A 514,959-nucleotide genomic window follows, 5' to 3' on the forward strand; every position below is an offset into this window, starting at 1 on the left:
ACAGCACTCGTTCGACCCGCCCGTTCCTGATCCGTTCCTGATTCAGCGCCCCTCGATTATTTTGCGGTCGCTGTTTAGCCGTTGAATAGCGACGTTGCGTCTCCTTGTCGGCATTCTCTTTTCGCTTCTCTTTTGTTTTCCTGCCTCCTTTCCCTTTCGGTTGTGTCGTCTGTTCGTTTCTCTCATCGTTTGCCCTTGTGGACGCCAGTGTCGCACCGTACTTTGGCCGCACTCACCTCACACTATGAGCATCAACGACAACCCGCTGGCGGCCCTTGGTCCTGTGTCCTGGGACAACCTCGACCAAGACGTGCTCGACCAATTTCTCTCCGACACTTTCGCCTGTGCCCAGATCCTGACCGACTCTATCCCGACGACCGCTTCTGTTTCAACCTCCTCGTCCAGTACTGGCAGACCGCGCTCCCAGACCGACGGCGCCGTCTCGTACGGCTTGCACTTGACGCCTGTCCCTCACCATGGCGCCGGCACAGCTACGCCCTCGACGGCGGCCGACGACATGAGTGCCGCCAAGGCCGAGAAGCTGCGGCAGGACCTGCGGCAGTCGTGGAAAGAGGTCAAGACGGGAGGGTCGAACCCACGCAACATCGTGGTGTACAAGATGAATGGCGGACGTGACGGATATGCGGGGAGCAGTTGGTTTGCACGGCGGAGTGTGCACCGAGTCGAGAAGGCGAAGCCTGCCGCGGCAACGGCAAAAGACAAGCAGGATCTGATAGGTCGCGACGTCGAGATTGGCTTGGACATGTTCCGGCGGGCGTTGCTGAAAGAGTTTGCGCTCCCCGAGACGGGCGACGCGGACGGACAGACGAGCGGATCGTCGACTGTCCGGACAATGATCACAAAGAAGCGGGTCGAGCATGTTGTTGTCAACGGCCAGGGCCATGATGCGCACGATGATGCACATGAGGCAGAAGAGGAGGCGGCCGCCACGAGGCCGGCCAAAACACACCACGGCCACGGCGACAAGTCTCCCGTCTCTCGCCAGCTTGATGTCTATCTCCTCGAAGCCGAGTTCCCCGGACCAACGACCGCACGCGACTTTGTCACCATGCTTCTGACCACCCAGGGTCCATGCCAGTCACCACCCACGCCGCCTTCTCCCACAACCTCCTCTTCCTCCCCTTCCCAAGACAACGGCCGGGGCCTGCGCCAGTTCATGGTTGTGTCCAAACCGTGCCAACACCCCGAAACACCGCAACGCCCCGGCTATGTGCGCGCCCAGTACGAGTCAGTCGAGGTCATTCGTGAAGTGCGCGTGCCGGTGGCGGAGTCGGCAGCACGGCGACTGGCGAGCAACTCGCGCAAGACGCGCTCGTCGATTGATCTCGGGCACGCCGACACGACCGACACCGACGCTTCGGATCTTGACTCTGACGGCCACGAAACCGCCATTGAGTGGCTCATGATCACCCGCAACAACCCGGGCGGCAATGTGCCGCGCTTCCTCGTCGACAGGAGCACGCCATCGAGCATCATTAGCGACGCGAATAAGTTCTTGGACTGGATGGTGGCGCAGCATGTCGAGGAGACTCTGAAAACAGAGTCAAAAGAGTCGAAAGAGTTAAAGACGTCAAAGAAGCTACAGGAGAAAGGCGTCGCTGCAGCAAAGTCGGTCCCAAAAACACCACTGCCAGCGGCCATCCTAGAAGAGGAGGACGAAGAGGTGCCTGCGCAAAGGGAAGCGCTCAACAAGGCGAGCGATATCGATCTTGCGGGGGACGACGCCACCTGCAACAACGGTGACCGCTCGAGCACGTCTCCGTCGATGACTATCTTGTCGCTCGAGAGCAGCGGAGGCGCAGCCTCGTCAACGAAGCTCTTTAATATGCTGTCTGGTGCTTTGGGTGGTGCTGGTACAGCTGTTGCATCCAAGTTGCCGAATCCCTTTGGCAGTGCCGCCCAGATATTGCACTCGTCCTATGAAAGCCAGCTCGACGTTGACGACGACGACAACGACGACGACAACGAAGACGAAATTGGTTTCTCGGAAGATAGTGATGACATGTATAGCGATATTGACCACGCGGACGATGTTATAGGCGAAGAGATCATGCCTAGCCGCCGTGGACAGTCGACGCACGAACTGACGACAAGGAGCACTGAAAGGCCCACGGCTGCAGTTTCAACAGACACTGCCTCGGCAGGTTCTGCTGCGTCCATTCAACCACCGCCCCCGACAACGGCTCTCGAAATGATGGCCCACGACCGCGCCCTGGCCCTGCGCCGCGAGAACCGGTCACTCACGGGATTGTCGACGGGCGGATCCAGTGTGATGGCCAGCGATATCGACAACGACACAGAGACGGGTAGCGCCGTGCCATCGTCCAAGAAAAGGAACAAGATCGAACAGCTTGCCGCCGCCAAAGCTGCGAAAGCTGCCAAGGCCGCCGATGCCGCCCGCAGGAAGCACGAAAAGGAGCTGCAGAAGCTGCAGGACCGCCAGCGCAAGGCCGAGCTCGACATTCTGAAGGCAAACAAAGGCAAGACGGGTCTGGATATCCGAGAAAAAGAAAAGGGTGACATCGACAACAGCGCTCAGAGCACCAAGAGTGCCGACAGCGCGACGAACGTCTCGGGTTCTGCGTCTGCCGCGGCCGCCCACTCCTCGTCCTCCTCCATCTCGGCCGATCCAGCCAACACCGAGCTCCAGAAGCTGCGCGAGAAACACGACCGTGCCGTCGCCCGTCAAGAGGCTCAGTACCGACGAGAAATGGAAAAGATCGAGAAGAAGCGTCAGCAGAACGCCGCAAAGGAGGCTGCGCGTCTGCGTAAGCAACAGGAGCGCGACGACAAGGCCGACACGGCGCGGCAGCTGACCCACGCGCGTGCTGAGCGGGACGTGGCCCGTAAAGAGGTTGAGATGCTGGCCGAGCGGGTGCGGCAGCTGGAGGCCCAGAACGAGCTGTTGGCGGCCGAGATGACCCAGGCGACGGGCAATGCCAAGTTGAATGCCAAAGTAGAGGATGCTGGAGAAGATTGAGAACTGTTGAGACCTGTTGAGAACTGTTGAGGACTGCGACAAGGTTAAGACAACATAGCGATTTTATAATGAAAACCTTTGCAAAATGCTCCAAAAAGAATAAAAGACATGATATTTTCTCTAACCCTTCGGATCCAAAACTCCAAAATATCTGATTCTGCGTCCTCACATCGCCGCCTTTTCCTTGGCCATGGCCAGGAGCAGGCCATGAACTTGGGCCTTCTCACCCGCCTCTTGGAAAGCCGTCAAAAGAGTCGACAGACGTTGCAGGTTGGTGTCTGTGGCCTCGGTTTGACGTGCAAGGACAGCCCGAGTGCCCAAGATCAACCGAGAACACACCGCAAACACGCCCGGCGCGGCCGTCCAGCCTAGCGGACCATCGTCGCCATCGGGACCTATCACGTGAGAGACAAGTGCCTCAAGACCGTTGACCAACCACCCAGTTAGACTGCCAATGCCGTCTCCCTCGGTGTTTCCGGCAATGACAGCAGCCCAACGCTCCGCCTCCCGCACCTCGTCCAAGTAGAGATTGTGCTCCTCGACAAGGAAAAGGGCGTCATCAAACTCGAGCGCCTCTTCCAACAAAGTCGCTGCAGATGGCCACAATGTGACTTCGAATGTACTATTGTGGCCCTCCATCCGCGCTGCAGCCTGTTTGACAACACCAACGGATGCGCCAAACCGGCTGGCCAGCCACAATGGCAACCGCCGTGCTGCCTCGCCCGGAATTAGCGGTGTTTCCAGGACCGCACCCGCCGCCTCGGCCGCCACGTCGCGGATTTCGTCGTCATCGTCATTGAGAGTGTCGTAGACGCAAGACACGAACAGCAGCAAGTCATTGTCGTTGGCCACCGTGGCAAACGGAGCAGCCGTGGCAAGTGCAAACGACAGAAGTGCCTCAGTCGCCGCCATGCGAGTGTCAAACGTCTGCGCTGGATCAATCGCAGCCTTGATCATGGCCACCCAAGCGGAGACGGAGAAGAGGCTGGTGCTGGGTCTGTCTTTCGCTCGGACTGACGCTGCAAGAATGGGTCCGCTGGCCCGCAGCACGGCCCACGACAGCGCGGGGTTGATGGCACCTTGGCTGGTAGCCGACCACACATGTGCAAGGCTGTCGATGGCGGGAAGTAGGTTGTCGTTGCCACGACCGTCGCCAAACAAAAGGTAGTCCATAACCTCAGCTAGGTTGAGGAGGGCAACTGCTCGCACCTCGGGCGCCGCAGCAACCTCGAGAGCAACACGGACATACACCGTTGCCAGCCACGATGCAGTGTCCGGGGTTTGCTTGGCAGCGCTGAACCAAGACGCCTGCACGGTCTCGAGCAGACGTGTGGCATTGTCGGGATCTGAGACAGCGACGCTCGCAGCGAGGTTCTCAAGCATGTGACGGTCGTCAAGCTCCACAGCAGTATAGTTGACTTGGAGGATGGTCTGTGCTTTGAGAAGTGCCGACGGGACGGCTACATCGTCCCCGGGCGCGGCGACCGTTTTGGAGATGGCCTCACCAATGCTGACATTGAGCTGTAGAGCAAGACTGGCAATCGTATTGCGTGCTTCGAGATAGGCCGCCCTCACCTCCGGACATGTCGTAAACCGACCGTTCGCGGCTGCCAGAGTATCAAGAACCGACAAAAGTGGCCGTAGGCTGTCCGTGACGGAAGCACCAGAGATGCCAGCTACCCGAACCAAAATAAATCGCACTGCGAGGAGCGAGCCGTGCCAGCGGTTGACAGAGGTCATGGCCGATTTGTCGAGGAGAAGTTGTTGGACACCAGCAGCCCAATTGTCGTTGTTTACCAGGAACGAGCACACAGTACGAGCTGCCATCTCACGGACATGCCACAAGTGGCTACCGAGGTAATGAACAACCGCCTCGTACAGCTCGGCGCGGTGTGTTTCGGGCGGCCCTGCACGGCGGATGATATCCAGGGCCGGGAACACAGACTCGGCAGCCGCCTGTTGCGACTCGATCTGCAGATGGCCGCTGCTGGACGACACTACCTCATCTGACAAAGCCTTGTCTGTCCGAAGTAGACTCAAAAGGACTCCGGGCAACGTCGGGTACTTATTATAGGAAATGCGGATCGTCCGGCCGTCCCAGCCGGACTCAAGTGACGCCTTGGATTCGCCTGTGCCAAACAGGCAGTCAATCAAACTACGCAGCAGTAACAGGCCGCTGTTGCGGATCGCCCACACGTCCGACCGCAAACTGTTGGCCGCTAATTGAAGACACTCAGGCAGCAATCGCTCCGCACGTTTGCTAAGAAGAGAACTGCGGAACACATCGCGGAGGCAGTTGAAGGCGTGCACCTGTGGCAGTCGCGAGCCGTCGGCCGCGCGCTCGGCAGAGTTGGCCGGCTGTTGGGCAATGCTGCATGCCGTACGGATGGCGGCGTCGAAAAAAGCCGGCTGCGACGTGCTCGATGAGGCCAAAATGCCCGAGAAGAGGGCGGGAATGCCGGCGGATCGCCGCGTCGTCGAGACTTGAGTTCGAATGCAATTCAGCGTGCCCTGAAATGTTAGCAATATACTTTCAAAACTGTCATGTGTGTTTAAGTAGGCGAGACCACCCACCTTGTACCATGTTGCCACTAAGGTGGCGTCTTCTGCTGTACCGGGCACTGTCACGGATGGGTCTTGTGCCAGCTGACAGCACATGGTGAAAGTCTGCGCGACCGTTGTCAGCGCACCCCGGTGACGCAGTGTCGACAGCTGCTCAAAGGCCAGGTTACCAATGCGTTCAAACACGGCCCGGCCCGGCGTCAGTGTTCCCTTGACACGACTGAAGCGGATGTGTGACACAATGGCCCGCATCGTGTTGCTTGACTCGTTGATGGACCGGAAGCTAAAACTCAGCAGGTCCTTGGAGTCGAGATTGGAAACACCTTGGTCTTCCAAGTCGTCGGGAATGTGTCCCTCGGGTGAGTCGTCGCACAGGACGTGCTTCACGACATGCCACACGCGCTCACAGCTCTTCACAATCCGCGCCTGGACCTCAACGAGCGCCGCCAAGTCAGCATCCGAGTACTTGGCCTTGGCCAAGACGGCCCAGATGAACTTGATTGACGCAAACTCGCCGTGTACAGGTCCCCTGATGGCAGCAGAGGCCAGGTCCGTCTCAGCCCGCTTAATCTTGGTCTCCAGGACGTCGAGTACTCGAGACAAGATGGCCTTTTGCGCCTCCAGGTCGTTAAAAGCCCAGCTGCACATCAGGCCCTGGCAGCGCGCAGCGCCATCCGCGTGATCCTGACGTGCAGTTTGGGATGCACGGTGATCAGCGCGCCGGCTGAAGTTGGCAAGAACGTCCCGAAGAGAGCCCTTCTCGGCGGCCACAAGTTCTGGCGGTGCCAGCACAAGCAGAGACGTGGCCGCCTCGCGCACATCGTCAAAAGGATCCATAATCAAGTCTAGGACACAACGCACCCATGCATTGTCCTCAAACAGTCGCCACACCAGTGCCATGTCTAGTGCATCCGACACGCCACCCGACACATCTCGCCGTTGCCGCAGTAGCCATGTTGTAGCCTTGAGTGATGTAAAGTGGCGTTGGTAGGATGCTGTCGGAGCCAGCTCGGCACGGAGGAACGTCAGGTACCATGTCAAGAAGGCCTCGTGCTCGGTGAGAGTCTTCTGGATAGTGGCATCATCGATCTTGACTGCCTCCATCTTCTTGAGGCTCGACTTGCTTTGGCCGCTCGGGTCGCCCTCACCACCACGCCCCCAACGCTGCATCGTGGCGATGGCACTCTTTAACCGCACAGCCATGTCACGCGTGTGTGCCAGCAGCTCGTACCGGAACTTTGCGTCCGACTCGGCGTGGTACGTTGGCAGATACCGTTGCAGCAGGCCAAATGCTGTGGTGGAGTAGGGTTTCGTCGTGGACTGAGACGAGACGAGCAGAGAGAGTGCCAGCGAGCGCACGTCTGTCGGAGCTCGTGCCAGCACACCGTCCAGGACTGACTCGTTGAGCACAATGACACCGCCTTTTGCAGCCTTTCCCGTCAAGTTCAAGCCCGGGTCGTCGACGAGGCCCGTCTTTTTGCCGACTTCAAGAGCGGCAAGCTGAAGGACCGCACCGACCGTGTCATTGTTCTCCTTCTCGGTTGCAGTGGACGCTTCGTTTTTGTTGAGAATCTCGAGAAGCTGTAGTGACCGTGCACGGTCGGTTTTGAAAAATGGAATGAAAAAGTACAGCTTGACATCCTCCAAAATGGTGGGGTGCACTTCCAAGCTGTTGCGCAACCATTGCAGCCACATCTCGACGGAAAATTCGGGGAACAGTGCGCTGCCGCCGTCCTCTTGAAATGTCGCTGTTGTCTGCAGGTACGCAAAGACGGCCACGAGAAACTTGCCGGCCACAGGGCAAACATAGTGCAGCGTCATCCACGCGAACATGTCTGCAACAAGCCGCCGCCAGATGTCAAGGCTCGGCTCCGTGGGAATGTCGTCATCATCACCCACCTCGCGGCCGTACACCTTCGCCACCTCTTCGTAATCATACACGCCCTTGCCCAGCAGGTAATGCAGCGATCCGATCGACGACTTGACGAGCGGCCGGGTCGACTTGCGGCCGACAATGGTCACGAGCGTCTGCAGGATTTCATTTCGCAGAGTCGTCCGTGCTGCTTCGTCTGGGTTCTGCAGGATCAGCAGAGCCACCAAGTCAAGTACGAGCTTGAGCGAGCGGTGCTGGTCCTTCTCGTTCCATTCAATGTAGAAATGGAACAGCCGCAGCGCCGTAGCGGACCTGAACGCCCATTCTGTGACGGCAGCCGGTGCCCGTGTTGCACAATGCTGGACAAATCCGCATAGCTTGGCACAGGCATTAACGGACGAGACGCGAGATTTGGCCGCGTTCGCCAGGAGTTGTACAAACAGAGCTTCTGCCAGTCTGTTTGGCGGTTATATGTCAGCAGATACACAGACACACGATATGAGAATATCTCGTTTGACTTTATGTCTTACTCTTGGGACTGTGCTTCAGGCTGTTGTTCCAGCCATGAAAACAACGTGTTTGCATTGGCAGAGGGCTCGTCGATATCGGGAAGATGTGGGCTTTCCATCTTGAGGAGATGTGTCAGGGGTAATGTGAATAGAGGAAAGTGCCCTGATATGAGGCCGACGAGAGGGAAAGAACGAAGGGTAGTCCCCAACTGGGGACGACAAAAGGATCGAAATCTGCTCAGTCGCTGCGTGTCATACTGTCTTGAGAAATTCAAAGGCGGCGAATGAGCGGACTTGTTTTGGTTAAATATATGTACATAATTTTGAAATTTGTCTATTTTTCACAGCTTATTGTGTCTTCTGTTGTCGTCGTTCGGTGGCCCACAGTTGGGCGACGTTTGACTTTTTTCGGCTCCTCGTTTACAAGCATTCGAGATATGCATGTAGACCGTTTGGTGATGACGGTGAAATTAAACACCAAGAATGGCCACAACCATGTTACAAATTTTTTAATTTTGGGGACCCTACGCCTCAGGAACTTAATATAACTTGAAACAGCCCTGGATGATTTTCACCTACCAACTTCATCAGGATACAGGGACATGAATCGTGCTCGCAGCCCAGTCACGTGCCACCAACGACAAGGCTGCGCTACCACCTGAGTCTCCACTTTTACCGAAGAAGCGCGAAGAAAGAGCGACGGGTGGAAAAACGCACGGTCCAGCCGAGGAGACAAGGAATTTTCTGGCGGCCGGCTGTCATTTTTCGCTTTATTTTTTAATAATTTTTTTTGGCTCCAATTGCCCTTCAAAGAGTACACAGGTCGCAAACAAATTTGCACTCACATTTTCGCGAGAACGACCGCCTGAGCGACAACCTGCGCACACACTCTCTCCACGCACCTCCGACAATTGCTAGACCGACGACGTTTGCCTTCCATTCTTTCGGCCACCTTTTCTTTTTGACTCTTCCGATTGTCTTCCTTTCGCGCTGCCCAGATACGACTGCATCGACCGACGAAACCCCTCCCCCGCAACATCGCGAGATCTTCTTTTCTTTTCTGCTGCCTCTCTCGCCTCACGCCCCAACCCCCCTTGCACAGTCACACGCAGTTACAAACACACTTCGCCATGTCGATCTGGGGTGCCTTGACAGGACGCAAGTCCTCGTCCACCTCTGAGCCGAACCACGCCGATTCCAGGTCCTCTTCCTCTTCCTCGTCAATCCCCGCACACGCCGTCTACGACTCACCTTCACCAGCAGGCGCACCATCAGGAGGCAATGCCGCACTGGCAACCCTCGGCGGTGGCGGTGCCGACTCGTTCCTGCAGAGCTCCACGTTCGCCGACCCGACGCAGCTGCACCCGCTCGCCGGCCTCAACAAGGAGACGCTCGAGTACATCTCTATGGAGGACTCGACCCTGTCGGACCTTCCCGGCTCGCAGTCCGTGCTGCCCTCGCGCGGCTTCACAGACGACCTGTGCTACGGCACAGGCATTACGTATCTGACGGCTTTGTCGCTCGGTGGTGCCTGGGGCCTCCAAGAAGGCCTGCGGCGGTCTGCCGGCCAGCCACCCAAACTGCGGCTGAACTCGGTGCTCAACGCCGTGACACGGCGGGGTCCGTTCCTGGGCAACTCGGCGGGTGTTGTGGCCATCTGCTACAACTGCATCAACTCGTACATTGGCTACCTGCGCGGCCGCCACGATGCCTTCAACTCGGTGCTGGCCGGCGGCCTCAGCGGTATGCTCTTCAAGAGCACGCGCGGTGTGCGGCCGATGATGATCTCGGGCGGTATTGTTGCGTCCGTGGCAGCAGCCTGGACGGTAAGTCGGCCCTGAACTTCCTCGTATCGGCCAAGACATCCTCTAACAAAAGCAGGTTACCCGTCGCACATTCTTCCCGATCCCCGAGCCTCACTCCGCACACTAGGCGAATCACCAAGGGACGACCGGCTGCCACCGGGAACGTTCGAGGCCCACCGGGAACGCCTTGAACGTTCCCGTTAACAGTGCTGTCGACCCGTTTTGTGACCACCAGCCATATATGCATTCGGCCTTCGTCGTCGGTTGACTGTCGCCCCATCCAAGGACGACAATTTATGTTTTGAAACGAATCTCGGTAGTAATATCATCTACATCCAGAACGGCGGGCGCGGGAAAGGAGTGAATGAATGTGAACATTGGAATTTGGGAGGGAAAACGCATATCTTTTACAGCGAGCAAAAGGTCAAGGGTGGGTTGGTTGTCATTCTGGGTTACAAATATCTCTACTCTTGGCATTTTCTTTCTTTCCTTTTTTTTTCGGTCTCCTCGCTCCACCCCCATTTGTTTTTCTCTTGTATATTACTAGACAGTGCTTGCCGTTTTTCATCTTTCCCTCCCTTTTTACTGTACGTCATACGGCTTGCTAACCTCCCGCTTTCTTCTCACTCCTCCTCGGTTCTCTTCTCCACCATTCGCCTTCCCTTTTTCCTATATATAGACGTCACCCAGGTGGGTGCATGCACATGGCGTGTGTGGCAGGCGTTTCTAGGATGACAATTTAAAAATTTAAAGAGCACATATTCACGGATACGATGCCGTCATGGAGAGAGCAGGCGTGGTAGCCTTGCGTTGCTGGTTAGGTTGTATGAGCAACTTGTTGGCCGTTATGGGCCTCCTAGCCGTGCCTTCCTGTCTCGTCTCGAGCTGCCTTCGTCTACCATTTCGTCACTTTCCACTCCATTTCTACGCAGCACCTCAACTATCATTAAACTCCCGTCTTCATTACTTTATTCTCTTGCTTTTTTACCCTTCACTCTTCACTCTTTACATCTATATCAGCGACAATGTGCTGGCCCTTTTCCGACGTTTACCTCGAGGAAGATCCCGACGAGCACTACCGAATGCGCCGTACCGGCATGTACCAGTACGATTGGAACGGCCAACAGTGGATGCTGAAGCAGACTTCGACCATTGTGAGTTTGCGGTTCTTTGCATCTTCTGTAATGATTTATGTTCCTTCTCTATTTTGTTACTTCTTCAGCTATAGCTTTCTTTTCGGTTGTTTCTTTCTACCTTTTGTCCCTTTTGCGCTCTGCAATCTACCGTTCGTTTTCAAGCTGTGTATCTCCCCATGCGCCGCTAAAGCCGGCTGTGACATCCTCACAGTCCCATCGCCAGGCCGTCGACGACAGCTGTCAATGGAGAGGATTTTGTCAATAGTCCTCTGGACTTGTGCATGACTTTTTTGCCAGTCATGGGGAGAACTGCGTGTTCCTGCCTTCCCCGCTTCTGTCAACGATGTTGACGGTCGTTCCTTCCTTTTTTGTATTCAATCCTGCTCGTGCCTTCTCAATATGATTTTCAACCCTCATATCTGGCCACCTTGCCGCATCAAAAGAGGTCATGTGCCTGGTTTCGGCCATGGAAAAAATCTCTGCTCTCTACCTCCCGGGTTTCTGTATCACGTCCTTCTCAGAGCGTCATTCACTTTCGGGCACGAGTCCCTTTCTTTTCACATCCCCCCTCCCTTTCCAATTATCCTCCCGCCATACCAAAATGTCTTCATCACCGCCTGGGTCACCGACGCCAAGACGATACAAATCTCGAAGCCACCGCGTGTCGTTTGACATGGGCCTCACAAACCCCTCAAAAGTCCCTGGTTTCTTCACCCAACTTGCCGCTGCCACAGCGAACACGCTCCCCGTTCAGCAGAAGTCCACTGCGTCATCTCGCCACAGCCATCATCTCGGGGGCCACAGCGGCGGCCACAGACACGGTGCGTCGCATATGGATCGCCGTGCCCGCGTGGACGACGTGGACGACGAGGACGACGACGCCAATTACCGTGCCCGCAGTAGCAGAGCTCGTGCTGCGACTGCATCGTCGTCATCAGGTTCTGCCGCAGCTACGGGCATGCCTCTTGGTGGCCCAGTCCTCGATCCATCTCTCCAAACGACCACAGCGTCGGCAGCGGCGGGCTTCCCCGAGAACGCCCCTGCTGGTGTTGGAGGTGCCCCTGGCTTCAACGGCATGAACCCGGCGGCTGGAGCGAATCACATCTTCACCCATCTCAACAATGGTCTCCCTCAGCAGCCTTACAATATTCAAGCTTTCCCAACCTTACTCCCGTCAACGAACATGGCAGTCCCAGGCTACCCCTTTGGAGTTGGCACCACGCACGCTGTGAACGGTGTCGACCCGACGGCCGTCACTGGACTCAGCTTCCTGCCCGCCGTCCCTGATGCTACCAATGGTCCCATGATCCATACTTACGTCCCTCGCCATGATGGACCTGGCCAGAACATTGTCTATATACAGCAGCCAAATGGCCAACAGCAGGCTATGTACACCACTGTCAGTGCATCATCACCTTTCCCGCCTTCTTCGTCGACTTCGTACTCGCCGGCAGTTCCCTCTTGTTCTACATCCTGCCTCCAATACTATTCCCAGTTACAATATTATTTTGCAAGTGCTTCATTGTCTTTCATCTGGTACTCGTCTGGTTCTGGGCATGGGTCTCCTTTCTTTTGTCTCTTTTTGTCGTTGCATATTTTTGCGTTCATTTTTGTTTCCTTTTTTTAAAGGAAAAACCTTTATCCATATCCACGCTGACCATTCTTTCTACGTCTAGGCAAATGGTGTTCCCATTCAGATTGCTACGACGACCGCGCCCATAATGGCCTATCCGCAAACCGGTATGGGCCAACCCATGTACGTCCAGCAGCAGCCCGGCATGGCCTACGCTGTGGGTGCTGGCGGCATCGGTGGCATCGGTGGCAGCGGTACGCCCGTGGTCATGATGTCCGGCGGCGTCCCAGGAGGTAATTACATTGTTGGTGGTGGTGGAGGCGGCCTTGGCAGCGGTGGTGGGTTCGGTGGTGTCGGGGGCGTCCACCCCGAGCCCGCCATGGGCATCGGCCAGACCCCCAATGAAGTGCTCCAGGAACAACTTGAGTTTGCCTATGCCAACAATCTCTACGAACCTCAGGATTTTAAACCCGCCGACGACGACAAGTCGCGGTTCTACTGGCTGCGCGAGCTCGATGGCAACTGGACCCAGCGCAGCCGCGCGACCATCGACCATCTCGGCTGCCGCTGGTACATTACCGATGGCGGCGTCTTCTACGCCGTCCGGCTTCCCGATTAAAGGGACGATGGGAGAAATACCTCAGCGGTGTTTCTGTCGTCCAGGATGTTTTAGAGTTTTTCTAAACTTTTTTCTGTGCAGATCGACATATAGGTCGAGTGGATTTGATTTCTAATTTTTCTTCCTCTTCTTTCATTTCTCATCGTATATCGGACAAGGCATGGACAGTACAGCACGCGACGGAAACGGAAGCTATAACGATGACATGGACCACAAGATACTCTGAATGGGCGAGGCGATGAGGAGTTCTTGTTGCTATATGGATGCTGTGGTATATGCAAAGGGTCATTGCGCAGGTGGCCAGGGCCAGATGAAGTAGTGGAAGAGGGGATAACGGGAATCTGTTTGTTTACTTTCTTTTATTATTTTGGTCAAATACTGCTTACATATCTCCCGCTGATTTCTTTTGCATCGCTACTGTGCCAATCCCAGCAAGTAAACTATTAATTCGTACAAGGCTCCGTTTTGATGTTGAATCACATATGCGGGTCCACTTATTTGTCGCACCCTGTGCATGCAGGATGCCGCGTTTATGCAAGGCTGTGGTATGACGCCAATAGACTTCCAACAAAATCATGAGAGATAATAGAGACAAATGGAGGCAATAAAACTTCATTCATAATGATCGGCTACATCTTTGAGCATCGAGTCAACAACTTCGTTTGCCTAGACTCGAGATGTGCAACATTGTTTTCTCAAATTCCACAAGTAGGAAACAACGCGACGAAATACATGAAAATAAATGTGTTTTATTCTATTCTATTTTGTTTTTCGAACAGAATGTGGGAGACAAGAAAAAATAAAAAAAGTCACAAGTCGCAGCTCCGAAACATACCTACGCATACATGATCTTAGGCTCCATTAGTAGAAAATTGCTTGCGTTCGCCACAGTGACCATTCACTAACAACGTATTTGTGTCCCAGTGCATCGCAGCAGAAAAATGGGCATCACCAAATCACCGGCAAGACACAGTATCGTCCCTAATGATCTTGCTGCCCCATCTTGTGCAACCACCACGTCACTGCTCTTGCCCTTAAATTACCGTATCGGTCAAAGCAGCTTTGTATACAATAGAGCAAGAGCTCTCTGGAGGCAGGAACAATAGCAAAAGAGCAAACGAGAGGCATCGACGGGGCTCCTTCCCTCTGCAGTCAAGGACGTCCCTCGCTCCTTCCTCAACTTCTTCGAGGAGGCCCGAAATCCTGGTCTGCCAGGAGAGCCCTTCCAAATTATAAAATCCCCTCTGCTCCTCCTTCTCCTTCTTTACTTCTTTTCTTTTTAATTCAGCCTCGCAACACATCCCAACTTTTTACATGTTTTGTGTTTCGCCTTCTTCGAAAGCTTGACTAAGCATCAGACCCCGAAAGATACACAGATATAGACATCTTGTTTAGTCCTGATCTCTCAATCAGGATTATCCAACTCCAAAACTTCGACAGACCCATCGGGCAGTCACTGGTTGGTTCCCTTTTTCTTTGACATCCTTGGTCGTCGCCCTGGAAGCCCTCCCCCATTCCAAGTCCCTACAAAGGCTTCAGAAAAAGAGACTTGCGAAACGACAAGCCGACGGAGAAGCAAGAGAAAGCAACAGAGCAAGAAAGAAAGAAAGAAACCAAGACAACACAGCCTGAAAGGCGAAAGAAAAACAAGAGCAGCGCGAGAGGCAAAATCGTCGTTTCGCAAATTGGCCGTCATTCCTTCCTTCCCTTCACATCTTCCCATCGAGCGTTCTTGTATTCTTTGCCTTCCCAGATCCGCAAATCACCATGTTTCCATGCCATTACTTGGTAGCGCCGAGGCAGCTTCCAGGCTGCAAGACTCCAAGTCGCCTGCTATTCCTTCCTTTGCCGCCCCTGTCACTTCACGGAACCGACTTCTTCGTCGTGACCTCCCCGTATCCCCTTTGCCCTTTCCTCTCGATGGCTGACTTTGGCGCCTGCGTTGTCTTTTTGCAGTTCATTTCCAGATTTTGTTATTTATTTGCACGTTTTATCCCATTATTGTACAGCAACTTGGCTCTGTGGAACAGGAACTGGCCACAATGGCAGACCGTCACCATCAGAACGGGAAATGGGTTGGCGAGCGCCCTCATTCTTTTGCAGAGTGGGCCGCGGGCCGAAACCTGAAGACGAAGAATCAGAAGAAGAAGAAGAAGCAGTCAGTCACTGTTGAGACTTCGGCTGCCGAACTTGCTTTTACCATTCTACGCCAGAGTGGTCCCGGACCAGTCCAGCCTGCCCTTATGCCTGCCGAGACTAGCACTCAGAAGGGACAGAACACAGTTGTAGACCAAAAGGTAAGTGGCCGTGGTTTCTTGAAATACGTACACATCGACCACCTTAGCCAAGAATCCCGGGAATTATACTGACAACATGTTTGCCTTTAGCCCAATGTGCAGAGTAGCCGGGCTGCACCCGTCGAAAGCTCTCATAGTCAGGCCATTCCAGCCAAGCCCACCCCAGCACAAAATGAGAATGCGGAACAGAACATGCGCCATGGAGTTCAGTCAAACGGTTGTAAGTCGATCGTTGATTCCACCCGAAAATAAACCTAACTGGAATTCTAACCGAACATTTTAAGCTTTCCAAGTCGAGATCTCCGTACGGTCGCATCCGTCTCGTGAAAACACGGGCTCAGTCCCTGGGCATGAGTCGAAACGAACATCCAATCCAGACTCCGACAACTACGAGTCCACCGACGAGTACGAACGCCACAACTGTCAGAAAGAGCGGAACCGCCGCAACGTAAGTCGACAGAGACCTGAAGTTAGCCAATTTATTCAAGATTTTGACCACTAATTCCATTTAGATGCACTACTGTCGGCACAAGTGCCATTGTGATCGTCTGCCCGACCACCCAAAACCGAATCAGATGCAGGCTGTTCCAAGTACTGGCCCCGCGACTATTGCCGGCTACGAGCATATAAATCCGTAGTACGTCCAGACTATGCCAATGGCCTCGTTTCAGTCGCACGCAACCCAGCATGATAGGTTGTATTTCGATTATCACTCTCTCGGAGCGTATCGTGTCCCTTTCTATTACCCAGTCGGGAACACGGGCGCATTCCCATCAGCCCAGCATGGAGATGTCCGTTCTGATATCCCCTCGTCGTCTTATACCAATGGTTGGGATAGTCACCCCCGCCCCATCCAGTCGCCTGAGCCTTCGGTGAGACCCCGTGAACCGTTCCCCAGAAGTGTGCAGGCCCCATTCAACAATGGTCCTCCCCGACACTGCCGTTGCCCACTCCCATCTGATGCTGTCCCGCTGAGATCGGCAATGAGAGGCGGCCGGGACTCCATGGTGAGCCAAGCGGCGCAGCGCAACATCGACCTTCCGCCTGATATGCCCGCTATCTCGACAATGGAAGACACCACTATTGACGATCGCAGCATGATCGATCCTACTTATCTACCATTCCCTCCTGGATTTCATTACCCTGACAGCTTCTGGAAGTCTGAAACCAAAGACACTCAGAACACCTCCCACCGCCATTTGCCTTTTGAGCCTGGGTTTACCTCGACCCCGGAATTTTGGAGAGCGGAACAGAGTGATCTGAACGAAGCAAGTGGGATAGACAGGAATTTCCGCCCTACTACGTCCGACCACCGCAGTGCCAAGAAAGGTAAGGTATCATGGCCACGGTTTTGTGATTACTTTTCTGTTTTCTTCTACTTAGGATATGAGCTAATGGTTCCTGCAGTGAGAAAGCCCGAATTCTGCATTCCAGGCGCGTGGACTGAGGGCCCGGAGACATCGTCTATGCAGTCCGACTGTACCAACCAACACGCCAGCCACGATTGTCCCAATAACTGGGCCGATATATCCGTGACTTACAGCTATGCTCCGCTTCCGGATGTTCCTGACCCCCTCATGGGTCGACGGGCTCCTTCGCATATGTCCTGGTAGAACCCAGGAGTCTTTTGGCATCAGGGACTCGACATCAGCAGGTGACATTTAGAAGCTGTTTTCGAACTCGTCTTTCTTGTTTGTCTTTTTGCTGAAGTTTCCTTATTTTCCAATGTCTCAATTTGTCATTTTGACTTTTTGTCTTGTATTTTTTATATTGTTTCTTGATTTTTCTGTCTTGCTCTTTTCTTTTCTACATTACTGTATCTGTCAAACTATTGTCTTCCATCCGCTTTCCTACAGCTAGTTGTTTTATTTCTTGTTGTTACAAGATCCTTCTTGATGGATTAGGGACATGAGAGAGAGTTTTGGAGGAGGACGCCAGTGAGGCATGCCGGTGACGCACGCCGGCGAAGAAAGTATGGAACGGAAGAAAAATCCGGCAAGGAAAAGCCGCTCACAACGATTGGGTTACTTTTGGGTGGAGAGAGATCTGCCATCACGACAAGATGATGTACACACTTGTTGGACCGCCGTGTCTGACCTTTTAGTCATTATCCTGTCAATCCCTTTCTCTTTATTTATGCCCGGTGGATGTTATTGTTAATTCTCATGATTATACTTTTAAGTCTAAACTAGTTTATCTCCTCAAAGCATATATTGGGCAAAGCGTAGCATCGTGAAACATTGAAACAGATTACTACCAAACAGAACCATACCCGGTGACCTCGACTAAGTGGGTAAGAAGAAAAAGCGAATGCGAAAAATCTTAGGTCCTGATTGTCATGGTCTTACAAAGAAAATGAAATTTAAACTTTCCTTTGTCCATTTTGTTTGCTTTTCCATATTGCGGGAAGCAGAGCACAATAAAATAATCCGGTTGACATAATACAAAAAGTACAAATCAAGTATGCGGAGGAGGTTTTTTTTGTTTGCTAGGAACCAAAAAGGAGACAAGTTGTGACACAAGCAACAGCACAAAACCCACTGCCGTGAACACGAGGGGAAAGCCTCGTGCGCCAGAAGGATGTATAAAGCAGATGCGATTAAACCATAGTACATTTCCATTGTCCATTTTCGTTTTGTAAATAATCCATGCCGCCATCATGTTTCCATACTGTCATGCATGCAATTATTTTTTTCCCTTTTTTCTTTTGTTTCATGACAATTGTTATTTTCCACAAGCATCGTTCAATTTTGGGGGAGATTGTTTTGCTTCCAGAGCTACCCAGTCTTCGAATATCAAGACGTATGACGGGAGGGGATGAATGAGTGGGGGCGACAATTTTACTCGTCATCCTCCTCGTCCTCCTCCTCTTCGTCGGAATCTTCCTCCTCGGCCTCGGCCAGCCAAGTCAGGAAAGGCTCGGCAGCCTTGCGGACCTTCTTGGACACGGACAGGTCTGTGTACTTGCGGCTGGCCTTGGTGCCCCACTTGTTGACGACCTCCTCAGAGATGAGGTCGGCGTTGTAGTAGAGGTGCAGGATCTTGACCACCTTGTCCACCATGTCCGGGTGGTCCTTGATCAGGAGACCAATGAGGCGCTCGGTACCACCCAGCAGGGCCTTTTCGTGGCGCTCAGAGGTGACGATCTGGATTACTGTCAGTTACGAAGTTTATGAGGCAGGGAGCAAAAGATACCAGTGGAGTGTAGAATTTACCTTCTTCAGCATGCCGGCACGCTTGGGAATCTGGGCCAGGATGTTCTCGTTGAAGAGAGTCTGGACCAGGACCAGAACAGTGCGGTGCTTGGACTCGATGCCCAGGTCGCGGGCCTTGAGGTAGATGTCGACGTCATCGACCTTGTCGATGCTGCCCTTCTCCTCGGCCTGCTGATGGATCCACTCGCCGAGCTGGTCGTAGATGGTGTTGCCACCGCCCTCGCCGTCCTCGTCGTCGTCGTCGCCGCCGTTAAGCATCATTTTCTGCTTGAAGTCGTCGGGCAGGGCCTTGGCACGCGCCTTAATGGCCTCCTCAGTCATGTCGACGTTCCACTCGACGTTCTTGGGTTCCACGGACTCGGTGGCGTTGACAACCGCAGGCGAGGCAGTCGCCTCGTCGTCGGTGCCGGCCGGGATGCCGTTGTTGTCCTTGTCGCCGCTGTCCTTGCCGGAGCCCGAGTTGTCTTCGCCGCTGCCGGCAGCGTCGCCGTTCTCCTTGCCCGCCGTCCCGTTCTGCTTGGCCTTGCGGGCGGCCTTGCGCTCGGCCTTGTCCTTCTTGCCCTTCTTCGGAGCATTCTTGATAATGTAGCCACTCAGCTTGAGACGCAGGTCGACATCGGAGCGCTGGCCGCAGGCCTTGCAATCGAGCGTGATGTGGCCGTCCTTGATCTGGACCACGGTTTCGGGATTCTGGCACTTCTTGCAGAGCACAAACTTGGTGATGAAGCCGTCGAGGTAGTCCTGGAGCTTGGCGGCCTCGTGGGCGCCGTTGATGATCCAGCGGTCGTCAGGCGGGTCAATGTTGGTCTGGGCGCCGAGCTCAAAGCCAAAGTACTTGATAAGGTAGGCGCCCGGGCGGGCCAGCTGCTGGGCGACCTGGCTCAGGTTCGGCACGACGGTCTTGATACCGTTGCCCTTGCCCTCGATCTTGGTCTGGATACGCTCCATCTTGTAGCGATAGAAGACGTCCGTGACATCACGGCGAACGTTGATGAGACTCATGATGGCGGTTTGTTGCGTGTTGTTATGCAAAGAATGCAGAAAAAGAAGTGCGAGTGAATGGAAGGACGGACGGGGTCGCAAAGAATGACGATGGCGTGGTTGGGCTTGTCGTTTTAAGGAGAAGCGTGGGCTGCAGAATGCATAGGGGCACGAAAAAGAATGAATGAAGCCGGAGGACAGGGTCGTCAGAACCGTACCGAGCGTTGCATGAACATAAGGGAAAACTGAAGGTCGTTTCTAAGAGACGGAGGCATGAACGCGAAAAAAAATACGTGCTAGTCGAGAAGACGAGATTCAACCGTGGGGGCCTTGACTGGTGCTACAAGGTTTTCGCGGTATGCGAAAGGACTGCAGCCAAATAGGAGGTGAGTGAGGAGACTCGGAGATCTTGTCGTGCTGATACATAAACAAGACTTGTGTCCTGTATCTGGTTTATGTGTGTTCGGGAAAGGGATGAGAAAGTCGGTTGTGGGAAGAGAAAAAAGGGCCGTTGGAACGCTCAAATCTTTGTCGTTTTCTTTGTCGAGAGGGACAACCAAAGCGCCAAAGCCAAGAGAATTGGTGGTCGTCGACGGGTAATCAAAGACGAGATGCTACCAAGACGTTGCAATCGGAGTCGAGAGAATCGAGCAGCGTACAAAAGGAGCCGAACAGAGTGCGTCGTTGGAGTAGGAAAGGAGGCGAAAAGGCTGACAAAAGACAGATCGCGATGTTTTCGAGTGTGGAGATGGAAAAGAGCCGCGCACGTCACAGGCGGGGGCGTAAGATGCAGAAAGTTTGTCGTGCAGCGAGAGCCGGATTGCACGGAAAGCTGAATACGGGATGGTTGTGTGTGCGAGTCGTTGCTGTTGAGCAAAAAAAAAGAGTCAGAGGTTGAGAGGGCGGGTTTATGAGAGAGGAAGAGATTTTGCGGAGTGGGAATAAAGGAGACGATGGCGATGGCACTTTGTATTTCAACCGTACTGCTGGAGTTTGGTATGGTTCGGTTGTCAGATTTGGCAGGCACTTGAGAAAAAAAAAAAGATTTAGCCCCTCGCCTAACCGCCCTGAGTGGCTCTTTCCTCTTGCCTCTTTCGCCGCTACGGGGTTTTAATTGCAGAGAGGGGCAAAATCTGGATTTAGTCGGCCTTAAGAGTCACGTGCAGCGGCTCCTGGCATATAATGCCAACCAAACAGCAATAGAGCCGCCGTCACGTTGAGTCCAGTGTATCTCCCACAGTGAGCCCCAGTGTGTTTGTTATGGGACCAAAGGAACGTCGGGCGCGCCTTCCCTTTCACGGCATTGGGCTGGATTCAGCGACACGATGACGCGGGGCAGGAGCGGCCTATTCACATGAGCGCCTGGGAGAGCGCATTCATTGTCTTTAGGCTATTGCTAATTAATGGGAGTTCGCCGAGTTGCTTTTTGTTCTAGATAATACTCTGTATTAGGATACCTCTGCAAGCGGTACAAACTGCAACAAGCACCTTTGCGCGAGCGGCCGAGACGAAATCAGCTGGTCCGACATCTCCATGGCTTCGGGCGTCATGGATGTCTCGGGCGCTGTGGCAAAGCGCGAGTAGATGCCGCGCATAAGAATCTTCATTTCGACGAGAGCGAGGCTATGAGGTAGGTTAGTATGCCCGTCCACTATTGTCCGAGTAAAATGGAGTGCCGTCGCCAACTTACTGCTTGCCAATGCAGCCGCGACCGCCGCTGGCAAAGGCAAAGAAGGACCGCTTGCGATCTGCGTCACCGTCAGAGACCAGCCAGCGGTCGGGGTTGAATGCATCTGGGTCCGGGAAAACGGCGGCATCCATGCGGTGGACCGAGTAGGCCTGGCTGCTGACGACGGTGCCGGCAGGCAAAAAGAAACCATCAATGACGCGTCCGTCAGCTTGCTGCTCTCCGCGCGCTGCCGACCGGCCCCAAGTCTGTCCTGGGACGACGCGCGGTAGTGACATGGGAATGGCCGGGAAGCACCGCAGGCCTTCCATGATAACGGCGTCTAAGAATGGTAGCCGGTCAAAGGGAAGCGCGTCGGCACCCTTGGCTTCGTTTTCGACAAGCTCACGGCGCAGCCGCTCTTGAAAGTGGAGAGACCGCGGTGTCGACAGCTCCCACATCAAGAAGCAGAGAGCATCGCCGGTCGTGTCGATCCCGGCCGCCATATGGTCAAGACTCTCGGCCGCTGTGTCGAGGGCGTCGAAGCTGCCAGCGGCAAGCCTGGCTTCCTCGTCTGTGGAGCCTTGCGCATTGGGCTGCTGCTTCTCGTGCATCCGAGCAAGCAGCGTAAAGTGGGCTGCGTCAGTTTTGGCGGCAGTCTCGAGGACAAAATCGTCGGCGAGCGGCGTCTCTCGGGGCTTGGCAAACCAAGTGAGGACGGGGTTGATGATGGCATAAAAGGACGGACTGTAGAAGCTGACCAGTCGGTCTGGGTGCGGCACACATTAGTAAATCACACTCGGGTTACGTCTTCGATGGCGGAACGTTCATATCATACTCTGAATGCTGTCGTCAAACGTCACTTCCCGCATGATATCGGCGTCAGATTCCTTGCGAAGTGAGTCGGAACCGTAGGGGTGGAAGAGATGGTGCGTAACACAGTCAAATGCATAAGCGTGAAGGGCTGCTTTGTTAGCTGAAATTCACGTCCTGGAGGTACCGTTTTGACTGTCGTCTCAAAACTGACCGAGCTTCAGGGGAAGTCAGCAGTGTCTTCAGTATTTCAGTTTTCCGTGACCAGATATTGCAGCCACGTACGTAAATATCCAGAACACCCCCAGCAGCATTCTTGCACAGCTCTGTAAAATGCTGTGCCCGCTCCTCGATGCCGGCCAGTGCTGGGCCACGCATAATGTTGCTGTTTGCGTATCGGTCAGCCAGGATCCGGCGACGACGAGCGTGCGTCTCTTTGTCCAGTGTGGTGAACATGGTGCGCCGCCCGTACACCGTGAAGAGGTCGTAGAAGTCGGTCTTATCGTAGCCGCTGCCGGCCGAGTTGTAGATCTCCTTGACAGCCGCTGCTGAGGCAAATGAGACTTCATCCGGAGCCAGACGCACCACAGGACCATAACGCTGGTGGAGCGCGTGCACATAACGGGTGCGGCCACAGCGAAGCTCGTGCCATCGCAAAACAGCAGACGTGATGATGGAGACAGGCGGTCCTGGCACGCGCCGCAGTGGTGAGCGGACCACTCGAATACCGGTGTAGCAAAGAGGGAGCACGACGAAGAGTAAAGCGGCACATCGGAGCATGGACATTGAGGTGACTGCCTCAAGTAGCGACTGCGGAAGGACCGCCATGGTGGAGGGATGCTGTGGCTTTGTCAGTTTTCGGAGGCCGAGGTTGGTCTCTCAGGTAAGGCAACAATGGCACAAATTATAGAAACGATGGTGAGGAACAGGTGACAAGCACACACAAATTGAAATCAGCAAAATGAGGTCGGCAATAATCGGTACTGGAAGCATACGCTAACACAAACGCTGCTGATGGTTGAACGCTGTCACCTCTGGCTTGCAGACGCCGTCTGCTGTCCGAAGTGTGCCTCGTCAAGTGTCTTGTTACATATTAGGCGGAGGGGCTTTCTGTGCGGAGAACACTAACTGCGAATAGTAGGTGCTTGCAACTCGAGCTGTTGGGATAAGAGATGACAGAGATGTCCGGTACAGTCCGAATGACAACATACTTCACACGCGTAATTTGACTTCATGCCAGCTTCGATCAGGCCAAGACAGGTTATTTGGACCTTATGAGTCTCTGTGGTTTTGTGGTCCTCGTCGCCATCACCATCGTCAGTATGCGGCCATTTTGCAGCACAGCCCAACTTACACAATTCAGCCAGACGGGCCGGCACCAGCTGGCAGTCGCCCCACCTCTGACGCCACGAATGCGCCATGCTTCCAACTGTCCTGATTCCATGCCTTCCCAGCTTTGATTAGCCGCTAGCCTGGCGCTGCTCCAGCAAGGCAGCATGAAACGCCGCCTGAGGAAGGCGCCCTGAAAGCCTCCTTCTTGCCCTAGTATTTCTCACGACGACCACAGGGAGCAACCTTCCCCATTGGCACACTTGCACCTTCCCTGGTTCCTCAGCCACACAGACGGGAAAGAGGCCATCGTATGCAATTGCCATTTCCTCCTCCTAGTTGTCTTCCTCATCAATATCGTCGAATTTGACTCCTATTTTCTGCATCATTTGCCTCCCTTCCACCCTCGTTTGCCGCCTCGCACTGCATGCCGCGATGAGCCTGCTTTAGGCTCCTCCTGTGCTTTCCCCTTCGCTTCGGCCAATGCCGAGTTCCTTCGCTCCATTTCGTTGCTCGGCCGTCCTTCTCCCTTTGGCGTCGATTCGTCTTCGAACCCCGTCTTACTCTTGACGATCTGTCTGCCACGCCGGCGGCGTTACTCACGACCTGTACCCCCAGTCCACCGGTAAACAACACGTCGACGACAACACGAGTCACATTCAACAATCTCCACAGCTGCCTAGCACCCTCTCGGCCCACGGCCCACCCCCAAGCTCTCGAACCGAATCCGCTCTCTCGGTCCCTTTCCCTGTTTCCTTTTCGACGTCGCCGTTTCTCACGAACATAAGACTTTGCCTTTGCCTCCACCGCTTCATTTGCTTCGCATCAAACGCGCATCGTCACGATAACCCAGAGACTGCCAAAGCATGGCGTCCCACGGCCAGGCCATGCCGGCGTCCCGGCCCGGCCAGCACCGTTCGCAGCCGCCACCGCCACAATATCACAACCAGCCGCAGCAGCATCACCACCACCACCAGCAGCAGGTGCCAGCTGCCCCCCACGGCACGGCACCACAAGGCACCTTTGCGCCGGGCACCAAGATACAGGTTGGCAGCCATCGCGTGGTCATCCAAAAGTACCTTTCCGAGGGCGGTTTCGCCCACGTCTATCTCGTCAAGTTGCAGTCACCGATTGACGGCACCGATCTCGCCGTGCTCAAGCGCGTTGCCGTGCCCGACAAGGATGCCCTGCGCAGTATGCGCACCGAGGTCGAGACTATGAAGCGCCTCAAGGGCCACCGCGCCATTGTCACTTACTTTGACTCGCACGCCTCCGAGCTTCGCGGCGGCGGCTACGAGGTGTTCTTGCTCATGGAGTACTGCGACGGCGGCGGCCTCATGGACTTTATGAACACGCGCCTGCAGCACCGCCTCACGGAGCCCGAGATCCTGTCCATATTTAGCGACGTCGCCGAGGGCGTTGCCTGCATGCACTACCTCAAGCCGCCGCTTCTGCACCGCGACCTCAAGGTCGAAAATGTTTTGATCAGCAAGGGTGGCAGCGGCAAGAGTGGCGGCAGCAGTGCGCGCCGTCGCTTCAAGCTGTGCGATTTCGGTTCCGCCGCACCGCCCAAGGCGGCACCTGTGTCCGTGGTCGAGTGCCGCCTCATGGACGAGGACGTGCAGAGGCATACGACTCTGCAGTACCGCAGTCCCGAGATGATCGATGTCTACCGGCGGCAACCCATTGACGAGAAGTCCGACATTTGGGCGCTGGGTGTGCTTCTATACAAACTCTGCTACTATACGACACCGTTCGAGGACCAATCCTCGCAGCTGGCCATTCTCAACGCCAGCTATCGGTTTCCGAGTCACCCCACCTTTTCTGACCGCTTGAAGGCGTTGATTGGTATGGTAGTTCTGCTGCCATTGGTCGCTTAACCACTGTAAAAAACCGTAACTAACATCGCACTTGTTAGGTTCCATGTTACGAGAAGACCAAGGCGTTCGTCCAAACATCTACCAAGTCCTCAAGGAGTCTTGCGCCATGCAAGGCAAAGACACTCCTGTCAAAGATGTAGGTGGTCTCCATGGCGCGGTCATGTTTCCCTCCTCGAACCCCACAGTAGTATCCTAACAGAGTGCAGATCTATTCCGGCCGATCACAATCCGAGCCGCGAGGCGGCGACACAGCCTCGGCCGCCGATAAGAACTCTGTGCCTGCTCCTGTTGTTGGTGCCGTCTTCGCGCCCACATCCAAGCCACAGCAGGCCATCCCCGACATCGTCCCGATGCGACGGGGTCGTCCGACAGCAGCACCCGTTGGCCAGCCAGCAACGTCGTCTGCCCAGAAACCGAGCGCCTCTCCAATGCGTGTCACCAAGGGCGATCCCTTTGCTGCCCTTGACTCCAAATCGACAATACAGTCTGCCGACGAGCTGTCCAACAGGTTTCCCACGTTGGATCAGTTCTCCATCTTGCACGACCAGGGCACGCGGTTCAGCTTCGACGATCAACAGGCCGCGGCCGGTGGATCATCCGTTGCAGCGTCTACCGAAGCAGACAAATCCAAGGATTTGAAGCAGAGGGTGACTGAGCGTCTGGCAGGCGATGCGTTTGTTTCCGCTCCGCAACCCACGGTCAACACAAAGTCCACACCGCAAGCTGCAGCCGCAGCTGCCACGGCGGCCGTAGCGGCCGGCAAGGTTTCGCCATCCATGGCTAGCATCACGAAAACTATATCAGACCCAGTTCGGCCAACAAACCGACTGCCTAGTCATATCGACGCGTCTTCCGAGAGCTCCGCTAAACCAACAGCGCAAGTACCGCAACGAGCGTCAGAGATGAGCCGTGCATCGACGATCATCTCCAGCACGCCCGAACTCCAGGCCATTTCTGCGCAGCGCGAGCAGAAGCCCAAAATGGTGTCTACAGGAACCATGACGTCTCCCTCTCCGACACCGCCGCCACCAGACTTGCCCAACCGGATGCCACATTATCAGGTCTTCCGCTTCCCACCAACAGACCACCATAACCCCAACCGCGCGTCCAGCCTTCCTCGAAAGCCATACCAAGACTTGAGCGGTGGTGGCTCCGGTGAATACAGCCAGACGCCGCCGCCGCAGCTGCGGACACAAGCCCAGGCAATGCACATCCGGCATCCATCCTCGTCGCGTCCGTCGCTGGAAGGCCAACGTCCTAACCCCGACTCGTTGGAGCCGGTCACAACCTCTGTGCCCTCGTTGCCGAGCCGCCCTCGGCCAACGAGCACGTACCTCGAGTCGAACCTGGACTACTTGCGTGAGCGCGAAGTGAGTGGAGGCAACGCCGGCCACAGCGATTTCAGAGCTCCGTCGGTCTCGCCTCGGCCTGGCCTCGATCACAACAAGAACAACGGCGGCAGCAGCAACTGGGACGAGACACCCATTGAGTCAAATGTGGACTATCTTCGGTCGATGGAAGAGCAGCCTGATAATAAGCGCGACCGTGGCCTGGCCAAGATGAGCGGCGGCAAGCGGTCGAGCATGACGGCACTTGCAGGCACAAAGAACCTTTTTGCTGGTAAGTTCGGCGACGCTTTTAAACGGTTCGAAACAAGCACGGGCGGCAGTAGTGGCAGCGGCGGCAGGGACAACAGGGACAACAACACGGCGGTTCCTGGTCCTAGTCGCACGCCGTCGCCCCTGAAACAGCTTGAGCGCAACGACAGCAGCTACGGCGGCGCTGGTAGTGGCGAACAATACCGCGACGATCCCTATGACAACAACGAGCTGCCGCTCGAGGTGACGGACGACATGCCACCCGAGGTACGTCGCGAAATCGAGCGTCGTCGTCTGTCGATGGAGGAGAAGCGCGTGGCTGCTGCGGGTGCCGAATACCGCCAGCGCCTGGCTAGGGTGGACACGGGCCCCACCTCGCTCTCACGGACGACAACCAGCTCCAGCAGCGCGCCGGCACCCATGCCGCTCCCCAAGAGCATGCCCAAGAGCATTGGCGGCGTGTCGCGTGCTGTGTCGATACAGAACCGCGTGCAGAACCTGTTGAGTGAGGCGCAGTCATCGGCGCCGGCCACCCGCACTGCTTCGGGTTACGGCCACTTTACGGACGACGGCAGCAATGCCAGTGGTGGCGGTGCTGGTGTTGGCGGGTCGGATTCGGTTGCGCGCTCTACACCCGTCGCCAACGCTCGCGGTAGTTTCGACGAGCGGCCCGAAGTGCGTAGGAAGCCTGTCCTCGTGGGCCGGAATTCAATGACCATATCCGACGACCACAAGCAGCACGGTGGTCCTTTGCCACCTAAACCGTCGGCCAAGCCGAAGCCCATGCATCTCAACAAGCCTCTCCCACTGATCGGCAAGAACAACAACAGCAACGCACAGCCAGGCTCGCCGAATGCGGCCTACCCTGCGTCGCAGCCCGTCAACGCGCGCGGTCCGGCTACTCTGCCAAGCAAGAGCGGCGCTTCGGGATCGCAGTCAGCCTTGATGGCGCCCGATCTGCCCGGCCAGCCGGTGCTCGAAGGCATGTCGGTGCAGGACCGGGATGACTATATCCGCGACTTTACACGACGGTTTCCGAGCCTGACGTCGATTGAGATGGTAGAGCGGGACCTGTCTGCCGAGGACGCGCATCGGCAGTGATTATGACACACACAGCGTATATACGTCTAAACTCGCCACCCGACACTCATGCACATATATACCAATGAGCTTTTATTTATACAAGTGCCTTTTTTTCAGCTTCTCTCTTGTGAATTTTACGAGGCGCAACTGATGTTCTCCTTTTTGCGTGCCGGGACCTTTGTTATAGATCACGAGGGAGAGCCACGCTCTCTCCTATAATTATTAAACCATACAGTTCGCTGTCGCTGAAAATGCAGTTCAAGAAACATCGCAGTAAAAGCGAGGATGCAATAAATGCAATGCTGAAATTCAAAAACCCAAGGGTTACGAATCGTACTTGACCGATGCTTGTCAATGTTTGCGGATCGCTTTTGTCAGGGGTTTTGATGCACCCGAAAACACGTCACTGTTGGTGCAGTAATTAGAAGAAGAGGGGTTACAGGGGCCCAGATACTACAGCGGGGACCGCCAGCCAGACAGTGGGCGATGGCATGCTGGACTCTGCGATGGAAGAACAAAACAAGACGACATAATTTCTCACCGCCGGTTGGTTCTTGTCGTGTGTACATGGCCGCGACGTCCTCGCCAAGCGGAGGAGACAAGTGGAAAATACGAACATGTTCCTGCTTCCTAATCACGGGTCCCCATTCACAGGCGGTCTTGGCTATTAGAGCCTCTGGGAGGGCCGAAAGACTCCACAAATACCACGAGAAGGGGTTATGGTTTAGTGGCTAGAATACTTCGTTGTGGCCGAAGAGACCCGTGTTCGATTCACGGTAATCCCACAGATTTGTTTTTTTGCTCATGACAACTACGGACATTTATGACGCTTGGATTGATTTTGTTTTCTTTTTATATTACACCAACAGTATCTGCTCGCATATCTGTGTTGTATTTTTTGAGGTCAGCTGAGTTGCTTCGCAGACGTTGGCGTGGCGGTTTCTCGATTTGCCAATATATTATGTGTGCCTCATTTTGGAGGGTTCATTGTTTTGTGAACTTTGCTTTTATTTCATCTTGTTTTTATTATATCAAATGCTCCTTTTCATAATATCTTTTCCGACAGCTGTTTACTTGTTTTATTTCTGATTTTCGATTTTATCAGCTTCAAAAATACTATCTTTTTTCCCTAATTTCCCTGACAATTTTTTTGATCGCCTCTTTATATAAAATTACATCGCCAAACATTTTCTACGTGTCTTCTGCGTCATGCCCACTTTGTTTCCGTTTAGTTATCTATTACGACATTGGAGCTGAATATAAAAACGCATGTTGTCCACGGAGGACGATGTAGTTGAGGGAATCTTTTCGTCTTATTTTCACGCTTGCGGCATTAAAACATATCGTCAAAAATTCTCCATATTGAATGCTCGTTCTTCTGCCAAGCAGTATCTGGAGCTATCTTCTATCCCATCCATGCAGGATTAAAATTCGAGCCAAAACCAAAAGATGCGGATTAGTTTCGCTGGTAACATTGGGTCCCTGAATTGGAAAAGAGAAACATGTGCCCACATGCCATACCATTGCAATCAAGCCAATGATGGGTCGGGTACCCTGGCCGTTACCGTAGCAGTGACGTACCGGCGCTAATAAGCTGCAAGACAAGCTCCAAACAATCATAAGAGGAGGAGACCAAAGTCAAGCCGCCTGGTGACCTGTGCGTGGATTATTTCATACGGGAGTATGTCGTAGACTTCTTAGTTATTTTATTTTTATTTCTTTTACTTGGATATGCATCCTCTTGCGCTGCTATGGAACATAAACTCTGCTTCAAAACACCTAGTCCTTCGTTCATCTCTCTGTTGTATTATGTTTATTCTGTAGATCATTGGTACTGTTGAAGATTGGTCCACCAGTTTTCGGGATCAGTCCTGGTTGTATCAAGAGTATAAGATACGAAAAAGGTTCATACCAGACCACAGAGAGAGTTGGTCCCTAGAAAAACGATCGTACGCTTACGGCGAAGAATCCGGCCTCACTCTCTCTTTGGCTTCCAATGCCAACGCAAACCCATCTTCTTTCATATTAAACCGCCGCGCTACCGGTCAGCGTGTAAATTTGGGCTGTACCGTTCGCAATGTAAAGAGTAAGTCGTGCAGCATGCTCCGTACATCTCATTCCTGTCTGGTATGCTATGCATGCGGAATCAGCACGGTCGTGTTTATTAGCCTTGTTTTGTTTTCTTTTGTGTTCTTGCTTTCTTTCTGGTGGAACGGGAGAAATCACGACATACGGCGTAAGGAATAATAAAACGTCGTCGAGAAGGAGGGACGAGAAGAACGAATGTGAGGGAGGCGAGTGAGCTACGAGCCACAGTTTACATATATGCCGGACGAATACGACTTAATTTTTCCACTTGGCCCTCGCTTCGTTGTGCACAATGCAGTCTTCTCTGCGCCTTCACATTTCCAATGTTAATTACCGAGTAAGACGACTGTATGTCGTATGCCGTACTAGCACCTTCATAACTAGCTCACCAAGATTTCCTGTTTTCCACGCTTTGCGACTTTTTCTCGTCCCTAATTAGCACTTTCTCACCAAATCCGGGCCTTTTCTGCTGCGTCGCGGCTGGGCTACCTTTTCATTTTCCTGCTTTTTTTTTCCTGCCTGCCGCCCATTAGATCGCTCGTCCTCTTTTATTATTTTTATTTTATTCTTGCCCGGTCTTGGGCCTTTTTAATTCTGGGTCCGCCACGTGTGAATCAAAGAAGCATAGCCACCCGCTGTTCTTTATTGTCCCTTTTGTTATTAGTCCGGTTGACCATTGGCAAGTCCATTGATTTACACCACTTTTCATTCTCCCACCAGTCGTTCTGAGACCTCAACGTCCGCTCTTCCTTCGACCTATTTGACTCTTCTCGTTCTTCTCTCGCTTTCCCTTGCCAGTCCTGCCAAAACAACGAGCAAATGTATGCAGCCATTTATTGTGCAAGCCAAGCACCCAATACGCATAATATTCATATAATTTACAACACTACGTCAGTACTTACCTGCAGTCCATAGACACGCTGCCCTCCCAGCTCTCCCATCGCCCTGCAATTTCTAGCTGCTGAGTCAATTGACAACCACACGACATTACGTTCTTGTAAATCAACAAGCATCCAAAAGTGAAGCTTTTCGCATCATCGTGACCCTTTCCCACACATTTGCACACGCCACACACCTAAAGCAACCCTAAGGCAATTAAGGCAAACAAGCTTCGGGAACTAGTGGGTCGTGCCCCGTCACCTGCGTGTGTGTGTGATGTGCGCGTGTGCATCTGTGCTGCGATGCAGGCAATTGCCATTGTGGATCGAGTACGTTGTCCCGTGTGGTACGCTATGAATTGCACCCTTCGTCTTCGTTCTCCATTCCGTTGGCGACGACTCTCCTTCCTTGAGGTCCCCTCGCTTGACCGTTGCTCTGCTGACGGGGAGGCCTCCATTTGCGGGCGATGTACAACATACATTGCACGAATCCCATGTCTCCCTCTCGCTCGTCTTCCTCCTCTCTACTTTCCTGCACCCCGTCTGGACGGAAGCGAAAATGAGAAATATAATAATTTGGAAAACATTGGCGACTAGGCTTTTCTCTCCGGCCTGCCATTTCCGATCCTGAAACAGCATGGATGGCGACAGAACTAATCGCCGAAACCAAACACCGTCGTCTTTCTATGCAACATATCGACCGCAGCGCATGGTGACGTCTCGAAACCGTTAGCAAACAGCTACCTAAGGACACGCCTGGGTCATCGAATTTAGGCATATGCCACAATTCCTTTCCTGTTTGGGGCCTTGCCGTTCATCCTTTCATTTTTCTCTTCTCTTCTCTTTTCCTGGGCATGCGTGTCAGTTCTTTGATATAATTTTTGCGCTGGAGCCGCCGCATTCTCGACCAATAGGATGCTCGCCTTTTCGAATCCTTCTCGTTTTCTCGTTTTCCTTGCGACTCTGCGACTTTGCAGCTACGAGGCACAGCCCTGTTCATGGGTCATGGCCGGCTGGATAAACGATCCGAAGGCAAAGGGCCTTTTCCCCAACTAGCGGCTCATCTGCCGTGCAAACAGGAACGACAATGGGACGCACAATACGACGTAGTGAATTGTAATGAAAAGGGCGGTCTCTTCTTTACGCGCGTGTTTGGCGCATTCCCCTCCCAAATTCCTGTTTTGTTTCCCCTCTCGATTTTTTTATTTTACCATTTATTTATTTATCATTTTATCATTTTTTTTTATAGTCTTGCCCCTTTGTTTGACCCTCTTCTTTCAACACCCACTCAGTCCCCGTCGCTTGACCCTATCTGGATGGACTCGTCCTGTTTATCTTCTGGTCGGCGCAGCGGCGCAGAGTGACAAGAGACCCATAGAACATCGCCATACGACCTTTTTCATGTTTGTCTTTGTCGGTTTGCCCTTCCTTCAGGCTGATTTTCCGATGTATTCTTTATACAGAATTTAATTTCCTAATTCAATGATTCGACCGTTGCCCCAGGGCGGTCTATCTCGTCGTTTCTCACCACTTGGAACGACGACATGTAAATGCCTCATCGTAACACACGGTGACTATACTTTGCTCTCTCACGGCAAGGCGGTTCCAGTTGCTTGCAAGGACCAGAATGGACACAACTCGCGTACCAGCCATTTGGCCTCAAAGAAGCAAGAAAAGCAAGCTTTCCCAGGGTTTACATAACTGTAACGTAATGACAGAACGACTGACAGCTCCAGGAACGAGTTTCCTCATTCTGCAAAGCTTCATGGAAGGGACGAGAGGGATGAGAATAGACGGTCTAAGCAAGACTGTCACCAAATAGGACAAAGACGACATCGGATATGCAGACAATGTAGCCAAGACATACAAATGAGGAAATAGGGGGCCGTATAGGATGCGTTGTAGCGTGGAAGCACAAACATTGATCGTCTATCATGGTGATGGCCCATTGTCACAAAGAGGCGTCACTGCCGACCAGGCATAAATATCTCTGCCAGCCTTCACCCATATGGTCTTGCTGCCTTTGATGTGAACAACAACACCCTCCATATTACTTTTTCCTTTCGTCTACAGCCCTTCCCTCAACACACACCTCCCCTCTCCGCTCCCACTCCTTGTTGCGTCTTCCTTCGGGTTGATTTCTCCGTTTTCTTCCTCGTCACCGTCTCATTCCTATCTTCCTCCCCCCTCGCATCCTTCAAAATGGTTGTTGAAAACACGCTCATCTGGCAAAAAGCCGACGACGAGGAAAAGGGCGGTGTCCGTGCCTCTCGCCATGACCGATTCGCCTTGGAAAAGGGTGAGGGTAGTGATGAGAACGACGATGGCTCGCCTTCGTCTTCCAGTGGCGGCGCCCGTATGCGCAATAGGTCGACCCGTCAGCGGTCACGCTCGTCACGCCGCTCCATTGACCCATCTGCTGCTCTTCCCATCCAGTACCGCACACTGTACGTACCCCTATACATGCCCCTATACGTGCCGCTCGTTACCATACCCCAGGTGAGGTATGTGATGACACGCACACTCACATTGCACAGCTCCCAGGACATTGATGATGCCGAGCGCCAGCGCAAGGGCGAACAGGCCAAGGCCAAGGATGCCATGGTGTCGAGTACGTCGTCTCCATCAGCAGTGAAACAAGCATGTGCTTCACGTGTCTTCATCTCTGACAAAGTGCTTTCCTCTTAGAATTCGAGGCCATCGACTGGCACAAGATCTCCTCGGCCGAGCTCGAAAAGCGCCTCGACACTAGCATCGTCGCTGGTCTGTCGGCCGACACGGCCAAGGACCGCCTCCGCGCGCACGGCGCCAACGCCATCTCGCCCCTGCCCAACCCGTGGTTCGGCAAAGTCGTCGGGTACTTCTTCAAGGGCTTCGGATCCATCCTGGCGGTTGGCGGCATCTTGGTGTTTCTGTCATGGAAGCCGCTCGGCGAGCCGGCACCCGCTGTTGCCAACTTGGCCCTTGGCATTGTCCTGATTGCCGTCTTCCTCATCCAGGCTGCCTTCAATGGCTGGCAGGACTGGTCCTCGTCGCGTGTGATGCAGTCCATCACCGCCATGCTTCCGGCCTCGTGCCACGTCTTTCGCGAGAACGGCACCCAGACGGAGATTGCCGCTGCCGACCTCGTGCCCGGCGATGTGCTGCTGCTGACGGCCGGCGACCGCATCCCTGCCGATGTCCGTTACGTGCGCGTGTCGCACGACATGACGGTGGACCGGGCCGTCTTGACGGGCGAGTCGAAGCCGATCAAGGCCAGTGCGTCCGAGGGCCGCACGGCGTCCGCCAGCGACAACTACCTCGAGACCAACTGCATTGGCCTGCAGGGCACGCACTGCGTGACGGGCACGGCGCGCGCAGTGGTGGTGGCAACGGGCGATTCCACCGTGTTTGGTCAGATTGCCAAGCTGACGAGCACGCCCAAGGCGGGACTGACAACGATGGAACGCGAGATTCTGCGCTTTGTGCTGCTCATCTTTGTCATCATGGTGACCTGGATTGTCGTGCTCGTGGCTGTCTGGTATGTCTGCCTCTTCCTGTGCATACTCATTGCCCTGGTCTATCAAGCCTTGGGACGGTAGCGTTTTGTTTTGGTCTTTTTTGTGGCCGAATAAAATCATGTTGACACTTTATCTTCTTTTTTCCAGGGCCGGCTGGCTGCGCAAGGCGCATCCCGACTGGATTAGCGTGCCGATGCTGATTGTCAGTGCCGTCAGCGTGGCCATTGCCTATATTCCCGAAGGCCTGCCCATTGCCACGACGGCGAGCTTGACCATCACGGCCAATCTCATGAAGAAGCATCGTATCCTGTGCAAGTCGCTCAAGACCGTCGAGACGTTGGGCGCCGTGTCCGTCATTTGCTCCGACAAGACCGGCACTCTGACCAAGAACAAGATGTACGTCACCGACTGCTCGCTGGGTGTCACGACCTACACCACCGACGAGGCGGTGCTGCTGGCTGAAGGTGCCGCCGCCTCCGCGTTCCCGTCGCCCTTGAACCAGCTGCGTGCTGGCGCGGGACTGTGCAACACCGCCGAGTTTGATACAGCCGCCGAAGACAAGGATGATGTCGAGGCCAATGGTACCAAGAAAGAGCGCCGCATCTTTGGTAACGCCACGGACCAGGCCGCACTGCGTCTCGCCGACAGGCTGGGCCCCATTGGTGAGCTGCGTGCCGCCTGGACCACCGTCGCCGACCTCGCCTTTGACAGCAAGACCAAGTACATGGCCACCGCCCTTGCCCTCGACGACACCGGCAACAACAACAGCATGGCACACCAGTGCCTGACCCACGGCGAGGTGGTGGACAGCACGTTTGGGAAAGCCAACCGCAGTGCGCCGGCTCTGCCGCTGCCTGCCGTTCAACAGAACACGCTCCTGTTTCTCAAGGGCGCTCCGGACATGCTCCTCGACAAGTGCACGCGCATTGTGCAGGCGGGCGTCGGCGAGGGGGGCAGCAGCGTCGTCGCCTTGACGCCCGCGACGCGTGCCGCCGTGCAGCAGACCAAGGACACCTGGTCCGTCGAGGGCCGCCGTGTGATTCTCGTCGCGCGCAAGATTCTTGCTCCTGGTGTGCTCGTCAGCGGCGCCGCGGCCAAGAACGACGAGCGCCTCAAGAGCGAGGTGCACGCTGGCGCGTTCACGCTGATCGGCTTGCTGGCGCTCATGGACCCGCCACGCGACGAGATCCACGACGTGATGCAGACGCTGCGCGGCGCCGGCATTCGCTCGGTCATGGTGACGGGTGACTTTGGTCTGACGGCGCTTGCGATTGCGCGCCAGTGCGGCATGGTGAGCACGCGTGCGGTGCACGGCATGGCCGATCTGGTCCGGTCCCCCAGCAAGAGCGTCGGCGCGTCCAGCGAGAAGACCGACGCGGCACCGTCCGCGGCTCGCAAGTGGGCTGCCAAACTGCATGTGGCCCGCGCCGACGCTGCTCCGATGGATCATCACCTGCCGCCCACGCCCCCGCAAACAACGGCCCTGCTTCTGACCGGTGCCGACCTGCTCAAGGTCAATGACTACCAATGGGACCAGATCTGCTCGGCGACCCACTACCCGGAGATTGTTTTTGCCCGCACCACGCCCGACCAGAAGCTGCGCATTGTTCGCGCGTTCCAGGCGCGCGGCGCCGTTGTGGCCATGACGGGCGACGGCGTCAACGACGCACCCGCTCTCAAGGCTGCCGACGTTGGCATTGCGCTGGCCGGGGGCTCGGACATTGCTGTCGAGGCTGCCGACATGGTGCTGCTTGGCGGGTCGACGTTTGCGAGCGTGGTCGCGGCTGTGCGCTATGGCCGTCTTGTGTTTGACAACATGAAGAAGATCATCGCGTACCTGCTGCCGGCCGGATCGTGGTCTGAGTTCTGGCCTGTGTTCACGAATGTCATTCTGGGCCTGCCGCAGATCCTGTCGTCATTCTTGATGATTATTATTTGGTGAGCTTATTTCGTCGATTTTGGGATTTTGGGATTTTGGGTGTTTTGTTGGGACGCACTAGATGGTGCCTTCCTTGTAACGCGCTCCTTCCACATTGCGACCACTTGCACCTTCCCTCTGTCGTTCTCTACCTCCTTCCATTTCAGCCTTGTGCACAGTTCCTTCCCTATCCTGTCTTTCACCCCTCTTCGGCGATCTTGTCGTCGCGATCTTTTCACGTCGGCTTCACTTGCTAACTCATCTATAGCTGCTTCACCGACTGCATCGCTGCTATTGTTCTCGCGTACGAGACCCCCGAGGCCGACCTCCTGCTGCGCCCACCCCGCAACCTGCGCACCACCCGCCTCGTCAACTGGCAGCTCATGTTTCATGCGTATGGCTTTGTCGGCATGTTTGAGGTCGTCCTCAGCTTCACCATGGCCTACTGGTACCTCGTGCGCCGCGGCGTGCCCTTTGGCGAGCTGTGGCTGTCCTTTGGCAACTACGACGCGGCCTTTTTGGCCACCGTCGACGGCCTGGACGGCCTCACGGCGCGCATCAACGAGGCCAGCTCGGTGTATTTCATCACCCTCGTCGTGCTGCAGTGGTTCAATCTCATGGCCGTGCGCACACGCCGCCTCTCGCTGTTCCAGCACCCGCCCGCGTTCAACAAGGCGACGCAGAACCTGCTGCTGTTCCCGGCCATTGTCTTGTCGCTGGGCATCGCCGTCATCTGGCTGTACATTCCGCAGCTGCAGGTTGTGCTGGGCACGTCGGGCGTGCCGGCCGAGTACTACTTCTTGCCCATGGCGCTGGGACTGGGCCTCCTGGGCCTCGACGAGGCGCGCAAGGCATCGGTGCGTCGCTGGCCCAATGGCCTTCTGGCCAAGATGGCCTGGTGATAGTGTGGGGGAAAATCGAGATGTTGGGTTAACGGTCAACCCAGTTTTGGTGTGTCTTCATTTCTTGGCAGAGATCGGCGCCTTTACACGTTGGTCCAATTTATAGTCTACTTTCGTATTCCCCCATATTATATATACATAATATCTGTCACATCTGGTCTTGCATCGGCCTTTCGCAGATTTTCATCCTTCGTCACACAGGACTCTACACAGGATTAAAAACCTCCATCTCGTGGTTCTTCACCCGATCCTGTTTGCATTGGCTTTGAATTTGGAAGATCCGACGTATTATAGAATCATGCCATTGCTGGATGGTTAGACAGCGAAGTGAAGTTGTTGATGCAGTCAATGATAGTAGCCTTTTACGATGGACCGTCTTTTGCCACCCGTCATATCTCAAGACTTGAATATGGCGTGTTTGTGTACAACTGCAACGTATGTCGTAGTGTCTCCTTTCCCACCCGATCGTGCCGTCCTCATCGTTGACGGCGAGCTGTCCATGACAAAGCACGCACTAGGTCCCAAAAGAGGGGAATCGAGCTGGAGCGTCGCCGATTAGGGCTCCACCATGTCGTGCAGTGTTCCCGTTCCCCGGTTGCACTTTCCACAGGTCGGCGAGCTCCTTTTACCAGGTTCCTTCCTTGCTTCGGCAACCCTATCATCATGGCATCCAATTTGGGAATGTTTCAAAAAGAGTCAATTTCCATCTCGTTTCGTCCTCTTCTTCCTTCATGTCACCACTTTCGATTTTGCTCTCCCAGCGTCTTCGATCTTGTCCCACTCACCACCACACGCCAGTGAAAAGGTTAGCTCGCCCACTTTTCGACTAACCCCCCACATCGTCACCTGCAAAGCGTCCTCTGACTGCTTTGCTCACCTCAGCAACTTCGACTTCTACTCACGTCAACAAGAACGCCACAATCGACGTCTCCACTACCAACAGATCTATCCATCCGTCATCATGTGTATGGGTGCAACTTGTCCTACCTGCTGTAAGCTTCTTCACCCCGTCGGTCGTCTCTGTCGGCTGCCCCCAGCCCCAGCCCTTTGTCCCTGTTCGTCCTTCTCGACGTTCAACATTGATAACATCCACCTCCCAGCAAAGCAGACCTGGCGCGGCTGCGGCCGCCACATCCCGCAAGCCCTCGCCGGTGTTGCCGAGACCGAGTGGTGCGCGTGCACGCCCAAGGTGACTGTGGACGGCAAGGAGTACCCGCCGGCAGCAGGCACCGGCACGGCAGCCAGTACGTAACTTGTGATTGCGTCACGAAGCGAGAGTGCCAACCCGGTCTCAAACGATATGCATAGAACATGAGTGATGATTGCGGCGTTGGATGGAGCATCGATGCATTGTGGTTGGGGGATGGTCAGAGTACGGAAGAACGTATTAGGCATATGAATAGATTGTGATTGCAACAGTTTATGCAGTGTGTGTAGTACGTAGTAAGCTTGACAGTTTGACATATTGTTGTAAGTTTAGTCTATGCTCTCGTGTATACAGAGTGTGTAGGATGTGTACTGAGTGTATGGAATATATGGTGAGGAAAATCTCCCACAGCGCCATGGGGTATGAACAAAAGAATGACGGAATCGGAATCACTAAGTCAATATAAATCAACATCAACAGCACGCTCGCCGTGCGCTCAGTCTGCCTTCAAATCGTCTGTTTTCCTGTTCCTCGCTCGCCTTTTAATCAACCTCAGAACAGTTGATTAAACACCCGCCTCGGCAGGTTCGACCACTTTTTGGGCGCGCGGTCCTCCTCGAGCGGCGGCGGCACGAAGTCACACAGGCCATCAAGCACGTCAATGTCCTCGGTCGGGACGTAGAAGCGCCAGTCGCGAGCATAGATCTTCCAGCCGACGTACAGGAGCAAGACAATGGGCATACACAGGTACTTTTGGAAGAAGACCGAGGCCGACGGCGTGGCGCCCGGCGACGGATACAGAGCGCTGTAAAAGGTGGCGATAAGACAAACGATGTTCAAAAACAGGCCGACGCAGCTGCCATAGACACCAAAGTTGGGCTTGTAGGGGATCTGGTCGAGCGTGCGGCCCTTGGCCTGCCAGACGTAGCGGAAGCGGATGTGCGTCAGGCAGATGGAGCCCCAGACAAAGAGGAAGGAGAGACCGGAGAGCGAGAGGAGCCAGTTGAAGACGGTGGTGGCATGGCCCGACTCGCCGATAAAGGCCAGCAGGCCGAACGCAAACTGGACGACGATGCACCAGATTGGACGGCCCTTGCTGTCGACGTGGGCGAGGAACTTGGGGGCCATGCCGTGCTCGGCCATGGCCTGCATGGTGCGCGTCGAGCCGAACGTGCACGAGTTGGCGACGCTGATGACGGAGATGGTAATGACGGCGTTGAAGATGGACGGCAGGACCTTGATGCCGGCGTCCTGGATGGCGAGGACAAAGGGCGAGGCCTTGCTGTTTGCGCCCTCGGCACCCAGCAGGCGGCTATCGGTGGCGGGCAGGATGAGGCCCAGCATGAAGAGGTTGACAATGTAGAAGCAGGCAATGCGCATAAACACCTGCTTGGTGGCAGTGGGAATCGACTTGAGCGGGTTCTTGGTCTCGGCCGCCGCCAGGCCGACGAGCTCGGTGCCGCCAAAGGAGAAGGCGGCCACGACAAAAACGCTCGCGAAGCCGTTGAAGCCGTTTTGGAAGGCGCCCGGGTCGTACCAGAACTTGGCACCCAGGTAGCCCTGGCTGCCAACGCCGCCAACGTTGATGACGATGCCGAGGATGATGAAACCGACGCAGGCGCAGATCTTGACCATGCTCAGCACGAACTCGACCTCGCCGTAGCCCTTGACGCCAAAGACCTGGATGCTCATCAGGACCACCAGGAAGACGGCGATCCAGATGCCCTCGTTCAAGTCTTCGCGCCAGAAGCGGATCGTGATCGAGGCGGCCGTCAGCTCAAAGGGCAGGACGGTCAGCCAGGTCAGGGCATAGTCCCAGCCCGTGGCAAACCCCCAGGCCGGATCGACGAAGCGGACCACGTAGCTGTAAAAGGCGCCGTTGACCGGGTACAGCACGGCCAGCTCGGCAAGCGCCTGGCAGGTGAACAGTAGCATGACGCCGACAATCAGGTAGCAAATGACGAGCGACGCGGGTCCGCCCGCGTGCAGCGCGCCGCCGGAACCAACAAACAGACCAGCACCAATGGCACCGCCAATGGCAATCATCTGCATGTGGCGGCCCTTGAGCTGGCGGTGGAGCGTGCCGTTGGCAATGCTGCCGTCGTCGCCCGGGCCGGGCTTGTTGGGGCGCACAACACCGACCTCTTCATCGCTGGGGAGGATGTCATGGTGTTCGACGCGGGCCGGCGCCAGGTGGGCGGCATCCGGGCGGGCGTAAACGTTCTTCTCGTCCTGGCCGCTCATAGTGGCACGAAGGGGTGAGCGGGGTGGTATGGGGAGGATAAGGTGAGAGGTCGAGAAGGGGGTGTTGGGTGAGTCTTGCTCTGCGTTGGAAGGCGATGACTTGGTAGCCGTTGAGGCTGATGTTCAATATGAATACGACGACCCGTTTGAGCAAGCCTATCCTGGGGAAGTCGGGGAAATAAAGAAAGAGATTGTGGAGAGAGTGGAGGATGACGAGGGACGGCCGCCGCTTTAATAGAGAGAGAAGACGAGGGGGGACGACAGACGGATGATGGTAGGCGGAGATGTGGATATGAGAGACGAGATGGAGACGAGATGGAGACGAGATGGGAAAGAGACGAAATGGGCAGGAGTCAGCCTGATCAGCCTGGACGGTCAACATGGGAAGGTGCAGGGCATTCTGGGATATAAATGGAAGGAACGGATTGGATGGCGGACATGAAAAGGGTGGGGGGGGGGGGGGGGGGGGGGGCGTATATAATTCGGGACCCCGGCCAACAGACACGGACGATCCCATGCACGCATATGTGGTACGAAGAAGACGCTAGGAAGATGTGTTGTCTTGCGCCCTGGTGTGCTGTGTGCTGGCGGCGCTGACAAAAAGCCGCCTTGAGGGAGCCGTGGAGCATCTTGGCTTTTTTCGTCTTCACTGAACTACGTAGCTATAAACTATTTACAAGTACAGCCTTATCTACAGCCTTGGCTAGTAATACGAAGCCACCCAACAGGACACTAAAGCCTGAAAGTGCCGTATTCTGGGGGAAAATCTGGGCGGAAACACGTGCAGCTGACCATGTGCCAGTGGATGTGTAAGGACGAGCAAATAAGTATGAAGAGATGTGGCAAAGAAGGCCTCGCTAGGCGGTGTCATGGCGGTGGCTGGTGGTGGAACTCGAGAAGGAAGAGACACAGCAGGGCAGACGGGGAATACAGGTCACGGCATTTGTAAAACGTTGGACAGAAGCACACGAAAAGAACGTTGAAAGAATTCTTGGCCGAGGCTTTGTCTTTGTTCGAGAACATCCAGGACAAAATTTCCTAAAACAGAGGTGGCCGAGGAGAAATATGCTAAAACATACACAGTACGAATATTCCGTGCAAAATCCACATACAACTTTTATGGTAAGAACCGTACGACGTTGAAACAGAGAGGGTCGAGTGGATATCAAGTGGGGATTTTGGGTGGCAATCCTGCACGACTAAGGCAAGAAGATAAACACCAGGACTACGATGTGGTAAGTAAAATGGAAGAATTTCTCAGTACAAGTAAGGATGAGAGGAATCAAATATAAAAAAGCGACATACCAAAATATGGGGAAAACGGAGGAAACAAACGAGGCAAAGAATAAACGTAGTGTTAGACTGCATCGTATCCTAGTCGGGCAAAAGGTAGGGAGACTTGAAGCTGCCTTGTGGCACAAGGGCTACTTTAGGGCGTGCTTTGACCCCAAATTTGGTCTGAATCGGCTGGAAAGAGTGGCTTTTAGCGGTTTGCCAACCAAGGATCTTAGCATTTATGGCGAAGACCAGCGGGGAAGTCATTTGAATAACGACGTCCAACAGCGAGATCAGGAATGTACATTGTGGAGAGCGTCGTTTGTATTTTGTATTCTGCACAGTACATGTTATGTAAGTCGACCAACCACAAAGCAAAGTGATAGTCAGACAAACAGACGAAATGACCGGACGGACGTGCTTGGACAGACGGAGACAAAGGAAGCAGATCGCTCTCGCTGTTTGTCCACTTGTCTCCAACGTCGACGGCTTCAGTTGCATGAGGCCTGTTTTGTACAGTGGAAAAGAAATGAGGCAACAAAACTACGGCATGATATCGTCTATCGCAGATAGGCCGGGAGAGAGGCTTCTACCTCCCCTTTCCACTCCAAATGCATGCCCAGAGGGTCGGTTGGTTGTAGACATTCCCTCCGAGACCACGTCCGCGGCAGTGCATTGCTGGTTGCTCCTCGTATTTGCAGTACTTCTGTCGTACGACGCTCACAAATCCGTACTTTCCTCAATGACGAGGCGTGGCGGTACCTCCCGCCAAGAAGGCCGAGAAAGTCCAGATAGCGATCCACACGGAGGGTTAAGACAAAATAGGAAAGAGGTTAAGACGACGGGGCGACGATCGAGACGTGAATACACAGCAAAGGGAAAAAGGGCAGCAGGGCAAGAAAAATGCGGCCCCGACCAGCGGAGCATGTAAGTCGTACTGTGTAGTCTGTATGCGCTCGTTCTTGTTTGCATCGTCGTATGTGGCGCGCGGAACTTGCTGTGTACATGACCTCCCTGCCTCCTAGGTCAGGCCCGCGCCTTCCCCACGACCCTTAGAATCGCACCATCCCTGCTGTAAGTGGAAAGCGTCCTTCCCTCCTCGGCTGTGTGTACCAGACCGACCCCCGAAGGAAAGTGCCCTGCACTGCCGCTGCGTATTCAACATGCGGAAGGAGCAAGCAGGACACACACAGACACAATCGACGAGAATGCCGAGATGCCGACCCCAAGCCGACCACCCGAGGCCGCGGCTCTTTTCCCCACACCACCAATGCATCTGCCGATCCTTCTGCACGCCAGCAAACAAACTCCTTCTAGAAGCCTTCTAGGCGTTTTTGTCTCGTCCCTCGTCCCCTCTTTCCAGTCCTCTTCGCGACCAACCGCATTCCACCACCTCGACGATCAACAGCAGCATTGCCACAGTCAGCCGTAGGCTTCCAACTTTCCGGATGCAACGCTGGCTGGATTTCCTCGAACGCGTTGACTAGACTGCTTTTCTATGGCTTCCATGCATGCTTCCATGCTTCCATGCTTCCATGCTTCCATGCTTCCATGCAGGCTTTGTGCTCTGTGATGTCGTGTTTGGCTGATCGCATCCTGCCGCTCCATCGGCGTCTCGTTGCTCGATACGTCGTGGATCCAGACTTGTCTTCTTCTCAAAGTCCCGCAAGCAGCATCGACCCTGTTACTCCCCTCTCCTTGGCTTGCATGGCAGGGATCACTGTCGTTATGCGGCCCCACGTTTGTCAGACTGATGTGACCTTTACTTATTGCGAACAACGACTTCGTCAGATCCTTCTCCCTTTCACCCCTCCACCATCCTCACGCGACCTGCTTCCACATCGCCTCACCGAAACTCGCCAATGTTTGTCGTCTGTGCGGTCGCATGTTTCGTACGGGGCGAAGGATTTGGCATTCCTGACAGAGCATGGAGAAGACGCACAAAAGTCCTTCGTACAACCACGTTTTCAGCGGGCTAAGAGATTCGCATACTGTGTACAACTGTCCGACATTACTCGTGACAAAAGAAAACGTAATAGAATAGATTAGTCGGCTCGACGAGCATTGATTTCACATCAACACAGCCAATGGCTATCTATATCTTGAATCGATTTATAAAGGAGACGACGGAACAGCCATCCAGGGGGCTTGCAAATCAAGCCTCACTGCCGCCCTTCTGCTTTGTTGGTCTGTCGGGCGTAAAAACTGTCGAGTGGAGGCTGCTGGGCTGCTGGGCTGCTGGGCTGCTGGCCTGCTGGCAAGACGCCAAGGACTCACCTGTCTTGGCTTGGCTTCATCGACGAGGGCTCTCCTCTGTCGCGTTGTAAACAGGCAGTCCAGGTTGGTCAATTCGTGTAAACCGTGCAGAGGCTCAATTGGAAGACTAAATCTTTGGTATTATTGATTTGGTTGCCTGCACCTACGCATAGTCTAGCGCCAGGCGAGGCTGAATCGAACCAATGGGCTACTTACGGCAGCTCATCTCAACTGACCAACTACATGAACCGCTTCGTTTTGCTTCCTCGAGGCTATTGGATACACTCTGCACTTCTCTGGTCAAAAACACAGACGACGCTAGTACAGCCTAACAGTCTTCAGGCTACCCATAAACGACAAATGGACAACTACTGAAACAAGCCTTTCGAACAAACAATACCGCGGAATTGCCAGTAGTATTGCTGTCAAAACTGAACGAACAACACATTGCCTCCACTTTCACTCTGCAGCCAAGGCAGGCCAAAATGATATTGTCTCAAATCGACTCGATGCCGTCGTTGGTCTGCCTCTCTGCAGATACGCCTTGTGTCTAAACTTTTTGTGTCCATAAATAGTTTCGTGTGAGGTTCAACCGTCTATTCTAGGCATCTGCCCTCGACATCGCTGTCTTCGCTCTGCATTTTGTCTCTCCCGGGCACAGTGCTGCCGGGCTCGGCTACCCAACAAGAGGCACAAATTGCACGCCCGCCAAGACGGGTGGTGTTGCCATCATCCATGCGTCGTCGTGATCGTCTTCAGCTGCATCTTCGTCACGCCTCTTTGAAAGCTGCCCCGCCCGATACCGCGCCAGCCACACTGCGTCTGCATTGACCACGGCGAGCGCTTCGCGTGCCCGACGCTCTTCCGATACCGGCAGCATGCGGCTCTGCGACGCCGACGTGCCCAAGAGCAGCTCCAAGATGGAGTCGTAGACATCGTCGTCCAGTTTCACATACGTGACAACCGCTGTGAGAAGGCCAGCCAGAGCCTCCCAGATTTGGACGGCCTGCGCAAAACGTCCCAGGCCAGTGGAGACGGACGACAAGGACGACGACGAGGGCACCAGCTGGTCCTCGCCTGTTGGTTGGGAGGTGGACAGAGACCGCGTCGCTGTCGCCCGTTGGTGGATGTGAATCACCGACGGCCGTTCGCCGAAATGTGCGTTGGGACTGGCTGACCGTGTGGGCATCGTAGCCGTAGATGTAGCCGCCGTCGAAGATGCTGTAGACGTGGACGCCACCACTTTGGCGGCCGCTGCCGCTTTCTCCCGTGTCGCCCAGCCGCCCAGTTTTGCATGCCACTCGGCCTTGATGCGCGTCGACAGGAAATCGCCCGCGCTCGCACACAGCGCCGCCAGCGCCTCGCACGCGGCCATCCTGACATAGGGCGCCGGGTCGTACAGCCGTGCTACCGCCACCGGCCAGACCGCATTGACGAGCGGCAGAAAAGCGTTTTCGTCGGCCGATGCGAGCGCCGGCGCCACCGTTCCCAGCAGGTCCAGCAACGACTTGCGCAGCGTCGGCGTGGGCGCCGTCAGGTAGTGCTGGGTTAACGTAGTGATGCGTGCGAGCAGCGCGTACGTGGGCGTCTTGGGATCTTCTGGTTTGCCGACCTCGTTGCCCTCCTTGTTGGTATCCGTCGGCTCGGCGTCGTCATCGTCGTCGTCGTCTTCGTTCTCCTTGTCCTCCTCCTCCTTTTCCTCTCCATCTTTGCCATCTTTCCTCCTTCTCTCATGCTGGCGTAGTAGCTTGTCAGCCTCGGATGCCGCCTCCTTCCACGGCTGCCTTGGATGCCCAATCTCTTCCACGTCATCGTCCTCGGCCTCTCTTTCCAGCTCTTTCCGACGCTTAGTCCGCCGGTCCAGAATTGCCACAAGATCGTTGGTCGTTGACGGGTCAGGGCGTCTTTTCCGATTCTTTGCAGATGCCGACGACGACGACATATTCGCCTTCTTTGAGCCCTTGCCATCCTCCAAAAGCTGCGTCGCAGACGACGGCTGGACGCTCTGCTGCACCACCTCGCTCAGCACCGCAAACAGGTTCTCCACAAACAGTGGGTATCCGTGGTAGTTGTCCAGCGCCGCAAAGATGGCCGCCACCACGTCGTCCAGGTACGGCACCAGCCGCGCTCCCGCCAGGCGGATCATCATGGTCAGCACCCGTGTGGAGGCCGGCGAAATGTCAAACGTGTTCAGCCGCAGCGACACCGAGTTGAGCATGTAGTCGACGTTGTCCACAATCAATGCAGACACGCTGTCGTAACCGCACGACGAGGCCAGACTGTTCAGTGTCGCCACGGCGTGTGCGCGCAGCCGGTCCTCGGGCGCGCCAAGGTACGTCGCGATCGGGTACAGCACGTCAATCAGCTCTGGTCGGAACGCCTCACCAAGGCGGGCCGCCGCATACGCAGTCACCTCCAGTGCAATCGCCCCGACACGCCAATCCGCCTCACCGTCGGCCGTCGACACAACGGACGTGACGTCTGAATGCGCCGCAAGTGCAGACACCGAATACGAAAACAGGTCCTCAAACACCGCTTCGGCATCGGCCTTGGCCTCCTCGTTGAGCGATGACAAGTCCAACAAGCTGTCCGGGTCGTCCTCCACACCCGACAATGCCGCCTTGACCAGCTCAAACGACAGCCAATACGCAGACACTTGGTCCACCCCCTCGGCGTCCCGTGCCACGTCCAGCATGTCGCCCGCCAGCCGTGCTTGCTGCGCAGGCGGGCCAACGTGTGCAATCAGGTCCAGTACGGCATCGCGCGTGTCTTTTTGGCTGCCCAGACCGAGAAGGACAGGCTTGTAGACAGCCATGGATTGTGTTGCCAACTGGGTGCTTCCGTCGGTGGCCAGCTTTCTGTCGGGGTTGCCATCTGCCCCAGCCGGTGTACTGTCCGCCAACTGCAGGATGGCATCCTCTGAGACGGCCTCGCTCACAGCCGCCCGCGACCCAGCCGACGCGTGCACCAGCGTGGAAATGCTGTCCCGTAACGCCGCTGACAGCGATGTCTGCAGCACTGTCGAGTCCAGATGCAGTTCCTCGACTACAGCCACGGCTTTTTGCACGTTGCGCAGCGCCCGTTGCTTGACGACTTCGTCGCTCGCCTGCATCGCGCGGGGTAAGCTGGTGGCCCAGTTGTACGCCGTCGCCTTGATTACATCACTGAGCTCAGGATATAGCATAGCGAGATGATGCAGCGTCGTCTGCGGACCAAAACTGCGGAAGGCGGTAGAGTCGTTTAGTGAATCGAGAGTGTCGCCGCCGTAGTCATCCACCTTTGTCGGCGACGTCACAATCGCAGTCTCGACAAGAATGGACGTGCTGTCGGCGAGAGACGTGTGGCATTCGTCCAATAGCCCGACGCAAAACTGCTGCAGAGCGTCGCGCACGTCCTCGGACTCGTGGTTGCGCAGCTTTAACACACTGCTGAGTGCAAGCTTAATCTGCGCCGCTGTCGCGTTGAGCCATGCTCTGCCGAGCTTTTGCTTCTTCTCTGCTGTCCGTGTCGGTGCTTGTGCCAGCGATGGAAGTACCTCCGAGGACGATACGGTATCGCTGATAATCTCTTCTTCCACCTCGTTGTCAGGCTCTTCTTTTTTCGTTTTCGTGTCTTTGTCGCCCTCGCCAGCGCTGTCCCTCTGGAGACGCCTTGTCTGCAGGTCGCCCAGGGTGTTGACGAGCACCGCAAACAGCACCTCGAGTGTCCGGACGACCACGCGTTTCTGCGTCTTGTGTGCGCCTGGCTGCGCGACCACACGGACGAGTCCGGATACCGTGCCGGGCAGAAACGAGGCCAGCGCCTCTTGGTCCTTGACCGTCGTGTACAGCGCTGCGAGCGCACCGAGGGCCTCGATCTGGATGGTCGGGATGATGGAGTCCGCCACGCCCTCGAGCATAACCGACACGGCGTGGGCCAGCACGGGCACCGCATTGGCCGTGACCAGTGGTGACTCGGCCGAGCCGGGTTTGGCGGTCGCCGCGCCGGCTGTCTTCATCAGTGCCGCTAACGCGCGGTAGCCTTCGGCCACGGTCTCTTCGGGCAAAAATGCCTGGGTCTGGACCTGGACGACTTTGTCTTTGTCTGTTCGCCCTGCGGGCCGGCCGCCTGTGACGACGGTCGTCAGGAGAATGAGCAGCCGCTGTGCATTCTCGCCCGAAATTGAGGTCCGCCAGCCGTGCTGGATCAGCACCCGCAGACATTTTGTGGCGTTCTCCAACAGGCGCGCAGGGTACGAGGTCATGTGCTGCAGGATCGTCAGAAGTGGGAACGACGCGTAGTCCGCCATAGAAGCATCCAGCACGGCGGCATCGTACCCGACCTGGTCAGTCAGGAGGCCGTACAGCACATCTGTCTGCGACGTCATGCTGGTAGCCGCAGCCGCAGTCTCCCGTGGATCGGCATCGCGGCCACCGCTTTTGCGCAGTGCTTTGGCAATCTCAAGGCAGCATGGTTTGAGCTGTACTGTTGTTAGCAAGAGGACGCCGCCCTTCCATTTCCTACACGCCGGCCAGCCTTCCATCTCACCTTGTTGAAGAATTCGGACCGCTGCGTGGAGGAGTTCCGAAAGGCCAGCTGCGGATGAGAGTCCATCGCGTTGAGGAGGTATGCTCCTACCGCATGGCGGATATGTTACGACGTCTCTTGTATGTCTGTGCGCGTGCTCGTGTGCTCGCTTTGTCGTTGGCTTCTGTGCTCGTAGTGAGGGACGTGTCGATGGAGTTTGTTTGGGGCCAATGTCTCTTTGGTGCTTTGACGTCTGCAGTCGGAGCTTTGGTGAACGCTAAAACGGGAAAGCGACTGGGCTGGCAGGCACGATGACAAAAGTCGCCCGGAGCGCAAAGGCAAGTGCGACACACATTTGGTCCCCACCACTAAGTATTAGGTAGGAGCGACTTAGCTATCAGATGAAGGTGCCTTTGGTGGTTTTTTGTGCATTTTGCAGGTGGGGGTGGGGCTCACAGCGTCGTCACAAGCTATCATTCAGTGGAGCTTTCCTCAACGTCGCCAGTGCCAAGGAAGTCCACTGGTGAGAGAAGGTGCGATGAGGGAGACGTTCTTTCTTGAAAATCTGTCCAGTCCATTTTATCAGATCCTTGGCAGTAACGCAGAGGAAGGTGCATTCTATAAGTAGAGGCCCTCGGTCTTTCCTGTATTGTCGCTGCTGAATCACCTTACGCTTCTGCTCATTTTCCCTTGCTTTCCCATCTCAACGTCTTCGTATCGCCATTTCTTCTTACCTCTCGTCCCAGTCCCAGCACATTGCACCATGACTGCCGTTCCCGAAAACCGCCTCAAGGCACCCTTCTCGGTCATCGTGCACCCCTTTGACTCGCCCACCCGTCACTCGTGCGCCTACGAGCTCGTCACGGCCAACTCGGCCGGCGCCCGCCATGCGCTCGTCTTCATCGGCGGCCTGACAGACGGCCCGCACACCACGCCCTACATCCGCACGATTGCGCACCAGCTGGCGACCTCTGACGCTGCCAAGGACCTGGGCTACTCGGTGTTTGAGCTGCGCATGTCCAGCTCGTTCCACGGCTACGGCTTCAAGCGGCTGACGGACGACGTGGCGGACCTGTCGGCGCTGGTGACGCACCTCAAGGACAACCTGGGCCGCGACAAAATTGTCTTCCTGGGCCACTCGACGGGCTGCCAGGACCAGATGGCGTACGCCAAGGCGATGAAGGCGGGCACGAGCCCCGAGGTCAGCGGCTTCATCCTCCAGGGGCCCGTGTCGGACCGCGAGTGCCTTGTGCCGTATTTTAAGCCCGGCGAGCATGACATGACAGTGGCGGCGACGGAGAGGATGATCAAGGAGGGGAAGGCAGACGTGATTGTGCCGCCCGAGTACATGCCCGAGATGATTACGGCACCGCACTCCGCCTACCGCTGGCACTCTCTGGTTTCGTTCAAGTGGGTTCCTTCCAACTTCGCCTTTATTGTCCGTACCCTATCCTTTTCACCACTAATACCGACTTCAGTGGCGACGACGACTTCTTTTCGTCGGATCTGCCCGACGAGCGTCTCGCTGACGAGTGGAGTCAGTTCACCAAGCCAGTCCTTGTGCTGCCGTCCGAGAAGGACGAGTGTGTCCCCAAGACGATCGACGTGCCCAAGAATGTGGCGCGCTGGAAGTCGTTCTGCCCGCCGGGTGTCTTTAGTGAATTCTCGGGCTCCATTCCGGGTGCGAGCCACGCGGTTGAGCAGCCCGATGCACAGTTATGGGTGGCCGACCGGGTAACGAAGTTCCTCAAGAGCTTGGAATAAAGGAGCTAGGTGGCACGAAAAATAAATACGAAAACGATGCTCACAGATCTGATTAATATTCCATTCACGTCAAGACGCTGTATAGATTCATTGGTCTTTCTTCCCTGATGTCTGCGCTCCACAAACGCTCAGCACATCGATGCTGATGCTGTTGACGGTGGCGAACACACGGCAGATCGATTTTGAGCTTGAGTAGAGAGCATCTGGCGAGAAAGGGTCAGTCGCAATCTTGAGCAGACCTTATCACGTATGGGACGTACAGAGTGGCACCGCAACCCACGGCGCGTTCATGCCCGCAAAATAGACCCAGCGGTACTGAAACTCGGGCCGGCAGTGGCTCGCTCCGTGGATGGACTCCTCAAACAGAAGCGTGCCGTAGTACAGCAAGACGCCAAACAGGTGCACCGTGCTGACAACCATCTGCAAAACGTGCCGCAAACCGGAGCGGCCCGCTGGCAAACGAGCGCCGTAGACGATAGTGGCTGCAGTCAGAAAACAGAGACTGCCTTGGACCAGCACGGTCAGACCCTCGACGCAGAGCATAAAGGGATCCGACGTGAGGTACCGCGAGTCTGACAGCGCGTACTCCTTCCAGAGCTGTGCGCGTACCGTCTGTGAGCCGGCAAGTGTGGCGTGGTGCTTGACAAAGTAGCCTGGAGACATTAGCAAAAGCAAGCATGGAGAGGCTTGAAATGCAAACTTACCTTCAAAGAACCAGTGGAGACCGCCACCTGCACATCGTGTGTTAGTATGAACCGCACTAGAAAAAGCATGACTGCTTCGAACGACCTACACAAGGTGAACCAAATAAACAACGCCTTGTCAGAGAAGGGAGCCTGGCGGAAACGGGGCGTTGCGAGCCGCGCCACGAGAAAGGCGGCCACTAAAAACATTGCCAGGGCAGAGGCAAAGTAAACAAACAGCAGCCATAATGGCGACGTGTTCGGATCAAAGTTGGGGATGGAGAGGCCAGGAGGGTAATAGGGGTGATCCAACGGCAGGCTCCCGGGAGCCGCGGCGGCACCACGAGGCTGTTCCATTCGGGCCCGAGGATGACGTGTACTTAATAGATTATGAAGAAGAAACCGCCAGGTATGGCCTTGCGTTGCAACTTGCAATATTTGGTGAGGTATTGAGACTGATTGGTGAGAAGCTAATGTCAACAACTAGCGGTTGCCGTTGCACTCGCTGTTGCGCTTGTTGTTGCGCTTGCCTGTTGGTTCTTTTGGCGTTTGGAGCTATCCGAGCTGCCCCACACCGCCCAATTTGCACGTGCTTGGAGACCTCCCTGGAGGGGCAACTGTTTGTCCCCCAATTGGCCTTGGAAACAGGCGAATGGTCGCCTGTAATTCTCATCGAACCACTGTATCCGTGTGTAGTTCGCGTCCGTTTGCGCCCGCGACCTACGTAATAGTGGGGATTCGCACAAAATCACCGACAGGCCGAGGATAAGCGAATGCCGGGCCTGAGACAGCATCGTGCTTTCTACGAACCCTGGTGATGACAGAATTTGGGCTTTTCTGTTTTTAGTCGTCGTTCCATTAACATTCGTCTTTTTCCTTCTTGCAACCTGAATCGTGTTCAGCCTCGCCCTCTCGAACGACTCGCCCCCACACAATGCAGAGACTCCCAACCCTCCTTCGCGCGGCCGCCCTGCCGCGACCGGTGCGCTGTTTCAGTACGACGGCTGCACGGCCCGCGGCCGATGTGAAGAGCATTGGTGTCATTGGTGCCGGCCAGATGGTGGGTTCAGACCCTAGACAGCGCAGAAAGACCCAATGAACGTCACGGCGAGAAAGAGAAAGGACAACTAACAGACCGCTCAGGGCCTCGGCATTGCCCTCGTAGCCGCACAACGCGCCGGCGTCCCCGTTACGGTCGTCGACTCGTCGCAGGCCTCGCTCGACAAGGGCCTCGCTTTTGCCGACAAGCTCTTGGCCAAGGACGTGAGCAAGTCGCGCATCTCGCAGGAAGACGCCGATGCTGCGCGCGCTCGCCTGACACCGACGACGTCGCTCGACGAGCTTGGGGGCGTCGACATGGTCATCGAGGCCGTCCCCGAGATCCCGGACCTCAAGTTTGATCTGTTCAAGCGCCTCGCCGGCATCGCAGCGCCGCATACCGTCCTGGCGACCAACACGAGCTCCATCTCCATCACCAAGATTGCTGCGGCGGCCGCTGCCGCGTCCGGCCAGCCGCCTGCCTCCGAGGCCGCCGCCGCCATTGCCTCGCGCGTCGTGGCCACGCATTTCATGAACCCCGTGCCCATCCAGAAGGGCGTCGAGATTATCAGCGGCTTGCAGACGAGCGCCGAGACGCTGGCCACGGCTGTGGCGTTCTGCGAAAAAATGGGCAAGATCTCGTCGACGTCCGCCGACACGCCCGGCTTCCTGGCGAACCGCATTCTGATGCCGTACATCAACGAGGCCATCATCTGCCTGGAGACGGGCGTGGGCGACCGCGAAAGCATCGACGCCATCATGAAAAACGGCACCAACGTGCCGATGGGCCCGCTGGTGCTGGCCGACTTTATCGGCCTGGACACGTGCCTGTCGATTATGAAGGTGCTGCACACGGAGACGGGCGACAGCAAGTACCGGCCGAGCGTGCTGCTGGCCAAGATGGTGGATGCAGGTTGGCTGGGCAAGAAGAGCGGCAAGGGCTTCTACGACTACTAGAGGACTTGGGTGTACCAAAAGAACAAGAACAAAATTATCATGCAACGGTAGGAAACCGAATAAAGACAGTTCAGGCGAACAAACGAATGAATATATTACCTGTTCGGGCCTATCGAGGACAACACGCGTGCCTGAACGTTCTCCCAGTGAAGCGGTGAAGAGCGTCTTGTTCGGGGACGCGGAGGCGACCACCGGCATCGATCTCGGGGGGGCGGAATTAGAGTGTAGAGATCAAAGTTACAACCAGAATCGATTGACCCGACCTGCTGACTTGGGAGAAACCAAAGAGGAGAACTGGCCCCAATGCACGTCGGTCCATCTCAGACTCATCTGCGAACTGCGGAAGCGTGGACCCACAAAAAGGCGCATGGCGTGGGACTGCTGGTTTTTGGATTTTTTGGCCGCAGCGAACATCAGGACGCACATCCCCGGGTCATGTCCGCGCTGTTGGTCCCATAACCGCGTCGAAACGCAATCAATGCAACAGCAAACGCTCCTTGTGTTGACAATCAATCCGGAAATCAACTCTGGACAAGGCAGAGCCAGCAGTCTGGTCGCTCCGGAAAGGTAAGTGAGGTGGGACACACGCTAGCGCGACTCCGGGGAACGGCTCCCGCTCCGCTGTACATCCTTTGCGCTTTCCGTTTCTTCATTTATCGGTCCTTCTTCATCTTTTGACCTTTACTTTTTTCTTCGTCGGACATATGATATCGACTTTCTACCCTCTCACCACCCGTGCCCTCCTCCTTTCTCTGTCTCCGCCTGTGTAGGAACACACCGCCTTCCCTCATCATTTCACATACCGCCAGAGACACACTATCGCTCCCAGCCGCGCTCCACTCCGGCGGTCGCTATCTCAGCACGGCTGCAGGCGTCGGTGCTGGCTCCGGGTCTGCTCTTGGGGCAGGAGCAAATGGGCCTGTCGGCCCGGCCCGTGACGCGAACGACAACAACAGCAGGAACAACTGGCCGAGACGCCTCGCCTCGTCTGTCCAGCGCCACGCTCGCAGCAGCCGGCGACGAGGCGCTCCCAACGACACCATGGCGTCCTCATCCTCGCCATCCTCGCCATCCTCGCCATCCTCGCCGCCAACGGCAACGTCCCGTCCCGCCTGGTGGAAAGTGCACCTTTTCCGCGGCATGGCCAACGATGTCCGGCGGCGCGCCCCGTTTTACCTGAGCGACTGGGTGGACGCATGGGACTACCGTGTCGTGCCGGCGACGGTGTACATGTACTTTGCCAACATCCTGCCGGCGCTGGCCTTCTCGCTCGACATGTTCACCAAGACACACATGCAGTACGGCGTCAACGAGGTGCTGCTGGCGTCCGTGCTGGGGGCCGTCGTCTTTGCCGTACTGGCGTGCCAGCCGCTGGTCATTGTCGGCGTGACGGGCCCCATCACCGTCTTCAACTACACCGTCTACGACATTATCGCGCCGCGCGGCACCAACTACCTGGCGTTCATGTGCTGGATCGGCCTCTGGTCGCTGGTGTTCCACTGGGCGCTGGCCATGACCAACGCCTGCAACGCCCTCAAGTACGTGACGCGTTTTCCCTGCGACATTTTCGGGTTCTACGTCGCCTTCATCTACCTGCAAAAGGGCATCCAGGTGCTGTCGCGCCTGGGCGACGCGGAGCCGTTTTACCTGTCGATTTTCATTGGCCTGGCCGTCTTTGTCGTGGCCTACGTCTGCGGCGAGATGGGCCGTGGCAGCCTCTTTACCCACCCGGTGCGCGTCTTCCTCAAAGACTACGGCACGCCGCTCACCGTCGTCTTCTTTACCGGCTTTGTGCACGTTGGCCGCATGCGCCAGGTGTCGCTCGAGGTGCTGCCGACGGGCATCGCGTTTGAGCCTACCGATGCCGAGCGCAGCTGGCTGGTGCGGTTCTGGGACATTCGTGTCGGCGATGTGTTCCTGGCCATCCCCTTTGCCGTGCTGCTGACGATCCTCTTCTACTTTGACCACAACGTGTCCTCGCTCATTGCGCAGGGCACCGAGTTTCCGCTGCGCAAGCCGGCCGGTTTCCACTGGGACCTCTTTCTGCTGGGCCTGACGACGGGCGTTGCCGGCATTCTCGGCCTGCCCTTCCCCAACGGCCTCATCCCGCAGGCTCCCTTCCACACAGAGTCCCTGTGCGTCACCGAGGTCGTCAAGGACGATGCAGATATGGCCGCTACGCCCGCGTCGACGGCCGCCGGCGGTGGCGGCACCGGCGGCAGCAGCGGCAGTGCCGACGACGAGGGCGGCGAGTTCAAGGGCCACCCGCGCAACACCGTCCATGCCCGCGTCACCCACGTCGTCGAGCAGCGCGCCTCCAACCTTGCCCAGGGCCTGTTGACGCTTGGCACTATGACGGGCCCGCTCCTCGTCGTCATCCACCTCATCCCCCAGGCCGTGCTGGCTGGCCTCTTTTTCGTCATGGGCGTCCAGGCCCTCGAGGCCAACGGCATCACGGCCAAGCTGCTCTTCTTGTTCCGCGACAGGTCCTTGACCCCCCGCAGCCACCCCCTCAAACAGCTCACCCGCGGCCAGTGGCCCGTCTGGGCCTTTGTGGCCATTGAGCTCGTCGCCTTTGGCGCCACGTTTGCCATCACCCAGACCATCGCGGCCGTCGGCTTCCCCGTCTTTATTCTGTTCCTGATCCCCGTGCGTGCCTGGCTGCTGCCGCGTGTCTTCACGGGCGAGGAGCTGGCGGCGCTGGATGCGCCGACGGCAAGTCCCTTTACCATGGAGAGTGTAGGTGGCAACTATGACCAGGGAGAGACGCATAGACAACCGAAAAAAGGGCAAGCCCCTGGACGTGGCGGCCTGTTTGACAGCAGTGGTGCGGCAACCATCGTTCCCAGCGAGGACCCGTCGACGGTCAATGTACGCCAGCGCAGCCGTGAAGACCTCGCCGAGCTAGGCGAGAGCAGCGGTGGGATTGGTCCCGTCGTGATTGAGATGCAGCCGACAGGCGGCGCGGCAGCTGCTGCATCGCCATCTCGCACCGGGATGCACAACCGGCGCGGTCAACAGGGCAGTGTCAGCAACGGAAGTGTAAGCCGTGGGCGGTAAAATAAAACGAGTGTTAAGTTTGATACCATTGTCAAGTTTTTTTTTTTTCAAAGAAAAATTTATTTTCCTTTCTATTTCTTCTCTGGTTTTGCGTCTTACGCATATTGACACCACAAATCTACTTGGTAGAGCTGGAGATATATACACTTTACATAAACAAGGGCCAGAAGATCGCATACCTTCAAGTTTGTACCCGTTCACCTGGTTCAATTATTCCTCTGCATTTTTTCTAGCGAATGAACCCAATTTAAGTCACGAGGAAGTAAACAAATAGGCAGCCACAGAGTGCTACGAACGGGGAGAAATAGATGTACGTTAAGATCTCATAAACGAACTATACTCGTTAAACACGCGAAAGTAAACATTGATGAATCTGGGCAAACACAAGATTGTCATAAATTTCTTTTATTTCCTGACTCGCATGGCGCGATTACATGTCTTTGCTCGACATTGGAAAATTTTGTTTGCAATATGCCACACATGTACTTCATAAAGCTCCTAATTGCTACCATTCATATAAAAGGGCAAAGTGATATGAAGCGAAGTAATTCTCCTGTATCTTTGGGAATCGGTAGATTGTTTCGTTGTCTTCGAACTCTCGCATTGTTTACCACTAACAAAATTACAGAAAATAAAACCAAACGAAAGAAACGCAGACAACTATCACAACTATCAGTCCGTACGTAACCTAACTGTTTGAACCTCATCTGTCCAGTCGGTGGCCTCTCATCCGTTGCAAACTGGGCACCGTTTCGAGGTTTGAGTTCCAGGCCTTCATTGGGGGATTGCACCAGACGTACCTGTACATGCAAGTGGTAGGCAGCAAGAGCTCCCACCGTTTCGACGATCTAGTCAACAGCCAGATAAAGCCACACCCCAAGTGGCGAGCATTCTAATTCACGGCTCGTCTCTGCCGCTGAAAATAGCGCCATTCGAAGCACCGGCATGCGTGGTGATATAAGACTGAAGATGGAGACTCTCTCCGCCCTCCGACTGCCATCATCTTCCTGCTGCATGCGGTGAGGTGGCAAAGATGTGATGTAAAAGATCACTTTTCCGAGGAGAGGAATAGACCAGTGGCCGCTGTTGAGTCTGCTCGTCACCTCATCATCTGTTATTCTCTCCACCGTCAGAGCACAGACGACGAGCAGAGATTGTCTCCAGCTGTCTGGTCTTTGTTGGCACCCCCCCTCCCCCTCCCCGGCCTCCGCGGCATTTCTTACCGGCAGCATCTCACGGCAAACCTCATTCGCACAAGTCCTGGTCTGAACAAGGAACAAGGGACTCGGTAGGCCGTCGTCGGCCGACACTGGAACTAAGGTCTACCCACTTCGTGGTGAGCAACAGTTTAGGCAAAATAGACGATGTAGGTGAAAGGCTCAGTACTGTGAGAAATCCACCCAAATTCTGCCCCATCCAGAACTGTGGCGCGTGTATGAGTACGTAGACGAGAATGTGGTTAGGAGTGGCCTCGTTGCGGCCTTGGTCGAGCTTATAGTGTCGTGTGTCGTGTGTCGTGTGTCGTGGTGCTTGTGTATCTCATTCTCGATCAGGCGTCGTTTTTCTGCGCGACAAGTACAGGTAGGGAGCTGGCAATTTTGTCGCGATGAGTGGAAGAAAGCATACGGGAGGCAAAGAACTATATTGAGGGATAAGATATATCCCGGTCTATTGTGTGTGTGTTATTTCTCATATGTTTGCTCTTTTCGGCAGTTTTCGAATTTATCCAAATGAAGCCACACTTTCATTTGTATTTGGCCGCCTGCAAGGCTGTAAGTACTATACTTGTCCGTAAAGAGCACCTGGTACTGTGGAATGGACCTTGTGAGATGCCAAATCCCGAGGCTGATGAATAATAGATAATCAAGAGAAGAAATGCTTGCTAACACCTAGGCGAAAAGAAGAGGGACTAGAGGATATATGAGGCTTCGGTCATTGTCTAGTATTATATTTATATGCATCTAGGGACAGAGAATGAGAGAAGAGTGTGAAGCATTTGAAACAGTCACAAAAAAAAAAAAAAAAAAAAAAAAGGAAACGGAATGAGAGAAGTCAAACTGTGCTGTGAGCTGTGACCTGACATTGCCGGATGCAACACCCATTATTGCAAACTCCAAGGGGTGTGAGAAGAAGGAAGAAAGGAAGCTAGCTGCTTGCAAAGGTTGCTGAGAAGACTGGATGCAAATGAGACAGGAAAAATAAATGGATGTTGTCGAAAAGTTGCCGTTCCTTCCTTTTTGGGACTGTCCATCACGGCTCTTGCCTGTTTTGGACTCAGCAACGTAACATCAGGGAATACCTCTCTCTATTGTCCCGTCTCTCTGTGCGTCATCTCAGAAGTGTAAATTGTCCCGGTACTTCTCTCTTTTTTTCTTCATTTATTCTTTTTCGGGGGTTCTTCCCTTTGCGTTGCTTAACCGACGTGTTAAGAGGGCTCTGCCACATTGGTATAGACCGTGACGAGGCTGCATCGCCCCACTTTCCCGAATTTGGGCCAATCAGGCAACACCATTTTTGCCTAATAAAGGAACAGCACCACACACGTTTGGTAAATACCCTTTTCGGGCATACTCGAGTGTTTCCTATATACATAACCCCTTATAGAGAATTTCTGTGCCACGGCAGAAACCATCCTCTGGATCCTTATTACTCTGTCCGCTATTATCTTGCCCCTTATCAGCACATTTTCGCTTCCTTTTTTTACCTTTTTTTTGGCCTCGCCTGCCTCAAGTAGCGGATAGCCGCCATGTTTCCCGGATTTACTTGATCAAAAATCCCGATTTCGCGTCGCCCCCCATCCACCCTGGTTCTACCATCAAGCTCTCTCTGCTGCCAGCCACCACCTTTTGTTTTGTGCTGTGCCGGCCGCATCTCCCCACTGGATCCTCCACAGATCCGGTTCCGGGTGAAAACGAACGAACCAGTAGGAAACTCAGCAGACGTCGTATTCGGACTGTGCCATCACCAATATCACGTGGGGATGGTTCTTTGATGTCCGCAGCACGTCTGACAGTTTCTTTTCGTCCCCGTTTCTCTTTTTTTATTCTTTTTTTATTCTTTTTTTTTTGGCTCCAGCATGCATTTGAACAGGGTACATCGCGGCCCGTGAAGAAGCTCGAGCCTCCCAGCTTCGGTGCCGTCAAGGTAACCGAACGACTGCGAATGTGATGGTGGCGCGCGTGTACTGTCACAATGTGTGCCTTGGTGCTGGACTGCTCGATATCGGACGGCGGCGTGGGCCCGTTCTAGCGCACGCACACTCACACCCCCATCACATTTACGTCTGCCGCTCCTTCGTCACCTGCTATTGTCTTACGGCAACCCGACAACACGCAATCCGGTGAGTCCTGCAAACGAGCTGTGCCCACAAATAATATTACGCGTTGTGTGAGCATCATATAAAGGAAACGGACAAAAAACGAAAAGGAAAACAGAAGCAAAAAAAGAGACCAAAAAGAATATCCAAAAAAAATTAAGCACAGCACAGCATACGTAGGCGTAGAGCCACAAAGGCCGCGGAGGCGGAGCCGCAAACACAGCGACACGAGAGTACAAGGCAAAACAAAACTAAATTCCCGCTGCTGTGCAATGTGAGAGCGTTCGTTCTGGCTTGCTTCTGTGCTTTCGTCCCTCCTTTGAACGCCGTTCCTCTGCCATCCGACAAAAGACAAAAGCCACAAACAACACGCATGACACGCACATGTGGGTTACAGTGCATAAAGCGGAGAAAAACGCGAGTGAACAGGAAACGGCAGAGACATAGAGAGGCGAAGAGGCGAACAGAAATGTACTTGTTCAAACGTCATTTTAGTCTTTACTTCATAATGTCCAGGGGTTATCATTCGTTTTACACAAGTGAGTATTGGTTGCCAAGTTGATTTGAGTATTGATATTTGGACTATGAGACGAGATTGGATGGTGAATGTAGTGGATAAGCGCACTGGATCGCAATCTTGTTGTTGTTTGCGGAGAGCGTATATGGAGGGAAACGAGAACGTAGTGCTAAACTGTAAAAAAGTGGTAGATCGAACTAGGAGAGCAAAAGATAGGAAGAGCAGAAACAGTAGCAAAACGCACCGGAAAAAAAAACACCGAACCAAACATACAAACGAGGGTATTGTCCTGTGTTTAAAAAGATAAATGATAAAAGAGGTATGCAACGAGCGTAAAAAGCGAAGAATCAGAACAAAGACCGTTGTTGGGACGCAAAACAAAGTGCAATCGAGTAAGAACAAAAACGACATAAAAGATTCTGACAAAAAATATAGACAACCCCTGTCTGACGCTGCTCTGTCTGGGGAAAAAAATCGTATACTGAGTGAGTGACTGAAAAATGGAAGCTCACCAGCGGCCTTAATCGTCCTACTTAGGAAAGGAAAAACAAATGAAAGAAATAGGAACAAATATAAGAAATGTGATAGGCACAAAATATTATCGTGCAACAACACCCCACACGCCAAAATGCACACCTGGGAAAGTAAACTCCGTCGCCATTCCGTCATCTTTTTTGTCGTAATTCTTCGTTTTTATAAATCAGATTCTGTTCGTGTATTACCGTTACGCCGTGCTGCCGTAGACGTTGGTGTTCGTATTCGCACCGGTTGTGAAGCTGTGCTTGCGCTTGAGACCTCCGAGGCCAGCGGCGGTGTCGGTTGGGGAGGTAGAAAAGTCGGTTGTCGTGGTTCCACTACCCACTGTAATTGCTGTTGCCACTGTTGAAGCCGTAGTACCACCCGTGCTGCTGCGATCGAGACCGCTACCAATGGATGTCGATGTGTGGTGTCCTAGTCCTGTGCCATACGATGAGGCTCGTCCACCGCTTGTGTTGTTGCTGAGTGCCGCGATGGAAGTAGCCGAGACCGACGCCGATACAGCTCCAGACGTACCTGCACCGGTACCTAGAAATGCCTGCGAAAAGTCATTCGGCGGTGCCAAGGGGGCGCTCATCTGTGGCATCGAAGTGTAGTCCGTGACACCGCCGTTGGACATGGACGATGTCGATCCTGTTCGATAACCTATCCCGCTCCCGGCGCCTGTGCGCGACACGGACGAAGACATACTAAAGTCGAGCGGTGCGGTAAGCGGTGCCGTCGTGGCAAAGTTATTCGAGGCATAACTCGTGGCATAGTTGGTTCCGTAGCCCGACGACGAGACGAGGCCATTCAGACTCCCCATTTGTTGTTGTTGGCGCGGTGTGCCTGCGGTCGGTGAGAGCGCCCCAGCGGCGGTACTGATACTGCGATACGGCGAGCCACCACCCATGCTGCCGGTCCCGACACCGGTCGTGCGTAGGTCAAGGGCCAAGGGCAGTGTAGCTGAAGCGGCGCGGAGGCGCGAGGATCGGCTCTGGTTGTTGTTGGCCGCTGCTTGAATACCCGGAGACGTTTGGTAACCCGGATAGGCCATGTGCGTCGGTGAATGGACGGTAGAGCCTTCCTACATTGTCAGTTGATTGGGTGCCCTCAGCCGAGAGATATATGGCGGACCGAAAATGAAACCTACCAGAATACGAATCGTAGCCACTGAGACCGGCAGACGATGACCCGTTGCCCAGTCCGTCAGATGGGTAAAGAGATGAACGGCCAGGGCTCGTGCTTCCAGCGCCGCCCGTTGCGCTACCATGGTGGTAGTTACTGTAGTCAAGCGAGTCACCCTTCCATGACATGCTCGATCGCAGAGGGGACTGCAAGTTGTCGGATCGCGAGCGCGACACGGTTTCTCGCAGCTGCAGCGGTTGCAAAGGACGGATGTGGTGGCGTTGGTTGGCGGATTGCTGCGACTGGCTCTGTTGGTTCTGGTTTTGGCTGCCATCAAGACTTCCATTCCCGCTGTTCTGGCGCGTGTAAGGGATTGCTGTGCGCGGACTCATATTTGAACCACTTCCGGCTGTCGTGGTTCCGGTGACACCGGACGAGAGGCTCGAGTAGCTGCTGTAACGATGATCCGTGTTAGATGCTGGCGATAGTGGCGACAAAATGTCGGAGCTGCCCATGCCACCCGTAGCCGCCGTGCCGAAACCAATGTTACCAAATCCGGGACTGAGTCCTGTTGGCGAAAGGTGGTGACTATGGTGGCTGTGCTGGAGGTGAGAGTGTTGCTGGTGTTGTGAGTGTTGGCTTTGGTCGTCTCCACCACTGGTGTTGGTGCCATCGGTGCGCCGTACGTCGACCATCAAGGGCCGCATCATGTGGTCGGAGTACGACGACGCTGCGGCTGCTGCTGCTGCTGCCGCTGCACCGTAATCGACAGGCGAAGCCATGGGCGTACCGAGGCCGTGGACGGCGCCATAAGGTGAATGCAGAGCTTGGACATTGTCAAAGTCGTCGGGCACCGCACGCATCTTGATCATGCGCTCCCGGTCATCGGCTGCGAGGCGCTTGATTTTGGCGCGACTATACAGTCAGGGATCTGACACTTGCATTTATAGTTTTCGAGAAGACGAGATACACTTACCGGTTCTGGAACCACACCTGAACTTGTCGCGGGCTGAGGCCTGGAATCTGACGCGACAGCCGCTCTCGATGTGCGGCATCCGGGTGAGGCTGCTTGGCGAATTCGCTCATGAGAAAGCGTGTTTGCTGGTGCGTGAGGCTGGACAATGTATGTTAGTGGGTTCATTCCGAGGCCTGTAGGAATCCCAGACGTGCAGAGTACGGAATATTAGTGCGCTACCTACCGAAACCGCTTCATTTTCCGCCTTTGGGCTGTCCGTTCGGCTGCGGTTTGCGCTGGTGCCGGTGCCCCGTCTCCTTCACCGGCCTCGCCCATGTCCTCGTCGTCGATCAAATCATCGTCGTCATCCTTGAGACCTGAGTGATCCTCGCCACCGCTGCCAGCAGAGTGGATATCGGGCTGCTGCTGCTGGAGGACAGAGGAAAGCGGATTTGCTGCCATAGACACCACATCGCTGCCATGTGTGTGTTGGCCATAATGATTCTGGTGATGCTGGTGCTGCTCGCTCGTGGCCGTGGTCGGCGTGGGTGGTGTCTTGCCACTGAGGTTGTGCGATGCCACTGTCGTTTGTGCTGTCCCGCTCACAGAATGCTGGCGCAGGCCAAGAGGGTCGATGCTGCGGCGATGGTGGAGGCCCAAAGGCGATGCGCCAGCGTTGAGAGATGAATCATCCTTGATGCTTCCGCCGCCACTGCCGTCTCCGTTAGTGCCCGTTGATGGCCGGGTCTGCGTCTGGCCGCCGGTGTTGGCCACACCATTGTTCGTGGTGCTCGTCCCGCTGCTTGTAGTTGATGAATCGACAACTCCTCCGGAACCGGCACTACCGTTGCCGCTACCAGCACCGCCGTTCACATGGTCGTAGGCCTGAGCTGCAAAGATGGGCTCGGCCGGCGGCAAGAAAGAGTACTGGCCCGACCACTCTGTGGCGGCGTTCGACAACGGCGTCTCGAAGCCGGTATTCGACATGCGTGTACCGGGACTGGGCGGCGAATGCTTGAGAGAGAGCGCGGACGAGGATGTCTCTAGCTTGCTAAAGGACCAAGGATGGCTCAGTTCCGTGTCGCTGCGTCGAGTAGCGAGCATTGGAGAAATGGTATGGGGACGAAGTGAAAGTTGAAGTGATAGACAAAAAATGACAAGTAAATAAATGAAATGTTGCCATCCAACGACAACAAGAAAACGATATAATAAAGATGATAGCAACGGGTGCGAGATGAAAGAAGGGAATTGTGTGCTAGATAAAATAAAAAGACGAACGACGCTGGCGGCGCTGTTGCGGCCGTGGAAAGATAGAGTGGGAGAAATAGATGAACGTATAGCAAAGAAATGAAAAAGAAAGGTTGACCTATTTGTCTTTCTTTTTACGAAAGGAGCAGAGAAAGAAAACAAAAAAAAAGAATAAGGGGGGTGGAGGGGGTAAATAAAGTGACGAGCCCGGCTGGAGGGCAGGTAGTGATCTTGGAGAGACAAGATGGCGGATGGAGGATGGGGAAGATAAATGGGGCGCATGTACAGAAGCGGAAGTGGGAAGACGGCGGAGAGACGGGCAGAGTGTAAACGACTGACAGAACCGACCGCACGAGAAAAAAGAACCCCAGACGGACACTGACGGACAGAGACGGATAAGCTCTGACAGCAACAGGACAGAGAGGGACCAGTGAAGGACAGACGGAGAACGAGCGCGCGCGAGAGAGGACTGTGCCGCAGACGGAACAGGCTCTCTAAGCTTTAGCAAGCAAGCAAAGTATACGACGTACAGGGCGAATAACGGAGAGGCTGAAGGAGGGGAGGGGGACGGTAAGGTAGGGGTGTCTGGTTATGGGCTATGGCTGTAGGAGAAAGGACGAGAGGCGGAGATATGGGAGGGGAGTGCGGCAAAGAATATGGAGGGCACGAGCCACGAGGGGCGAGAAAAACGGAAGAGCGTCGACGAGTGTCGAGAAGGAAGAATGCGAGTGGAGCAGACGGGTAGCGGACAAGTAATGCGGCCAATGGACGAGCTATAACGAATATATGTGCGATGCCGCGCAGTTGTGCCCCTTGAGGCTCGTCGTAGACTGGTCTTGTTGTTGTCGTCGACAGTCGACTTTTGTTTCTTTTTGTTTGTCTCGTTTTGTTTTTTTCTGAAGACGTCTGCTTTGTCGATCCTGCACTGGGAAATAGACTGGTCGTAGGGGCAAAAGAAGGTAAAAGATGTGGAGAGGGATGAACAGGGAAAATAGAGAGAAAGGGAATAGACCCAGGAGTCTCGATCTTGGTTCCGGTCGATGACGGAGAAGATCTTGTTTATTTTTGAGGTAGGATTTTGGGGGGGACAGATTTTGGGGGTAGTTCTTCTGGGCGATTGGGAGGGGGGGGGCGTGTTCTTGCCAATTCCTGGATATTCCCAGTCATATACCTGTGTCGTTCTTTCTGTTGTTGGCTTTGTGTCGTCTTTCTTTCCTGCTCTTTCCTGTGTGGCCTGTTCGCTCCTTCCGTTTTGAGTTGTTTTTACTTCAAGGGCCAGCGCCCGCACATTGAGCGCAGATCAAACCAGAGGGAAGGGACGAAGGGAACTGGTGGTGGAAATTGTCCATATAGGGAACTACAGGAGACATAGCAGAAAACAATAACGGACAGGGAGGAAAGAGCGATGCAGTCAACGTCAAGGGTAAAATAGATCACAGTGCTGGAAAAGCAAAACAAAGGTCATACAGGACTGCAGACTTGAGCGCCTGTCGGGTTGTAGAGCGAGAAGAGTGAGCCACTGAACGACGCCCTGTTGTTTGTGTTAAACAGAATGCTGCAATTTGGGACCCTCTGCTTCTTGCCCTGCCGATATGGTGTGGTTATGGCAGGGTGGCAGTTGGACAACGGCGAGATGGTGGACGGCCACTGGCAGGGAAGGAGCGAACAAACAGTCGATAGAAATGTGGAAGAAAGGACAGTGGATAGAGTGCAAATGTTGTATAAATCCCACATGGGCATACTACAACACCAGATGAAATAAATGGAGAACGTGGAGAAATGGAGTAGGAGAAAAAGACAACAATAGGAACAATAAGGGAGAAATCGAGTTGAAGCCGATCAGGGACTATTTTTGAGGGTGGCCTCATATGGGCAATACATTGATGTCATTTGTGGGGAGAAGAAAGTCGAAGTTATCTTACGAGTAACTGACATAAAACCCAGGTCTTTGGTTTTAATTCCACTTTTCTCTTTTTTAACAAAACAAAATACGAAGGAAAGAAAGAAACCAGCGTGAATATAAATGTAAAATCAGACGTGAGGTGTTTACTTCTAAAGCTTTCTGCTACAAAAACGCAAAGGCCCACGGTATGTGAATCAGAAAACAAGAAAGCAACAAAGACCATGCGTTAAGTGTCGAAGTTAAATGCACGACGTACTCAGTAATTACTGACTGCTGGCCAGAGTACCTTTGCTTGGTCCGAGTGGGTTGGGTTGGCGGGAGACGGACACGGGTTGGAGGCCAAACGTTGACTGCAAAGGAGTTCACAGGGGTGAAGAGAGGCTCCGTTTTTCTGTCGTTTTGCGTGCCTCAATACAGTACCAGGTACAAGGCTGCCTACTGCAAACTGAGAGACTGGGAGACTGGGAGTTGCGCTGTGCTTAATGTGTCTGTTCCTCCTTTCTAGATCTTAGTTCGACTCCTTCTCCATGACACCTCTTCTCCACCTATGCCCTGTAACGTTGACGATTTTGGCTGAATTAGGCCCATGCCGCGTGCAACACGGAGGGGACGTGGAGAAGCTCTCCGAAGGCAGCCCAAACGGTATTGGCTTGTTGCAACCAAAAAACAAAGCAAAACAAAAAGTAAAAGAAAGGGCTTGCAACACGCCTGCCGTGAAAGCCATTCTTAGAGTTGTTACCACCTCAAAACGTTTATTGAGAAGAGCCTAGTAGATAGATGCAGGGTTCGAAACGAACATGCAAAGGTCCCTGCCCGTCTCACTGCGCCAATAGCACAACAAAAACGCAGGCCAGGACTAGTTTATGTTGGTTTGGCAAAGGCAGCAAGGGTTACAGACTGAGAACCCGGTGGCACAACTGAAGAACTGAAGGTGTTAGTGTTGGCGAGTGGCTTCTCTCGGGCAGGCGACAGAACGATTCGACAACGAGCCAATAGGAAAGAACCTCCGGCGTCAGTGCAGCAAGGGGTCGATGCGGGATGGTAACTGTGTGTGAAAGGGAGCCTGGACTGTTGGGTTGCGCGAGAGCGAGGAGACCGGTATGAGAGGAAGCTTGCATGCATGGACCGGGGCGTCTGGGTAAAGTGAGTTGGAAGAAAGCAAAGAGCATAGAAAGAACGCAACAGAAGTGAAGAGCGAAAAGGGCGAGTGTGGAGGCTGGACGGGGGAGGGGTGTGGATAAATCGGTATTGAAGGATGGAAGGCTCACAGAAAAAGAAACCATGATGGGGGCAGAAGAGTGGAGAAGAAAAAGCTTGGGCTGGAAAAGAAAACAAGAAGGAAAATAAAAGAATAAAAAGTGAGAAAGAACATAAAAAGAAGAAAAGCGAAAAAAGACAAGGAAGAAGCAAGACCATCGCTTGGGGACATATCCGAAGCAAAGGATACAGGGAATACGAAATACTTGTCGTCTCTTGTCGACGATGTGTTGCAACCAATGTCTCTAGACAGGGTAGCCCGATGTAAGAAAGACGTGATTGTGATTGTGGGGGCAAAACAAGGCGGAGGATCAAAGGGGAACTGCCCGGAGACGAGGTGCAGAATTCGCAGATATCGCAACGACGGCGCGACGGACAGCGATCTCCTGTCGAACCTGTCTTTGTCATGGTTTGGTTGAGGTTGAGGGGACTGAGGGATCTGAGGGGAGAACAGAGATAGGTCAAGCATGATGTACGGCGTAAAGAAGGAGACAAAAGGCAAGGGACGAAAATCAATGGGACGATCACCAGGGCAGATCTCTCCTTTTTGGAGAATCCAAAATAGAGGGTTGTGGAGACAACCAACATTGACACAACCTTACCCAACCCTCTGCATGGAACCTACAAAGAGGGGCTGTTTGTGGGCGAGCGTCGACGGTGTCAAAGTTATGCATAAAACGGACATCAGGTGGACAAGGGACGGAAGAAAAAAGAACACGAAAAAGAATAACGAGAGAGCGGCGCCAACAGCAGAAGAGACTCCAAAACGAGTTTTCCTGCATGAGACACAGCCTTAATCTTAGACAGAAACTTAGATGCCGTGGACGGTGGATGTCGACATCGGCCCTGAGACACGAAGAAAGAGACAAAAATCGGGGATCATAGCACGGCCAAATAAAATAAAAGAAACAAAGAAGAGGTCAGAATGTCAGTCATAAGCATCGCCCAATGCCTGTCCTGTTCGGTCCCGTCAACGTAGACCGAACCTTAACGGACTCGAGCGGACAGACAGAACTGCACGGACGGCTTTACAGACCGAGAAAACGCGACAGGGTCGCAGTGGGGGGACAAGAAAGAGACCTAAGAAGACAAGAAAAAGGAAAAATAAAAAAAGGACTAACCGGAACGCCAAGCCCTGTGAACCACAATAAGAAAAGTGGCGGATGTGGCTGTCCGTGACGGGTGGGCAGAAGAAAGCACGCACGAGTGAACATGACCGGAGTATTACTTGCAGACCATTGCACATTGCACATGCCAGGTGCATGCATATGCCTCTGCTTCGTGTTAGTGCAGCGAGGAGAGCTGCTGTGCAGAATCGACAGGGGTTCCCGTCTTGGTTCGGAAGGGAAGGGAACTGCAAAGGCAAAAACAACGAATATATAATACCGTTTGACGGTTGCGGAGCACGGCCTGCTGTACCTCCGCTCATCCCATCTTGTCCAGCCCCTCCAACCAGGTGCGTTGCAAGTTTGGGTGGGGGGCGGTTCAGGAGAGCATTCTCGCCTCCGAACTGTTACCGAAAAAGGAAAGAAAAACGACAACGAGCAACAAGGAACAAAAACGATACGAGATCAAAGGATCAAAGCTGGTTACTACGGCGTCACTCGAAAGTTGACCGAGAATGAGATCAACCGATGTGACTGACCAAAGACCAACTGCGCGACAAGAAACAAAACAGAAACGGCAACAGCCACGCCACGACACAGCCTCACGGTGCATGGCAGGACAAAAATGACGGTAGGGGAAACGAGACGTCATGCGAAAGGGGGCGGCACGGCGGACATTTTGTGTAGAAATGCGGCACAAACGAGACTCCAGACAATGCTAGCAGTGTAAATTACACTGAGAACGTGCGGCACAGAATTGTTTGCCGATTTTCTCGGACTTCTCGGGACTCTGGAGCTTCTCAGGTTTCTGGTTTTCAGAATTTCAGGCATTTTCGGTCCCCTAAAGCCACTCTCCCCAACGTAACTCTATGGTTACCATTTCGCCAGGGCAAGACACAAACAGGGCAGTCGATTTCCGAGTTTATTTGTCTTGTTTCGTCTTACATCGCTTCCTTTCTTTGTTGGGATCAGGTTCTTTTTCCTTTCTTATTTGCGACTTTCGTTTTCTCTCGTTCCGTGCCCATAGAAAACGCATTTACGCTGGGCTGACAGGGTTGGGGCACGACAGGGCACGATGCGTGGGCCTGAGTAGCCACGCGAAAGATAAGGCCTGAAGAGGTTGAAAAGAAAAGAAAAGAAAAGGGAACACCAAAGACCAAGTCCAAGGATGATGATTGGTTTTTTTGAAGAAAAAAAATAAAATAAAAAAGCAAGACACAAAGAGGCAAAGAGGGCTTGTGCATCGCGACATGTCTGCATCCCTGCTCGCTTCTCGCTTCCATATGCCTCATACAGGGGAAACAAGGCGAGCAGCGAGCAGGCAGGAGCTAGAAAGAAGCGAAACCCCAAAAAAAAAAAAAAAAAAAAAAAAAAAAGTAACATTTCATAGCAGCAAATCTTTCCAGCACGATCCGTTGAGTGCCCAAAACAGGGCCACGTCCCAGGCACCGTCTTGAGGCACCAACAGACTGAAAATGCGGAATGGTGTTCTCTCCCGTCATGCTTCATTCGGAACGAGACGCAGAGCACAGTAACTTCTTGGCAGTTCTGCCTGTAATTTCATATTTGTTTTATTCGTTTTCTATTTCATATTTTATTTCATTCACCTCTTTCCTCGTTCGCACCTTCCCACCTCATGCTCCAGCATCTTTCCCCTTTAGCAATTGCAAGATAACTTTCGGTTGTCCAATACACTAAGCCCCATCCGGTTAAAGCGATCTAGTCTACTCCCAACTCAAAACACACAACAACCGATCGCATGGCCTGAGTTGTATTGCATATGGACGCAATACTGCAGTGTATTGGTCATTCGCATATCACGCGGTATATTGTACTCAAATATACGGAGTGCACAGTCTTCCATACGCCCCTATGAATTGAAAGAGGTCAGGGTGGACCGACAGCAAGATGGCACTCGCGAGCGAAGAAAAAAAACAGAAATAAATATAAAATAAAATAAAATAAATAGAAGAGGAAAAGGAAAAGGAAAAGGGGATAAAAAAAATAATGAAAACAAAAGACGGGAAGTCGCTAGTGAGCTCCGTAGCTGGAAGGATACGAAAGATAGAGGTACGAAACGATCAGAGACATCCACGAGACATTTAAGCAGACATCAAAGAGCTCAGAAAATGCATTGGAGACTGGGCGTCTTTGCGACTCAGCGAGCTACGTCTTCGGCTCGTATCTGACGTCGACCGAGGCCGCCGGCTGTTCGTCCCGCACGGCACATGCTCGACAAGGCCCGAGTCTGGCACCCTGTGGGGTTTCCCTTGGATGGTTTGAGAAAGATTATCCATCGCACCAAGTGTCGATTTTTTCTTTTTTTTTCTTTACCGTTTGGTTCAACCCCATTACCGGTCATTTGTCCGTGCTTGGAAATGGCAGGAAACAGTGTTCTATGGCGCTGCTCTCCCGGCTACCCATGCCCCCTGCCGTGCCGCCAAAGCCACGATATGTGCATTTCGCCTAGTGTCTTTTTTATTTTATTTTTTTGGTTTTCTTGCTTTGTGGTATGCTCATCACGCTGGGACGCAGCCACCGCGGACTAGCAAACAGAACAGCTGCAACGATTCAAACAAGATAGAATGACTGGCCAAAAAAGGCACTGTCACACAATACTAACGGCAAAGACACAAATCAAAGTGAGACAAGAAACATACAGAATACAAGACACACTAACGAGGCGTAAAATAGTGTCCGCTCTGCTGGAACGATCTGAACCCCTGCTGACCGCGCAAATGAGGACGCCCGACACTCTTCAATGGAGAAAGACGACCTTTAAAAACGAAAGCGACAAAAGTAAGTTTGGAAAGTTAAACATGTCCAGGAACGAGATGCGGAGGATGTCGTGCCAGGAACGGTCAAGCCAAGAATATCGCGCTCCTGGTTGTGGACTTTTGCCGGAAGTAACGCTACGATCTTCATTGCAGCCAGGCTGTCGCTGCGCATTTTCTTTCCCTTTTGAGACTGACCTTACACTTGCAAACCAAAATCGTGCCTGTAGGCGCACTCTATCTCTTCAGACAACAGTCAAGCTTCAATTTTCGGTATTGGCATATGTAGGGTTGTCTCTGTACCCTGTTTTGTCGGCAAATACTATTTTCGGAAAATGTCACGGTATTTGCATTGTAAAATCCACGGCGTTGTTGTCTATTTCGCGTGGTTTCAATCACGTCTGAATATCCTAGTTAATTTCTGAAAAGGGAAGCTTCGCGTCCCGTGATCTCCGGACGCGAGTTGCAACAACCCTTCTAGAACGTTTATATTGGACTTGGTACGGCAGTGGCTGGGTATAGATTGCGCTTTGTCTTCCCACGACCTTGGTGCAATTGCAAACAGTGGGAGAACGAGAAACGGAAGAGAAAATAATGCACAGAGACAGTAACAACAAAACCAAAAGAAAAATATATAAATACAGAAGCACAGATGTATAGAACCTTAGTGCACAAAAACCGAGACATTGTCAGGATAAAAATTCCCGAATGCGTACGCATGCACCCGTAAACGATACACAAAACAGAAGGGGACAGCATTGCACGTCGATCCAGACATTGGGTTGCAGGACGCGTCTCGGAAGGAAAAAGACTGCAGTAAAACAAAGTAAAAGGGAAGACGAAGGAAGGACAGAAATCAGAAAAAATAGGAACGAATAGTAACACAACAAAAGGGTGGGAGCACAAAAAACGACAAGGATGAACACGAGATATGTCACAGACATGTGGGGGGAGAAAGAGGAAGAAGAGAAGAAGTGTACAAGCGTACCTCCGTACCAGCGTACACAGAGACAAGCGAGTCAAATGGAAAGCCACCACAAGAAGTATGTCTCACCTAAGCTGGACCCAACCTTGACACATTGAACCAAACCTACAACCCAAGAAAAGAGAGACCAAAAATCCAGAAGATTAACTCAAAACACCGAAACAAGAAGAAACGGGGAACGCCCCCAAATTGAAGTGTCTCTCCCAGGTTTCTGGCTTTCTGGTTCTCTGGTTCCTGATTAGGTCGTGTCTCACACTTTTGTGAAATGCTGCCGTCCGGAAATATGAAGTCCAAGCATACGGCATCATCAAATACGACGTATGCCGTACTCCTAGACCGGACGGTCGAGGTTCGAGAGGTCTCGACGTGACACAGAGCAAGCCCGCCGCCAATATCAGCCAAGGGATTTGGGTTTACGAGATGAGGAGGGGTTTTGTCGGTATGTAGCCGTCTTGTTGGAGCAAAGAATACGACGAACGTCGGAAGACGGAGAGGGAAAAAAAGCCAAAAAAAGAGAGAGAGAGGGAGTCAACGAAAAGCCAAGGATAAAGTTGTAAATCGACATGTGGGAGCACAAAACAGTTTCAGAGTGTATATCGACTCTGTTTCTGTCACAATTGTCTCTATTTTTGGCCTGTATCCGCGTCAATATGCACTTTTATTTTCTGCCGGGGAAGAGCCTCTCATCGCATTCACTGTAGTCTTCGTTCATGTAATTCCACGAGAATTTATGATGCACGCAGCATCCAATCTCTCCAATGGCCGATGGATTTCAATCTCGACAAATTGAATTCAAAAAGAGATTGTTATTCATCGTCGACCTCAGCCTCCAGAAGAGCACATCATAATTCTGTCACCCTTATTTAACGAGAGTCACCGTATCGTGGCAAGACTACATTATTGGTACCTGGTGTACGGTAGTCATTGCTAGGATAAAAAGAAAAAATGCCAAAGGCCGTCCCAACAAATGGCCACGCAAAAACTGACAGGTTATATTTTAGGGTATCGTCATCTGTCGTGCAAAGAAACCTGTTGGCCAACCGGAAGTCGCTCTTGAAGCAGCCGGGACCAGTCAAGCACCATAGGAACAGCACACGAGCAGTACGTCCAAGGAAAGCCCGCCATCACTTTTTTCTTGTCCCGCCTTCCGTCCTCTTCGTCGCATAGCTGTACACTTCACGCTGACCTCCCCAACAGTATCCTGTTGCTATCCGTTGCGTTTCTCGTCTCGGCTCGATGCCTCTTCCTGTTTTCTTCTCTCGTTCGTTCCTCCTGTGACTGTCGTTCGTTCCTCACTGCGCCGTCTCTGGAGTCACCTGTTCCTTTCTCTTTCCCAGTCAAGCATTCCGTTTGTTGCCCTCCGGTCTGCATCGTAATGCCATAATGGGGCTAGGGCTTGACTTCAAACACAATGGTAAGCGTCACCAAAAGGCGGCAAGGCCATTGTGCTGCAGACAGATTCCACGCGGGCATACATTGAGAGTATGGCGATAACCACGTAACGGGAAGAATTTCAGATCATGATTTGTAAGGTTTGGAGCCGTTCCTTCCACATTTCTCCCCCGCAGCCTCGCGGAAGCGGCGTTCGTTGGACCTTCCTTTTCAAGCCAACAAGCACAACACAGGACCGGGACACTTGATCAGGAAAGAGCGATCCCGCCCAAAAGCTCCTTTCCCAGTAATAGCATGATCTAAGCCGTGGTCGGTCGTTCCTCCCCTCTCTCGCCGTGATTCTCAAACAAAAGCTTAATCTTTGTTTTTTTTCCTCCGTCGAGGATAATTCCCCACTTCTTTCTCCTCCGAATCGATGTTATGATGATTTGGTTCCTTTTTCTGTGACAATTCCTCCGTTTCGACAACCACCCGCAACGGCGTATACCGTGACATACACACGCCACCGCGATCTTCCGATCGTGACGAAACCTGTCCGTAAAGCATATGAACATGAAGCAACGACGCACGCGACAGCCCCCAAGAAACAATGGCGACAATGGGAACCGAGAACCTCACCTGAGCAAAGGATCAAACATGACGGTTTGGTGACAGTGTTGGCATTTGTTTACACTAAACTTCGTTTAGGCTGTTTCTCCCCCCTTTTCATCGTCGACTAACAAGATGCACCCCGGCTCCCCACAAGGCTGCGCAACAAGCGGCTGAACATGATCTGCGACGCCCATGGTTTGGCCTTTGGTCGAGATAAAGGGAGCAGACGACATTGCAAAAGGAAACGGGATTTCCAACCTAGGAACTTCGTACGCCAGTCTTGTCCGTTCCTATTTCTCCCCTTCCCAACGCGCCTTTCTTTTCCTTACTTGTGGCTTGACGCGACTGCTCACGTCGTCACAACCACGGCTAATCTCGTATTCTCCCGGTTCACCTCCAGGTATACTTGGGCAAAAACCTCTCGACAGCGATATATCACAACCGCTAATTGCTGCCTCACTGTCAGCTGCCTCCAGGTGCGACGGTGGTGAGGCCGTCCCAAAACACCATCAAGCCGTCCAGCCACCTGCAACCTAAGCCAATTCTCGGAACCTTTTCAAGAACAAGAACGAGATGCGACGCCCGGCGCGCTTGACCTTTCGAAGGGACGGGTCGTGTTTCCAAGTCTCATTCCGCTTCCCCGTCGCTCTGTTGGTCTGACAGTTCTGCCAACCTGGGAATCTACCGCACATAGTCCTGGGTCATGGGTCGTGTGGTGATTGACCAGAAGCAAAATTCAAAAGAATTTGGCAGAAAACTGTGCATCTGCCGCCAACGGGAAGGGTGTTGTGAGTGCTGAGCTGCACGACATACACGCATCCACACAACGAAAATACATTGTCAAGGCCGCCGCAAAAGCAAGGGCTTGACCATGATAGCTATTTTCATTTTGTCCACATGTGAGCCTACCTCGTCCCGGCCTGGGGACATAAATGACACGGGGCGAGATGAATTGAACACCCACCTAGGCACGAGGGCGTAAAGCAAACATCGAAAACACCAAACCGAAGGCTGAACCCGCCCAACGTCGGCTACCTGAAAATTGTTCTATTTTGGGCCCCGTCTCTGCCGGTATTGTCAGCCCAAGTCCATTTTCTTTTTTTGTTCCTTTTCTTATATTCTTCGACGCAGTGTTCAAGTTTGAGACAGGAACAACGAATGCTGACCATCATGATAGTTTGGCGTTTTATTCTATATACAAGAAAGGAAAGAAATGGTCATGGGGGCATGCCTCACGCAGGTGGCTCTCCCTCCTCCTACGTTCCATCACAGCACATCCTGCCTCCTTCTTCAAAAGGCATTTTTGTGCACTTTAGCCTTGAGCCGACATAAGATCGTTTGGCCCGTTGCAACTTTACCAGCACTCCTGGGACGCTATGCCCACTGCCGTTTCATGCGAACGACGACAGGTGGACAGGACTGCATTTGAGCGGTATTCTATGGCAATGCTCGCCAGCTTGCCGGTCTCTCCACTTGGAAGACATTTTGTTCTTCTATAGACCTTTTGTCTGCTCCCATCCTACACAATTTCATGGTCGTCGTTGTCAACAGAGTACTGACTGGCAAACACATTCCTCCGCTTTCTCCGGGCCAACTGACACCAATATCGGGCCCGAGCGGGTAGCCATACGACATTCGCCGGTTAAACTGCGAAAATTGCAAAAGTCAACATACACCTCACTCACGTCCCTCTCCACCATGCGTCGCGCCGCGTCGTTCCTCTCAACTGTACTCCCTGTTGTCTCCAGCGCTCCGTGTCTCGTCAATATATAAAATATATTGCACCATAATTAACGAGCATGCGATATGTCCGACGATGCCGTCTATATATCGTCCTCTCTTATTTCCAACACGGTTCCCCTCAAATTTGCATTCACGCCTTCCGTGCACTTGCACTCCTTGTCCCTTTTCCCTGTTCCTTTTTCTTATCCCCCCTCGCTTGTTCACACCACAAGCATGCATCAGTTGACACCACGCGCAATATCAGGCCGTCAAACCTGCATGAAAGAAAGAGGAAATAAGAAGGGACGTGGTGACCCTGCCCAAGTCTCCTTTGTCGTGTATGCACTCCCTTATGGGCTACTATTCGCTGAGACCAATGCGTCTCGTCACACACAACGGGGCTGCCTCTCGATATTAGTCCTGCCACCTGCCAAGAGCATCGAAAAACAGAAGACACTAAGACAGGGATGCAAGGGTGTGTGGGCAATACGCGTCCCCGTCAGCAGCTAGTGGAAGCTTTTATGCGTTCTGTATGTGGACTGCCTGCTCATTCACGCGGGATGTTCGCTCCTTTCCGTGCCTCTTGCTGTCCTATGCTGCCCATTGACGCCAGAGAACAAAGTCACGAGAGGCTCCCACGAGAGTCTCCTTGCCCATTTCGGTGCCCGGTTGAAAAGGACAGGAACACGAATCGGGGGCCAAGCTCCGCGGCGGACAGACGGCTTCTTGTTCCTAATCGGACGTGATGCAAGACAAGAATCGCAGGAGAAACAAGTTCACGTTGCATTCGGCAGATGGACTTTAAGGAGGGTATGGTTGTGCAGTGTTGACTATTATAACAAACTTGACGAAACCAGAACTATGTGCAGCGAGGTATCCCGGCATCCCACAGTTCAAACGGAAAAGGGAACAATACAGGCAACGGCAGCGTGGCGCCCAAATCACAAGAGAAGAAAAATTGCCATGAGAGCCAGTCGGAACAAAACTGATACAACGCTCTCTTCTTACAAGCAACAATGAGAACTGAACTAGTCCCATCTGAAAACTCAGTGCGCAGTATGGTACACACCAACGTGACGCGCTGGTTTTGTTCTTCCCCCACGCGGCTTTCCTCACCTTCCAATAATGGAGACCAGACGTTCCAGATCGCATTCAGAGACCGTTCACCGTCCCGTCTGGTCCAATAGCGCTCAGCGGCAGGCCACACCTTGAAACGTCGCAAGGCACCTCGACTTTCCAGCGGCCAACGGCTTCACTCCTGGGGCGCCGTTTGCAAACAACAAGCCAAGACATTGAGGGCATACCGACAATGCTCGGTGCATATAAACATTGGAGCTGGGGGATACTTTGACTGTACGTTGACGCGAAAAACGCGGCGCACACGCTCCCCGCATTTCTTTTTTTTACTTTATTATTGCCCACTTGCAATAAGCCTCTGAAGCTCTCCACTCCTGCATCCATATCAAAGCGATTCTGTCCCGTCTCTGGAGTGCATATGCATATGTGCATCGCCCTTTCTGCAGCCTGCCATCTGACAACAGAGTTATCCCTCATATTAATTTCCTTGTCTTGCCTTTTGAAACTGCGACGAAAAGACGACAAATGCCTCATCAAGAAGCTACCGTCAAATATCATCTTGTGGAGGTCGAAAGTGCTCCTTCACCACGTATCATGTCACCACCATCCCGTCCTTTCGCTCCATCTCTATGATTTTGTCCTGCTGTCAATCACTTGTGCGTTTTCTCGCTGTAATGTCTACCAGTGTGAGAGTTGCAGTCCGGCTTGGCTTACACACCCCATCGGCACATCCCCATGCAAAGGAGGGTGGCCGTGAACGCTGCTTGTGATTTATTTATAAACTCACTTTTAGCCAGAGGTGCCGTGAAAATGAAGATCCATACCGCTCTTCTTGGGTCTACTCCTACACCTTCAGGCACCTAGGAGCAAACACAGGTTCAGCGGGTCGTCACTGATTGACTGTAGAACGACGGCGACCAGTTCCCCACGGCCGGGTAAAACAAAGCAACGGATGCAACACTCGAAGACAAAGGGAGAGGAACGTGAAGATTTGCCGGGGAGGTCAACGCAGGACGCGACTTGCACTCGGCTTCAGTCGCCACAGCCGAGCGTCCAGCCTCAAATTCATTTACTTGTTTAAAAAACAAACTGTTCGGTCAAAATCACCAAGGAACGAGGTTCTCAATCGCATGGTTACGCACTTTTGCAGTCGAATCGTGTCTACGCTGCCCCTGTCGGAGGTCCTTCTCATGCAGGTACCACGGTGATTTGTCGTTAATCGACATCGAGTCGCCACTCATCTCCGAGAAGAGCCCGCCGCAGTCAGTCACCATCCCCTCCGGCTCTCCTGACCTATCGCTACTGGATACAAAATTATGTGTCCTGCATTGACGAGTGGCTTGTATTATACTATCTCTTCTGTCATGTTCCTGGTCGGCCCCTGTTTATTCAGAGCAATGAAAGCCACTGTCCTGACGGGACAAGACAACAATGGGACAGGTAAGTTCTGCACGTTGCTGTCAATTTCCCGCTCTACGCACAAAACTCACTCCCGCGGTTGGGGTGATATGACCAGACAAGCAGGTACACACCCCTCGAAAAGGAACCCTCTTGAGTCTCGATCCAGAAAAGGAAATAGGCACTTGACATGCCGTCCTCCCCTGTTGTCCCCCTTCTTCCCATTGCCCCGTTGTAGGACGCGTTCCTCGCAGTCGAACTGCAATACGACCACTGCCCTGGGATGGTACAGCGTGCAGGAGACGGCGGAAGGGATATTCGTCTGCATCCCCGCCCATAAGACCCTATATAGCTTAAGGACGGGACTTTTACGGTGCGTTCCTGTGGTTATCCCTGCCGTCCTCGTTCCTGTTAATGGCAAAGTGCCACACCTCCTCCTCACCCCAACCTCTCCTAATATATTTGGCTGGCAATCATCCTTTGTCTCCGTTTCGATCGCTTCGCCGCCTTCTGTTGTCCTATGCTGTTGCCCTATTATTGATCTATCCCAAACACTCATCCAGGAACCAGAGCTAGCAATGGTATGACGCGCCCGCTTCTTTTTCCCTCGTCCGCCATTGCATACCTATTCTTACCAAGCAGTTCATTCTGTGAGTTCATGCTATGGCCAGGATTGCGCCGCTGCGTTTCAGGGGCAGGGCCGTGAGGACAGTCGGCGCGGGGCGTGATCGAAGATGCGGGCAATAGTAGAGATCGATTGGCTCTTGAGTGCTACCAAAAAAAGTAAGCCCCTGAGGCGTTTCTTTGGGTTCTTAGCAGATTCGGTGCAAGTGCTCCGAAGTCAACAAACACAGGACAAGGGAGGTTGCAACACATCGCGAGATACTGCGACACGAATCTACGGTTGAGCACGACAAGGTGACATGAGGTCAAATCAAGAAAATATGTTGCGAGAAATATCTAAGCCGTGTGAAAATTAAAAAGAAGCAAAGAACAAAAACGCTGTGTACCTCTCAGTTTAGAAAACCCATCCTCCCCATCCTTTTTATAATCCTTGAGGCTCCTGGAATGCCATATAAAGACAAAATCAAAACAAAAACAGCAAGTGACAGAGCAGTGACAATAAAACCAAATGCAAAGTGCCGTCTCCATCGGGCGGCGACAAAAAATAAAGTGCTCAATATGCTAAGAACCTTTTTGGCCTTGCACAAAAAAAAAAAAAAAAAAAGAACGCCCGTCTCAACGTGGTCGTCGTCCTCCTCCTTACAAAAACGCCATCCAGAGCACGTCGCACATGGCGAGGTTCACCGGGTTGGTGGCCTTGGCAATCAAGTCAATGACCGTCTGGTAGGCGGGCAGGTTGCCGACGGGCGTCTGGGCCAGGCTGACGGCGCGCTTGGTGACGACGTCGACGTTGGCCTGGACGGCGCGGCGCAGCTTGTCCTCGGTCATCTGCTGGGCGTGGCGGTTGCTCGTGAACCAGTAGACAATCTCGTCGCGGACAAAGAGCGTGAGCGCGTACGACAGCTCCTGCTCGGGCTCCGCGAGGCTGCGGGCAATGGCCATGATGGAGCAGCTGAAGATGCCCTCGACGGCCAGCGGGCCCATCAGCGCCTGCAGGTTGGGCGTGAGGCGGAAGGGCACAGGCTCGGGGTTCTTAAAGTACGGGCTCACGGCGGGCATGAAGGGCATCACTTCGGCGCTCCACACGTTGCCCGTGCCCCGGCCAATGTTGATCTTGTGGGGGTAGCGCTTGTCGGCGCACAGGATGAAGGTCATAAACGTCGTCGCGGCGTACTGGTACGCGAAGCGGCGGCGGAACAAGAAGTAGTCGCCAAAGTCGGGGAACGTCCGCTGGAAGTAGTTGATGAGCACCGTGTTGGGCACCATGCGCGCCTGGATCGCCTCGAGCACTTCGGCCCGCGCGCCCATAGCCTGCTGGTCGTTTTGCTTCTGTGGGTTGTCTGTTAGTGCGATGGTCTGCGTTGGCATGTGGTGGCGAGCGTGTAAACGTACCGTTGTCTTACTGTCGATCAAGACCGCCAGCTTCTCCATGGTGTGAATGGCGGCGTCGTCCTTAGAGAAGCCATTCTCGCGGCAGTGTTCTTCGTAGATGGTCTGCATCGACACGTACGACGGGTCGTCTTGCACCAGTCGGATATGCTGCGCAACCGGCACGACCAGCGGCAGCGTGAACTGCAGGTCCCGGCGACGGCTCTCCTTCTTGTGGCTCAGACGCTGGTTGAGCTGGCGGAACAGTTGCAGGGCCCGCTCCTCACGGCGGCAGTTACGGGCCGTCGGTTGCTGGACTGCGAACGGGTGGATGCTGCCGTCGTGGCCGCGGATGCGGATGCGGCGGTGTGAGACGCCGACGGTCCGGATCAGCTCGACTTGCGGGACGAATCGGTCGATGCGGATAAAGTCCGAGTTCTTGTCCTTGAGCTGCAGATACTGGCCGGGAATCTCAATGTCGTCCATCTTGAGGTAGCGGAACTCGCACAGGTGCGGCGACAGCTGCTCGAGCGGCACCTTGTTGGAGCGGCGGTCTAGCTTGTCTTCAAACTTGTTGCGCCATTGACGCAGGTTCTGGATGTACTCATACATAGTGGGGCGCACCGCAACGAACTCGGCTTCAAACATGGGCCTGATATGCGTGGGAAGCACGGTTTCGGCGAACCGCATGATGTTCGACTCAGTCGCGGTGGGCAGCTTCACATCCTTACTATACGACGTAGGCGACCGGCTGATGTAGGACATGGCGTCGTTAAGGAGAGCAACAATGAGTCGGTACGCGTCTTCGTCGGGCGGGCACTTGAGGTGCTTCTGGATCTGGTCAATCACCGTCTCCATGGACAGTGCCAGCAGCGGGAACGACGACTTGAGCACCACGAGGATCTCCTCCATGTAGTCCCAGGGGTGGCGCTTGCCACCGTTGGCCTGCACGCGGCCCGCGGCAGCAGCGGCGGCGGCCGCCGGAGACCCGTCGCCGCCCGCAGCCTTGGCTTGCTGGGCGACGACGCCATTAGGAGCCGGTGTGGCCGATCCGTTGCGTGCCGGCGTGCCCGCCGCAGCACCAGCACCAGCCGCAGCCGGCGTGGCCGACGCAGGCGCAGGCGCAGGCGCAGGCACAGGCGGTGGCACCGGTGTCGTGGCCGCACTGTTGGCCTTGTTGCTTCCAGCGGCACTGGCGGCGGGAGCCGCAGCGCCTTCCGTGCCCGCCTCGGTCTTGATGGCTGGTGCAGGTGTGCCGGACGCAGACGCTGGCGTGGCTGCACTGGCTACAGGTGCCGGGGTGGTCCCAGGCGGTACAGGTGTGCCCGATGCACTGGCCGGCGCGGCGGGTGTCGTAGCAGCGGCTCCGTTCGCTGGCGCTGGGGTGCCGTCCGCGGCGCCGTTGGCGGTGCCCGGCCGGGACGCACCGCCCTCTGTCTTGGCAGCGGTCGGCTGCGGCTGCGGCTGCGGCGTCGGCGTCGGCGTCTGCTTGTTCTGCTGCTGGGGCGACTGCGTGGCCGAGGCAGGTGCGGGCGTGCCGGAAGCCGCACCGGCGGCGGTCTTGGTCTGCGACGGCGACGCGCTGCCCTGCTTGGCGGCCTGGGCCAGCGCCGCTGCCTGGGCCGCTTGCTGCTGTGCGAGCTTGGCCTCGCGCGCCTCCTGGTTCTTCTTGATCTGCAGCATGTCCTCGCGGCTGGTGCGCAGCACAAAGTACAGCGCCTGCGGGTAGGTCTGGGCAATCTCGAGCAGGATCTCGTGCGTCCGCGGCGCCTCCTTGTGGTTGAGGCCGGAGAGCAGCTGCGGGATGAACGTGATCCAGTACCACGTGGCCATCTCTCCCTTGAAGTCGTCAAAGCCACTGGCAATCGTGCCCTGCGCGTCGTCGAGGCTGAGCAGCCACAGGATGCGCGAGATGAGCTTCCGCACCTTGGCGTTCTTGTAGCTCGCAGACGCCTGGAGGTAGCAGGTCAGCGCCTGGCGCGCCACGGTGTAGTTGGTCGGCTCGGCCTGGAAGATGCGGTCGTTGAAGAAGCCCCACTCGGCCCACGCCTTGGGCGTCGTGATGTCGTAGTGCAGCGCCGTCCCAAAGGCCACGTTGGCGTCCTCCTTCTGGCTCAGCTTCTCGAGGAACATGCCCTTGAGCGTGTAGAACTCGGCCTTTTGCGGCGCGTTGAAGTAGTTGAGGTTCGTGTTGTTGATCACGTCGAGCCCGCTGGTCAGCTCGTCGGGGTTCTGGAAGTGGCACTTGGCCTGCTCACGCAGCTTCAAAAACGCCTCCTGGATTTCGATGTTGGGCAGCGTGTAGATGCGGCCCAGCTGGTTGATGCAAACCTCCGACAGGTCGTGCTTGCGGGCGACGTGCGCGAACCGGTTGATGATCCACGCCGTCTCGTGGTAGCCGCGGTACGCAAACGACGAGCTGCCCGCCGGCTGTCCACCGCCCTGCGCCGGCAGCAGGTTGAGGTACGTGTTGTTGATGAGGTTGAAGATGTGCTGGCGCCACGTCACCAGGTCCTGCCACGCGAGGACGTCGTCCCACATGTTGGGCAGCCGGTCGCGCCACGATCCCAGCAGCAGCTTGAGCTCGGACGACTTGGCGTCGAGATTCGTGTAGACCGTCGTCGAAAGACTGTTGCTGATGATGCTCGCGTCGTGGATCTCCACCATGAGCTGGAAATGCTGCATGAGCGGGATGTGGGCGTTGGTCAGGCGGCGGGGCAGCTGGTGCCACTTACGGATCGACAGTTGGATGGCCTCGTCCGTCGATCGGTTGAGCTCCTGCGCCGCGTCCTGCTTGTGGTGGAACCGCAGCAGGCTCATAAACGACTGGAAGAACGCGCGGCGCGGCGTCGGCGCGTCCATGACACCCTTGATCAGGCCGTCCAGCTGGTCGCGGCTCGTCTGTTCCTGCCACATGTCAAAGTTGCGCCACGCGCACTCCAGCAGCAGGTCCTGGAAATTCTCGTGCTTGGCAAAGTCCTGCAGAATGTCCCACTGCTGCAGCTTCTGCGCGCAAATCACCCAGTGGTCTTCCCACAGCATGTACTCGGCCTGCGAATACGGCACCACGCTCGTCCGGGCCTTGACCTGCGCCGCCTCGTACATGCGCTGCGCCTTGTCCCACATGCCGTTCTGCTCGTACGACAGGCCCGAGTTGGTCTCGAGGAAGCGGCAGCGCCGCCGCCACGTGCCGTAGAACAGGTCCTCCTCCTTGAGGTCCGCGTACAGCTCCACGAGCGCGTCCAGGTTGCTCTCGCGCACGCGCGCCGACGCGACCTCGGGGAAGATGGCCGACCGCTCCAGCTGCGTCAGCGCCACGTACCACACGTCGAATATGCGGGCCAGGTGCTTCATGACGTGCGGCGGGATCTTGCAGTCGGGCCAGGCGCGCGACGCGCCGGCCAGCAGCGCCTGGATCACGTTGGGCCGCTTGTCCATCTGCCGGTTGTGGTAGTCCTTGGTGAGCAGGCCGACGAGCCCGCGCTCGAGCTCCGGCCGGTCCTCGCGCAGCGTCGCACCCCAGAAGAGCGGGAAGAGCATCACCCACAGCTCGTTGGCGGTTTGGTTGTCCGTGTGTTGCAGCTGCGTCAGCGGCTCGAGCAGGTCGCGCACCTTGACGTCGGCCAGGCCGGCCACGTGCTTGCGCACGCCCGCCATGAGCGCCTCGTACTTGTCGTCCATCATCAGCTCCGGCTCGCGCGTGTCCTTGCTGTAGATGCCGTAGAGCTGCGACAGCGTCTGCACGCGGATGTCTTCGGGGTGCAGCTGCGCGGTCGCGTTCATCTCGACGGCGCCCATGAGGAGGTGCGATGCCTGCGACAGCCAGAAGGTGTCTGCCAGCATCTCCCAGTTCTGGTCGGTGATGACAAACATGAGGCGGTCGCTGGCGGCCTTGGCCAGGCTGCGGCTGAACACGTTGAGGAAGCGGTTGCGCGTGTCGACGTCCTGGGCGCGTGTGCCGATGAGGAACGCGTGCTCCAGGCGCACAGTGATCTCCGTGCGCGCAATCTTGGGGTCCTCGTAGATGCGGATGACGAGGTCGAGGAACTTCTGCAGCATCGTGAGGTCGGGTCGGTGCTCAAAGCCCAGCATCTTGTGCAGCACCGCCGTCTTTTCCTTGAGCGTGGGCCATGTGCCCTCCGACTTGAACACCCAGCCCTCGACCATATCGAGAATCTTGGTGCACAAGCCAATGTGCTGCGACTTTTCCACCAGGTTGGCCAGCACGCTGAGGAACGGCCGGCGGTTGTCGCCGAGCGTCTCGATGCGCTTGGCGGCGACGTCGATCGCCTTGATGATGAGGCCCGTCTGGATTTCCAGGTTGTAGGGCGTCATCTCGGCCGCCGCCGCTGCCGGATCCTGCTGCTGCTGCTGCGCGCGCGCGTGGTGCGGATTGTTGGCAATGGTCGCCATGAAGGCGTAGTGGGCGAGATGCTCGCGGCCCAGCTTCGCCTGCAGCGCCTTGAGAATCGCCGGAATGTGTGCATCCACGGCCGTCGGGCGACGCGCGGCGAGCGACCACAGGATGTTGATGCCGGCCATGTAGTTGTTGGCGCCGAGCGTCTCCGTGGCAATGTTGGACAGGAACGTGACAAACTCGGACGGCTGCTGGGTCTCCGACTCGCCCTCGCCGTCGGCGTCCTCCATCTGCACGTCCTCGGGCACCGTCTCGAGCACGCGCGCCACGATCGACTTGAGCTTGCGGCCGTCGTCGTGGTCGGTCGTCTCGGTGTGCAGGCAGTCCTGGACCTCGGGGTTGTCCGACTTGAGACTGCGCTCCAGGATCTTCTGGATCACTTCAATGTTTGCCACGATCCACTCGTCGGTCTGGAAGTTGAGGATCACGCGCACGACCTGCAGCATGTTGATGATGTTGTTGATGAACTTATCCTCGGTCTCCTTCTCGGGCTGGTCGTTGGCCAGGGCCTGGGACGTCTTGTCGCTGGCGAGGACGACGTCCGTCGCATTGGACTGCAGCTCGACGTCGTTGATGCCCCAGTAGCGCGGATGCAGCAAATTGTACAGCAGCGCCATGGACCTCTTGCACATGTCGCTCCAGGGATTCGGCGACTGCAGGGCCAGGGCGCTCGGGTCCTTGGGCTTGGACGACGGCAGCTCATAGCGCTCGTTCAGCTGTGCAATGAATTTGACCAAGAAACGCAGCATCTTTTGCCGGCCCACCTGCGGCACTTGGTACTCCTTCACAGGTGCGACCGTTGGTGCAGCCGCCGCCTGGCCCGACGGCGAGCCGCCCGACGACGGGTCGCCCGGCTCGTCCCCCTCGAGACGGCGCTTGCGCGACATCGGGGACGCAGACGTGGAGCGCGCCGCCGAGGGTGAAGCAGACGATCCCGAGATGGCGCCGTTCGCCTCTTCGATCGGCTTGCCCTCGACACGACGGTACTCCCACTGCCAGATGAGCCACATGAGGTTGAGTGCGAGGCGTTTGCTCTCGCTGGACGCATTGGCGGGGCTGGCGACGCGCTGCAGCGACAGGATGATGAGCATGGTAAACTTATCGCGCAACTCGTAAAAGAGGTCCGGGTGGCGCACGAGGAACTGGAAGATGCTGCTCGTCTGCTGGGCGTTGTGGCTCTCCTCGGCGAGGATGCGGCGCGGCGCGGCGGCCCAGACGGCAGCGTTGCGGTCGTCGCCTTTGGGCTTGAAGCGCTTGGGCAGGACGGGCGCAATCAGCTCGAGCGCCTGGCTGACGAGCGCGCGGCCCTCGCTCTGGTTGGTCTTGAGCAGCGAGTAGTAGACCTGCGACACGATCTTGACGGGCGTCTCGTAATGCGCAATGAAGTAGCCGAGGAGCACGTAGGCAGCGTTCTTGTTCATCGCGTCGTCGTTGCGAATGTAGGTCCAGCCAAACTTGATGGTGTCCTTGCGCAGGTCCTGCAGGATGACGTGGTGGTACTTGACAATCATCGCCGTCAGCTGCATCACCTCCATGCGCGTGTAGTCGACACCGCCCACCGCGGCCGCGGCGGCGTCGTCCTGGCTGTCGACCATGCTGGCCTGCCAGATCTTGCTGTTGATGGACTCGAGGATCTGCTTGTCGGCGAACAGCGGCGAGCCCTTGTCCTTGTCCTTCTCGCCCAGGCGGTCCCAGTGGCGCATAACGTCCATGGCGACGATGGGGTTGACCATGTTGTGCAGCAGGTACGACTTGGTCTTGTGGCTGGCCTTCTTGCCCGCGTATACCTCGAGGCAGCGCAGAACGAGCGAACGGCAAAAGTCGACCGACTCGTTGCAGACAATCTTCTTGTAGATGTGCGCGTGGAACGCAGGCGTCGCGCGCAGGTCTTCGGCTGTGACGCACTCGACCAGGCTGAGCAGCATGTCGGTGTCGTCGACGTGGAGATCGAGGTACTTGGTCAAGATCGCCATGAGCTGCTCGGCGGCCTGGTTGGCGGCCAGGCGGAGCTCCGGCGGGTAGGCGTTGGCGCGCAGGCGCTCCTCGAGCGTCTTGGCCACCGCCTTGAGCCACGTCAGGTTCTCCTTTTTCTCCATCCAGGGCACGGCCGTGCTGTGGTGGGCGGCCAGCGAGTGCAGGATGTGCACCGTGTTGATGACGGCCACAAAGCGCGTCTCCTTCTGCTCCTCGACAATCGTGTTGCAGCTCTTGATGAGCTCGTCGACGTGGGCGTCGCAGTAGTCGCGGATGGCCTGGCTGTCGGGGTCGTCCAGCGCCTGTGCCAGGAACCTGCCGTACTTGAGCTCTTCAATGCGGCTCGTCAGCAGGTTGCAGCACTCGTCGGGATAGCGGTTGAGGTATTTGTAGACGGGCGCACGCAGCGGACTATGGTGGGTGCGGCGCAGCTTCTCCTCGAGGTCGAGCACGGCGTCGATGATGCGCTCCTTGTACATGCGGGCAGCGTCGGGCAGCAACGGGAAAATGCCAAAGACGCCGACAATGGTGTTCATCAGCACGCTCTGCTCGTAGAGCATAAACGACACCCGCTGGATCTCGGCCGGCTGCGCCAGTTTGCCCACGTGGTCGAGCAGCCGCGAACCAATCTCGACCTTAAAGTAGTTTGTCAGTAAGCGCAACAACAGGGCCAGGTTTTCGAGATTGCCGGGCGTCAGGCGCTTGGCGTCCTGTAAACTAGCGAGGACGGGGCGCAGGCCCTGTTGCAGCAGGTCCTTGGGCAGCTTGCTGGTGTACATGAAAACACGCTTCAGTGCCTCGTTGGCCGCCTCGCTCGTCGGATCGGACTCGGCATAGAGTCGATTGAAGAACATGGAGACAATGGCGGCACGGGTGACGCTGGGTTTGTTGTCCTTGTTGCGCTGGTACTCGTCGAAGCCCATGGCCGTGCTGAGGATGCGGATGCACGCCACGCGCAGCTGGACAATGTGGTTGTGCGTGCGGAATTCGGCGGACTTGCCGGCCAGCGACGCGTCGCTGGCATCGGACAAGGCCAGGGCCTCCGTGAGGAGGCGGTCGACGTCGTCGTCAATGGCCACAAAGTCGGTCTTGAGCGTCAGGAAGTAGGTCAGGGCGTCAATAAGGCCAATCTGGATCGCAAACGGCAGTGCGCGCAGCGGCTTCTGGAACAGCGGCGTGAGCAGACGCTCCTTGTGGGGCTCGATAATCTCCCAGACCTGGGCACCAATGTTCTTGGCAATCTGCTCCAGCGAATTCTTCGCAGTGCTGCGGACGTGCTTGTTCATGTGTGACAGCTCCATGGCCAGGAGGTTGCAGGTCGTGGGGAGACGGCGCGCCCGGGTGCTCTTCGGCGCTGCCACGGCAGTGGTCGACGGAGCGGGCGTCGATGTCGCTGCCGCTGCCGCCGGCTGCGGTGTAGCCTGTGCGACTGCGGCAGGCGCGGGAGTGGGCGTGGATTGGGGTGTGGTCTGAGGCGCAGGCGATGCTTGAGGCGGCTGGGGCGTCTGCGAATTGCGTTTGTTGTCCTGCTCCGCTCGTGGATGGGCATGGTCCTTGGCGGGCACCACGTCGTCCTTGGTGAGGCCCTTTGTCACTCGGTCCAAGAGCGCCTCGAGCGTCTTCTGGGCGAGACGCATGGTCGTGTCCGGCAGGTCGGGCGGCATGTCCTTGACGACAAAGAGCAGCGCGCGGATAAAGTCCATCTGGACAGAGTCGACCCATGCCTCGCCGAGGTCGACTTCCGTGAGCAGGGTATGGATGCCGAGGCAGGCACCGGTCTTGAGGAACCACTCTTCAACGTAACAGCCGTGCGTAAAGGTGGACGAGAGGTGGCCAAAGAACTCGAGGACATGGACGTGGCGCTCCGAGCCGAAGATGGTAGCGGCCGTCTCGAACATAACGCGGATGGCACGCTGCGCAGCCTCGCGGACTTCGGGCAGCATGGACGCGAGCGAGTCCAGCAGGGCGTCGGCCAGGATGTGGGCATCGATGACCAGGGGTCCTTCGCCCGTCGTGGCGTCAAACGTTGTGCTGGCCTTCTTGGCGTTAACAAGGGAGCGGCCCACGTCGAGCACGACAAAGTGGCGGCAGATGTTCATCAGGAACGCGTCGGCCTCGTCGCGCAGCTCGGGAATGGACTCGGCGTACAGAAGCGCCTTGAGCAGGCGCGTCAGGACCTCCTCCTGGTCGCGCTTCTTGGCAACGGAGCGGTCGCGGTGGATCTCCTCAAAGGGGCCCAGGTCGACGTCCAACTTGCGCGCAAGCAGGTCCTGCGCCTGCAGGCGGACAAGACGAGGCAGGTCCTCGGGCACGCTCTTGTCGTAGCCAATGCGGATCTTGATCTGCGCCTCAATCATCTGCAGAGCCTGCTTCTTGTAGTACGCATCAGACTGCTTGGGAATGGGGCCCTTGACCGGCTTGCTGGGCACCTCCATGATTTTCTGAAGGGCGAGCTCGATGCCCAGGTCGGCATTGAAGGCGCGGTCCTTCTTGGAGCCCACGAGGCGCACGTCGAAGCTCGGCACGTCGTCAATGTACTGCTTGAACGTCAGGGGCAGGTGGTCGGTCATGTGCTTGCGGTTACGGCCGCCGAGCTTGCCGAGGATGCGCATGGCGGTGTGTGCGTGGAAGTGGCTGTAGGGATGCGGGCGCAGCTGGTCGTAGAGGGCGGGCATGAGCTCGTCGAGGACCGGTGCCATCAGTGGATCGAGGTATTCCGCTGTGAGATTATCGACGCAGAGCTCAAGGGTACGCAGTCCCTGACCAATCATATCCGAGCCAGCGCGGAGAGCGGCGACGAGGGGCCGCATCAAGAAGTTGAGGTGCGGCAGGAGGTTGCTGAGGCGGGCGGGCACCGTCAGACAGAGCTCGACATACAGGTCGCGCTCGACCGGCTTGCGGGCGGCCAACAGGAGGTTGTTGAGGACGTCCAGCAGCATCTCGAGGAGTGGCAGAATCTGCTTGTAGAGGTGCTCAAACTTGCCGCCTCCGATGCTACGGAAGAGCGAGCGGAGCAGGAAGAAGTAGTTCATGGGCTCTTGGGCGTGGGTCGACAGCTCGACAGACTTGCTGATGATGTCGACGACGTAGGGCAGCAGAATCTGCTCGTTCTGTGCAGCGAAGAGCGTGACGGCCATAAATGCAAGCTTGAACAGGCGCAGCAGGACAGACGCCTTCTTGACGTCGGCCAGGCCGACTTCCTCGATGTGGTCCATGAGGAAGCGCAGCAGCATGCCGCAAAAAGTGGGCGACGTGACGTCGCTGGCCAAAAAGAACTGCGGGATGTGCAGCAGGGCCGGGTGCTCGAGGGTCATGGCGAAGAGATGCGGCACCTCGTGGCCAAAGATCTCGTTGAACGTGGCCGGGTCGATGACGTGGAAGACGGTCGCAAACATCTCGAGCAGGTCCTTCTCCTCCTTGCTGCTGGAGGCCATGTAAAAGTTGGCCATGTACTCGACCGTGGACGCGTAGTGGGCGTCGGAGGCGTTCTTGTCCTTGACGCCCTCGTAGTACCGGAAGACGCGGGCGCCCTCACGCAGCAGCTTGACAATGACCTGGACCTCCTCGGCGTTGAAGCCGCTGGCGACCTCGGACCAGCCGGCGGGCGCGATGGCCGGGTCGATGGCAGGTGCTTGGGTGCAGGCGCGGAGCTGGAAGACGGTGTTCCGCAGGCCGTGCATGAGGGTCTTGAACAAGAACTTGTTGTCCACGACCGGGTCGTGGCCCCGCTCGCGCGCGTTGATCAGCTTGATGGGCATGGCGGCGGTGAAGATGTCGATCTCGTCCCAGGCGGGTGCCGTGGCGTCCATGTCGGCCAGGTACGTCTCGGAGAAGGCCGCCGTGCCGAGGGCGGTGGGCGATGCAGCGGCCTTGCGCTGCTGGTCGGCCTGCTGGCGGCGCACGTCGGCCGACAGCTTGACGGCGTTGTTGTACTGGCGGTTCATGGAGGCAAACTTGTCGGCAATCGCGTTGAGGATGGTGACGAGGAGGTAGCGGGCCTCGACCTTGTCGTCCATCTTGGCGATGCACTCGGCCATGTTCAGGAGCAGCTTGGCGCTCATGGTCTGGAAGCTGGTGCCGGGGAAGTCGTCCAACAGGTTGCGCGTGTAGATAGCGACGGTCTTGCGGATGATGGGCGGCTTCAGGTGGTCGCGGACGTGGTGGATCAGGTCGGCCAGCATGCTGTACGCCAGCGGACGCATGGTCTCATGCACCGTCAGGCCGTCGCCCATGAGGGTACGCTCGTCGAGGAACTGCTCAATGACGCTAACAAAGATCAGGCGGTAGTTGAAGTTGATGATGTGGCGGATGGCCACGATGAGCTCCTTGCGGGCGGCGGCCTTGTCGCGCGGGCAGTCACGCAGCAGCCGGACAATGGTGGACGGCAGCGCCGGCAGGAAGTCGGCCATGAGATCGGCATGCTGGCGCAGGGCATAGGCCAAGAAACTCATCATCTTCACCTTGAGCGTAATGTAGTCGCCATAGCTCGTCTTGTTGCGGATGAGCGGGCTCATGCCGAAGAAGTTGGCACCCCGGGCATTGGCCTCGGCGTGCGCGCGGTCCTGGGCCTTGGGGTGCGTGCTGAGCACGGCCTTGATGACAGGGATAAAAGGCTTGATGTTGTTGAGCGAGCGGTACATCTGGAAGATGCTGACGACGATGATCGGGCACTCGGCGATCACCTTGAACGACTGCATGCCCTTGAGCAGCGGCCGGTCGACCTCGAGCGATGCTCCAGCAACGGGTGAGCCGGGCGGATGTGAGGGTCCCGGCGTGGAGGGGGCCGTTGGGTCGCTTGCTGCTAGTGCCGCTGCACCGGCACCGGCACCGGCACCAGCACCGGCGGCAGCTGAGCCGTCGGCCGGCTGCTCATGGTCGAGCTGGCTTTTGACGATGAGCTCTGTCTGGTCAAACAGGTCCTTGACAAGAAGCAGGAACGCCTGGGCCTTGGCACCACAGACCTTGGACTGGTGGCGCAGGATGTCGCAGACGGTCTTTATGCACAGGCACGCATTGTCTTCGTTGTCGGTGCGGATGAGGCGCGAGAGCAGGTCGATGGTCTCTTCGGCATACGGCTCGAACGGCTCGGGCGGGGAGGGGATGGAGGGGAAGCGGTGGATGATTTCCAGCATGCAGTTGCGTAGTTTCTGCTCCGAGGACTCGCTCTGGAAGCTGGGCGGGCCACTGAGGATACCGATAATGACAGGCATGACCTTTTTCAGAAACTGTGGGTAGACCGGCCCGGATGTGTAGTGGTCGAGGTGGTCGCGCAGCGTGACGGCGGCCTCAAACTTGTCCTTGGCGGACAAGTCGACCGTCGCCAGCTGGCGGAGGATTGTGTCGATGACGCCTGCGGAGGTCATGATAGCGTCAGGGGGGAGGGAGAGAGAGTCGGCCGCTACGGCGACGGCGGCCGTGCGGCGTGGGGAGACGAGGGTGACGCAGGGGAAGACGTGCGACACAAGACGGTCGTCAGGATCCTATCTTGGCCCCATGCGTGGAGAGCACCGGAGCGTGGCCACGGACAGGCAGAAGTCGTATGTAGTCCAACGGGCGAGGATTGCTCAGCAGGACAATAAGGTGATGGTGATGTAGTCGTCAAAATAAAACAAGTCGACGCGGCTGTCAATTAATGTATAGGACGACGACGGGGGCCGAGTCAGACAGGGTATAGGAACACGGAGGGTATCGTGAAGAGAAAGGCCGATCCGTGTGTCAGGCGGATGCCAACGCCTTGGCCGTATGTTGGTGGAGGAGGAGAGTGGTGAATACAAAAACAAAAGGAGGGCCGGAAAAAGAGGCTTTTGGCAGGAGCGGAAGGAGGTGCAAAAGTGTAAGTTGCGACGCGATGCACGCTCTACAGGCGTTCCGCACAGCGTGAATAGTCGCTAAATGGACAGTATGCAAACACACTGGCGTCAAAAATTGCTAGTGTTTTTGGTGGCAGTTGCGCATCAGCCTCGTGTCGTTCGACACAATGCAGGGCCGTGCAGTGTATGCAAGAACCTCAAAATGCACAAAAGTGAACAGCTGATCTCTCAGCAGAGTCGTTTATCTTTTAACAATTCACTTTATTCACATATGACAATTATGTGCGGTCGACGGCATGTCCATGAAGTACTTTGCAGTCTCCTTTGATGTATTTCAGCAGACTGTGCCGTTATCCTTTTACGAGGCACTTGGTTGCCCTTGGCTCCTGCCGCTAGCCAGCCTCTTCGCCAATGGAGAAAACGCTTTTCTTCGCGGAAAGAGCTTGACCAGCTTGAAAGGGACGGGGGGAGGGAGGGAAGTGGGCGATGGTCCTGCCAAAACCTTTTGCGCTAGGCAACGGCAGAACAAAAGTCCGCCTAAAAGAATGGGAAGTAGCTGGGGACACCGCAGGGGGTGGCTGACCAATCAGCGACAAGGCGACTGGCTCTCATCAACAATTTTCCCAAAAAGGAAAGAGCGCCTGTGTTGAGGCGAACAAGACGTCGGTCACTGTAGGGCTTGTGAGATGCAGGAAGCAAGTCGTTCACTGCAATACCGTTGTTCACTTACTTTCAACGTTCTGTGGTCAGTACTTGTTTACTTTGTCACGGAATTTGGCTTACTGTACAGTTTATATGGGGCAGAATAGTATTTTTGAATAATTTTTTTTGTTTTGAATTGTTTGGAACAATATCTGTTTCTGTTGGTTTGTTTTGTGATTTGCAACCTGGTCCAATTCGACGCTCAGCGTTTTACTCGATTTGGGTTGTTTTTGGCCCGAGGCAGTGTCTGGTATCAAGAGAGTGTGGTAAAGAGGGAAGATGAAAAGAATGTAAAAGAAGTGAAGAAGACAGAAAAGGGAAGGAAAGAGACACAAAAAGTTATGTACAAAAGAAGGAAGTGAAGTGAGGAAAAGAAACAAAGAAAAAAAAATCAACCGAGAAAAAAGACAAAAAAGTCCCAAAATGCTTAATGTTGTTACACGCCGCCCTTTCCAAAAATGAACCATGCCCAGAAGATTGTCTATAATCTGTTCACCTTTCGCCATCCAAGACACAACCATCACTTTATGCGCGGAAGCGCAGAGCAACGCGGCGGGACTTGCGGCCCGACACAATGTCGATGGAAGAGCCCTGGCTACCCTTGCAAGTCGTGCCCTGAGCCAGGGGCATGACGACAGACCAGACACCACTGGCGCACTGCTGGTATGAGTTGCCCAAGCAGTTCCAGGTGCCGTCGGGCGAGCAGGCGGAGCCGGCAGCCTCGGCGGAACCAGTGGAGGTGGACGACGTCGTGCTCGAGCCGGAGGACGCGGCAGACGAAGCGGGAGCGGCAGCGCTGGAGGCACCACCAGCAGCACCGCCAGCGGCGGCAGGCAGAGTGGTGGTCGAGGTGGCGCTGGTGGTTGTGGTGGAAGCACCGGACTTGGCAGCAGCGGGACTCGTAGTGGCAGCAGAACCGCCGGCGGCAGCACCAGACGTGGCGACAGTGACAAAGACACCGCCAGCAGCAGCAGCAGCCGAGGTGCTGCCGGCAGCAGCAGCAGTGGTACCCGAGCCGGAGCCAGAGCCAGAGCCAGAGCCAGAGCCAGAGCCAGAGCCAGAGCCAGAGCCAGAGCCAGAGCCAGAGCCGGAGCCGGAGCCGGAGCCGGAGCCGGAGCCAGAGCCAGAGCCCGAACCACCAGCCGTGGGAGCAGCTCCAGCAGCCTGGCAGCCCGTGCCCGTAGGCGTCGAGAAGGCCGACGTGGCGCCGTTCATGGAGACAACGTCCTTGCCGGGGTTGGGGAAGAGCAGGTCGGTGCTGTCGACGGTGCCGCAGCCGTTGCCGACGTTGGCGACGAACATGTCGGGGAGGCTGTCAAAGTTGGACTTGCTGCCCGAGGTGCCGGTGAGGGTGACAGGCGCGCAGTTCATGTACATTTCGCGGTTGCCAATCTTGTTGAACCAGGTCCAGGCAAGGGTGACCGAGCCGGTGGGGATGTTGTCCGGGACGGTGAAGTTGTAGGTGTAGGGGTCGGCCGCATTGGCGTCGTCGCCCATGTTGCCCGTCTGGCCCTGGGCGGGGCAGCCACCCTCGATGGAGCGGATGACCTTCCATGTGCTCGAAGCGCTGGGGTTGCTGTCGTAGGTGATGGACACCTGGCAAGAACCGCCGCCGTGGACGGCCTGGCCGGTGAACTTGAGCTCCTGCTCGGAGCCGAGAGGGTAGGTGTTTGATGCGCCGCCGGCGGAGAAAGAGCCACCGGCAGTCAGCTGACAAGGGAAGTTGGAACCATCAGCGTGAAGAGGTCCGTTGACGAGGGCGGGCGTGCCGTAGGGCTGGGGGGTGTTCATGAGCATGTGGCCACTGGCCAGGGCGACCATGGAGGCGGCGAAAAGGGAGCGAAAGGCAGACATGGTGACTGAACTTGTGATGTTGGTGATTTTTTTTTGTCTGTTGACGTTTTGGTCTAGTTTTCTGAAAATCGTGCCGGACGATTGCGAGAAGACTGGCGAATTTGGTGTGGGTTGATGTGTTTTGTTTGTAGGAAGCTGGGCCGTTGCAAAATGTTGCGTTTTGCAGTCGTTTACTGTGGACGAAGTGTGTGTGTGAGCGAGAGAGAGACCAGGAGCGAAAATGAAGTTGAATGGCGAAGATCCGCTGTATTTATAAGAGTCTGGGTCAGTCAACTTGAATGGCTACAGAATGTGCTCTGTTCACAAACAACGGGGTGAGCAAGAGGGGGTTGTGGTGTTCGTTTGCAAGGTGGTGAATCAACAAAGAACAAAACCTACGCCACAAGGGGTGAACAGAGCAAATATGGAGGACCTTTGGCTGATTGCCAAAGGAACCCCAAGAATACAACGAGGAATACTCACAAGGAACAGTAGGAACAATGGACAATGAACAAACGGAATTTGCTCTAGAGTGTTGGACTGTGTTGGGTGGTTTGAGTTCAAAGGATCAAAAGAGTCCAGTATGTTCGCGGAGAGCGTGATAGTGTGCAGGTGAAGTAAAAAGCGTCAGAGCTCAAAAGGAAAGTGATGCGCCAGGCGTAAAGGTAAAACTTGAAGATTTTGTGAATTGAAAAATCGAAAATCGAAAATCAAAAAGGTTGTTTTGGAAATGCGATTTGATAAAAAAGGAACCGTGCCTTAAGGAATGAATGCGTACGACACTAGGTCGGGAAGATGCAGGACGAAACAAACGGTGGAGGTAAAGAAACAGAAACAGGATGAAGAGAGAAGAAGGGAAACAAGAAGAACAAAAGAAGAAAAGGGAAAGGAGGAAAATCAAGACTTGGCAAGAGGATGTCGAGAGGGATCTTATATCTCAAGATCGCGAGACAAGAGGGAAAAGAATGGCAGGGTTTCAGGCCAAGCGGAGCACAAAGGTAGGAGTGGCCATCTGGGCAGAGAGAGCAAAGGTGGAGTTCTCCTCCGCCGAGTGGACACAAAAGTGCACAGACGGTGAGAAGCGGGCGTTTGGCCATTGAGAGAGGGGCCCTGGATGGCAGCCGGGGTAGAGGCTGCAGACAAATGGGCCCGCTCACGGACAAGCAGACTAGAGACACAGCAGGCCAAAAGACGCACAGCATGCAAGAAAAAAAAGTGTGGGTGTCTACCGAAAGCAGGGAGACGAAGGCCATGTCGGCGGAGGCCACAGACCATGGGCGCTTTTGGGTCTCATCAGGCGCCGTGGCGGCAGGCTGGAAAAGGGGCAAGGCCGACTGGGGAAGGGATGCCCGCAGGGACGACCAAAGTACGGAATGCGTCGTATGCCATATGTCGTACTTGAGCCGGTGATGCAGCTGGGAAGCTTCCCTGCGGCAAGAAAGAAGAAAGTGGCCAAGGAGAACAGAGGAAACGAGAAACGGCGAGCTGTTTCCTGCGGAGAATAGAGGATGACAGGAGACAGGGACAAGAAAGAGGGAGGCCCGGAGGTGACGATGCTGGGGCAAACGATTGGTCGTGGACAGCGCCAGGGCGACAATGTCGAGGGTCAACAACAGAAACGACAAAAACAACAGAAAAAAAAAAAAAAAAAAGGGAGAGCCAGTGAAAGACGACCCGATAGTCTGTGGTCTCACGGTCCAGGATGGGCAAGAGCAAGGACCGGTGCAGGGCTCATTCCTCGCCTACGCCTCTCGCATTCTGTGAGTGCTGCTTCATGTTGGTCAACACCGACTTACAGACCAAAGAGGAAAGAGCGAGCGATCCACAAAATATCGGGGAGGCGCTGGCAGACTTTGGGAAGGAGCCAGGTAAAGACTGAGCGGCGCAGGCAAACACGACACACGCGCTGGAGTTCTACGAATTGCCAGGGGCACAGGGCTGCGGTCAGTTATGCAGCGACGGAAGCGACATGGGAGAAAAGGCGGAATTTTTATTTAAAAAAAATGTCCCAGGTGAGAGACGAGGAGGATTGACAGGCTGTGATAGGCCAGCGGGCAGGCCTCCCTTTTGCAGTGGCGTGTTTCAAGCCACAGGCGAATAGGCGGGTGAATAGGGGTGGGAAGGGGCTCGGAGGGCTCCTTCTAGGTACGAAAGCTGGGAGACGGGAGCCCCTGACTGGTGCGACCGCACCTTCCCTTGCGCATGGGGTGCGACCGATCGACAGGTGGAGGCAGGCACGATCTTTTTTTGATGCTTGTCCTTTTTGTGTCGTATTCTTTATGTCAACGTCCTCCGTACGACGTAGGCGTACTCTCTTTGTATTTGTGTCTTTCTGGTTGGTCGGCGAAGCCTTTGTTTGCCAAAGAGGGTGTCCTTGTCGTCCCTTTCCGGACATCTGAGCCCTGTACTTGTTTGGTGCCTTTAGGGAGAATGAGGATGAAAGGCAAGGCCCGTTTGCATGAGATTTTCATGAGTCTGCAGAATGTTTTCAAAAATAATGACGACAAAAACAAACTGAAAAGACAGACAGAAAATAACGTCGAATGCAGCACCTGACGCCCACACCAGCTAGACAGTCACTTGGAGTTAAACTGTGTGTGCAACAGACGCTGTACAGTAACGAGAGAGAGAGAGAGAGAGAGAAAAAAAACGAGGAACCAACAACACGCGTCCTCCGCTGACAAAGAGAACGTCCTCCCGTTGCGGCTCAGCCAGTCGATCATGGATCGTCGTGGTGGCGGTTCACCATGAAAAGTGGAGTCGCTGTTGGTTGGGCAGGGAGAGCGGGCGAGAACGACCAACCAGGTGTTGTTCCTTGGGAGGACACCACGATCCACGACTCAGGGTAGCCCCGGTTTCGCGCAAAAAAGCAAGACAGGAGAGGCCCCCAATGCAGGGGTTGAGACGCAGGCACCACTCGCAACCAAACGCGCCATAGGACCCCGGGAGCCAGTGCTGCACCACAGCGCATAGAGCTGAACCGTAGCGCTACAGAGCGCCCGTCTGGGGCGAGCCGCCAACGCCTTTACCACAGTACGTCTTTAACGCCAGGGGCACACGCGCACCTGCCAGGCACTGGTCCTGCTTGGCTGCAGACCAAAAAAAAAAAGGGAACAAGTGACGTAAAAGGGAAAGAGGGACCTGGCATCGTCATGCAACTGCCTCTTCTTCGAAGGGACACTGCTTTTCCTTCCTTCCAGTTTGGGTAATGCCTGGTCGGTGTGCCCTGCCGTTTTGTGTCCCCTGCATCCATCGTCCTGGATTCCCAATGGAGGGACGACGTGCGGAGTATCTTACATTCTTGCAGTCCCCCGTGCCGTCGCCTGACTCTTCTCACGACAGCTCCCACAGACGTGGCTGACAATGTGCAATCGATTGGTCGTCGTCGATCCGGGAGAGACAACCAGCGTCGAGGCAAGAACATGACTCTTCGCTTGGGGCGTCTTGTTGTTCTATCTCTTTGTCGTCTTGCACTGTTCTCACTCTGAATCAGACGGGCCCTGTCAGTCTTGGGACGCGTACTCCGACGACGCTGTCGTCCACCTTCCCATCGTGGCTAAGCAAGGCCCGGAGATCTCGCAGGAGAAGACACGACGTCTCCCAGCAGAAAAACAGACGGAACGAGCAGGGTTGGCCTGTGGACGCGAACAGAATTCTTGGGATTCTGCGGTGCTTGACGAAGCTTTGAGTTGCTTCCGACGGTGTTTCCTAGGTTGTTTCCCAGGACTTCCCAGGATGCCTTCTCGTGTGTATCCCTTCGGAGTATCAGCAAGACACCAATTCAAGGGGTGACGTGCACACGAGTCGAAAAGCCAACAAAGCTCCGCTCAAAAAAAGGATCGCCAAGAGCGCCAAGGGAGAGTTGACGGGCCTCTTGCAACCAGCGTTTCGCCATTCCGCCGTTGCGGTCTTGTAGAGGCCTATTCGGTGAGTCTTCCGACTGACGGCAGGGTATGTCCGGCTCGTTGATTTGCTCCCCGGTTCGTGGGACCCTCACGGGCACAAGGAATGCATCAAAGTTCTGATAGTAATTACGTTGAGTTGCCACTTACTCTAGATATTGTTTGCCGCCGAGCATACCAGGTTGGCCTCGCTTTTGACCTTTTGCCCATATTGAAACAGGCCGCATCCTGCGGGCGGCCGCATATTCTTTCGTTTCCAGATTGTGTTTGGTCTTCATTGGCTCGTTTGGATTCCGTTTTCGTTTTCCCTGTCCTCCCTCTTCAGTCCTTTGTACCGTTGCCCTGCGTTTGGTGGTTCACAGAAATGGTACAGAATGTCAAGACACAATCAACACACGGTCAAAGATCGTCATCGTTTTGTGCCTAGTCTCCCTTTCCTATCGACTTCACTGTCTCGCCTGTTTCTCCTTGCTCGGGAGAAGGACGCAAAAAGCGGGCATGTCCAGCAGGCTTCCACGGACAAGAAGTGAGACCTTGAGCTCTGGTTGGTCACTGTTTCTCGAGAGTTCCCGCCAAAAAAGGGGCAACATCATGAGGAGGTTGCGCTGAGGGCAAGGAACGGCACAAAAGGTAACGGCAGAAAGGAAAAATAACAACGACTTGACTGACGATACGAACAGGCTCGTGCTGATGAGGCCGAACGGACTGGACAACAGCGATCGACTAGTACGACAGTCGCGGGGTCCTGACCAGCGAGACCAGGCTGCTTTGTCTTGGCCGCGCCTTGCAGCCAATCGCGGGCCCAGGACGCCCCTGGCGCATGCACATTGTGAAACGACGAGGGTAAAGGCTAGGCCAAAGACAGGAGAGAAAGAAGAGACGATGGGCGAGATCCAGATGTTTCAGTGTTTCAACTTGTTTCTTGTTTCGTCGTCCTTTCTTCTCTTTTCTTTTGGTGGCCAAGGTCACGGTCTTTTTTCCCCCTTCGCATGACTGTCATCCCTTTTTTTGCCATCTTCCCTTCCTTCTTGTCTCTCCTATTCTTGTCGTCCGAACTTTTGCAACTGTCGATGTTAACGACTGTCAGGTGTTTTTTGTTTCCCTTTCCCCGTTTCCATGCCAGCTCATGTTTCATCAATTCTCGTCGTCCATTCGTCAGTTGAACTTTTGCTCAAATGTTCTCAGTTCGCGTATTGTCGCAGTCCACCGTCGTCAACTTCAGCAAACTAATTTCTTATTTTGTTTCTATACGCCTTGCCCCAGAAAACGAATGACAAAGAGTCCAAACAAAAAGACGACGAAGAAGAAAGAAAGAAAGAGAAATCGACCCCCCCCTCCCCATTCCCAGAAATAGCAAAAGGTCAACCCAACTAAACTGGGCATCGTCATCCCTAGCCGATTCACCGCTTCCACGCTGTCGACAGTCCCGTTTTCTCCTGTAGTTCAGGTTCTTTGTCTTCCAGTGGTCTCTCCTTCGTTCGTCTCGCCCGTCTCCTCGTCCCCAGCTTCTTCCTCGTGTGTCTGTCTCTCTTTCTCCTCCGCCTCCTTCTCATCGCACTCGTGTTCTTTCTTCAGCCCTCCCACCCTCCGCTTGCGTTCCATCATATACTTTTCACGCATGGCCTTCATCGTATTCGCTGTTGGCTTGGCCACTATAGCCCATTGTCCTTCTCAACGTCTTTCTCAGCATGCTTCTCTGCCTGTTCTGTAGCCTCTTACGTGCCGTTTTTTCCCCTTTGCCAATGCATGCTATACTGCAGTCACAGCCTATGCCTTTGCTGCGTGCACGCTTCCTTGTGTTGCCATTCGTGTTGGTCGTCTGTCAGACCGTTGTCGCCACTGGAGACGGTGTCTGCATCGTCGAGAAAACGGACCTCGTTCACATCGTCCACATCGTCGCCGTAGACGAATTTGTAGAGACATCGAAAGTGACAGTGTTCCGTTGAGACTCTGTAGCCTCTGTTGTAGATGATTCGAGCCCGATTGCCGCTGATGCCGTCCATATTCAAAAAGAAATCCTCGAAGAGATTCAACGCTCTGGGAATAATTCGCATCCTGATTCTGTCCGCCTGTGCCTCTACATCTCGTGAGCCAGCCGCACGTCGTTGACCCACCGTTTTGGATCGTTCTCACCAGTATTGCGTGCTGATGATCATTTTATTTCATTGTCTGCGGACTAGGAGGATGCTCTTCATGTAGCATGTTCAAAAGTAAACTTGAATTTGTGCTGTGTAGCAAAGGATATTTGTAAAAGGTAACCAAAAAGACAACAAAGAAAAAGATTAATCTGTCCCGGTAAGAACTCCCCAAAAATATTAAAAAATCATCGCGAAATTAAAATATGAATCCAAATAGGAGAAATTAACAATACAGCAACAAACAAAAACAAAGAAATCTATAAAGGATATCGAAAAAAAAAAAGAAAAAAAAAGCAAAGAAAGAAAAAGTGGTGGCGCTGAGTATGGGCCGGCCGGGCCGTCTTACACCGCCTCGGCCGCCTTCTTCTTCTTGCCCCAGAACTTGAGCGACGAGAGCGAGCTCAGGCTCAGGCTGACTCTGCGCACGCGGAACAGGTAGTAGGTGAGAATGGCAATGAAGATGTTGAAGAGGATGTAGGCCCAAAGGATGCCAAAGTTGCGCCAGCGCGTGCTCCAATAAATGTTGCTCTGGGCAAGATAGGTGTCGGCCACCGAGATCTGGCAGTAGCGGCAGTCCGCCGTGTCGTCGGGGTTCTGCAGGGTGCCGGGGGCCACGGTGAGGTAGGGCGCCAGGTACTGGCCGCAGGTGTAGCCCATGGGCGGGCTGAAAATAGACGTCTCGGCCGCGGAGCACACAATGGGCCGGTCATGGACGGCGGTCGAGATGACACCGGAGACCCAGTAGGTGAAGGGCGAGACGCGGTACATGAAGATCCAGAAGCCGGGCAGGGCGACGGGGGTCTGCAGGACACCGCTGAAAATAAGACTGGTCATGACGAGCAGCGTGACGATGCCGCCGGCGGTTTGGGCGTCGGGCAGCGCGGCGATGCACATGGTGGCAAAGGAGCTGGCGTAGAGCATGAGCTGGATGACGAACAACAAAACAAGGCCCTGGCGCTGCGCGGCCTGGACACCAATCACTGGGTAGTAGAAGCAGGCGTAGGTGACGATGCCGGTCAGGATCTGCCAGGGGAACTCGACGACGATGTTGGCAATGATGAACGCCTTCCACGAGTACATTTTGCCGGGCCGCTCGCGCACCTCGTAGAGGGAGCGCTGGGTCACAAAGAGCGGCATGATCTGCTGGACGAGCGACGAGAAGATGGTGAGGATCTGGAAGACGGAGAAAATAACGCTCTGCGTGCCGGCGAGGGTGCCCTTGGCCTGGAAGAAGGAGAAGCCGACAAACAGACCGGCGAGAATGCCGAGCGACAGTTTCGCAAAAATATACGAGGGCATGCGCCAGTACTGCTGGAAGATGCGGTAGGTGACCTCCCAGAGCTGGGTGCTGAACGGCATGGCGAACTCGCTGTCGCTGTCGGGCTCCTTGTCGGCGGCGCTCGACACGTTGCGCTTCTCGACGTAGATGCGCTCAATCTCGGACTCGACGGCCACGCGCTCGGCACTGGCATTCCACGTCGCATGCCAGTCTTGGCCGTCGCCGGCGACCGTCTTGTTGACAATCTCGAGCATGTACTCGGCCGGGTTCTCGGTGCTGCCGCACGCGCGCGCGCCCTTGGCCTCGAAGTAGTCGAGCAGGGTGCGCGAGTCGTGGCCGACCTCGCCAAAGTAGACCGTCTTGCCGCCGGCCGCCAGAAACAGGAGACGGTCAAACTGCTCAAACAGGACGGCGCTCGGCTGGTGGATTGTGCAGAGCACGGCCTGGCCGGCGTCGGCCAGCTTGCGCAAGAAGTTGCAAATCGCCCAGGAGCTCTGGGAATCGAGACCGCTCGTGGGCTCGTCCAAGAACAGCAGCAGCTTTGGCTTGGCCGCCAGCTCGACGCCAATGGTCAGCAGCTTGCGCTGCTCGACATTCAAGCCCTCGCCGGGCACGCCGACGACGGCGTCGGCGAAATCCTCCATGTTGAGCATCTGGATGACCTCCTCGACAAAGGCGTACTTTTCCTGCTTGCTGACCGTCTTGGGCTGGCGCAGCATGGCGCTGAACCGCAGACTCTCCCGCACGGTGGCGGTTTCGAGGTGCAGATCCTGCTGCTGGACATAGCCCGTGTTGCGCTGGAAGTTCGTGCCGCGCGGTGAGCCGTTGACAAACATGTCGCCGGTGATTACGCCCATGGTGGTGCGCTCGGCCAGCACGTCGAGCAGGGTCGTCTTGCCGGCACCGCTGACGCCCATCAGGGCCGTCAGCGTCCCCGGCTTGACCCAACCAGAGACATGGTCGAGCAGGCGGCGCTCTTTGCCCTTGACCTCGATGTCGTAGACGACGTTCTTCCAGGTGAATATGTCCTTTTGCGGCGGGATGCCGTGTACCTCGTTGTCGGCGGCGGGCTCGGGCGCCTGGGGCTTCTCGCCGGCGTCGCCGACGCGCGCTGCGTTTTCCACGTCGCCGGTCGCATACGACGAGCCCGACGTGCTCTTCGTCGCACCGCTGCCGACGACTTTCGTATTATTCGTGTCGGAGCCGGCGCCCGAGCTGGGGCCGCGCGACGCGCCCTTGAGCAGGTGCGGCGGGATGCGGCCCTTTTGGTAGACGAGCATCTCGCCCTCGCTCGTCGGAACGCTGTTGATCTCGGTGGCGGCAAAGTAAAGGCCCATAAAGAAGATGAGGAAGGCGATCATGATGCCAAAGTTGCGCCAGACGTGCGAGTAGTGGTAGCCAAAGGACTCGGCAATGTAGGCGTCGCCGCTCACAAAGTCCTGGCCGGCGACGGAGCCGACAGTGTTGCAGATCCACGAGTTGCCAATGGGCGGCGAGTAGCCGGGGATGATGACGGAGCACACGAACTGGCGGCCGTGGAATTCGTTGGCGATGAGGGCTTCAAAGGCGTAGTAGATGGGGTTGATCCAGCGGATCCAGGCGAACCACGGGTGCATCGTCGGCACCGTGATCACGAAGCCCGTGTACATGACCAAGCCGAGCACGACAATACCAGCGAGCGACATGGCCTGCGAGATGGTGCGCGTCATGGCCGCCATGGTCCGGAAGATGGCCGACATGGTGAAGGTGGCGGTGTACGTGAAGAGGAAGTAGATAAAAAACTGTGCGGGCTCGCGCCGCAGACCGGCCATGAAGTAGAGCACAATGTTGAAGCAGGTGGCGATGATGAACTTGATGGGGATGTCAGCGACGACGCCGGCAATGGCGTTTGTGGCCGGGTGGTAAAAGGCGTACGACGCGTGCTTTTCGACAATGGGGCGCTGGGCGTACAGGCTGTTGATTTCCGTGAGCGTGACGAGGGCGTTGAGCAGGACGGCCATGAAGAGGGCGGAGGACTTGGAGAAGAAGCCGGCAGTGGCGTCGGGGGTGCCGTAGACGATGGAGCCGATGATGAGCGCGAGGACGATGCAGGTGACGGCAGTGGTGATGGTGGGAGCCTTGTCGTTCCAGAGGCGCTGGTACTCGCGCTTGGTGTTGAGCTTGATCTGCATGCCGGTGCTGATGATGTAGGGCGACTTGGGGCGGACGTGGTTGGCCTGCTTCTCCTTCTTCACCTCGCGCATGGCCGACACGTTCTGGCCATGCGCGTCGAGCGGGTACGCGGCCTCGTGCTCGGCGACGCCGGCCAGCATGGCCTCGTACTCGGCGGACTTGAGCCAGCACGCCTCAAACTCCTCGGCGGTGCGCGGCACCTTGTCCTCCATGCCGGGCTTGGCCTTGCGCTCGACGGGGTTGGTGACGGAGGTCAGGAAGTCGCCGGTGGTCTGGCGCGTGGGGCAGGCATAGCCGAGGCCCTCAAAGTACGCCTTGGCGCCGCTGGCCGGACCAAAGTAGATCTGGCGGCCCTCGTAGAGGACGGTCGCCTTGTCAAACAGCTCGTAGATGCTCTCGCTGGCCTGGTAGATGGCGACGGCGTTGCAGGTGCGGGCCAGGTCGCTGGCGATGCGCAGGGTCTGCACGAACTTGAGGGCGGTGGCCGAGTCGAGGCCGCGCGTGCTGTTGTCCCAGGCCATGAAGGGGCTGCCCACGACCATCATCTCGGCAATGCTGACACGCTTGCGCTCGCCGCCCGACACGCCGCGCACAAACTCGTTGCCGACCTTGGTGTTGTAGGTGTGGCTGAGGCCGCAGACGGCCATGACGACCTGGGCGGCGTACTTGGCGACCTGGTTGCGGGTCATGTTGGGGTTGACAAAGGACCACTTGTGCGAGGGCATGCGGACCTGGGCGGCGAACTCGAGCGTCTGGCCGACGGTCAGCTCGGGGAAGTGCTTGTCGACCTCCTGGTTGTAGATGGTCTCGCCGCGGAACTCCTTCACCATCTTGGGCTGCGGAATGCCGCTGTAGTGGATGGTCGAGCCCTCGTCAATGTGCAGGCCGTGCAGCTCGCCGCACATGGACTTGAGCAGCGTGCTGCAGCCGGAGCCAGGGCGGCCCAGCACGACCAGCAGCTCGCCGGGCGCGACGACGCCGTTGAACTTGTGCAGGATCTGCTTGTTGGGTGCGCTCTTGCGCAGGCCGACGGCCTCGCCGATGCGCAGCGGCAGGGACAGCGACGACAGGAGGGTCGAAGCCACGGTCTGCTGCACCTGCAGGTCGGGGGCACTGCCGGAGACGGACAGGTTCTTGAACACGATGCCGGGCCGCGCACGTGCACTGTCGATGCCCTCGCCGCGCATGGAGCGGATGAACTTGCCGAGCCACTTGGAGATGTCGAAATTGGGGCTGTTGGGGTTGAGGGCGTCGTCGCCCGCTGTAAATGTCTGGCCGGCTTGGCCATGCTCGCCGGAGAATGACATGGCCGTGGCAACACGGCGGATGGCATCGCGGTCGTGCTCGTGGATCATCGTGCGGGTGTGGCTGCGCGTGAGGTTCGTTTGGGCCGATGTGACGGACTCCGAGTCGAGAATCTGGTCCACCTCTTCGATCTCGTCCGGCCGGTGCTGAGCAACACCGGTGTCGGGGGTGTGGGATACCACGCCGCTCGGGGCGGCGGACGGTGGCAGGTTGGTGACATTCTGATGGCCTGGAGCAGCCATTGGCTCGGCTCCGTCGATGTTGGCGGTCATTGATGCTGGACGTGTCGAGTCCACTTATACAGAGAGATATAATAGGCTACGCCAGCTCTTGTGATGGTGCGATGGGCAAAACAAAAACAAACAAAACGACAATGCAAAGACAAGAGCAAGGGTCGTGGCATATGATGGAAATCAAAACAAAGAACCGTCGTGTTAGCCAGGTCCCAGAAGTTGCAATTCCACGTGAGACCAGATGGAGGGCAGCCGAAAGCTTAATATAGGTCCAAGTAAAAAAAAAAAAAAAAAAAAACATCCGACAATTAAGGAAAGAAATACACTTGCCACCCCCCCCATGGAAACGAAACAGCAAAGGAGCTGAGTCCCGTCCAGTCCACAAGAGCTAATTACGATGTGGTCGCGAAGCTCCGTCGGTTTGAAGGAGAGGGGGGGGGAGGCAAGCGGTTGCTCTTACTCATGCTGGGCCCACCACATAGGCGTCAACCACTAACACACAGCAGGCCTAGCCCAATTCCGTACTTCCGTCTGCTCTAGGCACCGTCGGCGATTTTCGCAGGTCTCATTCCTGGCTGCCGTCGCTTTTGGGGTTGGATCTGCAGCCCGGGAACATTCCGAGCGCGAATGACTTCGCACTCACAGTGAAGTACCGGCCTGTGCGAGTTGTCCGGTCTGAGGTAGTCCCCGGTAGTATGCGTATTTTGTGACGATTTTGGTGGCTTTGGTGGTCTTGGGAACGCCACGTCGCGCGTCAACGCCACCAACGGACTTCCAAACCACCGTCTCCCCGAAAAGAGATGACTGCCGCGGTCCTTTTTGTTTTTTTTTTTTTTTTTTTTTTTTTTTTTTTTTTTTTGTGCTTTGGTCTTTGGTCGCATTCGTTTTGTTGTTTGTCTTGTCCTCTTTTCCATGTCGTCATTGTGCATTGTAGTCGCCCATTCCCCCCTTTTTCCTTCTACGATATTCTCCGAGATTTGTGTCGTATTTTGCGGTTTTCTCGATTGGAGCCAGTTCGCATGTGATAGTCCACTTGCCTCTGGACATTGCCGTTGCCTTTGCCAGTGGCGTTTGGCACCCCTTGCACACGTTTTGTCCCCGTTTTTGTTGACTTTGAACAACCGTTTCCCCTTAGGGCCAGCACGACCCATTCCGTTGAAGCTCGGAGTCCACTGACGAGAAAGTTGCCGCCAGACCTATTTTTGCCTGGCTCTGCGGTCTAATGCCGATCCAAGGACAACAACGACAGGCGATCGTTTTGCTAAGTGGGCCGGATTTGGGCCAACAATGGTGTTGCAATGTTTTGCGAGCCAGACAGCCAGAGTACAGATCTAGTTGATAGTTTCTTGCATTTGGAATAGCAAACTGGACAGAGACTGTCCATTTGCCAATAATTTTGCTTTGAATGCGACGCATTCTAAATCGCCAAGGATGTTGTGAGACAAGTACTGAGGTCTTGGGAGGCAGTTAGCACGATGCCCGTTTTGGAGACCCTTTTCTCAACATGCTCGCGCAAAGGATTCGCCAACGAAATTGATTTTAGAGGATCAGTCGACAGGTCAGCGTGAGCACTCGGGCAGGTTAGAGCGGGTACGTCTTACATTGGTTTTCGGCAGATCGTTGTCTTGTCACTTGAGCTCGATGTATCGCTGGTAGATCCAAGTTTATCGCATACATCGTACAAACAACGTACGGTGTACTTGCCACACAGCTTTCTTTGGACCCAGTGATGTAACGGTTTTCAGGGGTCGATTTCGATAGCGTGTATTTGGAATATTGACATATCCCATGATTCAGTTTTGATTTGCCCCGACGATAATCTTCGAGGCGTCTATGTCGGCCTGTCGGGCAGACACTGTCTAAATGATAGAGATGACAGAGATGACGGAGATGATAAACATGACGTCGGCACGGGCGCCTCAGGTACAGGGATGAGTGCAGATGCATTGGCCAACGACATGAGAGGGCGATGCTTCACGGGGCGCACCCGAAAGCTTTGTGTTGTCTGCTGTTGTTCCGTGTTTCGTAAACCAAATTTCTAGATTTAGAAACCGCCGCTCGTTATCGCATTCGCGCTTTTGTGGCAGCGCTTCTCTCCCAATTCGGTTTAGGCAGACGGGATGGCTCCGACTAACACTGAACCTTTGCATGCTGGAGATTCGGCTTCGGAATGGATCCGGCTGCAAAGCCCACATTTTCCACACAAGCAAACTTCTGCTGCAGTACGAGCAAGTCGGTGTTCGTCTTTCGCGGAAAGTCAACAAGGGGTCTTGGCTCTTGGCTGGACCCCGTGTTTTTTTTTTGTGTTTTTTTTCGTTCGATGTTGATAGCATATCGTCTAGATGCTTTAGGTAGTTTTGATTGCTCTGCATTATATTACCGCTCTCAAAAGGGGGTTGAGTTTGTGGATAGTTGATCGATCGCCATCCCTGACTCCGTCGGTACAATTTGACAATTCGACTGCGCAGCAAAACGTATCGCGGTTCGGTTGGCTTCCCCTAGACTCACTCTACTTACTGCCCTGGCTAAGGCTGCATGGGCCGTTGCTTATCCCGCCCGGGCTGCCCGACTGGTTATCTCAACGGGCGAACCCAGGAAATATTTAGGCCCAGCCTTCCCATGTTCTAGCACCGGCGATCTGTTTTGGTCCGTGTGTCCGCCTCAGCCCAAGCCATCAGCCGGATATTCGGTCACCGTATTTCCCACGGCATCGTGTTCCCAGTGGTGTCGGGCCTAGACGATAGCATCGCTCAATTTCATGCTCGATGAGTTGTATTGCACAAGGCGTTAACCGTGTAAACATACATTTCAGGAAAGTGGATGGTTTGACGGACGGAAATGCCTAGGATGACGAGATTGACGTCAGAATATCAGAACGTCAGCATGTTGGGTATAACAGACGGTTGGCAATGGACTACCCAGGCCCACAAATGCCTCAGGGTAGCAAATTAGTAAAATCGATATTCTGGTCCCAGGCAAACAACGGACCCATTGCGTAGGTATCCTCAAGCAGGGTTGGCGCATTGGGGTCGGCCATCTGGGCCAGGAAGTCGAACTGGCCCGGCTGCATGTTGCTTCCTCCTGCTGCAGCCAGGCCGTCGCCTGTCGTGCCCGCAAGGAACTGCGCTGCAAGGCCGCTATTGCTGCCCATGTTTCCGCTGTTGCCGTTGTTGTTGTTATTGTTGCCATCTCTATGTCCTCCTCCTTCTCGTCCTGCTGCCCCTACACCGCCATCGCTAGCAAAACCATTGCCACTGGACGTATTGGCAGCCAAGATGTCATTCTCACCGGCGGCCTGTCTGAGGAGGGCATGCTCGTTGACCTTGAGCAGGAGGTCGAGTGACTTGCGTGCAGAGGCACTGTAGAGTGCCTGATCTTGCAGAATAGAATGGGACTTGTCCCAAAGAGCCGCAATTTCATCACGATCGAGTGATTGCCAGAGGTCGGGACACGACCGAGCAACAATAAGGACTAGGCCAGCAGCACATGCGTCTGGATGAAGTCAGCATACTCAAAATTCCAATGGTAACTGCGAATCAAGTAAAAGGGCCGAGGACTCACATAGGCCATTCCACCACCAGATATCAGTCGTCTCCGTCCGGTAAACACTATGCACCAAGACGATAAGGCGCTTGGCTGCCTCGACGCAAGACTTCCCACATTCAATGGCAAAGGAATAGCGAAGGCCATCACGGGTCAACAAGGACTGACCAGACGAGTTTGCGCCACTCGATGTAGTCGGGCTTGCGTCTGAGTTGGCAAGCTGGGACAAGATGGGCCGGTAGAGAATCAGCTGCAAGTAGATGAACCGGGCATGGAGGACATTCTGACTAATGCCCATAATGAGGCGATCTTCTTCGGACACGTCGCCCGGCATGTCGGCATGTGCCGTCCACGAGAGAAACGGCGTGACCGATTGCTCAAATTGATCGAGACGGCCCTGAATTTCGACCACAGTATCGAGGTTGTGGTGGGTCTGTAGGGCATTGTTGGACGATATACTAGATGTACTAGTGGTGTTTCCGTTGTGGTTTGTGTTATTGGCGTCCCGTGTCAGCCATGGCTTGTAGATGCGCTGCAGGATGTCTTCGAGAATTACACTGAGTTTGACGCCTTCGTAATAGAAAGCTAGCCTGAGCGATTCTGGGCTAGCAGAATCTGGGGTCTTATTCAACATCTCCGGTGCAATCGACAAACTAGACGCCATGGGAGGCCGACCAAAGGTCATGCTCACGAGACTGAAAAGGTCAGCTTAAAAAAAAGAAAGGCATCACAAACGGTAAGACTTACACATCCATAACGACACAGCCGTGCCACGTCCGCTGACGCATCAACCGCATACGCTCACCACGCAACCGCCGGCTCGGACTGGTCTCCTCCGTGTGCAGACCAATACCCTGGGCCACGCGGCAGGCCATGCCGACGGCGATCCAGCAGCGGTTGGGGTATCCCCTGTGTGCCTTGTAAGACGAGAGAGATGACCAGCATGGCTTGGACCACGCCGAGATTGTTGTAGTTGATGAGTTCAAGTCCGACAAAGGTCTTGGAGCGGTTTCCAAAGACGTCGATGGCGGCGGCGCGCTCGGCCGGCGGCAGGTCCGAGAAACAGCAGCCGAGAGCAAAGATGGCGTTGAGAGCGCAGTGGAATATGATACTGTCGGGACCGGCCTCGCTGCTGCCCAGACCCAGTCCGTCGAATTTCTGTTGCTGCGCAGCAATTTGGGGACGTGTTGCCGGGTCATCGACCTGCCACAGTCTCTGGTATGCGTGCTCAAAGGCTTCGCGGTCGAAGAAGGGATACTGGTAAAATATGCGGCTGAAGAAGCGCTGGATCAAGTGGTCACCGAGGGCACGAGGAGGCAAGGTGAACCGGTCAACATCAGTGAAGCTGAGCGTCGGCGGCGCCATGACTGGCGGAGGAGGCGGGGGCTGATGCGGCAGTGGCCGGACTGGCGACGGGGCTGATGTGGGGCCGCGACCTGCAAAGAAGCTAGACTGCGACGTGGTGGCGGCGGTGGTACTGGTCCCCGAACCTGTACTTGCGCCACTCCAATTTTGTCTCTGCGGTAACGCGCTGGCTGCTTCTTTGAGGAACGAAGCCGCCGATGACCGGCCGTAAAAGGAATCAATGGCGCCCTCGCCTTCCAGGTCTTCTTCAGACAGCACAGTGCCCATAGCCGTTACACCTGTGGCATCCTCCGGATCCATTTGCTCTGGAGACGTCATGTCAGAGGTGCCCGATTTCCCTGTTGCGGATACATTGGGTGGCGTAACAGACGGCTGCTGGTCCGCAACACCGCCACGCCGGCCGCCCGACAGCATCACCGGGCTGGTAGCCGTCGAGGACGAGGCCGACATGGGCGGCCGCAGCCGGCTGTTGGACAGCAAGCTCACTCGCCCGGCGGAATTGACCTCAATTCCATACAGAGCACAAGCATGTTCTAGGTGGCGGATGCGCTCATGCAGGGCCTTTGTGTAGCTGGGAGTGTTAGCAACAGACGGTGCAGCGGGCGGAAATCAAAAGTCGGAAACGATCCGAAGACTGCCGAGACTCAAAACTCACTCGTCGCTGCTCGCAGTGCGCGCATTGCCAACCGTATAAATGCATTTCTCTAGGCCGAGAGAGCGGTGCTCGCATGACGAGCAGATGGGCTTGCGGCCGTCGCAGCGTGTCTTGCGCTCGCGGCACGGCTCACAGGCCAACACGATCTTTCGGCGGCGCTGGCGCTCTCGTGTGTCGGAAGCCATTGTGGGCGGATGGTCTCCAAAACAAAAGTACTAATTAGAACCTAAAAAGAGTCAAAATACAAAACAAACAACCCCTGAATCCATCCGTTTTCTCTTGTGGACGGGAAGGTACGACCGAAGACCGGCCGAATTCCCGAGTAGGCAGCCGTATTTGGAGACTGTTAACACGTGACATATCACGTGTTACCTACACCGAGAGTTGGAGCTTGAAGAAAATGGACGTTGAGGTTAATTGCTGCGTTTGTTCACCCCGGAATGCATTTAAATAAACGAAAGCAATGGCTTGCCCATGCGCCAATCACATCACCTCTCCAGCTTTCATGTCTTCCCTGGCAATGGAATGATTGCTTCAACGCAGTGCCATCGTCTCCTGTGCACCGTCTCCTATGTGTATCCTCTCTCACTTCTTAAAATTCTCAAAATTCTCAATTCTCTCCTGCCATGTCAAATTATGCTTTGTCTTTGGCGCCATGTCGTGCTTCCTAAGCCGCCACGGTGGCCGGATCGTTTGGATCGCACCCTGTCGATGTCAGCAAACAGTTGTTTGGTCACTATTTCAAGGCGAGTCCCGAGTACGGCGTCTATAAAACTCATTGGGGCCCGTTTGGCATTCATGGCCTTCCAGGCAGCTGACATGGACGCACCTTCAAAAGTGTAGTCGGCCCGCGCCCATTTGTGCATTTTCTCGCGACGAAACTCGTCAAAATCCCACTCGCGGCGCTCGAGCCCGTCGGGGTACTTGTACACGTACACCTGCGCTTTGACTGTTTTCTTCTGCTTCGTATTTTCAGTCTTTTCGGTCTTTTCGGTCGTTTCGGTCGTTTCGGTCGTCTGACCATTACTGGTGTCCTCGTCCAAGACAACATCGACCGTCCGGCGCTCGTACTCGGAGCCCTCAAATACGTCGAGGTGGTGCTGGTTGGCCGGCGTGACGCCGCCAATGAGAATACCGCGGACGCTGGCGCCCTCTGCGTCGTCCGGCACGATGCCCGGGTACTCCTGGTACCGGACACGGTGGCGGGTGTAGCCGGGAAGGACAGCGTTGCGAAACACATACTCGCGGACGAGAGCCGGTGGCGGTTGGGCGAGGCGGAAGCAGACGGTGAAGAAGACCTCAGGTGCCATCTGTAGTGGTCAGAGACGGCAGGGGCGCGCTTGATGCCATAATCAACGACTGAGGGCGACTTACTAGAGTACCTAAAAGGGTCAGTAAAAATAGGTGCTGGAAAACACATAAATACGAAACGTACCGTAGACAAAAGCATAGGACGTGCCGTCGGCGGCATCGGAGGCCACAGCGGCCTGATCCTCGTCGGCAGTGGCCATGACTAGACTGTTCGCGATAAAGGATCACGAGTCCGGGGGGTGAGAGGAGAAGATGAAGTTGTAATTTGGAGACGTTTTAGTTGGAGATTTCTGGATTTGAGACTCAGATAAAGTCAAACAAACGAGCTGTTGAGGGATGAACGTATCGGGAAGGTGCACTCCAGAGGGACGACGCAGGAAGGAGCCAGGGACTAACGTGCGGTGCGGCGGCGATAAGGCTGCCGCCAGGTACGGCCGTTGGAACACACTGTCGGAGTGGCGCCAAAGCCCCCCAAGCGCTAAAAATCCACCCCCACATCCGACCCTATTCACTCCTCGCATCACATCACCACATTCAGCCGAGTTTCGACGTCACCCTGGAGCCGACGTGACGCGGCCAGGTATGACTCAATTGAGAGTGTTTTATACATGTCACACACCACAGGCAAGCCTGACTGAAGACAACCTCGCCTGGCGCAATGCCACCCTCTGAAGATCTCACCGACGAGGTCGAGGCCATCAACTCCATCTACGGCGACGGCACGCTCGTGCTTGCCGATGGCGAGCACAGCGGCGGTGGCGGGGGTGATGGCAGTGGTACGCTCGCCAATCTGGCCATTCCCAGGTCTGCAGACGACGTGGCTGGTGCTAGCGCTGGTGACGGCAATGGCACAGACGGTACCACGGGAGCCTCGACGGCGCATCGTATGAGCTTGCGTCTCTGGTTTCCGCCTGCCTATCCTGCGTGCCCAGACCCGCCAGTCGTTCTCGGTGTGCAAAGCGTGGGCGACACGGCGGGCCACCGGCGACCCGGTGCGGCAGCACACGACGCCGAGCAGTTTGGTGCCGCTCTGGCCACGGCATTCCAGGAAGGCCAAGTCTGCCTATTTGACGCCGTCGAGGAATTTCTCCGACAGAAGGGCGAGGAGGTAGAGGAGGGCGTGCACAACGAAGCAGCTGCGGACGACGACCGGGCTGCATCTCCACCATCTCCACGACCGTCAACAGCACAGCATCTGACAGAACCGCCGCCGTGGGTCACGGCCGAGCCCGTCGTCGAGCTCAAGTCGACGTTTCTCGCGCGCTGTGCAGCCGTGCGCTCGCCTGCCCAGGCAGCCGCGTTCATCCAGCACCTCAAGGACACGGACCGACGCGTGCGGACGGCAACACACAATATGACGGCGTGGCGGATACGAGATGAAGGGACGGGCGTAACGTACCAAGACTGCGACGACGACGGCGAAACGGCGGCCGGCGGGCGCTTGCTGCACCTGATGCAGCTGATGGGCCTGTGGAACGTCGTCGTCGTGGTCACGCGCTGGTACGGCGGGCACAAGCTGGGCCCGCGGCGATTCGCGCTGATCAACCAGGCGGCGCGCGATGCGTTTGTGCAGGCAGGCCTTGTGGCCGTGGCCGAGCCAGGAAAGAAGAAGAGGTGATTGTAGGAGAGGGGCTTGACACCGCCTGGTCATTTCGTTGCCTTGGTCGGCGTTCATCAGCGTCCATCTATTGATGGTATGCAAAGCATCTTGGGGCATTTGGTAGGCGTGCAATATTTTGGATTTATCTGCTTTATTTGGTTGGTTTTATTTTTATTTTATCTTTTTTTTTTCTCATTTTCTCGTCCTTCTCTTTTCGTTACGCATTATGTGCTTTCTCCATCTGTCCATCCTCGTCGCTAAACGCCCGAACCGGCAATCTGCTTCCTGTACAACCCTCGGCGGCCTCGCAAACGATGCCATCGACAATGCCAACCAGATCGAGCCACTCTGCTATTCGCCCAAAGTCTTCTTTCATTCTGTCGGCGCAGCGCTGCCCTTGTGCAATTCTGCTGCATGTCTCATATCTCATGCCCCCGTACTCAGTCACAGCACCTGCTGTAACTCTCTGCTGCCGTGTCATTTGTGGCACCAGACCTGCATCGAACAAACACACGGCACCTTGCAACTTTACACCTACGCTTCGTCCATCGAGGATGAAAGACGGAGACGGCTGGATACACCAATCGCGGCAGACCATGTCGCCATCTAAATCGCGAATTTATCGCGACCAGATCCCGAAATAAGGTTATCCTGGCGTAGTATGTCAACCTTTTCCTTCTGTTGCCCCTATTTTCCAATGTGGATAGAGTTCTGCTGCTGCCACCTATCCCGACTGTGGCATGAGGACAGTCTCCGTGTGCCTGCAGCATACTCACATACACTCGCGCACGTCCTCACGGATTTGCCTCCACAAATCAGCCTTCGCCACGAGATTCCACGACCCTGGAAAAATGCTGGGCACTTTACGACTCCAAGCATCCGCGCCTCGCCAATATCGGAACAACGTCCCTGGCGGGACGAGCCCCATGCCATGCACCACAAGGAGCGAAGTCGAGGAACGAACAACGAAGAGGGTGCGTCCTCTGCTTCCTCTTTAACCCCTTTTAGATTAGCCGGTGGTACATGCGCCGGCGAGCGGCCGCGGCTCTCCCGTTGCGAATGGCTCCATCAGCTTGCCCATTCAGATGCTGCACAAAATCAATGACATAGAACAGAAGAAAGGAGGCCAAAAAAAGAAAAGAAAAAGAAAAGAAGAAAAGAAAAGAAAAGAAAAGAAAAGAAAAGAAAAGAAAAGAAAAGAAAAGAACAAAATCATATCAACCCCAATCAGACAAGAGACGGCCCGGACTGTTCGGATAGCTCTAAAGAAGAAGAAAAACAAGAGAACAAAGATCAACCTGCGACGAACGACGATCGATCTGCGATTTGGCAGAATTGAGCCCGCGCATTGCCCGCGCATTGCCCGTCTCCTGCCTTGCCAACAGAGCAAGGGAAGCTGTTTCAAGACAGCGACCAAATCAACAGGTGCACAACAACCGTTGATCCTGCTCAGTGCCCTTCATTGTCTCGTACGCTGGTTGTTATATGATTATTGTCACGCAAGGCACAACACATTGTGCATTCGTCTGCTGTGTATCCCTGCTCGTTGTGGCCCTTTTCTTCACTTGTTCCTATCTTTACTAGTCGTCTCACTATTTTATCACCATACGCTCACTTCACCCCATTCTTACTTCTCTCTTTTACGTCCATTTTCCCGGGCCTCGTTCTCATTTGCTTTGCCTCAACTCGCCTTGTCTTGTTCATTATCCATCCCTCTTTCATCCTTCTCTGTGTTCTCCGTCATATTATAAGACTCCTTCTATTAAGAGACCCTCAATGCTATGTTCTAAGATCATCCTCCTATATCAGATTTTGCCCTCTCCGTTTTCCTTACTGGGAACTGTCACGTCTCCAGCCAGTGTCTCGTCTCTGAATCTTGCCCTTTTGTCTTGTTTTGCCTTTCTCTCCTACACAAATCTCAAATCCCTTTATTTTCTATAATTTTTATTTTTTTACCATTTTAACTTTTTCGTTTCCTACTTCACCGTCGATTCACTCCACTCTACCACACCTCACCATGGGCTCCATGGTCTGGACCTCTGACGAGGCTCGCTACCTCAAGGCCATCTTCTCGTGGCATGACCAGTTTGATGACGAGCAGGATGGCGGCAACCGCGTGCAGACCGCCGCCGCACGCGCCTTTGTCGGTGACTTTCGCGTGCTCCTCATCGGCGCGAAAGGCGTCGGCAAGACGGCTCTCCTGACGAGGGTACGTACCCATTCTGCTCCGCGTCTCTCCTCACTACGCACGTCTAACTAACCACTCTCAGTTCTGCGATGGCTCATTCCAAGACGGTGCACCACCGGATCCCCGATTCGTACGCGGCGGACGACGGCCCCTGCGCATCGACAACCTCATGTACAACATGGACGTCCTCGAGATGCCCTCCCAGCATCTGGTAGAGGAAGATCCACAAGCCACAGGGGCGCCGAACGATAGCAGCAGCAGCAGCAAAAACAATGGCAATAATGGCAAACTCGGCCGCGGCTCGCCTTCACCCACAGTGACACCTGCCGCCATGATGCTCGAGCAAGCGCTGGCCATTACTGAGGCAGCCATTGTCGTCTATGACGTCTGCAACCCGGCGTCGTTTCAGCAGGCGCGGCGCCTCTACGACCGGCTGCGCCAGGAACGGGGCATGGGCGTCCACGACGCACAACAGGCAGACAAGACAAAGGGCGGCGACGACAAGACCCGGCCGAGGACGTCCAAGCGGGCCGTTCCCAAGAAAAAATCGATGCGCTTCCGAAGCTACAAAAAGGAGCAGCAGCAGCAACAGCAGCAACAACAGCAACAACAGCAACAACAGCAACAACAGCAACAGAAAGACGAAGAACAGTCCCATCATGCGCGCTCCGTGTCCATGGGTGGCGCTCGTGCCCAGTCGAAACCCGCACGGCCCTTTGCCCTCCTTCTCGTCGGCACCAAGAGCGACGCCGACGACAGCGACCGGCGTGTGGCCTGGATCGACGGCAGCAAAGCAGCGGCCGTGCCGTCGCCGTCAGCATCCACAGCCGTGCCCCCCGTCCCGTCGATCCCCCCCTTACCTGTGCCCCCGGCTGTGCCCTCAGCGGTGCCCTCGGTTCCTAGTCTGCAGCCGCACCCGCATCCGCACCCTCCCTCGGCGTCGTCGCCCTCGTTCTTCCTCGAGGCCAGCGCCAAAACCGGCGACAACGTCACCGACGTGTTTGTGCAGATCGGTCGCGAGATTTTATGGCAGAGGGCCGAGCGGCGGCGGCTGATGGACGAGCACGAGGCTGCGGCATTGACAGCCTCGGCCTCGTCCAGCACGACAACGGCCAACACCAACAACACGTCGCTGCTGCGGAAAAGGAGCCACGCGTCGGCGACGACAACGACAACGACACGGCGGACGTTTGGTGTGATGCGCGTGCTCGGTTGGACGTTTGGCCGGCGACCTGTCGTCGTGCCAGAAGGCCAGGCCGTCGCGTGACGGCGTGAAGGGCGTTCCCAGCTTTCCTTTTGTTTTGCTTTTGCTTTGTGTTTCTTTTCTTTATGTTTCCGTCGATTTATATCCAGTCTTACTTTTACGATAATGTGATGCCTTTTGTCTTTGCTTTCTGTTCACTTCATGTACATATTCTTCGCGACTTCCGTCGTCGTTTGGTCTTTTATTATTTATCTCGGGCATACACTCAATACTAATAAAAGCTACTTGAAATACAAACTAACTCTTAAACATCCTGCATGCTTGAAACGTAAACAACAGGCACAGCCCACCACAGCCCACCACAGCCCACCACAGTCCACCACAGCTCACCACAGCCATAGCCCCATAACGGCGGCGACCGTGATGGTGACCAACAACAAGAGAGGAATACTGCGATGCACGGCACCCGACACCACTTCGAGGGCCGTCTTCCCGCAGCATGTATTCTCGTACGAGACACCGTTGAGTTTTGCCGCCACCTCAAAGACGGACCCGGGCGGCGCGCCCTGGTCGTAGTAGTCGACGTTCAGAATCAGCGGCGGGCGGCCCCACGTGTCCACACACACCTCGGCCGCCGCGCCCAGGCTGTTGATGCCCGTCGCCGCATTCGACTGGTTGAGCAGCGCCAGGGCCGGCACCGTGAAATTCTGGCCTAGCAGCGACACCGCCAGGTTGACATTATGATTCATCAGGTAGAGCGTGCTGTTGGCGACCCCGGGCGGCAGGTCGGGTGGGCGCTGCACGGGGCACGGCAGCGTCTCGGTGACGGGCACCGACGTCACCACGGGGTCAAAGGGCGTCTCCCACAGGTACGCAAACTCGTCGAGCAGCCAGGGGTACGCCGTCTGATTGGCCTTGTAGTCGAGCATCATGAGCACGCGCTTGCCGTCCGCGAGCATCTCGCCGAGGGTCGGCCAGGCGTCCAGCGCGAGGCCGGCGGCGGTGGTGGTGGTGGGCGGCGGCACGAACGCGTACGGCACCAGCCCGCTCGCTTCAATGTGCGGCGCATACGTGCTGGCGGCCGAGTAGTTGCCGTTGCCCAGCAGGATCGTGACAAAGTCTTGCGGGTGTGCGTCGACCCATGTGCGCACCTCGGTCAGCCAGCCCGCAATGGGCCCCGCGTCCAGCAGCTCGCACGAGGTATGGCAAAAGTGCGGCCCGGTCCCGTTGTCTTGGACCGGGAACTGCATCTGTGCCTGCACGAACCGGATGCCGTCGTCGAGCTGCTGCGTCACCTTGAGGTTCTGGTTGGCCGCGAGGTTGTTGCGCTGCACAAACGGCGAGTTGTGGGCGCCGACCATGGTGACGTTGCTGTACTTGCGCGAGCAGAGTTCGGCATAGCCATTGCAGACTGTGATGTTGGTCAACGGAATGGTGGTGGTCACGTTGGGAGGAGCATTCGAGCTGTTGGAGTCCTTCACGAGTTGGCCTAGGGCTTGCTGGAGATTAGGCAGAGAGCCGCGGATTGTGCTCCTGGCCTGCGTAGAGGTCAGCAAGAAGACAAGACAAAAGGGAGCGAATAAAAGACGCATTTTAGGATCGGAAATAGGGGATCAAGGGCGGCCACAATGTATGTGTTGACATTAGCAGACGAACGGGCATCGAGCAAAGGTCAAGAGGATGTAGGTGGATAGCGCAAGGCGAAGGGTGGCTGGCCGAGATTGCAATTGCTATTGTCTGATGCTTTGGTCGCTGTCCGGAGAAAAGTTTTGAAGCTGCCATTTTGCCGTTTTCCTGCCAGTTACTATTTCGACAGTGATGCTCATCTGAAAGGGAAGGTGCCTGGCCAATATGTTGGGAAGGAGCGGTCGGAGACATCAGATGGCGGAAGCCACGTGCCGCCGGAACATCGCGACACAAGATGTCATTTCCTCCACACAATACCTAACGTGGCCATGCTTGGTGTTCGCCTTATCTTGGTTGGTAGCGAAACTTGGAGGGTGGGCAGTTCATATATCGATCTAGGCTTGGGTTGCATGCAGCGGAATCGGCTGGGCACACGATCTGCCGCCGCAGCCTCGTGCAGTCTCAGCCAATAGGCACGGGATGCCGTCCGTGTCATTTGACATATGTGCATTTGGACGGCCGAAATCAACTGCAGATGAAGGCAGTCTATGTCCGGTTTAGTTGATATTTTTCTGTTTTGTCGGAACAATTTATGGTGCCTATTTGATGAAAGAGGAAAATAAACAAAGGAAAACGTATAAAAAAAAATAGATCTAAAAGCAAATCTCAAAAAAATCAACACTTTTATTTTGGAACAAATCCAACTCAAATTGTACGCAAAACCGCCCTTAATAAAATGTATTCTTCGGACATCGTCAGATACCTTCAGTGCATCACGCGTTCAGCCTTTCGGCTCTTGCAAATGCACGTGGTCTTGCCATCAGGAACACAGTCGGCTACACCATCGCACCTGCCTTCACGAACACCTGCCAACCGCGATGCAAGTGCCAACCGCCACAGTCACTTGTTACTTCCTCACGCGGTCTGTTGCTCGCAGCTGTGTTACTTGCCGTCTTTAGGAGCCATGGTTTCCTCGGCCAAAATGGCTGCTGCTGGCAGCTCCAGCCTTTGTCGATAGCCTCATGAGGCCAACTGACCTACATCCACCCACCTGACGTTGTCGTGCATCTCTCCCCTCACCGACAGCACCACAAGGCATTTTCTCTTTCGCCAGTATACTTATCCTGTATATTTACTTCCGGACTTCTTCTCTCCGTCTTTTGCCACTGATCCTTACATCTCCTGGTGACCAGTATGTGGGACGGCGACGGCGTGTTTGCCGAATCTTTTTCATCCGAATCCGCATCATCCACCTCATCCCTCGACGTCGACCTGTCTTGGTAACAACGACCTACAAGATATCCTTCTACCTCCGGCCATGAGCCATTTCGCTACCAACAGCACACCTCGGCTGTCCGCCAGAAAAGTTCCGGTAGACGCAGCCCCAGGGACCTCAGAGGCGGTGAGATCTTCAAGTACGCGCAGCTACTACACCAGTAATAGCACCGTGACTCGCGCAAGTCCTGCTAGTCCTACGAGTCCCGTTGGGGATGTGGGCCATCTGGCCGCCAGAACGGATGGTACCGACCTACAAATCTCGGCGGGTGCTCGATTGCCCATCGACGAGGACTCGGTCCAGCTAAGTTATGCCTCGCCGATCTCGAACAATATCAACGCCTCCATACGGCTTCGTAACGGCACGTCATGCCATGCTGCACACGATGGCAGTCACGGGGATCGTCCTGGCCATGGTGCGTCCATGTTCACGCCGTGGATCGGCTCTACGGCGGGCGCTCGGGCCTGGAGCGCTGCTGATGAATTGGAAGCTGCTATGCCGACAAGAGGCGAAATCTGGATAGCTACCCGGCTTCGGCGCTACCTCGTCGGCATCAGCTGCGTGCTATACCTTGTTGCCGCTGTTCTGCTCATCGTGGTAAGTACACTTGTAACATAGTATCCTGCAGAGAGGGCTGAAACGGCAGAAAGCGGAGAAGCCGAAAGGGGGATTGCAGCAAACACTGACATGCATGCAGGTCCAAACAGGAAGCACTAATACCAGCCGGACTTCGACCAGCCTCTTCCTCTTCCGCTTCGACCTGTCGCAGCTGTTCGACGACAGCGTTATCCCTGGCACCAACACCACCGACCCTGCCTGGGCCCATGCCCTCTCCCAGAGCCTAGGCTTGCGCAACTACTACCAGTCGGGCCTCTGGGGATACTGTGAGGGTGACCGCTTGTCCGCCATTTCCAAATGTTCGCGTCCCCAGGCCTTTTACTGGTTCAACCCCGTCGGCATCATTTTCAGCGAGCTCCTCAATACGAGCACGGTACCACTGCCCATCCGCGTCCAGACCGTTCTCGATATCATCCGCTACGTCTCGCAGGCCATGTTCGGTACCTACCTCGTCGGCACGATCGTGTCGGGCCTGCTCGTTTTGTTGTCGCCGCTCGTGCTGCTGTCCCGCTGGTGGAGCGTGCCCATCGGTATTCTCGCGGCCGCGACGGCGCTCTGTCTCTTTATTGGCTCGGCCCTGGCCACGGCCGTGGTGCTCGCGTACCGGCTGGCGGGTTCGGCCATCAACCAGCTCAACATTTTTGTCGACGTGGGCAACACCATGCTGGCGCTGGTATGGACGGCGTCGATCCTGGCGTTCGTGTCGCTGGTCCTGCACGCGATCCTCGGCATCTGTGGACCGTCGCTGCGCGATCTTCGCACTGGCCGGCGGGCGATCCTCCGGCTACCACCCCTGGACATGATGGAACTGCCTTGTGAAGAGCGCCCTGACCTTGAAAACAAGCCGGGAGCCGCAGCAGGCATCAAAGAGCGTATGCAAAGCAAGGGCGGAGCCGTAGCCGCTGCACTGAAGCCATGGTTCTCACCTTTGGCCATGCACCCTTTCGTGATGCGCGAAAATGCTGTGCCGGTCAGCCCTCCTCCAGCCCCCCATACAAATGAACCGCCGATGTAGGGAACGGTGTGCTGACGGGATCTCGGATGCATCTTAGATGGTCCTGTCCCCTCTTGATATGGCGCCCTGGCCACATCCAACCGAGTCCGTTGGGTCATTTTGGATACACTTGCACCCGAGGCCGGGCCTCAGATAGTACAGTATCGAGTATCGCTAGGAAAGAGTGTTCCAGAAAATATATTCAAGACAAGCAGAAAAATAAGCCGTATCCTATCGGTGGCTGCAGGATTCCAAGTTCCCCGTTCTCCTTATGGTCTCTCTTGCTCAGTTCCAATTTCTACTCCCTCTGCCTTTATTCCCCTTTGTCATTTTCTCTTCCACCATTTCTTTTACAGACCGGTGTACTTGTACTCGGCCCAGCGGGCGGGGATGTAGACGACAAAGGTGAATAAAAAGGACAGCTGGTTGCCAATGTCGCCGCCCGTGTCGCCAATCTTGCGTGCCAGCACGCCCACGTACCACGTCTCGCTCATGCCCAGAACGCAACCGGCAATACCGGCCGCGAACGCGAGGCCGCCGGCCCAGCCAAAGGGCATGCGCTTCGGGTTGTTCCACGACTCGAGGTCGTAGTTGTCGTAGCCCTCGGAGAAGCCTTTGCGGAACAGATAGTGCTCGAGGAAGATAATGATGAAAAACGACGTGTTCCAGTAGCCCAGCAGCGACAGGAAATTCTCGAGGAACGACAGCAGGTGGTCGCGGCCGACGAGCGCGAGCAGGATGACGGCGACGAACATGAGGGCGGTCCATATGAAGCGGGGCACTGCGGCCAGCGGGCGGGCAAACTGCTGCACGGACAGACCGGCACTGTAGAGGGCGACGGCATTCATCGCAATGCCAGAGAGCGCGAGGATGACGAGCAGGAACTTGGCGAAGCCCTTGGGGTGGAGCATGATCTGGATGAGGAAGCCGATGCCCTCGTCGTAGGCGTCCGACCAGTCGGGCTTGCTGTCGAGCGACGAGGCCACCGCAGCACCCAAGCACATGCCAAAGCACGTAGGCAGGCCTGGAATGGAAGAGACTGTCAGCATGGAGCGCGTCTTTTTCGTCGTCCTCCCATTTCTGTTTTGATTCTGTATTTGAAATGCTTTACTCCTCGCTTTACTTACAAATGCCAGCGGTAGTGAGGAGGAAGACCTTGAGCTTGGAGGTGTTGACGGGATACTCGACGTAATAGTCGGCCACAATGGAGCACCACGACGCAGACGAGCCGTAGACAACAGCAAACAGCGTCAGGGCCGTGCCGGACAGAGTGGCGCCCGTGAGCTCCGTCTTGATGCTGGTATCGCCATAGTGCGCGGTCTCGCCATACATGATGATGAACACCACAAACAAGACGAGGCCAGCAAACTTCTCGTAGGTGAAGACGGCGCGCAGGCCGACAAACGAAATCACGAAGCCAATGACGGCAGCAATGACGACGCCCAGCTGCGAGCCAATCTTGCCGTCCGACACGGCCGACAGCGCCAGGCCGCCGGTGATGCTGCCCACAGACGACCAGCCGACCTGCTCAACGACGTTGAGCGCGGCAATGACCTTGGACGGCCACCAGCCCATGGAGTAGCGCGAGATGGAGACCTGGCGCAGGCCCATGCCGGGGCCCATGGTGGCGCACCAGCCGGTAACGGCGCTGCCGAGTAGGGTGGCAAAGACAATGATGGCGACGGTGCGGCTCAGGTCAAGGCCAAACTCCCAGCCCAGAAAGCCTGTCGTGAAGCAGCTAATGTTCATGGTGGTGCTCATCCAGAGCAGATACATGACGGCCTGGTTGGACCAGCGGGCATAGTTGGGGTCGCGGTCCTCCGGCCGGCGGCGGGTGATGCCAGCACTCTCGACGCCGATCTTGCGGTCGAGGGCGTTCTCGTAGGACCGGAGCGTGGCGAAGAAGCGTGAAACGGCGTTGGACGAGCGCAAGTAGGAGGGCAGGTCGTTGTCCGAAGACGACTCGGTAACGTCGCCGATCTTGTCGGAGTTGTCGGCCGCCGGGAGGACATTCTCCTCGACGCCGACGCGCTTCTCCTCCTCGACGGTGTTGTATACCGCCATGGTACGTGTTGTTGGTAGACCAAAAAAATCTTTCTCGCCACTGACAGAACAGCGCCAGCCTCTTCTATGTTGAGTAGAGGAGGGAGAAGCAAGAAAAGAATCCCAGCCGGCGAACAAAGAAGGAAAGAGAGAAAGGGTGAGAAGGGAGAGAGAAATCCGGGGGAAGGAGGGAAGGAAGTATAAACTCAAAATCTGAAGAACAGAAATAGGAAGGAGCAAGGTAACGTAGGTTAACCAAAATAATTATGGATATTTACAGACGGGGGAAGGAGGGAGGATCAGCAGTCTGCCATATGCTTAGGCGACTTACACGGCGGGGGAAGGTACGATAACCACCGAGACGAAAAAAAGGCAAGAACGATCAATGAGACTAAAAACCCGTATTTTGACGGTTCTCACGGCACTAGAAAGGATCGAGAAGTCTGCATACAGACCCTGAAACGCACGCGACAGAGCCAGAGGCTGCACGAGGTCACTCACGGTTGGACGAAGAAAAAAAAGTTTCATTTGTCCGGGGCTGAGAGATAACAAGCGGCGTTTCGTGCCCACCGGCCGCATGGTACATGGGAGCCACAAAGAGGTGGCCAAACTGCAAAAGAGATCGGCGCTCCCGAGAGCAAGTGCGAACGGGTGCTGAAATCAGCACGAGGGATGGTTCCGCTATTTCTCTCAAAGAAGGCCCTTCCCCAACCGCAATTCGTGTTGACCGACACGCGACATTCACTCAGTGCAGAAAGTTTGCAAAGGTGAGATACAAACAAATAAATTTACACCGGCTCACAAAGTACATTGGTATGAGGGAAGATATAAACGTGCGGGTGGGTATGTGTCGATGTCCGCTCTTATCGAGTACGAAGATGCTGCATAGAGACACGTTGACAGGGCCAAAGACGTGGAGAAAGTTTTTTTGTTAAAAATAAAAAATAAAATAAAGAAACGGAGCCGGAGCACCTGCTGTCTTGCTGCTTTAGGCGCAACGACCGACACAGAAGCTACGATAGAGGGCAGTGAAGCCCCTGCGAGGCAGTCGCTATTATCTAACAAAATAAATCAGACCAAACGCGAGGTTTCCTAAATAGGCAGTTGTTAAGAGGCTCCCGCGCACTACTTTCATTTTGCGATCCACTTCGCCCCTCTGGTTTTATTTCTCCCATTTTTTCACGAGCGGCACCACTTGCCGCCGGAGGGGAAAAAACATAGTGGTGAAAACGAGCTTATCAGCGGTGGCAGGCGCGATGCACTCTTTCCTACATATTGCCGGGGAGTAACGAGGAAGGAATGCCAAGAACGGAGCGCCGTCTCAGTTGGACAGAGAGGGCAGGCGCATGTCGCATCTGCTTTTCCAACGATCTCATTCGCCATTCTACGCATCCCATGTTGGATCCAGAGACATTCGTATCGATGCAGGCGTCGGCGAACCATACTACGGATGCCCAGTCTGGCGGCCAATCTAGCTGTCGTCCGTCGGTGAGACAATTGCTTTAGTTGCATGTATTTGCGATATGTTTCCCCGACTAGATCACGTCGCTCCCCTCCTGGTTCGTCCTCGCAAGTGAAATTTTGTCAAAGGCCTGTCGATGGACTATCTGTGCGAAGATGACGAGCACTCCGTCAAGTCTCGCTGTCAATTGCGCTGCTCTGGAGAAGGACGGGACAGACTCCGCATTCATTCCGCCGCCGGTATTGGCAAGCCAGTAGATGTCACTTAAAAGATGTACACAAGTGGAGATTGTCAGTTGCTGCATGTTAGTGACGGCTCCAGGCGGGCTGTTTATTAACAAGGCTGAATGTCTCTGCGACGGATGCCGGTGGGAGGCTCCTTTGCTGCTCAACTTACGGGTTGCTTTAAGTCTTCGACTTCGATGCCCCGAAGAGTCCGGGGGTGAGCTGACACCGACGAGTCGGTATGACCGCCACGGCCCTTCTAAATGCCTTATGCTTTGGACTTCGCTATGTCCGTCTCATATTCTTCTATCTTTCATTTATGTACGTATGAATCCAGATGTAAACAAAAGATCTCGACATCGGTATCTCAACCTGTGCACCGATTAATTTAGGATGGGATTCTCAACAGACACTAGCAATTATGATGCTGGAAGCCAAGACGCGGCTGGCCTATTTTATGCCTTCAAAAGCGAGTCGCAAAAGCTTATTCAAGTGTCTTTCTCTGCCAAGATTTGTTTACACTCAAATCGTCTTCCAGAATATGGTAAGATGTTGCGGCCACGCGTTTGGGGCGCGCTACAGCGACAATATAGTGGGCGTGCGTTAAAATTTGGGGCTTCTAACCTGCCAAATCGCTGTAAGATCAGTGTCCAGTCGACCCTGCTATGTTAGTCTACTCTCTCGAATTATTCGATTTGCCCCCGCCTTTATCCGTGGCCGCGGGTCCGTGCAATGCTCCTTCCCGCCAACGTGCCTCGGTACAATTGGACAGGCCAGGCCAAGCTCCGACTTCGCCAGGGCAAAGGATGGGGAAGGCGCGAGGCGGCAATGACAACATGACTCTTCCTGTTGTCGGCACATATTTATCGACAGTAAACAAAGCAATTGAATGGTTTCCTTCATCAACAACAAAACCAATAAACCAAAACAATCCAAAAACAAAGCCACCATGACCGACACACCGAACATCGTTTTCTACCACTATTCGTACTCGCCGTATGCGCGCCGCATCCAGTGGTATCTGCTCCTCCGAGGGCTGCCGTACAACGAATGTGTAAGTAAAAAAAAGAGAAAGGTCGATATGTGATAGAATGAGAAAGAGCTAGGAGGACAGGGGCTGGATGACAAGCACCGAGGGCAGGCTACGGCGCAATATGATACTGACAAAATCAGATCCAACCGGCGACCATGCCCCGGCCGGACATTGCCCGTCTTGGCGTTCGGCATCGTCGAATCCCCATTGTGGCTATTGGCCGTGACGTCTACCTCGACACCCGCCTAATCATGCGCAAGCTTGAACTGATCCAGCCCTCCTCGCCCGCAGTGCGGCCGCCCCTCGGCTTCGGGCTCAATCCTAGCGACAAGAAGGCCAGCGCGGAGGCACTGGCTTTGGAGCGCCTGCTCAACGTCTTGACCAACGACAGCGGTCTGTTTCTCGAAGCCGCTCGACTGATCCCCGGTGATGTGCCGGCCATGAAGGACCCCGTCTTCGGTAAGGACCGCATGGATTTTTTTGGTGGTCCGCTCAACCCGCGGCCTAAGAAGCCTGTGTCTGCGCCGTCCGGCGCCTCATCGCCCACCGCATCCGAGGAGCCGACTGCCTCGAAGGCACTCGAACGTGCCGAGGCCCTCGCCGAGGTCCGTCATGCTGCTTCGATTCTCGAGACGACGCTGCTCGCCGACGGCCGCACATGGATCTTGAGCACCGAGGGACCCTCGATCGCCGACATCGAGGCCATCTGGCCCTTCCACTGGTTGGCTAGCATGCCGGGCGCGTTTTTGGATGGCAGCGGCTCGGAGGAGGCCGGATTAGATGCGGTGCAGTTCCCCAAGCTGTTTGCCTGGATTGACCGTTTCAGTCGCGTGGTTCGTGCTGCGCGCAAGGACCAGCCGGGCCTGTCGAAGAGGATCGACGGCGACAAGGCGGCACAGGAAGTGCTGACGGCGCAGTTCTGGGACCCGTTGTCCAACGTGTCGTCCTACATCGACACCAAGGATCCCGTGGCGCGTGCGGCAAGCCTTGTCATCGGCAAGCACGTTGTGCTGTGGCCGACGGACACGGGCAAGTCGCACAAGGACGTGGGCAAGCTGGTACGGTTCTGCCCGGACGAGGTGGTCATCGAGGTGGCGGCCAGTGAGGATGCGCCCAAGGTGATGCTGCACGCGCCGCGGCACGGATTCCGGGTGCGGCCCGTCGACGGAGCCGAGGGCCCAAGACTGTAGTGAAGTCAGAGGCTGGATGTGGTCGACGCCCAGTCGCCTGCCGACACACTGAGACCGATGCGAGGCAAACGGCCCAGACGCTCCATGTTCCTTTTACGAATTGACCAGGAGCGCGACACAACGCTTAATATGTTTTACACGAGACGAATACGATAGGGGCCACATTGCATTACATAGCACCCAATACGACATACTACTTTGGCCTCGTTCATCATGTATCTCAGACGCCGCGATGCCCGGCGAGGTGACTGTTAATTACCGTAGCGACGTGGGATCACTGCATTTGTAAATAGTCAACAAATGCAACCTCGCCTGGGACCGACACTATGTCCTCGTGTCGCTTTTCCTTTGACATGGTTAGCATTCCCCGTTTTCGCTTTGTCGACCGACCGTTACAGATTCGGTCGAGGCCTCCACATGGCATAGTCAGTGACTATCACAAGGCTTCAGATTTTGAACTCCACAACGGTGACCCGGCTGCCCGGGCACGACGCTCTGGCTATTGGGATTAGAATCCTGAGAGCTAGCGGCAGGCCCTTGGTTTGCGAGAGACGAGGCTGCGGCGTACTTCTGGTCCTGGGCTTGGACACTTTCCGTGCGCTTTCACATCATGACGTAGTTGAACCAAGTTTAGTTCCCTCGACCACAAGTTCTTGAGCTGCTCTTGCCTCTGGTGAGAATGGCAGACCTGATTTGCTCCTTCCTTTCGCAATGTTTGGCCAATAAGGCAATCGGATTCTATTACTCCTCACCTCTGCTCTTTCCTTTTAGCCTTGAATAGGAGACGATCGGTTCCTCTATTGAGAGGGTACGACCAGACAAGAAGAACGGTGCACTTTTTAGATTGTGTTGCGAACAAGGCAACGGAAACGATACGAAAAGCGACCGACCTGCATCAAAACAAGAAATAGCAAGGAAGCCTGCAACGGACGGTTGGAAAGAAGAAATACACCGCAGAACGTTGGCCTTGACCATTTGAGCGAAGAAGTTCAAAAACGGGAAGGGCCAAGTCACGCGTACGACAGTCTCTGTCTCCTTCCCGACGACGTCCTCCGGCCTCCTCTTTTCCTCCAGATTTATCAGCAGGTGGATAGTGCTGTTATAAATCGTCGAAGAGGAAAGTGCAACACCGTGCGAGAACACGCATGTATTGGCCTAAACCGCTAACGACCTGCTCGTTTCAACTAAACAGCAGGCCCGTAGCACCAAACGCGGTGTGTTTCCCCCGCTAGTGGACAGTGAAATGAAGTCATTACAGGCACCCCGGCCACTAAACCTTCTGCACAACAAGAAGATCAATACACAGTCTCGCCGGGCAGCCCAGCGTGGCGGAGCCTTCAACTGTCACGAAGAATGATAAACGTCTCACTCCGGACACTTAGAGAACGCCGTGCCTGCTAGCAAGATTACAAACACACAGAATGTATGGCAAAGAGCCAACATAGTGACTGGAATGCAAAATGGAGCATGCTACCTCGTGCTCCGATGGCAAGACCAGGCGCGGTTCTGGCCTCAGCAGTGAGTTGTCCATTGTCTTGGCGTTTTCCGGCCGGTGTGTGTGGTCGGTCGCACACGGCCTGGCCATGTCTTTTCTGGCCTCTCGTTCCCCGATTGCCCTCCCAAAATCTCGATCGCGGTTCTTTGCCTGTTCTAGGCCAACTGCTGCGTGTGTCTGTATGTGCCGTGCACCTTCTTTCAGCGTTGTCTCAGCACTTTGTTCAACGAGAAGGACGAGAGCGCCTGCCCTTCGATCCATTTTTCCGAGACAGTACCGCCGATTACGTCATTCGAAGACGAAATCCTTCTGTCCAGTCGTACCGCGTAATGCAAAGGGTCCTGCTGCCGTGCGAGGGGAGACAAAATGAGGCAAATTACAGAGGGAAGGAGAAAAGAAGAAAAGGAAAGAAGCAATCGAAGATCCATAGGGCGTTGGGCATTCCGCGTACCAGCATCCACGCAGCGTATTCCTCTGTTTTCATCTGGGGCGTACGAATGGGACGTCGCTCGCACCGTTGGTTCTTTCTTAACTTAACGACATGTCGTAAAATGCGGTGTCTCGGTGGACACTCGAACTAGCGACAGGGGTGGGTGCTAGCGTGCTGCACCGTTTGACAGACCAGAAAACCACTGAAAAACGCGAAACCCCAAAAAGGCAAGGACGAAAGGTCGAAAGACGGGTGAAGACGCTGCACATCGTGGCCTGTTCGGTGCTAAGACGGGAGCGGTAAGAACGATGGAAAGGGAAACGACGAAAAAAGGTGGGGGCATTTTATGCTGCCCACTGGGAAAGAGCGTGGCAGCGTGACATCTCGTGTGCTGTCTTGTAAGACGTAGGAAAATATGGGTGCAAAACCGGGTATCAACGATAGAGGATAGGACTGCACATTGGAGCAGAAAAGAGAGGCGAAAAGCCCATGTTAAAGTGGATTAGGCCGGCAAGAAGCGAAAGCGTTCAAATGTCGAGAACAAGTCGGTGTTGCCCTTTTCGATTTGAACAGTAAACAGGTGGTCCTTTCGACACAATTTGCCAGCCAAAAGGTGGCTACGGTGCATCGAGAGATCAAGACTCTCCTCTGTGCGTAGTACAGCGCATTCGACACGTTGAGTTCTCTAGTTGCAAGGCTGAGCTTCGACACGAACTACTTACGAGGACAAGATTACCACGCCCTCATCGTCTTTTGAGCCCGCTGCCCTACTTCTTAAGCAGAAAGGCCATCTAGAACAACAACAGAACTAAAGTCGGTTCCCCTCCTTCCGATGCGGTGATAAGTTAAATTCTGCCGCCGGTCGGCGGCACACTGGTAGCGAGGTGAGTGTGGAAGTTCTACACACGGACTGTCAGACTTGCTCGCCGATATGACGTTAACTACTCTGCAAAGTATGCGTGTTAATATGGCAGAGTGTCCGTCTTTGATATATGTCGATATTTGTCTATATGTAGAGTTATTAAGGCCGCCAGCGCTGAAAAAGGTCGAGTATGACGACGCACGACGTAAAAACAGAGACACTGCGGCTGTTGGCTGTATTGCCGGCAGATAGTAGACCGGCTCGGCCACGAGAGCAGGCTACGAAACACCCGAGCAAGGCTGGCTGTTAGAAATGGGAGGCTGCACGCGCCGCTGTCTTCACCTTTGTTCCTGCCCGTTCATGCGCATTGTCATGCTCATGCTGCTGCATCGCCATCGTCCCTTCCTCTTCTGGGCGGAGTATCATCGTAGCATTTACTTTCCCCATATTTTGCTCACACAACGCGTCCCCAGTCGAATCCCTGTTTGACGTGACGCAAGTGGAAGTGAGGCGCATCGCACTCCCATCGAAGGTAGCAAACAAAAACGCAGTGGCAGGAGACAGGGGCCTGTAGATTGGATCGTTGACAAGTGATCCGTACACTGTGTGGGTCGGAACAGCACTGTGTGAGGACGGGGCGTGTGGCAAGCGCGGCATGGCAAGTGCAAAACCGTCGGGAGTCCCCATTCCTCAGCATGGCAAGAGCACGCTCGAGCACACCCCCAACCTCTCGTGCACACCCAGAACCTCCAATTCATTGCCATTGGGCGCGCTCCCCTTCCCATTGTCTTTTCAATCAATGCACATCCAGGCTTGGTCGGCAACTGGGCGATGACCAGCTGCAACATGACAAAGTGATACTGACAAAGTGGCGGGAAACGGCAATAGAGCAAGACCTGCAAAAAACGGCAGGCGCGACCAAATTAATGGCCATCCAACAACCACCCCTGTAAATTACACATTTCACACTCTTGTCAAAGCTTAGCACGGTTCGGTAAATTCGCAATCACGCCCAAATCACGCCAGACGGTCTTTGTGCCTATTCAGCTTTGTAGTGTCAAAAGTGGGACTGCGCGCGATGCCTCGCTATCCCACTGGCCTCTGGCCTGAAATTCCCAAAAATTAGGGCTCCCGAGGCCTGGCCAACAGGCTTCAAAATTTAGGCCAATACCAAAAGGCACAGTCTTGGCATCACATATTACGGAGCATGTCGCGCACGAAAGACGCCATCCTCCTGGCGACAGTGCGTGGGGACCCGGCATGCACTGGCTGGGAAAAGGTCTTGCGGCAGAGGCATTGAGACTGGGTACATGTCCCATACGGCCAGTTTTGCGTGTACACTCAAGTACCTTGCTCGAAGTGCGTTAGTGGCCGTCATACCCACGGAAACTGCGAAAAGGGGCGCGTTATGCCTGTTTCTGCAATCGCTCCAAACGCCATTGTTTTACACTGCATGCCCACTTTCCACTTCAACACAGCCAATCACCTGCAGTCATGGAAGATTTTTGCGGGAAAGTGCCAAAAAGGAAAAGAGACGGATGAGAGGCGGATGAGGCAAGAACCCACGTCGAAAGTAGGGAAAATGGGCGTCTGCGTCATGGTTCGAATTTTCACTTCCTTCCGTCAGTTCACTCCCCCTACGAGCACTTGCCCATTGCGCTGTAGTGTCCACGCTGGCCCCCGTTCCGTCCGCGTTGCGAAACATTTCTGTGCCTACGGCGTCACTGCACCTTTTTCTCCAGCTACGTCACCCGCCTTTTCTCTTTCTCTCTCCTATTTTCCTCTTTTTCCCCTTTCAAACTCTTTCGTCATCCGTCACTGCAACGAGATACAGCATCACCAACCGCTCACGCTTGACGAAAAAACACTCCTGTCCTAATCGGCTTGCCGTTTTCTATCGCCAGCGTGCTATCTTACTCTATTCTTGAAAAGTATCGTGACTTCTTCCCCTCCGACGTCATTCTTCATCATTTCCAGCAGTCCCCAGACCCGTTTTACGCTTTTGCGACACGAGTTTGGCCCGTTTTTACACAACGCTTTCAATTTCCCTCTTGTTACTCTACGTTATCCTATCGTCACGTCCGTTTCCTTGTGTCTCTCACCTATCCATTGTTGGACATCGCATTGTTGGTCCATTTTGTTGTTTGCTACTTGCTTTTTGCGTTTTTTGTTCTGCATCGTGTTTTTTGTCGAGAGGAACATTCCACCTACGCAAAGCCTCGTTGCGTCATCGTCATCGCTCCAGGGACGCTTTCTTCCCAGCACAACGGCGACTACGCGACGACACAACGACCGATCTACGCGTTTACGATCGTCGACTTGTTAGATGCACATCTCTCGACTCGATTTAGAACGACGTTTTTAGAGCGACCGGCTTGTTTTTTCCCATTCGTTTGCGCCGAAGCGACTCGCCGTCAGACGCCTTTTCACCATTACAAATCCGCTTGTGTCCACTGCATCGACACTTGTCAACAATCCGTTAATCAGTATCATTTATCGATCGCCAACCCTGCCATTACCTCACACAATGGCAAAGCACTCACCGACTCCCGCATCGCGCGGTACGTCCAAATCACCCAAGCAGAAGACCAAGTCATCACCTTTACGAGGTATGTTTCGATTTTTCATTCTTGTCCAGTCGTCGTTTGTATCGACCACTCGATCTTATCTGCGACTCCATTGTTTACGCACCGACATTGACTCTACTCGACCTTGACTCCCAATCCCTTCGTCTTTATATTCTCCATTTTCTTCTTTTCATCCCAAAGAACATGTGCTGACGACTTCTGTTTCGCTCCTCCAGAGGTGCAGACATCTGCTGAGAAACCCGACCCGTCCTCCAATGCCGAACCCGCCAAGCCTCTCGCACCACCGCCCCGTCCCAACCAACAGTCCGGAAACACCCCAGACTATTTTGCGAGCCAGGTTGGCGGGGCTGGCGGCTCACTGAGCCTCGAGCCGAACCCCTTTGAGCAGTCGTTTGGCGGCAGTAGCAGTGCGGGCGGAGATACTCCGAACGGGACAAAATTGCCGTCCGTGGCCTCTCTCACCTCGCCGTCGTCGCTTCTGCCCGGCGGCACGACACCGTCATTCAATTGGGGTGGTGGGTCGCTCCGGACTGGTCCTCTTAGCCCGGCGATGCTGTCCGGTCCCACAAACGACTACTTTGGCGACACCCATCTGCGTGGCGGCTTCCCCACACCCAATGAATCGTCAATGAGAACGGGCTTGACCCCTGGCGGCAGCGGCTCCATGTTTCCCGCGCCAAGTCCCAGTTCCCAGGCCGTGTTCGCGCAGCTCCAGAGCGGTGGTGCTACACCTGGAACATTGGACTTCCACCGCACCGCTATGACCGCCGCGGCATCCAAGCGCGAGCAGCAAACTCAGCTGACCAACCAGGTCAACCAGCAGCAGACCTCGGCTCCGACAAGTGCGCCGCAGGACCCGCCTGCCGCCTCCGTGCCTGCCTCGAAGCCTGAAGCAAAGGCATTCGACCAGGATAGTAATGCAGCCAATAGTCTTTACCTGCTTGCTCAGGGTCGTGGCAGTGCCCAGCCTCAGGCTCAATTTATTGCTCCCCCGCCACCACAGCCGGTGTCTAACACTGCTGTTCCACTGCCGCCTTCTGTTGCCGGCATGCCGAACGCTCCGCCTGTCGTAAACCAGACGCCCGTGCCAATTCCAGTCATTCCCGGTCAACCTCCTGTGCGTGGTGCCAATGGCACTTCCATGACAAACGGTCATGGTGCCACCAACGGCACTGGTGCGTCCAAGAACGGGCGCAGTACTAGCGAGGCTGTTAGTGCCGTGTCGGATGAGAGTGAACCCGTGCGCACTAATGCAAAGGGGAGAGGCAAGCGCAACTCGTCTGGCGACAACGGCACTGCTGGCAACAACCGGAGAAAGGCTTCTGATGCGCCGGTCAAAGGCCCCGCTGCCAAGAAAGCAAAGACCGCCGCCGCCATTTCGCCACCACAAGACGACATGTCCGGCGACGGGGACTCGCAGTCCGACGACGACGATAACCGTCTCGGCAAGGACGGCCAGCCCCGTCCCAAGATGACTGAGGAGGAGAAGCGCAAGAACTTCCTTGAGCGCAACCGGTATGTTCTCTCGCCGCCACCTTTTTGCTCATTAGGTTGCATAGCAACAGTTCTCATATATTGACAATTTCCCCCCAAACAGTGTCGCGGCGCTCAAGTGTCGTCAACGCAAGAAGCAGTGGCTTCAGAACTTGCAGACCAAGGTTGAATTGTACAGCACAGAGAACGAGAACCTCTCTTCGCAAATCAATCAGCTGCGCGAAGAAATAGTGAACCTCAAGACGCTGCTCTTGGCTCACAAGGATTGTCCTATTACGCAACAACAGGGCCTTCACGGGACGTATCTGCAGCAGTCGATTGAGCCCTTCAACCAGCAAATGAACCCCTACGGCATGGCCGCGCCCATGGCAAGCCAGCCAGTGATTGCTGGCCAGGTTAATACCCGGCGGTTCTCTTAGAGTGGGTCGCTAAACTCAGCACATGTCTCTACAGTCTCTGCATTGGATTTGCGGGCCGTACATCCCCCCCAATCCGCGCTGACCAAAAGGAAGATGTGATGAGATGTGGAACAGGACGAGACGAGGCGAGATAAGGAGGTGTGCTCTCCTAGAGGGTATGCCATGGGGCCGTTGTCTCATGTGTAACATCAGCAAAAGGTGGCGTATACCATAATTCTAGTTTGGGACGGACAATCCGTGGATTTAACTTTTCTTTGATTTTATCATTCTCTTGGTTTACTTTCCGTCGTCATATTTTTTTTTCTTCGATTTTGCCCTTTCTGGTGTTTGGAACAAAACGACGGGCAACAAAGGTCGCACACAAAAACGGAAAGGCCTGCGGCATCAAGGCCCTGCCTGGTAGGGGAAGGACAAGGTGGACCAGGGCCGGTGGGGTTTCCTTAAACTTGGGATGTCTTTTCAGCGTGTTTGTGATTTTTTTTTCTTTGTTATTCTCCTTATAACCTTGGTTTTCCGGTTTCTACGTGCTTGTTTTTCCCCATGTCATTTACTTGGACTGACACGTCCTTGTACTTGGTTCATTTTCTTACCCTTCCCTTCGTTTATTACTTCGTCTCTTACATTTTCTTTCTTTGTCGACTTGCTGCATGAGAAGATGACTTGATGTCAACCGGGTTGTTGACGGTGGATGGTTCAGGGGGTAGAGGCAACAAAATTCCCGGTGACCGGCAACTCAGTATATATAGTGTTCTGCCACATTGTATTCAGCATCTATCACATTCAATAAAAATTACGACTGCTTACTGTCCGGTGCGCGTTGCGGAATTTCATTGACGGTCGTTTCTCGTGACAAATGTTGGCTCAGATACGATGCAGGTTCTTGATAAATTCCGACACGTGACCAGACCTCTGGATACCACGTGACAATATTTCTCGCTCACTTCCCACTACTCCGTACAAAACGTCTACCCATTCTCGGCTGCCACGCTTTTCTTATTTAGGCTAGCGCGGATCCACATCATCCAAAACTGGCAAATCAGGTGCGCCGTGCAGCGCGCGTAAACAAATCGTCGACGAACAAGGGGGAAGGAAAGGTGGGAGAAAAGACCGACCCGGAAGCCGCGACCCAAGGCGCAAATCGCAAAACCAACAACCAAGCAAAGCAGGACGGAAACCGCTCGTTGAGGAAGGAAGCGCCGTCCCAATTCCACCCCTTCCCCTCCCTCCTTCAACTCTTTTGCAATCTCGCGATACCGTTTGTTCTGCGCACGACACACCACTCATAAGCCAAGTCGCCCAATCGACGACGCCGACGCGCCCACCCTCACTGCCTGCATTACGCGATTGTTGGCACGAGGCTCCGACACGATATTTGTCCTTGCCGACGAAGCATCACGACCACAATTTGGACAGAAAATCGACGCGTCAATCTGCTCCAACAGTTTCGACAAGGCGCGTGCGATATCGTCTACAGCCAGCGAAAGCACCACGGCCAGCGATTGCAAACGACACAAGCGCGAATCAGCCGCTGTGCGTCATTCGAGGAACGCACCAATTGAGCGGGGAGAGCTGCCCGGCCATCGGAAGCAGCCACTTGGGACGAGGCACCAAAGGGCAACACGAGATCAATCGACGACAGGAACGTCTGACGGCGCATTCGGAACGCGTTTCTACCTTCGCCGGGACAATACCGGGCACAACTGAGGGCGGGTGTCGACACCGGGCGCACACCTAGAGGCACACGGGACATGCACCCAGCGACGACACAGACGACGCACGCATTACGGCTCTATTCCGTCGCCGTCACAGCATAGCCGCACCACACCACCGTCTGCATATTGCCCGCTCTTATCTCCGGCCCGCGCCCGCCATCCATGACGACCCTCGTACGCACCCGTCTACCGCTTCAGGACTTGAGCATGAGCAACCAGGCCAGCCGCCGCAGCAGCAAACGCATTGCTGGTAGGTTCACGCGTTTCTGGATGTCCTTTTCTGCGATGTCGTAGTTATGCTAACGTTTGTTTTTCTCTTGCAGCCACCTCTGTGTACGATGAGCAGGATGGCGACTTTACATTCACACGCGGCTCCAAGCGTGCCAAGACGACAGCTGCGCCGGAGCTGGCCGCACCAGCAGCAGAGAAGAAGAGCAGACAGAGCACAGGACGGAGGCGCGGCGCCATCCCCGCATCACCACCGTTGACAACACGGTCGTCCACCACCTCGCCACAACAAGTAGAGCCCCAGTCAAAACCGGCCGCGTCGACACGGCGACCCGGGCGGCCGCCAAAAGCCGCCAAGACATTACCACCGCCGGTCGATGAAGACGAAGAAGACGAGATTTCTGCGCGGCCCGCGCCAGCAGCCAAGTCGAAGCGGAGGACACGTACATCGTCTGAGCGAGTCGAAGAGCCAGTACCACCACCAGCGCCAGTACCACCAGCACCACGCGGTGCTTCCAGTGGCCGGGGACGCAAACCGCGTGGGAGCACAGCCAAGCGGCGAGAGCCCGAAGTGGCGGGCGGGGACAACGGTGATGGCGACGACGATGTTGCTGTTGTAGATAGCGCCGACACGAGCAACGACAACACGAACGACATGAGCAGGACCCCACCAAGCGAGAGTGTGCACCACCAGACGATCGCGCTGCCGTTTAGCGACACGCCCATCATCAACCGCAACAAGGAGCTCCGGCGAAAAACCGGGCAGCGGCGCAGCAGTGTGGGCATGCGCGGACGGCGCGCGAGCTCGCTGATTGACAACGGACACAGCGCGCTGCCGCACCGCGAGGTCGACGCAGCCGAATTCTACAAGCACATTGAGGCGGAGGGACTCCCGGAGCCGCGGCGGATGCGGCAGCTGCTCATGTGGTGTGGCGAGCGGGCGTTGTCAGAGAAGCCGCCGCACGGCTCGGCCAACTCGAGTGCGCTCTTGGGTGGTACGTTCATTGTGTCATTGTGCTCTTTATATGCGACGATTCTGAAGCTTGCATGTGCTAACTCCAGCCGCTCTTTAGCCCGCGCAATACAAGATCAGTTGCTGAAGGACTTTGCAAACCGGGCCGAGTTCTCCAACTGGTTCGGTCGCGACGAGCTACCCGACGACGAGGCCCAGAAGCCCAAGAGGCCCGTAGTACTGAAGCCGAATCCGCGCAACATTGAGCACGAGGAGAAGATTGCCGAGCTCGAGGCGAGGATCAAGAGGTGCGTCAAATGGATGGAAGGCGGAAGGGCTTTGGCCAAGCAATCTGAATTTGCCAAACTAACAACACCCTGCAGGTTAAAAGAGGAAAAGAAAAAATGGATGTCGATGGCAAAGCCAACGCTCGACTTGCAGCCCTTGTACGCGGCCGACGCCAGCCCCGCCGACCTCGCCAAGGCGCCACCACTACCCGACGAGAGCCTTCTCGACCCGGAGGAGGCAAAGATGCTGCAGGTCGTCCTGTCACGGCAACAGCAATCAGAAGCAGTAGCAACCTCGGACGCAGCCGCTTTCCGGGCCCAAATACAGGAGCGCGTCGGACAGTTACGAACAGCGGCGGCATTCCAGGTCGACCACCTGGCGGCCAACGTGCACGTTTTGGATCAACGGGTGGCTGTGGCCGGGCGCGAGGCGGACCTGCTGTTGCGACTGGGCGCAGCGCGGCTCAAGGCCCGCGAAGACCGCGAGAAGGCGGCCGTGGGCACGCGGGAGATGCCGGTGATGGAGGTACTGCGGAGTCTGGGCAGGATCCTGCCGGAAGACAGCGGAGGTGGGAGCAGTGGCAGTTGATGCGGGTGTCCGTGTGTGCGACCGTCTCATTCCGGATGCTTTACGACGTACACTCAGTGCCATTTTTCACACAAAACCGGCGTTCATATGGGGTTGATTGGGGCAGGATATCCTTGGGACGAGAATTTACTGGGAGCTGGGACGAGCGTTGGGTGGGTTTTCTTTTTCTTTTGCATTGTGCGTTCTGCATTGTGCATATTTGCTTTTCCGTCGTTTGTGCTTACGCTTTTCTTCATGTACTTTCCTCTTGTCTTGTTTCGTTTCCTTTTGTCTCTTTTGTCCACACTTTTTGTGTCTGATAATGAGCATGACGATTTCCTTTGTTTTCATCCGGCATTCCATGCGGGTTTCAAAGTCTAAATATGTTTTTTTTATATGCATGTCCCCCCCATCCTTGCTCCTCGCACCCTACTTCTTGCCAAAGTCGGGCAGCGGCGGCATAAAGGCCATGCCCTCGCCGGTTCGCTTCGTCTTGCTGATTGTCGCCTTTGCGCTGCCGTCGTCGCGGCCAATCTCGCCCTCGGCCGACCGCTCCTGCACGTGCTGCCGCAGCATTGCCAGGATCTCGCTGCCCTGCCAGCGCGCCGGCACCGGGCGATACGCCGGCTTGAACGTGCCCACCGTCTGCGCCCACTCGTGCGCAGGGCGTTCACGGATGTTGCTGCCGCTGCCCTCGTCGGCTGCTGTGGCGGGCGTGTTTTCCTCCTGCGTCACCCAGTAGTAGATGTCCCAGTCGTTCTCATCCAGGAACCGGTCGTACTGCTCCAGTTGCGTGGCCGTCATCGTCGCTAGGTGTGCCGAGGCAAACGTCGACAGCAGCAGGTCCGACTCGAGCGTGCCGCGTTTCCGCGACTGGTAGAGCAAGCGCGCGCGCATGGTCACCACGTCTTCGCCGACGCGGCGCAGCGGCTCGATGCGGAACGTGCCGCCCGGCAGTTCGCCCAGCTGCAGCTCGCTGGCGGGCTGGGGATTAATGGGCCCGGAGCGGCTGACGTCGTCGTTGGAAGAGGCGCTCCTGGGTGAGGAAGAGGTCGAGAAAAATGACGTCGACCGGTGGGCGCGACATGTGCAGGTGCGGGGTGTGGCATAGGGCAGCGTGCGCAGGGCGTCCCGCGCCGGCCGTAAGAGTCGTTGAGCAGTCATTGTGGTGTTGTATGTTTGTCTATATGATGTGTGCGCTGGTGTTGTTTTGTCGAAGAAGAGACGACGTCTATCACAAGCGAATTGAGAGTCGGCTATAAATTTTCGAGGTGGTCGGCTTTACCGCTGCCGCCCGCTGGAAGGAGCACCTCGGGTCCCCTAAGCAGCACTGTTAGCGGGCTCTGCGCAGAACCACTGCCGTCATTATAAATCCTACTGCAACCGCCAACATCACGGTCTGTCGGTGTAATGGGCTGCAGGAGTCCCGACGTCGAAGCAGACATCGAATACATTCGCATCAAAGTCAAGATTACAGTAGCAAGTCTCCACGCCCATGTTGCTTCATCTCATTGCTGAGCTGGTCAGATGCGAACCATTCTCTTCAATTTGGTCACGTGCCATGTTCACAGCGTTCACTCCAACATTTCGAACTTGTTCAAATCAGTCAAAGCCAAACGGTCGACTGGATGTCAAGAAAAATAGTAGTTACCCGTCTTTTTTGCGCCAGTTCATTCCCATGCTATACACTGAAGAAGCGCCTCCACATGTCCTTCACGGGTCGAAGCACCACGGTACCGTGTAGATGTAAAAATAAAGACAGTCACCCCCATATCCGTCGTATGTCCATAGTTATCTGTGTAGTTATCTTTCCTCCTCTCGCGCTTCGCTGCTTAACTTGACATAGCCCGTTGCCGCCCGGGATTCCGTAAATGCAGTATTTTCATGCATGAATTAAATAAGGGTACAGTAAAGAAAGGTTGGTGTATGGCGAGGCGTGCAAAGCGCAAAAGCCCGTCCGTTCCGAGCATGCCGGTGGTTGTCGATCGTCGCCGGTAGCCTTAAATAAGATGCTTGGAGCTTCGGGGGGTGTTAGTGGACGTAAAAGGAGGAGAACCGTGGAGGAAAGCAAAAAGATAGAAAACCCACCGGAAGTAGGCGCGCAGGTACATGATCTGCCAGCCCCAGAGGCCAATCAGCAGGAACGTGGTGCCAAAGCCAAACCACTTGACGCGCGTATTGGTGCTCTCGTTGGTGTCGCGCAGCTTCTGCTCGCGCTGGCGCAGGTACTCCATCTCGCCGACAATCTCGTTGAGCATCTCCTCGATGCGCCGCAGCTCCGTCTCGACGGGCTTGAGCTTCTCGTTGGCCTGGATGGCGGCCCAGTCCTTGGCGTCGGCGCCAATGTCGACGTCCAGCTCAATGTGGCGGAAGCTGTCGGCGCCGCCGCGGTGCGCGAGGTTGTTCTCGAAGCATATGTCAAATGCGGCGTCCGCGTGCGACGTGAAAACGGTCCGCTTCTCGCCGACAATGTCCTTGGCCCGGCCGTACTCGTTGCCGACAGCATCCTTGATCTGTTGTGCCTGTCAGCAGCAGCCACCAACCGTATGTCTCTCTCTATGTTTCCCAGTCCAATGTGTACTCACATGCATGTTGACCACCTGGCCGTCGCCCTTGTGGCCGCCGACAGTTGCCGTCACGACCACAAGGGTGTCGCGGGTGACAAAGTTCCGTATGCAGCGTGGATGGCCGTTGGTCGGGTGCAGGTCGAACTTAAGGGCCTGGGCCGCCGTCGCAAACAAAAACAGGCCGTACAGGCCTTGCTGCAATGTCGTGGGAAGCATTGTGACGTGGACGGAAAAGAAAGGAGACGGACGCAGACGAAAGACGACGAAAGAGGGAACACGAGAGTCGAAGAGGACGCGAGAAACGAAAGGAACCGAACGTCGAAACGCTTCGCTCAGTCGTCGATTCGGTTGCCGGATGCACTCGCACGTTGTACAGGAATGCGAACGGGGGCGGACAGTTGGTGATGTTCGAATTTCGAGATGAAGAAAAAAAAGGCTCTAGAATCAATCTGAACACCTCTTTCCCTTGCGAGTCGCGTTTCCCCTTCACGCACCGGCAGCTCCTTCCCTCCCTACCCCCCTGTGATTCCCCCAATCAAGCTCCTAGAAAGACCCACTCTAGGAAGAAAACCCGTGTCCAAAGCTGGGCGCTTGCCCCCTGAGTCGTGCCTGTGATGTCCTGGCCAATCAGGGTGGAGCAGCGCCTCTGGGCCAGATCCTTGAGGAAGGCGCGACCACTGTTTCCATCTTTCGTTTATCGGCACGTGACAAGGCGCCTAACCGGACCAGGCTGCTGCTACCTTCCCATGCAATGTTTTTCGTAGCAAGAGCGACCGACGCCATCTCAACATCGACCCGCGAAAAGCTTCACTTTTGCGATTGCATGCTCGGCGCACTCGAGATTGCGAAGCCCGCCCGTTTTGATCGACAACCTCCGACGCCGACACCTGGCCAGGCGCGACTACGTAGTCACCACGCTATCAAAATGCCTAGATGTATGCCTCCGCTTCTTGCAGTCGAACGCCTTCGTGAACATGACTTCCTATGCTAACATTTGACTCTAGTCTTTTGTACGTAGCTCGATGTGACCATCCAGTCCAAACGAGAACCTCGAAACTGCGCGACATCCTCCGATCCTTCATCCTTTGTGCCCTTCCTCTCACTAACACACATGCCCCCAGGCGATTACTGCGATGTCTACCTCACCCACGACTCGATGAGCGTGCGCAAGGCCCACAACAGCGGCCGCAATCATCTGCGCAATGTCGTCGACTACTACCAACGTGAGTCATTCTCCTCTTCTTCCAGCACGTACAACGGCTTCAACACGGCTCGTGCGCCTGCTGCTGCTCCTTCGTATGGCAGAAACAGCAGCGGCAGACCGCACAGCCGTCGCCACAATTGGCAAAACCAGTACAATCGCCACGATCATGACGGACGCGCTGCTGACAGACGCCCGCCTCTGCGAACAGAAATCGGCCACGAAAAGGCACAATCAGTTATCGACTCGATCACCTCTTCCTACGCCGCCGAGGGCCAGGCCCATGCAAACCCCATGCTCCCCCACAACCAGCCCGGCTACGCTGCCGCCCAAGCCCGCTTCGGCGGCGGACGTCCGGGCTTTATGAATGGCGGGGGCCCTCCGGGTGGGCCGCGTGGCATGCCCATGCCGCCGTCCTTTGGCGGTGCCAGCGGTGCCCCGGGCGCGCCTGGTGCCCCGGGTGCGCCCGGTGTCGGCGGCCTGCCCATGCCGCCACCACACTTCAGCTTCCCCGGCGGCATCCCGCCACCCATTCCACCTCCAGGCAGCGGTCTACCGCCACCGCCCGGCAGTGCAGCCTTTGGCGGGGGCGCCCCAAGCAGTGGCGGCGGTGGCAGCGGCAGCAGCGGCCGTGGCTTCCCCATCCCGCCACCGCCTCCCGCGCTCGGTGCCAACGGCGCGCCCGGCGGCATTCCGCCCCCGGGTGCTGCTGCTACTGCTGCAGGCGGTATGCCCCCCTTCCCTTCCCCATCCCTCTGCCGGGCCAGCCGGGTGCGCCACCTCCCAACTTCCCTGGCTTCCCGGCCGGCATGCCCATCCCTGTACCCGGCCAGCCCGGCTTCCCGCCGATTCCACCGCCGCAGTTCATGCACGGCGCCGGTGCGGGTGGGCCGCCAATGCCTGGCCCGCCTGGTGGCGACAGACGATAATCATGGCAACAGAGAGACCAGTCGGCCAGCCATGGCGTAGTTGTTCTCGATATGTGCTTTTATTTTCGTTTTGTTTTTTATATGCAATCCCATCATTTGTTGTTGTTTGGTGTGTCTGATTTATTTCCTTGTATTTTTTGTACATACAACGGCCTTTACGGCCTCATTCGTCTTTTGCTGTTGCTCCTGTCTCGTTTGGAGAAAGGGAAAGCGTTGGGAACAGACATGGCGTTCCGGGATTTCAAAAACGGCGGTCACACGGTGCACAGCTGAATTTTGTTAATACATCAAATACCCTGAATATTGCCTTTTTATGGCGACAATTAGCATGTATAGGTGGAACGAAAATACTGCGACATTTGGTCCGTAATGAAGAACCTGTCGTTTGTCGTTTGTCGATGCAAAATTTGCAAAATCTGCAAAATTTGTACACATAAAGACGTTAGGTAAGTTGACAAGAATACACATATGATAGAATCGCAACACGATAACAGAACTCCTGGCCAATTTAAATTTAAGCTGGCCGTCCAAGAGATCGTAAAATAATATATAACTCGCCGCAATTGTTTGTCGTGACATATCGGAGGGCATCATAAACGGAACGGGATATAAAGAGGGTTCAAAAGAAAGCAAATATCTGAAACGACAAGCAACATCATGAGCAAGAAGAAAACAAACCTGAAAAAAAAAAAAAAAAAAAAAAAAAAGACCGTCAAAATCATAACGTTCGTAAAAATTCAAACACGACAATCAGCTCGCTTGAGCTTGTGTAAAGGCGTCGCGGTAATTTGTCCGCCGGATCACCTCGCCCACGCCATCGCGAACCTCCTGCGGTCCGCTAATCTTCTGCCGCAGCTCGTTGCTCCTCTTCTCCCGGCGCCGTTCGCTAAATCGCCGCGGAATCGTATGTGGTCCGTACTCGCCAATTTTGTCGCCCAGGCCAAGATCCGGCAAGATCCTCATGGGTTTTCTATCCCCTCCAGCAGCACCATCCGCACCGGCGGCACCTGGGGACCCGGGTTTCTCGTCTTCGTGGACCGCGTTGCCGGCATCAGCGCCAGTACTCTGGCTGTAGTAGTTGTCACGCAGCTCGGGGCGGTCTCTGCGGCCCAACGAAGGGCTGCGCCAAAACCGAAACTTGCGGCTGCCTTGACGCCCAGGCGCCGTGTATGGCCGGTGGTCGTCGACTGTAGCATATTCACCAAGAGACTCGGTGCTTCCGTGATGCTTGACCACACGTAGGTTGCCACTAGGCGTGCGGCGTACTGTCCGGCGATCCGCCGGTATGTCGTCAATCGAAGCTGGGTAGAAATCATCCGCCGCGTCGATGGGAAGGATGGCAAACGTCTTCTTCATCCGCATGCTCAGACTTCTCCGCGGGCCACGTGGGCGGTTGTCAATAGGAGGATACCGGTAGTTTTCCTCGTCCTCGTGGCCGTTGCTGTGCCGGTAATCGTCGTCATCCAACAGCTGGGAAGCCGGCCGCCAGAATGGGTGGAGCTTATCCTCCTCTACAGGCTCGATCTCAAAGGAGGTACCCCTGCCCTGGTCAATGGAGTCAGAGCGACGGATGGAAAACGCTTTCCTCTGCACGTCTCTCGTCAACGACAGCGTGCGTGTCAAAAGACCACCGCTTCGGCTGGCCGATGGACCGTACTCGGCTGTCGCACTGCGGCCACGGCTGAGCGCCTTTCGCAAAACTAAAGATACACTGCGCCGCCGGCGAGGTCTGCCATCGCTAGCACCTTGGACAACTTCTTCAAAGTAGTTGCCCCGGTTCTGCTCTCTCTCAGTCGATGGGGTTAGCCCTGATGGCGTTGCCGGGATGAAGTTGATCGCTGGAGGCTCTGGCGGAGCACGCGGATTCCGCAGAGGCGAGTCGACATCGTCGAGTGAGAATGGTTGCTGGTGGGATGGCGTTACAGGTACGTCTTCTGCTGTGTCGTGATCCGTCTTTGTTATTCTTGGCCGATCTAGCGGTGGCGCGGAGACGGAGCTTGGCGTGAGAGCCGATGCAAAGTCTGATGCTGGAGACGACTCCTGTTTCGAGGAGCTAGGCCCCGTGTCGTCCGTCAGGCGGTCTGGCTGTGAGTCGTCTGAGCAATCTGACGGTCGATTGGAGTGGTCAACAACAAGCACCGAGGTATTTTGATGAGGGTAGATGTTGACTGCCAAGGCTTCAGACAATTCAGCTTGGGAGTGATGTGTCGTGTTCGTCTCAACAGACACCATGGAGAAGGGAGTGTTGTGCGGCGACAAGTGCCGTGAAGAATAGCGGTCCATGTAACGATCCAAGCTCGATCTCGGGTCAAGGAGGTTGCGGTGGTCGTAGTTGCTGTCATCGCCGTGGATTTTATCCGAATCACGTTTTTGGACATCCTCGTGTCTTTCGGTGTGGTCGCCGAGCCGAGGTAGCACTGTCTCATCCGCAGCAATACTTTGCTCCATCTGCGTATCGCGTAACAAGAGGCTTTCAGAGCGCCGAGCCTCTGGGATTGCAGGAGCCTCATATCTAATCTCAGGCCGTAATGCTGGCTCCAAAGACCGCTCGGATTGTTGTTGAGCTAGCCCCGCTGCAGTGCTATGGTCTGTATCATTCGGCTCAGTACCAGGAGAAGCTTTCGCCTGGTCATTGAGGCGGGCCTTCAAGATTGCCGAATGCGCGTGAACGCTTTCAGCAGTCAGCGATCCACTCCGTGACACGTTGCGGCTTGTCGGGGCCGAAAGAGATGAAGACCGCTTCGGAATGGTAGGAGGGAAGTCGATCGTGCGCTGATCACCCGGTGCAGAGCCATCACGCGCGAAGCTGTTCCGTGTGGATCCTTCAGACGCAGAATACGCCCTGCTTCGCCGGCTGCCCTGTTCCATGTATGGAGAGACCTCCCTGCTCTTTGAAAACTGGGACAGTGGCGCAGAGTGCAAGCTCTGGCTCCTCGTCGATCGGCGGCTGCTGGTTGAGCGAAGAAAGGGCTCGCGACTGGACGATCTCACAGATGACAGGCGGCTTGGGACAACAACAACAGGAATACCGCCTGCCTTCCAGATCTCACGTCTGGCGCTCCGGCTCGAGATACTGTTCATGCTGGTCGTGGAGGCAATGCTGTCGTGGCCACTGCTGTTGAAACGCCCACCGTTCGGACGTCGCTGTCTGGTTGTCTCGTCCAGTAGTGACGTAGCTGTGGAGCTTGTAGGAGACAGGTCGGGTCCCGAGTCGCGGAGTGTAACTTGCTTTTTTACGTGACGAAGCGTCCTCTGCCTTTGTGGGGGTGAGCTAAAAAAGGCAGCAGATTCCGCAACAGCAGGCACATTCGATGTAGATGATGCAGTCGAGATACGAGGCCGCCTGTCGCGCGTCGACGGAGCCAAAGTAGGTGCCATCTGTTCGATGACTGGTTGCTCGCGACTCTGTTCGACCGCCTGCGGCAGTTGGTGACTCTTACTACGTTGGTGTCGCTGTTGTTGCCGTCGCGGCTGCTGTTGTTGTGGTGGTGGTGGAGGTGGCTGTCGGTGCTGAACTGGCTTTTGTGCCTGTGTTCTAAGCTGGTCGGTACTTTCGTTCGAAGATGGGAAGGTCAAAATCCTCTGAGGCAAAGATATGGAACGAAGCGCCTTTGTTGCATTTGTTGGCGTCACTATAACGTCTTCAAAGACTTCGTCTCGGACGCCTGACCCCGCTGCATTCTGATTTGCGGTTCGAGGGTGCCGCACAGCAACATTCCGTTGAAGATTATCGTCCCATTCCTTCACAGCATCGTCAGTTTTGGAGCCCCACTCCCCGTCGAAACTAACAAATTCGCGTTTTGATTTGGGAGTGATGCTCTCCTCGGGACTGGACTCCAGGCCTAGACCCAGGCCCACAGCCTTCGGTTCGCGTTTTTTAGGGGTCTCATGGTTCTCGGCCACGAAGTGGCGAACCGTGCTTTCTGATGTCCGCGCTGAGATCGGAGCGGGCGGAAGTGATGTGAAGCTGTCCTCGTTGTCGGATGATGACGATGATGGATTTTCGCCTGCTGTCTTAAACGACGCCGTTCTGGAGTCGGCGGTGCTTCTCGACATGTTGCGGTCCCGGAGGGGCGGTCGCGAGGGAGGGCCCTTTGGGCGCGATTCAGGGTGAATAGTATGTGGCGGGGTGACGTCGGGTGTAGGTGGGCTCAGCTGCTTCGTCGGTGTCGTGGGCAGCGCCGGCTTTAGTTGCACATCCTCGGCACTCCGGTCCGGGCTCTGGGCATAGGTCGCAGTGGATGGCAAAACGGAGTAGGTAGCTGACGAGTTGCGGGAGTGTGCCGGTGGTGTTGGGGGCAAGTCAGGGCCATTGCCCAAAGTCTTGGGGTACTGTTTCTTTGTGCGGGGGGTGGAAGGCTGTGAATATGTGACGGATGCATCGTCCGATAAGCCACCCGCGGATGAAGACGCGGCCGAAATTGCCAAGGCGGGACCGGAGATTTTCGGCGGCCCTAATGGGCGAGGCACTCTTCGCAAACTAGTGTACGAGGTATCTTTGCTAGGATGGGGAAGCACTTTGTGCTTTTTGAAGAGGGGGTGGTGGTTTGCAGAGGCTGGCCATGATGCAGATGGCGTCTCTCCATCATCCGCAGCCGCCGTTGCAGGCGCGGTTGCAAGCGGCGGTCTCATCGTGTTGGCGCTAGCCGTTGGACGGCCCGAGCCAAGTAGTTCGCCAAATTTCGTGGTCTATCCCTTTAAGAGCGCATCGGTGAGAGCGAAATGGACGGCGTGCTGATCATGGTGCGTGGCAGAGCAAACGTGAATGTGAAGAAACTCTCAAGGCTCGGGAGATCTTGGCCCAACTTTGACGTTTTAGCGGAGCTGGTGCGGTTTTATGATTTTTGGTCGAAACAAGGATCCAGAAATGAGGCGATAAAAGTTGGTCGGGTCCTCAAAGGCTCGAGACGCGTAAAAGTTGAACAAACCTTGCAGTCGGTTTTGAAGAAAGAAAGTGCGGAAAGCGCGCAGTGTCCAGCAGCAGCGTTGTCGCTTTTGAAAATAAAGTAGAAGTTGTCGATGCTAGAACCGTCGTTCCACGGGGTGAAAAGATCTTATTCCGTCGACGTCGCACCTGCGAATTCAGGCAAGCCGTGAACGGCCAGGTGGCGCTGTCCACTGCCACAGAATTCGTCACTTGTTTGTGCTGTTACTCAGGTTTGTCCTCGTGTCTGGCCAGGGTCGTTTTGGCTGCGTCTTGCCCCTCTTCGGTCGTCTGGTCGTGGCGCAAAAGCTCCTCGAATGTCATAAACTTGTGAGCCAGACTGCAGCCTGAGTGTCGCGACCCAGCGCATGGCGCAAATAGAACTCTCGTGGCCGGAAACGTCGAGGTCGAGCGGGAGTGTGATCACGAGGAGGGCAAGCGAGGGGACGGGGGGGGATGGCAGTTTCGGTTGTGCCGGAGCCTGTGCTGTCTCGTTGCGAAGTAACCGTCGTGAGGATCCGCCGGTGACCGGAGAAATGTGGTGGTTCGAAAATAGCGATCGTAGGAGCAATACGGAATATGGTGAGATTGTAAGGAGACAAGGAGAGAAGCCAGGAGAAGAGGGGGACATATTACGCTGCAACGATGCAAAGTGTGATGAGAGCGTATGAGCAAAAATAGGCAAGAGCAGAGAGGCTGGGAGAGGCAGGTGCAGCGGATTGGGACCACCAGGAAAGGAAGGCGCTGCCCCCGGCCCTTTCCATACTCACAGGCCCTGGCCGTGCTCTGGAAGAATTTTACGGCGCAATGCACTCTCGTCTAGAGGAAAGAGCCACTGTAACAGTTTCAAAAACACAGACAAGACAGCTACGGCGGCGAATGTGCAGCAAGAGGGCTCGGGTGGAACGTTGTCCAGTCCCTTGACAGAGAATCCTGGGTCCTTTTTCCAAACAGAACTGGGCTAAGAGCAGGCCATGCGTGCTGAATGCCACGCATCTTTTGCAATCATCATGCTATTGGGGGCCGCCAGTGGACTTCTGGTGCATTAGCGGCTGCTTCCAGTAGCAAATTGGACTCGGACCCCCGCTCGCTAGGACAAGCCGTTCCTGCCACCCGAGTTTTTTTCTCCGTGCCAAAGATCGTTGTTTTTCGTATTGTTTTGCGACTGTTTGCGTCGCTCTTTCTTTACGAGATTTGTCGTACTTGTGGCCTTGGTCCCTCTTTCCCCTATGGAGAAGCGTTCCAATAAACAAAAGTTAGGGAAGGAGCTGAGGAACAATCTTGTCGTGATCGGCTGTGTTCCTAGTTGACAATAGCGCAAATGGGCGAGTCCGCTCCTTCCCTCCCGCGGCGGCAAGAATACAGGCCAGCTCACGGCATTCTACTACAATCAATCGGAGGAAAGAGCACATGACGAGCGTCGCTCTATGATCTTCATCGCAAAGGTTGCTCTGGGAAGGCGCATACGAAGTATGTCGTATAGCCTTCCTCGTTGCTTCTTTCTCCCTTCTCTTTTCCCAAAATCTCGTGTACAGTCCTTCCCCCTCCCATTTTTGCACCCTCCTTCTCCTTCACTATTGTTTTTCTTCTTTGGTTCTTCCAAACGTGCCTCTCACCCACCTTTCAACCCACCCTTCGACCTCTCTTGTCTCCTATCCAGATTGGCCGCTGCGACTAGACGTGCAGCATGCAGGAGGCCATCCACGAATCAGAGCACAGGGCCGCCTCTCGAGGCTTCTCGGCCATTTACAGACCTGCATAGGCTGCATATGCTGCAAAGAACGGCCAAGAAAGGGCAGAAACTCGGGCCTAACAAATCAGACACCAAGACGGCTCGCAAGCAAGGTGCAGACCAAATTCTGAAGGACGGAAAGTCGTTCTGCCCGGGCACACAAAACGGGTTCGATGACAGAAAAACGGTCAGATATTTCTCTGATATTCTGCCAGATTGGTGTATCCCGGCCCTTCCTGTAGTCATCCTTTGAGTCTCAATCCTCGGGCCTGGTTCGCTACCTCCTTGCGAGCTTTTTTTATGTTTTTACTAATTTTTTTTAATGTTTTCTCCTGCAAAGGGTTACTTCTCAGCTGTTCGACGGTGTGCGCCGAACGAAAGCAAGGCGACTTCTTAGCAATGCGATGAGATCTCACATCCCCACCCGGCCGGGTGTCGCTTGCACATTTCATGGCGAGTGGAAGAAAGTGACAATGATCCAACGAAAAGCTTTGCCCTTTGACCCTTGCAAATGCGGAGTATATTACCGCAATATAGCTGCCCCTCGGCTTCTGCAAACGCGAAAGTGTGGGTGGTGCTGCCAGACCACGATCTCGGAGATCCACCATTCCGTGTGCGATTGTATCTCGAATGGGACGAAAGGCCTAGACGAAGCTCGACCTCTCCAGCGTGCCTCATAATGTCACATATGGTTACGTCTCATGGCTGTGTTTCCGGCGACCACAAGCATTTAGTTTGCTCCTCTATTGAAATTGTTCTGGTCCCTATCGCCTCCTTTCTCGTCTTCGACCAAATGTCTTTTGTAAGGCATTTACGACATATTTTTGGCTGGGCGGCAAACGAACACTTGGCTATAGTCCTCTTCTCGTGGTACAAGCACAAAGGCGCCAAGGTCTGCAAGTGTTACGCTGCGTCCTGCAGGATCGGCCAAAGAAAAACCCAAGACTTCACGATACAGTATAAACGACACATTCGCTGTATCCTTTGGCCCAAAGAGGCGGTCATCGTTTGGCTCAGACCCAAATGTTTGTTATACGGCAAATGATCTTAAGTTTTATTCGGTCCATTTGGCTCCGAACAGTGGAGTTTGGGCTCCTTCTCCTGCTTTCGGTTGCACACGACTCATGCAGCAACAAGAGGCCACAGCAAACCAGAACGAGAGCAAAGCTCCTTTGCCAGCACACACACAAGGCAGTGCAGCAGCTGAACCCCGAAGGTCAACAATACGCAACCCTGCACCCGGCACTGCGTGGACCACTTGCATGCCAAGAACGAGACCAGACTCACACGCCATGCGGTGTACAAAATGCTGTATTTTCCCGCAACGACCTCTTTTTCTTTCGCTTTCTTACTTCGTCGTGGCTCTTCCACCTATCCCGCGGCTGAAGTGTCTACAAGCTATACCACCAACAGACTATCGTACAGCAAAAGCAACAATGTCCCACTGTCTCCATTTTATATTTCTGACCAGCCGAACAAGCGTTTGTGAGCGGTGCTTTTCCATGGGTAAATATTTTGAAGCCTACCTTGTCTCGGCCTGGCGAAAGCCTACTGAAGACAACACGCCGTGGCCGGACATGCTCAGCATGTAGACCATCCGGCAGGGGACGGGATACACAGCCTCACAGTGCTGTACAGCATCAACCATGAATGTGTGTTTAAAGGTTCACATACGCCGGCGCTGCAGGAGCGAGACTCGGGGTTCACGAGGCGTTGGACGCCGTCGCCTGAAGGATATTTCGTTTGGTTATATATTCTTTATTATTGTGGTGAAAAGCCCAAAATGCAGTGTTCTTCATGCTGGCCTGCCAGTGCTGCCCCGTTTCCGCTTGTTTACACTTTGCCTTCAAGTCTACACAGTTAATGCCAGCAACCATTTCACAGAGCCGTACGCCATCTCGGTTCGAGCGTCATTCGACCGAGTTTCGGTTACTCAACAAACGAACATTACGTGAAATAGACGGCAAGAAAGCGACTTTCTTCGGATAATTGCATATCAAGGTATTGTGGCATATGAAGTTTTCCAGCACCAACGAAACAGTTGATGAAGGGATATCTGCAGGCTCCATTGTCAAAATTCCAATGGCCTGAGAATCGCATAGTATGCGGTGCGTATCGTTATCAATGTTGATGGCGACATAATTCACGAGATGTTGGCAGCTCCATGTGCCTTTGAGGACCTGGTATCGATTCTTTGTCACAACAAAATCACGATGCGTTGATCTCTCCTTCACTTTGCCCAGGCAACGCCCGGTATGACCTCACGACTGCATCATCACCCCTTTTACTGCTTCCAAGATTGTTGCATCACCAGAATCGACCAGCATGATATTTTGCTTTGATGAGTCCAGCTAACCTCTACTCGCCTCAACTGATCTCGAAGACATACGAAATTTTTTCGCATGGCATCGGATAACAGTATTTTTCTAGAAGTCAGTGACGCAATTATATTGAACACTACCAATTAGATGTCTACAGGCTATGACCCTTTGTTTCCTCATCATCTTGCTAACGATCGATGCGATCAGGTTTGTGGCAGTTTTCTCTTTGACAGGGATCGTGAACAAAGCATTTGAGCTTAAGCAGTGCAAAACTAAAGGATAGCTCTAGCGGTCGACCTCGTCCAACAGAACGGCTCTCTTCGTTATGTGGGTGCATTGATGTCCAAGTCAAAGCTTTCTCTGTGTCAATGGATAGACTACGGTCTTTGTGGTCGTTTTTACAGCTTCCCGAGTCTCGCTCTTGCCATGACAGCCCTGGAGGCGCCATCAGACAAATCTTGACTGGGTGCTCGGGTGACTTTCCCGCTCCATCCCAAATCAGCAGCACATCACGTTCTTTATTCCTTTGTCGGCCCTCTCGCCGCTTGCTTGTCTTTGCGGTTCCCCTCCTTGGGCCGTCTAGTCGTGAAAAGCGCTCTATACATCTGTTCGAAGCGACCGAGCGGTCGCATCGAAGCTATGACGCTTTGATTATATGTCTAGCCCATGTTACCTATGCTACCCAGGCTGCTAACCAGAAGAAGACAAAGCACACTGTCTGATCCGTTTCTTTCATCGACATCGTACCGTTGACAAGAGTGAGACACGTACAGGGCTCTAACTTTGGCCCTCGTTTTGGCACTTTGAAGATCCCCATCATTCTGAAAGCCCTCTACAGAAATCAGGCCTTCGATATGAGAGCTGATCGATCGTCCCAAAAGACTGAAACAAAAAGGACCGTCACGCTCTCGATCCTTCACTGAAATAAGCTTAAAATGCCGGAACCCTCAAAAGTACAGCAGTGGCATCGATGTGGAGTACGGAAATGTTGGCGTTGGCGGCAGTTCTACAAAGCAAAGTCTGTTAGTTGCTTCTACCTATCTCTCTTTTCTCGAGATGTCTTTCTCGTCCGTCCCTCGCGACCGCAGCGGGAGCTTCTCTTAGTGCTATCGCTCGCTCGGTTCCAAGCTCTGTATTACTTCGTTAAAGAGAAAGGTTCGACAGGATACAAGAGACACCCCGGCTACCGTTTTCGTTTTTTTTTTTTTTTTTTTTTTTTTTTTTTGGCAAGCTTCCGCCGGCTCAAATGCTTGTTATTCAGCGCATCGACGCTAAGGTGAAGTTGTTAGGGGAGAGCTTGACCGATTCACTTTCAGTATCAAATTTTCTTATTTTAAGGGACTGACTGGCGCACCAATCCGTAGCCGTGACTCACAACAGCGGTGGCCATTTTCCAGTTTTTTTCTTTCGCAGCGACAAATCGACTTGTCTCAACGCTGATTTCGGGGCTCGATGTCTGAGAACCATGCTTTTTTCCCCGGTTGCGTCTTTTGTTCTCGGTCTTACCATATCATACGCCCAGCGAAGTACGACTACGAGAGTCTCTGAGTGCTCGCCTCGTCCCACAGTTGCTTGCTCGTGCTTTTCTCACAATTTCGCTCCCGTTTCATCAGTTCCCTCCCTTGTCATTTTGTGGGAAAAGGGTCTACCGAGTGCCGATCCTTCGTTCTTGGCCATCCGGAGTACGGAGTACGTACAGGCATTGCTGCGTCGCAGTTGGCATCCCATGTACGGAGTAATATTCCGTGCGTTTTCTTTCAAACACGGTGATGCCGCTATTTTGCCAGCATTTTTGGTTGCGGTGACATCCACAAGTACATCGACTTGCACCTAAAACATAGTGCAAAAGTTGCAACACACCGACAAGGCAAACACATGCAAAGTACTTCGTACGACTACGTTGTCCATCTTCGACATAATCTTCGACGTAGTCCCTTTTCTACATTTACTTTTTCATTTAAAAATAGAACACGATTAGAAACGAGCCAGTCACGGGGCGTTGGGCAAAAAAGAAAGGATGCAGAAGAAGAAAAAATAGTACAATTATTTACCTGTTAAGGCGACATCGCACTTCTCACTTCTTATCGTACTTGACCCTGCCGAGCCTGCCAAAACCCATTTATCGTAAATGTCTCACAGCCTTTGTTCGCTTCTACTTTGTTCTTTAAAAAGCTTCACATAAAGGCTGGATCCTCTGACAAAATTTTGATACTTTTAATTTTGCCCTCGCCGTCTTTCATTTCAACGTTACCCGATTGCAACTGTAGTACGTTGAGAGGCCGTACGCCCGTCCGCATTTCGATGCTTTCTTTGTCGTTCTCGATGTTGCTGGAGAGGCTTTTCTTGTTCTAGAATAGAAATGTCTCACCTTCTTTGCCCATTTCTTTGTCCGTCGTGCTTTCATTACCAAATAGAGAGTGGCGCTACTGTGTTCTTACCCTGCGCCTTCCAGGATGCCTCGATGCTTCGCTCCTTCTTCTTTCTCTGCCCGCCAAAAAGCAGGGCATGCCAGGAAAGAACGTCTCCACCGTTTCAATGGCACCATGTCTAAAGTAGGATCCCGCCCGGTGTCGTGCTCCAAAGCTTCCAGTCCTCAGCAGGCGTCTTGGGCGAGGGGCCAACCTTAATTATGGAGCCTGTACTCCCTGACTCCCTAGCTGGGCTGCTGGGCAGGAATGGATCGGCAAGCACCAGCCAACTAGAGCGGATCCCCCACCACACACAACAAAGCCCACGCTCCCTCGCACCTTCCCTTACTTCCAGCTTCCCTTTCCCACCCCGCCTTCGTGTTTCGCTGTGCTCCGTAATTACTCCGTGAGTCCGTACAATGTGTTACTCCGTAGACCGGTAGCACCTTCTCCTGAAGCTCAAAGCGACCCTTGCTAATTGGGAATGCACCTACCACTGCACCTTCCCGTTCGATAGCCGCAAACATGTGGATTGGTCCTGCCTCGAATGCGTGGGGGATACCAGACTCCCCTGAAACGCCTTCCCCGAAACTCCCCGTTGCCAATGTTGATCGAAACAACAAAAACAAAGCATCGATCTCACGTTCTGAAAGATGGCTGGCATCACCAAATACCTCCTCACGGGCACTTCACATCGCACCGCAACTTTTTACCTTGTCGCAAACGATAAGAAAGGACTGTATCGACAGTTAGTGCGACACACCAGCGCCAGCACCAAAATAAGAGCCGGCCTTCGATCCCGCCATCTGTCTCTTCGATTTTGGCCCTTACCCTTCCTCCACTTGGTCGTGTTGTCCTCGCCGTCGCTTACTCCACTCACCCTGCATGCTCTGTTTCTTTTTTTGTAAGGGGTGCAAGAGGACGCGCAATTCTGACTCCCTCCAACCCTCCTAGGGAGGCTTGCTGGGCACCGCTACCAAGGCTGGGCACGTTCTCGGCGCAACTTTCTCCTGTGAATCCTTGACCATCAGTGAACATCCCGATCAAACCTGGAGCATCTTTGGGAGCCTGGGCCTCCCTGGCACATCTTTTCGCACATCGAACTTTTGCGCCGTCGTTCCAGCTTTCCTTGTTCGAGCTTGGCCCCAAGCATGGCTGGTCTTTGTTTCGCGCTGAGGCGCTCAAGGCGCCGTCTCCTGCTCTTCCTGCTTGCGCAACTGCCCTTGCAGTTATGACATCAGAGAGGCCCGCTTAAACGCAAGAGCTCCATCCCTCGGCCACTGTTCCAGCTGTGCCCATCGGCTACCAACATTGGTCGATTTCGCCTTCGATCTCGCCTCTCCAGTGGGTCGGTGTACTCGGTACATCGATTGGCTTGGCCATTGTTACTCTACGGTCGCTAGACAACCTAGACGAGCTAGACAACCAGAGCAACGACAGCGACTAGCAAGAGGGACCAAATGAAAGTCGACAGCTAACAAAGACACCTGCTTCCCTGCAGAGGATGGCGATGGAGATGGCGATGGCGATGGCGATGGGCTGCTAGTTGGTGAATCGACGACGCCAAGGGTCGCGGGATGTTTTCGTTGTGTCTTTGATGGCCCTTGGTAATGTCTCACTTCAAGACGTTGCAAAGGCAGGCCAGCCCAGCCCTGCCACTTGTTGGGATTCTTGGTCAGTTCCGTCTGCCCTCTGAGTAGGGGGCCGGATTCCTCGGGCAAAGACAAAAGAGAACTCTGGGGAAACTTCCAAGTGCGCCAACGCCAAGCGACAAACCAAGGTCACCATCATGTCGATGTTTCGTCATCCTGCTCTAAGTCTCTCCTTGGTCGTTCTGTCCAAGCATCTCGCCATCGTCCGTTCCCGCGTGCCCATGCCAGGCCTCCCGCCACTTGGAACCTTTCAGATCGCCGGTCCTCGCAACCTTCTTTTCTTTCAATCCCGGTCTTATCCCATGCAACCGGTGTTGCCGTGGTCGCTCTAACCAGCTCCTTAATCATCTACCCTCTCTCCCTTTGTCAGGACCTTTCACTATTAAAGACGCTATCCTACCACCCTCCCTCTTCCAACTGGTTTATATTCTGGTCCTCCTTCGCTCTTCCTTCTCTTCCTTCTCCTTCTTCTCTCTCTTTCTACACTCACTCCAGTTTACCTGTCACTCGCTCAGTGCTCTATCGCTTCCATCCAGCATCAACAGCAACGTTTTCGCATCTTTCACCTTTCACCATTCCCGCCACAAGTTAATATCATTTCTTCGACTTTCAACTCGTCATCATGAAGGCCTCGTCGATCCTCCTTGCCCTGACTGCCGGCACTGTCGCCTACGCCCAGTCTTCGGGTGCAGCTCCGTCCTCTGGCGGCCCTGCCTCGTCGGCTCCTGCGTCTTCGGCCCCTGCTTCGTCGTCGGCCCCTGCCTCGTCGTCGGCTCCTGCTTCGTCGTCGGCCCCTGCCTCATCGTCGGCCGTCTCGTCGGCTGCTTCGTCGGCTGCTTCGTCGGCTGCTTCGTCTGCCGCCTCTTCTGGCGCTTCCTCGGCTGCCTCGTCGGTGGCCTCGTCTGCCCCTGCCACAACCTCTAAGCCCGCCACCACTGGCGGTACTGGAGGCGCTGGCGGCGCTGGCGGTGCTGGCGGCAACGGCACCACGCCCACCACGACTGGCGGCGGTTCTGGCGGCACCGGTGGTGCTGGTGGCGGCCACGGCGGCAGCGGCGGCAACGGCACCTCGCCCACCACCACTGGTTCGGGCGGCGGCGGCAGCGGCGGCAACGGCGGCGCCGGTGGCGGCGGTATCACCCATGTCCCCACGGCTGGTGCCTCGGCCAACCAGGTCGGCTCCCTCCTGGTTGTTGTCGGCGCCGCTGCTGTTTACTACTTGTAAGCGAGCAACGCATTCCTGCAGAGAGTGTCGTTACTGCTTCAAGTAATAGCAACAGCAACCACAACAAAATCGCATTGGCAAGACAACAAAAAATCGAACCCAGCCCATGAGACCAGCTTGCACCTCGCGCCCCTGGTTCGCAATGGGAAAGAGTGTTGTTTTGCTTTTCTCGACAATTTAATATCGCTTTTTGTGCTTGGTCCAAACCACTCGGGAGTTTTTTTTTTTTTTTTTCGGACTGGCGAATACGGAGTTTTAATTCATTAATATTGAGGTTTGCTCTCGTCTTGAAACAAGCGAGGGCCAGTCGAGTGGATGCGGTCTTGTTCTCGAATAAATAGAAAAGGCTCACTTGAACTGGTGTTGGCTCGCCTCGGCGTCGACACATCCTTACTCTCGGAGGGTCTCTAATTGGATGGATAGTTTTTGGTTTTTAACCACCTAATATTATATAGAAGACCATAAATATTTGATTTTAATAAAAACGAAAAGAAAAAAATTGGTCTATCGCGTGCCTTGCTCTGTGATATTCTACTCTACATGGCCATTGTGAACCTAGCTCTTGGCGCATTGAACACTACGCCTCCCGCCTGTTCTGCCGTACAATCAACTGTATTTCGTATCATTTCATAAAGCCCCGCCCAGCCTCATGCTTCATCCTTCCCAGCCACGAATCCACCAACGGCAAACGACGCCTCGTCGCGGAACCACTGCTGGACCTGCCGCAGCCGCTGCGTCCGCTCCGCGGCCAACCGCGCGCCCTCAGCCGTCTTCATGCGCTGGCCCACCACCAGCAGCTTCTCGTCAAAGTGGTCCAAGCTGTCCTCGAGTGTCCGCCCCTGCGCCTTGCCCGCCACGCCGGCCCTGGCTCCGTACGCAAAGCAGCGCGCTACGCCCACAGCGCCCAGCGAGTCGAGCCGGTCCGCGTCCTGGACCATGGCCAGCTCGGGCACCTCCTTGGCCAGCCGGGCCACAGCCGCGCGCGTCTCGTCCGACTTGTTCTCCCCGGACCAGCTGACATTTTGGCAGACCAGGATCACCTTGCGGCCGAGTGCGACCGCGTCCTCGGGCTCGGGGACAGCAGGCCCCGCCGACTCTGCCGCCGCCTGGACGCACCGGTGGAACACGGTGGCCGTGGCCCGCGCGCCCGTGTCGTGGGCGAACGGCGTGTCCTGGACGAGGGCGTCAATGGCCTTCGCCTCGTCGTCGGAGGCGGGCGCGTACGCGGCGCTCTGGATGTACTTGCGGTCGCCGACGTCGTGCAGCAGGGCGGCCAAGACGGCCACGCGGGGGTCGGCGGGCGGCTGAGCCAAGGAGGAGGAGGAGGACGACGACGACGACACGTCCGCGCCCCGGGTTGTGTGCCAGATGTGGCGCGTCAGGCCGACCACGCGGCGGATGTGGTTGAAGTCGTGCGAGCCGTCGTACTGGGCCATGTGGACACGCACAGCGGCGGTGACGGCCTCGATGAGCGGGTCGCCCGTGAGTGAGAAAAGGTCGGCCATTCTGGACAGGGCACGCTTGCGGTTTGTCCTTTGCTCCCTCTCGTCAACCCTTTCTTTATGTTATTATATAATGTCCCAGAAAAAAAGGGAGAGGCAGCGCAGGACTATTGGACAGCACAGACGTTGCTGTTCGCTGTCGTCGCTCTTCCTCTACTTGAATGTCTTTCACAGGGACGAAAGGCTAGGCAACAAAGAGCAGCACGCCCGAAGCACGGGTGAGTCTTGCCTGTCGCAGTCTTGTTGCTGCCTCGTACCACGAAGCTGCGTGAACTTGGCTTCACTCACTAACCCGCCTTGCCACCTTCCCGTGGTGTGGTGCTTCACAGGTTCACAAAAGGTCGCAGTCGTACTGATCCTGACGGATGTCCGAGTGGCTTCCTTGGGACAGTGAGTCAACGCCTGCAGCAGATCGCTATGAGTCGCCCCTTTTCTGGCTTTCGTGTCTCGTGCTGTCCAGCCCGGTATAGATCTGATCAGAGGCGGTAGGCGTCAATGTCAATAACGGCGTAGAGGCCGAAAAGAAACCTCTTTTGACCCAATAAATGTACACCTCTGTCTGATGACGAGCAAATACGGCTGGCGCGACTCAACGCCCGCGTCCAGACCGCTAAAGTGCCACAGTCCCCGCTATTTCGGAAGGGGCCCACAGCTGACGCGAGAAGCCTAATGCGACGTGCACGCAAAACAAAAACTCGAGTCTTCTTTCTCGTGAGGCTCTACTTTTATAAGCTTTGCTGTGCATCAAGCTTGCTGTTTGTCAAGCTTTGCTTGTTTTATTGGGAAAGATCATTCATGGAGAAATCGAGGATGGTTTCGTAGGGAGCTTTGGCCTGTGCCATGGAAGGGAAGGGGAAGGAATGCTCTTTCTGCTTTACTCTTGGTCGTGGCCTAGTAGTCATCATTAAAATTTCACAATTGGTCACAACCAGACGGCCAGGCAAGCCCCGAAGCTGCAGGTTCGTGTCGTGATAAATGTGGTGTAAGTGGTGGAATGAAGCCTTGTCGTAGACGGCGCCGCCCACTGTAGGGTGGCACAAATGACGTGAGTGCTGGTGGTGAGACAAAAGGCGGGCCGTAGCGATCAAGCGCTATGAATATAGGGCACAATAGTGCAAAATAGGGCACTTTAGATGGAATGGCAGCCCGTCGCGCATTCCACAATAGCACGTCGAGTCCAATGTATATGATTGCGGAGATGATTTAAAATCGAATAGCATAGACAGATTGAATAATATCCATGCGTGCCATGCAATTGTATCCTGTTCCAGCCTTTCAGGTAGCCTTCCGAATACTCTGAGAGGCTGACAGCGCTGCAGCCTCCTATTGGCTGGCCAGCCTTAGCTGAATCGTTCCTTCGCACTTTCCCCGACCGCTCGATCCAGCGCCTCCACATTTCGACCCAAACGAGCTGTTGCTGTGGTTATTGGGCAGCCCACTTTTCGCGCTTGTGAACAATCGTCATTGTCTTATTTACATCCTCCTGGGAGAGAGACCCTTTTTCTCGTGGACGTTTGGCATTGCATGTGCGACCGACAGTGGGTACAGACCTTCAACGGCTTTTCTGCATTCCTCACATTTGCAATCTCTCTTCGATCTATCCATTTTCATCGCATTTCCAGACGGTGCGACAGCCGACGAATTATCACCAAATTGGCAAACAAAAGTCAACAAAAGACGGCAACAAAAACGACAACATTTTGCAGCCAAAACTTCCACTCCCACCATGCGCATCCAAAGGGCGCTCCCGCCCTTGCTGCTTCTTGCTGCTGCAGAAGCCAAAGATATCCACGAGCTTCCGTCACAGCCGCAACAGCCGCAACAGCCGCAACAGCAGCAGCAACGACAAATCATCCCCTTGGCCGTCCGCAAGATGAGCCTCGACGAAGGCGAAAAGTTCTTCCCTGAGCAATACTATGGCTTCGACGGCGGTGACGACAGCAGCTTTGGCGCGGTATACAGTAGGATGGATGGCCTCGGCCGCTCTCTGGCCGCCCTCTTCTCGTTTGGCCGGCGGCCAGCGTCCATTGCGACGGAACCCGAGACGATCCAGGCGCGGTCCGACGATGGGCGGTGGCCCGTCGTCTCGAGGAGGACATCTGACGAGAGAAGCACAGAACGCTCAGACGACGACATCGCAGGTGTAGAAGCGGCGCCTCCCCCGACAAATATGTCCGAAGCGACGTACACCGCTCGCCTCTTCCCACAAGCCTACCTACCGGCCTTCCCCGTCCACCAGGCCATCGACGACGACAGCCGACGGCAAAGCTCGGTCACCGACAGCGCGAACCCGGCCGTCGAGCTCGTCCGCCGGGCGGCCGATGCGCTCGCCCGTCTCCAGCGCCGCCAATGGGGCTGTCCCACGGGCACCTCTAGTTGTGAGAGCATTGGCTACCCCTACAGCTGCTGCACCGACGACGAGACGTGCTACAAAGTGACCGACACAGGCCTGGGCCCTGTTGGTTGTTGTCCTGCGGGCGAAACATGCGGTGGTGCTGTGTCCGACTGCAAGTCGGACAGCACAGCGTGTCCCAAGAGCTTGGGTGGCGGGTGCTGCATTGCGGGCTATGTGTGCCAGGGGGTGGGCTGTGTCAAGAGCAGCAGTGCTGGCGCAAGCACGGCGGCGAGCACGGCGGCGAGCACGAGCGCGAGCGCGAGCTCGAGCACTCCTACATCGTCGACGTCGGTGGCCTCGACCAGTTCACCAGCGTCCTCCACTTCCACTTCCTCGACAGCCTCCACGACATCCGGCGGCAACCCGCCTGTCAAGCAGACGCTGACCACGACGGCCTCGGGCCTGCCGGCTGGCTACTGCCCCACGGGTTACTATGCATGTGTGGCGTCGGCTGGTGGTGGCTGCTGCCAGACAGGCCGAAACTGCGAGACCACGAGCTGCCCACCCGCGCCAGCCACGACGACAATTGTGAACACAAATGGCATTACGGTCGTCGTGCCCCAAACCGCCGCCGAGGCCGTGACGACATCCTCGGCAACATGTGCATCCGGCTGGTTCCTGTGCGGTGCCAATGCAGGCCCCGTGGCCGGCTGCTGTCCGAGCGGCTACGCCTGCGGCACGGCCAGCTGCTCATTGACAGGCGCCTCGGCGACAACGGTGCAGAAGGAGCTGCCGACGGCTGGCGATGGCAGCAGCACAAGCAGTGGTGTCAAGTCAATAGCCGGTATCTGGTGGCTGGCTGTGGCTGTGGCGTCAATACCATCACTGCTATTGTTATAAGCCAACTGCGTGTTTTTGTTTTATATTTTTTTACGGTTTAAGCATTGTATGTTGCGCATTCGGTGTTTATTTAGAGCGTGCGCTTGGGATTTTGTTTCGGGTGGCCATGACATATGGGCGGTGCTGGGCGTTTAACGGCGTATTTATATACAATTTTATATATTTTCTTCAGCTATGACCATCTTTCCCTCCTCCCCCCTCTCCGTCCTTGTTTTGGTTTGTTCTCGAACAGTCCAAAACGAATTCACCCGAATGTCAGCCTGGTGTCCACAAAGACGCCCACCAGCCAGCCTCTCGTTTCTCAAGCCGGCCTCACATGCAGGCTAAATTTTCTCCGCCGTTTACCTCTATTTCCTTTTTCCCGGAGGACGGCTGAGGCAAATAGAGTATGATGGGCTCGACAGGTTGCGCGTGTTGACATTTCGTCTGTTGTGCTTTATACCAAACGTTACCGAGAGAAGAGGCCACCACAGGCGAGATGAAGATTCATGGCACGGGAAAACGAGGGTGTGTTCGGTGAGGCAGCAGTATGACGAACCCACCGCACAATATGGGCCGTTCTATGGGGTGCAGATGTACCAAAGCATCGCCAAGAAGAACAAACAAACGTGTCTCTCTGCCCGACTTCACACCACTTTTGAATTACCCCTTTTCCCTTACTTGTCTTTCACATGGAGCATATGCATATTTCGCTTATCGGACGTGTCTAGTGCACAAGAAAATAACGAAAATAAGAGAAGCAGTGGATGCCGACCAGAACCAGGCGATATCCACGGCCGACATTCCCCATCCCCGTACGCGCGGGTCAAGGCTAAAGTGTAAAGATGAGACCTTACAGCGCACGTTATGAACCTCTATATGTGTCTTGGTATGTGTTTAAGTCTGTGTCGTGCCAATGCCTGCGTCTGTGTCGCGTTTCGTTCTCTTTTCGCTCTATTCCCCGTCGGTTTACCTTCTGACTTTCCGATATTCCGATGGAAGGCCCTGTTTCTTCGTCTCCCAGCGCCGTCCTGCACCACACGTGGTAAACAAGTAAATAAGTAAACAAGTCGGCCAGAGACACGACAAAATGGATACACCCGGAAGTCGCCATGTCACACCCTTTCACACTCAATATGTGACCTTGTTTCTTATCTACTCCGGCAATCCCTATAGTCTACTCGTTCTGGGCAGTGCATCAAATAGAGAGTGTCCTCTACGATAACATGCTTTTTTGAGATCGCCAGCATGTCGCAGCCCACTTTCAGAGTCTCGTGCCCTCGTTTCGCTTCGTTGGCTGCTCGCCTTTCTGGCTCCTTTGCGTGCCGTTCTGAATCTAGACTCTCTGTCAATTTGCCTCTCTTCCAAGACCTACTTCTGAATGGCCACTCGGTGCGACCAGCTGTCGAAAAACAAGAAGCCCTCGAGGCGGGCCTGATGTAATATTCTCCACCTTGTTAAGCTGCCTCTCGGCCTTTACCATAGTCCACTGGCTCCTCTCCCCTCTCCCCATGTCCCTATGTAGCCACTTCACGATGTTTACATGGACTGGCCTTGGCCTTTTTCGTCTAGATTTCACTCCATCCCGTTGTCCTGGGCGTCTTTTCCCTCTCACATTGCGTCCGAGCCCAGATTTTCTTTTATCTACTGGCACTCCCACCTTGTCCTGCTTACTTTCCGGCCTCTTCTGACTCTCCATCCTGCTAATCCTATCGTGAACTCACCGACTCTCCCGACCGGTATTCCCGTTCTCTTGGCACTCTGCGCCTCCATTTGCCCTCCTCATCAAATTTATCCTGTCTGCATGTCCTTTTCCCCTCTCCTTTCCCTCTAAATCTTGTATCTTATCCTCTCTTTTGTGAACTTTCTCCCCCATTCGATGTTTCGATTGCTCCTTCCCATCCTACTTGTACCCTTTTTATCGTCACTTGCTCTTTCCTTTGTTTTGTATTCTTCCCCTTTTCACGATCGTGCCTTCCTGGCGCCCTCCCGAGCAGTTGCGATGCAGCAGACTACTCGACATCGGCCAATGGCCTCTTTGCTGAAGGCCGTCGCCGTCGCCGCCGTCTCCATCCCAGTCGTCTTCTGCGAGCCTCTTCCTTCTCCTGCACCAACGCCCGTTCCTCTGTCCGCGCCCATACCCGTCGCCGGCGTCATTGCCGGCATCGATGGTCCTCCCACCACCACCGCCTACTCCGATGAGGTCTGCAAGCCCCCGACCGTCCACCCGTCCGATCCTTTGCCGCCCTGCGTCGAAATTGAAAACATTGAGACCCTCTGCTACCCCAACGGCACCGCCCCGCTCTACCTCGCCGCCCACGCCCAGTGCATGTGCCGCGGCTCCTATTTCCCCGAGTGGAACGCCTGCCGTCGCTGCTTGTCCGTGCACGGCCAGCTGTCCGACCACGACCTCGCGTTTTTCCAGAGCGTCGCTTCGGCCGCCTCGACATCGCTCTGCGGTTTTTTGACGGCAGGCGGTGGGCGGCCCACGACGACGCCCACGGCCATCTTCCGCGACCTGTTTACCAGCGCCCAGGCCCACCTGACGTCGGCGACCGGCGCGGCGGCCACGGCAGCCTCCTCTGTGGGCCCCGACGTCTCGCCGAACAATACCGATGTCGGCTTGTACTTTACCCAATCGGGTCCCGAAGGGCCAGGGTCCATCACGGGCAGCGCGACGGCTGCGACTGCAACTGGACTGGCACTCGCCACGGGGCATCCGCAACCACCGGGCGGCGCATCAGTCTCCTCTCTCGGTGCATCGGACACGTCGGCGCCGTCGTCAGGCTCGTCGCCTTCAACCTCCGCCTCCGGGTCCGCAGCCAGCCAAAGCGGTAGCGTCCCATCGTCGGCTGTTCGCGTCGACTCGGGAGCTCTACTCGTGGTAATTCTCAGCACCTTTTGTGTGTTGTGAGCTACCGAGGACGGTGAGAGACGGTCAAAACCTGTTGGGGACAAAGGTGGTTCGGTGTTATTTTGGCTTGGGGCTTTTCTAGTTCATGTTTTTCATGTCCTTCGTCTTTCTGTCAATCTATTTTGTGCTTATTCATACCCTTCTCGGAGAGATCATTGGTTGCTTGGAGGCCATTCGTTTTGTTTTCATTTTGCCGTTTTGCATTTAGCGTATAGTTCTTACATATTTTCTCATATGTTCTTACATCTTCTTAGAGGCTTTTACTTTTGTTAGTACATACTCTTTTACATTGCTTCGATATTTTTGACATTTTTAGAAATTGAAATATAGTTCTTTTTCGTTTCGTTTATCGTCCCTTTATATCCCGACGCAGGGTTGATTTCCTAATAGTTAAAACAGCCGTTCAGTTCCAGTTCAATCCAGCTCGCTTCAAATGCTACACACCACACACCACCGACACAATGCTCCGTTCAACGCCCAACCCCTCGCTGCAACCCTTCCGCTTCTTTTTTTGTCCTTTTCGACAATTCCCATATGATACACAATCTTCAGACAAAATTCTCATAGATTTTAAAATAAACATCGCCGAAGAGCGTCTACTCCGGCATGTGCTCGAAAGCCTTCTCCAGGTGCTCCTGGCAGAAGGGCAGCTTCCCGACGGTCCAGATCTCGGTGTCGGGCTTCAGGGCCTTCTTGTACTCGTTGTCGAGGGTGCCGGCCTTGATGGCAATGATGGGCGGGGCGGCCTCGGGGTCGTGGGCAATCGGCGAGCCGCAGTCGCTGCAGAAGATGCGGTGCACAGGCTTGCCCGAGCTGCCGACGCCGGCCCAGCTCTTGGTAGGGCCTTCGATCTTGAGCTTCTCCTTAAGGGCAACAAAGACGAGCGCTGCATATGGTTAGCACGGGCATGAAGCTTTCACGGGTCAGTAAATCAGTACAGAAGCACATACAGTACGTCGAGCCCGTCTGGCGCTGGCAGTCGTCGCAGTGGTCGTAGCCACAGACGAGCGGTGCGTCCATGTCAATCGTGTATGTGACAGCCTTGCACAGGCAGTGGCCGGTGAAAACCATGTTGGCGGTAGGGGTGGGGGTTGGTGATTGTTAAAGTGGAATGATAATGCTGGGCGATTTGGAATTTTGGAATGGACAAGTGTCGTCGAGAGCTCGCAGCGTTTCGTGGGGATGTTGGAGGGGGGAGATGAAGATGTAGAAGGAAGGAGGGAGGGAGATCGAGGAAAGAGCTATCTATATATACAAGTTGTCGGCGGCTCTTGCCTCTTTATTCGTTTCTTCTTCTTCTTCTTTTTTTTTATTTTATTTTACGGTACTCGACCACTTCTGCATTAATTGGGCGCCGTTATTACATATTATTACATGCCCAAAAACCAAACAAAAACTAAGAACACAACTCCCCTACCCTATGATCCGCCAATTGTCATGCTCTGCAGGAACATGACTCTGAGAAGGCCGAGAGTCAGTGCGTTCCCTCGTTCCTTCCCCCTGTAACTCCTTCCTCTTACACGCCCCTCCCACACACCTTCCCAACAAATGCCGCGCCGTGCGAGTACGTAGTTTGAAAGGGAAAGAGATCCCAATTCGCCGAAGTCAGGAGAGGTTGACGCAGTGTCAATACGATTGCGGGGTGGGAAGGAGCTATCGACTCGCCGACATGTTGGCGCCAATTGGCGGGTTGCGATACTCAGACAGCCCCCGTAATCCCAACAAAAGGGAACACGACACTAAAGTTCCAGCGTCTGTAATCTGGAACTCCGTCGCAGAGCGAGCCACGCTCTTGATAAGGCGACGGGCGTCGTGAGGCGACTAATGTACGTCGTATACGACATACTTCGGCCGCTATACGATGCCACTATAAATCGAGAAACACCCAAGGCGTTCGCGTTTTTATTACGGTATGTTTGTCGACGTCATGCTCCTTCCCACCCTGCGATCATATTTTTGCAGCTCCTTCACCTTTTAGTGTATGTGGCTGTTTCCTTTTTAGGAATTGGGCTGTTCTTTTAAACCGAAAATCACACAGGTGCTCTTTGCCCGTAGAATTTCCATTCCGCCCTTGCCTTTCGGAACCTGACCGGAGAAACACTGAAATGCATCAAACAGAGGAAAACAGAAAAGCCGCCGGCAGCTTGCCCCTCCTCCGTTCCTTCCTTTGCGCAGGGCGCAAAGGATGTCCGTTTTTGGTATGTTATGTGTTGTACTGTTTGCCCCACTGCTGGCGTGGGAAACAGGGGGAAGGAGCTTCTGTCTCTAGCGCGGCAGATCCGAGCTCAACATCCTAGCGTTGTTTCGCTATTTGAGTTTCTGTTTTTGGTTTGTCGTTTTTTCTTCACTGGGCGGCAGATGGAAGCCGAGAGGCGAACGGCAAATGGAAGTGCTCGTTGACTGACAGAATTACAGTTGCATTCCTATCTCTAACGAAGGCGATGTTTGCTGATGTAAGATATGATTTGAACATAATGGATTTGGAAAGAGGGCAATTGCTTCGCACCTTCCTTGGGGCACATTGTGTCGGATGTAACTGCCAATCCTGCCGCAAGGATCGCCGTGAAAGCAAAACGAAGGAAAGGGCAAGGGGAAGACTGCAGTAGAAAGAGGAAGCAGCAACGCACTCAGTACACCTGCTGCAAAGAAGTAAGACGGGCCCGCCTCCTATTTGTCACTTCCCCAATATCCACGTCTCTCGTAGTTCAAGATCGTTGTATCATAACATCATCTGTCAGTTAGGGCATCCGAGCAGCGATACGGCCCCCGATCCCCAAAGACCATGGTCACCGCTGTTGTTGTTTTCGAAACGCCCTCTTACTATAAACCTCACGGTGACGACCTAACATACAGCGGCGTCCATTGCGCAGAATCTCGCCAACCTTCCACCGGGCATCGACGGGCCGTCACCAGACACAAAAACTCGATGTCACGCCGCTCTTCTGACAGCTCTGAGATCAGATCGACGGTCGATTGTCAACTGCTATTTCGTCCGGCTAAAAATCAAAGTCCAAAATTGATAATACCGGCAGCTCGAATCACAAGCGATACAGCGGCGAATATCACAACAGAAAAAAGGATGCTTTTCCGGGTTGCCACGGGGTTATCACATAGTAGAATCACTCTCACAAGGAAGGCTATCAATATAGAAACTCTTGCGAATCGGAAGTAACATGCAGAGGAATCGCATGTGCATGCAAGCTGCAACTGAGATGCATGGAGCTCCGCTCCGTGGAGATAGGGCTCAGCGCCAGGAAAATAAGTATTTGGAATCGCCCAATTTGGAATTCCACTCTTTTGGCGGGGTCTGATAGCAACCATTCACATTTCCGACTAACAAAGCTTCCACCACAATACCGACTGCGAACAACGTGCAGCTGTTCCTGTGCAAGTTGCCACATCGCTAGCTCCGGGCGATGCCCTTATGGGGAATATGTACTCCGTTTTAGAGAACCCACCCCTGGTGTTTGCTCCGTATTCTCGCATCTGAAACCTGGCAATATCGTGTAAGGCTGCCTCTCGTCGCCAAAGAACGTGGTCTCCTCGGAAGATCCCGAGTTCTCATCCGCCGTCGTCCGGATGCTCGACCGTTTGTCCGGTCGGACTCGGGCCCTGGTTTCCTAGTGTTTGATACCTTGATACCCACTACGGCTTTCTTTTTTTTGCTTTTTATCATCATGCGGTCACAGAGATTAACTGTTCTGGCAGCCATATTTCTAATTGTTAGCATTGGCCCTCGGCGACCCCGTGCCATGATCCGTGCTGAACTGTACCAGAAAAATATGATTCCACATACCAGGCTCATGTTTGGCAATCGCTAAAATCAATAGTACCGATTTCAGTTGCATCACGTCGACAGTTGATAGCATCTGGTCTACGCGGTTGGAGACGGCAGAAAGATCGACATAGCTACAGAGGGCACGACCTTGTTGATTGGGTACGATACAGTCCTGATACTCGACAGCCGTGGAAGCAAAGGTAGGCCGACAATATGGGACGATAAGCAGAGGCCCGGCAGCGGTTTAGATGCTTCATTGAAAAGGCAGGATTCCACGCTGCGGATATGTATGCGCGCCGTGGCCTGCAAGTCGTAGGTCTGCATATGACCTCAACTGTTCGGGAATTCCACCGTATTTGCCATGATAGCCAAGACAATACTAGTTTCCAGAGTTCCCTACTCGGAACCACACTGGCCGTTATTCGCCCTCACGGAAGCTGATATATGAACATACGAGGCTAGCCTTGTCCCGATTTGGTTCTCCGAATGAAACATATCGCCGAAGAGTGATGTCGGTGGAATGGTACATGAAAGGAGATTTATTGAGACCACGGTTGCTGGACCAGCAGCAACGTAGACAAGTTATGGCGTGGAATTCAATGATGCACAAGATGGGATGGAATTTTGATTTCTGACATTTTTAAGCGACGTGGTCTTTACAAAATACAAAGGTGATGTTTGGTGTTTGCTTGCTGGATTCCATATCCGTACCCCCTGTAATTCGTACTTCAGCTGAACATGCACCACAACCATGCCTCCGCAGTAACAATATCCAACGAGTCTTTAGCAAATGCCGCTTTCTCTGTTTTCAGACGCATCCATACACGTGTTGCATCTAGAGGCCGAGTATGTAGAGAGCCCTGAGCACTAATGACATCGAGCCACACACCAAACAACTTACGACACCCATTTTCAGTAACTGTAGCAAAACCGTCGACCCGAAGGTGATGCGATCCGCTAAAACCAAGCTCAGCATCGTCCTGCAGTAGTCTGTGGTTATGGCTTGCGATTTGTGGCCGAGGGAGAGGAAATGCCCATCCATAGCGGACAGGCGAAAGCTGCGGAGATCTCCTGATACGTTCATCGGCACTGCGTCCGCCTTTGGCGACGACAGTACGGCTGCCGTACCGTCCTTGTTGGTTGGCCATATCTTTAGCCGGGGGATGGGAGCAGGCCGGCGCCGCAGCTTTTGGATAAGCTTGAACGAGACGTACGACATAGGATCCCGTATTTGAAGCTGTGGCGGCAGCGTCCGCTTGGATAGAAGCCGCTTGGCAAAGACGGCGGCCGCCGCTGGTGGCGAGATGTCAATGGTACAGCTCTCGCGCAACTCACAAAACAGTGCCTCCACATCATGAGCATACAGAGCGAAGCGCGTGTAGAAGACGGGCGTGAGAACACGGAATTCAATTACGTCGATGCCTTCTGGTGATACTTCCCCATTCACCGAAGCATCATGAGATTTGATGCTGGTACCCGTAGCAGCAGCTGCAGCAGCGACAGCGGCACCAGCAGAGGGCGACAACAGCAGCTCCGACCGCAAGCCGCGGATTCCACAAGAAATGTACCGTACAGCCAGCGGCTTGTTCCCGGTTGTGCCTGGGCCATCGTCGTCGCTGACATTGTTGACGAGGTGCCGAAGATACAAGTAAAAGAAGGCTTCAAACTGCGACTCGGTCGCGTCGGCCACGCGGCCCAGAGTCTTGGCAAGCGGCTCAGGTCGGAACCACACATGCAGCCCCTTTTTGAAGAACAAAATGCAGGCATGGGTGAGGATGCGCGGGAACGTTCCAAAGCCGACCCACCACCACGCTGCGAGGAACTTTGCTTTTTGCCACAGGGTCATTGCCGCCGGATCGAGCGATTGCAATTCCACAGGCTTGCCTGGCTCCGAATGCAGGCCAGCGACAATCTTGCCTTGCGCGTCGGATGTGCGCAGGACGATAGTGGCGGCGATGGGTCCTTTTCCTCGCATCTGGGGTCCGAGGGGGTCGTTGGCACGCAGCTGGTACGACCCTTTCCGCGAGTTGAACGGCGACACATGAAAATCTTTGGGCCACGTCTGCCGAAACGTTCGCGCCTCCTGTTCATTGCAGCTCCCGCTGACAGTTACTTCTGGCTTTGTTTCGGGTGTGAGATAGTACATGCGCCTCTCACCAAAGGTATTGTTGACTTCGAGGACCATGGCCGCCAGTGTCTTGTTGGCATTGTAGAGATACCAGAACGATATCGGGTTGAAGTGGTAGCCAAGAAAGCGCGGGGCCGTGACAAAGTATGCATAGGGATATCTCTCCGGATCTGCACCCTGCGATACAAGGTGCGCGTCGAGCTTGCCGCGTAGGCCCAGGTAGCCGCCTCCACGCTCGAGGTAGTCGTCAGCGTCGATGTGGAACCAGCCCTTCTTGTGCCGTTTTCTCTCTTCCTCGCTTCCTGCCGCGGCCACTGAAATTATGCCGCCGCAGACGCCGGTCCAGCCGACGGGCACGCCCACCACAAGGTAGGAGTACACAAATGAGTGTTTCTTGGGAATGAGCCGCGTATGCGTTGTGATGCACGGGAACAACAGAGGCTTCCCTGGCCCGGTCCAGGGATCGTCTCGAGCGCTGGTTGGCGGCACTAAATATTGCTGCTCCTTTGTCGCACCGGGCTTGAAGATGATGCCGACGACGGCACAAAATACCGATGCAAGTGCTGAGATCATCATTTTGTAGGAATTGATCTCGTACAAGACCATGGCGAGGTGGTGCTCTAGCATGTGACGGTCTTGTACAACGGCCACGGTCAGTGCTAACAGACTGTAAAAGGGGCTGCCATGGCCGAAGGCGTAAGCGATGCCGAGTCTGGCCGCAAGTGCAGACGAATGGTAAGATATGCTCGACATAGCGTGTGTGAGAAGCGTTCTTGATCTTCATCGACCGTCGTTTAGCAGACGGTGAAGTATAGACGCGCAAATTTGATGCTCGTGTCGCTGTCGTCCTCATCGAAGCTGCCGGCCACGCCGTAGTTTGAGCATTGTTGCTTGCTCTTTCCTTCCAATCATCCCATTTTTGCTTATTTTGCACTACACTCCATATCCGGTGCACAGATCCCTTCCTGACATCGGAGTTCGGTTTGTTGGGGGATGAAACGGCCTCGTCGTATTAGCTACTCTCTGAAATGACTAATCGGGAGATAAATAGTCACGTGGTCGGTCATTTATCGTGTTTTGGAGGCATCTCTCACTACTCTTACAGAAAACTATGCTTTTGGTATGTCGTAAAGAGGGAGCGTATCGACTCGCGAGTATCATGAACATCGAAAGGATGAACAGTCACTTTTTATGTCATGGTGACCGTAAGACGTAATGTCTTTTGGTCCAGTTACATAGCAGAAGCTCTGATACAGGAATAGGTTTAGTGTATATGCAATTATCCATACTATCTACATCAAACACACAGTGGGGCAAAATATGTGACTGGTAGAATCTGGTGGAAGATTCGCTGGCCAACGGCTTGGACCAAACACAGCCAGTGGCCAGGAGCCGCTAACAGGCCCTGAACAACGCCTCCGACTGACTCAATCGGCGTGTCCGCGCCACAGCCAAACATTCTCGACACTGCATTATGGCAGTGACTGCTTCCCTCGCATCTCTTAAGTCCGCATTGGCTCAGAGGGCGGAAAGGGCAAAAAGCGGGTCTAGACCACCCAAGCCCCTCCTGGGCAGCAGCGACGAACGGCGGCAAGGGTGCGTGCTTGCCTCTTTTCCCCCAGCCTTCGATCTCCCTTTCCGATTTCTCTCGTCATTCTTCACTTTTGACAAACCGTCAACCTACGACCTCAGCCTTCTCACGCGAGCAAATCAACATTCTCTTTAAATATCGACGCACCTCGTCTCTCTTTTCTCTATCTATCACTCAATCGTCGTCCCTCTTCGTCCCTCACCGCTACTATCGTTCGACCCTTTTTCTTCGGGTCGTCGACCATTTTTGTCAAATTCCTTTCTTTACGCCTCAACGACAAGAGCAACTCTCAGAAACCGCCAAGATGTCTATGGGCTGGAATGATACAATCAAGATCGGTAAGAGCCACAACGGCAGCGCTGTCCAGCGCGAGACGGTCGTCCGCAGCCGAGCCCAGCTGAACGCTGCGCAACGCACGGGCTCCATTGTGGCCACGGAGAAGAAGTACGCCACCGGCAACTCGACGTCCAAGCCGTCCGTCGAGGGCCAGCACCTGACCAAGGTCGATCGGTCAGACGACATTGTCAAGGTCAAGCAGATTGGCAAGGAGATTGGCGTCATCATTGCAGACCGCCGGTCCAAGATGGAGCCCAAGATGTCGCAAAAGGACCTGGCCGATCGGTGCAACACAAAGCAGGCTATCATTGGCGCCATGGAGCGCGGCGAGGGCCAGCCCGACCAGAAGGTTCTTGGTGCCATTGAGCGGGTGCTCAACGTCAAGCTGCGAGGCTCCGACATTGGCAAGCCCAAGTTTGAGAAGAAGAAATAAATTGACATACCCTCGTTGCTTTATTTCTGTCTTTGATCCTCCGCTTCCGAACTTTCTCTCCCCCTTGTCTCTCTCTCCATCGGTCACCTGATACGATGGATGGCTTTTACGAACCGCGAATGAAATTTCCAGACTGAATTTGAGCCGACGTCTTTTTCCACCCTACTTCGCTCTCTCTCTGCGACAAAAGCGTTTTTTGTTGCTTTTGATTTAGTTTTGGACGAAACGAAAATTCTCTCTTTGCTTCTCCCTCCTTTGATATATATCTTTTCATTTGCATGCGTGCACTCGGTATGCTGCGTGTGGCGGTTCGATTGCGCAAGATAGACTAGACAAGACTGCGGTGGCTGGGAAGGCTGCCCAGACTGACAAAAACTCCGTGGAGGACTATTCGGAGGAGTGGTCGCATATTGGAGCGGTAGCATGTTTCTTTTCTATTTGATAGACGTCTAACGGCTGAGTTTGCCTCTTGGACCGTTAACAATACAAACATTTACACTCCAAACGTCTGTCCAAACGTCTCAACTTGATATATCTCCGTTGTAAACTATTACAACCAGCCAGCAAGAGTATTTGTTGATTTTATGTTTGTTTGAATCATTTTTCGTTAAACAATAGGTATCTCAATGCTGTACTATGCTTTCCCACCCGTATACTAAACCAACGTGACCTCGGTGGTAAAAGGAAAAGAAAAGAAAAATAGAAAGCAGAATAAAAACAGAACAAAAACCGTCCAATAATGTGAGTTTATATATGCTGTCCCAACGCCACAAGAAAATGCAGTCCAAACCCGTTTGCCACGCCAAAGGTGAATAAAGCAGTCCCTCAAAACATCACCGCGTCAGGCTCTGCACGCGCTCCTGGATCATCGTCTTGCTTGGTACCACGTCTGCCAGCATAATCACAATCTCGCGGCCGCCCATGCTGACAATGGACAGCCACTGCGGCGCCACCTCCTTGGCCAGCAGACGCACGCACGACGCCGCCTCCTCGCGCGCAATGGGCATGCGCAGCGAGTCCTTGATCTTGCTGGTAATGGCCGTCATGCCAAAGGACACACGGCTGCTCTGACGCAGCGACGCGGCCGTGCACAGCATGGACAACACCTCGGCGATGTCGCCGACGCGCTGCAGGGCGGCACGGCGCTCAAGCTCCTCGGGGGTGGGCGGCGCAGCGAGGGCACCGGCGGCTTGGAGCTGGGCCCGCTGCATCTGGCGGAAGCGGATGCGGTCGAGGAGGTTCATGTGGGTGGCGGCGGTGGCGGCGTCCTCTGGTGCTGATGTCGTCGTCGCTGTCTTATCGCTGTCCACATCCATCGACTCTGCCTCGACAACAGCAGCAGCCACCGGGGCCTTGAGCATGGCCTCGTGCGCAGCCTTCTCTTGCTTCTTGAGGGCAATGCCGTGCATCAGCTCCTCGAGCGTGCGCTGGCCCTTGGCACGCAGAGCGGCCGTCTGCAGCACCGACTTGGACGCGGTAACGGGCGCCTTGGGCAGGGCAGCGATGAACTGCTTGAGGTCTGCCGCTGCTTTGGAGGAGGCAGACGCGGCCCAGCGAGCGCGCAGGTTGGCCTCAAAGACAGCGTTGAGCCGGTCGGCCAGTGTGCCCATGGGGCCGATGTCGATGTCGTTCTGCATCTCGATGCAGATCTTGCCACGGCCATAGTCGGCGAGGAAGAGGACATCGGCCACCTTGTTGTCGGCGGCGGCGGCCAGTGACACAACACCGAGACACCGCTGCACGTCGTCGAGCGTCACGCTCCGCTTGCCCCAGGCCTGGGCCACACCCGGGCAAAAGGTACGAAGGTCGACAGGGGCATTGGTGCCGTGGTGGGCGTGGTGGAGTGCAAGTGTCTTGGCAAATGCATTCTGCAGGCGGAGCAGGTCGAGCAGCTCTAGGGGAAGGGCCTTTGTCTTTCTATTGCGTGCGGCGTCTTCCGACTCATTTTCGGACTCGCATGGTGTGGTGGGAGCGGTGCTGTTGGGCCGCGGCGAGGACGACGTGGAGCGTGGTGATAGAGGGAACGAGGTCGAGAGAGAAGCACCAAAGTTGCGGTTCAGACGGGCAATCAGGTTGCCGCTGTCGAGCGAGGACGCCGGTGTCGATGCCGAGTCACTGTCGCTATCCACAGACGGGAGCACGACCTCCGCCTTCTTCTGGGTGGTCCGGGTCAAGTGATCTGCGACAGATGTCGTCGCCTTAGTGGTACGGCGAGCCCGTTTTGCTGCGGATGGCTGTTGCTGAGAAGGACTTGGAGAGGAGAACGTGGTCGTGGAGGAGGAAGAATCGGAGTCAAGAGCCTCGGCGGCCCTGCGCTTCCGCTGCTTGGTCGAGCTAGTGACGGGTGCTGATGGAGAGGTCGGCGCAGTCTTCTTTGCTGTCTTGGGCGTCTTGGTTTTTGGCTGGGACGCGGCCGTTGCTGCTGACGGCAGTTCAACTGTGATGGCCTTGTCGGCGAGGAACTGCTCAACAGCAGCCTGGCGACGGGCAGGGATCGTCACTAGAGGTGTGGCGGCAGGAGCAGAAGTGGCGGCAGCAGCCTTGACGAGCGAGGAAGGAGCAACCCGCTTGGAGACGCGGCCGAAGGTATCGATGCTTCTGTTGGACGGGGCAACAGCAGTGCCGGCCTGCTTGGCGGAGGCAGGAGCAGCCCGTGATGAACGGGAGGGACGGGCCATTTCGCTCTTTCTTGTTTTGCAAGTGGGATGAGGCTGTGATTTTGATTTGAAGATCAAACAACCTCGCGGGGACGTGACTTGCTGGTAATTATTGGGGGATGAAGATTGCGTTTCTGGAAGCGAGCGGAGAGGTGCGATGCAGAAAGGAGCACAGGAGCAGATGACACAGGTGGAAATGCGATGAGAGAGAAAGTATCGAAATGGAGAAATGAAAGACGAACAAAAAAAAAGTTGTGAGGTGAACGTAATGTCGAACGAGAGATCGATAAAGAGTGGTGGGAGAAAGTGAGCAATGCTGGGCAGAACGAAAACACCCGGCCAACAGCATACGCAAGGGCGGCTTGTGAAATTGGGACGTGGACCGTGTGGTGCTCCACAGCAAATAACGCGCTTTGACGCGTCCATCGTGAAAACGCGTTAAGTGGTGTGGAGCGGGTGCGGGCCGCGTTTGGTGCGTTTTTGGTGTATCTTAGCTGGCGTTGGTGCGCAGTGGTGCCTGATTGGCGATTTCGGCGAGTTTTGGCGACGATTTGGCGCCAGAGCTCAACAACGCGAAACTCGTTCACAACAGCAAGCAGCCCCTGTCGGAAGTTCGACAGTGTACGTGTAGGTAATTAGTAGATCGTATGCCATTTCACAATACAAGACAAAATAGCAGTCAAGACCGGTTGCGGAATCATGTGTTTATCCATGTGCATTTATGTTCTTTTTTTATCTTTTTTTAATAAATCATAGCCCCCCTACCTAAACTATCTTATATCTTATTCACCAAGCGGATGTATTGAGCAGTACGGCAACTTCCATCAAGTAAGGGTCAAGGATTCTATCAACGCCCTCCTTGATCCACGCGTTGTTCCACCCGGGACACCAAAGGGCCTTGCAGTACTCCCAGTATTCGGGGAAAAGTCCAGAAAACTCCCAATCCAGAATGGCGACGACGGTGGCGCCGCGGACCAGAATGTTTCTCGGGCTCAGGTCCTTGTGCGTCAACACAATGTCGTGGTCATGCATAACGGCATGCTGTATTCTGCAAAGCAGACGCGTGACCGGGCTGTCTTCGTCTTCGGCTGACCAAACTTTTGCCAGGGCATCATTGAATGCGCCCTCGTTGGCATAGGGGCCGTCGTCCACGTCGTTCATCGAAAAGATTGGGTCGTTGCAGCCAGAACCGTCGACGGTACCGATAAACGCGCCCTTTATCTGTCAAAGCTCTGTGAGGTAACCACGGAGCTAGGTCAGATGCGCATTCTTTTGTTCGGCGGTGAGGTCCTCCCACACGCTGTCCAGTCGGTCGCCCTTAATATACTCCATGACTATGCAGACATGGCTGGAATTGGCATCTCGGTAGACGTTGTGTACTTCCGGGCCCGGGATGCTTGTGTGCTCAGCTACAAACTTCATGGTGTTGGCCTCTGCTTCACGCACTCTGTCGCTGGATTTGAGGACCGTCTTCATATCAGGGAGCAGACCAGGCATCGAAAATGGCGGGGCGAGTTTTGTTTCATGGTCAAGTTCTTCCTTCGTGATAACTCGTGCCATGTCGGAAATGGCCATGGATCGGCGTTGTAGAACAGATTTGAGAAAATAAATATTGTCGTTTATCCCTCTTGGTTTTTTTGTCGTTTTGTAGATAGATTTGATACGAAGACGGGACCAGCTGACACTACAACGCAAATATGCTTATATGCTTATCCGCCGACGTTTGACGAGCTGCAAGGGCAGCCTAGTCCTATCAGCCAAGCCAACATATGGGACTAAATGAACATCTCCAATCTCACACAGCCCAAACTCCATATGCCGCACAGGTAGTCATGGCTGACACTCTCTAAGCGGTATTGATCAATGTCTTTCCTACGCCCTTATGGCGACGCAACCAATCTTGAGCCGGCCGAGGCCTGCTCCCGCGCCGTTTGTAATCGAGCCGACCGCTCCCCATACCCACACATTCATCCTCCTCCACGGCCTTGGCTCCAATGGCGAGAAATTCGGCCGTGAGCTTCTGGAGACGGGGATCGGCTCTGATGGCCTCGACCTGCCGTCTCGGTTTCCCGGCGCAAAGTTTATCTTCCCCACGTCCCGACGTCGGCGCTCGACGGCGTTCCGGCGGTCCATGCTCACGCAGTGGTTCGACATCGCCTCCCCCGACGACCTGTCCGATCGCAGCCACAAGCAGCTCGCGGGGCTGCGCGAGTCGTTTGCCGAGATACTCGCCATCGTGGAGGCGCAGGCAGATTGCGGTGTCGACGCGGGTATCCCACGACAGAACATTGTCCTCGGCGGACTCAGCCAGGGCTGTGCGATGGCGCTCATATGCCTGATTGCGCTCGAGCGGCCCATTGGTAGGTTTGTCGGCATGAGTGGCTGGTTGCCGTTTCAGAAAGAGATTGAAGCAAGAGCGGGTGCCGGAGCAGCTGCTGTAGACAGGTCGGAGCTTGAAAGTGTGCTTCTTGGTGGAGCAAACACGGCGAAATATGGCCCCCACAGGTCCCTGGCCAATGGTATCGACTACGTGCGAGAGCTGCTGCAGCTGGAGAATGTCGTCTCTGACGGCACACACGCGATCCTGTCAACGCCCGTATTTCTTGGCCACGGCACGGCCGACGACAAGGTCAAGATTTCGCTTGGCGAAGCAGCGCAATACACAATGTGCCGGCTCGGATTTGACGTGGCATGGAAAGCCTACGCAGAACAGGGCCACTGGTACAAAATCCCAGACGAGATCGACGACATTGTGGCCTTTGTCTCTACAAAGTGTCGGTGGATTGGTGACAAACAGCCGGATATGTCGGGGAACAGTGAGGCATAGGATCCTGGGATCTTTCAGAACAGTTGTTTTCAAGAGAAAACGGACAAAAAGGGAACAGGAACAGAAAAGGAATATGAGAAAAATGAAATAATCATCCAAAATAAAAAATCCAGACCAAAAAACGGTCAGCAGCGGGTATTCGCCGGTCGTCACGGACCCAACTACTAATCCGCCGATTATTACGGGCGGTCGGGATCCCGTATTGCCTGTATCTATGGCCGTACGTGACAGAAGTGTGTTCGACGGCAGATTACAAAGTCTATTCACGTAGTCCGCGGAACAGACCCTCACAATGATATTAACATATTAATACTGCTCACCAGCACCAGCACACGGCCTCCGCATGAGTCTGTGTCTGTTGTGTTTTGCATGTTTGCAGCGTCGACCGACGCTTCCCGTTTGTACGACGGTTCCTTCATATCACAGGTTGGTCAATATCAACGAGGAAACACAGGAGCACAAGAACAAAAGAATAATAAAATAAAATAAACCCCCCCAAAATGCGGCGACTCCCTGAATGGCCTGGTGGATAAGAGGGCCCTGAGGAATGTCATGAGCACAACAGTCTGCTCTTAGTTTGATAGTGTGTTGATGTAATAAATTGCAACTGCCAGCTATGTCACTAGATTCGTTGATGATCCCAGTCGTGTTTATGTTTCCCAGACTCCTCGCATCTGCACAGCAGCACCCGAAAATGAAGGACCGAAATGATAAAAAAGGAGTGTGGTAAAGACAACATTAAAGAAAGGAAGGTGATACAGAAACAAAGGAACAAAGGAACAACGGTATTAGGGGGAGTAGCGCTTTTCCTTCTGGTCCGGGATCGTCCATCGTCGTCGCGCCGTCTTTTTGTGGTTTGTTCTGTTTTTTTTTCACAAGGCCAAAATTAAAAAATCTCTCACATGTCGCTCTCCATCTCGTTGAATGGCCCTTCTTGTTTTGCATCCCCCATGTTGACGGTTCCCAGTAAACAAACAATATCAAGACAGACAAAAGTCACAGAAACACAGAAACACCGTATGAAATGCGAACAAAGGAAATGACATTGACCATCGTGGCGACGATGTCGATGTCTGTTGATGTCCGTCAACGAATCTGACGACTTGGACACCTATCGGCATCTTCGCCATCTTGTCATCTCGTCGTCGTCGTTTCAATTCCGCAGAGGCGAGTGGGCACTCTTCACCATACTGGGCGGCAGCCAGTGGTGGTCGTTGCGGAAGCTGACGGGACTGGACGGGGGCGCGGCCGGCACGGTGTAGTCGTGCTCGCAGATGGCGTACCGGGGCACGTCGGTGGTGATGATCGTGTTGCCGACGCCATTGTACGAAAGAGTGGTTGTTGATGACGGCGAAGACGTAGGTTCACCATGGCCACCATTGCCGTTTGTGGGTGCAAAGCTGGCCAGGATTTCCGTCGAGGTGACGACCTGCAGGTCCTTGCGCTGGGGCGAGACGGTGACGGGGGTGAAGATCTGGCTAGGCATGGCTGGCGATGTGGTGGGCGGCGTGGTAGAAGGTGAGAAAGAGAGAGTGAAAGAGAGAGGAAGAGAAAACTCTTCAAAGCTTAACAGTCAGCGTTTTGAAAAGTTTGCTGGAAATGTCTTGGAATCTTGTCTTGGTCGTTCGGTCGAGAGGAGAGCGAGAAAGGCAGATCCTCGCGGCCTTATTATACTCACCAGGATCAGTGTGTCTTGGTCAGGTTGAGGCCGTTGACGAGGGATCGAAGGGTGTGACGGAAAGGGCGCGGGGGAGGAAGAAGGGTGAGAAAGGGTCGACTTTGAGTGGACCGGATGAGTAAACGTGGTAGATGTGGTTGATGACGATGAAAGAAAACAGGACTGAGTGAGAGAGAAAGCTGAAAGACGAGAGAAACGAGGGAGAGACGAGGGACTGAGACGGCCGTGTAATCCGCCGGGTGTTTCTGACTCTTGGTGACGATTTCTCCTTCTTTTGTCTTTATCGGGTCTTTGACTGTCTCTTTTCTGGGGATCCGGGGCGTTTGGGGGATCTGGGGATTCCCTCTTGTCTGAGATTGTCTGGGATTTCTAGCCCGTCTGAACTGCTGTCTGGCCGCTTTTTGTTGATCTGCACTCGAGAGGTCGATCCGGAAGGGTCGTGAAGCATTCGAGACACGATGGAGAGCAGGGAAGAGACGGGACTCGAGGGTATTGGACCCGTGGAGACGAGGGGATCAAGTTGGGATGAAAGCTGAAAAGAAGGCGGGCAGAGGACAGAGTATGAGAATACGTTCCAAGTAAAAAGTGACGATGTTGCCGGAAAAGAGTGAAAGACAGGAAAAGGAGTAATCGGCCTAAAAGAGTATGGAGGACGTATTTGTAGGCAAGCACGGCCAGTTTGCGTGTACGGAGTACTACGGTGTATTTGTTTTGAAATAAGGGTGGGAAAGAGGGAGAGAGAAGGCAAATGGGGGCAATGGGGGCAAACGGTGGGGTGTTGCTGGGGGTCAGAAGGAGACGAGGGAGACAAGCAAAGGATAGATGGGGAAGGGAATGGGAAAGATGGGGGAGCGAGAGGTGACGTCGCGATCGCACAGAGGGAGTATGGAGGACGAGTATGGAGGACGAGTATGGAGGACGAGTATAGAGTATAGAGTAGTGGTGATAAATAATAAAGGAGAGAGAAAAGATGGGGCGTGGAGGAAAGGGGGAACGGATCGAAGGGTATGGAGAGTCGTTTGGGGGGGTGTAAGTAAGCCGAGAAGAGTGAATGTGTGTGCGTTTGCGTTTGGTGTTCGGTTTGTTGCTGATGATTATGATAAAGAAAAAGAAAGAAAAATTAAAGAAAACCAAAATTGTACAAGGTATGTCGTGTCTTGCAGGAACCTAGGAACAGCTTCCCCGTCGCCCGTTGGCGAGCCGAAGAAGTGCCAGGGAGGGCGAGACGTTTCTTTGTTTGTGCCTGAGCTGGGACGGGACGGGGCCTTGCTTGTTTGGTCTTGATGTGTCACTCGGTATGAATATGAATATTCCACGTTGGATGTTTTTACGTTTTGCCTTTCTGCGTTGTCCCGTACCTCCTTCGCTCCTTCCACTGCCCCTGCCCCACGTCCTTCCTCGTCTCCTTTTTCTTTGTTTGGCCCATGCTGTGTAACAAAGTAACGGGGGCAGGAGCAACTGGCAACTGGCTGCCGGTGGCGGAACACGAAGGTAATGAGCCGTTTCCATGTTTTTCAGGTCATCCCGTTCTTTGCTCCCTTGTTTGTTCTGTGGTTATTTTTATTTTTATTTTGTAAGACTTATTATTCTATTACTTTGCTTCGGTGAGTTGATGGATATTTTATGGGGTCAAAGTATCCATCCCGACGGAATTGACGGGGAAAAGGGGAAAGGAAGGACGAGAGAAGGGGATGGAAGAAATCAAACAGGTCGGCAACAATACTAAAACGGTCTCCTTTATTTTGATTTTCTGGGGAAAGCTCAGAATGCTCCGTAAAAGACTGGGGCAAGTGCTGGGGCAATGGCTGGGGGAGCTGGAAGCGCAGGAATGTGGTCAAGGAGTCTGGGCGTGTCCGAATCATCAGTGGAGACACACCCTTGCGATTTTACCGAAGAAGAAACGAAGGAGATTCCTATGGAGTGGCTCTGTCGCAGTCGGGAACGTCTCCGGCGGAAGCGGTAGTGGAAAGTAGGTGTAACGTGGGTGTGAAGATAAAATGAAGAAGACGAAGAAACGAAGAAACGAAGAAACGACGAGAATGACGAAGAAACTTACCTCTGTATGGATGAGTTCCAACGCAGCTTTCCTTTCTGATTCTTGCCATCGCCTTCGTCACTTTTCCATCACAGGACGTTCTGGTTCTGATTCGCTTTCTCCTTCTATCCTTTCATCTCTCTCTTCCAGTCACTTCTCATCACATATTCTCCATGTCTGATTTGTCTACGGCGTACGGCCATCCTCTTCTACGCCGTCAGATACGTGCTTTGTCACGCCATATTCGTGCACAGCCTACTCTCGTCACATCTTTTCAGCAATTACAGAGTGTCGCACGAAATCCTTTTGCCCAGTCATCACTCGCCCTGCTGCCTTGCATATACACGAGATTGCCCATCAGTGTCACTCCAGTCACTGTTCAGCCTGGTAGCAGACACCACCCAAAGAGTGCTTTGCGAGCAGTCACTCGTACTCCACGCTGAGCACACGAATAAAACGACGTTGCGAATGAGGACGCGCCGTCGCCTCAACCACTCATCGAGCGACCCGCCACTGCTCGTCACAAAATTCCAAAGGGGTGAGGACAGCGAGCAGGAGCACAGCCGTAAATCAGACCAAAGACAAGCCAAAGACGAGGCAGACGCCAAAAAACTTGAATCGAGCCGGCAAAGAAGCGGTCTGACTCCTGTAGCAGCTTTGCGTTCGTCGGCGCTCAGGCCCGGCTGATCGTTTATTCGTTTGTTTCGTTTGCCCGACCCAGCCGCAGTCCCAAGCTACAGCGGCTGGCGGCATTTGACTGGTGGGCGTCTTTGTCGAGAGACGAGACGGATGACGAAGGAACGGTATGAAAGTGAGAAAGTAAGAAAGTAAGAAAGAGTAAAAGAAGTAGGAACAGAAGGAAGTCAGAGAGAGAGAGAGAGATGCGATTACTGGGACGTGGACTGGCGTCTCACAAAATGGCAACAACCATCGCCAACATGTATCTTACAACAGCTTGCCCGAGGTCGCTGATATCGTTGCGAACATCCTACAATTCCAGTCATCCTCTTGTAGTCTCTCGGATGCAACAATCTGGAATACTGCGCCGCTCCTTGTCGGCTCTCGTCAGCATCATGAACAAGCACGAGTGCGACATGCATATACGAGAGCGTACGGCGTATCTTTGGGCATGGACCGTCTTTGTGGAGCACGGTATCAAATCGCCTCCGGGGTAAAAGTCAGCACGATGAGGCAGATAAAGTCTGGAGTATTAATTACTCGGTGAGTCGGTTGGTTATTGCCAGCCGGAATCGACGGCCAGATTCAGAGGCAAATTGGAGCATGAAGCGGCTGCATCATGCGCTAAAATGATCAAAGGGGGCGTGCCGTTCCCCATTACAGCGCTAGCGTCTAGTGGTTGCTGAGCATGCACCGGGCCTGGTTGGGCCTGGTTGGGCCTGGTTGGGCCTGGCCTGGCTATTTTAGCGTAAGATACTTGGTGCCTATCGTGCCTGTAATTCGTGCCATAGCGCCGGCATCAGCACCTCTTGGTCAGGTTCGGCAGTCACAGCACAATGAAAGATGCAAAACAGAAAGAAAAACATCAGCATCGTCTTGGACAAAAACGTGCAACTGGAAGTGCTTGTGAGAAGCAGACCTACACTTGTGTACACCGGGGCCAGTCACAGAAAATGACAGGAAATCGGCAAGGGGTTGCTATCACAGAGCATGTCACAAGGCACAGCTTTCCGCCCGGAGAGGCATTATTTCTCCAGTCTTTTATTTTTATTTTTTATTTTTTTTATAATTCGAGGCGGTGACTTGAGTGACTGCGAGGCAGATTTGGATGAACATTGGCTGTGGACTGGGTTACGTTGTGTGCACTGTGATGCGCTGAGTTGGCATGGCGGATTGTCGGAGGTGTATATTTTCAGTTTCTTTGTTTCCATTTTGATTTCTATATTTTTTTATCCGTGATATCTTCCCGTTCTACCTTTTACCATCACTTCGCCTCATCTGTACTCCGTTCGTATCGTTGATCCGTCTTTGTGCTGTGAGACACGCCTTGGTCATCGCAAGTGGTTTCACTGGCTCAGATTGCTTTATACTTGCCTTATTTTCTTTCATTCTCTTCGTCTTGTCTCACATCTACCAAACAGTGTCTCACTTCACATCTACAACATACGCCATCATTTCGCCCAAAGCAGTGGTTTATCCCCGGACTTGCAATCTCTGGCGATCGCCCGTGTATCTCGATATCATGTACTCCGCTTTGATCATGTTTCTTTTTCTGCTTGTCTATGCTTTATATGTCCATTCATTTTACTCATTATTCATATCCTCATTCGTATCATCCCATGTCCCGAAGATCGACGCGAAGTGAGGAATCCAAGACATGTAGGAATAATCATTACAACGTCAGTTTCAACGACCGGATATCCGCACGCTCCCTCTTCTCCGGACTTGACTTTCCAAGATTAAAGGGTGAAGAAGTGAAGTGAAGGGACAATGTAAAAATCGACAGAAGAGGGTCAAGTATTGCGGAGAACTCGATGTGCTGCCGCCCCGCCATCCTGGGCGTTCATCATGTTGACGCCGTCTGTCTTGCACCAAAACGCGACAAATGTCTCTCCACGTCTGTGAGCCATAACGGTTTTTGTCTCGTCCCTTTTCCGCCGATTTCCCCAACATCCTTCATATCGCCGATGTCGTTGCCTGTTACCAGTTGCTGGTTATCCAGACAGTCCCGGCGAAAATGCCGTTCAAGGACGCTCAAGGTTGCTCAAGAATGGGCTGAGATGCTGTGTGTCATGCTTGGTCCTTTCTGTACTCTGTACGACGTACGGTCTGAAAATCTCGTCAGTCATGGCGAAACAAGAGTGACGGAAGAAGAGCTCGACAACGAAACTCGTGCGATGGATAGAGATATACTGCCACCCTTTGTACGCGTCGTTCCGGGACAGTCTGTGTCCGGAGAGAGGGAGGCACTTTACCAGCTGGCAGTGCTTTACCAGCGGGCAGTGGGACGCACCTCCTGGTCAGCTGATTGCGTCGTGGTCACCTCTGGTGAGACCCAACTGAATATCCATAGATTCATTGGGTGCAGAGTTGGGCGGAATATGACTTGACACTTATGTTCGAATCGCCTGCTCGTGATCCTCTCTAACTTAACCCCTATCCCTAAGACCTCTGCCATCTAACTCCATTCTTCCAGAGTATCCGTAGATAGTATAGTATGTGGATGCTCTGGGCCAAGTGTTCGTTGGCACGCCAAAGCATAATCCTTCATCAATGCCAAGGCCTCTATATCACGGCATTGTGCCCTCAACGTAAAAGCGAGGTTGCACATACTCACTAACGTTTCGGGATGGTCGGCCCCGAGTATCGTCTTACTCATCTCCATCACTTGCACCTCCAACTTCTCGGCCTCGTCCCACCGGCCTTGATCCCCAATCGTCAACGCAAGGTCGGCGATACTCGTTAACGTGTAGGGATGATCAGCCCCGAGTATCCGCTTACGAGTCTCCATTACCTGCACCTCAAGCTTCTCGGCCTCGTCCAACCGACCCTGATTCCAAAACGTCGACGCAAGGCTGCTCATACTCAATATTGTATTATAATGGTCGGCCCCGAGCTTCTCCATACTCGTCTCCATTACCTGCACCTCCAACTTCTCGGCCTCGTCCCACCGGCCTTGACGACAAAGCGTCATCGCAAGGTGGGTTATGCTCCTTAACGTGTCGGGATGGTCATCCCCGAGTGTCGTCTTACGAGTCTCCATCACTTGCACATCCAGCTTTTCGGCCTCGTCCCACCGGCCCTGATGCCAATGTGTCGACGCAAGGTGTGCCATACTTTGTAACGTTTCGGGATGGTCGGCCCCGAGTTGCGTCTTGCGAGTCTCTATCACTTTTTTATACGGTATTTCTGCTTCGTCATACCGCCCTTCAAAGTAGAGGCAAATACCATACCTCCATAATAAGTCAACGTATTCCTTAACTTCTTCGTTGCCGCGGCTTACCCCGAGCGTGTGATATGTATGCGGCATTAATGGCCCCTATACCTCTCTGTTTTCTTGGGTGACAGGCGTTAATACCTCCACCAGCTTTACGATGGCTCTGCGGGTCCAACCGGTCAGCAGCCCCTCTTTCCGGAGCCAGTTCCTCGTCGCCAAGTGCACCAGTCGATGGATATTGATCGCCGAGTCTGTAGACCGTTTCGCGACGAACGAGTAGCCTTGCAAGGTACCCATCGCGTCTGTCACTTTCTTCTGTGACGGGCCGGGCGGAAGAAGCGACGGCGGGATGTCTTTTGCATCTATGCAAGCCATAAAGGATAAGTAGTCCGCTGCAAGAGGGTCGCGCTGCCGGACCTGCGCGAAGGATACAAGCCAGGTTGTGGCCACTGGGTTCTGCACGTCGCGATATCTCCATTCGTCTTCAAAATCCTCGCTCAGGAGATCAATCACCTCCTCTTCTTGCTCGTTGAGGAGTGGCAGATAGTCTCGTAGGCTGATGTCGTTCGCGTTGATGTATGCCGCGGCTTGAACAATGGCCAGCGGGAGGTACGTGAGCCGCGCAAGCAAGGCCGCTGTATCTTCTCGGTTGTCGACGAGGTCCTTATCAAGTAAGTAATTTCGTAACAACTGCTTGCCGCCGTCTTCGTCCATTGCTGACATTTCGATTATGTTCCGGCCTGTAAGTCGTACTGCCTCCTTCTTAACACGCGTCGTAAATATGATGGATCCGTGCTGACTTTTGGGGAGATAATCAATCAGGCGGCCAGACTCCCCGGCCGACTGGTTAAACCATATGCTGATGTCGTCGGCGTTGTCAAACACCAAGAGCCACCGGCCTGCACTCTCTTTACTCAAGTGGTCCCGTACGAGTGCCTTTGTGTCCGCCTTGTCGCTCTCGGCGCCGGGTATGTTGAGCTCCTTGGCGGCAACGGCAAAGGCCTTTTCGATGCTTTCTCGGCTAGTGCAGGGCATCCACAAGACACAACAGTCCTTGAATTCGTCTCGTATATGATAGGCCATGGCTAGTACCAGCTGTGTCTTGCCGATCCCACCCAGGCCGGCGACGGCCACCTTGGCTGTCTGCTCCTCCTTTGTGAAAAGAGCGTCACGAAGCTTTTTGAATTCCGACTCGCGGCCCGTGAAGTCTGGGTTCTTTTCGAATGGGACCGACCAGGCACGAACCTTTGCTGTGTGGATTAACGTACTTGCGCGTTGATGTTGGGGTGGTACTTTAGTCTTTTATTAGTACGAACAAGCATAGTAAAACCCATAAATTATTATATTCTCCTCAAACAGTAGTTACATACTCGTGGGAACAACGTCTTCGACTTTGTAATGGATGTCGGTCGTTGTTTCACCAGTGGAAGTCCAGGGAAGCATCTGCGGCGGTCTCTGAGAACCGGCCGCCCCAGAGACAGAAGTCGACGTGGGAGTCGAGACAGGGATCATGGATGTGGATGCATCTGGACCTGGCTCCGCCTTCGATGCTAGTAAGGCCCGGACAACGGAGTCGATTTGGGCGGACACCACCGTTTGGCGCATATAGCCAGTCGTATAGGTTCGCACATTGGAAATCTTTTCACACTCGGCCAGGTCGATGTTGTCGAGACCACGGTCGACGCTGAAGCGGAAGTACGTGTCGTGCGCCTCGCGGTACCGCGCCTGGACGCGCTCGGCGGTTGTATCCGACTCCGTGGCCATCTTCTTCAGCGCGTGGACCAGATTCGACCAATTTGTCTTGGGTGTGTCGGGGAACCGGATCTCGCGAGCGAGGCCCGCTCCAATGCTGACAATACAAGCCACCTTGCGCCGGGGAAACTGTCGTCGCGCTTCCTCGAGCACCTGTTCGATGGGGTTGTTGTACCCGAGCCCGCCATCAACATAAACCTCCTCCTCGCCCGACTCCCCAATAGCAATGGCATCAAAATACGCGGGCGCGGCCGACGTGGCACGACTCGCTTCCCAGATTGTGCAGTCGTATGTGGCATGTTCGCGTACTTTGTATGTTCGGAAGAGGGTCGGGCCGGCCCGAGCCTGGGCATCTTGCTGTAAGACAGCGGACACGAACCTAAGAGATGGCACAGGGGAACACGTTAAAAAGGGCGAACGGTAACAAAGGCGAGGTAAGAGAACAATGGACATGAAATGAATCGACTACGAGCTGCATCACTTACACGCCGCAGGCGGGTTTGGCGCGATCCAGCATTCTTTCCGACTCGCGCCCAGGACCAAGCGTCTTCTGGAGAACCTGCTTCACGGCCATTTCCAACGCTTTCCCGTCGAACTTGGACTTGTCGAAGAACCTTTTGATAGAGAAGACCTCATTTGCGATCTTGACGTATTCCCGCCTTGCCTGTGGCACCGAAAGGCGCAGGCGTCCGAGTAGAAGAGCAATAAGGCTGTCGTAGAGGCGTTAGTATTGGTCCACAGTTACTTGTACGTACATCTTCCTTTGTTGCATGGGCCTTACCCCCCAGTGTACGTGCCGCCGATCAAGTCAAAAAAGTCGGCTGGGAGAGGGTCGTCGTTCATATCCAAATCGGTTTTAATTCGTGACATAATCTCTTCGAGGATAAGAAGCTCAGAGAGGCCTCGGATGCCTCCGCCATCTGCATGAAATCAGTTAATATAAAGGGAAGAAAGCCACCAGTAATAGTACCGAAGCTTGCCACGAAAGAAATACGCACCCAGAGCGAGCAAGCACAACGGCTTGTTCGACATTGTAAAAACGTTTCACAGACACAGAAGACAGCAGTTTTGACTTGATGCCGACATGAACGAGAGACGGGGACAAATGGGATCGGAATACGAAGGCGAGAAAAAGACACCTTAAATGAATCGCTTCCTCATCAAGAGCACTGCCTCGATGTTTTGTTCCGGTACCCTCCACTACACTTTTACACGTTTACGATGTACATTTCACCAGTTCGAAATTTCTGCACCTAAATTTGCGCAACATTGCCTCCATCACACGCCCTGACCGTAACTATTGGCCACGAAAGGCCCGGCCTGAAACGGTGTCGTGTGCTGCAGGGAGATGCTCTCACACGTCTTCCGTTTCTCGTCCTAAGAAGAGACGAATGAAAATGGGCATCTAAGCGCCGGTGCATGCGGTACGGCAAAGGGTCGAGCCGGATGCGACGTTATCTGCTTTGGTTGGCATCCCCTCTCTTTACACGGGAACATGGTGCATCATAGCATGTATGCAGAGCCTATGACGTTAGGATTCTAAATCCCTCAGCGACATTGCTGGAATTCTCAGCGGCATTGCGAGACAATGATATATCCATAGAAATTAGTGAGTATTGGGGGCGTCTTTGAGAGCATATCCCGCCGCTGCTCGAGCGTCATATCGGCGGGATTTTCGTGACTGCAGCCCTGCAGTCCGATCTCTGGCCAGCGTCGCGAATTATGGCGCACTCCTTGGGGGTTGCCTCCAGAGAGTGGAAGAGTGGCCGCGGATAGACCACGACGCCTTGACGTTATATTTCTCAGAGCTTGAGGACCCGGCGTGTGCCGATGTGGCCAGCCCAGAGGCCGCGGCTGATGTCATATACAAACCGTTTCCACAGAAAGTACACCACAAGAGGATGGATATTGAATCGCAAACGTCGTGTCTGGCAAGGGACTGACCGGAAAATAAAGTGCCATTGTAAATCTCGTAATAACATTTCAATCCTTTTATTGTTCTCGCTGTCGCCGTATGCCTCTACTTCTTTTCCAGACCGTACGCCTTGACAGCTGTGCCGGCCCACAGCATCGCCACATCGTCTTCGCTCAGCGTCGCCATGTAGCTCAGGTACGCCACCACGCTCCGCCACTTGTTCCACGCGCCCACCTCGCCCGGCGTCCGCGGCTTCTCGGGTGCCGGGGGGTCCTTCTTGCCGTACGGCAGCGTGCACACCGGCCAGTCGCTGGCAAACATGAGCCGCGACGCCCCAAACGCCGCCAGCAGCACGGCCAGCCACGGGTACGTGGCCGCGAAAAACGCCGATGGCTCCTGTGCGTAGAGGGCCGGCGGCGCTTCGGTGAAGAGGCCCGACAGCTTCATAAAGATGTGGTCCGGGCTCGTCTTGGCCAGCGCGAACATGGTGTCGCGCCACGCCGCGAACCCGCGGTCCGCGTGCGGCGTCAGCACCGTAATGTCGGGCTTGGCCATGTGGTTGACAATGAGCACCACCTTGTCAGCCTCTGCGACCCCGCTCTCGGGCCCGTGCAGCTTCTCGACGAGTACCACCGCCTCGGCCATTTGCGTGCGCCCGCGGCGGTGCTGGTCGATGCCCAGGTCAAACGAGAAGCCGCGGCGGCCGAGCAGCTTCAGCGACTCGACGAACGCGTCCGTCAGCATGGTGCCGTGCGGCTTGTCCTGCACCAGGTAGCGGAAACCGCGAACGCGCGGCCAAACCACCGGGCCGGCCGTCTCCTCGACTTGGGCGAGGTAGCGCTCCAACGCCTCGGGCCCCGCGTGGACCGGCGCCCAGGGCACAATGGCGAGGCAGCGGGCCTGCGTCGAGGTGACCGACGTGGTGGCCTCGGCCTCGGCCTCGACAATGCGGCGCAGGTAGGCCACCTCCTCGAGGGGTCCTGTCCAGTCGTCGCCGTTGGTGCCGTTTTTGCGGTCGGTCTCAATAAAAATGTAGCCCACACGGGGACCCGACGGCGGTTCGTCGGCCTCAGCTTCTTTGTCTCCCTCCTCGTCCTCCTTCTCCTCCTTCTCAGCCCCCTCGTCGACCTTATCCGGCTTGTTGTTGATGGCGTTCACATAGTCGCTGACGTTCGACGGGCGGTCCAGCTGGTCGCCTTTCTTGAGCCAGCTTAGGCCGTCCAGGGCGTCCGCATCGTACAAGTGGATGTGCGAGTCCACAATGAACGGCGGTGAATCGTAGGAAGACATGCTTTGTGCGTGTGTGGTGCAATCTATCAACTATGCAAAGAAACAGTATATCGTATGTCGTTGTTGGAGACGAATTGCCCCTTTTCCGCTTTGTCGATGCGTAACGGTCAGGCCGCTGGATTGGGAAGGCACGGCGCGGGGTTGGCGTCGCGTTTCTGCCCCTGTTCTCTTTGTATGGCTTTGTGTGCTGGAGCTGGCAGTTGGCGGCGCAGATCCAAAACGGACAGAGCGACCCCGCTGTTCAGGGGCGAGGTGTGCAGAGGGAAGGAACAAATGAACAAAGTACCGTGACTTCTGTTTTTAGCAAAATTAAAACAAGAGAGGTAAAAAAGGAGAACAGAAACTTCAAAAGATAAGAAATTTAGAAATTCTTGATTTCTCCTCTCAAATTGAAAACGTCTCTCTCTGTCGTCCATCAAACCCTCCCCACACGCACCCATTTACACCGAGACCCGAAGCTACATCCCGCCAGCCACTTTTTCCTCTTCGGATGTTGTTTAGCACCAACTTCCCCCCAAAACCGCAACAGGGCCGTCGCCCGCGGAAAGCTATGCAACTTTCGCGAGTGGTGCAATCTTTGTAAGTTGACACCGCTCAATCGGGTAATTCTGTGCGAGACGACCAGTAATTTTGGGCAAGGCGAGATGGGCAAGGCGAGGTGGGCAAGGCGAGGTGGGCAAGGCGACATGGTCAAACGTCCTTTGTGGAGAGCAACGAGAACCAAACTGTGAAATAAGACACGGCAGCATCTGAACAAGTCGGTCTAACCTGAGACCGCATTTGCCATCAACACCGATCATCTTCATCGTCACAATTGTGGTCACAATCAGTTTGGTGGAAATTAACGTTGAATGGATAGTTTCAAGCGTCCTCTACCCATCTCGAATTGTTCTTGACAAGGCGGTATCTTTTATGGTATCTATTGGCTGGCTCAGGTGGCACGTTGCTCACTCCTGAGGCCAAGAAACTATTGACATTTGTCCTCGGCAGGTCTGGTTTTCTTTTTTTTTTTTTTTTTTTTTTTTTTTTTGGTAAAAAGAGTGTCCCCCTTTCACAAAAGAAAAAGAAACAACCAGCGCCTCGGCAGATTGACAGGGTAAATATTATCTGTCCAGTGCAGACATGGCAAGTCCACAATTCAGGCAGATCAAAGAAATGATGCTTCAAAACAAAAATGGCAAAAAGAAAGAAAAACAACGCAATGGCAAAATGGGGAGATGAGACAAACGAGAGGCAGAAACTCTTCTCGAAAAGAAGGTCTTGTTTCCCGTGAGGGGTCGCAGCATCGACCCAGCTTGTATTGGTTGGTTTGGGGAGGTTGGCAAAAAAAAAGGAAGTATGAAAATGGGGAAGGTGTGTTGCAGGGTTAAAAAAAGAGACACGAAAAGCAGTTTTTTTGGTCTGTTTTGTTTGTTATTTTCTCTGGTGTTGTCGTCAAATGCTGCATTAAAAAGGGAAAAGTGGCTGGCACGCGTCGACGGCTCGCTTTCAAGAAAGCAAGATGGTCAAGCAAGACGAGCACACACAAACTTCTCTCTTGAAGAGCTTGAGTCTTCCAAGTGGCAAGACGGAGAAGCAAAGAAAGTAAGAGACAACGGGACCAGCTCGTTGGTCTTTCTTTCTCGTCTCTGGCCACAGCGGAAAGTTGGGCAAGGAAGAGGAGTGCAGTTCACGTCTCTTGGCCGACCTGTCGTGTCCATCAAAGAGGCAGGACAAAGACAGGATCCAGTCGAAGTGCGTGTAATGAAAAATTGATGGGAAGGCGGTTCGTTCTTCTCTTTCTCTCTTTTGAGGCAATGAAACAAAGCAAAACTTATCCAAGCGGACAAGGATGGTGGGCAGGCAATCCGGGTGGAGAGGACTTGCCGTCAAATCCTTTTCTTACTTTTTCTTTTCATGGATTGAATTTTTTTTTTCTCTTTTCTTCTTCTCTTGATTTTCGTGTTTTTTCTTCATTCGTTCATTCCCTTTTATACTTCGTCTCAAAGGGCGATTTGATTTTTATTCTTCTTTCCGCGGCTCGATAAGGAGAGAAACGAGCCGCATTAGGGTCAGAGAGCGACGGCAGCAAAAGAGGCAGACGCTCGCGAGGGATTCCCTTTGGGGCGATGGCAACAACAAATGATCCTGTCGATGCGAATGCCCCCTTGCAGACAAGCAAAAAAGGCGCGCTTTCCAAGTAAAGCGGCGCGGTCCTTTATTTGTTTTGTCATGAGTTTGGTGTGGGGTCATTCTTTCAATCGTCAAAGTCATTATCATCGTCATCTCGTCTCATGGTTCATCATCGTCATCATTAAAGAACAGCAACAACAGCCACAGCAGCAGCAGCAGACGGTTCATTCACGAAACAATGATGCCGTTGCGGCGCGACGAGGTGGCGCAGACATCCTCATCCTCAGACGACGAGCACTCGTCCTCGTAGCCGCAGCGGGTACCGCCACAGTCGATGCGGACGCGGTCGCCCTTGCGGGTGATGCCGTAGCGCTCGCAGGTGCAGGAGCTGATGTCGGAGCTGGGGGTGCTGTAGCCGGACATGCTCGAGTGGGTACCCGAGCTGATGCTGCTGGCGTCGTCGGACGAGTAGGACAGGTCCGAGCCGCTGAGGACACCGTAGTCGGCGGTGACGTAGGCAGACTCCTCGGAGTACTCGTACTCGTACTCCTCCTCGGCGATGCCGGTGGCGGCGAACTGCTCCGAGAGCGCAGACATGTCGTAGTCGGCGGTCAGGATGTTGCGGGTGGCGTGGGGCGACTGGGGCTTGGGGCACTTGATCTGCGAGGTGGACAGCGGGCGGCCCTTGGGGATCTCGGAGCGCGAGCTGCGCTTCTTGTCCTTGCTGGAGTGGCGGGAAGAGGACGACGACGACGACGACTTGTGGGACGAGCTCTTGGAGGACGACGACGAAGACTTGGCCTTGGGGACATCAAGAACGTTCAGCTCACGGCCGGTGGTGGGCTCGAGCGTGGACTTCTCGCTGGGGTTGTGCGACGCATGGTAGCCGTCGATGATGTAGTAGTACCAGTAGCGCTGGCCGGCCTCGAGGGTCTCGCCCTGGAAGCGGAAGGTGCCCTTCCACGAGCCGGACTTGGAGGCGGACTTGTCCTTGGACAGGGGGAGCTGGCCAACGTAGTTGTCCCAGGAGCCGAGCAGGTGCACGGTCTTGACGCTGGAAGAGACGCGGAGGTTGAAGGAAAGCTGGACGGACGACATTTTGACTGGAAAGAAGGGTTGGTTTTGAGTGATAAAAAAGGGGCGTAAAGTCGAAAGAAAAAAGTCAAAAAAGTAAAGACGAAAAAAATTCAATTAAATTCTGAAAAGAATGGTAATCTTTGAAAAAAGATGGACAAGTTTTTCCTGATTCAATGAAGAACAAGAAAATAAGACTTTGAGGTCGTTCTTGTTACCGGAACAAGAACTGCGAGTTTGGTTGGGCAAGGAAAAGGCAGAAATTTGTTTATTAGAAAGACACAGAACGACCGGCGAACTGAGTACTTTTGAGATTTGTGTGCTGTCGAGTGACTGTGAGAGATTGAGAGTGAGAGTGTAATTAAGGATAGAGACCGGCTCTAAGGGGAGAGTGAGAGAGAAAGCGGAAAGAGGAAAACGAAACACGGGAACAAACAACGACTGGCCTTTGAAGATGAAAAACTTGCTGAAGAAAGAAAAAGAGAAGAAGAGGAAACCAGAACGAAGGCGGGCGACAAGTCGATTTATATAACGGGTTGGCAGGAGATGAGAAAAGGCCGGACGGCAGGCGGCCAGGACCATTCGGTGGAAGGGCCAGGCGTCCGTTTGGTGGCCGGCTGGCAAGGCCAGTCCCACCCACACCTTGAGACGACGGTCGTGGTTTTACAGACGACATACTTTCTAGTCTGTCACGTCGCTCTCTTTTCTTTTTCCCGTCTCCCATTCGCTCCCTGTCCAAGACCCGCATAGCCGCCCCCAACTCTGCCAGTGCACACAGCATGCATGCCAACGCACGGGCAACGGCAATGTGGTGGGGAGTCAGTTGATGAGCATGGCGGAATATGTCTGTCGAAGAGTAACAGGAAAATGGCTTTCTCCGGTCATCACATTGCCGTACTCTGCATGCAGCGTTGCACGGCCTGCACGGCGCGAATTCGAGAGGTCCACAAGATGCTCAGGTTATGTCTGCAGACGAAGACAAGGATCTAGAGTTGGGAGGAGAAAGAGACGGAGTGAGGCCCGACGAGAGTGCTGTCTTCAGAATAAAATGACATGCGTGACGAAATCGACCAAGGACCAATAAGAGGATGTGGCAGGGGTGACGGATGATAGAGAGGGGGGACGCAAAGGACTGGCAAAAATAAAGAAACAAACACAAATGTGTGTCAGGGTTTGCTACGTCTAGATGGGCAAGCAAGGCCTGGATTTGTCGTCACATTGGCAAAGACGTGCCATCCAGCCTCACTTCCAAAGAGGAGCGCCGGTCCCGACTAGATTGATATCACAGCGGGAGGATGGGCGACGAGGAGCATGGGACAGGGGCAACGACAGAGGGAGCAGGCTAGCAAACAAAGTGATCGCAGACAAATAGAAAGCAAAAATAAAACACAAGTGGAAAGCCAAAGAAGACAAAAAAGAACGACGGGTCAAAAGGGAGCTACTGCACGTTCGGCGGCTATTCGAGTGCTGTGATGGGGGGCCAGCTGACAGGGGTCGAGGTCGACGGTCGAGCAAAGGCACGGACGGGAGAAGGAGAGGGAGGACGGAAAGGGTGGTAAACCTGGTCGTGGTGCAGGATGCAGTGCTGCGTAGAAGAGGAGAAGAGACAGAATTAGAAAAGGATACAAGATACGGAAGCACAAAGATACAAGGAGCAGGCAGGCATAACATTGGCTGCTCTTGGTCCCAAAAGGAAAGAGGTGATGCAAAGCATGGGGAAGGCAAGAGCGAGGGCGTCTAACTCGGCGCTGCCATTGGACGGTGCCCGCCCAGTGTGCACCTTACCAGCAGGGGTTACAGCGGCCCGCGGATTGGCTGCGCGGGAGATAGATCCGCTTTTTGCGGTCTCCATAAAACATTTGGCCAATCATGGAGTAGGAAAGTGTAAGTCTCCATATTTCGCATTGTGCTTCATCACACACACTCTCTCTTTCTTTGTCTTGTTTTCATCAACATGCATGCAACTGTTGGACATTATTCGGTCTACTTTCCATTTTGTCTGCATCGGCAGAAAAATCACAATCAAGTTCTAAAGGAGCCGAAAGTTCGGCGGACAAGCAGAGCACAATACAACGAACTTACGTTCTCCTTTTCGGTCAGTTTTTGACAAAAGGGAAGGAAATAACAGGAGAGTCCGAGAGAATATGAGACTAAAAGCGGCCGCAGGTATGCGGCCACGGTCCGACGGGTGTCGCGTTGTGTTGTGTAGTTAGATTTGGGCTATCTTTTGAGCCACTTCCTCTATTTATGGAAGAAAAGACAGACGTGGCCAGTCAGACAGGCCAGACCAGTATCTCGGACGGAGACAAAAGAGAAGAAATATGATGAAAAAGATGAAGAAAAGCTGTAACAAACAAGCGAGAAAGAGATGAGTAGGATTCTCTGGACAATTCTCATCATTTTTCTGCCTTTTTCACTTGTCATATATCTTTTGTTGGACGTTGTCTTGTTACCAAGTGTTGCCTCCGTAGGCTTGTCGACTTTGCTTTGTTTGCCATGAATACTTCCACTTCCGTGCGAGAATTCTTTCAAGATCCTTCTCGGCAAGCTCCATGCAGGCGATGTCTAACGGGCGGGTAGAGCGTGCAGCCGATTGACCAGCGTCTTCGTCTCCGAAGTAGAGCACGCCCAGGCGGCTGTCACTCCAGATGTGTTGTTCATCCCCTATTGCTGACAACACGGTCGTACCCGGCACAAAAAACAGCGTACCACCATTGAGTGGGAATAATTTACTTTGTAAAGAGGAGCACTGCGAGGGAGAGTGAGAGAGGCCTATTTTTGCCAAGTGGAAGAACTCACAGGCCGCTGCATCTGTGCTCTTGGTCCTGCAGCTGCATCGTCTGCCGCGCGTGTCGGTTTTATCACGAGACCAGAGCGAATAATGGAGAGAAACCGGAGAGAGGACTGCGCACGGTCTCGTCTGCTCCCTCCATTTCTAATCTAATCGTTAGAGCCGGAGGATGACGACCAGAACAGACGAAAAATAGCCGCCGCTACGACCATACAACAGACTGGATATTCTCGGTCTCTGGTCTTGGAATGTATATCTTGCCTGCCGAAACGCCCCCGGAACAGTCCTCAGTCCTCGTGTCAAGAACCCAGACCACGCTTTCAAATTCACATTCGGCTGTTTGTCTGTCGGGTTTCTTTCCCCTTCTTGCATTTCTCCACTTTGACAATCGTTGTCCTCCTCGCGCGTCCTTGAGTTCGGCACCTCGCATGACCATGTTCCTGCACACCATCGCGAGAACAGAATCTGCACAATGTCTCGGTTTTCACTGTTCCTAGCATGTGATGACGAATGAATTGTCCAAAGCGTCTACCTTTACGATGGACAAAGTGCGGGTACGTGGCCAGGCATACCACGGCACATCGTCGTTTCCAGCTTCGTAGTGCCGGCGGGTATGCACGCAATGCGTTGTCGTCACATAGGGGTAAAAGGGGGCAACAACAACCAACAAATAAGAATGAGAAGAAGAAAAGGACGATGAAGAAGAGGGACTGTAGACAGGTGATGTAAAGCATTGAACTTTTTTTTTTTAAAAAAAAAAAAAAAAAAGTAAGGAGGAAGAAGAAGAACACGGAGTAGAAACGTTTGGGTAAGTATAGGAAAATATCGGTAAGTCGACTGAAAGTTGGAAAGTTGTCGAGCATTAAGAGTTTATATTATGATAAAGATGAGTCGTTGTATTGTCCTTTGCGAAATGCGGTCCTATGCCCTTGGATGCGAGGGGTATTAACGTATCAACCATGCAAAATGCTCCGCTGTGTCTAGTCGTACATATCCCGTCGTACATATCCTATCGTACACGTTTTTGAATTTTGTGATTGTTTCTGGAGACCCCTTAGAAGATTCCCAGCTCGTCACGGGGTTTGACCACCTCCTGCTTCTCTTCGTCGGCAGCCTCTGCGGGTGTGGCCCCGTCTTTCAGAGCTGCTTCAAAGGCCGCCTCATGATCAGTCCTGGCGTTGGCAACAGCCTGCGTCGAGCCCTTGAGCAACGACGCACACAACAGACCCGTCGCCACGCTGACGTTCAGGCTGTCCACCACCTTGGTGCCCGACCGGTTGGCAATGCTGACCTCCACGTCCGCCTCGCGCCGGATCGCCCGCGGCAGACCCTCGCCCTCACTACCCATCACCAGGATGATGGGTTCTGTCTGCAGCGGGTCCGCCGCTTCGAGGCCATCCAGGTCCAGCACGGGCGTTTTGGCGTGGAGGCCGCGCGTCACGTAGCCATCGGGCGGCGGCACGGCCGCGTACACCTTCCAGCCCGCCTTGCGCGACTCCGCCAAAAACGTCGCTGGCGTCTCAACAGAGAACAGAGAGAGCGCCTCAGCCGCACCCGCCGACGCCTTCAGCGCCACCGACGTCAGCGTCGCCGAGCTGTGCTTCGATACGGCCACGGCACTGACGCCCAAAAAGCTCGCCGACCGCAGGATCGCGCCCAGGTTTCCCGGGTCCAGCACCTGGTCGAGCAGCAGCACCAGTGGGCGGTGGTAGCGCGCCGTACCCGCATCGACAGCCACAAACACCGCTGTCCCGTTGACGTTCGCCTCTTCGCGCGACTGGTAGCCCACCTCGGCAGAGAAGCCAGCGCCTTTTGTCAAGGGGGAGGAGGCCACGTCATCCGTAGTTGCAGCAGCCGTCCCATCGGTGTACTTTCCAAGCGCCGTCACTGGTGGCTGCGGTAGGGGCGACGCCTCCAGCACGTAGCCGTTGTGCGGCCGGCCCTTGCTCATCTTGTCCAGCAGCCGCTGCCAGCGCTCGTCGACGATCTGCACGCTGACACCGCGGCCCTTGGCGAGCCGCTCAATCGCTCTGCCGACGCCCTGGTCCTGCGGCGTGCCTCTGGCGTTGAAGCCGCGGTGCGCACCGCCGTACACATAGAGCTTGTAGAGCTGGCGCCGTCCGGCGCGCAGTGCCGCTTCGACCACCGAGCGGCCGTACAGGAACTGTGACGCAGCTGTTGTGTAGGGGATCGAAAGAGGGACCGGCGTTGAAGCAGTAGAATCACGAGATCTGCTATTACGCCCAATGTCATAGCCGTTGTCTCGTCTGTCATCCCGGTTATGGCTCCTCTCCTCGTCATAGTCCTCGCGCTGCTCACGGCCAAAGCGGCGCTCGGATCGCGTGTCGGATCTTGTGTCGAATCGTCGTTCAGAACCGCGGTCACGTCTCTCGGGAGCATGGTCACGGTCATACGACCGACGCTCGTCAAGATCGCCTCTCCGGTCACGGTCGCGTCGTCCAGTCACGCCCTGTCTGGATCTCGGACCATCGCGGCCGCCAAACGACACACCACTTGTCCGTCCTGACCTCGACCGCGATTCCAAGTCGTTGTCAAAGTCGTTGTCTCTGCTATCTCGGCGGCGGCGCCCACCATCATCCCTCCGGAATGACCGCCGATCCCTCTCTTCGTACTCTTCCTCCCCTCTGTCACGTGCCCGTTGCCTCGCAAGAGACTTCACTTCCGCCTCCAGCTTGCCCGTCTTGGCCTGGTACACAAGACTCTTCTTGCCGTACTCGTCGTCCGGATCAAAAAACCGCGCTCGCCGCGTCTTGGCCTTGGGAATGGGTGGCTTTGTAACATCCTTCTTGCCCCGGAAGAGCTTGTACTTGGGCACCTCGGCAGCCTCGCGCTCTTGCCGCCGCTGTCTGACATGCGCCGCCACTTCGGGGTTGTAGCCGGGCGGTCGCTTGCCGTCGGGGTCCCGGAACGAGCGGCGCAGACCCCGGACGATCGCCGACATGGACGACTGGCGCGAAAAGACGGCATGGCGGGACAAGTTCAGGGCCAGCTGCTGTTGTTGTCGACGGCCCAAAATGCGCAGTGCATGGTTCGAGCCAAGGAGAGGCGCCAGCAGGGCGGTCACCGCAGGCGATGTCGTGAAGGGAGGCATTGCATTGTGTGCAGGGCAGTGCGGATATAGTAAAGAGATTGTGTACAAAATATTGAGCACAAAAGAATACAACAGAGAATTGTTGTCGTCCACTGAAGAATTTCCTAAAATTATAGTGGAGACTCTTGCTTATCGCTTATCGCGCCCAACGCGTCGCCAACTCATCGTGGGGAAAGAGTGACCGAAGGATGGCGTGAACAGGGGAGTCCCCTCCTGAACCTGCTTCCTAGCGTGCCTAGTTAGGTAATATTTTCACTGTACTTCACGGATGAATAGTGCATTCCGCTCTATCCACAGACTCAACAGCGCTTCGCGTCTTTCGTCCAATGCGCCTTCCCAAATCAACATCTCCGCGTTTGACGCAGAACGGAAAAAGGAAACTACGGCTCGCCAGTGTTGACTACCAAAGGATCTACACTTTCGACACACTCCTCCGCCCTCACACGTCAACAAAGAGCCACAAGCAGGCGTCTTTGTCTACAATGCGCCCTTGGTATGCTGCTCCCTTGCGCTCTGCCGCGTCTTGCTGGGCTCGTCTCATGCAACTTTAGGATTCTTCTTGTGGACGACTGCTGACCCCCTTGGTCCTCCTCTAGCTCATCGGGTTCAAATCAAGCTTCTCTTCTTGACGGCCAACACCACTTCTCCCGGAAATGACGATACCATGAGCGGCTTCGGCGACGATGACGACCCGTTCGCACTCTTTAGCGGCAGGAACGGAGGTGATGGCACTCTTGCGGACGACCACCTCCCTGTGGCTGGTGACGGTATAGACGGAACCTTTGCCATGGATGCCGACAACTTCTTTGAGACGAATGTGCCCACAATCGACCCCGCAACCCTCTGGGGCGACGCCTTCGACTTTAACAGCGAAGATGCAGGCGTGGAGGGGGCCGGCGGCGGCGACGAGGACGCCACGGGCCCCAGTGAAAATGCCAATGAGGAGCACGGCGACGGCGAAGACGGAAACAATTATGAAGGAGACGGGGAAGAGGAAGGCGAGAACCATGGCGATAGCGCCGCATCACAAGAACAGTTCGACCCTCCACCAATACCACCTCCCGAGATCGGCGCGAACGATGCGAAAGAAGCAGACAGTGATGCCGAGGACGACGCTGCCGAGAGCAGTGGCGATGAAAACGACGACGATGTTACCGCTGAGGCAGATAGCAGCGACGGCGACGAGCGGGTTATCGACGATGTGTTTGGCAACAGCGTGGACAGCCAAGATATACCACCTGCCACGGTAGAGAAAGGCGACGACGACACGGGGGACCTTGCAAACGAGGACTCACCTCTGCCAGTAGTCGCCTCGGATATAGCTCCACGCCAGGTCGAATTGTCCGATGTTCCCGGCGACGTCTTTCCTAGCACGGAGGGTGCCTACGAAAACTCGCACACCAAGGACGTCAAAGACGCAGACGATCAGCAACATCCCATCCTCATGTCCGATCAGTTCGCAAACCACATAGATGACAGCATGCTGGATCGCCGCCGCAACCTCGACGACGACGACGAGTACCAAGATGAGAATGACGAAGACGAAGACGAAAACGAAAACGAAAACGAAGACGATGTTGACGAACAGGACGGCTCCACAGGCGAGGTCAACAACGACCATACTAACGACAACGGCACCGGTGAGCATGCCATAGATGCGGACCTGATTATGCCCGGCGATGGGAGCCGCCTCGAAGTGGTTGTCGAACCCTTGCCAGAATCCCGTCATGCAGAGTACGAGGTCTGCGCGCCGAGCGACTATGTCTATCGGGTCATTGCACGCGTGCGCGGACGAAGCCGTTACGAAATCGAGTATGACGATGGCAGGCGCTTCGAGGTAAGTTGTGCCGTGATAAGTTGTTCTCGCATTCATGCCACCCTTGTCGGCGCAAGTGCTTGTGCCATGATCAGATGGTACTTTGTGTTTTTTGCCCCAGCCCGTTTTCACATTCACTTTGATCTGATCTCAAACCACATTCATGCTTGCCTTCACCGCCCCTTCCCTTAACTCTCACTCTACCTTCATGACTCCCAAAACGTTATAAGACTCAAGTCCCATATTTATTGTATTGGATTGTATTCACTTTTCAACTCCTCTCTCTTAAGACCTCTACCTCCTACTTTCAGTCTCTTATCTTCCTTTTTCATCCTACAAAACCTTGTACTATTCACACATCCATCATCTCTTGTCATGTGTGGTTAAGACCATCTTCAGTTGGAAAGTGAGCGAAGCAAGCATTCAGGCTGTCCGTACAGAAAGTCGCGGTTTCTTTTGTTTTCTTCACTGTCTCAGTCATTTGACCACAGCACCAGCCCAATCCACGCAGCCGCTTTTGTGTTTTTTTTTTTTTTTTGTAAAGTTCAATTCAACTAACAGGACCGTCTAGTTTTACGAAAAAGATATTTACGACCTTCCCAACGGTAGCAAAGCATTGCACAAGTTCAAGCGGAAGGAACTCGAGGACGTAGATGAGCTCTCGTCTGCAGAGAGCGGTTTCAAGCGGCGCCGTCTCATGTCGGACTTAAACGACATGAGCTTCAACGCCAGCCGTGGCGTCAGCCTCGGCAGTCATTGTGGCTTTCCTATCGATGACGACGAGGATGACGATATGATGGACCTGGATATGGAGGAGGACAGCATCGAGTCTCACAATTTTCTCAACATGCAGCGCCGCCGTCTACGTCTTCTGGGCGACACTGGTCGGACCGGCATTAGGTATAGCTCGCGCCTTGTCACCGCAGCCAATGATGACCACAGCGACGAGGCAGGCGATGGCCGGCGTCTACGTACTCGGGCGTTCAACTCCGAGACGCGTACACCCGTGCAGGACGACGAGGCAGACGAGCTTGGTGGTGATGACGATGCGGACTTCATCCCCACCATCCAGTCCGATCTTCAGCCCCCTCGCAAGCGCGGCCGTGGCCGGCGACGCCAAATCATATCAGATAAAGACAAGATCCGCTCCACACGTGACGGATCGATCGAATTTGAGCGCGCCCGCCGATCGTCTCGTGCCACAAAAAACACGCGGAGCATGGTTGATCCTACCAATTATGATGACGAGTCGTTCCTCGTCGACGATGACCGTGTCCCCGCACAACCCAAGATCATCAACGTAAAGGAGGTCTTTGTTCCCCTGGACGGACACTCTGCGTTCAAAGACGCGCACATGCAGATCTGTAACTCGTGTGGCGGCCCGTCAAACACGCCCAACAAGGGCATCATGATCTACTGCCAGGGCTGCTCTCTCGCTTTCCACAAGCAGTGCATTGGCCTCCGCCGAACGCGTGAGCACGCTGTTACCAAGGTGGCTCCAGACAGCTTCGTTCTTCAATGCCGCTTCTGTATCGGTCAGGCCAAAGTCAAGGACGCCAACAGCCCCCGCCATGATACGTGTCAGGTGTGCTCCAAGACGGGCCCTGCTTGCGCGCCTTTTTCCCAGAAACTATCCGCCAAGCAGGAAGAGAAGCTCCGTCTCGAGAATGATGGCGTGGATCCTATCACACCTGTGGCACAAAATCTCGTCAACAATGCCGAGAACGTACTGTTCCGCTGCACAGAGTGCCGCCGAGGCTTCCACTATGAGCACTTGCCGCCCCCTTCAGCCAGCTGGACGGACGCTGATGATGCCAACATCCGTAAGGAGCGGCTGGAAGAGTATCTCATTGACGGGAAATGTCGCGAGTGTCTGGACATGACAAACAAGATTGAGGGATTGATTGCCTGGCGTCCGATCCAGCGCGACGGCGATCAGACCGGCCTGGACTACAACAACGTCAAGGAGGACGACAAGGAGTACCTAATCAAGTGGGAGAGCAAGTCGCACGACCACTGCGAATGGCGGCCGGGCGCCTGGGTCTGGGGTGCTTGCCACAGCCGCATGCGCCAGACTTTCAGCCGGAAGAACGGCGAGGCTGGCGTGCCGCCAATCTTCGAGGCCAAGGACGCCATCCCAGAGGAATATCTACTTTCCGATATCATCCTTATGGTGCGCTACAACCGCAACGGCCCGTCGACCTCCAAAGAGGATGGCCTCGCCCGTATTTGCGACGTAGAACAGGTCCTGGTCAAGTTCCAGGGTCTTGGCTACGATGCCGCCGTGTGGGACGAGCCGCCACCGCCTGACTCTGGCCGCCGCTGGACGACGTTTGTCTCGGCCTACGACGAGTACTTGAACGGCAAACATTTCAAGAACGACTCCCAGTACGCCATGCGCCAAAGAGTTAAGGACTTTACCGCCAGCAAGAAGTTTGAAGTCATCTCCCAGCAGCCCGCCGTCCTACGCCGTGGAAAATTGATGCCGTACCAAATGGAGGGTCTCAACTGGCTGCTCCTCAACTACTACAAGGGCAAGAGCGTCGTCCTCGCCGACGAAATGGGCCTCGGCAAGACTGTGCAGGTCATCGCCCTGCTTGCCACGCTGATTCTCGAGACACCGCGCTGCTGGCCGTTCCTCGTTGTTGTGCCGAACTCGACATGCGGCAACTGGCGCCGCGAGATAAAAAATTGGGCGCCAGACCTGCGCGTCGTCAGCTACCACGGCGGCCGCGTCTCGCAGTCGATGGCCTACAAGTACGAGCTGTTTCCTGATGGCACACAGACCATGCATGCCCACGTCGTCATCATGTCCTATGACTCGGCGCAGGACGACAACACGCGCCGCCTCTTCCACAAAACGCACTGGGCGGGCCTCATCGTGGACGAAGGCCAGCGCCTCAAAAACGACCAAAACTTGCTCTATCTGGCCCTGAGGGCAATGCGCATCGGCTTCCGGCTGTTGTTGACTGGCACGCCGCTCCAGAACAACAAGCGGGAGCTGTTTAACCTGCTTCAATTCATCGACAGCGCCAACAATGCGACGGAGCTCGACAAGACGTATGGCACGATCACTGCTGAGAATCTTCCGGAGCTTCACAAGCTCATTCGCCCGTACTTTTTGCGCCGCACCAAGGCAGAAGTCCTCAAGTTTCTACCCCCCATGGCCCAAATCATTGTTCCCGTGTCCATGACCGTCGTGCAGGAGAAGCTTTGCAAGTCCATCATGGCCAAAAACCCGGAATTGATCCGCTCCATCTTCTCCAAAGGCCAGGTCAAGGCAACAGAGCGCGGCTGTCTCAACAACATTCTGATGCAGCTGCGCAAGTGTCTGTGCCACCCCTTTGTATACAGCCAGGCCATTGAAGACAAGAACGTTGACGCAGAGCAAATGCACCGCAACCTCATCGAGGCGTCGGCCAAACTGCTGCTTCTCAAGATCATGCTGCCCAAGCTAAAAGAGCGCGGCCACCGTGTGCTCATTTTCAGTCAGTTCCTCAACCAGCTTGACATTATTGAAGACTTTTTACACATATCGGGCCTTCCGTATATGCGCCTCGACGGCACCTTGTCGAGTTTGGACAAGCAGAAGCGCATCGATGCATTCAACGCCCCCAATTCGGAGCTATTTGCCTTCTTGCTGTCGACGCGTGCAGGTGGTGTGGGCATCAACCTCGCCACGGCCGACACTGTCATCGTGCTCGATCCGGACTTCAACCCGCACCAGGACATCCAAGCCTTCTCGCGTGCCCACCGTATTGGCCAGAAAAAGAAGGTGCTCTGCTTCCAGTTCATGACCAAGGACAGCGTCGAAGAGAAAATCATGCAGATAGGACGCAGCAAGATGGCCCTGGACCACGCCCTGATCGAGACTATGGACGCGGAGGACGACGCCGGCAACGACCTCGAGTCCATCCTGCGCCACGGTGCTAAGGCTCTGTTTAGCGAAGAGGCCACGCAGAATCGCATTGTCTACGACGATGCGTCCGTCGATAAGCTGCTTGACCGCTCACAGGTCGAAAATACACGGACCGACGACGAGCAAACGGCCGAGTCCCAGTTCTCGTTTGCACGAGTCTGGGCCAACGAGACCGGCACCCTCGCTGACGATATTGAGCTGACTACCTCGACCGGCGATGCGGGTGAGGCAACCAATGCAGCCGCACTAAGTGTCTGGGACAAGATCATCAGCGAGCGCGAGGCCGAAGCAGCACGGCTGGCTGAGATGCAGCGTGAAGTGCTCGGCCGCGGCGGCCGCCGGCGCAACAAGATCAAGTATACGCAGCCGCGCTACAACGAAGATGGCGACGAGGTCGCGCTACGAAACGACCATGGCGATGGGTCCGAGGACGACCGCGACGGCGAATTTTCGGGCAACGATAATGCGTCCTCGAGCGACGATGAGGACGGCAGCGGCGCTGGTAGCAGCCGCCGCCGCAGCCGTGGCCAGTCTATGGCAGCCAACCTAACCGCCACAGAGGCTGTGGCTGAAATTCAAGGTACGCAAAAAAAGAATGCAAGAAGTACAAAGAGTGCGTCGCCGAAGGTGGTCGCAACGCCCAAAAAACAAATCCCCAAGAAACACGCCCCCAAGAACTCCACCCCCAGTAGAGCATCCCCGCAAAAAGCCATCACAGCCAAGACCAAGAAGCCAGCAACCAAAGTGGCAGGCATCCCTCCACCCTCACAGAAGATGAAGACGACCCCGTCGACCAAGGCACAGCCGGCCAAGAAGATGGAAAGAGGGACGAAAGGGAACCAGGAATCGCCTACTGGCGACAAAACAGGCCGCAAGAAGGCAACGCAGGCGCAGCTGGTGGCGACCACCGGTAAATCAGGGCCAAAGCTGGACCCCAAGGATGCGCATAAGGACACTGTAAAGAGCGCCACGGCGAAGGTTCCCAGGCCGAAGTCGCCGCCTTCTGGAGAGCCAGCTGCAAAGCGGCCGCGCACATCAGACCCTGCGTCGTCGCAACATACCGCCTCAAGCAAGGCCAATGACACTGCCACCGTCAATTCCACCGCTAACACAGAGGCACAGAAACTGCAGAAGGCAGATCCGACCGGCGTTCAATGGTCACAGGCTACCATGGGCCCCATGGGGGCCAAGGTATGGCTGGCCAAGCCGCCCCTGTCAACGCCAACGTCCAGATCACCGGCCCGGCCCCGTTCCAAGTCCATACCCAGCAGCAAGCTCCCGGAAGTCAATGGAACGGCTACCCCGGTGGTGCCCAATCCACACCATATACCAACGGCAGTTTTACAGCAACAACAGGCTATCCTCCCGTCTCCGGCAGCGCATTTACACTCGGCAGCCACTCTGCCCTCCCTCCCAACCCTGCCAACGGTGCCGCGCCAGCACCCGCAAAGCCTGACCACCCCGCCCTTGTGCCAGGATTCTTTCACAACAAGAAGCTGCAAGACCAGCAACTCCTCCAACTCCTCCAACTCCAGCAAATCCAAAACCTTCAAGTGCAGCAACACCACCTTATGCGGCAAGGACTTCAACAGCAGCAGCAACAGCAGCAGCAGCAGCGGCAAGCTATAAATTTCCCCACAATCTCCAACGCCAATGGCTTTGCACCACTCCCTGCCACCGGGACGTCGCAGCAGCAGCAGCAATATGCAGCCAGTACCGATGCCAGCGCCGCCGACAAGACTATAGCACACGGCCCCGACGATCTCAACATACCATACCACGTTCGAAATCGGGACTCTCTGACATTCAACAGAAGAAAAAAGTGGTGGAGGGACAAGGAAGATCAAATCCGAAAGCAGCTGGAGGCTCTCGACAAGCAGGGACCGCATCTCGCTGCCACGGCGGCCTACGGCGCAACCATTACTCCCTCCGACTGGGCAAAGACGCCATCTCAAAACAAGCTACTTCATCTGTACAAAAAGCGAAAAAACAAACTTTCACAAGTGGCTGTGCTCGAAGAAGTCTACCGACAGCAGCAGCGCAGTCTCCTTTTAAAGAAGGAGAAGCATACGGTGGCGCTGCTCGAATTTATTGAGCGAAACAACGGAAGCACGACCGGCGCGCCGACCCTGAAGGAAGTCGACACGGAGGACATGCGCCGAGAACGGTACGCTCAACAAAACAAGATTCCCCGAACCATCCTTGCCTTGCAAAATATCGATCGCAAAATTGTGCAGCACTTGATAAATGGCGGTCCATCCGTTGCGTACGATGCGCTGCCAGAATGGCTGCGGACCGACCTCCAAAGCATCCCGACGATCGAATCGGGGCGTCCGCCAGAGTCCCTTGAAGCTTATCTCACCGAGATCTACGAAAAGAATCCGAACGCGGAAACAGCCGTAGCGGCCTTGTTCACCCCCAACCGACAAGTACCAGGACGCCATGAGGTCTCTGTATCTGCATCGAAACCACCCAACGCGGCGTCAATGCAAACGTTTTCTCCTGTCGTTCCTTCTGTTCCGTCTGTTCCGTCTGTTCCGTCTGTTCCGTCTGTTCCGTCTGTTCCGTCTGTTCCGTCTGTTCCGTCTGTTCCGTCTGTTCCGTCTGTTCCGTCTGTTCCGTCTGTTCCGTCTGTTCCGTCTGTTCCGTCTGTTCCGTCTGTTCCGTCTGCTCCGTCTGTTCCGTCTGCTCCACCTGTTCCAGCACCTGCTCCAGCGCCTGCACGAGTTTCAGTACCAGCACCAGCACCATCCCCGACCCCATCCGGGGCACCATCATTGCCGCCACCGCCGGCGACACGACCACCGACAACATCTCATTCTGCGACGCCTCCTCTAGCACCGACATCTACAGCGCTACCAACAAAAACCCCCACGCGTAGCCCAGCAGGCACACCTGGGCCCTCCTCTGAAACCAAAACGGCCAAGAAGCCCAAGAAGCCGATCGCCGACACTGCACAGCCGCAAGTGCCGGCCATGGCCCGGCACATGGTCGTTCAGTTGTCCATGGCGCCCATTACACGCTGCCGTCGGTGCAATGCGCCTCACCCAGCCAGCGGTGGATGTGCCAACCTTGAATGCGAGGCGGGGATCCGATTGGCGCTCGACGCCCTGCGCAGCAGCGATGCCGATCCCAAACAGAAGCAAGCGATGCGTAAGAGCCTTATAGCCAAGCTAGGCGAAATATCAAGTTGCAATAAGCAGTGATACGTTGTCGTGCTATTTTTTTATTTTTTTCAGCTTATGACGCTCTTCTTGTCATGACTGTGTCATTGCATTTATATATATTTAGAGGTCTTCGCCAAATTCGGAAGTTCATCGGAGGTTATTTTGATCATTTTTTTTATTTATTCACGCATGGCCACGGCGTCGACAGGATTTCACGGCTAAAGAAGCCGCAGTGGAGGGAGAGGCGGAAATTATGGAAAGGAAGGTTTGTTTAGAGAGGCCTATCTTTATTTAAACGTTACCTAAATTTACATCACAAAATGTCATATTCTGTCAATAATGGCTCAGTCGATAGACTCGAGCCGTCACTAGTAAAATCATGCGAGGTGACAACGGTGTATCATTAACGCATAAATAAATATCGTTATATACAGAAATGCAAGGCTAGGCTAAAATCGCCACTTCCCAATCACATTGATATCCCGTCATCATACGCCGTACGTCGTTTAGCATTCAACTGACTTTCTAGCACGTATAACTCGACACGCCGACCAAAAGAACAGGTCGCGGCCATATACCTACACTTGTCCCCGACCGCGACGTCCATCCGCCACGATGAGTGCGCAACTCGCCCAGCTCCAAGAGGACCGGGGCCAATACCAGGAACAGGTACTGGCAATCTTATCTTCCACACACTGCATTGACCTTCAGTAGTTAACATACTTTCCTATAGCTCGACCTCGTCGTCAGCTCGCTGAATGATGACCCCGGCAACGATGAGCTTCTCGCGCTCAAGGCCGAGCTGGAGTCGGCACTCGAGATCATCGACGCGTCCATTTCGGAGCTGAAACCAGAGCACCGCAAAAAGGCGGCAACCCCAGCAGCAGCCGAGACACCAACGGCACCATCGGCGACAGCAGCAGAAGCAGCAGCAACAACTACAACATCAAAAGCGTCAGCAACAACACACGACGACGCGCCGGTTGTGTACAAGGTCAACGAGAGCATCCTGGCGCGCTGGGTGACGGGCGATAAGGGCTTCTACCCGGCGCGCATCATGTCCGTGACGGGGTCGGCGACGGCACCCATGTACACAGTCAAGTTCAAGTCGTACGACACGATTGAGACGCTGCGGGCGCGCGACATTCGGCCCCTTGCGCCGGCAAACAGCAGCAGCAGCGCCACGTCGTCAGCAGCGACAAAGCGCAAGGCCGACGGCAGCAGTGCGACACCCTTATCGCCGTCGACGTCGACACCAACACCGCCCCCTCCCTCCTCCTCCTCCTCCTCCTCCGCCCTCTTCTTTGTCGGCACCCTCTGTATCGGCACCACCCCAGCCGCCACAGCCTCCACATCTCCATGGTCTGCCGCCACCGCCACCTCCACCTCCACCACCGCCATCGCACCCGTCGGCGGCGGCTGTGGTCGCTGCCGCGCCGCCCGTTCCTGCATCGACATCTACAGCCATCCCTCCACCGTCCCGATTCCGCGCAATCGACCGCTTCAGCCAGGGTGTCGTCTCGTCCGCATCGCCCCAGCTGTACACACAACCGCCGCAACGGCAACAGCAGCAGCACCAGCAATGGCCATCCGGCAGTGTAGCCAATGTCAACAGCACCGGCGGCAGTAGCAGCGCAGCAAGCGGCAGTACCGCCACAAACGCCACGCCGCTCGGCGAGGAGCCGCCTGTCAAGAAGTTCAAGAAGATCAAGGCCACGAAGCAGCTCGAGGCCGGCAAGAGCAAGTGGCAGGAGTTCAGCAGCAAGGGCAAGACGGGCAAGCCAGGCAACAAGAAGGACAGCATGTTCCGGACGCCCGACGGGCCACAAGGACGAGGTACGCTCCCACCGCACCACTCTCCCTTGTTCTCGTTTGACGCATATGCTAACTTTTATAGTCGGATTCATTGGCTCTGGACAGGCCATGCGTAAAGATGTCACGAGAAGTCGACACATCTACCAGACCAATGATGATGTGGACTAACGTTGTGTTTTTTGTTTTCTTTTATTTTTTTTCACAGTTGCCGATCTTGCGCGTCGCTTTTGAAGCCGACTGCCGTTCCCGCGTTCATTTCCCGACGAGATCCTGTCCCATACTACGAGGACTAGAAAGAGGCGCTGAGTTCTTTGCATCTTTGGTTTTCTGACAGTCACTTTCTGCCCTTACCTTTTTACGCTTAACGAACATAGCTAACGGCGGGAATCCAAACACACGCTCGGCGACAAAGGGTCGCAGCTGAAGTAGCGTAGGAAGAATAAATTAAATCAAATTTTTATTGCGAATTATGCGTACACTTGGATTTCGACTTAAATTTGTTGTGTGATAACTATAAATTGAAGTCACCGTTTGTAATTTTCTTGAAGTAAATATAAAAGACATTGATATAACTTTCTGATTTATTGCCGAATATTTTTTTTTTAAAAAAAAAAACCTCGATTAGAAATATAGCGTAATATACAACAGAATGAACCCCTCATAAAGCAAATAAGAAACATTCAATGGAGACCTCGCGTGCTTCACGTCTAATACACAAATATATACACTATCTAAGACAGCCCAATTGTTGTCCCGATGTCTTTAGCCAAAGTCAAAAAAGCTTGCGCTCTGCTGCTCTCGGGTTCCGATACGACCGTTGGTTTGCCCCGGTGCGCATCGTCCCCGATGAGGGGGTGCAGCGGAATGTCCGCGAGGAGCGGCACGTCCAGCTCGGCGCATGCCTTGCGCACGCCCTCATCCTTGCCAAAGATGTGCGTCTCTGTTTGGCAGCCGGGGCAGCAGAACACGCTCATGTTTTGGACGACGCCCAGCAGCGGCACATTGGCCTTTCGGAACAGCTGGATGCCGCGCACGGCGTCCTGCACGGCCAGCGTGTGCGGCGTGGTGACGACGAGCGCGCCGTCCACAACAACCTGCTGGGCAATGCTGAGCTGCGTGTCGCCCGTGCCCGGCGGCAGGTCCATCACCAGAACGTCGAGGCCGTCCCAGGCGACGTCGCGCAGCAGCTGGGTCAGGGCGCGGCTGACCATGAGACCTCGCCAGGCGACGACCTGGCCCTCGGGGACGAGGTAGCCCATGGACATGGTCTTGACCCCGTAGTTGGACATGGGAACGAGCATGTTGTCGCTGGAGAGGCGCGGCTCGCCGGACAGGTTGAAGAGCGTCGGGATGGACGGGCCAAAGATGTCGGTGTCGAGGATGCCAGTGCGGTAGCCCTGCCGAGCAAAGGCAAGAGAGAGGTTGGCTTTTCTCTTGTTACTTCCGACTCTCGCTTTCTCTCTCTCTATCTAGACACAACTTTGGATCTTGCGTGAATCTAGTCTCGTGGAGACAACTTACCAGCTATTGTACTTTTGCCAACACCGCCCTTGGCCGAGGATACAATAATCACCTTGGCCACGCCCTTGATAGGCGTACGGTCCGGCAGTCGGCGTTGCAGCCGAGGCGGCGTGCCAGCTTTTGGCAGACCCTACTTTGTGTCAGCAATGTTGGAGAAGGATGATGAGCATATGAGTTGCAGGGCCTGTGTATACTAATGGATTCTCATGCTGCAACTTGGAGACACTATGAAAATAGGACCGGGATACACACGGATGCAAAGAATTGACGCCGTGACGGTATATTCGGGGTAGAATTGAGGCAGACATTATGTGTTTGGCGTGTTGGTGATGTTGGTTGTTTTGATGGAGAGAGACGTCACAGCTTAGACGATGCACTGTATTATGGCGGTAGGTAGCGGCATTAGCGCTGCAGCTACAGGTGAGGAAGGCGCCCCGCAGGTGGCTTCTAAATAGGGAAGGCGGTGCTAGTTTGAGCGGCAGAACAGCAGGAACGATGCGTGGATTCTGGCGCTACTCGTCATAAATAAGGCGGTGTAGCGCAACTTTTTAGTGGCAGTATTTTTCTGTATGGCAGAAAAGCTCCTAAGCCAAACTTTTTTTCTAGGCCTGTTCACGATCGATACGCGGCACCATTTCTCTCTTTTCATCGAGTGGCACTCCGAGTCCTCAGCATCTCACATCACAGCGCACAGGGCACAAGACACAATGGTGGGATTAAAGGGACTTGCGGCCCAGTTGTTTGCGAAGCAGAGTCTGGCCAAAGGTAGGCGGAGACCAAACTTGGGCAAATATAACAATGGGGACAGTCCATTTTTGCTAACGACGCTGCAGAGTTCGATCCAGAGTCCGAAGATCCCGTCGACGACGACAGCGACAACCGGAACGGTGACGCCGGCAGTGACAGCGAAGTCAGCGCGCCCGAAGATACACAGGACACGGAGCACTATGTTCAGGTCGGCAAAAGCAAGTTGCGCCGAAACGAGCCCGTCGCATTAGGGCCGGCCTACCGAGGCGTGCGCATCAGCCGGAAACAGCTGGAGCAGGATGGCGAGGACGACGAGGACGGTGAGGATGACGAAGATGACGAAGATGAAAGCGAAGACGAGGACGAGGAGTTTGACGACCCCGACGAGGTCGATGTTGCGGGCGCCGAGGAGGTCCACACCGACGCCGAGATCGACAGCGACGAAGCCTTTGGCGAGGACGATGAAGACATCATAAAGAAATTTACGTTCCGGGGGAGTGACAAACCCAAGACGCCCAAGGGCAAGCCAGTCTACTCTGGCGAGGAGAATGAGGAGGCTGACGAAGAAGAGGACGAAGACGAAGACGACGAGGAAGAGGATTCGGATGACAACGAGGGCGGCGAGGTCGAAGACATGGCTTCCAGTGGTGACGATGACGATGACGACGACGATGGAGATGAGGAGGAGGAAGAGGATAACAACGACGACGAGCTCGACGCTTCTGCAGCAAAGGCCGAGGAGGAAGCACGGAAAATCCTTGCGGAACAACGCCGTCAAGTGCTTTCCTCTATATCGGCGTCGGCCAAGGCAGATGCCGACAAAGGTTTTGCAGTCCGCCAGCAACGGCGCACATTTGACGCTCTCCTTAACATGCGCATTCGCATTCAAAAGGCTCTGTCGACGGCCAACACACTGCACACTGTGGCCCAGGAGGACGCAGCCAGCACAGCCGCCACCGACAGCGCCGTGGAGGAGGCGGCCGCCAAGGCCATTGAGCTGCTGAGCTCGATCCACGACATCCGCAAGTCCCTTTGTGACGCCGATGGCTCAAGTACGAACGCCAAGCGGAAACGGCACAGCGCCATCAGCGCCGACAGCTCGTGCCGGGCCATCTTTGACGAGATGACGGTTGCCGAGGAAGCCGCTGCGGCCAAGCGCCGCAAGGTGATTGACCGCTGGGCCGCGCGTGTCCAACGTCCCTCGGCGGCATCGGCCGCCGCCGCCGCCCGCCGGTTTACCGCTGGGGCCGCGCCGCAGCCCCTGTCGACGGTTCTGGACGGCCAGCTGGTCGCGGCCGAGCGGTTGGTGAAGCGCACGCGCACACCGCGGTCGTGCGCGCCCGTCCAGGCCGCCAAGAAGGTCGAGGAAGACCCGGAGATTTTCGACGACGCCGACTTTTACCAGCTGCTCCTCAAGGAGCTCGTCGACCAGCGGACCGTCGACGGCACGGCGCCGGGTAGCGTGGCGCCCATGGTACGGTGGGCCACCACGGCGGCCAAGGACGCCAAGACGCGCAAGCTGGTGGACCGCAAGGCCAGCAAGGGCCGCAAGATGCGCTACAATGTCCACGCCAAATTGCAGAACTTTACGGCGCCTGAGGACCGGCGCGACTGGGAGCCCGAGGCCATTGACCGCTTCTTCAGCTCGCTGTTTGGCCAGCGGATGGCGCTGGCGGAGGACGATGGCGCCGATGATGACGACGACGACGAGGATATGGAGATGGGTGGTGCCAGTGTGGGCGAGGGCCTGCGGCTGTTTTAGACGATGCGGCTTGGCTTCAAAGAGTCTGATTTTAGGACTCGGTCATTATTTGTCCTTTCTTTCTGGTCATTCCTGCTTGCATACCACATTGGCGTTGTAACATTTTATGAATAGACAAAAACCGGGGAGCCGTGTATATATATAAGTGCATGTCAAGCCATTAATTTGTGCCGTTCACCAAAACTTGCAACTCCGTGTCCCGTTATTCGTCCCGCAGCAGCTCTTGCAGACCGGCCGATGTCAACGCCACAAAACAAGCAACGTGGACCGCCAAATGCACAGCCGGGCCGCCTAGTGTCCGGCCTTGTGGTCCCTGCAGCCCGATTCTTTGCGTCTGCCGGATGAGCGCTCGCCGGCTGGGAAAGAGATGGTAGCTGCCAAGGGCGAGAGCCACGAGGCCGCGCAGGTGGCCCGGTGACGACCACGCGGCCATGACGAGGCTGAGCAGCACCGACGACGCCAGCAGCCCGCCGTAGTTTTGCAGGAGGAGCACCACCTCGGCACCGCCGCCCGTCGCCGATGCGAGCAAAGTCGCGCTGACCTGGCGGTGGGGCGCAAAGAGAAAGGTGGCTGCCGCGGGCGTCTCAATGGCGGCGTGCAGCAAGAAGGCGAGCCGGGCAAGCATGGTGTTTGGTGGGGTGCACATGTATCCACGGTCTGAGTGGAGATGGCGGAAGGGCGTGGCGATGCGATGAAGCGTGGACGGACCAGATAGCTTACACGAGTCGGTTCGGCATACATCTGGCTTAGTGCATACCCTAGTTATGAGCTCCCGCTTATGAGCATACGAGGTAGTTGCCTCGGGTGAGGCCTTGCGCTCAGCCTTCTGTGCTGGAAAGTGCGTTTCGGCTAGACGAGGCTGTCACAGCCGTCCGCTGTAAAAGCTCTACTTCCACTTTTGGCGTGTGCATCTTGCACACCATTTTGTCAGATACTGTAGTGTACACGGGCAGACGATCTCGAATGCGAAATGCTAGTTTTGAACTTGTTGATCTGGCCAGATATGTGATGCATCAACATGTAAAAAGAGGCTCTGGACACATGGTCGACAAAAGACGGGATATTCAAACGGTGCAATATGACGGCATGCCTCGTTTAATTACGAGCCGTGGCTGCTGCGTTCATGTAGGTTTTTCCATTAATCAAATACTCATTACCAGCAGGCCTTGGGACTCGATCCATGCCGTGCGGTGAACCGACGTGGATGTGGCACGGCCAACAGGGGAGCATTGTCAGGTCGGTGCCATGTCATATGTAAAGGCCACTGTGGCAGGAAAAAGGGGTGTCTCATCCGCTAACGCCCCAATGGTTGATTTCGCCAGATACGCTTTCTTGGACGGCGTGTGGGCTGCCTGTGGGGACGCTCCGTTCGGTGGCTTAGGGGACTTAGGAGGTTCCGTAGAATCAGATGGAACAATCGAGCTAAATAAGCTTTTGTCGACGACACTTGGTCGTTCCTTCTTGCTAACCTTCTTTTCGCCTTCCTCCGTTGGATTGTGCGCTTCGGCCGTTCCTGCCTGGAGCATGGCCACTGTGGCCAAATATACAGTGACTCAGAAAAGTGTCATTTACTGGAATTGGAAGGGAAGGTGCCAGCCAGCAAAGAACAGGTGTGCTTATGGGATGCGTTGACAATGAGATCGAACCACACATTCGACAGCCCTCTCGTCGTCTCCCCCAAAGCCACCTGGCTTTCAGGGGCCCAAGTACCGCGTTTTCAGGGGGCCAAAGAGGCCGGCACACTCTGAGTTGTCGGGTGGGACAGGACAGTTGTAGCTTTTGGGGTTAGCGCGCCTGCCTTGCCGCCATTCAGTGCGTGCATGTGTGTGAATGGGTGGAGCCTTGCCCAGACGATCAAGGGGCGTGCAGCCAAGGGAGCCAGTCAGGGAGCGTCAGGGAGGGAAGGTACCAGGGGAGCTGTGTGTTTAAAGTGGTCACGTGCTTTCCTGACCGCGTTGATTCCCCAATCCAAACGTGCAAAGCGCCACCCGCCGCCAGCATTGGACAGATGTGCCAGGTGTCCTCAAGCGGGACCTTTTCTTCGAGGGCGGCCCTCTTTGGCCCTGAAAGCATATCCGACCCGCAGGTGCCAAAAGGGACACATAAAAAGTTCGAGATATTCTACCTCGCATATAAAGGAACACCTCTTTCTTTTCCTCCTTCCGCGCACCAACTTTTTACCTCTTTTTTTCTCCCTCTTGTCAATCTGCACGCCGCTCTTCGCCAGTCCCTTGATCCAGACTCTTTGTTGTCTGAGAGGCATACGAGCTCTGTTCCTTCAGTATTTCGTTGGTTTCCTTTTTCTTTTCCATTTTCGTTTTCTTTTTCTTTCCCTCTTCTGCGGCTTTTCACCGCTTCACACACACCTCACAATGGCCTCTTCCCGGAGAAGCTCGTCCCAGTGGGGGCTGGGCCTCTTCCTTGTGGCCTTCTTCGCTGTTCTCTTCTCGCCTGCGTTTGTGAGCCAGGCCCGCGCCGACGACGTCCAGGAGTACGGCACTGTTATTGGTATTGTAAGTAGGACTCGGCTCCCAGTGACGTTACAAACCAGAAGCCAGACAACCAGGATACGAGCAACGTGGTCACAATGCTAACCTTCTCTCTCTAGGATCTTGGCACCGTAAGTCAAACAACTATTTCCCGTGCCTGCGAGCTGAATGGCGCAACATCGAACCTCACAAGGAGTTCCAGGAGGCCCGGAGAGGACGGCCGAAGCAACCACGAACATCCTACTAACCCGTGTGTAGACATACTCTTGTGTTGGTGTTATGCAGAAGGGCAAGGTGGAGATTCTCGTCAACGACCAGGGCAACCGTATCACACCCTCCTACGTGGCTTTCACCGACGAAGAGCGGTTGGTTGGTGACGGTATGTTGCATTTCCCTCCACAGCTTCCCCCAAAGCTCGCACTTGGCGATTGGAATGTATACTAACTCTCCTCTAGCCGCCAAGAACCAGGCCGCGAGCAACCCGGAAAACACCATCTTCGACATCAAGCGCCTGATCGGTCGCAAGTACTCTGAGAAGGATGTCCAGAACGAGTATGTGCCTATGTTGCCTCCGTGAGAGGTGTTTCTTTATGCATTGGCCCCAAAGTACCTTGCTAACAATCGTGCAGCATTAAGCACTTCCCCTACAAGGTTGTCAACAAGGACGACAAGCCGTTTGTGCGCGTCGACGTCAAGGGCTCCGAGAAGACCTTCTCCCCCGAGGAGGTGTCCTCCATGATCCTCGCCAAGATGAAGGAGGTCGCCGAGGGCTACCTGGGCAAGAAGGTCACCCACGCCGTCGTCACCGTCCCCGCGTACTTCAACGACAACCAGCGCCAGGCCACCAAGGATGCCGGCATTATTGCTGGCCTGAACGTCCTCCGTATTGTCAACGAGCCCACCGCCGCTGCCATCGCGTACGGCCTGGACAAGACCGACGGCGAGCGCCAGATCATTGTCTACGATCTCGGCGGTGGTACGTTCGATGTGTCCCTGCTGTCGATTGACCAGGGCGTCTTCGAGGTTCTGGCTACGGCCGGTGACACCCACCTGGGTGGTGAGGATTTCGACCAGCGCATCATCAACCACCTCGCCAAGCAGTTCAACAAGAAGCACAGCGTCGACGTCACTGCCGACAAGAAGGCCATGGGCAAGCTCAAGCGCGAGGCCGAGAAGGCCAAGCGTACTCTGTCGTCGCAGATGTCCACCCGTATCGAGATTGAGTCGTTCTTCGACGGCAAGGATCTGTCCGACACCCTGACCCGCGCCAAGTTCGAGGAGCTCAACGTCGACCTGTTCAAGAAGACGCTGAAGCCCGTTGAGCAGGTGCTCAAGGACGCCAAGGTCAGCAAGAGCGAGATTGACGACATTGTGCTCGTTGGTGGCTCCACCCGCATCCCCAAGGTCATCTCGCTCCTCGAGGAGTTCTTTGGCGGCAAGAAGGCCAGCAAGGGCATCAACCCGGACGAGGCCGTCGCCTTTGGCGCTGCCGTCCAGGCCGGTGTGCTGTCGGGCGAAGAGGGCACGGACGAAATTGTCCTGATGGACGTCAACCCGCTCACCCTGGGCATTGAGACCACCGGTGGTGTCATGACCAAGCTGATCCCCCGCAACACCCCCATCCCGACCCGCAAGTCGCAGATCTTCTCGACCGCGGCCGACAACCAGCCCGTTGTCCTGATCCAGGTCTTCGAGGGCGAGCGCTCCATGACCAAGGACAACAACATCCTGGGCAAGTTTGAGCTGACCGGCATCCCGCCGGCGCCGCGCGGCGTCCCCCAGATCGAGGTGTCGTTCGAGCTCGACGCCAATGGCATTCTCAAGGTGTCGGCCCACGACAAGGGCACCGGCAAGAGCGAGAGCATCACCATTACCAACGACAAGGGCCGCCTGACGCAGGAGGAGATTGACCGCATGGTCGCCGAGGCCGAGAAGTATGCCGAGGAGGACAAGGCCACGCGCGAGCGCATCGAGGCCCGCAACGGCCTGGAGAACTACGCCTTCTCGCTCAAGAACCAGGTCAACGACGAGGACGGCCTGGGCGGCAAGATCTCTGAAGAGGACAAGGAGACCATTATTGAGGCCGTCAAGGAGGCACAGGAGTGGCTCGACGACAACGCCGCTACTGCTGACCTGGAGGACTTTGAGGAGCAGAAGGAGAAGCTGTCCAACGTGTAAGTCACACCCACCGACAGCCGCCACCCCACCTCAACGTTTGAACAGGAACAGGACCTTTTACTGACATATTCCAGTGCTTACCCCATCACGAGCAAGATGTACAGCCAGGGCGGCGACGCCGACGAGGAGCCGCTCGACCACGACGAGCTGTAAACGACTCCGCCGGCGACCTCAATACGACATGAGCGAGCGAGCGAGCGTTACAAGTGGAGGCATGTTGTTGATATACCAGAAAAGGCAACAAGAAAAAGTGAAAACAGTTTTACAAAACAAAAAAATTGAACAAACAGAAAACACGCAGGCGACGGGGCGTTTTTCATTTGATGCCCGCCAGTCAATTTATTGCGTTTTACTATTGCGCTCTACTATCATCCCCCCAGTTCCGTTTCTTTTGATTTTGATTTTTCTTCTGGTGTTGAAGGCAGAGGGATTTCTTCTTTCTCTGATTTAGATGTTTCTCTTCCTCTCATAAAAGGAGGAAGAAAGCGGGCACACGCAACAACTGCCCATAAAGTCGGACATTGATAGACCGCGGTGCTTTGCGTGTACTATTATTAAACACCGAATTTGATAATAAAAAGAAATTAAAAAACAAAACGGGCAAGGCTGTCGATTGTAGACTCAGCAGTGAGCAAGACGGGGTGACAAGAGGCGCGAGCAACGGGGATGTAGAGAAGACGGGGCGCAGTTGAAGTATCGTGATAGTTTGGACTTGAATGGAGAGGTTTTTTTATTTTATTTTTTATTACACCGTGCAAGGTCTGCTGCAGGGGTTCTGTACGCTGTTGCAATATGACGTAGCTGGGCGCAAAAGACGTTCCCGCGGCGCGCGGCGCGGGAAGACAGGTGACAAGGCTAGCACTTGCCAGTTCCAGTGGACACGGAGGCGCCGAGCGAGGAAGTCGCCAGCTTTCAGCTGCGAACGAATTCTTCCATTCGTTCTGGAACTTGTAGAATTCGCCTCCATACCTCGTGTCCGTTTCTTTTTTCCCCTTTGTTTTCTCGTCGCTCTTTTTTTACCCGGCCAGCCGGCCTACGACGTAAAGATGTCCTGGTCACCCACTGCCTGCTTAGCTGGCTACTCCGGGCGAGTCTTTTGCGGTCAATCAGCTGCCGTCGTCGCCGAGAAAGGTCGCGCAATACTGCTTGCGCAGGCTCTTGTCTTCACCGCATCTCCCGTTGTTCCTCTGAGGACTGGTTGTAGAAATGACAGTAGATTGACAAACGACACAAATTGCCAAAGATGGTAGTATTTTACATTGGTTGTGTTGGGCGTTCGTCATGTTGGGCTTTCTTCCCGTTTACGGATTTCTGTGTAATAATATTAGTGGTTGAACTTGCTTCTTCCCAAGGTTCCAAAACGTTCCAAATGTTCTGTGCCGCTTCGAGAAGCATAATTCCAGGTGCTGTCTTGGGCGGAATCTTATCTTACATTGCTGTAAAGTTTGGAATCGTTTGTAAGGGAATATCCTCTACAGCAAATGTCACGTCTTATTTAGGGCCCTGCGTAACTACTCTTAGTTATTTGGCAGCCTAATCAATGATGCTCCGCCGTCCAGCGTTGTCCAGCGCCCGCTAAACCCGCCTGTAATACAGTCGTAATTAGTCGTAATTAGTGCACTAACAGCTGCGCCCCTCTCGTGCATTCTGCTCTCTGGGAGCAAAACCCCTCCCTCTTCCCCTCCCTGTTCCTCCCCTTTCCCAGTGGGAATGACAGTGTTACGCAGGCCCAACCAGAATAAGCACCACCTGCGAATTGCCTCCGGACCGGTTTCTCGCGCTCGTGACAAGGAGAAACAGGAAAACAAAACGAAGTATTGTTCTTTAAATAAAACAACGAAAATTTGCTTTTCGCAGCGTGCTCTTTGTTGGCTCTTTCACTTTATGCGCTCTGACATCCGGTCGCCGTCGTTGCTCTTGCCGTCTGCCAAAACTGTTCTTGCCCTTCTCGAACCATTTCTTGCACCTTCCTTGGTCAACGGCCTCCGCATGCTGTAAAGTACCTGTGTCGTGTCGGATGCAACTGCCCCCTAGAGGGCTGTCTAGAAGCCACTACTTCGCACTTCCTGCCCATTTCGTTAAAGACTCGGGTCACTGCTACCAAGGAAAGCTCCACCGCGAAGCACCGACCTTGCCATTTTCACGTTCCAACAATCTCCTCTCGCTCACTCGCCTTCTCGCCCTCCTTCTCTTGCTCTCTCTCACCTTTCTCTCCCTCTCAAATATCTCTCTGCATCGCAACAACGACTGCGCGGCACGTTCGTTTTATTTGCTACGGCTCCTCGCTTTTGCTTTGACAGTATTCGCTATTCGTCCTGATTTCCTGCCCCCATTCTCTCGCTTCTCCTTTCCCTGAATCGCTTGCGCATCCGACGAACATCGTTTTATCTCTTTTCTCCGCCCACTTTCGTACATTCGGTGGGCAGCCAGACCAACCCGTCCCGCCCGACTACCAGCACCCCCGTACCGACCATCTTTCTGCGGTCTCGTCGCTGCGTTGTTGACGTGCGCCATCCTTCCAACTTTCTGCGTGAAACCCAAGGAGCCCTCTCCGTTTTCGACGAACCGTTGCTGTGTCTTCACGCAAACGCAATCGCCAACGTCGCATTACGACGACTCCGTCTCCTTTCGTTTTACCCCGACTGAGACTCCATACAACCCCCTTTCTCGTTTCTTTAGCTGCACAACCCGGTCTCTTGGACCACCCAGTCGCCCATCATGTCAAAGGTTATGAGAAGCGTCAAGAACGTCACCAAGGGCTATTCCAGTTCCCAGGTGAAGGTTCGCGAAGGTTGGCCAAACTCTCTCTTGTTGTCCTTATCTTGGTACTTTTGTGGTTGCACGTCATGCTAACCAGGCCTCTCTTTTCCTACAGCGACCAGCAACGACCCATGGGGCCCAACCGGCACGCAGATGAGCGAGATCGCACAGCTCACCTTCAACTCGTCAACCGACTTCAACGACATAATGGACATTATCGACAAGCGGTTAAACGACAAGGGCAAGAACTGGCGGCACGTTCTCAAGGCCCTCAAGGTCCTCGACTACTGTCTCCACGAGGGGTCCGAGCTGGTTGTCTCGTGGTCCAAGCACAACCTGTATATTATCCGGACGCTCCGCGAATTTATTTACATTGACGAGGAGGGTCGTGATGTCGGAAACAATGGTACGAGATGGAACTAGGCACCCTTTTCATTGTCATCCTTTGATCCTCTGACGAGTCACTAACAAGCCTCTCAATAGTTCGCATTGCCGCGAAGGAGTTGACTGCTTTGATCCAGGACGATGAGCGACTGCGCACTGAGCGCAGCGACCGGAAGAGCTGGAAGTCGCGGGTAACTGGCCTTGACGAGTACGGCCCCGGCGGCCAAGGCGGAGACCTTCCCCCACCGCCCCGGCGCAACCGGGACCGGCGCGGCGGCGGTAACGACGACGATGACGCCGAGTACCGGCTGGCGATCGAGGCGAGCAAGGCGCAGGAGGAGGAGGACCGTCGGAAGCGCGAGGGCCGGAGTGGGAACGCCGAGGAAGACGACGACGACCTGGCCAAGGCCATCAAGCTGAGCAAGGAGGAGGAGGAGCGCCGCCGCCAGCAGCTCGAAGCGAACAGCAACAACAACAACAACAGCAGCAGCAACAACAACATCGACCTGCTGTTCGACGTCGAGCAACCCGCCCAGCCAGCTGCCGCCCAGTTCACCGGTTTCAACCAGGGCTACCAGCAGGGCAGCGCTGTCGACTTCTTTGCCAACCCCATTGATCAGAGCCAGATGCAGATGCAGATGCAGCCGACCGGCTACAACCCGTACGGTAACTTCGCCGGCCAGCCCACCGGCTACCAGAACGGCTTCGGTACAAACGGCTTCGCCACCCAGCAGACCGGCTTCGACCCATACGGCCAGCAGGCCTACCAGCTGCAGCAGCAGCCGACATCCTTCTCCAACAACCCCTACAACACGCAGATCCAGCAGCCCCAGCAGCAAGACTCGTCCTCTCTGCAGCCCGGCAGCAACAACCCATGGTCGTCGGCAAACAACGGCGGCGCCCAGCCCTTGCAGCCCCTGCCCACCGGCTCCAACAACCCCTTCGCCTCGGCCGGCGCGAACAACGCAAGACCGCAACAGCAGCAGCAGCCGTTCAAGCCGTCCTTCAATACGCTCTCGAGCCTGCCCGAGCAAAAGACACTCGCGTCATTTGGCCAGCCACAAGCACAAGCACAACCCTTCCAGGCACAACAGCAGCCACAGCAGCCCCAGAAGGAAGTCAGCGAGCACGAGGCACGCCTCAACGCACTGCTGGCGGGCGGCGAGGGCATGGACACCTTTGGCAACACGGGCCAGCTCCGTATTCCTGCGCAGCACACCGCGCCCGGCACATTTGTCAACAGCGCCGGTTCCAACCTGAATCGCCTCACGGGCGATGCCACCGGCACGAACAATCCCTTTATGCGCCAGCAGTTCACTGGCATGCCCGCTCCGTCCTACGGCAACGGGCCGTCAGCGAATCCGTTCGGCGCACAGCCGCAGCAGCGGCAGACTGGCAACCAGGACCTTATCCAGTTCTAGGCTTCCTGTTTGCATATGCTCTTTTTAATCGGTGCTGCCCCTCCATCTCTGGCTCTTTTAGCCCATGCCTATTCCCATCCCTTCGATCCCTCAAACATCTTCTTTGTCCCCCGCCTTGTCTGCTCCTGTTCATACTTCTTCTTTGCTGTCAACATTCGATACGTCTGGGGCTGTCGAGTCTATCGGAGTACGGATTTGTCCGTTTGAGGTGGAGGGAAGATAAAAATACCAGCTCACTCATTCCGTGCTTTTCCCTTTCTCTGTTTCCCTCTCCCTCCCGTCTCCTTATCTTCATCTACGTCCTTTAACAATGCGACTTTCTCTCGGTTCACACCCGTGTTCTGCTTTCTCCATTTCCCGTTGCTCCGTGCGTACCTTGGGTATTGGCTTTATTTTGTTTCGTTTCATTTATTTTATTTCAGAGTACATTAAGTCATATTTTATATAACCAAAACAGTCTTGAATTGATTGTTCATTCTGCCTCGCCCTGTTGTCCGCCTGCCGATCTGTGCGAATCTCTTCTCGTGACACTGGGCCTGTTGCCATCGATTTGTCATTTTTGTAATCTGAGCCTGGTGGTTTCGACCTCGTGACTACAGTCGAAACCCTTCCTCTCCTTATTTACCACTCCATCTGTCGTCTCTTCAGCGTGCTTTGTCAGAACAGGAGTCATCACCAAGTATGCCTTGCGCCAGACAGCTTCAAGAGATCAAAAAGGCTCGATCCTGCTCTGTTAGTGGGCAGGAGCTTGATGAGGCCCACTTTAGCGCCGTCGCGCCGTGCGCGTTGACAACCTTATTCTAGGCAGGCGCAGGCAAGCAGCTCTGGTCAGAATGTGGGCTTCTGATTGGCTGATTGAAGAGCTGCAGCGAATCATCGTGTGCAATTGGGCACCAACCTGCTGCTGCCTGAGGCCATCTGGTGGAAAATGGCCATCGAACAATGGCTCGGAGGACTCCACCCAAGCCACGCGCCAAAGGCCTGTCTCCCCTCTGTCTTGTTTTCTCGTCGTCCTGCGCGAAAAGGCTTTGCTGGCCACGTATTTTCGCCCTTTCCTCCTGCTGTCGACCGCTCCTGCCGCCTAGTCATTGTCTTCTACAGCGCCTGCAACCACACAAACCGTACCGTCCGAGGGTGGTTTGCGCCTTCCTGTCTTCCGCCGCTGTGTCCTCGTTCCCACTCCCAATACCAAGGGCAGAAAAAATAGGAGCGTCTTCGCCAGGGAAGCTATTTACCCTCACTCTTTTCTCTCTTCCTTCCGTTTTCTACACAGAGGGAATACTAGAGCTTCTCTTTCCGTTTCCTCCCAATCCTTCCTCTCCTTTTTTCTGACCACTTCCTTTCTTTATTTTTTCTTTATTTATATCTTCATATACAGCGCTGCTGTCTGCCCGTTTTCCCTTGAAATTTATCGTTCGCTCGCTTGTGTACTTTTTCACCCCCCCTTGTCTGCTTTCGCAGCCCAAAAAACGAGACCAGCCGCGTCACAAAATCCGCTGCCCATTTTTCCTGCTCTGGATTTTCCTTCAATCTTTATTCGACAACAACAACAACGACGAGCGACAGCTGCAAATCGTCCGACACGTACGCGCCGCATCGCCGAGCAAGCCGTTCACTCGACTCAGATCGACATGCTGGCAGCTCCCGATCACGGGTTTTAAGCTCCGACTACACACCTCTTTCTCCCCCGGCCTCTCCTCGCGACAGAACCTCGCGACGCGCCATTTGGGAGCTTCCAAGACAATATAGCTTGGTCGACAGTGGGAAGCAACAAGAACGTCACTAAGCTTGGGCCGTCTTCAGATCGAAACGCGCTGTAACCTACGGCGGCGACTTTGACGCGTCCGTTTTCTTGCATCGACCGAGTAGGCGTCGATTTCGGTGACCGGGCGAACGACGCGCTTCCTTTTCACGACCACGTATCACCTCTTTCACTCTACCTATACAACTCGACTTACCCTTGATAGTGCTGAGGTACAACTCATAGATCAAGGTGACAAACTCTTCGACACGCAACAATGTCGTTCGGGGGTGGTTTCGGTGGCTTCGGCCAGCAGAACCAGACCCAGCAGACCGGCGGCTTTGGAGGCTTCGGGTCAACCAGCAACACTACGACCGGAGGTATGTACCAGAGTCGACTATTTCTGTTTTTCCATCGCGCGCGCGCTTTTTCTCTCTCCCCCCCTTCTCTGTTTCGCATTAGTACCGTGTTGCTTTTCGTTTTTTCTTTTGCGGTTTCTACCTGCCTGCAAGTCATGTTATCGCGTCTCTACTGTCTTCACTCTTCCTCTACCTTGCTCATCTACTTCTTCACTCCTCGGCATTCACCTCATGACGCCTTGCTGGACGAAGCTACGACTGGTGGGGGGCGAAGAGAGGAGACGGCGGGCGGGAATATACTTCGCGACGCGTCTTGTTTGAGCCCATTTGCTTTCTTCAACTCTTAAATTCGCCGTCTTCACCTTCTATCAACCGGCCCCAAAGATCGGTATCCCGTCTTCCCCCCAGACACCGCAGGACTAACGAGATTTTCTCCTCTCTTACGTGCTCGTCGAACCAGGGTTTGGAACAAATACAAACTCGTTTGGCGGCGCTACTCAGAACACCGGTACCGGTCTCTTTGGCAACACCGGAGCAACTGGCGGCGGCTTTGGATCCTCGACCGGTATGGCATCAGGCGCCTTTCCTACGCGTTGACCCTTTTTCAAGAAACTATCTCTGTCCTGCTCTCTGCTATCCTTTACGTTCTCCTGTCCTCCCATACGCACCTAACTTAATTTTACACTCGCTCCTTTTGCATTTTCTTCTCCTTTTTTGCATTTTTCACATATCCTCTACATCTGTTCCGTGACTAACCACATCTGCATTATAGGAGGCTTTGGCAGCACCGGCACTGGCGGTTTCGGTGCGAAGCCTGCATTCGGGGCGACGACCTCAGCCGGCGGCGGTCTGTTCGGATCCACGACGGCAACTGCTGGTAGCTCAGGCTTTGGCGGCGGCGGCGGATTCGGCAATCCTGCAGCAACCTCTTCACCATTCGGTGCCGGCGGCGGCACCTCACTGTTTGGCTCCACAGCAGCTAAACCCGCCTTCGGCTCAACGACGGGCACTGGTGGCCTCTTCGGCACAACGCCTGCTGCCAGCACGACGTCATCTTTTGGTAGTGGCACCACGGCTGGGTTTGGCGCGACGGCCAACCCGGGTATCGGCACCAATGTTGGTGACCCTCCTGGCACCAACTCCGTCGCCTTCCAGCCGTATATTGAGAAGGAAGCAACAACCAACCAGCAAAACAGCTTCCAAAACATCCTCTTCATGGACGCCTACAAAAAGTGGTCTCCCGAAGAGCTTCGTTTGACCGATTACAACCAAGGCCGCCGCTACGGTAATGCGACTGGAACCGGCGCATTTGGTGTCGGCTCCAACTTTGGCGGCTTCGGTGCGTCAACCACTCCCTCTACGACAGGCACGACTGGCGGTCTGTTCGGTGGAGGCGGGACGACCACAGGTGGCTTCGGCGCCCAGACCGGCACGACCACGGGCGGCTTCGGCAGCACCTCCACTGGCGGCGGCCTGTTCGGCGCGAAGCCTGCCACGACTGGCGGCCTTTTCGGCAGCACCACGCCTGCCCAGCCAGCACAGACGGGTGGTATCTTTGGTGGTGGCGGCACCACTGGTGGATTCGGCTCGTCTACCACCGCTGGCGGTTTCGGTTCGACGCCCGCTGGTGGCACAGGTTCGCTCTTCGGCAGCACCGCGACCCAGAATAAGCCTGCTGGCGGATTTGGTTTCGGGAGCACCACGCAGGGCACGACTGGCTTCGGTGCCACTGGAGGTACAAGCGCATTCGGCACCCCCCAGGCTGCCACCACTACTGGAGGCGGTCTCTTTGGCAGCACACCGGCGGCCAGCACCACATCTGGCGGTGGTCTTTTTGGCGGTGGTGGCCAGACGGGTGCTGCTTCCTCGGGTTTCGGCACCCAGGCAGCCTCTGGATTCGGTGCCCAGCAGCAGACCGGTGGTGGCCTTTTCGGCCAGGCTAAGCCTGCTACTGGCGGTCTGTTCGGCTCGACCCCGACCCCGGCAGCCGGCACCGGTACAACTGGCGGGTCACTCTTTGGCTCATCCACGACATCCACACCATTCGGCGGCACTGCTGGCACACAGCAGACCGGTGGTCTCTTTGGCGCAAAACCGGCAACAACCACGACTGGCGGCCTCTTTGGTAGCACACCCGCGGCTAGCACGACCACAGGTGGCGGTCTCTTTGGCGGTATTGGCCAGACAGCTCAGACACAGCAGCAGCCGGCGCAGACTGGCAGTCTGTTTGGCAGCTCCCTGGGCCAGGCTCAGCAGAAGCCGTCTCTGTTCGGCACAGCGGCCCCTGCCACCGGTGGCGGTCTCTTTGGCGGCCAGCAGAACCCACAGCAACAGCAAGGCGGTCTGTTCGGCCAGAGCACGACCGCGGCCCAGCCCCAGGCTGGTGGTCTTGGCGGTTCTCTCTTTGGAAACGCGCAGCAAGGCAACCCAGGCCTGGGTGCATCTCAGGGCCTGACCACGAGCATCAACGACACTGGTGCATATGGTGCGCCCTCGCTCTTCCAGAGCTTGGCCGCCCAAGAGGTGCAGAACCCTGGCCCTCTTGCGACCCCTCTGTCCGTCAACAAGACCAAGACTTCTAGGAGAAGTTCGATCTTGCCGCTGTACAAGATGACCCCAGGCTCGGCATCCAAGTTCGCCACTCCCCAAAAGCGTGGCTACGGCTTCTCGTACAGTACGTTTGGCACCCCCAGCAGTGTTTCCAGCACTGCGAGCACGCCCGGCACCATGAGCCAGAGCCTGTTGGTTGGTAGCATCGGACGCGGCGGCCTGACGAAGAGCATTTCGTCGAGCAACCTGCGCCGGACCTTCAACCCCGAGGACAGCATTCTGCTCCCCGGCGCCTTCTCGTCCAACTCGGGCCCACGCTTCTACGGCAGCACGGGAAGCAGCAAGAAGCTTGTCATCAACCGCGACATGCGCTCTGATCTGTTCTCCACCCCCAGCAAGGTCAGAGACTCTGGTGGTGCCGATTCCTTGACCGACGCCAGTCTCGGTAGCACCCGGAAGCTGACCAAGAGAGTGAGCTTCGATACCACCATCGCCAAGGATTCCGTCCCCGAGGGCGTCAACGGTAACAACGGCCCGGCCAGCGGCAGTGGCAGCGAACCGGATATGGGCTACCTGCGCCCCCAGGCGCGCCCATCCAACGGCACCAGCAGCTCCTCCAACACTGCTGGCAACGGTAGCAGCTCCGCGCTGGTTGTCTCGCCGGCGTCCAATGAGCCCGAGATGGAGCAGGTCACCGGCAAAGAGCTTGCTATTGTGCACGAGGAGGAGGCCTCACCCGTGCGAGCCCGTTGCATCCCCAGCAACTACCGCGTTAACAGCAAGGAGCTTGGCAATTACTGGATGTCGCCCTCCAAGGACGAGATTGAGCAGATGAACCGCGTCCAGCGCCAGCAGGTCGTCAACTTCACCGTCGGCCGCACGAATGTCGGCCAGGTGCGCTTCCGCGTCCCTGTTGATCTGACCAAGATCAACCTGGACTCCATCATGGACGGTATCGTCACCCTCATCATCCGCTCCGCCACCGTCTACCCTGACGTCAACACCAAGCCGCCTGTCGGACAGGGCCTCAACGTCCCGGCTGAGATCCTCCTTCTTCACACCTGCCCCCGCAGCGGACCGGACGCGAACGCCGCCAAAATGAAGAAGCACATCACGCGCCTCAAGAACATTCCTGATACCACTTTTGTCAGCTACGACGAGCAGACCGCCGCGTGGGTCTTCCGGGTGGAACACTTCACCACGTACGGCCTGGACGACGACGACGACGAGACCGACGCGGAGACAACCCGCCTTTCTGCAGCCGCTGGCAACGCTGCGCCTGTGCCCGCCTACAACACAGTGCTACCGTCGACGGAGCAGGTGAACGACGAGGATACGTTTGACTTTCGTCGCCGCAAGCACGTCTCCGTCCCCGGTGCATTTGACGACAGCCACGACATTATGGATGACGAGGACGAAGAAGGCGATGTGACTTTCCAGCAGTCTTTTTTATCTAATCGCTCCGCGGATATGAACGCCCAGGCCGTGGTGCCCATCAGCACGATGGAGCACGACCACGACATGGAACAAGGCGAGGATAGTGGTCTGTATGAGAACGAGGGCGAGGCGCCTTTTTCTCAGCAGCTCTATTCTGCCGCGGAGCTTGACGACAACAACAGCCTCGAACCCTACCCCTTCCTCCCCGACCTGCCCCCCGTTGTCCAAGAAACGCCTGCCGGCATCATGCGGGCTCGCCTCCGGGCAATCAAGGAGTCCAACACACCACTGAAGCTGCAGGTCGCCGACGGCGACAACTGGATGGACATGCTGCAAAAGACGGTCAGCCCCCAGAAGCGTGACCGTGCCGCTCTCAAGGCACTGGGCGAGCACGGTGCTCCCGAGAAGCCTTCATTCAACGAAAGCATCGCCAACTTTGACAAGAAGGCCGCTGCATCCACCGCGGGTCGTGGCTTCGGCGCAAACGACAACCGTGGTTTCGCCACCAGCATCGACCTCATGAACTCGCTCTTTGAAAAGGCCAAGGCCCCGACGACCCAGGCGCCGGAGACGATTGCCCCCGCCAAGGGATTTGTGAAGGTCCGTAGTGCCCTCCTCATCCAGTAGATGGACGACTTTTTGGCTCTCCCGTTTGATGTTTCCCTCCCGTGCCATTCACACTTCTTCCACCTCGTTTTGTTATTCTCAGCACATTCCACATCCACATGATTGTATGCACGTTGGCGTTGGAAACCCATTCCTTCATTTTATCCCTTGCTTCCCCTATTTAATAATTACATCTGCCGTGTACCTTACTTGGTAACAAATACAAAACCTCAAAATCACCAAACAAAAAACAAAACTGAACACCTTGACTAAATGTTGTTCTGTTTTCTAGTGGCCTTACAAGCGAGCCAACAAGACCGTCGACGAAGATGAGGCCACCATGGACCCAACGGACCGCGCTTTCCATGATGCCGCGAGACCTATCTGGTCCACGGACGGAGCGTGCATTGTCACCGAGGCACAAACCGATGACACCGAACCCTCGCTGAAGCGAATTCGGATGTTCGACCCCATTGGTGCGCAGCTCACAGACGTACGTGGCAAGAGATGCTTTCGCCTTATATGCTCAAAAACCACACCTAAAATTTTTTGAAAATGAAAAATGATAAAAAAACTAACAAGGTCCAGTACTCCGTTGAGGGTCTGTCCGATCACAAAGATGTCGTGGACGTCCAGGTCGTGGACGGTGTGCCGGCGATCTCGACTTGCCGCATCCCCGAAATCAAGGCCTTTGCCGGTTTCTGTGAGCAAGTCAACCAGCGTCGGTCAGCGTCCGCCAGCACCATATCACAACAGCTGGGCTCCTACGAGCAGTCTGTTTGGGAACTTGCCAGCGTGCTATTTGATCCTATCGACGAGCATGCTTCGAACCCGGGAGACGAGGCGCGCCAGCGCAGGGCCAATCTGGCCACGTTCTGGGCGCAACTTGTGCAGGACTCGTCTTCGGCCAAACCCCTGGACCAGGCACAGTCATTTGAAGAAAAGGCAGTCCTCTACCTGGCGTCCCGCAAGGTCCCTGAGGCCTGCCGCGCGCTCGTGGATGGCAAGAATTTCAAGCTGGCCACACTGGTCTCGCTGATTGGCACGGGCGATGCCTTCAAGAAGGACATGCGCGAGCAGGTGGATGACTGGCAGCAGGGCGATGCTCTCTCCGAGTTCAGCGTGCCTCTGCGGTCGATCTACTCGCTGCTCGCTGGTAACGTGGCCGTCTGCGAGGGCAAGAAGGGCGGCGGTGTCGAGAACCGCATGAACTCGGTGGTCGTGTCCAACTGGTTCGGCCTCGACTGGAAGCAAGCATTCGGCCTCCGTCTCTGGTACGGCATCGCTGCGGGCGAGGGGATTGAGTCGGCTGTGGCCAAGTACGTTGAGGATCTCGAGCAAGGCCGCGTGCCTGCCCCTCGGCCATGGTACACGACACAGCGCGACATCACTGCTGCCTGGGCCGATCCCCAGCGCGAACTTCGCGAGGACCTGCTGTTCGGTCTACTCAAGGTCGCTGCCGGCCTTGCCCGCCTGGAAGATGTGCTGGAGCCCGAAAACTCACAGCCGTCGCCGTTCCGGTACCGGTTCTGCTGGCAAATCAGCCAGGCCCTGTCGGGTGCCAAGCACATCAGCGCATCGGCCAAGCTGTCTTTGGAAAAGGCTGACGCGCTCTGTACGTCTTACGCGTCCGAGGTCGTGCACCAAAACGACCGATCTTCCAACGGCCCGGACGATGGTGCCTGGGTTCATGCCATCTGGGTTCTGCTGCATCTGTCTGACCGCACAGCACGGATACACGCCGTCCAGGACGTGCTGGCGCGCCACACGGGCTCACTGTTTGTCAACAACGGTGCCCAGTCGAACCTGTACGGCAAGCTGGTGGACGACCTCAAGATCCCGGCGCAGTGGGTGTGGCAGGCCGCCGCGCTCTACTGGCGCAACCAGCAGAACCAGCCCGTGCTGGAAGCCGAGTGTCTTCTGCGTGCGTCAGCCTTTGCGGATGCGCACCGCATCTTTGTCAAGGAGCTGGCGCCCAAGGCCGTTGTCGAGCGCAACTACAGCGACATTGCGGAAATGCTCGAGAAGCTGCAGCCACACCGCCAGCAGATCAAAGACTGGGCGCTGGGCGGCGAAGTGTACAGTCGGTTCCTCGACCTGCTGACGCTGCAGCGTGGAGGCACGCTCGGTGGCAGTGGTACCGGCGGCTCGGGCGGCAGTGCTGCACGACGTACACGAGGACGCCAGCAACAACAGGCGCGTGACGAGGCTGAGCAGGCCTCCGCGCAGCTGCTTGGTGCCGTGGAGGCGCTGGCCGCCAGCCTGCCGGCCATGTACGACAACGCAGGCAATGCGCTGCCGACGGAGGTGGCGGCCATTACGGAGATGGCGGATGTGGTGGCGAAGGAGACGATGGCGCTTGCCAACAAGGGCAGAGTGAGTATTTCTATTATTTCCCGTTTATGCATGCCCCAGACTGCCATGGTTGCCGACACAGATGCTAACAGTTGCTTGTAGATGGACTTGACCAAGATTTCTCGACTGCCCTTGACGGAGGACCGGCGTGTTCGGTACTCGTCCGACCTTGCGTTTGCATACTACCGCGAAGTGATGAGTGCTCACTGAACAGGAGACGTGGGAGGAAGGAAAGAGAGAGTGCAAAAAGAACGAAAAAAAGATGAACGCGAAAGAAGAAGGAAACAAAAAGGAAAAGCAGGGAGGGAGCTGGCGGAACTAGGCGGAACGGCCCGCAATTGTATAAAAATGGAGGAATGGAGGGACGGGTTCTGTATTGAGCAGCGTCCTGGCAAGGACTCGCTCGCAATGTATGGGCTGAATTTGGCTGTTGATTTGCCGATTTTTGTTTTGATTTAACTTGTTGAGCATTGGGTTGACGTTGGCGTGTGCTTTGTGTACGATCCCCCCGTCGGAGCGCGGTTGCATGTAACCCTTCATTAGATAGAGACCCGTAAGCTTGTCCTTTAATATTACATTTTTGACGCTTGCAAGTCGACGGTGCAGATTTGCTGCAGATTTGCATGTGACAGGTGAACTCTACTCACATCCCGGTGACTACAGAGCAGAACGATCGTCTCCATGCACACGTAGCCTGGAAAAGGTTGGTATTATATTTCGTAGTCTATTTCAAATTGCTATTTCCTGAAATAAAAACAATAGTGTAGAAATGGATGAAAGCATGGAAACGAGTACAATATAAACGTGAACAGGACGCGATGCCGCATGAGCAAGCAAAACACGGTAACACAAAAGAGAACCACCTTTTCATTCTCTCCAATCGGCATCAGCTGTCGCCCGGCCCAACTGTCTTCATCCTCTTCTCTCTCTCTCTCTTCCGCCCCTTTTGTATTTGTCGGTTGGGTTTTTTTTCTTTTCTTTTCTGTTTTGCTGCTGCTTGTCTTGCTTTCAGAGTGGTGGTGTTACAGGAGGAGGACTACAGCCGACAGTATGCGTGATTTACGCCGTCTTCTTCCACTGGTTGTAGATGCCAACAATACCCGATGCCGTACCGGCCAGACCAACCACGCCGTCGTCAAAGTTGGTCCAGCCCAGGCTGCTCGTGGTGTTGGTCAGGTCGCAGACGTCGCACAGCAGCTGCAGGTGGCTGGCCTGGCGCTCCTTGGCAATGCGCTTGCCCTCAACAACGCCCTCGCCGTCCTTGCGGTCGATGCGGGCCTCGCGCTCCTGCAGGCGGCGCAGCGTAAAGACCTGCGCAAAGACAGAGCACAGCAGGCCCAGCGTCCACAGGCGGGCGGAGTCGCGCTTGAGGCGCGTGGCCAGCGTGCGGTTGGAGAGCTTGCTCACGCCCAGCGTCTCGGGCAGCATAATCAGCTCGATCGTAAGGTAGCTGGCATAGCTCAGCTGCCGGCCCACGGTGGCGTAGCGCAGCACGGGCGAGCCGACGGCAGCCGTCGACAGCTTGGGGTCCTGCGACGCGGCCACGGCGGACTTGAAGTGCTCCAGGTTCTTGCCGGCCTGCAGCAGCTTGCGGGCCTTGCCGAGGACGGCCTTGAGGGCGGCCCAGGGCGCCACTTCGGCGGTCGTGGCATTCGTGCGCAGGCGGTACCAGACATAGAAGCGCGCAAAGTACTGGACAGTGCGCATCAGCTTGTCGCGGCCGACGGTCGTGGCGGCGAAGCGGAGATAGTGCGCCACCGTCGGGTGGAACACGAGCGCGTCGGCAACCATTGTGTATGGGGAAGAGGAGGAGGGAGAGGAGGGGGAGGAGGGGGAGGAGGAAAAGGAGGGTTGGTGACAAGAAAGGAGAGAGTTGTGAAACAAATGTTGGACGTCCGTGGTCGCGATAAAAATTGCCGGAGGAGGATGCGGTCGAAGTGGTGCGAGAGTCGTCGGAAGAAAGAGACAATCGGCGGCAAGGTCGACAGGAGGCTGGGGTAATAATGCTCCGGTGTAGGAATGTGGAGTGAAGACGTGATGCGAAGACGTCAAAACAGAATAAGAGGGCAAAAAAAGAAAAATAGACAGGAAGAAGAAGAAGAAGCAGAACGGAAGGGAACGAGATGTCAAAAAGCGAGGCTGAGGCAAGATCAAGACAAGGAAGGAGGTTTTGCCGGTGTATTTAATTTTAATGCGCGCCTGCCCTGCTAGTGTCGCTATGCTTTGTTGCGTCTCTGTCGAGGTGAATCACGAGGAAAGAGCGAACCGATGGCGTCGTCTGGGGAAAGACTGCGGGCGAAGCTGGCGAGGTTCCCGGCTGGGGAGTCGTTGGTGCGTATTGCGCTTTGCCCCCCTTCCAATGTGCACATGCCGAGGTTTGAAGTGTCTGGTCTGGAGAATCTGGCTCCGCCGGCTCAACGTTAGCGAACTGCCTGGATTGCATTGCCTAGGAATGGCCAATAAAAAGTGGAAATTCTCCGCAAAACCTGGCCGCTTTGCAGCGTCCGGGAAATCAGGCAGCGCATGCGCCTAATCGCAATGCATTTAAGCAATATTATATATGACTGTATGCGATTTCGGAAAAGCCCGGCCTTTCCTGGTTCCTGCCCGCAGGTGCCCCCGCGCCTGCTTGTTATGTCATGCACCGAGAGGTCACGCACCTGCACAGGTCATCTGATGGCGCGTTACAGGTGATGCCGGTGGGAAAGAGCTTCCTACTGCTTTCCGACTGTGAGCTACTTGCGAAGCTCCACGGCTTGCACTGGAACCCGCTCGGGCTAATGTGGGCTATTACGGCACTTGCCAACCCGGGAAATCTTCTTTGCGGCCAGCAACACCCACCAGAATTACCAAACACGACTACGTTCCCCTCGGCCGGGCGCCACATTCGCTGGTGTCTCTGTTGCAGCATTCTTCATATGACAAGAGACAAGTCTCGTAATTACCTATCTTGCCCATAGCCATTGATCATCCCCGGTATTTCTGAGTTGATCTAGCTCAAGTCGAATCCCCAAGGGACAATTAACCTGTAATTAAGAGCAAGAGTAGCGGGCAGCAGGAGACGGGGGAAGGCGCCACGGACGAGCGTGACGCTCTTTCACAGGAGGGGGAAGGACGTCTCGTGCACTCAAAGGAAGGACCGACCGGCGATGACCTTGGCCACTCAAATGCTTTGTAACGAAAACAGGCCCGTCTCGTCATCTTTCTTTGAGCTTTGCAGCGCTTCTATGCTTCTGTGCCTCTGCACCCGAACATCCGTTCAATTAAAAAATAAAAGCTTGCTGTTCTCGTGCTCCATCAATCTACCAAACTCGTACCCTCATGCCAGGAAAAAACCATCAATCGTCGTGAGAAACCGTCAGTCGTCCGCTAGCCGTTCTCCGCAACCGACTAGGAAAGCGCCCAGCTTCCCTTTTTGCCCCTGTCCTTTTGGTTCTCGGTGCTCCACAGCCGAGCGGCGCCGCTGCGAAGGCTGGCTCTGGCCCTACCTATTGTCGGTTGTTCGTTCATCGTACCTGCCCAGTTCAGCCCAGACCAATATAAGAAGAAGCCCCGGCCGTTTTCGTAACGGTCATGCGTGCCTGCCCTTTTTGTTGTTTGTTCCTGATCGAGAACTTACGATACTTTACAGATACCGAGACACAGAAAGAACGCCTCAACAGTCAGCTGCACCTGCAGTATCCGTATAACTAGCTACGCTCCTTCCCACGCTACGTCATCCGAGCCGGCCACCGTACCTTCCCCTCCATTTTCAGCGCCCGTTGCAATCTGAACAAAGAGACACAGCTCATTCTCGCGAGCTTCGTTTCGTCTCCTTTTCTTTTTTGTCGACTTTCCCTCCACAACCTCACCCCCCCAATAGCCACCATGGGTGCCTCCGACGACAGCGTTATGCCAGAACAGGTCAACTATAACATTGTGACCCTCACACGCTTCCTGACGGAGGGGCAGAACAAGCAGCCCGAAGCCACTGGTGACTTTACGTACGCTTCTTGAGTTTTTTTTTTTATTTTTTTTTTTATTTTTGGAGAACTAGCATCTCCCATCTGCCGTACACCTTCTCGCTTTTCTCTTGGCCAAGATGCCCTTCACTAACACGAGTCCGCTTACAGACTTCTGTGCCACGCACTGCAGTTCTCCTTCAAGTCCATTGCATACTACATCCGCCGTGCTACTCTCATCAACCTGACGGGTCTGGCCGGCTCGTCCAACACCACGGGCGACGACCAGAAGAAGCTCGATGTCATTTCCAACGACCTGTTCATCGAAGTCATGCGGTCGTCTGGCCGCTGCGCCCTGCTGGTCTCCGAGGAGGAGGAGAACATCATCTTTTTCACCGGCGCCAACTCGGCCGATGGCAAGTCCAGCGAGCGCGCCCGCTACGCCGTTGCCTGCGACCCCATCGACGGCAGCTCCAACCTCGACGCCGGTGTGTCGGTCGGCACCATCTTCGCCATCCACAAGCTGGCCGAGGGCTCGACGGGCGAGGCCGCGGACATCCTGAAGCCCGGCACCGAGCTGGTGGCGGCCGGTTTCACCATGTACGGTGCCTCGGCGCAGCTCGTCATCACGATGAAGGGTGGCGGCGTCAACGGCTTCACGCTCGACAACGGCCTGGGCGAGTTCATCCTGACGCACCCCGACATGCGCCTGCCCAAGAAGCGCGCCATCTACTCCGTCAACGAGGGCAACTCGCTCTACTGGGACGACCGCGTCAAGGCCTACTTCAACTCCCTCAAGGAGGCCCAGCCCGACAACGGCAAGCCCTACAGCTCGCGCTACATTGGCAGCATGGTGGCCGACGCCTACCGCACCCTCCTCTACGGCGGCATCTTTGCCTACCCGGCCGACTCCAAGAGCCCCAAGGGCAAGCTGCGCATTCTGTACGAGTGCGCCCCCATGGCCATGGTCTTTGAGAACGCCGGAGGCCAGGCCGTCAACTCCAAGATGGAGCGCATGCTCGAGGTCGTCCCCGAGCACATCCACGACAAGTCCGGCATTTTCATGGGTAGCTACGATGAGGTCGAGAAGGTCAAGTCGTTCCATAAGTAGGAACCGTCTCTTTTTTTCTTGGTTCAGTATTGGATACGTCGTCGTTGCTTTTTTCCTTTTGGGTTTGCTTTTCTTTTCTGGTTATCCATTTGTGAGAGCACATTATATTATTTATCATGTATTTTGACGATATATGACAAAATTGGATACATTAGACGCCAAGATTTTCTTCACCCTCCCATGTTCTCCTTTGCTCCTTTGCCGTCTTATTTCTCCACTTTGTTCTGGATTTCTCCAGACCAAACATGTCTTTCTTTACCTTGTCGAGACTCAACTATCCCACAGCAAGCCGTCAAGATGTCGGTTGTCCATCGGGAATATCAACGGGCTACATCTGCAGCACTCCATTGGTCCCAAGCCAGATTAACACCCCGCTTTACAACCGCCGCTACCTCACCCAATGGCAGGCCGCAGACAACCTCTCTATTTGGGTTGAGAGCCAGGGTCGTGTTGGAGAAACGAATGTTACCCCCATTTTCCCGGCCGCCGTGCGTCTTGTTCAAAATGCAAAGCTCGGAGTAAAAATGTGACGGTGAGGAGGAGAAGGGGTCTCGTGTTTTCGGACATATTATACGACGGAGTTTGTATCGGCTCGCTTATGCGTTCCTGTTTGCAAGCCCTTTTCCGCCTTTTCGATTTTTTATGTGCTTTGCGATCGGATGATACTCGTTTATCTTTCGACCTCTCCCCACCACGCGCTCCACCATGGCCTTTTCCGACTTGTCGGTCATTGTCGTTGGCCTTGGCACCCTCTACTTTATTCTTTACCGCCTGCAACTGCGTCGGACCCGCCCCGATGAGCCGCCCGTCATCCCGGCACCGGGCCTTCCATTCCTTGGTCATGTCCTGTGCATGGCCTTGCAGGGCGGTCGCTACATGCAGCAGCTCGGGCTGCGCATCCAGCATATGGCCCAAGGCGGTGTAGGCACGACTCTTGGCGGCCCTACGCCGTCGGCGCTCTCTTCGCCGTCATCCTCTTCCACTTCCGCGTCTCAATCGTCCGGCCCGGCAGGCATTGTCACACTACCGGTCCCCGGCTCATGCATCTACCTCGTAACCGACCCGTCGCTGGCGGCCGCCGTGCAGCGCGCATCCCGCGCCCTGTCCTTTACGCCTCTTGTGCCCGACGTAACGCGCCGCGTCCTCGGCCTCGACAAGAAGACTGTTGGCATCGTCCGTGGTGAAAATCTGGCCGTAGCGACGTCGCCTAGGCTTAGACCGGCAGCAGCATCCGGGACTGGGCCAACCATGTCCATTGTCGACGACCAAAAGTATGATGAGTCGTACGGCTTCCTGGCCGACATGCACGACATGGTTTACAGCTACTTGGGACCCGGCGATACATTAACATCCTTTGTGAAAGATGCGGTCAGCGAGCTGGTCGGCCAAGTCAACTCGTACGCCTCCGACCTGGACGCCCCAACGACTTCGACTCCAACGACAGCGGCCGTGGTCGATTTGCTGGCTTGGATGAAGCATTTTGTCACGCTGGGCACTGCGCAGTTCTTGTACGGCCCGCGCAACCCGCTCGCCATGGAGCCCGCGTTAGAGCCAGCGTTCTGGGAATTCGTGCATGGTCTTGGCCGGCTGCTTCTCGTGGGCGACCGTCAACCCGGGTCGCTGATGGCATCGCTTCTAGGCGGGCGTCCCTTTGCCGCACGCGAACAGCTCGTGGATGGATTCACGACGTACCTGACTGCAGACGAGCATCTGTCCAGTGACAGCAGCGAGATTGTGCGGCGCCGCGTTGCCATTGCCGACCGCTACGGCTGGGCCCGTTCCAGCACGGCACGGTCTGAGCTGTCGTTTTTATTTGCCGGCATCATCAACACGGCCGTGACATCGTTTTGGGTCGTTCTCAGACTGTTCTCCAACTTGGACTTGCTTCAGACCGTGCGAGGCGAGTTGGAGACACGAAGCGATGGCAACAGCGACGACAACTACGACGACGGCGACACGCTGAGCATCGAACACATTCGCACAAACTGCCCGACCCTGCTGGCTGTCTACCAGGAGTGCCTCCGACTGGGCTCCAACAACATGTCGACCCGCCTCGTGCTGTCCGACACTCTGCTGGCCGATCGGTACTTCTTGCGCGCCGGTTCGGTTGTGCAGATTGCTGCTGGTGTCATCCACGCGGACCCAACGCTCTGGGGTGCTGATGTCGACACGTTTGACCCGGCAAGATTTCTTCCCAAGTCGGCAGCAAAACCGGATAAATCGGACAAGGCCACGCCGGCAGTTCCCAAACGGCACCCTGCCGCGTTCCGCGCATTTGGTGGCGGTAAAACGCTATGCCCCGGACGACACTTTGCGACAGCCGAGATTCTGTCGTTTGCCGCCGCAGTGGTGCTGATGTTTGACGCCGAGGACGCGGCCGCAGCTGCCAAGGGCCAGCACGGGGTGCCACCCAAAGTTCCGCCGCGAAACGACCGGGTGCTGCCCATTCATATCTTGGAGCCTGCTGCAAAGGATGTACCGCAGGTCCGGCTTCAGCTGCGACGGTCGGGGCGACCTCTTCGCGTCGTGCCATAGATGCTGGAAATACCAGTCATGACCAAGTGATGCTTGGCTGGCAGGAATAGACTTTTTTTTGTCAGTTTAAAATGAAACCGAAGCTGTTGACAAGATGCATCTGCTTGCAGATCCTTTGACTGCACCACGGCATGGTGGACATGTGCCAGTTGCACCTGTCTCCTCGCAGCGCCAAGAACAGGAAACGTGCTTGATCCATGTATCGCTACTCTGCCGACTGAATAGAGTTGCAATGTCTCTGTTGTGGAATTTTGACGGTGAAGACGCGGATGTTTTCTTTCTCGGAGTAGACCATGTTGAATCATGCACGTGGGCCTAGCCCTATGGAAGTTTAAACGCCAAAGGTGACCGAGAAATTTTCTCGAATATCTTCAGGGTAGACTTCCTTCGACGACATGGAGGGACGACGTGGAGAGACAGCCACGGGATACGTTGTATGCCGTACATAAGATAGACCCGACCGAAAAAGCGAAAAACAAGGCAAACCACAACCACATCCGCAGCGGCTCGCACAAAGCCACGCCATGCGACGTGCAAAGGCACCCAGACGACATACGATCCTCTCACCGCTGGTGACGATGCGTCGATGGTTCCCACCCCAATATTTGTTTTGTTTTTTGGGGAGCAAAATAAAATCATAAAAAAAAGCTTGTCTTGACCTTTGGGCGCCCTTCTCATGCACGGCGGCATACCCGTTGACCACCCCTTGCACTCTTATGGTGTGTGGGTTTTATTTTATGGTGTGGGTGGTGGATCGACTGAGCAGCAGCTAGGGGCACATCCCCATGGTGAGGCGACTGGACCACGTTGATCGGTGGGCAGCCACGATTGGCTGCCTTTCGCTAGGAACGAACGTCCCGCGCCTGGTGGAGGGATGGGTTCTTGGGTGATTCCGGAACATACTTCGCCTTTTTGCTACTTGTTATCTGATCCTCCTAGACCAAGTACCGGCGCCATCGAGCGGAAGGGGCGAACTTTGCGAGTGCGTCGTACTACTGAAAACATGTGGTAATAGGACGTCGGACAGGTACCAGATTGTGGTCTTCCCATTTCAGACTGGGCTTGGAAACGACTGAGAAGCTTGATGCGGCAATATTGCATATCGGGCCATGTGAGGGCGGTTTACACTCATTTTTGTGGCCTGTGCAATATTTTTGTGTCGATAGTGATGGCGTGCGATGATGCATGCGGTTATTGAGCTCGTAGCAAGGTTATTAGCTGTCGTTGCGTCCAGTCATGTCAGAACCAGAGGATTCCAAAGGATCTTCATGGTTCGCGTGATGGAGGACCTGTAGTTGTCGAGGCTGGCTCGCACGTGCCCTCCATAGTACGTACGTCCAGACTAGTATTACATCGACGTATCAGTCCTTCCAGGATGTCAAAACAAAGTCTCAACAAGTGGACAATACCTTTCTCGGCATGGGTTAACCGTTTCTTTTTTCACAAGCCCTGATCAATCCCCATCGACACCCTGTCGAGACGCACAAGGCCATTTAGCCGCCGCAATGTCGAGATGTTACACTCGGTGAGCCAAATGAGATTCACACGGCCAAGACCGAGCTGCTCGAGTTACCATGCTGACCCTTCGTTTCTTTTCCGGGCCGAGGACATCCCGGGGAGCTTGGACCATGCTTGCCTCGTTGGTCAAAAGAGGCTGCGGACAAGGTGGTATATTGTATGTCGTAGAGGAGGCTGCATAAACGAAACTGCGCTTCCGTGTGTATCGGGAACTTTAACAGGCTAGGCAAGTGGCAAGTGAGGTGTCGTCGCTGCAAGCGAACGGTAACGTCCAAATACGACGTAGAAAAAGAAAACCTTGAAGGGCCCAGTCCAGAGGCGTTGGAAGGAGTAATTACCAAGGAGAGGAAAAGTATGGAGGGAGAGTCGTAAAGAACGACCGAGAGAAAAAGAACAACGAAGAGGCAACAGAAAAGCCTGCAGTCGCAGCCAGACTAGGCACAAGAGCCACATGAGGGCCAAGCAGCCACGTAGCCAAGGAACCAAGCTCGCCAAGCAAATGTTTGGCTTGGCCAGGGAGGCCAGGCCAAGTGTTGTTTGTCTTCATGCCGTTGTCGAATTGTTGTTTTGTCGCCCAGCGGGCGCCAGTTCAATTGTCGGGCCAAGCACGGCCTGAACGTCTAGAGAGAGGCCAGCCTTTACGAAGTAGCGTCCTTCCAGACCGTTGTTTTGCAGGAGGTCGTGTTCTTGGTGAGGGGGTAGTCGGCGTCGCCGAAGTGGGTTCGCCATGCAACGTCGAGATGTTCAGTTACCGTTGTAAGGGCGTTTGGAAAAGAGCGCAGCGACTCGGTGGGTAAGGGGAGTACGAAAGTTCCAAGGGCAGGAAAACAAAAGGATGCCTGACGACTGTTTACTTTTCTGGACACTGTTTTGTTGTTTTGGGCAGGAGAGAGCGCGATGGACGTTCCTTCCTCAACAAGGTGCTACAAGGTATAATGTGAAAGGCGTCTTTTGTCTTCAAGCCGCACTCGGAGTAAGTACGACCTGTGAGGGGCAACGAAAGTGGTAAGAGCCCCGGCAGACGAAAGAGCCAGAGGGGAAGAACGACATAACTACAGGGCAAAATTTGTGAAGGAGCTGTGCAGGAATCAAGGGGAAGTCGTGGCTTAATCAAAAACAGGCAAGTGCGAGCGAAGAGGACGTGCTAGTCTAGTCCCTGGGCGGTAAGGCTTGAGATTCGGAAAGCGGCAACCAAACGAGGAATGGTTCCAGCGCCTCTGCCACTGCTAGCAAGTCAAGAAAAGCCGATTTACTGTTCTTTTGATCGTTTTGCTTCTGGTGTGTGTGCCTAGGCTGCGGCAGGGGCTCTGTAACGGGACCTAAAGCGTGCTACTTGCCAAGCCGAACGCCATTGACGTCAGAGCTTGAAAACACAGTATAAATCAAAAAGACGAATGTAAAATGTAAAAGAGAAAAGAAGGGGGAATATTCTGTACAGACGAAGCGTGGATGCTGAAGACCAAAGAATTGGAAAGGATGGGGCGGTATTTTCCGTACTTGAGAGGAGCAAGGCGCGCCTCGAAAAAAGTACAGAGTACATACACAGAAACGCCGAGCTTGGAAGTAGAACAAGGCTGTTAAATGAGACCGGCGCACCTTGAAAAAAGAGGAAGGCGCGATGGCAGCCGTGCGAACAACACACACAAAAAAAAAAAAAAAAGCGGAGCCTTTTGGAATTTACGTCGGTCTAATATCTTAGAGTCGCAACCAGTCGTTTCGCGTCGCTAGGAGGTACGGGCAGAGACAGGATGAAGTCGAATGTGACAGTCTGATTCGATTTTTTTTGTCAACAGACAAACATCGGGCCAAACAAGGGGGCTGTCGGCTTCGTAGAAAAGGACGGAGTCTTGTGTTCGGTCAACCATTGCAAAACTGGGAGAGAGATGGACCTGTCGAGTGGCCGGCCGCTCTTGCCACCCTGGTTGCACGGGAAAGAACACCTCGTTCCCGAGAAATGGGAATGGAAGGTGCGGCCACGTCTGTGCCCTCCAACAGACGGCATACAAACTGCGTGTGTAATGAAGTCTACGGCTAGTTGACTCTTGACACATATCATCCAACACACCAAGCCATGACGGCGCCTTACTCCGTACACACAAGTCCTTCGTATCGCCCAGCGATTTTCTTATTCCCAGAACCGAGCAGAAAGGCAATATCGCCCACATGAGCACTATCACGCGTCCGGTCCCACCGCCAACCCACGGACGACCCAGTATTTGCCCCCGTGAGAAAGGATCGGCAGCCCGAAGAGGAAAACAACTAAAACAGAAAAATATCAAAACGAGAAGTACCTCTCTGTCTGTGTACCGTCCCATGCGAGCAAGGTCAAAATACAGAATACGTCGTACCAAATCCTTTGGGGTCCTGTCTGTCCACTCTGTCTTAGTCCCGTCCAACCACGTCCGCCTCCCCATTTGCGCCCCAACCCCAGCTTAGATCCCCATAAACAAATGCGCCTGTGGCGACCTCGTGAATGTAACCGAGTATTGTCCTCTTTTTTTTATTGCAAAGTACCAAATGGCCCTCCCACAAGGCCGATCGTTTTGTATTCATAGTCAAAGTCCTCATAAACGCGTACCTTCCCCCCTCCTTCCTTCCGTACCTAGCACCCTCACCTCTTTTCTCTCGCTCTTTCCGTGATTTGTGTTCTGTTGTCGGCTTCCTTCTTTCCTTATTTCTCGTCCGTAAGAAGTAAGAAGGGAGTAGAAAGCTCAACTTTCTCGACACCTGCCGGCCCAACGCAGATTATTGTTCTTCTTCTGTCTCCCTCTCTCTGTCTCTTGTCTCTCAACTTCGCCGTCGACAACCTCGGTTTACATTTTTACCCACCCTTCCCCGCCCACCATGTCGTTCCTCAACCGCCTCACGGTTGCCGGTCGGCAGCACGAGCGGGAGCAGGCCGAGAACGTCGTCGAAGAAGTCAACGCCGAGAACAACCTGCCGCCCATCGACCAGAAGCAGCCTCTTATTACGCTGCCCGTCGTCGCCTGCGGTGCCGGTCTCTTCTCGGACGGCTACATCAACAACGTGAGCTGCCCATCGGCGTAGATTGCGAAAGATTGGGCCGAAGTGCGCATGTGTGCTGACGTTTTGCAGGTCATTGGCTCCGTCTCCACCATCCTGGCCCTCCAGTACGGCGACACCTGGTCCAAGTCTCGGTCCAAGAGCGTTGTCAGTGCCATCGTCTTTGCTGGCACCGTCGTCGGCCAGCTGTTCTTTGGTTTCCTCGCTGACCGCTGGTCGCGTACCAACGCGCTGCTTGCGTCTACCGTCATCCTCTTCGTCTTCACGGCTCTGGCCGCCGGCTCATACTACCATGGTGACACCATTGGCATGTTCAACATCCTGGCTGCGTGGCGTTTCTTCGTCGGTATCGGCATTGGCGGCGAGTACCCTGCGGGCTCTGTGGGCTGTGCCGAGTCGACGGGCGAGGTCCGCAAGGGCTGGCGCCATTTTATCTTCATCCTGTGAGTTCGTGTGCCGCGAAGGTCGCCGTCCTTTTCTCTACCTCTCTCGCTCTCGGGTTTTCACACACACTCTCTCTTTATTTCTACCTAAACTAACAGAATAGGTTCACCAACTCCATTATTGATTTTGGCTTCGTTATTGGTGCCTTTGTTCCTTGTACGTTTGTTCCTTGTCCTCTCCTATTTTCCCCTTTTTTTGGGCCTTTTTTACGGCTCTTCCGGTTGGGAATCCTCTCCGAGTTAACACCAGCCTTGTCACAGACGTCGTCGCGGCCGCCTGCCATAATGAACACCTCAGCACCCAATGGCGCGTGTCGCTCGGCATCGGTGCCGTCTTTCCCCTCGTCCTTTTCGTCCTTCGTCTTTTTGTCAAGGAGAACGAGGAGTTCAACCGCAACTCTATGAAGGGCGCCCGCACTCCGTACTGGCTGGTTCTCAAGTTCTACGGCCCCCGTCTGATCGTTGTTAGCCTGATCTGGTTCATTTACGACTTCCTGACCTACGCCTTTGGCATTTACTCGTCCACCATCCTGGCCAACATATTCTCCTCCGACGCGCCCCTGACCACCATCTTCGGCTGGAACGTCGTCATCAACCTGTTCTACATGCCCGGCTCGCTCCTCGGTGCCAAGGCCAGTGACTGGCTCGGCCCCCGCTGGTGCCTGATCACGGGGGTGCTGCTGCAGGCCATTGTCGGTTTCATCATGGCCGGCGACTATGTCAACCTCTCCCAGCCGCACATGGTCGGGGCGTTTGCCACCGTCTACGGCATTTTCCTGTCGCTCGGCGAGTTCGGCCCCGGTGACAACATTGGTCTTCTGGCTGCGAAGACCTGCGCGACCGGTGTGCGCGGCCAGTACTACGGCATTGCCGCCGCCGTTGGCAAGATCGGCGCCTTTGTCGGCACCTACGTCTACCCCTACATTGAGGCCGCCGGTGGCGACGACGCCAACGCCACGGCGCAGTACCCCTTTTATGTCAGCTCCAGCTTGTCGGTTCTGTCGGCGCTCTTGGCCTTCTTCCTGCTGCCCAACGTCGGCCAGGACACAATCCAGTACGAGGACGCGCGCTTCCGCCGCTACCTGGAGGCCAACGGCTGGGACACCTCCCAGCTCGGTGTGCGCAAGGCGGATTCTCTGGAGCACGTCGAGGACGGTGGCACCGTCACGGAGACCAAGGCGACGTCGCAGTAAATAAGGGAGGGGCCAAGTGATATAAATCCGAAAATGAAATGACAATATATGAGGGCGGGGCATCCATAGTCTCTTTTATGCCCGATGGGATGCTCGCTGGGCTGGGGGACAGGAAGGCACCTTAAAGTGATTGGAGAACTTGGGTTAGTTGGCGGTAGACGCAAGCTTACTTATTGAGTTTTGGTTTTGGTTTTGGAAGATTCTTGTTTGGATAGAGGGCAGCGCTTGTTTTTTGTTTATAAATGATACCACTTGCAGCAGTAGTCAAAATAGCATTTTGAAATTGTTTGCATTTCTCTGGTGATATGGAGGTGACTGATTCACAAACGTTGTAGAGGCTGCTGTTGTACTGCCCTCAGTAACAGCTGTTTCTAACAGTCTCGAACACTAGATGCCGAGCAATCTGCACACGACTTAAAAAGACGACCTGATGTGTATAAAAATACTTCTTTCCCTTGCACAGATTGCTGGGTTCCGTATCGCAAGTGAACGTAAAACGAGGCAGTAAACGATAAACCATTGTTGGTGACGGACGAAAGTCAACAATAGCAGTATACATTTAATATGAACAGCGAAAAAAAGAAAAAAAAAAACACAAAATCCACAGGTATTAAGATACATCCGCCCATCCCATTGCGTCACCTTACAAATCGCTTGCAGTAACTCCACAAATGTCCAGTTCTAATCAGTTCGAGTCCAGCTCCAGGTTGTTGACCTGCGGGGTGATGGACTGCGGTTCTGCTTGTGTCGCCTGGTTAGGGGCGGCTGTGATCGATGATGCCGTTGTCGTCGTTGCCATCGATGGTGCGGTCGTCTTCTCCTCGCCGGCATCGCCTGCCTCGCTACGGCTGGCCTCGCTCTCGGTCTCGGGAGGCGTGTCGATGCCGGTGACGCGCATGTTGCGCTTCAGGATGCACGACTCAACAGCGATGCCCGGCCCAAAGGCACAGCCGATAATGTACTCTTTGGGGCCCTTGCCGCCAGGGGCCCAGGCGTCCATGTCCTTTTCGCGCAGGCGGTCGAGCACGCTGAAGATGGTAGCGGAGCTCGAGTTGCCGTGGTTGATGTAGGTGTCGTAGCTGGCACGCATGTGCTCCGGCGAGATGCCCATGGCGCGCTCGGCGCCGGACAAGATGGTGGAGCCGCCGGGGTGCATGGCCCAGTCAAAGTCGGCAGCGGCCTGGTAGGTGGGAGGGAGATGGGGCACGGAGGCGACAAGGTCGCTGAACGTGGGCTGCAGCACCTCGGCGGCCAGCTTGGGCACGCGGGGCGACAGCACGACCTTCCAGCCCACAGGATCGACGTCGAATCCCAGGTCCTCCTCGGTGTCGGGGATCATGCGGTGGTCCCAGCCCAGCAGCTCGTAGATGGGCTCGGCAGACTCGCCGATGCCGTTGCTCAGAACGACGGCGCTGCCGCAGTCCGAGAAGAGGGCAACGCCGATGCGGGTCTCCTGCAGCTCGTGGATGCTGTCGAGCTCGCTGCGGACCATCATCGTGCTGAGTTCGAGGGTGACGACCAGGATGCGGGCGGGCTTGCCCTGCATGGTGTGTCCCAGAGCAAGGTTGGCGGCCGTGCGCAGGCCGGCGAGGCCGCCACTGCAGCCGATACCGTGCAGCAAGACCTTTTCGACCTGCTGCTTGATGCCGAGACCCTTGACGACAAAGTGGTCGAAGCCTGGGTTGGCGCTGTTGGTGCAGGTGTTGGCGACGACGTGGGTGATTTGCGAGAGGTCGATGCGGGCCTCTGCAATGGCCTTTTGCGCGGCTTGGACGGCGAGGGGGACGCCTTCCTGGAAGAAGATGTCGCTGAGCTGCTTGATGGTGGGTGCCTTTTCCTGGTTGACGAGGGGGTGGTCCGGCGTGCCAATGGACGAGCGCGCCTCAATACCAGTGAGCTGGTTGATACCCAGCACCTTGGTCATTCTGCAGACGAACAGCAGTTAGATGGGTTGTAGGGCGAGCGACAAGGACGCGTACGACAGGATGCACTTACGCTGGTGATTCTGGGTAGAATCGTTTGCTCAATGTGTTGAGAGAGTCGGGCTTGAGGGAGTATGGCGGGTATTGGCGGCCGACTCCGATAATGGAGAGGCCCAGGTTGCTCTTGAAAGTGTTTGGAGCGGCCATTGTGACGGCTGGGAGTCTGTTCGGAGACGGCTGTGAGTCTCTGGTGGCTGCCAGGTGCTGGCGTGTTTAAAGTGTGGTTAAGTGCGGTGACGTAAGTTGGGGGATTGCCGATCCTAGTTTGAAAGCCCACGTCAACAAACGTTAGTTTATGTGAGCACGCGAGTCTGTTGCCGATCGTTGATTGTGCAGAGAGTGATGTAAAATGGTGGGGGTGAGGGAGTGAAGGAGGTCAGACTTAAGTCAGGGGTACAAAATGAGGGCTGGAAAAAGAGTTGGAGAAAAGATATGTTGAGATCAAAGTGTTGAGAAATGAGGCCTGAGACTCGTCGTAAACGGCAAGAGGATGTGACGACAGACGATTGCATGGGAAGGAACGACCAGACCAAACGAGCTGCAAACTTGTGCAGGACCGGTGCGCAGATAGGGCAACAGGGAGAACGGGAAGGAGCGAGTGGACGACAGAAGAAGTAACGATCCACATCAATTGGCCAATGGCAGACAAATAGCAAAGACGAAGGCAAGGGCAGGTTCGAGGAACGCTGCAGAACCGCGCCTTCTGAATTGAGGGGCACGCAGGACCTAGAATTTGACGCAATCGGCAAGAGATCTTACCTGGTTGTTGACTACAAGCCGGGAGAGGCAGGAGCGGCCGGAGTGTGTGAATCTGCTTTTGAAAGTCAGCCTCTCGAAGAAACAGGAAACAGGAGCAATGCAGACTCGTCAACGGGTGAACGGAGGACATAAACAGTGCCGAGGGAGCGAGAAAGACGCTGGAAACCGGTGGACAGCTGCCGCCAAGAAACAAGCCAGAGTAAAAGCTCGCCAGCTGGGAATGGTGCGAGAGAAGGCGGCTGTGGAGAATACGAAAATTCCTATTGGGAACATACAGGAGGATCGTGGAAGAGGGAAGAGCGGCACGCACAAGGTACAATGCGGCGCAGAACGAAAGTGCCGGTTGGTAGCTGCGAGGTGGGAACTGGAGCTGTCCCGGGTATCGAAAGGTGCCTGAATGCGGAGGTGACCCGAGATCCGAATGCCAACCTTTGGATGTTGATTTGAGACGGGGAACCGGCTGTTTTGTTGTTTCGAGGATTGCCGATGCAAAAAGAGGATGCAGAAGATAAACGGGCGAGGCAGCGAGTGAAGAAGAGAAACTTGATAGATAATAGACAGAATATACAACGTAAATTAGAACTAGATCAAAACCAGATCAAAAGTAAAGAGAACTACGACGTTGAGGAGAGAAGGAGAGAACAGATAAGGCGGTTTGATAAAGTTGGCAAAGCTGAATACAACAGAGGGCTGTGGATGGTCTGTTTCGAACTGCATGTGCTGAAACAAGCGTGTGATCTCCCTGTCGTTTTGTACTTTCTCCAGTAGCAGCAACACCAGCCAAGAGCCCCGAGAATTCGCACCAGACTCGGCGGGTTGTATTTTACCATTGTGCGTTGGGTCGGTATCCGGTTTATCCTTTTTTACATCGACTTGCTTCCCTGGTGGTTTGCCTTGTTTTGAAGGATTGTGAGGCGGAGCCTGGGGACGACACTTGTTCGCAGGGATATCAAGGTCAGCGGGCGGATTTGGGAGGCAAAAGCACAAAACAACACAGAATCCGGAATGCAAGACATGCGTAATGACGTGCGAACGATGGGGCAAGGGATGCAGCCGACGACGTGGCCGTACTGCAGCGCTGCGCAGAAGGTCATGTCAAGGTGCGCCGTCGACGCTTGTGCTGGGGCAGGGATGCATCTAGACTGCTTTGGAGAATCGGCGGTCTCTTGCAGCTGAACGGGAGCAGGGCACATGCGCAACGCGAGACAAGATGATACAAAACCGAGGGCGAGATGCAGAGTGAGAATTGGAGTCCACTGAGGCGGTGCATTTTGGCTGGCGTTCCTGACACGCCCGGGCTCCGTCTGTGGCAGGTGCGATGGGGAGGGCGACACGGCGAATGGAGCACGGAATTGGCCCGGGTCGGTGAAACATAGCGTACCGTGCTGTCGGTGCAACTGCTGCGTCGTAGCGGCTTATGGGGGAAGGTGGGAGGTGGGATGTACCGACGGCAGTGGGGAAGTGTAGGGGCGGAAGGCACCTGACTTGGCTTGGGCTATTTCACATTTGTTTTGTCGAAGAAAAAAATAAAATAAAATAAGGTGACAGAAATCTCCAACACGGATAAGAGCCGGAGAATAACAATAAAAGCCAACAGTTGCCCGAATCTACGCTATGGCGCACTTGTCAAGGCGCACGTCTACGAAAGTCATCCTGGATGCGTTGCCATTAAAATAGAGGGTATTGACAGTTTAAGACAACATAATAAAACAAAGGTCAAGCCGACAGGGCGAGCCAAGAAACAATGGGATAACAGGGAAGAAAATAATCGAAACAAAAAACAGGACTCCAATACATAGAAATAATCGACACACAAGAAATGCAAAACGTCTGAACGCCATGCTGCCCAACTGGAATTAAAATGTACATCTTCCTGAAAAGGGGTTTTTTTTTAAAAAAAGAAGCATCAGTACACCAAGTCTGATTGCCAATTATGTCTCTCCAACATCCACCATCACCGTATCAGCTTCACCGCCGTCGTGCAACGCGGCAGCCTTGATTTTACCCAGCCGCGGTGACGACCGGCCTCGAGTCCCGGATGCCAACACGGCGCCGTTCACGCCGCCGCGTTTGTCCGCCAGCCGCGTCGGCAGCGTCGGCGTGTGCACCTGCACGGTGTCCGCCACGGTGTGCTCGTCGTCGTCTTCGCCTTCGGCATCGGCCTCGTCGTCGTCGTCGTCGTCGTCGTCGTGATGGTCGCCACTGGCAGCGGGTTGGCGGCTCGGCGTGAAGGGTGGCGGCGGATGTTCATCGTCGGCGGCGGCAGAGGCCGTGGCATCGTGCGCCTCGCCCTCGTGTTTGGGGCCGCCATTGACTGCATCGCCCGAGCTCGAGCCCGAGCCTGAGCCTGCCTTATGCGACTCTGCTGCTGCAATCTTGCGCGCAAGCCAGGCCGGCGGCAGGCCCGGCCCACTGTCGGCATTCCCGTAGTCGCTCTTTTTGGTGCCCTTGGGCCAGCGGCCAGGTCCGCGGCCTGTGCCGCCCGTCTTTTTCTTGGACGAGCTCGGTGCCTTGGGCCGCGACGCGCTGACCACGGCCCGCCGGACGTGGCCCGTGGTGTTGTGGCGACTCCGTGCGCGGTTGCCGCTGCCTGTGCGGGCGCCTGGTGGCCGACCGATCGGTGCCCGTGGATAGCTGTTCAAACGGCGCGCCGATACCGGCGGGAACACGACAAACCGCGTTGTCGGGACCGAGCTGTAGGCTGCCGCCCAGTCGCCGCCGTTGCCGCTGTCGTCCTGCTTTTGTGAGCCATTGGCTGTGCCCGCCACGGACGGCGCGGGCGCCGCACCGTGGATTTCGTGGGCCGCGTCCGTCGCCGTGCCGTTGAGCGCCGTCGTGGCACGGTTCTTACTGCCGACAGCTTCGTCGCCCTCACTGTCGTCATCGTCCTTGTCTTCGGACTTGATGTCGCTCATAATGTTGGCGACTGGGGGTTCAATATCGGCATCCGCGTCGGCTTCGGCATCGGCATCGGCATCGGCATCGGCATCGGCATCGGCTCCAAGGGTTTTGCTTGAAGTGGCTGCCGATGCCGCGCTGTGGTCGCCGTTTGTCTTTGTGTCCGCCTCGTCTTTCGTCTCGGAGACAATGCCGTCCTTGTCGTTGGGCTCCGTGGACTCAAGGACCATGGCGGACGAGGCCAGCGCCTTGCCGTCCCCCGAAGTTGCGGTCGTCGCCGCAGCGTCTGCGGCAACGCCATTTGTGAGGCCGCCTTGTGTCGAGATGCTGTCGCTGTTGGCGAGGCGAGCCACAAACCGCTCGCCCGATTTTGGCTCTTCGTCCTCTTCGCGCGGTGCAATGGCCGTGAGTGCCGGCCCCAGCTCAAAGTTTGTGGCATTACCACGACCCATTACGTAGGGCGTCCACGTCAGCGCGGCCGGGTTGAGCGTCACGTACTTTTTGGACTCCCATTTGGCCACGTACTCGCGGCAGTAGGTCACGTCCACCCGGAACGCGTAGAGACCCGTCTGTGGGTCGCGCACGAGACACCGCAGGCCCTCGAGGGCCGAGATCACGTCGTCGGCCGTCATGCCTGTGTCGTCCGAGATCTGCTTGATCGACAGACCGAGCTTGGCGCCCCTGCTGGCCGTCATCGCGTCCAACAGGTAGCGGCACAGGACAAGGCGCCAGTAGTTCCGGTACGAGACCAGGCCCATGTCGGACAGCGGCTTCTCGGGCGAGCCCGTCTTCTCCTCCACCCGCGTGAGCAGGTACGAAAAGTCAATGAGCAGGTTGCCGTAGCCCTTGCGCTGGTGAATGGGCAGCGTCAGGATACAGCTGACATTGTTTTGGCTGCTGGCGCGCTTCTCTTTGGAAAAGTACCCCACAAAGTGGTACCCAAACTCGTCGTACTCGCAGAGCACGTAGAACAAAAACGGCTCCACGTCGTAATAGAGAGTCTTGGACCCAAGGAACAACTTGGCCAGCAAACACAGGTTCTGGCAGTACACCGGGTTCTTCCGCCCGTCCACCTCAAAGAACGAGATGGACTCGTGCCGGTAGATCTCGTCGCCCGGGGGGTGCTTGGCCGGGCACTTGAGCTTATGCCGCCACGCCACGTAGTCCGAGTTCATGTACTTGAGACAGAACTCGCAAATGTAGAGTACACGGTTGCGGCTGTACTCTTCGGGATACGGTGCCGCATACCACGTGTCGATTTCCCACCCGCCAAACTCGATGCACTCAATCTGGCTGGCAGGGCCTGCGGCCTTCTTTTTCTTGGGTGGCTGGGTTGCCTCGGCCTCGGCCTGCATGACAAGCAGCCGCGCCCGCCACTCCTCCTCGGCCTTTTGCTTCGCATCGTCAAACCGCCGCCGGTCGTCCGGAGTGGGGAACGTTTTGGACGTGTCCGCCTCGGCCTCGGTGAGAATGCCACCGTACGGCTTGCCCTTTTGTTCGTCTGTGTCCTTGTCAAAGAAGGAGTAGAACGGCTGCGTGTATGCGGTGGTGGACGGCATCACAGGAAGAGCATCGCTGCCGACCGACAGTCCGTTTTCCGCGGCCAACTGTTCGAGTCGTTTCTTTTCTTTTTTGCTGATCCTTGGTGGCGCCGTGCCGCGCTTTGTGTATTTGCGCTTCTTCACTGTGATCCTGCGCAGGTCGGCAGGTGCCACTTTGATCTTGAGAATGAGACTGCCTCGTGTCTTTTTCACAACTGAAACTTGCGACGCGGCAGGCGGCTTTATCCGCAGGGAGCGGGCCGAGTTCGGCACTGTCGAATTGTGGATATCGGTAAACCCGTCAATGCTCAAATCTGCCGTCACATTCTTCCGGCGCTTGCGCAGGGACATGCCGCTGTCGACACTCTCGACCGGCGATGTTCGCCGTTTCCGCAACGAGCGCGGTGCACCGTCTGTCTGGTCCTCTGAGACAAAGCCTGTATTTGCGCCTAAACCACGCAATGCTGGCGACGACCTTGGCGTGTTGGCTTTGCGTGTCGCATGTATTGCTGTCTTTGGAGGTGTCCCATTTGCGACGTCCGCTCCGTTTGTCGTTTGGAGAGTTCCGTTTCCATCAACGTCCATCGTCTCGACAGCAGCGTCTCCTGCTTCTGTGCGGATTTTCGCAACACAATCCGGGCATTGCCATGGCTCTATTTGTGCGTGTTAGCAAACAGAAACGAAAAGAGCATGGTTATCACTCTGCAGCAAACACAAATTCGCTGGGGAATACGTACCCTCTGCAGTAAACCCGTCGGGCGCCTGATGTTGGTAGGAGCACTCCACATGCGCTGGGGTTGCGAGTTAGCATCATGTCCATTGCCCCATTCTTTGCATGTGTCTCTTGCCAGAGACTTACCCCTGTTTGTACACGTTGGACATGTCCAGAGATTCGGGTCGCTCTTTCTGGGTTTGCCATAGCCTCGCCTGCAGTACAGGCAGTCCAAGTGATAGTTGAACGCCGCCCCGTCCTCATCTTCTTCATCGTCGTCATAGACATGTTCTGCGGCGGCACCGACTTGGCTTGCGCCTTCGTCCTCGTCTCCAACCTCTTCCTCCTCTTCCTCCTCCTCCACTTCTTCATCCTCATCGTCGTCATTGGCGTTCCGTGCCTGCTCTTCCCACTCTTCGTCACTGGACTCCCCGGAAGCAGCGCTGGCTTCGCTTTCGTCGTCGTCGTCGTCCTCTGTTTCACCAGGCCGAATCTTAACCGCACCTACGCCCTCAGCGTCGCCAACAGCGTCGTCGTCCGACGCCTCGTCCTCGTCGCGGCCTTGTTCGCTGTCGTCTTCCCCTTCGGCATCGTCATCATCGCCCTCCTCTTCGTCGTCTTCGCCGTCATCGTCTTTGACACGCAGGCGTCGTCGTCCTGCTGCTGTTGGTAGTATTGTGTCGTCCTCGTCCAGCTCGTCCTCGACGTCCTCGCCGGCGCCGTCGGACTCGTAGTCGTCTGCGTCGTCGTGGAATTCATCGTCTTCTTCCCCTTCGGCGTCCTCCTCCTCCTCCAACTCCTCGCTTTCCTCTCCCGTGTAACGTTCGCCGTCACCAGCCGAGGCGTCGCTCTTCATGCCGTTTGTCATGCCAAGCTGAGCGGCCCGGTCGAGCGTTCCGGTGCTCTCGTCATCGTCCATTTGCGACGATGCACTTGGCTCCGAGACAGCCGCGCTGCTTTGAAGCTCCTCCTGGATAAGTTGCTCGCTCGCCATGGCTGCAAATGTCCCCTTCTCGGCGGGTCATCCACCGCCCCGGCGCGGTCCGTAAATGTGCGCAAGGCGCAAAAAAGGGTATGTTGTACGGAGTAGAGTATCGAGATGGGAGCGACGAGGTGCAAAGGCGGGAATAAAGTGCGTTACTGTCTCCAGATTGCCGTCAAGTTCGCTGGTCGATCAGGCGCCAGCGTGGGCATTGCAGGGAGGCGAGCCACAGCAAACAGGACGTGGCCTCCAAATGTGGTGTTTCCGGGTACGCAATGCCGATAGCAACAGACGTGCAAAAGGATGCTGTCGTTGGCAACAAAATCGTAGTGAGGTGAAGGAGAAGTGGAGGTGGCAACACTTTTTCGGTGCAGGGATGGAGACCCGCGTTGCAGGTTGCGCCGGCGCTGATTGTCGGCCGAAAAGGTGCCGAACGCGCTCTGTTAAGGCTGCTGGTCGCGATAGAGGTTCTGGTACAGCGAAAGGCGCGGCGTTGGTGATAAAGGACGCGTCGAAACGGGGTTGTTCAGTGGCCGCAAGGACGTTGTTTTGGCTTGCACGATCGCCGGTTTGTATGTGTTCCTCCGCTCCTGCCCCTTTGGCGAACAGCTCCTCCCCTTCTCCGCGTCCACTGCGTGCCACCTTGTTCGTTAGTCACATTATGTAACCCAACGCGACCTGGCCCCAAATTCCACAGTGCTGAGAAAGAAGCTCCACTTTTATTACGGGCGTCCGCACCTGCTGTATTTGAGAATGCCCGCGTAGCTTGTGGCCTCAGGCCGCAAGTTTTTTGCTGCGCCAGTGAGAGGCAGGCAATTGAACATTCCCTCAATTCGAGATCTTAGCCGAACCTCACGACCGAGCGAACGACCACGATCCCAGGCTTCGGATTCGACGGCCAAAATCTCGGACTGCGAACCCACCTACTCAATCGAAAGCAGCTGCGAGCTTCATCGCATCACCACCACCCACAATGCCTGTTCCCTTCGAGACTCTTATCCCGTACGGGATCATGATTGTCGTAAGCCGCGACCCGATCAGCAGACGAAGATGGCCTGACGGCGATACGGGGGACTACTAGGTTACCAGTCTAGGACAGGTTGCTAAGGACAATATGTTTGCTCAATTCTAGATGTTTGGTGTTTCAGGTGCCGGCCTGTCCAAGATCCGGCACATGCAGAACGGCGGCAAGCGGGCGCGGCGGTCGACTGACCAGTGGGACAGAGTGAGTTTGAGCCGAATTCGGACAAGAGATTTACACGATGCTGGACTCAGGATGCTGACTACCATTGCAGCAAAGTGCGTATTTGCAAAGGGCCCGAACGACGACAAACGCAGCTCGAAATGCATCTCGAATCGCTCGTGGACTAACAGCATCGAATTCGTAGTGATGGACCGCGACCGGAGACTCACAGGCCTGTTACGAGGACAGACAGACAACCCATCGGCGCCGCCAGGCTTCGAAGTGAACAACCCGTGGAGAGTACGTCAACTGAAGCTGCCGGATGCTGCCAGATGCTGTCCGACTGTTGTTTCAAAACCTGTTTGCTGGGAGCTAACCAATGTGTCTGCAGTTGGAGAAGCGCTTCTCATAAGCGGCAAACAGCGACGATGTGACGAAATGGAGGATACGTTGAATGTATGGTCGTTGTCACCGCGCCGGAAGGAAGTGCTGTCCGCTCTGTGTCGTGAATCAGCAAAACACCTTGTCATAACGGACGCACGTACACCCACAGTTTGGCAATCGAATTGGATTGCACCACCAGTACATAAAACAACAAACTTTGTTCTATTTTTTACGGGATATCTCAAAAATTGTCATTGCGTCGTAAAGTCTATACAGTCTATGTGATGTGAAGTGGGATGGGACCACCAGGAACGAGAAAAAACGCCGACGATGCAGGACCTATATCTGGATCTGTGGCCGGTTCTTGTTCAGGCCTTCCAGCAATGTGCACGCTTGGCACATGGCCTGGCTGGACATGTAGCCGCACTTTACGCACGTTCCGAGAACTTGCTTGGCGACTGCGTTTCTGCCTTGTGGCTGGCTGGGCGTTGACGTTGCTGCTGGTGATGTCGGTGCCGGCGGCGGAGCAGCCTTCGTTTTATTTGCAGGCACGTGTCCGTCGTCCAGCTGCTGCTGTTTCCGGGCTAGGAACAGAGAGGCCATGTCGGTCTCAAGTGACTCGGCGGCCTCGTTGCTTTTGAGGTGTGCCTCCATCGCCGCCAGCTCGTTGCCCGACGAGCGGCCGCCCTGTGAGCCGCACCCGCCTGCTCCACCCCCGCCATCGGTGCCGTCGTCGACTGGCAATGGTGGTGCACCTGCCGCGGCCTTGCTTGCTGTTGCTGTCGTCTTTCCAGCCTTGCCTGCGGACCCGGAGCAGGAACAGGAGGATGCAATGGGTGCAGCGCCGGGCACCAGCCGGGCCATGTCCTCGCCACTACGCACAATGTCCAGGATGGCACTCGGACGCACCCGTTCGAGGTTCTTGATGAGGCTGCGCGCGCTGCCGCGGAATGCTTCCGGGCTGTAGATGCACTCGGTGCTAAAGTAGTCCAGCTTCTTGTGATGCGCGTAGAGCACAATCTCCTTTTCGTACGCGTACTTGAGCGGCTTGCTGCGCTTCACATCGACGTCGGCACGGTCGCCGCCCGTCACAATGCTTGTGCTTCGGGACAAACGCGGCAGGTCGCCCCGCAGCAGGTTCATCAGCACCGTCTCGGCGACGTCATCCGCGTTGTGTCCCGTGACGACGTGCTTGATCTCAAGCAGCTTGGCGCCGCGGTCAAGAGCCTGACGCCGGAAGACGCCGCAGTAGGTGCAGTTCCCTTTCTTGCCAATGGTCTCGACGACCTGGTCCATGGTCCAACCGTACAGCTCGTCGTAGCCCACAATCTTCAGAGGCATGTCGTACTGCACGGCATTGCGCTTGACCGTCTCGAGCGAGTCGTCGCGGTAGCCTTTGATGCCCTCGTCGATGCTGAGCAGAACGAGGTCCAGGCCGTACTTGTGGCGCTCGTTGAGCGTCTTGAGGACCGAAGCCAGCACGGTCGAGTCCTTGCCACCGGACGCGCCGATCGCAACGCGTTCGCCCGGACCAAACAGGCCCGACGAGGTGATCGTGTGGTGGACCTCGTCTTCAAAGACGGCGATGAAGCACGTCTTGCACAGCTTCTGGTGGTTCTTGGGCCGCTTGATGAGCGCACGCTCCGTCTTGCAGAGCACACATAGCGCAGGGGCCATGGTGGGAGGATGAACAGTGGCTGTTGACTTTGTATCTGTGCATCGGCGAAACAAATATCTAAACAAAAGAAATAAACAGTCAACGGACGCAGCAAGAAGTCTGCAGGTAGACCAGGTGGGACGCTTGGTTGTGACTGCAGCCTTGGACTAAGAAGAATCGTCGACCGACTGACCAATCAGCCTTTCGCAAGATTCGTTTGATCTTGGGATGCACGAGGCTCAGATAGACCCACTTTATTTTGGTAAGAACAAAGCTCACTGCAAAGGCTACCAAAAATGGCTGCCCGCGCCACCGAAAAGTGGCGACCAGAACAACCTGGCTCCCTAGTAAGCCCGAAAAGGGAAGGCGTGAAGGAGCAACTTTAGCGTCATGAAGAGAGTTTTTCCGAACAGCACGGATTTTCCGGCCAATCAATTTTTCCGCACCTTTCTGCCCCTCCAACCCTAGTTTTTTTGCGCGCACGACATTTTTGGCCCAGCTAGCGTACGTTTTTTTTATAGGTTGGGTTCGACTATTAGGGAAATCTTTTCGACGTTTCGAAGGCTCGTTATTTTTCCCCTTCCTCTTTGTCTTCACGTCTCTCATCACCAACGACAGCAGGACAACATCTCGACACAATGGTAAGCATTTGACTTTGATGGCTTCGGTCGATTTCTGCGAACAGTGCTTCTGCCTAGTATGCGCTTCATTGTGCAGAACGGCCAGGCTGAGTGATTCAGTTCAACCAACCTGAGCAACCCAAATTTCCGCTTGGTTGTCCAGCTTCCTCTCTTCGTCCTTGCCTTTGCCTCACTTCGTCTCGAAAGAGGAAGAGAGCAAATGTGCACTGGCATGAGAGCGGTGGCGACACAATCTGGTGATGAATTGGCCTGAGCCGCTCGACCTCATGATGGGGCGATATGAATGGCGAGGACGTTTGAGATGAAAGAGGAAATTGGCTGAGCAGAAACGCCGGCCTCGTCCCCTTGTCACACTCATGTCTCTCTCTACGTCCTCTATCGCTTCGCATTACAGGTTCGATGCTCTACTAGAGTTTAAAAAAGATCACACATGCTGATCTTTTTTTCTCAATGATAGGCACCCAAAGCTACCGGCAAGAAGGCCGCTCCGGCCCCTTCCCCCAGTCCCGCGCTGGCAAGAAGGCCCCCAAGGTTCGTACTCTTCTCCCCAGGCCTGGCACTTCTTCGTCCTCACCGACGCCTGTCTGACCCTTTCGCTGCAGAACCCTCTCATTGAGAAGCGCCCCAAGAACTACGGCATCGGCCAGGACATCCAGCCCCGCCGCAACCTGTCGCGCATGGTGAAGTGGCCCGAGTACGTCCGCCAGCAGCGCCAGAAGAAGATCCTCGGCCTGCGCCTCAAGGTGCCCCCAGCACTGGCCCAGTTCCAGCACGTCCTGGACCGCAACACGGCCGCCCAGGCCCTGAAGCTGCTCAACAAGTACCGCCCGGAGACCAAGGCCGAGAAGAAGGAGCGCCTGCTGAAGGAGGCCACCGCCATCAAGGAGGGCAAGAAGAAGGAGGACGTCAGCAAGAAGCCCTACACCGTCAAGTACGGCCTGAACCACGTTGTCGGCCTCGTCGAGAACAAGAAGGCCTCGCTCGTCCTGATCCCCAACGACGTCGACCCCATTGAGCTCGTTGTTTTCCTGCCGGCTCTGTGCCGCAAGATGGGCGTCCCCTACGCCATCATCAAGGGCAAGGCCCGCCTCGGCACTGTCGTGCACAAGAAGACGGCCGCTGTCCTGGCCCTGACCGAGGTCCGCTCCGAGGACAAGACCGAGCTGAGCAAGCTCGTCTCGGCCGTCAAGGAGGGCTACCTGGAGAAGAACGAGGAGGCGCGCAAGCGGTGGGGTGGTGGTATCATGGGCGACAAGGCCAACAAGCGCACCGAGAAGAAGCGCAAGGCTCTGGAGTCCGCCATCAAGGTGTAAGCGCGAGGCTGGTCTTTTGTTGGTCTCTCTTACACCTCGCCTTCTCTTTGACGTTTCCGTGACGAATCTTGTTATTTTTCCTCGTTTTTCTCGTTTTGCATGCGAGCGGTGCTGTTCCCACATCGGGACCACCTGGCGTCCTGGTCACCAAAACACTATTTTATAGGCAGAAAAGCAAAATAAAAATTGCAAAAAGGACAACCAAAAAAAGAGAAAAGAGGTCATAAACGTTACCATTGTTCGTATTCGTGACATGTGTGATATGTGAAGCGGCCAAATCGACTTGCACAATGTACAAAATAGACGAGGATACATACGACGTACGTAATGCTGTATGTCGCACTCTGCGCGAATGAACGACAAAAGTCAAGTGCCAAGCTGTTTGACGTGCGTCGTGGACCCATGGTCGTCACCCGTCAGGCGTCAGTCTCGATACCGGATGGAAGGCTTACTGTCCGTCCGAGAGAGCCAAGAATGTGTTTGTGAGTGGCATGTGCTGCCGCATCTGCCACTGTGCATTCTAGAGTAGAGCCTGAGCCACAAACTTCTGCGAGACCGAATATCAGCCACGGAGCGAGGGTGGTGAGTGTCTGACAAGGAGGCCGAGTTCACGGACAAGAGGTACGGACTTCACTGACATTCCTAACAAGAGGGTGTGGATGTGTGTCTGGCCGCGTTGGGTTTATGGTGTGTCTGATGCATTCAGGGATAGAATAAGCAAAGCACAATGAAGTGTCTCTGGAACTCCGTAAAGGTGTGCAAATGTCAGGTGACATCTAGAAATAGCACTGACAGTCAACAATGATATTGCAAACGGCAAGGGCAGGGTGGGGGTAAGTGGACAAATCTGAGTGAAGCCGTCAAGGAAGACGATAGTGCTAAATACAGTGGAGACCCGGCGTGGGGAGTGCTGTTGTATGTTGTGTGCTGTAAACGGAAGGAACTCATGGTGGTGCGATGCGCAGCGGCTGCCTTGTTCTAGGATGTGGTGCCCTGGGATGCGAATTCAGCGAGAATGCCCTGTTTCGAAAAGGGGAAAGCTGAGAATGCGACAAGGGCCGACCAAATGGCACAAGTGCACAGATAGTTCCCTGGGCTCTGTAACGGACACAGATGGCCGGAGCACGGAACAGTGTGAAGGAAACCAACCGATCGACGGTAGGGTGTCACAAAAATGAGACAGGAGAAACCGGACTGTTGAAGTTGACGACTTGCTCGTCTCCAATTGCTGGCGTTGCTGTTTCTTTTGTTTGCTCCTCCTGGTCTTTTTTGTTGGTTGTCACTTCTGAGGCTGCCTTGTGATAGCACAGAGTGCGCTGCATATTATTATTTTCGACGTGCACCCACCCTTGTGAGGTTGGCGAGAGCGTCTTACCCACTGCGACAAGTGCTCCAGACCGTCTCTTCCTCAACTTCAACAAAGCTCTCTCCCTCTTTACCCCGCCGATGCACTCCTTCACTGGGCTGTGTGACCATATTCTATAATCTGGCGCCTAGAAGGGCAACAATGAAATAAATAAAACCGACTTGGCTGGTGCTCTTTCCCTGGATGCGGTAAAGCTACTAAAACTAATGATTGCGACCTACTAAACGTCTCCCCCTCCCACTTCACGTTCGCCAAGCACGTCCTCACATTGTGTAGTGTTTACTTTAGGGGGAGTATGTCGCCGTTTCCGTCTTCTGCCTTCTGATATGTGACCCCGTAACGCCAACGCACTTTTGTGGCGTGGCCAGACTCGCCTCCTTTCAACAGACGTCTTTCTCCGGCCGGCCGCAATGAAAGGGGGATCGCCTCAAGCTAATAAGAAGAGGAGATGGGCGATACGTGCAGTTTCTAGTTTGTTGACGATTACCCCGGACATGATGGACACAGACGAGTTTCAGCTGCTTGCTGCCGCCGCATCTAATTCTGCCTCTTTGCGTGTGATGCACACCGACCAGGGACTGCCATCCCCGTCCTCAGCGTGTCGTAGGCCGACGGGGTTGAAAAGCAGGGGCGACAACGGGACGTAGCAGACCTAAATCGTCTGTTTCACCAAGCGGTCCTCCCAGCAGGGCCCGGAAGCACTGCTACAAACAGGAGCACAGGGCATCTCTGCGCCGTCATTCGCGATGACAGTGGCGCCTGCATCCGATGATACCATGTCGTTTACGTCGTGGCATCCCATATCTGTGAAGACGCCCTTGCCAGGAACCAGTTTTACGGCTCTGCTTCCTTTCTCCAAAGCCTCGCCGGTCTTTCCATTTGCCATGTCTCTCCCTCTTCCGGTCTCTTCTCTCCCCACCCCTCTCCATTGCCTCTGTGGTCATGCTGCCTGGTCCACGTGTGCTGTGTGTGGCTATTGTGCTGTCCATCTCACTCGCATCATGCGATTTCCCGCCAAAATTTGGTATCAGTTGAACTGGATGCAGCAAATCGCGCCTTTCACATTTCTCTTCTTGACGTGCACCGCTTGCACCTTCCTTAAATCCACGGCTCTGGCCGACACACACCAAACGGCATCCTCAATGCAACCTCGAGGTAGAAAAATAACACGCCTTTATTCCATCATTGCCATCCTCTTTTCGTCTGACAACGCAGTGCCCTGTTATGCATGCCTTTTCAAATTCACCGAGCTCCGAAAGCAGCTCGCCATCTCGCGCAAATACATTTCCAAGGCACCCCGTCTTTTGCGCTCTTCGTTCCGCGCCGTTTGATACTTTGTTATTCTTTTATTTTCGCCTTCTCAACCACCCTCACGCCCTACACCCTCGACTAACTGTAACTGTCGTGTTATCTCTCAGGAGCGAATGTTGAAAATGGCCACGTAAATAAATCAACATAAAACTCTGATATTCGAGACGAGAAAACAAAAACTGCGCGAACAAGAACAAAAGAGATACTGTCAACAACATTCAGGGAACACTGGAATTTTGGCCGAGCACCACTCCCAAGACAACGAGACGAAAATAGGAAGGCAGAAAAAGAGCACCGTGAAGAACAGAGGCAGAAAGGGACCAGTCGGATCGACCGCTGCTTTCCAATACACCCTTCCCCCCCAACACTCTTTCAGCACTTACACACGCGACACCCCTGTGTGTCTGTTCTCAAAATCCCTCGCACCCTTTCCGTCATCCTCGTACACACCCTCGTCCATCGGAGTATTCCTCTGTCCTGGCACCTCCTGTAACTGTCGACGAGATCTGTGCTGTCACTTTCACAACCCCGTATGTCTCGTCTGGTGGTGTCGCCGCATTTGTTAATCCCTCCACCTGCGTGTGGCATCACCTGCTCATGTCTGGCCCAGTTCCCTTTCCACGGAGAAGTTCTTCTTCTGGTCTGCCTCATCCCGCCGATTTCCTTGTGTCTCTTTGCCTTTTTAGCCTTATTTGTTTCACGCACGCCCACCACCCCCTTGCTCGCCTCACCAACGAGGTCTTGGTCCTGCATTGCTCCGATGGGGTGAGTTTTGCTCTTTTTCCCTTTTATTTCCCTTTTCACATTTTATATTTCCCATCTTTTTGTTCCCTTTTTTATTTTATTTCTCCCTTTATTCATCAATATCTACGTAGTACAGGCCGAGCTGGCATTTTCGAACCTCCTTATCACCCTCGTCTCAACCGCTTCTCGTCTTTCTGATGCCATTTTCGCCTACTCGATAATATTGGACGACACGGTACGACTGCAATTTCACCGACCTCGGTCACTTCGGACCAGTCTAGGCCTCGACTTTTACCTCACACCTCACAATGGCGGACAGCAAGCGTATGTTACACGATCCAGAACCGACACTCTCACCAAGCGTCTCATACTGACCGGTCTTTCCAGAGAGCTCGTTCAGCTATGCATTAAGCTCCAACGCGGCCTGGGCTAGTTACAAGGCGCACCAAAACCCGAGCTTCTTTCCCAACTTGGCCAGTGGACAGTCGCCAAAGTTTCGTAAGTTGTTGCCAACAAGCTGTCGGGAAGCTGCACTGGAAGCAGTCGCTGGAAAACAAAAGGGCAAACCTGGCATGAGACTGCGTACTAACCCCACGTCCTCCAGTCTGGCTAGGCTGCTCCGACTCGCGGTGTCCCGAGACAACCATCCTCGGCCTGCAACCCGGCGACGTCTTTGTCCACCGCAACATCGCCAACATCATCTCGCCGACCGACATCAATACCTCCGCCGTCATTGAGTACGCCGTCGTCCACCTCAAAGTGAAATACATTGTCCTGTGCGGCCACTCGAGCTGCGGCGGCTCCGTTGCCGCGCTCAGCGACTCCCGTGTCGGTGGCGTGCTCGACACGTGGCTGACGCCGCTCAAAGCACTGCGTGCGGCCCACTCCGAGGAGCTGGCGGCCATCCGCGACGACAAGGTCCGCGCCGTGCGCATGGCCGAGCTCAACGTCGAGGCCGGGGTCAAGGTGCTGCTGGCCAACGTCGTCATCCAGGAGGCCATCAAGGAGCGCGGGCTCGAGGTCCACGGCTGCCTGTTCGATCTGCCCAGCGGCCGCGTGCGGGACCTGGGCTACGGCACCGGCAAGAGCGCCGGCATCTTTGGCGGCGAAGAGGTGGTGCGTGGCAACCACGGCGTGCTCGTCTTCCGTGCCGGCAACGCCTCCATGGCCATCCGATGATGCGGTGCTCGCATCTTTTTTTTTATCCGTTTCGGAGTCTTCTTGGTGGCGTTGAAATGCGGTTCCGGTCGGTCTCCGCCGTCTGGCGTCCCCATTGCCCAAGTAGAGTTGGGGTGGTTAGAGCATACATATGGTGGCCGGATTGGGTTCGGCTTGCGTGATTTTGTCGTCATGTCGATTTCTCATGTCTTGTACGATTTTGAGGTCTTCTCTGTTCTCTTGCACTGCTTTTATATTTTATCGGAGCGAAGCATCATTCATCCTGTGCAGCGAGATCGAGGCCCTTCTATATATCATGTGCAGCGAAGCGATTTGGCTGTCGCCTCTGTTCTTATCATTCTTGTTTTCGTCTTCTGTTTCTCCCGGTTCTTCGGAATACATACTTTCTTAGCACGCCAGGTAGACTTGGGGAGAGCATATGTAATTGAATTTTGTTGCTTTGCATTTCCTCGATGTCAGCCGCGAGTAGGTTTCTTTCCAGCTCGAAGCCATACGATGTAAGAGCCGTTGTTATGTTTACTGCCAATGGGCTTGTCGATCACAGACACCGCCTTTTGCCTCGTGCTTTCTCCGTTTTGTTTGCTTCTGTCGCCTTTCTCTTTTACCAAGATGGCCTCTCGGTTGCCTTCCTCAGCTTCTGCCCTCTGAGCTAAGACATGATACCCCACTGATAGAAACGGTCCCTCCTCTCCTTGCACTTTGTTTTACCAGTGCGACTTCCTTGATCGATCCTGCACTCTCATTCAAGTACAATTGAAGTTCCCTTGCTCCTTCCGTTCCGCGGAGCAGTTTCGCTCTCTCGTTCCTTCCATTTTACCTCTCTCGTTCCTTCCTTTCACAGTCCTCCCCGCCGCTTGGCCCTTCCTCTCACGTCACAACCCCACCATGCGAGGCAAGCACACGCAGACGGCATGGTTGCGCCTGCCAGACTTGTCAAAAGATAGGGCCGGTTTAGCGCTTGTGTCATCCACTGCAGCCCAGAATCAACTCCGTATAGCAGAGAGCTAATTCCCGTGTGGCGAAAGTTCACAAAGAAAACAAGACGGATCGCGCATTGGTGACGCACTCACTTCTCTCACCTATCCACACGCGACAACGCCAGAGGGGCAGAACACAGCTTCGACATCCCAACCATAGTCTTCGATTTGGCTCTCTACTGGTCTGTTGATATACGATTGCAGTTGTAGTAGAGAACAGAGCACCCATCTGATCGCAGCTTTTCCCCGACTTTTTTATTTGAAAAGTAGCTTCGCCGATTCTGTTCCGACTGCCCGACCCCGACAACTCCGCTCGCCCATCACACTTTCTGACACACGGCCTAATTGCCCAAGGGCAGCCCTGTGCACGTTGCACTTACATAGGCAAACCGGCAGACAACAACCTTGGGTCGATCATCACCAGTGGCAGCCGTATCTACAGTTCCACGACGGCAGACACAAGCACAACAGCACCGGCACGCCACCATGTCGCTCACGATTCTCAAGGACGACGAGATTGCCGAGCTTCTCAACTACCTCACGTTTGACGAGCTGGAGTCGTTCCGCAGCGTCCTGAAGCAGGCCCTCTACGAGTACTCGACCGGCACCCAGAGTGTTCAGGATGGCGACATCCAGCAACCGCCGCGGACGTCCGTGACATCGCCAGTCACCGGCTGCACAACGCTGTTTATGCCATCATGCAGCACGGAGGGACTGGGCATGAAGGGTAGGCGGGAGATTGGAGATTGGCTTTTGTCGAGACGATAGGTTTTGTCCCATGCTAACATACATGTCCGTCGATATAGTGATTACACTCTCCAAAGCGAGAAAGGACACGCTGCCCCCACCCGTGGGCACGCAGGCCAAGGCCAACATCCGGCCGACCGGCGCCCTTACGCTCTACTCCGAGACGGGAAACCCCATTGGCATTCTGCACGCCAGCACGCTGACGGCCTTCCGCACGGCGCTGGCCTCGGCCTGTCTGCTGCAGCGCCGCGACACCGTCAAGAACATCACCGTCTTTGGCTGTGGCGAGCAGGCCTACTGGCACGTCCGCCTGGCGCTGCTGCTCCGCGGTGACACGATCCGCCACGTCAACATTATCAGCCGCCGCTTCGACTCGTCGCGCGCCTTTGTCGCCCGCTTCTACAAGATGGCCACGGCCGTCAAGGAGCGCGAGGGCTGGGCCTCCGACACCAAGTTCAGCATCCTCACCACGGGCTACAACGACTACGAACGTCTCCTGTCCGAGAACCTGCGCAGCTCCGACGTCATCTTCTGCTGCACGCCCTCGACCGAACCTCTGTTTGACCACCGTGTCCTGACCAACCACGAGGGCCGCCGCCGCGGCCGCCTGATTGTGGCCATTGGCTCGTACACGCACGAGATGCGCGAGCTGCCGGCTGAGCTGCTGCGCCAAGCCACCAAGACGCCCGACAAGACCCACGTGCACTACCACAAGCACGCCGTCGAGGGCGGCGTCGTCGTCGTGGACACGCTCGACGGCGCGCTCAAGGAGGCCGGCGAGATCGCCGAAGCTGGACTCGGCCCGCGCCACCTCGTCGAGCTCGGCGAGCTGGTCATGTTGTCGCGCGTCGCGCTGCTCGACGACGACTCGTCCGAGGACATCCAGAGCCTGTCGAGTGCGAGCACCTTCAGCGCAACATCCAGCGAATTCGAGAAGCTCAGCCTCAACGGGCCGGCCATGTCGTCCGTCTACGGCAGCAGCCAGGACACCATGCCGAAGATTACAACCTCCCACGCTCCCAGCACGGCCGACGCCCTTGCGAGTCCGACAACACCTACAGTGGCCAGTGGCGGCGGCAGCAACAGCCGGTCCGCGTCACCCGCGCGCAAGGGCAGTGGCGGCCTGCTGTCCAGCCTGACGCCGCGGCACCACCGACGCAGCTCGAGCCAGGCGTCCGTCGACCGGCGCAAGAAGAAGGAGGACCAGTCGGCGCGCTGGCTGCAGCGAGGCAACGTCATCTACAAGAGCGTGGGGCTCGGTCTCATGGACCTCAGCGTCGGCTTGCGGCTGATTGACTTTGCCCGCGAAAAGGGCGTTGGAACACGCGTGCCAGGATTTTAAGCGAACATGAAAATGAAAACGATCAGTGGTTTTATGACATTTCCAATATGTTTGTGTATATTATGATATTTGTGCTCTGTCTAAGTGGATCCTTCCGTTTCCCGCCCAGCATCTTTTCCGAAACAAATCTATTCCCAAGTCCACAATACAAACAAAACTGTCGGCATTCCCACAGACTCGTATACCTGCTTTCTTGCGGCGGGACCATGGTCTGCATCCTATTGAAAATCAACGATGTCCTGGAGGCCAAAGTCCAGGCGATGCTGGTACCGGTCACGGAACGACACTGTGTCCTCGGAGACATCCTTGCGGCCAAAGCGATGGCTCCATTTCTTGATCCGCGTCGTCTCGTCCAAGCGGGCGGCAGCATCAATGCCTCGCTTGTCGTACCCGCGCATGTCCTCCTTGGTCGTCTTGTCAAAGAGGAACCGAGGCACACGCTGAAACTCGTACTTGCGGTTGCGGAAGCGTGGCAGCCACATCGGTCCGCTTTCAATGTTGGGACGGGCCATGCTATCGCCCGTTTCCATGAGCGCCACATCCAGGTCATACGTCTGGTAGAGGGCTCGGTCGCCACTGCCACCAGTTTTGCCATTGGCGTTATTATTCCCCTTGCCAATGCTGCTTTTCACTGCCGTCGTTATCGAACCCGACGTGGGCTCGCGGTAGCCGAAATACGGAGCGCCGCCCCCGTCCGTCCAGATGGCCGTCCGAATTTGACCCGATAGCCCGCCACGTGGACCCGAATAGCGAGGCGACTCGACGCCGACAACCTGCTCGTGCAGATACGACTCAACGACGCAGTTTTTGAGCCCGGCGTAGAAATTGGACGGTGCCAGGTCGGACGAGGATGCACGTACGAGTGCGAACACGCCCGTGGCCGTGACATTGTGGGCCTCAAGCGAGCGTTGCAAGAACAGCGACGCGCTCGACCGGTAAAACAAGTCGCGAGAGGCCGTGTGCCAGCGGCAACGAATCGAACGCAGCACATCACAACGCTTCGTGTGGCGTAGGTGTAATGGCACGTGTGGTGCCGGCGGCGGCCAGTTCTGGGCAGTGCGCAACTCGGGCGGCAAAAAATACGGCATCGGCCTCGTGTTTCGATGTGACGTACCCGGTCCATCGGCGAGTGACAGCCCAGACATGTTTGTCGATCTAATTGCGGTCGTGGGCACGGGAGGTGTGGGAAACGGGAGCGACTGCGAGCAGGGAAGAGCGTCGGTGTGGTAGTATCGGCGCGGCCAGCGCAGATCAAAGACCTTGAGGCCTGCCGAGTTCTGGTTGCCCGTGATGAAGCGATCGGTGCCCCAAATCAGCATCGCCTGCGCAGATTCCTGGGGACCGAGTACATTGTCTTGATATATCATGTCGTAGGGGCTGGCTGTGCGCAGGTCTTGCAAGCGGCATGTTCCATCACGCCAGCCGCTCAGCGTGAGATGTCCGTTTCCGCCAGTGATGGATGAATACGGCACTGGTGTGAGCGACGTCGGGATCACTAGGGTGGTGTCCTTCAGGCTGTAGTGCTCCATGAGATCAGGCATTGTGTACGCCGACGTCAGCTCAACCGGGCCAGTCGGCGTCGCAGTGAGATATCGCAGTGGGTTCGCCCCGGCGCCCATAGCAACGGCAAGCGTCCCTCCAGCCTCCATCCATCGAGCATTGAAAGGTTGGCGGTTGCCATTGGGATATAGGCCGACGTCTTCCAAGGGAAATGCAGAAACAGAGTGTATCGTTGCCGGCGAATCAGCCGCTTGACCCCCAGAGGAATCCGACGTGCTCTTTGGCTGAGGGATGGGATAAAACAGGATGTCAGAGGGTGTTGTCACCGCTGCAAGGCCACCATGAAGGCTACTCCCAAAAGCGGCCACATGCCGCGGGTTGGTCGACACGTCGATGCTGTAGATGCGGGTCTGGTCCACCTTGGTGTTGTGGTTCGGCACGAACTTGGCCAGAAGCTGGCCAAAGGTCTGATCCGGCTCCGCAGACAGCAATGAGACATCACCGTTGTCTCGACCGGCAAGAATGCCTCGTCGACGCGGCATGCCCATGGCATTCTCAATCACAGACACGGCTCGCACGTCGTCGAATCCCGGCCGATAGCCAGCTGCCTGGCCGTCCAAAACATGCATGACCAAGTTCACGGGTACACCGTCTTTGGTTTCGACGGGAGGTCGTTTGCGGAAACGGGCGACAATGTCCTCGCCGGCGCCAATGACCAGCATCTCTTCGCCATTCACGCCCAATCCAAGCGCCTTGCCGCTGTCGGCCAGGTCCGCCTGGAAATGGACAGCCAGGGACGGCATGTAGGGCCGCGGCCGCTTGTGGCGAGGAATGTGGTCCTGTTTTGGGATCAGGGCCTGGAAGGCCAAGGCCCGGCGGTCCCAAGCCCGGCTTTGCCATGTCAGGGACTCGGCCAGGGCGCTCCACCCGGGCTCGCCATCTCTGCCGTCGCGCATGCTGGCGTCAATCTGGCTCCTGTGGCCGACAGCATTGGTGCCGTCGGAGCTATTGGCGTTGGCTTGACCCTGGAGCTCGGCTGAGAAAACACCGGGGAAGCAACGGCGTGTGAAGGCCCGCCAGCCCTCGCTCTGCATGAAGCCATGGAGCTTGTGGCATGTCCCGCTCAAGCTGGCCTGGTCCCGGGCCGTGTCGAGGTTCTCGAGAATGAGAAACAGAATGTCATCTGGCAGCCGGTCGAGGGCTGCTCGATGACTGGCCATGTTCCGTGGAACAAATAAATGCAATTTAAATTGTGCAAAAATGCAAGTAGCAAACTACCGAAAGAGAGCCATTGTGGCTAGCTTGCATAGATGCCACAGAAATAACCGTAGAGAGGTGCTTGGGTGCTTGTTGATATGTTTGTTGTTGATGGAGAGAGAAGAAGCAGTGTCTGAGTAGTGAAGAGCGGCAAGATCGCGTGCTATATCTTCATTGCACTTTCCTCCAATGACGTGTGCCACAGTAGGAAAGAGCCTGGCTGGTTTGGCTGCCTGGTTCCAGAGGTGCACATTACAGGGTTCGGCAGCTTCTTCTAGCGGACTGCCGTAGATCCTTTCAGGTTCAGGGGATGACTCTTCACTAACACCTTAGCGCTGAGGCGCTGCACAATATCCGAGTCAGCGAGGCTCGGTACAACGGCAAGTGGGCCAGGCCAGTCCCCAATGCGCCTAGAAGCTGTAGGGCTGCCTTGGGCAGGAACGCTTGGCGATCGTATTTGTCTGAGAACCCCCGTAACGTCCAGCTCCTTCCCAAGTTGGCGATGTTGTGCGAGTCGGCAGAATAGCGACACATTGCTGACAAGATGTGTCACAGGGCATGGAAGGAGCGGAATGACCTCTGACTGCAACATAAAGTGTGACTTGTCCCTGGACTTAGGGAACAATGAATCTGCTCCACCGTTCCATCCATCCATCTGCAATTCGAATCATCGCCAGCCTTGCTGCGCCCCCGGCTCATTTGCATGCCATCTTGGGACCGTTGAAGCGAGCCTCGCCTGAAGTTGCACTGTCTAGGCCTGTTTTGAGCGACCAGCCTCGCTTCGTGCACCACCATGGATTCCTCTTCGGCACTCTTCTCCTCGACATTTGGGACGTCTCTGTTGCCGTGGGCATTGTTTACGCTGGCTGCCATTTCCGTTTCCCGGTTTGTCGTCTTCCCACTCGTTGGCAGCCCGTTGAACCAGATCCCCAATGCACACTGGTCGGCTCCCTTCTCGTCGTTGTGGATTCTCTCCGTCCGCTACAAGGACGCCGAAACTGAGACCGTCGCGGACGCCCACAAGAAGTTTGGGCCTGTCGTGCGGCTCGGTCCGAACGATGTGAGCATCGACAGCATCGACTATGTCAAGACCGTTTACAGCGGGCCCTTCAACCGGACGAAGTGGTACGGCATATTTGACAACTATGGGTAAGATGTTTTTTTCTTTTGCAAGTACCAGGTTATACACCGAGAGAACACGCTTTAACTCGTGCACAGCGTCCCTTGCATGTTCTCGGTCATACCGGTCAAGGAGCATGCCATGCGAAAGCGCATGGTCTCGCATGTCTATTCGAAATCGTTCCTCCAGGCATCGCCTGCCGCTGCCGGCCAGGCTCGTGCCATCCTGCTCGACCGGCTGTTGCCCATCTTGGCGGATTCCGCGAAAGCGGGCCAAGAGCCCAAGGGCGTCGAGATGTTCCAGTTGTTCCAGGCGACGAGCATGGACTTCATCACATCTTACATATATGGCCTCCGCGGCGGCACCGATTTTTTGCGCAACCCAGCCGCCCATGGCCATTGGATCCAGACGTATCTGACCCGATTCAGTGCTTTCTTTTTCCAACAGGAGCTCCCTGAGCTCTCACGGATGGTCGCAAAATGCGGCATCTTTCCGTTGCTGCGGTCAGCGGTTCGGGCCACCAACGAGCTTGCCGACTGGAACCAGACGCTGTTCGGGACGGCGGCGGCGCGGCTTGACAGTCCGTCGGTGGATGGTGGAGACGACCAACCGTCACCGGAGGACGAGCCTACGGTAGTAAAGTCGTTCTTGTCTGCCGTTGAGCGCGAGAATACTGCGCACGGCGCAGAGTCCGTCCTCTACAATACTGTGCTTCAAAATCCCCGTCTGTCGGCCCAGTCGGAGGTGTACGACCACATCATTGCCGGCCAGGAAACAACCGCCAGCACGCTCGCCTATCTGGCGTGGCAGCTGTCCGTCCACCAGGATGTGCAAGACAGTTTGCGGGCAGAGCTTCTGCGGCTCAAGGCGGACGAAGATTCCGGCTCGCCATTCCTCCCGGATGCCAGGACACTTGATGGTTTGCCCGTCTTGCATGCCGTCATTATGGAGACGCTGCGGCTATATGCGCCGTTCGACGGTCCGCTGCCCCGTCAGACACCCGCGTCCGGCTGCCAGCTGGGCCCGTATCGACTTCCGGGAGGCGTCCGCATTGCGGCCCTTGCACATACGCTGCACCGCGAGTCGTCCGTTTTTCCCGACCCGGAGACCTGGGACTATACGCGGTGGACCGGTGCGGATGACAAGGAAAGAAACGAGCGCAATCGGCAGTTTTGGGCCTTTGGGTCTGGTGGGCGAATGTGCATTGGGTCCCATTTTGCCATGCAAGGTGAGTGTCGAAGGGACCAGCTAAGTGGCCTTTCTGGCTGTCGACAAGGCTAACGCCGTGCAGAAATCAAAGCCATCATTGCCGCGATCTACAGTCGCTTCAAGACGCTTGTCGTGGACGACAGCAGCATGGACCCCGATGACGCAGAGTAAGTTGGACCTGTTTCCGTTTGCCAAAGTAAACTGCAGCTAACCATGTTTATGCGATGCAGAGAAGTTGAACCGGGAGCCGAACAGCTCTACCTTCGATTCGAACCTATTCCGTAGCGCTAGCATTATGACAAAGGCCGTTACGGAATCGTACGGATAGTTGGAAAGCAAAAACAATCTGGGAATAAGATGTTAAGAATATTATCAAAATATTGACAAGAAAAAGAATGTAGAAAACGACAAAGGCGTTCAGGAATTCACTACTCGAAAGCATCTTGGATTTAACAGCCAGTGCCATACCAAAATAATCTTCACTTACATGACCTTTCGATTAATTTTACTCATCAATATGCTGTCCGGCACTCTTCGTTTACACGGGCTTGTTTGTGGTATGTCAAAGCCTCGGGCAAAACTGGCCCAAAGGCTATCATGGGGGATGGTCACTTGAGCGGCCTTGGCCTACAGCCTACGACGTAATAAATTGCCTTGTGGGCAGCCGAGTTCCAGCAGACGTCGAACATGCGCAGAAACTCGCATACATGCATATTAAGTAGGTGGCCACAAAAACCAGCGAACGTCGCCACAGAGCTAAACAGCAGTGATCACATGCGCTCCTCACCCCGACCATCCATAGGGTGAGATGACAGTGAGATCCGGTGCGACGTTATGACAGATCACAAAGTAGTACGACATAATTACGAAGGAATAATACGTCGTTGGCTGTCAATGTCTTCCCTAACACGAAAAGGATAATGGATACGTCGTTGTAGTGAGACAACTGTGTTTCACGGCAATCAGTGCTGGAAGTGTTTTGCTGCATTCCAGAGGGCGTGCAGAAGGTGCAGAGGCACGAGAGGGTGTCCGCAAGCAGAGAGCAAGACACAGAAGGTCGCTTTAATGCATATCTGCGTTCCTGCCTTTGGGCGAAAGCGGCAAAGCAGCGCCAAAACTTTGGCAGGTGCAATTCCGAAAACATGTGAAAGTGCGACCGTCACACCCCTCCAAAACTTCGTGGGCAGGTGCAGGTGGTTTCTAGCGCCACGCACTAGCGGTGTTTCTTGGGGGAAGCGACTCGGCCTGGGGGCGGATCCCCGGACTTGGAGGCTCATTGGGGAAGGCACAGAAAGGACCAGAAAAGTGGTGACGCAGGTGCGCTGTGGCCAGTGCTGGAGTCGGGGGAAAGAACGATGGGAGGGGCGAGGATGCCTCGGCTCGCCCATTTTCGACAGCACCCTCCTCGCTTTATTATGGAGAAAGCTTTGGAGAAACTGGCGCCGTCTTGACTCGATCCGTTCACAAGTCCTCGTCCGCTCCAGGGGGATTACAAAACAGTTTGCCATTGTCCCTTTTTGTTTCCTTTTCTTCTCTTCGTCTTATTCTTTCCTTCTCTCGATCTCTTCTTCCTTCCACCTCACCATCCATCACCACGTCTCGCATCTTTTGCATCTTTGATACCCTTTCTGCATCTCCTCATTTTTTTTGTTCGACCTCTACAATCCTCTACACATTCACAATGGGTGGTAAGTCTTTTGTCTCCTCTCCTCTGTCTTTGCCACTGAGCTAACTGTCATCTTTTTTGTCCCGCCTCGTCCAGCCCTCGACCGTCTCTCCTCCATCTCCAACCAGCTGTCCGGCGGCTCTGCCGGCGGCAAGGCCAAGCTTCTCGAGAAGAACCCCGACGACGTCGTCGTCACCGCTGCTCTGCGCACGCCTTTCACCAAGGGCGGCAAGGGCGGCTTCAAGGACACGCAGGCCTCGGACCTGATGGCCGGCGCGCTCAAGTCGCTGCTAGAGCGCTCCAAGATCGACCCTGCCCTGGTGGAGGACGTGGCTGTCGGCACGGTCCTGGCCCCCGGTGGCGGTGCCACGGAGATGCGCGCGGCCGTCCTGGTCGCCGGGTTCCCCACGTCGACGGCGGCGCGCACGCTCAACCGCCAGTGCTCGTCGGGCCTGCAGGCGTGCGTCGACATTGCCAACCAGATCCGCACGGGCATGATTGACATTGGCATCGGCGCCGGTGTCGAGAGCATGAGCACACAGTACGGCCCGGCGGCCGTGTCCGAGTTCTCGGAGCTGCTCGAGAGCCACCCCGAGTCGGCCAACTGCAAGGTCGGCATGGGCCAGCTGTCGGAGCAGATGGCGCAGGACCGCCACATCTCGCGCGCGTCGCAGGATGCCTTTGCGGCGGCGTCGTACCAGAAGGCCGCCAAGGCCCAGGAGGCCGGCCTGTTCAAGGACGAGCTCGCGCCCCAGACGGTGCAGTGGGAGGACCCCAAGTCGGGCGAGACCAAGACGATCACGGTCGACCGCGACGACGGCGTGCGCCCTGGTGTCACGGCCGAGTCGCTGGGCAAGATCCGCGCGTCGTTTGCCAAGGACGGCAGCATCCACGCCGGCAACGCGTCGCAGATCTCGGACGGTGCCGCGGCGGTCCTGCTGATGCGCCGCTCGACGGCCGAGAAGCTGGGCCAGCCGATCCTGGGCAAGTTCGTGTCCGCGTCCATCGTGGGCGTGCCGCCTCTGCTGATGGGTGTCGGCCCCTGGAAGGCGATCCCCAAGGCGCTGGAGCTGGCCAAGATCACCAAGGAGGACGTTGACGTGTACGAGATCAACGAGGCCTTTGCCAGCCAGTGCCTGTGGTGCGCCAACGAGCTGGGCCTGCCGGCGGAGAAGATCAACCCGCTGGGCGGCGCCATTGCGTTCGGCCACCCCCTGGGCTGCACGGGCGCCCGCCAGGTCTCGACGCTGCTGTACCAGCTGCGTCGCACAAACCAGAAGGTTGGCGTGACCAGCATGTGCGTTGGCACGGGCATGGGCATGGCCGCTGTCTGGGTTGCCGAGTAAGGGGCTCTGTCTGCTTTTGCAGATCAGTACGGATTCGGATTGGGGCTAAATAAAAAGGACGGGGCTCATGTGATACATGGTCGGTCTATTGTTTATATTTATCTTGTATGAGTACTTGTTTAGGTCCACGAGCCTTTTATTTTTATTTTTTTAGAAATTGTATCCTACAATTTGACTTGTTGTTTCGAAGCATTACTATATTGTGGTGATTATAACGATTTTGGACTCAAGATAGTATTGATGAACAACGTACACTCACACGCATATTTGTGTATTGAAAATAATTTTGCTTGACTATTATATATACACATTTTTTGTTTTACTTTATGCTTCGGGTTCGCCGGCATTCCGCCACAGTGAACGCACAGATTTAGTACAATAATACAAAGGGGTGGATTGGGAGGCGCCTTTCTGTCCTCTTCTCGTCTTCCTCTCGTCCTCTCATGTTCATCCTGCCTAGTGTCTCTTCTTCTTCGTCAGGGCCAGGACGTTGGCACGCGCCGCCGTGCCCTGCTTGTGCACCATCCTCCGCTTCTCCCACACACTGGACCGGCCCTCGGCGACGGCAATAATCTCCTCGGCCACGCGGTGCGCAAACGTATTGCGACCACTGCCGCGCGACGGCCGCTTGCTGGCGTTCTCGAGGATCCAGGTAAAGGCGGCGCGGCGTCGCTGGCGCTCGTTGAGAGGGGCGGGCACAGGCAGAGCGCGGCCACCACCGGCCTGGCCGGCCAGGTGCAAGATGCGGATCAGGGGCGCGACGGAGTCGACCACGACGTTGAGGTAGCGGACGGGGTCGAGGGGTAGCGCCTCAGCGGGCAGGTTGCCGGTCATGAGCGGGAAGTTGGGGTCAATCTTGGGCGGCGGCGCCGTACGCAAGTAGTTGAGGACAAGGGCCATGTTCTGGGTTGTGGTTGTGCGGTCAGCAGTTGGGATCTCTCGGCAGATGTGAAAGATAAAAAAAAAAAAAAAAAAAAAAAAAAAAAAAAAAAAAAAAACCCGGGGGACTCACTCTCTGGGCTTTGGCGAGCTTGCCGTCGCGCATCATCAGACGCGTGACCTGCGCGATGACGGGATCATGACGCTTCTGCAGCCTGCCGACGCGGGGCAGCGCCTCGCCGTCTGCCAGCGTCATGTCTCCCACCTCGAGCGCCTCCTGGTCGAGCATTGCCGCCCGTGTTGCGTTTGTCGTCAGGCCGAACTTGTGGCCGTCGGCAGAGCGTTCGAATGGTGCAAAGCCCTTGACCAAGCGTTCAAACTGGAGGATGGCCTCACGCCTCGCGTTCGCCAGATGGGGCTTTTCCACATCGTTCGCTTTCGTCCCAGACCCTGACGGGTCTAATGCTTGTTTTTGTGATACGCCTCCGGCGTCAACGTCGTGTGTGGTGTTGTTGTCACTGTTGTTGCTCTCTGGTGTCGTCGCAATGTCGGCAAAGCCACGCACGGCCGACGGGACGACCGCCACTCTCCGGCGTGCAGCCAGCTGTGGTCGTGCTCGTGCATCTGCAGCCATCGATCTCGGAAGAGTAGCCGTCGATGCCGTTGCCCGTGGCCGGAGAGCAAGGCACTGGCCGGAGCTCCGCCAGAGCGGTGCCATCCGAGAGGAGGACATGGTATGAATTGTGTGTTGCCTCGCTCCGGGTCAATTGACTTCATACGACGGAAAACGGTAGAAAATAAATACGCCGAACAGCCCGGGATGCCAGTTTGTCGATGCAGTGTATCGGCGTGTGGGCGTGTCGTCGTGATGTCGTGATGTCGCGATCGCCGAGGCTCGATGCAGTCGCGCGACCGAAAATTTATTTCCTATTTATTTTTCCTATGGCGCTGGTACTGAGGTCTGGCTGGTATTCTGTATTGGCAGGACCGGTCTCCAGCGCTCTTTCCGCCCGGAACACCATTTAGTCCGGGTGGGGCTCAATTGCGTCTGCGCCCCCTTCTCTCTGATTGGCCAATTTGATCTTACACTGGCCCAGGCTGGCCCAGGAAGTCTTTTAGGCGGCGGGCCTACCCGTTGTCCTCTGTTGAAGCGCCTGAGGGCCTGTAATTAATGCTCCGTACAACGACATGTCGTGTCTTGTCGGACTCACCAACGCCTGTTGCCTTTTGTGTTCCCTCTTGTGATACGACTGGATGCACTTCGCCTACGTATGGTATTTCTGTACTGCGCACTGGTGCTTCGGTTTGTTTAGCCCAGCCCGAGTAATATCCTGCAGACGGATTCAGGGCTCGATCTAGCACCCAACGCGCCTTCCTTGCGCGTATTTGAAGCACCTGCTCTTCTTATTTAAGCACTAGCTGTCTTCAAACGGCAGGTCCGCAGCGTACAGTATCACGGGCGTCACAAAATGGGGCCTGTATGCAAAACCCAAGCGGAAGGAATAGGCGAGCCTGCCGTCGTCTGCTTGGCCCGGTGGGCTTGAACCTACCCGATACAGCAGGAAGCAACAACGTGACTCGCCAAAATACGCCTTCGTGTCATATGCTCTCCAATGCGCTTCTCACTCGCAACCTCAATTCTACCGGCACTGCGTCACAAGACCTAGGTCGTTGTCGAAAGCCGCGGCGGCAACATCGTCATGGCAGTAAATCGTGACCCGGTGGTCGTCGAAACGGCAAGGGCCTTCGTCTTGAACGCGCCTGACGGCCTGGCTAAAACAAAAGGCCTGCAAACGAAAGGTCTGCAAACAAAAACCGGGCCCTAATATCATATGTAGTACATGTATTACATTGTTGATAATGGACCAGGCCAGGATGCCCGACGGACCTTGCCATGCCGATGCAGCAGAGTAGCATGCGGGATGCAAGGAGGTTGTGCCTGATACGTGGGTGTCGCTCATCGTGCATACCAGACCACCATGCAGTGCCCCCGTGGCTGGGAGACCCCGTGAGAGGAAGCCGCTCCTCAGACAAGTGTCCACGTGCACTGTAAGGGAGAGAGAGTAGGCGGCTTGGGTCGTGATGCGAGGACAGGCGCACAAGATACTTGGTCAAGTAAAAAAGGATGCTAGTTGGGCGTATTTGAGGGGCTTTACAGAGCAAAAATGTAAGTACCCAGCCCACCGAGCTGGGAAAAGGGCAAATGGTTGGTGGAGAGAGGCCGGAGCAAAAGAAAACAACGTTGGGGGTCATGCATGGCCAAGTGTCCCAAAACAGGCAATGGCCGGCCTAGTTTTCTTAGGATTTCTGTTTGCAAGAAACGCGCCGTGCTTCGTCTGCGGTCCGTCCGCGTGCCCGGCTTTTTTTCTATCTTTCTTTCTCCTTTTCTTTTCGTTTCTTCTTGTCTCTGAAGGTTTGCTTCCTTTTTTCGATTGTTGTCTTGTATGTAGCGCGCCAGGCGTATGGTGCTTTGTTTGGGACTGTGGTTATCCTGTATCCTCCCCCGTACTGGCCCCACTGGTCTCGTGATACTGCTCAGCTGCACCATGGTAGCGGGGCGACCGAGCACTCAAAAGGCAACAGCGACGTCTACACCTGGGATGAGGTTAGAGAACGAGATGGAAAAGCACAGGAAAGGAGGCAAGAAACAGGTTAGGAGACATCTTCACCTGGTGGTTTGGACATCGGTGTCCGGCATGGGGGTCGACAAGCTAGTCCGCTCTGTTGGCCATCCTTCTCACAACGTTTGCCTCCTGTCTTGCATAATTCCACGCTATCCCACGCCTTTCCTATTCATCTTCTTGTTTCTTATAATGGGTGGGGAGGAACCAAGACCACCGCAAAAGAAAACCAAGTGCCAGCTCTGGACAGACGCGTTCCCCGTCTGTCATCGCTTCAACGTTAGTAACTGCCTGGGCCTGGTCGTAAAAGAGGAACATATCCCCTGTTCACCCATTTGTACTAAAGACAAGTCAAGAAAACCCTATGCCCGGGAGAAAGTGTAGGAAAGAAAAGAAGAAGGAATAGAAAGACAAAGTGCTGGAGACCCATGCGGTCTCGGACTGGGGCGGGTTGCAAAGTCAACGAAGAGAAGACAAAGTAAGAAAGAAAGGATCGACGTCCTCGGTGAGAGGCCAGCCGAATACCAAGAACGCAAACACGGGGGAAAGCAGACGTGCTGCCGTAGCGTGAGGGTCATGGCGGCTCTGGGTTGCGACGGTCGGAAAGCACGGTGTAAGGCGAACGTCGAAGTGAAATAAGTCATATGACGGCAGGGTAGGATAAGACAAGGTAGAACCGTCGCTGAGGCCTGCTCCTGCTCGAACCGGCGTGAGACAAGCAGAAACCTGTCTGTGCCACGCCGTTTGTTGAGTGCTAGACATTCGTTAGCTTCTTCAGGGGGCCTTAGCAAAGAGAAGGGGCGAAAAAGAAAAGGCAAGTCAGAATTGAGAAATCAAAAGAAAGGGAAAGACGAGACGAAAAGAATTTTGTAAACTCAGTTGCACTGTCTCACAACAAGAGAGGTTGACGTTCAAACGGTCAAAAACACGACCCCCAATGCAACTTGATTCACCCGAGAACAGCATTACCAAACAAACGACGAACATGGGGGCATGGGGGGTTGGACCAGGAATGGAGTGGGCTCGGGAGACACAGCGTGCGTTGCCGCCTACTCACCGCTCCTTAAACATATGCACGGCTTGTTCTGTGGTTAGATCTCTTGTGTAGTTCGGTTGTTTTTGCACATTAGCGGTGTCTCACAATAGTTCGTTTTAGTTAGATAGTCGTCGTGTTTCCCCTTTTGTTTCCCTGTTCTTTTATTTGTTTCAATTTCTTGGGTGCGTCCGAGCTCGCTGTCAGTCCAGTGTCGCTCCGTTTCCGTTAATCGGTGTTGTGTTCTCGGTGCGTTGTCAGTTACCAAAGCGCTCTCGTTTTGTCTCCTTTTTGGAAAGTAAAGAAATAAAATAATAAAATAATAAAATAATCTCCGTACGACAACAACAAAAAAAAAGCACCACAAAGACATATCCAAAAAGTAAAATAAAACAGTCAGAGGTGATTGGGATCCAATTTTCTCGTATAACCGGCATCTATCCATAGTCCAAGGGGTGGTTTTCGATAAAGTCGGGCGCCATGTGGGTTGACAGCTCGTGCTTCAATAAACTCAGAAAGAAGTGGGTGTGAAAAAAAAGTCCGAACGCAATGTTTTGATCTTTGAAAATAAACAAGGAAATAAAAGAGAAGCCAAAAGGGTACAAGAAAGATAGAAAAAGCAAATAAGACCCCGACAATAGGAGTTGTAAGGCGTCATATCCTTGTCCTTGCTTGGTCATGCAGACAAGTCACTGCAACATTCTGCGCCGATTCCCATTTTATGACCGCGTGGTAACCCCATTTTCCAAATCCAGCTCCCCAAACTCCAAGATGGAAGGCGTCTTGTATCGCAAGTGAACTGACGAAATGGAAAAGATCAAATTCCAGAGAGGGAATTGGTAGAAGAAAACCGAGACAGCAAGACAAAATAAGAAAAGCCAGAAAGAAATATAGCACACAAAGACCCAATGGACCAACCTAAACAAAAGTGCAAGACCGAAAACAATGGAGAACGACACAATAGAAGAGAAATCCGAGGAAAGGAGAGCGTGGAGGTAACAGAAAAATGCCCAAAAAACTGCAATCTCAGAAGAGAAACAAGTGTTGTAAACGTGACAAACTGGGACAGAGGTTTCAAACGCCTCTACCAGTTGCTATTCAGCGCTTCGTGGCCAATACAAAGGGCGTGTGCATATGCGTTACTGGCATCAGATTACCACCCGGAACGGGAAGTCGACGGGGAGCTCGGGTTGGATCCCCCCGTCAGCCAGGCCAGTGCCATCTCAGCAGCATCTTCCTTTGCATTGTTGACGTTCTTACCATCGTACCAATACCGCGCCGCAAAGACATATCCGTAGACGGACACCCGGCTTGACCAGGCAGTGCGTCCTCCTATATGTGCGGGTTAAAAAAAGGGAAAAAAAATCATGTGGGCTGACCACATAACGGGTTTTGGGATGTTGGAGACTGAGAGAGCGACGGCTTGACCGTTTCTCCGGCAGAATTTGTGGGTGGCACATACCTCGCTGATCGGAAACGACTTGGAAATCTGGGGGGTCGATATTGCAATCGCGGCAGGCTTCTATTGGGGTTGGTTAGATCTGGCTTCGTGCCGCGCCGGAGAATATTTCTCAGTAGATGGGTGTGGGAAAGAAGGATGCTCATCGAAATGGGCAAGACCATCAGAAGTTGTCTTTCCTCATTATGGATTACCTGCGTACTTACCGATGAGTCTCTCTTGCCACGCCGAAATGTTGGCCTTCTTGGACGGCCCAGAAAAGGGGGAAGAGGAGCTGGGCATGTTTGGATCTGGTGATTGAAAGAGATAAAAATATGTAGATAATATGGAGCCGTGAACAAAGGAGATGAAGAGTTCGTCGTGTGAATGATAGCTATAGGTAAAGAGAGGTAAAGACGAGAACGGGTAAGGTACGACGAAAGAAGGATAAAAGTAAAGATGTTTTCCAACAGAAACGATTCAGTTTGCTGAGTTGAGAGTTGGCACGAAGAGAGGTGAAGGTCGACGATGGGTCTATATACTTTTTGAGCGAGGAAACCCTTGGGTTCACAGTGTCCGTCAGAGACACATCCAAGCAAGTCGACTGTCGTGGCAGCCGTTTAGTGCCCAGTGCTGCAGTGGGGATTTTGTGAGTGACGTTTGGTGAATTGTTTGAAAAATTTCGGGTTGTGGATGGATGCGTTTTCCTCGCCCTGCTTGTTTGTATTCTCTCGGGAACGGGCAGCAACAAAGGTTACCAAAAAGATGTTGTGTCCAAGAAAAGGAAAAGAGGTGGCCAGGCCGGCGAGGGAGGGGGGTGTCCGTTGGCAGACGAGACCTGCGTTTATGCTGGGCTGACGCACTTGGCTAGAAGAACGGAAACTTGGGCTTTTGTTTTCTTCTTGGCTCTTCTTCTCACAGTTCGCTTTCCCTGGTCTTCTTTTTTGTTTCTTCTTCCTCGACAGTGGTTTTTTTCTGAGCCCCATCCCTACTCTTCCTGCAGCTGCAAGCACACCCCCTTGTCTACTAACCCTTGCAAGAGCGTTTTTGACACTTGACTAGAGACGGGAGGATGGTTCTGTTTGAGAGAGACACCTCCTCAAAAAAACCCTCCAGCGTGCCATTGCCGTGGGCCGAACCCAAACATTGCACGCGCACGGCTTTTGCAGTCCTTCTAGAAGCAAATCTGGAGACCGTGCGCTTGAGATACGGGCTTGTTTCTCGACAGCGGTAAATTCTGACTGAATACGGGACAGAATGGGTGCTGGGCTGTCTTCCAGAAAACTAGGCACGCAGGCTCGTGTTGCTTGCCATGAAACGAATTTGCATCCGTCGACGTGTTGTACAAAATAAACAAATGAACTGACGAAAATTTCCTATTTTTTCCGTCAGTGTCTTAAGCTGAAAATGGTTGTCTTGTTCCCCTTCTGTTGACATTTCGTGTAACAAAGGAGCCAAGCGGCATTGGAAGACGGACAAAATATGTCAATAGCCGTGTACACAAAGGCCAACATTCACTGCTTGTGCTCTGTGGAAGCGAAGACAAGGGCACTGGAAGCCTTTCTCCTCACGGCAAGTCAATGAAATGAGTGTACAAACAAATAAATGATGCCGCTGTCGTTAGGCTGCTCGCATAAAACGGAATGCGATGGTTGAGAGCCGTATGCAGGAAACAGTGATCAGCTGGACGTCTTGGGTGCCTTTTGTCAATGCTGCAGTTGCAGTGTAGGTTATGGCAGTAAAATGCCTTTTGATCTCGGCAAGCCAGGCGCATGCTTACATTGCTCACATGTAGTGCAATATCGCTATGTAGCAACACAGCTCTTTGTTGCGCGCTGCTCGCCGCTTGTCAACGAGTGGAGAAAGATCGTTGACGATGCCATTTTGTCAGCCGTTGCACTGCCTTTGTGGGCGGTAGGGTCGATGCAAAAGTGGCGTTGGACATGTCCTTTCAACTGCTGAGGATCTCTGTTTCTAAAGCGGGATGTCATTGGCATAGGCGCCTACCAGTGAAGGTCAGGTTAGGGCTGGAGTCCTCGGACTCAGCTGGAAGGCAATAAGCATGGGTCCAATCTGGAGAGCGCCTGCTCAGGCACCGCAAACCCCACCCTTCCATGCGTTTTCGATCGAAGTTGCCTATATCGTTTGCGGGTAATTGGCCGTGAGGTCGATGATGGGGGTGGGTTCCATGACGGGGATGCAGTAACAACAACGCACCCCATTTTATTCTGCAAATGTAAGGCACCGCAGTCAATGAGACTAAATACAACTCTCCGGGCCCTCGTGCCATCCCATCGGGTTTATGTCCGGCTACGCCCTCCCGTTGGGCAGACATTTGTCGCCTCTTAATATTCTGTACTTTTTCTGACATTATTGAATGAAAAACACCAGCTCACAGACAGTTTTTGCATATCGGGTTGCTAGACAAGTGTCTTTGAGACACAGGATCATATAAATAGCCTGTGGGGGGGAAATGTCCTGGAATGGCAAGCAAGAACGGTGATGCAACAACCAGCAATTGGCGGGGTGAGGGAGGGCGCATGCTGGGATGCATATCCCTTGTAGTGGCATGCAAGCTAACACTGGCTTTTCTACCTCACCACACCCTTTTGCGAAGTCTCAGCGGTCGATTCTGTGAGCCTTATATGTATGCCATGCGTTGGTTTTTTTTTTCGAGTGACGTGGACGTTGCATAAGATTGACAACAGTGGTCTGGCGTCGAGGATTGTGGCGATGCCTTGCATAACTGGTGAGCCAGCTGGGCCAGCTTGTCTATTACCGATTCTTTTGATGCTTTGTGAGTCTGACGGAAATTTGTTTCACGACCTTATTACCGGCCGGATAGGAGAAGAGATTGACTGGAAATGGAAAGCCAAAAAAAAAAAAAAAAAAAAGGAATGCGGGATTGTCAAGACGAAGTAACAGGCCTGAAACATCGGGAGGATATGAACTAGATGTCGAAAGAGAAGGCGGAGATGTTATCCAGAGAGGAGTAAGAACCTTGTGATGTGCGTAGCAGACGACTAGCCAAGATCGGGAGCCGCCGCTTAGCCCGCTTAGCCCGTCATTGGGCCGAGTAGTTGTTGCTGTGTAGCGGATAATGCTCTGGATATGACGCTGTCCAACGTGGACTACAGAGACAATTGTTTGACGGCTGCAGTTGCGGAACCTGACTTGGTGTTTTAGGCGCGTATTCTTTTCATACAGACGGAAAGCGTACTCATGTTGGCGTTCAGGAGCAGAATCGACAGATGCAACAACTCACCACAGTCTGGTTTGCGCCCTGGTGCTAAGACGGCCCGTTCGTAAGGCCGCGATCAGGTCAAAATAAAATGATATAAAACGCCGGAGCCTGCACAATTTACATGTCGGCCTGGGACAGCCGCCCCGTATGCCTCTAGCTGGCATGAGGCAAGGCAGGCCATTGTTTGAGGTCAGCCCTGCCAGCAAGGCACTCCTGCACGGTCGCTTTTAGGGCTACCAAAAACCATAACAGTTCATTGGCCACGACTTGCGTACGCTGTGCGTTTCGCTGGCGAACGGCCGTGACAAAAGGAACAGTTTCGCTGTGGCGAGGCAGGCACCGGTAAAGACAATGGCCGCTCCATTGTATGACCTGCAGGTCGTTGAAACCCAAAAGAAGATTCCACTAGCCGAAGAACAAAGGGCGCACCAAGCATGGAGGTATTTTATGCATTGGGCGTGGCGGAATGATGTCCAACAACGACCAACAGCTAGCCGTGAGAAAGGATGGTCCAGCTGGCGCTGTTCGTGCCGAAGGCCGGTCCCGAGTGGGCCAACAAGTCGAATTTGGGTCTTCTCTTATTTGTTTAGTCAAAAGGATGCCTCAACATTATTCCTGAAAAGGTGATTACCTCAGCAAATAGCTACAATAACTCCTTCGAATTGCAGGACAAAACACACATGGCCATGACGAGATGCCGTTGTGTCTCGAAATCGTGTGGGGAGCACGACTCCTTGCGTGCTTCAAGGCCAGTTGAAGGCAACACAAGGGTGGGAGAGAGGCGATTGCGCAGTAAAAGACAACGGACGACAACGGAAGACAAGGAGAAGAAAGGAAGGACGGCCAAAAAAGAAGGGAAATGGCGTATCGTTACATCACGAGAGCGGAAGGCAGCATATTCGTGGCCATGTTCTTCTGAGGGCAACGGTGGCATGGACAACGATGGGTGGTGCGGTGGGGTCCAAGCAGGTTGCAGGGAGGGTTTGTTCTGATCGCAGGTGAAGACAAGAGATGAAGACAGGATGAAAATGTTGGGAAGCACAAAAATTTGGGACACAGCAGAAATGCAATGTATGGGCGAACAAATGCGGCAATGCCAGATAGGGAAGGAGACGAGAAGAGGCAGGTGCGACCTGACAAGAAGAGGAAGGCACGACCAGAGAGTTATGGACATAAGAAGAGGCAGGTGACAGATCTCTGGACTTGGCAGGTGCGACCATCTTTTCTATCCAGATGCACAAAAATGTGTGCAGGCGACCTGTCGTGCCTTCCCCTTCTTCGACCAAGTTGCACGACAGTGATACCTACGGCCAATTGATGCTATCTCGAACATGCACAGCACGTCTTTCTTCTTGATCAAAAGCCGCATCGCACATACGCATGCACGGCCATGAGAGGTGAGTGGTAACAGTATGACAACGGTAGCGCCAGCTCATACTAGCAGGGACAGGGACAGGGACAGGGGCCCTATCAGGGCCGCACAGAAACGTTCGAGAAGCCAGATACCTTACACAAGAAGGAACAAGAAATAAATGTCAGCTGGCCTCTACATCGGCACTTTCACTGGATGAAGGAATGAAGCTTGGCTCGCCTGGCTGCCGAGAGACTGCCCGAACTCAGACAATGCGGAATGGATGGACCGCGGAGAAAAAGACAGGAAAGGAACCTCAGACGACGTGTGCAGTCCAACCAGCTTGCTTTGTTGCACCACCATTTCCCGTGGTATACTATTCCACTTCACTATATCGAGTCAGCCGCACATTCCGGAGAGGAAACGGTCTGGGAGGTCTAGGGAAAGCATGAAAAGACAATGGATGGACACAACAGCGAGCGATCAGAGGCCGCAAGGCTGTGCCACGAAGTCGAACAAAATCGCCCGACCTTTATTGCACAGCAGGTGAGAGAGTCTAGGGGGGAACGCAACGAAAGAATTACGAGCAGAAGCTAGAAGGGATAGGCCGAGTGAGACGAACATTTGTGTTCCGTGCATCGAAAGATGGCAGGCAAAACGCATGCTGAGCAACCTCTCACAACGGAGTTTACAACGAAACAGATACCAAGACGTTCTGCAGAGTACGACGGTGTTGGAGGACCTATGTCTATGTCTACGGACGAGACTTTGCGACTACATGCAAACGAACAGTTTGGAGCAGCATCGCCTCATCAAAATGACCGGCGATGCCGTCTACGGCCGGCCGTGGTCCCAAGCGGCACATGTTATGGCCTCGGACGTTAAACCGTAGCTCGTTTTGCTAAACACCAAGCAAGTCGGTATCTGGGGCGAAGCCGGGAAACGCTCAGTTTGCCTCTTTGGTCTCGTGTTTCGGTCCCACTACAATAATCTACTCAATGAGGACATCATCACAGCCAGTTCTGGCTAACAACCCTTTCCCAAATGCTCTCGAAAAGAAACTGGATGGACGAAGTAGGTTAAGAGCGCAGGCGCATACTTTGACGAAGCCCTGCTGTGCTCGCCTCTAAGGCGGCATGATCTCTGCTGTCACCCTTCCTTATCCGTTTAGACCGCCGCTCGGTGGCTATGACCTGGCCTTGTTCTTGATCCTGGTCCTCATTCTGTTTTTGGGTTTCAACGTCACCACGCCGTCTTTTGTGCCCGACTCCGACGTCCTGCTTTGTCGTCTTTTTCTTGGACATTTCAGCCTCCATCAAACGCGCTTCATTGATGACCCATTGCACTCGTCGCCGTTGGCGACGGACAATCGCCTCTGTGCGCCGATATGGTATTGTCTCTCGGATGAAATCGCCAAAGGTATCGTTCATACTTTTTCTTGGAGCCCATAGGATACGTTCACCCTCGTGGAACAACTCTTGCTGGCCTTCTACTTCACTTGGGTCAATCGTGAACTCAAAGCCAATCTCTCCCTTTAGTGCATAGTCTATCACTCCCTTCTGTAAATCCTGAAGGGCCACGGCAGGTTCTTCCAGGCTTTACTGTATCGCGGTTCCTTCGCCTCTAGGGCTCTGGTGGATTTCTCGAGCCACCACTGTTCAAAGTTGAGATACTCAAGCCAGGTCATCGACTCCATTTGCTGGCCAGGGTCCTTTCGTAGTTGCAGGGACCGGTTGAAGTTATGAGACGCGAGGCGTCTCTTGAGAGCCGCAGTGTATGTGGAGAATGTTTGGTCTTCACCGCATTGCCGAAGGTCTGGCTTCAGCTGCCATAACCGTCTTGTGTTCGCTTCGAACATGGGATGGGCTACCTCCCGGTGTGCGTCCATTCGCTCGTACATCTCCCGTCGTGCCTCGAGGAAGAGAGGGAATCCCCCATCGCCATTGGGGTCCCCGCGCTGGCTGCATTGCCACTTTTGAAAGTCCCACCAGCGTTCAAGTTGCCTCGAGAACACCGTTTCTACCTGCCCTATTCGGTTTACGGAGTCTGAATCAGTAAACCAGGGCAGAATGGCAGTGATGCTCGCTGTAGAGCCCGAGTCATCCAGAATTTGCAACAGCGCCTCGATCGAGCAGACTGCCCGGCCGCCTAGTTTGTGGAGCACATGGTAGCTTCCAATCTCAAAGTCCATCTCTCCAGTCATCACCGGCGGAGTAGGAGATCCTCGGATAGACTCGGGAGGCGGGCGTGGAGGCCCTCGTTCAACAAACCCGTCTGAGGTCACGTCCAAGTTGTTCAGACGAGAAAATAGCGCGCTCACGTTGACCGGTTGCGGTGTGGCGGTTGCAGCATCGCCAGCATCCCTGCCAACAATCATGCATTAGTGACGTCCATGATGTGGGCAAGTGAGTACGAACTAGTATAGTAGTAATACTGCGCAGCAGTAAGAGGTAGAGTACAAACGCTTCTTACCTTAGCCTACGCAGCAGCTCGTCGCTTTGCATCTCGGAGAGCTTCTCCATGCCAGTAATGTTTGAGATGTTAAACACCCCATTACCGGAGCCGCTGCTCTTAATGTACTCGACCAGCTCGCTCATTTTGACGTCCAGGAGATATGCGGCCGCGAAGACAGGACCGCGAGACTCATCGAATGACATTTTGAGCCGGAATATGCGATGCCGCGTGCGATGCCGCGTGCGATGCGAATCGGGCGAGGGACAATATGGCAGAGGCCGCGGAGGTGAATGAATGAACGATGGCAAGATCGCGCAAGAGGGCACAAGACTGATGTTGACAATAGAGCAACACGAGGCCACAACATGGACCTGTCTATTTGGTTTGAGCTGGACGGCCTGACGGCGTCGTCCTCGCCCCACTTTAAATAGCTCGTCTGTTAGCAAAGATACTGATTATATAATACTCTAGCACCTGATTGGCCAACTAAAGCCTAAAAGACCACTTAGAGTTCGGTCCGGCCCGTAAACATTGGGACTTTTCGGGCAGCTCACTCGCTCTCTCAGGGGACAATGTTTGATAGTGTTTCCTAAACGGGCCTTACAGTATGGCGTATTGCTAACGTACAACATATTATATCCACGATATACAAAGCACAGGATTTCTCTTATCTGCTAAATTCTGCCTTCCTAACCCATAGACAACCGAGGCCGGTTTTCTCTGTTTACTGGTTGCAGCATCTTTGAAAATGTGCCTTGCGTGGCCTCGCCTACTGAAGCCGACTCTGAGAGCGACTAGTGGACTTCCAGCAGAGAGATCCCAATGCCAGGGCGTGTCCTTTTGCGCGCTGATCGAGGCGTTGCTTCTCCCATTGGTGACGTCTGCGTGGTCTTTGTATCCTCATCTTGGATGGCGCGGCCGAGAAGTTTGTGAACCAAGACATAGACGTTGTCGGCCTGGAGCTATACGCCTTCCACAACATCTGCATCGTGGCGGCCGGGCCCAGGACTCCCTGGCTCGCCGCCCAACAAGGTTCCTTGCGGTCGTATAACAAGAGAGCTGTTCAGCAGGATATTGGCCGGCTTTATATCGCGGTGTGCGACCGGTGGTTCGAGCGCATGGAGACATCAAAGGGCGGAGAGCAGTTGGCAGAGGCTTTGGGTGTTTTCGAACGTGGACAGATCGGTGTAGTTCTCGAGGTCGTCTCCGGGAACATACTTAAACCTTAGCTGAGGATGAGTCAAGTAAGTAGGGCCGAGGAATTCCACAATGTGGTCCTAGCGTGTTTAGGATATTAGCACGACATTGAAGCCACTTTTATGATGCTCCTGTGAGGCACTTGCGAGCAGCACTACTGTAGTACTTACATAATAGACGCTCCCCATAATCCGGGCCTCCTTCTTCCAAATGTCCATATCGACTGGGCCTGTTGCAATATACTCCTTTTTCGTTCCGATATTGCGTATTCCTTGTCAGTCGTCACATTCCAAGCGTATGTGACCACACCCAAGCCTCCGTGCCAAGTATCTTCATATAGAGAATGGTGCGCGAGGAGCTCAATGTCATAGGTAGCTGAGAAGAGAGTGTGATGCTTTGGCAGCTTTGTAAAACAAGTGATTCGGAGAGATTCTTGGGATCAGCTGTGCCGTTGCGAAACTTTGATGCCCAATCGACGTAGTCCGAGGATGTGGTATTGCGGAGGGGGATAACATTTTGTAATATGATAACGGGCTGTTTGTTGTTGAGAATGCTAGGACCTTGTAGAAGCCAGTCGAATTTCGACTTGCATTGTACGTCATCCCCGCCATAGGCAGCCTGAATCCCATATGCGGAACCTAGATCCCTCCTTTACTAAAAGCCGGTTCTGGTCATCAAACGTGAATGCAAGGTGGAATCGACTGATGCCGGGCAGACTTGGAAGTAACAAGTCGACGTTGTCATCGCAGCCGAGCACCACGCTTAGTCGACTCCGTGTACCGTGGCTAAATCGCACTTCTAAGATAGGGCCGCTCTCAAAATTGCCATCCTCCTCTGGCTGTTCTGTTTAATCCCTCTCCCGACGGTCGACTAAAGCGTCGTTGCGGTGACTCGGCACAAATCTTGATTTATTCTCGTCGCGGGAGATGGCGGTGGATGCCTGCGCCCCGGCATAACCGTCGCTGGGGTGGAGATAAAGAATGATACCGGGGTCTTCCATGGCAAAACAATATCCAAAGTGTGAATTGTGAGAATGAAGTGGTGACGAAACAAATACAGACGTATTGTTTTGCTAAAGAGAGGTATTTCAGCCAGAAACCTCCGAAGCCAATACAACTATCGTGAAATAAAATATGAAGAAGAAGTAAAGGAAGGAGGAGAAGATGTAGGACGACGAGGGCAGCCTTGTAGATCACGCCATACATGACTTTGACATCCGCTTCGATGCCTAGTTTCTTATGCCTTTCACATCTAGTGCAGCCGCAACCTTTGGATCTCGGGTTTCAACGACACCCTCTTCTTCTCGTTGTCCAGCAATTGAGTGTATATTATCGGCCTCTGCATGGTAGCCTAAAGCAACCTTATCGCTTCTGTTCGTTGATCCAAGGCCTTATTTCGCGTCAGCCGTTCTTGAATGGCTAATATTTGCGTTTCGACTTAACACGGTCTTTCAAAAACCAGTGGTTAGAATTCTCGGCGTGAAGACATGAAGACATGGGATAAAATATGGATGGAGCAAAAAAGGTGCTCGCTGAAGTCGCCACTCGTCGTGTCACAACGAAGATATGGTGTTGCTTCGATGTGCGTTTAGTGGATGACCTTGTCGCCTGGTTTTCAAACGTCTTTCGAAGGCAAGGATCGCCAAGTTCCGCGGGCTTCCGCCAAAGAGCAATACCCTTCGCCTCTCTTCCACTACAAGGCTGTGGCTGAAGGGAAGAGAAGCACTGTGAAACGTTTCAGGCTGATCGTGTCTTATCCTTGTGACCTTTAATTAGTCCATTTGCAGACAAAAACAGAATCTAGTCACCAACAAGGCTACGGCGTCCTGCGGGCAGTTACCGGAAACGTGTTGGTACGAAGAGTTTGCCTCTGCACAGGAGGCTGCTGAAGTTTATCCCACTCAAAGCTATATAGAACAGACAAATTTCGTCTTCTAAACTCACGAAGGATGTGGGCGAGCAACCAACTCTCTGCATGTTGGAGGGACTCGCTTTTTCTACAGGACACGTATCTTACCTCTCATGCAAAACATGGAGTACATCTGTCTTTGACTCAAGCCTAGAAAGATCAGTATAATCTCTCGTATCCATCTTTGCCGCAGTATATTTCTCTAATTTCTAGATCGTTTTTCTTTTCTTATATTTTCTTTGTTCCGTTCCTTTCTTGGCAGGAAGTGGTTAGCACCTTCTGCAACTTTTCACTAGTCCGTCACCTGTACAGTGGCAAGAGCCTCCAACAATAGCGCCTCTGGCGTCACGGGCAGCTACAGTCCCATGCCGGCGGTTGGAGAAAAAGTGGGTATTTCGCTCGCCTGCCAGGCCCTCCTGCTTCTCCGCAGCTTCAGGCACCTGGACCTCGGTATGTTCCCTATCAGCCGAGCGGCCCCTCCTCCACAACGTGACAGCATATTGTCCGCGGTCCGCTAAGAGTCAGGCGAGTCATTAGCAGCCCCATTTCGCTCTTTTGTGCAGGAACGACGAGGCAGGAACGGCCAATCTGCCATCCACTCTTTCCGCGCCTTCTTTTATCTCTCACAACGCATCGCCTTTTCGTCTTTCGTGTTTTCTTCTTTGACGTACTTTTATTCCCGTTTTCTTCTTTCTACCAATCCCACCCAACCGACCACTCCTCCACACTCCAGCGTACCGCCACAATGCCGTTCAACACTGAGCTCACCAGACGGCTGGGGATTACCGGTATGCTTCACTTGGACGGCGTCCCTCCATTTGTCTGAAAATCCAGGACAAAGACACCATCAAACAATTAATGCTGACTCGATGCTCTTCTTTACGATACAGTCCCCGTCGTTCAGGGCGGTATGATGCATGTCGGTACGTGACCATCTGAACATCCTCTTTCTCCATTCGCTGCGAGCAGCCGTGCATTTTGCATGTGACAGCGGCAAAATCGCAAAATGGCGTCGCAACGAACTGCGCGACGACGCGACGACGCGCCGACGTCACGGCGCCGACACTCATGCCCAGATACAAACAGCTAACATTCTCCAGGCTACGCCGAGCTGGCGTCCGCCGTGTCCAACGCCGGCGGTCTCGGTATTATCACGGCTCTCATCTTCAAGACGCCCGAGGAGCTCCGCGACGAGATCCGCCGCTGCCGCACCATGACCAACAAGCCTTTTGGTGTCAACATCACCCTGCTGCCGTCGCTTGCCCCGCCCAACTACGCCGCGTATGCCCAGACGGTCATTGACGAGGGCATCAAGGTTGTCGAGACCGCCGGCAACAGCCCCGGCCCCGTCATCGCGATGCTCAAGAAGGCCGGCATCATCATCCTGCACAAGTGCACGACCATCCGCCACGCCCTCAGCGCCGTCAAGCTGGGCGTCGATTTCCTGTCCATCGACGGCTTCGAGTGCGCCGGCCACGTCGGCGAGTCCGACATCACCAACTTCATCCTGCTGAGCCGTGCGCGGCAGACGCTCAAGATCCCCTTTTTGGCCTCGGGCGGCTTTGCCGACGGCCAGGGCCTGGCGGCCGCGCTGTGCCTCGGCGCCTGCGGCATCAACATGGGCACGCGCTTCATGTGCACCGTCGAGTCGCCGATCCACAACAACATCAAGGAGGAGATTGTCCGGGCGCAGGAGACCGACACCGCCCTGGTGCTGCGCCGGTGGCGCAACACCACGCGGCTGTACCGCAACAAGGTGACGGAGGAGGCGCTCAAGGTCGAGCGCGAGAGCAAGTCGGGCGAGTTCTCCGAGATTGCGCCGTTTGTGAGCGGCGCGCGCGGCCGCCAGGTGTTTATCAACGGCGACCCCAACTACGGCGTCTGGACGGCCGGCCAGGTCATTGGCCTGATCCACGACATCCCGACGTGCGATGTGCTAGTAAAGCGGATTGCCAAGGAGGCCGAGGAGTCGCTGCGGGAGAAGCTGTCTCTGCTGCAGCCGGAGAGCAAGTTATAAGCCGACCACTGGCAACGTGTTTTGTTTGCTGGCCGAGAAGCTGAGCGGGCGAAGCGAGCGTTTTTCGTTTTCTATCGCATATGCAGCCGCACACCGTAAAAGGGTGGGATGGCGGTAGTGTCCCAATTTTGAAGCAAAATGCTGGTGCATATTCTGATGCATCTATTCTGTAACTATACTACGTACTACGTACCGGCCCATTAGACGAAGAACAAAAACAGATATGCCATATCCTTACCAATGTGCATATGCTCGTCCCAATTGGCGTCCAACTGTGCCGTCTTGTACAACGTTGAAATCCTGTTCTGCAGGCAGAATGGGGCCCTGGCCGGAGCCGAGCTCGACCTCTCGCACGAGGAGATTCCAAGACCAAACGCCAACCAGATGTATCGTTTTCACCATGTGCCTACTGACGCAGTCGAGATTGCGGAGGAATATGCAATTGCATGCGGTTTGTGTAACGCTGACGAGACGAGACAATAAACCAGGCATCCAAAACCAAGACATCTGTCAGCCCCAGGGAGAAGGGCTGTTGCACGTGGATATGTATTCTGTACGAATGTAGAACAGACAAGTTTAAAACCAATCACGAAAATAGCAACATCTTCCCAATAACAAACGCCATCGAAAGACACATCACGCTGGCCCTAGGGAAGGTTGTGGCGGCGGCCGACGCTCGCTGAGCACACCACACGCAGGCCACTCAATTGCTAGCCAGGGCAGATTGCTCATGGGTTTGATGAAGCCATTGACGGTTATCACTTATACTAGGAAGATGAACCGTTTTCAGTCCGGATTTGCCCATCTGTGTTGGTGGCACATATCGCTGCAGCATACGAAATACATATGCACGCTCGGCAGCCACCGCCAACAGGGCACGGAGTAATTACCGCGTCTGGCATGCGATTGGAAGACCGGAGGCACGTCTGGACTAAGAATCATGTCGATGCAGATGTAATACGACGTCGGTCACGGCGACATCAGCCAAGGCGGCAGAAGCACGCCGACATGTGCAAGTGAGAAACCGAAAAAAAAGAGAGAAAAAAAAGAAAAAAGAAGAAAAAAGAAGAAACCAATAATCTGCCTCAACCCACCAAACGGTCACGCGGTAATGAGTGGACAATGTGACTCTCCCTCGAAAGCAGTCGTTGGGCGACTTCTAGTGGGCGGGGGGATATGACTGTGCTTCCGTATGGCCCCATTTTGGCATTTTAGTGGGGGTGCGGTCTCGCCCTACTAGACTTGGACTATTTCGTACTGGACAGACACAGACTCAGCGAGCAAGAGCAGGCCCCACCGCCCAACACACCCCACTGGACGCTGGCACTTGGGACTTCTGGCGGCCGCACAGGAACGGCATGGCTCAGCACTCTAAATTGGGTAGGCGCAACCACTACGTCGCCCGCTAAAAGGCCTGGATGGGAAAGGCACGCGCGCACCATTCAATCGTTTCCTACTCCGAAATACAGCGCAATTACCATGTCGTGTACGTATCTTACGTACACGTAATTATTCCGTATTACAGCTCTGCCTCCAGAGGGCTGTGCAGGCCAACTTTTGCGGAGAACCACTGCAAGGGCGGCACTTTACGCCCCATGCAGCACAGGGCAAGGCCCAGAACGAGAACGGTTCTTGGCGCGCCCACTATTGCGCTCTCTACAGGGTTATCGTCGCTATCAGGAAGCTTGTCCCCCTCACCGTTCCATTCTCTCGTTGCTTCTTTCCCTCTTTTCTCCCACGTCTCTCACCCTCTTTCCCTTTTCTCTCCACGCACTTTCCTCGCAGTGCTTCTTCATTCTGTCTCCTTGATTGCCTTGGAAAGGAAGCTGCGACTGCCCCGCGACCTCTGGAAACGATCATCGCCAGCTTGCTGGACCTGACGGCGGCGGAAGGAGCCACGCTTGTTTTATCTAAAGTGGGGAGGTACGGCTCCTGCCCTTTCAAGCTCCGAATCAGGCTCTGCTGCCCTGCTGCTCTCTGCCCAAGTGCGGACCACATCGCGGCTCCCAGTCCTTTTCTCTCCCTTTCTCTTCGTCATCTTTATTCGCATTCTCTTTTGCTCGCATCCTCTCTCGCACACAACACTGCTGTTGTCATCAACTGGACGCTCGGTAGCTTCCAACGTACCATTGCTTCCTAACCGCCCCACACGCCCACGGCCCAAGAAACAAAACCAATCCGAGGAAAGGGTCGATGTGGCTCGAGAATCATCTCGTTTTTGTCTACCTCACAACCCCGTACCCTATTCCTCGGCCTCTGCGTCTGTCTCAATCCTGTACAACCTTGCGACGTTCTCAGAAACCTGCGAACTTTCTGCAAGGCTTGTAAATTGCAACAGACGCCTGCCAACCACCACGAGCCGTGCGCACGCGATCGACTGGCGACGGCGACTCGACTGACAACAACAGCAACAACATACCTCGTGACCCTCTTCGATACACGATGCTGATGCTCCAGGCCGTCTTCTCTCTACTGCCTCCGACCATCATCCCGCGATAGATCTCGTCGCTCGCACGCCGCCGAACGATTCCATATCTAATTTGCATCTCAGCCGCCATTTTATGCTTTGTATTCCCACCGTCTCATCGCACAATTCGCGCACTTCGAAGCGCGCACACGACATATCTCGACACGCGCAAAGTCTTGAGCACCCATCTGTGCTTCTCTTCATCATCTGCCCTACGGGCCGCCCTGTATTGTCCGTTTGACAAGCCCTTGTGCAGCCGCTCCGAGTCGCTTTGCTAGTCATTATCAAGCACCCTGCCAAGCTGCCAAGCTGCCAAGACGTGGCCTTCTCCTCCCCTGCCCTACCTTCACTGTACCAGTTTTGCTCGTGGCTGGCCTGGCTTGTGTCTCGCCCCGCCACGTGCTGCTCAGCGCTTCAGCTTTCTTTGCTCCCCCCTCACCACGAGCTTCTCGACGTTTTATCTGTAAAACAGAGCATTTGTGTTTGCCGGGTTTAGTTGTCTGCTGCCTGCGTCATAGCATCTCCATCTCTTGAGACGAGACTTGTCGGCCTCGTCCTCGGAATCTACGTTGCGAACCGAATCGAACTTCTCCACCACTCGTCGCTGCAACACTCGTCGACTCGGCAGTTACAATCGCGATTCTGACTTTGAACATCGACTTATTGGTTATTCGCCTATACACAGCCGATTCACCTACCCATCAGTTGCTACCATGGCGCACAAACCTATGTCGATGGAGGCTGTCATGGACGAGGAGCGCCTTGAGGTCTTGGCGCTGCTTGGATCCCGTTCCGATCGCAGTCGCCGGTCGTCGAGCATTGCGAGCGCTGGTAGGTCCACCTCGCCATACTCGAATAATCCCCGCTCGCCCATGCGCTCTCCCATGCAGAGCATTCTCGATTACGACGACCTCGAGGCCCCTCCCGAAACGTCCAATGCGTCGGCTGCAGGAGCGTCCAACGCGTCTCGCCAGAGCTCCCCGCGCCCGGCAGTGCAACAGATACGGAGCATGCTGGACATCGACCCTGTCCGACCTCCACCCGTGCCCATCCGCAGCATGCTGGATGTCGACAGCCCGCCAACGCCCACCATCCAGCCCGTCTTTAGCGCCCAAAGCTCACCCACGGAGCCAAAACAGCTGCCCGCGAGCCACCATCGCCACAACAGCAGTGGCAGCGGCGGCGGCGGCAGCGTACACCACCCGAGAAGCATGTCCGACGCTGCAGGCCACCCTGTCAGCTTTGGGCCCCGGGCGCACCAGGGAAGGTCAGACCGCCCTGACCCCACGGCCAACTACCAGTTCGCTGACATCATCACCAACCGCGAGAGCCCCATTTTAACCAAACGCTCGGGGATGTCGAGCTCGCATGCGGCTGGTCCCGGCTCCAAACGTGGAACCAGCATGGCCGAGGTCATGCGCGGTACCGACGTGAGCAACCTCAAACTGCCTGGCCATTCGCTCCCACTTCATGGACGCAGCGCTACGGGCGGTGTTCGTAGCAAGGGGCCCAGCCACAAGTCCCAATCACCACACAACCGTCTCGGCGTACGTACCAAATCTCCGCACACAGGCATCAATACGCGAGCTCTCAGCCCCGCCGGCGCTGCGTTTCTCGCCGACAGCCAAGGCTACGACATGCAAAATGCCTACCGGCGACTTTCTGATTTCAACATTCGGCGCGCCGGTGGTGGCAGTCTCAGCGAGCTGCCCATGCGAGGCTCGAGTACGAACGGCAGTGGTCGCTTGGCAAAGGATTACATGAGCCCCGATGGAGAGGAGCTACTCGAGGACAGCAGCGAGGACAATCACAGCTCTTCGTCGGACGAGGAAGGCGAGCGTGGCCGTAAGACAGCTAGAAGCTTTACCGACGAAAAGAGCCCGCCACCGTCCGAGTCGCCCGTCGATTCTCGCAAATCGGGCCGCCAAAGCTTGAGTCTACTGGCCGCGGCCGAGGAAGAACGTAAGTCACTATACAAAAATACTTTTGCATAACCCCCCTCCTCCCCATCCCATTGACACGAAGTTTGTAAATGGTCAGCCACACCTTGCTAACTGCCCCCCTCCCCCCCCCCCTCAGGTATTCACGTGGCAAGTACACAACCGTATAGGTCTCTTCTGGAACCGGAAATTGTTGTCACCAACTCATCGGGTGACAAGGTCAAGGCCAAGTCTGGTGTCCACCCGGCCAACAGCTTTGATGCGTCGCGCTCCGAATCCCGCACGCGGTGGGACTCTGACAACGAAGCTGAATACACCGATATCAAAAGCGCGCAAAAGTTGACGCTGTCGATGACGCCCATTATGTCGACGCCAGCAACCCAGCGGTCCATCCGGATCATCTACCGCGGGGATTTTGCCAAGGTCCAAAAGGAAGCCGGCGACGATGAACACCGCCGCGTCCGCAAATATGTCGTGGCGACAGACCTCAGCGATGAGTCGACACATGCTCTGGAGTGGGCCATCGGTACCGTTCTCCGCGACGGTGACACCCTGGTGGCCATATATTGCGTGGACGAGGAGACGGGGATTCCCGGTGGAACCGACTCTCAAGACGAACCGAAGACGACGCGGGAGCAGGCACAGGCGGTCTCCGCCACGACTGCGACGGGACGGCTCCCCGAGACGCACTCTCTCTCAGCACTTGCGACGGCAACGGCGTCCTCGGCGGCCCTTAGTGTGGCGGCCCCACCCGCGTCGGCTCGGCCGTCGCTCATCCTGCGAAACAATGACAGCAGTGCGCTCGGCACAGGAGCGTCTGCCTCGCCGGCACCGCAGCGATCTCGCGCCGAGGAGGAACGTCATCGCGCCGTTCAGGACATTACCGATAGAATCGCTAGACTTCTGCGGAAGACAAGGCTGCAGGTGCGCGTGATTGTCGAGGTGCTCCACTGCAAGACGCCGCGGCACCTGCTCACCGAGGTGATTGACTTGGTGGACCCGACGCTGGTCATTCTAGGCAGCCGTGGTCGCAGTGCTTTGAAGGGGTAAGCTTCCGCTTCTTTCTCCCTCTTTTCCTCTTTCCTGCCTCGTTCTTGACTTTTTTGTATTGATGACTAACAACTCCAGTGTGATTCTCGGCTCCTTTTCCAACTATTTGGTGACGAAGAGCTCTGTGCCGGTGATGGTCGCCCGCAAGCGGCTCCGGAAGCAGAGCAAGTACAAGCGGACGGCTTTTAACCAAGTCAACAACCTCAGCAACCCAACAGCCAGGAGCCTGGCCAATGCAAAGATCGACTAGTTGCTTCGTTGCCCAGTTCGCTTTATCGGCGGCTTGTTTTTCGTTTCTCAATCATTGTTTTCTCTGTTGAGGAGTTTTGTGTTTTTTCATGGTCAGCGATTGTCGAGCTCATCTTCTTTCCCTCCTCGCTTCCAATGTCTTTCCTGAATCTCTCGTCAGATTTAACTTGTTCGGCTCGTTGCACACTTTGTTGCTCCTCTGTTTTCGTCACTATTGCTATTATATCCCGAGGCCAGGCAGTACTGGACCAAAAAAATAGTCATGCTCAGTTAGCGATAATGAAATCCACGTTTAAACGGTCTCGTGGCAACCTCGCCATCATTTTTTCCCTTTTCAACTGGTCTGTTCACAGCCGATCATACTATCCAACAATGCGGACGTATTTACGTTTCCGTGTCTCGGGTTACCTCACCCGACAAAGTAAAAGACAACTTTGCATATCATTGGTCCGTCGACGAGGACAGAGTGGTGGCGATATCGTCTCCGTAAACAAAAGTCAGAAGACATCACATATGAATGGGTTGTCGTGCGTCACGAAAACCGCGACTGGAGCCAATCAGACAGCCAGGCTCCGAGAGCCCTTTTTGTGTTTGTTTTGCGAGAGGCGCTGAAAACGCGTCACGTAACTGAAGCGAGACGCGTTAAGTGGTTTTTGGTAGGCTAACAGGGGCCTTGCAGTGAACGTTTAGTGGCATTTGGGGTATTTTAGTGTTTTTGTTTACGTCGATTAGTGTTGCTTTGACGCACGTTCTGTTTCCTCTTTTGACTAATACCACCACTGACCGCGATTGTTGTGTGGGGCCTAACTAGGCAGCGACTGCCATATCTGGGAGTCAAGGACTGTTCATGCAAGCACTTTAACACAACAGTTTCAAAAAGAGAAGGGATGATCGTTGTCCGTAGTAGTACGAGTCGCCGCGTAAGAATATCCCCAAAACGCGGCAGGGGCGATGGAGCGTGGTTGGGAAAGTGCGGTTCGGGCAAGTGTAGGATGCGGGGTTCGTACCTGCTTCTCTGGAATGTGTAGCTATGTCGAGGGGCAAATCCAGCCCGGCACGGCAAGCAGGACCTGGCAACCGCATTTGTGACCTGCCGCTGCATCACATCGCCGGAGCCAAAAAAGGGGCACTTCACCTCAAACATTTGCAGACCAGATCTTGTCTCTCCACTGATCGTGTTATTTGAAGCCGCCCGATGCTTCGACTCGAGGAATAGAAGCACCCGAAGAGCGTGTTGAAGCGGCCATCTCGTCGTCATATCGCACTGTCGAACGAGAACCGTTCCACCATTTTCTACCTCATCGTCGAGATCCTCCTCGCTCGCCCAAAGTGCTTTCCTGTTGATTGGACGACCGGTCGCCACTTGTGCGACCTGCAGGAAGACGTGTGGCCCGCCCGCGGCCTGGCCCTGTCGGTTGCTGCATGAGAAGCTTGGGCGCGCCCTTACGGCGATAAAAAAGAGGAGCCCTATTGTCTCACCAGTGCCGTTCCCAGCCTCTCGATTTCCCACACCGTCGAGGACGACAAACAAAACAGAGTTGCGCCAGACCAGAAAACGACAAGTCGATGGGACGACAAGACATCACACAAGACACTGATTGACAAGAAAAGCCTCGACTATCCAGCAAGCCCAGCAAACCTATCGATCAAAGCCTCCTCCATACAGAACCAGCCCATCACTTCAATCGCCCTCCGCCGCGCGAGTAACTTTTCTGCTCCCTTTGCGCACGCCGTCCAGTTGGTGCTCGTTCAGTTGGTGCTCGTCCTTGTTTATTCTTTTCCACCTGTCCCCTTTTGACAGTCCCTCCCGTTGCTCACTGTTCTCTACGACGGTCATCTTCGTCCTTTTTATTTTTGTCTTTTCTCTTCTTTTCTCTTCCCCGTCGTCAACCGCTTTCTGAACTCAGGTTTATTTGGTCCAGCCGGTCTTTCGTCTTTTTTTCATTTCTACTGTCGTCTTTGTTTCTCCCACAGTCTTGTTTATTGCTTGTTTCTTTATGTTTTCTCTCCCTTTTACCTCGTCCCCTCCCCCCTTCATGCAGCCACTCTTCGCTGTCCACAACAACGTGTCTCTGCTGAGCATCAACATTGCCCCCAGCACATTCTTAGCCACCTTGACCTTGGCCCTCGTCTTTCTCTCGCTATATTTGCCACGGCTACCGTCCTTACCTTTACCCCATCTCTTCAGCCTCGGCCGGCGTCGTAAAGGAAACGACGATATAGACACCGTCCAACACAGACGCCAACGCATTGCAGACGGTCTCGGCGACGGCTACGACGAGTACGTCGATCCTCGCCAGTGGCGTAACAGAGAATCTGTCGTTGTCGATTGGCAACATCGTCAACTACCGCCGTTGCCGCCTCCGCCATTCCGACCTCTACTGGGGGGGTACGTCGAGGAGTGCGACGATCGTGAGAAAGAGCGCTTCTCCGGATTTTTCCGTAAGAAAAAAAGCAGCCGGAGTGACCGCGAAAGGCCATCAGCCAAAGATTCGAGAGAGAGACAACGGACTAGGGAACGAGAGAAGGAAAATACTAGTCCGGGAAGTCGCAACAAGTACTTAACACCTCCAAAAACTACATATACCAGCAGGAACACCACCGCGGAAACGACAGCAGAATCGGCCAAGCTGGTGGTTTATAGCAGTCGCCGCAACAACGTGGGCGTATATGACCCTCATAGTCAATCGCCGGACAACAGCGATAGAGAGGAGCGAGGCCGACAGCCTATCGGCATTGACACGAACGACCATGCCACGAATTGGCTCTCCACTGGTATCCTGGGACTCATCACATCCCGGATTCGACCCGGCCAACAACCGACTGCTGACACCGTCCATCTCTCCCCACCGCGAGCACCAGTCGCATTCCCTACACCCGCAACACGTCCAGCAGAAAGTGAACCCACAACCCCCACAGGCGTACGGACAACCGTCGACCCACACCGGCTTCCTCGAAACCGACAGCGAGGGAAACGACAGCGTGGAGGATTCAGCATCTGGCGGTGGTGGGTACAGCCCTCCGGCGTGGCGCCGCCTCGAAAACGGCGACCGTAGCTCAGGCTTCTGGCGCAAAAGTGACAATATCCTCGGCTCACCCACTCTGACGACGCCAATGAGAGAGACGGACGACCAGCTACACTACCAGCATCAGAAACAGCAGCAGCAACAGCAACAGAACTCATTACCACACCCATCTACATCGCCACGTGCCTTCACATCACACCTTCAACAGCATTTTCAAAGGCGGAAAGAGTCCAGGCTGGGTCGTACATTTGCCTCGTCGCGAGCATCAAGTCCTGGGTTTGATAGTGAAGAGGACGCCATGGTAGACGACATGCTTGGGCCCGACGACGATGACATCTTTGACGACCATGGTGGCAGCTATGCGGACGATACCGTGCTGGAGCGCGCTATGCGCACACGACTGCCTGGCAGCATGAGCCCTGACAAGGAACGAAGCCCCGAACCGGAGCTCGTCTACCCAAGCCCGCTCAGTCGGATGGATGGCATGCGGCTCAAGGCTATGGAATCCATACAGGAGGAGAGGATTGGTTTAGAGTTCCTAAACGGCCAACATGAGACGTCCGACAACTACATTCGATTTGCAGTCCGCTCAGAGGTAAAACACCACACCAAGCTTCTCCATACTGCGGTCGGTTATGTGCGCAGCAGAATCTATTTTGCGACCCGGTCTTGGGCGCACATTCTCCTGTCAGTCGTGGTCGGTATCCTGTCGATTGCGGCCATGCGCGCATTGTCATACGCGGCTGGCTTTCGCGCTGTACCAGACCTCGTCAAGGTGGCGCGCGTTGCACGATCTTTTGAGCCGCTCATCTACTATTCAGAAAATGGCGTGGCTCAAGTGCACGATTTGGAAGCCACCGGTGTGGCCGTGTGGGATTTAGGCGAAAGCGTCCGCTTGAGCAACCTCACATCAGCACCTATTATCGTCCAAGAGCTCGACGAGCTCAGCGACACCCTCCGGGCACTGGCGATGGAACTGACCCGCTTCTTCTCAAACATCGATGGCGACATTGACGGCATTTTGATTGTTATGGAATGGGCACGACGGGAGCTCGGTCGTCTACAGGAACCGCCGACGTCGACGTCGCCTAGTCTATTTCTCATGAAGCCCTTAGCCGCTGCTTACGACAACGTGTACAACTTGCTCGCCTGCGCGGGCCTATTTGAAAACGTCGCAACGGGATCGCCCACGGCTGTGGGCGCCGTGGCCACGACGCTGTTTGGCATGTCCGGCCCGCAGCGCACACGTGCCACGCTGCACCGCACGTTCCACGAGTTCCTTTCAGTGCTCGAGGAGGCCGTCGCAACAGAACTGCAGCACAGCCTGGCCCTCTTTGCGCTCTTTGAAAACATCGACCGCCAGTTTCTCAACCTTGTGCGCACCGTCGCACGCGAGGCCAGCGTCCAGGACGAGCGCCACGCGGATCTATTGGCGGGCCTCTGGACGCGCATCCTCGGCCCCAGCGCCGCCGCCACGGCCAAGTACGAGCAGAACCGCGAGCTGCTGCGCGACGTGCGCGAGAAGACGGTGCGCAACAAGGGCGTGCTCGTCGAGCACAACCACCGCCTGTTGGCGCTGAAGACGAGCCTCGAGAGTCTGCGGCGCAAACTCGTCAGCCCGCTCGTGCGGTCGGTCAATAGCAGCACGCTGACCCTGGACGAGCAGATCCGCGGGCTCGAAGACGTCGGCGCGTACCTCTCCGAGGTCCGTGCTCGCCAAAAGGGCCGGCTGCTGGAGGCGCTCTACGGCGTGGGATCCGTGCGGGAGCGCATTGGCTGGAGTGGAAGCAGCGAGGACGATGTGAGCTAATCGGGAGGCGGTCGGGGCTCCAATGGACGGTGGACAGAAGTAAGGTTGTGAAAATTGTGATGCATTTGGTCGATGTGTGTTACTGGTCTCAAACGGATTGTTTTCTTTTTGTTTCTTGGGGGACGTACGATCACCGCATTCTTTACGGCGCCCACACATTGGCATTGTTTTAATTTGTATGTCTTTTAAAGTAAATTTTACATCATATTTCGGCATATACATCCTAATCGAGTCATCTTGTCGAATTTCATCGTGTCGAGCCTGCGTCAAACTCTGTAAGATATATACAGTCACGGGCACAAGCAAAAGGATAGGTGGTACTATTCCGGACAGGGAAATTTAGAAAAATCAAAAGGGGCTCCTTCCAAAGTCCCAAAAGTCTATTGTGCAATTGCTACCGAGGCGGTCATGAAAAACGCGACCGATTGTCCATCTAAAAATAGGAACGAGAGGCTCAAACCAATACCTCAAGTTCTCACTGTTGTGTCTATTGCGCAAAAGAACAAAATATAGTAAAAGCAAGGTCAACGGTCAACCTTCTGAGGTGCGCCAGAAACAAAAAGCAAAATATCCCAAGTTGAACGGAAGGCAAGAAACAAACTAATGCCTGCTCGCAATGCGAAAAGAAAACAAGCAATGCCCAAGCCATGCAATGCTTCGATTAATTCGACTGTAAAAAGAGTCGTATGAGAAGGAGGGAGATCGGTGAGGTGTGTCGATCTGTAGTGTCGCGTCGTGAAGTAGGTAGGTGAGGTTGGGTATATAAAATCAAAGAAAAAAGGCAAAAACCCAAATGACGCCATGATGCCAAAGTCGACAATGTCGAACAAGAAGGCTCGCAAAACGAAATAAAAAAAAAGTACATGCAAAAAGACAAGGCTGTCAGACTTTCCTTTTTGCCTTTTTGCCTTGTCTTTTTGCAACGTATAAGGGGACCAAAATCTATGTCAATAAAAAGAGCATGTGTGTCGCATCGAAAAATGGTTCGCGTACGAAAAAGGAGTCGTTCGCGTGTGCCGTCACAGTCCTCTAGAAGGTGCTCCAGTTCCAGTCACCGGGGACGCTCTGGGCGACGTCAGGAACCTTGGCCACCGTCGGGGTCCCAGGCGCACCGGGCTGGCGAAGAGCCACGACCGGGCTCGTAGGCGCCGTGGCGGCTTTCTTGTAGGCGCTGGTGTTGACGGTAGCCGGCGTCGTGGTGCCAGACGAGGCGCTTGAGAGGTCGCTGCTGTTGGTGCGTGTGCGCCAGGCCTTGAACTCGCGAAAGCAGTACGCACAGGCGCGGTTGGACGAGCCCTTGGGGTTGTAGTTGGCCTGCTCGTCAAGCGGGATCTCAAAGGCGGAGTGGAAGTCGCAAAAGATGTTGCCGCAGCGGCGGCAGTGGTGGCGGCGGGTGAAGTAGCTGAACGACTTCTTGCACGTCGGCTCGTCGCACATGGTCGACTCAGGGTCCGGCTAACCAAGTTAATACCTGACACCGTAAACGAGGCACCGTGAACGAGGCACCGTAAACGAGGCACTGCCCTCATAAACAGCCATGTTCATAGGAGTCATAAATTACACACCTTCCAGTGGCTCCGCGAGGGAAAGCCATTGACGTCCGGAAACTGGTCGAGGTTCCACTTGGTGTCGACACACTTGCCGCTGTCGTTGGTGGAGCGGCGGCTCAGCAAACCGATTCCAAAGGCACCGAGGCCCGGGAGGCTGATGAAGCTGCCGCTGGAGCGCATGCCCCCGCTGCGGCGGCTGGTCTGGCTGTGGTCGTCCTGCTCATCGTCGTCCTCGGAGCCGTCGCCCACGGCACTGCTGTCGCCGCTGCTGTGGTCGGGTGCGTCGCCAGCCTTGGCCTGGCCCTCGCGCGACGGATGCTCGTTTCGCCGCAGGACGGCCGGGATGTAAAGGGGGCGGACCTGGCGGGTGTGGTAGTTGCCGCTGGTGTTGTTGCTGCTGGCGGGCTTGGGCGAGGTGGGCGAGCTGCTATTCGACGTGCTCAAGGGCGAGATCTGGGGATTGTACTGAGACGCAAGGTTGGACGCGGTAGCGGCGGTATTTGCGGCAGCGACGGCGGCATAGGCGTAGTGCTGCTGGTTGAAGGCCGGGATCTGCTCTTGCGCATGGCGTTGGTGAGGCTGCGTGTAGAAGGCGTCGCGCGACGCCGTAGGAATGCGCGGCATTATGAAGTCGGCGGCCATGGTCATATGCCTGCTCAGACGATTCTACGAGGAGAGAAAGAAGAGTTGTAAAGACGTAAGGTTCACTGGACGACGTGGGAGATCGCATGCGCTCCAGGTGAAGCGACGCCAAAGTGTTGCAGATCGTGCAGAAACGGGCGTGGCAGAGGATTCCGCAGAGCCGGGAGGTAAACAGGAGCGAGGATTCTCAACAAGACAAGACGACGAAAGAGTAAACCACCTCTCTCGGGTTCGTCGGCGGTGAAGATACGTAGTAGTTGTTGGGGTGAGAAATACAGAAGATAAGCGCAGATTGGAAGTCTGCGCGAGTAGGAAGAAAACAGATACAAGCCCGGTTGCTTATTCTGTTGCTTTTCTGTTCTCTCTCGAGGACAGATGCTGAACGTATCGTGAAGAGGAATTCAAAGGGTAAAGTCTAAAATCGTGAACGTAAATAAAGAAAAGATGAGAAACTAACAGAAAAAAGGGAGGAAATAGAGAGAACGGAAGGGGAAGGGGAAGGGGAGGGAAGGGGAGGGAAGGTGTGGAAAGCGAGGCCATTTGGGGGGGCACGATACTTTTACATATGGGGGAGGGCACCAAATAAAGCACTTCCGACGGACAAGGAAAGAGCGACCGCCAAGCAGTAGCGTGGTACGTAGTGCGCTAGCGACGTCTGATAACGAGAAAGGCAACAGCCAGAGGCGAGACGAGCGACGGACGAGGCGAAGGGGGCAAACGGGAAAGAGCGACAGGCCAGGCCATAGTATGGGCTGCACACGCTTCGCTCCTTTTCTGGTGGGCTCGGTCAAACGAACTGCAAGAGCGGCAATTGGACAGCCGCGGGCTTTTAGAGCCTAGGCGCGGCGTTCAGTTGCAGTGGGGCGCCTTCTGTCTGCGAACGATCGAGGCTAAGAGGCTAAGAAAGGAAAGTGCGACTAGCAGCCCGGTGGTTGCGAGAGGCCAGGCCGTAGGTTGAGATATCCTACAGTGGGCTACGAGGGATCAGAAAAGGCACACAGGGGGCCAGAGTGCAAGAGGTTGCGGAGGCGAACCAACAACCAACATGCGCTAGGGCGACATCGTCGGCGACTGGGGATGATAAGTAGATTTTGACGACTCCTGGAGATCGCACTTGTCGAGAAGCAGGGAGTGTGACCTGTGCGTTTGCAACGACAAAAGGGAAAAGCATAAGAGAGGACGGGAATAAGCAAAGGGGAAATCAAACGGATTAGCAGGTGCGAGTGGCATTCTAGAATTCAAATAAATCCTTATCGTCAATTTTGGCAACTGCTTCGTAGTCAGCAAAGAGTTCGGAGACGACACTGTTTGAATCGCGAACAGCGTTTCGACCATTGGACAACATTTGGACAGCGCAGGCACAGACACGGACAGCAGCAGCAATTGCCCCCCATGCCCAGGCCTGCCCAGACCCGGTGAAGACGTCGCAGGCGCACACGGCGGTTGTGGTGTGCAGGGATCAGCGGGGATTGCAGACTGCAGACTGGGCTCCACAGTGGACTTACACTGCGATCCACAGAACTGGCCTCAATGTCTGTTCCTTGCTCTCTTGGGGCATGGGCATCTCTACAAGGAAGAAAGACAGAGCGCCACTGCGTGGGATTGTTGCGGATCCAACTCCCCAAAAGCAAAGAGCGGTGGGAAGGGGGGGGGCGATGTCTGCAGCAGATGCATAGACTCAAAATGGCAGACGAATACGGGGTACGTCAGAACGTCAGGTTGTCAAGACGTCAATACGTCAAGATATCGACTTGATTGACTACCAGGATCAGAAACGATTGACAACATGATGACTGAGTGACGCGCCAGAGGGAGAGTAAAGATGGGGGGCAAAGAGGTGGCAGCGAACAATCGAAGGACAGGGACAACGGAATATGATCGGAGTACAAAAGTACAGAGCAGGTGGATGTGCACGAGCGGTAGGATATTGAGAACGGCAAGCACCGTTTCGACGTCGTCTTTTGGCTGGGGGAGACAATAACTTGGCGGGAAAAACGAGTGCCGGCGAGGCTATGTGGCGAGCCCAAATCTCGACTCCTTTGCGCGCAAATCCCGAAAGGGCGCTGACTGGCACAACTGCTCGAGGCTGGTCATGAGCCGTTTGAAGCGCACGCCGGCGCGCATTCGAAATCGACTCTCCAGTCCTCTTCTTATATTTTGTTTTTATCTTTGCTTTGCTTTAGTCCTATCGTGAGACTGTGCGATTCTAGCGACGATGCTTTGTCTTTGTGAGTTTTAAAGGACAAAAAGGCAAGAGACGATGGAATACGAGCAACAGCTTGTTTCGTTACTGAGCCCCCAGGCTTGATGCTTCGCATCTGAAAGTGGACGATGGATAATTATGTCGTACATATCCTCAGTTTGCCTCTTGGAGGTTGCAACCTGACGCACGTTTGCTCCTTCCCCTCTCTCACCGCCTTTGCTGTTGCTACGTCGTTGAAGAAGGAAGGAGGGAGTGAGGAAGGAGCAGCACACAGGGTGCCATTGCCCCGACTGTCGGGCCTGCAACGTCCAAGTGACCTGACCTGTCTCTTTTTTGTGCCATTTTCTCCGTTCTTCAGGACGGTCGGCGCATCGTAGGCAACGCAGTCGCCAGCGTGTTCGGCATGCAAGCACGTCTCCCCCCCCACATCACGAGGTCTCGACTTGCAGTGAGGAGACAAGTGGAACAGCGGCGCTACGAAGAGGCCATTGCGAGGAAGGTGCGTGGCACCGCATTGGCACATCTTCAAACCGGCAAAGGAAAGAGACAGTGTAAGTGCAACCAACCATTTACCTCAAACGAAGCATCTAATGTGTCGTGACCTTGCGACGTAACATGCCTTATTACTCAGGCGTCGCCTGCATTCGTCTCGTGCAAGTGACAGCGGTTACGGCTGCAAAATAACAACACGACATGGATAGGCCAGGTTCGCACTGGATCTGTACTTTGGGGTTAGGACGGAAGCAATACGGAGTACTTGTTGTGGCCTGTTAAATTAAAGATGGGGAGATGATGGCAGATTAGATTGGGCTGCCATTTTCGATAACGGCGTTTGCCAGCGGGGGTTCAACGTCAGCGTATCCTGTCGATCAACGCCGCCCGATCAAGTCCAATGAAGGCACTGTCGTTGTGCTTGCTGTCGTACTCCGTACACCATATATTAACATATCTTGCGACGTACGGAGCAGTTCGGTAAACGCACCAAAAAAGGTCGCTCACCGGTACGTCGTAGAGGTTTTTGGTGTAATTACGGGATGCAAATTGCCGTTGTTCCTATATCTCGCCCATTCGCACTCTTGGTCTGTCGTTTTGTCGAATCGCTCTATCCTACATTTCTTTTGCCACGCCGCTCATTGGGCCGTCAGCAGCCGACTGCCAGGACGAATATCTGGGTCCTTATTTACTGGTGCGCTTGGCGAGTCACGTTTGCCTAAAAGTACCTCCGTCGTATTGGTGGGCCCCGTAGGGTACTGACATGGTACAACACTTCCTTATCAGACGCGCTTATATGTCAAGGTATCTTACGTGTAGTTCCGCAGTTTGTGTCTATGCTTTTGTTCTCTGAAGTACGGAGTAAGTACCTAATTAAGGTATCCACCTCTCACGTGCCAAAAGTCCCTCTTTTTGTCCTGCTTTCTGTGCCCTCCGCCAGTCCCTCACGACCAACCACCTTACACTGATTCTGTCGGGTCGACTTACTCAGAACGGCGAAAGCACTCGTGGCATGAGAGTGAACATCTGCGACAGACAGCCTGCTCTTTCCTTTGGTTTTCACACCAACGACGTGCGACAATTACGCAGTGCGTTTCCGATTGACAGCATCGCCGCCACCGCCATGCGATCAAAATACGCCCCAGATGTCGTAGGATTGCCATTCTGTACATTTTATTTCTTCTGGGGCATTCCAATTTGTGTCGCACGCGACGCCCTTTTATTGTGGTGGAACAGAAAACCATCGCTGTTCGGACGGGTCGCTTTTTCCTCCTGTCCAAAGTCAAAAAGTCTCTCTAGAGCGTTTTTGTCAAGATGTAGCAGGCACGGTTTGTGATTGGTCTGTCAGAGCAGCTCTTATCATTGGCCTGTGATTGGTTCTTTGAAAGTACAACCCTGATGCCGTTTTTACGACGTATTTCTCAACCCGGCAAAGTTTGGCCCACACTACCCCTGCCGTTAATGGAAGGACCCATTATTTTTATGGGCCTAGGACAAGGCCAAGACCAGAAAGAAAGACAAAACGTTCTGAAAAGCATGTTATTCAAGTTCGAGTTGGAGATTTTCAGTGAACGAAACAAGACCAGCCAAAAGCAACCTCGAAACGACACGATGAGACAAATAGCACGACGAAAAAAGACTTGTCTTTTGACGGAGAAGTTCCAATTCCCTCCACAGCTACTGCAACAGGCAAAGATTGACGGCAGGGCACAGAGAGACGGAAAGTGAAGAAACGATTGCTGTCTGACCGTTGGCGTCCAAAGCCAATGGCATCTGTGTAGAGTACGAATTACGACATCTGCAATTCGTGAATTCTGTAGTGTGCCACAATCATTTACACCGACCAGCTCGGCCTACGACAGGTCATTTCGGGGAGTATTATCCCAGCCCCGGGCCGCCTGTACGTCGCACAAGGTAAATGAAATAGAATGCTGTCGTGTTGAAGACGCACTGCCCGACCCATGGCAAGGGAAGGGACATCCGTTGTATGCAGTATGCCGTACTACTATTTGGCGATATCCTGCCGCGGACGGCCAACAAGGGCCGCTCTCGATATTGTTTGAGATTGCGGTTTTCAATTTCATTTCGTAAGTTTGGATGAGTACACTCATACAGCCCCAACAACAGAAACAAGCAAGAAACGCTGGTAGGGAGACTAAGATACCGGAGAAGCAAAAACAAGACGCATGCAAGGTCCAAGATCCAAGACGATCCAGGCCCAAGGCTCCAAGACACCCCCAAGCCCAACAGTCTCATAAACACTCGCTGAAAAGGGGCCGCAATCCTCGTATACGAACCAAATGGGGAAGTGGTTCTATCTCAAAGTGCCAACTGTTGACACTGTACTAAGTACAGTACATCGCAGCACACTATTTTAATGAGGAAACTGCTACAAAGACATGCCGATCCAACGTAAAATACTCAAAATAAAACCCAGAACCTGGTCCAGCGCCAGGTACAGTGCCTACAGGACTCCCTTCCTTGCCTAAATGGGCAGCCCATTAGCTAATAGTTTGCTCTGCGTCCCACGCTACGGGCTGTCGGGTCTGCACAGTACGAGGGAGAACTGCTTTTGTACGATGTAATAAGTCTGTCTCGCACTCGCAGCCGACCTGCCCACGCTCGCCACGGTTCTCCCGCCGCTAAATTAAGAGATGATGGAAATCGCCGGCGCTGCCAGGTAGCAACTCTGGGCGCCGAGGAAATAAGAAAACACGAGACATGTAATGAAGAAGCGATAACCACAGAGTATGCCGTACTTTGTCATTACAACGCAAAGCAAACGAACAAAAACATGCACAGCCGGAGGGCCGGAGGGCACTCTGCACATCATACATCGTAAGCAGTCTCCCAGAGCAAAGCACAGTTATCAGGACATATCCGACCAGAGGCAGCCTTGGGAAGAGGCGAGGAAAGTGTCGTAACAAAAGACGGCGATTAATCGCGTCGAGGCAGTTCTACGCGGCTGTTTGTTGATTCGGAAATGGCAACGGAACAGGAAAGAGAAAGCAAGACTTTGTCCTTGCTTTGTCAAAAGGCAGATCCTCAAAGACAGTGGAGCATCATCGGCCTCGGCGAGAAAGGCAAGCGCGGTGCCTGCCACCACGGATAACCTGTAAAATAGGCGGCCGCCACCTGCCGTGGCAGGCGCCCTCCAGGCGTCTCGGGGCCCCATAAAAAACAAGAATCGCAAAGGAAGCAAGGAAAGTCCCCAGTATCCAAGGAAAGAGCACGCGACACTTTTTGAGTCCCTGAAAAAAAAAAAAAAAAAAAAAGGAAAACGAAACAGCGAAGCACAGAGAAATGGGGAGGCCGAAAAAAACAGCCTTCAACCTCGATGAGGCAACCCGACATCGTAAATGGCAAAAGCAAACAAAAAGTGGGAAAGGCTCGCCATTGCAGCATTCTTCCCGCGGTGCAGAGAACTAGGGGTTCAGAACATCTATCAGAGCCGGAGTGCCTTAAACCATCTTCAGCACGCAGAACTCAATGGCCACGGCATTTCTGACTGTGGCTACGTTCATCATCACAGCCTCCGAGTTTGCCTCGTACGTGTCATGCAAGTCATGATGAATGGACATTTCACAGATTATGCCAGTCATCGATTTTATACTGCGAATCATTCACCATATTGCATTAATCGGATGGGAAGGCAGGAGCCGGCCTGATTTGCTGGCACCTGCCTAGAACTACCTGCATGACAGCCTGTAGGAGCCGTCGCAAGCCGAAGAAGGGCGCGGTCGCTGTGATGCTCAACCATAGACCGGTCCAGACTCTATTCATCACTCGTTTCGAACAGTTTGGCGCTGGGCGATTCATTTAATTCTTAGACATCTAAGAAAAGAAAGAAAAAAAACAGATTGGCGGTCGTTTTGTGTACTTATCGCAAAGGAAAAGCCAACAGACACACCTCCATGCCATAACAAGGCACAAAAAAAGAAAAGAAAAACAAACGAGTCGTGTACATGCAGACGCCATGCATGTCCCCCCTTGCATCTCGTACGTCCCATGATCACGTTCCTTCACCGTTCTTTTGTCTCTTGGGCAACCTTCTCCTCCCAACGGCCACTTTTCCCGCCATCTTTGAACACCACGCGCAGGCCGTCGATGCGCATGCCCTTGTCCACCGCCTTGCACATATCGAACACTGTCAGGGCCGCCACCGAAGCGGCCGTCAGAGCCTCCATCTCCACACCCGTCTTGCCTTCACACCGCACGGTAGTGCGTATATCCACGTGCCCGTAGTCATCGTTGTTGTCGTTGCTGTCGTTGTCGTTGTCGTTGTTATTATGGGCCCCAGAAACGGCCAGGTCGACTGCAACATGCGATAGAGCTAGTGGGTGGCACAGCGGAATAAGGTCAGCCGTCCGCTTAGCCGCCATGATGCCAGCGATCCGTGCCACGCCGAGCACATCACCCTTGGCCATATCGTTGGCTCGAACCAGGGCCGCTGCAACAGGACTTGAGAACCGTACCGTACAGGCCGCCTCTGCCGTCCGTGACGTCACGGCTTTCTCGCCCACGGGAACCATGTGTGCCGTCCCCGATGCCGAGACGTGGGTCAGACGGGGTTCTTCCTCGACCGGGTGTTGAGATGCCGTCCGGCCTCCGCTCTTGCCGTCGTTTTTCTGGCCGAGTCGGCCAGTCGTAGAGTAATACACCTTTCTCTGAGATATTGAGCATGCTACCAGCGAAGCTGTCATATGTGAGAGGTGTGGTGAGAGAATGGGTAATGAGGCCGTCCCATTTGTTGGCTGTCTGCCCCAACTCTGGACAAGGCCAGCACAGCTATACATCGACAGTGAAGGCTGGTGGCGGCTGCGGTCTATGTCAACATTAGCTACGGGTCCTCACACATCCTGCAACCAACCCCATGTCGCAAAGCCGGCTCTCCAGATTCAACCCACCTGTCCTGCCTGTCTGAATACATGATACATGAAAGTGAGGCTCATCTCGTCGTCGGAGCAAAAGCACTACCCACCTATCAAGATCATCGGCCGGTTCTTCATGTGCTCTAGCTCGCCGATGCCCGCGTGGCGCTCCTTCTTGCGCTTCACTGCCATGCCAATCACATCGAGCAGCTCAGAGGCGTTTGGTAAGACATCGCTCAGCTGAATGTCCACGTTGGGTTCTTGTGCCGTAGCGGCGGACGAGGCCTCTTTAGCAAGCCGCACCATCTCGGCCATGGCCGCCTCATCGATGGGCTCCCCACCGTTGGCTTGCCGCATAATATCCCGCAGTGAGACCTCGGCGTTGCCAAAGAGACACACTTTAAGGCTCCCGTCGCTCGTGATCCGCAGTCGGTTGCATCCGCCGCAAAAGTTGTGCGTCATGCTCGTGATGAAGCCCACGCGGCCCGCGAAGCCAGGCACCTCATACGTCTTACTCGTATCGTGCGGTCCGTTGTGATGTGCGTCCGGCACCATGCGCTGCAGCGTCGGGTAGTCCGCGCCGATGCGTTCCAGCATCTCGTTGAAGCTGACCATCTTGCCCGTGCTCCACCGGTTGCCGTCAAACGGCATGTACTCGATGAACCGCACCTCGAGGTCGTGGTCCCGTGTCAGCCCCACAAATTTGCCCAGCTCGTTGTCGTTCAGCCCGCGCATCACGACACAGTTGATTTTGAGACGGATCCCCGCGCCCGCCTTGTTGAGCTCCAGAATCCGATCCATGCTCCGCTGCACCGCCGAGAACCCGTCGCGTCGCGTCATCAACCGGAACTGCATCGGATCGAGCGTGTCCAGGCTCAGGTTGACGCCCGTCAAACCAGCCTCGACCATGGCCTCAAGCTTGCGGTGCAGCGCCAGCCCGTTTGTCGTCAGGCACAGCTCCCGCAGGCCGAGGCGCTGCAGCGCGCCGAGCTGACGCATCAGCGGCAAGATGTCCCGCCGCACCGTCGGCTCGCCGCCCGTGAGACGGATCTTGTTGACGCCCTGCGCCACAAACACATTGGCAAGCAGCACAATCTCAGGCGTCGTCAGCAGGTTCCGTTCCGGCGACAGCTCCACACCCTCCTCGGGCATGCAGTAGAGACACCGCAGATTGCACCGCTCCGTCAGCGATATGCGCAGGTAGTCGTGCTGGCGCTGAAAGCCATCGGTCAGGAATTCGGAAAACGGTCGAGCATTTTTCAGCTGATCCTTTCGCCGCCGACGGCCGGGCTCCCGCTCGGGCCTCTGCACCTCAGTCGTTGCTGCACCCGCAGTGAAGCGATCAACAGAAGGAGGCAGGGCACCGTCATTCAGGTTCGCTGCCGACGTGGCCCGTGTAGCAATCGTCCGCCGGACCTGGCCGGCTGTTGAACGTGGCCTTAATGCCAAGAGGCCGCATTGGGGAGACGCGAGCCGCAGCATTCGCCACCCAAAGCTCGGCGACGATTTGTTCAACGGCATGGCGATGTGTTTTGGTTGCAAGAAGAGATTGGACTCGGAAGCATGCCAGAAGAAAAATGACACCGCCGAATGCTAAGGACGTGTTTTCTTTCCAAGACCAGTCATCGCAGTCGTGGGATTGCTTGTCTTTATGTGTGTGCGGAAGAGTTGAGCTTTATCGGCCACCTCCGCGTATTCTGCGGAGATGCCAATAATTACTCCGCACACCATGCCCAAGAACCAGCGAACCCACATGTCAGAATTACTCATCAGGTAAAGTGGCAAAGTAACGGCGGCAAGCGCTCCTTCACACTAGTCGGTCGAACTTTCTGTACTCAAGATGTCTGTTTACTTTGTCCTGCATGGAAAGAGCGTTGGAGGTTCGAAACAAAAGGACGATTCAATCTGGACAGCGCCTTCCCGCATTGCGTCCTTCGCTGCATTCCGATGCATCGCGGCAGGAACCACAGTGCGCTAACTGTCAAAAGCCAATGTCACACGGAGAACCTGGTGGGGATAATTGACATTAGTCCCATTATGGCAATTGGTAAACAGAGGAAGGCACGTTCTGCACAACCCCGCGAATGGCTTCTTCAGGCAGGAGCCAAAGCTTCTGCGATAAACAAACTACCCCTGAATCCCAGACGTCCGATCGACCTCTCTTGAGTAACCTCGTCATTCACTACCGACAGCACAGTAGTACGAGAGCTTCTACTGCGGTATCACATGAGCCCAACGCGCCCGAGACACACTCTGAGCTCGACGCGTCCATCGCAAGACCCCAAATCTCCGATAACGCCCACCGACCTCCAGCCATTATGCGCTTCTCTCGAAAGTTCAAGGGTACGTCATCGACGTTTTAGGGAGTGCTGTTTCAGGTCCATCGTGCCCATTACCAATCATCTTGGCTTTCTCGTCACGATGCATGCGCCGACTTTCTTCTAACGCGCTTCGCAGCTTCCTCGTATTGTCTGCCGAGCCCAAATGGCCGGCTTGTGGCGACGCTGCTTCCCACCGGAATACACATTCAAGCTGTGGACCGTCTCGAGGGGTTCGCCGACGTAGTAGAGCTTCCAACAGACCTGTCTGTCTCGGCCATCGTCAGCTTCCAATGGTCGCCGACTTCACAGCGTGTCCTGGTGGCTACAACAGACCAGATTCTGGTGGCGGCTGTCCTGGCCTCGACCGGTGGTGAAGAAAAGCCATTCCGTGCTGTGATTCGCAACCCGTCACTGCCCGTCGTTGCCAAGCCCGCCTTCGTCGGCTTTGGTCCTTCCGATGACCAAGTGTGCCTCTGTTCTGCTTATGGTGTAAAGTTTGCCGTGTTCAGCTTGCTGACGGGCAAGACGGTCGAGATCTTGAACCCGAAGCTCTTTAGTTCAGTTTCGGTTTGCCGTCGTGGATTTTCGTTCCGGCCAGACAGCAACCACCTCTCCCTCCTGACACGCACTGCAGGCAAAGACTGGGTCAGTGTGCACGATCCGGCAGTGTCAACTCCCATTGCATCATGGGCCCCCGACACTATTGATGCTCAGGGCCTTGTCTGGAGTCCGGACGGCCACTGGCTGACAGTGTGGGAGTCGCCCGCATACGGCCGCAAAGTTCTGTTCTATACACCTGACGGCCATCTTTTCAAAACCTGGACCGGTGTTCCTCATGCCGCAGCCACTCGACAATCAAACGGTGACGGCGATGGAGGATATGGCGATTTTGAGACGCACATCGATACACATATTGCCGACGAGCTACTTGTATCAGGTGTCAGGCTGGTGCAGTATTCAGCAGACGCTCGTATCTTGGCCGTTGGTGATGCCTCGCGTACAGTTCGACTGATTGACGTGGCATCTATTACGACATACAAACGGCTTGTTCATCCCACATCTCTGCGCCCTCGAACGAGCGCTTCATCTATGGTAAGTCGGCCCGTATCCGGCTGAAGTGCCTGGTATTAGTAAAAGATTGTGCAAAAAACAAGAAACGCTTACCAGAACAAACAGATTTGGCAGGAACAGATTGGGCCATCTGCCGTCAGCGGTGTTTGTCACAGCTTTGTCGAGGCAACGCAGGATGTATCGCCCCCCGGCCGCTCGGCCTCGACCACCACTGACGCATCTGTAATCTCGTCAGGATGCACGCTGTTGGCATTTGACTGTGCATCCGCCCTTCTTGCAACTCGTTTGGAAGAGGCTCCCACTACTGTCTGGGTCTGGAGCGCGGAAACGGGACACTTATGCAGTGTTCTTATGCTCCATGCGAATGTGTCTGCTGCAACATGGCACCCTTCTACACCCGCCACTCTACTCATCACATGCGACGGTGAAAAGCACCGAGGGCTGGGTGTCGTCTGGAACCCCCTCAAGGATGAGCCTCCTCAGGTCGGCGACTTCTTGCGCTATTATCCTCTCACAACTAACGAAGGCCACCTTCCACTAAGTGGCGCCCCAACAGGAAAACATCGCTTAACATGGCTACATCTCGACGGTATCCCACCTTCGCTGTTTTACTCGGATGGACACGAATTTTCTCTTGTCGCGCTTGATGGGGGCGACCAACATGAGTACAAGGCAACCGACTCAGTGCCGTGGCCAGAGGCCGACATCCCAGCAGCACCTTCCTGCTTGTCCAATAGGCAATGGGCCCTTGAAGATCGAGTGAGAGAGGAGTCACCCCTGGAACTTGTGCCAGCGAGCGTGGACATCGAAGGCGCCAGTGTGTTGGATGATACCTTCCACTACAAAAGGGAGGACTAGGCACTTGTGTTCCGTTTCCCCGTCCTCTCGGCTTCCAGTGTTTCTCACCGCTGCGCCCATCTTTCCTTCTATAAACCGACCAATCGCGGATCTCCCACAGCAATTCTTTTCAGCCCGTCCTATGTTTACTGCTATGGGCGAATAATGACAACACACCGTGAAGCAAGCCCACATCTGGAGATGCTGTGTGACCATACCAGTGACAACACAGCCAGGTTATCACTAAAACTCTGTCCAGCCACGGTCGTTATCGGTCTAGCTGTTATGCAGGCCAGAGGGGGCGGTTGAAGAGTACAACATATTGCAATCAATCTACTGTCTACGCGGCAGATCACTAGGAGATTCGTGCTCCCAGAGCTGCGAAAATAATCTGTCACGTTTAGCGTTGCGCAAAACGGGCCATTTCGATTGCCATACTTCAATCAACCCCATTGATGCGATGAATCAGATTGCAGCAGTTCGGCGCGTCAACGTTGAATTTGGGGTAATGACGAGACATTGCACAGTTGTAGGATCCCCGCCCGCCTATGGCCCGAGCCGCATCAAGCATGACACCTAATAAGACTGTTATGATAACTCGTCCCTTGGGTCCTGTGACTCGGTAAAGTCATTGTTCTTGGGCTCGTTCTTAGCGCCTGGTGGTATGAGCAGGGGATGCTGAGGTCCAACCGGCGACACGAGGTGCCAGCTGTCAATCCGAAAATACGACGCAAACATTGTGCAAACGAACACCAATCCATGCGAGTATTCTTTGCGAGGATCTCTTAACGGAAGCCAGTTTTTGCGAAGGGAGACAGATGCTACCCCGAGGCAACATTACCGCTTCAGCCTTGACGTCCGAAATGTTATGGGGGCCAGCATCGTCGACATAGAACACGAACCTGACCATTCTCTTTCGCTTGAATCAAACCAATCAACATACAGACGGTCCCTATCCTTTGCGCTGAAAACTTGAACGCAAAAAAAGAAAGAATAGAAAATTCACCAACCATTCCCAACGATCATATGGTACCGGAATTCGGCAACGGTCGTCACCAAAATCTCGACCTTTCTGTTTGTTCAAGCCCATCTTCATTAACATGCTGTGTAACCGCTGTCATCACACTACGACGTGCCAAAAGTACAGTCTGTGAATTTCTGCAAGAAAAAGACTTCGAGAAACGAAAAGGCAAATCTTAAAGCCCAGCCTCTATGCACGCCAAAAGCAGCAGCTTGGTAAAGCAAGCAAATTTACGACTACTTGCAAGCGCGTGCGTCTCAGCTTCTATGGTCATTTAGGGAAAAGATTCAGTAAATGTGCAGACTTCGGCGCACGTCACAATTGTCGACAATTGATTATCCTAGCCGGCTACAGTCAGTATACCGGGGCAGTCGTTTTTGACAGCAGTACTGCACGGTCGTGTCTCTAATTCTACATGCGAGCCTGACAGCAGACGATCAACTACAAATTTATTTCGTATAGTCGTCTTAGGTCTCTTGCCGCCCTGGTCGAATACAGATACTCGGCTGCAGCTTTTCTGTAGGAAGTCGTATTCGCGCCCATCAGCATGCTTTAAGGGCACACTTCTTTTATGCATGTGCTGATGGTTCTGTCCACTCACAGTCGCCATAGCATGCGACGTTTCAGTCGCAATTGCGCCGGGCTCAAAAATGGCAAACGAAACTCGGTCGCCAGCGTCCATCTCATATGTGTCAAGTATGTTCTCGACAGGCGCCGCGCACCGCTCCTAACACCATCGACGCTCTAGACCGGGCCGGCATATCTGAAAACGGCAGAATCGTCCCCTGCCCGAGGCGATTGGACTTCGTCTCTTGCACAAATTACTTTTTGGCTATCCTCGCTTAAGTTCTGGATCTTTTTGGTCAATCAGCTGTCCAAGAATCCATGTTTCGTGGGGGTAAGATAATGTGACGGCATCGTCGCCGTTTGCACTCTCCATACACACGATGCATGTTCATGGAGGTGATGATGTGTCGCTTGCCAAGCTGTTTGTGGTTGCTTTCTTTCCTATTTTCGACTGAATATTGCGGGTTTTTTTTCCTGCAACATGCGGACGCCCCAGGGCAGAGAAAACGATGTTCGTTAAGGACATCACCCTGGGCCGAGTAAAGTTGCCGGTGGGCATACCACCTAACAGCACACTGGAAGATGTTATCCAACGTCCTGGAGGCAGGAGCATTGCTCTGTTGTCTTTGCATGCTGTTTGGCTTATTTATATGACGGTGTCGTCCTGTCCAGACAAGTACAATGGATATGGCAGAATGCATCACCAGATCTCATTGTCTCGGTATCCGTCTTTCTTTGCCCTCCATTTCAGTCACCAAGTATCTCTGTGCCAGAGTCTTCCACACCTTGATTTTGACTTTGCCTCAACCACACCCAATCTTCAAAAGCGCAGACCAACTGCCATCTCTCGAAAGACACAGCAAGTCATGAATCAAGCAAGCAAGCACGAGCTTGTGCAGCACGCCGTGGAATCGGGTGCGGTATCCGGCATCTATTACGTCTTAGTCGCCAACGTGAGTGGAACTGCTCTGATCCCTTAGCCGATAACCAGATCCTCAGACCCGCACTCCCTCTCTTTTCTCACTACCGCATTGGCGAGCTATGGCTAATACAGATGTTTGCTCTACCCACACTGATAGTTGCCTCCTGAGATGAACTTTTCGGACCTCAAGGTTCTTTCCCGCGAGGTTGCATCCGTCGACAAGTGCTTCATCAATGGCAAAACATCCGAAGGTTGGGTGCGTGTCCGCAGCCCACAAGACTTTTACAGAGTTTACAGTTAGTTTGACCAATTCATAGGATACAAATCAAATAAGTCACTAACAAATGTTGTTTGTTTTAACAGGCCACTTGAATGGATTCAACTACAAGGGGTACATCCTATCCGCTTCCATTGAAAACAGCAGCAAGTCGGTCTACATCTGGGACCAGAAGAAGACGCGCGCAGCAGCCAACGCTTCCTCGTCGACCATCGGTAGTGGGGCGGGAGCACCGAATTTATCGCCGCATGCCGGTGTGTCTCCCTGCCTTGACTACGGCTACTGCGCCCCGGCCAACGGGAGCACCTCAGCGCCTGTCGAGTACAACGCCTGCTATGGTTATGATTCCGGTTATAGCAGCGGTGCCTCGTCTTCGTCGGGCTATCCATACCCTGCGCAGTCAGCATCCCACACTGTGACAGCCATGCCCCCGAACTTCAACTCGTACCAGCAGTATGAAGGCGCCGGCAGCAGTGCCAGATCATGGCAACCGTACCACACGCCCATCAGCAGTGGCCAAAACGGCGTTGTCTGCGGCTCTGGCTACTACGGGTACGGGTGCGATCACCAGGCTGTTCATGCCACTGGCGAAGGAGTTTCCCAGACGGCCAAGGTCATTGTCAAGAACCTCTCGCGCCATGCAAGCCCCAAAGAGCTCGAATCCTACCTGCTCTCAGTCGTGGGCGGCCGGCACATGCTTCAAGAAGATGTGCGTTTCCCACGCCAGCCATCCTCGAGTTCGGGCTCAAGCTCAAGCTCAAGCGCAACCCGCCAGCATGCATTCTTGCTCTTCAATACGCACAGCGATGCCCTCGCGGCGGTCAGCAAGCTGAGCAAGACCAAGCTACTCGGCCTGAACATTGAAGCGCGACTGGCCACGGAGATGGTCCTGCCAGTCCGTGGCTCCCCGTCATCGACGTCGTCCTATGCGCCACCCAATGCCACGTCGTCTCTTACGGACAGTGGTGATGCTGATCTCGGTGTAGATGCATCGGCAACACTGTCTACAAACGGGCAGACGGAAGACACCAAGCCGAAACGAGAGAAGTCGCATAACCTGGTTGTTGATGGAAAGTCGCTCTACGGCCACGTCAAGCAGGCTATAGAAGAGACCAAGGGCCGCGACCGCAAGCATAAGCACCGAAAGTGAAAGTTGGGGGGACGAAAGGTCTACTTGATTTTGAAAGAGAATATTTCATATTTCATGACTTTTTATATTTTCGTCTTTTTGTGACAATTTCCTTGTCATATGGTTTTGCTTAATTTATAAATTGGTTTTATTCTCGTATAATCTAGCTACTTTCTATTTTTTATTCGGCACGAACTGTTTACTTCACAGTGACGCATCCTTACTGAAGATTTACGTTGCCACTGATTGTTCATGGTCATTGTTCACCAAGTTTGTCGACTATGGTGTCTCCTGCTAAGATGCGTCGCGTTTTGCGCAGACATGAGCTTTCTTGGGCGCCAGGCCCAAAAACACTGTGGGAAGGAAACGAGGGAAATATGGACATAATAAAAGAGTGTAAACGAGGATGAAAGACAGGAAGGCACCAAATCTAGTCCCCAAACTCCAAATAATTGCAAATGTGGTACGCCAAAAAGAAAAGAAGAACGTGCAAAATGAATAACAAAAGGTGCGAATATACGAAAAAATATAAAAAGTAGGTGAAAAGAAAGATACTGAAAAAGGAAATTATAAAACAAACGCCACTTCCAAGAAGTTTGGACGAATTATATTATTGGAAAAAGATATTTTGAAATCACTTTCGTTCGCCTGGTATAATGTGATATTCCAACCAGGTTTGGCATATCCACCACGTCATGCATGTCTCCTCCTCCTTTCTCGCTTACGCCATCTGAATTCCCGGGACGGTATCCGGCCGCCGTGGCTCTTCGCCGTCGTCCATCATCGTCAGCCGCTGCTCTCGTGGTAACGGGTGTGGAATGCCAGGTTGATTGCCAACCACCAAGGCTACATCGCCTGCCGCGTCGCGACCTGCAGATGCGCTCGTCGTCATGTCAATGCTAGCTTGTCCGCGTCTCACGCGGCCCGTCTGTTGCTTGACCCACGAGTTGACGGACCGGAACTTTGCCGGCTGGTCCTCGCTGGATTCGGTGTAGACTGTCTCGCGGCTCATTCGCTGTTTGCGCATCCACGAGAGTCGCGCAGCTGCGCCAGCTGATGCAGACAATGGTGGGCCAGTCGAGGCCCCTGACGGACGCTGGGCAGCCAGTGGCATTTGGCCGGGCTGTGCCGCCTGCTGATCCGATGCCAGCACCAGGATCTCGCCGTCACCGAAGCCGGATGATAAAGAAGACAATTCCGAGGCGCGGTTGACTTGTCGCCGTGCCGGGTCGTATGCATCAGACGGCTGGCGTGCCAGTTGTGACTGATTGTAGAATGGGTCCGGCATGCGTGACCGCAGTGTGCTCGCCTCGCTGCCATTGTCGTCCGTCATGTACTGCTGGCCAGCCTTGTAAACCGCCATCACAGAGCCGGTTGGCTGGCCCATATTCGCAGCTCCGTTGTTCAAGACGTAAGGTGCGGCCACTGGCATGCCTGACTGGCCGGATACCATTGACGAGCTGAATGACGCTGCTGGAGTGTGTGTGAAGACAGAAGCGTCCGTATTCGACCGCATCATACCAGCCTGCATCCCGTTGGCACTGCTGACCTCGGCCTGTTCTGGCGGAGACTGGAACTGCAATCCCAAGCCCAATCCGCTTGAGTAGTAGACCTGGGATGGAATAGCCGGTGGGACGTCTCTGTCGAAGCCGAAGGTCCTCAACGTGTCACCACCTTTCTCTTCGTAGGTAGGTCCACCCGCGCGGGTCATATTCGAAGAAGCCGCATTGTTAGCCGCCATGGGGCCCACGTTCGAAGAGTTGGACTCTTCTAACGTCTTCCATGCTTTGTGCTGCCTACTGGCAAAGGGGATTTTATTGGCAATACGATCGTATATGCGACGAGGCAGTCTAGCAATGGTGGAAAAGGGTCCATCGTGGGACGGGAACGTTGAGGCATTGCCGCGTTGCAACTTCTCCCGCTTCTGCTTCTTACAGGCCCTCCAGACGAGCCAAGCAATAAAGCAAATCACGATGAAAGCACCTGTTCTTGTTAGGCACAAGACGATGAAGCTGGGACCCGTATTGACGGAGAACATACCAATGGAGCCAACAGATATCAATGCCCTTTCGGCCGTCGGATCCAACGCCTTGTTGTTATTGCTGTTGTTGACCCTGTTGTTACCGTTGTTGTTGTTGTTGTTGTTGTTGCCCTTATTGTTGCTGCCGCTATTTCCGCTCCCGTTTCTACCATTGCTGTCGTCGTCATCTGCCGTGGTCCCGTTGACACCCCTGTGCTTTCTGTCATCAGGACCGTTCTTGTCATTAGGTCTGCCAGAGCCAGGGAAGTTGGCCCCAAAGGGGACAAATGGCGCGAAAGGTCTGTGGGTAGTCGTGGCAGTGCTCTCAGTTGTTGCTGCAGTCGTTATCAACGGTACAAAACTGGTCACGACGGCATCCTATCACCAAGTTAGCCCGGTACACAATATCTCGTGTCACTGGTCTCTCCGTGAAGTTCAAATACCAGCAGGCTGCACTTACCGGCCCAGTTGCCACAATGGTTGAAGTTGTCAGAACGACAGTAGGAGCGTCTGTCGTAGATGGTGCTTCCGATGCGGGTGAATCCGTTGGCGCGGATGTGGCGTCGAGCGATTCTGACGAAATCTCTTGGGCACCATTGCTGTCACTGCTCCCAACGTCTCCGCTACCGGCCGCGGCGGTGGTCGTCGCACTTCCGGCACTGCTGGAACTGCCACTGTCGTTCCCACTGCTGTTGCCGTTGTTGCCGTCGACGCCGGCTCCAGCATTATTGGTGTTTCCACCCCCATTGCTATTGCCCTTGCTTCTGCTGCCAGTGCCAGAATTATTGGCATTGCTGCTGCCGCTACTTTGGCCTCCAAAGTTGTTGTTGTCGCTGTTGTTGTTCTTATTGCTGCCACCGCCCCTGTTGTTGCTGCTACCACCACCACCATCACCGCCTCCGCTGCTACCCCCCTTACTTGTACTGCTGCTGCTGTCGCCGTTGTTTCCTTTGGTCTTGTCACCTCCGGCATCGTTGTTTCCGTTGCCCTTGAATCCTTTGCCAAACCCACCACCACCACCAGAGCCTCCACCAGAGCCTCCACCAGAGCCTCCACCAGAGCCTCCACCAGAGCCGCCACCAGAGCCACCGCCAGAGCCACCACCAGAGCCACCACTGAACTTTCCTTTTCCGAAATCTGTCGAGGTCTTGGAATTTCCGTCTGCCTGTCCACCCTGGGCCGCTCGGTTGTTCTTTACATTCGACGAAGAGTCTGACGGTGTACCGCGCTTGTTGTTGTTTTGGTTGTTGGAAGTATCCATCTGCCGCCCGTCCGCTGCATCAAATGGTGCCATACCCTCTCCCCTTTGCATCCTAGCCGAGCCGAGAGGTCGCCAGAATGTTGATTCGGGCTGGAGCATTCAACAAGCTGAATGCTTCACTATCCCAACGACTACTAGTTGACAGAAGGTTATGTGCGGGATGCGGACTCTGAATATAAAACTTGGCGTAAGAAGTGGCTTGTGTTCGAGTGCTGCTGGATGATATAAGTAGTCGCTTCGAAAATCAGATCGGAAAGAAATCAAGTGAACGCCAGAGATAACGAAAGCGAATAGAAGAGAGAAGACAAAGAAGAACCGAAGCGGACAAAAAAATGAAGTTCTCCAGGAGCGTTTTTCTGAAAAGAACAGAAAAAAAGAGAATATTAAAAGGCCGGCCTTGCTGAAAGAAATGAAGAAAGAAGAAAAGAAAGAAGAAAGTGGCACCTGGCAGAAAGGAACAAAGATGAGTAAAGGACAAATAGAAAATGTGCAGAAGAGGGGAAAAGGAGAGAAGAAGGGAAAGAGGGAAAGAGGGAAAGAGGTAAGAAGAAAAGGAGACAGGGTCCGGCGTAAAAAGGAATCAGAGTTGGAGGGTTCGGTAATAAGAATGCTAAGATGGGGGACAGAGGGGCACGAAGAAGAGACGGCCCCAGGAAAGGTATGTTGGTGGAAGGTTTGTGTACTGTAACAGGCTTTGGCGATCACCCTAACCCGGCAAAGAAGATCAATGGGAGTGGTGGGAGGGAAAGAGACACTCCTTCATGTATGAGAGAGCGACGAGGAGGGAGTAAGAGAGTGCGTGTATGAATGTGTGGAAGCGAGATCCACCACACGGGTGTCTTAGGACGTCTAGCACGAGACCTGTCATGGATATAGCCGGGAGCAAGAAGATAATGTACGGTACTGACGAGACACAGAGTGGAAGGCGTGACCGATCGGTACACTTCACACTCGTATGCGGCATGGAATCTGAATTCACGGATCAGCAAGCCCAACGAGGGCCAGTAGAGCCACATGATGGCCATGGCGATCACTGTGAGTAGACTTTTGCTCCCAAAAGACGCGGACAACAGATGGGTACAAAAGCAGAATTGACTTGTTAGGCAGGGATGCCCCATGTTCCTCATTGCTCGTCATGCCACGTCCTTCTTGCTGACTGCCATGCTTCGTCTGCAGAAGCAGAACGTCAAATGTGTCGAAGACGGACAAAGTGACAGGCTGTGGAGAAAACGGCGTTGTTCGGGTGGACATGTCATACATGCACCAAAATGCGGGAGCGGTTGGGACGTTGCCGGGGTCTGGGTCTGGGCTTCAGTTCCAGCCCAGTTCCAGGCTGGCAATGTCGTGTGTCCCCCCGTGCTCCACTTGTGCATGGCACGGCACCGATGAAATTGTAAGGAGGAGCCTTGTGTGGCACCTTTGGCTGGAGAAAGGGAAGAGTCCACGTCTGTTTTGCTTGTGTTTTCTTTTGCAACTGCACTTGTTACGCCGTGACGACCACGAATGCTTCTTCTTTTCCTTAGCTGGACTTGTGGCCTGAAAACGAGCAGACAAAGTTAGTAGGGAAGCACCAGTGAACAAGCTTGTCCGTCGTACTTGAGCATCTTCCACTTCCAACATACCATCTAGGTCTTGGCATCCATCTTCCTCGCATTCTCAGCCGTCCTTTCCGCAGTACACCGAGCCAGTACCAGACACCAGGAGCAGTTGCCGTGGTGGGTAGCATTGAGATGGCCAAGACGCCTCATCGACGCGCAACTCAATCGTGGGTAAGGATAAAGGCGAGCAAAGACTATGTATTGGGGACGAAAGTGAGAGAAGACGAGAAAGAAGACAAGGCACATGGCAAAGGTCGGAACTGATTGGCTGCTTGGCCTCCTGATGGCCTGTTGCCAGGTTTCGATGCCCGGGACGAGGCTTGGATCGCTGCATGAACGGAGGTGTCACTCTTGAAAACGTTCTGATGCAGCAAATCGTTGCTGCGACCTGGACGGACCAAGACTGCGCCCGTCGCGAACCACGCAATGCGGTACGGTTCATAGCGCTGGGTGCTGGCGGCGTCCTGGTCTGGTCTGGCAAAAAGGGGATCGCTGGCGTCTCAGGCCAAGTTTCAGAGGCGAACAGCAGCAAAGGGGGCCATGCACTCGGACTGTCCCGTTGTGCTGGACAATTGCGGAAAACGGGACAGGGTCCCAAGGGCCAGGGGACGGGGAACATCTGGAACTGGGCGTTGAATGTGACCGGGGTTTGCGAATGAGGGGCCGACGGACGCTTTGTTGTATTTTGCAAGTTTGCAGGGCGGGAAGATAAAGCGACGATGTTTTCATTTGAACGACAGATTCGGCCAAATAAAACAAAAGAACGGCAGGTGCAATCATGTAGACTAATCAAAACTTAATCGTTAATATTAAGCATTTCTGGTCGCGGCTTCCTTTTCCTGGGTTTGCGTGAAATGTTCTTTCCCTCAAGTATGGAGCGGAAGTTGGGGAAATCACGACCGTGTTTGTTTCCCAAAACGGCAATCAGCCACGACTGCCGAAACCTCACAACTGCTGGCAACCTTTTCTGCCCCCCACTGAGTAAAGAGATCGGAAGCGGAAACAGCGACCCTAATGGCTTCTACCCCACAGCCACATATCTTCACCTCATCGCCTCGTCTTTTTGTCTTCCTGATCTGAATCTGCATTGCGGAGTACTTCATGGTCAGCTTCTCATCATTAAGCTCACGATACAACATGTGACTACGAGGGCGTCAATTCCACAGTCGCGAGAACGAGCAGCAAAGTTGTCCATTTTAAAAAGTCGATATTAACACACTATTGACCGAAATTAACGGCACTTTTGACTCAGACGCCCGGAAATCGTGGCAAGCATGCTTTATCTAGTTGTGCACGATTTGGCTAAGCTAACTTTTATAAAACTCATTGGGAAAGAGGCGCAGAACACCAAACAAGGGGGTATTTGCTTCTGGGGAAGATTCGTTACTTCGTGGGGGGATAAAAACGCCAAGCTTCGGAGTTCGGCAAGCCGTGTATTTGTGTGATATTGATATAGCCATCTACTTGCAGTCTGTATTTTCATTCCAGATACTGCGTGGTCCTGTCCGTCCCATGGTATGACAAAGCTTCTTTGCGTTTTTGTGAAAGGCTTGGCTTCTGTGTGGTTTTAAAGTATAAGAAGCAAAGCCACCAGGATTGCATGTACCAAGGATTACCATGTCTGGGCTTGGACTGCCCTGTCGGAGGTGGCTGATCCCCCTTGTACCGCATCTTTTTGCGTGCGAGGAGACACAGAGAGGGGAAGAAAGATTACGTCTGATGCTCAAATTTCAAGCAGAGATATAGAGACGTGAAGCACAGTCGATCAGTAGGTTTGAAAACGGATAATTGTTAAAGGCGGAGTTAGAAATAACAGAAGAAAAGAGTGGTTCAGGTGAGACTGTCGCAGTGGGTGTGCGGACTGGATCGTGATTATTTTATATAGCCCGCGTTATGCGCCATCGAAGGTCATGTTAGGGGCCGGCCAAGACATTTCCTTTGAAAACAAAGACTCGGAGTACTGAAAAGAAAAGCCTAAAAGAAGATAGAACCATCCGGAAATTCTGTCACTCTGCTCCGGTACATCACGTCTCCTCATATGACCCTTGATTTGTTATCAAGAGGGCTGCGGGTTAGGTCAGATGGTCCAAACTTGGGTTGAAGTTGCCTTCAGTATTCCCAAATCGTCAACATCCAATGGTTCTCTCTCTTTCTGCAAAAGTATTTGTCTGTCCAAAAGCCTCCCTCGACCTTCTTCTGCTGTTTTCTCTATGGAGTGTAGCAAGGCTCACTCTAGGCATGTCTCAAGAGGTCGCCGAGGCCCATATAAGGGGCCGGCGATTTCTCGCTTTCTTGGGTTTTCGATTTACTAGCAAAAGTGTCGTATTAACAACATAAAACAAGTATACATATATGCCGAGCCATTCCGTGACAGCGTCCGAGCTTGGGCCGGGCGGCTATATGCTCTATGATGCCTCCTCCCTCAAGAGTCAAAAGTCTGGTCCTTCTTTCATCCACGGCGGTTGTTCTCACTTCACCTCATCACTTTCACCTTGGAAGCCAATAAGGATGCATGTGGAGCTTCGAAATTTTCTCCGTCGCATTAAGCTACCGTATTGACGGGACTACAGTACGAGTATGTTGCGTTTTATTATGAAGTGGCTTCCTGGTACGTGATGTTTTGTGTTTTGCAACGACAGTATGTATCCGGTCATCAGATATGGTACCGGTCCCTTATTCCGCGTATCTCGGACGATATACGGGTTATACTTTATTCATCGAGTACGACGACAACGGCACACCGGATATAGTTCAGCGGTGTATTTTTGAACGCAAGCCAGACCGGGTATATCTACCAATGCCCGACAAATAGCTATTTAGGTGGACAATTTCCCGGGCTAAGTTCCGAAGGGGTCTTTATTTTACCGTCAAATGCACTGTGGTTCGGTGGAGACGGTGCCAATCTTCGATATCGACAACTCCAATTCCGGGGCACCAAACAGCCGGTGCGGAATGCCTCATCGACGTATTGCTATCTTCATAAACCCGCGACCCCTTGTCCCGATATCCGGGGCAATGTGTGTTAACCTACATGCCATCTTTTGGACACGAAACTGGAGCCAACTGTCGTGATTCCGTCTTGGCCTTTGGATATTCGCATGAATACGATATTGTTTGCATCATAGCATTGAAGTTAGAGTCGTAGTTATGCTTTTTTGCAGGTGCAGATGCAATTCGTTGTCGTCCCTTGTCATATGTTTCCTTTTTCTGTTTCGAGCAGCTTTTGCTTTAAATTGGAAACATATAGGTTTGGTCACAATAAGTAGACGTAATATACGTTAAACAAACCTCACTCGCTGGTTCACCGTCGTAAAATAGCGCTTTGCTAAGTGTCTCGGTCGACACCGAAAAACAAGGCTGGCTGTGCGTCGTTGTTCCATGGACAATTCCACGGTACGTGGAAAGAGAATTATCACCGCCGTAGATAAGCACGGGCACGACCGACGGACACGCCTTCAGCCTCACTAGAAAGGCCTCACTGGCGGAGGTATCCACTGGGAAACCCGGCGGTTTGGGCAATTCCTCGACCTTTTCACAATAGCAAATCAATTTCCATTGCATAACTAAATGCTCATAAATTGTCGCCGTTGAACCTCATTTCGATCAAAACGCGCGTGTCGGGGCGACCGCTGCGGAACGACGCGTGACGGACTCGATATCGCAGCGAGAATTGCGGCGACCGTTGCGGCTACGCGGAATTGGCACTTTCTCTCTCTCTTTTGCCTGTCTCTTATTCTAACGCTCATTTGCAGCGACATTTATTTTCTCACTGCGGTATATTTGAACACTTCAGCCCTGTCGGCCAAGAAAGGATCCATCAGCTGTCAATTTTTTTTGCTCCAATACCCCGTTTATTTCGCGTAATTTTTGATTATGTTCTTCCCAGGCCCGTTCGTTGGATGGCGGCAGTCCGGGCGCATGGTAGGTCAGACTCGGAGGGCGGCCGGTGAGAAGCAATTGGTGCTCGATAGCCGCTTTCTCTTTTTGAGATTTACCATGTTTAGCTTCATATCACCTCCCCCACGTGAAATTTGGCAGATGTTCATGCCACTCTACCCTTTACTGCCCGAGCCAGGGCCGCACATGTTCGCATATGCTTCGCTCTTTCCTGTCTACCTTCTTTCCTTGCTTGTGAACAAGGCTCGTGAAGATACGGAAGGGGCATTCGGGTGTTTTCGCAGACAGAACGGCGGAAAGTAACGTGCAAGGGGCGCTTGCCCATGTGTCCGAGGATTGCGCTTTCCCTGTGTAATTACACCATACATATCTGCAGTATTATTACGTCGCACAACGGACGATGAATATTCGGAGACAACGGTCTGGGCCAGTAGTCAAACAAGGCCGCGCCTTCCTGGTTCTCTTGCAAAGCGTCATCCTTTAGGCGAATTTCGCATTTTTTACGGAAATTCGGACACTCTTGCTGGGTGGTGCCTTCCCTAATTTTTCACAAGGTAAAATTGTGCACGGATGCCGACGCGGACCCACACGCAGCGAGACGGAAGGAAGCTGCCAACAATACAGAGTAGATTGGCCGCCTGCCGCCCTCACGATCTCCAACAGAGGCGGATGTTGCTCGCTCGCTTGTGACATCTGCATGAAAATAAGCCCTCTAGCATTTGGCGCAGCCCTAGCTATCGGCGTTGCCTTTTCCCTGTTGTTCACACGGGCCGTGCTGGGTGAGTTGGCAACTGGAGCTTTGGTGGATGCCACGGCGTGGAGCCTGCCTGAAACAGAAAAAGAGACGCAGATTGATCCATGTGTAAACATTGCTGAAAAGGCAGTCGCTCATGCCTTCACGTCACAGGCTCGAGGAAAGCGCTTAAAGGAAGGCGCAATGGACATCCACCTCGAAAATCGAAAACCTCTGAAAAAATCTGTGTCATCAATGAAAGGGGCTAACACGAACAGGGCGCCGCCGTCGAATTGCGATGCGCTACTGCCAGAGTCTGAAGCGGAGGCACTCGCTGACCAAAAAGGCAAAAAAGAGCTGAGATCGGATTTTAGCCTTTGGCATTCGAATAAACTATTTTTTTAATTAGCGCGGTTTTCTTGTTTCTTGGGTCGCGGCTGCCGGCTTTCATGGATTTTTTTTTTCTTGGCTCAGAAAGCAGGTGCAGTCGCGCTCCCCTTTTCAACTGTTTCTTATCAACCGGTCCTACCTCGTCACTTTGTAGTGACCATTCCCCTCCCCTCTCTGCTCCTTTCTCTCCCCCCTCCCTTTCCCCAGCGCCACTTTTCCATCGTCAATTTCGTCCCCAATTGATCTGAAAAATGGCGTCTCTCGCGCCAGCTCTGAGCCGACCAGCAAGCTCGCGCCCGCTGAGCGCGCGGCTGCTCAAGCTCAACCAGCTCCAGCAGCCGAGACAGCAGGTTCGCCGGATAGCCACGACGACGAACACTACCGCGTCGCCATTACTACGGTCTGAAAGGTCTTCGGCTGCGACTCGCGGCCGCGTCGCCGGTGCTGCCCTGTCCGGTGCTGCGCTGTCGCGCCAGTTCGCCAGACAATATGCGTCCGAGGCTCCCGGTGCCGGGGGTGATCTACCTGCGCCCAAGCGCAGCAAGGTGCGGTCGGCCTTCCGCTGGATTTGGCGGTTGACTTACATCTCCCTGCTGGGCGGCATCGTCTACGTCGGCTACGACGTCTACCAGGATCGCAACCCTGAGCCGCAGGTGGCTCGCGACCCCAGCAAGAAGACGCTGGTGATTCTGGGTGCGTCGTCTAGCCCTGACCCTGCCCCTGCACTAACTGTGCATCACTAACTTGGGATAGGCACCGGCTGGGGTTCTGTCTCTCTGCTCAAGAAGCTCGACACCGAAAACTACAACGTCGTTGTCATCTCGCCTCGCAACTACTTCCTGTTCACCCCTCTGCTTCCTTCCTGCACCACTGGCCTGATTGAGCACCGCTCCATCATGGAGCCCATCCGCACTATATGCCGCTCCAAGAAGGGCCCCGTGACCTTCTACGAGGCTGAGGCGAGCTCCGTCGATGTCACCCGCAAGATTGTCAAGATCCGCGACAACTCTGACATTCGCGGCGATACCAGCGAGACCGAGGTCCCCTACGACATGCTCGTTGTTGGTGTCGGGGCTGAGAACGCCACGTTCGGTATACCCGGCGTGCGCGAGAACTCGTGCTTCCTCAAGGAGATTGGCGATGCCCAGCAAATTCGCAAGAAGATCATGGACTGCGTCGAGACTGCCGCTTTCAAGGACCAGCCCGAGGCTGAAATTGACCGCCTGCTGCACATGGTTGTCGTTGGTGGTGGCCCGACGGGCGTCGAGTTCGCCGGCGAGCTCCGCGATTTCTTCGAGGACGACATCCGCAAGCTGATTCCCGACATTGCCGACCGCTTCCGTGTGACCCTGATTGAGGCTCTTCCCAACGTCCTGCCGAGCTTCTCTAAGCAGTTGATTGAGTACACCGAGAGCACATTCAAGGAGGAGGAGATTGCCATCCACACCAAGACCATGGTCAAGAAGGTGACCGAGAAGGCTGTCGAGGCCGAGGTCTCCAAGCCCGACGGCACCAAGGAGCGCGTCACCTTCCCCTACGGGCTGCTCGTCTGGGCCACCGGTAACACCCTGCGCCCGCTCGTTCGCGACATGATGTCGAGCATTCCCGCCCAGAAGGACTCGCGCCGCGGCCTGGCCGTCAACGAGTACCTTGTGGTGCAGGGTGCCCGTGACATTTGGGCCGTCGGCGACTGCGCCGTTGCCGGCTACGCCCCAACCGCCCAGGTCGCGTCGCAAGAGGGCAACTTCCTTGCCCGCCTGTTCAACAACATGGCCAAGACGGCCGCGCTCGAGGAGCGCATTCAGACCCTGAGCTCGTCGCTGAACCTGAAGCCCGGCGTTGACTCGGCCGCCGTCAGCCGCGAGATTGAGGAGACGGAGCGCAAGCTTTTGCGCGTCAAGGACATCAAGCCCTTCCACTACTCGCACCAGGGTAGTCTCGCCTACATTGGCAGCGAGAAGGCTGTTGCTGATGTCAGCTGGTTCAACGGCAACGTTGCCTCGGGTGGAACGATGACCTACTACTTCTGGCGCTCCGCCTACCTGTCCATGGTCTTCAGCACACGCAACCGTCTGCTGGTGCTGAACGACTGGTTCAAGTCGAAGCTGTTCGGTCGTGATATTTCCCGGGAGTAATTTAGTTTTGGTCGTTCTGAGCTTTTTGTCGATGCGATATCTACTACGGCTGTTTGTTTGTTCGTGCCCGTTTTCTATAGACTTTTCCTGTTCCCTTGTTATCGTTCCCTCTGCGTTTTATTTTTTATCTTCCTCACGGTTTTAACGTGTTCTTAAGAGGTTCATTTTTGGGGGGCGTCATTCATAACGCCTTGAGCTGGCCGATGGCTTCTTCCATTCTATCTAACATGAGTTTATCGTTCTTGGTCACATGTGTTAGATCTAATTTTCGAGTTCAACATTAGTGCACAGGTAGCAAACAGCCTTGTTTGCCCACCTGAGCAAATCTCACCCAATGCAATATTTGGAAGGTGATTTTTTTGTAATTTATTTTGGTCACGGTGCCGAACAAGCAATGCTACTTGAGCCCTCCTTTTCTTACTTGTTTCCTTTTGTGGCCCCTTACTCCAGGTGTCTATCGGAACTATCACCAGGCCACGAACTCGGCCCTTATATCTCGCGCACTTTCAAGACCCTCTATCTTTCGGAACAAATTACCAGTTGCCAAGGCAGCATCACTAAGGGATACAAGTGGCGCTGAGGAAAAGCGAGCATGTCGACGGTTTTGTGCTTGACTCAGTCGCCAACTCCTCTCGCCAGCTGCCTGTGCCGGCTGCTGCTATCTCTTCGACGATGGAGCTGTCTATCAAAACGTCGTCTTCGACGTCACGCTCCTGCTGTTTATGACTTACTGAATGATATCGGTCGACGGAGGGATCAAGGCCGCACTAGAAGCTGATACGTGCAGGGCCGTTGATATGTTTGTGGCAAGATCTTGCCGCGTATTCCAGTACCATGGGCATCCATTTTCGTCTAGGGCGAAGAAACTGGTTTCAAAGCCTCTCCGGTCTAGAGGACCTGACCATGTGTAGACCTGGCCGGCCGCTTCCTTCTCCTCCTTGACAGTATCCGCTCACACGTCCGGCTTTCTCTGGTGACATAGTTTTCGACGAATGTATATTCTTCTTCAGATTCATATCTCAAAGACACGCAGAGTGGTCGTACACAGCACATCGGCACAGCTCGGTCACATCGCTGCTTGTGTCGGCATTACCATCTGGCAATACGGTCATCTCACTGTAAGTCTGCAGACCCTGTTACAAATCGTCTAAGCAGTATCCTATTTAGAGTCCCAGGAAAGGAGGCGCCAAACTCTACATCTTGCCCGTATTTAAAGAAGTTCATCTGGGATTTGGATTTCTAGCCGAGTGCAGGGTTTTCGAGCACGCGAGATATTGTCTTGCAGGCTGGATCCATCGACGGTTTGTATGACATAAAATGATAAAAAAGGTCTGCCTTGCAAACGAATATATTTAAGGCCAGTCTGTTATATATTTCGGGCACTGCGGATGAAGCTCTCACAGCGTTGATAATACTTGGTGTAGGGCGAGGTCGATTTGGTAGACAAGTATTATTACATGGATACCGACGTAAAAATGCGCATACTCTATGTACTAGTACTTGATTGTGTCACTGTGGCGGACAATGCATACAATGTGCTTCTCCAGGGCAAGAGGAAAGGCCAAGCCAGTCCGGATCAAGTCGGACCCCACAGGGAAGCGCCACCCACCCACCCATGCCGCAAACATTGGAAAGATCTGGCCGCTTGGCTTGTGCGTCCAACCGTCCAACCGTCCATCCCGCCATTGTGGCAGCTCATTCTGTGCTGTATCAAAGGGCAGGAGCCAACACGCGACCAGCATCGGGCCTTCCTGATGCTCTCACTTTCTGTTTTTGGCATGTTTCCGGCGATGTAAACTGTAAACACAAAACACTCCGTAGCCCCTTCCCCGCAAAACATATTGGGGCATCACATCGTGGATTTACCCCTTTACCAATTCCTGTCCTGACGAGAGCTTCACTCTCCCTCTCCAACATCCTCTGCGCTCACTGGCTAGGCCTCAGGCTCGAACATCGTCAGACCTACACCAACCTGTTGCCCGAGGATATCTGTCATGATATTTAGACAGTCTTGCCACCCAACCGTTGTTTGCTACAACCTACGCTATGCGAATCCACGCAAGAGTTGACATCATTTCTCGAGCCCCTTTTGTTTCGACTTCGCATTCAGCAGCTCAGGACAACTGAATCTCACCGAGCCACTGCACGACACTCTTCGAATCCACACGACCATATGGGAGCAGGTTGAGACCTGAAAGAAGCGGCAACACAACGAACCCCGAAATTGCACTACCCACAAGATCATATTTCATCTTTTTTGAACAAACCTACATCTGCTGTCATCTGTCTCCTGCTGCATTGTCCCGTGAGTCGAGTCTCAGAGCCCCACGCCCGCATATCTCGGCCAGGCCAGACCGGGATTCCCAATAGCCTCGTCATCCACAAGCCTGTCGCTCTTGTGGGTCGCTGCTTAGCATCGCCCTGACGAACTCTTCCCCTATTTTTCTCCTGGATTCTTGAGAGCACGTCTGCCTGCGTTACCGGTCCAGTATCTGCCTGGTCGTCTGGATCGCTTGCCTGTTCGTTTCCACTCCACAACTCAATGTCCTTGCCCTTCTCGTTCTCATCATTCGACATTCTTCCTCTCCAGTCACATTTTTATGCTTCTTCTTGTTCTCTCCTGATTTGCTCTGACTCGTCTCAACCTGCAGACAACTTCCATCCTGCTCGATTGGCTTCACGCTCCAGGCGGCATTGATATACCATTTTGACCTTCGCTCGGTTGTCTGCTGACCCCGCTCGCTCGCCATCCCAGCGCCAGCCTAACACTACTAACAACACCAGCCAATCCCACAAGGGTCACCGCGCCCAAACTCCCCAACGTCATTGTTAGCCGCGAAGGACAAGAAAAACTCTTCTCGCCTGCCGCCGTCCACCAAATTAGACAAGGGGTAGACAAAACATTAAATTCCCTAATATTAAAACCGAAAAAATACACCACTCCACCAAACCGCACTTCCTTTCTCCTCAGAACCCTCCTCCTCGCGGTCCACCCAAAACCTGCGAGTCCACCCCTCCGTCTCTCCGCCAGCCAGAACCTCACCCCTCCTCGTATCTCGCCTCCGCGACGCGTTTCTCTCCTTTCCTCCTGCTCCGGCCCCCGATCCGCAACCACAACCTCCGTGCTCATCCACAAGCAAGGAGGACAAGGAACCTCCCCCGCACACCGTTTTCATCTTTGTTCTCGCCAGGTTCCCAGGAGCCCCTCTCTCCGTCTTCATCCTCCTCAATTTCGCACAAAGCGCTCCGTCCACCATGGGTCAAACACTATCGGAGCCGATCGTCGACAAGGTACGTTCCGTTCATTGCCTCTGGCATTCTCAGTTGCAGAGGCAGCCGTACGACTCGTCATTTGCGCTTCTTTTGCACATGTTGTTTCTCGCCCATTCCGACCGATGCCGTACTGCCGCCACTTTCCCCACGCTCGGTTTGTGCCCTCGTGCGCTGTTTTACGTCTTGCCGCCGCGGTCTTTACACACAGACATCGCAACTTGGCAACCGTTTCCGACCGCGTTAGCCTTAATTTTCTCATCATTTGTGCGATCCATGACCGGATATCGTCGTTGGCCCGTCATTGAGGGCCGTCTCTGGGGTTGCTTTTTTCACGCATGCACCTGTCCCCGCCCGTTATGACGCTCACGCGCCCCATCTCGCTCACTACCCCGCCGACAACCACGAACGACCACAGACGATTCACTTCTTTTGCAACGCGCGCGCGTGTCTTTTGGAAGCGTCAGAAAGTTGTTGACATGGAGAGCTTTGTGACTAACAATTGGTTTTTCCACCGTGCCTTATAGTCGTCCGACAAGGGCGAAGATGACCGCCTCCTCTACGGCGTGTCGGCCATGCAGGGCTGGCGCATCAGCATGGAAGACGCCCACACCACTGTTCTTGACCTACTCCAGAACTTCCCCCTCGCCGCCAAGTCCCACGCCTCGAAAATCAGCTTCTTCGGTGTATATGATGGCCATGGAGGCGATAAAGTAGCCCTGTTCGCTGGAGAGAACGTACACAAAATCGTTGCCAAACAAGAGTCTTTTAAGAAAAGCAATTACGAGCAAGCCCTCAAGGACGGCTTTTTGGCTACTGACCGTGCCATCCTAAACGGTATGAATTTATATGTCCAACGAAAAGAGGGGGAGTGCCGACGAGGGGACAACACGCCTTGTTCCGGACCCCAAGGATCTTGGTGATTCAATATTTCTGACCCAGCGTTTGCAGACCCTAGGTATGAGGAGGAGGTATCGGGCTGCACTGCCTGCGTCGGCCTCATCACCGACGACAAAATCTATTGCGTGAGTTTCCGTCTTTCATTTCCCTTTTCTGAGTCGCGCTTATGGCCTGCTAGCGGATTGCTGACCCGTGACCCTCTCTTCCAGGCCAATGCCGGTGATTCCAGAGCCGTTCTCGGTGTCAAGGGTCGTGCAAAGCCATTGTCGTTCGACCACAAGCCACAGAATGACGGTATGTTCCGTAGTTGTTTTCTTTTGCATGTACCAAGACGCACATGCAAAAGGCTCTTGCTGACGTTTGCTTTTACCCCTCCATATAGGTGAGAAGGCACGCATCACGGCTGCCGGCGGTTTCGTCGACTTTGGTCGTGTCAACGGCAACCTTGCCCTGTCCCGTGCGATTGGCGATTTCGAATTCAAGAAGAGCGCCGAGCTGTCTCCCGAGCTTCAGATTGTCACTGCGTATCCCGACGTGACTGTTCACGACCTTACGGACAACGATGAGTTCCTCGTCATTGCTTGCGACGGTAGGTCCAGAAAGAAGCAGAACGAACCGGAAACCAAATAAGAGGCAAAAAGGCTAGAATGCTAATAAGACACGTCATAAAAGGTATTTGGGATTGCCAGTCCTCGCAGGCTGTTGTCGAGTTCGTCAGACGCGGCATTGCCGCAAAGCAGGACCTCGACAAGATTTGCGAAAATATGATGGACAACTGCCTTGCCTCCAACTCCGAGACCGGCGGCGTCGGCTGCGACAACATGACCATGTCCATTATCGGTATCCTCCGTGGCAAGACAAAGGAGGAGTGGTACGAGGAGATCGCCCGGCGGGTGGCTGATGGCGATGGTCCGTGTGCCCCGCCTGAGTATGGTGAGCTGCGACCTATCGAACTTTGAAAGCAAACACACCCCGGTGTCCCATTCTCGAGCTAACCTCTTGCGTTTTTCTTTTCTGCAGCTGAGTTTCGCGGCCCGGGCGTCCACCACAACTTCGACGACAGCGACAGCGGCTACGACATTGAGACTGACCACCGGTCACAATCGTTTGGCATCGGCGGCAACCGGGGAAGAATAATTCTTCTGGGCGACGGTTCCGAGGTCCTGACTGACTCGGACGATACGGAGATGTTCGACCGCGAAGACAAAGACCTGGATAGCCAGGTCTCCAAGGCGTCCGCCTCGTCGGACGATGAGACGGACGAGACCAAGGCGAGCAACGTGAAGAGCGAGGGTGCCGCAGATGGCGCCGCAGTCAAGGTGGAGGACAGTTCCAGTGGTGCCGAGACAACAGAAGCCTCAAAGCCAGCGGGTGCCGAGGCGCCTGCCGCTGATGCATCCGCCAAGTAGGTATTTGTCCGGACAGCGAATGGAACAAAGTATCTGTGACGAGAAAGAACGAGAACGGGCCATGACAAGGCAGCTGTATTGTAGTACTTCCTCAAGCAGCAAACAACTACAACTACCTGCAGGTCTTGTCATCTAGCTCGACCTCGCCCTCTCAAACGTTTTTGGACCGAAGGCCGGACTACCAACGCATGTTCATGGTTCACGGACGAGCCGGAGATCCCCTCGCCGCTTTATCTTGGTACTCGCCGGTTGGAATTCAGCCATCTGGTGTGCTGTCATTTTATAATTGTGGCGAAGATCCAAAAGAGAAGAGGTCACGCGTTTTTTTTTGTTTCTGTTTTATGTGTACCCTTTTTTGTCCCCTTCACTTTTTGTTCATTTTTCTTTTCTTGTGTCTCTGGGGTTTCTATATCTTTGTTATTGCTTTTGATTTTGCTCTGTCATTTATATCATGGCCTTTTTGTCGCCTTTTTGCTTGCCGCATACGTGTTTTATATTGCCTGTGCTTGCTCGACTCGAAATCATTATTTCTTGCCTGCTTTCACTTTATATAAATCGAGCCCATCATTGGTCATACTTCATTGTCTCTCTTTATTCCTCTCCGGACTCCTACCGAATTTCCCTTCCGACGGCCATTCGGGAAGCATACATGGATTGCAAACCGCAGAAGCAGCGTGGCGTTCAAATGGAGCGGCGTGGCAGCATGGTTGGCGTGGACAGCATTAAAACTAAAGAAAACATATAACAGAGTAATAAAGAAGTTTTCCAAAAATGCGAACATGGGTTGTTTTGGACATGAACAAGGTTTACTAAACGACAAAAACCGATGCAAAGACACTCCAAGACATGCCGTGACATGACCTATATATTACACTTGTCAACAAAATAAATAAACGCATATACACCTTAGGTCATCTAAAACGAAGAGCAAGCAAAAGCCACTCAAAGCTGAAAGTCGTAGAAACGTATTAAGGTACAAAAGTCCAGCGGGTGATGAATGGTATTGGTATACAAAATAAGGCGACTTAATGATTACACAGAGATTGGAAGCTATATGGTCCCCTGACGCCATAACAATGATGCGAAAATGCGAGGTTTGGTGTCCATAATATGTACATGGAATTGACACGAAATCGTGTGCAGCCTCACCATCTCGAGGTGGTCCTGGGCTGCTTGGTGGTCTTGGTTTCCTTCTTTGGGGGCAGCCAGTCGGGCTGGATCTCGACATAAGCTGGCCCGCCCTGTGGACTGTACTCGGGGCCCCTGCTCCTATTCGTGCCTCTGCTCTTGCCGCGCGTGACTAGTTTCCGGCGAAGCGGAATTCGTAGTGGCGGCGGCGGCGGCCGGCCATCTCGACCGTGTCGTTCTTCGCTACCCAGAACACCCTGGTCGAAACGGTCCTTGAGCAGCGCATTGTCACGGTCCAGTGCCTCCTCGAGAACTTGGCTCAGAGGCAATGCCGGCTCCCAGCCGTCGTAGTACGAGGCCCAGCGCGCGCTTGCGGCAGCGCCTATGGATGCAAAGGAAGCGCGGTCCCGTCCAGGGTGGTGGCCATCCTGGCCCCCAAACTCACCGCGCAGGACCTTGACAAGGTGCGCCGTCTGCGGGCCCGTATCGCCCGCCAGAACACGGCCGGCCTTCTTGTTCATCCAGTGGTTGGTGCGACGCAAGATGCTGGCATAGACCCAGACGGCGCCCATTGCGTAGGACATGCGGCGGTGGTACGCCATTTCATGGAGTAGATGGTAGGTGACACCGTCTGCGGGCACGGCTCTGGTGCTGGGAGGCGATCGGGTAATTGCGACCGTGGCCGGTGTGGTCGTCTCGACCGGAACTTGTGCTTGGTCTTGGTCGGCTTCGTTGTCGACTCGTGTTCCGACGACACCATCACTGACGGCATCCATTTGCCGGACGATGGCGAGTGCATGGCGCAGCTTGAACTGCCGCTTGGCGTGGGTTAGAACGATGTTGAAACTGGTTGTGTTGAGCGCCTGGGCGGACACCAGGTTGGATGGCTCATTTTGCGGTGACAGCGACTGTTGGTGTTGCTGTTCTTGCAGAAGATGCTGTTGCTGCTGCTTTTTCTGGACTTTGGCCTGCTCAACGCGGTGACGCCAATCCTGCTTCCGTGTCAAGATACCAAGCATCTCTTGGCACTCCGCAAACCGACTGTGGCTTGCAAAGACTTCAAGGATGCGGTTGGCTGCCGGCCGCGTCAACCAGTCCGAGCCGTAGCGCTCGGCCTGGCTCGCCATAAAGCCATCGAAAAAAGCGGCCGGGTTGTAGTCGTCGTTGTAGATTTGGTTCTGTTCCCTCTTTTCCCTCTGCTCTTGCCTATGCTCGGCGATAGCCCGCAAGACATCGTACTCGGCCATTTCTTGGGCGATGCACTGCCGCGCCTCGGGGGAGTCGAGCAAGCCGCCCCGGGCTTGCATTGCGTGCAAGATGTGGCGCTTCACCTCTTCGCTCTCAAACAGTTGTAGGAACAGCACCCACGTCGTCAGGTTGGGCATGTGTCCCCGGTTCTCCATCAGCGCCAGAGTCGAGCTAAAGTTGCGCAGGTCCTGCGTCTTGACCACGGAGGCAAGCAGGATGTTGAACGTATCCGTGTCCATACGCAGACGAAGCCGTTCGGCACGCACAAAGAGTGCCCGGGCCTCGGGGCGGTAAGTCTCGCCGTGCTTGCTGAGAAACGCCAAGGCTAGCTTGAAAGCCGACAGGGACAGCACGTCCCTGACAGCATCGTCATCAAAAAGCGAGTGTAGCAGATCGGCCACGGTGCGGTCGTGGCTGTTGAGGACTGGGTTGCTATCGGCCGTGGCGAAGGTGTCCTGGCCCTGGGCCTGGCCGTCAGCGTGATTGCCACGTTCATCGTCGTTTTCCGTGCTCTGCCTCCTTGACCAGCTGCTGCTCTGGGGATACAGCTGCGGGGCAAGGTGTGCCGGTGGCCGGCCGTTGACAAGCGCCGCTACATATCGCACAAACGATTCGCGCGTCCACACTTCTGGCCGTGGAATCTCGTGGGCGCCGATATCAGTAACGTGAGGGCTCAGCACGTAATCGGCGAGCTGCTTGCTGTCGTCGAGATAGTAGGAAGACGAAACCAGACTCCAGGTCTGAGTGGCCGTAGGGTCTGGGGCGGTTTCAGAGGACTGGTCCTCGGCCTGGCTGCTGACTGGTTGCCGCAGCTGTGTTGGTGATATTGAAGAAGGCGGTGGCTGCTCAGCACGTCTATCATCCAGGCGCACGTTTGGGCTCACTGCCACGGGCACGGCATCCTTCGCAAAGAAGGTCACCTCGCTCGCGGCACGGTAGATTGATGGCATTGTTCCAGAAAGCGTGAGCAGCCAGGAATGGTCGGCATCTTGTCTTTGAGCATTTGTGTCCGTCACATCGTCAGCAGACTGTGTCTGTCCTAGTGTACCCGCATTGCGGCGGTACAACCGAAGGATGCAACCGGAGCGCCCTGATATCTTCCAGAGCGTCCCGTCAACGCCATGCAGCAGCTCCTGGATAGACGGGCTGTCTCCTGGAAATGCAAGAGACACAGCGTTCCGCCGATACTGTCCTGCTTGCGACTTAAAGCCCGGTGCTCCGGACTGGTGCGGCAAGTGCTGCTGTAGAAGTGGTGCCAGGGGAGACGCCGTACGGCTCATTGAGTAGAGCTGTACAAACTGGGATGGCGTCAGCCCGGATGCAAGCCGTGGTGCCACAAGAGTGCCACCCACGCCCGGCACCAACAGCTCGTCCTTTCCTGGTGTGGCCGCCGCTAGCCGTTGGAGAATGACCCGCCAGTCGGGCAGCGGCCGAAGCTGCGCCTGCCGGATCACCTCGAGCCGCTCCTGCCGGAAGACCGACTTCCCGTGCCGCATCCGACTGTGAAATGTCTCGCTGCGATGCTCATAGTCCATTGCAGGTTCGACCAAGACCGACAGATTGGCGGGACGGGGCACTATGGGCTCGCCTGCGAGGCTGTTCAGCAGCGTGGCGCCTGGTGATGGAGTCGGCTGCGGCACACCGTCGGTGTTGGTGCTCTCGAGCACCTCGCCATTTTCACGGCGCCTCTGCTCCTCAATCTCTCGCTGTTTCCGTTCTTCCCGCTCCTTGGCAAGCTCCACCCACGAGACAATGTCAGCCTTGGTTTGCTCTGCCGCACCGGCGAAGACGCCACGGCTCGTGCTGAAGCGACGGCTGTGCGTCGTCTCTGGCCTGCGACGGCCGAAGGAGCGTTGTGTAAGCAATCGTAACCGCAAACACCCTATCGACGCAGGGCCGAGGCCGTCACCACATCGGCCGGCGGCTGACCTGGGCGGTACTGGTCGGCCGCCGCTGAGTAGCGGCCGTAGCCTCTGCATTGTTGCACGCGGCGCAGTCGGCTGCTATAACGGTGCTCGAGCCATAGAGGACGGTGGAGCGTGCGAGATGTCGGGGGTTGGATCGTTCGTGTTGAAGAGAGGACGTCGCGCTGAAAAAAGGGGGTTCGTATGGTAGACGGTAAATAAAGGAATGCTGCATAAAAGGAAGGTCGCTTTGCTGCGGGTGGCTCCTTCTTTTTGGCTTTGACGTCGTTCTTCGGCATTATTAGTGCTGTTTGTATTTTCTTCTTATCGATAAGGCGCGCTACATATCGGGAAGCCGCGATTGGGATGTTGGCGCTGAAAGCAACTACACTTAAACTACAGGGAACCAAGCGCTGTCACCACGTAATTACATCATTTTCCATTGCAGTTTAATACACAATAAAGCTTGCTCAATGCAATTCGAAATGCAAGTAGGAATGCATTTTAAGGATGCTCGTATTTCGATGCCTCATATATCAATGCCATGTGAAACGCCTGTTCAATGCTTTTATCGCTAAATCCAAATGACGAAAGTCGAATGAACGAATGAGTGAAAATCGATGGACGAAAAAGGAGGACCACCAAAAGATACAGAAAGTAAAACGTAGTGTGAAAGAATGAAAGGAAAATGGGGGTAAATGACAAGAGAGAGACCCAGACTCTGTGTCGTCTCCGGGTTAGGCGGTCATCAACCCCCCTTATGTCTTCGGTTAGGTGGGCGACTTGGGCGGAGGAGGCTTGGGGCCGCTGTTGTCCACACCCTGCCACTGGTGCGCATCCCATTCGCCTTGGCCGACTGCGCCGTTCGTTTCTCCGCGACGTGCCATGGCCTTGATGTCGCTCCAGTACTCTAAGCGGCGCACCTCCTCGTCGGCGTGTTTCACGGCAGCATTAAGATAGCCGACGCGGCGTCCAAGTGCCTGCAGTTTGTGTACGGCATCGGCATCGTCGTTTGCGGGTTTCGGGCGAGTCCCTGCTTCTGCGACTTTGCCCTTGTCGGCCCCAGAGGCCTCGATATCTGCGGCGGCCTTCTCTTTTGTCTCTACCGCTTCGTCGCGTGCTTCGATCAGTTGAGTCAGTAGCGTTCGTCGCGATGCCTGGAAGACAAACAAAGCCATGATCTCGTGCATACAGTCCTGTAGGCGGACAAGATCCTCGCGGGCGTCGTGAATGAATTTGTCCACGGCCTCAATCTTTTCCCGGTCGATGCGCGCCGCCCGCAAGAAGCACATAAGGATATCGGCATCGAGGATCTCTTTGGGCATCTCAATGTACCCACCGTCGTGGCCTTCGTGGCCATCGACCTCCCCCTCACCGCCGCTCGCGCCCTCGCCTGGACCACTGCCCACGCTCGCCGCTCCCAGGCTAAGGCGGCTGGCGTGGCGGCTGCTCACTCTGCTAGAGCTGCGGCGTGTTTCTGAGGCCGACAAGACGGTGAAATACTCGGGATTGAGCAGGTGAGGGTCCGTGACGCTGTCAATCTCGCCGAGCCCCATGACTGAAGCAGCGGCAGACGAGGCAGATGTGTTCTTGCGCCGGACCTTGCGCCGGACGCGCTTCCGGATCCACGCACGCCGGCGTACAAAAGAGTTGTACCACGTCGGTCCGTGCCACGTAAAATACTTGGCGAACATGAACGAGTACTCCCAGCCGTTCTCGTCCTGTACGCCCTGTTCGTCACGGTTGATGCGCCACTCAGGCCACGCCCACTCCCACGTCGGGTCCGGCACCTGTGCCGTTCTGATGTCGGTCGGACTGGTGCCGTGAGCGTAGTTGGTCCATGGCGAAGGGTCGAGGTTGCCTAGGGCTTGACGTGAAAACAGGGGAATGCCGCAGAGAAACCCGCCGCGCTCATTTTCATAAAGGATGTCGATAGCGGCCTCAGACTCGAGGCGGACGGATTGTGCAGACTGCGCAGACCGCACGGACTGCATGGACTGGCGGCTGGGTTGCGCAGTGACGGGTGTTGCATCTGCTCTTGTTACCGCCGTCTGCTTGCCTTTTGTATTGGTGCCGCTGGGGACCTCGCCGTCGGGTGTTGCGTCTGTACAGCCGGCATGTTAGACAAAGATATTTGTTAAGTGCAGACAACTGCATCTCCGGCCCTGCGTACCTTCGACTAGGACGGACGGTGCTCTGCCCTCTGGCACCGACACGATTTTGGATATGCTTCCATATCTGGAGGAACTTTGTTCTTGTGGTGGATTCTTCGGGGCGCGGCTAGCATCAATGGTGGCTGTTGGAACGGTCGACAGCGTATTCAGAAGCGGCGTAGAAGATGACGCGGAGGGCACTTGCGATAGTGGCCTTGCAGGATTAGGAGTCAGGGCCGTGTCCGAGGGTTGTCGGCTCGTAGCTTCATCACCCGCACCATCGCCGGTGTCGATAGCCGTGTTTGGTGCCGACGATTCGGCGGACGGGCCGGCAGCCGTCGCCACGTTAGTCTCTGGCGCCGCTCCATCGCCTGCGTCCACGGCATTGGTGTTCGTGCCTGCGTCATCCGCCGCGCTGTCGACGAGGATGATCTCGTGGTCGTAGTCGCTCTCCTTGAGCGGTGGAGCACGACGTGAGCTCCGGGGTTTGATCTTGGGCATGTCGAGGCCAGGTGTCCAAGCGATCAAAGGGCCCGAAGGGCCAGGTGACCAAGGGGTTCAAGGGTCAAAGGATCGAGAGATCGGTGGAGTCAAGACAAGGCTGACATAACGAACTGCACTGTCGATGGGACACGGAAAAAGGAGGGATGAAAGGACAGTATAAAGGCAGAGGGCGTACACAAAAATCGTGCGATCAGGCCCGTTCAGAAGTTGGACGGGAAAACCATGGCGACGGCAGAAAAACGCGTATATTGATTGACTTGGCGACAGTGGAGTGCGAGCTGTGGGTGGCCTGTGGCGTCTATAATGGCGCACGGGCACAAAGATACTTGATAAAATTGTGAACCATGTTTGGGACGCCTGAAAGGAGGCAGATTTTCAGCTGGGCCTCTAGTATTAGAACAGCATTAATACGTCAGGCGGCAGGAGCGAACAAACAGTAGGCTTGCATTCCAATGCACGATTCAACACACCGTTACTTCCCGTTATGACGACGAAGCCCATTTTAGAATAGGAAAGAGTCAAAATAAGGTTGACGATGCAATGGAAAGAGCAACCGAACCTAACGAGGCGTCAACAAACATGCGACCGAGTTGTTTCAATAAAGCTCAGGTAGCTCTCCTGTCGACGCCCTCTTCTAGAAAGGCCAGCCTTAGCTCAGCCATAAGAGACAGGCCGAACTCGATCGATTCGCGAGTGCGATGTGTCAATTGGCCTGCCTGTCTGCGCGCGGTGGGTCGCGCTTTCTCCCTTTGTATTACGGAATTTGCTCCCTCCCTTTGTTAGTGACGTAATAGGCCCTTCCAGGCCTCGAGAAAATTGAACCGGGGAGGCGCGATGGAGATACCTGTCTATCTCGTCCTGTCTACGAGTCTTCCGTCGCATCTTACGGCATATTCATATTTGCTCTCGCGTGTATACCAGGTGACAGAAATGCGCACTTTACGGGCTCGTCTGTTAGTACCCAAGCAGCAGGCGAGTTTGGTATCTATTAGCATACATTTAGTGGCACAGGGAGCATCCTCAGAATCTCAAACAAGAAGGGGCGACGGGATGCAGCAGAGAAGCATCTTCAACCTTACCGCAGTCGCTACCGTACTGACTTCCAGGGCCTGCAAGGGAAGGAACAATGGGAGTGGCTCTGCTAGGGTCGCACCACAGCCGCCTTGGAACAGTACAGTAATTACTGCGTACTTTGCTCACGTCCGCCTGTCCCTTTGCTCCAGTGCGGCGTACTAGTCCTCCTATTACGTCATGACTCGCAACAAAGCAAAGTGTTCCGAAAACGAGGATGCAGAGAGCTAGGAAACAGCTGTGCTGGCTCCCGCCATCTGAGATACTTGTTTCACCATGACAATTGCATGTGCTTAGCGTGTACATTCCATGGGGCAGGAGAGCAATGCTTTACAGTGACAAAATAGGAAAGAACATACAAAACGAGGGGCTGGACCCAGTGGTGGGCAGGATCTGGCGAATAGAGTAGCAAGAAAGAAGGTGCACGTTGCGTCTTGAGACCCGAGAGGAGCAGGCACGCAGAGCAAATGGTCAAGTACCTCGTAGAAAGAGCGAACAACCGACCAAAGTCAGAGCCACCAACATCGCTTTTCCCCTCCTTCCCTCCTTCCCTCTTTCCCTCAATGCAAAGCTATATATAACCTCTGTCCCCCTGAGATCGTGTCACCTGCCCGCCTTTTGAAGCTTCCTCTCTCATTCAAAACAAACCTCTACACGACACCAAACCGTCTTCGTGGCCTGCAACCTCTCATCCCAACCCAGCCCTTCTCACTCTCACCCTGTCTACCTAACTTTAAACTCAATTCCTTCACACTCGTCATCGCAATGTCTCGCTCTCGCACCCCGCTCTACCTCGGCATCGCCGCTGCGGGCGGTATTGGCTACTACCTCTACAGCGCGGGTGGTAACCCCAAGGTTGCTGAGAAGAAGTTTGAGAGTGCGTCCCCCTGGTGAATGCTGGTGTCATTGATTGATCCACATTTTATTTTATTTCTTATTGCTTTTTGTAGCCCACTAATACCTTGTCGGTAGGCGACCTCCAGTCGGTCCGCAACCGTGCCGGCGGCAACACCAACCAATTCCGCACGGACATCGACAAGTACGGAGCCGAGGCCGGCGCCAAGGTCGATTCGGCCATCAACAAGGTGCAGACCGAGTACAACCGGGCGGCGGCCGACGTCGGCAAGAAGGCCGAGGAGACGCGGTCGAACGTGAACAAGTCGATCGATGCGTTCGACAAGAAGGTTGAGGACGCCGCAGCCAAGACGAAGAATGGCGTCTCAGGTTGGTTCGGCGGCAAATGAGCGAGGCGACTCTCGCACACCGAGAATGGAAAAAAGACCTGAGGCCGACGACGACACGGCCTAGTTTTATGTTTTCTCACGGGCTACGTACATTTGTTCCTTGGCTGTTCATATAATATCATTTTCATCTTCATCTCTATTTTGCTTCCCAACGTTGTTTTTTCTTTTACTTTTTCTTTTTGAAATGTCCGCTTTCCATTGGTCCAATACTATACAGGGTATCTATCTATCCAGTCCATGTGCTCCTACTATTATTATTGTTACATACAGCGAAAAGTCATGCGAAACACGCTCTCAGGACAACTCGGCTGCGACCAGCTTCAGAATCTCCTCTACGCCCTTGCTGGCATTCTTTGGGTCCTTGGCGATTGCCTGCCAGTGCTCGCCGTGCCGCGGGTCATTCATCACACATTTGGAGATGACATCGGCGCGCTTCTCCGCCGTGCCATGCTGCAGCAGGAACTTGTAGTACCACGCCCACGAGTCGCCAATGTCGGCGTCCAGGACGAGCGCCTTTTCGAACCAATTCTGTGCGCGCTCCAGCTTGCGCTCGCCCCAGAAAATACGCGCAACGGCCACGAACAGCTGCGCGTCATTGTCCACCTGCTTAATGGCCTCGAGTGACAGCGGCTTGCGCTGCGTCCGCGGCTCCAAGAACCAGATGCGCTCGCTCCACAGCAGGCCGCTCTTGGGCATCTGCTTGAGCGCCGCCGCCATCAGCGCCTTGGCCTGCGCCATGTTGCCGGCGCGCCGCTCGATCCGCACCAGTTCGCACCACAGCTCGGGCGATTTGGGCACTGCCTGCCGTGCGCGGTCCAGCACACTGCGCGCCTTGACCACAGCACCCGCACGTTCCTCGAGGCGCGCAAAGAGCAGCCACAGCGGCACAGAGCCGGGTACGGCCTTGACGCCGGTGCTGTACGCCTCGCGCGCTTGCGGCACCTTGCCAAGGTTCTCGTAGATCTGGCCCTTCATCATCCACAGCTTCGCGGCGCCCGGGAACAGCTGCAGCGCCTCCTGGACAAGCTCCAGAGCAGCGTCGTTGTTGCCCAGCTGCCGCTCAAACGCGACGCTGCGCATCCAGACGCGGTCGGTGGGTGCGTTCTGCCGCGCCGTCGCCAGCAGCTGGCGTGCCTGGTCGGGGAAGCCGTTCTCAGCCTCGAGCTTGACGGCTGCGAGCCAAATGTCTTCGTTGTTGGGGTTTTGCTTGAAGGCACGGCCCAGGACGCGACGGGCCTCATCCAGCTCGCCCGCCAGCAGACGCTCCTTGGCCAGCATCATCCACAGCACCTCGCTGTGTGGGCAGGCCTCGACCGCGCGCTCGAGCACCTGGAAGAGCGCCTCCTTGGTGCCATGGTTGCGCTCCAGGTCAACGGCAGCCTGCCACAGCGTCTTGCTGTTGACAAACACGCGCAACGCATAGGCATAAATGGCACGTGCCGTCTCGTAGCGGCCGCGGTTGATGCTGTCGCGGGCGTCCTCTTTCCACGTATCTTTGCGGTCGTCGTCTTCATCAAGGCCCCAGCCGAGTGTCTCACGGATAATGTTGCCGCATGTAAGCACGGCGCCCTCCTCCTCGCACTTCTCGGCCTCGGCAATCCACTCCTCGCGCTTTGGCATGGCCGACTCCTTGACGAGCGACTGCACGGCGCTCTTCATGACGTTGCCCTTGCCTCCCTCGCCCAGCTGCTCCTGCAGACGCGCAGCAGCAATCCAGATTTCGTGCGACGTCGGCACGGCCTTGCGCGCCTTGTTCAGGACAGCCTTTGCGTTCTTGGGCGTCTCCAGGCGCGCGAGGGCCAGCCACAGGTCAATGGAGGCCGGGATCAGCTCCGTCGCCTTGGCGAGCAGCAGCCGCGCGTCCTCGGGGTCCTCCTCCAGGTTGACGGCTTCTTTCCAGAGCGCCTCCGACTCGGGAATGTGGTCCAGCGCCCGCCGCACGACGCGCTTCTTGGACAGCGGGTCCGTCTCGAGCTTCATGGCCTCCACCCACAGCCGCACGGACCGACGGTTTGCCTTGATGGCGTCGGCGGCAATGACCTTGGCGTTGCGGTTCTCGTTGAGACGAATGTTCTCGAGCCACACGTCCTCGCTCTTGGGGCACTGCTGGCAGCCCCGCGCAATGACGTTGCGCGCCGCCACGACCTTGCCGGCCAGCTCCTCCACGCGCGCCGCGGCGATCCAGCCGGGAGCGCTCAAGGGGTTCGATTCGACAGCCGACTTGAGCAGCTTGCGCGCAAAGTCGACGTCGCTCACGCTGACCTTTTCGGCCGTCTCCAGCTTATTGAGCGACGTAATGTAGCCGCGGGGGTCGACGCTTGTCGAGGTGCCGAGGACGGTGCTCGTGCCGTTGGTCGAGTGGGAGGCCTGGTCGAGGTGGGCCTGCAGCACCTTGTCGCGGGCTGCACCGATCTTGGCAAAGTTGGTCACCGTGCCGTCTTTGTTGGCGCCGCCCGGCTCGCCGTCGTCGGCCACTGTCGTCCCCAGTTCGGTGCCGTCGCGGGCTGCTGCCAGGACCGTGTCGGGTACGGCATAGAAGCGTTGTCGCCGGGCTTCGCGCTCTCGTTTCGTGCGCCCGGTCATGTCTTTGACGTCCGGTAGGCTGAGCCACTCCTCCTCGGAGACGGTGCCCAATGCACGTTTCAGGTCGGCAAATTGGGCCTCGACTGTCGGGTTCTGGCGCTCGTACTCGTCGAGCTCGGCTTGCTCGCGTGTTTCCCTGAATTGGTGCAAGAAAGAAAAAATCATTGTCGGTCAGCTGTTCATCTACACGCAGACGATAAACCATTTGCTTGACTCGTCGTTGTACTCGAATAAAAACACAAAAGAAACAGAAATAAAACCTGCGGAGGGCGGGTGCGAGTACGAACCTTTGCTTCTGGCGCCGTTTCGCCATCTTCTCATCGACTTCCTGCCAGATGCGGTCGGCCTCTTCATCGTCTTTCTCGTAGATACCGCCCGAGAATAGGCCGACCTCGTTGTCCGGGTCCTGGTACTGTGGATCGTCGGCGGTGTCGTCTTTGTCGTCGTCTTTCGAGTCGCGGCCGTTTGCCTTGTTCTGCAGCTGCATGGACCGCTTGGCGATCGCCGCCTTCATCTGCTCGTCGGTCGGGCCCTCGTGCGACGGGCCCAGGTCCGAGCGCGTGACGAAGCCCGTCGCGCCACGACCCACGCCGGCGACATAGTTCTCGGGCGCCTTTTGGCTCAGGAAGTCGGGAAGGGCAGACATTTTGGCGTCGGACGGCCTGCCGGGAGGGACTTGTAAAGAAAATTCTAAGAGCGTATTAAATTAAAAGGAAATAGAAAACAAAAGACGGTGCTGGCGCAACACGTCGACGCTGGCGGACATGCAAGAGAAATGCGATGGAAAGATGCAATGAAGTCGATAAAAAGATGTTGACCGTGGAACGGTCTTGGTTCTTGCTTGCCTAACAGGGTGGCGGACCAACGCGATAAGAGCACAAGATGCATCACGTGGAGATAACGCACCTAGCTGGATAGAGTACTGTGGAAAGGACGACGCACGGGCCAGGGTGTGGACCCCTCGCTCCTCCCTGCTCGAGGGCTGGACGTCCCTGCCTCGTGCATTCTAGGGCACCTTTTTTTGCCTAGCCCGTCCCAAGCTAAACAGCAGGCGCGAAAACACAGCCAACAGCGTCACATCTGCAGGCTGTGTGGCATTTCTGAACCCCCGCCCTCTCTTTGCTCCCCTCTGACGCCCGCACGCAAATCCTCGCGGCCGAGCTTTCCAGACATCGACGGCCGCCTCCGAGGCAACAGACACCAGCCGCACACCGACGCCCGCGAAAATACACAATGCCGACGGCGAACCGGCATTGATTACGACACGAAAGCCACTAGAGACTCCAGAGACGCCAGAGACGCCAGATATCGCGGAGCCGTTGACATCCACTCGTTGACTCGGCTCTTGCGCCCCTCTCAATCTGATCGGCGGTCCTCTGTTTACTGTCGTTGGCTCGTTTTTTTTTATTTTACGCCGCTTTGTTTCGGGCCCCTCGTTGGTCCGTCGAGCGCGTCATCCAACGATCGACCCCCGTGGCCAGCCGCACAACCGACAGACGACCGCTTGTGCGTTGTGGCTGCGAGGCCCAATCCTTACCCGCGCCACTTGGGCCAACCACATCGACCTCGTCACGACATTCAGACTGTCGCTGACGACTGACGAGGCATTGACACGCGTCGGACAACACGTCACAGCCGGTACTTGTTGTCAACCGAGCTTGGCAGGCTGCGCACCACCACGACACCCGAGCCGCACGTGTTCATCTCCGGACCTGTCCCCGTCTCTGTCCCGCGCGACCATTGGCGCCGTCTCCATCGGGTGGGGTAGACAGCAGCGGCGAGCACGACGCCTTTGATATATCTCGACATATCACGACGTATCAACATACGCCTGCACACTGCACACCCGCACAACCGCAACCGCGACCGCAACCGCAACCGCAACCGCATACCGCCTCCATCTCCACCTACGTATCGTGCCGTCTCGCAAGGGAGCGGCCGGCGTGACGAACAAAGATGTCCACATCATCCGGCACACCCGAGACCTGGATCGCGTCGTTCTGCTCACTATTGGGCCACGAGTACTTTGCCGAGGTCTCAGAGGACTTTATCGAGGATGACTTTAACCTAACAGGCCTGCAGTCGCAGGTGCAGCTGTACAAGGAGGCACTAGAGGTATGTACAGGCTGGGAGTGGTGATGGGAAATGGGGGACTTCATTGCCATGTCGGTGTGGTGTGGCCTGTTGAGCGGGACGGGCCGAAGTCGACCATGGCGCTTCTGAAACAGACGTGTACTAATACTTCTCCCCTTTCCACAGATGATCTTGGACGTCGAGCCAGAAGACGACGAGGACGACGAGGAAGAAGACGATGACGACGAGGAAAACGAGACGGGCGAGGAACGCATGCGGCATACCGGCGAGCGCCGCAACCACAGCAGGATGCCAAGCGACCTGTCGATGATTGAAGGCTCAGCCGAGCTGCTCTACGGCCTGATACACCAGCGGTTTATCTGTTCGCGGGCAGGCATCCAGCAAATGTCCGAAAAGTACGAGCTGAGCCACTTTGGCGTGTGCCCGCGCACATATTGCAACCTGGCCAGAACGCTTCCCGTGGGTCTGTCCGACATACCAGGTGAGGACACCGTCAAGCTGTTCTGCCCGTCGTGCCTCGACGTCTACGTGCCACCCAACAGCCGCTTCCAGACGGTCGACGGCGCGTTTTTCGGCCGCACCTTTGGCGCCCTGTTCCTGCTCACCTTCCCCGAGTACGACCTCACAAAGAACGGCGTCGAGGCCCTCACCACCGTCTCGTCGCTGTACGCCGGCCAGAGCGGGGGCTCGCCAACCGTCAACGGCATCTACGCACGCAACACCGCGCCGGGCCTCGGCCACGGCAAGATTTTCGAACCCAAGATCTACGGCTTCCGCGTGTCCGAGCGCGCACGGTCCGGCCCACGCATGCAGTGGCTGCGCAGCAAACCCGACGACATTGCCGAGCTCGACGAGACACGCCGGCACAACGCGGCAGAGCAGCAACACCACGACGGCGCGGACTCGGACGGTGACGTTGTGCAGGAGAGCGACTCCGACGCGGCCAACGGCGACCGCAGCACAGGCGTGGCAGGAAGTGGCCGGCGACCACCACCGGCAGACGGCGGTACAACACAACTGCAGCTGGCACGAAGCGCAGATGGCTCAACAGGCCTGCCGTCCGACGCACAGCTGCGGCAACACCAAAATGGAAGCCCCATGACAGTGGATGCCAACGGCGTGGAGTCTGAGCTGTAGGTCGTGCATCAGGCTGCCATGGCCCAGTACGGACTTGGGACGCACAGGAGCGGAGAAACGGAAAAGTGAGAACGAACGGGGTGGAGGGGAAACCGGAATTCGATGACGTGGAGAGGTGTATCCCGTGCATCTAGATCGAGGAAGGGCATATGGGAGGTTCTGATGGATTCGTCTGTCTTTTTGTTATTATATATATCGCTTTGCATTTGCTTCTCGCGCGGTTTCCCGTACTCTTATTATACTACCATACAACGCTGTGTTTTGTGCGAGCTCTGCATGGGAGCATCTCCGGGCCAGTGACGGAGGCAAACAAGTGTTTGCTTTTGGCGTCATTCTTCTTTGCAGGGGCCAACTGGGCATCGTGATTTGTGCAGTATGATTAGCACTGAGAAAAGAACGAAGAAAAAGAACGAAGCGCGGGAGGAGACAAGAAGATCGAACGAGGAAATGCGATGAAAAAATCCACTCACCAGTATTCAATTGGGCGCGCACGAGGATGATAAGACAATCAGAAAAGGACACGACGGTTATGATCACGACCCGGTTCAATCAGTTGCTTCTCCGACTTCGCCAGATAATATTCCACAGTTCTTTACATATATCATGCGTCCACTCTAACTTTACTCACTTGCACGATACAGACGCACATAAATTACCATGCAGCCTGCATGACTGACTCGTCAGTTCACCCAACGTGTTGCCAGCCATATGCCATTAACCGCGCCAACTGCAACTCCCCATATATTGCGTGTGCTACACAACAGCTGCTTGGCTACGTTGAGTCTGGCACAAGCCGGCCGGCTCTACTGTGCCGTGGCCAAATAGCCAGCAGCCTCGTGTGACTTGTAAATAATTCTGGAGACGAGTCCTTCTGGTGGTCTTGTCCGAGCAAAGCTTGTAGCTTGGCAACAGCACGTTAAAATACGGGCATAAAAAATAAAAATAAAAACACGTCCATGGTTACCCTCCGGCTTCCATCCGTACCACTGCCACCCCTCTGATGGCGCCTTGTGGAATAATAAACAGTCAAACCATCGAGAGGCCAGTGCAGCAGTTCATGTCAGCGCGGTCTTCCCGATAGCCCGTGTCGGTAGACTCAACATCCGTCCCTACTACCATGATTGTTGATAAATTCGGGAGGCTTACACCCGGCATAAAATGTCACCGTCGTTGCAAGCCACAACAGCCATACTAATCGGATGTTGAAACAAATAGCTATGGCACTAGACAAATATAAATACATCCTCATGATGATTGGTTTTCGTCAGCTTCGATTTTTACGTCGGGACACCGCGATGTCCTTGCTCTGTCTTTGATCTGCATATCAAATCGAGTCCTGGATCATATAATACAGCTGCAGCTCTCATTCCTTCACCGCCTTTCCAACGTCCAGGTCTGTTATTTTCTTTTCTTTGAACCTGTACACGGTCAGTGCATTTTATGGCTTTAAACTCTAATAACTGTTCCGGTTTCCATTGATCTATTACTTAATTCCTCCATTTCCTCTATACGGTACTTATACACTGTCACATTCACGTCACACCAACTCCTTATAAAACAAAAAAATTCCCCACGGTGTCAAACAGTCTAATGTGAATCGTATTTCGCATTCGCCGGGTATTTATTGGACAGTAATACGGCGTAATACATGCAACAGCACTCAAAGTGGTTGGTCAAGGAGGCGACGATGCGTTGCGCAGTTGAGGTCGAGGGATGTGGGCATCGGCCAGTACTTCGTAGATTAAATCCTCATTAAATTTTACCGTTGTCAAACGGGAAGGACGCAGTAGAAGAAGAAAAATGAGCAAGAGCCCCATTATTTTTATTTTGTTTTATTTCCTTTGCTCTTTCCGCCTCTGGCAGTCAACCGCACTCCAAAGTCCGTAGCGTCGCGTTGACGCTAGGCGATTGTTGCGTGCCGTGCTCGGTGCCAAGACCACGTTCTTTCCACGCATGGGGAGTCATACAGTCAAAAGAAGCAAGACGAAAAACAAGAAGTACGAAATACGATGCACAGGAAAGGTATCCTTCTCATTGTTTTCCCATTAGCTTGCAGCTCCATGCACTTCAAAGTCGGGGCCTTCTGCGTATGTTTGTGTTTTTCCTGCAGTTCGATTACAGTTCGCCATGTTGACTCCGGAAATGGCCTCCGCAATGTTAGCGTCAAGCGGGCAGGTGCATCCATGAGAACACGGACTGCGCCTTCCTCTGCAAAAGATGGGCCAAGGAAAGAACGACCCTGGCTGCCTGGCATGCGCAAAGCGAGCGTAGTAATTATCCAGCATACAAATGTGAACTATCTAAAACGGAAGGATCAACTGTCCTGGCGGAGCGTGCAAAGCACGAGGTACGGATGTAACTTACGTTGCAAGCATATCCGAACGACGAGACAATTAGCGGCTGCTTTGTCTGGGTCCCTGGAAACTCCATTTCCGCTTTCCCTTGCCCGTTTTACCCTTTTCACCTAGTCCATCCTTGGCCTGGCCATGGGCGGCGATAGGTAATCACCAAAGCTGGGCGTCCGGGTTTTAGGGTGCTTTTTTCAGCCCTGGATACTCAGTGTCCTAGTGCCTGCCATGGGAGAATTTTGCAGAGACTCGCCCATCGCCACTTCCCTGGACAAAAGCCAGCCGACGTTGCTACCTCGCGCCTTCCGTTCTTCACTTTCACAATTGGCGTATTCTACACTCTATATTTGCACTATACACATTACGGCTGCATACTACGTTCTACACCTGCACCTGCCCACTACTACACGACACTGGGTTGATCAAGGCAAAAGCAGCATCTCCATCTTGTAAGAGTCGTTACTTTGCAACCGTCTTGCCTCTCGTCTCATGTCGCCTTTGTCCCATTCAGTTCGCCATGATTCAGTTTGGGACAAGCCGCTAGGCACTATCAGCAATGCACATTCTTCAGAGTGTTGTTAGTGGCCCCCATTGTAAAAAATAATAATAATAATAATAATCATAATAAAAATCATAAAAAAATAAAAGACGAGCAAAAGAAAGCAAAACAGAAACAGCGCTCGTTATCACGCTTGCCGTCCGGCCCCTCCTTCCCTCTCGACCACCCCCTGTCGTGTATTGTGGATGCAATCCCTCGCGTTTGTTCCTTCTCTCCATGTAAGTGCTCTGTCCCGATTCGCCTGTTGTCGGTAATGCTCCATTAAAAAGTAGGTTGTATCTGCCCGTCTTCCCTTTTCCGTCTTGCTTTTATTCTTTTTGTCGTTCTTGACCACATCCCGCAATTCATGACCCAAGGGTGATAACGCAAAAGCGTGTGGGCAAACTCCGCGCGCAGAATCGCAAGCCCCAAAAGATGAAGCGATGAAGCTGCTCTGAGTAGGCAATGGTGGTTCTGGTTCCGTATGTCGTGGAGAGTATGGAGTAATACTCCGCTTCATCTCGTTGTTCTCGGCCGTGTAATTATGAATCATAATGCGTCACGGGGGAAAGAGCCGTGGTCCTCGTCTCTTCAAAGAACGAGAAGGTGCCAGCGACCGCATATTTGCACTTGCCTGCCTTCAGCACTATCTTCACCATTGGGCCTTTTTTGCCATATCATTGTAAATCCGCTGGCCGGTCGACTCACACAGCCGACTTGCATTTTTTTCTTCGGATTGGCATCGGTGCATCCGCCCCGCGTGCTGCCCCCATTTCGTGTCAAATAGTCAAGCCGATGTTCTGCCAGCAGGCTCCGCAAAAGGGCCAATAGCTCGCGCATGGAGGCCTGTTGCCGTCGCGTGGATCGTCTGGGACGAAGAGGGGCGCCAATGGTTGACCACGGAAGTGACGAGCTGGCGGCAACAAGGTGCGACTGAGGTGGTGGAGCCCACCCCCGACGTCTTTCTCGACTTGCTGTTGCGCCGTTTCGCCGTTGACCGCGTTGCCCGCGGCTGGTCCTTTGTTCCTTCCTTTTCTACTGTGCAGATGGCGCCGAGTGGAGTTAGCGGTCGTGTCAAGTGGTCGTACGACATAGTGCATCGCACTTTCCCCCCCACCCCAGGTCAGAAGGGCTGCTTCGTAGCTGACCGCCGTGAATTAAGAAGCGGAGAGAGGAGGATGGCGCTTCACGGGCTGCCTTGATGCACGTTCGTAGCTTCCTTGCCAAGATGGAGATATCGAATAAACAACACTGGCCAGAACGTTTGTAAGCTGCGCCTTCCCTTTTAGCTGCCGTCCATTCACCCGTAGTGGCCCGTTCTTGATTTTTTTTGTTGCATTTGGTCGCGGCCGGCCCTTGCCAACACGAGATGGACTTGACTCGGTCGTAGTTGCCCCCTCCCGCATTGCCGGCCTATGGCCCTGTTGTTTTCGACTCCAGATAATAAATAACAAAACTCCTTTTTCCTTCTCCAAGTCTAAACTTTATTCGGCCCGCGAATCTCCAAGAAGGAGTCATTGTCCTTTTCCTTACCCCCTTCTTCACTACGCGGTGCATGTTTTCAAACTGTCGCCGGGATCGTATTGTCCTTTTAACCTGTCCTCTTGTCGCTACTCTCTTTTCTTTTCCTGACAAGAGGCAGAGAGAGCTTTGTGTGGTTTTGCCCTTTTGCTTCCTGTTTACCTCCTCATCGTTCTCCGTTGATTCTCATTCTTTACTTTTATTCTAAGAAACACCTTCCTAGCAACTTCACCGCCAGCTGCGCCTTTGCACGCAGCATCGCCAAGTTCTGGTCGATCCAAAACTATCACAAAACGTTCCTCCTTGCCGAACTCCATTGTCACTGCTATACGACTCTCGGTTTTCTCTCTTCCCGCGTTTCAATGGCGGAAAAAGACCTGGAGTTGGGGACCACCCCGGCCGCAGCAATGGCACCCGCCGTGGCCAACGAGACGTCAGCACCGCGGGCCGCTGCCCAGTCCGATCCCCGCTACCAGCACGGCAAAGACGAGGTCGAGGTCGCCCCCCGGCCGTCCGTGTCGTCTGTCTCGACGGCCGCCACCGTGGACCTCGACAACCTGCGCGAAGAGGCCCGCCGCAACAACCCCAACGGGACCACACGCCCGGACCCGGGCGTCTCTGTCGAGAATGCCGTCAACGAGTTTGAACATCTACAGCACGAGCTGTCAGGCCTCTCACGCGCAAGCCGCATCCGAAGCCGCACTGAGAGCCGCGCCAGTCACAACCGTATCCCGCTCGACACAGAAAAAGCCGTCGCAGGCAAGTCCGCGGATGATGCCCACGGCGACGACGACAACGGCGATGAGAGCAGCGAGGACCGTTTCGACCTCGAGAGCTACCTGCGTGGCAGCTTGGCGGCAGAGCGCGCGGCGGGCATCCGGCCGAAGCATATTGGTGTGTATTGGGACCAGTTTTCGGTCCGCGGTATGGGCGGCACCTCCAATTACGTGCGCACGTTTCCCGACGCCATTGTGGGCTTCTTCGATGTTATCAGCCCCCTGCTGCGCTGGATGGGCCGCGGGCCCCGGGGCAAGCAGAGAACCATCCTCGAAAACTTCCGCGGTGTCTGCAAGCCTGGCGAGATGGTGCTCGTGCTCGGCAAGCCTGGCTCCGGATGCACGACCTTTCTCAAGACCATTGCAAACCAGCGCTACGGCTACACGGGCTTCGACGGCGAGGTCACCTACGGCCCCTTCTCCGCCAAGGAGTTTGAGGACTACCGCGGCGAGTGCGTCTACAACCAGGAGGACGACGTCCACCACGCCACGCTGACCGTCGAGCAGACGCTCGCCTTCGCGCTCGACACCAAAGTGGCCGGCAAGCTGCCGGAGGGCATGACCAAGGCCAAGTTCAAGGCCCAGGTCGTCGACACCATGCTCAAGATGTTCAACATTGAGCACACCCGGAACACAGTCGTTGGTGGCCCCTTTGTTCGTGGTATCTCGGGTGGTGAGAAGAAGCGTGTCAGCATTGCTGAAATGCTCTGCACCAACGCCTGCGTCGTCTCTTTCGACAACAGCACTCGCGGTCTCGACGCGTCCACCGCACTCGACTTTGTCAAGTGTCTGCGCGCCTACTGCACTCTCTACCAGACCACCACGTTTGTGTCTCTCTACCAAGCGTCGGAGAACATCTTCTCCCAGTTTGACAAGGTCCTTGTCATCGACGGCGGTCGCCAGGCCTACTTCGGCCCTGCCCAGGAGGCCCGTGGCTACTTTGAGAGTCTCGGCTTCGAGTCCCGTCCGCGCCAGACTACGCCCGACTACCTGACCGGCTGCACCGACGAGTACGAACGCATCTACGCACCAGGCTTCTCCGAGGAGAATGCCCCGCATGACCCACCATCGCTCGCCGCGGCCTTTGACCGGTCGACGTTTGCCGCCCGCCTCGGCGACGAGATGGCTGCCTACAAGGCCACCCTGCCTGAGGAGGAGGAGAAGTACCACGACTTCCGCCTTGCCGTGAAGGAGAGCAAGCAGTGGGGTGCCGGTGGCACCGTCTATGCCATCCCCTTCTACCGCCAGATCTGGGCCCTGATCAAGCGCCAGTTTGTCCTGAAGTGGCAGGACAAGGTCGCTCTTGCTCTCGCCTGGTTCCGTAGCATCATCATCGCCATCGTCCTCGCTACCCTCTACCTGCGCCTCCCAGTCACCACCGAAAGCGCCTTTGGCAAGGGCGGTCTCATGTTCATTTCGCTGCTGTTCAACGCTTTTGAAGCCTTCGCCGAGTTGTCCACGATTATGCTGGGACGCGGTGTTCTCAACAAACATCGAGCCTACGCCTTCCATCGACCATCGGCACTCTGGCTTGCCCAGATCATTGTCGACCAGGCCTTTGCCGTCACGCGCATCTTCGTCTTCTGTATCATTGTCTACTTTGCGAGCGACCTCTATCGGAGCCCTGGCGCCTTCTTCACGTTCTTCCTCATGATTCTCTCCGGCAACATTGCCATGACGCTGTTCGTCCGCATTGTGGGCTGCATCAGTCCTGATTTCGACTACGCAAACAAGATGGCTGTCGTCATAGTGACTCTCTTCATCATTACGTCCGGCTACCTGATCCAGTACCAGTCGGAGAAGGTGTGGTTGCGATGGATCTACTACATCAACATATTGGGTCTCGTGTTCAGCGCCATGATGGAAAACGAGTTCAGTCGCATCACCATGGTATGCAGTCCCGAGACACTGATTCCCTCCGGTCCAGGCTACGACGACATCAACCACCAAGTCTGCACGCTTCCCGGTTCCGTCTACGGCACCAATATGGTGTCGGGTACCGCCTACATTGAGCAAGGCTTCTCGTACTCGCCCAACGATCTGTGGCGCAACTGGGGCATCGTCTTCGCCATCATTGTCTTCTTTCTCTTCCTCAACGTCATCTTGGGCGAGATCGTCCGGTTTGGTATGGGCGGCAACGCCGCTCTTGTGTACAGCCGCCCGAGCAAGGAGCGGACGCAGCTCAACAAGCAGCTCCTCGAGAAGCGAGACGAGCGCCGCCGCACCAAGAAAGAAGTGACTAGCTCCGAGCTCAGCATCAACTCCAAGAGCATTCTCACGTGGGAGGCTCTGAACTACGATGTGCCCGTCGCAGGTGGCACGCGCCGCCTCCTCGACAATGTCTACGGTTACGTGAAGCCCGGCTCGCTGACGGCGCTCATGGGTGCCTCGGGCGCCGGCAAGACGACTCTACTCGATGTCCTTGCCGCCCGCAAGAACATTGGCGTCATCTCCCCCTCGCGCAGTGTGCTCGTAGACGGCCAGAAGCCCGGCAAGCAATTCCAGCGCAGTACCTCGTACGCCGAGCAGATGGACGTCCACGACCCGTCCCAGACCGTCCGCGAGGCCTTCCGCTTCTCGGCGGACCTTCGCCAGCCCTACGAGACTCCGCGTGCGGAGAAGTACGCTTACGTCGAGGAAATTATTGGCCTTCTGGAGCTGGAAGAGCTGGCCGACTGTATCATCGGCCTTCCCGAGGCTGGCCTGACCGTCGAGCAGCGTAAGCGCGTCACCATCGGTGTCGAGCTGGCGGCCAAGCCCGAAATGCTTCTGTTCCTAGATGAGCCCACCTCCGGTCTCGACTCCCAGTCCGCCTACAACATTATCCGCTTCCTCCGCAAGCTGGCCGCTGCCGGCCAGGCCATTCTGTGCACGATCCATCAGCCCAACGCCGCCCTCTTTGACCAGTTTGACCGTCTCCTGCTCCTCCGCTCTGGTGGCCGCTGCATCTACTTTGGCGACATTGGCAAGGACGCCGACATTCTCCGCGCCTATTTCAAGCGCAACGGCGCCGTCGCCAAGGACACGGACAACGTTGCCGAGTTCATGCTGGAGGCCATCGGTGCTGGCAGTTCACCCCGTATTGGCAACCGCGACTGGGCCGAACTGTGGGCCGAGAGCCCCGAGTTCGTCCAGGTCAAGTCATCCATTGAGGCGATCAAGGCCGAGCGCATCGAGGCCGTGAGACGCGAGGAGCTGGAGGCCAGCGGTGTTGTTGGCGGCGACGGCGACCTGACGCTTGAGCAGGTGAAGTCGGCTGCGACCGGCACTGGCATCAGGGCGGTGGCGCCGCAGAAGGAGTACGCCTCGCCGTTCATCCACCAGGTGAGGATTGTCGTGCACCGCACCAGCGTCGCGCTCTTCCGCGAGGCCAACTACCAGTTCTCCCGCCTGTTCAACCACGTCGTCATTGCTCTGCTCACCGGCCTCACGTACCTGAACCTGGACGACTCGCGTTCGTCTCTGCAGTACAAGGTCTTCGTTATGTTCCAGGTCACGGTCCTGCCGGCGCTGATCATCTCGCCCGTCGAGGTCATGTACCACATCAAGCGCAGCATCTTCTTCCGCGAGTCGTCGTCCAAGATGTACAGCGGCCCCGTCTTCGCTCTGGGCATGCTGGTGGCCGAGCTGCCGTACGCCATTTTGTGCGCTGTGGCCTTCTTCCTGCCTCTGTACTACATGCCCGGCCTTCAGACGGAGACGTCGCGTGCCGGTCTGCAGTTCTTCTTCGTCCTGATCACGGAGCTCTTCAGCATTACGCTGGGCCAGGCCCTCTCCGCGCTGACCCCGTCGACGTTCATCTCGAGCCAGTTCGACCCGTTTATTATGATTACGTTTGCGCTGTTCTGCGGTGTCACGATCTCGTCGGCCAACATGCCCGCGTTCTGGCGCTCGTGGCTGTACCAGCTGGACCCATTCACGCGCCTGATTGGCGGCATGGTGGTCACGGCGCTGCACGACCTGCCGGTGGTGTGCAAGGAGGCCGAGCTCAACGTGTTCCAGCCGCCGTCCAACATGACATGCGAAGACTACATGGAGCCCTTCTTCAGCCGTGGCGGCTCGGGCTACATTGCCAACCCGACGTCCATGTCCGACTGCGGTTACTGTGCGTACAAGGTGGGCGACCAGTTCTATGAGCCGCTCAACCTGTCGTTTGACAACCGCTGGCGCGATCTGGGCATCTACCTTTCGTTCATTGCCAGCAACGTGATTATCATCTTCCTTGCTGTAAGTAGATCATGGGCCCCTCCACCACGCCTCCTCCCCCCAAAAGCAGCTACTAACCTTGTCTCAGTCCCGCTTCTTGAACTTCAACAGGCGTTAACCGCCCCAACTACTTCTACATCGTCTTTCACCCTTGAGGCCACGACTTCCGATTCGATTTTCTTTTAATATCCTGATGATATTTTCTTTTTCTTTTTCTTTCGTTTACAGCCAGGCTAAATTTGTTTTCTGTTCACAACTCATATAATAGAATGAGAGTAAAGAGTGGAAGCTTCAAAAAGGGGTTAGACAAGGCCTTGATTTTCAAGAAGTACAGCGGCATACCAATAGATTGTGTGATTTACAGGCAGCGAGAGGAGGACATGGGGAGAGGGATAGTCCATATACTAACAAAACGTACTAGAGGAATATAAAAAAAGGAAAATACATTCTGAGAAATAAAAAAACCTTTATACCAAATTGCATCATTTTGCAGCTTGGCAATCAATGTACGTTCAATGCCTTTCATTCGTACAATGGTTTCATTATCTACTCCCGTGCTACCTTTGCAAAATTCTTCTCAAACGTCCCGGGCCCGCACGTAACACGGCAATCCACCCTCCATAGGCAGCGTCAAGCTCGTCTTGGTGACGCGCTCCACACTCGGGTCCACCAGCGCAAAGTCAAAGTAGTAGGCGACGGCGGCCATGGTCTGCACGGCCACGGACTCGGCCATCTTCTTGCCCAGGCACGTGCGCGGACCGCCGTGAAAGACGGGGAACTCGGACGCACTGCGCGCGACGAGGCGCTGCGGGCCGCCAGCATCTGTGCCGGACGGCTGCAGCCACCGCTCGGGGCGAAACTCGTCGGCGTCGGCGCCCCAGGTGCGGTGGGCGCGGTTCATGGCCCAGGAGCACCAGATGACGAGGGCCCCGCGGTGGAGCTCGGTGCCGTCGGGGAGGACGAGACATGCGGTCTCGACCTGCTTGATCTCAAAGGGGATGGGGGGGAAGAGGCGCAGGCCCTCGTAGAAGACGGCCATGGTGTAGGGCATGGCGGCGGGTGTGAGGCGGGCAAAGTCTCGGCTACTGTCGTCGACGCCGTTGTCGACACCGTTGTCGCTGTGGTTGGTGTTGCGGCTGTCGCTGCCGTCGTAGTCTGCAAAGAGCACGCCCCCGGCCTCATGGCGAATCTTGTCGACAACGTCGGGGTGCTTCATGAGCATATAAAACGTCCAGGTCAGGCCCTGGGCGACCGTATCACGTCCTATGTGTTAACGTTAGCAGAGGTGCTCCAAAAAAGAGTGTGAGAGACGGACAACAACGTACCTGCGGACAGATAGTTGAGCGCGGCATCGGCGACAATCTCTTGGTCTGAAATGGCATCGAGCAGCGACTGGATAAGACTGCCCGACACCTCGTTGATTTTGCTGTCGGCGAGACTGCTGCCGGCGTCTGTGGATGTGAGGAGGGGCTGTGACGAGGACGCCGTTTTGCCCCCATGCTGGGCCGCGCGGTCGGCCACGGCCGTGGATACGATGCGCCGGCCAAAGGCCTTCACGACGGCCAGCGCTCTGCGGAGGTCGGCCGCGCCGGCAACGGCCTCGGTGATGAACCACAGCGGATTCTGGAAGCGCTCGGTCGTCGCTCCCGACGCGTAGTCAAAGGCCATGGTGAACTCGTCGTCGGCATGCATCTCCATGTTGTAGGCCATGCGGCCCATGATGCACGAGGTGAGCTCGTGGAAGACGGCCTGCAGGTCAACTGGCTGCTCGTCCGTCTTTGCCTGCAGCCGCAGACGGCGCAGCGTGTCGGCCAGATACTGCGGCAGGGCAATGTCGGTGAGGACGCGGATGTTGGCCGTGTTCAAGAAACTCAGGCCGGCTTTGCGCTGGGTGCGCCAGACGTCGCCGTCGGCATTGACGATGCCGTGGCCAAACAGGTCCCAGAGCATGCCCCGGACGAAGCTGCCCTTGCCGATGAGGCTGCCCTCGTTCTTGAAGATGAACTCGAGGTTGCGCGGATCGTTGATGACTACGCCCGGGGGCAGCGTGGGCACGGCGACCTGGAAGGTCTCGTAGCCAAACTGGCGCTGGCACTTGACGAACCATGCGAACAGCTTCTGGCGCGCCTGCAGGAAGAGGATGCCATTGCCCAGCAGTGGCAGTGTGTTTGGTGGTTTCCTGGGACGTGTTTAGAACTGTGCAACGCACGAGGACGAAGCAGGCCCCGGGAACTGCCGGTGACCTTTCGGGGGCCTGCCAGGGATGCCAGAGACGCCAGAGACGCTAGAGACCTACCGGAGGGGGACACCGTGGCGGCGGATGACGGGGGTGCGAAAGGCCGAGGCCAGGAGCACCGCCAGCAGGATGCCGGCCACGGTGTAGATGAGCTCGCGGCTGCCGATTTGCGCCATGGTGCGAGGGACGTAGTGGGACGCAGACCTGAACTGGCCAGCTGCGGAGCCAGAGACGGCCGGAAGTAAAAAGCAGCGACACACGGTACAAAGTCGTGATACGATGCGTCGGGTGACAAGGCGTGAGACGAGGCGATGGCTGGCGGGCTTTTAGTGGGGCTACCGTTTCAATGCCGTCAGTGCGGACAGCCCGTGAGAATCATGTGCGACGGGCGCAGGCCTCCAGCAATCGATCACTACGGTCTGGCGGTGGGATCGTTCTATGTCGTGTCCTTCGTGGGCCTTGGGTTTGTCTGATGGCTCAATTGACTCGAATGACTCGAATAGGGGCGGTTCAATTGGGTTCGGTAGAGGGAAGGTGAAGCCGCAGAGGCGATGCAACGAGGAGGCAGGAGCGAGGGGCTTTGTGCTGCGTCCCTGGCTGACGTGCATCCGCCGGGAAGGGAAGGCGGCTGTATGTTTCTTTCGACGGGACGCAGGCTCGGCGGGTAACTGCGGCCCAGGATTGCTCTTTCCTCGATTAAACGAGTGCCGATGTTTGTGATGTCGCGTTTGACGGCAAGAGTGAGGTATGCTCTTTCCTTTCGCAGCAGAATCCACCTCGTACTCGTTGCGCGCATCTTGAAACCTCGACTTCAAAACTCACTTCCTGTGGTCACGCGCTTGGCCGCGCCTTCGACGTCGCGTCTTGAGAGACTCCGTCCCTGTCCCCGGATGCATCAATTACGCCGATGGTCGTCGCGGGGCCAGTGGCGCGGCTTTCGCCTTCGGGCACACTGGTCCCCATTCGGTCTGCCGTTTTGTACCGTCCGTTCGCGCCTGCCAAAAACGAGCTATTCGACCGCACTACTGGAGGGGCGAAGAAGGCTGGGCAGCATCTTGAAATGTGGTCTCGTGATGCACTGTCTCCCTTGCGTTGAAGGAAATATACTGAGAAAACCCCTTGATACCATAGGTGCAGGACAACCTCGTCTTCTGTTTTACATGGTTTACAATTGTTTACCCAAATAGGTTGTTTATTGTTTTAATTTTTTTATGGGATATTCCATTGGACTTTTTATTATTTGGGACTCGATTTATTCAGCTTTTCAGATAATTGTGACGTCCAAAATTCACTGATCCTCCCCAAAAAACATTTCTGTTCATGAAAGCTGACCCGACAGATGGCGAGGCTCGCAGGGAGCGCTGCACTGCCATTTTCGCTGGGGCTCTCCATCCTCATCCTACAACATAGCCGGTAAGGAACACACTCTCTACAGATATCAGAAAAGGATGACAATGACTGAGGCCCCAGAATCGAGCAGACCCTGATCGTCATGGTAGTACCCCTTCTTCAGTACTCCGTTCTGACAGCTCAAAGGCTCACTTCACTTGGACAAAAGGCTCCGAGACACCAAGGGTCGTGGCCGATGGTTCCTGTCACCAACGGTTTCATCTCGCTGTCCAAACTGGCCATCGTAGCCAGCTCCGCGAACTGTCCCCGGCGATAACAGATCAACGGTGTGTTGCGTCGAGTCTCTGTAGGCAGACGTGGCAGGCACACTGAAGCAAGGGGGTATGACAGGCGATGCTCATGCACGCCATCAGGAGGTGCGATTTGGTCGTTGCCTGCCGGTCAAGACGGCGATCGTTCCGGTGATGATGCAGTGCTGGTCGGAACGCCGTACTGGTTTTCGAGACCGTGTTCATTTGTCCCTGTCCGGCCGCGTTCGTTCGTCCCTTATTCCATTTCCTCTAGTCTGCTCTTCCTCTTCCAGTCCCATTGACCACGCCAGAGAAGACGAGGCCACTCGCTACGATGGTCGTCGTCGGCTGTGTCTCCATACACCTCCTCTTCACCATGTTCAAGTAAGGGGTGGAAGAGAGCGACAAGAGACGAGAAACAGGATTGACAGAACGGCAGACCGACAACGACAACGACGAAAGAGCGACAAGAACGCCACTGGCGGACTTCTCCGCCTGATTCATTGGTGTTGGTGATGCTCCTTGTCAAACCGAACCCCACAAGACTAGGACGGCCCGCGATGCGGCAAGGGAAAGAGGGGGAAGAGGAAAAATGGAAGCTAGAGAAGCAATAGGAAAAGCTCGACCATCGCGGACACGCAGCGATGTCGATCATGTTGGCTTCATGCACCTTTGTTGCTTTGTTTGCCCGTTTTTGCTGGCTCGCCCGACCTCCTTTTCTGTCTTTGCGCTGAGGACCAGGCAAAAAATCAAAAAGAAGGCGGCACTGAGACATGCATGTTCGCTGGGCCGACTGTGACGCTCCACGCCCGTTTCTTAGCGGAAGACACTGTTGTCAAACGGGGATCTCTGTCTCAATGTCTCAGACATTTTAGTTTCGCTGTGCATCTTGCGCTTTTTGGCAGTACCTGAAGGCACTTTAAATCCTGCAAAGCATTGCCATTCGTTTTGGCTCCTTGCTTGGCTGGTGGCCTGCTTCGATCTGTCCGACCACTCGGCCCTCTTTCTGACCAACCTCTCCCTGTGGTATCCATGCCTGGCACCGGCTGGCAACGGCTGGCAATGCGATGGAAAGAAAAAATTTTTTTCGGCGGACGGGCATAAGCAGAAGGTAACACACAGGAGACACAAACTCGCGAGGCAATCCACACCGTGCACAAGCTTATCAAATAGGAAACGAGGGAGGCGCGCGGGCGGTGACACCTTGGCGATCCAGATCTGAACCAAGCTGAAAAACAAACAACAACGAACCAGTCCGTGACCGAAGACAGAATCAGAGGCGGCAAGGGAGAGCGAATCGCGGGCATAAACACGACAGACACAACGGGTCACAAAAACAAAGCATCGGAGACAAGATGCAAGGGAGCAAAGACAAGAAGACAAAGATTGGGAACCAACATCGAAGCGAGATGTAGGCAGATCCATTCTCTCCTTTTGCTGGTTGTCGGTTTTCCAGGCGACGCCGTCTGCTCGTTGAACCCCCCATCCATGTCTCGGACGGGTTCGTCCAGAAATCGTACCTCAAGCCTCGTCTGGTAAAGCCATGTTTGTGGCCGCGACAGAATAAAAAACCTCGTCCCAACACCCAACAGACACTTCCCGTAATGAAAGGAGGCTGCGCGTGGGAAGCGGCAAGGTCCCAACGACCAAGAATCACGAACCGGTGGGCAGCATCCCATGCGAACGAAAATAACGCACGCTGTGCGATGACAAAAGGGCGAGAAACTCCTTGGTCCTCCTCCCCTCCCGTACTGTCTTCGTTTTCCTACTTCTGTGCTTGGTTGCCAGAACAAGGCAAACTGTGGTACTGGGAGGCTGTGCGTGCGTGGATGCTTTGTTTTTTGGCCTCGCCCTTTGGTTTTTTTTTTTTTTTTTTTTTTTTTTTTTTTTTTTTTCCCCGTGTCGTTCCGCGAATTTCTTTCCATCACATAGTCCCGTCTTCTTCAGGTCTGAACCTTGTCCAACCCTGCAGGACCCTGTTGTATGTATTTCGTACTTTCACCTGCATCTGTACATGAAATTTGACCCCTCGTCTCGCTCCATTTTCTTGCACGAGACAGCGCCCTATCTCGTCACAAAAGAAAATAAAATGGGACAAGAAACAACACTGGCGACGGGTGGCCTTGTTCACCGCGTCCCACTTTTCAAAAGAAAAGAGTAAGAAATGACAAACCGCCGACGTAATTCGTTGTAGGATGTGGATAGGCGAGTTGCGAAAAGCCCGTGCGGAGCAGGGGGACACAGGATAAGACTCTGATCGTTGCACACAGAGCGAATACAACGTCGCGAAAAGTACGCGACCTTGTGGCATAGCCGAGCTTCTGTCCTCCGGTGGCGGTTTCGTGAAAGAAACAAAAAATGAAAATAAAGTACTCGCATGGTGAGAAACAGCGAGAAACCAATTGCTGAATACGAAGTAGTTGAATGACACTCGTTCGGTGAGCAATTTTGCTGCGTACCTTGGCGCAGGCTGCTCACCTTGAGCGTGTTTGGAGCCAGTGTTTCGTGTACTGTGATTCGCCCGGAAATCGGCAAAATCCAGGTACAGAGTGGTGTTGCAATCGCGTCGGCTCATCTCGCGTCCTCATAATTCGTAAGTTTGCAAAAGACGCTAAAGAGCTTGAGCTTCTCTTTTTGGCTTGTGTGCCTCAAAGACGGGAGATGTGAGCTTGTGTTTTTTTTTTGTGTGCAGTTTCATTTTTCTTACCAAGCCGAGTTCCTTTTTCCTTTTTTTTTTTTTTTTTTTTTTTTTTTTTTTTTTTTTTTTTCTTTCTTCTTTTTCCCCCCCTTCAAAGACACGCGACAGGAACGACGACCCTTCACTTCCTTCTGCTCTGTGCTCGTGGCGATGTTGTTCGTAAGTCTAATTTTGTACGCGCTCCCGGTGCCTCTGCGTCGTACTCGTGTGCTTTGTATATCGCAGTCCAACGGACCTGGTTGGCATTTCACCTCGGATAACCATTCGGGCGTATGGACCTGGTCGTGTCTTGGATTCCATGAAAACTGTGGCGGCAAATCCTTGCTTGAGAACCACAAAACGACTCGTGGAGAGAAATGCACAGATGCTTGCGTCGGACGCGGACTTCGTCCGCTGGCTTTGCTGCACAGGTGCTCAACCTGGATTCACGCCATGTTCATAATGTGCGCAGCCACGCGACATGGAAGACCACAATGTCCTCCAAACGTTCCACGTCGCAACGAACTCCTGCAAACACGCGCAGGTGGTCCCGTAGACGTGCATGGTGTGCGAATCTGGATGCACCGACATCGTGACAGGGTGGGTCCTCTTTTCTTGCTTCCTTCATCTTCTCTGCTCATCATTTTCTCGTACTGACTGTCGGGCCATATTGTTTGTATTTGTCTTCTCATATACTTTTTGTGTCGCAGCGAGAGGAAACAGAGTTTATCCATCTGGCTGGGAGGTTCCACCTTCCGGCATTTGGGGACCTGCAGTAACACGGTATGACCTGGCCATATGTTAAACTTGTTTACGACGTATGTGCGGCGTCCATACCCGGCTGGGTATGACAATGATTGATCCGTTGGCTGCATTGCCCCAGTAGGTGTCCACTGTGGTTGTGAGCGTTGAGAATGGTATGCATGCCCCCATCGTCCTTGTTCCCTTGCTGCATTGCTGCAGGCATAACGAACACACTGCATCCAACAGCGTGGACTAACACGATGGGAGCTGCGAGGACATCAATGGAGCCGTCGATCGAAGCAGAATGATGTAAGTAGTGCAAGACTGCCAAGTCAAGAAAACTCGGTAGTCATAAGCAGCGCCACGAGTGCGAACAAACGTGGTTGTGCAAAATTGGCTTCTTTCTTTATCTCTGTTTAGTTTGGAGAGCCACCCCTTGAAGTAAACAACATAACGCTGCTGCAGAATCCAACGTATTCCAGCGGAATATTTCTTCTTCCAGGGAATATCTTACTATGCTCCTCGAAATCCCCCCTGAGAATGGATTTGTTTGTCTGTTCCCTCTTTCTTTAACGGCCGCTGCTTCTATTTCGAAAAAGTGACTGGAAAAGGGAGACGAGAGCGCAATTTCGGGTACCCGAAATAGGTGAGTCGATGTTGCATGCAGATACGCCTTGATAGTTAAAAATGGAGAATGGCAAGGTGCTGGACGGGGAGAAGGGAAAGATCGACAGCAGGATTTAGCGTGTCCAGTGCTGCACACGCTGTTCTCAGCACAAAGGAGTGGGCCACATGCATGGTATCTGACCAGCATGAAGTCGGGCTTGTGATTGTGGCCTTTCGAGGCACTTTGACAGCTTACTCCGTAGAAGAGTGCCAAAACGGCAAAATGTGATAGGGCAGGGATCCTGGCAGAAGTTCTTGACTGGCCCATGCCCAGAATGATAGGGGGATGGCCGTTTTGAAACAGCGACCTCGCTACAAGGGCCCAGGTCCCGAGCCATATTTTGCAGGGGTTGGGCGGATTCGACGGATGGCCACAGCAGGCTCTGTCCACTGACGATCATCCACCCCAGATGCTCGGGAATAAAAATGCAAGGAAAGGCCTGAGTGCGAAATACCTGGGCGAGAACGTGGTTGGGTTGATGAGACTGTACATGTACTTTCACCGACGCGGAACCCAAGACGCGGGATTCCACAATAAGTACGTCTGACGACGGACATGCGTCGTACTCATGTGAAAAAGAGAGGAAGGAGTCTTGAACGCAAGAGGCGTGGTCGCTGCCGGTGGTATCAGTAAATGGGACGAGCCACAATGGTAGGGTGGTATTTTCTCCAGGTTGACCGACGCTTTTCTCATCACACTCGTATTTCTTTTTCTTGTGTCTCGTTTGACTCCAGATGCAGGGTTTCTGTTTACACAGCCAGTGTTCCTTTTTTGCTTTCTTTTCTTCATGTGGTCTTGCCCCACATTAGTCGACAAGATGCTTTGCTGACACTTGAGATGGAATAAAGCGAGAGAGACAAGAGTAAAGAAACTTGCCTGTCTGCATGAGCGCTGTATCGATGTCGTACGCTGTACGGAGGTACGGAGTATTAAGACCTGGCAGGAGAACACGCAGCGAACGCTCGGCCCCCTCGCCTAGCCTTTCTGGACAACTTTCGTAATTATCCACAAAGAACGGCACTGTGCCACTCTGCTGGTTTTTATTTCGTTCATGTCTTGTTTGGACATGCGTTCCTGAACATAACACTGGGAATCTAGCTCTTTCCTGTTCGACGTTGCTTCCCAGCTTGCCCGGCCGGGAGCTTTTTTTAAATGATCGACGGCAATGAAATTGCACCTCTTGCACTTTCTGTCGTCTTCCTTGACCTTTCTCGCTCTTTCCTCTGCCATTCTCCATATTGTCGTCCACTTGGTCTTGGTCGGTCCTTCCCGTTTTGTGGTTCTTGTTGGCCAGCTTTTTGGCCGCGTTTGTTGGTCGTTCCTGCCTTCCAATGTTTCAGCACAAATCACACTCCGACGCTTGTTCCCAATTCGGCTTAGCGGGCACCATTTGCTCCCCTTTTATTTTATTGTCGTACTTTTTACGGAAAATGTCGAATTATTCCATCCTAATCACGATTAGTGCATAAGTGCCTGCTGTAACAAAGAAATAAAGGGACAAAAAAATCGAGAAAAAGGCACAACCCGCGCCAGAAAAAAAGAACAACAACCCTGAAGACACGCTATCAACCGCCGTCGAACAAGCCACGGCGGGTTGGCCCTGCCCGAGGCCGCCCCTTTGCGGGCGACCGAAACTAAATGCACTAAACGATGAGCCGGCCACACTAGCGAGCTGGAAACAGTGACGACTGATCTAATTTGGAGCCCGGGATGATGTGAGTTGGGTGGTGCAAGACCCAACGCAGTGGCTGCTTGGAGCACCTTCCCCCATGTTGAATCCTTCCACTAAAGAAATACAAATTTCAAAATAATAATAATAATAATAATAATAAAAATAAAAATAAGAAGGAACGCCAAACGCAAGCTTACCAGCTCTGCTGCTCGTGGGGTGACTTTGACTTGCCAAACAACCCCCCTGATTGCCATATACGGCAGGGCAAGAGGACGCTTGCGCAGGCATCGACTGCACCTGCCGGCATGGGATAGCGACTCCGCACTCATATGGAGTATTACACCGGGGAAGTTGCATTGCAAAGCAAGGGAGCGCAGTTTCGTATCGTTGGACTTAATACGAATGGTACAAACATACATATTAGTGCAAGGCAAGAGCGACGCAACGGATCAAAGGCAAAAGGAAGTCCAAGATCGAACAGCGCGACGAAAAAGGAAACGCAAATGGCTCACAGTGGCAGGGAAGGAACGAACGACCTCGCTTGGGAGGAAACTGTGCCAATCACTAACTCGATATGGCCATTTCAGCGGGTGGCTCTCCACTGTGATCAGCACTGCGCCAGTCCAGTCCTTTTCTGTCAGAGATTCCGAGTCGCAGTGACAGTCTGGCTCTCGCATCACAGCTCTCACAGCAAAAGTATCCAAGCTGTCGGTCGTCACTAACGGAGCGGGTCAGCTGCTGCGAAGCAGCATCTTAGCTTTGCAGTGTGCATGGCGCTTTGTGTGCGTCTTTTGTGGGCGTATGGACAAGTGCCCGCTGGCCCAAGAGCTGCGAGACCGTGGCAGGCGCAAGGGCCGGGCTTTTGCCCTCTCTCTTGCACAAGCGTCGCGCCTTCCTGGGACAGGAACAAGCCGCCGGTAACATGGTGCAGTACAATTGTAGCTGGTCGTACTTGCCCTGGACAAGAAAACATCGCTTGCCTGCTCTGAATAAATCCAGGCAAGAACCCGGCAAGCTACGCACAGAGTGGGAAGACAATGGACAACTATGCTGCAAAAAGAAAGCACAAAATTCAACGGCCGTGGTTCCGCACAGACCGTGGCTCGTCGCTCCTTCCGCCGTCCCTTTTCACTGTGGTGTATTGGTCCGTCACTACGAATTACTGTGATATCTCCTCATGCGTTTTTGTCAGACTGCACCTTCCTGATCGCGACTCCCTGCTCTGCTGCCAGTGTCTTTTTGTGGCTTGCTCCTTCCCTGCAATTGTGACATCTCCTTCCATCTCGACCTTTTGTGGTTGGCCAAACCTTGGCCAGCCTCGCCTCTTTCATCCTCATCTCACCACTTCTGGTCACTCCTTTTTGTTTACTGTGTATTGCTGCTTCTGTGTCGCGTCCCACAGCCCCCAACAGCCAGTCGATATCGTCTTGCAGCGGCACCCCTGGCCGCCTCCTCCCCCTTCCATTTCCTCTTTCTGGCCCGCATGCCCCCCCCCCCCGTCAATCTTCTCGGCGACAGCTACCACTTCCGCGTCCACACACGCCCCCACACCCCCTTTCTGAGACCCCCCGGAAAGCCGTTTTTGCTCACCACCCATTCCCTCCAACGGCCTGCACGATACGACGACCTCATCCAGACCAGATGCAGCACCAAATTGTCTGACAAAAAAGCGACAGGGAAGAGGCACGAACCCACACGCCGACGCCACTACATCACATCGTTCCCCGAGGTCAAGTCCCTCCCAGCTGGTCCGTGATGGTTCGGTGGAGCATATCAAAGCCAGTCAGGGGCCGCCTTTTCTCAGTTGCCATTTTGCATATTTTCTTGGGTCACTTGTTTTCTCTCCTCACTCTCCTCACTCTCCTCTCTTTCCTCAGGCCCAGCTCGCTTTTCCCCCAATCGCACCCCTGCCGGAAAAAGCCTGGGCCACTTCACCAGAGACACTCTTCGGGTTAGTGTTGTGTTCCGGGAGCTTAATCTTGAGCGACAAGAGGTCGCAGAGCGAGCAGCCGATAGATTGCGGTTTTCTCTCGCTTCCTCGAGTTTCTTAGTCCACCTGTCTGTTCACGTTCCTACCTGACCCATTTTGTTTTGTACGCATTTTCTTGTCTTCTCCCCTTTTCTTCTCTTTTCACGCATCGTCGTTTTGCTTCCCCTTCGACTTTGTCTCCCACGGCGTTGCCTTTCTCTCCCCTCGCCCCCATTCTTTGGTTCGAACAGCCGAGCGAGCACTCGTCCTGTCGTTTTTACTTTGTCGTCACTTCGTCTTCCTGCCAGCATTGCGCTTTTGTTTTCCGATACTCCAGAGCAAGACTCGGCGAACGTCTTCTAGTCCCCGAACACAACAACAAAAGCCTTCTAAACGAAAGTGGCCGCCGCTAACGACCTCACGCCGACAAACGGACGCCTTCCGCTACACTGGACGAACCAACACGACGACTTCACGTCTCACGGTTGTGATCGCTCTTCTTGCTCTCTGCCGCACGCCTTGTTTTGATCTCTCGCCCCATTGACCGTGTTGCATCATTTGTTCAGCATTCGTTGCTTCCGGGGACACCTGGACGAACTCAATACTCACCGTTGCTCACATAATAAACATCGTGTATTCGACCACTGTAGCTCCTGCTCCACGACAAAGGTACGTAATATAATTATACTCGCCAGACGACTCTTTATCCCAAGCACTATATCTTCGAACGAACCATACCAGCCGCGTGTGCCGTTTCATACAACATTCTAGAGCTGCTCTCCGAGTTCATTGGCGGCTAACTCTGGCCCCTTCTTAGAGCAGACCGACGGAAGAAACCATTCATTTGTCTTTCTTCTTAAATCTCTTTTTATACATCCTGCGAGCTATTTGAACGGTCTCGCAACTGTCAATTTCATCCCATCGCGACATCTCGACAATTCGCCTTGCTGAATGTTGACTTGACCAACGTGCCTAGTGCAGTTGTGTCTTTTTTGTTTCTTTTTTCCCGCAAGAAACTGCTTGCGAAAGGTGAGTTGGTGTTTAATTGGAGCGGCTTGGATTATCGATTACGATTACAAGCCACCTCCCCTATTTCACACTTGCATGTATTATGATTCCCCTTGCTATATTACACCCGAATGCAGCAAGCATCACTACGCAAAGCAAGAAGGGGGACCCCTGCTAACGGGACCATCTTTGAATTGGGTCGCTGAAGTTTACGATTCCCCCTCGATCTGTGCAGGATTTCGTTTCTTTTTTCTGTCTGCGTTTTTGTCCCTACTGCCAATTCAGTTTCAATTGTGCGTGCACAATCAACGCGTCTTTTCGAGCACGATCTCTTACTTGAAGTGGCTCGTGGTGTCACTAACAAGATCCGCTTAAACCTACAGGTGATTGTAACTCTTCGTGACAGAATTGTTGCAAATTCGGATCCCAAGAATCAACTGTCCGAGGCGAGGCTCTTCTCGTCGGAGCTCAAAGATCATACCGAAAACTTGCGACATTATTTTTCTTTGGGAAAGCTTTTTTGCCTCTTCCACAACTCGGCTCGATTTCAGGTTCTCTCGATATGAACAGGCCCGTGCTTGCCTCATAGGGGACTATTGGACATCATTGCCTGTCGACGGCACATTCACAATTTCAAAAAGAAATGCCTAGCATGGGTGTGTGGGAGACCGAAGACGAGATGGACGGGCCGTACGTCGCCGCGGCCGCGGCCCTACCGACACCGACAGATACGCCATACCGGACACCATCACGGACCTCGAGACGGTCACGACGCTCGGTAACGCCGCCACGAAAGGGCATCTCGCCGCCCCCGATACCGAACACAGACAAAACGGATAAAACCGACCGAAGCTCAAAACGGTCATCCAAAGATCTAGCTACGGATGAGTCCATCAGCATTTTTGATCCTCGCCGTTTCACGCCGACCCTCCACGCCAACTTGGTGTCTGAAATTCTCAACCTCCGCCGTGACCAAGAAGAGAAAATGAAGATCATTGAGAGCCTTGAGACAACACTGCACGCAACAAAGCAGGAACACGAGTCTCTAGAAGCGACGGCTCTAGGGACGGCAAAGGAAAACCGCTCGCTGAAGCGCCAGCTGGCTCTTCTGGAGGGCGGTACTTCGTCTGCCCTCGGCGAACTGGCCCGGGAACGGGAAGAGGCTGTTGAGACCGCTGGCGAGACCAAGAAGCGACTTGACCAGACCCAAAAGCGGCTTCGCCACCACGAGGAGGATTTACAACGAACCCATGATCAATGGGCGAAGGACAAAGAGGCGTGGGAGGAAGAGAAGCGCAAATATGAGCGCAAGCTCCATGTTGCCGATACTCGCCTGAAGACGGTCCTCGAAGAAGTGGCTGCGTACCATGCCGCCCAGGTCAATGGAATGAATGGCCACGCTGTGGACGGCGAAGAACTGGAGGATGCTACCACTGCTGGGAAGGACAACGATGCCGCCAGTGTTCGGACGATGAGCATGACAAATAGCATTCGCTTTTCCGTGGTTCCCAGTAAGCCCAATGGCAACTCCCTTGCCGACGAGCTCAACTTTGACGGCGATGAGACCGACGAGACCGACCACGGCGGCCGCGAGAGCGCCTTGTCCTACCGTCTGCATGGCCGCAGCCACAGTCGCGATAGCACTGTTTCTCGGTCGCACAGACGCCAGCAAAGCAATGAGAGCCTTCGCCGTCCTGGCAGTGTAGCCCGGGGCCGCTTCCTGAACCAGTCGGTCCTGGAGCGCCTGGAGGGTGTCACAATTGAAGAGGGCGATGAGGAGCAATCTCCGTCACCGCCTGCGCCAGTGGCTCCAAAGGTGGAATACACAGACTCGGCCTGCCAGTACTCGCCACCACCGTCGCCCAAGACGGCACCGCAGGCTGCTCAGCCAGAGCCCGTGCCGGTTGTGGAGCTGCACCAGCCGCAGACAGCACCGCCGCCCATTCCCGCACGTGCCGATCGTTCTTCGCATCAAGAGTCGATTGACAGCACCGGTGAAATTGAGGCAAACCAGCGACGCAAGCGGGTGCACATTGCTCGCCCACTGACGATCGACCCTGTCGTGATGGGAAGCAACCTCATGGTGTCTGTGGGCTCACAGACAATGGCGGATGAGCCCCTGAGCCCCCCGAAGACGCCCAAATCGCCTTCATTTGAGAAGGAGATCAAGCGTGCATCTCTCGTTGCTCCGAAGCCAGTTGCACCTCCTATGGTGTCGAGTGAGACCCAAACAGATCCTCTTACGCCTCCTGCCTCGCCCGTGGCCGAGTCACAAGGTGGCCTTGTTCCCCTTTCGCAGATGCTGATTCCAAGCATCAGCATCCACCCGCCAACAAGCCGGCCCACGACTCCCCGTGAGCCGCGTCTACCTCCCCTCGTCAAGGACTTCGGCTGCCAGGTTGAAATCATTTCACGCCCTGTGCCATCGAAGTCTATCTCTGTACAGACTGATGAGATTCGTGTTGACAAGCGCCTTGATCGCTTGCCGGCTCACCTACACCCATCTGCCATCACATCTCGACCGTCGTCTCCTGCGGCCATTATTTCAGACCCTGTTGCCGCTGCTGTTGATGACCTCAGCAAGCAGCACTTTGTGCCCGCTCCAAACGCCTTGCCACCCCGCAACCCTCGTAGACTCGTCTCGAGGTCGGGCACCCCGAGTGAGCCACCATCCTCGCCTCCGGCTCCTGCTCCCACTGCTTTTGGCTCCGAGGAAACGCACGATGCCTACCCTGGCAACAATGACGACGGTCCGTTGTCAAACCAGAAAGCGCCAATGCGTCGTCCTCATCGCATTAGCAGTCTGTTTGCTGGATTTGACGGTGGCAGCTCGGATGAGGTTGACGAGTTTGCTGATGCCGATATGAGTGATTCCGAGTATCGCACGGCGCTCTCTGCACCGAAGCCGAAGGCAGGCAGCTCGTCGCGTAGTACCAGCAAACGCAACTCGGGTGCACTTAGTGAAACGGCTTCTCCCGAGTACCTCTCACGCCGGAGCTCTGTGCGCAACTCTGTGCGCATGCTGGGCAACCTAGCCGGCATTGAGACATACAGCAAGTATACCATGGCCGACGTCACCAAGGACAGCCGCGAGATCACCACTGGACGGAGGACATCCGTGCGGTCGTCGCAGCTGTCCTTTGAAAAGGGCAATGGCTCTGTTCTCGGCCCTTCTGGCAACAGACCGGGCGTAATGCGCAAGGCGGCCATGATCCAGAATGGCATCGCCACGCACCAAGGCCGGTCACGCAGCCCCAGCCTCCCGGAACCTCGCGATCCGCCGTTCCCGATTCCTACTCGCGCAAGCTCCCGCAAGCCCCCCACCAGTGTCAGTGCGCCTAGTGATGGCCAGAGAAGCCCGACGCGGGGCGATGCTTGGCACCGTCGCGGCGGTAGCCGGACTCACTACCGGGCCAACAGCATCCGCAAGGTGCGGTCCGCGGCCGCCATTCCTGTCAAGCCACGGAACCGACGTGGTGGTAGCCGGTCGCCGCCGTTGCAGCAAGGACCCTTCTCGGCGGACGATGAACCCGAGAGCCCTGGACTGCCCCCGCTGCCGACCAATGACATCACGGCGCCGAGATTCGGATCCTCGACGGGCTCGCGCTACAAGCCGCAACACCAGCACCAGGCGTCCATTAACACAGCTATTACGGATCAGACCAACGTTGGCTCCGTCAATAGCTCGAACCAGGCGACTGGCGTTGTGGATGCCATTGCGCAGACCATGGTGGGCGAGTGGATGTACAAGTATGTCCGTCGCCGGAAGTCATTCGGTGCCGCCGAGACTGCTGGCCGTGACGACAGCAGCAACGACCGCCACAAGCGCTGGGTTTGGCTGGCACCATACGAGCGTGCCATTCTGTGGAGCAGCAAACAGCCTTCCAGCAACAGTACGCTGATGGGCAAGTCGGGCCGCAAGCTGACTATCCAGTCCGTGCTGGATGTCAAGGACGACAACCTGCCTCCCAAGGGCTGCAGCCAGCTCTTCAACCGCTCGATTCTCATTCTCACGCCGCAGAGAGCGCTCAAATTCACGGCAACAACACCCGAACGCCACTACCTATGGCTCACATCGCTCTCTTTCCTTGCCCACTCACAACAGGCTATTCCCGAAAACATTACAGCGCCGCCTCCCCTACCCAAGGCGTTGCCAGACTTTGAGCTTTCGTCGCGAACCAGCAAGCTCCGCAAAGGCGGAATTCGCGACTCCATCCGACTCACCAAGAACAAAACAGCCGTCTTGAGCACGGCGTCTGGATCCTCCGTGACTGTGCCGCCTCCACTGCCGCCGATGAGCATGACTTCCTCGCACACAGACTCCGCACCGCCGAGCATTCCAAGCTACCGGCCGGCCGAGTCGTATACGTCGGCGCCGTCTGTGACATATACATCGGCGCCGTCTGTGGCAGCCACGTCTTCCATCCACCAGCGGGACACCTCGCGCGATACGGCCGAGCCACCAGTGATTGCGCGGTTCCACGACCGGTCGAGCCAGGTGATGGTGCACGGCCGCAAGCGCAGCAACACGGGCGGACACGTGCCGCCTCCTTTGTCGTTCCGCGGCTTCTCTGGGCCGGCGGGTAGCAGCAGCAGCTACTACCATGCGTCGAGCAACAGCACGGCGGCCAACTCGGACATCTCGCAGTCGCAAGCGTCGTCGTGGGGCATTTCGGGCGGCGCTGGCTCGCAGCGCACGTCTGAAGCGTCGTCGCGGCCCAGCGGCGCGGTCATGAACAACTTCTTTGACGCGATTGGTACCGTCCGGATGGAAGCGTTTATTAGCCCCCTCGCTCTGTCCCAGTTCGACGAATTCCCCGACGAGCAAGAGGAAATGCGCTACCGGGCGCGCCGTCGGAGCAAGGAGATGAGACGGCGCGCGAGCCGCAGCCGTCACCGTGAGCAGCGTGACAGCTACAACTCGCGGACAACGCGTGGCACGGACGACTTTTACGCGGCCAGCCGCGCAGGCACGGAGGAGGACTACTTCCGTGACGACCCATTCAAGGGATTCTAGACCGATCCTACTGCCGTCTTTTTTTGCGATGCGTTTTACATGTTTCATATCTTGCCTCTCATTATATCCTTTCCACTTTCCTCTGCGTCTTGTCTTGGTCTTTTCTGTTTCGTTTATTTTGTTTCCTTTCTGCGATTCTTCAAATCGGGGGGGTTTTGCAGGCAATTCAAAGTGCCGCTGGCGGGATATTATACGGTTCACAAAAGGGACTAGAAGCGTTCAGACGCTACAATTGACAGACGTGTTGTGTGCACGCGCAGCAATGCGGTGCGACGAGCCTACATTCCTTTTTAACCTTCTGAATGGTTTCTTGCGCATCAGATTCAGATTTCCTTTAGTTCGTTTTTTTCTCCGGGCTTCTCAAGGCAACAGGACCTTTATTAGTTAGGGCTTACAGATTATTCTCCCAATTTGGTACCCCGTACATAGGTGTCGTTTGACAGAAATCACATCGGTGGTTCTTCACCATGACTTGCGCGAAGATGCAATGTGTGATGTGGTGGACATGCTTTGATTTCCTAGATCTGATGTCGAACGTTTGGGGGGACAGCAAAGCCCCACTCGGCTCTGCGCCCAACTTCCTTTTTCGGGCGGCTTTACCGTTAAGCTGCCCCACGAAAAGCCTGTAAGCCACTATTTAGACATTTTCAGTCACCTCACAGCCTCTTGCGACATCTCATATACCTCTTTCTCTTGCAACCGCACACACACGCGCTCCATGGAGTCGATCGACGAGATCCAGGCACGCCACCGGCGTGAGCTGCGCGACCTGCAGGGCCGCATCACCAACAAGAAGAAGAACGCCACCAAGAAGACCCGCAAGGGCGTCAACGACGAGTGCGCGGCGCTCGAGCACGCGATGCGCGAGAGGCACCAGGCCGAGCTGCAGGCGGCAGCGGACGGCGGCGGCGACAAGGGGGTGGCGGATGGGGAGGACGATGCGGGCGAGGACGGCACGACACAAAGCGGCGAGGCCCCTGTCGATTCTGTCACGACACAGCTTGCCGACACGACGATAGGGGACGGTGCAACACCACACGAGCAACCACAACCAGCTCAACAACAACAACAGCAGCAGCAACCCAAAAGACGCAACCGCCAAAAGGAGCGGCTGGCGCGCCGCGCCGCTGAACAGGACGAGGCGGCAGCCCAGGCGGCCGACGAGGCCAGCCACATGGTCGACCACGCCGCGGCCGAGCGCGCGACCATGGCGCCCCTCATTGCCAAGGCGGGCCGCGTCGAGCACCCGATCCGCCCCGACGGACACTGCCTGTTCTCGGCCGTTGCCGACCAGATGGAGGGCGTCGGCAGGCCCGTGCGGCAGACGGCGCAGGATGAGGCGCTGGATGCGTTTCGGGCGGTGCGGCACGCGGCGGCGCGGTACATGGAGGCGCACCCGGACGACTTTGCGCCGTTCTTGCTGGCGGCCGAGGACGGGACCGACCTGGACACGCACATTGCGCAGATCCGTGACACGGCCGAGTGGGGCGGGCAGCTGGAGCTGTCGGCGCTGGCGAGCGCGTACGATGTCAACATCCAGGTGCTGCACGACGGGCGCAGCGAGCTGATCACGCCGGCTGGTGCTGGAGGCGGAGGCCACGACGAGCGGCCGACGCTGTGGCTGGTGTACTACCGCCACGGCTTCGGCCTGGGCGAGCACTACAACTCGTTGCGGGCCAAAGCGGCGGCATAGGTGGACAGCACCTTTCTTCCGTTTCTCACCCATTTTCTCCTTCACATACACCGGGCCACCATGTGGCTCATCCATACAGAGATCGCTGGCGTTGCGGCACCACTTTTGAATTCGATACAAATGACATACATGACAAAGACAAAACAGTGCATAAAGTAAGCAAGAACAACCGTGACTATGCCGTCCCGTCTAAAGCATGCATCATCACACCATGCCACCGTGGCAGTTATTCCGTTCTCTCTGAATGGGGCACCCTTGGTCCTGTCCTCAGTATGGCAACCTCGACTCGCTGCCGTAGCCCGGACTTGTCGGCACCACATCCTTGACCGGGTGCAAAAACATTGCCGGCAGACACGGCCGTCCATGCGCCATCTCCCACTCCAGGCCTCCAACTCCGTTGTCCTCGTAACCCACCCAGTTGCTGTACAGTCGCTGCGGTGGGTCGGCGCGGTAGTACCAAGTGCTGCCGCGGAACCGCCCTTCCCGTCCCCAGCCCATGGCACTGTCGGGCCCACCGGAAGAACCGCCGCGCGGGCCGTTGTTGAACCAGCGCGCAAGCCGCTCGGGCGCCCATGGCCGGTCCATGAAAATGGGCATGGGCGCATAGACCGCCTTGAGGCCATGTAGCAGAGCCACCGTGCCGGGCGCCATCTCGGACCCGACGTGGTTCCCGCGCAGGTTTTCAACATGCATGATATCGAGGAGTCGCCGCGACAGACGGCACTGCGTCACAATGGCACCGCGTCGCGGCAGAGACTCGGAGGTGTGGTTTACGTCGTCGTACGACCATACTTGGTCGCCGAGCACCCAGCCACTGCCCTTGGGGTCGAACAAAGGCGACAGTGTGATGAGGTCGGCATCTTCTCCGACACCCCATTTAAACTTGTCATCGTGAGGCGCGGTGGTGGGTGGTCGTGGGCCGATAGGGTTGATGAACGGCGTGTCCGGTGGAGGGCCCCATACGGCACTCTTCTTCGACATGGCCTCGACGGATAGCCGGAAGTCTGTGTCGTAGACGCCGTGGTAGCCGGGAATGTAGTACCGCTCGTTGCGCTCCCACAGGCCCCGACGAGGCTGGCGCTTGGAAAACTGCCCGAGTTTCTCAAGCATGTCGTAGGCGTGACCCGTGATGCGCGCGTCCATCTCCCAGTTCCAGACGAACGCAAATTCGCGGAACTCCTGCATGAATTTTTGCACCGAGAGCCACTGCGCATTGTGCACGCTTGCCTCGTAACCCTTTTCGAGTTTGGGGTACGTTTCCTGCACAAAATCGTCGTTCCACAGCAGCGTCATACCCAGGAACTCCTTGGGCACGGACTCCTGCAGATACGTTTCGTACGTCTGGTTGTCCCACAGGTTGACACCCTCGTCCTTGACATGCACAAGGAGAAATACCTGGTACTCACCGCCCGATCGCAGGCTCAGCTCCGCGACGAGCGCACGGATGATATATCGGTCGTTTTCCGTGTATTTCTTGCCCGTATACGACCGCAGTAGGATGGCCGTCCGCTGTTCGTGTACAGCCTCGGTCAGCGACCTCCGTTGGCCATTTTCGTTGTTGGTTTCTTCATCCAGTGCATCGACAGTTGGCGTCCGTCGGCGAAGCTTGTGACGCTCCGTCGAGACGCCGGTGTCCACGGCAGGAATCTCGCCGTACACAGTCGTCACCAGGTCGTTGGGCGGGCCCACGAGGTCGAAGCGTGCCTGGTTCCGGTCGACGCAGTCCATTTGCACGTCTCCCCAGTCGATCTCGTCGCGCGTGCCATCGGCCAGAGCGTAGATGCCCAGCCGGGTGTCTCGTTCGTAGCACAGATGCTGGTCAATGGCGAACACGTCGTAGCTTCCGATACTGGGCGAAGGAAACCCGTCAGGAAGTCCTACAAAAGCAGACACGTCCGCGACAGACCGGCCTAGCGGACCTTTGCAAGGTACATAACGCGCCTTGCCCGACCGCCGCCATGACCACGAGTTGTAGTTTGGGTAGGGATCCATCTTGAACGGGCGCTCGGTGCTGAAGCTCGGTGCCGTCTTCCACTTTGTGAGCTTAACGGCGATTTTAGTCTTCTTGGCATTTGCTGGGGCTGCGAGATTCGACAGCGTGCCGCCGTAGAACTTTCCTGCTCCGGGGTGTCTGTCTCGTCAGTCGCCTGCTCACACCAACAACCACCTCTCCGCGTCCCCGTTCACTTACTTTCCCGTCTCTTCGAACTCCGTGTCAAACTCTCTCCGGATCTCGTCATCGCTCTTTCGTTGCGTAATATTCACATCGTCAAAGGGCAGCTGGTTTTCGTCAAACCCTTCCTCGCCCAACTGTTTGATCTCGACGCCGCTCAGTCGCAGCACCACACCAATTACCCGGCCGTCCGTGACGATGTCGGTCTTTCGCAGCACCAACGCGAGGCTCCAAGCGTTTCTCCATGAGACCACCAACCCGTAGACCAGAATCAGGGAGAGAACGAGATACAGGGTCTTGCGGGGCCGTGAGAAGACGGTCCACGACCGGGCCATACCCATCTTGCCCATCTTGCCCATTGGTGGCCCTAGTCTCGACAGCTTGAAAGCGACCAAGTTTTGTATATCACAAATCGTGGGACAAGTTGATGCCTTGGCTTTGCGGCAAAGTATTTCGTGATAATGAGAGGGCAAGGGGAGACAAAAAGAACGAAATGAATCACAACGCAAGGCTGAATCCGAAAGCAAGACAACCCAACGACAAGGACATGTACGTCACAGATGGCGACGCGATGGAAAGGCGAAAATAGATAGCTGTTTGACGGGAGAAATAGAACAGCAGAGTTGAAAAGAAAGAGAAAACAAGAGACGAGAGAGAAGAGAAAAGAGAAAAGAGAAAAGAAGGAAGAAGAGACGAGACAGAAAACAAAACAATACTGCAGAGCACAAGATGGAAGGTGCACCGTGCAATGCGCGAAGACACAGACACGGCTCCTGCCCCGGCGGGAACAAAAAAAGCAGCGAGGGCAGTCGCACGACGCGACTCGTCGTGTTGATGGGACGGAAGCAGCGGACAGACATATGCCAGATCGGGAAGGCACGATCCATCACTCTGCGGTCCTGTGCTTCTTCATCTGAGCCGACATCGGACAGCTACTCCCTTTCCTCCTAAGACAGCTATTTTCTATGAGATACAGAAAACTGTACCTTTGACAACATGAATTCGCTTCGTTCTTCGTCGTCATGCCCAACTCGGCGGTGTTACCGTCCCGTCGGGAACCAGCAGCTATCCGATAAGCTGTACGAGCATCTGTAAGCGAGCTACACTGGGACGGCGTCTTTTCATCTCGGCGCCCGAGACACAATATCTTACCAAATCAGCTCTCAAAGGCCTGGAAAGGTCACTAGTATCAGACAACAACAAAGCTTCGTAGCCGTGGCATGGGCAGGAATGTCACAAGTCCAATCATACACGGGAACAGGTCGAGCATGTCGGACGTTTTCCAGAGATCGCCTCAGTGTACTGCTATTGGACGCGCTCGAGAACAAATGGATCCACATATGAGAGAAGTCCCGTTGCAGAATGTGAGATCTTTCTACCGCGACGTGTTGATGTGCTCTCGAACTGTCTTGTTCTTTGTTCCTCATCTAAGTAGTACGCACTCTCGGCACTGTTCCACATACAAAAGCGGCCGAAATGGTTCCAGAGCCTGGACCAGTTAGGCCTGGCCTAGACGCCAGCTGCACCTTCCTCGCGCCTGCAGGCAACAGAGCTCTAGGACGATACCCCGCGCCTCCCGCATTGGTTCTGCCTGCGCCTGCCAGCTGTGGGGGACACAGCGTCATATTTGCGGCATGGCCACTAAATGCGCTGTGTTATCGCCCCGCAGCCCATATTCGCAACTCATCTACGGGAGTAATTAATTCCTACGACGTAGTCTCTAGCCTTCTCTTGACCTCTGTCACGACACATCTACACGCTTTCATCGACGACGATCAGCTTGACCTCCGTGTCTCCCGCGAGACGCCCTTTCTGCCCCTCTCTGACTCTCTCTCACACTCTTGTGGCCTCCAAACCGCCACCATGCCGCCAGCAAATCTTGTTGTAAGCTCAAGCGGCTCGATTTCTTTGCCCTACTCCCCCTCCCTCCCCCTACTCTTGATTGCTCTCTAACAAGCCCAGACCAAGATCAAGGTCCAGCTCAAGCTCTCCATTGCGCGCTTGCGCATGGTGCAGCAGCGCGACGAGGCCCTCGCCAAGGTGGCCCGTCGCAACATGGCCCAGCTGCTCGACGCGGGCAAGGAAGACTCCGCCCGCATCCGCGTCGAGAACATTATCCGCTCCGACATCACCTCCGAGCTGCACGAGATCCTCGAGCTGTACTGCGAGCTGCTCATCGCCCGCGCCGGCCTGCTCGACAGCCACACCTGCGACCCGGGCCTCGAGGAGGCCGTCAAGAGTATCATTTACGCGGCGCCCAAGACCGAGATTAAGGAGCTGCAGGTCGTGCGCCAGCTGCTGGGCGAGCGCTACGGCAAGGAGTTTGTCCTGGCCGCCATGGAGAACACAGACAGCAAAGTGTCGCCCAAGGTCGTGCGCAAGCTGAGCGTGGTGCCACCGCCGGATGAGCTCGTCAACGGCTACCTGGAAGAAATTGCCCGCGCGTATGGTGTGCAGTGGCCACGGCGGGCGGGCGGCGACGTGGATCTGGGCGAGCCGCCGAGCCTGCTCGACGACGGCGGCGATGACGACGCCGTCATCGTTGGCACCGCAGCACACGACGAGAAAGGAGACGACGACGGCGGCGGCAGTGGTGCTGGTGGGGGCGGTGGGGACCTCACACTTCCGTCGACGCCAGGCAAGCCCCCCGGTACGACGGCGCCAACGTCGGCCAAGCAAGCCAAGACACAGGAGGAGCTGACACGGGCAACGCCGCCCACCAACGACGTCTCCGAGTCTCCGCCGCTGCCGCTGCAGGTCAACCCGCCCACGCCCTCCACCGACAACATCCACCCCAAAGTCACGCTCGACTCGCAGGAGCTGAAGCCTCCCGTGTCGCCGACGGCCGCCAAGCGCAGCCCAGCACAAGCAGCCGCAAAACCAGCGCCAAGGCCATCCTTTGCAGACCCGGGCGCCCGGAAATTCGTAGCCAAGAAAAAGGACACGGTGGACGACGACCTGGCGAGGCGGTTTGCCGAACTGAAGCGGTCATAGAAGGCGATGGTCGGAGCGCTGGAGTTCGTTTTTATGTACAGCGTTTTGTTTCTTTTTTTTCCATGTCAGTCCTGTTCCTCGCGCGTCGCATGCATCTGCCCCTCATAGCCAGTTACGAGTTGTCTTTCATGTCATTCCACGTAGTACACAATGCTTCGCCAGCAACGTCTGTATTGATATGTCCGACAAAGGGAGGACTGGCCCTGTCCAAGAACGCCTGCCAAAAGAAGATCGAACAAGTGAACCCAAAAACGCCGTGTCGTATGCCCGTTATACCACTGCTCGTGTCACCCACCTTCCCCCCCGCGTATTCTCTGTTGCATGCCTCTCCCTTGCACCCGCGTCACTTGCGTCACTCCAGCTTGTCCAGGTGCTCCAACCGCGTGAGCACTACCTGCTTGCTCGTCTCCTCAATCTCGCCCGCCAGAAACACCTCGTCGAGGATCGCGTACACCTTGTAAAAGTTGAAGACCAGGTCGAGCTCGCACACGTTGCCGAAGAAGGCGTCGAGCACCTCGACAAAGAAGTGGATCGCCTCGAGATACGCCAGCTCGTTGTCGTTGGTGTCGACGCAGGCGCAAAAGAAGAGGCCCGCGTACCGCCGGTAGACAACCTTGTGGTTGCGGAACTCGACAAAGTTGCTCTGGTACTTTTGGTCGCGCGGCGCCACGAGACGGTGGACCTCGCCCTTAAGTTTGATCTTCTCGTCGTCGGTGTACGGCACGTACCATTTTGCCAGCCGTGTCTTGCCTCTGGAAACGTGAACGTGTGGGAGTGGTTAGTTCTTCCGCGTGATCCAGCGTCTCGACAAAGCTGCAACGTCCATCATAGCCGAGACTCACTGCCGGTTCTGGATGAGGATAAAGGACAGCATGTCGGGCGCCGGGCGACGGGCGGGGCGGCCGGCCACGTGAGGAGGGCGAGAAGGACGGGGAGGGGCGACGAGAAAGAGAATGCGGTCGGGGTGTGCCGTTCTACAGACCGACCCTCGAGCAGAGACGAGACTGCGATTGATTGTGGTATGTTAGAAAAGGGAGCGGCAGTCGGGCGTTTTGTCGCGTTGGTCGTCGGATGGGTCGTCGGTTTGGTCCGTGGGAAAGGAGAATGCTCTACGATCGTCGCCGGGGTGTGCACGTCTGACGGGAGCTGTGCAAGATGGCGTTGGCCTGAACCCTTGTGGAAAATAAGCGGTGACGAAAGAAAGGGGGACACGGAAGAAGCACACGGCGTAAGCCAGCGGCAGAAATAGCGGGTCAGCACTATCGCCGCGCGAGCAAAAGGTCCCCAAGAAATTATGTAACCGCAGCCGCGCCTTCCTTGAGAGAGACTGTCGGCCTAGCCATTCGCGCCTTCCCGCCGAAACGACGAATAGAGTAGCAAGAGCATCCGAATGACCAAGGTTTCCAGTTCCCTTTTTTGGATGTTGTGTTCCCAGGGACCATCTTTTGTTGACTTCATCTATTCTTCTCTCTCAACGACTCGTCGCATACTAAGCTTCATTATCTTCCGCTTCCTAGTATCCAGGATGTGCCTCTTAGTACTATGTTAAACACAGAATCCAGGTCCCATCGCCATCAGCGGCATCAAAGCATGTGTGGCGCCGGCGCTTCTGCCAGACGATCATCGCGCAGTCACGGCCCTACAGCATGTTATTGGGAGCTATGATTATACTTTCCCTTGACAGTTCATTTGCTTGTTCTTCCCTTCATTCCGAAATTGTACAATGACATTTGAACTCAAACTGCGCCAGGGTGTGGGCTACCTGTCGTGAGGGGCCAAGAAGAGAACCGCCTCGCCTCGCGAATCTGCGATCCCACTCGGGCCGTATTAACTGGTTCTGACTATAGGGGGGCGCTCTACAAATGGCATGACCGACCTCTCATTGAAGATGATCTTTCCGCGCTTCCTGTGATGTTCACAGCCTCGCCGGTTGCCAGCACCTTCGAACAATGCGACCTCCGGCGTCGATTGGCCGACCTCGCCCGGCCGATCAAGTGAACAGCCGCCCAGGAATTCACCTGCCATCCATTTTCCAGTCTCGGATCTTCCTGTTTGGCAGTATCTGTACTGGCCGTGATGAAGAATTGATCGGCAAGGGTCCCGTGACTTTGTCTCATCTCTAAATCCAAGCCTTGCTGAACCGCAACAACCAACCAAACGTTTCATCTCCGACGTTGATGGTATTATATGCTCAAAAGTTGGGTTGTGTTTTTATTTGATTAATAAATGCTGCACAGATATTTGTCCTGAACACCTTCGCCCGCTTGCGTTTGCTCCGGGAGTCTGGCAGGCATGACATGCGGCTAAAGGCAAGCAATCAATTGCACGCCGCGAAATCAACAAGCAAGCGGCCCCTGAGCGAAGCAAAATGGGTCTCAAAACAGCTGTTACCTGTTTTTTCTGTTTCTGCTTGTCTATATGCTGTATTATTTCCGACCTCCGCTCTTTTCCATACTCCGTTGCATGACTTTTGCTCATGTCGACCATCACCAGTTCCACAAAAACATGTATACAGCGGAGAGCTTCCGAGTATCATGTAAAATTTTGATCTTTCGTTTTTTGTCTCTTTTCTCATGATTTTCTTCTTCGCTACGCCTTCCCTTTTCTTTTCTTTTCTTTTTTTTAGACTGCGGTACTATTCAGGCCATTTCGTTCGTTGCGCTGCTCTTTTTTTCTGTTCAGCCTCTCTGGTCGATTATCTTCGGCCAAGCGTCCAAGTGGCTAACATCGCGGGAGATCCACTGATTTACATTCCTTGACAACCCTCACCAGGACCTCCCGACGTACACATTGGCATAATTTGTATTTATAAATCGAATGCTCATTCAAAGCTCTTCGTTTTTTTTTTTTTCTCTATCTTCATCTTCTCTTGCTTTCTTTAAGTGTCATATCAATAATTTTGAAATTGCCATTTTCGTCATCGTCTTCTTTTTTTTTTTTTGGTGTTTATATCCGACTTACAGCGCTTACAGTATATTTGGCTTACACCAACTCAACAAGACTCGCTTGCACAGCCATGAAGTCTCTCTCCGTTGCAACCATCTCTTGGCTTCTGGCAACGCAGGTGGCGGCCGCTCCCGCATATGTCAAGGACAGGGACGTCGTTCTGAGCCCATCACCCAGCTCTTGGCCCAACGCAACGGTGCCCAGCTTATCAGGCACAGGATCGATCCCCAGCAGCACTGCCGTTCCCGTTGGTGGTGGTTCCAGCGGTGGCTTTACGTCTTCCCTGTACTTTTCAAATGGGTTTGTTTACTTTTTAGATTGAGCTTCTCTCCTTCATACAGTTCCTGTAGCATCTGCTAACAATACTTCAGCGGCGAGATCCAGCCAAACCAGCTTCCGGTCAACAAGATCTCCCATGTCTTATATGCCTTTGCCAGTATTGCCTCCGATGGCACAGTGTGAGTGCATTCAACAGAACATGAGTTCTTTCTTTCTTCTTCTTTAATTTTTTTTTTTTTTTTTTTAAAAAAAAAGGCGTCAAGACTAGTCACTCTAACAACTACTCAGGTCCTCCGGCAGTGAAGCCACAGATGTTGGCTCGACGTGGTCGTCAGACTCGGTCAGAGGAGTAGGCAGTGCTGCTGCAGGTGGTTACGTCCAGCAGTTCAACACTCTGAAGAAGGCGAACCGCCATCTCAAGGTGCTGCTGTCCATCGGCGGCTACGGCCAGGGCGACGTATTTTCGGCCGCCGCATCGACGGCCGCCACCCGGAAGCAGTTTGCCAACACGACGGTGCAGCTTGTGACAGATTGGGGATTTGACGGCGCCGACATCGACTGGGAATATATTGCGACTTCAGAAGACAAGGCGAATGCCGTCCTCCTGCTCAAAGCCACCCGTGACGCGTTTGACGCCTATGCAGCGACATATGCCCCGGGCTACCACTTCCTCCTCTCGTTTGCCAGCCCCGCCGGCACCGACCACTACCAGGCCATGGACATTGCGGGCATGAACACGTACCTGGATTCGTGGAATCTTATGGCCTACGACTACGCCGGCAGCTGGGGTACCACCGCGAGCCACCAGGCGAACGTCTATGCCAACCCCGGCGTGGCCCACTCCACGGTTGTCAACACCGACACCGCCCTGTCATACTACCGCAGCCACGGCGTCGCCGCGCACAAGATAAACCTCGGCCTGCCGCTGTACGGGCGCTCATTTGATGCCACCGGTGGCCTCGGCGACTCGTACTCGGGTGTCGGCAGCGGCAACTTGGGACAGGGTGTGTGGTCCTACAAGAGCCTGCCGCGGCCGGGGGCGGACGAAAAGTTTGACGAGACGGCCGTGGGAGCGTACAGCTATGACGAGTCCACGCAAGAGCTCATTAGCTACGACAGCCCGGAGTCGGCCTACCACAAGGCGCAGTACATTCAGAAGAACGGACTCGGCGGGGTCTTTTTCTGGGAAGCTAGCGGGGACGCCGACAACGAACGCAGCCTGGTCGGCCTGTTTGCCAAGCAGTTTGCCCAGCCTGCCGGGGGCCAAAACCTCCTCAGTTTCCCGACGAGCAGGTACACAAACATCCGGCAAGGGACAGCCGTGTTCTAAGAAAATGTTCCCCTATGCTCTTGTCCCACAAGCTTTCTTTTGTTCCTTCGATTTCAAGTTGAAATTCCAAACAACCCTCCTTTTGTTACGCATATTTTGTCCAGGCTTCGATGAGACTGCCTCATGAATTTTAGAAGGACGCTTCACGTTCAGTCCTAGGTACCATTATGACTTGCGGATGTTTTCTTCTTCTCTATTTATTTCCCTTTGCTTTCTCTCCGATTTAGTTTCTCGTTTCGATTCCCCGTCTGTTGGATATTTCACAGGCCGTTGTCTTTATTCCCACGTCCTTTTTTCCGGCGGTTACGAGCCACGCCTTTGCTTTGGCAACATATCTATATAGCTATCCTTATGTATAAAGTATAATTTGTCCCTATGAGTCCCAATAAAAATCAAAAGAAACTTACGCATATGTAATACCATGTAATGATTGAGGCACTGTACGTCGAACATAGCCGGTCGGAGAATTGAGACAATACCGTGCGACAACATGACAATAATACTTACACTGTATGCACACTGTATTGAACTCCTAGTCGACTTGCACGTGATTCGATTAGGTAATACGGACACGCCCGCAAGGTTCACTTCCCCACGCTCCACCAACCGTCTGTCGCCAGTCTACGACATCTCCTCCGCAAACCGTCACCACAGCTCCCTTCCTGGCTCGCCGGCATCGCGACAACACCCACGCCCGTCCCCGGCCTCCTCTATCAGTATTCGTTCGGTCGTTTTTGGTGCATTCTTGGACGTTCTTTTTGGTTATATTTTCTCTATTTCTACCGCTTGTATTACTACCGGGCCTCCATTTTGCGCATTGCGACGTGGCGCCGTGTACTGTTGTAATTGCGATCCAAATCCATCGGGGCGACACGAGGAAGCAGCCGCATCCCAGTCGCTCAGTTCTGGTCGATTCCCTTCGTCAGCAATACGGCCACCGGCGAAGTCCGCCTCGACCACGCGCCCGCTGCCCGTATAGCATCCGACACCATGGCCGACCGCGACAAGCAAAACAAGTACAAGCAGGAGATTCAACAGGTCAGTAGTCATCCCGGTTCTTTGCGTCCTTTATGCATCTCCATGTTCTTTTCCGTGTCGTGTCCTGCATCTCCTGTCTCCGGCACACTGCAAAGTGCAGCAACTTCGACGTGACTTGGACGGTGGAGGCTTCCACTCTACGATGACAAAGATCGCTATCGTTCTGTGTAACGCTCGTCGGGCGCTGATAAGTGTCGGTATCTGGCCACGTTTTTTTGAGGAGGGGTATTTGTTTGTTTATTAGTTTTTCCTTCGCTTTTGTCCTCAATTTGGGGCGTGCTCTTACGCTCTCCCACGCGTGCTCAATTCTCGATGTCGTTTCGTCCACGCCGTAATACGGCTTTTCGACTTCGACCTTTTGACTTTTCGGACCCCTTTGCCTTTTTCTTTGCTTCACACTCTGTACGGAACCACCAGCCGTCTTCCAAGTGGACTTCTGCTATTGCATACAATGATGAAGCCAAAAGACGAGCTTTTGCCCATCATTCTCTTGCCGCCTGTGCTCCCAGAGCCATACCAGGGCAATGGCTCCGGCTCCATGGCCATGGACGCTCCGCACTTGACGCCTGTATTGCCCATACCACGTGCGGTCGCGTCTGCAACCGCATCGACGATTGTGCATTTGGGTAAGGCGCCGACGACTGCGATGACAGGGGCTGCGACCGCACCCTCGACTACAACAGCTCCAGTACGGGCTCCTCGCTACGGCGGCCGGATACGTGTGGGCAAAAAGGATGCCCCTTCCATTGCGACGCCTCCAACTGGCGTGTTCTACCCTCCCGGCGTTTGTGTCAAGGCCGCCAAGGCGGACGCGATGATCCAGAACAGCACCACCATCAAACGCCGCAAGTCGCGAGCAAAACCCAAGGGCATTCCAGCTTCGGCCAAGTGTACGGCAATTGCGGCCGAAACAGAGGCGGAAGTGAAGGAGGAGGAGAGACGGGAGAGGGAAGATGCCAAACTGCGGGCGAAGCCTGCGAGAAGACCGATTGTCAAGCAAAAGGAAATGGCCGCAGTCCAGAAAGCGAAGAGTGCCAAGAAGGAAGAGCCCGTGCAGTATACGAGACACAACCAACAGCCCCCTACGGAGACACCTACGGGGGCGCACATGCAGACCACGGAGATGCACTATACTACCCCAATGCCCAATCTTGCCAGAATCCGCAATGACTTACGCGAAAGCATTATACAGATGATGTACGTCAGTGGCGAGACTGGCGAACCATCTCTAGAGACACTCTCTATTATCGAAGAAATTGTCCGGCAGCAGGTGATTGAACTGGTATGCTCACCCACTGTCGCAACGCCGACTGTCGCGCCATTGCATATTATTATATTATTGTCTAACCCTTTTGTCTTCTTTTATAGCTACGAAGTTGCACGGAGCTAGCTGCACGGCGTGGATCGCGGAGTATCACCATTAATGATCTCATCTTCCAGATCCGGCACGACGCGCCCAAGGTGTCACGCCTCCGCACTTTCTTGTCGTGGAAGGACGTGCGCAAGAACGTCAAGGACTCGGACGACAAGGGCGCCGATGTGGACATTGGCGGTGGCGATGATGTGGCCGGTGCGCCCATAGCCGGTGCGCCCGTTGAAGATGCGGCCAAGAAGAACAAGAAGAACAAGCAGGTCCTGCCGTGGGAGCCTGTCTCCTTTTTCAACCAAGAGGTGCCGGAGCGCGACGAGGAGGAAGACGAGGAGGAGGAGGAGATGAACTACATTACACTGCAGCGCCTGCGCAAGGCAGACGAGCGCACCAAGGCGATGACCCGGGAGGAGTACGTGACGTGGTCCGAATATCGACAGGCGTCGTTCACGTACCGCAAGAGCAAGCGCTTCCGCGAGTGGGCCGGCTTCGGCGTTGTTACCGACAGCAAGCCGTCCGACGACATTGTCGACATCCTGGGCTTCCTGACATTCGAAATGGTCCAGACGCTCACCGAAGAGGCGCTGCGCATTAAGGACCACGAGGACCAGTGGAAGGAGCGCACAGGCGACGAGGCGCGCGGCTCCAAGAAGCGCAAGCTGGCCCAGGGCCTGTTCAATCTGCCCGGCGAAGGGCGCACGCCCGTCGAGGTGAAGCACATCCAAGAAGCCTTCCGGCGGCTCCAGGTGCGCCAGAAAAAGTACCGCGCCATGCTCAACGGCACGCGACTGTCGTCGCGCCCAAGTCTCAAGCTGGTAAATATTGCCCCCTCCCCCCCCCCCATTCTGTTGGACAGTTCAGGTACCGTTGCATAACATGTCATACTAACCTTGTGTTGCATAGTTTTGATTTATTTTGGCACACCGATTTGTCAACTTATTTTTGCACTCTGTCTATTTCAGTCTTGTCTGTTTTGTCGACTCTGGCTTTGAGCTGCCGAAATAACCATTGCCCAGCTGGCGTATGAGGACTTGTCCGGCTATTTTGCGTCTTATGTTTTTGCTGGTTTTGATCCTGCCCTTGGCAGTCTGGTATGCGTTTGGCGTTTGTACTGGTCCTTGGCGAACGAGAGCGTTCTTCTTGATGTGTTTTGTTACTCTTGGCTATTTCAACAGGCATTCTTTCGTAATGCCGTGCGCTTTTGATACGAACGTAATGCAATGCGCCCCTTCTCTCCGCAATATTTGGAAATTGGTCCCAGGATGCCGCTCCTACTGCTCGTACAACTCCGCCCAAGCCGTGTCAAAATATGCGCCCTGCGATCCCCAAACAACAACATAATGGCTGGCCAGCAGCGCCCACTCCTCGACCTCATCCAGTCCCTCAAGCCGGTTGACGCGCTCCTGCTCCTCGGCGGCCACCCACGCGCTCCAGATCTGATCAATCGTCCGGTGCTTGGCCCGCGCGAGGCCTGCTTCTCGCACCAGTCGCGCCTCTTGCGCGACGCCGTCGGGGTATGCCGCCAACGTCGGCATCTGGATCCCACGGCCCGCCAAGTTGGCCACCATGGTGCGACCGAATGCATCAAAGGGCCGTATGGGCTCGTAGATGACCACGCCGAGGCCGGCCAGCGACGCAGGCTGGGGGTGGATGCGGTCGGCGAACCAGCGCAGCACCGCGGCCGCCTCGGGCGGCTGCAAGTAGCACAAGCAGCATTCGGACACAAGCAGGGTCGGCACGTCCGTCCGGAAGCCAGCCAGGACAACGTCTGATCTTCCCTCCTCGCTGTTGGTCGTGTTGGTGCTGAAGCTGCTGCCGCTGCCCGCTGCCAATTCTCGCAGGTCCAGACCGTGGGCCCAGAGCTCGTTCCCCTGCCCCAGGCCCACGCGCCAGCTGCGGTGGATCCCTATGGCTCCAGCCAGCGGCGTATGCTGCGTTACTGGGCCCTCTAGTAATGACCGGATCGTGGGCACAGACTGCACGATGTTGCGCTTGCGGGCGCAGACTGTCGGGAAGTCGATCTCGTGGTAGATGACGTTTTGGAAGGCGGCGTGGCCGTCTGGCTGCTTCTGTGCCAGCAGCCGCAAACTCCGCGTGTCGGTGCCGGCACCGAGAGAGACGATTTGCCGGACGTGCAGCGGCGATGGTGTCTGTACTGCTTGTGGTGACGGCTCTGGCGTTGCCTCTCTGGACGGCGCGCCGGACAGGAACGCCCGAATAATCTTGTCCAGGCCCTGAGTCCGCGTGTACGTGCCTAACAGGTACGGTTAGCGAATGCCAGCGTATATATTGAAGCGAACGGTACCTTTTCTCGCCTGCATCCTCACCTCGGTTGATAATGGGCAGCCGTCGAGGAGCTGGTCCGCCGCCGTCACCTGCAAAGTACTGGGCGAACGGGTCTTGCAGCAGGCCAAGGTCAACGGCACTCATACGCGACAGCGCCGCGTCGGTGTCTGTGCTCTGGATGATGCCGCTGTGGTCCATTTTGCCAGACATGCCGCCGCCGTGCTGTGATGGTGGTGCGAAACGCGCTGGCCCAGACGCTGTTGGTCCCCCGAGAGAGCTGCCTCCGCGTCCGACTCCTCGGCGACCGCCGCGGCCCGACCGTGGCGGTCCATTGCCCAGCCGGCCAAGAAGATTCGGTATAGACGGAGCCGCCATGGGTTGTGGAGGTGTCAGGCTCGGTGTAGGGTTTGGTGTCGGATTTGATGCCGAGTCCAGTGCCGGAGTCGGAGTTGGCGTTGAAACGGCCCGGGAACCCGGCGGTGGGGGCCCGGTCTTTGGCGGTGAGACCATTGTTCTCTATTTTTGTCGTCGGCTAATTACGCAAGTGGTGTCCTAGTCAGAGCTCGGCGCATGATTCCAATGCTGCTCCACCCCGTCCTTGGCCCGGCTGCGAGAAGAGCGTAGATTCCGTGTGGACCGTGTGGACGATGATTGCACAGCCTTGAGATCTGGGTTGTGCACCCTAGGAAGGGACTGGCGCAGCTTCCTTCCCCCAAGCTTCTGGCGCCTAGCGTGTGAGTGGGTCCATTAGCGGCCGAAACGATTGGCTCACAGCGTCTGCCCAGGCCCTGCAACGAGCTCGCAAAACAAGCTTCAACCTGCGCAAAGCTACCATGGCGGTGCCAGCGTGACCGTTTGCTCTCGGCATCTGAACAATTTGCTCCGCATGTTTAATGCGAGAAAGCGGTGCACATTCGGAGGATACTCGTATTCGGCGGAGCGACGAATCATCGGTAAATGGTATTGTGTTTCTCTCCAGCTCTTGCCTTTCTCGCCGTTGTTCCGTCGCACCTGCCTCCAGCTCGTTAAGGTATGGTGAAGGGGCCATGACGTATGGTGTCGCGGTTTCATCGGCGGCAGGCGCCACCGGGCGATCGCTGAGCTCCAAAGAAAGATCGAAGAAAGACATTCAACGCTGCACGCAACACCCACAAATTGTCTGTTTCGTGTCGCTTGTGGTGCCTTACCGTCCCTTTGCGTCATCCGACAATGTGCTCAGCCAACCATGTCGTCGTATTCCTCTAGTTTCTTACGCAAGGTGTTACGCCGTGTCCCGTTTCTTACCCCAAGTGAATCCTCCTGTTTGGACGGGTGGCAGGAGCGACCTAAGGAAGGCTAGCAAACCGAGCGACCCAGGCTGCTAGGTCCTCCCATAACTGGCAACCGTGCTGAGCCTTCCATTTTGTGGGCTGGAAGGACCTCTGCGGCCTGCGAGCCTGTTTGGGTACCTGCCTTCCTCCCCATGCCGCAGCGTGATCCTGCTGCGCTTGGCGCGACTAGGCCCAAAATATGGTTGCCTACGGGGCATTCGACGCCGGCCCTCACCAGATGTGACAAAGTTGACGCTTGCTGGCCGGTCGCTGCTTCTTTGTTGAAGCGGGTTGCCCGGCCCTTTTTGCTTTCATCATTGAACAAAAGGAAGGCGCAGCCCACTTTGCTTTTTGTGCCTCTCTTTCCTCGTTTCTTCCTCTCTTCTCTCCTCTTTCTACCTCCTTTCTGCATCTGTCTTCATCGGCATTTCGCGAGACCTTTTCTTTCTTTTTTTGGAACTCCATCAACGCCACGTCTTTTCCACCTCAGTCCGCATTCCACGGCCGCTGCCATGTCACACCTCCAGTATGCCGCTGTGGGCCTCGCCGTCCTCAAGCGGAGCATGGGCAACAACCCTGATGCGCCCGACCAAGACACGCCGGATGCTCCCAACTACAAACTGCCGCCGCTGACTTGGGGCCTCGTTGCCCTCATCACGCTCATATTTGTGCCGGCCTTTCTTTTTGTACGTGATGACAAGTGATGGAAACGTGAAAATCATGCGTGTGGCCCTCGCAATGCTGACCCGCTTTAGACGTCCTATTCGCTCAAGTCCGTCTACACGACGCTGGCCATCGTGGAGAACCCGACGCCGGCTGCGTACGAGGCTGTTGCTGGTGATGAGAATGATGCTGCCCCGGCCGCTGCCCCGAGCGCCGATGAAGGTGCTGCCGACGAGGAGGCCGCTGCTCAGGCTACACCCCCCAGCAAGCCCGTCACGGCCAGCATCCGCCGCACGTACAAGCTGCTCCGTGCTGCCAACGGCTGGCGTGGCAACTACCGCGGCTTCTGGCTGGCGGTCCTCATCTTCATCCTCGCCGCCGTGGGCACGACCGCTGTGGCGGCCATTCCCTTCGTGCCGAGCTTAGTTGCTGCTCTGATTGTGGCCCTCGGCCTTGTCCAGCTGCAAACTGCTTGGGTGCACACCGTCATCCGCGCCACGCCGTCCTCCACCCCTGTGTGGCGCAACCTGCCGCCTTTCCGCCGCACCTTTGAGGCCACCTCCATCCCCGCGTTCCTTCAGTGGGCCGCCGGCCTCGTCACCACCCTCGTCAGCGTGCTGCTGACCAAGGCCCTGGACCTCCCTAAGCACCACTCCGGCCCGCCGTACGAGGTACCGGCCTACTCGCACGACTTGATCTGGAAGGTGATTGTTCTCTTCGTGGTGGCCCTTGTGCTCGTCTTTGTCCTTTCCATCCCCGCCAACGTCGTCCTCGTCCGCGTTCAGGCCAGCCTTCTGCCCCCTGACGAGGACACCGTCGTGCCGTTTGACCGCTCCTTCAACGGCACGGTCGAGCCCGCCGTCGTCGGCGGCCGCTCGTACGTCACGATCCGCGATGCCTTCCGCACGTTTTCGCGCGCCTCGTGGAAGCGCGTGTACTTGCTGTACATCAAGTTGCAGGTGCTCTCGATTATCGTCAACGTCGTGTACCTGGCGATTGTTGTTCCTCTTGTTGTCCTCACCAGCAGCAAGGTCGAGGGCCCTAACTAAGCGCAACCAGCGCTGGAACAGGCATCAGTCTCAAGGTGCTCCCGCTGGTCTCTAGACAAAGTGTTGGCCAGTGGGACACCAAGGACGTTGTCGAAATCACCAGACTCATTGTCTGCGTGCAAAGTCCACAGATATGCGTCGGCCGCAAACAAAGCCATGGCACTTTCTCTCTCCAACCGACCTTTTTGGATAAGCTGGGCGTCGCCGAAAGTGTCCCATTTTTTACGAATACAGATATGACGCATGCATACCCATGGGTGAGGATGCAGACCTGTCAAGCAGGAAATTTCAACTCAATGATTTTATTGTCCTTTGTTGAATTGTTTTCTTTGGTTTTTGGTTTAGTTTCTGCGTGATTTCATTCATTTTTTTCTTTCTTTTTTTCGTTTTTTCCCCTTCCTTTTTTGCCATATTTTCCTCCCCACTGTGCCACCATTCGTCTGAAAACCAACATTTTGAGAAACCTTAATGAAAACGACAAGTATAATTAGCCACCACCAGTAATAATTACCGGCATCCCACGTTTATTATATTGTCATCTGAGATGTATCATGCCGGGTTTCCGATGTCTTTCCCATCCGTCTCTTGCTCGTATTTTCCCCTTCTGAAATATCCGACACCGAGTATGAACTATCCGACGTTGCCATGTTGTTACTGGTACCTGGCAGATATAGCAACCGCTCATTTACGTGTCAATGCTGGGAAATTTATGCAAGCCCGTATAGTTTGACGGGTTTGTACAGCTCGTTGATACATTCACATGCATGCGCCAGGTTTGTTTCCCACGATGTGCTGTCCCGAGCCGGCATTCTGGATAAAGCCAAAACGATCGTCGCCTCGCCAGTCTCCTGGGACGTTTTCTTCTATTTCGCTCCCTGTCGCTCCTAAACGATCAGCACCGGGCCAGAACGTCATTTGGGTGCAGTCCCGTCTTCCTTGCTCATCACATCGTATTTGTCCACTTTTCATACTTTGGGATCGCCGTCCAGCGTGTTCCGCACGCACTGCGAGAACTCTACCCGAGAGCATGCGCATCACCCGTGTCCTGCCTGCGCACCTCCAACTGTTGCATTGATTTACAACACCAAGTAAAAAGCCGATATGCGAATGTCATGTCAACGGAATGGGGGAGCATTGCCATGAGAAACGGCCGACAGGAGCATGTCGATCGCTCATCGCGATCGGTGTCATTTGATTGCTTGTTTGTTTTCTGAAGTTTATCTCCCTTTCCCTCTTTATTGTAGATTGTACGCCGTACTGAGGAGTCAAAGGCCGGAATAGCAAGCAGAGGTCTGCAAAAGGGCGTTTTTCCTGGTGGCGCGTCTCTTTCTGGAGCGAGACATTGGTGTACGTACAAAGAGGAAACGAGAAAAGGCACTCTATGAACACCAGGTACAAAAACGGAGGACAACGGCTGAATGGCGACCAATTGTCTCTGTCGCACAAAGATTTGACAAGCCACGGCAGTAAGCCACGGCAAACTCACCCTACATCTACTCCCGAGACAAGACTTTACATTGACGTCCCCGCCGTCTGGACAGACAGAACTGCAAACTGCAAGGAATGAAGGGGTTTGGCAACGGTGGCGCAAGCCTGACGCGGAGTGCTGTACAACATAAGCTACAGAGAGGACATTGCATGACGAGAGGCAGAACAAGACATTTAGAAACAAACGATTTCAGCTTGCAGTATATTTTGATAGACACACAGAATCGAAGCACTGGCGTGTCGCAATGACATGGCATGCTGTAACCGGCAGATCGTTCTCCTGCGGCATGCTGCGATTAAGTTTTCATGTAAACATTGACCAGGAAAGCAAAGCTCTGGCAGCACTGGTTCGACCTGTCAACTGGACGTCGCGCCGAGCAAAGAATGGAGATTGGATTCTGTGACCCGTGGCCTGTCGGCTAGTGTCTTTTTGACCTTTTACTATTGCTGTTTCTCCCTACTGCCGCCTGCTGTGCATCTCCCTGGTGTCCCGTAACGCTCTCCCTTTCGCACATGTTGTGTCCCTACCCGCGGTCATGCTGCTGACACGCATTGGCCAGGTCGAACATGGACCACGCGGCAAGATCAGGGAGACAAGCGAACGAGACAGAAGACACCGAGACAAAGAGACACCGAGAAAAACGAAAAAAAAAAAAAAAAAAAAAAAGAGAGAAAACGAGGCAACGACGTAGGGAGGCAAACGGGGCCGCGTCTCGTGGCCATTGAGCCAATATTGTGGCTCTGGCTCACATTTTTTCTCCCTTCCGTCGCTCCAACACCGCAGCTCGCTAATTTTGTCGTCGCTTCACTCGGTTCGCCACTTATAGAGGCTGGCCGCCTTTGATGCAATGTGCGCTTCCATATGAAAACGGGGATTGCTTGTTTGTGCCTTGCATGGCCCCCCAAAGACGGGTGCTGCGTCGTTCCTGTTGTCCGCCACACGGGATCGATATGACCTTATATTCAGGGATTCCGTGCTTGGAGTTGGCGACAGGCCTTCGCTCGCGTGCTAAACGGACCGAGTGTGTGTCATTGCATCGATCGCGCCCGCATGTTCATCGCATCCCGCATCCGTCTGCAAGTATCATATCTTGTAAATAAAGTAGATGCAGACGGGACGAGATAGATGACGGTCCGATAGAGAAGACTCGAAGGGGAAGAATCAAGGAAAGAAGAAGCACAACGGTCCGGACGCGGCAGACGACAGCGTCCGAGCACCCTGACGCAAATAAAGCATGCCAGATGTGGCTTGACGCACGAGACACGCAGCACCTGTCAATGTTTAGAGTGTTTTTGCCAGCAAGCTTGAGCTGACATGAGCTGCTTCAGTGTCCTTGGGTGCTCGCGCTTTCCTTTGTAGCAAGCAAGTTGCTCCGTAGTTGTTGGTGCGCTCCTTCCCTCCACAAGTTCCTTCCCTTTGTTCCGCACACCGACGTTCGCTGTTGCCTCTTCTGCCACTGCCGCCCCTTCTACCCCTGTGCTTGTAACTTTGACGGAAATGCTTGCTCGCGAGAAGCTCATTTCGGCTCGTTGCTAGCGCCAATTCCAGTCAGCCCTCTGATTGGTGTACCTGACAGTTTAATACCCTCCCCTGTTTTTTGCGCCACATGATTGGGCAGTCAGCCACACGCGTCCCCATTTTACTGTCAATGTGGACCCGCTCGACTAGCGTAAAAAGGCGGTCTTGACAACAAAACTTTGTCCAAGTCAACAAGCCCCTTGTCAACAAACGTTCCACCGACTCTCCCCCCAGTCACAGCCACAACAACCGCACCACGACGCCTGGACGCGGTCAAGCATCCTGTTCCAGATGTCCAAGCCACGGTGGGCAGGCGCAGACAAAGCAAAACGAAAGGCCAGCAGGCTCGGGACGGCTGTCCGCTGAGGCGTCGAGAAAAGAAAGAAGAAAATCATGCCCCTTTCCCCTTTCCCTGTTTCCCCTTTCCCTGTTTTTCGATTTGAATCACTGCCCTCATCTTACATCGTACGTCTCCATCGTGTCGTTTCTGCCGCCGTTTTGAGCACGTCCCGCTCGCCAGTGGCAAGAGGCGTTCGCCGGTCGCCCGTTTTCAGATTAACCCCTACTATGGGCCTATCCCCAGACTAGATTACGGCGCAATAACGCGCACTCACGAGCCCTCAGATGAAGATGTGCAGGGGTGGAGATGTGCTCCACGAGACACGGCAGCTTGCCTCTCAGAAGAGATTTTCTTGCGTTTACTCCGTAACTCTTCCGACCCTTGTCACGCTCCATGTGGTCCACCGGCCAGAACATCCAGGCAGTCCCACGGCCCCAGAGGTCTGCCTCATTTAACCTTTTCTCGTTCGGTACTGGCCTTATTTCCCTTTTCATCCTCTGGCTCCCCTTTCCTTCGTCTTTCTTTCTCTTCCCTTGTTCTCCCCCCTGTCTCTTTCTGCTGTGCAACACGTTCATTTTTCACTCGTTTTTCTCTTCAGAGCCTTCTCTGTGCCTTGGCTGCACATCCACACTCCTTTTGCATCTTTTTTCTTCTTTTCTGTTTACCGAAAGACGCTCGCTCGTCTCTTCCCTTCCTTTTTTCGCTACCACTCCTTTGTATTCTTCAGAAAAGCAACAAACAAAGGCTCTTTTCGCCGAATCGCAATTTACGGGACGACTTTGAAAGAATCCTCAAGAAGCACTTACGAACGATCCGATATCTTTGTGGCAGCAGGATCTTGGCTTCACACCTCGGGGAACATCTTTCCTCTTCGACATCAAACGCACTCGGACGGCACACGCGCTGTGTTTGCGTTTTCCTTTCTTTCTTTTCGTTCTATCTCTCATCGCCTGAGCGTGACCACGCGACGCTCGACACGTCATCCTCGTCCAATGAAGTTCTCGACGGTCCCGACCGCCATCGCGTCGGCGCTGGTCCTGGGCGCCGCGCAGCCGGCCCTCGGCGAGCTGCATGTCGGCCACCGTGTGGCTCACCAGCACTACGGCAAGCGCAACGCTCACCACCACAGCCACAACGCGGCCGCATCACTACACGAGCGGCAACCCGAGGCATCGCAGCCCGAGGCGCGCCAGGACGAGAAGCGCCAGCCACAGACGATCGAGTCTCTGCCCGCCCTCTTCACCCGCGACTCGTCCTCGCCCTCTTCACCGCAGTCCGTCTCCCGCAGCCATGTCGACGACATCCCCAAAGACATTTCCAAGCGCGCCGTCTGCTCGCTGCCCAACGACCCGGATCTGTATGCTGTCCCTGGCGCATCAAATGGCGGCTGGGCCATGGCACCCGATGTGCAGTGCACGGCCGGCTCGTGGTGCCCCATTGCCTGCACCTCTGGCAAGGTGATGGCGCAGTGGAAGCCCGGCACTTCCTACTCGTACCCGGAGTCCATGGACGGTGGCCTGTACTGTGGCTCCGACGGTACGCCCGTCAAGTCGTTCCCAGACCAGCCGTACTGTGTTGAGGGCACGGGCACTGTTTCGGCTGTCAACAAATGTGGTTCCGTTGTCTCGTTCTGCCAAACCGTCCTCCCCGGCGACGAGGGCATGTACATTCCCACAGACGTTCATGGCACAAGCACCCTGGCTGTTCCCGGCCCGTCTTATTGGGCTGGCACTGCTGCACAGTATGTCTTTTGTTCTCCTCTATCTCTTTCTCTCCCTCTCGTTGTGATATTTTGTTTCTAACAGATTAGCTACTATGTCAACCCTCCTGGTACTAGCGGCGCCGAGGGCTGCATCTGGGGTACAAATGCCAAGCCGATTGGTAACTGGAGCCCGTATGTCGCCGGCGCCAACACCGACAGCTCGGGCCTGACGTTCGTCAAGATCGCCTGGAACCCCATCTTCGTCTCGTCGGGACTGGCCAGCACGAAGCCCACCTTTGGTCTGCGCATTGAGTGCAACGGTGGCGGCTGCAATGGCCTGCCCTGTGAGATTGGCCCTTCCAACATCCACGATTTTAGCGTCACCAGTTCCGAATCGGCGTCGGGTGCTGGCGGTGCCGACTTCTGCGTGGCCACCGTCCCCAAGGGTGGCAGTGCCAACATTGTCGTTTTCAACCTGGACGGCAGCGGTGGCAGCGGCGGCAGCAGCGGCATTTCGTCGTCTGCGGCGCCGTCCACGCACTCGTCATCCTCGTCCTCGTCTTCTTCGTCTTCATCCTCGTCTGAGACGTCGACCACCTCGACTACGTCGTCTTCGTCCTCGTCGTCCTCGTCGTCGTCGTCGTCCTCATCTTCCTCGTCTTCCTCATCGTCGTCCAGCAGCAGCAGCAGCTCGAGCAGCTCGAGCAGCTCGCGGAAGACGTCGACCTCGAAGACGGCCGGCCCGACCACCTTTGCGGGTGGTATCTTCCACGAGAACGGCACTGTTTCTTCCACCCAGTCGACCAAGACTGGCACCGTGACTGGCCCGACAACTGGCTTAGGCAACGGTGCCCCGTCGTCCTCCAATGGCGGCGCGTCACCCTCGACGTCCTCCAAGAGCGAGGCCGTCAGCCACAACCAGGGCGGTGCTGCCGTTGTTGGCCTAATTGTTGCTGTTGTTGCCAGTCTTTGGTTGTATTAGGCTGTTTGAAGCACAACACAAAGAAGCCAACCAAAATACGAAAAATATCCAAAACGAAACCAAAAAATGAAGCAGACACGGAAAACAAGTACAACGAAACGAAGCACTTGACGTTACACATTTCACTTTCGATTCTTCACCCGGGCTCGACTGGTCGCCGCTTGTGCTGACTGACGTCGATAACCGCCCTTTTTTACCCCTCCACTTTTCACCATTCTCGCCATATAGTGCCTTCCATGACTTTGCCATCTCTTTTGCAAAGTTCTCCATTTGGCCAGTACATATTACCTCTATACCCGTGGCCTTTCCTGTCTAGACAGGAGAGTCCATTGCCTTGTTGATGACAGCCTGTTGCCTTTTTTTATTCGCCATTCTTCTTTCTTGGGCAGCAGGGGTTGACCAGGTGTTTTTATCATACGAGCATTTTATACCTTATTCCCTTTTTACATCTTCTTACCCGCTTTTGTCGTAGGCGACCAGGAAAATGGTCCTGGTCGGATATGAGCAAAGCGGGTCCCCCTTCTATTTCTTCTACTTTATCCATTTTGCTTCTATGCGCGGCAGACTTCTTTTACCCTTTTATTTTTTTATATATTTTTTTATCCTGCCGCTGCATATGGTTGCTCTTTTTGTTTCACTATATACCCTTCTCCATTTCTAACCATTTACTTTTTTATTTTATTTCTTTTGCTGGAAGGGAAAAGATGACATTGCTTGCTTTGCATCGCTTTACTTAGGTCATTTATGTTAGGATTGTGCCACATTCTCTTTCTTTGGAGAAGGGGGCTGGTCGATGATTTATTTTGATATGAAGTGACAAGTCTTTTTATTATCTTTTGTTGAGCCTCGCTGTTTGCATTTGGTCATGGGCATTTGTGCATTGGAGCGTCGTGTCTATGGGGACGGAGGTATATAACATATTTCTGCTGTATTGCGGAACATACACAAATAAAACATTGACAACAACTATTTTGGTCCCTAGTATATAAAATGTGCTATGTCTATGTCTTTGTGGTCTCGTCGACCATTGGTAACTAACGTATATGTCGTAGGCAAATCCAAGCTCCAACGCCCAGCAATATATACAAAGCCGTTCATGGGCACGTCCCCAACTCACGGTGCCTTGACCCAGGCCGGCACGCTGTTTATATCGACATCGCTCTGCTGTAGCTGCTCTCGCATCACCTCAGCGACGGGCGGGAAGCCGGCCAGGACGGCACCCTTGGCCTTGGCGCCCACAACGGCAAACTTGTGAGCGGCGTGGGCGACGAAGCCGTGCATCAGGCCCTGTGCCGCCAAGGACGACACCACGCTCTCGACGTCGGCCATGGTCACCGGCAGGTTGCCCCACACCATGCCCTCGCTGGGCCGCAGCTTGCGCACGCCGGAGGGGGGCACCGCGACTGTGCTTCTCGCCGCGTTGGCGTTGTTGGCGACCGCCCGCATAAAGAGTGTGTTTGTGTGCTCGGCGCGCGGCCGCGGCGTGGGTGCGACGGGCGCGTAGCCCTCGATCTGGTGCTGTGCCAGTGTGGCAGCGGCGAGCACGTCTGCTAGGTCGAGCGTCGGCGCGGCGCGGCCGCGCGCCGCGGTGGCGGCCGACGACACGACGGCGTCGCTGTTGGGCGGCGGCACATAGGTGAGCAGAAACACGCGGCGGACCAGGGAGCGCCACAGCAGCGGGCGCATGCGGTACGCGAGGGTCAGCAGCAGGCGGCGGCGCACGAGCCAGGCTTCGTGCTCGTGGAGGGTGGCCTGGAAGGCAGCAAAGTTGCCCTGGCGCACGGCGGCCGCCATGGGCGCAAACACGGGCCGCAGCTCGTCGGCGGCCTCGGGGCGCAGCAGCAGCGCAGCCGAGGGGAAGATGCCGAGCAGCAGGTTGGCGGGGATGAGGTAGGTGAGGATGAGGCGGCGGTGGCGGCGGCAGGCGGGCGGGGTCTGGCGGTAGGCGGCCTCGAGGCAGAGGGCGGCGCGCTGGAAGTGGTTGTTCTCGAGGTGGAAGCGACCCAGATAATAGAGGTAGGTGACGCGCTGGGCGGCCGGGTAGAAGGCGAGCGGCGGACCCGTGTTGGTGATGTTGGTAAACATCTGCGCGGCCCAGCGGGCCTTGTCGCCGGCAAAGAGCAGCTTGAGGACGAGATTGGCCAGCCGGTACACGGCGACGCGGCGGCCCTCGGGGCGGGCGAAGCGGGCGCTGCCGCGGTCGGTGACGCACGCCGTGCAGACCTTCTGGATGGCGTCGGCGGTGCTCTCGACGAGCGACTTGCGCTCTTCATCACCGCCGCCGCCAGCGGCCGTACCTCCGCCGCCAGCGCCACCAGCTGCTGCCGACGGCTGCATGCGGCGCGTCAGGTCCGGGCGGTGGTGCATGACCATCGCCAGCTTGGCCAATGCCTCGCAGATGGCCACGCTGGTCTCGAGCATCACGGGCCCGGAGGGGTGCGTAAACGCAGTGGCGCAAGATCTGCCTGGTTAGTTGTATGCGCGGAGGACGATACTGATAAAACAAAAAAAAAAAAAAAAAAAAAAAAAAAAAACAAAAAGAGACAAACACCTACGTCAGTAGCCCACTCAGCAGAGCGTATAGTGCCGGAAGATCGTCAAAATTGACGTCGCGCCAGTACAGCATGTAGTCCTTCATGAACAGAATGAAGCTCAGCCACGGCGCGCCACCGCCGCCGTCGCCGTCGTCGCTGCGGAGCGGCAGGCACTTCTCGACGAGGCTGTGGATCGACGCATCGCCGCGGAACTGCGTGCGCAGCTCCTGGCCCAGCTGCAGATACTGCGTCGGGGCATCGGGCTCGACGCGCAGCCAGAGGCGCAGCGAGGCGCCGTCCTGCTTCTTGATGAAGCCGAGGATGCTGCTGAGGAACTGCGTGCTCAGCGACATGGTCTTCCGATCGGCCCGTTCGCTAGGTGAGCAGATGCGTGGGCATGGCGTGGGGGTGGTGGGTGGACACAGACGGAGGTGCAGCGTGAGTGTCTTGTGAGAGTGTCTAACTGTGAGGCTGGAAAGAGACGGCGTTGGTGATGGACGCTATGTGCGATGTGCTGCTGGAGGAAGGCGTGCCAGCCTTGCTTCGGGCGGCAGTCGCGACCTGTAGAGGAGTGGGTCCACTGTACGGCTTCACGCCAGCGAGCCAAATCCCAATATGACAGCCTTGTAAGCCGCACGGAGACAGTCTCGCTCGCCTGGATTGTCTGCCGTACACCGTATTGAATATCTTGAATGCATCTTGTCGTCTTTAAATAGAAAAGGACCTCCTACCCGGACACACGATTGAGAAGAGGGCTACCGCACGTTTGGGTGCGTCTCGATCGCATATGCTAAATGTTCTGATGCAGAAAAGAATAATGTGCAGTATTCGCGTGCAAGTACGACATAGACACCGCAGCACTGCACTGTTTCGCAGCAAGTTGTTTACGAGCATTTCTTCCCTGCGTTCCTCCCTCTCAACCAGCCGTGGCCGTCCGCTCGCTGCTCGTACAACGACATCAAGGGCCGTCCATATCCGGCACTCTTCCTTTATACGGTAGGACTACGTGACTACTGCATACACAGCTCTCTTACACAAAGACGGCCGTCCGAATCGTCTCCCTTTCCAACGCACAATGGCAGTAAAAGACGTGCGCCATACAACAGAGGCGTTGATGCAAAAACAGTGCGTATACATAATATACACCGTATCACACACTCTTCGAGCGCGGTCACACAGTGCGCGTTAGCCCGTCAACTATGGGTCCTCTCCTCCCATCCGCCAATAGAATGCCCCACCTCGGTGAGGCTGCAGCGCCCCTTCCCTTCGCGTCTGCCAGCCAGAAAATTTACGCTCCAGGGCTAGTCGACCTCGCTTTCCGTTCACAGCTCTCTCTGCCCGTGCCTTCCCCCGTGGCGCAAACCAAAGCAACCCCAACGCTCCCTTCTTCGCTCCATCGCTTCATCGTTGCGTCGCACACCACAACCTCCACGACCTCCACGTCCGCATCACTGCACGGCACGCCCGGCCTGTCTCGACCTGTCTGTTGTTAGCATCATCGGCTGTGTGCATTGCTTTTCTGTCGGCATTGGGCATCCGATTCGCGAGACTCGGTTGTGCCTTTGGAGGTGTCTCTTTTGTCCTTTTGTTTTGTTTTTTTCTTTTTCTTTTGCTTTTTCACGACCGACCCACGACAGCACCCCCTCCACCGCCCAAGGCACAATGAGCCGACGCGACGACTTCATCCAGGGCGAGGCCGAGCTTGGCTCCGAGGAGGACGACGAGTCCTTTGATGGCGAGGAGGACGAGGACGAGGATGAGAGCCAGTCCCGGAGACGAGAGCGGCCGTCGCGCATTGAAGACTCGAGCGAGGAGGAAGACGACGACGACGACGAGGAAGAGGCCGCCAAGGTGCTGTAGTTTCGTCCTTTGTCTTTTCTTGGCGTCCCATGTGGCATCTTGTGTATCCTGTGACTAACGCTCCGTCTCTCTCCAGATCCGCGAAGGCTTTATCGTCGACGAGAGCGAAGAGGACGACGACGATGGCGACGACGACACCGGCCGCGAACGCAAACGCCGCAAGAAGCGGCGGCGGGCCGAGCGCGAAGAGGAGGCCCAGCTCGACGAGGAGGATCTGGACCTGATTGGCGAGTCACGCCCCGACTGGGAGCGCCAGGCCGCGGCGCAGCCCAAGTTCAAGCGGCTCAAGCGCGGCCACCGCGACGAGGACGGCCCACGCAGCGAGCGGCCCGACCTGGCCAAGATCTTTTCCGACGAAGAGGACGACGACGACGACGACGCCGCCGCCGCCGGCCGCTATGCGCGCCCGGCCCACCGCGGCGTTGACGAGATGGACGACTTCATCGAGGAGGACTTCCCCGAGGACGAGGACGAGCGCCTGCGGCGCCAGGAGGACCTGGAGGTGGCCCGCCCGCGCGAGCGGTTCATTGGCGGCGTCATCGACACCACGGGCCTCGACAAGGACGCCCTCGACGACATGGACAAGATCTTCGGCGACGGCGGCGACTACGCGTGGGTCTTTGAGATTGAGGACGAGGAGGAGGACCGCGACCTCGGCGAGCAGGGCATCGAGCTCAAGGACGTCTTCGAGCCGTCCCAGCTGCAGGAGAAGCTCATGACCGACAGCGACAACGCCATCCGCTACACCGACGAGCCCGAGCGCTTCCAGATCGACCGCAAGCCCTTCCGCAACCTGCAAATCACCCCCGAGCAGTTCAAGGAGGAGGCCCGCTGGGTCATCAACCTCATGTGGCCCACCAAGCTGCTGCCCCAGAGCCTGCACGAGCCCTTTAGCAAGGCCGTGGGCAAAGTCCTCGAGTTCTTCGTCGTGGACGACGTCGAAGTCCCCTACGTCTTCCAGCACCGCAAGGACTACCTGATCCACGCCAAGCCGCGCCGCAGCGGCCGCGACGACCGTGACGACCGCGACGACGGCGGCGACTACGACGTCAGCGCCGAGAAGCTGCTCAACCAGGACGACCTGTGGCGCATCCTCGAGCTCGACATCCGCTTCCGCTCGCTCATCGAGAAGCGCAACTCGCTCGACAAGACCTACGACAGCCTGCGCGCCTCGTCCCACCGCGTCGACGACCCCGTCTTCGAGGCCCTCGTCGGTCAGGCCTCCACCATGGAGGAGCTGCAGGAGCTGCAGGACTACCTCAACTTCCAGTACGCCGCCCAGCTGCGCGAGCTGGCGGCCGAGAGCAGCGCAGCCAACGGAAAGGCGGGTGACAAGGACCACAGCAACGGCGCCGCCGCCGCCGCCGTCGTCACCAAGCGGCCCGGCGCCAAGTCCACGACCCTCTTTGAGCGCACCCGCAAGGCCAAGGCCCACGCCTTCACCGCCGCCTACGGCATCTCCGTCGACCGCCTCGCCCAGAACGCCCTGCGCATTAGCAAGAAAACGTCCGCCGAGGACCCCGCCAAGCTCCCCGTCGACCTCGCCGACAGCCTGACCGACGACACCTACGCCACCGCCGACGCCGTCATCCAGGCCGCCCGCGCGCTGTACGCCGAGGAGCTCTACGTCAGCCCGCGCCTGCGCAAGCACTTCCGCGTCGCCTACTACCAGAACGGCCTGGTCAGCTGCCACCGCACCGACAAGGGCCTGCGCCGCATCGACGAGGCCCACCCCTTTTACGAGATCAAGTACCTCATCAACCAGACCCTCGCCGACATGGCGCGCCGCCCGGACGTGTTCCTGAAGATGATGAGGGCCGAGGAGGACGGGCTGGTCGAGGTCCGCCTGGTCCTGCAGAACGAGCGCGAGTTCCGCCGCCAGCTCTACACCGAGTTTGCCTCGGACAACTTCAGCGAGCTCGCCGACGCCTGGAACGACGAGCGCCAAAAGGTGCTCGACCTGGCCTTCCCCAAGCTCGACAAGATCATCGCCAAGGGCGTCAAGGACTCGCTGCGCACCGCCTGCCAAGACGAGGTCCTCAAGACCTGCCGCGACGAGTACTCCAAGCGCCTCGACCAGGCGCCCTTCAAGCCCAAGGGCCTCGTGCTCGGCACGCCGCCCCGCGTCCTGACGCTGTCCAACGGCAGGGGCGACCCGTCGCGCGAGCCCGTGTTTTGGACCTGGGTCGAGGAGGACGGCCGCGTGCTCGAGCACGGCCGCTTCGGCAACCTGGCCCGCGACGAGGCGCAGCGGGAGGCCTTTGCCGAGGTCGTCAAGCGCCGGCGGCCCGACGTCGTCGGCGTCAGCGGCTTCTCGGCCGACACGCACAAGCTCCTCAAAGACCTCGAGAGCCTCATCAGCGAAAAGGGCCTCATGGGCCCCGAGTACGACGACCCCGAGACCAACGACTACCGCAGCGATCTGCTCGAGGTCGTCGTCGTCAACGACGAGGTCGCCCGCCTCTACAAGGACAGCCCGCGCGCCGTCGCCGAGCACCCGTCCCTCAACTCCATGCTGCGCTACTGCGTCGCCCTCGCCCGCTACCTGCAGAACCCCATGAAGGAGTACGCCGCCCTCGGCAAGGACGTGCAGTCGCTCGTCTTCCACCCGTGCCAGCACCTGCTGCCCGCCGAGCGCCTGGCCAAGGCCCTCGAGTCCGCCATGGTCGACATGGTCAACCTCTGCGGCGTCGACATCAACGAGGCCGTCAGCGACGCCTACACCGCCAACCTGCTGCCGTACGTGTCCGGCCTGGGCCCGCGCAAGGCCACGGCCGTCATCAAGGGCATCAACGCCAACGGCGGCTCGGTGACGTCGCGCGACGAGCTGGTCGGCGACCCGGACAGCGGAAAGCTGGCCGTCGTGGGCCCGCGCGTCTGGAACAACTGCGCCAGCTTCCTGTACATTGAGTACGACAGCTCCAACTTGCTGTCCGACCCGCTCGACAACACGCGCGTGCACCCCGAAGACTACGAGCTGGGCCGCAAGATGGCGGCGGACGCGCTCGAGCTCGACGAGGAGGACGTCAAGGCCGAGGTCGACGACAACGGGCCCGGCGCCATCGTGCGCAAGCTCTTCAAGGAGGAGGAGCAGGAGAAGGTCAACGAGCTGATCCTCGAGGAGTACGCCGAGCAGCTGGTGATGAAGTACAACCAGCGCAAGCGCGCGACGCTCGAGACGATCCGCGCCGAGCTGCAGGCCCCCTATGAAGAGCTGCGGCACAAGTTTATGACGCTGCCGCCGGACGTCGTCTTCACCATGTTCACGGGCGAGACCAAGGACTCGCTGTGCGAGGGCATGATCGTCCCCGTCTACGTGCGCGTGGTCAAGGACGACTTTGCCATTGTGAAGCTGGACTGCGGCATGGAGGGCCGCATCGAGGCGCACGAGGCGCCCCTGTCGTCGCGCGGCGGCGGCAGCGGCCTGCGCGATGCCCTGCGCGTCGGCCAGACGGCGCAGGCCAAGCTGCTCGAGCTCAACCGCAAGGACTTTATCGGCAAGCTGTCGGTGCGCGAAGACGCGCTGCGGCGGCCCTTCCGCAAGTTTGTGGACCACGAGCGCGGCACGTGGGACTTCCGCCAGGAAGACCAGGACCGCGAGGACCTCAAGGAAAAGGACAAGACCACGGGCCGCACCCAGCGCGTCATCAAGCACCCGCTGTTCCGGCCCTTCAACGCCACGCAGGCCGAGGAGTACCTGGGCTCGCAGGCCGTCGGCGACATGGTCATCCGCCCGTCGTCGCGCGGCAACGACCACCTCGTCGTGACGTGGAAGGTCGCCGACGGCGTCTACGAGCACATTGACGTGCTGGAGCTGCAAAAGGACAACGAGTTCTCCGTCGGCCGGCTGCTGCGCATTGGCGGCAAGTACTCGTACACGGACCTCGACGAGCTGATTGTCGAGCACGTCAAGGCCATGGCCAAGAAGGTCGGCGAGATGACGCGCAACGAAAAGTTCCAGCCCGGCACACGTGCCGATACAGGTGAGTTGTCTCGGGGACCGGCAGCGAACGCTGTCTCCTGTCGTGCTGTACTCCTGTACTACCGCTTTCTGTTCCAAGTCTTGCTAACCCCCCCACCCACCCCCCAGAAAAATGGCTTACCACCTACATGGACGCCAACCCCAACCGGTCGTCGTACGCCTTCTGCACCGACACCAAGCATCCCGGCTACTTCTTCTTGTGCTTCAAGGTCAACCGCAACACGCGCGTCAACTTCTGGCCGGTCCGCGTCATCCCCAAGGGCTTCGAGATGCTCAAGGTCGCCTACCCCGACATGCGCGCCCTCACCAACGGCTTCAAGATGCGCTACCAAAACGAGATTCTCAAGATGCAGCAAAATGGTGGACGGTGAGCGTGGGACGGTGGACTGTGGGAACGGAAGAGATGTGTTTGGATGTTTTGCCCACTTTGTGTGCCACATGCATTTTATGGGAGGAGTATGTTCTGGCTGTGTATTTATTTTATTTTATTTTTTATTTCCTTTGAAATTATCGTCTCATGCCGTTTCCCCGTTTCTCTTTCCTTTTTCCTCTTTCCCTCACTGTGTTTATATCAGGGCCGTTTCGTGACGACCTCTTCATCTGGCCCTTTTCCTTTTTACTCTTCCTCGGCATTTTGCGTTTCTTGTTGCAAACGCTGCAAAACGGTTGGACCGGTGTGGAAATCGTGAAAAACTTAAAAAGATAGAAAAAGCCATGTACTGTTTTTATTAATCATCCAGTCCTTCACCGTCTGCGTGCTATGTGACGTGCTTTTTGTAGTGTGAATTTGCAGTCGATGTAAGCCGTGTAAGTGCATAATATGCACTAAACGATATGGCGATATTTGTAGTCGCTGTTCGCCGTACTTCACGGATGCCCTCCAAAACACGTCTACATTCCTTCAACACCAACGCTCTGCTTCACGGCTGCGTCTCGCTACGTCGCAAGGCCAGATTATACTCATGCTTTCACCGAGGAGGCTTGACTTGTGCCCCGTTCTCCGTCCCGCTTGCACCCTCTCGCCATGGATCAAAGTCATACCGCATTGTCGCCCTTATAGCGGCAGCTCCAAAACGGAAGGCGACGACCGTGTCGTGGAGTCCGTCGCTGTGGTCGACACTGCAGACCTGGACGTCGAAAAGTTTCGAGAGCGGGCGTTTCGAAAGGAGCGACCGCTTGTCATCAAGGCCAGCAACAGCAGCCACGGCAACACGCGACGACTGCTGCCGGCGACTCGCCGCTGGTTCAAAGGCGAAGCCGGCCCGTCTCTGCGGCTGGCACCGTATCTCGAGCAGTTTGCCATGACACAGCTGCCGTACGAGCTGATGTACCCGCCACACCCTGGAGGAAGGCAAGCTCTCGCCAATTTCCATGCATGGCTTGCCTCGGGCGTATCGGCAGCTTCAGAGACATCGTCGACGACGACGACGAAGACGACAAAATCTGTTCGTGCTGGCTTGGCCGAGCTTCTGACGCACTACGTCGCGGCCCTTCCGGCCCATGACGGCGACGTGCCGCGACTCATCCGACTGGAGGCACCGCTCGCCCTGTTTTTGGCGGCCGTCGAATACAACTACAGCAGCTTGGGGCCGTCCTCGTGCTCGACGGCATCCTCGACGGGGTCTTTGTCATCCCACAGGACACTCACGCAGCTGTACATTGCCCAGGCATCGCTCGCCGAACTGCCGCCCTCGCTGCGGGACGACGTTCCGGCGCCCGACCTCGTGCAGCACGCCGGCCGTGGCGATGTCTACGACGCCAGCCTGTGGTGGGGCCTCGAGCCCACCTATACGCCCTGGCACCGCGACCCCAACCCGAACTTGTTTTGCCAGCTTGCCAGCAGCAAGACGGTGCGCCTGATGGCACCGGCCGGCGGTGAGGGCATCTTTCGGGCCGTGCAGACGGAGCTGATCAAGAGGCGGCAGACGTCGGCGCACCGCGTGTCGTCGCGCATCCGGGGCGAAGAGATGATGCAAGGGCCGGAGCGGGAGCTGCTGCACGCTGCCGTGTGGGGGGAGGACGGGGCACGCGGCGCTGGGACGATACATGAGGCGCGGCTGGACGCGGGCGACATGCTGTTTATCCCCAAAGGATGGTGGCATAGCGTGCAGAGCGCGCACGGCGATGGGCGGCTCAACTCTTCAGTCAACTGGTGGTTTCGATGAGATGGGACACGCTGTGTTTTGACAATGAAAAACGTGTAATGGTACAATGTAGTGACTTTGTTTCTGTACATATTTTGTCTTTTTGGCTTTTTGTCTGCTTCTTGCGTTGTCGGTGGACGTGTGCGGCTCGTCTTCTCTTTCGTCTAATAATATGCTCTCTATGAATATCCAATCGGTAAGAAGGAAGAACAATGGGAAGGCAGAAAAACCAATGCATGCCATGTAACCAAAAATATAAGAGACGCAAAAAGCAAACGGCCAGCCCAGTGTAGGGGAAGAACCTGTATTTTGTGCAACGTGTGCCCTCGTCCAAAACCAAAAACAAACAACCAAAAACCAAAATGACAAGGAAACAAGGAACAGTAGAGGAGACGAACCACCTCGTCTACATCTATGCCTTGCCGTCTCTGATCTTGCGGAAGAAGTCCATTGTGCCTTGGAAGACGACCAGGAGAATACCACCTAGAGGCGCTGTCAGTATGACGTGTCGAAAGAAAATGAATGTAAAGAGAGCAGGCAGATATAGACAACAAAGGCAAAAAAACGTACCGCCGGGGCCAAGACGCAGCACCTTGGGCAGGAAACCCTTGTAGAGCGCACCGAAGCCCTCCTCCTTCAGGACGGTGCCGACGGCCGGCCAAGCCCAGTTGTACTTGGACACAACACCAGGCACTCGGATCTCGTTCTGAATACGGCTCTTGACGACGTCCATGGGCGTGTTCAGGAGCGTACCGACCGTACCGCCGACTGAACCGGCAATAATGTCGTTGAGCATCTGGGTCTGCTTGCTGCTGGCCTTGGGCATCAGCTGGCGCACCTGGAAGATGCAGCCAAAGTAGCCGGCGTTCCACAGGATGTGGCGCCACATGGTGCTCTCAAGACCCTGGTACATGGCGAGCACACCCTCGTTGCGGATCGTCTTGGTAACGACGTCGATCATGCCGTTGTACTTGCCGGCCGAGGCCTTGTCCTGGAGACGAATCTTGACGAGCTCGAAAGGAACGACGCTGGAGGGGAAAGTTAGGCCGCGCACGGGACTTTCATTTTCTCTTCAGCCCGTCAGGACTTTAGATCTTCAGACCACCCAAAACACTTACACGAAACTCTCAGTGGCACCGGCCGTGGCGCCGGTCAGGACACTCAGGCTCTGGGTCATCTTCTCCTGGCCAAAGGCCTTGCGGTAGAACTTGCCCCACTCGTCGTTGGCAGCAAACTTGGTGGCACGCTTGGGCGCCTCCATCATGATCGGGGCAGAGATACCACGGTACAGTCTCGAGAAGCTGCAACCGAAGAGTCAGCGGTCGGTCCGAGAATGAAAATACCTGGCTCGAATGTCTCGTCGGCACGACCTACCCTTCGTGCTTGATGATCTTCCGGAAGCAGTCGACCATGCCATTGTACGAATCGGCGCCAGTGCCCTTGCCGGTCTGAAGTTGGCTGCAATATGGTCAGCATCCCAGTATCTTCAATGCCTCCTGTCGCTGGTCTCCATATCGTCTCCAGAAAGGACCGTGTTCGACGTACACTCGGGTCTCTGTACAGGGAAAAGGTAAGGTTAGTAGGGCTCGGGCGTGACTCGGAATCGGCAGGCAAAGGAGAACAGGAGACAGTAGACAAAACGTACTGACGACATCCAGCGGGTACATGACAAGAATCTATTGGCAGCACCATGTCAGTGTCCGTCTCGTAGGACTGCGGGCACGCCCGAACAAGCCGCCGGGAACAGGTCGCTTGCTACACACCTCAGAAACGCCGGCAACCGCACTGGACACACGATCGGTTAGCAACGGACATCTTTCCGATCGCCTCCGGCGCAAGATACCCCGAGACAGCCCCAGAGGCGATCACGAGCATCCAGCGCCGGACAATGGCAACATACACCAAGCAACAATAGCAACAAAACGCAGTCTCTGAACTAATTGGCAAACATACCCAGCGGCGAACTGGTAAACAAAGGGGAGAGGCTGGTCAGACATCGTGACGGATCTCGGAGAAGAAGGTCGAAGAGGGGCGAGGAGGGACGACGGAGGACGGAGGACGGAGGAGCCGGCGACGGGTAGACGGGTGAGGCGAGCAAACACGACAATGATGCTATCCAAGGGAGCCAGGTACGCTGGATGAGAAAACAAGAACGGCGGAGGAAAACAGAGGTGAGTAAAAGGAGGGGACGGCCAGACGATATGATTGCGCCAGAAAGAATGGGTTGGCGTCAAGCCAAATGCCCCGTACGTGTATCGGACTCCAGAACGGAAGGAGGAAAAAAAATTATGGGGTTCACAAAAAAAAATAGGAAAATGCGGGAAAAAGCGAAAATGGAGAAGGAACCACCCCATGTTTGGCAAGGCAGGTGCGAGCCGCCGCGAAAAGCCGCTGTTGAAACCCCCAGTGTAAGCTATCGATAATTCGTCCCCTGTTGGTCCCTTTGCTATCCCCACAGCGGAGGCGCGCGAGAGGCGCTCTTTTACCGTGCGCGATCGGCGGACTCACGGCGTGCAATTGCGCGGTTTCTTGCGTAGATGACTGCGGGTGCATTCTTGGGGGTGGGGGGCCGAGCATAGTGGGCGCTGGGGCGGCGAAGAGCGCTGGAACACAGAATAGAAAGAACCCGGTATCGGTAATCTTAGCAGGTCTAGCGTGCGGCCGCTCTTTCCTTCTATTCCCTGGTTTGGACGTACTGGCAGGCGCGACAACCGGCATCAACGGCACTGTGAAGACCGCCGAGCGCACTTGCCGCTTGTAGCAAAGAAGCCAAGCTTCGCAGCGAGCGCAGTTGGACGCTGTCGCTACCTACGACTTCCGTTGCTGCGACTCTTGAAGCTTGCTCCTGCTCGTTTTGAAAGCTTTTTGGTAAAACTTACAGGACAACATTTTCCTGGAAGGTAAGAGCCCAGTGCAAGTCAGTATGCCTACTTCCTGTTCAGAATTTGGTGGGATTTTGCACAAGGTAGGTGTGGCCCGTTTAAATGACTAATCCGTCAGTGCATTTAAGAGCATGCAGCACTGAACGAGATGCATGCCGGCGGGGTGGAACATGTTGTGCAGAAAGCGCGATCAGGGCTCGGGCCCAGGCCCCCAGCCCTGTTCCTTCCCCGCCAAACGTAGGGCCTGATCTCACCGCGACGGCTTGCGCACAAGGTCAAGGCAGTCGCGACCGGCGCATATCACGCTCGGCAAGAAGAAACACGTGAAACGACTTCTTGGGTGGCCCCGATGCCCGATTGTAGGTCATGCACAACATCATAAACAAGACTTAACAAAGCGCGTGGCATCTGACTGGCATGGCTCGTGTTCATCAATGACGACGCATCCGCAAACAAGCGATCTTTCACGGCGTGTCTGGCGTGTTCCCGTTGCACTTTAGGGCCGCGGCGTTTTGTCGTTGAAAGGAAGCTTTTGAGCCTCTGGGGACCCTAACCCGGCGCACCTGCCGCTTTGATTGGCTGGCAGCTCGAATCGCCCCTTCCTTTCACTGGAACTTATCGGGTTGATTTCACTAGCAATCGTGGCAGGCGCGTCACACACACTTTAATTTAAGACACTATTTTGTTGTTATTTTGCCTCTGGCTCATTCTGACCTCATTAAAAAACACTTAAAGACTCGACATCCCCCTCTGCGCCAACCACACTGCCGCCGACGCCGCTCTTCGACCTCTTCCTGTCCCCTGATCAACTGTACCGTCTTTCAACTCGACAAGGTCGACTCTTATATCCACTCGCTCGTCGACGGCACCCACCTCAATACCGTCCTCGTCCTTGCCCGGACATAACGGATCGAACCAACTTGAAGCCGAGAACGATATATCCCGTCCTGCTCGTATCGATCTGCCCGTAACCTGTGAGACGCATCCGTCGTCTGCCAACCTTTCGAACGCCCTCCAGACCAGATTGCTGCTTTTGTCTTGGCTCCTGTCGCCGACAGCCTTGCGTGGCGCATCTTGATCCGATCTGCTGTTTTTTTTTGTTCTCTCTCAACGCCACCAGGCAAACGTGCTCAACATCCGGCCAACATACCAGCTCGCCATCTATCGACATTTACACCGACCGCACGACGGCTGTTGCAGGTCCTTCTCAACTCGCTTCCTTCTCGCGCCTTTAAATACGCCGTGGTCCCTGAGAATCACAGCGAGGTGCGCTTCTGAAGCAGGAGAGGAGGGGCTTGCAGAGATTCCAGTCTTTGCAACCCCCGGTGCACTGTGTTTGTGCCTAAATGAGTCAACTCTGGTCGTGCTACATTGCAGACAATGTCGAGCGCTTTCGACGCCTGCTCGCCCTGACGGGCCACAGTGCCCAGGCAGCTGCTGTTTGGAACGCGAATGCAGGCGCCGCCAGCGGCGGCGGCAGCGCCGGAGGAGGTGGTGGCGGCCCTAGTGGCTCCGGGGATGCCGGAAGCAGCCCCCACGGGACGTCGCCAAGGGCTCCTGCCGGCAAACCACGCAAAGCGTCCGGCTTCGGTGCGGGTTTTGGTCCGGCCAAGGCTGGGGCCGGTGGTGGAGGCACCATTGGCAAGGCTGAAATCAACAGCCGGGACCATGCCGGCTTGACTCTCCTCCTTCGTGCTGCCGCATCTACTTCCGAAACCGGCATTCTTTTCGTCGAAGCGCTTCTCGAACACCCCGCGATCGACATCTACGTACAAGACCCAGAAAGCGGCTGGAATGCGCTGCACCGCGCCCTCTATGCCGGCAACATTTCCATCGCACGGCTGCTCCTCCTGAAGGAGCGCAAGGACATTGCTGGCCAGACCCTGGGTGCGCCCGTGGGCCGTATCGGACAGTTGATCAAGACCAAGGACCACGAGGGCAATAGTCCCTTTGACTTGTACAACTCGATCATCGGCGAACGGCGCCTCGCCGCCCTGGACAACACGGCAGCACCTGACGGCGACGACTCCGACGACGATGATCACGCTATCCAACAAAATCACCCCACTGGCTGTGCCAACCTTCAGGCACTCGTCGACGGCGAAGACCTCTTCTTTTTTGGCAGCAACAAGAACTTGACCCTCGGAATGGGCGATGGTGACGACCGCCAGTTCCCGGAGCGCGTGTACCTCAAGCGACCGGATCACCTGGTCCGCCGTTTCTACGAGGAGCATCTCGAAGAAACCAAGCAGCTCGACCCAACCGACATTTCGCCGTCACCGACCGACGGCATCGACAACATACCCGCTCTGATCCAAGGCCGCCCCCTTTTGATCCACGACGTGGTCTTGTCCAAGTTGCACAGTGCTATCTTGACCGCAGACCCGGTGTCGAACCTCTACATGTGCGGCATTGGCCGCGGCGGCCGTCTGGGCCTCGGCGACGAAAACACCCGCTTCTCCTTCGAGCCCGTCCAGGGTCCGCTCACCGACCGGAAGATTGTCCAGGTCGCCCTGGGCCAGAACCACAGCATGGCCGTTACCGACAACGGCGAGCTCTGGACTTGGGGTGCCAACACCTTCTCGCAGCTCGGCTACGCCCTGCCGCCCTCGCCCAAGCGCGATCAAGACCCCATGACAGCCACCCCGCGGCAAGTGTTTGGGCCTCTTCGGAAAGAGGCCATCCTGGGCGTGGCTGCGTCTGCCCTGCACTCCGTGGCTCACACGGGATCGTCACTCTACTGCTGGGGCAAAAACGTCGGCCAGCTTGCACTGATGGATGCAGACTCGCGCTCGCTCGACGTACAGACCGTTCCGCGTAAAGTGGCCGCCTCCCTCTTCTCGTCGCCCATCGTCTCCGTATCGGCCATCGACAAGGCCACGACGTGTCTCCTCGCGAACCACACCGTCTGCGTCTTCACGAGCTACGGCTATAAGATTGTCAAGTTTCCCTTTACAGAGACCTTCGGCCATCGTCTTGGCAACTTCAACATGTCCTCGCGCTACGATGCTGGCCGCAACCAGATCAACTACATTGCCTCCGGTGGGGAGACGATTGCCGCCGTCACAAGCCGTGGTGATCTCTTCACTATGAGCCTGACCAACCTGGCCGAGAGCAGCCAGTCGGCTACGTCGACCACCAACCCTTCCAAAATCCGCGACGCCCTGACGACGCCGCAATGCATCTGGAATGCCCACAAAGATGGTGTGCGGTCTGTGGACGTGGGCGAGCAAGGCTCTGTCATCATATGCTCGCACTCCGGCGCTGTGTGGCGCCGTATCAAGCGTGCCAAGGCCAAGGATGCGCATGTCAGCGGTGGCGGTGCCATCAAGAACCAGAAGAAGAAGGACTACAAGTTCCAGCGAGTGCCCTACATCACAAACGTGACCACCGTGCGCAGCTCCGCCTTTGGTGCCTTTGCGGCCATCCGGCGCGACTCGGACGTCATCAAAGAGCAGATTGGCGTCGAGGAGCAGTCGCTGTGGGAGGACGTCCGCCCGCTCATGGCCATCAGCGACTTTACATCAACGGAGCCGGACACAAAGGACGCTGACAAGCTCAAATTCTGGGACGCCACCTCCCTCCAGGAGCGCCTTGGCCCTGTGGCCTACCAGATCCTGCGCGCCATCGACCTCGAGCGCGACCTGACGGACCATCTCGCCAACTGGGAATTTGAACATCGAGGCTCGCCTGCCCCGGGCGTTCTGGTCTGCACCTCCCAGTCGCCGGAGATTCGGATCCCCGTGCACAGCTGGATCGTCTCTGCGCGCAGCAGTGTTTTGCGCGATGCACTGGCGCAGTGCCGGCACGGCGACGGCACGTTTGAGCTTGCCGAGGTGCTGTCCATCCAGACAAAGCAGACCGACGGCGGGGACAGTGTTGCTGTCATCACCTTCCAGGGCCTGGACTTGCTCAGTCTGCTGAACCTTGTTTTATACATGTACGAGGACAAGGTCATCCCGGTGTGGAACTATGCACGCCAGGCGCAGCCGCTGGCGCATCGCTACCGCCACGTCCGGACGGAGGTCATGAAGGCGGCGACGCGCCTGAACATGCTTCAGCTTGAAGCTGCCGTGCGCATCCAGACGGAACCAAAACAGACAATGCACGACGACTTCCGGGTAGCCATGCAGGACAGCCGCTTCTTTGAAGATGGTGATGCCATTTTGGAACTGAACGGCGCCGAGTTGCCTGTGCACAGTGTGTTCCTGTGCCAACGCTGTCCTTGGTTCGAGGGTCTCTTCCACGGCCGCTCTGGTGGTCAATGGTTGGCCAATCGCCGCCAGACGTCCACCCAGTCCGTGACGAAGAGCAAGATCAGGCTAGACCTGAAGCACATGGACCCCAAGGCTTTCCAGTTTGTTCTTCAGTACCTGTATGCCGACGTGGGCCCCGAGCTGTTTGACGGCCTGGTATCACCGGACCTCGAGGCCTTTTTTGATGCCGTGCTCGACGTCTTGAGTATTGCCAACGAGCTGATGCTCGACCGCCTGTCCCAGATCTGCCAGCTGGTCATTGGCCAGTTTGCTACGACACGCAACATTTCGCACCTGCTCAACACCGTTAGCGTCTGTGTTGTCAGCGAGTTCAAAGATGCGGCTCTCGAATACATTTGTCTGCAGATGGAGACGATGCTGGAGAACCACTTGTTGGACGACCTCGATGAAGAGCTGCTCCAGGACCTGGACGCCGTCGTCCGCGACAACCAACTGGCGCAAATGCCCTTTGCACGAAGTGGCCGTGCCATGGCCGATCTCCTGCACAAGTATCCCGAGCTGGCCCAGGACATGGACGAGGAGCGGCAGCGCCGGGTGCGCGAAATGGCATTCAAGGCGGCACACCGCGACGACGACCGCCGAACGCTTTCGTCCTCCTTCAAGGGCCGTGCTGGCAGTGTGGACGACAGCAGCAGCGGCAGCCTGTTCATGCCGGCCGCTTCGCCGAGCGCCGAGCGCGCAAGACGAAAGTCTCGGACGAACAAAAACGAGCAGCCGATGAGCCCTGTCTTGCGGCCCAAGGCGTCGCATGCTGACCTCATGTTTAGCATGGAAGAGGACGAAGCGACGGGCGGCGCCCTGGCAGGGACGCGACCGGGCAGCCGCAGCGGTCCGGCTGTGGTGAGGACCGACGACGGCCCTGACGATGGGACGGCGCCAGTCTCTCTGCGGGACGAAAGCGGTTTTGGTGTCTCGCCGTCCCATTCGCGGCCTGCGGTTAACGCCAATATCGCTGGCTCGTCGCCCGTCTCAAGCTTCGCACCGCCAACAACACCTGCACGCCGCCCAGGTGTTCTTACAAAACGTGGTGCAGCTCCGCCTGCACCCGCACCGGCCCCAGCGACAATGACGCCCAAAACGCCAGCAGAAACCGGCGCCAAGCCGTGGGGCTCGCCAGCGGCGACACCGCCGACAGAGCGGCTGAATATACGCTCGATCCTGACGGAGACGGTTTCGGCGCCCTTCATCGACCCCCGGAAATCTGCACTGTCGGCCGGTCTCAAAGAACAGCGACCCGGTCTTGATGATGCGCCGGCTGTTTCGTTGCCGAGAATTGCGGCGCCCAAGATGTCACAAAAGGAGCGAAAGAAGCAGCAACAACAGCAGCAGCTCCTACAACAAACCCAGTCTCTTGCCAAGAGCCTACCAAAGGCCCCGGCCTGGGACAAGAGCGCAGTCCAATCATCGCCCTCGGCAGCGGGCCCGGCCAAGCAGCCCGCGACCACGCATCTTGCGCCGCCGCCGTCTACGTCTCCCCTGGCCACGTCTGGCACCAGCACTCCGTCCGGATCCGGCGACCCTGCACTGGGATCGCTGCCCAAGCCACGCGGCAAGAAGCCTCTGCATCACAGCCCCCGGACCGCCTCGCCAGACACGCGCTTCGCCGGCCAGCCGCGGCCGAGCGCGACCGGCTCATCGTCATCAAAGCCAGCCAATGCTGCACCGCTCGCACCGCACTCCAAAGTGTACATCAAGCCGGCGCCCAAGGCCGAGCCTGTGCTGGGCCTGACCATGGCAGACATCTTTTTGCAGCAACAGCTCGAGCAGGAAACGATGAAGGAGGCGGTGGCCAAGCGCAGCTTGCAGGAGATTCAGCAGGAGCAGGCGTTCCAGGAGTGGTGGGACCAGGAGAGCCAGCGGACGCAGGAGGAGGAGACACGGCGTCAGCAGTCACGCGGCAAAAGTGGTTCAAGTGGTGGTGGCCGGAGTGAAGGGGGGCGTGGCCGTGAGGGACGGAGGGGTGCCAAAGCAGCCGATGCTCGCCAGAACACCAGTGCGGCAGCGTCGACGTCGTCTCGCAAGCACAGGCCATCGACGACCAACAAAGCAGCGACTCGAGGGGAAGGGACAGGGGGTGGAGGTGGCGGCGGTGGAGGTCGCAACCAACGCGGGGGCCGTGGTGGTGGGGATGGCCTCGGCCAGCACCATGCGGAAGCTGCTGCCGGTGGAGAAGGCGGATCTTCTCGACGACGGGGTGGTGGTGGTGGACGAGGCGGCAAGGCATAGACGAGGTGGGCTTTGTCCCCCGTCGCTGTCACTCTGCTACGTGTTTTGACCATGTTCGTGGCTTTCGTTGCTTCCATTGTCTTCAATGTCTATATTACCCGCAGCTTTGCAGGCTGCTTTGTTTTGAACTGTCGAATTTTCTTTTCCAGCAACTGTATATACACCGCCAGTCCCCTGGCTTGGCTTTTTCTTGGTTTGATTATGTGTTAGACTATTTTACATGGCGTTTCGCGGGATCTGTTGCGCTTCTATGGGCCCAGAGAATGAGGCAACAGGAGAATAGAGGGCAGCCTAATTTACCTCGACACGTTTCAACCGATATCTCCACATGTCCACAAGTCCACAATTTCACGATATACAATATACGATGCATTGGCGTATGCATGCAGCCATAGCAGGTTCCTACTTTGTGTGATGTTGTCATTTTGATAATTGCTCGCCCCAGATGGAGCAGCACAAAATATGCAGTCAGGATGTACAGAAAAAGGAACAACAAAACCACATGATAGGAAAGCAACACAGGTCTGGCATTTGAAGCCAACTCGGTCATTATTTCGAGGTCGCAATGCTTTTCGAGCTTGATCTGGTTGGCCAATGTCATTGCATTGCAAAGGTGAGGCGGGCGTCTGTGTTGTGAGCCTATTAGGCATCCAAGGGGGAATCCTTGCGTGTTTGGAAGACGAAAAATTATGGAAATTAAAGAAAATAATTAGAAAATAAAAGAGTGACAGTCATTTTTGTGTCCGCTCAACAACCACCACCGCGTCAATCATTGCCAACCCAAACCTCCCTTGCCCTCGACGTCGCTTCTATGAAGGCCCCGTCTACCCTTGACCTCCCTGATGACTCCCAGCTGCCGATAGATTGCTGTCATTACTATGTGGCTTGGAGTCACAAACGCCGTTCAACCAGTCATAAATCTCACTCATGCACCGTTTGGGGTCTCGTTTGCGGGTGCCCGCAGTAGCTCCAACAGTGTCAACCTGTCGGCAGGATGCACGTATGGAGCAGTTTAATGGACAAAGGTTGGCATTACTTTTGATGCCCATTTGTGTTGTTGCCTTGAGGCTCGAAACGAGCATCTGCCTGGATGATGGCCTAACATTGACCAATCTCAACGACGAATTCGGCAGCCACAAAAAGAAAAGAAAAGAAAAAAAATGGAAGGGAAAAAGAAAACAGACTAAAGAAACAATGAGACCGAATTGTTCAATGACCACTGGACTGTTGGATATGTTTTCATCCCAGGATAGGTACAATCGCCAAAAATCCCTCGACGAATCCTGTGCCGATCCGTGTTTATCACTCGAACCTATCATACATACTCCGTAAGACAGATGGATGTACACTCGACAGAAGCCCGGTGCTAGATGGAATCGCTGCGATTCCCCTTATCGTCGCGAGGCGAGCAAGCGATGAGGAAGTGCATGTGGTGCTCGCTGTGAGCGCTGTGCGTGCTGGGAATTACAGCGATCCGACCACCCAATCAGTGGACAGGGCTGTGGCGTGCCAGTCTGTAATATTATATCTTACGGAGTAATACAGTGCACGAGGAGTGGAGAGCACCTGATTGCCCACTGTAAAACTCGTGTCAGTTGATCTATTGGCTCCAGATTCGGCCTTTTGCGCCATTCTGATACCCGCCGAAAAGATGCATTATCTCGACCATTTTGCCATCAACTTGCATCTCTCTTCTTTGTTATCCTAACATGTAATTACGCTGTCTTCATCTCTCAGCAAAGGCTGCTGTTGTTGGCGCTGTGTATAGAACCGGTACATTCCGAGGAGAATTTCGTCATCGGATGGGATCTTTCAGTGGTGTTACTGCGTGCTTCAACACGCACTAGGGCTCTCTAGGCTCTCAGGCTCTGTCTCTCCCTTCACTACTGAGTCAGACATATCAGTGGTCGGCCTCGCAGAAGTGCACACGGTGCGAGCGGGATGCTCCTGTTTGTACTTGCCCGCACTCTTCCCCTCGTCCCCCCAAAGTTGTGGGTTGGTCTGGTCAATCCCCTATTTCTGTGCCTAGGCAGTCACTGGCCTGTCTAGCTCCTGCCCTCTTGGACACTGTTCTGGGAATGGCGCTTTGCTTGGCGCTTGCCCCATCCACCTTCTAATTGCCTTGCAGCTGGTTCACGCCTTCCCTGGCCTTTACATCGCAGTTCCCAATCGAGAAGGAACTACCGAATAGGCGACCAGAGGAAAGAGCGAGCTGCAGGAAAGAGCATTTCATCCCTGGCCATAGCACCTCAGTGGTACTTGGGGTTGCCTAATTCGTTTTGTGTCATCACATCAACAAAAACGAAACAGAAATTGTATTTCGTACTCGGGCAGAGACAAACACATCAAACGCTCTTCCACACACCGCACCCTGCGCCATCGCCTCTGTTATCGTAACGGGTATCCCACATCAGCCATCCGTTGCGCTAGACTGGACGGTTCAGTGCCGCAGAGCGAGCACAACGGCACCCGCCTACCGCCTGGTCTAGTCATGCAGCCTTAGTCCCCCCTATCTGGCCTCGACTCTCCTCTCGCTCTTCTCCTCCCGTCCTGGTCATTCTCGTTTCTTGCTTTGTCCCCATCCCCTGTTTTGTTTGTCTTCCGTCTCTCTCCCTAGTCGGCACATCACCTGGTGCAGGTGGTCACTCTGGAAGGGCCCTGTCTAGTTGTCTTGTTACACTGTTGTGTTGATCCGTTTGTCCTGTTTCTTTCTTTATCTTGGTGACATTGTCAATCGCACCATCTCTGCTCATTTTTCTGTGTCTCCCTATTGTTTCCCTTGTGTTTCCTTTCCTCTTGCTGCAGCATTGTTTGCAGCGTTCGTCTCTGGTTTTCTCCGAGTCGCCCAGTTTTCGTGCGTTGCGCTTCATACCAAGGCCAGCCCGTTTGTCGTCAGAGACAGTTCCCACCAAAGTCGGCCCACACCCTCTTGACTTTCCCCGCTGAGACACCGTGTTACAGGGGCCTAGCCGGGATCCATTCACATAGGTCAACAGCAAAACGCCAGGCCAACCTCACGCGCTCACACTCTCACACTGTACACGAGGAACACTGAGCGACGCAAGACACAGCAGAGCAGCAGCCCAGACCGCCTTACAACGGTATCGGCCGGCAAAACCGTCATCGTCCAACACCCCGATCTGTCCAGCCTTTGAGGGAGCGGAGCTACTGGACCTTGCCTTTTTCCTCTGCCTCTTTTCACCATCTCCCATCGCACTGCGTTGCAGTTTGTCGACTCGGCCTGTCATTTTCTGTTGTGTCTTGTATCTGTTTGGCGGCGACACGATCGACCACGAAACGACCTGCACGCAAATACGGGAAACGCACACCCCGGTCCGCCAGCCACACACCCGCAGGCCAAGGCCCGTCAAACCACACAGCAGCTGCAGCCGCGCCCCGTCCTGCATGAGGTAGCAGCAACAGCAGCACCAGCTGGACCAGCACAAACAAGAAGCAGCTGCAAAAGCAAACAACAGAAACTGGCAACTGAAGCAAGCAGCAGCCTAGCAGAGGTTCAAGACGAGCAGCGTGAACCGAGGCGACCGAAGAGGCGATTTGGACTTGGACTTGACATCAACCCTCATCCGCCAGCCATCAGCCTCGCCAGCTCGACAGTCGACGAACAACTCTCACGACTCAGGTCACACCTTTCGCCCTGACGCCTCGCACCCTCACGCCTTGCATCGTCGTCCCAACCTCGGCCTTCGGCGCACGCATCTCTTTCTTTTTTCCCATCAAGACGGCAATCCAGATAAATGTAGCTCGCCGCATCGACCTCGCATCTTCCCCTTCCCAATTCACCTCCGTGCCCTTCCCCTTCTCCCATCCCCTTCTCTTCCCCAACCCCCAACCCCAGCGCCATCAGATTAGAGCCGCTTGGCTTGCGTCGACGCCTCTGAATAGAGCAGGCCTCCAGACGATTCGACATTGACATCGACATCGACCTCTGCCCATCGTCGACAACACCAGCATCTTTCTTCTCCGACACACACACATACACACACACGCCCTCACTCAACCGCACAATGCATCAACAGTCGCGGCCGCCGCGAGGCGGCTACTCACCCGCGACTGCAGCCCAGACCAACCCCACACGCACAAACAACCCGAGAGACGCACTCGCCAGCCGGCCGCGCGCTGCCTCTGAAGTTGCGCCGCCGAGTCCATCTTTCGATGGCGTCGGCGGCGGTGGCAGTGATGGTGGTGCTGCGCCAACAACAGCTCTGGCATCGGGGGGACCAACCAAAGAATCTATTAAAAAGCTGGACCAAATAATACAGGTGCGTGCGCAGACTCTTGCTTCTTGGCTTCTTTCCTTCGTTTTCCCACTCCATGCCCTCCCGTACTAACCGTTGTCGTCGCTACAGAACTTCCATCTCAAAGCTGCCGTGCTTATCCTTCAGGCCCGCATCCCGACCACGCCTTCGGGCGGTGGCCGTGGACGCAAGACAAATAAATGGGTACGTTTATACGCCGGCCAAGACTGTTAGCCAGTGATTTTGCCTCGGCATTGTATTGACTGATCGCTCTAGTTTCAAATCGAAACCGAGGACATTGACGACTTCAAAGACGAGCTCAAAACATGGAAACACTGCGGCGGATTCGACCACCGGCCACCGCCTATGATAATCGAGACCTACCTGGACGCTTCTCGACTGGCCGCCGGCCAAGCACTTGTTGTTATCGACGATAACGGCAAGCGTTGGGACGCGCTCGAAGCGCTCAACTCCTCCGACATGTCGGCCAGTGGTAGCGGCAGCGGCAGCGGCAGCAGCAGCAGCGGCCGGTCCGATAGCAACACAACCCGTTCCCGATCCACCGAAATCATCCTCGAGCGCTGGAAGATTGAGCTGCAGTGCATCCCCGGCTTACTAAAGAGCAGCAGTGGTGGCGCTGGCGGCAGCGGGAGCAGCAGTGCCCACGAATCCGCAACCGGAAAGGGCCGCGCCGGCGGCGATACGAGCGGCAGCACAAGCACCAGCGGTGCCGAGTACGAGATGGAGGACTTCGGTCCCATTCTGCCCACCATCTACAAGCGCAGCATCGTCTTCTTCCGCTCGCTCTTTGTTACTACACACGTTCTGCCCGCTTATCGCTTCTCCCGCCAGGCGTCCACCAAGGGTGTGCACCCGGCGCTCAAGGTGCGCTGCCGCATCCTCACGGGTGCCGAGGCCGAGGCGCGCATCGCCTCGCGTCGCTTCGACAATCTCCGCCAGCCTCTGAACTTTGACAACGGCCGAGATGTAGTTACAGACTACATGTTTGGCGACCTCGAGATTCCTGTAGGGCGTTTCTCTGCTTCCGTCACCTACCGCAATGACTGCAGCTTCCGCATCGACGATTCTGAGTCGCTCCTGAGCTCACGCTTCATGGGCATTGACGAGAACTACTTCCGCCCCTCGCTGCCACCGTCCCAGCGTCCAGACAACATCTACCTGCCTCAGCAGCGGGAGACGCAACAGACCTCTGGCCAGCAACACAGGCGGCGGGAGTCGTCGGCCGAAGTCGTTGGCTCGCTTCCGTCCCACCAGCGCAGCGGCCGCAATGCCGCCGAGCCGTCGGTTCGGCCTCTACTGCAGCAGACGTACGGCAGCCTGTCCACATTTCACGGTGCCGACGCGCTCGGCACAAGCCCCATTACCGCCCTCAAGGCGGCTCGCACAGCTGATTCCGAAACGAGCTCGCCAACGGGGTCGTACCGTCCTTCGAGCCTGGAGCAGCGACCACATATCGACCCTCCAAATTCCCTCCCAATTGCTGCCGGGCGCGCAGCTGGTCTGTCGCCCACATCGTCCGTTTCGACCAAACCACCCATGCTCCGGAACCTGGACGCAGGACGCAGGACATCCATCTCGTTCCAGCCCTTCAAGGCTGGATCGCTCTCAGGATCACCGCGTACGGCTCAGGATGAAATTCCGGTCCCCTCGTCGCCTCTCTCTGGCTCGCGGCCCATGTCTGGGCTGAGCGCGCTGGCCCAGGCTAGAAACCGCAGCTCGCTCACCGCTGGCATGGCCGCATCGCTCCGTGCTGCCCCGCAGGTTTCGACCTCCGTGGGCAGCCCATCGGCCGCCATGACTGCTGCAGTGATGGATCCAGGCCAGAGCTCATCACCCCGTCTCGCGGGCGGCAGCCGCTTCAGCAGCAGCTTTACGCACCGGCGCGGCAGGTCGTCATTCGGCGGCGCGAGCCGCAACGAAGATGACCAGGGCAGCAGCGGCAGGCAGAGCCTGGCGTCGTCCATGGCCCAGCCCGGCTCCGGGCTGCTGGCCGAGGTCGGCGGCGTTGCCAGCTCCGGATCCTTTCAGACCGACGACGACAACATCTCCGAGTTCCTCAAGGCACTCGAAAGCAAAAAGACGCTCCAGAGCTTCGAATCCAGCAGCAAGCGCGTCGACTCGGCGCGTCGCACCGCGGCACAGCTGTCCCGCTTCCAGCTGATGCGCGAGTCCAACGTGGCATTGACGGATTCTATGAACTCGTCCTTGCAGATGCCGCGTTCGCTGAGCTCGTCAGGCCGCCATCCAACGGGAACAGGTACCTCGGGCGCCTCGGGCGCCTCGAGCACCACCGGCGCTGCTGCAGGTGCTGCGGCGGTTGGCCACACGTCTACGTCGTTGTCGCCGTCATCACACTCGCCCATCAAGCCGTTGTCGCCAAACATGCCACATGCGCCGCACACGCCTGCCGTGCCGTCACGGCTGAGCGAAAATGCCATTGTTGACTACCAAGGGCAGATTCGCGTGCGGCCTGGTGGCCCCCGCCCAATTGCCGGCAACGACGCCGAGGGCGGTGAGGGCCATGCAGGCCGCGATGCGGATAGCAGCAACAACGAGAAGCTGGACAGTATGGGCGGCACGACGGCGATCGACATCCCGCTGTCCCCACGCCTTCTCCAGCTCGGTGGCCGCCGCTCGAGCTCGGCGGTCCAAAAGACGCGCGCCGTTCACCACGTCGACGACAATGCGGCCGAACTGGCGGCCTTTGCACAGCGCAGTCTCAGCGTCGGCGGTGCGGGCAGCCGCGAGCCGCCCTCGCCTGGCGCGCTCTTCCGCCTCGACCAGGAAGGCCCGGGTCACCATCACGCATCTACGGATGATGTCGCTGGCGCAGTCGCCCGTGAAAGTGCTGCCTCTGTTGGTGTTGCCAGTAGCCAAGCCGGCCTTAAGGCGGCTGCGGCGGGTCTTCTGCGTCCGGCCAGCGGCAGTGCCCTGTCCCGCTCGGCTGGCGTGCGCCGCGGTGGAGGCGGCCATGACGGCGACGACGACCACGCCCACCGTGCCAGCGACAACGCGTCCTCCGCGGCGGTACTCCGCTCGGCCACAGTTGCTGGTGGCAGCAGTCTTGGTTCCTCGCCTCGGCGCCGGTACATGAGCCGCCACCAGCAGGCGTCCACCACCTCTACGCAGCAAACAACGCAGCAAACCCAGCAGCAACAGCAGCGGGGCGAAACGTCGTCGTCCGGCCTGCGCGGCAGCGGCGGCGGTTACGGCGAAACAGACGACGAGCCTCTGGTCTTTGACCTGTCGGAGCTGGGCCGCGACCCCAACCGGCAAAGCATTGATGAGTCGCGCCGCCGGCAGTGGTGAGCAGCGTTGCGCTACTACGGAGCACGCCCACAGTCAAGGCGAGATGAATATATATTTGCATGTGTACGCATATTCTCGCCATTTTCGGCCTAGTCTAATGACATGACTCTCTTCATATGATACTCCATTTTTTATTATGCGATGTGTGCATTTGCGTTTTCTCCATACCACTTCCTCGTGTCCTTTTCTGTCGAACCCATTTTCATGAGGCGTTGTCGCACCATTTGTTGGCCGTTAGAATGGTACCATTGTTTTCGAGTCTTTCACCTCCATTTCTATTTTATACGTTATTGCTCTCTACTACCCAGGGACGAGTTGCCCTCTTTTACTTTCGGCAGGTTTTCCTTACCGTTTTATTTTTTACCATCATCGGAACTTCGGAACCAAGGCTGGCGTTTTCTCTCATTGCCATTGACCATTGGTTTTGTCCTTTTCGCATTTCATACCACGCTTCTCTTCTCTTCTCTCTGTTGTTTCTTCTCTCCGATTTCATGTTTTACCTTTAAAAATCATTCTCGTCGTTTGCACAAAGGAATTGGACGAGCATTCTGGAGGCATTTCTTGTGGCCAGATGCATGCAGATCGGTACCGTGTCTATATATATCTGCTGCACATGATGCGAGATACCTCGATCAAGGTGCAGAGTTTATAATGTCGCAATGGGATTATTTGCACACTGCGAATACTAGAAAGAAGGCATGAAGCTCTACGATGTACTCTGTACGATTGTGTAGGAATGAATGTAGTGAAGCGCGGCCGTAGTGGTATTATGTAAGCTTTTTGGGGTCCAATGCAATGCTCTGTTCGACATACAACTTAGTTAGTCGGTACGAAGTATTTCGTACCGACCCCACCATTACTGTTTACTTACGCGACCCCAGAACTGCGCACCCACCGCGTAGTGACGTTTTGGGCTCAGTAGTGGCTTCGCTCCACATTGCCATGCAAACAGCAAACATACAACCAGCCGTCTTTTCCACTGCGCTGCAATTCACTCGATATTGTTGCCGTTGTTCTTAATATCTAATTCTATCCGCTTCACAAAAACACGATGCTCCGGCGCCCGCCGACCGTGCTGGCCGTCACGGCAGAGGATGTGGCAGCGTACGAAGATCGGATCAAAAGGCAACAAGAGCTGCAGCAACAAGACCGGCAGCGGCGGCAGCAGCAGCAGATCCAGATCCTCCAGCAGCAGCAGCAGCAGCAGCAGCAGCAGCAGCAGCAGCAACGACAGTGCGCCCGCTACAACGGCGAGCCGCAAGGGGTAGCCGGCAGCCTCTACGAGGACGCGCACGGCGTTCCAGCCAACAACATGGGCGGCATGGGCGGCATGGGCGGCATGGGCGGCATGAACCTGCCGCCGTTCTCCTCGTCGCCCTCGCCGCCGCCCATGTCGTCCGAGGCCTACCACTATCAGCGGCAGCGCCACCACATGTCGGCGGCGGCCATGTCGTCTGCGGCGGCCAGCCGAGCCGCCTGGCGATGGACGCAGCAAGAAGGCCAGCGGCACCACGAGCAGGGCCCGTTCCCGGGCGGTTTCAACGAAGCGGAGGAGGAAAGTGAGGGGGAGGAGGAGGCAGCGGCGGAGGAGGCGGGGGGCGACGAAGATGCGGCGGAAGGCGTGGTGGCTGGAGCCAACGACGACGACGACGAAGACGACGATGACGCACTCAATGCCATGGCCAACGAGCTGCTGGTGGACGACTCGGACGACGGCGGCCAGATGGACATTGAGGACCAGCAACCCCCGCCAGCACCGTCGCGAGCACGAGCTCAGCCGCGGGGCGCATCTGGGGCGCCCGACACAGCATCGACGGCAGCGGTGGCATCATCATCCCGGCGAGGAGCCCCAGGGGCCGCGACTGGCTCCGCCGCACGATGGACAGCAGGAGCTGCAGCAGCAGCAGCAGCCGGACCGCCGGTACGGACACCCCAGCAGCAGCACGGGCCTTCGGCCGCGGCCCAAATGACGACGCCCCCAGTCAACCCGAGCCACCCACGACAGCAGGCCACCAACCCCAGCGCAACCACCACCGCCACCCAGCACCTCGTCCACCAGAGCCACCCGACCTACCACCCCGGCTCGTCGGCGCCCATGGGTCCGCCGCCCGTCACGCGCCACCCGCATGCCGGCGATCGCGGCGGCGCGTCCCGGCGGACGCAGCAGCAACAGCAAGCGGCGGCCAACACGACGCCCTCCGAGGGGCGCTCGACACGGAGCCGGGACGAGCGTATCGGCGTCGGCGGTGGAGCAGGTAACCGAGTGCGGCGATAGAGAGAGCAAGTGTGTGTGTGGCATATTGGGTAATGCTATTCATCATTTTGGACGGTTTGGGTTTCTTGGGTACTTCCGGGCATTTAAACAGGATATGTCGTCATATGGAGTGGGACATTGGACGCCCGCTTTTTTACATTTTGGTATTTGGTTAATTCGTTTGCATTTCTGTTGGAAAAATCAGAAAAGATCAGAGAACAGAGGATAGAGGCAAATGGCGTTGGTAAGGCCAAGTTCAATATGAAAGCATACGCGAAGGATATCGAGAGCAATTTACTACAACGTCGACACGCTTACGACTCGTCAATAGGATTTCGTTGACAGGATAGGAACATTGCTACGAACGCACGGCAAAGGCCAAGGCGGGCACACACTGCTCATTCCTGTTGAATTAACATTGAGAAGGAGAAAGAATAAAGTACTAAAAGCTAGAAGCTGAAAAGCTAGAAAGGTCCCAAGCAAAAAGGCAAAAGGTGTATGGCAAGATGCTGGTCTCTATACACAAAAGGAAGAAAAACAAGAACAACGCAGCCAGTAGCTCCAGTAGCTCATGCATTTTCAGAAAACAAGAAAAGAGAGAGAACAACACTGGAAACAAAACACCCCCGGCCCTGTGAAAAAGGCAAATAATGGTTGGACCCCGTAGTAAATGGTGACATAAATAATAGACAAGGACAAGGGACAAGAGACAGGTACGAGGAAAGAAACGCGTATTTTGTGCCCGTTTTTTCTTTTGGTACAAAGAAGGGAAACAAGGGAACAAAAGCAAGTATTCATGTTGGGTGTGTAGGGATAGAGAATAAAGGATACAGGAGACTGGGAGAAGGAGAGAGGAGTGTGACGACCGCATTCACGCATTCGAAGCCTTGCTCTTGAATTTGATAAAGATGGGCTTCGATGCCGGTGTCGCTGGCGTGGCCGCCGTGGTTGGTGCTGCTTGTGCCGTTGTTGCCGCCGGAGGAGCTGCCGGTGGTGCCGGTGGTGCCTGGACGGCTGCTGCTGGTGCTGGTGCTGTTGCTGCCCCTTTGGGCAGTGGCTTGCGTGCCGGCTTGACGACGGCATCCGGCGTCGCCGACTCGCGCTTCACCGACGGTCCAGACTTGGAGACCGAGGCAGGTGGCGGTGGTGGTGTCGTTGTCGATGTTGACGTCGGCGTCGGTCCCCGAGGTTGTGGCTTGGACGAGGGCAGCGGCTTATGCGCCGACGCCGAACTCGAGCCAGAACCCGACACGGGGCCCGGCGTTTTGGACGCGGTCGAGTGCGGCGTCGAGGCTTTCCTCGGCGATGTCAAGCCAAAGGGCGTGCCGGCCGCCCGGATCGAGTCGCCGTCGGCTGCCGAACCGGGCGACGCCGTCCGGTTCGTCTCGAGCCAAAGACTGGCCCGTGGGCTGAGCTTCTGCTGATAGCCAAGGGGCACAGCAATCTTCAGCAGCTTGCGGGGCCGCGGCGCTCCCGATCCCGATCCCGATCCAGATCCAGATCCAGCACCAGCACCGGTACCGGTACCATCAATCCCGGCTTGGCTGTCCTGCCGCTTGCGCTTGTTGTTGACCGGCGCGGATGCCGCCGACACAGCTGGTGATGGCGCCGGCTGCGGTGACTTGCCCAGCCGCGACGTAAAGTTGCCAAAGTAGTCGTTGGCCGGTGTGGGCGACTTGGCCTTGGCCGCGGCAGCTGACGCGGCAGCCGGTGTCGCTGCAGCGGAGCTCTTTCGCTGGGCAGGCTGGACCGAGATCGAGTCCGCCGTGCTCTCGCGCTGCGTCAGGGAGGGCAGGACAGACGTCGACACTGGCGCAGCAGGCGTCACGGCTGGCGCGGGCGTAGCCACAGACGGCTTCTTGATGACAATCGGCGTGCCAACAGCCGGTGACGGGGCCGGCGAGCCTGCGCCGCCGATCGAGACGCGGTTTGTCTGGAGCTTGATCTTGGGCATCGTCGGCCTCTTGGACGGTGCGCCAGGCAGCGCAGTACGCTGCCCGGGCGTCGCAGCAGTGCTTGCTGGACCGCCCGCCGTCGCACTGGCGGGTGCGGCCGTTGCTGCGCCAGGCGTGTTCAGTGGCGGCAAGGTGCTGGCCGGCGCCGCCGCCGTGGCCACGACCGGGTCGGCACCAAGGACAGGCTGCATGGCAGCGGCGGCGGTCGATGCGGGCGGCGGCGGAGCCGCTTGCTTGAGGGGTCGTGCAATCTTCTTGAAATCAATGACACCGCCAGGCGTCGCCCTACGTGCCGCCGTCCACATTGTCGGGTGCTTCACCGTAAGAAGAAGCGACAGGTCGCCGTCAAACATGACGTCCAGCAGGTCCATCAGGTTCCGCTTCTCCGTGCAGCCCGTCACCGGCGAAAGCACAGCATCCCACATGGCGGCTAGCAGCTCCTGGTTGCCTTTGACGGCTTCGCGCAGTGCCGCTACCGCCGCGTCAATGTTCTCGCGCCGCGCGTGCTCCTCCTGGTGCTTCTTGGTGATCGCGTCGCCTTGCTCGATAATCAGGCCGCCCGTGTCGTCGTCGTCGTCGTCGTCCGCCTCCTCCTCCTGCCCGTCCTCGTCCTCGGCTTTCAAGCGTGCCGCATCGCCAGCCTTTGTGTCGCCATTGGCCCCGTTCGTGGTGCCGTTGACAAGGGCCGCCTGGTCCTGCTTCTTCTTGTCGTCCGCTCCCGCGCCACCCGGTGGCGACGACGAGCCCGTGTGCTCGCCAAACGCAATCGAGGCCAGGCCCTTGCAGAACAGCTTGAACAGCCGGTCGCGCATAAACGGCGACGCGTGCGTCGTCATCGTCGACAGCAGCAGCCTCAGAATGGCCGGCCGCAGCATCAGGCCCAGGTCGATCAGCGCCTCGCACGCCTTGAGCTGCACCGCGTCGATCGTGCCGTCCTGCAGGTAGCGCACAAACTCGAGCGCGTCCACGGGGATCACACCCGTCTTCATGAGCTTCCGCTTGGCCTCGAGCGCCGCCGTCGTCCACGCGTTCTGGTAGGAGCTCGTCCACTCGTCCATGCGCCGGTACCGCTCAATCTCGGCAAGCGCCGCCTCCAGCAGCTGCTGGTCCTCCGTGTCCACCTCCATGCGGTCGATATCGGCGCCAAGGTGGTTGAAATCGTCCGACGCGTCGTCGTCGTCGCCGTTGCCGTTGCCGCCACCGCCGCCGTCGCCGTCGTCGCTCATGCCGTCGTCAAACGTCAACACCATGTCCATCTTGCCGCGGTCCTTGGGCTTGGCCGCCGCGCTGCTGTTCTTGCTGTTCTTGCTGTTCTTGCTGTTCTTGCTGTTCGCGCCCGTCTGCGTCGCGGCCGACGACGTCGAACAGAAGCTCGTCGCCAGGGCGACAATGACGCGGGCCACATACAGATGGTCCGAGAAGAGGTTCTGCGCGTTGTTGTTGAACCGCAGAATGTCCAGCAGGAACCGCTGCGCCTCGCGCGGCCGCTTGTCCTCAAAGCGCACCTTGGAGATGGCATCGATGACGGCACACTGCACCCAGTACCGCCGCATGTCGGAAAAGTCGTTGGGCTTGGCCGTCGCGTCGTCGTAGCAGTGGAAGTGGCGGAACACATGCATCAGCTGCTCCAGGCCGCGGTACACAATCGATTCGCCGCCACCACCGCCGTGGCCGTTTGCGCGGTCGTCGTCGTTGCTGCTGCTGCTGCCGCCGCCGCCAGCCGTGTCCGACAGCTTCCAGACCTGGCGCGTGAGGTTCTCGGCCGCCATGGTCCGCAGGCCATGGAAATAGCGGTCGTCGTAGAGCGTGCGCGTCAGGATCGTCGCCGACATGGCATGCTCTCGAATTCGGGACAAGTACAAGAGCGTGTCCTGCTGCGCCACAATGTCGCGGTCCTGCTGCAGCTGCGACAGGTACATCCACGCAGGCATGTTGGTGTGAATTTTGGAGAGCCACTCAAAGTCCGAGTCGATGCGGATCCACTCGTACGACTCCTGGTCCATGCTCTTCTCGTCTTGCTCCGTCCAGTCAATCAGACCCCAAGCAGCCATCTCGTCCGGCGTGTCCAGCTTGTCGCCCAGCGAGAAGACAATTTGCTCGTCGTTGTTCTCGGCGTTGGCGCCGCTGCTGTCCACGGTGCTGGCTGCCAGGGCGGCGGCTTTTTCTCGGTTCCGCCGGTTCCTCTTAAGCCGTTTGTATTTGGTATTGTACGGAATGTCAAACTTCGCCCCGCCCGTAAAGGCCGCGTCGTCGCGAATCTCCACAATGTGCTCGTACGGCGTGCCGTTGGCCTCGTGGATGCGGATCGTCATCGGCCCCGTGAACAGCCGCTGCACCCTGCGTGCGTACGTGCCGTGTCGCTTCTCGACCAGCTCCCGCCAAAACTCGGCGTGGTGCATCGGCCGCGGCTTGGCCGCCACGGTCTCCTGGGTCTGGTGGATGCCAATCTCCACACAGAGCCGTTTGCGGTTGAACCGCTGCTTGATCGTCAGCCACGGGCACCCAGAGCCCAGCACCCACTGGTTCCAAAAGGCCTCCAGCTGGTACTGGCTCGTCTTTTCGCAGACGCGGCGGAACGACTCGGACGAGATGATTTCGTTGTTGTTGTCACCCCAACCAGACGTGTTCGCCTTGCTGATGATCTTTGAGATGACGCGTGCCAGGCTCGCGCTCGCCGAGCCCGCGGCCTTTGTCAGCCGCTTGTCGAGAATAAAAAGGACAAGGGGCGCCTTGAGGGCCATGAACTCCATCTCAAAGTCGCCCAAGTACGTGTAGGTCCCGAGATCATGCAGGGACGGTCGGTCGCGGTCTTCCTCGGCCAGTCGGTCGGTCATGGTCTTGATCCGGAACCGGTAGTCGTTGTTGCCGCACAGCCTGCATAGAAACAGGTCGGTCATGTAGTAGGCGATGCCGACCGTGAGCCACAGCTCGGTGCGCTGGTTCGGGACAATGTACGAGCCAAAGTACTGGTACGCCAGCGCATGCACCAGCTTCCTCGTCACATCAAAATCCCGTTCCACGATGCTGTCCGGGAAGAGGAGACGCGTGCTGCAGAGGGAGAAGGACAGCAGCGGTGTCGTGTCGGACACCATGTCGTCGACAAAACAGAGCTTGAAGCTATCGTACGGGTACCGACCGTACGTCATGGCAAACTCGTCGGCCGCGGTCGTGAGCGACACGCACGTGTTCTGGACCTCGACCTGCCGTCCAGGCAGACAGTAGCCGTGAATCTTCAGGGCGCTTGCGCCCAGCTTCTCGTCGTCCTCGTCGGTACGAAACCCCGTGTAGAGATCCACGTGCTCAAAGGGGCCGACCGCAAAGCCAATTTGGTTGGCCGCCGCGCCGTGGTCCGTGATCTCAAAGGTCATGACCTTTTTGGACTCGTCGGCCTCGTCAACCCTCTCGCCGACAAGGTTGCCCGAGCAGACCACCGTCATGTCGAGAAGCTTGTCTTCTTCCGTGAGCTGGAGCTGCCTGCGGCCACTCTTTGCACCTTGTCCATTTGGTGATGATGCCTGTTGCTTCCCTTGGCTGCCGTGCACGGTAATGGACCGGTCGTTGCTAGCAGCAGCGTCGGCCGCCGCCGCCGCCGCCGCCGCGTCATTCATGGACTGATTTGATGCGAGCTGCTGCATCAGGGCATCGCCGAGGGTTCGTGGCGTCTTGATATGAATCTTCCAGAAACAACGCGAGCCGGGGTCGTCGAGGCAGGGAAATATGCAGGCGGCCATGCCTGGCTCGAGGGAATGCCGTGTGTAGACGTGGGGGAACCGCGTGTCATTGTCTTCCACGCCAACAAAGTGCAGGCCATCGCGAATGTGTGTCGTTTTGAACGGAATCACAATCTCAAACAGGCCGTCGGTCGGCTGGTCAGAATCAGGCTTGGTGCCGCCGCGTCCGTTTGCCGATGTGTCCGCAAGTCCAGCGGTCGACAGGCGAACCTTGAGCTTGCCTGGTTGCTGAGCCGAGCTGGCATCCGCTGCAGCCCCCGGGGCAGCGTTGGCTGGGGGTTTGGGGGGCTCTGGACGCAGAGCCACGCGCAGGGACCGGTCTGCCGGATTACAGCCGACCTGCTCGCGCTTTTCGACTGGCAGATCGCGCCGTCGCTTTGGCAGAAGATTCCGCATTCGGTTCTTGAGGACGGGGAAGTTGGACGGCGTGAGGTCCCATGATGGCGGGAGGTCGAGGGACTCGTAGGGGTCTCGGTAGGTGGCGCGGACGGCCTTGCCGTTCACGCGGATCTGAGTGGTATCGATTTCGCACTGGCGGGCATCGAGGGCGACTTCGTCTGGCGCGTCGTCGGGATTTGTAAGGTATATTGTGATGCGGCTCTCGCCCTGGATGCTCTGTTCACGGAAGTTGATGTCAATGGAGACCTCCTGGTTAACGACGACAAATTCCTCGACGGGTGGCAGTATGTCGTCGGACGCGGGATCGAGTAATGGGTCGGAGCCGGGCGCGACGCCGTTGGCACCGTCGGTCTGGAGGATGCCCGGCATCGTTGTGAGGAGCCGAGCTGCGCGGGCAAGAGAGGGGGTTGGCCGGGTCGGTAAAGAAGGATATGGTAGGAAATGCTAAAGCAGATACAGCTTCAGCGGCTCCAGACAGAAGGCTGGTCGTCGAGGGCGACCTGTGATGCACGATGTCATGACATGGAAGGCAGCAAGCGGTAGAGGACCCGGTCGGCGAAGGCGGCAGGAGAGCGTAGAAATGAGCGGCGTCGAAGCTCAACGGGGGAAGCAGCTGGCTGAAAGAGCCTTCTAGAGATGAGGCTCGAGCTGCTGCCTTGCTGTGAGCCGTTCCAAAGATGTCAACGCCGTGTGCGCGTGCAGGGCCGTGTGGTGAACACTTTCGACAGCTGGCTGACGCGCGTGGCACGGCGCGCCCTCACAACGTCGCCAAGGTAAGGCGGGAGTCGCGGGTGTTGTGAGAGATAAGAGAGAGGCACGAGGGATTGTAAAGGGGTCTGGGGATAATGGTCATCGATTTGAGAGGATCACGAGCAAGCGATTTCGAACGTCGGTGGTGGTAGGAGCGAACTCCAATCGTCGCCAAAAGTGGGGCGCGCATAGCCTTTTTATTATTATCTCGTTGCGAGCGGAAGGTGCGATGGAGTTGCACGTGACGAGACTAAACACGAAGTCATCGTACTAGCGGTTCTGTGCAGTACAGCAAGTTGGAAGGCACGACCCAGCCTGGTTGGCCCGTGCGGACAGCCATTGCACGCTTAAGCTCCTCAACTCGCATTCTGTCGCCATCTAAGACCTCGCTTTGTCACAGTTTTCACCACATTACGCCAGACACTGTACAACCAGAACATCCCAAGAGCACCAGGAGGAAGCATCCAGTAGCAGACCCAAGAAGCAGGCAATGTGCCGCCAATTCCCATTCCAAGACGCCTAATTATACAGATACTACAGTACAGACGAGAGGCAACGTCCACAACCACTCGCCAAATCTCAAGGGAACCGACACCCACGTTTCATCATACAAGCAGCTGCTGCTGCAAGGGACACCGAGGGCACAAAACGAAGAAGAAAAAAAGAGAAAAAAAATGGCCACCCAAGACGCGAGACAAATAAAACACAGGAAATAGCAACACTCAGCGAACAAACACTGATGTAGGGATATCAAAACGTCACTTGCGACCAACGCCACGCACGCCGCCTCGCGCACCACCCCGTCCCCGTGCACCAGTGCGTGCGCCGCCTCGTCTCCCGCGTCCAGCCACGCCAGTCTGGTTCAGAATCTCGCCGGGCAGGCTAAAATCGGTCTCGGCCGGCTCAGGTACCGGTTGTCCCCAGGCCATCACCGTACGGCCCTTCCGGCGCCCGCGGCTAAGCGCAGCATCCCGCTGGTATCGCTTGCGAAAGAACGACGTCACTTCGTCCGGAGGCTGCGACGGCGACGGCGGGCGCGCAAGAGGTGACGTGGGGGACGGAGGTGCGTCCTGCTTGGCAGCGCGGTTCGGCTTCCGGCGCTTGTTGGCTGAGGCGGCTGCCTTGGATGCCAGCCGGGAGCGGGCCAAGGCCTCTTCGCGAAGCTGTTGCGCAATGACCGCGTCAAAGTCGCTGGAGTCTGGTTGGCTGTCGTCGTCCACTTCGTCTTCCTCGGCGGCTTCGTCATCCCCGGCGTCCTCAGCAGCCTCCTCGTCATCGTGCACCTCGTCATGCGGCTGCCCGGCAACGTCACTGTCGTCGAGGCTCTTTCTAGTCGCCCGCTTGCCTGAGGCCTTGCCGCCAAGGTCTCGGCGCCCCCGAGACGACTTTGACGCAGTGTTGTCGGCTTTTGCCTTGCCTCTGCCATGCGGATGCGCAGCGGCGGTGTCCGCGGCCGCCTCGCGTGCCTTCACTTCTAGCGCGTGGGCGCGATCCTTCTCGAGCTTCCGACGCTTCTCTTCGACACTCCACAGGCGGAACTTCTCGAGGATGGCACGGCTGCCGCGGATAAAGTGCTCACGAGCAGGCTCAAAGGCCTTCTTCTTGCTTTCCGTGATGCCGCTGACGCCCATGGTGCGCAGCCAATCGGGTCCCTGAAGGCCCTCAAGAAGACGCATGATCTGGTCCTTCTCATGCTGGGCGCGTCCTTTTTCCGTGTTGCGGATGGACCGCTCCAGACGCTCGGCGCGCTTATGGTGGGCTTCAAAGTACGAGTCGGGGAGAGGGTCAACGGCACCCTTGCTCTTATGCTGGTTGCCGAGGAAGGTGAAGTCGAGAACGTGCGAGTCGAACACGTCGTAGAACAACTTGTCACCATACCCTTTGACACGTACAGATCCCGCGCGGTCGCTGCTCCTAAGCGACGCGGCCAGCGGTGTCGAGACTGTTGATGTGGGGAGGTTTGTCGCAGGGTGGGCCGGAGTGGACTCGACAAAGATGATGGGCGTGTCGATGTTTAGGATGTCTAAGCAAACGACATGTTAGTTGATACATTCGAAGAGAGCAGACAAGCACAAGAAGAAAAAGGTGAAAAAAAGGAACTGAAAGATGGCACATACGCTCTTCCTTTGGCTCGTTCCCAATGACCTCGTCATAGTCGGGGAAGTACGCCGCCAAGTCACTCTTGAACCGCGTGGCCTCTTGCGAGCGCAGCTTGCGGCCACCCTCGCGGGGCCCGCGCGTGGCAGCCACAGCCTCAGCCTCGGCAGTCGAGACTTGCAGAGCTTTTAGCTCTTGTTTGAAACCGTTGACGGCCTTCTCCTTTGGCGGTTTCGTCGCCAGCTGGGAAGCGGGTTTGGGCAGCGACCGTCCAGAGTTCAGGCGGTGTGAACGAGCCGCGTCCGAGGGGAGAGGGTTGGGCGACGGGGCGGCCGGTGGGACAGCGTGTTTGTGCAGAGAAGAACTGGATGTGGTTGTGGATGTCGAGGTCGTCGCGTTATCACGCGTTGCACGGTCGAGGATAGGTGCCCTGTGGGTCGCGGATACGGCGGGATGCTGTCGTGCAGCGATGGGGCGCCGCGTTGGCGTATGAGTGGAGGCCGTGGTGGGTGTCGAGGAGGAGTGCGGAGCGCTGCTGGTCGTGGGTGTGGTGGTGCTGGCGGTGCTGGCGGTGTTGGGAAAAGGTGCGATTGGTACGGCTGCAGCGAGGCTGTTGCTGCCAGCGGTGTTTGTGTTTGTTTTGCTCGCCGCGCCTGCCTTATTAGGCGGGGACGCCGGCGCCAACGCCCCAGGGGGCCTTTGCAGGCCTGGAGATTTCGCAACGTCGACAATCTCGACAGCCAGCCGCGGCCGCTTCCGCAGAGCTGAGTCGAGGGCGTTGTCGCTGTCGTCGGCATCGGTCCCGGCATGGATCTGGCCGTCGAACTGATCGCTTCTCCTGCCACTGCCACCAGCGTGGCCATTCGTGGCGAGCTTCGCAGTGCTCTCGTCGTTGTCGGCGGCGATCTTGCGTTTCGGGCGCGCCGCGCTCATCGAGCCCATCGAGTTTGCATGATTCAGAATGTTCTGGATGCTGCGCGTCGGTGCCGCAATGGCAAACGAGAGCTGCTGCTGCTGTGGCTGCGATGCTTGCAATTGAGACTGTGCTTGTTGTCGTCTTTGCTGTTGTTTTTGCTGTTGCTGCCGTGGTGCCCTTTGTTGTGATTGCTGCAGTGGCTGCTGTAGCGCTGGTGGGGGACGCGTTCCAGCGCTTCTGGGGCGGACTCCGGCGCTGTGCAGGTGCTGGTCCAGCGTAGTCTGCCGCTGGTTTGGCTTGGGCAACAGCACTGGCGTCGCACGGTGCAGCACGTCGGTTCGCCGCGACCGCGTGCCCGGAGCCATTGGCAAAATCGTCAATGTTTCGAGCATGGCGAATCGGGCATCGTGGCCATCGGAGAGGGGAGAGAGGGAAAGGAGCGCGTCGAGAGCGAGTGACTGAGGGCGTGCTGTCGATGGATATGGATTTCGCGTTGTGGTGTTTCTGATGGTCAATTTTTTTTGGTCACCTGTGACTCTGACTGCTTTTTTGCGTTCCCCTCCCGGTGTGTGGTGTCTTTTCCTAGCACAGGGAACCGTCCTACGCTCTTTCCCTCATTCAAACCATGCAATTTCTGATGAACACCCCACCTCAAATTCCCCTTTTTTCTTGGTTTCCAGGTGCCCATCTCGCCAATTGTAGGCGGTCAGCATACGCTAACATTCCGGCCGTGCCCTGTTTCTACGCAGCTGTCCCGCCTATGCAATACGAATTACTGTGGGCAGTTAAGAAATAGGGGTAGGAGGGGATCATTTCTCCCAGTCACCGCCAAACCGCGCTGAAATAAAGTGCAGCAGCAAACGCCTCACACGAGCATTCCGGTGTGTCGAACGTGTACAGTGCAATTTCTCAAGTTTATCGGCGCGAGTATCTGTCGGAAATACTTTGATTGATTACCGGCTGTTGACGATTTCTATGGTAAAAGGATTGCGCACTGTGCTTATCAACTAAATAGAAACTTGTTCACCGTATGAATACTGTAAATTCTATTTTGCACTGTATATGTGTCCTGTTATGCTTAGTCATTCGAGGGGTGGAGGAAATTATGCTGCCTAGTCCTCCGCCACAGCCAGCAACGTCCTACGGGGCCTTTCTCTCCACACAATGCCCCATAACCGGATTAAATATAGCACTAGCAGCGCGCCAAAGCTCACTGTCCAGACGTCCAACCCGACCAGCCGCAGCAGAACACCAGGCACCGGTATTCTTCGGTGTCCGATTCACTGAATGTACGGGAAACCCCAGTGATCTGTGCCAAGACATGCGCATCCTGTGCAGCCACATAAGCACATATGGCAAAAGCCACGAGAAAGTGTCCCAGCCTCGCCAACTGTCCCTGCCAGACTCTAAAAGAAGAGAAGGAAGGCAGCTAGGCGGCATTGCCAAGAAAGTGCATACTGCCCATCGGTCGATCCTTGCCGTCGCAACTGCTAGAGAAAGCCATTGGCTTTTGCGCCGGGGCAAGAGTGACTAGCCGGAGCCGGGCGTCATTGGCCCCAAGTTGTATAAATGGCAACGCGTCCGGCAGAGGCAAATAGCCAACTGACACAATAAGAGGCAAGAGGCAGCCAAGAGATCGGACAAGTTCGACGCCCAGCTCCAATCGCCACACCATCTCCAGCAATCTTGTCCAATCCTGGCCAGTCTCTGATTCCCCAGACCTTGACCAAACGGCGTTGCCCGACTTCATTAGCGAGCTTGCTGTTGCTTTTAACTTGTGCTGGTGGTGACAGCGTCTCGTTGCTTTTTCCCAACTCTATTTTTTGCCGTTTATTTTCTCGGTACTTTTCACGCTTCACTTGTCTCAATCGCTCCTTCCTTAACCGCGCCCTCCACATCTGCACCTTCCAAAGCACACATGCAACAATGAGCAACCCGGCAGCAGGTGCACCACCCACCGCTCCTGCCCAGCAAGCCATGTCATTGGACATCCCCCCAACCAGCATGTCCACGATAACGACATCCACGTCCACTTGCACCACCACCACCACCACCACGTCCTTCACCTCCACCTCCACCTCAGCCTCCGCCTGCCACCGGCCCACTGCATCCCAGACATCCGTTGACAGCAACGACCGGGCGTCACTCCAGTCCCAAGCAACGCACCAGGAGTACCTCGACAGTCTCGTCGTGCCTTCAAAGGGCGAGCTCGAGCGCATTGCCGAGATCCAGAAGCACCGCGAGACGGAGCACCGTCGGCGGTCACGCGAGCAGCGTCTGAGCCAGCAGCAGAGTCTCGTCGCCTGCGACCGTGCGGCGGCGGCAGCAGCGATTTCGCCTGTCAGCAGCAACCAGCCGACCTCCTCCCACGCTAAGAAGGAGGAGAAGGGAAAGAAGGACAAGGAGAAGAAGGGCAACAACGCCAAACAGGATGGCAAACAGGACCACGTCGGCTTCTTCCGGGGCCTGGATGTCTTCGTGGCGCAGTCTCGGGCGGCCGTTGTGATCCAGCGGCACTACCGTGGCTACCGCGCCCGGCGCGAGATGAAGGGCTTTAACATCAATGCCAACACACGCTGGGTGCATGCCATTCGTGAGGCGCGGTACCGCGAGCTGACACGGCCACGGGCGCGGGCCGAGCTAGGCCTCTCGGCAGAGCAAGCCACCGCACCGGTACGGCAGTTGTTTGACGGCACAGAGGCGAGCTCGACACGCGCTATGCGCAACTGGAAGAAGGCCACGGGCATCCTCAAGTATGCAAACGGCGATGTGGACTCGGACGATGAGGCGGGCGATGGCGACAATGGCGACAATGACGACGATGACGACGATGATTCCGACTATGACTCTGCGTGCGACTCGGACGCGGAGAGCCGCGAGAATGAGCGGCAGCGGACGGGGGCGGCTCGTGTTCGGCGCCGCAAAGACGCCCTCATGATGGGCCTTCAGTATTTCCTCGAGATGATTGACCCCAAGCACCGCTACGGCGCCAACCTGCGGGTGTACCACGAGGAGTGGAAGCGGTCCGACACCAACGAGAACTTTTTCTACTGGCTCGATTACGGCGAGGGGCGGCTGGTGGACGCAACGGCCTGCCCACGCGCACGCCTCGACCGCGAGCAGGTGCGCTACCTATCGCGCGAGGAGCGGCAGTACTACCAGGTCAAGATTGACAAGGAGGGCCGCCTGTGTTGGACCAAGAACGGAGCACGGATCGACACGACGGCCAAGTGGAAGGACAGCATCCACGGCATTGTGCCGGTCGACGACCCTACGCCAGCGTTTAAGCCTGTACTGGGCGATGCGCATGGGCAACATGAGCACCACGAGCACGGCGACCCGCACCCTCGCCACCGCCGTTTCGACTCCGGCTCGGAGCCCGACTACGACTCGGACTCTGACTCTGACTCGAGCGTCTCAGAAAGCGAACTGGAGGCGGCCCGCGCCGCCAAGTACAACATTCCGGACAACGACGAGGCCGTGGGCGCGCGGCCTTCCAGCAGTGGGAGCGGCAAGAGCGGCGGCAGGGCCGTGGCCAAGAAGAGCCACCACTTCTCGCCAGCGACTGTGGTTGACGCGCTGCTGCGCAAGTCGGTCCAGAAAAACACGTGGATCTTTGTGGCCGACACGAGTTTCCGGCTGTACGTGGGCCTCAAGGACTCGGGCACCTTCCAGCACTCGTCGTTCCTGCGGGGCGCGCGCATCTCGGCGGCCGGCCTCATCAAGATCCGCAATGGCCGGTTGGTGGCGCTTTCTCCCCTGTCTGGGCACTACCGGCCGCCCGTGTCCAACTTCCGGTCGTTTATGTCCGCGCTGCGTGAGGAGGGCGCGGACATGCGACACGTGGCCGTGTCCAAGGCCTATGTCGTCCTGGTCGGCCTGGAGGCGTACATGCGGACGCGCCAGCGGGGCAAGAAGCTGCTGCGGAAGTTGCACCCACACGCACACAATCACGACCATGGCCATGACCATGACGGGGGCCGTGAGCATGACCAAGGAAAAAAGCCCGAGCAAGCAGAGGATGAAAAGACAGCAACATCGACCACAGGCCGCCTTTTGCAAAAGCTGCACATTAGGTCCGCTTCTCACGACGACGACGGCCATGTTGGCGCCCAAGGCGAATGATACGACGATCTGCGGTGTTTCGTACATGGCGATTGCATTTACGTTTACGTCGATTTTACAAGAGTTGGTTATTTATTGTTCTCATTTTACTTGTTTTCATAAAGCTTTAGACGCATAGACGCATTATACCCGGTTGGGACATCTGGTTTCTGTTCGGAGTATGGCTATTATTCTTTCATAAACTATATTGAAGTCATGTTACATACGTCTCTACTTGCCAAGGAGCTACCTTTGTCCAATATCGGTTCTCTGCGTGATGTCGGTCGCATCTTTCCATCTTCCCTTGCCAACGCCATCTGCGGAGCTCTTTTGCGCCTCTTTCGCCCTTTTTCGCTCTTTTTCGCTCTTTTTTCGTCTTCTTCTCAGTAGCTCGCCCCTCTTAGCTTCGCCGAGAACAGGCGCGCGCGAGCTTCAAACATGCATCTCAGCCGGCCCAAGCAAACAGACCCACGCCAACAAGAAGGCGGCCCGAAAAGGCCACCCAGCAGGATGCTACGAAATGGCTACCATCGGCGTCGGGGGCATATCAGATACGACGGTGCCCGATGCAGGAGAAAGGAAAATGGAGACCCGTAAGTTGAACACTCGAAAAGGAGAAGAATACAAAGAGAACTTACGCGAGTAATACCGTGTGTTCTCCATTCACGGGCAAACATGGAAAGATACGTTGTATGTGTACGACGTTCGTCGGACAATCAACACAGTCCGGTGCTCCGTCCACAAGGTGTTTGAGCTTTCGTGATGGAGTCGTCCAAGAGTGCGCCCCGGAAGGGGAAAGTCAACAAATCTGTAACAAGGCAATCTTGCCCACAGAAGAGACCACGCCAGATTGGGAGGGCATGCAGCCACACCAAAAAGGCAAAAAAGCCACCAGCTGGCCGTGTACCAAATTGCATGGCCTGTTCTGAGGCCATGCCCCAGTGGGTCTTGCTGTCGTTCGTTCAGAGTTCTTTGGCAAAGCAAGCTCCCGGAAGAAAAGAAAGTCCCCTGCCAAGAGCCGCCGGGCAGCTTTCCCCAAACAAAATATCAGAAAACTTTCCAAAAATAGCGGCAAGATTACCTCCCCCCCGGTCGTGTTGCCCGTTACGCCTACAAGCCCATCAGTAGGCGCTAGACTCCATTCTTACCGGCGCGTACCGACGACCGACCACAACCACCCTGCCACCGTTTTGGAGCAGTGGAGAAGTCGTCGGTCTAGAAGCCTACTGACCCCAGTACGTCATATTTCAGACTCTGCATTTGCTCCGTAGACGCGCGAGAAAAGAGCGTCGGCGCGCGCTTCAGGAACGATTGGCTCACAGGCGCCCATCGACAGACGATAGGCCGGTAGACGACGGGCGCAAATCGCCCAGCCCACAAACGACAGGACGAGAAGAAGACAATCAGAGACAACGTCGACTTTGCACAAAACCAAGGTGGCCAGGTCGCGGTGAAGTGGAGGAGGCACGAGGGATCCTCCCAAGGTCCCAAGATGAAATTGAAGGGGCGATGAGGAGAGAATAGCGCCCCATATGTCCACTAACATGAGAGGGCACAGGTCGCTTTTGCTGGCGTTTGCTCCATCTGCGTCCGCCTTACGAACTCTTGCTGTCGCTCAAGCCTTTCTACGTCGTAGATTTGTTTGTTTCGTTTCACGTCGTTCGCCTCCTTCGATAGTGTCGGCCTCTTACACGGTATTTCAGCTGCATCCTCCAAGTGTTTATTTTTGGGTTCCTGGAACGTGCCCAGGCGAAAGCCGTTTTGGCGGCTGCTTGGTTTCATTTGGTTTCTGGTCGACGTCGTCGTTTAACAGAGTACGGAATATATATTGCGATATCCCCGTCGTGAAAGTGATGGGAAGAGAGAAGAGCATCAGCACACGCAGACTACTCTAGATCTACATTCGTTCTTTCCTTGTTGTCCCAATCCAGACCTACACTCGTTCTTTCTTTTACTTTTACTTTTCTTTTCTTTTTCTTTTTTTTTTTTTTTTTGAGAAATTCTCCATTGCTCTTTATTTTCAGCCTCACTCGTTCGCTTGCAAGCTTTGCAATATCCATTCTCTCACACCATCACCATCACAGTCATTCTTCGAAAAAAAGTAACCGCATCTGTCGCTATAGATAACATACGTTCGCCAGTCTTGTCGAGCTTCGTCCATCTCTTTCTCCTTCTATCTATATAATATCCCACTCTCTTCACTTCATACCGCTGCCACTCTCACCATGAAGTACTCCCTCGCTCTGTCGACTCTCCTGTTGGCTGGTCCCATCCTCGCCAGCCCCTGCCGCCCCAAGTCCGTGTCGTCGTCGTCTTCTGCGGCTGTTGTCGCTGTCTCGTCGTCGGCATCCGCTGCACCTTCGTCACGTGTGTCTTCGTCGCCCGTGCCTTCGTCGGCTGCTCCTTCCTCCTCGGGAATTTTGAGCACGCCTGCATCGTCGTCGTCGGCCCTTCCCTCCGTGGTCCTTCCTTCGTCGTCTTCGTCGGCGCCACCCGTCGTCATCCCCTCCTCATCGGCCGCTCCTTCCTCCGAGCCCACTCCTTCCTCGTCGTCTGCCATCGCGTCCCACTCGGCCTCTGCGTCGTCGTCCTCCTCGGCGGCCCTCCCCTCGTCCAGCGGTGGCCTCACCACCAACCCCGGCCAGCCTTCCTGCAGCACCGACAACCTGTTTGTCGACAGCGACTTCTCCCTCGGCATCTCGTACTGGCCCTCCAACGTGCTCACCGGCGCCCCCACCTGCTCGCTCGGCGCCAACTGCGGCTCGAGCCCGACGGGCGCGGCCTACGCCCAGTGCCTCGAGCTCGACCTCGTGACCCTGGGCCAGGCCGAGGGTCTTGCCTTCCACCAGCAGGTGGCTGTCGTCAAGGGCACCGCCTACAAGGGCTACTTCCACTACCGCCTGTCGTCGCTGGGCGTCTACGGCAAGAGCATGGTGACGCTGACTTGCACGGTGAACGGCGAGGTCAAGTACAACCGCGTGCTGTGCGACACGGAGGTGTCCCAGGCCTACCGGACCGTCGACTTTACCTACACGGCCGACTGCACGGAGGCGACGTTCCAGTGCCAGGCGACGACGTCGGGTGTGACCGCGCAGCTGCAGTTTGCCGATTTCTACCTCGGCGAGCAGTGCTAGTCGGTTGTGGAGCTCGTCTTTGCTGCTCGTTTCGGACCCGACTAGGCTTGTCGTCTGTCCTTTTCTCCTTCTTCCTGACCCTCACTTCATTCACCTCTTTTCTTTCTTTTGTCTGGGCTTTGGGACCGAATCATATTAACAACTGCATATCTGGGATATTTGGCATTTTGGGATGGCCTGGAGGATAATTTTAAGGCTTATTTTCTTAGTATTTACACGACGACCTGTATCGTCACACGCTTTTCCCATCATCTTTCATGTAGTAGAAATAACAAACGCTGGAAGCGCATTTCTAATAATTTATATTCACGGCGATGAGGCAAGAATGGGCCATCATTTGCTCATAATGCAGTTTATTGTGAAACTTATGCTGGGATTGGTTACTAATAATATTGCACTTTCGCTGTTTTGGTCCAGCCTGCAGTCAGAAACTACTCCTGTATCAACTTGATCGCAAAAGCAGTCGTAACCAGCGGGGCGGACTTGGACGAAGACCCTTTTGTAGCGCAGGCAGAGGAGACAGCACAGGCAGTAACGGCAGCGCAGACGGTGCACACCTATACAGACATGCTTAACGCCTGTACCAGGCTTTGCAGCGCCTGTGCTTGGCCCCAAGGACGGGTCTTGATTTGCAGGGGAGTCGGTGGCTTTTTCGCGTTGTATAACAGACAAACGAAGTTATATAAATCTCACATCACGACCGATGCACTTGCGTCATGGGTCACACTCCATCGCGACTGCCGGCCCAGACCCAGCCGTCTGTTCCCCATCCGCCGCATGTGCGGGATTCCAACGCGCTAGCGCGTGCCTTCCCCAACAAATCGGTCCAAATCCCTGGAGTAAAAGGGAAGGAAACAGAAGCTAAGTAGCCTGGTGCAATCAATACAGGGCTTGTCGCGCGCCAAAAGAGCGGCCAGTTCCTGCCTGTCCTAACAACAGCCAACGGTCTTTCCCAACTTGACCATCACACCATTCGCTCTTGCTCGCCTCCAACACACACCGGCCGAATGGCGGAAGTCACCACTGGTTAACCCCCTCCCGGCCTTTTGCTCTTGCCTCTCCACCCACCTTTCCAGTCGATCATATTCACAGCGTTCTTTTTCTCGCTCTGTTTTCGCCTCGCACTCTTTACTCTGCACACATTCAACACTGCCCATCACGATCGACAGCGCCGACGGTCCATGGCTTGAGCGCAAATGGCTTCGTCGACACCGTCGGCCAACACAGCGCAACGGGCGCCAGGGCGGCCGCTTGACGACGGAGCGATACAAAACTCACAAGACTCGACGGCAGAGCCAACAAAAGGGACAGCAGATAACAGCGCACTCCCCAATGGCCACAGAACGGTGCCGCGCATAATAGACGGCCCCCAACAAGATGCTGGCGACGACGACGACCCGCCGGCGCCCTTCCCTCCATATCGCGAGCCCGACGAGACGGGAGGCCGCGAGGACGTGGAGAGCCATGGCCACAACCCATTACATATCTCTACACAGGACGATTCGACGCCGTTATCGACGGCAGACGAAGGCGCCACACAATCAGAAAGTACAGCAGGGCCGATCGCTGCGATAGCCGCCGAGCCAACACACGAAACCATAGCAGACCCTCCCTCACCTCCTTTACAAACCTCCGAGCAGACATCCGAGCAGGCGCCCGAAACGGTACAGGAGGCGGAACCGGAGCCATTTGTCCAGCCAACACCACTCTCTCCCCTGGCGTCACCTCCCGCACCGCCACCACCGTACTGGACACACAGCCGTGATGGATCCCAAGGCAACAACACGAGCTTAGACGTCGGACGGCCTGCAACAGCCGCCGCTTCCACTGGCCGTACGAACGCGGAAACCTCCTTCTTCAGCGCTCCCTTCTTTCGGCGACTCGACACGTCCTCCCGCAGCCAGGGCACGGCGTCGTCAATATCCTCGGCGACACAGCGACCGTCCACGAGCAGTACAAACCCATCCTCCCTTTACATTGGCAGCAGGGGCACTGCTGCTTCCACTGGCAACGTCCAGACCTCCTACCAAGGCCACCACCGGCGCGACACGTCTTCGTCGACACTCGACGGCAATGTCAACCTCATTACGCTCCAGGACAACGAAGCTGCCGAAGACGATGGCTATGGGAGCAGCAGCGGGTGGCAATATAACGGAGCCACTCCTGCTACCGGGGCTCCAGCGTCTTCTTCGTCCGCTCTGCTCTCTCCCACGGCCTCTGCGCTTCGGCACCCCGGGCCGCCGCCTGGCAATACCGGCAGCGGCAACACCAGCCCACTCGCTGCTCCGCGCACCACCAACCATTCCCCCAAGAACATAAACTACAATCGCTGCTGGGCACGCCGCGTCGACGTGACGGACCATGTGGTCATTGGTGCCGGCAACAGCAGTACCATGGTGGCCCACCCGCGTCTCGGCGCTTTTGTCGTTTGGACGATTCGGGTGCAGACGTTGGAGGGCAGCAGCGGCAACCCATATTACGCCAACAACGGCAATGCGCCACGGTCGCCGAACAATGCGTCGTCGCCTTCGTCGTCGTCCTCCGCCGGCCACTCCTTTTGCATCTACAAGCGCTACTCCGAGTTTGACGCTCTGCGCCGCCGTCTCCTCGCAAGTTTCCCGCAGGCCCGCGGCGGTGGTGCCTTGCCGCCACTGCCGCCCAAGAGTGTTTTGGGCAAGTTCCGACCAGACTTTTTGGAGAAGCGGCGGCTGGGCCTGCAGTATTTCCTCAACTGCATCTTGCTGAACCCCGAGTTTGCGGGTTCACCAGTGCTGAAAGAGTTTCTCTTTTCATGAGGTCGCTTTCTAGGGGATATTTTTTTTCTCTTTCTCTTTCTCTTTCTCTTTCTCTTTTTCTTTTTCTTTTTCTTTTTCTTTTCTCCTTTCTCTTCATGTGTATGTATCCAGCGCTGTTTTATTCCCTTTTGTGATACTACTTTTTAATTTTAATGAACCCGAGCAATGATCAATTAAGCATGCATAATACATCACAAAGCCCACGGCATTCGTCGTTTCCTGCGTCCTTCCCACTGCTCATACAATTGATTTTGGTCAATACACTCGCTAAGGTGTGAATTCCACATTATGCTCACTATGTAAACCACCAGGCATGGGAGAAGATTGTGACGGCTGAAAATGCGATAAAAAAGAGGGTGCAGCATTGTACGTTGAGTACAACAGATGACGTTCCCTTTTTTACGCTGCAAATGAAACTTTCTATTTCAACAACCCTGAGCAAGCCAGGTGCCGGTGTCTGGTGCTGTGTCTTGCGTTGTGGCTCGTTCTGACGTGCCGATGACATAGAAGAATGTACACTATGATATAAAAAAAAAGCTAATTAATGTAACCAGGACAATAGAGAAAATACAAAAAAAGACAAAATGAAATAAAAACAAGGAGAGAAAAGTGTGGTGGAAGAAGCGAAGCCCATTGGTTTTTTTGTAGTAGAAAAAGAGAAATGCCGGTTGAACGCCAAAGAAGGTAACATTGAAAGTGAAAAAAAGGAAATGAAGGAAAAGAAGGTGGAAAAGAAAAATAAAAGAATAAGAGACGAAGATGCTAAACCACGCTGCCCATTAAGACCAAAACAAAAAGAAGAGACCGCCGACCATGCAATTGAAACCTCTCTGGGTCTACCAGGGGGCCTGAGGAACAAAACAAAGAGATATTAAAATAGGGATGAAAGAAGAACAGGGAAACAGGAATGAAGCGTGAGGAAAGCCTGTCAGTCAGGGAGAGATATTGGCCGACTAATGGACCTTTTGCAGCTTTTTGCCGTTGCCGGCTGCACCGTTGACATAGGGCGACATGGGCGTCTGTGTCGCCGCCGCCGCCGCTGCCTCCGCCGCGAGGCGCTGCTTATTCTCCAGCTGCTTCTCGATGGGGATGGTCAGCGCGTTGATGCCCAAAAAGTTGCAGATGCTGTTGATCACCAGGTACGCCCAGCGGAAGTAGACGGCGGCCGCGAAGAAGAAGTAGGCCCAGAGGTATGCCAGCTCCGTTGATGCGCTGATGGCGCCCCAGTCGTCGCCGAAGCCGAGCACGCTGCCAAGCACGGGGACGTTGGCCAGCAGGGCGCCGCCGACGAGCGGCGTCAGCATGACGGTCCAGTAGGGGAAGGGCTGGCGCGTCAGATGGGCCAGAATCATCTTGGTCGTCATACGGCCAAAGACAAAGGCCATCGTGAGGCAGAAGAGCACCAGGTGGTTGTCGCTGCGCAGGTAGGAGTGGGGGGAGTAGATCCACGCGCCAATGGACAGCGTGTAGACAATCATCGGGGTCCATTCCATAAAGACAGGGGCGACAGGCAGGCCGCGGGCGCGGCGCGCCTGCACGACGTGCAGGATGCAAAAGGGAATGTGGCCCGTTAGCAGCGAAATGGTAATGGTGGCGACCCAGCCGTCACGGAATGAGTAGTCGCCGAGGTACTTCACAATGTGGCCCCCGAGCAGGTGGGTGGCGCGCTCCTCGCCACCCATGAGGCTGACCAGGCTGTCGGTCCAGATGCCCGGGCCGTAGATGCCTGACAGGATCATGATGCCCGCGGCGATGAGCAGGCCCTCGGTGGGGCCGTTGATGTAGCCCAGGTACAGTGTGTGGGAGTGGTAGGTCTCCCAGGTCGAGAAGAACATGGGCAGGCAGGGGCAGAGAGCGGTGAAGACGCCGGACTTGGAGGTGCCGAGGCCCATGGCGGCGGTCTCGAGCAGGCTGGCGAGGGTGCAGTTGAGGGAGTCGATGCCGTGGTCGAAGAGCTCGCCGAGGCCGCTGGACGTGCCGGTGCGGCGGGCCTGCTTGCCGTCGAGGTTGTCCATGGTCTGGTACATGAACAGACCAATGCCGAAGCTGAAATAGAGCCATGACGGGCCGGGGCCGACGAGGTCGGGCATGAAGATGACGAGCAAGGCGACGTTGGCGAGTATGAAAAGAAAGCCGATCAAGGTGACCATGTTGGGGGCCAGCCACATAGGGAGGAACTTGACGGAGGCATTCCACTGTGCGGCAGAGGCGTTAGTATATGACGCAGAACAGTTGGATCGAATCTACAGTTCCTATTGTTGAGGCGCTCGTCTGGTCACATGCCCATTTGGGGTCGAAGCTGACGTCGATTCCTTCCAGGTCCCCTCTCCTCAGCTCCTCAGCTCCTCAGCTCCTCAGCTCCCCAAATTCGGCGCGTGATGACGTACATAAGGATTCAGGACGTAGTGTGACAATGGCGACTTGTCGACACTCGAGTATTTGTAGGATTTCAGGTGGATGAGCGCATCGTCAGAGATGCTGTCGACAACAGAGCGTTTTCCTAAACGAGTGGTGGCGGGAAAAGGAAGAAATTGCGCTGCAATTAGCTGTCAATGTTCTGCGGTGTGCACATGTGAAACCCGGGGACAGGGGAACGCCCTCTTAACAATTCATATAAAGACCATAGACATACTCGTATTGGGGGCCATGTTGGGCAAAGAATGTGAGGTTGAGGTCGCAGGTGGGAAGGATGGCGATCTCGAGAAGCAAAAACGGAGACAGAGAAGAGGAAAGAGGAGAACGGAAGAGAGGAAAAGAGGAGAAAACAGACGACAGAAGGAAACAAGCAAGAGGCACGAGGGCAAGAGCAGGCGAGGAGACAAGAAGCCGAAAAAGTGGAAATTTAAGAGGAAGGAAAGAGGAGGGTTGTCGCGGCTGGAGGCAGGAACGAGCGGCGGAGGACGGGACGCTGGAGGAGACCGGGCTAGGTGCTGTAGCGCGATGCGTGCAGCGTGTCTAGTCCACCTCTGCCGTGTCGAAGAGGGGAGGCAGTTCCTGTTTTACTTGCAGCAGTGCTGCAGTCTGCTCTCTTGCCGTACACGGAGAGCGAATTAAAGTGCAGCGGCCGTTGGGGTTGAGGTGGGGCGCCGGGTCTTGGTTGAGGAGCCGGCGAGATTGAAAGAAGGGGTCAAGAGGCAAAGGGGAAGTGCAGGCGCGATGGATGCATGAGGAAGGAGAGGTCGGGAGCAGGTGCAGTCCAGTTCGGGATGTCGGTCTTGGACGTCAACAGACAAAGAAGGAAAGTACGACGTGGCGGAGAACGGACTGCAAAGGGGTTTAAAGGCAAGGACAGCAACAGCGCGAAGAAAGAGCCCCCTTTTCTCTCATATTTTTTTTTCTATTCTTTCACAGGCTCTTGCCTTTCTAGAAAACTTTCATTTTAGCCTTGCGTAACAAGGTGCCTGCCCCGCTTTTGGCCACGCAGAAAGCTCCCTAAACCTGGTGCGCGCCAAGAACTAGAGTGCTTTTCAGGACTCGTGTTCGTTGGCCACTGTCTCCTTTTCGATTGGCAGCCAAATTTCCTGGTAAAAGAGCCCCCCGTCCAAATAGATTGTGGGCAGCAACCTTAATTTTACAGTGCATCGTCCTGCGCAAACCTGCACTGTCGGGCTGGCAAATTGCCGTCGTTCCGACTCGAGTTAGAAACAGGGAGAGAAGTTGCGGCCCGTTCGCGGTTGCAGTGGTGCGAATCATTAGGCACAGGGGGAAGGTGGCCCCCAAAGATATTTTTGGGAGCGTAAAAGTTGCCTGGTCTGACACGTGAAAGCCATGTCGACGTCCAGTTGGGCAGTACAGCTCAAACCGAACCACGTCCAGTCTTGTCCCAACAGCCAATCCTATGACGTTGTCCGATCCGTGTCGACGGAACAGGTCGTTTCGTTTCGTCTACTTTCTTTCCTTTTCCCGTCTTGTTTCAGCCCTCTTCCAGCCCTTTTGTTGTCGATATGGGACTGTATTTGGCAATGTCTTTCATTCTGACCGATCTTTGATTTTCTTACTCAGTATGCATCATTTTTCCACGTCCGTGTCTGGCAGATGCCATCGATCTGTAGCACTGGCCAGCTTGGAAGTCCACCGCACCTTGCATTCCAACAGCCTCACCGTCGGCAATGTCGCTGTTGGCCGCCTCACGCCAAGGATTACGAGGGGTGGCACTCTGGACGACCGCAATTGGCTGGCACACGATCGTGGGACCAGAAGACGGAGCAATGCCCGTTGGCATACAAATAGGAGCTCTGAGCCGAGACAGTGAAACACGTAGATGGTTGCCGGACTGCATACCGTCAGCGTTTTGTTGACGTTTTAAGGACACACTCTACCATTGGCATGTAGGGAGGGAGAAAAGTGAGGTAAGTCGTGTATCGACGTATGGTTCCAACCCGGCTCGTGTCCCGCCAGCTTGTTGCACGTCATCTTTGTTTAATAGAGGAGAGCATTTCTTTGGATTCACATATGGTTTGTTGAGAAGAAGAGAAAGTGCGTCGTGGTAGACTATATGACTGTGAGTGACAATGAAGGATCGGAAGACGTGGGACGAAACAAAACAGAGCGATTCAAGCAAACGCCGAATTAATACAGAGGAGAGCAACCGATATGAGGCCCCAAGCCAAAGACAACAAAAAAAAGGAATGAAGGGAGCCTTTGAATTAGATTAAAGAGCTGATATGATGCTCTGTCTTGCTTAGGCAAGAGAAAATACTTTATAGGGGAGTCGCATCGCCACGCAAGGAACGGATGAACGGACAAAGACACAAGCACCTCCTCCCACCATTCAATCTCTTCGTTCCCCGTCCTTACAGAGCCAGAGCAAACCCTGCAGCAAGACCGCCCAGTGTGAGACCCGCGCCCATGAGTGCTCGTGTGACTTCAATGGAACGGCCGGCCGAGTTGGTCTTGGTGGTGCTAGGCGAGCCGGAGCTGCTGCCGCTGCCGCTGCCGCTGCCGAGGCCGGTGTAAATGGTGTCGGATGCGGAGGCCGTGTTGGAGGCGGTGGCAGAGGCGGAGGCACTGGCGTTGGCGCGCGTGGGGTCGAGGGCGCCGCACGGGTGATTCTGACGGCAGTCGCTGGCGCAGGAGTTGTCACCAGCGCAGGCCGTGACGCACTGGTTGCCCCACTCCTCGCAGACGAAGTACGGGAGGGTGAGGGAGTACTCGGAGATGTTGGGCTGGAGGCCGTCGCCGCAGACACAGCCGTAGGTGAGGGTTTTCTATTTTGTTAGTGTGAAAAGAGCGAAGCGACGACAAAAGCGACGACAAAAGCGACGAAAGAAGCAAGAAAACAACTTACAGGATCGCAGGTGTTGGTCTTGGTGCTGTAGGGCTTGTTCTGGGCGCAGATGATGGGACATGTGCTGATCTCAGAGGAGCACCAGTACTGACGCAAGGACAGAGGGACCGAGTCGGGCTGGATGTAGTAGTCGGCGTGGACGATGGAGACGAGGGCGGTGGCAACAGCCAGGACAGCGAGCTTGAGAGAAGGCATTGTAGTCTTTTGAAAAGTCAGCGTTGGTCGGGCCCAGGAATAAAACGAAAGACGAGAAGGGAAGAACACTGCAAACGGGTAGCAAAAACGGAAACAAAAGTACGCAACAACCGTGGTGGAAAAGGAGTGCTGGAGAGGATGAGAAAGAAGACAACGAGAGAAAGAGCTCGGGCTTGAGAAAGAAAACGCTTATTCACTTTCCGATGACGAGGCCCCGGGCAAAATATCTTTCATCTGCCAATCTCTTTGCATAGTACTTCGTAATGCGTCGTATATTCTCCTGCTGTGCAAACGCAACGCATGTGCGCTTGGCCGTTCCTCAATCATCTTGCCTGGCCAACATGCATCCTGCAGTTCCAACCCTTTGTGTGACCAATTGTTGTTTGTTGATTTGTTGTGGTTAGGACTGCATGAGCTTTCCACGTTTCCCTTCCCGCACACAATGCACCGTCGTGTGCCGGACAATTCGGCCTCTGGAACTGGTCTAGGGCGCGGAATGCCAGATACCAGCCAAAAAAAGGAAGCATAACAGAGAGGCGAATAGATGAGAATGCTCAGACTAGACAGACAGACTGGCCGACAACCTTGGTGCTCCGGACAGTGAGACGGCACATTCCTGAGAGGGTGGACAACCGGGGGGGAAACGAGGGGCCCACCGACAAACGCAACACTCGAGTGCGACATAAAATAGAAAATAAAAAAAGGCACACACAAAATGAGTCCATATGCGCCTATCGTCAACTTACAGTGAGGTAGTTGGTTGTGGCTGTGGTGATGTTTTTTGTTTGTTGATTTCGGGTCCGGAGATGGATGTCGTGAGAAAAGACGAGGAAAACGTAGGCGGCAAAACTGACGGCGCGTGTTTTATTAAGAGATGGGTTAGAGTAAGCGGCTTCGTTTGTGGTGTTTTGATTTCTTTTCGGACGGTCGAGGTCGAGATGAACCGGCTGGTTGAATTATGATATTAAATTGATATTAAATGGCGAGTAACAAAAAAGGCGACCCGAGGACAAAGTAGCGAGAGTCGAGAAGAAGAAAGCGGAAGCGACTGTGGTGTAATGACGTAAAAAATAAGTAAACAACACGATTGAACAGGATCGATCAAACAACGAGTGACGACGTGAACAGCAGTTCAGAAAAGAGAGCGAGAAGAGGAAGAGGAAAGGTAAAGAAACAAGAAGTCGAAAGGAAAGAAATTATTCGAAACAGAAACAGCCAAAACGCGACAGTGGTGCACGTTCTGTGTGGAAATGACAGACAAGGGAGGAGGAGCGTCCCATTCGCCAAGAGGCGGCGAGAAGCACGAGAGCCCCTGGCAGGCAAAAGGGCCCAAGCTCGAACCACTATCGTGCCTTATCGTCTCCGCATCGTGTCTATTGTTCACCCCGTCGTGTCCCCGCCGCCCTTGGCTACTGTGGTGCCAGAGCACGGATAACGGTACTCCGTACACAGGAAAGAGGTGTGTTGCATTGTATCTCTCGTATCTTGCTAATGTGCCGGTCGCCGGAGCTGTCATATTCCTTGGCTTGCTTGACCCCCAGAGTAGACGTCTCGCGTTTTCTTCTTGGTCCTTTTTCTGGTTACTCTTCCGGGTGGTCTCGTAATGACAAGAGCTCGTCACGAGGATGGGGCAAAAGAGGAGCTATGGCGGAGCTATGGCGGAGCTATCGGCGTGTTTTCTCGTAACTCTGGGCTCGAAAGGCACCAGAACTGGTAGAAAGGGGATCAAAAAGTCGATCTACTGAAAAGTCGAGTGGGGATCTTTGGTTGTAGCTCGTATGCGAGTCTTGTCTACCCGTCCATTCAGTCCCAGCAGTCCATTCAGTGACGATGTGCAGATACGGTGTCGCAGAGTGCTGCTCCTTTCTCTTTCTGGCTGCGGTCTCTGACGATCCGGCCGTGGCAGTCTAAGCCGTCATCAGGGCTGGTGTAAAATGTTGGTGTGAAATGGGGCCCAGTGCGGTGTCGAGATACGAAATGCCGATACGATGTGATTTGCAGTTCCGATCCACTTTGTGCACGCGCAAAAAACGGTAGATCACGAAACACCACCCACCTTCGTTCGCTCGTGTTTTCTCTGTGCATCCGGTCTGCGTGCATGTCGTGTGCTTCGTATTCATCTAGATGTTGGACATGCATGTGCCAGTTTATGCCTTGATATAGGGGAATGGCGACAAGAAACGGGGCGCCAAACCTATAACGCTGCGAGATGTCAGGAACAACAAAGGCATTGCATGGCAATGAGCAGAGGCTGGGTACAGTGGCGAATGAAGAGGGAAGCGAGAGTCAAAGTCAGGGGTGCTTCGAGGACAAGCCAAGCCACAAAGTGAGAGGCTGTCGCTGTTGTTGATTGTTTTGTCAGTCGAGCCTTGTTGAGGCAAGGGGAATAATACAGGGTCGTCTGGTAGCTCCTTCCACGGGGTCTGGGTAGCTCCTTCCCCAGAACGTTCCCTGCCCCGCGTAAAATACAGCACACAAAGTTAACAGGGAAGCAACAACCCGACAAAATAAGGAAAGAGCCAGGTACGCCGTAAAATGAAGCTAAAAATAAAAATCGCCTTAGCCTCAGCGCATGGCTCTATTGGGCTAAGACAAGGAAAGAAATGCATTGAGAGGTGCAAGCTCCTGCCCCCTTGTTCTCCACACGAGCAATTCCAAAATACATCTAAACCTACTTGGGCCAACTAATCACAGAGTCCATCTCTGACCCCTGTCTCTTTCAATGCCAATCTCATAACAGTCGGATCCTGGATCCCGGTTTTCTGTGCCTTTGTGGCATGCAAAGCCGTGTCAATCTCATCTTTAATTTGCCCTTATCTGCGTGTATTCTTATAACAAGGTCTGGCCAAGCTTCTGGTCTTTTCCGGTTCCTCTTTATGCGACCTTCTATTTTCCTATTCTTCTACTCTCATATTCTCATACTCTCATACTCTTTCCTTGTCCTTTGACTCCCGACACTTTGGAAACCAGGGACTTTTCCGGCTCTTAAAATCTATGGCCATGGACACAAGCTCGGTCTGAGAAAGTTGTGGGGACGACGGGCCAAACACAGTACGTTGTTTCACACTGCTGAATGACTGCTTTGCTGGACGGGGTACAAAGTACAGAATGCAGGTTGCAGAGTGCAGAGTACCGTTTAAGGTCTCCGGGTCTGCTCTTTCCAGAATGCCATCAATCCCTTACACGACGACATTCTGGCCGGAGTGGTTTGCCGAGCGGCGCCGGGCAGTGCGTTCCTTGTAGCTTGCACCATCCTGCCCCTTAGTCTTTGAAACTCGTTCTCACAATACCGTGGACGGCCGCCTCTGTTTCCGTATCAAGTGTCGCCGTGATCTCGTGTAGTGCATAGAGGACGGTGGTCAGACTGCCATTATTGTGCACGGGACAGTCTTGGGAGCCTCGGATAACTCCACATTGAACACGCAACGCTGCCTCGGTCGACTGAGTCAAACAGTGTTCATATGTTGGAATACGTTGTTGTCCTAGAACATGTTCAAAGGCATTGTGGGTTATCCTTAGTCAAGGACATGAAATCACGCGTTGAACAAGGTAGCGCAAACAATGGTTGTTACACCGCTTCCCAGACCATAGTCTCGAGGACTCGATATGGAAAGCCTATTGCCCCATTCTTCTTCCTGCCGCATACCGGTACCGTGTCCACGGTTTCCGTGCTGGCTATCTGGGCCGTTCTCGATGGAGGACCGATTGTATAATAAGCTTCCGTGCAACAAATTGCTGTATGGTGCAGACCATCGTTGGTGAACACGAGAATGACAGCTACGTCGATGAAAACGGCGAAGGGCAAGAAGCGAAGGCATGTTAGTAGACTAACACGTCCGTCCATCAAAACTCCAGTGCGCTACTTTGAACTGTTCCCCAGCCACTTGGAAAAGGACTGACTGGGTACACATGTATTTATTTACACGTAAAGGCATGTACTCGGCTTCTGGCGCAGCTCCGGGATACACTACATTCTTCTTTGTTACCGAGTAGTTTCTATTGGCTGCATACTACATATTACTCTACAATAAATCCTCCGTAAACGTCATTCCTTATGGAGGCTCTCCCGACAGAACTTCCGTCGCAGCCAAGGACAGGGACACAAACCGGCACAGTAAACAGATATACAATTATCCAGGGCACCGAGTCGCTTTTTACATATGCGTCGATTTTTTCACCTTATTCGCCAAGCAGTGGTATAACAATTACAGCGATACCGAGCGGGTAGCTGAATCAAGGCAATGATCGTGATATCCTTCAGCACGGCTGGGTGTTCGATTTCGAATTCAACTTGCCACCTGGACTCTGGGATCCGGTTTGCAAGCAATACTCCGTATTTAATGGCATATCTTGGCTTCATATTTCACGTACGGCCATAGATACAGGAATACACGCGACGCCGTCCTGGAGCCCGCTTTCTGATTCGCTCGTCGTGGGCCGTCTAGGCCGCCGCCGGGGCCTGGCAAAGTACCTGGCAGCTGAGCTTTAGGTACCTCGCAGCACTGCGCGGTGTAGCCTTCCTCTTTTGCACATCCCCCTTTCCTCTGCATGATGGGTGAACTAGCTATTATTAGATGATGGTCCAAGCGAGTTGTGAGGACGGAAGAAAAAAAATACGTGCCTGGAGGCCCCCTTTATCTCATACCAACTGTGCTACCCAGGTCCCTCTGCTGCCCCTCTCAAAACCCCCCCACCCTTTGAAAGAAAACAGAAACTCAGCACAGCCACGTCTTCGATGTGCCGTGAAAAACCAAAGAGTGGCGGCAGGCAGAAAGCGCGTGGCAACCCCGACGGCGACACCGCGGCCTCGCCTTCATGACCGGCGACAGTTTTTGGACCCTTGAAAAGCCTCGCTAGTTGCATACGCTAAAGACACATGTATCTCATATTATTTCTCGAAGTAACCGCCGAACAGAAAACAGAAAACGGAAAACAGAAAACAGCAAAAAATAATAATAATAGAAAGAACAAAAAAAGAAAACAAACAAAAAGCAAACAGAAAGCAGAAAACGGATTTGGGCGGACGACAGAATATCGTCGCCCAGTCGTCGGGCTCTGACGGACGAAGTGACCTCTTTCTGGGATCGAACGCCTGCTTGGGCCGATATGCTGGGGCTGCTTGGGAGTCCGTTTTTGGTATTTTGTGGGGACGGTTTTCGGCCTCCTAATTATTTTTAGCGAATCACATGTCGACCAGTGTGCTGGCGGACTCGAGAGCGGACACCAGTGGTGAAGTTGCTTTTCACGAAATCTCAGACGGATGCTTATGTAATCGTAGTGTCTTAAAAATAAGAATAGAAACTACTTGTTTAAAAGTATACACGTATACCGGCCGATGAAACAAGAATCTGCCCTTATAAACACGACGTTAAGTTGAAAGCGGGTATTTGAGAGCACCGACAGCCGTTGGTTTCTTTTCTGAGCTTCGTTACTTTAATGTAATAAACCGGTCGTCTACGGCTGACCGTCACGTAACTTATTACCGTCCGAGACGACATGAGAAATACTGCAGAAATCAAATGGGCAGAAAACAAAATTGGGGGAGGGCGGAAGGAGAAGTGAAGCAATCGATGGGACTTCCTCTCCAGGCTCCGCGAAACTCCTTTTTCTACATTCTTCACTTCTCCAGCCAATGGCAACAAAATGGATCCCCAGCTCTTGTTGTTAGACGTGTTCAAGATAAGCTTCAGAGTCGGCAAGAACAAGTCCCCTGGCACGGGCAGGCGGCGTGTCGTCTGAGAAGCGCGAGGCCGCAGACAGGAGCCATTCCAGATGGCTGCTGAGCTGGCTTGCCACGACCGTGTCTTCAACGGCCGTCTTTAGCACAGAGGAGAGTGGCGTTCTCAAGCTGCGCAAATGTGCGTGACCGGGTGCGTGGAATGTGCCTTAGAGGGCGGACATACGATACTTCCGGATAACGCTGCCAGACGCAGCGGAACTGTTGCCAAGCTGCGCTGCAAGCTGCGAAACAATACAGGCCCTCCGCGAGGCGGGGGCGGTGGCTGCGCGGCCGCCGCCTCTTTAGTGATTGAAAAACACATCCAGTCTTGCTCTCCTCCGCGCCTCCCCCCGTTTGGCTTTCTCGACGGTAACAACTTGGGCGTTGACTGCCTGTGCTGTCTCTGCTTTTTCTGATTTGCCGCTGTAAGAGTCAGAGCCTCTTGTCTCTGCAAGATTTTAGCCTAAAGCAGCTGGGCGGCCAAAGATACCTTCGCTCTAATGGTTGGCAGTGTCGTTAAAAGATCGAGGTCGTCCTTCGTCAACAGTACCTTGAGATCAGAAACGACGCAGAGCGTAACCAACCGGCCACGTATGCAAAAATCTTCCCCTTCCCCTTCCCTTCCTATGGGGAATGTGGTATCAGTGTAATACTCTCTCATAAATAAAAATCACTATCGTAGTTTAGCTAGATAGTGATATACTAAAGAAAAAAAGAAGAAAAACAGAAAAGACGAGAGGGGAAACAAACGAAATAAGAAAAAAAAGAAAGGAATGAAAAAAAGGGAAAAGAGAAAAGAGAAAAGGAAAGAAAAATTGTTAGAAAAAAAAGAAATAAAGGAAAGAGAAGTAAAAACGAAAGAACAACAAAAACTTTGCACACCCCCTTTATTCCTAATTCATGTCTGTAAACGCATATTCCTAAAATGTAAACATTGAGCTGATATAACAAGCGACCAAAAGATACGCAAAGGCTTTATTTTGTTAGATCATGTTCCCAAGGACATTGCTGTCATCCTTGTAAGCCGTTATCGGTACTGGCGTGCCATCGCCAGACTCGCGGCTCACTTTCCTCTTCCATTTAGACACCATCCTATTGAGTTTGCGACCTTGTCTAGGAGGCCACTCTACTCGTTCAATGTGTTCGATAGCTGTCTTTGGCACAGCCGAGAGAGGCATGTTTGGGTGGCGTACATCTGTACCACGGGCAACCGGAAGCGCTGATCGTATGTTGGGTGATTGAGGTGAGCTTGCTGTAGACATTTCAAAGGACGTTGCCAGCCGTAGAGGAGCTATTTTGGCCAAATCGCGTTGTGGGCTGTAATACGTAACCGGTCTTGTGTCTTCTTGGAACCGCGGAGGTGTGGTCTTTAGATTTTCGAGAAGACAAAGACTTTTGCGCAAGTTAGAATCCATCATAATTCAGATAGTCTTTAAAATCTTCAACTCAGTAGTGAGGAGGCTTACCAGCGACGGGACAACTCGGGTGCAACCTGCTGCTCAGCCAGCGCCCATTTCGAAAGCAGACCCGATTGGTAGTCCCAAGATGGAAGGAACAGCAGAGAAGCTACCATGGCTTCCATATAGCGGCGTGCTGCCACATATATGTCTATGGCTTGGCGATGTAGGCGAGCAGAAAGTAATAACGAGACTGCCGAATGGATATCGTCGAGCTGCAGACGGCGGTGCGCAAGCTGTTGTTTTGCATTCACATCGTCCTATGCAATCCCCCCAAATGTGTCGAGCCCACTAAGCCACGCTGCTAACATGGCGTGTCGAGCTTCAATTGAAGTTGCATGACTCATCTCGCTCTTCAAAAGCTCCTCCACCGTGCCCGGCCAGTCAAAAACGATGGCTAGGATCTCCTTCCCGTAATCGATCTGAGCTCCAGCCACTTGTGTACGGCCGCGTGGGAGCCGCGAGCGAAGCATACGACTTCTCGTTCTTGGGAAAAGGTCGTCCACTATCGCTGCACTAGGGCTACAGTCAAACGTCGGAGCCGGAAAAGAGTCGTCTTCGGGAAGGTCGCATTTCTGATGTCCTAAGGTTGAGCTCTCCGAGTCCAGGATCTTTGCCAACTGTCCATTTGTATCGTATGAGAACGGGCTTGATGGCCATTCCTCACTGTAGACGGATGATCCGACCGCACTTGCCAAATCTGTTATATAAGAGCCTCTATCGTCGTCCGAATCCCACCCGGTAGCACTAGTAGAAAACATCACAGTGATTTCTGTTGAGGCTCTGCTTGGTACGCCGCTTGTAATAGACGTAATACTTGAACGACGGGGCGAGCGAGGCACTGGAACCGTATCACAAATGACCAGAGATCGTGTAGTAGGAAGAATTCGTGGGTGTTGTCTGGTGGTGAGTATACACCCGTTGGTTAAGTCAAACAACTGGACGGTCCTGTCATCCGAAACGGTAAAGAGTTTGGCGTCGGGCCCGTAGATAATTATGCCCGTGACACCATCAGGCATAGGGATCGGCTCACTCTTCGTAACCGGGCCACGAACATCCCAAGAGTGCGCTCGCCTAAATACAACGTTAATCTAAAGATATGACAGAAGCTTAGACAGGAAGATACACACCCGTCTCTGTAATATATAAGGCGGCCTTGCTTCGACCAGCCTATCCAGCAATGGCTAGATTGGTCCCGTTGTCGCTCGGTAATGCGTCTCTCTGTGATTTGGGCGATGCTGTCAATCCTCCACGTGCTGAGGTTGCCGTTGGCATCATGCGTTGCTAATAGCGGATGTGAGGCATGCCACGAGAGACCCGCAATTGGCGAGGGGTTATGTGGAATGTTGAAGACGACCTCGATGTTGTTGTTAACTTTGTAAAGAAGGAATGATCCGTTCCGATATCTATTTCTGTAAGTGTTTGTGCGGTTCGCTGGGACATCTGCTAGACTCACCCGACAGCAAAGATCCAACTACCCAAGACGAATGCAGGGGCAATGGCCGTGATTTCGTTGTCCAGGGTGAGCTTGAAGTCGGAACTACCCGTATCCGGGTTAAAAAGGAAAATTTTCCCAAGGTAGCTCCCTATTGGTTTTGTTAATACAATGAGAGTCCACTCCAACATAAGAAAAGAAATAATCGCGAGCTCACCCAGAATGACATTGCCGTTCTTCATCCAAGCTGTAGCAGTAATGCGCTCTGGTAACGGGAATCGATTTTTCTCTTCCCCAGACTCGGGATTCCAAACAATAGCTGCCTCTCTGTCACAGCTGACAACAAAGTTTCTCGTAGGGTTTGAAACGAGAAGAGTCACAGTGTCGCTGTGGCGACCAAACAGCCTCTCAAAGGCCAGGGTTTTCCGGCAGCAACAGACCACCGAGTTCTGCTCAGCATAGAGAAACGATGTGGCCGTGGCCGTACAGGGAACAAGGGAAGCCATGATGTTGGATGATGTGATGATGTCTTTATAGGAAAGCATCTAAACCATTCTTGAAGTCCGTCATTTATATAGGCAAGTTTCATCCAACTAAAACAAGTTGACATGCTTTTCGTAGGCTCACTCTCAGCGGCTACAGTATGCAGTCACTATCACATCTGTTGTTGTTGGTGGCCTATTTTTATTTAGCCGGAGGAGGGGAGCGTCTTTATTTTTGGTTTATTTTATTAGAATGCAACCAAGTCGGATTGTTTTTACTACATTCGGCATGATTTTGCGCCGTCTTCATTTTGTCGTTTTTACATCATATGGTTTTTAGTGGAAAACGTAAGGCACGTTTATTAATAGATAGGGAGGATGTTAAACATAACGACTAGCGGTATACTTTAACAAACTGCGTGAAAACTTACGTCTCGTAAACACTCGATTCCTTAAAACATCCTCCCGTATCCTTCCAGGCGCGTATATCTACTCGCCGTGGTAGACATAAGTGGGCGCCCCCGTGACAGATCCTTTAGCGGTTGGCGTCCTAGTAGCACCGGTCATAGTCGTTCCGGGAGTCGTTGTTCCGGTGATAGGCGCTCCAGCCGTCTGCGTTCCGGTGGTAGGCTCTCTAGCCGTCTGCGTCCCGGTAGTAGGCGCTCTAATCGTTTGCGTCTCGGTAGGCGCTCTAGTCGTCTGCGTTCCGGTGGTAGGCGCTCTAGTCGTCTTCGTATTGGAGGAAGTCGTCGTTTTGGTGATAGTTTGAGTATCTCCTTGCGTGCCGGTGGGCACTTGGACGGTAGGGAGCGAACCGCTCCAAGCACCTGTCGAGGAGGGGTAGGAAGTGGACAAGGACGTGAATATGGAAACTTGAGTCCGAGTGGTATCGGTCTTTCCCTGGGTGATCGTCTCAAAAGTTGTAGTGGTGTGTAGCAGCGGCGTAACGCAAGCGAAGAGCTTGTCGTAATGCAGTGCGAGGGATGGGAATCCCTGACCACCCTCAATGGTTGCGCGGTAGTAGGTTGGTGTTTGGCCCACACATTGCCTAATGGTTGTTAGAAAGGTTGACTATGATTGGATCGAGGTGTCATACCATATGATGTATGCACCGCCCGATGGCACACCAGCGGGCAGCGTAAAGGTTGCTTCTTGCTGACCGGCATAAAGTGCGGACTCGAAGTCGTAGCCAATCGGGAGGAAACCGTCATTATCAAAGACAATCAAGGCGGAGCAGCGCTTGACGAATGCATCGACCCTAACCTCATCAGTTGTTAAGAATCGACACGCGGATGAATGGAAATGGACATGTAGCGAGACGAGCGGCAAACATACGTGAATGTGAGTGGCGTCAGTCCGGCTGTGATATTCAGCTCGGGGGATACAAGGCAACCTGTGTAGTCGTCTAAACAGAATGCACAAACAAATAGCGTGCTCAAAAAAAGAAAGATCTTCATTGTGCGAACTAGTGGTAAAAAAAAAATCGGTCGACCCGTCGAGTGAGGAGGGATAATAAAAGCGGACTTTGGGAAGATGAGACGTGGGAGTGTGTGTGGGACGGAGACTGTTGCAGTAGAAAGGCACACAAACTCGGCTGGATTGCTGCACGACCAGACGTTTATATAGGTAAAGCGGAAACCTTTCTTGACGTTCAAAACGGTTTGCAGAAAACGGTATTTGTTTCAAGGAAAACCAAAAACGGAAAACGGTAGACAGATGTTGTTCGGCGCGTAGACTCTGAGAGGAAGACGGGATATAAAAGTAAAGGACGCTCAATCTTCCCGTATGCTGCCACTATTTGCTCACTCTATCTAACTACTAGCTTTTCTAATCCCCATCTCTTATTTTCACCGACGGTTATGGACCCTGTTCTTACGTGGGCAAACTTTGACGCCGACTTTGTTGGCGCTGGTTCGGCCAGCGACACTCTGCTAGATATCGAGATACCCGATCTATAACCTTTGATCGACAACCAGTAAGATGTTATGTTCCCGTGCTTGAGTCCGACGGCGACAGACCATGAATGGAAGTCCCTTTTCTCAGCTGCCCCACAGGCTGCCGCCAGCCAGAGCTGTACGGACGCTGGAAAGCTGCAAGATGGATCCGAGGCCATGAACATCGGGGCCTTCCCTGAAGCGCTCACCGTTGTTAACTCGACGGTGAACATTCGCTTACAGCCTTAGCAAGTGTTAGAGTATGTCCTATATTCCTTGTGCCCTAAGCAGTGTACGTTTGTTGATTGCTAGTTCGGCCACTCGACAAAGGTTAGAGCGAATGGAGGCTCGTATCCGCGGTATCCAGTAGACGCTCGTTCGCCTGGATGTATCGTTTAGTACAATGTAGACCGAGTGCCTAGGTATGTGAGTCGTATAGGCCTAGATTCTGGAGACGGTGGAAAAAATGATGAAAGGCCTAGACAAATTTTTCACTTATGTCGCCTTTGACGTCGCTCAAAGTCCAGCTTAGCTTGAAATAAACACCGTGTGATATTCTCCGTATGCGCCCCACACTCTCTCGGTAGCGCCGGGCCAGTTCCCGCTTTCCGTTTTCTGTTAACTGGAAAAGGAAAATGACCGGATGCGTAAGATAAAAGAACAGGATCTTTGCCCCTCAACTGGACGAACTATTGATGTTTCTCACTATTTTCGAGGCCCTATTTGTCATCGACATGCTGGACAAAGCCCTTCCACCCTTACCGTTGAGCGGAAGTATGCTGCCAATCAAAGTATTAGCGAGACACACGGACAAAAATCGATCAGCCAAGAGTAACCCTCCATGTCGCACAGACCCGCAACCTTCACAGGCCATGATCCAAAGCCTTCGATGCCAGGTCGCACATCTCCAAGAACAAAATACCGAGCTACGACGTAGGATCATGCAGGCAGATAGATATCTCGCCGAACTGGCCAATACCATTAAAGCAACATGCGTGGCCTACCAAATCGAAATCACGTAGTCTCAGCCGCCACAGCCGGCGGCGGCAGGCTCGGAGGAAATCCGCGTTTATAGCGAGTTCGATATTGAAGACTGAGCGTGTTTGTTGTCGTTTGTCCAATGGCACTCCAGAGCGGCGATGGTTTGAACCAACAGACGAGGCTCTAGTTTAGTGGATGCGACGTGGTATGTTGGCGCTAGTCGCCCTGTATAGGCGCCATTTGTCGCAAACAATCGGCTGAAGTATCGCTTGGAATTTATCCGCATCCTGTCACATCCGGCTTATCCGCAAAACATGTACGCATTTCAAAAGCTCAGAGATCAATACAAAACTTACTATTTTGAGCGCAAAGGAGAAACAATTGGGGCTACACTGCACTCCTTGGAGCGCGCGGCTGCGCAAGTGTGCTAGGTGCTAGGCGAACGCGACACATCTTGGCCGAGGTTCGGTTCTTGTGAAGGGCCTTCCCCCTCCCACCATGATGTGAAGCGAACATTTTCCAGTACCGCGCGGGTAGCTTCTCGGCCAGTCAAGGCAGCCGTCTCATTTCCATGTAGTATCACGGAGCACACCTAGGCTCCCTGACGGCAAAAAAATTGAGACTCACAACCTATCAAATTTGGTGTACATTTTTGGTGGACGAATCTCAAGTTTTTTTGCCGTCAGGGAGCTAGGTTAAACAACGTCGAGTCTTGCACACGCATATAAAGAGAGCTGGTCAATGGATGTCAAGGGCTGGCTTTTTTGCGAAACAAACACAAACGATACCTCGTCTAAACCTTCCTTCAACACGCGCGTCGACTACTTTTATCCCTCCTTCCACCACGTAACGCACAAACCCACAGACCCACGCTGGTACGTCCCGCTCGCCCAACACCTATTCGCAGAAATCTAAAACCACACAGGAACAATGGCCGCTGCAAACATCAGGCTGTTTGGAAACAAGGTCAGCTTTTCTGTCAAGGAAAGCCGCACACATCAAGTTCTCGGTCCTTGTGAGCAGAGCCTCTTTTGGGACCTGCAAACAAGACAACCGGCCGAGCTGGAGGACGACTGCCGTCAGATGCTCGACCGCGGCAGTCTCTTCTACCAAACCGTCAAAGACAAGTTGGCACACCTGGCACAGGTGTGGGACGCCGCCATCGATATGAAAGACATCTACGACGAGACGGCGGGGGTGTATCCGCAGGACGAAGAGTTTATGAGGGGATTTCTTTTTTGCGTCATGGTCTTACCGGACCGAGCAAACTGGGGCCACGAAGGGTCGGAAATTTACCAGTACCAGAGAAGTATTGCTTCCCAGGGCACTCTCCCTCGCTCCATCCTCGACGAGCATCTGCTCCCTCCGCTCCCTGGCCTTAGAGCGAGCCAGCATCCCGTGGCCCATGCCCTAGAGAGCCAAGACAGCGACGTCGAGTCTTTTGCCCTTACACCTGTCGATCCGGACTGCGTTGTTGTGAAGGAGGAACCCCAGCAGGTTGACACCGGCCACTTCGACGCTGCCTACTACTCTGAACGTGAGACAGCAACCACAGAAGAGAGATCGCTGGGTACGCTGCTTGCGACGAACTGCGTCAGGCTCGACATTCCTGTTGACCCTCCTCGTACCCAGTACGAATTGAGCCCGGAGGCTTACAAGAAGAAGCGAGCACACCGCTGCGCCGGGATGGAGGAGCCCAAGGCAAAGGTGGCGAAGAGGTCGTGAACAACTCGTTGCGCGACGCGCAGGGGCTGCACCAATTCTTTCACTCTCTGGAAGACGAAGAAGATCTTTGGTGGCCGTGAAGCAGGCGCGTTTAACGTTCGTCGCCCAAGTGTGAGAGACGAGTGGTGGCGGGAGAAGCCATTGATTGGCCTTTGTGAAGATAAGGTTGGATGGGAGGTACGTAGCCCACTTGGAATTCAATTTTTCTTTTCCTTCTTTACTTTTTACTCTCCCTTCTGACTTGCCTCCCCCTTACTTGTCCCCGCCATTTACTTGACTCCCTCTTCCTATATGATAATGTCCACCACCCACAGTAAGGTGTAGTTTGTGATCCTTATCGTCTTCCTGTCGGATAAGCTTAGGGGTAGAAACCCCCTTGAACCAAGGCAGATCCGTTGGCGACTGATCGCGTATACAGCCCCCGACCATTCCCGATGTCTATGTTCCTCTGTGCCAGAGCCGCTTAAATACTCTGTTGAATGGTCGGGGTTTCCTGTCGAAGAGAGACTTGGACCGCCTGTGACGAGAGAGTCCTCTCTTGTCCGACGTGTCTAAACTTGTTATAGTATCTTCCCCGCCGCCTAATTTTTTTTTTTTTTTTTTTTTTTAGTTTTAACTCATGATCGGTGCATAGTTTAGTGTACTTGCCCTTCTCAAGGCTCATTTCTACGGTGCTGGGGTTTCTTCCCGACCTATTAAACTATTACCGTTACCTAATTGTTTTCTATCGATATTTTATATATAACTACCGAAACATTATAGTTCCTCTTCCTCTTCCTCTTCCTCTTCCTGTCTCTCTTTCTGTCTCTCTTTCTGTCTCTCTTCCTGTCTCTCTTTCTGTCTCTCTTCCGTCACACGTGAAGGTTTTGAGCGGGTGGCAGACTCTGGCAACTCGTCGAGCACTTCTGCCCCTCGCTTCCGCGACGGAGCGTCGTCTTCTAGGTCTTCAATGCTATACCCTAGGCGTGTTGCAGAAAACTCATCCGTATCCTGACCCGCCAACTGATACGCAAAGTTATTCGCAAACTCATCTGTAGAGAGCCCCACAGTAGCGGAGTACACCGGCCCTTGCGACGTTGGGGTCTCTCTATGATCGTTTCTGACGAACCACCTAGTACTTTCCTGCGCCTGCTGATCCTGCGGCAATTTTCTCAGCTTTTTTGTTGACCGCATTTCTCGTATCGGGGGCACGCCAATGGAGGGCGGCCGTGCACCTCGGGCCACCGCCGTTGGGGGTGGTGGTGCATCTTGGGCCACGGCCGTTAGCGGTGGTGGTGTATCTCGGGCTACAGCAGTTGAGGGTGGTGGTGCATTTCGGGTCACGGCCCTCAAAAATAGTAATGCATCTCCGGACAAGGCTGTTTGGGGTGGTCGTACATTCAGGCGTTGGGGCATGGTCTGGTTTCCATTGCCCCCGGCGCCTCGGGTGTCGGGCTCGGGCATCGAAGCTTGTACAGGAAAGTGGAATTTACCTGTCTGTGCTTGCACTACATCTGCCAAAAACCCCGACAGTGCAGCATCATTTTGAGGAATTGTGTCGGCGCGCTGAGCTTGCTTTGTCACTCCCCGGCCCCCACGGCGTGGCGGCATTGTTGGCGTCGGTGTAGAGCTCGTAGCTCTGCCGGGCCCCGCGCCCAATTGAGTCGCGAGGCGCCGAGTCTTGCCAGAGGTTGACCCTGGCGGCCCGTTGTTGGGCGGTAACCGCTTGGCCCAGTTGCCAGCAAAGCGCCGGTTGTTAGAAGCCCTTGTACCGCCTCCTCCGCTGTTCACGGCTTCCCCCATGGAAACGTCCTCGAAAGGGGACTCGGCCGCGACGCTGTCGACAGTACTATCCGCGATGTCGGGGACGTCGGTTTTTGGCTCATCCATGGTGCTGTCGATGATCGTGTACGAAGGGCCAGCACCATTGGAAGTTGGCTCGGCCGCGGCGCTGTCGACAGTAGTGTTCGCGATGTCGGGGACGTCAGTGGTTGGCTCACCCATGGTGCTGTCCATGATCGTGTCCGAAGGGTCAGTACTATTGGAAGTTGGCTCGTCCACGGTGCTGGTGATGGTGAGTTGCGAGAGATCGAAAAATGCCTTCATGAAGTCACAGAGGACAAAGGCCGGACAGAGAACATCGACCGGCTGACGTGCGAGGATATGAAGAAATCCATCGGTTTGCAGAGCAAGGTAGGCTTTTGTAAACGGTCGGCCACCTCGCCAGTCGGCAATCGGCCCTGGGCTGTTGCGGAGCCGGTCGGTGCAGTGTTCGTTGCGTGGCGCGTCCTGAGAAGGGTGCACGCGCTGGAGGATGTCTTGAATGTGGGAGTTGTCGAACCCGTAGGCTACGGCGAGTTGCGTAAGACGTCGCTTATGGTACTGAGACACGTTCGTCGGCAGCCTCGGTCCTCGCTTTTCTTGCCGTGGCGCCTCGGCCTGTAAGTGGGGAAAGTCCCGGAGGGTAGCCAAGACGAGCGCAGTATACGCCGTGTAGGGCGTCAAGTTCTGAATGCCTTGCAGATCTGGGACCTGGGGGGCCGCTGCCGGTGCCTTCCAATCTCGCGTTAGGCTCTCATAGAGTGTGGGCACGGTTGTTGTCGCCGATGCCGACGTAGCCCCACGCGGCAGCTCCCGTGATGTGTGCTGTTTGAAATGGTCACGCACGACCTTCATCCCGAGCCGCAGATACTTCATGTTTTCATGCAGAGTCTCAATGCTCGGAATGACCACGGTCAGAGACAAGAGCTGGCGTTCCAGACGCTTCCGGGTGTCGACGTCGGTCACGCGCTTCCAGACGGTGTGGTTCACTATTAGGCGGGAGATGTCGTATCGATCGCGGGAGTAAGACGAGGGGGCGCGAAACTGTAGATGCTTCACCGTGTCCGCGTCCGTCGCCAGCGCAAGGCTCGCATTTCCGCCTGTTATGCCGACCCAGGTCGCCAAGATGTGGCCGAGATAGTGCTCGATCTGCTCGTCGCAGTGCAGGGCTAGGTCTTTGTGGATGTTTCTAAGCTGCAGGCCCTTTAGAAGACCGGGGAACGGGATCAGCTTCTGGAAGGCAGCGTTGAGCCGCTTGTTTTTCAACAGACCTTGCAAGCTGACGTCCCTTGGTTTCGTCAACCTGTCCCGGAGCAGGTCTTCCCTTTCCTCGTCACCGTGGCGCCGGGCCTCGATGACGCCGCGGTAGATTGTGCCGGCGGAGTACGCAGCCTCGTGTGAGAACGACTCGGCCTTGTACTGGACGAGCTCGGCGTCTGCCGCTTCGTTGAACGTGATGGCTGAGGGGAAATTCACCCATGTGCCTTTGACGCAGAAGAGCTTGGTAGCCCACCAGTTGGTCTGTTTGGATCGTATACCTGCTGCCACACGTCGCCTTCCGTGGAGAACGGCTAAGGGATAGTCGAGGAGAAGCGGGTAGTTTGTGTCGGTCGCGTTGGTTGTTTCGTTTGGGAGGCAAAGGGTAGTAGCGAGCTGTGCTTGTGTTAGGCCCAGTTGTGCCAGGATGGATGAAAAATCACTCTGTGTGATGAGCGCTTCGATAAGGTTCTCCTCCCGTGTAGGAAAGTAACCTGAGGTTCTGAAGGTGTCCGACAAATGGCCCACATCGTCTCTGGTATAGTCACGACCGAGGTGTGACTGCCCGTATACATGGAAGGACGCCAGGGGCGACCGAACAACTCCGACAAGTTCCATGATTTTGCAGGTCTAGCTTTCTTGGCTGCTTTGGCTTGCTTATCCCAGGGGACTCCGGCCGGTGTTCTGGTGTTAAATACTACACGCGTACCTGTATATGGGTTACGGTAAACAGGAAACGGTTTTTTTTGTGGTGGGGGGGGGGGGGGTAGGGGTTTTAATAAAGGCTACGCGCTTTGGGGTATATAAGTTAGCCCGGCGTTTGCGCAACTGTCTGCGTAACGCACCCTAGCAGACGATCTACACGACAACCCGACAGTATGGCGTCCGACTGGCTCCAGGTCAGAACAGGTCCATGTGGCCTAGTTCTGCTAGAAAATCAAACTGCCTACGAAATCCTCCCCAACGCCCACCGACACCAACTCATCTTGGTAGTCGGGGGGAAGGAGAAGACGAAGTTTTTGGACACGGCCTGCCTCCGTAAGACAAAACACGCCGATGGCATTCGCCTTCATGTCTTCTCTCCGTCGCTGACAGTTGCCGATTGCGCTTTGCACGACATGAAGAAACTCGATGCTCTCCACGCTGTTCCGTCTGCGCGCGGCTCGGTGGCTCAACACGACCTGCAGACGGACCTTGTGCCGGGTGACTCGCACCACCGAATTGCCCGCTTCGCCTACGACATGTACTGGCGTCTTCTGGCGCCTTTCGTATCCGTCATCCTGCTGTTCATGAGCGACCTGGGCGGCCCGTTGGGCGTGGCCGACGTTATAGGCGGATGGGCGCGGTAGGCCATGAACCAGCCGATGGCGAACAGGCCGTGCCTCTTGCTTGTCACAGGAGAGGCATCGCTGACGGTTCCGGCCTTGTAGGACATGCTCGTGATCAAGCTGTCGGCTCTGCTTCGTACGGCGGAGCCGTATCGGGCGCGAACCCAAGCCGATGTCGAGAAGCTGTTCAGGGCCTTTGGAGGCATCGGCCTCATCGTCCCCACCCCCGCTACTGTGACAAAGCATGTGACGGAAGTATGCCGCCTCCAGCAGCGCGCGCGTCTGGCCTTCCACGACCGCCATCTGGCATGGCTTCTCCGCAATGGCGTGGCCCACTATGTGCGCGGCCCGTACGGCCCCGTCGACGTTCAGCGCCTTGCGAGGCGGCACCGGCCGCCACCCACTAACCTGGCGGACCATATGGCCGAGTTCGTCAAGGTCAGCTATGTAGTAAAGATCGACCATGTCGAGGTGATCGCGTCGGCACTGGATCTCGACGCCCACCCACCTGGTATGTACTGTAAGTGACGGTCGGCCCTAGTCCTGTGTACCTCGGATCTAACTAGAGGGCAGTCTTCACCCCGGCCTCGACGTTCGACACGTTCTACGCGGCCGCCCTACTCCGCGTAGGTGCCGACTTCCAGGCGCCGACCATCCGCGAAGCCTTTGTCCGTATTGCTGTGGAGAGGCGCTCTCGTTCGTCGGCGGAGGCGCACCTTCGTTTGTTGAGTAAGTACCAGGTGGCTTGGATGGGCTGCTACAGCACGCATGTATGCCTCGTGTGCCTCGTACACGAGCCGCGGCGGGCACCGCTGCCCTGCGGGCACCAGCTCTGCGAGACTTGCGTCGTGCTCGGCGGCGAACCGTCTCTGTCCGACCTATGGCAGTTCCAAATCGCCAAATGTCCGTTATGCCGTATGCATTGCGACACATGGGTTACCCTACAACCTCCGACGGCAGGCTCGAGGGTACTATGGCTGGGCGGGTTGCTGGAACAGAAGATGGCTGTCGCGCAGTTTCTCAAAGAGCTCCAGGCACTCGTCGGTTTGGCAATGTCCCTCTTGCGGGATCGCTTCGACGTAATAGTCGGCTCAGATATCGGTGAGTTCCCCCGTGAATCCGCATCCCGGCCTGGGACTAACACTTAGAACAGGGGCCTTTTTCGTACAGATGATGGTGACCGAGCAGTGGGACCTGGCCGACTGCGTATATCACTTGCCACGGCTCACCGCGCTACGGCTGCGAGCAGGAAACACAGTAGTGTCCTATGGGAAGAATTTGGACTGGGAGCTTCGTCGAGTGGAGCAGTTCAACGGAACGCGCGTGGTGATCGACATCCAAGGCCGTGTAGTAACCAACGGTGCTACAACCATGTCTGCAGACCCTGCTCTGGCCCAGGCCACCGCTCGCCGCTCGCCGGATGTCGTGGTCGAGTGTTGCGGAGAACCTTATGACGCGGAGTATCTACGGACCGCCGCTGTAAAAATGACCGCCAGTCTCTTTTTTATCGAGCTTCGGTGTATACCGACCTTCTCCTCCGGGCAGGCCGTGGCACGAGTCGAACTACAGTGCCGCTTGCGGACGGGACCGCCGTTGTTCACCCTCTTAGCAAGGCTGCGGCAGTAAAATGCACGGCTACATTACCGTGGAAGCCATGGTCAGTTTATAACGGACAGCTTAGTGCCACTCGCCGCGTTGCAGGCCTGTCGTGGTGGTGGCCGGTTCCTGCGCTACGTTGACATCGACGTGGAAAATATGGACTCGGAGCTCGACCTGCGGATCGAGGCCACCGCGGGGTCCGTGGAGCCCGTCAGCAACTGCCCTTACAGCGTATGGAAACTGGTGTAGGACTAGGGCTTGGATTGTGTTTTTGGGCGGCGAGATCATCGGCCTGTCGACGCCAGCCAGGATGCCGGGCCAAATAAACACGTTGTGGGGGAGATGGAAAGCTTGTGTAGTGTGCTAGATGAAATTACCCAGTGGATTTAGTTGTCGTATTAAAACGCTTTCTCTTAATGCTGCCAATCTCGCTGTGAATGGGCAGAATCCTGCCTACATAATCCACTACACTACATGTTTATTTCGATGAAGAAGGGAGGCCGCAGACCCGGGTTTGGCCTTTAATCCATTACGCAAACAGTTCGACTGGGTGGTGTGCTAGTCTAGCCCCATTTTTGTCTATCTGTGAAAGCAAACTCTGTATCTGTTTTCTGTGTAAGTCCTTTTTTCTTTTTTTCTCTTTTCTCGGAGAATTCCTCAGGAGAATCGTACTGAGTAGTTTCCTGTAAACGGTAAACAGTTCCCTGCTTACCATCGAACAACTACGCTTTGCTGGAACATCCAGCTTCGGTGGAAGAGTTAACTTCTGGAAGTAACTTAGTATACACAATTCTTGTGGGAAGAAAGCTGAATCCGGAAAACGGGATACGGGATGCTGCATAGCCGCCACAAGGGCATCTCGACGGAAAAAAATTACCAGTCATGTTCCCTAGCCCTCCAAATTTCCAAACTGCACCACGCCAATCTAACCAGAGCATGAAGTTTACTGGTCAGCCTCTAAAAATATCTAACCGCCTGGAGCAATTTTGGCGCCGTTGTCTACTGGTAATATTCTACCCGTTTTCAGCCCCGATAAACTGCTACCAGTAAAATCTCCCCCAAACCGGAGCAGCGACCAGTAAAACCCACTCAACGATGACCAGTAAAACTCCCTGTCTGTTTACTAGCAAAGTCGGCCGAATCGTTACCAGTCAGGTTATGGCGCTGTTTTACTGGTAAACACTCTCAGCTCTAGACCAGTAAATCCCCTGCCCGTCTGACTGGTAAAATCCTGGCGGTTCTTGGCTGGTAAAATCCCGTAAAGCGTTACCAGTAATATCCCCTATAACGCTGAACAGTGACCAGTAAAGTCCCTGCAAGCATGACCAGTAAAAGTCTCCGTCCATCTACTGGTAAAACCACGGGCGACCGTTACCAGTCAAGTTCTGGCGCTGTTTACTGGCAAACGTTCGCGCCTCACTACCAGTAAAATCCTCCTACCAGTAATATCCTACCCGTCTTTACTGGTAACATCTCCCTTCTCTGTTACCGGTAAAGAGTTGCCGCCACCAACACGTTACTGGTAAAGCCCTACAGAACTCCGCGACCCTCCATAGCAGCACCACACTGTGGTTACCAGTAAAACCTGGCTTTGTTTTTACCAGCAACTGTTTTCCCAATACTCACACCTGCGTCAAATTCCATCGTCGGGAACCTGCACGCCAATCTCTACTAGTAAAATAGCCTTGCACAGGATGGATCGGCTAAGATATGACCTAAAGAATCTGCCACGCAGTCGCATTACGGCCGCAAAGCACACTTTTACCTTTCCTGCCCTCCCTACGCCCCACCATTCGTATCGCCCGCTGACTGCTCACAGGGCAGCGTGGGTGGTCCCTCTGGCCATTCACTTTTATGCTCGGTCAGTAAGGGAATATGCGTCGTATGAATGAGAGAATAAGGCCGACGTGGGCCGTGGCTAGGGCCGGTTGGCGCACCATAGTAAGCGGGGTTGAACATGGTATGGAATTCCAGCCACATATGTGGCGAAATACATTGCTGTGGCAGAAATTCTTCTGCACTTTCAAAAAGGCCTCGCCGATTCTCCAAGCCGCGTTGACATCGCCTGCATCGTTCTCGAGTGTAATTGGGCTCTCGGGGGAAAGTGGGTGACCTTGCAACGCCTGTTGGCTTGCGAGTTCGGAAACGGTGAAGAACTCGTCAGCGCCATCACTCCAGAATGGCTTATCCGACGGTGCCGTAGGTTGTCGAGAGATGGTGAATCGGCCTCCAACGACCCATAAACGGGCGTTAATCTCGAGAATAGACTCCCGAACTGGTCTAGAAAGCATATCGGCTGGTAAAGAGTGGTATCCGACTGAGTGAAAATGCGAGGTTGTAGATAGGTTTTATGTTGTCGTGATTAAATTGTGTGCGAGTAGTCGTATCTGCTGCTTAGGCGGAATATTTATTAACCCGGCCCTCCCCCACGCCCCACCATTCGCATCGCCCGCTGACGGTTGACTGCTCGCAGGGTAGCGTGAATAGTCGGGAACGACATGTAGAACAATCACAGCAGATTTGGCTTAAAGACTGTGTGCCTGAAACATGGATTGATGGAATTGCTATTTTAGTGCTAGGTATGGTCATCGTCTCCTTGTGCCCCTTGGCTAGCAAAAGCCTGCGACGCCTCCCGACCTGGCATTGCTCTTGGGCCAAATGGCCACGTATTTTTAAAGGTAAGGGGGAGGGAACTAAGGCACAGCGTATCGCCGAGCCGAATGTCTGGATACGCGGGACGGCTGTGGACTCGAGCCAAAAAAGACTTCCACGAACCCATGTATAAAATAACCTTCTCGAGGACAAGGAGCCGGAGGCGGCCATGCTGCTGGACAAAGTCAACGAGCTCGTCTTCGGACGTGCAGAAGTTTGTGAATTCGACTCTGGTGAGTTTTGGGCATTGAACGCCTTGTAGCGGGAGCCCCTGGCCGAACAACGGGCCCGCCGAATTGCCGCTCAGGTTAAGCTCTTCGAGGCTCGGAAACGAAGCGAGAAATTGATGGACATCTTCACGACGAGTCGGGTAGGTCAGAGATTGGATGCGGAGCCGCGTGACGCTTGGTAAATTGATACATTTGGTGGTGCTTGGATCAAACAAGCCTCGAATAGTCACGTCGCGGACCAGAGGACGCCGTTGCAAAACGGGGAGGATGCTGGAGACGGCGCTATTCACGCAACCCTCGAATCTCGGCACAATCCGAAAGGTACTCATCAAGCGCGTAAATTGGGCGTTCGTGAGCTTGCCTTTGTCCCAGTGATAGACGTGCGAAATCGTGACGCTGCTCACATTGGGAAACAGCTCAAAGAGCGCCAAGAAGCGGTCTGCATCCGAACTGCTGGTGCGCGATGCTTCCCTCTGGACGAAGGCTCGATAGTCGCGAAAGGCGCAAGTCATGCCCAGGTTGGATTCTGCCGCATGCCCGTGGCGTAAGGGGTGGGTCGACCAAATGCGGAGCGACTCGGCCTCTGGCCAGCTGCCGTGGTGAATCGTGAGGTGCTTTGTGACGCGGGACGAGCCGGCGCTGGACGCATGAAGGATTTTGGCCTCTTCGAGACAGTCGACCGTGTTCATGACGTGTATTTGGCGAAACAGAACGGGGAAACCGGCAGAGGAACAGCGGGGGCTGCAGAGACGGAAATTGCAAACATCCCGCGTGGACAAAAGCTCGGCGGCGATGCCGGTCAGAATCTCCACCGGGAGACGGTCCATGTCGTGCTGCTTTCCCCGACCAGGGGGAAGAAAAGATCAATCCCCCTTCGAGAGGTTCTTTCGGAGGGGAGGTATATACCTGGGCCGGTGTGGGTCCGCTCTTTGCCCGTAAACCGAAAACGGTTCTCCGGAGCGCCAAACGGATCTTGGCGAACGGAAACCCAAAAACAGTTTCCCAACCGCAGAGCGTGCTCCTCTATAATATACGGTAGACCCGACCCGTTCTAGCTCTTTCTTCGTCCAGCAGCCTTTATCCAATTCCGCTGCCCCTGCCTTCGCCACAATAATGAACCAGCCAGACAAAAAGACCGCGCGAGCCACCAAGGCTTTGTTGACGAAATTTCGAAGACGGCGACTCACGGTTTACCACAAGCTGGCCAGCATACACGAAGACTGCGGTGCCGACATTTCTCTGACTGTCCGTTACCGTGGCAAGTTCTACTGCTTTCGTGCCTCAAGCGACGAGACGTTTCCTCCACCTCCATCGGAAATTGTACGTCCGTCTCCCAGCCGTATCTTAGATTAGGGCTTCACTAACACGAATAGAAAATGACGTATCCGGTTCCAGAGCTGCACTCGCCGATCAGCCTCAAGCCTAGGTCGCAGAAAGCGAAAGTGATCGAGTAGGAAAGATAAGTAAATAGAAGGAGTGTATAACTTTTTGATTTTGTTCTCTTGCCTCACATTGTATATGAATTCGAGAATGTGACTGAAATGTGTAAAGAGAAACGAGTTACGATATGCCAGAAGTATCGTTAATATTCGAACTCGAACTTATTTCTCTTACAGTAGCGGAAGTTGCTCGTAAACATCCGTAGATAGCTTATCTGCAATTGTATTTTTTCCAGTCTTTCTTCAAGCCAAACTATGACGGACCGAGCAGCAAGCACGGCTTGGAACGAGCACACAACAATCTCGGGGCCAGCCCGTATTTCCTTCGCACCCTACGCGGCGACATTCATTCTATGGTTCACATACTCGGACCCCTGCGGCCTGAATTCCGCCTCGACAAACGTAATGTCCCTTTCCGCCGTCGTGTTCTCGAGAACGCTTGTGCGAATGTTGTCCACAAACCCCGTGTCGCCGCACACTGTGCCGTCAGCAAGGCCCTGGCAACCAATTGGACAGGAGCGTACGTACCTAGAACAATGCTTCTCCCTGGGTATCGGGACTCTTGGCGAAGCTCTCGGGAGAAAGTGTCGATGCCTAGGCTGTCCCAACTCTTCCAGGACTCCGTCTCGACAAAGGGGGGAGGTTGCGCGCGTTTGGAAGGATACACGCACCAAACGAGCGTCAGCTGCATGTCGTTAGCGAGGGGTCTGAACAGCGCGTACTGGGAGTCCGTGTCTGCCTACATTGTCTTTGTCCATCTCTTGAAGTAGTTTGAGCTGGTCGGCGACCCAGACGTCTTGGCTATTGTGCTCGAGGAACCAGACGAGAATCAGTCGGCGTGTGGCATCCCGAAACACAAACTCGTCCGAGTCCCATAGACGAGAGGCTTCGTCCCTGACACTGTCATCGTGGCGCTTGCGGCGAGCAATGTAGAGCGCGTGGGACAGGACGCCGGCGATTCCCATGCCCTTGGCCACAAGAAACACCGTTTCATACTCGTGGAGCGCAATGTCGAGCCCGTACGGCCCGTTCAGGAGGATTCGACTGGCGTCTCGCAAGGCGCTCGTTCCGTCGTGCCGTAGCGTCAGAAAGGACAGGTCGCTTGTTTTCATGGACAGCGACGCATCGAACGCAAGGAGCATCAGTCTCCGCCCGTGGAAGAAGCTGTACCATGGGCGCCTCGGAAAATAAACGTAAAAGTAGCAGCCCGGAAACACGCGGACTGGGTGCGTTGCCATGACCGCGAATTGAACAGCCGCACCGTCGCCGCCGGGCACGCCCGTAACTCGGGCACGGGTCCATTTTCGAACGATGATCACAAGATGCGACAGGGTCCAAACACCCCACGAGCCAAAGACGACGATCTTGAAGGGCACGGTCGCCAGAAGGTACGCGTGGTATGCCAGACCTCCCATCGCCGCGACGTACAGGACCACATGAATACGACCAAACCAGCGGCCCTGCCACGCCCTGGTAAACCACAGGGAGGACAGAAAAATGGCAATCAGAGCAGCGCCAGCCTAACGTCTGTCAGTTTCTGTCAAATGTTGTGGTGATGGGGGGGTCTCCTACAATGTAGCCAGAGATGGCTTGCTCGTCAAGGGCCAGTTGCCGATGCATCACCAGCGCTCCGTGGAGGATGGCTTCCAAGCAACCGATACGGCCGGCCCAGTGGTGGACGAGGTAGTGCGTCCGCAGGGATACTTGAAAAAAATCGGTAAAAGGATTCGTTCTTCCTCCGAGAAACGTGATCAGAAAATTGACCGAGGCGACGGTGGCGGCCCTCTCTTCCAGCTTCGTGATGTCGTGGACAGAAAAGCCGAGGGCCCAGCCGTTGACTGCAGTATACAGGAGAAGGACGAGCGCTTCGGCACGGGCAATGGCTCGCCACAGGCCACGCCGTGTGAGCGGGGCATGGCGAAAGTGTGCGGAGAAGCTCCTGGCTGCCTTAGCGATCCAACGACAGCCGATGTATGCGAGCACGCCGAGGCCAGCCGTGGCGTACACACTGCAAACGACGACGAGATAAATAAGAGAGGCATCCATCATTGCGGGCCGTGTCTACGACGCCCCTGAGCCGGCCAAACATGTCGAGCGCGGGAAGCTAAGTAGCCTTCACGGCAGGTTACGTTTGCCATTACGGAAGACAAGAAACAGAATACAGAAAACAGAAACACAACTAGCGCTAAACAAGCGCCGGCTAGCGGAAGAAAGGGGGGGCCGCTACTGCGGCCCGCTTCCCTCGCGGAGATTAAGAAAGAATTCGGGAAACACGCAGCCAATGTGAACAATGGCGCTTAACAGGGCGCTGGACAAAGTAGTACGCAAGACCTATCAAAACCTCGTCGTGCCTAGAGCGATACGCGCTACAAATTAAACTCTCGGCTACACACCCACAGACGGCAAATCAACTTGCTATTAATAGAGGGAGCGCGTAAATCAGCGATATAAAACGGCGACCACAGACCTGAAGTAAAACGGGTTCTTGTTTTGCGTTTTTCCTCCATCATCTTAGTCCCCTACCTACCACAGACGTTCTTTACTCTCATTCTACTTGACATCCGCTCTCCTTTCCCTGCATACCACAATGGCTACCCCACGCAAATTTTTCAAAGCAAATCGAGGCATCAATACGCGGAACGTCAATACGCGGACCGAGGGTCTCATGAGAAAGGCCACCTTTCTACAAAAATTCGGGGCCCGTGTCGTCGTTTACATCGAGCTGGACGGCGAGAGCGCCATGTTCAAATCCCACAAGGACATCAACGTCCCAAGCTACGATGCTTGCATATACGGCCCAGACCATTTCGAGTACGCCGCCGGGGCCGGGGCGAACACTATCACGACGGCTTCGCGTCAAATCACAAATACGACGTTTCCCAGCACACCTTTGCAGACAGCCAGCAATCCGAGCCGAGCCATCGAACACATGCGGCAAAATTCGATCATCACGCACAAGCCGTTCTCTCAAAAGGCTACCAAACCGCTAAGCTTTTTTGATTAGGAGGAAAGTCGGGGTTAGCTTTTGTAATGGGCTGTGTACTAGTTTTTGTTTACGCTGTTCGAGATGAATTGTATAATAAGGATCACTAAGGAGCACTTCGACCCACACCAAACATTCTGCCTTTGTCTTTTTCGTGTATCCTCGGCTTACTGTCTCGTAGGACGGATCTAACATTCACTAGCACCCTTCTACTTTCTTTAAGTGGTTGTAGCTGTCATATTGGTTGTGTTGGGTAGTTTTGCGTATGGGCAATCAGCGAATCTCGGTACTGCAGCTCGCCGGCGAGCTGTATGCAAATGCAACTATGGAAATACTAACAATTCCGCACCCCGAACCGCCCCCCTCCTATTCTGTGTGTCTTAGTTGTTGTCCATGTCGAGGTCACCTCCATCTTCAGCGAGCTTCAACTTGTTCATCGACTGTACGAGCTCGCTCGGTGAGGGGCATGCTGGTTTCGCAGCTGGGCGCACAGGACTCGGCAAGGGTCGCCGCCCCGGCAGGATAAATGCAACCCTCTTGTCCTGGTGCTTCGGCACCTGCTGCTTCGGCACCTGCTGCTTCGGCACTTGCTGCCCCGAGATAGGCCGCCGGTGGATTTTATTGTTCTGGGAGACGACGCCGTACCGATACAGGAGCCTGCCTCTGGCAGCGGACGAGAAGAGCCTGGCATCGGGTCGGACGTAGCGGACGTGGTTTCGGATCCAGTCGTATGCTATGCCACGCGAGCAGTCGTCTGCGAAGCAGGACAGGGAGTCCTCGTAGGTGAATGGGTATGGTGTCGGCGGGCGAGCCCGCTGCCCCTCAGACCGAGTTGGGTACAGTCTAGGGGGCGTGCGACGGGACATTTCGAGGACGAATGAAAAGAAGACTTTGTGGCAAGCTTTTTTTTTTTTCATAATTCTATTTTACATAAAATACACTGTAATGAGCCTACTATATTTATAGTGTTAAGCGTGACAACTAGCCGCCTTAAACAGGAACCCGTTTTCCGCTTTCCGTCTTAAAGCTAGTGTCCTTTTTGTTCCATCTTCTGTTCTCTGTTGTCTGTTTCAGTCATACTTTTCTCCATGTTTCCGTCTCCCGTTTTCCGTATTCAACATACCAAGTTCACGAACAAAGAGCTTTACTTCTGTATAAATAAAGCCAACTAGAATGACATACGGCAGCAAACGTAACTAACCAACACTTCAATCAATCAATCCAGAGGCAGGCCTCTTTTCAACATTCAACACCAGCGCTGACAGACTCAGAACGAGAATACCGCAAAGAACGCTGTAAACAATGCCCCAAACTCCCGAAGAATGGGAGACGTGGAAGTTGGCGAAACACCTCATTCACCTCCATCACAAACGCAACGTCCCATACCCAGAACCCTGGACTCGTCCCAACTCGATCGCCCTTCTCAAGAAGGTCGGAGTTCAATACGACGATGCCACTATCCAGGAGCTGCTAGAAGAATTTCCCGAGGGGTCCAAAAAGAAGGGCCCTAAAAAAAAAGCCAAACATCCTACCGAACGGGTACAACCGGTCAGCGGAGATGCACCAACCGAACCCTCTGCTGATGATGAAAACGACTCCAGCACCGAGTCCGATGCTGATGAAGGCAAAGATCTGAGAAATCTCCATGTTCCGTCCTCGTCTGCCGCGTCTGTTGCACTTTCGTCGACCGCCGCGGACTCGCGGTCCGGTACACCCGCGTCGACCGCCCCGACTGGACCGTCTACTACACCCCCGCCGAACAACCCGCCCGCCCCGCCTGGAGAGGCCGGTGCAACCCCGCCGAACAACCCGCCCGCCCCGCCTGGAGAGGCCGGTGCAACTCCGCCGAACAACCCGCCCGCAACGCCTGGACAGGCCGGTGCAACCCCGCCGAATAACCCGCCTACTGGTGGCGTAGACTCATCTACATGTCCTGCGGACCTAGTTCTTTCCTTTTTTCAAACCACCCAGGCAATGACCAAGATCCGAATCAATGATCCCGAGTCGCATCAGACTGTTTGGGGTGAAATCTATGGCAGACATCCCGCACGCCAGTCTCACGTTGCCGTCGCTTTGCCCGGCCGAAGCGGCGAGCCGCGCCATCTCAGGGGCTATTGGGTTGACTGTCGCACTGGCCCGCAAGCTGGATACTTTGCGACGTACAAAAACGCCGGCCACAATTTCATCCTACCACGGGCAACCAAAGACGATCTTGTGAGGAGCAGCAAGACCAGCATGATTCTTGCCTTGAAGATGCCCTGGGGGGTGGGGAAATTTCACATCAGCGGCCTCTGCATCGTGGAAGGAAAATTGCAGCTCGTCTCTAGGTCGTTGATGAATCAAACATGGGGCAAGATGGACACTGACGAAATGCTATATGGGCACGCGTTGAGGGCCGGGCAGACGGATCTAGACGATTTGGCACCCAGGAGGCGTGACCCGGCCCAGGTGCAGCGCGGACCGGCCAGGCCAGAACCGTTTAACTTTTAAGACTGATCGTGTTACTGTGGTTTTTACCTTTTTAAGGCCGGCCCTTGTAGTTCCCGCTTCCTATTCGCGCCACTGGTTTTTTTTTTTTGCTCTTTTTCCTCTTTTTCAAGGCTGGCCCTATAGTTCCCTCATCCTATTGTCTTGCTCTCTTCCTTTCTATGAACGACTTGCACTCTCCGTATAGTTCTAGTTCAATGTGCATTTCAATTCAGTTTCCAATGACATGACAATATGCAAGACTCTGGCAGCCTTTTACATACCACGAAAGCCCCCTCGTTCCCACGAGATTTTGGTACTGCCAGCGCCAGTTGGTTGTACTGTGATGTCGAACCGCGGGCCATACATGTGGATTAGCCAGCATGCCCCTTCAACTCTTTTCAAATAAGAGCGTCAGATACAAAGCAGAGCCGTCGAATTAAAGACTACTCCACGAGACCGCACCGGCATGCTGCTTTAGCAGACGTGGTGATGTCGATGGTGTTGTCACAGCCTAGGCAACTTTCAGCCATTCCGCAGAAGATGGTGTACTTATCATCCCTTATTGCTTTCTCCCAATTCGGAAATAAATAAACAAAACCCCTTCCTTAGTCCAAGCACGCTTTTGACATGAATCCGTAGATGATTGATTTCACCTCCTGGCTATGGGGGGTGTTTTACAGCACGGCCACAGTATCTTCGATATATAAACTGACTAGACACCAAGTTATAACTAATTTGACCGACGGCATCAGCCGGAAGCCCGTGATAAGTTTCGGCTTCCCGACTATGGGATGCTTTGTAGCACGGAGGCACGACCCCCACATACCATCTGTCTTATCATCAACTCACAGCTAAGCTGACCGATTGCATCGGCCTACACGGTCCTGTTGCGGAAATGGCCGCTACGAGGCCTCAAGTCATAGCTAACACAGCCGATCCCGCATCGGAATGGACTAAGGTTTTCTTTTATGCCGGCGCCGACACGGGACGGCGCAACGTATTGCTGAGACCTGTACCCTCCGCCTACCAGGTGCGTGCACGAGGATTAGGCTAAGCCAAGTTAAAATAAGAGTTCACACTAAATCTACATCGCGCGTGTAATCGAGAATGTGCTGTTTCCCCTTTTCGTTTTAGCGCACTTCCAGATCGGGTATAGCTCCATTGCCGACGCTGCGCCGCCTGGCCCTCTGTATAAATACCCGCTTCCGTCTTCCGATGTTGTACTCTCTGAACTTTCTGGCTTTCTTTTCTCCCCTTTCCTTTTTCTTTTTTTTTTCTTGGCTCATCATCGCTCCCCTTCATTTCCTTTGTCTCCTTTCTTCGTCACTTTTTCTTGGTCTGTCCCCCTTCCTCCCCCCCTCCCCCTCCTTCCTCGTTCTTTCTCAGTCTATGTGTCTTTTGTTTCTTTATGAAGCTGTTTTGTTTTTACGACCCCTCGAGAGCTCCTCTACCGTGCCCGGCCAGTCAAAAATGATGGCTAGGATCTCCTTCCCGTAATCTATCTGAGCTCCAGCCACTTGTGTACGGCCGCGTGGGAGCCGCGAGCGAAGCATACGACTTCTCGCCCCCTTTCCCCCAATCCCTTTCCCCGTCTTGAATTCACGCTTTGTATCTCTGTCTCATTCCTGTCCCTCTGAGCGCGTTCATGCTCCCTTTCTCATGTGAGTTTGTGGTCCCTTCTCCGGCTAGGCATCCCGCGGCTGCCGCTCGTGTGCTGATTGTTTGCAGGACATGCTCCCACGCGCCCCCTCCCCGGGCCCATCCCTCCCAATCCTTCTTTTTCCCCTTTGACAAATGGGATTCCGTCATGCTCTCTAGCCCTGCCTTGGCGCCGCTGTGACCTCTCTATTCTTCTTCAATAGATGAGGGCGGGGGGGTCGTGGACGCGTGGCCAGCAAGCCACAACCACCAAAAAACCAGGGCCATGCCAGGACTTGTCTCGCCTCATCGCGCGGCCGTGGCGCCGGCAGCCCGCAAAGGGCTTCGTCCTCTCGTCCGTCGCAACCACCTTCCTAAGACGGGCAGCCGTATCGTGCCGCCGTGCCGAGGAGATGCATATGCCAAAAGGGGGTGTGGTAAGGCAGACTCGGAAAAGGGCCGATGCGTGGACAAAGGCGAGCATAGCCAGGCTGTCGAGTCGCCTTTTTCAACTCTGACGCAAGATCCAGGAGACGCCATTTGTGGAAAAATTAAGACTGCGGTTTCCGTCGTCTATGTCTTCTCTCATGACCCGCCCACGTTCGAACGGGCAACAGTCTGATTCGTGATCTTCTCTGTCGCCTTTTTTTTTTCAGAAGCTAGAAGGACGACGAGCCGACAGCAGTCACGCCGACAAGAGGCCGAGGTGCGGTATCTGTTGGTGCTGACATGGTAGAGGCAGGCAGAGAGCACGCGGGCACGAGGCAAGATGACCTCCCCTCGGCAGATATGCGCGCCCTCTTTTTTCTTCATCAAGAGGATGGGGTGCCGAGTCGGCACCGTTAAGAAGTAAGCAGGCGAGAGACGAACAGGATCTAGCTGAAGATGAATGGCATTATATAACTCGATACCTTTCCACCGCAGGTCTTTTATTTGCGGATCTGCCATGCAGACAATTTATCATATTCTTTCTCATATTCTACCCTGCAGCGCTTTTCCAACTTCTACAATTCTCTTTTTTTAATTTTTTTTCAGTCAAATCAAAACAATGGCATCTCATCAACTCATCAAAGTCGAAGATGAGGATGTGGCCGTAAATTTTACTCAAATAGCATCTTCCGCAGGCTCCTCTCAAGCGGATCCAAATGACGACGAGCCGAGCAGCCCCACCAAGCCTCATACCGGCGACACAAGGCCACGGCTGGAGCTGTGGAGTAAGAGTCCCCCGATCTCTCTCCTTCCGGAATATTCGCTAACACATCTTAGCCGGAAGCGCCGTCGGGCCTGTACGCGCCGGGCATGATTACGCAGCGCCAAGCAACGGTGACGGCTGCAGCCAAGCCCCTGATGCCCCTGTTACTTGCCAGTGGCCACAAGTGCGACCAGAGGACGGCCGAACAGACTGCTCTACCACTAGATCGCCACTCGCCGTACTTGGCGGCAGTGGAGACATGAGTGAAAGTTCCACTGTCGAGAACAGCCCGACTCGGTATCAGCAGTTCCGATGCGACGAATCTAGCGGCTTAGCGTCCACGGGCGGCGACGCCGCGGCTGCTTCGCAGGACCCGGAAACTGGAAACGGGCCTGTTCAAAGGTCGTTTGCAACCTTTGAAGTGGTATGGAATGATGACGGCCCTGTCCAGGTGGTCACAACACGCGACGAGTTTTGGCCCCCGTATGTGGCCACGAAGCCAGGCGACCCGAGCCGCCCGGAAGGCGATGCAGACGAAGACTGCCCAGGATGTCGCGCTGGACAGGACAACCGTCCAGGCCCTATTGACACCGAAGACAACCAGTATGCGGTAGAGGCATTACTTGACAGACGGTGGCATTATTTCCTGGTGAAGTGGAAGGGCTACTGTGACAAGCATAACACGTGGGAGCGGGAACGTGACATTGATCCGGCTCTCGTGAAGAGTTTCAAGGAAAAAGGTACTAGAAAGAGAGGGGAAAGAAAGTGTAGAAAAAGAGGGAGAAAAGGAAAAGGCGCTCGAGGGGCGACACGGCGGAGAGTACAGAAGGTTTATAAAATGAAGAAAACTGGGACGGAACTAAGACTGGCGGACCTGGAAAGGTTGGGTGTGCACTGGTAAGATAAAAGGTAGAAGAGCAATGAGAAATAATAGTAGCAGGAGAAATAAAGAAACATAAGAGGCCTTTGCTAAGTACTTGTTGCTTTTGCCGGATTGATTTTATAATTCTAATTTATAGGGGGTGTTTTACTGTACTGTTACGGAGTCTCGATATACGAATGCGCCCCTGTTAGTTAAGATAAGCCACTTCTTCGATATCCTCACTTTTGCTTTTGCTTCCTAAAACCGCGTTAACTACGTTTTCTCCTCTAACTCATCCTCGTTTGCTAGTTTATGTCTTAGCTTTGTGTTTGACGATGAACCGGGCCAACATTTATGTGATGCTAGGTTACCTTTACAGACGAGCTAATAACCGTTTCTAATAGGCGATAAAACCAGGAAAATTAATAATCAACAACGCCATAACAGGCGCAAGTCCAGCATTTTTACCAAACCTAACCTCGAGAGATAAATAAAATGTCCATTACTTGGACAGCGAAGACACACCTTTACCTGTTTCAAGACGTGGCGCCGACGCAGCAGACGACTTTGAGCGAGGTGATAAGGGACCTCTAAATTTCTTAGCCCTACCAGCGCCACAGTGCATCCACATAAAGCCGGCAAAAGCAAAGGCTTGGTTAATGTCGCTCCACCGTGGCGTCGAGTTCTGTTGCTGTTACTGTCGCTGTTGTGTGCTGCCTTTCGCGCCTCTGCCACTCACGGGCGGCGCCGTTGGCTAATCGCATTGAAAGCCAAGGCGCGCACAGAGCTACGAAAAAAATCAAAGAGATTGAGGAGTTATGGAGAGAGAAAACAGGACCTTGGCAATGGCCGGAAGCGGAAACGGACAGAGAGGAGTTCTTTCGGCTGGTTCGAACTATTAACAGTCTTTGGACGAAAACGAAGAAGACATTGACGGGTGGAAGACAGCGATAACAATCGTATAGTACGTTTCTCCGAAACGAGGGCCTCCCCTTCATATACAGTGTAAGCAAAAATGCCAGCCGCACAGGCTTCTGCTTCCATCTATAACCCCTCTCACCTGTCCAGTCATGTTGACCTGATGGGGAAAGACTCGATGATCTTCAACTCTGCCTCGAAGCTTGACCCAGGTGTCGCCCACTGCCTCAACCGAGCAGCCACCTCGTCACGGAAGAAGCCGATATTGAGCCCCTGGGCATTCCCTTGGCGCGTATTTGACATACTCGAGGTAATTCCGGGGCATGCGTTAGCCACGAGGAGTACCAACAAGCAGGCCATGCTGCTTTGGCAAAACGACCACAGGTATGGCGACCGGCGCTCAAGTAGAGGAAGAACATGGACCAGGTACGACACGCACGAGTCAACGCAAATGGCGCACATACCCAGAACGTCTGCTGACAAAGGCAGTGGCGGGACAGACGATGACGCCAGCGCAGCCACCGACTTGGATCGTTGCAGCCCAACCGTTGCCTCTGTCGTCTTGCTCTTCTCGTCATTGTTGCGAGCAAATTCGGTGCCGTCGCGAGCTAGGATCTGCTGCTGGTACTGCCACGCGACATCCAGGACGAACGGACGATGGATGATATGCCGGGCGGCGTAGTAGTGTATACGGAGAATCTCGACACATTCGCTGAGCGTCCGAGTCGTATGTTGTTGCCGGGTATCGCGCCATTGTGGGTCATTCTCGCTAATATCAATGGGGCCCATATCCAAGGCGGCGTCACCTGCACTACTTCGTCTCTTGCTAGTTAGAGGCGGACGGATATTGTCAGGCATCGCATGGTACCAGGCCTCGAGTTGACGATTCAACTCTGCACTGATGGGGAGCATCTTGCCAACGCCCTGGCCGAAGTCGGTGCCTTCCGTCGCGTACAGTGAGTTGTGGATACGGTTAAGGAACCGCCGGGCAGTAATCTCGGCAACAAAGCAGATTATATTGTCGCCGTCGTTCGGGTCAAGGCTTGTCGGGAGCGGCATGTGATCTGCTAGAGGCTCGATGCCACTCCTAGGGATATCTAACTCGGCCGCACGGTCACTAACAAGATTAGCTAAGAATGCCCACCATTTGGTAAACAATAAAGGAGAAGGCGGACTTACCACTCCCAAATAAAGCACACCCAAAAGACAGAAAGTAGAGGTCCGCTCAGCTCGGTATCCGGTCTATCCCGCCTTTGCTTTCTTTAATAAAAGTTAGTATCATGAAGATCTTTGATGTTTAGACTAAGCACTTACTCCTCAATAACACGAATCAGAAGTTTGCTAGCCAAATACACCATCCTAGCGTTATGTAGCGGCCGTCCAATGTAAGAAAAATAGGATGCTGCCAGAAGAAGTGCCTGACAAGTGACCAATGATGCTGGGCCAAACTCCCAGAGTGCATGGTGTACGATGATTTTCATCGCTGGCTGGAAGAGAGACAGCGCAAATCGGTCGCGCTCAGCCTGCTGTTGCTTTTGTTGTCGTTGCTGCTGTTGGTGGATAGGACTGTTCGATGATTTCGGTGACGTTGAAGTTGAATCATGTGGCGTTGAGGCAGTCAGAGACCCGAGGGCCCAAACAACAAGGCATATGGCTGTCTCGATTGATTCGTTGGGTTTGCTTTGACAGGCCCCAAAAGACCACTGGAGGAACTGGGCAATGCTGAAGAGGGGCGCGCCGGGGTGTACATGAGCAAAGTAGCTGCGGACAAGCCCATCGACATTAGCCAGATGGCTCGTTGCCATGAAAGAAGACGATACCGTGGGGGCGAGGCCGGCGTCGTTAAGCTGGGGTGGGAGAGGGAGGCTCGTTTCAAGGTCGAAGAAGTATGTTCTGATGTGGGAGAAACTCGGTGGGGGTTTCTTTGTCGACTCCGTTTTTTTTGACTTTTTGTTGATGGACTTTTGTTGGTACTCGAGAAAAAATCTGACTTGGGGCAGGGAGAGGAGGGTGTTTGCTGCCGTAGAATGCCCGCGCGGGATGAGGAACTGGCCGTGCCCGATGCCGTGCGACGAAACGTCCGAGTTAAAAACGGACGAGGCTTTGCCGGTTAAAAAGGAGCGTGGTCTTAGCCCAAAGAAAAAAGGAGGAAGAAAAGAGGAAGAAAGGAGGAAGAAAAGAGGAAAAAGGAGGAAGAAAGGAGGAAGAAAAGAGGAAAAAGGAGGAAGAAAAGAGGAAGAAAGGAGGAAGAAAGGAGGAAGAAAAGAGGAAGAAAAGAGGAAAATAAACACCTCTTCTCCCACCCCCTTAATTCTCTCGTCTTCTTCCCGGCTTCGATTTTCATTATCTTTCCCTTCCCTGTGTCCTTTCCCAATTCCCCCGCCTTCTTCACTCCTTTTGTGCTCCTTCTGTTACTCTACACATACCGTGTGCGAGACAGGACGACCCTACACCGATATCACTCCACTGGTAGGCGGGAGTGGTCCCCTACGCCGATAACACGAGCATAAATTGATTGTCCATCAGGTGCTCGCGAGAAACATGAGCAACGTATTGCCTTAAGACAGATGCATGAGGGCTCAACGACACCCTTGGCTCCTGGCCTGTTTTTTAAACTTCTTTGGCGTGAAAGGTATGGTTGCCCTTCACGAAGAGTCAATTACGAGATATTCTAGTTCGTGTTCTGTTAGAAACTGGCTGCTGTGCGAGAGAGACATCGAGACGAGACTTCGGGTCATAAGGATCACCATGAAAGAATGCAGTGGATTCGCACTTTGTCAAAAACGACCCGATTCCCGGCGCTGTCCCAGCAGGTGAGGAAGCTATACGGTGTTCTGTCAGTGATACGATCAGAAATATATCCCGTAGCAATAAACTTCCAGATGAAAGGCGCCGTTACTGTCGCCTCTGACGGCATACGATACGTGTTGTTTACCGGAGATCGCGAATCAGTAGCCATGTTTGTCATCTTGTTTTTGACGATTGTTCATCGGGGGGTGGGAGGATATTAGGACTCGCTGGTCTCGTTCCGCCATTAAACGAGGAATAAGTCGACAACTAACTATATGAACAACGAAATCGATAACGGGGAAGGCCATTTTAGATGGAGCTGGACTTTGTCTACATATGTCGCGTGGGAAAGAGGGCGGTAACAGACGAGAAAGACGGAGAAGAAAATAAAGAAGAAAATAATTACCCAGGCCGAACACAGCTACAGGTAAATGCCTTCTCTCCACCGCGCTATTTTCCGGGCACTGTCGATTCGAGATGGCTAGCATCACACCTTCACTCGTACGGCCATGCCGGGATACATAAAGTGCGTTCCTGCTTTCTTTCCCTCTGTTCTTTCCAGCGGCCCGTATCGTTGCCTCCCCTTTTGTGAGCCCTACGTGGCCCGTTCTGACCGAAACATCGTCGATTGTAGGAACATAGCGCTGCTGTCATTGACGGTGGAACTCGAGGAGGTACAAGGCGCATTGCAGATGCGCGCCATCATCAGGAGGAAGAGCGGCCCTTAACCATTCGTGGTCCAAAGCGTCTTTGGCGGCGATTCGCTGCTCAGGCTCGTAAATAAGCATCCTGCGTAGAAGGTCGAAAAAACCGGTATGCTTCTTAGGGATCATATCCTACAAGTGTCAGTCAAGTAAAAAGGGTCGTGGCAGGTGGCCTTGAACACTTACTTCTATACGCTTTATACCTCTCGAGAACGGGCTCTTTGACGGCTTGCGTAGCACCGCAATGCGGCAATCTGTAAAGTCCTGTATCATGGCCAGATGCTCCCAGTCTCCTTTCGCGTCATCGCTTCTCTGAAAGAGCACAGTTCCCTTGAAAAGTTCGGCAAGAACACAACCTATACCCCACATGTCGATTAGATAGGACCAGCGCCGACCTAAGATAACTTCGGGAGCTCGATAGTAGCACGTCGTCACAAACGTCGTACGTGTGTCTGCTATCTGGACAACTGATGAGCCGAAATCAGCGAGGAGGATCTCGGTGCCGTGCAGTATATGCCGTTGGTATTGCCGCTTGTACACGAATGTCTGGTATGCGTCGTCACATAAGAGAATGTTGTCCGGTTTAATGTCCGTGTGGATCATCGTCAATGTTTGTAGGACTGCCGGGTCAGAGAACGGTCTCGCTCCAGGGCTGTGTGGCCGCAGAGGACTTACAGGAGGTGGCCGTCAGAAGCTGGCGAGCAAAACTCTGGATGTGGCTCATCGGAAAAGGCAAGCCGCCGTTCTCTCTGAGAAATTGAAAGAGGCTTTTGGGGTAGCGAGCCACGACAATGCAGGCAACACCGTCATGTCGAAAGTAGTCAAGCAAGCGGATACACTTGCCCTGCTTCTCTCCATCGTTCTCTCGCAATGTTTGCAGTATCTTCAACTCGACCCTAGCCGCCTTGTCACCCTTCGTAAAGACTTTGATCGCAACAACGCGCTTCTTTCTCTTGGCCTCCACGACGATGCCAGATGCTCCCTGCCCTAGCAGCCGCGTAATTGTATCTAAGATATTAGCAAAATGCGTGCCCGAATATAAAATGGCGAAGGGCCACAGACATCGGCCCAGACTCGCCCCAGTTGTCATGGTATTAGAGGCGCCGGTATGCTGCGTCGATGGAGCCGCAGGTTTCCATTCGCTGGAAGGCCCAACGAGCCTCGGATGTTTCGGCGGCTTCGATACTTGGTCGTCTGTGGTGTCCCGGGATCGTTTTCCAAGAGCAGATAGCGATGCCGCCGGCGGACGAGACCGACTTGCTTGGTCCATAGAAGGACTTTATGGGCGGTAGGCCAGTCTTCTCGACCAGCGGGATTTGGAATGGGGAAGATAGAATTAAGTGAAGTAAAAAAAGGAATGAAAAAAGGGATTTAAGGACGGAGACTTCGACAGGTGAGAGGAAGGAAGAAGTCAACGGCACCTGAGCTTACCTATCTCGGTGAACCAGGATCGCGAGGTGGCTAGAACAAAAGCGCCAGACTCAATCGCAGATAGTTGTAGAGGCCGTCTGGAGTTAATGGTCTGTTCTTCTGGCCGTCTGTAGTAGTGCGTGAACGAGAGCAGATGGTTAGAGACATCTATCTGATATCTTGCCCACTAGGACGGTTGCTGGAGCAGGTATTTGCCGTATTCTTTCTTGCACCTCAGCGTTATGTTTCGGCTTCATTTTGTACTTCCCTTCGCGAGGCACTCTATTTTTTCTTCGTCTTTTCGAATAACGAAAAATAATTATATTAAATTAAAGAAAATACGTGAAAGTTAAACCTTTATACCAAAATATCGACGAATATCCAAAGACACCGAATATATAACTTCATCTTTATGAAATATATTAAAACACAAGAGTAAAAAAATGAAAACGTGAAAAAGGAGAAAAGAGAAGTAAAAAAAGAAGAAAAAAAATCGGCGGTGCCAGTGACTAGTAGCAAGAAAATACATTTGTACCTGTACCTGAGCATACTCGTATATGACTAAATAGTATTTGAACCTATACTTGGCTGTAGTGCAGGAAGATCACGGACGCTAGGTATGCCCTTGACGTTAGGGGCGGTCCGTTGCATGTTTGCGGGACCAGGCTCCTCTTTGTTCCGATCCAACAAAATTCTGAGATAGAACCATTCGCTTGCTGATTTATCTGTTCACTATCCTATCGGGCGTCCTCGGACGTTTTGGGATGGGTCTCATATTTTAGTAGCCGGAAAAATAGTGACCTGCGACGAGGATTCAGCAGAAGACGGGGTATTTTGGATAAAGTTTGGAGGAAATTGGGAAGGGTGAAAACGTGGTACAGCCTATCTGGCGACCGGGACTGTTTACCTCGGAGAGCGCCACCCACTTTTATTGGTGCATTTGTTTTTCTTTCCATCGTTGCTATTTCTTTCCGTCTACGGAGTACTCTGTACTTGCCATTACAGACAAGTACCGGTTCAAACAATACTTAGTCGTGAACGAGTATTAATAAGTATCGGTACGAAGTCTGCGCTATTTGTGAACATGTACAGCAGGCCAATTAAAAGCTTCATCACACCTGCACTCGTGTCTCGGCTCGACTAGGCTCCACTACTCTCCCTGTCTCCGTACTTCCCCAACGCGCGCGAAGTAGTGGGGCCAATCCGTCAAGCTTTTATTCAGCTGAGAATTAGCATCTTTTTTAAGTTTAGCGTACCTGCTGTTGGCACTTTCAAAACGGAGAGAGAACAGCACCACTTATCACCACGCCAATGGCATGAGAGGAAAGAGCGGGTATGTGTTGATTAGTGCCGTAGAGATGTGCGAAGAGGTGGACGGACTCCCTCCCCATCGCCTTCTCCCCCCCGGTCTTGCGGTTAACCGATTGGTTGGGGATGCTACCACGAGCCCACACCCACTGTTCCCTCAGAGGGAAGTCCATCAAGTGGCTGGACTGATAGAGAGAGGGGGCAGGTGCTGGCATTGGCAGCGGACATACGGAGTACTGAGTATGGTTGTGACAGGGCAAAACAAGGGGTGGGGGAGCGGGACATTAAGACGCGAGGGAAGGGAAACAGCTGTGTGGGGCCATGGGATTTCTTGGGGGAGAAGGTTCGTTGGCGCTTAAATATGTCGATTTATTTCTTTCAACTTGAAGAGATAAAACACACTCCTTCGCCACTCTTTCTCGTCCTGTCAAGCGTCCCATCAAGTACCCCGTTAAGCGTCCCGTCAAGCGTCCCGTTAAGCGTCCCTTTCGTCGTACCCCTTTTAAAAATGTGAAATAAAAACGGGGACGAACGAGCGAGCACCCCTGTTAAAGCTGGACCCGCCGTCGCTGCCCCCTTGGATCAGCGCCACGTATGGGGTGGTGTGCTGAACAAAACCCATGTCTGTGGCAGAGACTGTCCAACCCAGGAGAGGCGAGGTTGCATTGTAGGGCGCTTGGACGACATTGGCCAGTCTCTCAGGCACGCAAGTGCGTCGACCACACTACCCCGATAGGAAAACAAGAATATCTTTCAGCAGACCTTCTCAGACGCTTATCAAGCCTGCGTCTTTCTATGCTTTCTGTTTTATATAAGTAGATTTGAAAAATAACTCGTCAAATGGCCGAAGACGAAGACTGGGTGTACTTCACTACTCCTTATTCAACTCGCATCTGCGGGAGCGACTATCTTGGCAACAATAGAAGAACATTTCCCGCTCAGGTGGGGAAAATGCGCCCTCTTCGGACCCGACACTGGTTGGTGGAGACGAACCACAGCTCGGAAAAGCGGGTGTGGGCCGTTAATCGAGTTCCCAGCCAATCAACCGCAAGAACGTAGGGGCGAAGACGATCCGGGAGGGTGGAAACAGAGCCCTCACTCTTATTTTAACCCAGGGTTGAACTCTGGCGGAGGTTGGGTAAAGGTTGTAGTGAAGGCTGTGCTAGCGTGACTCTTTTTAGATTGGCGCTGAAACTGCTTGCCGACATCCTCTGTTGGCGTGTTGATTTATTATTTGGCGGGGCTTGGTTTCCGGGAAAAGGACACTAATGGACCATCCCGACGGCCTTAAGTGGTGCCCTTGTTATACGGATAAGTCGAGGTTCGAGAAATATTACGAGATATGCAGGTATGCAAAAGTATGGTATAAATATTTTTTCCTCCCTTGCCAGCGAGTACTGTCGATCCGCGAGAGAAAACTGGAGAGCAGGCCGATAAAAGCCACTTGACTCGTATCTCGGTCGGTCTCCCTGTTCCTTGTCCCTTGCAAGCTACTTAAAAAGGTTAGCGCGCCTGCTGTTGGCACACACAGTGTCTTCTCCTTCCGATGCAACACTACGAATACTTTGGGCGAAGTAAACCACACCTCAGTCGGCCGACCGCGAGAAATAAAGTGGGCAAGACAAAACGAAGAGCGAGAGATACAGCAAGCCGTCCATCACCTATGTTCCTCCGCTCTTGCGGTTGATTAGCCGGGAACTCGATTAGCGGCCCACACACACTTATGACCGCCTACCCACCAACCCATATCGAGACGAGGACGCATTAACCGTCAAGGCGGTGCTCTTGTTGGGCCTATGAGCAGTCACATGTTGGTTCCTGTTGTCTGTTTTCATCACATTCCAAGAAATCCCGCAAACTATATCCCTGCAACTGCAGCAGGCGTTGTGGTTGGAAAACAAGGCGAGACCTCGGATCGTGGAAGATCAGTACGTACCTGCTCGGGATGTGCCTTTTTCCTGCGAAAATGGTGGGGGATGCTATCTGCTACTTTTTACCTTTTCTTTTTTTTCTTTCGCCCCCTCTTCCTTTGCCTCACGTCATCCTCCGCACGACACAGCAGAGCAAAGCACAGCAAAACACAAAACATAAAACACAAAATACAATCCTCTCAACACATACACATATCTCCCACACCATGATTCTGGGTTAGTTGGGCTCAGTAACCAGAATCGTTAAAAGGCTAGCCACGTAACCTCACCACATGTCAAATATTCTGCCCATCCGGCGGCCTCATGTCTGCCTCGTCTGTTTTGTCATCAGAAAGGACAAGCGAAAGAATCGTGCAGGCCTTGTCATGAGCCACAAAGCCCCGAAGATGCCAATATAGGACCAGTAGTGTACGATCCCTCAACAACTGGGACGGCCGCCATTCTTCATCCAGCAGCCAAGAAACGGCGTCCAGATCACAACGGTCGATCTGATGCAGGCAGTTGGCAACATCATGCCACAACGTCTCGCTCTCGTCATGGCCAAACTGACAAAAAAAGCTCTCTCCGATAGCTGCGACATCTGAGCTACCGAGAACTCGTTCAAAACACACCAAAGCCCCGAGGTACACCCATGTTTGACACCGAGTCTGGGCATCGTGTAACAGTTGTACAATCTGGCCACGTTTGGATCTTCCTTCAGCAGACGCCATCCATACGGAAAGACAGTCATAGGTTTTTTCCACAGATGTGTATTGGCAGAGGAATAAAGGCAAGGTCTCAGGTCCATAAGGGGGGAGGTGATGCCCGCTGTTATGTTAGTTTACGTTGTAAGAGATCTTGTATTACTAGGAAGTAGAGGTCTTACATGAGAAGAGTAGCTTCTACTGTGTCGAACGGAAGATTGTCGATCAAGTCCGCCGGTAAAATCGTATACAAAACGCTTTCAAAGCGGAATGGCGCAAACCACCTAATTAGGTCCAGACGATGTTCGTCGTCAGCGCGTAGACCTTTGGATGGTAGTGGGCCGGACGTCTGGTTGCCGCAGTACAGCTCACAGAGATAACGTAGATTGTCGTTTACCGACCGACGTTTGTCGATTTCATACTGGTGCACATCGCGCTGGCCGCCGGCATGTTCGAGGAGTCCACGAAGGAGCGATATGTGATGTATATGTATGGGTATTTCCTCGGACGACGGTGGCACCATGGCCATTTCTGTGTTCGCCCGGCGTAGCCGCTCAATAACGTCCATAAGCGTCTGCCGTAGGTATGTGGCATCATGGAGGAGGCTGTCGAGAAGAAGGGAGGAGGAGTAAAATGTTTCTAGAACAGCGGGAGGCGCATTCTAAACCTTTGTTAACTTTGTTCTTTCTTGGCAACGGAGACTCTGTAAAGAAAAACAGAAAACACACCTCGATATCCCGCAGGAGGATGGCCCACTCGATCGGCAGCCTGAGATCGCTCGGTACCGTCGACCAGTAATTGAACATTCCCCGATATAAGTCGACAAGCCCTCGAGCACGCATAGAAATACCGGCGATGGCATTTTGAACAAACCACCGCCGATTAGAACTCATATCCCGATGCGGCCGCCAATCGCTTGAAAACTCTCCATCTGCATGTGAGTATGGGATTTCGAGATCGTTGAGAAGCGGCAAGACGAAGGCAGCAACCGCAACCATATATCCGTCCTTCAATTTTCCAACCACGTGGAATTGGGGCAGATGATGAATTTTCGCCCAGCTGGTTTTGATAGACTCGAAGTCTTTGGGCTGGACAAAGCATTTCACCCACTCGTCATCGTCTGATGGCCGTCGCAATCGAGCCACTTGGTCTTCGATAGATAAGGTAGGGGAAGAGGGAGGAACAGGAGGGGGTGGTGGTGGGAGTGAAGGTGGCGGCGAAGGGGATGGGGAAGGGTCAAGCAGCGGTCGCGGTGACATGATGGGTGAATTGGAGTAAGCGAGGTAATGTAGAAAGGAAATACGCCGACCAGCACGATTCGACCAGCACGGTTTAGTCAACTGCGAACTCCGCACTTATATATCTAAACAACTAAGCAAGAGTAAACCTCTATTACACAGCTTTCTGCCTATACCGATTGCGTCTCTGAAATGGCCTGCCGCTAGTCAGCCTCCCATATTTTTCCCAAAAGAAAGGCGGCACCCGCCATACGCGGTATAGCCTCTGCAGTCCATCGACTTGGGAATGTCCAACTCCTCGCGTTAACAGAAAAAGAGAGTCCTGCAGTAAGATTCAAACCGCCCGCTTTTTCGGACACTGTCGACCTCCGGAGGACTTCTTGCAGCTACAACCGGCGGCAGGCAAGAATAAAAGGGGTTAGAAAGAGAATTTGCCGCACCGAATAACTCCACGACGTTCCCTCCCTCCCCATTCCAACCCCCATCTTTCCCACCCCTTGCAGTGGATGGCTGAAACATTGGTAGCCCTCACAAGGCTTTCTTACGAATGCTCGTCCTGTTCAGGTCAAAGCGTCACGTCAAGCGTCCCGTCAAGCGTCCCGCCAGGTGCCCTGTCTGTCCCCAGGTCGTCCATTACTCTCAAACATGTCAAAAGGAAGCAAATGGGAACAGGGAAAACGCGGTAGAATCTGACAATCTATTGACCAACTTTGGCCCATCATGATGTGAAACCAAGTACTCAGTATGTTCCCTGGAGGAGAGAAGGAACCAGGAAAAGACCTGCCGCACCTGTCGCAGATTAACTGACCGAAAGCTGAGCGGCTCAGCTGCCGCCTGCAAGGAGCACACTTTCCGATATCCCACCCGGTGCCCTTGCCTTAAAATAGTTGGAAAAATCGCGACTGGTTCTGAGAATAAGCCACTGTCCTGGGCCGGTTGGCTACAGTCAATGAGTGCTCATATGGGCTGGGCTGGTATTTCTTTATCCCTATCTACTTATTTCGTCTCTGCCTCTGTCATCCTTTTCCATCCCGACCCTGTTCTCCTTTCCTCGAACTATGCATCTGCCAGCTTCCAACCAAACCGACTCCTCCTCTATTATTACGACGAATCAACTTTCCTTCGCCTAGAGAAATACAAGGTCTCTGACATCATTCAGCGACGTGGGAAAGGGAAAGATGGAAATTCTCGATCTACTCAACAGTGACGAAAATGGCGAAGCGGGATGCAACCGATCATCACCACAATATCCCGGTGCCCCAACTTGCAAATCTGTCGCGGGGGACATGACGATACTGCCCATGAGAGAATCGGCTCCATCAACACTCAACGCTACACCACCCGACGACGGTCAAGGAAGAATGTCTACGAGCAAATCGAGCCTCAATAAGACACCAAGAAGAGATATTGGGGCAGCGAGAGCGAGCTGTAGACCAAAGATCGATCGTTTTAGGGTATTTAAGAAACACGCAGAAACTTCCATGAGGTGTTGTATCCAAACTTTCACGGACAGGCTCGGCAGACTTGAAGGGCAGATGGAAAACAGCAATCAAGGACTTGAGAATCGGGTTAAAGTGTTGGAAAACAACATAGATGAGATATTGCGGCTTTTGGTCTCGTCTGGCGGAAGTCTCCAATACCCCCAGAGCTTGTAGTGGTGGAAAAACATATAGCAATCGGACAACAACAAGCAGACAGTTCTAACCCGTGCCGATATTTCTCGACTGAAAGCTTACGGACCTAGCGCTCTGTTTGAATATATGTAGACGATGTATGGACATGAGCCATTTTCAATGTAACAAATTTTAAGTCCTTGCTTTACCCCTGCTAAAAGTGAGAAGCTCCTCGTCCCTTGTCTCATGTCCCATTCTAACAAGCAGAGGCGAGGCAGGGTGGGAACGATGCCCGTACAGAAATTTGCAGATTCGGAACTGCAGGACAAAATTGCGGCGCTAGAGAGTCCGAGGACGCTCTTTGATGGTTGGGTACGAGAAGGCACACCGTGGACTGCCTCCAACTACAGCGAAGACGGTGTGGGAAACGTGCAATTACCTGCATCATGTACGCCCTGCATACGTCTTTGCCAGGCTTGGGTAAGTTGCCACCAATGATAGTGAATCGATCCATTTGGGACATGTTGCCCGGTGAAAGTGCAATATTACTCATAATACTCTGCCTCGACTCATTACGCCCTTTCCTACATTTTGTATTTATATGTCTTCAACTCTCCTTCTTCTCACGCTGTTCAACTTCTTAGTATCATTCACGAACAGCCTACGGAAGACGGCGTTAATTTTATCCGATCCGTCCCTTTAAAAATGATCGATTTTACCCCGCGCCACGCGAGTTCTACACGACAGAGGGGTTTCGGTCAAAATGAGCGCTTTACGTCATGCACGACACAACAACTTGAACCTCCAGCTGTTCACTGCCTCGACTCGAAGACAGTTACGAGACAAAGTCTTGTCCTACACGAATTCGGACTTTCAAAGCGACGACGCAGTATCCCAAGCGACCTAGACGACAAGGTGTCTGGAGAAAGCGCTGTCCAGCGTAAAGTTGACGTAATCGATGCTTCGCTTAGCTACCTCTGGAAGATAGCGATCAAAGAGAAGCAGCCCATCTCCGCCAGCCGACCATCGACACACGAGGTAGCAAATTCTCACGACCGAGAAGACCTCCGCACTAAGACGTCGATCGCGTCGCAGGCCATGTTTCTTAATGTTGAAGCATGGACCGATCAGCAGGTCCTCAGACATGTAGCGTCGTGGGTAAGAGCTCCCGGATGACAGACGATAAGAAGACGGTTATGTTATTTTTGTGTTATATACGAGACTAATGAGAAATTTACAAGTTTCGCGGAAAACGTATAAGCGACTTCGAGTTCGGTAACCAAGACGAGATGGCTTCAGTCGCACTCACCCTAGATAATAGGGAGACACACGGCGGCGTGTTATTGAATGAGGATTGGACCTCCTTGGATGAAGAAGGAGTCTGGTTAATGCCAATAGGGACGTACTTTAAGGAGATTTGGTTACATACGACCGACGTTCATCTACGTTATATAAACAGTAAGTAACGAAATAAATAATAGTTACATTTTTGACATTAATTGTGCCAACGTCGACATTTGGAATACGCGGCATCCCCTTAAAAAACGTAAAATACCCGGATGTTTCCAAATTATATAAATATCCTTATCAACCACAGTACATCCGACATTACGGAAAACAATAGACTGTGTTTTACCAGTTCGAAACGCGCCCTCGAGCGACGAAGCAGCGATCATAAATCGATGATCATCAAAGGGAGTCGCTTCCAAACGCTGCACCCCATTTTTCGATAAGCAGAGCTCGTATCTGCCGTAGGGGCCATGTGACATCTCGTATTTGTATTCGTCGCGGCCCTCGTCATGAAATACAGCGATGGTGGGTGGTTTGGGTAGGAACGGTAGTAGATGTTGCTTGGAACAAGTTGTTATGTAAACTTTCTCTAATCCCGAAGGTGTTAACTTGAAGTCGGGCCTTTCGCCGTGTGATGTCGGTCCATTTGTTAGGTTAATGGCCGGCACGGTGGCGGAAGTATTAAGAGGCAGAGCCGATGGCGGCGGTAAGATAATCGGTGGCAGGGTGAGGTCGGGATGCGAATAAATATCTTCAACAGCTGGTAAAGAACTTGGCGGTGTCTTGTGTTGTAAAAGTACGGTATTGATGTTGCGATTATTAGGCATCGGCCAAACTGGGCTGATTTGGGAGGATATGGGTTCCGTATTAGCCCCCAGTTTGTCTTTAAACTCTACACGTAATATATTAATATAAATTTGTGTGACATTCGTTCCTGTCGAAGAAACAGGGCTAAGACTTTATACCTTGACAGACGGTTGTGACTTTGCTGTCTTCAAAGACGGGTTGGCAGCATGCCTCGCTCCCTAACGCTCGTGTCACGGTGAGAAGAACGGCCATGCGGCTCTGGCCGTAATCGCCTATTTCGGTCAGTGTCAAGCATAGTCCAAGAAGGACAAGGGTCTTTGCATCCTGCTTGACGAGCTCGGCTTGATTGCGAGCCCAGCCAGAACCGCGCCGTTTGGTACCGAAACGCCGGACGTCAACAGTTTGGTCCTCGAAGAGCGTCTCCAAGAACAGACGGAGTCGTGCGACATGTTTGGGTGGGACGCGATTGCGCGTTCGGAGCATATCCACAACGGGCACCAACTGACATAATGCGCGCAAGTGAAGAAAGGAATCATCTGATCCTTGAATGATGGATGCGGCTGTGATCTGATTCATAGTGGCCCAGAAACCTTGATGGATAAATAAACAAAGAAAAAAAGGGAAATGTAGGAAAAAAGACTAGACACTTTCACGAGACGATTGACTAAACTTGACGGGGACACTGGCGGAACGAGGAAGAGTGGCGAAAGAGTGTGATTTATCTCGTCAGGTTGAAAGAAATGAATCGACATATTTAAGCGCCAACGAACCTTCTCCCCCTGCAATGCAACCTCCCCCTCTTCTGGCCACACGAGCGAGCACCCCTGTTAAAGCTGGACCCGCCGTCGCTGCCCCCTTGGATCAGCGCCACATATGGGGTGGTGTGCTGAACAAAACCCATGTCTGTGGCAGAGACTGTCCAACCCAGGAGCGGCGCCGTTTCCAACGCATTTGCGTGCGGGCCAAAGCGTTTTGACAGGCCTAACCCAACGGATGGCTGCAGACCCGTCGACTTAGGTGAGAGGGAGTCAGAACGCGATGCGCTGAATGAAATGAAACCCCGTTTTTATTTCACATTTTTAAAAGGGGTACGACGAAAGGGACGCTTGACGGGACGCTCAACGGGATACTTGATAGGACGTAGGACGAGTGGCGGAAACATGCGTCTTATCTTCTCAGATGAACGAAAAAATTACATAATTAATTGCTACGAAACTGAACCCCCGCGCCCCACTTTAAGTCACAAGTCTCCACCGAGGACTTCCATTCGGCGCACCGCGCCATGACTTCCTCTTACCAGACGGGTCTCCAGCCATCCGCACACGTTGGGTCGGGCCTATCAATAACGCTCATTTGGCTCGCACGCAAATGCGTTGGAAACGGACGTCTCTCCTGGGTTGGGTCGTCATATGGCTTGTTTACCACCCTCGCCACCCTTGCATGGGAGGTGGTATTTTGCTGCCTACCTGTTGGTTCTGCAGACACATATTCACCGCTTCCGCTTTTGTTTTTCGAGTAGAGTGAGCACCATGTCTCGTGTGAATTGGCGAAACGAGATGTGGGTAACCCAGATCTACCATGTATTCACCTCGTCTTCTTCTTTTCGTTTATTGTATTTTATTATCCCTCGCCCACTTAGCATTACCAATGCCGGCGCTTACGTCGTGAGGAGATTCGGGAGACTAGAAAAGGAGTGTCGGGATGATCTTCTCGCCTACCTCCTATTATTAAAAGGGTGGCATGCTGTATACCGTCAGAAAGGACGAGAACTTCTTTTCTTACTGGGAATCTGTGACTAGAGGAAGGGGGGATGTTTTCTCCTAATATCTCGATAAGGCCAGAGAGGGCGGTAATACCTCGTCCGGGGTTACGGACAGGCAATATCGACAGATGAGCGCCTGCCTCCCGCGCCAGCTGCCAGTTGACGTGCAGGGGAGTGTGACGAGGGAGAAAGGAGTGCGTAAGACGGTAAAATGTTTAGGATTGAGATCACACAAAGTGCTAGCCACACTCTCTGGACTACCTGCATGCAACCTCTAGCAACTCAAACAACATTCTTCTTCATAGGTGACTATGCCGAGGCGGCCACGGCGCACCAGCGACCGACAAGTCTGATTGTATCTTTCCACGACTCAACGGGAACAACCATCGTAGGAAAGACTTGTGGAGGTTGGGTTAAGAGTGAGGGTAAGAAAAAAGGACGGTAGGAATGGCTCTGGTCTCTGACCCGCAGCCTGAGGGTTCTCGGGCCGAGTGTTCTGTGAAGCATTGCTCCGGGCGAGTTCAGACGGTCTCTCGCCCTTGTGAATCTTCTTGTGTTGAGATAGACCAGAGGGACTCTTATACTCTTTGCCGCATGTGCATTTGTATGGTTTCCCGCTCTTGTGAGTCCGCTTGTGTTGATATAGACCAGAGTAAGTCTTAAACCTCCTGCCGCATGTTGGACATTTGTATGGTTTCTCGCCCGTGTGAGTCCGCATGTGATCAGTTAGACTAGAAAGATATTTGAAGCTATTGGCGCATGTTGGGCATTTGTATGGTTTCTCGCTCGTGTGAGTGCGCATGTGTCGAGTTAGACCAAAGGATCTCTTGAAGTCTTTGCCGCATGTTGGGCATTCGTATGGTTTTTTGCCCGTGTGAGTCCGCTCGTGTCGAGTTAGATCAGAGGATCTCTTGAAGTCTTTGCCGCATGTTGCGCATTCATGGATACACTTTTGGCGCTTCGTTTTCTTAATGGTCGATTTACCAGCACCACCGTTCGTTCG

General features: G+C 55.0%; 127 protein-coding genes and 1 non-coding gene across 128 annotated transcripts; 69 read left to right on the forward strand and 59 right to left on the reverse strand.

The window, feature by feature from the left end:
* Positions 1-244: 244 nt before the first annotated feature.
* SPBR_05605 (uncharacterized protein) lies at positions 245-3,001 on the forward strand (the record flags this gene model as incomplete). Its single annotated transcript, XM_040763868.1, has 1 exon — positions 245-3,001. The coding sequence occupies one exon, from the start codon at positions 245-247 to the stop codon at positions 2,999-3,001; it is 2,757 nt and encodes a 918-aa protein (XP_040622133.1).
* Positions 3,002-3,166: 165 nt separating this feature from the next.
* On the reverse strand, positions 3,167-8,064 carry SPBR_09194 (uncharacterized protein; the record flags this gene model as incomplete). The annotated part of the gene is made up of 3 exons (XM_040767320.1): positions 3,167-5,512; positions 5,576-7,892; positions 7,967-8,064. The coding sequence occupies 3 exons, from the start codon at positions 8,062-8,064 to the stop codon at positions 3,167-3,169; spliced, it is 4,761 nt and encodes a 1,586-aa protein (XP_040622134.1).
* A 1,011-nt stretch (positions 8,065-9,075) lies between these two features.
* On the forward strand, positions 9,076-9,877 carry SPBR_06156 (mitochondrial import inner membrane translocase subunit tim23; the record flags this gene model as incomplete). The annotated part of the gene is made up of 2 exons (XM_040764418.1): positions 9,076-9,771; positions 9,827-9,877. 2 exons carry the CDS (start codon positions 9,076-9,078, stop codon positions 9,875-9,877), a joined length of 747 nt encoding a protein of 248 aa, XP_040622135.1.
* Positions 9,878-11,487: 1,610 nt separating this feature from the next.
* SPBR_05857 (uncharacterized protein) lies at positions 11,488-13,078 on the forward strand (the record flags this gene model as incomplete). The annotated part of the gene is made up of 2 exons (XM_040764120.1): positions 11,488-12,285; positions 12,563-13,078. 2 exons carry the CDS (start codon positions 11,488-11,490, stop codon positions 13,076-13,078), a joined length of 1,314 nt encoding a protein of 437 aa, XP_040622136.1.
* Positions 13,079-15,120: 2,042 nt separating this feature from the next.
* Positions 15,121-16,013, forward strand: SPBR_09218 (uncharacterized protein; the record flags this gene model as incomplete). The annotated part of the gene is made up of 4 exons (XM_040767344.1): positions 15,121-15,375; positions 15,466-15,595; positions 15,660-15,823; positions 15,888-16,013. The coding sequence occupies 4 exons, from the start codon at positions 15,121-15,123 to the stop codon at positions 16,011-16,013; spliced, it is 675 nt and encodes a 224-aa protein (XP_040622137.1).
* Positions 16,014-18,215: 2,202 nt separating this feature from the next.
* Positions 18,216-19,592, reverse strand: SPBR_05931 (translation initiation factor 5; the record flags this gene model as incomplete). The annotated part of the gene is made up of 2 exons (XM_040764194.1): positions 18,216-18,521; positions 18,591-19,592. 2 exons carry the CDS (start codon positions 19,590-19,592, stop codon positions 18,216-18,218), a joined length of 1,308 nt encoding a protein of 435 aa, XP_040622138.1.
* Positions 19,593-21,019: 1,427 nt separating this feature from the next.
* SPBR_05761 (serine/threonineeeee-protein kinase) lies at positions 21,020-22,878 on the reverse strand (the record flags this gene model as incomplete). The annotated part of the gene is made up of 4 exons (XM_040764024.1): positions 21,020-21,194; positions 21,262-22,006; positions 22,076-22,127; positions 22,336-22,878. The coding sequence occupies 4 exons, from the start codon at positions 22,876-22,878 to the stop codon at positions 21,020-21,022; spliced, it is 1,515 nt and encodes a 504-aa protein (XP_040622139.1).
* Positions 22,879-24,245: 1,367 nt separating this feature from the next.
* On the forward strand, positions 24,246-27,958 carry SPBR_05528 (AP2-associated kinase; the record flags this gene model as incomplete). The annotated part of the gene is made up of 3 exons (XM_040763791.1): positions 24,246-25,227; positions 25,298-25,395; positions 25,466-27,958. The coding sequence occupies 3 exons, from the start codon at positions 24,246-24,248 to the stop codon at positions 27,956-27,958; spliced, it is 3,573 nt and encodes a 1,190-aa protein (XP_040622140.1).
* A 695-nt stretch (positions 27,959-28,653) lies between these two features.
* SPBR_09474 lies at positions 28,654-28,725 on the forward strand. The gene has a single exon. It is a non-coding gene; the product is annotated as a tRNA-His (tRNA).
* Positions 28,726-33,108: 4,383 nt separating this feature from the next.
* Positions 33,109-37,226, forward strand: SPBR_05507 (sodium/potassium-transporting ATPase subunit alpha; the record flags this gene model as incomplete). The annotated part of the gene is made up of 5 exons (XM_040763771.1): positions 33,109-33,353; positions 33,444-33,517; positions 33,595-34,483; positions 34,554-36,344; positions 36,593-37,226. The coding sequence occupies 5 exons, from the start codon at positions 33,109-33,111 to the stop codon at positions 37,224-37,226; spliced, it is 3,633 nt and encodes a 1,210-aa protein (XP_040622141.1).
* A 1,699-nt stretch (positions 37,227-38,925) lies between these two features.
* On the reverse strand, positions 38,926-40,617 carry SPBR_05813 (amino acid permease family protein; the record flags this gene model as incomplete). Its single annotated transcript, XM_040764076.1, has 1 exon — positions 38,926-40,617. One exon carries the CDS (start codon positions 40,615-40,617, stop codon positions 38,926-38,928), a length of 1,692 nt encoding a protein of 563 aa, XP_040622142.1.
* Positions 40,618-44,824: 4,207 nt separating this feature from the next.
* Positions 44,825-48,741, reverse strand: SPBR_05516 (heat repeat protein; the record flags this gene model as incomplete). Its single annotated transcript, XM_040763780.1, has 2 exons — positions 44,825-48,607; positions 48,676-48,741. 2 exons carry the CDS (start codon positions 48,739-48,741, stop codon positions 44,825-44,827), a joined length of 3,849 nt encoding a protein of 1,282 aa, XP_040622143.1.
* Positions 48,742-49,417: 676 nt separating this feature from the next.
* SPBR_06075 (uncharacterized protein) lies at positions 49,418-50,418 on the forward strand (the record flags this gene model as incomplete). The annotated part of the gene is made up of 2 exons (XM_040764337.1): positions 49,418-50,064; positions 50,133-50,418. 2 exons carry the CDS (start codon positions 49,418-49,420, stop codon positions 50,416-50,418), a joined length of 933 nt encoding a protein of 310 aa, XP_040622144.1.
* Positions 50,419-50,505: 87 nt separating this feature from the next.
* Positions 50,506-51,458, reverse strand: SPBR_06100 (cholestenol delta-isomerase; the record flags this gene model as incomplete). Its single annotated transcript, XM_040764362.1, has 4 exons — positions 50,506-50,621; positions 50,679-51,071; positions 51,123-51,149; positions 51,212-51,458. The coding sequence occupies 4 exons, from the start codon at positions 51,456-51,458 to the stop codon at positions 50,506-50,508; spliced, it is 783 nt and encodes a 260-aa protein (XP_040622145.1).
* A 577-nt stretch (positions 51,459-52,035) lies between these two features.
* On the forward strand, positions 52,036-53,096 carry SPBR_06055 (3-hydroxybutyryl-CoA dehydrogenase; the record flags this gene model as incomplete). Its single annotated transcript, XM_040764317.1, has 2 exons — positions 52,036-52,161; positions 52,236-53,096. The coding sequence occupies 2 exons, from the start codon at positions 52,036-52,038 to the stop codon at positions 53,094-53,096; spliced, it is 987 nt and encodes a 328-aa protein (XP_040622146.1).
* Positions 53,097-53,574: 478 nt separating this feature from the next.
* On the forward strand, positions 53,575-56,156 carry SPBR_05629 (uncharacterized protein; the record flags this gene model as incomplete). Its single annotated transcript, XM_040763892.1, has 2 exons — positions 53,575-53,663; positions 53,906-56,156. 2 exons carry the CDS (start codon positions 53,575-53,577, stop codon positions 56,154-56,156), a joined length of 2,340 nt encoding a protein of 779 aa, XP_040622147.1.
* Positions 56,157-60,713: 4,557 nt separating this feature from the next.
* Positions 60,714-63,692, reverse strand: SPBR_05581 (uncharacterized protein; the record flags this gene model as incomplete). Its single annotated transcript, XM_040763844.1, has 4 exons — positions 60,714-61,588; positions 61,659-62,548; positions 62,610-62,747; positions 62,833-63,692. 4 exons carry the CDS (start codon positions 63,690-63,692, stop codon positions 60,714-60,716), a joined length of 2,763 nt encoding a protein of 920 aa, XP_040622148.1.
* Positions 63,693-85,173: 21,481 nt separating this feature from the next.
* Positions 85,174-87,897, forward strand: SPBR_05610 (uncharacterized protein; the record flags this gene model as incomplete). The annotated part of the gene is made up of 6 exons (XM_040763873.1): positions 85,174-85,369; positions 85,450-85,889; positions 85,926-86,523; positions 86,551-87,068; positions 87,219-87,710; positions 87,742-87,897. The coding sequence occupies 6 exons, from the start codon at positions 85,174-85,176 to the stop codon at positions 87,895-87,897; spliced, it is 2,400 nt and encodes a 799-aa protein (XP_040622149.1).
* Positions 87,898-87,965: 68 nt separating this feature from the next.
* Positions 87,966-91,172, forward strand: SPBR_05566 (uncharacterized protein; the record flags this gene model as incomplete). Its single annotated transcript, XM_040763829.1, has 1 exon — positions 87,966-91,172. One exon carries the CDS (start codon positions 87,966-87,968, stop codon positions 91,170-91,172), a length of 3,207 nt encoding a protein of 1,068 aa, XP_040622150.1.
* Positions 91,173-93,461: 2,289 nt separating this feature from the next.
* On the reverse strand, positions 93,462-94,790 carry SPBR_05947 (uncharacterized protein; the record flags this gene model as incomplete). Its single annotated transcript, XM_040764210.1, has 1 exon — positions 93,462-94,790. One exon carries the CDS (start codon positions 94,788-94,790, stop codon positions 93,462-93,464), a length of 1,329 nt encoding a protein of 442 aa, XP_040622151.1.
* Positions 94,791-101,151: 6,361 nt separating this feature from the next.
* Positions 101,152-105,837, reverse strand: SPBR_05490 (ABC multidrug transporter; the record flags this gene model as incomplete). The annotated part of the gene is made up of 1 exon (XM_040763754.1): positions 101,152-105,837. The coding sequence occupies one exon, from the start codon at positions 105,835-105,837 to the stop codon at positions 101,152-101,154; it is 4,686 nt and encodes a 1,561-aa protein (XP_040622152.1).
* A 2,896-nt stretch (positions 105,838-108,733) lies between these two features.
* Positions 108,734-111,546, reverse strand: SPBR_05599 (fungal specific transcription factor domain containing protein; the record flags this gene model as incomplete). Its single annotated transcript, XM_040763862.1, has 4 exons — positions 108,734-109,290; positions 109,360-110,036; positions 110,147-111,277; positions 111,362-111,546. The coding sequence occupies 4 exons, from the start codon at positions 111,544-111,546 to the stop codon at positions 108,734-108,736; spliced, it is 2,550 nt and encodes an 849-aa protein (XP_040622153.1).
* Positions 111,547-112,028: 482 nt separating this feature from the next.
* SPBR_06139 (disease resistance protein) lies at positions 112,029-112,872 on the reverse strand (the record flags this gene model as incomplete). The annotated part of the gene is made up of 4 exons (XM_040764401.1): positions 112,029-112,066; positions 112,191-112,671; positions 112,736-112,743; positions 112,797-112,872. 4 exons carry the CDS (start codon positions 112,870-112,872, stop codon positions 112,029-112,031), a joined length of 603 nt encoding a protein of 200 aa, XP_040622154.1.
* Positions 112,873-113,330: 458 nt separating this feature from the next.
* SPBR_06095 (impact family protein) lies at positions 113,331-114,290 on the forward strand (the record flags this gene model as incomplete). The annotated part of the gene is made up of 2 exons (XM_040764357.1): positions 113,331-113,556; positions 113,605-114,290. 2 exons carry the CDS (start codon positions 113,331-113,333, stop codon positions 114,288-114,290), a joined length of 912 nt encoding a protein of 303 aa, XP_040622155.1.
* Positions 114,291-116,289: 1,999 nt separating this feature from the next.
* SPBR_05912 (uncharacterized protein) lies at positions 116,290-117,727 on the forward strand (the record flags this gene model as incomplete). Its single annotated transcript, XM_040764175.1, has 2 exons — positions 116,290-116,481; positions 116,543-117,727. The coding sequence occupies 2 exons, from the start codon at positions 116,290-116,292 to the stop codon at positions 117,725-117,727; spliced, it is 1,377 nt and encodes a 458-aa protein (XP_040622156.1).
* Positions 117,728-118,050: 323 nt separating this feature from the next.
* SPBR_05965 (uncharacterized protein) lies at positions 118,051-119,326 on the reverse strand (the record flags this gene model as incomplete). Its single annotated transcript, XM_040764227.1, has 2 exons — positions 118,051-119,202; positions 119,321-119,326. 2 exons carry the CDS (start codon positions 119,324-119,326, stop codon positions 118,051-118,053), a joined length of 1,158 nt encoding a protein of 385 aa, XP_040622157.1.
* A 1,282-nt stretch (positions 119,327-120,608) lies between these two features.
* SPBR_05858 (uncharacterized protein) lies at positions 120,609-122,199 on the forward strand (the record flags this gene model as incomplete). Its single annotated transcript, XM_040764121.1, has 2 exons — positions 120,609-121,163; positions 121,264-122,199. The coding sequence occupies 2 exons, from the start codon at positions 120,609-120,611 to the stop codon at positions 122,197-122,199; spliced, it is 1,491 nt and encodes a 496-aa protein (XP_040622158.1).
* A 329-nt stretch (positions 122,200-122,528) lies between these two features.
* Positions 122,529-124,242, reverse strand: SPBR_05806 (nucleoside transporter; the record flags this gene model as incomplete). Its single annotated transcript, XM_040764069.1, has 2 exons — positions 122,529-123,202; positions 123,306-124,242. 2 exons carry the CDS (start codon positions 124,240-124,242, stop codon positions 122,529-122,531), a joined length of 1,611 nt encoding a protein of 536 aa, XP_040622159.1.
* Positions 124,243-126,856: 2,614 nt separating this feature from the next.
* On the forward strand, positions 126,857-128,130 carry SPBR_05967 (uncharacterized protein; the record flags this gene model as incomplete). The annotated part of the gene is made up of 2 exons (XM_040764229.1): positions 126,857-126,961; positions 127,081-128,130. 2 exons carry the CDS (start codon positions 126,857-126,859, stop codon positions 128,128-128,130), a joined length of 1,155 nt encoding a protein of 384 aa, XP_040622160.1.
* A 5,314-nt stretch (positions 128,131-133,444) lies between these two features.
* SPBR_05727 (activating transcription factor, other eukaryote) lies at positions 133,445-135,418 on the forward strand (the record flags this gene model as incomplete). Its single annotated transcript, XM_040763990.1, has 3 exons — positions 133,445-133,526; positions 133,721-135,020; positions 135,103-135,418. The coding sequence occupies 3 exons, from the start codon at positions 133,445-133,447 to the stop codon at positions 135,416-135,418; spliced, it is 1,698 nt and encodes a 565-aa protein (XP_040622161.1).
* A 1,874-nt stretch (positions 135,419-137,292) lies between these two features.
* Positions 137,293-139,186, forward strand: SPBR_05747 (mis12-mtw1 family protein; the record flags this gene model as incomplete). The annotated part of the gene is made up of 4 exons (XM_040764010.1): positions 137,293-137,380; positions 137,454-138,353; positions 138,432-138,618; positions 138,694-139,186. The coding sequence occupies 4 exons, from the start codon at positions 137,293-137,295 to the stop codon at positions 139,184-139,186; spliced, it is 1,668 nt and encodes a 555-aa protein (XP_040622162.1).
* A 408-nt stretch (positions 139,187-139,594) lies between these two features.
* On the reverse strand, positions 139,595-140,329 carry SPBR_06173 (tpr repeat protein; the record flags this gene model as incomplete). The annotated part of the gene is made up of 1 exon (XM_040764435.1): positions 139,595-140,329. One exon carries the CDS (start codon positions 140,327-140,329, stop codon positions 139,595-139,597), a length of 735 nt encoding a protein of 244 aa, XP_040622163.1.
* Positions 140,330-141,165: 836 nt separating this feature from the next.
* SPBR_06162 (uncharacterized protein) lies at positions 141,166-141,948 on the reverse strand (the record flags this gene model as incomplete). The annotated part of the gene is made up of 3 exons (XM_040764424.1): positions 141,166-141,184; positions 141,254-141,687; positions 141,751-141,948. The coding sequence occupies 3 exons, from the start codon at positions 141,946-141,948 to the stop codon at positions 141,166-141,168; spliced, it is 651 nt and encodes a 216-aa protein (XP_040622164.1).
* A 709-nt stretch (positions 141,949-142,657) lies between these two features.
* On the forward strand, positions 142,658-143,902 carry SPBR_05978 (uncharacterized protein; the record flags this gene model as incomplete). The annotated part of the gene is made up of 3 exons (XM_040764240.1): positions 142,658-142,667; positions 142,854-142,955; positions 143,145-143,902. 3 exons carry the CDS (start codon positions 142,658-142,660, stop codon positions 143,900-143,902), a joined length of 870 nt encoding a protein of 289 aa, XP_040622165.1.
* A 710-nt stretch (positions 143,903-144,612) lies between these two features.
* On the reverse strand, positions 144,613-147,918 carry SPBR_05556 (uncharacterized protein; the record flags this gene model as incomplete). Its single annotated transcript, XM_040763819.1, has 4 exons — positions 144,613-146,760; positions 146,854-147,038; positions 147,169-147,240; positions 147,303-147,918. 4 exons carry the CDS (start codon positions 147,916-147,918, stop codon positions 144,613-144,615), a joined length of 3,021 nt encoding a protein of 1,006 aa, XP_040622166.1.
* Positions 147,919-157,521: 9,603 nt separating this feature from the next.
* SPBR_06207 (uncharacterized protein) lies at positions 157,522-158,124 on the forward strand (the record flags this gene model as incomplete). Its single annotated transcript, XM_040764469.1, has 1 exon — positions 157,522-158,124. One exon carries the CDS (start codon positions 157,522-157,524, stop codon positions 158,122-158,124), a length of 603 nt encoding a protein of 200 aa, XP_040622167.1.
* A 647-nt stretch (positions 158,125-158,771) lies between these two features.
* Positions 158,772-159,629, reverse strand: SPBR_06132 (uncharacterized protein; the record flags this gene model as incomplete). Its single annotated transcript, XM_040764394.1, has 1 exon — positions 158,772-159,629. One exon carries the CDS (start codon positions 159,627-159,629, stop codon positions 158,772-158,774), a length of 858 nt encoding a protein of 285 aa, XP_040622168.1.
* Positions 159,630-161,352: 1,723 nt separating this feature from the next.
* On the forward strand, positions 161,353-162,861 carry SPBR_05891 (uncharacterized protein; the record flags this gene model as incomplete). Its single annotated transcript, XM_040764154.1, has 1 exon — positions 161,353-162,861. The coding sequence occupies one exon, from the start codon at positions 161,353-161,355 to the stop codon at positions 162,859-162,861; it is 1,509 nt and encodes a 502-aa protein (XP_040622169.1).
* Positions 162,862-164,869: 2,008 nt separating this feature from the next.
* On the forward strand, positions 164,870-165,754 carry SPBR_06122 (uncharacterized protein; the record flags this gene model as incomplete). Its single annotated transcript, XM_040764384.1, has 1 exon — positions 164,870-165,754. One exon carries the CDS (start codon positions 164,870-164,872, stop codon positions 165,752-165,754), a length of 885 nt encoding a protein of 294 aa, XP_040622170.1.
* A 596-nt stretch (positions 165,755-166,350) lies between these two features.
* On the reverse strand, positions 166,351-166,825 carry SPBR_06253 (uncharacterized protein; the record flags this gene model as incomplete). The annotated part of the gene is made up of 2 exons (XM_040764515.1): positions 166,351-166,640; positions 166,705-166,825. The coding sequence occupies 2 exons, from the start codon at positions 166,823-166,825 to the stop codon at positions 166,351-166,353; spliced, it is 411 nt and encodes a 136-aa protein (XP_040622171.1).
* A 3,703-nt stretch (positions 166,826-170,528) lies between these two features.
* SPBR_05750 (uncharacterized protein) lies at positions 170,529-172,413 on the reverse strand (the record flags this gene model as incomplete). The annotated part of the gene is made up of 2 exons (XM_040764013.1): positions 170,529-170,590; positions 170,661-172,413. 2 exons carry the CDS (start codon positions 172,411-172,413, stop codon positions 170,529-170,531), a joined length of 1,815 nt encoding a protein of 604 aa, XP_040622172.1.
* A 1,142-nt stretch (positions 172,414-173,555) lies between these two features.
* SPBR_06255 (transcription factor) lies at positions 173,556-174,020 on the forward strand (the record flags this gene model as incomplete). Its single annotated transcript, XM_040764517.1, has 1 exon — positions 173,556-174,020. One exon carries the CDS (start codon positions 173,556-173,558, stop codon positions 174,018-174,020), a length of 465 nt encoding a protein of 154 aa, XP_040622173.1.
* Positions 174,021-174,853: 833 nt separating this feature from the next.
* Positions 174,854-176,698, reverse strand: SPBR_05765 (uncharacterized protein; the record flags this gene model as incomplete). The annotated part of the gene is made up of 1 exon (XM_040764028.1): positions 174,854-176,698. The coding sequence occupies one exon, from the start codon at positions 176,696-176,698 to the stop codon at positions 174,854-174,856; it is 1,845 nt and encodes a 614-aa protein (XP_040622174.1).
* A 765-nt stretch (positions 176,699-177,463) lies between these two features.
* Positions 177,464-178,252, reverse strand: SPBR_06160 (uncharacterized protein; the record flags this gene model as incomplete). The annotated part of the gene is made up of 2 exons (XM_040764422.1): positions 177,464-177,898; positions 177,977-178,252. 2 exons carry the CDS (start codon positions 178,250-178,252, stop codon positions 177,464-177,466), a joined length of 711 nt encoding a protein of 236 aa, XP_040622175.1.
* A 307-nt stretch (positions 178,253-178,559) lies between these two features.
* SPBR_06106 (phospholipase/carboxylesterase) lies at positions 178,560-179,504 on the forward strand (the record flags this gene model as incomplete). Its single annotated transcript, XM_040764368.1, has 1 exon — positions 178,560-179,504. One exon carries the CDS (start codon positions 178,560-178,562, stop codon positions 179,502-179,504), a length of 945 nt encoding a protein of 314 aa, XP_040622176.1.
* A 1,153-nt stretch (positions 179,505-180,657) lies between these two features.
* On the reverse strand, positions 180,658-180,990 carry SPBR_06281 (uncharacterized protein; the record flags this gene model as incomplete). Its single annotated transcript, XM_040764543.1, has 1 exon — positions 180,658-180,990. One exon carries the CDS (start codon positions 180,988-180,990, stop codon positions 180,658-180,660), a length of 333 nt encoding a protein of 110 aa, XP_040622177.1.
* Positions 180,991-186,465: 5,475 nt separating this feature from the next.
* On the reverse strand, positions 186,466-189,707 carry SPBR_05564 (uncharacterized protein; the record flags this gene model as incomplete). Its single annotated transcript, XM_040763827.1, has 7 exons — positions 186,466-186,480; positions 186,513-186,850; positions 186,929-186,977; positions 187,383-188,362; positions 188,483-189,243; positions 189,350-189,574; positions 189,646-189,707. 7 exons carry the CDS (start codon positions 189,705-189,707, stop codon positions 186,466-186,468), a joined length of 2,430 nt encoding a protein of 809 aa, XP_040622178.1.
* A 1,177-nt stretch (positions 189,708-190,884) lies between these two features.
* SPBR_05994 (amidohydrolase family protein) lies at positions 190,885-192,069 on the reverse strand (the record flags this gene model as incomplete). Its single annotated transcript, XM_040764256.1, has 1 exon — positions 190,885-192,069. One exon carries the CDS (start codon positions 192,067-192,069, stop codon positions 190,885-190,887), a length of 1,185 nt encoding a protein of 394 aa, XP_040622179.1.
* Positions 192,070-194,409: 2,340 nt separating this feature from the next.
* Positions 194,410-195,279, reverse strand: SPBR_06125 (GTP-binding protein; the record flags this gene model as incomplete). Its single annotated transcript, XM_040764387.1, has 1 exon — positions 194,410-195,279. The coding sequence occupies one exon, from the start codon at positions 195,277-195,279 to the stop codon at positions 194,410-194,412; it is 870 nt and encodes a 289-aa protein (XP_040622180.1).
* A 3,821-nt stretch (positions 195,280-199,100) lies between these two features.
* SPBR_05709 (RNA methyltransferase) lies at positions 199,101-201,158 on the reverse strand (the record flags this gene model as incomplete). Its single annotated transcript, XM_040763972.1, has 1 exon — positions 199,101-201,158. The coding sequence occupies one exon, from the start codon at positions 201,156-201,158 to the stop codon at positions 199,101-199,103; it is 2,058 nt and encodes a 685-aa protein (XP_040622181.1).
* A 664-nt stretch (positions 201,159-201,822) lies between these two features.
* On the forward strand, positions 201,823-209,774 carry SPBR_09192 (chromo domain-containing protein; the record flags this gene model as incomplete). The annotated part of the gene is made up of 4 exons (XM_040767318.1): positions 201,823-202,995; positions 203,546-208,084; positions 208,126-209,303; positions 209,597-209,774. 4 exons carry the CDS (start codon positions 201,823-201,825, stop codon positions 209,772-209,774), a joined length of 7,068 nt encoding a protein of 2,355 aa, XP_040622182.1.
* A 901-nt stretch (positions 209,775-210,675) lies between these two features.
* Positions 210,676-212,043, forward strand: SPBR_05936 (uncharacterized protein; the record flags this gene model as incomplete). Its single annotated transcript, XM_040764199.1, has 4 exons — positions 210,676-210,729; positions 210,794-211,468; positions 211,572-211,896; positions 211,958-212,043. 4 exons carry the CDS (start codon positions 210,676-210,678, stop codon positions 212,041-212,043), a joined length of 1,140 nt encoding a protein of 379 aa, XP_040622183.1.
* A 563-nt stretch (positions 212,044-212,606) lies between these two features.
* On the reverse strand, positions 212,607-213,704 carry SPBR_06037 (ATP-binding protein involved in chromosome partitioning; the record flags this gene model as incomplete). The annotated part of the gene is made up of 3 exons (XM_040764299.1): positions 212,607-213,272; positions 213,475-213,526; positions 213,649-213,704. The coding sequence occupies 3 exons, from the start codon at positions 213,702-213,704 to the stop codon at positions 212,607-212,609; spliced, it is 774 nt and encodes a 257-aa protein (XP_040622184.1).
* Positions 213,705-214,103: 399 nt separating this feature from the next.
* On the forward strand, positions 214,104-215,905 carry SPBR_05777 (protein AATF/BFR2; the record flags this gene model as incomplete). The annotated part of the gene is made up of 2 exons (XM_040764040.1): positions 214,104-214,161; positions 214,230-215,905. 2 exons carry the CDS (start codon positions 214,104-214,106, stop codon positions 215,903-215,905), a joined length of 1,734 nt encoding a protein of 577 aa, XP_040622185.1.
* A 202-nt stretch (positions 215,906-216,107) lies between these two features.
* On the reverse strand, positions 216,108-216,530 carry SPBR_06260 (uncharacterized protein; the record flags this gene model as incomplete). Its single annotated transcript, XM_040764522.1, has 1 exon — positions 216,108-216,530. The coding sequence occupies one exon, from the start codon at positions 216,528-216,530 to the stop codon at positions 216,108-216,110; it is 423 nt and encodes a 140-aa protein (XP_040622186.1).
* A 1,747-nt stretch (positions 216,531-218,277) lies between these two features.
* On the forward strand, positions 218,278-220,725 carry SPBR_05650 (heat shock 70kDa protein 5; the record flags this gene model as incomplete). Its single annotated transcript, XM_040763913.1, has 6 exons — positions 218,278-218,418; positions 218,514-218,525; positions 218,653-218,773; positions 218,850-218,946; positions 219,024-220,568; positions 220,647-220,725. 6 exons carry the CDS (start codon positions 218,278-218,280, stop codon positions 220,723-220,725), a joined length of 1,995 nt encoding a protein of 664 aa, XP_040622187.1.
* A 2,565-nt stretch (positions 220,726-223,290) lies between these two features.
* Positions 223,291-225,137, forward strand: SPBR_05764 (epsin; the record flags this gene model as incomplete). The annotated part of the gene is made up of 3 exons (XM_040764027.1): positions 223,291-223,363; positions 223,448-223,738; positions 223,816-225,137. The coding sequence occupies 3 exons, from the start codon at positions 223,291-223,293 to the stop codon at positions 225,135-225,137; spliced, it is 1,686 nt and encodes a 561-aa protein (XP_040622188.1).
* Positions 225,138-227,155: 2,018 nt separating this feature from the next.
* SPBR_05463 (nucleoporin nup189) lies at positions 227,156-234,395 on the forward strand (the record flags this gene model as incomplete). The annotated part of the gene is made up of 6 exons (XM_040763727.1): positions 227,156-227,258; positions 227,698-227,802; positions 228,010-231,824; positions 232,123-232,323; positions 232,419-234,206; positions 234,288-234,395. 6 exons carry the CDS (start codon positions 227,156-227,158, stop codon positions 234,393-234,395), a joined length of 6,120 nt encoding a protein of 2,039 aa, XP_040622189.1.
* An 849-nt stretch (positions 234,396-235,244) lies between these two features.
* Positions 235,245-235,976, reverse strand: SPBR_06175 (peroxin-11B; the record flags this gene model as incomplete). Its single annotated transcript, XM_040764437.1, has 1 exon — positions 235,245-235,976. The coding sequence occupies one exon, from the start codon at positions 235,974-235,976 to the stop codon at positions 235,245-235,247; it is 732 nt and encodes a 243-aa protein (XP_040622190.1).
* A 2,076-nt stretch (positions 235,977-238,052) lies between these two features.
* SPBR_05995 (fructose-1,6-bisphosphatase I) lies at positions 238,053-239,237 on the forward strand (the record flags this gene model as incomplete). Its single annotated transcript, XM_040764257.1, has 2 exons — positions 238,053-238,168; positions 238,298-239,237. 2 exons carry the CDS (start codon positions 238,053-238,055, stop codon positions 239,235-239,237), a joined length of 1,056 nt encoding a protein of 351 aa, XP_040622191.1.
* A 705-nt stretch (positions 239,238-239,942) lies between these two features.
* Positions 239,943-241,772, forward strand: SPBR_05768 (uncharacterized protein; the record flags this gene model as incomplete). Its single annotated transcript, XM_040764031.1, has 1 exon — positions 239,943-241,772. One exon carries the CDS (start codon positions 239,943-239,945, stop codon positions 241,770-241,772), a length of 1,830 nt encoding a protein of 609 aa, XP_040622192.1.
* A 4,362-nt stretch (positions 241,773-246,134) lies between these two features.
* On the forward strand, positions 246,135-247,950 carry SPBR_05773 (uncharacterized protein; the record flags this gene model as incomplete). The annotated part of the gene is made up of 3 exons (XM_040764036.1): positions 246,135-246,317; positions 246,387-246,757; positions 247,008-247,950. The coding sequence occupies 3 exons, from the start codon at positions 246,135-246,137 to the stop codon at positions 247,948-247,950; spliced, it is 1,497 nt and encodes a 498-aa protein (XP_040622193.1).
* Positions 247,951-248,635: 685 nt separating this feature from the next.
* On the reverse strand, positions 248,636-250,079 carry SPBR_05908 (type III polyketide synthase; the record flags this gene model as incomplete). Its single annotated transcript, XM_040764171.1, has 2 exons — positions 248,636-249,875; positions 249,946-250,079. The coding sequence occupies 2 exons, from the start codon at positions 250,077-250,079 to the stop codon at positions 248,636-248,638; spliced, it is 1,374 nt and encodes a 457-aa protein (XP_040622194.1).
* A 2,543-nt stretch (positions 250,080-252,622) lies between these two features.
* On the reverse strand, positions 252,623-256,836 carry SPBR_05505 (histone acetyltransferase SAS3; the record flags this gene model as incomplete). The annotated part of the gene is made up of 2 exons (XM_040763769.1): positions 252,623-255,741; positions 255,990-256,836. 2 exons carry the CDS (start codon positions 256,834-256,836, stop codon positions 252,623-252,625), a joined length of 3,966 nt encoding a protein of 1,321 aa, XP_040622195.1.
* A 961-nt stretch (positions 256,837-257,797) lies between these two features.
* SPBR_06203 (uncharacterized protein) lies at positions 257,798-258,419 on the forward strand (the record flags this gene model as incomplete). The annotated part of the gene is made up of 4 exons (XM_040764465.1): positions 257,798-257,845; positions 257,957-258,049; positions 258,125-258,307; positions 258,399-258,419. The coding sequence occupies 4 exons, from the start codon at positions 257,798-257,800 to the stop codon at positions 258,417-258,419; spliced, it is 345 nt and encodes a 114-aa protein (XP_040622196.1).
* A 311-nt stretch (positions 258,420-258,730) lies between these two features.
* Positions 258,731-260,068, reverse strand: SPBR_05943 (cytoplasmic tRNA 2-thiolation protein 1; the record flags this gene model as incomplete). Its single annotated transcript, XM_040764206.1, has 1 exon — positions 258,731-260,068. One exon carries the CDS (start codon positions 260,066-260,068, stop codon positions 258,731-258,733), a length of 1,338 nt encoding a protein of 445 aa, XP_040622197.1.
* Positions 260,069-261,139: 1,071 nt separating this feature from the next.
* On the forward strand, positions 261,140-262,002 carry SPBR_09219 (large subunit ribosomal protein L7Ae; the record flags this gene model as incomplete). The annotated part of the gene is made up of 2 exons (XM_040767345.1): positions 261,140-261,220; positions 261,292-262,002. 2 exons carry the CDS (start codon positions 261,140-261,142, stop codon positions 262,000-262,002), a joined length of 792 nt encoding a protein of 263 aa, XP_040622198.1.
* Positions 262,003-265,731: 3,729 nt separating this feature from the next.
* SPBR_06123 (carbonic anhydrase) lies at positions 265,732-266,602 on the forward strand (the record flags this gene model as incomplete). Its single annotated transcript, XM_040764385.1, has 3 exons — positions 265,732-265,747; positions 265,811-265,921; positions 266,028-266,602. The coding sequence occupies 3 exons, from the start codon at positions 265,732-265,734 to the stop codon at positions 266,600-266,602; spliced, it is 702 nt and encodes a 233-aa protein (XP_040622199.1).
* A 1,463-nt stretch (positions 266,603-268,065) lies between these two features.
* On the forward strand, positions 268,066-269,668 carry SPBR_05852 (ornithine cyclodeaminase; the record flags this gene model as incomplete). The annotated part of the gene is made up of 2 exons (XM_040764115.1): positions 268,066-268,306; positions 268,404-269,668. The coding sequence occupies 2 exons, from the start codon at positions 268,066-268,068 to the stop codon at positions 269,666-269,668; spliced, it is 1,506 nt and encodes a 501-aa protein (XP_040622200.1).
* Positions 269,669-269,886: 218 nt separating this feature from the next.
* On the reverse strand, positions 269,887-272,388 carry SPBR_05643 (f-box domain containing protein; the record flags this gene model as incomplete). The annotated part of the gene is made up of 1 exon (XM_040763906.1): positions 269,887-272,388. One exon carries the CDS (start codon positions 272,386-272,388, stop codon positions 269,887-269,889), a length of 2,502 nt encoding a protein of 833 aa, XP_040622201.1.
* An 830-nt stretch (positions 272,389-273,218) lies between these two features.
* SPBR_05809 (unspecific monooxygenase) lies at positions 273,219-274,925 on the forward strand (the record flags this gene model as incomplete). Its single annotated transcript, XM_040764072.1, has 3 exons — positions 273,219-273,574; positions 273,644-274,773; positions 274,837-274,925. The coding sequence occupies 3 exons, from the start codon at positions 273,219-273,221 to the stop codon at positions 274,923-274,925; spliced, it is 1,575 nt and encodes a 524-aa protein (XP_040622202.1).
* A 1,510-nt stretch (positions 274,926-276,435) lies between these two features.
* Positions 276,436-277,766, forward strand: SPBR_05946 (acetyl-CoA acyltransferase; the record flags this gene model as incomplete). The annotated part of the gene is made up of 2 exons (XM_040764209.1): positions 276,436-276,442; positions 276,517-277,766. The coding sequence occupies 2 exons, from the start codon at positions 276,436-276,438 to the stop codon at positions 277,764-277,766; spliced, it is 1,257 nt and encodes a 418-aa protein (XP_040622203.1).
* A 456-nt stretch (positions 277,767-278,222) lies between these two features.
* On the reverse strand, positions 278,223-279,378 carry SPBR_06014 (30S ribosomal protein; the record flags this gene model as incomplete). The annotated part of the gene is made up of 2 exons (XM_040764276.1): positions 278,223-278,669; positions 278,779-279,378. 2 exons carry the CDS (start codon positions 279,376-279,378, stop codon positions 278,223-278,225), a joined length of 1,047 nt encoding a protein of 348 aa, XP_040622204.1.
* Positions 279,379-283,452: 4,074 nt separating this feature from the next.
* On the reverse strand, positions 283,453-284,040 carry SPBR_06215 (uncharacterized protein; the record flags this gene model as incomplete). The annotated part of the gene is made up of 3 exons (XM_040764477.1): positions 283,453-283,631; positions 283,762-283,821; positions 283,965-284,040. The coding sequence occupies 3 exons, from the start codon at positions 284,038-284,040 to the stop codon at positions 283,453-283,455; spliced, it is 315 nt and encodes a 104-aa protein (XP_040622205.1).
* A 5,841-nt stretch (positions 284,041-289,881) lies between these two features.
* On the reverse strand, positions 289,882-290,989 carry SPBR_06032 (uncharacterized protein; the record flags this gene model as incomplete). Its single annotated transcript, XM_040764294.1, has 2 exons — positions 289,882-290,695; positions 290,805-290,989. The coding sequence occupies 2 exons, from the start codon at positions 290,987-290,989 to the stop codon at positions 289,882-289,884; spliced, it is 999 nt and encodes a 332-aa protein (XP_040622206.1).
* A 3,647-nt stretch (positions 290,990-294,636) lies between these two features.
* On the forward strand, positions 294,637-295,908 carry SPBR_05969 (uncharacterized protein; the record flags this gene model as incomplete). Its single annotated transcript, XM_040764231.1, has 3 exons — positions 294,637-294,679; positions 294,782-294,814; positions 294,992-295,908. 3 exons carry the CDS (start codon positions 294,637-294,639, stop codon positions 295,906-295,908), a joined length of 993 nt encoding a protein of 330 aa, XP_040622207.1.
* Positions 295,909-299,088: 3,180 nt separating this feature from the next.
* On the forward strand, positions 299,089-301,615 carry SPBR_05638 (universal stress protein family domain containing protein; the record flags this gene model as incomplete). Its single annotated transcript, XM_040763901.1, has 3 exons — positions 299,089-300,337; positions 300,455-301,361; positions 301,444-301,615. 3 exons carry the CDS (start codon positions 299,089-299,091, stop codon positions 301,613-301,615), a joined length of 2,328 nt encoding a protein of 775 aa, XP_040622208.1.
* A 2,750-nt stretch (positions 301,616-304,365) lies between these two features.
* Positions 304,366-306,450, forward strand: SPBR_05703 (uncharacterized protein; the record flags this gene model as incomplete). The annotated part of the gene is made up of 1 exon (XM_040763966.1): positions 304,366-306,450. The coding sequence occupies one exon, from the start codon at positions 304,366-304,368 to the stop codon at positions 306,448-306,450; it is 2,085 nt and encodes a 694-aa protein (XP_040622209.1).
* Positions 306,451-307,479: 1,029 nt separating this feature from the next.
* On the reverse strand, positions 307,480-308,642 carry SPBR_06005 (fyve domain containing protein; the record flags this gene model as incomplete). The annotated part of the gene is made up of 2 exons (XM_040764267.1): positions 307,480-307,905; positions 308,016-308,642. 2 exons carry the CDS (start codon positions 308,640-308,642, stop codon positions 307,480-307,482), a joined length of 1,053 nt encoding a protein of 350 aa, XP_040622210.1.
* A 6,717-nt stretch (positions 308,643-315,359) lies between these two features.
* Positions 315,360-317,729, reverse strand: SPBR_05661 (molybdenum cofactor biosynthesis protein; the record flags this gene model as incomplete). The annotated part of the gene is made up of 2 exons (XM_040763924.1): positions 315,360-316,033; positions 316,319-317,729. The coding sequence occupies 2 exons, from the start codon at positions 317,727-317,729 to the stop codon at positions 315,360-315,362; spliced, it is 2,085 nt and encodes a 694-aa protein (XP_040622211.1).
* A 797-nt stretch (positions 317,730-318,526) lies between these two features.
* On the forward strand, positions 318,527-319,541 carry SPBR_06069 (uncharacterized protein; the record flags this gene model as incomplete). The annotated part of the gene is made up of 3 exons (XM_040764331.1): positions 318,527-318,551; positions 318,666-319,510; positions 319,533-319,541. 3 exons carry the CDS (start codon positions 318,527-318,529, stop codon positions 319,539-319,541), a joined length of 879 nt encoding a protein of 292 aa, XP_040622212.1.
* A 3,575-nt stretch (positions 319,542-323,116) lies between these two features.
* Positions 323,117-324,374, forward strand: SPBR_05974 (uncharacterized protein; the record flags this gene model as incomplete). Its single annotated transcript, XM_040764236.1, has 2 exons — positions 323,117-323,243; positions 323,311-324,374. The coding sequence occupies 2 exons, from the start codon at positions 323,117-323,119 to the stop codon at positions 324,372-324,374; spliced, it is 1,191 nt and encodes a 396-aa protein (XP_040622213.1).
* Positions 324,375-325,074: 700 nt separating this feature from the next.
* On the reverse strand, positions 325,075-327,733 carry SPBR_05619 (uncharacterized protein; the record flags this gene model as incomplete). The annotated part of the gene is made up of 3 exons (XM_040763882.1): positions 325,075-326,138; positions 326,394-326,751; positions 326,834-327,733. The coding sequence occupies 3 exons, from the start codon at positions 327,731-327,733 to the stop codon at positions 325,075-325,077; spliced, it is 2,322 nt and encodes a 773-aa protein (XP_040622214.1).
* Positions 327,734-329,564: 1,831 nt separating this feature from the next.
* SPBR_06284 (uncharacterized protein) lies at positions 329,565-329,891 on the forward strand (the record flags this gene model as incomplete). The annotated part of the gene is made up of 1 exon (XM_040764546.1): positions 329,565-329,891. One exon carries the CDS (start codon positions 329,565-329,567, stop codon positions 329,889-329,891), a length of 327 nt encoding a protein of 108 aa, XP_040622215.1.
* Positions 329,892-334,503: 4,612 nt separating this feature from the next.
* On the forward strand, positions 334,504-336,387 carry SPBR_05751 (NADH dehydrogenase; the record flags this gene model as incomplete). Its single annotated transcript, XM_040764014.1, has 2 exons — positions 334,504-334,945; positions 335,006-336,387. The coding sequence occupies 2 exons, from the start codon at positions 334,504-334,506 to the stop codon at positions 336,385-336,387; spliced, it is 1,824 nt and encodes a 607-aa protein (XP_040622216.1).
* A 3,255-nt stretch (positions 336,388-339,642) lies between these two features.
* SPBR_05669 (uncharacterized protein) lies at positions 339,643-341,966 on the forward strand (the record flags this gene model as incomplete). Its single annotated transcript, XM_040763932.1, has 7 exons — positions 339,643-339,678; positions 340,185-340,494; positions 340,609-340,682; positions 340,767-340,851; positions 340,940-341,146; positions 341,230-341,490; positions 341,578-341,966. 7 exons carry the CDS (start codon positions 339,643-339,645, stop codon positions 341,964-341,966), a joined length of 1,362 nt encoding a protein of 453 aa, XP_040622217.1.
* Positions 341,967-343,111: 1,145 nt separating this feature from the next.
* On the reverse strand, positions 343,112-346,321 carry SPBR_05565 (uncharacterized protein; the record flags this gene model as incomplete). The annotated part of the gene is made up of 2 exons (XM_040763828.1): positions 343,112-346,175; positions 346,224-346,321. 2 exons carry the CDS (start codon positions 346,319-346,321, stop codon positions 343,112-343,114), a joined length of 3,162 nt encoding a protein of 1,053 aa, XP_040622218.1.
* Positions 346,322-347,016: 695 nt separating this feature from the next.
* SPBR_05752 (uncharacterized protein) lies at positions 347,017-348,900 on the reverse strand (the record flags this gene model as incomplete). Its single annotated transcript, XM_040764015.1, has 2 exons — positions 347,017-348,350; positions 348,420-348,900. The coding sequence occupies 2 exons, from the start codon at positions 348,898-348,900 to the stop codon at positions 347,017-347,019; spliced, it is 1,815 nt and encodes a 604-aa protein (XP_040622219.1).
* Positions 348,901-350,739: 1,839 nt separating this feature from the next.
* Positions 350,740-351,218, forward strand: SPBR_06251 (uncharacterized protein; the record flags this gene model as incomplete). The annotated part of the gene is made up of 2 exons (XM_040764513.1): positions 350,740-350,851; positions 350,947-351,218. The coding sequence occupies 2 exons, from the start codon at positions 350,740-350,742 to the stop codon at positions 351,216-351,218; spliced, it is 384 nt and encodes a 127-aa protein (XP_040622220.1).
* Positions 351,219-351,512: 294 nt separating this feature from the next.
* SPBR_05590 (pre-mRNA-processing factor 6) lies at positions 351,513-354,447 on the reverse strand (the record flags this gene model as incomplete). Its single annotated transcript, XM_040763853.1, has 2 exons — positions 351,513-353,937; positions 354,089-354,447. 2 exons carry the CDS (start codon positions 354,445-354,447, stop codon positions 351,513-351,515), a joined length of 2,784 nt encoding a protein of 927 aa, XP_040622221.1.
* A 1,310-nt stretch (positions 354,448-355,757) lies between these two features.
* SPBR_05966 (casein kinase II subunit beta) lies at positions 355,758-357,032 on the forward strand (the record flags this gene model as incomplete). Its single annotated transcript, XM_040764228.1, has 2 exons — positions 355,758-355,916; positions 356,061-357,032. The coding sequence occupies 2 exons, from the start codon at positions 355,758-355,760 to the stop codon at positions 357,030-357,032; spliced, it is 1,131 nt and encodes a 376-aa protein (XP_040622222.1).
* A 4,814-nt stretch (positions 357,033-361,846) lies between these two features.
* SPBR_05469 (uncharacterized protein) lies at positions 361,847-367,727 on the forward strand (the record flags this gene model as incomplete). The annotated part of the gene is made up of 2 exons (XM_040763733.1): positions 361,847-366,442; positions 367,050-367,727. 2 exons carry the CDS (start codon positions 361,847-361,849, stop codon positions 367,725-367,727), a joined length of 5,274 nt encoding a protein of 1,757 aa, XP_040622223.1.
* Positions 367,728-379,677: 11,950 nt separating this feature from the next.
* Positions 379,678-384,051, forward strand: SPBR_05496 (nuclear migration protein; the record flags this gene model as incomplete). Its single annotated transcript, XM_040763760.1, has 1 exon — positions 379,678-384,051. One exon carries the CDS (start codon positions 379,678-379,680, stop codon positions 384,049-384,051), a length of 4,374 nt encoding a protein of 1,457 aa, XP_040622224.1.
* Positions 384,052-384,769: 718 nt separating this feature from the next.
* On the forward strand, positions 384,770-385,744 carry SPBR_06088 (otu domain containing protein 6b; the record flags this gene model as incomplete). The annotated part of the gene is made up of 1 exon (XM_040764350.1): positions 384,770-385,744. One exon carries the CDS (start codon positions 384,770-384,772, stop codon positions 385,742-385,744), a length of 975 nt encoding a protein of 324 aa, XP_040622225.1.
* A 267-nt stretch (positions 385,745-386,011) lies between these two features.
* On the reverse strand, positions 386,012-388,267 carry SPBR_05675 (uncharacterized protein; the record flags this gene model as incomplete). The annotated part of the gene is made up of 2 exons (XM_040763938.1): positions 386,012-387,875; positions 387,936-388,267. The coding sequence occupies 2 exons, from the start codon at positions 388,265-388,267 to the stop codon at positions 386,012-386,014; spliced, it is 2,196 nt and encodes a 731-aa protein (XP_040622226.1).
* Positions 388,268-389,780: 1,513 nt separating this feature from the next.
* SPBR_06024 (uncharacterized protein) lies at positions 389,781-390,911 on the forward strand (the record flags this gene model as incomplete). The annotated part of the gene is made up of 2 exons (XM_040764286.1): positions 389,781-389,801; positions 389,880-390,911. The coding sequence occupies 2 exons, from the start codon at positions 389,781-389,783 to the stop codon at positions 390,909-390,911; spliced, it is 1,053 nt and encodes a 350-aa protein (XP_040622227.1).
* Positions 390,912-391,263: 352 nt separating this feature from the next.
* On the reverse strand, positions 391,264-391,785 carry SPBR_06235 (AP-2 complex subunit sigma-1; the record flags this gene model as incomplete). The annotated part of the gene is made up of 2 exons (XM_040764497.1): positions 391,264-391,663; positions 391,754-391,785. The coding sequence occupies 2 exons, from the start codon at positions 391,783-391,785 to the stop codon at positions 391,264-391,266; spliced, it is 432 nt and encodes a 143-aa protein (XP_040622228.1).
* Positions 391,786-393,927: 2,142 nt separating this feature from the next.
* SPBR_05881 (chitinase) lies at positions 393,928-395,466 on the forward strand (the record flags this gene model as incomplete). Its single annotated transcript, XM_040764144.1, has 3 exons — positions 393,928-394,157; positions 394,229-394,315; positions 394,425-395,466. The coding sequence occupies 3 exons, from the start codon at positions 393,928-393,930 to the stop codon at positions 395,464-395,466; spliced, it is 1,359 nt and encodes a 452-aa protein (XP_040622229.1).
* Positions 395,467-396,955: 1,489 nt separating this feature from the next.
* On the forward strand, positions 396,956-398,748 carry SPBR_05779 (uncharacterized protein; the record flags this gene model as incomplete). Its single annotated transcript, XM_040764042.1, has 2 exons — positions 396,956-397,786; positions 397,873-398,748. The coding sequence occupies 2 exons, from the start codon at positions 396,956-396,958 to the stop codon at positions 398,746-398,748; spliced, it is 1,707 nt and encodes a 568-aa protein (XP_040622230.1).
* Positions 398,749-399,144: 396 nt separating this feature from the next.
* On the reverse strand, positions 399,145-400,669 carry SPBR_05886 (Leucine carboxyl methyltransferase 1; the record flags this gene model as incomplete). The annotated part of the gene is made up of 2 exons (XM_040764149.1): positions 399,145-400,127; positions 400,201-400,669. 2 exons carry the CDS (start codon positions 400,667-400,669, stop codon positions 399,145-399,147), a joined length of 1,452 nt encoding a protein of 483 aa, XP_040622231.1.
* Positions 400,670-401,981: 1,312 nt separating this feature from the next.
* On the forward strand, positions 401,982-403,181 carry SPBR_05988 (uncharacterized protein; the record flags this gene model as incomplete). The annotated part of the gene is made up of 2 exons (XM_040764250.1): positions 401,982-402,155; positions 402,225-403,181. The coding sequence occupies 2 exons, from the start codon at positions 401,982-401,984 to the stop codon at positions 403,179-403,181; spliced, it is 1,131 nt and encodes a 376-aa protein (XP_040622232.1).
* A 4,339-nt stretch (positions 403,182-407,520) lies between these two features.
* SPBR_05814 (sun domain containing protein) lies at positions 407,521-409,212 on the forward strand (the record flags this gene model as incomplete). Its single annotated transcript, XM_040764077.1, has 2 exons — positions 407,521-408,269; positions 408,339-409,212. The coding sequence occupies 2 exons, from the start codon at positions 407,521-407,523 to the stop codon at positions 409,210-409,212; spliced, it is 1,623 nt and encodes a 540-aa protein (XP_040622233.1).
* A 1,113-nt stretch (positions 409,213-410,325) lies between these two features.
* Positions 410,326-412,099, reverse strand: SPBR_05783 (cop9 signalosome complex subunit 12; the record flags this gene model as incomplete). The annotated part of the gene is made up of 2 exons (XM_040764046.1): positions 410,326-411,673; positions 411,768-412,099. 2 exons carry the CDS (start codon positions 412,097-412,099, stop codon positions 410,326-410,328), a joined length of 1,680 nt encoding a protein of 559 aa, XP_040622234.1.
* A 1,309-nt stretch (positions 412,100-413,408) lies between these two features.
* On the forward strand, positions 413,409-417,959 carry SPBR_05494 (transcription elongation factor SPT6; the record flags this gene model as incomplete). The annotated part of the gene is made up of 3 exons (XM_040763758.1): positions 413,409-413,597; positions 413,683-417,589; positions 417,697-417,959. The coding sequence occupies 3 exons, from the start codon at positions 413,409-413,411 to the stop codon at positions 417,957-417,959; spliced, it is 4,359 nt and encodes a 1,452-aa protein (XP_040622235.1).
* Positions 417,960-420,144: 2,185 nt separating this feature from the next.
* SPBR_05862 (solute carrier family 25 (mitochondrial 2-oxodicarboxylate transporter), member 21) lies at positions 420,145-421,729 on the reverse strand (the record flags this gene model as incomplete). Its single annotated transcript, XM_040764125.1, has 8 exons — positions 420,145-420,224; positions 420,303-420,760; positions 420,851-421,033; positions 421,107-421,190; positions 421,278-421,287; positions 421,378-421,408; positions 421,496-421,517; positions 421,686-421,729. 8 exons carry the CDS (start codon positions 421,727-421,729, stop codon positions 420,145-420,147), a joined length of 912 nt encoding a protein of 303 aa, XP_040622236.1.
* Positions 421,730-423,960: 2,231 nt separating this feature from the next.
* SPBR_05479 (BTB/POZ domain-containing protein) lies at positions 423,961-429,117 on the forward strand (the record flags this gene model as incomplete). The annotated part of the gene is made up of 1 exon (XM_040763743.1): positions 423,961-429,117. The coding sequence occupies one exon, from the start codon at positions 423,961-423,963 to the stop codon at positions 429,115-429,117; it is 5,157 nt and encodes a 1,718-aa protein (XP_040622237.1).
* Positions 429,118-433,142: 4,025 nt separating this feature from the next.
* On the forward strand, positions 433,143-436,703 carry SPBR_05537 (autophagy protein; the record flags this gene model as incomplete). Its single annotated transcript, XM_040763800.1, has 3 exons — positions 433,143-433,397; positions 433,485-433,577; positions 433,650-436,703. The coding sequence occupies 3 exons, from the start codon at positions 433,143-433,145 to the stop codon at positions 436,701-436,703; spliced, it is 3,402 nt and encodes a 1,133-aa protein (XP_040622238.1).
* A 1,051-nt stretch (positions 436,704-437,754) lies between these two features.
* Positions 437,755-438,978, forward strand: SPBR_05982 (uncharacterized protein; the record flags this gene model as incomplete). The annotated part of the gene is made up of 1 exon (XM_040764244.1): positions 437,755-438,978. The coding sequence occupies one exon, from the start codon at positions 437,755-437,757 to the stop codon at positions 438,976-438,978; it is 1,224 nt and encodes a 407-aa protein (XP_040622239.1).
* An 850-nt stretch (positions 438,979-439,828) lies between these two features.
* Positions 439,829-445,411, reverse strand: SPBR_05473 (transcription initiation factor tfiid subunit tsm1; the record flags this gene model as incomplete). The annotated part of the gene is made up of 1 exon (XM_040763737.1): positions 439,829-445,411. The coding sequence occupies one exon, from the start codon at positions 445,409-445,411 to the stop codon at positions 439,829-439,831; it is 5,583 nt and encodes a 1,860-aa protein (XP_040622240.1).
* A 1,139-nt stretch (positions 445,412-446,550) lies between these two features.
* Positions 446,551-449,197, reverse strand: SPBR_05621 (uncharacterized protein; the record flags this gene model as incomplete). Its single annotated transcript, XM_040763884.1, has 2 exons — positions 446,551-447,815; positions 447,910-449,197. 2 exons carry the CDS (start codon positions 449,195-449,197, stop codon positions 446,551-446,553), a joined length of 2,553 nt encoding a protein of 850 aa, XP_040622241.1.
* Positions 449,198-450,731: 1,534 nt separating this feature from the next.
* SPBR_05682 (iq calmodulin-binding protein motif protein) lies at positions 450,732-452,930 on the forward strand (the record flags this gene model as incomplete). Its single annotated transcript, XM_040763945.1, has 1 exon — positions 450,732-452,930. One exon carries the CDS (start codon positions 450,732-450,734, stop codon positions 452,928-452,930), a length of 2,199 nt encoding a protein of 732 aa, XP_040622242.1.
* A 2,204-nt stretch (positions 452,931-455,134) lies between these two features.
* On the forward strand, positions 455,135-456,043 carry SPBR_06115 (uncharacterized protein; the record flags this gene model as incomplete). The annotated part of the gene is made up of 1 exon (XM_040764377.1): positions 455,135-456,043. One exon carries the CDS (start codon positions 455,135-455,137, stop codon positions 456,041-456,043), a length of 909 nt encoding a protein of 302 aa, XP_040622243.1.
* A 1,196-nt stretch (positions 456,044-457,239) lies between these two features.
* SPBR_05854 (uncharacterized protein) lies at positions 457,240-458,838 on the forward strand (the record flags this gene model as incomplete). The annotated part of the gene is made up of 1 exon (XM_040764117.1): positions 457,240-458,838. The coding sequence occupies one exon, from the start codon at positions 457,240-457,242 to the stop codon at positions 458,836-458,838; it is 1,599 nt and encodes a 532-aa protein (XP_040622244.1).
* Positions 458,839-459,791: 953 nt separating this feature from the next.
* SPBR_05812 (ethanolaminephosphotransferase) lies at positions 459,792-461,486 on the reverse strand (the record flags this gene model as incomplete). The annotated part of the gene is made up of 3 exons (XM_040764075.1): positions 459,792-461,033; positions 461,226-461,338; positions 461,471-461,486. 3 exons carry the CDS (start codon positions 461,484-461,486, stop codon positions 459,792-459,794), a joined length of 1,371 nt encoding a protein of 456 aa, XP_040622245.1.
* A 2,145-nt stretch (positions 461,487-463,631) lies between these two features.
* On the reverse strand, positions 463,632-464,320 carry SPBR_06187 (uncharacterized protein; the record flags this gene model as incomplete). The annotated part of the gene is made up of 2 exons (XM_040764449.1): positions 463,632-464,045; positions 464,126-464,320. 2 exons carry the CDS (start codon positions 464,318-464,320, stop codon positions 463,632-463,634), a joined length of 609 nt encoding a protein of 202 aa, XP_040622246.1.
* Positions 464,321-469,984: 5,664 nt separating this feature from the next.
* On the reverse strand, positions 469,985-473,437 carry SPBR_09196 (uncharacterized protein; the record flags this gene model as incomplete). The annotated part of the gene is made up of 3 exons (XM_040767322.1): positions 469,985-470,168; positions 472,953-473,082; positions 473,149-473,437. The coding sequence occupies 3 exons, from the start codon at positions 473,435-473,437 to the stop codon at positions 469,985-469,987; spliced, it is 603 nt and encodes a 200-aa protein (XP_040622247.1).
* A 465-nt stretch (positions 473,438-473,902) lies between these two features.
* On the reverse strand, positions 473,903-474,870 carry SPBR_09215 (uncharacterized protein; the record flags this gene model as incomplete). The annotated part of the gene is made up of 3 exons (XM_040767341.1): positions 473,903-474,461; positions 474,510-474,671; positions 474,749-474,870. 3 exons carry the CDS (start codon positions 474,868-474,870, stop codon positions 473,903-473,905), a joined length of 843 nt encoding a protein of 280 aa, XP_040622248.1.
* A 2,388-nt stretch (positions 474,871-477,258) lies between these two features.
* Positions 477,259-478,053, forward strand: SPBR_06157 (uncharacterized protein; the record flags this gene model as incomplete). Its single annotated transcript, XM_040764419.1, has 1 exon — positions 477,259-478,053. The coding sequence occupies one exon, from the start codon at positions 477,259-477,261 to the stop codon at positions 478,051-478,053; it is 795 nt and encodes a 264-aa protein (XP_040622249.1).
* Positions 478,054-478,809: 756 nt separating this feature from the next.
* On the reverse strand, positions 478,810-481,728 carry SPBR_05591 (uncharacterized protein; the record flags this gene model as incomplete). Its single annotated transcript, XM_040763854.1, has 1 exon — positions 478,810-481,728. The coding sequence occupies one exon, from the start codon at positions 481,726-481,728 to the stop codon at positions 478,810-478,812; it is 2,919 nt and encodes a 972-aa protein (XP_040622250.1).
* Positions 481,729-481,988: 260 nt separating this feature from the next.
* SPBR_05706 (uncharacterized protein) lies at positions 481,989-484,064 on the forward strand (the record flags this gene model as incomplete). Its single annotated transcript, XM_040763969.1, has 4 exons — positions 481,989-482,426; positions 482,541-482,949; positions 483,012-483,539; positions 483,592-484,064. 4 exons carry the CDS (start codon positions 481,989-481,991, stop codon positions 484,062-484,064), a joined length of 1,848 nt encoding a protein of 615 aa, XP_040622251.1.
* Positions 484,065-486,612: 2,548 nt separating this feature from the next.
* Positions 486,613-487,746, reverse strand: SPBR_06021 (uncharacterized protein; the record flags this gene model as incomplete). Its single annotated transcript, XM_040764283.1, has 2 exons — positions 486,613-486,674; positions 486,813-487,746. 2 exons carry the CDS (start codon positions 487,744-487,746, stop codon positions 486,613-486,615), a joined length of 996 nt encoding a protein of 331 aa, XP_040622252.1.
* Positions 487,747-488,032: 286 nt separating this feature from the next.
* On the forward strand, positions 488,033-488,373 carry SPBR_09227 (uncharacterized protein; the record flags this gene model as incomplete). The annotated part of the gene is made up of 2 exons (XM_040767353.1): positions 488,033-488,239; positions 488,293-488,373. The coding sequence occupies 2 exons, from the start codon at positions 488,033-488,035 to the stop codon at positions 488,371-488,373; spliced, it is 288 nt and encodes a 95-aa protein (XP_040622253.1).
* A 317-nt stretch (positions 488,374-488,690) lies between these two features.
* On the reverse strand, positions 488,691-490,407 carry SPBR_05805 (uncharacterized protein; the record flags this gene model as incomplete). The annotated part of the gene is made up of 3 exons (XM_040764068.1): positions 488,691-488,855; positions 489,102-489,878; positions 489,982-490,407. The coding sequence occupies 3 exons, from the start codon at positions 490,405-490,407 to the stop codon at positions 488,691-488,693; spliced, it is 1,368 nt and encodes a 455-aa protein (XP_040622254.1).
* Positions 490,408-490,945: 538 nt separating this feature from the next.
* SPBR_06261 (uncharacterized protein) lies at positions 490,946-491,362 on the forward strand (the record flags this gene model as incomplete). The annotated part of the gene is made up of 1 exon (XM_040764523.1): positions 490,946-491,362. The coding sequence occupies one exon, from the start codon at positions 490,946-490,948 to the stop codon at positions 491,360-491,362; it is 417 nt and encodes a 138-aa protein (XP_040622255.1).
* A 359-nt stretch (positions 491,363-491,721) lies between these two features.
* On the reverse strand, positions 491,722-492,207 carry SPBR_06246 (uncharacterized protein; the record flags this gene model as incomplete). Its single annotated transcript, XM_040764508.1, has 1 exon — positions 491,722-492,207. The coding sequence occupies one exon, from the start codon at positions 492,205-492,207 to the stop codon at positions 491,722-491,724; it is 486 nt and encodes a 161-aa protein (XP_040622256.1).
* Positions 492,208-492,643: 436 nt separating this feature from the next.
* SPBR_05992 (uncharacterized protein) lies at positions 492,644-493,831 on the forward strand (the record flags this gene model as incomplete). The annotated part of the gene is made up of 1 exon (XM_040764254.1): positions 492,644-493,831. One exon carries the CDS (start codon positions 492,644-492,646, stop codon positions 493,829-493,831), a length of 1,188 nt encoding a protein of 395 aa, XP_040622257.1.
* Positions 493,832-498,570: 4,739 nt separating this feature from the next.
* SPBR_06116 (uncharacterized protein) lies at positions 498,571-499,479 on the reverse strand (the record flags this gene model as incomplete). The annotated part of the gene is made up of 2 exons (XM_040764378.1): positions 498,571-498,704; positions 498,885-499,479. The coding sequence occupies 2 exons, from the start codon at positions 499,477-499,479 to the stop codon at positions 498,571-498,573; spliced, it is 729 nt and encodes a 242-aa protein (XP_040622258.1).
* Positions 499,480-501,860: 2,381 nt separating this feature from the next.
* On the reverse strand, positions 501,861-508,505 carry SPBR_09193 (uncharacterized protein; the record flags this gene model as incomplete). Its single annotated transcript, XM_040767319.1, has 6 exons — positions 501,861-502,046; positions 502,101-502,270; positions 502,361-502,534; positions 502,590-502,922; positions 507,652-507,907; positions 507,975-508,505. The coding sequence occupies 6 exons, from the start codon at positions 508,503-508,505 to the stop codon at positions 501,861-501,863; spliced, it is 1,650 nt and encodes a 549-aa protein (XP_040622259.1).
* Between the last annotated feature and the right edge of the window lie 6,454 nt (positions 508,506-514,959).

Source organism: Sporothrix brasiliensis (assembly GCF_000820605.1).
Source record: "Sporothrix brasiliensis 5110 chromosome Unknown Cont15, whole genome shotgun sequence".
NCBI classification, from domain to species: Eukaryota; Fungi; Ascomycota; class Sordariomycetes; order Ophiostomatales; family Ophiostomataceae; genus Sporothrix; species Sporothrix brasiliensis.